General features: G+C 40.8%; 1 protein-coding gene and 1 non-coding gene across 2 annotated transcripts; one reads left to right on the top strand and one right to left on the bottom strand.

Annotated features, from left to right (window-relative positions):
* The first annotated feature begins 123920 nt into the window (after positions 1-123920).
* On the top strand, positions 123921-123993 carry TRNAE-UUC (transfer RNA glutamic acid (anticodon UUC)). Its single transcript has one exon. It is a non-coding gene; the product is annotated as a tRNA-Glu (tRNA).
* Positions 123994-135559: 11566 nt separating this feature from the next.
* On the bottom strand, positions 135560-349013 carry PHLPP1 (PH domain and leucine rich repeat protein phosphatase 1). The gene is made up of 17 exons (XM_059894348.1): positions 347188-349013; positions 240825-241021; positions 234371-234496; positions 215940-216106; positions 194039-194185; positions 193193-193423; positions 187136-187338; positions 184613-184673; positions 181931-182026; positions 177819-177974; positions 167509-167709; positions 164825-164987; positions 154887-155017; positions 150388-150492; positions 142905-143099; positions 140247-140475; positions 135560-137711 (listed from the first exon to the last, which is right to left on the bottom strand). Exons 1-17 carry the CDS (start codon positions 348701-348703, stop codon positions 136554-136556), a joined length of 5082 nt encoding a protein of 1693 aa, XP_059750331.1. The 5' UTR covers positions 348704-349013; the 3' UTR covers positions 135560-136553.
* Between the last annotated feature and the right edge of the window lie 59637 nt (positions 349014-408650).

The following is a 408650-nucleotide window of genomic DNA, read 5'->3' as shown; positions in this document are numbered from 1 at the left end:
AGATGAAAGATGGTATAAAAAGGAGAGAAAGAAGCTAAAAATTCTGGTTTGAAGTGAGCGTTTTAAGATAACCAAAGCAGTCACTTGTTTTGGAGCATAGACATCCTAAACAGCCGGGCACCTATGTTTCCCTCTTATACTGCTACCCTAGGAAGGCATCAATCCTCCAAGGCTCTTCCCTTCAACTCAATTAAAAGGACTCCGGGGGGCTTCCCTGGTGGCGCAGTGGTTGAGAATCCGCCTGCCAGTGCGGGGGACACGGGTTCGAGCCCTGGTCCCGGAGGATCCCACATGCCGCGGAGCAACTAAGCCTGTGTGCCACAATTACTGAGCCTGCGCATCTGGAGCCTGTGCTCCACAACAAGAGAGGCCGCGATAGTGAGAGGCCCGCGCACTGCGATGAAGAGTGGCCCCCGCTTGCCACACCTGGAGAAAGCCCTCGCACAGAAACGAAGACCCAACACAGCCATAAATAAATAAATAAATAAATAAATAAACATACATACATACATACATACATAAATACATACATACGTAAATAAATAAATACATAAATAAATAAATAAATACATAAATAAATACATACATACATACATACATACATAAATACATACATACATACATACATACATAAATACATACATACATACATACATAAATACATAAATACATAAATGACTCCGATAGCAGCATCTGCTGGCTGCCAGCCCTGTACACGTAACCCACCAGTTCTTATTACCTTGGAAGGTGGGTACTGGCTTCTCCTGTTTTATAGGCAAAATCTGAGACTCATAAAAGTTAATATGCCCAAGTCCTCAAACCTCGTGAACTGCAGAGGCAGGATTTGAGCTAGTGGTCCGGCTGCCTCCCAGGCCCTTGCTTCTCTTCTATCAGTGGTCTTCAAAAGGCTGCACATGGAGCCTTGGGGCACCACATTTGCAAGGGGTAAGCAAGCTTGGGGTGTTTAAAGGAATCAACGTTCTTGGCATGCCAGGGATGCTCCGTCCTAAACTGTCCTCCGTGAGAACACTCCTGAGGTCAGGCCAGTTCTCACCTCCCACCTTCCCTTTCTCAATCATCTGTCACAGCTCACAAAACAGAGGCGCACACAGCTGTCCCTCCCGGAATCTGGCTGTGATTCCCTTGCCCTAGCCACGGGGGCCAATCACGCCCGTCTCTTCCCAACTCCAGTGAAGTCAAGTTTGGTAGCTTGAAATAGGCCCTGGTGGAAGTATTTACACCATGGAAATGAGCACAAGATACAAAATAGAGCTTTTTTCCCCCTCTTGTTTCTTTGTCTTTTTTTTTTTCTTCCAGAGAGCCAATTTACCTGCACACCTCTGAGCACTGTCCTGGGGATTTAAAACCCTTCAGTTACCAAAAGGTATGATGTGAAATCCTTGGGCTGTATTAGACACTAATGCCTGGGAAACGAATCCTTTTGCAAATCACTTTTCCAATTGGTTGCTTTCAACAAAGGTGAAAGATCACCTAGTCAAGACGGCCACCTGTCAAGCTGGCAGGATGTGGGTTTGTTTTTTTTTTTTTAAATATGATTTCAGAATATAACTCAGAAATCTAGAGTTGTGTAACATTACTATACAAAACTCCTTCCACTCCCTCGTACTTGGTATGTGAACAGCTCTCCTTGAAGCTTACATCCATAAAAACAAAGAATGGGTTTGATGGTGAACCCTAGCTCTTTCTAGTAACAGGTCATTTCTATTTATAGATACTTGTCCTTCTTGGTGGGGAGGGGGAGGATGATAAACCAGCCCCATTTATCTCATTAACACTTGTATTTCCAATAAAATTAAAAATTTAGATTTAATAATGGTTTATCAAAATGTGTAATATATTTGTATATTTTTATTAGTTGGGTAATAATAATAATTGTAATTATTCAATTATTCAACCTAGGAACAAAAATGTAAAGCCTTACGGTCACAAAAATTCATAGTTTACTTTCGTTGTAGAAAGTTATGACAGGTTAACCAATTTTAAACTTTCAGTTGTAAGACATATCATATTAGGATAAAATGGAGGGTAGCAATATGAATTTTAGGGAAGAAAAGGAAAAACGTAAAACTTCCTGGGGTCCAAAAATAACTTGTTCCTGTTTTTTTCATGTAATTGACGCTGAGTATTATGCATGATTATTGTTATGGTATTCAGATTCCACTGTCTATAATGAAAAAGTGATGCAACAAAGTTATCTGTACAATGTCATTTGCTAAAATAACTTCTCAGACAAACTTGTTATTAGTATGTGTCAAAACTCTATTTCAAACTGGCCTCAATTCAGGGATTGTCAGAGACAATCCAGAGGAAAAAAAAAGTGGTCCCACAACCAAAGAATGCCCAGAGTCTGACTGATGTGTCTTAAGATAGTGTGAATGGGGAAGCCTAACTTCTCAGGATTTCTTAATCCCATTAAAGTCTATCTGGAAATTACTCAAGCATTTTATCAAGAATCATAATTCACAGAAAGGGTTATAAATTACATCATACAAAAAAAGTTCTGCCACAGATAGTTTCGGGACAATTTGCTTTCCCATACTATTCACAATACGTTGGCAAGAAAATCCTTTGCCACTATTTATATTTAAGTTTTAAAAGTTAAATGTCAACTTGAACATGTGGAAGGGTGGTAAATGCCTTTTCAAACTCCTTTTAATGGAACACTCGCCACTGTTGGAAGACTCCTGCCCTGTCTGCCCCTCTAGGCACTCCCCCTGGACTTTACTGGAAGCCCCAAGGTGGATGGGGGAGGGGCAGAGGATACACACCCTCCCCCCAGGACCCAGCAGGTAATTGGGTAATGATAATTGTAATAAATATTCATTCCAGGAACAAAATAGATAAATAAATAAAAACAAAGCCTTAGCGTCACAAAAATTCAATTAAATGCACAGGCTCACTACTGTCATAGAAAAGCATGAGAGGCTAGTCAATTTTAAATGTATTATTTTTGTTGCAAATCTGTGTTTTAAAATTCCTTTTTTTTTCTTTCGCATTAAAAAACCACAGACCTGCAGCTCATTGCCCACCTCACCCCACTTGTCATTTGTCTGTCTGTGTGTCCTTGGTTGTATGATCCTGTATCATTCTTAATCTATGCTGCTGAAATATCTGAGCCCACATCTATAAGGAAAGGCAAATCCCAAAGCAATCAGGGCCTGTTCTTTCCTTCTTTCTTTCCTCACCCCCTGGAGAACTCTGACTGGTCTCCCACAAGTTGATGAGTGGATCCAGTGGTCCAACAAATGTTTGTTGAGCTCTGCTCCTAAGACAGGTGTGGGACAGAGCTCTAGGATTTAGGAATTATTAAGACCCAGCCCTTAGCCTCAGGAACTCTCTATCTAGTGTCTTGTCTGTTTGGCTTTTTTTTTTCTTTTTTTCTTGATAAAATATTTATCAAGTCCAATTGAATAAGCTCCTTGTTTTCTGGGGTCATCTTACATCAATCAGGCTAACTTGCTATTTATACGACTATACATTCTCTTTCAAAGTGGGTTGTTTAGGTGCAGGTTCCCACCGACAAAAAAACGTAAACATATTTCTCTCTTTCTAGTCAAGATTTGGAACTTTCTGTTTGAAACAACTGGCTTAGATGCTACATAGCTGTGGATTTTTTTTCTGCATTCTCTCTCTGTTTTTCCAAACTTTTGAGCCCACTTCATCTCAGAGGCCAGTAAGCAGGAGGGAGTAGAAGCTGCAAAGACCGTGAGGAGAATTCAACAGCAAATAGACCCAGGGCGGCTTTGATCTCTCCCAAGGGGGACATCATCTCCTGTGTCCATGTGGAACTCCTCAGCCAGGGTACAAAAGAAAGAAAAGGAGGAATAAAATATTTATAGGAAAATTATTTCTCACAAGCAAGAATTTGTTCTAAAAGTTTTTAGAAATATAATTATTTGTCTCCTTCTTGGGTTTTTCTGTTTTTAATATGAGATACTTTCAAGTCCCCTAGTTGAGTTTCCAGGAAGCAATAATCCATGTTGCCTTGGGTGGAGTTTAGGAAAGAAACTAGGTCTCAGGAGTGAAAATGTTTCCATTGAAATTGCCACATGGAACTCTTGCTGCTTCTTTAATGTTCTTGCATAATAAGGCCCCATTCCCCAGGGCAGCGTGGACCAGCTCTCCCCTGGCCCTCTGCTGCAGGACTCTCTGTCCTCTTTGAGACCCAGCTGGACTCCTGGCCTCACTTACCCTCACCTACCAAGTCTTATCCAAACGGGAAACCTCTGGACCAGTGCCATCCAACAGAAATAAAATGTGAGCCACATTTGTGATTTTTCATCTTCCAGTAGTCACATTAAAAATTAAAAATAGTACATGGAATTAATTTTAATAACATTTTATTTAACCCAATATATCAACACATAATCAATATGAAAATGACTGAGGTCATTTCCATCCTTTTTTATATGAAGTCTTTGAAATTGGTGTGGAATTGACAGTTGGAGCACATCTCAATTCAAATGAGCCAGATTTCAAGGGCTCAATCTCCGCATGGGGCCGGTGGCTACCATGTTGAATGGCACCACTCTAGACTCTGTGTACAGATGTTTTACCGCCCACACACGAACAACATGCCTGTAAAATGCCTTCCTCTGTCTGCCCCCATTTCCCCTACCCCCATGCTAATTAAGTTGGGAAGGCTGAAAAGCATCTTTCTCTCCGACTGCCTCTGTTAGGGGAACCACTGACGGAAACCGCCCGCCCTGGCCAGGCACAAAAGCAACCACTTGCATGAGTTACTTTACAACAGGAGCTCCTGGTAAGGAACGCGGAACTAACAAGCTACCACCAACAGAAGAATTTCAGAAAAGTCAAAAGGAGAGAGGACACGCCAGTCCATATGTCCTACCAACTCCCAGGATCTTCCTCGCTGGAATCCATCTTGGCTGAGCGACGTGCACGCCACCAGGAAGGACCCTGAGTCAAATTATGGGCCAAGCAAGATGAGACTGGCCAGAGACAACCCGGAAACGAACCCCATTACCATAAAACCTGAGACCGCGAGCCACGTGGCAGAGCAGTTCTCCTGGGTTCACTTACCCTGCTGCCCTCCGCCCAGGCGCCCCTTCCCAATGAAGTCTCTTGCTTTGTCAGCACGTGTGTCTCCTCGGACAGTTCATTTCCGAGTGTTAGGCAAGAGCCCACTCTCAGGCAGGCCCTGGAAGGAGTCCCCCTTCCTGCAACACCTCAAACCCTCTTTTCCAGACTTTCCCAAAAGAATTCTTACTTTTGAAACATTTGCTGTTAGGTCAGAAGGGAAACAAGATTGCGGTATGTTCAATGAAAGTATTTCAAGCCCTAATGGTGGGCTTCGAACACTTGCTATCAGAAGATCTGGATTCAAATTGTGGCTGGCTAAAAGTATGAGCTTGGGTAAAGCATTCCACCTCTTTGAATCTTAGGTTTCTCCTCAGTTCAGCAGAACTGTACCGTTTGTCCTGTCATGTCCTACCAACCTGCTGAGGCAGTGGTGTGAAGATCCAAATGGTGAATGTGAAGGGGTTGAGGTGCCACCCAAAATAGAAAATCACATTATTTATTATTCCAAACTATGAAAAGCTGTGCAGCCACAGAAAATAACAGCCGGCAATATTTACAAAGACAGAGTAAGGATTTATATTAGGAAGCTGAATCAAAGAAGCAAATTCCTATAATTACCTACAAGGTCAACAATTTTCTTAATTATTTCCAAACCTTGACTTTTCATTTTTATTTACTGAGAGAGACACAGAAAGGGAGAGAATGATAAATGACCCCCAGGATAATAATCAACTGTGGTCCTTGGAGACAGGTACTCATCATGAGAATCCATCTTGATAATGCCTAGCTATAAACTTAGTAAGTATCTTGACAATGACACTGCAGAGAACATTGCACATGGACCTTATTTTCAAAGACCAACAATTTGAGACGTCTGTGGAGAGTTCCTGCAATATCTCTACCCCATAACCACCTGGATAGTTCCTTGCCCTGATAGCTTTCAGATTAGTAACATTAGCTTCTAACATTTCCTATGACACCACTTAAAACTTACCTTCTCATTGTTTTCTTTAAAATGAGATCCGTGTGCAGGGGACTAGGGAAATATGTTGTCTTCATTCCTAAATGGTTCTCTGCTCAGTGTTACTTAAAAACAAAATTCCAGTTTTGGACTTTTCCCATTTGCCTTCACTAATTACTTCCCCTGTGTTCCACCCAGCGGTACCACAACTAATTCAAGTTCGAACAGACTTTAGTCATTATGTCATCACACTCATCCCCTACTCGTGGGGAAGTCATGTACATACGCTCCACAAAGACAGAAACCAAGAAGGGTCTTGGGCTTCCCTCAGCCACAGTTGTTGTCACTCTCATCTGTCCACATGTGACCAAATTCATCCACGTCCATGTCCAGGAGCACAGAGCATGTTCTTACTCTGAAATCCACACCCGCCAGTTGCCTGCTTCACAGCCACACGGCTTGGTGACATTTTTCATTTGCCACTGTCACATTATCTGAGTGCCTTAGGTGCACCTACAGCCATTCAAATGCCACCAAGACCGTGGCTGTGCGGAGCTGGAATGCAGGACTTCAGTCACACGTCTGTGGGGCCCCAAAGCCTTCTGGGATAAAGGACTCAGAAGCATCTCCTTGGGTTCCGGCAATCCTAAAATGCTGTACCATAATTTCTAAGAAGAGATGCAGCCACTTCCAGCCACGCCAAGTTGGCTTAGTACAGTGTAGTGGGTGTGCTTTAAGTCAGACGTGGGATCCAGCCCTGGCTCTCATAATACGACTTTATAAAACACATGATAAAACCATCTACGATTTACTTGACATCCACTTTGTCAAGTGCCTTAGATACATTGCCTTATTTAAACTGTCACAGCAGCCCCGTGAGGTGGGTACCATTATCGTTGCATTTTATAGGTGCCACTGGGTTAAAATCAAGGTGTCGTCAGAGCCATGTTCCTTCTGGCAGCTCTAGGGGGACTCCACTTCCTTGCCTTCTCCAGCTTCTAGAAGCCTCCCACATCCTTGGCTCATGGCCCCTTCTTTGCATCATTCCAACCTCATCACACCCCTCTCTCACTCTCACTCTGACCTTCTTGCATTCTTCTCATAAGCACCCTATGATGACACTGGACCCGCCCAGACAACCCAGGATTCTCCCCATCTCAAGAGCCTTAACTTAATCACACCTGCAAAGTCCATTTTACCATATAAGGTGACATATTCATACATTCCAGAGATTAGGATGTGGACATCTCGGGAGGGTGGGGGGGGGGGTGTCATCATTCAGCCTACCACAGTAGAAACCAGGGTTCAGAGAGGTTATTTTCACAAAGCCTCACAGCTCGTAGTAGTGGAGCTGAGGTTTGAGTTTTCCAACTACATCAGACTTCCCTTTCTGAGTTCACCAGTAATGCCTTTGAGGCCAAACTCAGCACAGTGTCACATGTGTACAGTATAATCTTCACCCCTGCACTTCCCCAGTCATGCTGGTCCCCGTGACCACCAGCCCGCACAGTCAGCTCCCAGTCATCCACAAGCCTTGATCCAGAAGCCCCGGCGTTCAGGGAGACCATCATCTGCAGGGTCAAGGTCTGGTGCCAGAGCTGCCCCTCTGCAAAGCTCAGCCTTTACTTCCCAGCCGCCGCCCAGCAGTTTCCTCTGGTTTCATTTCATCTTGCTGCCTGTGCATCTTCCATGCACGCCTCACTCCCACTCCAAGCCTTTAGGATTCTTCCCATGCTCTGTCCTCAGAGCACACAGGGATAATGCCTTTTCTACAGATGGTTCTCTCTCCATTTCCTCCTTAAAATACATCAGGAGTTAGGAAGAATATCTGGTTTAACTGATAATCATTTCCAAAGAGCACGGGTGCACTAGCCCCTGGTTGGTCAGGGTGCCGCAGACTAGAAGACCCATTCCAAAAACCGCACAGCACATGTCCAGGCTGAGTCTGGGCAGGAGAAGGGCTCTTGACATTGCCACAAGGCCTTGCCTTCTGCGTCACTTTAACCCTCCTTCTTGACTATAAGAGAACTCAGGGAGCCCTTGCTCAGCCATGCCGGGCAGAATTACAGGAGACCAGAATACTACTGTTGGGTTTGCTAATCCTCCAACCTCTGGGCTCTGGCCCTTATTTGCCCCGCCCTGTGGTATTTGATGGATGCTCCGTGCCTCATCTGTTCTTCTTGGACTTGGTCTCCTGTTTTCTGAGTCCTCCCCAGTTGGTTTGCTATTCTGGGATGCACCTTCTTATCGTGTAATTCACCCGGTACACTGGGCAGAAGTTCTTCCACTGTCCCAACACTCAGTGTCTGTTCGATAAAAATCACACCCAAGGGGCACATCAGCCTTTTATGGTGTCTTCGCCAACAAGTCTAAGCCCCAGAGTTAGAGAAGCACAACTCACTGTGACAAGAGAAGATGCCTTGCTGCTTTCTTTGGTGCTTCCTTTTTGCACGTGGGTAGGCAAGGGCTCGGTGGAACACAAGGAGAGCTATTCATTACAAAGAGGAAGTTAATAAGAGCCATGGTGAGCCCAGATTCTTTCTTTTATCTTCTCTCTATACCATGGTTTGGTTAGCTTTTGAAATAATTGCAGATCAATTTCACTTAATTAATAACTTAAAACAGTGGTCCAGAATCCCCTTTGATCTCCACTGGGATAAATTCCTTGTATCCAAGGGAGCCTAGCAGGCAAGGTGGATCTCAGAGGAGTTTCTGGGCCCCTCCTCTGGACGGACCTTCTTCAGGAGTCCCCAAGTCCTGAGTTCCCCATCTCTAGTGCTCTGTGGCTCTTTGCATTTGATTTCTGCACCTGAGCAAGGCTTCAGCCCTGCCACCCAAGGTGAATTCTGGTCCGCAGTGAGATCTCACACCAGGCACTGCATAAATCCTGGACACAGTTGAGTGAGAGAGACATTTATTGTCTGTTTTGGCTCTAAGTGAAGCTAAGAGTCTGCGAAGAACATTTGGGACACACATGTGTGGTAAGTCTCTAGCACTCTCTTCCCACCCTGAGTCTGACCAATGATGCTAACTGACCGTGGGTGTTACAGTGATGGGTCCTGTGACTCCCCGGCCTTCTCAGGTAATTGATTCCAGTTTTCCGAGTGTCTTTAGTAGCATAACAATATTACTAACACAATCCAGGATAGGGAATAAATAACGCAATGTTTCTCCAAAACTTAATCCAGACTTCCTTTTTTTGGTGAAATTCACAGGTCACTAAAAGCAGGAAAAATAATTTAAACATAATTAACTATAACAGGTTGAGCATCTCCAAAAAGAATCAGTGTTTTTATACCGCAAGACCATCGTTATATTAGATTCCTTTACTTGCAAAAATCAAATATGCATTTGATGTAGAAATTGTAAAAATCAAGATCGAAATATAGGATATCCTGAGGATTCCAAAACAGCCAAGAAATATATTTTTCATAAATTCCTGGGTATCCTTGGAAAAGTCATTTAACCTCTTTGGGTCTCAGTTTCTTAAAATTCAGCCAAGATGAAGTCCCTGTCTGGCTAATCTCTGAGGCAGCGCCGTTCAACAGAATTTTCTGTGATGACAGAATGTCCTATATCTGAACTGTCTGAAACAACAGCCACCTTGAGCACCTGAAATGCATCTAGTGTGACCTAGGAACTAAATTTTAAATTTCATTTAATTTTATTTCATTTAAATTTAAATAGCCACATGTGGCTAGTAGCTGTGCATTGGACAGGGCAACTCTAAGGGGTCCAGATTGACGTAGGGAAAATTACAAGTGGGGTGAAGGCTGATGTGCTGGGACTGAGTGGCCTTGGGTCTACGATTAGCTATTACGACTACAGGGCGCTATGCCTCTGCTCTCAGACACTTCCAGCTGAGGGAGGAAGGGAAGGCTGCAAGGCCCAGTAAACCACACGCTTGCTTTATGACGGGCGAGCCCACTTAGCATCCAGTGGAGAAAGGAGAGAGGAACTGGGTGAGCACTTTTCAGTTACCACTCGGTAGCTCATGACATCAGATGAGAAAGAACAGAGCAACTTCTTCCACGATCCGTTTGGCCTTCCTGGATGTTCTGGGTTTTTGGAGAGAAGGTGGGAACTTAGTCCAGTTAGATAAGAGAGCTGGCTCCCTGCCGCCAATCAATCAGAAAGCTTTTAAGACAGGAGTCTATGAAATATGTATTAGATGCAAAAAGAAAAAAGAAAAAAAAATCAAATACAGTGAAGTTTTCAACTTAGAAGCACTCCTAAGAGCCAGAGACCTGGTTCTCAAAACATAAAACCTGCATTAAGACCTCATTCCATGTTGGACCCTAATCCACCTTTCCTAAGGGATCAGTGAGGTCCCTCAAGGTATTTCCCTTTTTCAGGGTAGGGGTCTGAAATATGGTACTTTTCTGCCCTCCCCCAGAGCTAATTTCCTTTCTGAAAGAAACAAAAGCAGCAGAAACACTCATTTGTGCCATTGTGTTTTGCACAATCACTCGCCTTTAAATTGCCACATGAAAAACACTTTCCAGGCCCCGTGGAGTTAGGTGATTACGTTTAATATAACCTTCTGGGTTTTGGCTTCATGCAAATCAACAAAGAATATGGAAACATGTAATTCCATACTGCCCAAAGTACTTCTACAGTTTGAGTCTCAATTAAAATGTTTGTTTACTTATCTGCTAATCTCATTATTTTTTCTCAAATCACCCTCCCGTGCTTGGGAGTTCAGAATCTGAAGTTCAGCCATTTCTGAAATATGACCAAAATGAAACCTGGAGAAAGAGAGTTTTATTCAACGAGGGAAAAGAAATACATAAACCCCAAATGAAAGGCCTGGAGTATCCTTTAACTTTTTCTAACAGAAAACCATTTTCTATGGAGAAGGTATGTGCACAAAGGGGTAACTTTTTAGAAATTTACCAGTGATTTTATCGTGGTAAGTTGAGCCACGATCCCAAGGAGAATACGTGCTATTATTGCTAGAAACGCATAGAGCCTGTATTTATTTTCAGAGGAGTTTGGTATCATTTTTATTAGTTGCTCTTCGCAAAAAAGCAAAACAGAAACCACCCCGAATCTCTGGGAGGTAGATCAGATTTTATCTCTTTTTTTTTTTTCTTTCCAAATGAGGAAACCACACAAAGTGATTTGCCCTGGGGTCAGCCAGCCCATCGGTGGCTGGACTCGGGTTAGAAGATCTGGTCTCTAGATTCCCAACCTGCTGAATCGTCCCTGGAGCCAATCCTTCTGTCCCCAGTGGGGACTCGCCACGGGGCGCTGTGCAACCAGTAAGGATGCCGACAGACGCGTCCTTCTCCCTAAATACCCCCCGGTTTCACCATCGTCCAGTCCCTGAGGGCTCAGAACTGCCACACCAGTGAGACCTTCTCCCGCACTTCTTCTGGCTCCTTTGTAACTAACACCACCTGGATGGAATCCAAGATCCTTCTTATTCTGAACTCTCTTCTATAGCAAAGAAGTCAGATGATTATTTTTACTGCGATCTGGCCATAGCCCCCAGGCTGTTCTAAAGTCCCTGTTGGTTATCTCCCCCGAGGCAGAATGATATGTGGACAGAGCAGGGCTCTCCCACATCTACCAGCACACAGATGTGGTGGGGAGCTGGGGAGAGCCCTTCCCAAGGTTGGCACGGGCTTGCCACGCAGGGTAAGGTCAGCCCCATCCTCAGGAAGCCTAGAGAAGGGCCGCTGCCCAGGTGAGCCCACTCCTGCCTGCTCTCCAGTCACACGGAGAGCAACCCCATGATCCCAAGGCTCCCTGAGCTGCAGACTCCAGGGAAGAGAATCCCAGCTTCTAGAAGGGGACAAAGCACGATTAAGAAAACAAAACAAACAAGAAAACTTAACAGGTCAGCGTAACAAGAGCCTTGGCTCTGCACCCGAATTTCCAGGTTGGTATGTTAACCCCGTTTCCCAAAGAGTGTTCTGTGGAACGCCAGCTCCACACTTTGAGAAATAAGTCAAATAAGTTCGAGAAATACCACGTTTTACATTCCCCTCTTGTCGAGTCACATCGGCATATCAAAGGCTATGAGAAGTTCCACGATGAAGACCCTTTACTTTGTTCCACCCAGAGCTCCTGAAGTTCAACCAGGTGTAGGTCCTTCCTTGCAGGGGACGCAGAACCCACTTTGGGAGATGCGGCCGTGGTGTCCCAGCCTGAAGTCATTTCTCACCTCCCGGGGGCCTCCCCTCCAGAAAGCTTCCTTTCTGCTCGTGGTGTCACGTCTCCAGGCACTTTCCTCCGCCCAAGGCCTCTTCGATGGCCGAGTTCTGTCTCCTTCTGAGATGCCTTTCTGCTCGGCCCTTGCCTCTCTTTTGCTACCCTCTCCACCTCGGTTTGGGGCCACAGTGCCTTCTAAGTGTTCTCTCTGCCCTCTGGCATCTTCCAGCAACCCCCCCCCACCCCCGCCGTTCATGTGTTCTAAACACACCATTGTCCACATCTCTCTGGTGCTCAAAGGCCGGCCACAACTCCCTGTGGCATCCTGAAGTAAGACTGGGCTCTTCTGCTTCCTCTCCTGTCGCCAGTGTCCACACGGACCCCTCCATCCACCCACGTCTCCCCACTGAACTCTACACCCTCCACTTCCAACAGGCAGGTCTCACGAGCGGTGTGATTAAGAACAAAGGTTTGGAGATGGATGTGAGCTTGCATTCTATTTCTTTCCCTTAGGAACCCCGTGGCCCAAGCCTCTTTGAACCTTGGTTTTCTCATCTGCAAAACGAACATGATAATCAACTCTCAGGACTGTTGTAACGATGGGGTGGGATAACGTGGGTAAACGTGTCACCTGGCAGGTGGGAAGCTCAACCAGTGTTAACCACTCTTCTTAGCCAATGTCCCCAGTTGACCCTGCTTCCAAACTTGCATTTGTTCTGACACACGTATACACACTCTCACACACACTGATACATACATACACCTTCTAGAATTCCTTCCCCTCCTGTCCATTACCCAGACCGTCCTCATCCTTCTAGGGCCAAATCACACCCCCCGCCTTGTGAATCCTTCCCTGAAGACACCCGCGCAGCAGTCCTCCCTCCTGGATTTCTCCTGCGCTTGTGGCCTCAGTTGTCCTCTAACGTTTCCAAACACGTTCACCTGGTTCCCCAACAGGGCTGCAAATTCTTGAATGCTGGGGCCTCATCCTGCCATCTATGTGGTCCCATGGACCCCTGCTCTACAGAGATGGGGAGCTGACCGGGTCAAATAGTCACACTAGGATGAATCTAGTATCTTTTCCTCCAGGCCCTTTGAAAGCCCTGTTAGTTCTCAATGTCCTGTAACTTTTGAAGCCTGACCTTGGTGGCATATTCCAGGGAAAAAGAAAAAAACCTCAAAAACCTACTCTTTTTTTATATCCCAAATACCAGAAGGAAAAGCAGCGAGTTGATGTGGGGGACCATCATCCACATACACTCGGTGAGCACCGTCTCTGTGCAGAGCACTCTCTGGGGCTCTGGTCAAACCTGTGCTAGAAGGAGTCTTAACCGTAAGGACCCAGGTTAGGGGACCTGAAATAAGCACCCAGACTTGTTCAACTAGCCTGTTCCCACCCCCATGCTCCCAGCATCCCCACCCTCTCCTGCCACACATGGGGAAACAAGCAAAGGGAACATGGTCCAGTAATTCCACCTTAGGGGGCACTGGAGGTGCTGGAAAGCAAGGTGTGACCCCCTCAGCCCACTCACTTCTCCCCAGCTAAAGGCTTGTTTCACTGGTCTTGACCTCAGGCATCCCCTGTCTTTTTACTGTGTTGGTCCACTTAGAAAATGCTTCCCAGCTGATACCAAAGGGAAGTAACCCATTGGAAGATTCTCTTCATTTCAGGGGTCCCCCGGGACCTCTCAACCACCAGTCCTGCCCCTCAGGAGGTGGAGAGACTCCGTTCTTCCCTCACCAGCAGGCTCCCAAAGCCGCCGCCGTGTCTCTGCTGAAGCGGGCCTGGATGTGCCCCACTCAGAGGACTACCTGATTCTTCTGACCCTTTTCATGCAATAGGGGATTTTCTCCAAATTCTATTTTAAAACACAAGGTCTTTTCTAACCCCACTGGGGTCCCAGGGAATCCAAAGGAGCCTTCCTGAACCAGCTTCTAGTCCAAGCCAAAGGGTTTCTCCTTTTTTATTCTTAGCCTTGCACCCCTGCTCAGAAGAACTTTGTCTCCTGTCTCCTCCAGATCACTAACCAGCGTCTTTCGAAATAATGGCTCCGGCTCTCTCCAGCCACGTGGGGCTGCTCCCTTCTCCTTCTTCCTGGAGTATTCACACGCGCGCACGCGCACACCTACACGCACACACATGCACGCAGGCACACGCAGTCTCCCGCCACGTCCGCATTCCAATCTGTGACGCTGTCCTCCTTCCAGCTTTCATCGTGGGCGCAGACAACTTTGCACAGCATAAACTGCAATGCCCAACAGAAAAGGCTGGGGTTTTCTTATCTATCTGTCAGCGCCTCTTCATTACCGCTGAGCTGATCTGAAACGAGGAGATTCTTTGCCTCCCACCTCCACACCCTAGGAGGATCTGTTTACACAGCAGATGTCCATCCACTCGCCCACCGTGTGGTGACAAGAAGCTGTGGCTTCCCAGGTGGGCACAGGCGAGCAAGCTCTGGGGGTGTCAGGAGCCATGGTGAGGAGTGAGACGCAGGGCAGGCAAAACACCCTCAGAGGAGCCACAAACGCTGGACAGAAAAAGATGTCATGATGATGGAGGGACCCCAGAACGACAAAGAGGTGCTTGGGCTTCGCTTCCAGTCCCAGGGCTTCCAGGGGACCTTGGACAAGTTATCTGTGAACTTTCATGATCAGCCTCTCTCCCTCGACCTTTCCTTCCCACTTGAATTCTTGGAATCATGCACAGCAGATAAACCGCTGGCACTTAGAGTCTCCTCACCAAATTACTGGTGAGCAACTGGTGGGGGGGGAGAGGCGGTGAGACGAGAAAGGTGGATTGGGGGGGGTGGTGCTAGAGGTTGGATGTGCGCAGCAGAGCCCGGGGGGTCAGACTGGGGACGTGCCCTGCTGGACCACATCTGTGTAAATTCGGCAATGGCAAAACACAGAAGGCTCTCCGTACAGTGTGGGAAGAGGGCGGGTCCCTCTGCTCCCCAGGGCTCCAGGCCCAGGAAAGAACGAGAATCAGGTGACCCGTGCAGAGAGGCTGCAGCAGGCAGTCAGGGACACTAGTTGGCTCACCTGTGGCCCCGGGTGAGATGCAGGGACAGCGTGAATGCAATGTTTAGTTCACACGTGCACGCACCCCACGGAGGTTTGTTTTAAAGCATCCTCCGTTCCTCAGGGCCTTTATTCCAGTCAGGGCTTCAACGTCCTTGAATGTGCCACGTAACTGTCGAACCCAGTTTAGTTAGGGATTTGGAGCTTCAGCGAGCCTCCCCCTGATGTCAGGGGGCAGAGGTGAGGGGACCACGGGCTCAGGCTGCAGGGGTCCCCCTGCCCTGTGGCACGAAGCCCGGCTGTCGGTCCCTCATAGCTGAGCACAGAGGAGCAGAGAGCAGGGGACTTCGGGTCCCCCGAGCGGGTCATTCCTCTGCGCCCAGTCCCGGGGCAATGCCGGCAGTGCCCTCAGCAGACCTAGTGGAGAAGAGGGCACCGGGGTCCACGGCCTGGCCGGCCGGCTCTCCTTGGTCTCGGCGTCCTCGCGCTGCCCTGGAGCAGGAGCTGCAGCATCAGGCTGAGCGAGCCCTGGGCGGGGGTCGCCCCTGTGCAAACTTGGGTGGCACCTCCCCATGCTCCCCCAACTCCGGTTTCCCTCTCCTTTTCTCTCTCCTGTTCTCAGTCCCTTGAGGGTTTTTTTTTTGTCTCTCCTATTCTTTTTCTTTTTTCTTGAGCCCTAGAACTTGTGTGATCACCTCTTTGGCTTATCCTACTTTGGAATTTAGAAAGAACCTGCCGTGGGAATTCCCTGGCGATCCAGGGGTTAGGACTTGGTGCTTTCACTGCCTTGGGCCAGGGTTCCATCCCTGATCGGGGAACGAAGATCCCCACGAGCTGCATGGCGTGGCCGAGAAAAAGAAAAAGAACCTGCCGTGGATGGTCCTTGGGATGTACAGTCCCTCCACAGGTAAGACAGAAGCCCAGGATGGCATGGCTGAATTGGCTTATAATCAGGTCAAAACACATGTTTGATAGCTTCGCTGCTTCCATGACGTCTTACACTGGCCGCCCAGTCAGAGGGCTGTGACGGAGAGGAAATAACTGAACAGCAATTGCTCAGGAGCGAGGGGCGCTCGTGGAGCTCACCTGAACGGAAGGCTAATCACTCTTCCATGGCGAGAGCTTCAGGGCAGGGTGAGGACCTGACTGGCGAGTCGTTGGGTGGCAGTTTGGGGACGCAGCTGTCAGAAAGACTATTCCTCCCTGATGGAGCAAAAGCCTCTGTGAATCCACCAGACACGCGGCAGCGCCGAACTCACTGTCAGCCACGCGGCCGGGCTCACCCACTCTTCCCAAGTGGGACCTGCGGCCTGAGCCCTTCAACGACAGCCCCGGACACATCTTGAACCAGGAAAGGAAGCCAGGGGCCCAGGCCAGACCCCAGGCTGATGCCTGAATGAGTGAAAGGGAAATCAGCCACCGTCCTCCCCCCACACAAAAATACAGCCACACCTAATTCAGACCAACTTGGAAACTAAAAATAGGTGATGGAGAGGAGATGGCGGAGAAGACAGCCCTCGAGGAAGTTTGGTTTTGACCAGAGGGGTTGGACAAGCCTCGTCTCTTCCCTCCGTTGGCAGAGCGGTTGATTGTGCAACGTGTGAGGAGCCCGCACCCTTATCTGGGCCGCCAGTTAAACTGGCGGAGGGGCTCTGCTCGCAGCGGGGCCGCTCTGAGCCGGCGGCCTGGGACAGGCCTTTCCGGGTGCCGGCTGATGGCAGCAGTGCCCGCTGCCCCGGTGCTCCTCCAGTCCGGGCTCAGGGCTCCCGCCGCTCCCAGAGGCCTGGGAGGCCTGCTGGTACTCACGCCCGCCACCCTGGCCCTGACCCTGACCCTAACCCGAGCACCTGCGAGACTGCCGTGTAGTCCTTGGCTTCCCAGAGAGAATCAAAAGTCGAGTTAATAAGTTAACCGTTTACAGGCCACCGCTTACCCTTGAAAGATAAGGGAGCCCTCAGCCTGGGGATAAACATTGTCCAAGGTCAGAAGTCTGTGAGGCAGGTGTCTTTGGAAAATGCTGTTTCCTACCGTCAGCAGGGCCTGGGCCTCCCAGGCTTCCCGGACGGAAGCATAAAGAGCGGCCCTGGGCATCCGCTGGACAGCATGGGGCCGCGGGGTGCCCGCTGTGGGGATGCTCGCCCCTCAGGCTGGTCCTGAATCTCCTGGCCGGCTTCCTGCTGCAGCCCTGCTCCAGGCCATGGCTCTCCCCTCTCTTGGCCCAGTTTCCCATGAACACTGGAAAGATTGTGGTGTCTGCATTCGTGTGCTTAAAAATAAAAATGATTCCACACCATCAGTTTAAGAATCCCAGAGTTCTGATTTTCTCTAACGATTACTTAAATAATAATGCCGTTGCTTCTTCCTCTTCTTTTTCTCTCCTTCTTCAAGTGTCAAATTCTTTCAAAACATTTATAACACTTGGTGTCCCTGCTTGGGACGTGGCTAAGCTGAGCGTGGGCTTCATCTGCTATTTGGTGCTGGTCCCATCCTGGCTTTCAGCAAACAGCTTCCAGCTGTGAGAAGTGCCCCTTGGTCACCAGGACCCAAACCAGTCACCAGGACGAATTCACCTATTCTAGCGATGCCAGCAGTCCTTAAATTAAAGATATGGGTACAACTGGTCTACTTAGAATGAACTTGAGCCAGGAGCCCCGAGACCCAGGGACCAGTCCAGGCTCTGCCTCTAACGGGCTCTGTCTCTTTGGTCAAAGCACTGTCTGCCCCTGGACTCGGTTTCCTGAGTGGTAAAATGAAGACGCTTCCTCATCTGTACAGTGACTAGAAGATTGCCCAGGTCCTTTCCACCTACTGAAGACTGTACCATCAACTGGATTTGGGCCCAAGCCTGGACAGTACGCAGCCCTCTCTCGGGGACACCTCTGTCTTTCCTGCCTTGCACTTAGTTTTTGTCTAGAAAGCTGTAAGAGTCGAGACCGTGAGAGAAGGCTGAGTAGCCATTCATCCCCCGAATCAGGGGTTTGGATCAAGTTGAAGGGTGGAGGGTAAACTCAATGCCTAGACCTGACACGTTAACCACTGGATGAATTATTTTCACTTCTGTTAAAAAGTCTTCTGCTATCGCTTCACGGAGAAGCCTGCCGCATCTTAAAACCGCCAGTGTCACGAGCTGTCTTATGGAAAGTGGAAATGGGCAGGATGTGGTTTGAACTGACAAAAAAATGAGGCAGCCCATTCCTCATCGGGGAGCTTGAAGGCTCCTCGGTGGGGAGGCGAGAACAAGAGATTGTGTCTTTCTGACTTGGAGCCAACAGTCAAGCCTGGATCAGCAAACCAGTTGCTTAGTGCCAAGATGGTCAAACAGCCACAAAACACATACACACACAACCACCACAAAAAACAATCAACTAACAATATTTCTTGTTTTTGGTAGTAAAACTTTGCATCTTTAGAGCAACGTACACACTTCAAGACACGCTCACATACATGTGAGGCTTGCAGTCACTTACAGAGAAACGCACAGCTATGTCGATACTCCTATTTTCCAGATAAGAACACTGAAGTAGGGTCTGGTTATGAAGACCAGTTACAAAGCCGGCTCAGGAATTCAGGACTCCTGACACCTGATCCAAACCTAGTGTCCGGTGCTTCTGAATTTATGTGAACAGAGCCCCGTTTTGGAGAGAAAAGCAGGTTCCCAAGGCATGTGCCACCATAGCTTATACCAGCGGTCCCCAGCCTTTTTGGCACCAGGGACCGGTTTCGTGGAGGACAATGTTTCCACGGACGGAGGCGGCGGGGGGAGGAGGGCTCAGGCGGTAATGCGAGCGATGGGGAGCGATGGGGATCTACACGCTGTCCAGCAGTAGATGCAGCTTCGCTTGCTCGCCTGCCTCTCACCTCCTGCTGTGCAGCTCGCTTCCTAACAGACTGCGGACCAGCAGCGGACCGCCACCCAGGCGTTGGGGACCTGTGCCTTACACCATATTGCACTGCCCTGGCTGGGGGGTCTCATCCCCGCTTTACCATGTGCTCACGACACCTGTCACCTTACCAGCCCATTGAGTCACTCAGTGAAAGTCTGCAAACCCAACAATTGATTATAAATTATGAAAACACACACTCAAAGGTCACTAATCTCCAAAGATTTAGATACAGAATTCTCTGAGCTACCACAGGATCTTGTGGTAAAAAGGTCTCTGCCGTGCCCCCCTGAGCCAGTTAGAGAGATGAAAAGCCTTTTTCTTCGCTTTCCTGGAAAGGAAAAGCGTTGATGCGAAAGGAACAGGAGTTCAGTGAGTACCTAGAAATCGATGGTGGTCCACAGTTCCCAGAACTGTACAAATCACCTGGCTAGATCACTTTCTAACCCAGGACCATTTCCACCAGATAGCACTGCGTCCCAGCTGCAGGGACCTTCCTGGTCAAGTGTTTGTGACACTTGATGTCTTTGTTGAGAGGAACCGTTTTGAAGAACGTGACAATCCCAGCACCTTTGTTGATTGGCTGGCTTAGCCACATTTTAGACTGTTGTCCTTCCAAACGATTTGGTGGGAAGCGACCTGAGGCCTCTGGGTGTGATTCCTCATCTCTAACATTGGGGTGGATGACAGCACCCACGTCGTGGGTGGTCCTGAGGATGAGCGACGTCGTCCTGTAGGTGCTCAGAGTGAGCGCCCTGGTGTCAAGTGAGCGCCCAGTATGGGGCAGCTACGGTCCCTCTCGAAGGGTTCTTGAAGCAGGTAAGCGTTTTTAAACCATAAAACCCCCGCCTGCATTTTTTCTTCCAAGACGTTATCCAGAGCAACAGACCTTGTTTAATGTTTTCCTGGCTTCCTTCCCTCTGTTTGCAATCTCTGGGGAGGAAGGGGGGTGGGCAGAGGGAAAAGGAAGGATGTCCACATCTTGCAAACACCACCTCTGCAAATGCCTCCGATTCATCCACTGCACTCCACCCAAAGGACTTGTTATTTTTAGCACACGTAAGCATTTAACGTAAGATCAAGGTGACACCATGCATTGGTGGGGAAAGAAAGGACCAGGCCATAAATGAAGCTGGAACAACCAGCTAATTATATAGGAAAATGGAAAGATCAGAAATTAATTCCCTCCCAAATCCAAAATCAAACAGATGTATTTCAGAATGAGGAATGCCTTTCTAAGCGTAAAAGTGAAAGAAAGACATACAGATTTGACCACATAAAATACAAGCCTGGGAAAGTCACAGAAATAAGGTTAAAGAGTAATTGTCACACCAGATTAGAATATTTATAACATATGTGAAAGCCCATTATTCCATTGGGTTACTTATCTTTTTATTCACTTTTAAGAGCTCTTTGTATATTAAGGAAATAAGCACTCTGCCTCATGTGTGTCATATGCCATTATTTATTTGTTTGTGGTATTTCCTGTCTCTCAGAAATGTTAACTCCTATGCAGTTAAATTTGTAAATCTGCAGAAATTAATTATAAGCTGACTTCACTGTATATATATATCTGTATAGTCACACTTGATGTCACCTGAGCTCTGTGCCTTGCCAAGAATAGTATAAACAGTGCCAAAGAGCTGTTTGTTGTTGTTAGTAGAGAGGGATTATACAGAATTTTGGATCTAGAGTCTCCTGCTGCCTTAAAAAAAAGGGAGGGTGGCAGCTGATCAATATTTTTGTTGGAATTTTGACATGAAGCTGCCATTCTTAAAGCCTTCAAGCCCTGTCTGTTTTCAATCCATGCCCTCATTTCTTTGTCTGAAATACCAACCAAGTTGCCAACTCTCACTGAATGTCTTCAGAGGCAGAAGCCAGAAAAGTTGTCGCATCCGTGAGTGATAACATGTGACAGGCTCCGTGTTGAGTGGCAGACACTGAATGTGCAAGCTCTCCCCCATCTGGGTAGGCTAGATAGCAATATACCCAATTCCTTGACTGGTTTCCATTCTGTTTTTCAAAGCTGGGCATGTGGAATTTCCCAGGAAGAACTAGAACAGGTAGGCATGGAATTCAACACTCCTGGTTTCATTAGGTGTCTCTAAATCTCCATGCAGTTTTTATTAGTTCTGGTAACCAAGAAAGAAAGAAAGAAAAAAAAACAGTCATTTGTTAAAGTCATAACGCTGCACTAAATGGATAAGGTCCTCTAACTGACCTCAAGGAAGCTCAGGGACACCACAGATCAGCTGCTAAATGACTCGAGATGTTTCGATTTAGAGAAGATGTCTGGCTCCCTAACAAATTTGTCTGCCCATAAATTTCTTGATTAGGCTAAAGGCCTCTGCCAACATAGCCAGATCTTCAATTCAGTACGTCCTTCACTTGAGTTAATATCGTGACTGAAAGAAAGCATGTTCGATCTGGGTGACACAATATTTAAATTTAAAATTGTGCTCATGGTTCATTTCCAAGAGATCCATTTATTAGTCTAGGTGGGAGATGGAAATCACGAAGGTTGGAGCCATGATGCTCTTGGAGGTTTATTAATGGGAACTGTGGGCCAGAGGCAGAAGTTCCTTCTGACTTCATACTGCCTGCCAAGGACGACTTGTCTCAAGTACATCAGTGCCCCTTGTGGGAAAATACTGTGCAACATTTATTTTTGATGGTCCAGTTCAGGCTCCACAAGACACCACTGAAATGCCCAAAGTAAATTAGTATTAATCACTGGCATTGAAGATAATACAAGAACTTCTCACTGTATCTCAGTTGTCTGTTCAAAACCAGACAACTGGTTAAGAAGATGCGTGGAATTTGGGGCTTATTTACCAACTTTTCCACTCTTCAACTGTTGTAAGTAGAGATACATGGACAACATAGTCACTTTTGAATTGCTATGTTTCCCTTTCATTTTTTCTTTTTAACCCCTAATATTCTTTCCATCAAGAAAAACAAGCCGATAATAGTAGAAATGTGAAAACCCCACTGAGAAATGCGCTTTTAAAAAAGCAAACAAAAAAAACCTCAAAATTTTTTGGTTTTCTAGAACTTTCTTTTCCCAAGAAAATAACCTATTTTCTTCTGGGTAGTTAATTTCCCCTACCAAGTATAACTAAAAGCTCTCTCACCCAGGAAGAGTCAGGACAAAAATAAATAAGTATAACCATGGATCCTGCTTTGGGATAAAATTACTTCTGCAGGTGATTCCTTAACAATGGTAATCAAAACCATTGACACTGGATCAAATACTCCGAGTGTCTTAAATTAATTGAACATTAAAGATATAAGACCCAGCTACTTGACTTCTACTTTTGTTTCTAAACATGAAATGGTATATTTAGACTCTCTCTTAGATCTTCTTGTGAAACAGTTACTCCCCGGGTGGGCTAGTGCTTGGAAGTATTGTTCTCTGGTAGCCTACAATTTGCAAACGAGTTGGTACTCTGATCTTCTTATCATATTATGAAATGTCCTTCCTATTCCTTGCCCTCTCATCAGCTTTACAATCCCCTCAATACCATAGACAAAGGAAAGGTTGGCCTCTCTTGTAGCCAACTAGTAGAAGATCTAGAATTTCACTTCTGTGGGGCGAGCACACCCTATTTCTGCAAAGAACAAGCATACCGACCATCCCTCAGGTGATCTTCCCTGGCATAAATGGAGGAAATCCTTCTTCAAATTCCCCTGAGGTATAGATATTGCTTGTGTAGTGTGGACAATTCTCATTCCACAAACTCAGATATGCAAGAAATAACACATATCTTTATGTTATTGAAATGAAATTAAACAAGACTCTAAAACACCCTGACAGCAGGCTGGCAGAAAACTTCATCTCATTCTTGATTGGTAAGAGGAGTTCTCCCTTTCCCTAGAAGAATCCAGAAGGTTCTTGCCTAAAAATGGAGGATGAGCCAAGATCTCCAGTTCGTTGTGGCTGACAATGATGTCATTTCTCAGAGCCAAGGTGATCTCTTGAAGGCAAGTTACCCTACTGCTTCTGGGTCAGGCTTGGGCAGGGATCTTTGCCAAGATTGGGAGCCCCAGGGCCCAAGACTGAGCCTCATTTGGTATCCCACAAGCTGTCTCCCCAGAAGTTCTGTGCTGTCACCAGGCACTGCCAGGGAGACAGAATTGGGTTCTGCTTCTCTCCCTTGAGGGAGACCACCATATTGCCCCCATATGACACAATATGTCTCCTTCCCTGTCTCAGTCTTGTTTTTTGCTTCACTCAGAGCCTAGCTTTAGACGAGCAAGTCTTCTTTTTGTTCTGTCTGGTGGTTTTCTCTAGTTCAAGAGCGGTACTCATCAGAGGACCTAGCTTGTATAGGTATCTCTGGTCTGACATTCCAGCTTGCAGTGGTCCTAGGCTCTACCCACTGCCATCAGGGCCGTAGCCTCTTGAAGTCCAAGATCTAGAACACCATGGACGGTGAATTGGGGTGAATGGCAGCTTTGATTTTCTCTTATATCCTTTCAGGGCTTTAATCCTTTCCCTTTACCTCAGCCATACATTTGTGAAGTTATCAAAGGGAGGTTTCTCCAGAACCTCAGCTGCCATATTACCCACATGATTTCTTACCATAGACTCTCTTTTTTGATCCTGCTATAGTCTCTCCCCACCCTTTTTTGTTTTGTTTTTGTTCTCTCAGTCCTTCCGGTACTTCTATAACCAAATTTCTGTATTAAATCCTCTCCGTTTGACATACCTACTATAATTTCTGTTTTCCAGACTGGACCTCTGATACATACAGATGCAATTCCTGAGCCTGACTCAGCTCCTCGGCCCTGACCTCCACCTTCCTTCTCATCTCCCCACTTCAGGGACCAGTAACTGGGGCTGAAAAGCAGGCTGTGGATAAGAAATTACAAAGCTGGAATAAGCCCGAGTAACTTACACACATCAATTGCATAAATTAGTGTACGGGAAAGAAAAGGAGTTTGGGAGTCAGTACGAGGTTCAAATTTTCTCTGCACTTGCAGTGATACCTTAGGCAATATACTTCGCTGCTGTGTTCTACGCTGAACTGTGTCCTCCAAAAAGATATTTGAAGATCTAACCCCCAGAACCTCAGAATGTGACCTTATTTGGAAATAGGGTCATTGAAATGTAATTAGTTGAGATAAGGTCTTACTGGAGTAGGGTGGGTCCTTAATCCGATATGACTTTTACAAAAGAGGAGATGACACAGACACCAAGATACATATGGGGGAATGCATGGGATGACAGAGGCAGAGATCAAAGTGATGCAGCTGAAAAACAAAGCACCCAAGGATGGACAGCCACCAGGAGGAGGTAGAAGGAGGCAAGGAAGGGTTCTATCCAGAATCTCAGAGGGAGCACGGCCCTGCTGTCACCTTGAGCTCAGACTTCCAGCCTCCAGAACTGTGAGAGAATAAATTTCTGTTGGGTTAAGCCACTCAGTTTGTGGTACCTTGTTATAGCAGCCCTAGCAAATGAATACATTATCTGAGTCTAAGTTTCCTCATCTGTAAAAGTGGGATAGTAACACTTTTATAAAGTTGTTTTGAAGATTAAAGATAATGTATGCAAAGCATCTGGATGGTAGAAGGCAAACAAGACATAGTGACTTTTATCATTATTTTGCAACATTGAATGAGCTAGTTCAGAACCCCTTTCCTGTAAGCAGTGCCTGCTTCCCCCCCACCCCCCACACACACACTGTTCTGTGCATAGCCCTGTGCTATGTTGTAGCAAAGTCTGATGTGCTTTTGTCCACTTCAAAACCTCCAGGATGTTCCTTTCAGCCAGGCTTGACCTGTATAAAAGGGCTGGCCACGTGTGAAGGGATTTGAATTGGACGATGGTCCTGGATAGAGGTAGGACTGTTGAAGAACATCATATTCTTAGCTTGGCCCCTGCCCCACCTGGAAACATGGCTCCCTGTGGCTTTAACATCGGTGGCCTTAACTTACAACCATAAAGAGCTGAAGCTGAATGTAAAGTGTCCTTGCTTGCCAAGGCGTTTGCCTGTGATTGATAAAAATGGCCGTAACTTCCGTTCTTTTGGTGTGCCTTTCATTTAAAAAAGAAAAAGATTGCTGGCAATACCTCGAACTCAGACAGAGGGAGACAGCACAGCTTGGGTTGGGTCTGAGCCTGCGTGGGGATCACGGGGAGAAGGGGAGCCTGCGGGACCTGGTTCCCCACACAGTACTCCAGGTTGTCGCTTGCCAGTCTTACTGCCACTTAGGGACACTAAAAAATACGTTTTTAAAGGAAGTAGGTAACTTTCCCAAATGTCCATAGTGTGAATGAGTGACAGAGGGGCTTCAGCCTCACACGCATGGGCGAGGAGAGCCCCGCTGCCGAGAGAACGTAACGTGCCCGCCTCGGCGTCCCCTCGGTCCTGGCCACCAGCTGCTCAGAGCGGAAAGCGGAGGAGCCACAGGCCGGAGATGCTGCTGCAGATATGCGCGCGGAACCTCTCGCCAGTGCCAGCGCCCCTCCCTCTTCTCCAGATGCTGAGCAAATCAGGACTCCGGAAAACAAAGCCGAACTCAGGACTGCCCTGCTCTCTACCTGAGTCATCTTTGAGCCGTGGTTGGATGGAGCTTCAGAGCCGTTAACGGCGCAGCTCTCCAACAATCACAGGGCCGCCCAGGAGAAGAAGTGCCTGGGAAAAACGCTGAAGAGCAATTAGGCAAAATCCTAAATTGCAGAGTTCTCACTCCGCAGAGAAATGCAAATTATAATTTTGCCTCCTCCAAAAGCCCGCGGCCTGATTTCGCGCTCCATCTGCAAACTGCTTCCATCCTCCGAAGGGCCTTCCCCAGCAAGCTTTCCTGGACAAGCGGCAGGGGGGACTCGCTGGGGGTCGGCTCAGCCTGTGCGCGTGCAACCTGAGGCTGACCCAAAAAGACAAGCAGAACGTGAACGGGAGGGATGGGGAGAGGAAGAAGCGGCAGGGGGGAGTGTGGAGGGGGGAAGACAGCAAAGTCCCACCAGTGTGGCCACATGCGGCGAGAAGCCACCTTCCCTCGGCCTGGAGCAGCCCTCTGCCCTCCACGCTTCCCCAGGACCCCAGACCTGCAGACGTATGAACATCACCCGTCCCTCAGGCCTCAGTCCAAACACTTCCCAGGTGGGTGGGCCACAACTCCCTCTGTGCCTCCCTGCGATGGGCCCGGTGTCTCGGAGATCCTGGGGGCAGGGGCTGTCCTTCCCCCTAACAAAGCGCCTGGGACACAAGGTCAAGGAGCTGAGTAAAGGAGGGCAGCATGGACAGAGCGTGAGCTCCTGGTGGGGCATCTGCCCACGTGTCGCCTCGTGTTCGGTTCAGTGGGCGTTTGGTGCTGTGACCAGGACCCCAGGGAGTCAGAGAAACGTCAGCTGGGGGGCCGCCCGGGCCCTTCTTCTGCGGTGCAGTGGGGTTCCCTGCCTTTATCGCATTTGTTGGGCCCCATCCCACTTGTCCTTGCAGATTTTGCTCCAGTGAGCTCTCGACCCAGCAGGACATGGCAGGGTTTGGCAACAACCCTGTGATGTGACCACAGAGCCTGAAGGGTAGCAGTAGGGGGCTGGCCCCTCCTCCTGTGATCCCCCCGCAAGGCCAAGCCCTCGGCCAACCTCCCCTTCTCCTCCGGGCTCTTCGGACCCTGTTTCTCACCTTCTGGGTCGCAGGAATTTCCAGGCTCTGACCTACAGGACCTGACTCTGCCGCAGGCTGGGCTCTGGAGAGGAGCTCCCCGGGCAGGCAGATCTGCACCGGGCCTACCGAGCAGGAGCCCGGGGCAGCAGAGGAGGGTGGGTGGCGGGATTGGGGGGTGGGGGGAGGGTGGCAGGACTCGCCTGGACCATGCAGCCTGCCGGGCCTGCTGGGGGAAACGGAGGAAGGAGTCAGCTCTCAGAGGACCTTGAGAATTTACCCTGTGGTAAAGGCGAGCCATTAATAAGTTTTCAGCAGAGGAGACACATGGTTAGATCTTTGTTTTGGAAAGATAGCCCCAGCTTTGAAATTTTTAGCTATAAAGGGTTGCCTAGGTTAATGAATCACTTTTTACAGGCCTTGTTCTGTCTGTCCTCATCCATCAATACCCATCTCTAATCCAATATCTAGACACCCAGGGCACTCAGATTTATGGGGATGTGGGAGAGAGTCAAGTGTACAATGGGAATTGGGGGAGAATTCTGAACAGGGAGCCTTTGAGGTCCCCCTGACCTGAGGTGTTCTATCACCCCTGTCCCAGGGTAAAATCTGATTTCCCCATAAGCCATTTGGATTTTTAAAATCTATTTCATAACCCACCAGAACTAGGTTGCTATATACTTGTTCCAGGAGAGGATGTGTATAAATCATTTGATTATTACTGGGTAAATCAAGAGCATCTGTATGGGTAGAGAGTCTGAGGTCTGGTGTTGGTGATTTGCAGCACTATTAATAGTATCTTCACCTGTGCGGCATCACAGAGCCAAGAGGCTCCCACCGACTGCTACCTCACTTGAGCCTTGTGACCACCAAGGCATGAGCTCCAAGGTCACCTGCCTGGATGGACCCCAGCCCTACCATTTACATGCTGTGCAACCTTGGGCAAAATACTCTACCCCTCTGTGCCCTCAGTCATCTCCTTTGTAAAACAGAAATTGTAGCAGAATCTACCCCATGGGGGGCGTTGTAAGGACTTAATGAGTCAATACACGCAAAGTGTTTAGAATAGTGTCTGGCACGAAGGGAGCAGATTCTAATAGAATATTAGATTATTCTTATTATAAGAATATAATATAATAAGAATATAATATTCTTATTATCATCCCCCCCCCGGCCATGGAGACATGAGCAGAATTGGACCTATGTTTGTTACTTTCCCATAGACTCAATATGGATTCATGGCCCGTCCATGTCCAAGCAAAGAGCCACTGGGTATGGTCCAGGGTCTGTGAATTTCCCATTGGTGCTTTTTTCCAGCTTGATTCCAGATCGCCTGCTTGTCTCCTTGGATTGTGTCAATCCCCATCTAATTAGTAATTAAGATATTTGCAGGGATTTAGGATTGGGTGCCTGGCAGCGAATTACTCTAAGTACCTGTCTGATGGGAATTAAACCCGCGGCATTTGTATTCCAAGTTTCCAGAATATTCTAGGCACTCCATAATGTTTGGTGAATGAATAAGTGACATGAAGGGCAACAACAGAAGGTACCATCTGGGCTAGTGCAGATTCATTATTCCATTGCGTACATCACACACTGAGTCAGCCCCTACTGTGAGTAGTTATAAAATGATCTCATTTAATTTACTAAGTGTAAACCTTAAATCATACTGTAAAGCTGAACACAGTCATGAAATCACATCAGTTAATTCTGGTCAACTGACCAGATACTCTGCCACTTGATAAACTTAAAATGCAGTGTTTATTGATGTAGATTAACCATGACTTAAGAAAACTAAATTTACAGACTTACACAATTGGCAAATTAGAGGTTATTTGACTTACAAAACCATTCTTCAACTTTACAAAAAAAAAATACCCATTGGAAGAATCTATAAATTTCAAACTCTCTGTGAGCAGTCAAAATATAATTCAATTTACTGAAATTCATTTTTTTCAGGAATATATCCACTGTACGAATAAATCCAGCTATAGGATATTGCTGCTGAACTTAGTAGAAATGGCCCAAGAGCAAATGTAGATGCTAATGAGTATATAGAACTTGTAAAAGAATAAAATGTAGAAATGTATTAAAGATGAAAGATGGGAAGAAGAACCAAAGATGACCAGGAAGGAAACCTAAGAAGAGGAAGAATGTCAGGAAGGCTAACAGCCAAATGGAATCAAGGCTTGTGGGGGGGTATCCTAAGGACAACAGAGGGAGTTTATGTTTTCACGCCTAGCTTAGAAGAACAAAGAAAGACCAGACCCCATGGGGCAGGCAGCAGAGTGTTAGCAGGTAGACAGAAAGAAGCTTCTTAACCCTCAAGCTGTCAAGTCCAGTGTCCGCTCAGGCAGAATCTTGGCCCTAAAGGGTAGACCCAGATGCCACAGGACTTTGATTTAAAACCCAGCTGCCACCGCTCATGAGCACCACTGACTGTCCTGGCCACCATGCTTGGGCTCTCCTTCTGGATCTTAGCTGGGAATGGGCTCAGCCTTTGATTCAACCTTTGTCTCTCATTCTTCAGCTGAATATTTTGGCCATTTTAAGACCTGAGATCCCATGTCTCTGAAGTCTCCCAACCAACATGCACCTTGATTACTCTTGCACTCTTGGGCTCAGTTCTTAACTCTCTCCTCCTTGGACAGAGCTGATAGATTGGTAGCACAGAGGCATGCCGTAGACTTTATCTTGATTATAGCAGAGCACTTGATCAAGACTCTCATTTAAATCCTAGTGGAACCAATCGGAAACGCGTGTGCTCACGCTAATAGGATTCAGTCAGTGTTTCCCAAGAGTGTGTTATGAGACTCCACCAGACAATACTCCCCACACAGACACACGTAAAAGGGTATTCCACATTCTTAATGATTCACTGGGCATAATAATAAAAACTCAGAACATTTTCTTTTAAAGTAAACCTTATCAGTATTTAAAGAAACAGTTCTTCCATCAGACATACTCTGCAAAACCCTGCATCTGAGCTGATACACAGTTGGTTGAATAACTGTTCTCAGAGACCACTGCTCAGTGTCAACTTGTGGAGACATTTCCAATCCAGATCGACAGGCTCTGTACTTGGCCCTGGTCAGTTCAACTTTTTTTTTTTTTTAAGCAATGACTTGGAGTAAGGGATAAAATCCATGCTTATCAATTGTTGGTGGAAAGACAGTTAATAGAACAGAAGGCAAGGACAAAAGTCAAAATAATCTGAGCAATGACTACTCATTGTTCCTTTTTGGCAGCATTTATGTTTAAAGAATTAATTGCACAAGAGGGTAAGAGGGGAGAGCTGATTTAGCAACAGTTCATGCTTGGACCACAATCACAACCTGAGTCAACACCATAATGGTAATACAACCCAAAGCCACATGAATAGAAGTTTGCTGTCTGGACCATGTCTGGAGTGTATATTCCATCCTAGATACTGCATTCTAAGAGGGCCACTTGAGACTAAATTATGTGTAGAAGAGGTTGGACAGGGGGAAAAATGTGAGTATATGATAACTATTTGAAGCCATTAAATATGCTTAGCTAGAATAAGAGAAAGCCAAGAGGCCAGGGCATTGATTTGTCTTCAACATATAAACAATTATCTTGTGTACATTGTGTAAGCCTTGATCTGCGTGTTCAAAGTCTAGATAGTGAACCAAAGGGTAGAAGTCAAATTTCACTCAATATAAGACCTTTTTATATTTCATATGGTCCAATAATGGAATAGGCTGTCCTCATAAGTAGTGTCCCTTCATGGGAAGTATTTAAACAGATGCCAAATGCCCAGGTGTCAGGGCTAAAGAAGAAGGGGTGACATTAAAGGACGCTTTCAGCTCAGGTTCTAAGATTTTTTTCTGGTCATTTAAATATTTAACTGCCTCATTTTGGGGGGATGATAGTTGGGATTACCTAGCCTGTCCTCGACACAGTTCACAAAATCGTATCCCATGCCAAATCCTCTATGATGTTTCTGCCTTTAGTTCTCAGTTCAATCTGAAAAAGAAGCACTAGCAACTGAGACCCCCAGCAGCCCTGGTGCAGCCTCTGCCCTTCTTAAACACTGTGTCCAGATCATTCTTTAATGCCGCAAGACATCTCCATATCTCTCCAACAAATTCCTCTTGCCCAATCTGGCATGACTTGGTTTCTATTCCTGACAAATTAAAGAACTTTAACTATGACCCCTAAAGTCTAAAGTCTAGTGCCTTTTACAGTCTTATCTCACCAGAGGATCGTTCAAGTTTATTGAAGCAGGAATTTTGGTCATAGTTTTATAATATACTTATTTCCCATCCTTACACCTTGGGCACTGAACTCCACAAATATTAAAGCAACGGGACAGGGAATCTGTGATTAGCCTTATAGTAATTCACCCTCAAGTGTGTATGGTCTCTGGAAGAACCCAAAGAAGGCTGCCGTTAACAGATTTATTTACATTTTCATTATTAAAAAATACTTGTCCTGCAAGGCACATTTTTATTTGGAAGGCAGCCCTTCATTATGCAAATACCAATTTCTCTCTGAAATGTCTCCCTAATGGTGTAAGTTTTATACCAATCATTTCTGGCCTGGAACCAAGAAAATGGCACAGCCACTAAAAGTTCACTCGTTACACAGCTGGTCTGACAGTTAATCAATGGGCTTTATTAGGCTGGAGGGCAGCAGGCCTCCCCAAGCCAAGTTTAGGATCCAGTTGGGTCTCAAAGGTTGGGGGCTTCGAATGAAGCTCTGACATCATGCTGTTAACCCCCAGGCTCTTGGCAGAGAAGAGGTTTCTGTTTTAAAAGTAATGGCCTCGTGTCTCTCGTGAACAAGTCCTGGTAAAGATCAAAGCAATCTTTCATAACCTCATTTTGATGAGTTCAGGGAAAATGAACCAGAAACATGAGGATTAAATGTCCCTTAAAACTCCCCTTGGGATGTAAATACTGAGAAGAATGTGCTGGACCAAACCATGTATGGGCTTTTATCAGACCCCAACCATGTGGGGGAAACAGAGCAAGGCTTCTGACAAATTGAGACACGTCTGGGTTTGTCTCTGCCTAACTGGTCTGTATTATGGTCCTTAAAGGGGGGGTCTCATCATGGAAAGGGCATCTGTGCTCTCCTGGCGGCGCTGCTCCCACCTACAAGGCTTGTTCTCTTCAAATGGACCAATTGTAACTCTCTAACATTTAGGTTGTTACTTTTGCTTTAAATCACTCATTACATGAAGCAATTCCGCCCAGTTAAAGATGTCTGGTAGGGCTCCAAGCTTATAAGGAAAAATGATTTTATGTGTTAATTTCTCACTAAAAACACAGCTCTTTCAAAGGGATTTCTATAACATATAACCAAAGAGGAATGCTAATTCGATCTGTCTCTTGTTTTGTTTTGTTTTCAAATATCTTTTTATCTAATCTAAACATTTATCCTGAAATTATTAACAACTCCTAGCCTACATTTAATCTAAAGAATACCCTTAAAAGATAAGAAAAAGGGGATGGTAGAGAAAAGAACATCTGTGAGAGGAAATAAAGCTTGGGAATAATCCCTTGCTTAAATGTGCAAGGGAATGTAAAACCATAGAGGGTTTTATTTGTTCATTTTTATTGAGGTGAAATTCACGTAACATAAAAATAACCATTTTAAAGTGAACAACTCAGTAGCATTTACTACAGTCACATGTTGTATAACCACCACCTCCGTCTACTTGCAAAACATTTTCACTCCCTTAAAAGGAAACCCTGTCCCATTAAGCAGTTGCTCTCCAACCCTTCCTCTTCCCAGCCCCTGGCAACCACCAATCTGCTTTCTGTTTCTGTTGATTTAACTATTCTGGACATTTCATATCAATGGACTCACACAGTAAGTGACCTTTTGTGTCTGGCTTTCTTTCACTTCACATATTGGGTTGGCCAAAAAGTTCGTTCGGGGTTTTCCATAACCTCGTATGAAAAATCCGAACGAACTTTTTGGCCAACCCAATAATATTTTCGAGGTTCACCCGCCTTGTAACATGTATAGATACTTCATTCCTTTTTATGGCTGAATAATACTCCATTATATGTACCACATTTGTTTATTCATTCACCCATTGATGGACATTTGGGCTCTTTCCACCTTTTGGCTATTGTGAATGGTGCTGCTACGAGCATATGTACACATGTGTGCAGATGTATTTATTTGAACACCTGTTTTCAATTCTCTTGGGTATATACTAGGAGCGGAATTGCTAGATCATTTGATGCTAGAAAGCACTGTAGCTATACTCTGCATGTCTATTTTTTTTCAACACTGTAACACACACAGGTAACAATCCCCACCGCTCCTTTCATCTTCCACCATCACCAGTGGACCCACCGCCCATTCCCCTGAATTGGAACTAAACTGCTCCCTGGCATTTCAATGTCCGAGGCCACAAAGAGAATAAGAAAAGAGGGGAGGTCAGGGTGAGTGCTGCAGGGCTGGCGCTGACTATCCAGGGGAGCTAAGAGAGCTACTACACTAAGAAGGAACAGTGTTCAAAGAAGCTGGGGGCTTCCCCCTAGGGTGTCTATTTGTACTTCCTGCCCCATGGTCAAGATTAACAAAGGACTACATCAACTCCATATGGGCAGAATCACCAAGGAGTCACACTCCTCAAAACTAAAAGTTTGGATCATGTTATCAAGCAAAGAATCAACCAACTGAGGTGCTGGTAAAAGGCAAGGGAAGTATGGGGGTAGAATGGGTAGTTATTCGACCAACCTTATTCTTATGACCAGCTGCAGAAAAGCAGACTAACATCTTTAATAATGTCCTCCCTTTTTGTGTTTAGATAGAAGTTATACCCCTCAGTATATGCTCTCCAAAATGAAAACCTATGTCTACAAAAACTGGTACACTTATGTTCATAGCAGCATTATTCATAATAGGCAAAAATGGAAACAACCCAAATAGCCGTCAACTGATAATTGAATAGATTGTGGCTCTCCATACAATAGAATATTATTCAGCAACTGAAATAAATGAAGTACACTAGGAATGGAAAAATATGATATATCCCAGATGCCATAGAAATGAAAAAACTCATAAGGGAATCTGCTGCACAATTTTATGTCAATAAATTTGGAAATATAGATAAAATTCCTAATTTTCTAGAAAAATATATAACTTTCTGACACTGAAAAAGAAACAGAAAACTGAAGAAGGCAATTTTAGCATTAAAAAAGTTGATTTGACAAACGTTCCCACCTCCTGACCACCTTCCCCCTACAACACTAGTCTTAGATGATTTTAGTAGTGAATTTTACCAGATCTTCCAGGAAAAGATCATCATTATAAGCTCTTACAGACAATAGGACAGAATAGCACGTCACTTGATTTGTAAAGCTAGTATAGGCTTGACACCAAAATGAAACAAGGGCAGTACAAGAGGAAAAAACCAACAACTACAGGGTAATCTCTCTTATAAATGTAGATTAGAAGTTCTAAATAAATATAATTAACATATAATTCCCTCAAAACGGAAACACTCTTATAACAAAATATATCGTAAAGTTTGAGATTAAAAAAAGAAGAAACAGGCTTAGAGAAGATAGTTGCACGATCTATAACAACGGACCTGATAAATACATATTTTATTTTATCAGAGAATTTATATTTAATGGAGAAAGAACCTAAATAAATAAATAAACAAATAAGAAAATGAAAGCACTCCAATAGGAAAGTGGGGAAAAAATGAGAACAGGTAATTTTCAAAAGTGGAAATCCAAATACCTTTATTATATATATATGTATGTGTGTGTGTATATATATATTTCTTATTTAAAAGATTACTTAAATAAAATTATGGCATTCATATTTTATTAATTTTTTCACTCAAGGTAGGCATTTATGAGAATTCCACTACATCTTGAGAGTGAAAGTTTATAGAATATGAACACCATATTTCTATTTATAAAAAGTTTTTAAAATGGGATAAAGCAACACTATATCACTTATGAAAATATTAAAAATGTGAAAAAAAAGTGAGAAGATTGAAGCTTGCACAGGGAAGCTACGACAGTGACGTCCTTCAAGACAAGGCTGAGGGTGTCAAAGAACACCAAAGATTTAGTTGTATTTCATTCCTGGGAAAAAAAAGATAAAGTGTTGGCAGTTGTTAATGGTTTGGTATGGATTCTTCTACTCCATTTCCCACACTTACATAGGAATTACAATTTTTTAAATGTTCCTCTTTTCTTTCTCTTTTATAAAACATGAGAAAGACAAACTCACCATTTGATCTATACGTTATAAGATGTTGCAATAACAACATGAGAAAAATAATGGAATTTTCTCTGTACAAAAATTTCAGAGGGGAATCCCCATGCTGGATTCCTTCCAAAATAAGCTTTTTAAAAAAATAAGTAAATTCCTTAGTTTTATTTTCAATTCAATTTTAAATCATACATGCACTTCCCTCTCATGAAATAAAGAGAAAAGACCATGAAGATTCACTTATAATGACTTTAGGTCTTAAAAAATAACTAACGGTTGTTTTTTTCTCCTGGCATCGCCATGTTCTTTGCAATGATTCTATACCTTTGTGTAGCTATAAATCTAAGCCTCCCAAGACCACAATTGTGACACACACTTGTCATTCACAGGCCAAGCCACAGGATGCCACTGTTGGTTTTGTGCTACAATGGACTTTTACTTAAGCTAAGCTGAATGAAGAAAAAAAAAAAATCTCTTTTTCATAAACAGACACATGACAACCATTTAAGATTTAAGATTCAAATCTTATGAGTTCTAATTTTAAAAATCCCTTTAAGTTGGATTTTGAACATCACATATTGAAATTATATGTCTTTTATTAATTGCATTCCAGAATCAAATCAAAACAAATTATTTTGGAGCAGTTTAAAAATGGAGCACCCACTCATGTTTAGAACAAAGCTCTCTGAGAGTTATACTCTCAAAATCCGTTTCTACGCCAGCTGTGTGAAGTCGACTGCTCCATTTATAGACTCAGAAGATCTCTGTGATATATCACTTGCTAAAACTAACAACATATTCACTAGTATTTAAACCTATCTAAAACTGTTTGTTTTTTTAATGGGGCCGATGTATGTTAAAAGTCAAAATGTTGGGTAAATCAAATTGCAGTTTTCCTTTGACTTACCCAAAGATACTTTATTTGCATTTCTGAATTGAACCACGACTTATAGTTACACCTGGCACTTTAAAATTTCTTTCTGACCCTGTTCCAGACTCTAGCAAGTAATTAAAGGTTTATAAGTTAACAATTACAGGTCCCAGAGAAACTGATATTTAAAGGGAAGCATTCCTTTTGTCTTATGAGTAAATAAAATATACAATAAGGCATTCCCAAAGTAGAATACATCCTATTAAAAAGTGACTAGATTTATGAATATCTGGTCTATGCATGTGGGAAATAAACTGTAATCACTAAAAGAGACTGTAGCCTAATGAGGGACACATGACACATCCATATGAAAACACTGTCATTAGGAATATGACATGCCAAGATATTTTAAAGGGCCCAGCTCAGAAGAGGAGACTCCCCGAGGATTGCAGTGTCCAGGAAGAGCTTTGGAGGGGACAGCACCTGTGGCGAGACTGCAAGGTCAGTGTCACCTCCTTGTACAGTTTCACCATCCTGCACTGGGCCCAGCCAAGCCAGTCCCTTTCCTCTGCTGACTCAGTCAGCCCCTGTCTTCTGAAGTTTTTCATAGCTCTTTGAACATGTGTTAAGTTATAACTTTCAAAAATTGTTTATTTATTTAAAATACTAGGCACAAAGCCTACAACCAACATGGTATGGTCCCTGGCCCTGAAGCTTATGGTCTAATCCATGCATTGCAGTTTGCTCACGCGTCTCTCTCTTTCATGGGACTAAGAGCTGTGCAGTGTCCCCAGCGTGGAGGACAGAGCAGATTGTGAATAAATGTTGGCTAAATGAATGACGTGGTAGGATGCGGTGGAGGTAGGAAGATAGAATTCAGCACAGTTGTCCAGCCAAGGGGTGCTGGGAGCTGGGATTAGAAGGATGCGGTGGTGACGGGAGAGAAGGGACAGTTAGAGAAGAAGATGAAAGAGCAAAGGGACGTGTTCCCCACTAGCAGTAGGGAGAGGGCAAAGCCAACATCCACTGCAAGGCTGGCTTTCCCAAGCGGGTTTGTTTGTGTGCTTGTTTTCTTCACTAACCCTTGGCACTGGCAAACCTTTTAAGTTACAGAATAAACCGTGTGCCCACCTAGTTTTTGTGCATAAGCTTGTCTCTTCGGCAGTAAACTGTCATCCTGCAATAAAGGCAAGGCTCCTTGAAAGGTCAACGTGGAGGTCCCCTGGGTGGGTTCTGGTCGGTGTGCTCAGCCAGGGGAGAGCAGGGCGCTCTGCACACATGAATCGTGGTGCGTTTGTCCCAGCCCTTCACAGGCACCCGAGCCACAGGTCTCAGTTAATGCAGTTAGAGGTGGCTCTTAAGGGTCAGCGTGACTCACAGGAGTGGGACATGAGCACAGTGATGGGCTGACTGGTTGTAAGGTAATAAATTTTTAAACTTAACTAAAATACCCTGAGTCTGAATTCAGGATATTGGTTGCTTGAGCAACAGAGAGGTTAAAGCAGCAATAAATTATGGCTGGTCTAATCAAATAGAGCTGTTACCGCTTTACAACCGGGCACTAGCGCCCTCGGTGTTGGCTGCCAAACACAATTCAGTGTGGAGAAATGATGGGCAAGCTCGAATCAAAGGAAAAGAGAAGACCATGGTCAAGGTCCAAGCTCCGAGCAGACCCTAATCTCAGTTTAGAGAAGAGAAGACCTAGGTCCTAATGTCTGCCCTTCCTGATCATGCGGCCTGTGGGGCGGCTCAGCTTGCCCCTGGGAACCGCAGACTGCCCGCTTCAAGCGAGAGATGTTGTAAGCCTCCAGGGAACACTCTTTTTTTTTTTTGGCCGCACCGCACAGCTTGCAGGATCTTGGTTCCCAACCAGGGATGGAACCCAGGGCCCCTGCAGTAGAAGCACGGAGTCCTAACCACTGGACCGCCAGGGAATTCCCCAGGGAACACTCCACAGAAGGAAAACACTCTACAGAAAAGGTACTGCTATCTCTCATATGCCTTCCTCTCTGTCTTCCAGAGCACCACTGGGAGAAGTCAAACCCGTGTTAATCACTCGCACGTCTGAATAACCTCATTTACCAACGTTTTTAAAAATTCAGGTATAATAAACACAGAAAAATGCACAGATCTAAAGTGGTCTATTAAGTTTTGACAACTGTATATACCCATGTAACCACCACTTCGATCGAAATATAGAACATTTCCATGACGCAGGAAAGTTTCCTTGTGCTCCTTTCCAGGCAATTCCCACCCTCATCTCCCAGGGGCAATCACTTTCTGATTTTTATCACTTTCTGTTTTTTACATTTCATATGAAAGGAGTCAAAAATTTGCATTCTTTGGGTTCTGGCTTTTTTTTAGCTCAACATAATGTTCATCTATTAATATGTTGTTGCATGAATCAGTAGTTTGTTCTTCTTTATCACTGAGTAGAGTTCCATTGTATGAGGTACCAGAATTTGTTTATCCAACATCCTGCTGATAAACATTTGAGTTGTTTCCAGTTGTTGTCTTTTACTAAAAAAGCTGTTGTGAAGAGTCATGCACAAATCTTTACGTGCCCACGTTTCCATTTCTCCTGCGGAAATACACAGGAATGGAACATCTGTATCATTGGGTTATATATATGTCTAACTTTATAAGAAACTGTCAATTAAGTTCCCCAAAAATATGATATCATTTTACGTTCCCACCAGCAATAGATGAGCGTTCCATTTGCTTTACATTCTTTCCCAAGTTTGGTATTGTCCATTTTTTGGTTTTGTTTCATTTTCAGCCAGTCTAGCAGATACAAGATGCTACCTCATTGTGGTTTTGACTTGCATGGTGACTGATGACAGGGGATGCTGAGCCCCTTTTCATGTCTTAAAGCCATGAGTGCATCCTCTTTTGTGAAGCGACTGCTCAAGTCTTGCTCATTTTAAAACTGGGTTGTTCATCTTTTTATTGTTCATTTGTAAGTTTTTTATATATCCTGGATTCAAGTCCTTTGTCAGATATTTGTGCTGCAAATATTCTTTCCCAGTCTGTCCAGGATTATCTGTTCATTTTCTTAGCAGTGTCTTTTGATGCACAGAAATTTTTAATTTTGATAAAGACTAAGTTACCAAGTTTTTCTTTGGTGGTTAATGGTTTGGGGGTTCTGTCCAAGAAATCTTTGCCTACCACAGGATTATGAAGACAGAGTCCTATACTTTCTTCTAGAATTTTATGGTTCTGGATTTTATATTTAGGTTTGTAATTCAGCACAAATTAATTTTTATTCATGGAGTGAGGCAGAGATTGCGGTTCATTTTTTTCCATATGAGTATACATTTGTTCAGCAACATTTGTTTAAAAGACTTTCCTTTCCCTATTGGACTGACTTGGTACTTTGGTCAAAAATCAATCGACTATCTATGGGTGGGTCTATATCTGGAGTCACTAGAAATAATTTTTTAAGCAACACACTCACCTGGAGAGTAGGCTTTTCAAGACTTCCTAAATTTCAGTCTTTCCTTTAAAGGGAGTGATAGAGAATCCTTGGTTTTGAGAAAATAAAAGCACGTGCTTGTTAAATTACAGTACTTTGGGGGACAATATTTTCAGACACCAAAAGGAAGCAACGTGTCAGGTATAAACCTTCCTCCACACAAAAAAAGAAGGACACATTTGTTTTATTTTTCTTGAACTAAAATTCAATCTGGGGCTTCCCTGGTGGCGCAGTGATTAAGAATCCACCTGCCAGTGCAGGGGACACGGGTTCGATCCCTGGTCCGGGAAGATCCCACATGCCCATGGAGCAACTAAGCCCGTGTGCCACAACTACTGAGCCTGCACTCTATAGCCTGTGAGCCACAACTACTGAAGCTCGCGCGCCTAGAGCCTGTGCTCTGCAACAAGAGAAGCCACCGCAATGAGAAACCCGCGCACCACAACGAAGAGTAGCCCCCGCTCGCCGCAACTAGAGAAATCCTGCGTGCAGCAACGAAGACCCAACGCAGCCAAAAATAAATAAAATAAAATAAATACATTTATTAAAAAAAAATTCAATCTGCCTTTAAGCCCTTATACCTCCGTGCTGGTAGGAAAATCAATCCAAGTCTGTCTTAAGATTTCTCCCTCCCTGGGGTTGCAAGAGAATCTTTCTTTCAGCAGGCTGAAAAATTGTGGGGGGAGGGAAGGGCTAGGTGGGAGGTGGGGACTCTATTCTCTGGTCCTTAAAGGGAACAACTGACATCCTTAAGGATCAAGCCTGACCATTTCCTTGAAGGCAAGCTGGAGTGAAACAGAGGTTGAGGTTCATTTTTTTCCTATATGGGTGTCCAATTTCCATGCGGTATCCAGGGGCCATGCCAGGTGGAATACAGGGATCCCTGCACAGGCTGGGGGTCTCTGACCTTCCCCAGGCTGCCCCTGTAGCCACTCCCCTCGGATGAGTTTTCAACTCCTTGAGTGTCACCAGTTTCTATGGAATATGGCAGTGGATATTTGATATTTTTGTCTACCCAATACATTTCCCCTTCTTCCAGCAACAGCACTTCAATTTCTCTTTGGGAAACCATCCTCCCCATAAGTGACTGACTGAGCTCCTGACCCAAATTCTAAGCCAATCCAAAGCAAGGAAAGTCAGCCCCTGGGATTGCTCTCTGGGAAGCTCTGCCTGCTGGGCTTCAGCTTGGTGTGCTGAGGACTCCCTGCTTAGTGGGATTATCCTACATGGAGAGAATCTGACTAAGAATGAAGCCAGCCCAGAGGGCAGCCAAGCCATGAGAGAGATCAGAAGAGACCAGTCCTCCCAAGCAACAGAATTCACCCATGCCTGAAGCTAGATCCACAATTACGTGAGCCATTAAATTCTCTTTAACAGTCAGCCTAAGTTGGATTCTGCAACTGCAATGAAAGGAGTCCTAATTGTCCATAACTTGGGCAGCCCAACAACCTCTGCCCTTCCCAATCTAGGGATATGTCTCTTCTTTTCCTCACAGCTTCTACATCTACTCCTCACTTCCAGAACAAGTCCCTCAAGAAGAACAGAAGTCAGGAAGAAGGCTGTCTTGAAGGAGCTCCCACTTTCTTACCTGCTTCCTACCTACTGGGAATAAGGGTAAGGAAAAGTCATAGTGAGGATAAACACAACTTAATATCTCAATATTTCAAACCTCTTTCTAGACCTCTGTCTGTCTCCTGCTTTCTTATCACTGACAAATTTTCTCTCCTTCCTTCCCTATCCATGTAATCCTCCTCCCCAGTACTCTTGCTTTTAAGCTGATAAATGCATGAATCACTTACTTTGGGCCCAATACTGTTTGGAATCATAAAACATGGTCTCGCCCCCTTGGAAAGTTCAGCTGTAATGGAGGAGAATTGGGAGCTAGGAGAGAGTAAGTGAATCCATTTTGAATTTGAAGAAACTGATGACGCCATTGAGAGACTCACTGCGGGAAGAGGAGGGGCTGGCAGACACGTAAGGTGGGGCTTAGCCGATGGTGGGACAATCAGAGGAGGAGACTAATAAGCATGGTATTCTGAAGGAGGAGATTTGAGAGTCCATTATATTAGACAACATTTCTGTCAAACAATACCTGAGAGATTATCTAATCTGACATAGATAGCTCCTTTTATTTCTTTTAAGTAAAATTAAATCCAACCCTAAGACTCAATTTCACAGTGTAATCAATGAGATAACAAAGCCAATAGTTCCCACAATGTGCTAGAGTCAGGGTGCCACCCCGGCCATGTCCTACAGGGTCTACCAAACAGAGGAACTCAGCTCTTACCTGCTTTATTAGTTTGATTACTCATGTGATCTTATAAAACAATCTCTAAATACATTTGACAACCTAAGAATTAAATTCATTTCCCTGGCAGTGCTAACATAATTTCTTCCTTCTTTTGAGCCCGATCTGCTTCCCCAGATTTCCGCCTTTTATCCTATGGTCTCCTTTGCTGCCTTTAGGACATCAACTCACATTTCTGGGCAAAAAGCATCCAGGTCTGTCAGTTCAGCTGGACCTGTATTCTGCGCTTACGTCCAGAGTCTCTCGCTGCCAGGACACTCCACCTGGGTGCTCTGCTCACAGATCCTCCACTGGAAAGAGAAGAGAAGAAATTCAAATTACTCCACTAAGTGGCAGTGCTACGGTGCTAGTGGCTACAACGAGGCTCTTGGCTTATCTGATTTATGTTTTCCACGTTCCCTGATCCCCTGCATGATGGACTGAGGGCCACTTCAACAGATGCATGAAATGACTGAGCCGCAGGTAGACAGCACTCCACACCTGCTCAGAAGCTGCAGCCATCAGGCTCACAGCTGTGCACTGGGTGAAGATGGACATCCGCCTTCTGCTTCCCAAGACTTGGTAGAAAGTGGAAACAAGCACCACGTGATTCGCGTGCAAGGACGATCCTTTACGGTGGGCCTCAAAACTGGAGCTGCATCACAGTCCCCTGGAGGGCTTGCTAAAACACAGAGTCCTAGGTTTTGCCTCCAGAACTTCTGATTCAGGAGGTCTGGGGTGCAGCCAAGAATCTGCATCTCTAGTGAATTCCTGGTGATGTGGCTACTGTTGGTCCAGGCATCCCACTTTGAGACCCACTGCTGCAGACGAGGGTAGCATGACCTTTGCACTGGTTTTTCCTTCTGCCTGGAATACTCTTCTCCCAGGAGGCCCCATAAATCTCTCTCTCACTTCCGTTAGGTTTTTATTCAAATATTACCTTTGCAACGAGACCTTCCCAAGTACAATTTCAAACCTCCTCCTCTACTGGACATTCTCTCTCCTCCATCCCTACTTTCCCCACAGCACTTCTCACCTGGATGAGTTCCCTAAGGCTGCTGTGATAAATTCCCACAAACTGGGTGGCTCAGAACAATACATCTCTTCTCCCGCAGTTCTGGGGGTCAGAAATCCAAAATCAAGTGCTGGCATGGTGAATTCCTTACGGAAATTCTCAGGGAGAACCCTCCCATTCTCTCTCCCAGCTTCTGGTGGTTGCTGGCAGTCCTTGGTGTTCCTTGGCTTGTAGCTGCATCATTTCAACCTCCACTTCCTGGTTCACATGGCCTTCTTCCCTCTGTGTCTGTCTTCACATGGCCTTCTTTTTTTTTTTTTTTTTTTTAATAAATTTATTTATTTATTTATTTATTTATTTTTAGCTGTGTTGGGTCTTCGCTTCTGTGCGAGGGCTTTCTCCAGTTGCAGCGAGCGGGGGCCACTCCTCAGTGCGGTGCGTGGGCCTCTCACTATCGCGGCCTCTCTTGTTGCGGAGCACAGGCTCCAGACGCGCAGGCTCAGTAGTTGTGGCTCACGGGCCTAGTTGCTCCGTAGCATGTGGGATCTTCCCAGACCAGGGCCCAAACCCATGTCCCCTGCATTGGCAGACAGACTCTCAACCACTGCACCACCAGGGAAGCCCCCACATGGCCTTCTTATAAGGACACCAATCATTGAATATAGCACCTAATCCAGTATGACCTCTTCTTCAGTTAACTGCAAATACACTATTTCCAAATAACCTCACTTTCTGAAGTTCTGGGTGAGCATGAATTGTGGGGGGACCCTAGTTAATCCAGTACATCACCCTTTAACACAGGATATTTTAAATTTATCTTGCTTATTTTCTAAGCCCTCTTCCCATGCAACTGTTTAAGCACCATGAAGACTGGGGATTTTTTTCCTTTTCTTTTAAAAAAAACATCAGTGACCAGAACAATGCTTGGCATTTAACAGATACCTAATAAATATGTATTGAATCAATAAATGAGTGCATCATAGAAAAACGGTATTTTAAGACAAAGCATGGCGTAAGGGCATCAAGACTAAGAATTCCAGGACCAAGCTCTGGAGAGCTCGGCCGTGGAGAAGTGAGGGAGATGGGGAGGGGCCACCTGGGGAGGAAGAGGAGAACCAGGACACTGCGCTTGCTGTTCTGATAACCAGGTGAAGAAAGTGCTTCAAGGAGGAGAGAGCATCATCCGTGTCTGATGGATCTGTCGAGTGGAATGAGGATTGAGACTTCAGCCACACGTAAGTCATTGTTGACCTTAACAAAAGTCATTTTGGTGGAGCGGTGGAGGAGAAAGATGGATCAATGCATAGAAAATCATCTGGTTGGAATCATACCAAGATAATCGTGGTTGTCACCTGAAGGCTAAAAATACTGCTGCCATTATTATCTTCTTTTTGCTTGATTATACCTCTTTTAATCTAGTGAATGTCAGCTGATTTTAGAAAAATAAAATAATCTTAAATCATAGATGATAAAATAGAAAAAAATTATCTGGAATTGTTTAAGGTTTAAATTTTTTCTGATTTACTTTTTTTTTTTTCTAAGCATACAAGTACATCCTATATTGAGTTCATATCTTGGGTATCTAATCAAAGTACTTTAATTTAAATTCCAATGGGAACATTTTAAATTTACTTTATAGCCTTGCTTACTGTTATTATTTCTTTTTTTTCTTTTAACATCTTTATTGGAGTATAATTGCTCTACAATGGTGTGCTAGTTTCTGCTTTATAACAAAGTGAATCAGCCATACATATACATATATCTGATTTACCTTTAACCTCCTTTGCTCATCTGCCAACGTGTTCATGAAATTTTAGAATCGGGCAAAATTGAATATTACCATTTTCAAAGTGTTTTGGCATAATGTAAAACACCTTTTATAATTTATTTAAGCAATCCACTATTGTTAGCCTTTTGAGTTGTTTCCAACTAAACTCCTATTGTTGGACATTTTGGTTGCTTCCAACTTGGCCCTAACAAACCAACACAAAGTCAGAATAACTGGATGAAAATAAATCGCAAATAGAGGAGGGGGGAAAGGAGGAAAACAACTGGAGAAATTCTGGAAAGACAGACCAAATTGTTTAAAGAAATAAAGTGTTTTAATAATGCCCCTTGGTGCACACAGTTTGCCCATATTTGTTGAAAGAAAGAAAAAGAGAGAGAGAGAAAAGAAAGAAAGAAAAAGGGAAGGAAGGAGGAAAGGAGGAAGGGAGGAAGAGAAGAAGGAAGGAAGAAACAAAACAACCAACAGTGATTAGAAATTATTCATTTTCAACCAAATTATAATTAATATTTTTAGAAATTATCGACTCAACTAAGTTGCTTTCAACAAAATCGTGTGTGCATGTCTCCTTCGGGTCAATGCTCATGTAGCCACTTGAAGAGCTGATAAGCATCCATGGTGTAAGCTGAAAGAGTGCTTGTTATCTTAATATTTGCAAGACTGTCTTCTAAAATCCAGGTCTTTCTTTCTTTTTTTTTAATAAATCTATTTATTTATTTATTCACTTTTGGCTGCGTTGGATCTTCATTGCTGCACACGGGTTTTCTCTGGTTGCGTCGAGCGGGGGCTACTCTTTTGTTGCGGTGCGCGGACTTCTCATTGCTGTGGCTTCTCTTGTTGCGGAGCACGGGCTCTAGGCACGCGGGATTCAGTAGTTGTGGCTCACGGGCTCTCGAGCACAGGCTCAGTCGTTGTGGCGCATGGGCTTAGTTGCTCCGTGGCATGTGGGATCTTCCCGGACCAGGGCTCAAACCTGTGTCCCCTGCGTTGGCAGGCGGATTCTTAACCACTGCGCCACCAGGGAAGTCCGCAGTGTCTTTCTTTCAAATCTCAAATCTGGTAGTGGCCCTGATATAGTCCTAACACAGTCGACTGGCAAAGCAACCAGAGGGTATTACCTCACACTTAGCACTCAAATCCAATATCTGACTTGGTCTCATTCCCAGTCCCAAGGGAGTGAATTCAATCCTTTCTCCTCCACATTGATCACAGGTCCCACGGTGGCCTGTGCAGAAAGGGAAGGCAGAGGAGTTGTCTGGGTTCCAGCATCCAAAGCTTGGCTGGTACATAAGAGAAATGGAGAGCCACTCTCAAAATAATTTGTTTCCTCCTGCTCCAAATCTATCCTCAAAATAGTAAGAGGATGCTTCATATTTTTCAAATGGAAGTGGTCTCAAAGCAGTCAGGGGCCACTGTCAAAGCATTCACGACGTTGGTCTTAAGTCTGACCAGCCTTAACCTGTCCTCTGAAACAGGGCCGATTCTCAGTTCAGACTGAGAAATAAAAACAAGGCTCAGCGGAATATTTGCCCATAAAGCCACAAGACGAATTCTCATTTCTAAGGAAGATGCATTCACTTCTGGCACCTAAAGTTGCTTATCTGGTTCTTCAGAGTTACAGAATTAAATTCATTCCCTGGTATGAATCAAGCCCAAACCATCAAGCATTTTTTATCTCAATCTACTGCCAGGAACCAAGGTGAGAAACCAGCCCAAGTGAATTCCTTAGAATACACTCTATCCCACAAGAAAACTGCAGCCTATTGTATCTCTTCTCTGGGCAACATATTATTTTTCTTTTACATATGTGTGCTTTAGCTGAACCATCCGACAGTAAGCTTCAGACATCATGACATTTACCCCTAAATACTTCAGCAAACATCCTGCGACTCAACCACAACCCTATTATCACACTGAAGAAAATTAACGTTAATTTAATAAGATCTAATGTACGGTTCATATTCAAATTCCACAAGCGTCTTCAAAATGTCTTTTATGCCTTAAAACGTTTTATCATACCCTTGGGTTCGTAACTTGTTTCTGGTTTTCTTGTCTCTCTTAGTCTCAAAAAATTTTAACTTAGAAGAGTCCCCCCACCTTTTTGTTTTGTCTTATCTGTTTTATATTACTTGGATTTTTTTAAGTTCACACAAACTGTCTTATAGAATCTTCTACCTCTTGGGTTGTCTAATTTTTCCTTGGTGATTAGATTCAGGTTAAACATTTGGGGCCAGAATGTTATACAGTTGATGGGTGCACTTACTATATTTCATCAGAAAGCAGGTAACCTCGTGTACATTGTACCAGTGCTGTTTGATTACTCTGTAGCCAACTTATTTTTTAAAAAGAAAATGAACAAACCACACAGTGAACAAATCTATATTTTCGAATTGCCTCTATGTGCAATGAAAGCCCAGTGTATCTTTCAAAACAATCTTCAGGAGCATCAGCTTTTGAGATTTTTTAAAATTCCACCATAAGTAACAAGACTTCTCCATTACTGTAAAGGGGATGTTTAAAAAGCCTATGAACTAATGCTATGTACCTTTTGCAGAATCTGGAATTTCTTCTAACAAGACCAAAACCAAACCAAATGAAACAACACCTTGCAAAAACAGAAAAACCCAATCTTTACAAGCTGTGAGTTTTCAAGCCAAATTCCAAACTGTGCCAGATCGCTAAGGACAGGAGGCCGGTAATGTAATGCTCCCTCTGCCCTTATTGGGGGATGGTGGTTGGTCACCTTGCCCAGGCCCACCTCACTCGCCTAATGGGAGTCCTGCACCCTCTGCCAGTCAAGCCCAACCAGGAGATCCCGGGCTGAGCTGCTGCTTACATTTGGAAACCACATCAACAAACATCATTGCTGCCAACTGGGAAACAAGGTAACCTCCAGCCCGAAAACAGGCTGGGGGCTTGGGCTGAGTATTCTTTATCTTGGGGTTCCTAGCCCATGGCTAATCACATGGCTCTACACAGGGGCTTGAGATGGATTTGTTGTGACTCCTCCATCACTCCAACATGACCCTTGTATGAGGTGTGATTTCTGGGGTTGGAAATGGCTTTTCTGTGTTCCCCAGATCTTTCTTGTCTGCTAGAGCTACAGAAAATCCTGATTTTGTGCTTCACCCATTCTTTTGAGAACAGTGATACAATATTTCTGTCCCTAAGAAGCCATTTACCTGATGAGCTAGGTCATAGCAAAGTGTGTAAGGGCCTTGAGGGAACCTTGGGGACAACAAATTCCACGTTGGCTGCCCTTCCTGAGAGTGACATTGGGGCTGGTTTCTGGCTGCTTGAGCCATCTCCCTGACTATTGCCATCTTGTTAATTGTTTTCTGGATGTTTTGTACTTCCTTTGTTCCTTTCTTCCTTTCTTGCTATCTTCCTTTGTAAACTGATGATTTTCCACAGTGGTGTACTTGATTCCCTTCTCTTTATCTTGTGTGTACCTACCAAAGGGAAAGGGTATATATTTTATATATATCATGGAAGCCTCAAAGCCTCCCTTTGAGGCTTCCTTGATATATATAAAATATAACAGTCTATGTTAAGCTGTTAATAACTGAACTTCCACTGCACACAAAAACTCTACCCATTCACTGACCCCACACACATTTTATGTGTTTGATGTCACGATTTCATCCTTTCATATATGCATTAGCAAATTATTATAACTATAGCTATTTTAGTCCTTTTTTCTTTTAACCTTTATACTAGAGTTAAGTATACTATATTACAGTATTAGAGTATTCTGAATCTATCTACTTACTTTTACCAGTGTGTTGTATATTTTCAGATGTTTTCATATTACTAATTAGTGTCCTTTCGTTTTAGCTTGAAGAGCTCCTTTCAGCCTTTCTTGTAAGGCAGGTCTAGTCATGATGAACTCCCTCAGCTTTTGTTTGTTCAGGAAGGTCTTTATCTCACCTTCATTTCTGAAGGACAAATTGGTTGCGTAAAGTATTCTTGGTTGGCAGTTTTTTTCTTTCAGCACTTTAAACAGATCATCTTCCTCTCTCCTGGCCTGAAGGTTTCTGCTGAGAAATCCACTGATAGCCTTATGGAGTTTCTTTGTATAAGAGAATTTTTTTTTCTCTTGCTGCTTTAAAAATCCCCCTTATCTTTGATTTTAAACAGTTTTATTACAATGTGTCTTGAGAAGATCATTTTGGATTGAAATTATGGGGTGATCTCCTAGTTTCATGAACTTGAATGTCCAACTCTCTCCCCAGGTTTGGGAAATTCTTGGCCATTATTTCTTTAAATAAGTTTTCTGCCTATTTCTCCCTCCCTTCTCATTCTGGGACTCCAGTGATGTGTACATTGTTTCTTTCAATGTTGCCCCATTAGTCCTGTAGACTTTCTCATTCCTTTTCATTCTTTTCTATTTGCTCCTCTGACAGGATAATTTCCAATGGTTTGTCTTTAAGCTCAGTGATTCTTTCTTCTGCTTGGTTCAGTCTACTGTCGAAGCTCTCCACTGAATTCTTCAATTTGGTTATTGTATTCTTCAGTTCCAAAATTTCTGTTAGGTTCTTTTTTGTGTTTTCTATCTCTTAGTTGAACTCCTCACATGGTTATTGTATTGTTTCCCTGATTTCATTTAAATTGTTCATTGAGTTGTTTCTTCTGTAGCTCTCTGAGCATCTTTAGAACCATTATTTTGAATTCTTTGCTGGGTAGTTCCTGAATCTCCATTTCTTGGGGGTCAGTTACCATAAGTTTACTGTGTTCCTTTGGTGATGTCATGTTTCCCTGATTTTTTGTGATGCCTGCAGCCTTGTGCAGGTATCTGCTCACTTGAAGAATCAGACGCCTCCTCCAGCGTTTATGGACTAACTTTGGTAAGCAAAGACCTTCACCTGCTGCAGGTGAAGGCATACTGGAATATGGTGTGCCCCTGGGTCTAGTGGTGAAGGGCACCAACTGCAAGGGTATGTGGTAGCTCTGGGTCCAGGGAGCATGATGTTTTGTTGGCTCAGGCCAACGGAGTCCACAGCACCAAAAACTGTGTGGTCCTTTGTGAGTACTGCAGCAGGTCCACAGTGGCTACAAGGCCTGTTAGGGTCCTCAGTGGCACCTCCAGGTCCAGCAGCTAAGGACCAGGGCAGGCAACTATGGTGGCCAGAGTCAGTGGTGTGCACCCACTCAGCTGCAGGGGCCTGTGTAGTGGCAGGGGCTGGCTGAAGACACACACACACAGTGCTAGGGGTCAGGTTCAGCAGCAAAGGCCAGGGCCAACTGCAGGCGCACGGGCAGCTGTGAGGGCCCTGGCTGTCAGCATGCACTCCTGTGGCTACAGGGTCTCCCAACAGGTGTGCACAGGGCAGTGGAGGCCAGCGACAGGGATCGGGCCAGCGGGATGCAGGTACACAGCTGGAGGGGCTAGCCCCAAGTATGTTCACAATAGTGGGAGTCAGCCATAGGGGTCTAAGCTGGCGTCTTGCACTCATGCAGCCACAGAGACCTGGGCTGGCTGCTGGTGCAGATCCCGGGCTCGGGCAGGACAGGGCAGGGAGGGAGCAGGGAGGGATTCAGTCTTCTGGCATCTGCGAATGCAAATACCTGTGGGGTGAAAACCTGTGAAATCTGCAAAGGGTTCTTGACAGCTGTGCTGGGCACTGGTTTCTTCAGTGGCAAGTTGCTGGGTCCTCTGCAGAGCCGGTCACTGGGAACTGCAGCCACTCCCTGTAGCCCCTGCTCTTCTCCCTGATCCTAACCATCTCTGTAAGTCTCAGCTTTGCAGGTTTCTGGCTGGGGTGAAACCAAAGTAGATCACTGGTGCTGTGCCCTGAAAAGCTGGGAAGGCTGCCCACTCACCCACTCTCCTTTCCTGTCGAGGGGAACTCTTTCTAGTGGGGAGTTCCCTCTGGGCACTGAGCAGGGCTGGCCTAGAAGATGGATGATGCAGGCAAAATGAAGCTGTTTTTCTTCCCATTTTGCACGGTTATCCTCAGGTGTTTTTCCTACTGTGTTGCTGAAGTTTCTTAAGTGGACTCCTGAGCTCTCCCAGAGCTGTTTCTGTCCGTGGATAGCTGTCTAATTATTGATCTCTGTGAGGGGACCCAGGCTGGGGTCTCCTACTTTGCCATCTTGGTCTTGCTGGGGTTTTCATCTTTGTGTTAGGAAGAATTGTGAGGTAAGGAAGGGAGAGGAGATTTTTTTAACGTGCTTTGAAATGGTTAGAATCCTTTCCCTGCTGAAATTCCAGGCTTACAAAATGGTTTTCAGGAAGAGAAGTAATTTGTCTGAATAAGTTTGAGTGTGTGTCTTAGGATTTGGAATTTGATCAGAGCTTTATTATGATCAACTACATAGAGGAGATGGTTTCTGCTCGGGCGGCCTTTTCCAGACTTATAGCATCTTTCCCTAAATACAGACCTAGTTCCGTCACACTTGATGGATATTTCAGTCCACACAGCTCCTTCTCACCTCTTCTCATTTTGGGGAGATGCACTGCTGATAAGAAAATGGGCTGAACATTCAATCAATGATCGTGTCATAAATATCCTCAAGTTGTATAAATAAAACTGCTTTTAAGTGAACTATATTTTCAGCTTCTGGCAGCAGCAATCTTAGCAAATGCTCTTTGGGGAAATGCCCTCAATAAATATTAAATTTGAAAAGAGTTTTGTGAACTCGGACTCATACATGAAGTAACAGAAGACAGACCTTCTTTAAAATCTATTTGCATATGCCATTTCTGTTTTCAAGGTAATGAACTGTCGACTCATTGAACTTGAGATTCACCTTTCAGTTATGAATCCAATTGCAGAACCAAAGGATAGGTGGGTAAATGTGAAATGAAGAGCAGTCCTGGTGAAAGTGAGACATCCTTTGTTCTGTCATTTGTGGGCCCAAGAGCTTCATATCCTTTGTAAAAAGCCCCCTGGCAGTGTCTGAGAACATACAAGCCTCAGAACATCTCAGGACTGTGCTTCGGAGAGAGAGAAAGACGAGAGGAAGGGAGGGAGAGAGATTCCTTTTACTGCATTTCCCCTTGTTTTCTCTCCACATGAGAAAAATGGTCTTCATGTGACAGAATGAATTGCAGAGGCCCGTGTTCATTGTCTCCGGTGTTGACTCTGAGGGAGGCTGCACGGAGTGGTGGTAAATAACTACATAACTGAAATCGCCTTGCTCTGTATTACCTTAGGAGTGGCTTGCCTTGTAGATGCTTCAGATTTATGGAGACAGATTACACCTCCGTGTGTAAATCACTTTGTAAAAGTAAATCAGGCAGTTTTCCCTAATTCCTTTTGGCCTCTAGGGTACAATTTAATACACTAAGGCAGTAATTTACTATTAAGTGGGACCCTTGGAGCGACTTTTTCCTGGGGAATCATCTTCTCATTGGGAGACTCGTTCATTAGGCTACAGTAAAGAAGCATCCCTATTTTCTCTCTACCCTTGTCATTCTTTGTTTATGTGTCCAAAAGGGGAAAGTCCAGGCTCCAGGTTTGGAAGGTAGATAGTCGGGTTTTGTGTTTCTGGCATGAGGAGGGGTTATCTGTTCTCAGGAAACACGAGGAGGCACCACAGTCAGGACAACGCCATCGGTCTTGGCCTTGGATCCCGCAGGATTTGCTGCCTTCAATCATCCGGGCTTTATTTGTCTGTTTGAAGAAAGGCCAGCCTCGGACCCTGGCACTCAGGTTCATTATAACATCGTGAATATCAAACACTATTTTCTCTAAGACATTTAACTTGCATTTTTGTTTAACTTAGGACGTGGCCGTCTTTTAAATGTTTTAAATCATATTTCCGATTTGCAAAAATATTAACAACCGATTGGTCGCTTAATCCTCAACGGCTAAAACGAAGAAGTAGAATCTGGAGGGATGATAGTTCAGTATAAAATTGTGCACTGAAATTAAAAAGATCCATTTAAGAATTGGTGGCTTAAGTTTATTTAAAATGTAATTACTGTTGGCCTTTGTAATTTTGCTCCTCTTTCATGGACGAAGAAAAGAATTCCACAAACAATGCCAGTCAGTGGAACCTAATATTCAAGAGAGGATTTGGGTGGTTCAAGACGAAATTAAATCACATGCTTGGGGAGGCTGCATTATAAGCAACCTCCAAGCTTCATTCTTGATTTTCTAGTTCCTCATCTCCTGCAGCAGCATCAGCAGGGGTACCCCTCCTCCCCATCTCTAGCCACTGGTTTAATTGCCCCTCTGGTGACCAGTCTCCTATAATAGCTCTGTAACCCTCCTCTTACATCTACATTTTTCTATTTCATTATTAAGTCAACGGGATTTAGACCACCCTTCTCCTCTATAAGGGTCTCTTCTCACAGATCTACTGTTTTACTTTTGAATTTAATTTCTTCTCTCTGGCCATTTCTCACTATGTAATTCAAAGACAAAGGGGCAAGAAAAGACTACGCAGGATTGCAGTCATATTCCCCATGAGATCAAGGTTCACACCCTTATTTCAAAGGGCTGGGGAACACTTCATTAAGCCGCGGTACAGAGGAAAGTTGGTTAGAGTTGTAAGTTGTCCTGAGTTGTTTTAGAAAATGAGGCTTTGATTACAATGGAGATGTTTAAGAAGTAGCAAAAGGTCCAGAAAATTGTGACACAACCATGTGTAAATCAAGCTCTGATTTGCAAAGCTGTCAAAAATCATCCCTCTGCCCAGTTGGACCCGGGAAACCCTGCTCCATCCCATCCCTTTTCGGGAGCTGTGCAAACCTGGGACTGGCTATGGACAGAACACCTGAATGGGCTCTTGTCCCACCCCCTGCCCCCCTGGGCAGTTGTCTGCTTCTATTCAGCGTCCTGCAGAGGAGGTAAGAAGCCTGTCCTGTAGGTCTGAGCACCCACCCTACTATGCAGGGGGATTGTCCAAATCGTCCCATAAGTGACTCAAGCTCTTATTTCCCTTTGGCTCCCTGTGCGTGTAGAACCAGCACAAACATGACTTCAGCAGGGCAGACATGCCTGGTGACACCGCTCTGTTGTTGCTGTCAGCAGAGACTTTAGCTGAAGTTTGGTGGTGTTGTTGCATCAGGAAAATAAACCAGTGCTTTCCCACTTGGAGTATGCAGATCTGTGGACGTCTAAATTGCTTCTAGATCTTTGCAAACAGTTACTGCAAGCCTGGTATTTTTCAAATACCTAATAATACAGTAGTGCTTTACATAATTGTCTTCCCTAACATTCGTAGAAAACTATAAATAGTCCTCTTAATATGCACAGAAGTACTTTTATCCCAGATGTTCCCATGGTGAAAGGACTGGAGCTGTAATTTCCACCTATTTCAGAAGCACTGAGACATGGAAACTTTACAGGCACATTCTTTTCTTTGGCCTCCTACAGATTTACACACCCCCATCCACGAAGCGAGTTCAAGACAACCTGATCTCCCTTCGCTGTGGTGCTCAAGGGTGCCTAGAGCGATTCTTGGGTATTTTTACTCCCTCTGAAATACACCTCAAGCAAAGTCCTTCTGGGAGAAGTGCTCTAACCTCTGCTCCAGGAAGGATGTGTTTCATGGGCCCTTTGCATCCTTGTTCTGTTTAAAAGACTGCTGGAGGCCAGTGGAGCTGTCTTCCCAGTGTTACTTTATTGGTTACTTTTCTTTACTGCTGGGTTTTCATGCCTACTTACAAAACCACTGATGTGTGAACCCAGCAAAGAATCTTTCTCCATAATTTGGATTAGAACCTTGACCAATAATTACTTGGAGCTTTTATTAGGCTGAACTAAAATCTGCAGTACAGATATACCTTGTTTTATTGTACTTCGCAGATACTCCATTTTCTACCAATTGAAGGTTTGCGGCAGCCCTGCGTGGAGCAAGTGTCTCAGTGCCATTTTCCCAATAGCATTTGCTCACTTTGTGTCTGTGTCACGTTTTGGTAATTCTTGCAATATTTCAAACTTCTTTCATTATCATTGTATTTGTCCTAGTGATCTGAGATTAATGATCTTTGATGTTATTACTACGACTCACGAAGGCTCAGGTGATGGTTTATTTTTTAGCAATGAAGCATTTTTTAATTAAGGTATGTACTTTTTTCTAGCCATAATGCTATTGCACACTTAATAGACAGTATAGTGTAAACATAACTTTCATATGCACTGGGAAACCAAAATATTTGTGTGACTTGCTTTATTTTGATATTCGCTTTTTTTTGCAGTAGCCTGGAACTGAACCCGCAATATCTCCGAGGTTCGCCTGTATTATTTCAGTAGACTCATTTTCTACTAGAATGAAAAATATATTTTAAATCATTTTGGTCCTAACTTGCACCCCTCAGTGCATTCTAAGTGCATCTTTAAAGGCACTACGGATCTGACTGTTGCCAACCCTGGGCGCATGGTTGGAGAGGGTGCAGGCTGAGTGGGCCTGGGGGAGGATCCGCAGCCCCTGGGCTCATCCATGAACTCTGCAGGATGACAGAAGGGCCGCCTTCTAGCCTTCTGGGTGTTAGGGACTCTGTCAGGAGGACCAGCATCAGGAAGACTCCCAAGGAAGCTGGGGATCTGCGGGGTGTATTTTACTAACCCAACTCTTTGTATCTCTCCTGAAAGTCTTTGGGTCCCCGCAGCAGTAGACACTCCAGAGTTGGGTTAATGCAAATAGACTTCCAGATTCCCAACTTCCGGGCACTCTGCCTGGTGCTAATCTTCTCTGAGAAAGGACCTGGTCTCCTTTGACAACCTCCTTTTCTAACTGTTTTTCTTCCTCCTTACAGAAGAAAAGCGTGCTTTTCATAGATGCCCCAGAATAAGAATTAGAGTTCCAAACCAAGGGCAATCTGACACATTGGTGCTTAATCGGGCATCATAAACTTGCCATCTACACATATTTCTGTTCAGGAGAAGCATAGCTTCAGAGGTGAGGTTTTCAGTCCAAGTCAGGTGTTCGGACTACTTTAAAGATCTGTCCTCTCATATCCCCTGACTACTGACAGAGCACTTGCCTCTGGAGGGAAAGCAAAGCAGGAACATAGGCAGTGGGGGCAGGCTCTATGCTTTCTTTCCGCTGCTCTCTGTGAATTGAGAAGTTATCCTGGAGACACAGCTTATCACATTCACCTGAATTGAGAAAGGAAGGCAGACTCTTTCTTCTAACAGGAAGCCAAAGTTAATTTGGTCGACTGATTGGACAATAGAAGACTGACTTTGTTCATTCGTTTATATGGCAGCTGATTTCCATAAATTAAATGAACTAAATGATTGCTCCAGTGTCTTGAATAAAATAGATTTTAAAGTCCTGGATAACTACCATGTTCCTGAGACTGTGCTAGGTACTAGCACAGATGCGCCACTTATGGTCCTTGCAATCACAGAAGCTGGAGGCTACATGGGAAAGAAAGACAACATGATGGTGCTCTAAAGATTACAATAACTTCATCAAACACCAATCTTTAGGTCAAAAATAAAAGCATACTTTTCTGGGAAAAAAAAATAAAGTCCTTGATAAGATAATAGCATTTTATCAAAAATATCCTATTAGTAAAGGCATACTGAAATTAACAGAATTTAGATTTTCATAAATCTTTTCATTAATATTGGGTGGAATAAAATGCCTAAGGGATAGATAATAAGTATAATTAATTGTCATTTACTAAGTCTCAATATAGCCTTCCTTTTTGGTTATATTTTCCCAAAATTGAGAAACTAAATAACTCCAATGACTGGATAACAAATCTCTTTGTAAATCAAATGGTTTCCTTGTGGGGTTTTTTTTTTTTTTTTTGGCTTTTAATAAAATTGAAGGAGGACCTAATTGAGTTTTCGGCTGATAGATTAATAATTTTTGAAGATGGATTAGTATGTGATTTTTGAAATATCTCTTGGAAGAAGTTCAAAGAACTGAGTGCCATTGCTGTAACAAAATGCCTGCTATTTATTTATGGGAACAGAGAGTTGTAGAACTTACATGTGTAAGAATGAAAACTAGGAAGAGAATTGAAGCTGAACTTTTGTCTTACTCTAGCAATCAGTAATATTCACCTATGGATGAATCCATCTCTTTAAGAGAGGCATCTCCAATAACATTTTACTGTTATATGTAACAATTATATATCAAATCAACATTTGCAATATATTTATATTGTTTTGATCAATTGTGAACTAATAATAATTATAGCAATAACTCAATTTTATCCAGATAAAAGTGAATGCTTAGTGCCTTATGGTCACTGGAAAATTTAAACAGTTAAAAATTTCAATTTATACACATACATCTGTGGCAGAGAAGCATAATCGGGTAATCAATTACTACTCTGAAGCACAGATTTTACATTGGGATAAAATTCTGTGGGAGAAATAGAATGGAAATGTGAGTTTGAGAAGAAAAAGGGAGGACACAGACGTCCCAAGGGTTAAACAAGAGTGGGGTTCACATCCTTTTTTAAATGAATGATGGAGGTTTTCATCTCTTGTGGTATTTAGACTCCATTATACATGTTTAAGCATTCTGAGTCAGTTTGTTTTTCAAATGCCAATGTTTACAGCATGCTGGAAAGTACATCTTTTGTGACTATTGTAGCTTATGATGAAAAATTTAAATGTCAAACAAAAAAAAGTGTGAGGAGTATCTAGTTTTGTTTTGTTTTAATTATTATATAAGCTCCAAGAGAACACTTTGAAATCCACTGCTCCCAGAGACTCAGGTTTCTTGATATAAGACAGAACAGTTTTTCTCTCTCCTCCCCTTAGCTTCTGTTAACAAGCAACCTGCCTCCCAGGGGCCATGTGGGACTAAATGTCCCCTTTCCTGCTTCCTGCTTAAGCTTGAGCAACATTTGGACCCTTTTAAAGGGAAAATATTGTGTGGATCTCTGTGTTGGCCTAAATTATTTCCACAGTAATGTTACTTACTCCATATTTGATCCTTTATACTCATAGCCCTTATACACTGATTTATAATGACAAATTTACAATCAAAAACAAACGTCAAAACCAACAAAATGAAAACTTTAGTTAACACAACTGAAGCTAAACTGCTGCTCTCCGTGAGCATATAGCACTGATTGCTGGGGTCGCCAGTTTTGTTGCTGTGGCTTTTGTTCTGACGTTCCCTTATTCCTGGGGTCTGTAAAATGACTCATTGGCTGTCTCCCTTTTTCTCTGTTCGACTACTGTGAAACCCTTGTGGACAGTCAGCACAGGTGATGTCAGTAAGTGGTGTCCCTGGGCCTCACCCAGTAAGATCCCTCCTCTACCAGATCCCACTGTCCTGATCCAATAGCCCAGGACAATTATATGCTCCTGGGTGACAAAAAGATGTTAAACACGAATGCAGGCACCTCAGTACTACAGCAGGATTTATTTTTTAAAGTGGTCATCAAATGACCCTGGGTTTACTTCCATTAAGATTTTTTTTTTAAAGTTAGCAACCAAATGAAAATGTGAAATTAATAAAATACCTGTGGTAGAGAACTTATGGGCCCCTATCATATCCTCCGACCCTCAGAGTTCCATAGATCTCAGTTTGAGACACGAACACCGCAATCTCAGCTCTTACGTACAACCTGAACGGGTACAAATCTTACTAATTTAGGCAGGTCCAACAAGACATGTAGGGAAGAAAGATCATGCAAAGTTCTTTCCATCTAATCCACTGTAAGCAACCCAGAGCAAACACATCTCCCAATTGCTCACCGTGCCTGGCAAAGTGCCTGGCCCTCGTGGTAATAAGACTCCATCATTTGTTAAAGTGATTTGAATAGAAGATCCAAGTTATTAAGTCATCCAGGATGGACCTCTGATGATTGGCTTTGTTTCTAAATACCTCAAGCATAGGTTACCTGGGCTTACGGCCTCTATCCATCCCAACTGGACCCACTACAACTAGATTGCTGTGGTTCCTATAAATATAAGATAATAGAAATAGTCTATGAGTTATATATAGTATATGTTACATGTTATGCAACACATAAAATTATACTATAATATATAATAAATGTAAAATAAAAATATGAAGAGACACTGGGGAGGGGTGGAGCTCTGGTAAACTCATCCTGAAGACTGGGACACCCATCAGGAACACTTAGGTTGTGTGCTTCTGCTGAGTGGTTTCGGAGGGAGCCTATGGAGCCTGGAGTCACCACTACTAACCCTGATGGGATCCTAAATCTTTATATGTTTTGCATGTTATTCTCTACCTTGTTCTTAAAACAGCAGCTTCCAGGACCAGGTTTTCCTTGGAGAAAGGAGTTTTCTCAGTCTCTTCTCCAAGTTTCTGATTAGTACATATTTTCCTTGTTAATAGAGGGTTTTCTCTTCAAGATGCATGATGCCATCTAATTCCAACTGAGTGAGAGGTTTTGTGGGGTTTTTTTAAAGTAAACTCACGTCTGCCCTATAATTTTTCAGCCCTATAAAAATCTTAATTACTTTATCCTTGGGATTATAAGTGGAATTTGCCTATTACTTTTATTTATTTATTTATTTTAAAAACATCTTTATTGGAGTATAATTGCTTTACAATGGTGTGTTAGTTTCTGCTTTATAACAAAGTGAGTCCGCTATACATATACATACATGTCCATATCTCCTCCCTCTTGAGTCTCCGTCACACCCTCCCTATCCCACCCCTCTAGGTGGTCACAAAGCACTGAGCTGATCTCCCTGTGCTATGCGGCTGCTTCCCACTAGCTAGCCATTTTATATTTGGTAGTGTATATATGTCCATGCCACTCTCTCACTTCGTCCCAGCTTACCCTTCCCCCTCCCCGTGTCCTCAAGTCCATTCTCTATGTCTGCGTCTTTATTCCTGTCCTGCCCCTAGGTCTCTCATAACCTTTTTTTTTTTTTTTTAAGATTCCATATATATGTGTTAGCACACGGTATTTGTTTTTCTCTTTGTGACTTACTTCACTCTGTATGACAGATTCTAGGTCCATCCACCTCACTACAAATAACTAAATTTCATTTTTATTTATGGCTGAGTAATATTCCATTGTATATATATGCCACATCTTCTTTATCCATTCATCTGTCGATGGACACTTAGTTTGCTTCCACGTCCTGGCTACTGTAAATAGAGCTGCAATGAACATTGTGATACATGACTCTTTTTGAATTATGGTTTACTCAGGGTATATGCCCAGTAGTGGGATTGCTGTTTCGTATGGTAGTTCTATTTTTAGTTTTTTAAGGAACCTCCATAATGTTCTCAATAGGGGCTGTATCAATTTACATTCTCACCAACAGTGCAAGAGGGTTCCCTTTATCCACACCCTCTCCAGCATTTATTGCTTGTAGATTTTTTGATGATGGCCATTCTGACCAGTGTGAGGTGATACCTCATTGTAGTTTTGATTTGCATTTCTCTAATGATTAGTGATGCTGAGCATTTTTTCATATGCTTTTTGGCCATCTGTATGTCTTCTTTGGAGAAATGTCTATTTAGGTCTTCGGCCCATTTTTGGATTGGGTTGTTTTTTGATATTGAGCTGCATGAGCTGCTTGTAAATTTTGGAGATTAATCCTTTGTCAGTTGCTTTGTTTGCAAATATTTTCTCCCATTCTGAGGGTTGTCTTTCGTCTTGTTTATGGTTTCCTTTGTTGTGCAAAAGCTTTTAAGTTTCATTAGGTCCCATTTGTTTATTGTTTTTATTTCCATTTCTCTAGGAGGTGGGTCAAAAAGAATCTTGCTGTGATTTATGTCATAGAGTGTTCTGCCTATGTTTTCCTCAAAGTGTTTTATAGTGTCTGGCCTTACATTTAGGTTTTTAATCCATTTTGAGTTTATTTTTGTGTATGGTGTTAGGGAGTGTTCTAATTTTATTCTTTTACATGTAGCTGTACAGTTTTCCCAGCACCACTTATTGAAGAGGCTGCCTTTTCTCTGTTGTATATTCTTGCCTCCTTTATCAAAAATAAAGTGACCAGGGCTTCCCTGGTGGCGCAGTGGTTGAGAATCTGCCTGCCAATGCAGGGGACACGGGTTCGAGCCCTGGTCTGGGAAGATCCCACATGCCGCAGAGCAACTGGGCCCGTGAGCCACAATTACTGAGCTTGCGCGGCTGGAGCCTGTGCTCCGCAATAACAGAGGCCGCGAGAGTGAGAGGCCCGCGCACTGCGATGAAGAGTGGCCCCCACTTGCCACAACTAGAGAAAGCCCTCGCACAGAAACGAAGACCCAACACAGCCATTAAAAAAATAAATAAATAAAATAAAGTGACCATATGTGCGTGGCTTTATCTCTGGGCTTTCTATCCTGTTCCATTGGTCTATATTTCTGTTTTTGTGCCAGTACCATACTGTCTTGATTACTGTAGCTTTGTAGTATAGTCTGAAGCAGGGAGCCTGATTCCTCCAGCTCTGTTTTTCTTTCTCAAGATTCTTTTGGCTATTCGGGGTCTTTTGTGTTTCCACACAAATTGCGAAATTTTTTGTTCTAGTTCTGTGAAAAATGCCATTGGTAGTTTGATAGGGATTGCATTGAATCTGTAGATTGCTTTGTGTAGTATAGTCATTTTCACAATGTTGATTCTTCCAATCCAAGAACATGGTATATCTCTCCATCTGTTTGTATCACCTTTAATTTCTTTCATCAGTGTCTTATAGTTTTCTGCATTCAGGTCTTTTGTCTCCTTAGGTCGGTTTATTCCTAGGTATTTTATTCTTTTCGTTGCAATGGTAAATGGGAGTGTTTCCTTAATTTCTTTTTCAGATTTTTCATCATTAGTGTATAGAAATGCAAGAGATTTCTGTGCATTAATTTTGTCTCCGGCTACTTTACCAAATTCACTGATTAGCTCTAGTAGTTTTCTGGTAGCGTCTTTAGGATTCTCTATGTATAGTATCAGGTCATCTGCAAGCAGTGACAGCTTTACTTCTTCTTTTCCAATTTGGACTCCTTTTATTTCTTTTTCTTCTCCGATTGCTGTGGCTAAAACTTCCAAAACTATGTTAAATAATAATGGTGAGAGTGGGCAACCTTGTCTTGTTCCTGATCTTAGTGGAAATGGTTTCAGTTTTTCACCACTGAGGACGATGTTGGCTCTGGGTTTGTCATATATGGCCTTTATTATGTTCAGGTAAGTTCCCTCTATGCCTACTTCCTGGAGCGTTTTTATCATAAATGGGTGTTGAATTTTATCAGAGGTTTTTTCTGCATCAATTGAGATGATCACATGGTTTTTATACTTCAATTTGTTAATATGGTGTATCACATTGATTGATTTGCATATATTGAAGAATCCTTGCATTCCTGGGATAAACCCCACTTGATCACGGTGCATGATCCTTTTAATGTGCTGTTGGATTCTGTTTGCTAGTATTTTGTTGAGGATTTCGGCATCTATGTTCATCAGTGATATTGGCCTGTAGTTTTCTTTCTTTGTGATATCTTTGGTTTTGGTATCAGGGTGATGGTGGCCTCGTAGAATGAGTTTGGGAGTGTTCCTCCCTCTGCTATATTTTGGAAGAGTTTGAGAAGGATAGGTGCTAGCTCTTCTCTAAATGTTTGATAGAATTCGCTTGTGAAGCCATCTGGTTCTGGGCTTTTGTTTGTTGCAAGACTTTTAATCACAGTCACAATTTCAGTGCTTGTGATTGGTCTGTTTATATTTTCTCTTTCTTCCTGGTTCAGTCTCAGAAGGTTGTGCTTTTCTAAGAATTTGTCCATTTCTTCCAGGTTGTCCATTTTATTGGCATAGAGTTGCTTGTAGTAATCTCTCATGATCCTTTGTATTTCTGCAGTGTCAGTTGTTTGTTCTCATTTTTCGTTTCTAATTCTATTGATTTGAGTCTCCTCCCTTTTTTTCTTGATAAGTCTGGCTAATGGTTTATCAATTTTGTTTATCTTCTCAAAGAACCAGCTTTTAGTTTTATTGATCTTTGCTATCGTTTCCTTCATTTCTTTTTTATTTATTTCTGATCTGATCTTTATGATTTCTTTCCTCCTGCTAACTTTGGGGTTTTTTGTTCTTCTTTTTCTAATTGCTTTAGGTGTAAGGTTAGGTTGTTATTTGAGATGTTTCTTGTTCCTTGAGGTAGGATTGTATTGCTATAAACTTCCCTCTGAGAACTGCTTTTGCTGCATCCCATAGGTTTTGGGTCATCGTGTTTTCATTGTCCTTTGTTTCTAGGTTTTTTATGATTTCCTCTTTGATTTCTTCAGTTATCTCTTGGTTATTAAGTAGTGTATTGCTTAGCCTCCATGTGTTTGTCTTTTTTACAGATTTTTTCCTGTAATTGATATCCAGTCTCATAGCATTGTGGTCGGAAAAGATACTTGATACGATTTCAATTTTCTTAAATTTACCAAGGCTTGATTTGTGACCCAAGATATGATCTATCCTGGAGAATGTTCCATGAGCACTTGAGAAGAAAGTGCATTCTGTTGTTTTTGGATGGAATGTCCTATAAATAGCAATTAAGTCCATCTTGTTTAATGTATCATTTAAAGCTTGTGTTTCCTTATTTATTTTCATTTTGGATGATCTGTCCATTGGTGAAAGTGGGGTGTTAAAGTCCCCTACTATGATTGTGTTACTGTCACTTTCCCCTTTTATGGCTGTTAGCATTTGCCTTATGTATTGAGGTGCTCCTATGTTGGGTGCATAAATATTTACAATTGTTATATCTTCTTCTTGGATTGATCCATTGATCATTATGTAGTATCCTTCTTTGTCTCTTGTAATAGTGTTTATTTTAAAGTCTATTTTGTCTGATATGAGAATTGCTACTCCAGCTTTCTTTTGATTTCCATTTGTATGGAATATCATTTTTCCAACCCCTCACTTTCAGTCTGTATGTGTGTCCCTAGGTCTGAAGTGGGCCTCTTGTAGACAGCATATATATGGGTCTTGTTTTTGTATCCATTCAGCCAGGCTATGTCTTTTGGTTGGGGCATTTAATCCATTTACATTTAAGGTAATTATCGATATGTATGTTCCTATTACCATTTTCTTAATTGTTTTGGGTTCGTTATTGTAGGTCTTTTCCTTCTCTTGTGTTTCCTGCCTAGAGAAGTTCCTTTAGCATTTGTTGTAAAGCTGGTTTGGTGGTGCTGAATTCTCTTAGCTCTTAATTTCTCCACTGAATCTGAATGAAATCCTTGCTGGGTAGAGTAATCTTGGTTGTAGGTTTTTCCCTTTCATCACTTGAAATATGTCTTGCCACTCCCTTCTAGCTTGCAGAGTTTCTGGTGAAAGATCAGCTGTTAACCTTATGGGTAATCCCTTGTATGTTATTTGTTGTTTTTCTCTTGCTGCTTTTAATATTTTTTCTTTGTATTTAAATTTTGATAGTTTGATTAATATGTGTCTTGGCATGTTTCTCCTTGGATTTATGCTGTATGGGACTCTCTGCGCTTCCTGGACTTGATTGACTCTTTCCTTTCCCTTGTTAAGGAAGTTTTCAACTATAATCTCTTCAAATATTTTCTCAGTCCCTTTATTTTTCTCTTCTTCTTCTGGGACCCCTATAATTTGAATGTTGGTGCGTTTAATGTTGTCCCAGAAGTCTCTGAGACTGTCCTCAATTCTTTTCATTCTTTTTTCTTTATTTTGCTCTGCAGTAGTTATTTCCACTATTTTATCTTCCAGGTCACTTATCCGTTCTTCTGCCTCAGTTATTCTGCTATTGATTCCTTCTAGAGAATTTTTAATTTCATTTATTGTGTTGTTCATCATTTTTGTTTGCTCTTTAGTTCTTCTAGGTCCTTGTTAAACGTTTCTTGTATTTTCTCCATTCTCTTCACAAGATTTTGGATCACCTTTACTATCATTACTCTGAATTCTTTTTCAGGTAGACTGCCTATTTCCTCTTCATTTGTTTGGTCTGGTGGATTTTTGCCTTGTTCCTTTACCTGCTGTGTGTTTCTCTGTCTTCTCATTTTGCTTAACTTACTGTGTTTGGGGTCTCCTTTTTTGCAGGCTGCAGTTCCTGTTGTTTTTGGTGTCTGCCCCCCAGTGGGTAAGGCTGGTTCAGTGGGTTGTGTAGGCTTCCTGGTGGAGGGGACTGGTGCCTGTGTTCTGGTGCTTGAGGCTGGATCTTGTCTTTCTGGTGGGCAGGACTGCGTCAGTTATGTGTTTTGGGGTGTCTGTGACCTTACTATGATTTTAGGCAGCCTTTCAGCTAATGGGTGGGGTTGTGCTCCTGTCTTGCTAGTTGTTTGGCATGGGGTGTCCTGCACTGTAGCTTGCTGGTTGTTGAGTGGAGCTGGGTCTTAGCATTGAGATGGAGATCTCTGGGAGAGCTTTTGTCATTTGAAATTATGTGGAGCCGGGAGGTCTCTGGAGGACCAATGTCCTGAACTCGGCTCTCCCACCTCAGAGGCACAGGCCTGACACCCAGCCGGAGCACCAAGACCCTGTCTGCCACATGGCTCAGAAGAAAAGGGAGAAAAAGAGAAAGAAAGAAAATAAATAAATAAAATAAAATAAAGTTATTAAAATTAAAAAATAATTATTAAAAATAAAAAAAATTAAAAATCATAAAAGAAAAAGAAAGAAAGGGAGCAGCCAAGCCAAAAAAACAAAACCACCAATGATAACAAGTGCTAAAAACTATACCAAAAAAAAAAAAAAAAAAAGAAAGAAACAGACAGACAGAACCCTAGGACAAATGGTAAAAGCAAAGCTGTACAGACAAAATCACACAAAGACGCATATACATACACATTCACAAAAAGAGAAAAAGGAAAAAAATATATATATTGTTGCTCCCAAAGTCCACTGCCTCAATTTTGGGATGATTCGTTGTCTATTCAGGTATTCCACTGATGCAGGTACATCAAGTTGACTGTGGAGATTTAATCCGCTGCTTCTGAGGCTGCTGGGAGAGATTTCCCTTTCTCTTCTTTGTTTGCACAGCTCCCGGGGTTCAGCTTTGGGTTTGGCCCGCCTCTGTGTGTAGGTCGCCTGAGGGCATCTGTTCTTCGCTCAGACAGGACGGGGTTAAAGGAGCAGCTGATTCGGGGGCTCTGGCTCACTCAGGCTGGGGGGAGGGAGGGGTACAAATGCGGGGCGAGCCTGCGGCGGCAGAGGCCGGAGTGACGTTGCACCAGCCTGAGGCGCGCCGTGCGTTCTCCCAGGGAAGTTGTCCCTGGATCACAGGACCCTGGCAGTGGTGGGCTGCACAGGCTCCCGGGAGGGGCCGTGTGGATAGTGACCTGTGCTTGCTCACCAGCTTCTTGGTGGCGGCGGCAGCAGCCTTAGCGTTTCATGCCCGTCTCTGGTATCCGCGCTGATAGCCGTGGCTCGTGTGCGTCTCTGGATCTCGTTTAGGCGGTGCTCCAAACGCCCTCTCCTCGTGCACCCCCGAACAATGGTCTCTTGCCTCTTAGGCAGGTCCAGAATTTTTCCCAGACTCCCTCCCGGCTAGCTGTGGCACACGAGTCCCCTTCAGGCTGTGTTCACGCAGCCAACCACAGTCCTCTCCCTGGGATCCACGGAAGCCCGAGCCTCAGCTCCCAGCCCCGCCCGCCCCGGCGGGTGAGCAGACAAGCCTCCCAGGCTGGTGAGTGCTGGTCGGCACCGATCCTCTGTGCAGGAATCTCTCCGCTTTGCCCTCCGCACCCATGTGGCTGCGCTCTCTTCCATGGCTCCGAAGCTTCCCCCCTCCGCCACCCGCAGTCTCCGCCCGCGAAGGGGCTTCCTAGTGTGTGGAGACCTTTCCTCCTTCACAGCTCCCTCCCAGAGGTGTAAGTACTGTCCCTATTCTTTTGTCTCTGTTATTTCTTTTTTCTTTTGCCCTACCCAGGTACGTGGGGAGCTTCTTGCCTTTTGGGAAGTCTGAGGTCTTCTGCCAGCGTTCAGTAGGTGTTCTGCAGGAGTTGTTCCACATGTAGGTGTATTTCTGATGTATTTGTGGGGAGGAAGGTGATCTCCACGTCTTACTCCTCTGTCATCTTGAAGGTCTGGTCGCCTATCACTTCTAGAATAATGGGGAGTTAGAACCTTGGAGTTCATGGAATCCATGCTCACATTTGATAGAAGAGGAAACTGAGGGCCAGAGTGGGGCAGTGGATTACCCAAGATCACACAGCCAGGTTGTGCAATGTTGAGGCACCCGTGTCTCCTGAGTTCAGTGCTCCTTCCTGTTCAACCCAGTTAGTATATTTTGAGCTTTCAATATCCCAACAACCTTAGTTTTCTTCCAGCTACATTATCAAGGTCCAACTCAAGTGCATCAGCAGCAAGCTTTCTTCTATGCCACATGGTCTAAGGACTAAACACACAGGCTTCAGAACTACATTAGCTTGGTTTACACCTCACCCGTACAACTTATTTGCTCTCTGGCTTGAGAAAGTCACCTAACCTTTCTGAGCCTTAGCTTTCTCATTTTCAAAATGGTTGTTAAGGGGATTAAGTGAGCCAACATGCATAAGGATTTTTTTTTTAATAAATTTATTTTATTTTTGTCTGCATTGGGTCTTTGTTGCTTCACGTGGGCTTTCTCTAGTTGCGGCGAGCAGCTACTCTTTGTTGCGGTGCACAGGCTTCTCATTGTGGTGGCTTCTCTTGTTGCAGAGCACGGGGTCTAGGCGCGCAGGCTTCAGTAGTTGTGGCATGCGGGCTCAGCAGTTGTGGCTCGCAGGCTCTAGAGCGCAGGCTCAGTAGTTGTGGCACACGGGCTTAGTTGCTCCGCGGCATGTGAGATCTTCCCGGACCAGAGCTCGAACCCATGTCCCCTGCACTGGCAGGCGGATTCTTAACCACTATGCCACCAGGGAAGCCTGCATAAGGTTTTTAGCACAATATCTGGCACAAAAGAAGCACTCAATAAATAATGGCTGTTCTTTTGTCATTACCTTCTAAAATATAAATTCACTCATGGCTTTGGGAATAAAGTTCTTTGAATGAGAATTCCAAAGCCATTATAAGATGTAATCCCTTTTCTGTACCTTAACTTCTTCCTGAATCCTTCCAGAACACAGCATGGTATCAAATACACACAACCATGCATAGTCTCCTGAAACCAGAGCAGCAGGCTTCCCATCCTACAGTAATTCATAAAGCAGTCACGTTTTTGGTGTCACTTCTGCTCTTAAGAAATAAGGGATGGACACATCATTTGAAATAAGACGGAAGATTCTCTTGGAGTCAAGAGCTAACCTTACTCATTTGGGCTTTAGGACTTTCTGATATGCAAAACCTTGAGTTCTTTCATGCTTGACTAGTTTTTTCTTTTTTTTTTCACTCTTAAGTGACAGAATTCTACTTCTAAATTACAGCACTTCCAAATGATTCTGAATTGAAATCTCTGAACCCAAAGGGGACAAACTGGGTAGAACAAGAAGGAGCACTGAACTCAGGAGACATGGGTGTCTGAACACTGCACAGCCTGGCTGTGTGATCTTGGGAAACCCACTGCCCCACTCTGGCCCTCAGTTTCCTCTTCTAATAAAATGAGAGGATGGATTCCATGAACTCCAAGGTTCTAACTTCCCGTTATTCTAAAAGTAATGGGCAAAGTCTACTAAAAATCCCCAGGGTAAAGCAATTCAAATGTTTATAGTGTTCTACAGTTTACAAAGCACTATCTCAACTGGTTCCTATAATAATGCTATGGGGTATTACCATTATTCCCATTTTATGGATGAGACTTTTGTAATATTGAGAAATGTAGTGACAACAAAGGCTACACAGTTACTGAGCTAAGTGGGGACCCACGACCTTCCTGCCTGGGATATTGGATTTCTAAATTTTCTCTAAACATGTTGCCATTTGATTAGAGGAGAAATTTCTTTACACTTCAAGTCCAGAAAATGCTCTTTATCCTCATGGCTACTTGCCCATTCACATGGCTGTGGATTTTACAGGTTACACCATTCATTCATTCGTTAACTCATTCAACCAGGATTCATTGGCCGTGTCACTCCGGCACTATTCAAAGTGCTATGTGGGGATTAGAAGCGAACGCATGAGTGTCAGTTGCTCACTGGCAGCTGGGAAAATGGCATACACTCTCCAGGTCTCTTTGTTCACTGCTCTAGTCCCAGAACTTAGAGCAGTGTCTAGAGCACAGTATAGGAGTGAATGAATGAATGAAACTGGCAGGTCTGACTCTGGCATCACGTAACCGTGACCAGCCTCTTCTAGGAAGGTTTCCTTTCAGTGCACCACTGCAGACTCAAAGCTTCCTCTTCTCCACTCCCGCTCTGGTAGCACTTACCACATTGTGCTTGTTTTCCTTTAGTTTTAAATTTTTTACCAAACTCATGTTTATATAGAGTTATGAATCAAATAGTGCCCCAAGGCTGGTAATAAATCACAGCAACCCTTCAGCCCTCCTTGCTGCTTCCCCCCCCCCCACTCTAGTTCTAATACCTGGAGGAACCACTTTGAACTCTTCTAGCTACTGCTTCTGGCAATTGCCTTCATGTTATTATATAACATGCTTATATGGCTTGCTCTTGATTTATCCGTTTTTGATGGTATCTATTATCTGTTATGATAGATCACTATTTTAAATTAAATCATATTATTATGACTATGTGAATTTACGTATTTTGTTTCAAGTGCTCCATCAGTTCTGCCATCTGTCCGTCTTTCATCTTACCCTAGTGATCTGTTATCTCAGGTATTCTAGGGAGCCCCCGTTTCTTTCAGGGTCTCCTTCCCCTGAACCCTCTGTCCTCCTGCTCCAGGTGAGTCTGTTGCTCTGCTGTCTTCCTGAATCTTCTCTTCACCCTTTTCCTGGGTTACATCCACTCTTTCCAGGGTCCTAGTTCATTGCCTTTCTTGCTTTACTCCATCTGACTAGAGCATAAACATCACTCACTTTCTATGACAAAATGAATGGAAGGTAGAGATTCTGAGTCCTAGGATGACTGAAAATCTATTTTGCCTCACATTCGAGTGAGTTTATCAGAGAGCCAAGCTCTAGATTGAGTTCATTTTTCTGAGGATTTAAAAGACATTGCTCCCCTATTTTCTGCATATAATGTTGAGAGGCCTGATGCTTTTTTTTTTCTCCTTAGGAGGATTTTAGGAACATTCATTTATCTCTGTTGTCCACAGCAGCTACCTGGGTATGGATCATTTCTCCATGGTCAGCTATTCAATCTGGAGACCTGAGTCCCAGCTCTAGAAAATGCTCAATAAATTTTTTCTTGTCCATTTTCTCTGTTCTCTCATTCTGGAATGCCTATTAGTCAGATGTTGGACATTCAGGAATAACCTTCCATGTCTCATCTTTTCTATCATACTTTCCATCTTTTTATCATTTGTATTAATTTATTCAACTTTACCTACTAACCCCCATGTCGAATATTTTTATTTTGGCTGTTGTATATGTTTTAATTTTCCAAGAGCTTATTCTTAATCTCTAATTGTTACCATTTTATAGAATTTTACTCTTTGCTTTAAAGCTGCAGTGTTTTCTTGTTTCTAAGGATATTATTTGGGGTTATTTACATTTTTTCTCTCTTCCCTGATTCATCCCATTTCCTCCAGCTTCTTTTTTGCAGTTGTTTGCTTGGGGCTTCTTTGTGTTAGTGGTTCTCCTTGTGTGTTTGAGGATCCTTGGTTGTCCAGGATTAAAGGCCCATAAAAGGCTGATTTGAAGATCTGTATGCGAGGGTGAGATTTGTCAATAGTTCCTCAGAAAGAACCAACTCTGCCAGCACCTTGATCTTGAACTTCTAGCCCTAAGAACTATGAGGCAATGATTTCTGTTGTTTAAGCCACCCAGTTTATCTGGTATCCTATTACAGCATCCCTAGAAAATGAATACAGTGATTGTACATTTTAATCTTATATATATATATTCTATCATGTCTGTATTATATTAAATATTCAGAAGGGTGGAGTCCAAGAACTAGGCTTATGTCATAATCCAAATCCTTTGGATGACCTCATAGATGACCTTTCTGCCCTTTCCTGAACTCATTAATGAATTCTTTCAACAGGTAGTTCTTATGCTATCAGTCACAGATATTTGTTGAACACAAACTATGTGCTAAGAATTGTCTGGCCATAGCATTAAGCTGTGAATAAGAGAGACAGAATCTCCCCTCTTATGGACCTTGGAGAAAGAAACAAATGATTATGTCTAAAAGGCTTCAGTGACTAAATTGTTTAATACATAAGGACGATACTTCAGGGGAAGAACAGACTTATTCCCTAGATGTGATTACTGAAAGTATGATTCTATGATTTTTATTCAGAGCTTCCTGGCACTTGTAAGGAGCAGATCCATCTCTGAGCTGCGTGTTATGTTATTGTAAGATGGGCAGCATAGTGGAGCAGAAACACTCTGGAGTTTGAAAGCCCTGGGCTTGAATGGAGGAGCTAACCCAACCCCTGGGCCTTGATCTGTCACCTAACTTGTCTGGGCCTCAGGGTGCTCACCTGAAGAAAGGTGGGAGCATTCCAACCTCATGAATAGTCAGGAGAGTCTCATGAGGGAACGCTTTTGTATGGCCATTTTTCTGGGCCACAATTCTTAAACCAGATATGGAAAAAGTCCCTGATATTAGCTATTAGATTAGATTTCCTTGGGAAAGCCTATTGAGAGGTCTGAAACCTGTGCTAGGTTTTTAGAAACACAGTTTTGAGAAATGATTTGTCTTGTTTCCCACTTACCCTGTGTCTACCCAGGGTTTCATCACAAATGTCTCTGTTGGGATTCCATGACCAAGAAGGAGGCTGCCACAAAATTGTGCTCTCAGTGGCTGCGGGCTTTGTGGTCTAGGCCCTGGGTCTTTCACTCATATTATCTAGTGCTTGGTGTTTAAGAATCATACTCAAAATATAGCGTAAATTGATTACCCTGGGTGCTTGTGTTTTGGAATTTGTAAATGGCCTACTTGGTTCTAGGTCAAGCTTTATGTTGAGGTGCAGCTGATTAGAACTGAGCTGAAGATGGCATGAATAACTGGACACTCACTCCTGCAGGCCTGTTGCCTGTAATGCTCCAGTGACAGGCCTGACATCTATCAAATATTTCCTCCTGCTCATTCAGCACTGGCCCAAGGTGGAAATGAGGACACTGTGGAGAGTGTCAGCAGCAACAAGAAGAGGGACACCCAGGGTGGCAGTCACACCAAAGACTATGTCATACTTTATCTAAAACCTTACACATTTTCTGGGATGGCCAGAGCACCCTGTTGTATTTTTCTGCTTGGTTCCAGGTATCTGGGGACAAATGACTAATATTTGCTAGGTTGTACATATATGTGCATAAATATCTTTTCCCCTCCAACCTTGAGCTTAAATATTAAAGATGACAACCTTATTATTGTCAGAAACTGTAAGTAAAATTCTCATTTTGTGCACTCAAGCAAAATGACTTCATCAATTTCTCCTTGACTTACACAAAGGGAATTTGAAGTTAAAGTTCATGCTTTAGGAGGCATTATGTAGGAGACTTTTTTTAATCCCACATTGCACATCAAACTGACTTTTTATTCAACCGTGAATGATATGGGGATAATTAAGATAAGCCTCTAAAACATTTTATAAAGACAAACAGAAATTTCCCTTATATAATTAAAAGAGAAATTTTCATAGTGTTTATTGTCAATGAATGGATTATATAATTGTATGTCATTATAATTATTGGCAGGCATTATGTCTATATAGCACTTTTCAATTCACCCATTTCCCATAATACAGAGAAAATTGGTTCATCTAAACAGAACAAAACAAAAAACAAAAGAAAGAAAAAAGGGCTTGACTGTAGGTGTTCTCTTTTAGGAATGATGTCTTTTTAGTTGCAACTTATAGTAAAATTAGAGGGTACTCATCTTGTTTTATGTTTTTTGTTCTGCTTCTTTCAAGGTTATTTCAGGTTTCGACTGATGAAACTTAGCTTTACTATATCTGGGTGGAATGGGAAGGATTTGGGAGTTTGGGAGTAACTGAAAAAAGGCAGCACAGACTGCAGGACAGAATCGGCCTAAAAAGACAGTAATGCTGGTGTATGAGACAATGATGCCTAAGGCCTTGCTACTCAAATATGGACCAGCACATCTACACCACTCAGGGGGTCTTGTTAGAAATGCAGATTCTCTGGCTGAAAAGATGTTCAACATTGGTAATCATCAGAGAAATGCAGATCAAAAACCACAATGAGATATCACCACACACCTGTCAGAATGGCCATCATCAAAAAGACCACAAATAACAAATGTTGGCAAGAATGTAGAGAAAAGGGAACCCTCTGTTGGTGGGAATGTAGATTGGTGCAGCCACTGTGGAAAATAGTATGGAGGTTCCTCGAAAAACTAAAAGTAGAACTACCATATGATCCAGCGATTCCACTCCTGGGTATATATCCAAAGAAAACAAAAACACTAATTCAAAGAGATACATGCACCCCAATGTTCACAGCAGGATTATATACAATAGCCAAGATATGGAAGCAACCTAAGTGTCCATCAACAGATGAATGGATAAAGAAGATGTGGAGTATACATATAATGAAATACTGTCAGAAAAAAGAATGAAATTTTGTCATTTACAACAACATGGATGGACTTGCAAGATATTATGCTTAGTGAAATAAGTCACACAGAGAAAGACAAATACTGTATGATATCACTTATATGTGGAATCTAAAAAATAAACTAGTGAATATAACAAAAAAGAAACAGACTCACAGATACAGAGAACAAACTTTGGTTACCAGTGGGGAGAGGGAAAGGAGGAGGGGCAAGATAGGGGTAGAGAATTAAGAGGTACAAACTACTGTTTATAAAATAAATAAGCTACAAGGATATATTGTACAGCACAGGGAAAATCGCCAATATTTTACAACTATAAATGGAGTATAACCTTTAAAAATTGTGAAACACTGAGTTGTACACTTGAAACTTATAATATTGTACATCAATTATACAGCCAAAAAAAAACGTTTGAGTAGCACTGGTTTAGATCAGAAGTCAACAAACAATAGCCCATGGGCCAAACCCAGCCCATCCCCTATTTTTGTATGGCTCATGTGCTAAAATGCTTTTTACATTTTTTAAACGGTTGAAAATTTCTTCAAAAAAAGAATATTATTTTATGACATGTGAAAATTGTATGAAATTCACCTTTCAATATCCATAAATAAAGTTTAATTGAAACATGTTTTAAAAAAAGACTGCTATAAAGGCCAAAGCAATAGTTAAATAAATGATAAAATTTTTTTAAAAAAAGAATTCTTATGTAAATGCCATGGACTATGTCTTCAAATATAATTTTGTTATTAAAAAAAAACCCTAAGAATAGACTCACAGACATAGAAAACAAACTTATGGCTACCAAAGGGGAAAGGATGAGTACAAATTAGGAGTTTGGGACCAACAGATACACACTACTATATATAAAATAAATAAACACAGAAGGATCTACTGTATAGTACAGGGAACTATATTCAATATCTTGTAATAACCTACAATGGAAAACAATCTGAAAAGAATATATATATATTAAAAACTGAATCACTTTGCTGTACACCTGAAGCTAACACAGCATTGTAAATCAACTACACTTCAATAAAAATAAATAAGCAAATAAAACAAAACTCAGGAATAGGAAAAAAAGAAATGCAGATTTTCAGGCACCACCCAGACCTACTGAGTCAGAATCTGTATTTTCACAATATAGTCACTAACTAATGAGCAGCGCTGCTTTATGCTTTATGTTTGAGATCAGCTAGTTCAAACATTTTATCAAAGAAGGAATGGCCTATCTAAGTCACTGACTGGTAACACGACCACTCACTGTTGCTTATAATATCTTCCAGTTATCTGTTTAAGGTCTGCATCACCTGTAGTTGTAATCCCCTTTTAAATTCTTATTGATGTTTATTCATGTTTGTTTTCTTTTTTCTTGATTAATATTGCCGGATATTTATTTTTTCCCCTCCCCCAAAACAACTTTGTCTTTGTTGATCCTCTCTAATATATATGTCCTATTTCATTAATTTCTGCATTACCTTCATTATCTTTCTTATTTCTTTGGGCTTATGCTGCTATTTTTCCCCTAATTCTTAAGTTGGCTCTTTGGCTTATTAAGTTATTAGATTTTCTTATTTCCTAACATAAACATCTAAAGTTATAAGTTATTCTCTAAGTACCACTTTAGCTGCATCTGGAACATTTTGGTACATAATTTTTAGTTACTGTTTAGTTCTGAATATTTTCATTTCTACTGTGATTTTGTTTTTAATACATGATTACATTTAAAGTGTTTTATGTATGTTTCCAAAGACATGGGGTTTGGATTAAAAAGTTATCTTTTTATTTTTAATTTAATTGAATTGTGATTAAAGGTTATGTCCTGTATGACATCAATCCTTTGAAATAGCTACCGGGCTTCCCCGGTGGTGCAGCGGCTGGGAGTCCGCCTGCCAGTGCAGGGGACACGGGTTCGATCCCTGGTCCGGGAGGATCCCACATGCCGCGGAGCAACTAAGCTCGTGTGCCACAACTGCTGAGCCTGTGCTCTAGAGCCCATGAGCCACAACTACTGAGCCCACGTGCCACAACTACTGAGGCCCGCGCGCCTGGAGCCCGTGCTCCGCAATGGGGGAGGCCGCTGCAGTGGGAGGCCTGTGCACCGTGGCGGGGAGTGGCCTCCGCTCGCCGCAGCTGGAGAGGGCCCGCGTGCAGCGGCGAAGACCCAGCACAGCCAAAGGTAAATAAATAAATAAATAAAATTAAACAAACAAACAAACAAACAAAAGAAATAGCTACCAAAATAGGTGTTAAAACTTCCCAGAGATATGGTGAATTTGGTAGTTTCTCCTGTAAAGCTGTCAATTTTTGTTTATGTATATTTGAGGTTCTGTTATTAGTTACATTTGGATTTAGAACTGTTATATATTTCTGGAAAATTGGACCTTTTATCATTTATTATGTCATGACCTTTATGTTTAGTAACACTTTTTATCTCAAAGCTTACTTAGCCTGATGTTAATATTACTACTTGATTTCTCTTTTGGTTAGTGTTTTCTTAGTATATGATTTTTTTCATCTTGACTTTCCATCCTGTGCCCTGTCCTGCACCCCTCCTATGCCCACCTGCCACCTGCACCCTCCCCATCAGGGCTGTCACAGCGTATTCTGCAAGTGCAATTTTTTTTGGTCTTTCTTTACGAAAACTCACATCCAGGAAGGACATGAGATCTGCAACAGAAATGAGTTCTATTAGAAACAGTTGCCCTTAGAAGTTTTGAAATGCACTGGAAACTCTAAGTACCAGATATTCCTGGAAGCGCCACTGTCATAATGAAAAGTCTGAAATAATTCTCAATGTCAAACAATAGGGAGTTGTGGAGAAGATGAAAGAGGTCACTACAAACGATGGCATGGATTGCTTTCAACTCTTTTCAAGCTCAAAACCAGTTTTTTACAGTAATAAATATTTTGTAATACCCCCTTTTTATACTGAAATTTAATTCACAGGCAATATACCTACCCAAGTGCATAATTTTTTTCAAAAAGGGATATAATGGCCTGACTATAATATTAAACAAGTCAAACAGAATACAGTTCTAAGCCTTTTTTATCCTTTCGTGTCTAATCAGGAAAACAAACCATTCTAGGTATTTCAAACAGAAGTAAGTTAATCCAGGGAACTGGTTTTAAAGGTTTGGGAAGGGCTGGAAGAGCACAGAGGGGAAGGTAGGGTTGTCCAGGGTTAGGAACTACAAGGCGTCACTACTCCCTAGAACTGGAGAAGCAACAGGGAAAACAGAGTTACCGGGAGCCTCCGACGGCCGAGCTGCTGCAGCTGCCACTGTGCACACTACACAACCCAGAAGCCCCGGGATAATAGCGTCTCCCTGATCTCCTCTTCCAACCTCCCCCAGTGCCTCCCATTGGCAGACACTCAAAGAAGCCAGATGGGAAGGAATCTGGAAGATATAACTTGGAGGTTTCCAACCTCAGAGATGGAGAGCAGGGCTTAGAAGGGGGTACAGAGCTGACAGATAACAGTTGCAATTTGCAAATTTTTAGGCGCAACTACATTTGAAGATATAATGAAGAAACCAGATGTTTGAATCTGCTTTTAAATAAGTTGGACTTAATAGAAGTAAGACAATTGTACCACAAGACGTTTGTAGATACTTTCTGCATCTGACGTTTGGAAACAAAAGGCTGGTAAGTGTATTCCCATGTATGTACACTCATTCTAAATGCAATGACTACAATACAGATAGATCCAGGTGGCTATAATCTTGACTCAGAGGCTGGGAGTGGCTTTGCCGTTGCTGATGAGATTTTCCAAATGGTTGAGCTGACAATTCATAGTAAAAAGTGTAAACAAAACAAAACTCATTAGTTGCATTGTTATAAAATTCTGTGTATACTAAAACCATGCCAAAAAGCTTTGTGTTTATATGTAAAAAGGAGTTAGGTCTTAGGCTGAAGTTATTATAAATTTTTTTCCCACTGTTGTAAATATCCATCAGGATATTCAAAATCTGAGCTGGACTAAGCTTTGCAGAACACTTAATTTCCTGGTCCCTTGCCTTCTAAGTGCCAGCTGCACATCTCCCACCCACCCTCTCCTACTCTGCCATGATTGTGACAACTGAAAATGCCTTCATAGATCTTCAGTCCTCTCCTAAGTGGCAGTACTGCTCCTCTTAAGACTGCTGATGTAGTTGTATATTTTTGACATGGAAATATTATGAGATATTGAAAGAAAAGCAGGTTCTAGAACAGTATTATGGGATGATTGTCTTTCATTATTTTAGAAACTATACATACATATGAGAAAAGATTTGGCATATAGAAACCAAAATGTTAATGTTAATGATGTCGGGATTTGAGGAATACTTTTTTTCTTTTGTTTTACTGTATGTTTAAAATTTTCTAGTTGGGAAATTGTAAAATGCATTCGACGAAAAAAACCCAAAACCCAATAGGTCAGGCCAGGCAGACACATCAGTGAGGATCCTTCTTGGCCCAGAGGGTCAGTCAGACCTCAAATCTGTCAATAGCAGCCGGCAGCTTGACACGAGTACCTGATACAAGCATTTGCGCAAACTCTGGTCCTACCAGAAATGCCACCTCCTTCCTGCACGTAAACCACTCTTTGGTGCTCACTGTTCCTTACGGATGGTGGGCAGGGCATTTCCCTGGACAGGCACCACTGGTCCAAAGTGGGTCATACTGTATTACTGGCTTTAGAGCACAGGGTTTTCTTTAAGCGTTGGAGCCCCCTCTGAACTAAGCACTTTGTGATGTACAAACAATTCACCCTCATGCCTGCACCATAAATCTCAGGTATAAATTCTCAAGCTGGGAGACCCAGTTCCAGGCTCAGACAACCACTTCCATCCACGGGCCAAGCCATGGTGGCAGCATCAGTGAGATGCCTCAAGGTAGGTGGGTTGCATGCTGGATGTCTGTGGCAGGCCTGGCACTGTGGGCCCTGCCAGAGAATCAAGGAAGGATGGTAGGATGGGAACATGGATGTGGTGCTGTTGGCAGGTAGCCCATTGGGATTTAACCCAACACACGGTCTCCAAACCCAGCCGCCAGTCCCCAAGACCTCTGCCTTACACGGGGCCTTGTGTGTGGATCACCAGGCAGGGCGGGGTTGTACCTGACACACACACATCTCCTAAGCCTGAAGGCCTGGGCCAAGACTAGGGATAGTTTCCAGATGTAGGCCTCACATCTGGGCCAGCCATCGGGAGGCTGCTTATTTGAACAAAGGCTGTAAGTACTCAAGGAGCCCCAAGGTCCAGAGAAGGCTGCCAAGACCTGGCGAGCAGATGAGTGCAGAACAGACCTTAATTTATGGTTCCAGGAGAGGAAGAAAGCCATGCTTTGTGGTCCACATCAATTCGTGTGAAGCAAGATCATCTGCTCTTACAGGATAGGCAATGGCTTCATTCACAGCATTAAAATGAGGAGCTTAGACTCCAGGAAGAGGAGAATTCTGGACTGAGGATGGGCTTCTGATTACAGCATCCCAGCTCTTGACCCCGCACCCCTTTCCACATCATCTCATAACCCGCATTCTCTGGAAATACTTTTGAAACACAGAATTTCACAACTTTATAGCGTGGCAGACCCCTTTAGCCCATCATATCCAGCAGACACATTTTCTTCTACACATAACCATGTGGCTGGAGAACCTCCCCGCTTGATAGGAAAAACCGAAATGAATAGGTGCTGTTAGCAGTCGTCTTTGGAAGAGGCCAAGGAGATGGCTGCGACTTGGAGCAAAATCTTACGCTCCTAGGAAAGAGGAGAAACGTGCTTCTCTGGCTGAGCTGTCGTGGGCTGAATTGTGTCCCCTCCCAAATCCATATGTTGAAGTCCTAACCCCCAGCACCTCAGAATGAGACTGTATTTGGAAAGAGGTAATTAAGTTAAAATGAGGTGACGAGGGTGGCCCTGATCCAATCCAACTAGTGTCCACCTTAGAAGAGATGAGGACACAGACACACACAGAGGGAAGAACCTGTGAGGGCGCAGGGAGAAGACAGCATCAGCGGGCCAAGGAGAGGGGCCCCAGGAGGAACCAATGGTGCCACACCTTGACCTGGGCCTTCCAGCCTCCAGGAATGTGAGATAATAAATTTCTGGTTTTTAAGCCACCCAGTCTGCAGTATTTTGTTTTGGCAGCACTAGCAAACCACGACAGCGGCGGTGGGGGGATGCCTGGAGAGCACTGATGGCCGTGAACTTCCTGGCTCATGGCCAGGATGGTAGCGAGGCCGGGTGGTGCCATGAGGAGCCCCGGGTGAGGGTCTGAGCCTGAGGACTTCGTAATTCATTTCCCGCGCGTGCCTTCATTATCCTCGCACTGTCAGTAAAGTTCCAGTCGATGTCACTGCCTGGCCTCTGCTCTGTGTGGGACCTTAAGGACAAGGTCCTCACTGAGGATAGAGCAGTTGGGGGTGAGGGCGCCTTCCTGGGGCCCCTGAGGTCAGTTATGCCCCAGGACGAGGGTCTTCAAGTCCAGACCCCGGAAAGGGCAGGAGCGTGCCCACTGGCAGGCGCAGCATCCCTGAGGACTCAAGAATAGCTCGTGGGTAGCTGGAGGGGTACTGCTTTCCTTCAGCCACGCTGGTGCACGTCTGTTGCACTCCCATGTAGATCACACATCGAATATATATTTTACTAGCTGTGCTACATTAGAGAAGTTACTTAAACTATCTGGTCCTGTTTTTGGAGGGTGAAGCAGGGGATAAAAGTTGTTATAAGGATTAAATGAGGCAATGTATACAAAGGCTTGGCATTTTCTCTTACTTCTGGAGTACCTACTATGTGCCAGCTACCATCTTATAATTCGACGATATAACAGAAAACAAGAGAAAGAAATGTCTTCACCGCCACAGAACTTGTATTGTGGAGAGGGAGAAACTATGAAGGAAACGGACGTGGAAAGTGACCCTAGAAGGAAGAGGTGGTCCACAGGGTGCCAAGTGAGGAGACGGGAGGCCCCACATGCAGGTGCCGAGCATTTAATTCACGGGGCCTGTGGCCTTCGGCCTGTGTGAGCCCCACACACACTAGACGTCGTAGGGCTGATGCTTCAGGGAGACGGGGCTGGAAAAATTCTGCTCATTGGCCCAGGGAAATGATTAGGAAGCTTATGCCCAGGGTCGTGAGGGAAAAAAATCTCCTCTTTGAAAATAAAATGAGTTTGGCAGTCCCTCAAAATGTTAAACACAGAATTCCCATATTACCCAGCAACTCCACTCTGAGGTATGGGCTCCAAAGAGCTGAAAGCAGGGTCTCAGGCCCAATGTTCACAGCAGCACTATTCACAACATCCAGAGGTGGAAACAACCCAACTGCCCATCAACAGATGAATGGATAAACAAAAGGTGGAATACGTATACAATGGAACATTACTGAACCTTCACAAGGAATGAAATTCTGATACACGTTAAACGGGATGAACCTTGAACACATTATGCTATATGAAATACGCCAGACATGAAAGGGACACCTACTGTACGATTCCACTTACACGAGGTATGCAGAACAGTCAAATTCATGGACACCAAGTAGGCAGTGGTTACTAGGATCTGGGGGAAGGAGGAATGGAGAGTTCTTGTTTAATGAGAACAGAGTTTCTGTTTGAGATGATGAAAATGTTCTGGAAATGGATCATGGTGATGGTTGCACAATATTGTGAATACACTGAATGCCGCTGAACTGTACACTTGAAAATAGAACAAAATGGTAAATTTTATGTTATGTATATTTTACCGTAACAAAAACAAGAGAAATAAATAAAAATAAAGTGATTTACCCCAGGTCATAGAGCTACAGGAGTTGAGGTGCTGGGCCTGGAACCCTGAGGTCCGCTTCCCGGGCCCAGCTTTCTCCAGAAATAGAAACCACACTGCTAACAGTGGCGGGCAGTTACAGCAGGCGCAGGGGTGCCGGGAACCACTCATACAGGTTTCTTCCTTTACTTTTTTTTAACTGTCTTTCCCGTCTTCCTTCTAAATGGTATTTCCTCCTCTTGGGTCTGGAGTTGTGATTAAGTGAGGACACTCTGTGTACTGTCTAGGGGCCTGTGCCCTGGAGTCAGGCTGCCTGGGTTCAAAGCCCAGCTCTGCCACATACTAGGTGGGTAGTTTGGGGCAAGTTTCTTAAACTCTCTCTTCCTCCGTGTTCCCACCTGTGAGAAGCAGGCTAATGGCAGTGTCTCCAAGCCTGGCACCACAGTGCTAAGTGGGTGTTTTCACTGTTAACGTTACAGGGCTGAAAGAGCTGCCTCAGAGGGAGGCTCTCTGGCTGGCACTAAAGCTTGCTGGACTCTTACAATCCTTTTGCACAATTCTTAAAGCCCCAGTACTCTTCTAGAATGTTGCATCAGAGGCAGGAGGAACGGCAAAGATGCACGTGAAACATGTTGCCCGTGCACACCCTTACTTACTCAGGGATGTCCAATGATTTCCCAGTTTCCGTCGAACATGGTTTATAATCTACTGGGCTGTTGGGCTGTGATGAGTGCAGTTTAAAAACACGTGAAGTGTGCACCGGAACGGTCTACACACACCATAAAGCGCATCTCCTTCCACTATCAGTGCTGCCCCTCTGGGCAGTCTGCGAACTGCAGCCCAAGTCACCCATTCAGGAGGGCTTGGGGGAGGGGGGCAGGCACAGGCCTGACGGTATGATGTTTCCCAGACATAAGCCCACTCCCGATTCTGTTCCCTCTGTTCTCTCTAAATGGATTTGTGAGATATTTACACCGCTCCTGTTCCCATGAAACGAGGTTTAACAAAAAGAAAAGAAAAAGGCAGCTTGCTTCTGAGAACCCAAGGAGCTGCAGTGCCATCTGGGACTTGGGCGCTGGCCGTGGGCTCCTGGAGGCCTAAGATGTGCTCTCACCCACCCTCTTCCAACATGTGACTCAAAATCCAGAGACACGGAGGATGAGACTAACATGTTCTACTACACTGTTTAAACCTTTTGCACGGAAAGGAAAAAACCACCACTGTAGGCTAAATTTTTTTAAATGACAAATGTTAAAAAAAAAAAATTCTTGCAATTCATATGACAAAACAGGGCTAAAAGTTCCTAATACAAAAAGAGCACCTAGAAATGGTAACAAAAAGAGAGAGAGAACCCAATAGAAAATGTGGGCAGCATTGACAGAAAACACCCCTGAAATACACTTTCATCCACTGAATTGGCAAAAATCCTAATGTTTAACACCACACTCTGTTGGATAGGCTGTGGAGAGACAGGCACTGTGGAACATTGCTGGTGGGGATGTAAACTGGTATTTCCATTAGGGAGGGGAATGTGGCCTATCCATCAAAAATTACAAATACGTGGGGAATTCCCTGGGGGTCCAGTGGTTAGGACTCCACGCTTTCACTGCCGAGGGGCCCGGGTTCAAACCCTGGTCAGGGAACTAAGATTCCACAAGCCGCACGGCGCAGCCAAAAAAAAAAAAAAAATTACAAATACATGATCCCACTTCTGAGAATGTATTCTGTGGCATCGGGCATGCACAGAAGAGGACACATGCAGGAGATTGTTCACTGCAACCATGTTTGTGATAAAACACAGTGGAAACAGCAGGTGGCTCTTTCCGGATCTGATGCTTCCCTGGGATGGACCACTTCACTGCTGAAACAGAGAGCAGGCTGTGCTCTCAGTACTGGTGTGGAAAGTGCTCTACTGTATCTCTTGAGAAAAATAAGCAAGGGGCAGGACAGTGCACATAATTTGCTACCTTTTGTATCAAAAGGGGCAGAAGATAAGAATTTATATTTGTATTTTCTTGGTTTTGCAAGACAAATCCGAATGGATACAGGAAAAAACTACCTAAAGAGGTTACTTGCCAGGTGGGGCACCTGGACAGACAGGGTAAGGCTTGGAGACACACTTTCCATGTTCCCCTTTCTGTATTGACTGTTGAAAGGAAGAAGGGGTTACCAATTCAGACTTAAATAAATATATTCTTTTTTTTTTTTTGGCCATGCCACGTGAGATCCTAGTTCCCTGACCAGGGATTGAACCCATGCCCCCTGCAGTGGAAGCACGGAGCCCTAACCACTGGACCTCCAGGGAATTCCCTAAATAAATATATTCTAATGGGGCTGGGGGTAGGGAAGATACTCATACATCACAATGGGAGAATAAATAGTCCAACATTTCTGAAATGCAATTCAGCAAATTCAGCAATATGCATGCACACAAAAATTTCACTGGAAGGATCCTGATTATATGTTGTTCATAGGGAAAAATTCCAAATTTTTGGAAGAGGGACATGTTAAATATCCAACATCAGCTCCGTCACCTGCAGCCCAGCGTCCTCTCCCCTCACTTGTCGGGCTCCTCAGTGGCTACTGCAGAGGATTCAGAGCCCAGTCACCGAGGAGGAGGAGGAGGCTCCCAGTGCCTGCACACCATCCGCCACCTGGCTGGACACGGGCAAAGGAACGAGAGTGTTGCCTCTGTAGCCTTCAGAGAAGACAAGGGCATTGCCGCTTCAGCTGCCACCGCCACCGTTTTCACCTGCAGCAGCTCACTGCCGTGAGGCTGACAGTCTTGGTGCTCCGGCCAGTGGTCAGGCCTGAGCCTCTGAGGTGGGAGACCCGAGCTCAGGACATGGGCCCACCAGAGACCTCCCGGCCCCACGCAATATCAAACGGCAAAAGCTCTCCCAGAGATCTCCATCTCAACACTAAGACCCAGCTCCACTCAACAACCAGCAAGCTACAGTGCAGGACACCCCATGCCAAACAACTAGCAAGACAGGAACACAACCCCACCCGTTAGCAGAGAGGCTGCCTAAAATCATAGTAAGGTCACAGACACTCCAAAACACACCACCGGACGCAGTCCTGCCCACAAGAAAGACAAGATCCAGCCTCATCCACCAGAACACAGGCACCAGTCCCCTCCACCAGGAAGCCTACACAACCCACTGAACCAACCTTAGCCACTGGGGGCAGACACCAAAAACAACGGGAACTACGAACCTGCAGCCTGTGAAAGGAGACGCCCAAACACAGTAAGTTAAGCAAAATGATAAGACAGAAAAACACACAACAGATAAAGGAGCAAGGTAAAAACCCACCAGACCAAACAAATGAAGAGGAAATAGGCAGTCTACCTGAAAAAGAATTCAGAATAATGATAGTAAAGGTGATCCAAAATCTTGGAAATAGAATGGAGAAAATACAAGAAATGTTTAACAAGGACCTAGAAGAACTAAAGAGCAAACAAACAATGATGAACAATACAATAAATGAAATTAAAAATTCTCTAGACGGAATCAATAGCAGAATAACTGAGGCAGAAGAACAGATAAGTAACCTGGAAGATAAAATAGTGGAAATAACTACTGCAGAGCAGAATACAGAAAAAAGAATGAAAAGAATTGTGGACAGTCTCAGAGACTTCTGGGACAACATTAAATGCACCAACATTCAAATTACAGGGGTCTCAGAATAAGAAGAGAAAAATAAAGAGACTGAGAAAATATTTGAAGAGATTACAGTTGAAAACTTCCTTAACAAGGGAAAGGAAAGAGTCAATCAAGTCCAGGAAGTGCAGAGAGTCCAATACAGGATAACTCCAAGGAGAAACATGCCAAGACACATATTAATCAAAGTAGCAAAAATTAAATACAAAGAAAAAATATTAAAAGCAGCAAGGGAAAAGAAACAAATAACATAAAAGGGAATCCTCATAAGGTTAACAGCTGATTTCTCAGCAGAAACTGCAAGCCAGAAGGGTGTGGCAGGACATATTTCAAGTGATGAAAGGGAAAAACCTACAACCAAGATTACTCTACCCAGCAAGGATCTCATTCAGATTCAATAGAGAGATCAAAAGCTTTACAGACAAGCAAAAGCTAAGAGAATTCAGCACCACCAAACCAGCTTTACAACAAATGCTAAAGAAACTTCTCTAGGCAGGAAACACAAGAGAAGGAAAAGACCTTCAATAACAAACCCAAATCAATTAAGAAAACGGTAATAGGAACATAAATACCGATAATTACCTTAAATGTAAATGGTTTAAATGCCCCAACCAAAAGACATAGCCTGGCTGAATGGATACAAAAACAAGACCCATATATATGCTGTCTACAAGAGACCCACTTCAGACCTAGGGACACATACAGACTGAAAGTGAGGGGTTGGAAAAAGATATTCCATACAAATGGAAATCAAAAGAAAGCTGGAGTAGCAATTCTCATATCAGACAAAATAGACTTTAAAATAAAGACTATTACAAGAGACAAAGAAGGATACTACATAATGATCAAGGGATCAATCCAAGAAGATATAACAATTGTAAATATTTATGCACCCAACACAGGAGCACCTCAATACATAAGGCAAATGCTAACAGCCATAAAAGAGGAAATCAACAGTAACACAATCATAGTGGGGAACTTTAACACCCCACTTTCACCAATGGACAGATCATCCAAAATGAAAATAAATAAGGAAACACAAGCTTTAAATGATACATTGAAAAAGATGGACTTAATTGATATTTATAAGACATTCCATCCAAAAACAACAGAATACACTTTCTTCTCAAGTGCTCATGGAACATTCTGCAGGATAGATCATATCTTGGGTCACAAATCAAGCCTTGATAAATTTAAGAAAATTGAAACTGTATCAAGTATCCTTTCTGTCCACAACGCTATGAGACTAGATATCAATTACAGGAAAAATCTGTAAAAATACAAACACATGGAGGCTAAACAATACACTACTAAATAACCAAGAGATCACTGAAGAAATCAAAGAGGAAATTAAAAAATACCTAGAAACAAATGACAATGAAAACACGATGACCCAAAACCTATGGGATGCAGCAAAAGCAATTCTAAGAGGGAAGTTTATAGCAATACAATGCAATACAATCCTACCTCAAGAAACAAGAAACATCTCAAATAAACAACCTAACCTTACACCTAAAGCAATTAGAGAAAGAAGAATAAAAAAACCCCAAAGTTAGCAGGAGGAAAGAAATCATAAAGATCAGATCAGAAATAAATGAAAAAGAAATGAAGGAAACGATAGCAAAGATCAATAAAACTAAAAGCTGGTTCTTTGAGAAGATAAACAAAATGGATAAACCATTAGCCAGAGTCATCAAGAAAAAAAGGGAGAAGACTCAAATCAACAGAATTAGAGATGAAAAAGGAGAAGTAACAACTGACACTGCAGAAATACAAAGGATCATGAGAGATTACTACAAGCAACTCTATGCCAATAAAATGGACAACCTGGAAGAAATGGACAAATTCTTAGAAAAGCACAACCTTCCAAGACTGAACCAGGAAGAAACAGAAAATATAAACAGACCAATCACAAGCACTGAAATTGTGACTGTGATTAGAAGTCTTGCAACAAACAAAAGCCCAGGACCAGATGGTTTCACAGGCGAATTCTATCAAACATTTAGAGAAGAGCTAACACCTATCCTCTCAAACTCTTCCAAAATATAGCAGAGGGAGGAACACTCCCAAACTCATTCTACGAGGCCACCATCACCCTGATACCAAAACCAGACAAAGATGTCACAAAGAAAGAAAACTACAGGCCAATATCACTGATGAACATAGATGCAGAAATCCTCAACAAAATACTAGCAAACAGAATCCAACAGCACATTAAAAGGATCAGACACCATGATCAAGTGGGGTTTATCCCAGGAACGCAAGGATTCTTCAACATATGCAAATCAATCAATGTGATAAACCATATTAACAAACTGAAGGAGAAAAACCATATGGTCATGTCAATAGATGCAGAAGAAGCTTTCAACAAAATTCAACATCCATTTATGATAAAAACCCTCCAGAAAGTAGGCACAGAGGGAACTTAGCTCAACATAATAAAGGCCATATATGACAAACCAACAGCCAACATCATTCTCAATGGTGAAAAACTGAAACCATTTCCACTAAGATCAGGAACAAGACAAGGTTGCCCAAGGTTGCCCACTCTCACCACTATTATTCAACATAGTTTTGGAAGTTTTAGCCACAGCAGTCAGAGAAGAAAAATAAATAAAAGGAATACAAATTGGAAAGAAGAAGTAAAACTGTCACTGTTTGCAGATGACATGATACTATACATAGAGAATCCTAAAGATGCTACCAGAAAACTACTAGAGCTAATCAATGAATTTGATAAAGTAGCAGGATACAAAATTAATGCACAGAAATCTCTTGCATTCCTATATGCTAGTGATGAAAAATCTGAAAGAGAAATTAAGGAAACACTCCCATGTACCACTGCAACAAAAAGAATAACATACCTAGGAATAAACCTACCTAAGGAGACAACAGACCTGAATGCAGAAAACTATAAGACACTGATGAAAGAAATTAAAGATGATACAAACAGATGGAGAGATATACCATGTTCTTGGATTGGAAGAATCAACATTGTGCAAATGACTATACTACCCAAAGCAATCTACAGATTCAATGCAATCCCTATCAAACTACCAATGTCATTTTTCAGAACTAGAACAAAAAATTTCACAATTTGTTTGGAAACACAAAAGTCCCCGAATAGCCAAAGCAATCTTGAGAAAGAAAAACGGAGCTGGAATAATCAGGCTCCCTGACTTCAGACTATACTACAAAGCTACAGTAAGCTACAGTAATCAAGACAGTATGTTACTGGCACAAAAAGAGAAATATACATCAATGGAACAGGATAGAAAGCCCAGAGATAAACCCACGCGCATATGGTCACCTTATTTTTGATAAAGGAGGGAAGAATATACAATGGAGAAAAGACAGCCTCTTCAACAAGTGATGCTGGGAAAACTGGACAGCTACATGTAAAAGAATGAAATTAGAACACTCCCTAACACCATACACAAAAATAAACTCAAAATGGATTAAAGACCTAAATGTAAGGCCAGACACTATCAAACTCTTAGAGGAAAACTTAGGCAGAACACTCTATGACATAAATCACAGCAAGATCCTTTTTGACCAACCTCCTAGAGAAATGGAAATAAAAACAAAAATAAACAAATGGGACCTAATGAAACTTAAAAGCTTTTGCACAGCAAAGGAAACCATAAACAAGACGAAAAGACAACCCTCAGAATGGGAGAAAATATTTGCAAACAAAGCAACTGACAAAGGATTAATCTCCAAAATTTACAAGCAGCTCATGCAGCTCAATATGAAAAAAACAAACAACCCAATCCAAAAATGGGCAGAAGACGTGAATTGACATTTCTCCAAAGAAGACATACAGATTGCCAACAAACACTTGAAAGGATGCCTAACATCACTAATCATTAGAGAAATGCAAATCAAAATTACAATGAGGGGGGCTTCCCTGGTGGCGCAGTGGTTGTGAGAATCTGCCTGCCAATGCAGGGGACATGGGTTCGAGCCCTGGTCTGGGAAGATCCCACATCCCGTGGAGCAACTAGGCCTGTGAGCCACAATTACTGAGCCTGCGCGTCTGGAGCCTGTGCTCTGTTAACAAGAGAGGCCGCGAAAATGAGAGGCCCGCGCACCGTGATGAAGAGTGGCCCCCACTTGCCGCAACTAGAGAAAGCCCTCGCACAGAAACGAAGACCCAACACAGCCATAAATAAATAAATAAATAAATTTAAAAATTAAAAAAAAAAATTACAATGAGGTATCACCTCACACGAGTCAGAATGGCCATCATCAAAAAATCTACAAACAATAAATTCTGGAGAGGATGTGGAGAAAAGGGAACCTTCTTGCACTGTTGGTGGGAATGTAAATTGATACAGCCCCTATGGAGAACAGTATGGAGGTTCCTTTAAAACTAAAAATAGAACTACCATACGAAACAGCAATCCCACTACTGGGCATATACCCTGAGAAAACCTTAATTCAAAGAGTCATGTATCACAATGTTCATTGCAGCTCTATTTACAATAGCCAGGACATGGAAGCAACCTAAGGTTCTACTGAGAGATGAATGGATAAAGAGGATGTGGCACATATATACAATGGAATATTACTCAGCCATAAAAAAAAACGAAATTGAATTATTTGTAGTGAGGTGGATGGACCTAGAGACTGTCAAACAGAGTGAAGTAAGTCAGAAAGAGAAAAACAAATACCATATGCTAACACATATATATGGAATCTAAAAAAAAAAAAAAGGTTCTGAGGAACCTAGGGGCAGGACAGGAATAAAGACGCAGACGTAGAGAATGGACTTGAGGACACAGGGAGGGGGAAGGGTAAGCTGGGACGAAGTGAGAGAGTGGCATGGACATATATACGCTACCAAATGTAAAACAGATAGCTAGTGGGAAGCAGCCGCATAGCACAGGGAGATCAGCTCGGTGCTTTGTGTCCACCTAGAGGGGTGGGATAGGGAGGGTGGGAGGGAGACACAAGAGGGAGGGGATATGGGGATATATGTACACATATAGCCGATTCACTTTGTTATACGACAGAAACTAACACACCATTGTAAAGCATTATACTCAAATAAAGATGTTAAAAAAAAAAAGAGGGAGAGAAAAAATATATACATATCCAACAGCAGAGGATGGGTTGAATAAACTGTGATACAGTCATAGGACTGGACACTAAAAGCTAATTAAAATAGCATATAGTACAGCTGACCTTTAACAGTTGGGGGTTAGGGGCACTACCCCACATCCTGCAGTGAAAAATCTGCTTATAACTTCATAGTCGGCCCTCCTATTTGTGGTTCTGCATCCAAGGATTCAACCAACTGTGGATCTTGTAATACTGTATGTACTACCTATGTTTTGAAAAAATTCCATGCAGTTCGAACCCGTGTTGTTCAAGGGTCAACTGTATATATATTGATATGGAGAGTTGGTCATATTATATCATGGAATGGAAAAGCAGGTTACACATTTGTTTGTATGCTCTGGTACAATATTTGTAAAAATGTAGATATAGATATATATAAACTCTGTGAGGATAATACACCAAAATGTCATCAGTGGTTACAGCTACATAGTAGGTCATGATCAATTTAAATTGTTATCTTTTACTTATCTGACTTTTTTGATATTATGTATCAATATTGTAATTAAAGTTAATTTAAAATAATCTTCCAGATATATGTGTATATTTGAAAATACAGTTTTAAATGATGGAATCATTAGCATATATCCAGTTATACAATCTGCTTTTTTTCAGCTTGAGCATTCATTAATCAATACCTTTTCCTGTCAGTAAACATACCGTGGGGAAAATGAGAGGTGGGACTAAAAGGTTTTTATGTCTGTTTGTTTTAGTTTTTTCTCATTTGGATCTTCTGATTTTTCTACTCTCAACAGTCAGCAATTCATGTAATTAAGAAATAATAAACAATTTTAAAAAGAAATAGTAGGTGGTTTTCAAAGGTCTTTTTGGACTATTTGCACACAATTTATGCAAAAGCAGGCAGGGCAATGATGACTCCATATGGAGAAACAGAGACTCGTGAGGTTAGGAGGTTTGCTGGGAGTTTCCGAGCCATTAAAGTGAAGCTGCGTCTGGACCACGTTTTCTAACACATGGCCCAGGGAAGCTCATTCTGCCTGTTGTGCACATTCCCAGAATCCTCCCAGACATCTGGAAGGCTTCGTCTCAATTCCTACTCCACTAGGAAAGTGTACAGGGTTGTCTGCAATGCCCAATAAAAATCCACAAAAGGAAGGGCTCACCAACATGAAGAAGCATCCCTCAGGAGACACTTGCTTCAGGGCCCCATGTTAAACTGCAATGAAATTCTCAAGAATTCTCTTTCCACTTTTCCCTGAATATGATTACCACTGAACGTGGGCAGACTCACAAATACTTCTAGAGGAAATGATTTCCATTAAAAGAAAAAGAAAAAAAAGGTTATCCCCAGTTACAAATTTTTTTAAATGTTATTAAAGGGTAAATGTGTTGAGGGTAAACTCTTTATACCTCTGCATTTCAATGCTTAGTTCGCCCAGAAGCACTCAATCTTGGATGGTTGTGATAAATGAATGGATGGATGGAAGGATGATTGTTTGAGATGCATTAATTGAAAGAGGGAAGAAAGGAAAAGAAGGAAGGCAGGAAGGCAGGAAGGCAGGGAGGGAGGGAGGGAGGGAGGGAGGGGAGAGGGAGGGAAGGAGGCTGCTAGGCTTGGTTGGGAAGATGAATGGAAGCACGGTCGGGATGGAAGAAAGGATGGTTGGCTCTCCCTAGCTCGGTGGATGTGACAGAATAATGGGTGGGTGGACGTAAGGCTAGACTGATGGATGGATGGAATAAATGGATAAAGCTGAAGTTGGTATTAAAGGATAACAGGACTCTCATTCAAGTACTGTGGCCTGTTCCAGCTCAGGGACAGAGGAGTTGCTGACATAATTCTCTTCTAGGAAGGATGGAAATTTCACAGCTTCCTATACTAGCCTCATTAACAGCTGCCGAGACGGAAGCAGGGCTCTCCACTGCGATCCTTCCTTTTCACAACCAGAAAATGGCCAAGAGAGTAAGAGTCTGAAATGAGGAGGTGCAAGAGGTAGCATCTTTATTATACAGGTGAGGTCGCTAACTGAAACCCTCTTGCAAATAATGAATGTCCAAGCTAATAGAGACTTTATAAGATACCAGGCATTTAAAATAAAATTGTAGACCATAGAAACAAACAAAAGAAGAGAACAGAGTCATTAAAACCATTCAAAGGGATGGGGCAGGTCATCCCACTGTGGTTACCGCCAAGGCTAAATTGCAGTGTGTAATGCCATCTGCCCTGGTGTTCTTCCTGTCACTCCCAAAAACTTTTCATTCCACTTTATTTTAAGAGTGCCAAAAGGTGTGTTTCTAATTTTATTCCCCTCTAGTTCTTTTTATAGTACCCAAACCTGGGAAAATATCGGTAATATAAAAATGTGTCCTCTTTTTTTAAGTCAGCCAGAAGTTCAAGAACCCTGAATTTCCTGCTCTTTTGGAATGCATCACCTGCTGTTTGCAGTGCCAGCTGCACCTGCACGGTTTTCCGAGCACACATCTACCTGCTGGACTGCCTGCCAGGCTATTAGCAAAGCTGGTGGACAAAGCACACACTTGGGTGTTTTTAGATTCTGTCACTGTAATGAGAGTGAAAAGTTCCAGGCTTCCTGCAAGCCCTCCCAAAGTGTGCAAGAGAACTAGGAGCTGAAGGCAGCGTTCATTTAGAAAATGCCAGTGAGCAGCAGGAAGTTCCAAAGCACCTTTTACCTGGCCATGGCATTGAATTTGTTGGGGTCTTTTTATTTTCACCTGTGAAAGAAGTGCATTCTCCAAAAGGCTTTGAATCAAGGTGCTACAGCAGATGCTGCCTGAGCCCTGTCCATACCCTTTTCTTTCCCCTTCAGCGCTGACAGGCTTGAATTCCAACTGCCAGCACCTCATTTTGTGACCTGAAGACTTTCTCTTGCCCTGCAGCAGGCCCAAGTGCCAGGGAATTGATAACCCCTGGAGCAGCCTCCCAACAACGGTGGACAGGAGTTGGTGTATAAATATCCCAGCTTCCCAGTCCCTCAGGCAGGACAACACTGAGGTGTGTGTTCTACATTGGCTTCCAGAGCTTTCTGAGCAGATATAAGCTTCAGTCGCCCACAGTGGTAGCCAGCTTGATATCACATGCCTTATGCTTTCTTGGCTGTCCTCCCTTCCCTGTCTTTCTTCTCCATGCCCCTGCCAGCATCTCCTGGGATCTTCTCCCAGATAAACTACTCCATCTGGAATCTTTGCCTTAGAGTCAGATTCAGAGAGAACCCAAACAAAGACAGGTGCCTACCTCTGCCAATGGGATATTGTTGTGGAGGAACAGTTACTGGCCAGCTGGGAGGTTCCCTCCCAAAATCAAAAAGTGTGGCTCCTTCTATATAGCCTGAGCTATAGTATACAGTTTGGGGGCCCTCTGATGCACTTTGGGGTCCCTTGGGCTGCTGCCTTCTGTCCCAGGAGTGATGAGTTGATAGGGAACCCCGGCCAGAGGTACTCAGAACACACGTGTAGGCAGACGGAGACGGTGTGATGCTGGAATGGCAGTGTATTAGGAGGGCCTCTTACGTTCTCCTGCCATCGCCGTCTGTGAGCGTCCTCCTCGCCAGGCCCTCCTAACTGGGAAGTAGGAGGTGGAGGAATCATGACAGAGGAATGAGAATGGAGGGAGAAGGATGGCAGGGGAAAAGCAGAAGGCTTTCCTGCGGCCTACTCATTTCCTTTAGATTCAATTTATTTTGTTCCCTCTGAAGTATATTTCTTAGAGTTTCTTTTAGGGAGGATCTGCTAGGGGTAAACTTTCCATTTTTATTTGATTGAAGATGTCTTTATTGTATCCTTGCTCTTGCATAACTGTTTACCTAGATTTTGAAGCCCACCTTGGTACTTATTTTCTGTCAGCATGTGCCTCGTCTTCCGACTTCTCTTGTTGATATTGAGAAGGCTGTTTTCAGTTGGACTGTCGTTGCTTTGTAAGCAAGTCTGTTTGTTTGTTTTTTAATCTCTGGTTTCTTAATCCAGAGATTAAATCTCCTTTCCCTCTCTGGTGTTCTGCAGTTTCATTTTCATCTGCTAGGTATGCCTTTATTTTTATTTATATTGCTCAGGACTCCCTACCACTTGAATCTGAAGAATCATGTTTTCTACTAATTCTTAAAAAAAAAAAAATCTCAGCCAGTATCTCTTTGAGGATTGCCACTCTCTCATTCTTTCTATTCTTGCCTGACATTCCTATCAAGGATATGACAGCTCTTGTTATTCTATCCTCCATGCCTCTTAAGCTTTCTTTAATATTTTCTACCTCCCCTTGGCTCCATCTTCCAATTTACAAACTCTCTTTAGCTGTGTCTAAGCTGCTGCTTAACTCCATCCACTCAATGTTTCATTTAAATAATCCTATTTTTCCATTTCTAGAAGTTCTATTTGGCTCTTCTTCAAGTCCATCTGGTCATATTTAGTCTCTCTTCTGTGGTTTTTATGTTAAACATATTATTTTATACTCTCTATTCTATTATCTGAAAGCTACAATGTTTGGTATGGACACTTACTTTTATTCTTGGTGACTGTGTCCTTTAGCGTTTCATAAGTTTTCATTTTTACTGTAAGGCTGTCTTCCACAGGGATGGATGATCTTGTTTTGTTCTGTTTTTGTTTTCTGTGGGAATTCTGTGCAATTTGGAAAACAGAAGTGTCCCTCCATAGTGGTTTTGGTTTCGCTATTGCCTAGTGCCTTGGGGAGAGTCAAGGCAGCTAAAAAATGACCACCTTTAAACAGCCTCCTTGGGTCCCTTTTCCTCAGCTGAGCCTTGGAACCTCTCCCTTCTGCTCGCATAGCTCCCTGTACACACTCCTATGGCACCGCAGACAACACTCTGTTTTCATGCCATGTGTCTGTTTCCTCAGTTCCTCTACAAGCCCCTCAACATTCATCAGATCTGGCACAGAGCTCATAAATGTCTGTTGACTGAATGAACTTGGAGAAATAAGCCTCAGAGCCTCAGCTTCTTTGAATGGGATGTTATCTTTCATCCTTACCTCACAGGATTTGGGGGATAGACCCTCAGGATCAAAGGGTGCTTTAATTAAACCCATAAGACCACTGCATCAAATGCTTAATTCCCTGCGTATGATAATTAACTAAAGGTCCCTAACAAGGTATGAGGCACCAACAGAGGTACATCACTGTGCTTTTCCACTGTGCCTGGCAATGGGGTCACCATATGTTATTATCTGCTTTCCTTGTGCTTTGTGAGTCAGAAATAGTTCCAATGTTAAAGATCCATCATGTAGTAACAATTTCAGACTTTTCTGAGACCAAGGCTGTACCAGAGACAGATTTCCTTCAAAATCAAATGGCAGCAGCCAAAAAAAGGCAGCTCTAAATGTCCTCCTTTTTACCAGCTTGATCAAACACTCTTTAAGGACAGTGATCACTGCATATATGTACTTGTACACAAGCTGTAAGCATGGAGCTGAATAGTAGGTGTGACTGAATTTTGACTCATTGAATTCCAGTTAAAGGTAGTGTTCCATTTGATACTCAACACTCTAGCTATAAAATATAAACTACCTCCAAATACTAGAAACTCTTGAAAATGGTAAAGCCATTTCTGGTTTGTGCTATACTTTTTCTTTTTTTTACTCAAGCATTTTGTGGTGCGGAAAAAGGATTGGGATTGCAGTGGTTTTTAGTGGCTCCAAAGAGCTGTCTTCCTCTGCCCCCTAGTGGCCTCATGACAAATTGGAGGCCCCTCCGCGTTGCCCTCAATCTATTCTGTTTTTATTATTGCTCATGAAAAAAGATTTTCTTAAACTTGCTACAACCTCAAAGTTTCCTATGCTAAAAATGAAATGAATGAAGTGCACTTTTACTAGAAACTACGCGTGCAGTCAGAGGCATCGTCCTAGACATGGAGAACCTAGAATTTAGGAAGCGATCCCCTCTCCTCCCCTTGCAGACTGCATCCTCGGCCATCCACCCTTGGTGTAAATATTTTCTGGGACAGTTGTTTGCCACTCTGGGACCCCCCTGCTCGACAGCTCCATCGAACATGAAATGTTCACCTCCTTCCCAGCTGCATTGTACGAGCCGGCACTTCCCATATCAGACCTAAGCCTGCCTTCACGAGATGCGGTCATTCCACGGACACCCTGGTCTCCTGTCCAGACCAAGAACAGCTCCCTCCTTCATTTGCCTTGGCTGCCAGCGCCCAACTCCTGCCTGTGCTCTGACGTCACATCAGTGTAGTGGAGCCCCCAGGGAACCGGATCCTAGACTTGAACGTGATGTTCACGGTGTGGTCAGACCCGCACCAACCGCTGTTACTTCTGGTGAGGTATGACCATGCAAATGACGTCATTATTCATGCCACCGAGTCTGCACTAGTTCCCTTATCAAACGCGGCATCCAACTGGCTCCTACTGAGCTTGGATCACCCTCACATCTCCATTGGCCAAGCCAGGCCTCTCTCATTCTGACCTCCTAACTGTGGCTAATTTTTTCAATATAATCATGGGAATTTTCTTTTCATCCCTGTTTTTTGCCAGGGGACTGGATCATAATGTGACCATAGAGGGAAATTCCAACCTGAGGGATTTTGACCATAGAGGAGAGAACTTCCTGACAGCAAAGAGTGATGGGACGTCCCAGGGGCCAAGAATCAAAAGTGCGGTCTTGGCCTCGACCCCCTCTGGCTCAACGGTGGCGTGGAATCTAACTCATCACACGCTTGGAAGGATTAAAGGAGGGGAAAGGGCTTTCCAGAGAGGAGATAGTATAACCTTGAATGGACAGCTGAAGGATACTATACAATCTTGGAAACTTCTTCCAAAAAATCACATGGATTTTCAGGAAATTAGCTCTCCTTTTGCCAGCTAGTGGGAAACTTGGTTGACAAATCCAGGTGTGTAAGAAATATTGCCTTTCCCTATTCTCCTTAAATCCAATTCCGAATCTCTATATTAGTTTCCTAAGGCTGCTGTGACAATGTACCACACGCTGGTACATTAAACAACAGAAATGTATTGTCTTAACACAACATTGTAAATCAACTATACTTGAAAAGAAAAGAAAAAGAAATGTATTGTCTCACAGCTCTGGAGTTCATGGTGTTCTCCCTGTGTGTATGTCTCTTTGTCCAAATTTCCCCTCTTATAAGACACCAGTCATAATGGATTAGGGCCCACCCTAGTGACCTCATTTTAACTTGATTACCTTTGTAAAGATCCTATTTCCAAATAAGGTCACGTTCTAAAGTACTAGGTTAGAACTTCAAAATATCTTTTGGGGGGACACAATTCAACCCACAATAATCTCCATCCTGCCAAATTAACAGGAAATCCCACCTTGACTACCATTAGCTACACATACACACACACACACACACACACACACACACACACACACTCTTACACACCCATATCCTCTATCCCAGGATTGAGCTTCTGATGTTTTGGGCCAACCCAAAGCACTTGGGAGACCCCTCTGTTCTTTTGTCTTTCCTGGCTGCTGCTGAGTGCCCGTGCTTGCATGGTCTCTCCAAACCAATGGCCAGCCACCCATGCTTTGCTTGAGGGCTCCAAACTCTTTGTCATTGTTGGCAACTCTAGTATCCAGGGCCCAGACAATATTGCACCCTACACAGGCATCCTTTTGGAGTGTTGCTACTTCACCAGGGACCTGGGTCTTGCTAGTCTTGACCCTACTAACTTTTTTCCTCTTCCCTCTTGAAGCCCCTAAAGGCAACTCCTCAAGCAATCCTGAAAGAAACAGAGCCACTGACATTAAGCAGACTTATCTTGAAACCTTCCCTGAGGAGAGGCCACTCAGAGCCTTTCTGAGTACATGAGATGGAGGGAGGGAAAAATATAAGATGAATAACAAAGTTTGTATATGAATGGATTACCCCACTAGGTTTCTAACTGTGTGCCCAAGGAATGAGCCATAAGCCAATTCTCTGACCAAAGCCAAGCTGGCTGGGGACCAGAAACCTGAACACAGCCTCCCTCTTCTCTTCCACACTCAGCTCCAGGACACTCGCCTGCCTGAGCAGATGTTGCTGGGACCTGCAGGTGACCAAGTATGAGCAAGTTCTGCTGGGGTCCCTAAACTCAGTCATCTACTAGGAGTTGGACACAGAGCCCAGAGCAAGAACCAGAAGGAGACACTTTAAGAGATGGGTGTTGAGGGGCCCATAGTGTCTCCTGAAGAAGAAAAAAGTGACCACATGTTTGGGCAGGGTCACTGTAGCATGATAAGAAATACAATCGTCACTTGGTATCCCTGGGGATTGGTTTCAGGATGCCCCCCTACTCCCCATGGATACCCAAATCTGTGGATGTTCAAGTCCCTTATATAAAATAGCACAGTATTTGCATGTAACCTGTGCACATCACCTTGTATATTTTAAATCATCTCTAGGTTACTTATAACACCTAGTGCTATGTAAATAGTTGTTGGTGCATGGAAAATTCAGGTTTTGCTTTTTGAAACTTTCTGGAAAATTTTTTTTTTTTGATCTATGATTGGTTGAATCCGTGGATGCAAAACCCACAGAGATGGAGGGCTGACTGTGGATATGGCCCTTGTCTCCAGTTCCTGGCACAGAGCTCCTAAAACCCTTGGCATTTCCTGAGTGCTCGGTGTGTCTTTTGTTATTCATAAAGAGCCCCTTAGATCACACCTGACTTTTGCTAATAAGGTAACTTAGGGTGGGGTCCCTGGATAGACTGAGGATGGGGACTGTCACTAGAAAGACCAAGTAATTAGAGAGTTGGGACTTCCAGCCCCACCCACACCCACCAGGAAGGGTAGGAGGGGCTGGAGTTTACGCTCTATAAAACCTCTTGATTTGAGAGATGTGATGAGCTTCTGGGTTGGTGAACACATCAAAGTACTCAGAGGGTGACACCCAGAGACCTCCGCGCCCTCCACCCCCATACCTTGTCCTGTACATCTCTTCCTTCTGGCGTTCCTGAGTTTCATCCTTTCTAATAAACTTGGTAAACCTTAGTAAAGTGTTTCCCTGAGTTCTGTGAGCCACTCTAGCAAATTATGGAACCTGAGGAGGGATCGGGGGAACTCCTGACCTATAGCTGGTTGGTCAGAAGTACAGGTGGCCTGGGACTTGTGACAGGTGTCTGAAGTGGGGCTTTGTAGGACTGAGCCCTTAGATCTGCGGAATCTGACACTAACTCCAGGTGGTTAGTGTTAGACCTGAATTCAACTGTAGGCCACTCAGTTGGTGTCCAGAGAGTTGGAGAAATCATTGTTAGGGTGGAAAAAACCTTTGTTATCAGAATGTTCTGAGTAAAAATCGCCCAGAGCCACCCTGACCCACGAAGGCCAAGAGGAGTTGACCCTGCCCTTGAGGTAGAATATGAGGTAAGACCTGAGGGCAGGGAGGGTCCTTCTGGGGCCCCTCAGGGTCTGACAGCCCTGTCACTGAGGTCCACAGGGCCAGAGACTCCTTTGCCTTCACCAGCTGTGAATCTAACAAAGGATGTTCAAGACTTCGCACTGAAAACTACAAAACATTATTGAAAAAAATTAAAGGAGACCTAAGTAATGGAGGGTTATGCAAAGGTCACAGAAAGGATACTTCAATACTGTAAAAATGTTGATCATTCAAAATTGGTTTATAGATTTAAAGTTATCCCAATCAAAATGTCAGGATTTTTTTTAAACTGGCAAACTGATTATAAAAATTCATTGGGAGATGAACAAGCTCAAGAAGAGCCAAAATAGTATTTAAGGAAAAGAACAAAGCAAAAGGATCAACATCACCAGATATCAAGACTTGCTATATAACTCCACCTCTGTGTATCTACCCCAAAGAATCAAAAGTAGAGATTCAAGCAGATATTTGTATGTTCACGTTCATAGCAGTATTATTGACAATAGCCAAAAGATGGAAGCAACCCAGTGTCCATCAATGGATAAATGGATAAACAAAATGTGGTCTATACATACGATATTATTCAGCCTTGCAAAGGAAGGAAATTCTGACACCTGCTACAACATAAAGCAGCCTTAAGGACATTATGCTAAGTGAAATAAGCCAGACACAAAAGGACAAACATTGTATGATTCCACTTATGTGAGGTGTTTAGCATAGTCAAATTAATAGAGATAAAAAGTAGAATAGAAGTTTCCAGGAACTGGGAACAAGGGAAAACAAGGAGCTGTTGTTTAATGGGTATAGAGTATCAGTTTCAGAAGATGAAAAAAGCTCTGGAGATCTGTTGTGCAACAATGTAAATATACATGGCACTATTGCACTGTACACTTAAAAATGGTTAAGATGGTACATTTTACGTTATATGTTTTACCACAATTTTAAACATGTTTAATTTTTAATTTTAATTTTTAATGTTTAAAATTTTAAAAATTCTGGATGTGTATGCTGGTGATGGTTGCACAACACTGTGAATGTACTTAATGCCACTGAACTGTATACTTAAAAATGGTTAAAATGATGATATTTTATGTTATGTGTACTTTTCCACAATTAAAAAAAAAAAGATTTGTTATAAAGCTACAGCAACTAACACAGTTTGATAAAGGCATAAGAACAGACAAATAAACCAATGAAACAGCATAGAAAGTCCAGACACAGACCCATACATATATGGTCACCTGACTGATGACAGTGATGACAAAGCAGTACAATAAGGAAAGACCAATCTTTGTAATAAATAGTGTTGGATCTATTGGATAACCGTGTGAGGGAAAAATGAACCTCGACACCTAATTCACACTATACACAGAAATAAAGTCCAGATGGCTTGTAGAACTAAGTGTAAAAGATAAAATACTAAATCATCTAGAAAAACATAGAAGAATATCTAAAATGCACTAACTCTAAAAGAAGAGACTGGTCAGCTAGACTTAATTGAAATTAGGGACTGTTATTCATCAAAGATAACATTAAGAAGGTGAAAAGGCAAGCCTCACAGTGTGGGAAGACATATGTAATACATATACCCAACAAATAAGTTATCTTCCAAATATGTAAAAAGTCCTAGAAGTCAATAAGAAAAAGACAGACAACCCAACAGAAAAATGAACAAGAGACTTGAGAAGTTATTTCACAAAAGAATATAACCAAATGACCAATAAACATACTAAAAGGTGCTCAACATTAAAATAAGACTATAATAAGACATCACCACAAAATTAAATTAAATTAAATTAAAAGACAGAGAGTACCAAGGGTTGATGAGATTTTAGAACAACTAAAACTCATGTACTGATAATGGGAGCATACCGTAGTACAAATACTCCAGAAAATCAATCATCCCTATCTACTAAGCTGAGAATATGCACACCTTATGACCCAGAAATTCCACTCCTAGGTATAAATCCCCACAGAAATTCAGCAAGAATGTTAATTGCAACACTACTCATAATAACCTCAAAGTGGAAAAAACTAAAATGTCCATTAACAGCAGAATGGATAAATAAATTGCAGTATAATCCAGAATAATGGAATACTATACAGCAATGAAAAAGAACAAACCACTGTTACACATGATATAATGGGTGAATTTCACAAACACAATGTTGAACAAAAGAAGGCAGATACAAAAGTGACCCCATTTATATATAGTCCAAAACTAGGCAAAAGTAGTCCATAGTATTCGCAGTCAGGAGGATAATGATCCCTTAGTAGGGCTGTGACTGGAAGGGACATAAAGGAGACTTCTGGGGAAAATTTCAGCCTGTAGCCTCCAGTGCTGGGTCACCTCAGGCCAAACAACCAACAGGGAGAGAACTCAGCCCCACCCATGAGCAGACAAGCAGATTAAAGTTTTACTGAGCTCTGCCCACCAGAGCAACACCCAGCTCTACCCACTATCAGTCCCTCCCATCAGGAAGCTTGCACAAGCCTCTTACATAGCCTCATCTACCAGAGGGCAGACAGCAGAAGCAAGAAGAACTACAATCCTGCAGCCTGTGGAGTGAAAACCACATTCACAGAAAGATAGACAAGATGAAAAGGCAGAGGACTATGTACCAGATGAAGGAACAAGATAAAACGCCAGAAAAACAACTAAATGAAGAGGAGATAGGCAACCTTCCAGAAAAAGAATTCAGAATAATGATAGTGAAGATGATCCAGGACCTCAGAAAAAGAATGGAGGCAAAGATCGAGAAGATGCAAGAAATGTTTAACAAAGACCTAGAAGAATTAAAGGACAAACACCTCGAAGAATTAAAGAACAAACAAACAGAGATGAACAATACAATAACTGAAATGAAAAATACGCTAGAAGGAATCAATAGCAGAATACCTGAGGCAGAAGAACGGATAAGTGACCTGGAAGACAGAATGGTGGAATTCACTGCTGCAGAACAGAATAAAGAAAAAAGAATGAAAAGAAATGAAGACAGCCTAAGAGACCTCTGGGAAAACATTAAACACACCAACATTCGCATTATAGGGGTCCCAGAAGGAGAAGAGAGAAAGGACCAGAGAAAATATTTGAAGGGATTATCGTCAAAAACCTCCCTAACATGGGAAAGGAAATAGCCACCCAAGTCCAAGAAGCGCAGAGTCCCAGGCAGGATAAACCCAAGGAGAAAAACACCGAGACACATAGTAATCAAACTGACAAAAATTAAAAACAAAGAAAAATTATTAAAACAAGGGAAAAATGACAAAAAAAAAAAATACAAGGGAACTCCCATAAGGCTAACTGCTGATTTCTCAGCAGAAACTCTACAAGCCAGATGGGAGTGGCATAATACATTTAAAGTGATGAAAGGGAAGAAACTAAAACCAAGATTACTCTACCCAGCAAGGATCTCATTCAGATTCGACGGAGAAATCAAAAACTTTACAGACAAGCAAAAGCTAAGAGAATTCAGCACCACCAAACCAGCTCTATAACAAATGCTAAAGGAATTTCTCTAAGTAGGAAACACAAGAGGAGAAAAGGACCTACAAAAACAAACCCAAAACAATAGAAAATGGTAACAGGAACATACATAGCGATAATTACCTTAAATGTTAATGGATTAAATGCTCCAACCAAAAGACACAGACTGGCTGAATGGATACAAGAACAAGACCCATATATAAGATGTCTACAACAGACCCACTTCAGACCTAGGGACACATACAGACTGAAAGTGAGGGGATGGAAAAAGATATTCCATGCAAATGGAAGTCAAAAGAAAGCTGGAGTAGCAATACTCATATCAGATAAAATAGACTTTAAAATAAAGAATGTTACAACAGAAAGGAAGGACATTACATAACGATCAAGGGATCAATCCAAGAAGAAGATATAACAATTATAAATATATATGCCCCCAACATAGGAGCACCTCAATACATAAGGCAAATGCTAACAGCTATAAAAGAGGAAATTGACAGTAACAAAATAATAGAGGGGTACTTCAACACCACACTTACACCAATGGATAGATCATCCAGACAGAAAATAAATAAGGAAACACAAGCTTCAAATGACACAACAGACCAGATAGATTTAATTGATATTTATAGGACATTCCATCCAAAAACAGCAGATTACACTTTCTTCTCAAGTGCACAGGGAATATTCTCCAGAATGGATCATATCTTGGGTCACAAATCAAGCCTTGGTAAATTTAAGAAAACTGAAATCGTTTCAAGGACCTTTTCCAACCACAACGCTATGAGATTAGAAATCAACTACAGGGGATAAAATATATAAGACACAAACACATGGAGGCTAAACAATACGTTACTAAATGACTAAGAGATCACTGAAGAAATCAAAGAGGAACTCAGAAAATACCTAGAGACAAATGACAACAAAAATACGATGATCCAAAACCTATGGGATGCAGCAAAAGCAGTTCTAAGAGGGAAGTTTATAGCTATACAAGCCTACCTCAAGAAACAAGAAAAATCTCAAGTAAACAATCTAACCTTACACCTAAAGGAACTAGAGAAAGAAGAAGAAACAAAACCCAAAGTTAGTAGAAGGAAAGAAATCACAAAGATCAGAGCAGAAATAAATGAAATAGAAACAAACAAAACAATAGCAAACAGCAAGAAAACCAAAAGCTGGTTCTTTGAGAAGATAAACAAAATTGATAAACCTCTAGCCAGACTCATCAAGGAAAAGAGGGAGAGGACTCAAATCAATAATATTAGAAACGACAAAGGACAACTTACAATGGACACTGCAGAAATACAAAGCATCATAAGAGACTACTAAAAGCTACTCTATGCCAACAAAATGGACAACCTGGAAGAAATGGACAAATTTTTAGAAAGGTATAACCTTCCAAGACAGAACCAGGAAGAAATACAAAACATGAACAGACCAATCACAAGTAATGAAATTGAAACTGTGATTAAAAATTTTCCAACAAACAAAAGTCCAGGACCAGATGGCTTCACAGGTGAATTCTATCAAACATTTAGAGAAGAGCTAACACCCATCCTTCTTGAACTCTTTCAAATAATTGCAGAGGAAGGAACACTCTCAAACTCAGTCCACCACCACCCTGATACCAAAACCAGGCAAAGATACTACAAAAAAAGAAAATTACAGACCAGTATCACTGATAAATATAGATGCAAAAATCCTCAACAAAATACTAGCAAACAGAATCCAACAACACATTAAAAGAATCATATACCATGATCAAGTGGGATTTATCCCAGGGATGCAAAGATTCTTCAATATATGCAAATCAATCAATGTGATACATCATATTAACAGATTAAGGAATAAAAACCATATGATCATGTCAATAGATGCAGAAAAAGTTTTTGACAAACTTCAACACCCATTTATGATAAAAACTCTCCAGAAAGTGGGCAGACGGAACCTACCTCAATGTAATAAAGGCCGTATATGACAAACCCACAGCAAACATCATTCTCAATGGTGAAAAACTGAAACCATTTCCTCTAAGATCAGGAACAAGACAAGGATGTCCACTCTCACCACTCCTATTCAACATAATTTTGGAAGTCCTAGCCATGGCAATCAGAGAAGAAAAAGAAATAAAAGGAATACAAACTGGAAAAGAAGAAGTAAAAGTGTCACTGTTTGCAGATGACATGACACTATACACAGATAATCCTAAAGCTGCCACCAGAAAACTACTAGAGCTAATCAATGAATTTGGTGAAGTTGCAGGATACAAAGTTAACGCACAGAAATCTCTCACATTCCTATACACTAACAACGAAAGATCAGAAAGAGAAATTAAGGATACAATCCCATTCACCATTGCAACAAAAAGAATAAAATACCTAGGAATAAAGCTACCTAAGGAGGTAAAAGACCTGTACTCAGAAAACTATAAGACACTGAAGAAAGAAATCACAGATGACACAAACAGATGGAAAGATATACCACGTTCTTGGACTGGAAGAATCAATAATGTGAAAATGACTATACTACCCAAAGCAATCTACAGATTCAATGCAATCCCTATCTAATTACCAATGGCATTTTTTGCAAAACTAAAACAAAAAATCTTAAAATTTGTATGGAGACACAAAAGACCCCGAATAGCCAAAGCAATCTTGAGGGAAAAAAGCAGAGCTGGAGGAATCAGACTCCCTGACTTCAGACTATACTACAAAGCTACAATAATCAAGACAATATGGTACTGGCAGAAAAACAGATATATAGATCAATGGAACAGGACAGAAAGCCCAGAGGTAAACCCACGCACATATGGTCACCTTATCTTTGATGAAGGAGGCAAGGATATACAATGGAGAAAAGAAAGCCTCTTCAATAAGTGGTGCTGGGAAAATTAGACAGCTACATGTAAAAGAATAAAATTAGAACACTTCTTAACACCATACACAAAAATAAACTAAAAATAGATTAAAGACCTAAATGTAAGGCCAGACACAATAAAACTCTTAGAGGAAAACTTAGGAAGAACACTCCATGACATAAATCACAGCAAGATCCTTTTTAACCCACCTCCTAGAGAAACGGAAATAAAAACAAAATAAACAAATGGGACCTAATGAAACTTAAAAGCTTTGCACAGCAAAGGAAACCATAAACAAGACGAAAAGACAACCCTCAGAATGGGAGAAAATATTTGCAAATGAAGCAACTGACAAAGGATTAAGCTCCAAAATTTACAAGCAGCTCATGCAGCTCAATATCAAAAAAACACAAACAACCCAATCCAAAAATGGGCAGACGACCTAAATAGACATTTCTCCAAAGAAGATATACAGATTGCCAACAAACACATGAAAAGATGCTCAACATCATTAATCATCAGAGAAATGCAAATCAAAACTATAATGAGGTATCACCTCACACCAGTTAGAATGGGCATCATCATCAGAAACTCTAGAAACAACAAATGCTGGAGAGGGCGTGGAGAAAAGGGAACCCTCTTGCACTGTTGGTGGGAATGTAAATTGATACAGCCACTATGGAGAACAGTATGGAGGTTCCTTGAAAAACTAAACATAGAACTACCATACAACCCAACAATCCCACTACTGGGCAGATACCTGGAGAAAAGCATAATTCAAAAAGACACATGAACCCCAATGTTCATTGCAGCACTATTTACAATAGCCAGGTCATGGAAGCAACCTAATTGCCCATCAACAGATGAATGGATAAAGAAGATGTGGTACATATATACAATGGAATATTACTCAGCCATAAAAAGGAATGAAACTGGGTCATTTACAGAGACCTGGATGGACCTAGAGACTGTCATACAGAGTGATATAAGTCAGAAAGAGAAAAACAAATATCATATATTAATGCATATATGTGGAATCTAGAAAAATGGTACAGATGAACCGGTTTGCAAGGCAGAAATAGAGACACAGATGTAGAGAACAAACGTATGGACACCAAGGGGGGAAAGCAGTGGGGGCGGCTGTGGTGGTGGTGAGATGAATTGGGAGATTGGGATTGACATATGTATGCTAATATGTATAAAACAGATACCTAAGAAGAACCTGCTGTATAAAAAAATAAAATTAAATTCAAAAAACAAAACAAAACAAAAAACAAAATTGTACTGGAGATATCAGCCAATAAGCAAACAAAAGAAAGCAATTAGAGGCATAATAATTAGAAACAAAAAGCTAAAACCGAGGGCCAATTCCAAAGCTGAACCCCAGGAGCTGTGTAAACAAAGAAGAGAAAGGGAAATTTCTCCCAGCAGCCTCAGGAGCAGTGTATTAAACCTCCAGAGACAACTTGATGTAGCCTGCATCTCTGGAATACCTGAATAGACAACAAATCATCCCAAAATTGAGGTGGTAGACTTTTGGAGCAACTGTAGACTTGGGGTTTGCTTTCTGCATCTAATTTGTTTCTGGTTCTATGTTTATCTTAGTTTAGTATTAATAGTTTATTATCATTGGTAGATATGTTTATTGATTTGGTTGCTCTCTTCCTTTTATATATATATATATATATATATATATATATATATATATATATATATATATATATATATATTTCCTATTTTCCCTTTTTGGGAGTGTGTTTGTGTATGCTTCTTTGAGTGAGTTTGTATAGTTTTGCTTTTACCATTTGTCCTAGGGTTCTGTCTGTCGTTTTTTTTTTTTTAGTATATTTCTTAGCACTTGTTATCATTGATGGATTTGTTTTTTGGTTGGGTTGCTCTCTTCTTTCTTTCTCTTTTTTTTATTACTTTCTAATTGTTTTATTTTTTTTAATTTTTTATTTTAATAACTTTATTTTATTTTATTTATTTATTTTCTTTCTTTCTTTCCTTTTTTCTCTCTTTTCTTCTGAGCCATGTGGTTGATAGGGTCTTGGTGCTCTGGCCAGATGTCAGACCTGTGCCCCTGAGGTGTGAGAGCCGGGTTCAGGACATTTGTCCACCAGAGACCTCCCGGCTCCACGTAATATCAAACAGTGAAAGCTCTCCCAGAGATCTCCACCTCAACGCTAAGTCCCAGCTCCACTCAACGACCAGCAAGCTACAGTGCTGGACGCACTATGCCAAAAAACCAGCAAGAGAGGAACACAACCCCACTCATTAGCAGAGAGGCTGCCTAAAACCATAAGGTCACAGACACCCCAAAACACATCACCGGACGCAGTCCTGCCCACCAGAAAGGCAAGATCCACCCTCATCCACCAGAACACAGGCACCAGTCCCCTCCATGAGGAAGCCTACACAATGCACTGAACCAACCTTACCCACTGGGGGCAGACACCAAAAACAATGGGAACTACAAACCTGAAGCCTGCGAAAGAAGACGCCCAAACACAGTAAGTTAAGCAAAATGATAAGACAGAAAAACACACAGCAGATAAAGGAGCAAGGCAAAAACCCACCAGACCAAACAAATGAAGAGGAAATAGGCAGTCTACCTGAAAAAGAATTCAGAGTAATGATAGTAAAGATGATCCAAAATCTTAGAAATAGGAAGGAGAAAATACAAGGTATGTTTAACAAGGACCTAGAAGAACTAAAGAGCAAACAAACAATGATGAACAACACAATAAATGAAATTAAAAATTCTCTAGAAGGAATCAACAGCAGAATAACTGAGGCAGAAGAACAGATAAGTGACCTGGAAGATAAAATAGTGGAAATAACTACTGCAGAGCAGAATAAAGAAAAAAGAATGAAAAGAATGGAGGACAGTGTCAGAGACCTCTGGGACAACATTAAACGCACCAACATTCAAATTACAGGGGTCCCAGAAGAAGAAGAAAAAAAGAAAGGGACTGAGAAAATATTTGAGGAGATTACAGTTGAAAACTTCCTTAACATGGGAGAGGAAAAAGTCAGTCAAGTCCAGGAAGTGCAGAGAGTCCCATACAGGATAAATTCAAGGAGAAACATGCCAAGACACATACTAATCAAAGTAGCAAAAATTAAATACAAAGAAAAAATATTAAAAGCAGCAAGGGAAAAGAAACAAATAACATAAAAGGGAATCCCCATAAGGTTAACAGCTGATTTCATAGCAGAAACTCTACAAGCCAGAAGGGTGTGGCAGGACATATTTCAAGCGATGAAAGGGAAAAACCTACAACAAAGATTACTCTATCCAGCAAGGATCTCATTCAAATTCAACAGAGAAATTAAAACCTATACAAACAAGCAAAAGCTAAGAAAATTCAGCACCACCAAACCAGCTTTACAACAAATGCTAAAGGAACGTCTCTAGGAGTAAACACAAGAGAAGGAAAAGACCTACAATGACAAACGCAAAACAATTAAGAAAATGGTAATAGGAACATACATATCGATAACTACCTTAAATGAAAATGGATTAAATGCTCCAACCAAAAGACATAGACTGGCTGAATGGATATAAAAACAAGATATGTTGTCTACAAGAGACCCACTTTAGACCTAGGGACACATACAGACTGAAAGTGAGGGGATGGAGAAAGATATTTCATGCAAATGGAAATCAAAAGAAAGCTGGAGTACCAATTCTCATACCAGACAAATAGACTTTAAAATAAAGACTATTACAGGAGACAAAGAAGGACACTATATAATGATCAAGGGATCAATCCAAGAAGAAGATATAACAATTGTAAATATTTATGCACCCAACATAGGAGCACCTCAATACATAAGGCAAATGCTAACAGCCATAAAAGGGGAAATGGACAGTAACACAATCATAGTAGGGGACTTTAACACCCCACTTTCACCAATGGACAGATCATCCAAAAGGAAAATAAATAAGGAAACACAAGCTTTAAATGATACGTTAAACAGGATGGACTTAACTGATATTTATAGGACATTCCATCCAAAAACAACAGAGTACACTTTCTTCTCAAGTGCTCACGGGACATTCTGAAGGACAGATCATATCTTGGGTCACAAATCAAGCCTTGATAAATTTAAGAAAATTGAAATTGTATCAAGTATCTTTTCTGTCCACAATGCTATGAGACTAGATATCAATTACAGGAAAAATCTGTAAAGAATACAAACACATGGAGGCTAAACAATACACTACTAAATAACCAAGAGATCACTGAAGAAATCAAAGAGGAAATCAAAAAATACCTAGAAACAATGACAATGAAAACACGATGACCCAAAACCTATGGGATGCAGCAAAAGCAGTTCTAAGAGGGAAGTTTATAGCAATACAATCCTACCTCAAGAATCATCTCAAATAAACAACCTAACCTTACACCTAAAGCAATTAGAGAAAGAAGAATTAAAAAAACCCCAAAGTTAGCAGGAGGAAAGAAATCATAAAGATCAGATCAGAAATAAATGAAAAAGAAATGAAGGAAATGATAGCAAAGATCAATAAAACTAAAAGCTGGTTCTTGGAGAAGATAAACAAAACTGATAAACCATTAGCCAGATTCATCAAGGAAAAAAAGGGAGAAGACTCAAATCAACAGAATTAGAGATGAAAAAGTAAAAGTAACAACTGACACTGCAGAAATACAAAGGATCATGAGAGATTACTACAAGCAACTCTATGCCAATAAAATGGACAACCTGGAAGAAATGGACAAATTCTTAGAAAAGCACAACCTTCCAAGACTGAACCAGGAAGAAACAGAAAATATAAACAGACCAATCATAAGCACTGAAATTGAGACTGTGATTAAAAATCTTCTAACAAACAAAAGCCCAGGACCAGATGGTTTCACAGGCGAATTCTATCAAACATTTAGAGAAGAGCTAACACTTATCCTTCTCAAACGCTTCCAAAATATAGCAGAGGGAGGAACACTCCCAAACTCATTCTACAAGGCCACCATCACCCTGATACCAAAACCAGACAAAGATATCACAAAGAAAGAAAACTACAGGCCAATATCACTGACGAGCATAGATGCAAAAATCCTCAACAAAATACTAGGAAACAGAATCCAACAGCACATTAAAAGGATCATCCACCATGATGAAGTGGGGTTTACCCCAGGAATGCAAGGATTCTTCAGTATATGCAAATCAATCAATGGGATACACCATATTAACAAACTGAAGGAGAAAAACCATATGATCATCTCAATAGATGCAGAAAAAGCTTTCAACAAAATTCAGCACCCATTTATGATAAAAACCCTCCAGAAAGTAGGCATAGAGGGAACTTAGCTCAACATAATAAAGGCCATATATGACAAACTCACAGCCAACATCGTTCTCAGTGGTGAAAAACTGAAACCATTTCCACTAAGATCAGGTGGAGGACAAGGTTGTCCACTCTTACCACTATTATTCAACATAGTTTTGGAAGTTTTAGCAACAGCAATCAGAGAAGAAAAAGAAATAAAAGGAATCCAAATCGGAAAAGAAGTAACGTTGTCACTGTTTGCAGATGACATGATACTATACAGAGAGAATCCTAAAGATGCTACCAGAAAACTACTAGAGCTAATCAGTGAATTTGGTAAAGAAGCAGGATACAAAATTAATGCACAGAAATCTCTTGCATTCCTATTCACTAATGATAAAAAATCTGAAAGAGAAATTAAGGAAACACTCCCATGTACCATTGCAACATAAAGAATAAAAATACCTAGGAATAAACCTACCTAAGGAGACAAAAGACCTGAATGCAGAAAACTATAAGACACTGATGAAAGAAATTAAAGATGATACAAACAGATGGAGAGGTATACCATGTTCTTGGATTGGAAGAACCAACATTGTGAAAATGACTATACTACCCAAAGCAATCTACAGATTCAATGCATTCCCTATCAAACTACCAATGGCATTTTTCACAGACTAGAGTAAAAAATTTCACAATTTGTAGGGAAATACAAAAGACCCCGAACAGCCAAAGCAATCTTGCGAAAGAAAAACGGAGCTGGAGTAATCAGGCTCCCGCACTTCAGACTATACTACAAAGCTACAGTAATCAAGACAGTATGGTACTGGCACAAAAACAGAAATATAAATCAATGGAACAGGATAGAAAGCCCAGAGATAAATCCACACACATATGGTCACCTTATTTTTGATAAAGGAGGCAAGAATATACAATGGAGAAAAGACAGCCTCTTCAATAAGTGGTGCTGGGAAAACTGGACAGCTACATGTAGAAGAATGAAATTAGAACACACCCTAACACCATACACAAAAATAAACTCAAAGTGGATTAAAGACCTAAATGTAAGGCCAGACACTATCAAACTCTTAGAGGAAAACATAGGCAGAACACTCTATGACATAAATCACAGCAAGATCCTTTTTGACCCACCTCCTAGAGAAACGGAAATAAAAACAAAAATAAAGAAATGGGACCTAATGAAACTTAAAAGCTTTTGCACAGCAAGGGAAATCATAAACAAGATGAAAAGACAACCCTCAGAATGGGAGAAAATATTTGTAAATGAAGCAACTGACAAAGGATTAATCTCTGAAATTTACAAGCAGCTCATGCAACTCAATATCAAAAAAAACAAACAACCTAATCCAAAAATGGGCAGAAGACCTAAATAGACATTTCTCCAGAGAAGACATACAGATCACCAACAAACACATGAATGGATGCTCAACATCACTAATCCTTAGAGAAATGCAAATCAAAACTACAATGAGGTATCACCTCACACCAGTCAGAATGGCCATCATAAAAAATCTACAAACAAGAAATGCTGGAGAGGGTGTGGAGAAAAGGGAACCCTCTTGCACTGTTGGTGGGAATGTAAATTGACACAGCCACTATGGAGAACAGTATGGAGGTTCCTTAAAATACTAAAAATAGAACTACCGTATGACCCAGCAATCCCACTACTGGGCATATACCCTGAGAAAACCGTAATTCAAGAAGAGTCATGTACCACATTGTTCATTGCAGCTCTATTTACAATAGCCAGGACATGGAAGTAAGCTAAGTGCCCATTGACAGATGAATGGATAAAGAAGATGTGGCACATACATACTATGGAATATTACTCTGTCATAAAAAGAAACGAAGTTGAGTTATTTGTAGTGAGGTGGATGGGCCTAGAGTCTGTCATACAGAGTGAAGTAAGTCAGAAAGAGAAAAACAAATACCGTATGCTAACACATATACATGGAATCTAAAAAAAACCAAAAAAACAAACAAAAAAAAACAATGGTTCTGAAGAACTTAGGGGCAGGACAGGAATAAAGACACAGATGTAGAGAATGGACTTGAGGACATGGGGAGGGGGAAGGGTAAGCTGGGACGAAGTGAGAGAGTGGCATTGACATATATACACTACAAAATGTAAAACAGATAGCTAGTGGGAAGCAGCCACATAGCACAGGGAGATCAGCTCCATACTTTGTGACCACCTAGAGGGGTGGAATAGGGAGGGTGGGAGGGAGACGCAAGAGGGAGGAGATATATGGGATATATGTATATGTATGGCTGATTCACTTTGTTATAAAGCAGAAACTAAAACACCATTGTAGAGCAATTATACTCCAATAAAGATGTTAAAAACAAAACAAAACAAACAAAGAAAAAAAGCTAAAACCTGGGAAACAAAAAATAATTAGTGAAAAAACTACTACAAACAATAAGAAAATTCAGCAAAAATAACATAAAATTAGCTTATAGAAAACAATATTTCATATATTTAAACAGTGACCAATTATAAAATATAATGGAAGGGATTTATAATATCAAAATATTTTTAAATAAAATAGCTAGACATAAACCTAACATGAAATGTGTAAAACGTATATGAGAAAACTATAACATTCTCCTAAAAGTCACAAAAGTAGACTTGATGGAAACACATGTATATTTTGGGATATGACTCAGTGCCATAGAAATGTGAATCTCTCTAACTTATGTATAAATTCAGTGTGATATTGGGTGAGTGGGTGTGTGCGCACACATGTGTGTGCATGGGTGCACTCTTTTGTTTTCTAGAGCTAGCCAAGTTGATTATAAAGGTCATATGGAAGAAAAATCAAGCAGTAAGACAAGAAAGGGAATACTGTTTTTGAGGGTGAGATGATTATCTCAAAAAAGTGACAATAAAAGTGGAACTAATAGCAATTACAGCAAGGTTGCAAGGATACAAAGTTAGTACACAGGAGTCAATTGCTCTCCTATATACCAGCAATGAACAACTGGAATTTGAAATTAAAAACACAACATCATTTACATTAGCACCCCAAAATGTAATGCTTATGTATAAATCTAACAAAATATATGTAAAACCTATAAGAGAAAAACCACAAGACACTGATGAAAGAAATGAAAAATCTAAGTAAATGGAGAGATATTCCATGTTCATGGAAAGGAAGACTCAATATTGTTAAGATGCCATTTTTTCCCACCCTTATCTATAGATCCAATGTAATCCAAATCAAAATCTCAGCAAATTATCTTGTGGATGTCAACAAACTGATTCTAAAGTATGAAAAGGCAGAAGACCCCAAATAGCTGACACAACACTGAAGGATAAAACCAGAGGACTGACACTACCTGACTTCAAGACTTACTTTGAAGCTACAGTAATCAATACAGTGGGGTACTGGTGAAAGAATAGACAACTAGATCAATGGAACAGAATACAGACCACAGAAATAGACCAACACAAATACAGGCAAATAATCAAAGCAATTCAGTGGAGAACATCTAGTCTCTTCAACAAATGGTGCCAGAACAACTGGATATCTACATGCAAAAAAAAAAAAAAAAAAGAATCTAGACAATGACCTTAGACCCTCCATAAAACTTAATTCAAAATGGATCACAGACCTAAATGTAAAAGGCAAAACTATAAAATTTCTATAAAATAACATAGAAAATCTAGGTGACCTTGGGTTTAGTGATGAGTTTTTAGATTCAACACTAAAAACATGATTCATGAAAGAAAAAAATTGATATGGTAGACTTTATTAAAATTAAAAACTTCTGCTCTGCAAAAGACACAGACAAGAGAATGAGAAGACAAGTCATAGAATGGGAGAAAATATTTGTGAAATACATATCTGATAAAGGACTTGTATCCAAAATATACAAACAAAATACTTAAACCTCAACAATAAAAAACCTAAACAATTCAACAAAAAAGTGGCCAAAGATCTGAACAGACACCTCACCAAAATGACATGCAGATGGCAAATAAACATACGAAAAGATGCGTTAACATCATATGCAATTGGGCAAATTTGCAAATTAAAGCAAGTAGATCTCACTACACACCTATTAGAACAACTAAAATCCAAAACACTGACAACGCCAAATGCTGGAGAGAACATGGAACAAAAGGAACTCCCATTTATTGCTGGTGGGATTGCAAATGGTACAGCCATTTTGGAAAATGGTTTGGCAGTTTCTTACAAAGCCAAACATACTCTTACCATATAATCCAGCAATAGTGCACCTTGGTATTTACCCAAATGAGTTGAAAACTTATGGACACACAAAAACCTGCATGTGATTATAGCAGCTTTAGTCATAAGTGCCAGAATGTGGATACAACCAAGATGTCTTTCAGAGGTGAATGGATAAATGAACCATGGCACATCCATACAAGGGACTATTAATTCAGCAATAAAAATAAACTACTAAACTTTCCTTCACATTTTTTTTTGTTTGTTGCTTTAAGAACTAACCCTACTCGAGAATATTTTCTTTAGCTAGTTTAAAAAGAAAACAAAATATTTTATTAAAAAACAAGTATGTGGCCAAATGCAGTGCTGAGGAGACAATCATCATATGGCTTTATAATTTTTTTCCTGCTTCTGAGTGTCATCCGACAAAGCCGATAGGCTTATTCTGCTGGGTTTCTGCTTTTGGGTATGGTTTGATTGCCTTGGTTTGTCACAGGGAAGAGACATTCTTAGATAGCTACCTCCATGTAAGTGAACTCCGGAGAAAGCGAGTTTGCCTTTCAATAAACTGTATTACCCAAACACACAAAAAACCTAAATGGGAAGGAAATCTAAAAAAGAGGGGATATATGTATATGTATAACTGATTCACTTTGCTGTAAGCAGAATCTAACACAACATTGTAAACTATACTCAATAAAAATTAATAAAAAAATAATAGTGTATCAATATTGGCTTATCAATTGTAGCAAATATATTGGCTTATCACTTGTAACCCTAACCTAAGATGGTAATAATGGGAGAAACTGTGTGTCAGGAGAGAGGGTATATGAGACTCTACTTTCTGCACAATTTTTCTGTAAACCTAAAACTGCTCTTGAAAATAAAGTCTATTAATTAAAAAAAAAAAATAAGCAAAGTCAAAGACAAAAAATATTTGCAACTTTTATCACAAAGGACAAATATCATGAATGTATAAAGGGTCAAAAATTGAAAAGAAAGGGACTAACAATATGAATGAAAAAAACGGCAAAAGATACAACAGCTAATTCACAAAAAATAAATGCAAATGTCCTTTAAACACATGAAGAGATCCTAGACTCCATTCAAGTAAAAGAGATGCAAATTAAAACTATCCTGTGATACTATTTCTCACCTATCAGATTGGTAAATATTCATAAATATGACAATCACTCTGACCAGAGGCCGTGGGGAAGAGGCATTTGCATACACTGCTGTTAAAAACGCAAACCAGTACGACGTCTAGGAAAGGGAATTTGCAATGCCTACTGAAATCCCACGTGCATTTTCCTTTGACTCAGTAATCCCACTTCTAGAAATCTACCCCAAAGAGACATTGGAAAGAAAAGCAAAACAGTGTTTGTGCAAGGCATGGTGGCATTATGCGTGATAGCAAAACCTTGGAAACAACCCAGATATCCATCCACAGACTGAATAAAACGAGGTGTACACCTTCATGAAGCACTATGTGTGGCACTGTAAAAAGTCACAAGGAAGATCTTTAAGTCTGGATATGGAGAGATCTCCTATATATTGTTAGGTGGAAAAAAAAAAATCAAGGTGCAGAACAGTGTCTGTAGTATACCATCTTTGGGGCTTATCTTTTCAAAAAATAACAATGGAAGGAAAAAGAAAATGAATATAAAAAGCTTGTCTGGGGGAAGGCAGGATTGGGTGAGTGAAACAAGAACAGAAGCTAGACTTCTTGAGATGTACCTTGTTTCATAGTTTTCACTTTGGGGTCATGTGAGTGTTTACATAAATAAACACAAAATTATTAACATGCATCCCCATATTCCTGGTTCCAGGTCACTGCACACTGCTGTGACAAACATCCTTACACGTCGGACCTTTCATTTCTATGGGATTCTAGAGGTCATGTGCTTTTTAACTTTACATTATGGAATTGTCAAGCATACAGACATAGAAAAAATGTATAACAAACCTAATGTACATTAAAACAGCTGGCAGAACCTCACACAGAAAGAATGACTCCGTGGCTTTTCAATGCAGTATTTTGACTGTGTATACCTGGTGGACTATGCCTTAAAGACACGAAAGAACAACAAAATAATTGGAAACTGGCCACGGGAGCTAAAACCTGAAAGGGCTCCCGCTGATCCAAGTGGGAGCAATTTGAGCATTTAAAAGAATAATGAATGCAATGGATTGAAACCCATGAAATATATAAAATCCATGAATTCATAATTATACTGAAAAAAATTGGTCACCATTGGGGAGTATGAGGGTGTCATTTATTCTGTCTTTCCTATACAGACTGTATTCAGGAAAGCCAAAAAAGCTCATGAGGGAAAGTTTATTTTCCTAGAAGAATTCCAGCCAATCATTGCAGAAGGAATGACAGAGCTAGAAAATCACCATCTGTGACATCTAATGGAATGACGGCTCTAGGCCGTGTCATTAGTCCATGTTTAGACCATTCGGTGGAAGGCTGGTGAATGACTCCATCATGGAGTGATGACTGACACGCTCTGAACCCACTGGACAATATTAGCTCCCCCTGGGGTTTGCATATGTGGATTACGTGTCTGGGTGAACACATAGGCCTATGAAGTGTGTGCATATAGACAAGCCTGGGAAAAGACAACGCTGAGTCAGCAGACTACTGGGTGGGGAATCTGGATGGGGCAGTCCCATTGTGCAAAGCTGTCATGTGTGCATGAAGAGAGGCGTAAGTCACCAGGGCATGTACCGTGGGCTCCGCTCAGAAAACTCCACGTGGAGAAGCCTCCCGTGTTCCCAGCACAGCCTCACCCCGAGGGCCCTGGCTGCACAGACCACGGGCTGAGTCCTGAGGCTCTACGACAGGAGGACAGGACGCCAGTACAAATGGTTAATGCTCGGAGCAGATACGTTTCTGCAGGATTTTATTACAAAGTCTGGTTTACCAGGAACTGGCACCACACTCCTCCTCAGGAGGAGAGGAAAATCCCGGACAGACGGACCCCAGAGGGGGCCAGACCGGGGGAGGAGGGATGGGGGGGCCAACTGAGTCAGCTCAGGCACTGGTCAACTACAAGGGCTCCTCAGGACCTATTGGGAATTATCCGAGCGCCCCATAAGCCCTGATGGAAGGGTGCGTTCTTACCACATGTCTGCAGGGGTTAAATGCACAGGCTGGAGAAGGGAGGGCATAAAGGGAGCGGGGCTGCTCCTGGACGTAAGAAAATGACCACCCAGGGCCGTGTCTGCTCGGATGGGCCCTGGAAGACAGGTGCGTCTTGATTCAACACTATTCCTTAGAGTTTAGGTTCACAATATGGCGGCTCTGATCTGAATTCCAGCAAAATGAGTTAGTTCCTTGAGCACCAAAAATCTCTCATTGTAAGGTGGTCTAGAGATGAGAAGCCCCTGTACCCAATAATGCAGAGATGGTACAAGGTCCAGATCTATTTACATCTGTCTTCAGAATTTAACGATTTGGCAAGATCATACATATGTAAGTGCTCCGTAAACTGCAGGGCTGTACAAATATCGGCACCTCTGCTACAGGATGCCTTGGACTTTTAACTTGGTGAAAGAGACCGGCGTGAATAAAAACGCTGGTGCTTTCCTAATGTCAGACTCTAAGTTCCAGCCAGCTATGCCATTTTAGATGGCTGAAATTTAATTCAAGTGAACGTGAGATCAAGCCTGAAGGAAGGGTGCAGAGAGAGGAAACAGGGTGGGGAAGAGACCATGATGAGGGACCTCAGTGCTTTCCCGGAGGTGCTGAAATGGGAAATAATTAACCTCTGGAAAGCCTGCAGGGTGCCTTGGTATTTTCTGCCCCCGCCCCGCCGCCGAGGCTGGAAGGTTAATTAGTTTGCCCTGTACGGAAGCGCCAGGCCCAAAATTTAGAAGCACTGGCTGGACGCCTCACGTGCCCTCCTTCTGAGCAGAAGTCAGAGACGGGGGTGCTCTCTCCATGCGGGTGACCCACCCACAGGGGCAGCGCTCACCCCACCCCCGTCCTCATCCCCCTACATTATCCCCGGGGGCCACCCGAGGGCGCTCCTGTGGTGTTTTGCCAGTGGTGCCTTCTGGGCCCTGCCAGGGGGCTCATCTGTCCTCCTGCCGTGACATCAGTTGGTGCCACTCTGGGGCCAGTGCCAATCTCTGGCCACAGTCTCGTCAGTGTCACCACCCGCCCTTGCAGACACCCGAATTCTGAGAGGAAGCTGCCGTTTACCAGGGAAGAGGCCTTGCCCTCTGGGCCAGCTGGCTCTGCGACCTGGCAGCCCTGCCAGGATGCGTTCTCCCCACTCCAAAGGAGGCTCCAGAGGTGAAGGAATCTGTCAGAACTTGTTTTTCTGTGATAATTAGTGCTCTAGTTTCCAGTTGTGTTAAATGGGGTACTTGAGTCCTTGCCTCACCCGGAGCTGGAAAAAGAACTCTCCATTTTCTCTGCTTGTCCTTCAACAACTATGATTTTCCACTCTGGAAGCAAAAGAGTCACCTAGGGTGCTTTAAAAAATACTCATGGGGCTTCCCTGGTGGCGCAGTGGTTGAGAATCCGCCTGCCAATGCAGGGGACACGGGTTCGAGCCCTGGTCTGGGAAGATCCCACATGCCACGGAGCAACTAAGCCCGTGAGCCACAACTACTGAGCCTGCGCGTCTGGAGCCTGTGCTCCGCAACAAGAGAGGCTGCGATAGTGAGAGGCCCGCGCACCGCGATGAAGAGTGGCCCCCGCTCGCCGCAACTAGAGAAAGCCCTCGCACAGAAACGAAGACCCAACACAGCCAAAAATAAATAAATAAATTTAAAAAAAAAATACTCATGGAGGTCCCACCCCCAGGCCAATTAAATCAGAATTTCTCAGGGTGCGACGCTGGCATCAGTATTTTTTAATACACCCCAAGTATTCCCGTGTGGAGCCAGGGTTGAGAACCACTGTGGGGGAAAATACACCAACAGCCCTGATAACGCAGCGCCAGATGTGCGGTTCCAATACTTGTTTAGGACTCGTCAAGACTGCCCTTCATTTCCTGGAGTGGCTATTCTCAGGCTCCCAATTCTGCCTGACCTCTGACCCTCCCGGCACAAGATCCAGCCTCCAGGGCACTGAATCCAACTCCAGATGCCAGGCCAGCCCCGTCTCCGGACCCAACCTGTGGTCTGGTTTCTAGACTCCAGATCCATGGAAGAATGAGTTTCTGTTGTTTTAAGTCACCCGGTTTGTGATACTTTATCAGGGCAGGTCTAGGAAAGGAAGACAAGAGGTAAACTCAGGCCTGGTTTTTCAGTTTCTCCTCCGAGTGAGTTTCTATAGGTTAGGATGCTTGCACATGTAACAACCAAAACCCACTCTGACTGGTTTAGACAACAAAGGGGATTTATTCTATATATCCAGTTGCTTGATAAGAAGAGATCTGCATGCTGACAATATCATCAGATGAGTGTATGAACACGGAGGATTACACAGGGGGACATGTGTTACTGAGGTTGGGGTGTGGGTATAGCTTTATCATCTCAGACAGAAGACTCTTTCCTTTGAACATGTGCATTCAACTTACTTCATGGTTTTCCTAGAACAAAACCATTCTTTACATTTGTGGATTGGAAAGGGATTTAGTATTGGAGTCATCCTCAAAAATGACACACCGGCTGTGGCCTCTTGAGACAAAAGTCTCCCAGCAGGTTTTAGAATCCAGTATGTTCTACCAAGATTTCAAAACTCTTAGTTAGAGCGGCCGAGCTCTACCCAGGTGGGACAGCAGCTGGAGGCAAAGCATTCCTCAGCATGAGCTCACCACAGGGCTGCAAACATGACAAATTCTCAGAAGTCCAGACACTGGATATCCCAGCCCTGCACACACTGCTGTCAGAGAGACAACTACAGACTCTTGCTTGAGTTTCTCCAGCAAGGGAACAAAAGCCACAAAGAGTGCTGGACACTTCACTCAATCCTGTGGGCACGTGTTATACGCTAATCGATGCTTTTGCCACCTGGCAGTGCGCTGTTTTGAGCAATTGTATGTCTATAGAAAATAATAAAGTGATTCATTTTTATCTTGAAAACATCAATAGTTAACATACATTCTATCAATATTGCCTTTTGTCCCCAGCTTCTGCCTCCAATATTTAATTGTAATGTATTGTAGTTGCAACAAGTTGAATCAACTGAGATTGAAAAATGAGATGTTAAAAAAAAAAAAAAAAAGTGGAAAAACATATCTTTTGTGGTCAATATTCATCTTGCAAAAAGGGTTTTTTTCTGTAAGGAAGCCTGCCAAGAGTGGGAAAGACAATGAAGATAGAAAGTGATTCACTGAATCAGCAGCTTCAGAGAGGTCAGAAGGAGACAGAACTGGCCCTTGTACTTGGCAAAGAGAAGAGAGTCAAGAGGTTGGCTGGAAGCCCCGGAAATGCATCCTGTGAGACGAAGAGAGGGCTGTGTGTGACCACGCAGTGGTCAGGAGGACGGGGTGGACGCCACACTGCCGGGGGAGGGAGAGGTGCCCCCAGCCACCTAGGACATGACCTCCGCCCTCCCACACCTTGGCTCCCATCAGGGCCCCTTCCCTTTCCTGGAAGTCGATGTTCCCTTTATGTCAACAACCTCTCCATGACCTTAATACTCTCCACCCGCCAGGCTCCTGCTTGGGTTGTCCCAGAAGTGACCTTTCGGTCAGAACCTCCTCAGTAAGAAGACTGGATTCATGGGGTCACTCACCTGGGACCCCCAGCACTTAGTTCACCAGACTAAGAAAGCTCAGGCTGGAAGATGTTGTCAAACGAAATCTCCCTAGACTTTCTCCAGCAATCATGTCCTGGAATTATCCCAAGCATTTTTTTTTTTTTTTTTTTTTTTTTGGCTGTGTTGGGTCTTCGTTGCTGCACATGGGCTTTCTCTAGTTGTGGCGAGCAGGGGCTACTCTTCGTTGAGGTGCGCGGGCTTCTCATTGCAGTGGCTTTTTTTGTTGTGGAGCAAGGGCTCTAGGTGTGTGGGCTTCAGTAGTTGTGGCTCGTAGGCTCAGTAGTTGTGGCTCATGGGCTCAGTGGTTGTGGCTCGTGGGCTCTAGAGCGCAGGCTCAGTAGTTGTGGCGCACAGGCTTAGCTGCTCCGCGGCTTGTGGGATCTTCCCGGACCAGGGCTCGAACCCGTGCCCCCTGCATTGGCAGGCGGATTCTTAACCACTACGCCACCGGGGAAGTCCCCAAGCATTTTGTAATCCCACCTCGACCTTCCAAAAAGTCTCAGTGAAGGAGGAGGAAGTCATTTATGTATCTGTTGGACATTTGTTATTGTCACCTGCCACCTGTGGGCCTGGTACTGTTGGTCGTATTTGGGATACTTCACGAAGACAGGCAAGTTTCTACTCTCATGAAGCTTACAACATAATGAAGGGATGCTGAACAAAGAAATACACAAACGCGTTTCAGTTTTGACAAAGGATATGAAGAAATTGAAATGCAGCCATGCAGTACAGGGTGACTTCGAAGGGGCCACCTTAGTGTGGGCGGTCAAGAAGAGCCTTCTGAGGGGGTGATATCTGAGCCAAGATCAGAACAGAGAAGGAGGCAGACATGAGACCATCTAAGGAAGAGGATATAACGGATCTAAGTGGGAAGATGCTCATCTTGTTCAGCAGGAAGGAAGCCAGTGTGAAGTGACTGGTGACTCTCAACAGAGGTGATTTTGCCCACCAGAGGATACTGGACAATTGTGTTGCCACACTGGCGGGGGGGGGGGGGGGGCGGTGCTCCTGGCAGCTAGTAGGTAGGGCTGCAGATGACTCTAAACATCCTACAGTGCACAGGGCAGCCGCCCATGATGAAGAATTATCTGGACCAAAACATCACTGGTGCTGAGGTTAGAGGGTAAACTCGAGGGTGAGAGTGGCAGAGGTGGGCAGGGAAGTGATGGGACCGTATTGGGCTGTGCAGCCCTCATGAGAAGTTGGGGTCACTCTAGAATGATGGAGGCCACTGAAGACTGCTCCTCTGGAACCCGGCATGGTCTTCTCTATTTTGCACTGATGGTTCTGGTGGAAAACTGACAGGAATGGTACCACAACAGGCCCTCATACAGAAGCCCAAACGAGAGAGAAAGGTGGCTTGGACGAGCAGGGGAGATGCAGAGACATGGATGGTTTGGGATATGCTCTCAAGATGAAACAGACAGCTCTGTCGGTGAACTGGCTTGTGTGCAGTGGTGGGGGAAAGAGGAATCAAGCATCATTCCTGAGATGTTCGCTGGAGCAACTGGATGGTTACTTGTGACATTTTTGTAACGAGAAAGACTAAGAGAGGATTTGTTTGCGGTAAAAACCCAGAAGCTCTGTTTTTGGATGGGATGAGTTTGTGACACTTATTAAACATCCACATGCAGAGATACGGCAGACAGTGGGCTATCACCATATAGATGGTATTTAAAGTAGATAAGATACACTAAAGTCCATCAATTGTGTGCCGGTTTAGAGTAGACTACTTAAACAGTAATACTAACTTCAATATCAAAGGGGGGAAAAAAAGGAACATTTTTCCCCCTTGCAGTTTGCATAGAAAAAGTTGGTTAAGCTCTAATAATATATGATTCTTGGAAGAATAATTTTTTTAAAAGAGGCAGGACAATGTGAACTAAGAAGATGTTGACAAACACAGAATGATCCAGCAAAAGTAGTTAAGAATCAGGGCTCAGAGAACTTGAACTTCTTTCTGGCACCCCAACTTCACTTTCCTGATTCAGTCGCTCCCCTGGTGGGGTTGCTGTTATCCCACTTCTCCGTGAGCCACCTCCCAAGCATCCGCAAGGACCACTGAAGAAAGTGCCCCTCTGTGAAGCCATCTCTGTTCCTGACCCGCGTGGCTGCTCTTTTCTGTGCATTTGAGACACTTGAAATCCAGTCCTTCCCACAAGCCAGACCTATGTTAATGTCATATCCTCTCATTGAGTGCTATGACTATGTACTATGAACCCCAGTTTGCAGACCAAGTAACTAAAGCACTGGGAGGTGAAATTGCCAAGGTCACCCAGCTAGTCAGAGGCAGAGTCAGGATTTGAACTCAAGGCTGTCTGCTCCAGAACTCCTGCTCCTATTATTTTTTCAATGACTTTTTTCCTCCACTAGACTTTCAAGTCCTTAAAGAACAAATCAAGCCACACTGGGTTCACGGTGAATACCAAGTGTCCTAGGTTTGCAAAGTGCCCCATATTTGGAAGTAGTCTTGACATTTGAAATCCTATCGTGAAATCACAGCTACAAGTTTCAGTCTCTAGGCATTTACAACCCAGGCCACTGAAATCTGCTATAAACCACCAGTCACTAAAGGAACACTTTGCAGAGAGGAAAAGTAAAAATCTTGATTTTTCTTCTTGAAGCTGAGATGTTTATTTAAAAATCAGCCCAAAGCTGTATCAGAATATTCTCTTTACTGAATTTCCTTTCTTTTTCCAGGAAGAAAAAAAATACATCACTTTCCCCTTTTGTAGCAGGTTCTATGGGGAATTCCCTGGTGGTCCAGCGGTTAGGACTTGGCACTTTCACTGCCAAGGCCCCGGGTTCGATCCCTGGTCAGGGAACTAAGATCCTGCAAGCCACACAGCATGGCCAAAAATAAAACATAATAATAATAAATAAATTGTAGCAGGTGCTCTGACCTCATCACTGTCCTCCCTCAGATAACACTGCCCCACACACTGACCTTCACCATCGTTATGGGGCTGCATTTACTCTACATCTGGAAACCAAGGCACATCTTCCTACACTACAGAGAGTAACAGCTTAGCTCCCTACCTCTTGCTCCAACTGTTCATAAATTTTAAGCAGGATAATAGCAAAGATGTTCACTGCAGTGTTATTTAAAAGAGCAAAAGGCTAGAAACCATCCAAATGACCACCATTATTGATGTAGTTGATGAAATTGTGATACATTCACCTGACAGAATATTAACAGCTTTTTAAAATGTTTACTAAGAATTTTTATTAACAAGGGAAGATGATCACCACATAATTGGAAAAAAAAGGATATTGAATATAACCTAACCACAATGTGTATTAAAAAGTGGCACTTACAAGATTCCCGGAACACTGCCTTGTTACCTCACCACCATCCAATCAGAAGAAAGTCACACACCCTGCAGCCCTCACCCCAAATTTTGCCTATAAAAACTTTTCCCTAAAAACCAGCAAGGAGTTTGGGTTTTTTGAGCACAAGCCACCCATTTTCCTTGGTTGGCCCTGCAATAAACCTTTCTCTGCTCAGAAAAAGGGAAAAAAAAAAAAGTGGTACATAGACAAAAGACTGGAAAGAAATAAAACAATGGCAATGTGTTAATGGGATCATGGCTCAGCTTTTTTCCTCATTAAGCTTCCTAACTTTTCCAGCTTTTTGTGTGCATTATCTTCTAGTCAGAAAAAGACATTATTGGTTATATTTTAAAATGTGTCTGTGGCTTCTGGGGTGAGAGAAGCCTTTGTTCCATTTCTGGCACCTTTCTAAAGACAGTTAGTCATTTCTAGTGCTGAAAAGGAAGGGTACCAATTAAAGAGCCCACAAGGTGTTTGCAAAGTTGGTGCATTCTTTTATGAATAAAAATGTGTTGAAAGAATATTATGTGCTAGGTGCAGGGCAAGTCCTGAGATACAGATATTAGTAAGGCAAGGTCTCCCCTTCAAGGAGCTTACAAGATGCCCATTTAAAATCTTAGAATGAGAAAAGAATGTGTAAAGAAAGGTGGACCCAAATCCTTAAAGATGAATACGTTTCTATTATCATCATTTAAAAAATCTATCTAGTGATTTAAACAATCAACCAAGTGTAAAAGAGTGACAACATAAATGGGGGTCCCAAATATTGATGTTTGTTGCAAATCTGTGCCCTAACCTTCCGAAGGTCTGGCTGTAATCCCCCCTTTCCCTCTCCAGTACCCTCCACAGGAAGGTAACGCAACACACCAGAAATTTCCCGAATATGGTTTGTGCTCAAGTCTTACCTCAGAGTTATATTTCCTCCTCCTATAAAAAGTAGCTCCCTATCCATAAATTGCATCGTACTCGACAGATCTTTCCTTTTTCAGTCATGAGACCTCTCCCATGCTGTCATCTGGTTTGTGACATCCTGGATCCTCCCCAAGTACAAACCAGCCTGCCCCCTTTCTCTCCTGGGCAGTCCCTCTTCACTAAGGCAGCGAGAACACAATTCTCTCTAGTGATAGATCCACAGACACATTCCACCCCCCCACAAAAAAACCCAACAACAACAACAACAACAAAACTCCAAAGCCCTCTTCCTTTTCTTTTTAAGCTAAATTTTGCAAGATCAGATCCATCTAGCATGAAAAGGTCCCAAACTATCCAAAGTGCTGACGATCCCTGAAGCACTCCCAGTGAGACAGGCAGTTAAATGCAATGGAAAACTGCTACTTGCCCTAAACTCAAACTTTTGTTTGATTAAGGAATAATCAGGGGGGGATTAATCTCCTGCCATAGTGCTGTCCTGGGAGCAGTGAATGACGGAGCTGGAAAGGACCCAAGGCTGCTGCGTCCACAGCCTTCCTGTTACAAACTGAGGTCCCCAGAGCCCAAGGGACTTGCCTGAATTCCCACTGTTGGGTCAGAGCCAGCAGGCACCTGGCTCTTATTCTCACAGAGGGCTCGGTCCCAGGGCTTTCAAACTTTTACTTCTCAGAGAAAAACAAAGCTGCAGCCTGCAGTATGTGTGTGTGTGCTTGTGCGTGCGCGTGTGTATTAATACATTACATACGTGTACCACATGGTGAAGATGGTCTCATCCACGAAATGGTTAAAAAATGGTGATAAGAGACAGTGGGGAGCCAGCCAGGCTGCTCTGACACCTCCTGGCGGTGACCTGACCCGGGGCTGATCCTTGGAACCCTCTGAGCCTCAGCTTCCTGTGTAAATGAGGATTATAATAGTCTTCACCTCCCAGGGCTACTGTCAAGAGTAAGCCAACCACTAAAGTAAAGCAAGTGTCCGACGCCGTGTATGAATTTAACTCTCACAACTTTCAGAAATGCAAACAAACAAAAAGGGAAGTTCTGATATTTTCTTCCCACACCCAGTGGTTCCTCTGGCACATCCCAGGGCTGAACACACGCCCCTGGGGAGACCACACTGTCCTCCGTGCTCCCTCCCCGGCTGGCACTGGCCAGAAGAAACCCACCTCCTCACAAGGCTTTGCGCTGATAGCGCTGGTGTCCCTCTGGCGCCAGCTTTGTCCACACACCTTCCCCTGGGGCCCAGCAGTGGTCCTAGTGCAATCTTATGCAACCAGGCCACAAGCATTTCATCTGCTGGGAAGAGTCCTGCTCCCTGAGAAAACCCCCGAACGGTGCCTGTTCGGCTCATGTCATGTGAAGAATGACATGAGAGCAGCGAGCTCCCAAGGCTGCTCACCGCGGTGACAATGGCTGAGATTCATTAAAGGCATAAATCAGCTCATTGTCCAGACTGCGGTTTCCACTTGGTTTTGGATAATTTACTTAATATTTATTGATCACGGAGGATGTGAAATGGCCTGTCCTGCGTCAAATCAGCAATTTAAAATAGAGAGATACAGGGGAATGCCTAACCACGGCCAAAGTCATCCGTCCCCATGAAATTCACAGACACACCCTGGGCAGGTGACCCTGGAGTGGGTGGGTGGCAGCAGCTCACCAGGCATCTCTCACAGCGCCAAGAACTCTATTAAGTTCAACCAGAGGAAATGTGGGGATGCAGCCGATGTCTACTCCGCCCAAACAGCTGAAAAGGGTTCCACCTCATACCTGTGCCAACGCGCTGCCGCTTGAAGGGCCAACAGCAGGACTCAAACAGGGGAAGGGTCTCTCCGCACCGAAGGGAAGGGACTCTCTGCAGACCAGCGAAACCGTAGTGCCCCGCGCGACCTTGCAGCTCCTGCCAATAGCTGAATTAACACGAGTCACGTTCATCAATCCAGGGAGGAAAGTAACATTTTGCTGAGTATCAGAAACTCGTAGTTAGTTCTGGTTCTCACTCCGTCAGAGAGATCACCACGGCGGGCACCCCTGAATTTCTTTCTCACAACCCTGGGTGAAAGCGCTGCAAAATAGAAGCAGAGGAGAAAATAAATGAATCCACACGTCCAAAGCCACCCAGAGGAAGGCCGGATTTCGGCCCTGGCTTAAAAAGCTCTTCCCTCCTGCTCTCAGGTCCCCGGGGCCAGGTAGGAGTTGGCGGAGGCTGAGCGGACCTCCTGGGAGTCTCTTGGGGAGAGCGGGTGATAATCCTGAACTTCCGGTGATTCTCCTCCTCCCGCCGCCGCCCACACACCTCAGCCTCGGGGGCCTGGGGAAGAGCGACTCCCTGTCCAGTAAAGGCCGAGTCCCTGTGCTGCTCAAAAGCCACCCAGGCCAGTCCCGACTCAGGGACACAGCGCTGGGGCCACAAATTCCCAGTCAAAAACCCGGACCCCAAGCGTGACCAGTGTGAGAGGACTTACAGGAGGCGGTTTCCAAATGTTTGAAATCAGGCGAATTGGGATTTTCGTCCATTACTGGGTGGACATTTACGGTGACTGCATCGCACGGGAAATGCAGGGATGGGGCCCAGAGGCCGCGGCGCGAGGCGCACAGCTGCGCGTCGGGGGCCGGAGGGCTCAGGCCGAGCGGACGGCGCCTGAGCGTGAGGACCCTTGAGAAACTGTTTAGTAAGCACCTGGCTTGCGCCAACCTCCTGGAAGACGAGATCTTCTCTCTCAGCCCCCTGGCCTTGGCCGAGGTCTGCGGCCTCATCTCACACCCTCCGGCCCTGGGTTCCCGAGCTCTAACCACGCCGCCAGCCTGAGGACGCCAGGCTTGCAGCCCCGGGACGCGTCTTGCAGGGCGGCGCCAGCGTTCCCTCGCGGGAGTCTGAGAGGACACACTGAGCATGCGCAGCCCGCGCCCCGCCCCCTCGGGTGCCGCGTTCTCAGCTTCCTCCCCGCCCCCAGGGGGCGCTCTCTGCCCCAGAGCCCTGAGGGCTTCCGCCTCCGCTTAGTGGCTGACTGCTGAGGGGGTTCCGTAGTCTGAAGCCCCCTCACCCAGTGACACAGCCCGCATTCTCCATTGTCAGCGTTAAGCAGTAAAGGTGACCTTTCTGCCCCTTCTGCTTATTGCTGTCTTATTTCGCCTTTGGTTCAGAGCCGGGGCAAGGAGGAGGGACGCTGATAAGGGCCCCTCCCCTAATATCCCAACACTCGCGGTCCCCACCCCGGGGCTTTGACCTTGCAGTTTCCTCTGCTTGAAATTTTCTGCCTCCAGATCCTAATTGTCTTCCTTTCATCAGGTTTTAGGTCAAATATCATTCTTGATTCCATTTTCCTCTTCTGTTTTCTTCACTTTTTTTTTTTTACATCTGAAATAATCATGTTCATTTTTAAAGATGTGCTTATTCACTGTCCATCTCCTCCACCAGGAGGGTTTAGGAAGTAGAACTGACAGGACTTGGTGACCGATGACAGGTTCTGCCAGCGTCGGGCTTGCAGGAGGTGCAGGTTTGAGGTACGTTGGGTTTGTGGCGCCTGAGTCCTGCGAGGGAGGTGTCCAGGAGGCGGTGTGGACATGGGCGGTGGGGGGGGGACGATGAGCGCCCCCGGGACGAGCCTTGAGTGAGAGTGAGAGGTGAAGGGAGGAGCGCGGAACCCATCTCTTAGGATCTGGCAGAAGAGCCTGCAAACTGTGGCGGAGAAGCAGCAGTTATAGCCGGCTCAGAGGCCAAGCAAGAGGGATGGGGGCCAAAGCGGAGGGGTTGAACAAGGAAGGCAGTGATCGGCTGTGGCAGCCGCTGCAACGTCCAGCCCCATCCTCCCTCCCGCCACGGTGATCGCGGTGAGCAGCAGCCAGACCAGGGCAGCTGAACGGCTGGGAGGGAGGGCGTGAATGGGGAGGAGAGGCGAGGGGCGGAGGCCAGGACCGAAGGGATGGAGGCGGCTGGAAGTTGCAAACAGTAGGCAGGGCGCCATCTGCATGAACCAGTGGTTTTATTTCTGGCCCAGCTGGAAGCGAAAAGGGGGAGGGCTGGACTCATCTCTAGGACAGGCGCTTGGACATCTTGAGGCGGCTTGTAGCAGAAGCCCCGCTAAAGTAACAAGTCAGCGATTTCCAGTGGAGGCCAAGGGACCCATCTTCAGCCCTGGATGTGGAGAGCCCTGTGCATCTGCAAGTGAGTGAGGCCCATCCCCAGTGTGCTGGAGTGGAGGGGAAAAGGCTGCAAACATTTTTTTTTTTTTTTCAAACAAATGGGCGTGTGTATCTCAGGTATGGTACCAGGGGATGGGTTGCAGAAAAGGAATTAAACGTGAAGCAGAGGGAGCTCCGAGGTCAGCGTGCTAGAGACAGCTGCTGTGTCTATCTTCCACAGGTGTGTAGAATTCAAAGTTGCTCAAAATAAAACCCTGCCTATTGGAGAAAAACAGCTAGGAAATGGTTCTGATGGTGTTTGATGGGCAGAGCAAAGGAGCATTGGTCTTTCTGTTCTTTTCCGTCCCAAGAGTTTGAGTCTTCAAAGCTCTGTAAAAGCAGGCCCAGCGTACATCTGCTCTATCCTTGCACCCTCTGCGCTCAGCACACTTGGAAGAGGCTCTGTGGCAAGGCTCCTAGGGTGGAAGCGGTCAAGGTTATTACTGGCTTTCCATTGCAGGAAGGAATCCGAGCTGGGCGTTAATGAGGAGCAGCTGGTGGCAGGTGGGCCCTTCCCCCTTCTTTGTTCACTGGAGGTGGGAAGTCAGTATCATCCCTCAGGAAGTCACGGCAGGAACGTTTGAAGGCCGCTGGCGGACGGGAAGAACTCCTCACAGCGCTGGATCTCAGTGACCACCCTGCGGGGCTGGGATTTACAGACAATTCCGAGCTTGGGGTTGGCCCTTTGCGATCTCAGACCTGGAGACCCACTCCGTCTCCCTGCATTCTTGGTTATGTGGGTCTCTGCAGTAGTAGCGTCATCTTTTTTTAAAATTTATTTATTTATTTTTGGCTGCGTTGGGTCTTCGTTGCTGCGCACGGGCTTTCTCTAGTTGCGGCGAGCGGGGGCTACTCTTCGTTGCGGTGCGTGGGCTTCTCATTGCAGTGGCTTCTCTTGTTGCAGAGCACGGGCTCTAGGCGCGCGGGCATCAGTAGTTGTGGCTCGTGGGCTCTAGAGTGCAGGCTCAGTAGTTGTGGCGCACGGGCTTAGTTGCTCCGTGGCATGTGGGATCTTCCCGGACCAGGGCTCGAACCCGTGTCCCCCGCATTGGGAGGCGGATTCTTAACCACTGCACCACCAGGGAAGTCCAGTAGCGTCATCTTTTAAAATGTGCTTTATTTTTCCTCCTTGTGGGCCTCTCACTGTGCTCCGCCCACCCTGGCACTTCTGCACAGAGTGGGGACTCAACTTCTGCCTGTAGGTGGTCAACAGTTTATGAAGGAGGTCAGAGAGCCTCTATCTTTGGAAAAAATAAAATTCCACTCAGCAGAGCAACAGTTTGGATTCTGCCTAGAAGTGGGCACTGGGTGAACTCTCGAGATCATTCCTGCCCCACGATGCTCAGAATGGATGGAAATGGACAGGAGAGGTGCCACTGTGGTCACACAGGTGGGCTAGGGCTTTCCTGCCCGTGGCCCTTTCTTTCCCCAACACGCAGCGTCTCATCCCTTAGAACATGTGTTGGTAACAGAAAAGGAGTGAAGACAAAACCCAACATGTTGTAATCTAAGGAATATCATGATGAGATTTTAAATTTGAAAGCTGGAGGACTCAAAAATGTTTACATGAAGGGTATATGCTAATTATTTGCAGACAGCATTGAAATACATGCCTAATGAAGTTTCCAGGAAAAAAGTCCTGTGGGTTTACCTGTGAGAGATGGTGGTTTCAGCTCCTGAGGAAACAGTGGGGGTGATTGTGCTTAGGATAAGCAGGGGTGGGCCACATTTCAATGAACTATCTTTAACCTACTGAAACGCTCTAGGAAAAGGAGTATTTGAGTAGTTCTTAAAATGCATTGTAGACCATCAAACAAACAAAAGACTTTATTTTGCGTGCATGATTTATTCCTGGCTTACAGGGCAATTTCTGTTAAGTGGAAAACTGACTTAAGAACCTCCAAATGGGACTTCCCTGGCGGTCCAGTGGTTAAGACTTTGCCTTCCAATGCAGGGGGTGCGGGTTCGATCCCTGGTTGGGAAGCTAAGATCCCACATGCCTCGGGGCCAAAAAACCAAACCATAAAACAGAAGCAATATTGTAACAAATTCAATAAAGACTTTAAAAATGGTCCACATTAAAAAAAAAAAAAAGAGCCTCCAAACGTTAACTGCAAAACAGTTTTCTTAAAGACTCAGAAAGGCAAATGACCTGTAAATGAGTTCAGGAAAAGGCAACAGCTGGAGTTGCACCATTTAGGAAAATGATCTTAGTTGCCATTTCAACTTTCTTCCAATAGATAAGATTAGGAATTAGGGGGAAGTTCAGTTTATTGGAATAAGACCTAAGAAATAGTAATGACTAGAAAAGTACTTGAAATTTCAGTCTGAAGCCAGTTTTACTTCCACAGCTTTAGAAAAAGAGAAGAATGACAATGGGAGAAGTTCTAGTCATAAGCAGACGGGAGAAAATTCTCCACGTGTTCTGCCCTTCCCCCTTTGAACCGGATAGAACATTGTGTTTCTGATTTAGAAGAAAATGAAAGGACTAATGAACTGGAGCCCAACAAAAGCAGCACTTGTTTATGGGTCCTTAAATTCAGGGCAGGGGACAGCGTGGCTTTTTACTTTACCGCACAGCCTGAAAAGTGGAAGGCGGCCTCGGGGACCCCTTGGCCCCTTTCCTCCTGTCAAGGTTCAACCTTAGTCTTCTAGAAGGCAGGGGGCAACATGTAGGGCCTGTAGTCTGCCCTCACCTGGCCGAGACCAAGACCTCAGGAGGTCAGCACAGCCACCGTGGCACCCAAGCCCCGCTGCATTTGTGGTCCTGGGCAGGGCCCAGAGCTGAGCACAGCGGCGGCTCTGGCTGGTGCTTCCTAAACGCGTGGCGCGAACGGACATGGTGAATCGGGTGGGTGTGAGGTGGCTGTGAAGCTTGCTTCCTCTCACTCGCCCAAAGCTTCGTCTGCTAGATGTAGTTCGCCCAAAGCTTCGTCTGCTAGATGTAGTTCCTGCTTTGTTACCGATCAGGGCAGTGGATCTGCCAAGCTAAGTCTGAACTTGGTTGCGATTTTGCTAAGGGTGGGGTGAGGGGACAACCTTGAGAGCCATCTTTCAAAGACGCAGCAACAGGAATCAGTTCACAACAGGTGAACAACAATAGGGAAATAAAGTTTGCACAGATCCGTTTGCACAAAATGCGTTTTGGGGGGATGAACTGAAAGAAAATGAAATTCAATGGCAAGAAATGAGGAAAGCCTATTTTTTTCTACCATTACATCATCCCTCCCTCCTGTAACAGTTCCAACAGATGTTTCCTAGGAGTTTTTGTTTTTTTCCCTCTCTGGGAGTTTTTAATGTAAAGAACTACTTTTGCTGTGTTCCCAATTATTTTCTATCTGACCACCCTTAGTTCTTTACTTACAACAATGACAATACTTCCACTTACATAAGGCTTTACTATCTACAAATTACGTGGTTGGGAGGAAGGGAGGGCAGATACCACAACCCCACACTGTACAAAAATTCTGTTTCCTGACGTGTCAGAGTCAATTCAAAGTGCCTTCTGATGAGTGTTCGCGTGGGAATGGTTCTTTCTCCCCGTTGGGCAGTGCCAGCAATGAGCTGGTGTTGCCCTATCAGATCCAAGGCATGTTAGGGAGTTTTATTTATTTTTCCCTGTGGGGAATGGAGAATTAGATGGATGTTGGAGACTGACTTCCTCTCTCCCAGGTCGATGCTATGATTCCGGCTACACATCTTGATATGTCTGCACGTCAGTGTCCCTAATATTTCTCTGACTACGTAACAGTGCTGGAGATTGCTTTCTGTCAGGTGTCTAGGAATGAAAGTAACCGAAACTTTCTTTTGGAAGAGGGGCAAGAGAAAGACCAAGAGTCATGCCCATTTCCACCCAAAATCTAATCTCACCAGCAGGTGGTGCTGTGACAAAAGCAATCAAGAGAAACCAGGTCAGATTGGGAGTCGGGGCTCCGGAGCCTGGCTCTGGTGCCCTCTGGAAAGCCACTATTCTGTGGGCACACACGTGGCAGCCTGTGGCTGATCCAACACCAAGCAACTTCCAGGGTCCTCGGTAGGGAGCTCTGAGTCTATTAGCAAGGCTGCGAGCCCCGTCAGAGCTTCCAACCTCTTACCCACCCACACCCGCCAGCCCTTTCCCAATTCGCTGGCCTTCCCAGCAGGAAGGACAGAGTGTGGGGTGGGGCTGGGGGATGCCCTTCCCCCTCATACTCACCCTGGAGATCCCGTGGCTTTGAGGAATCTTCAATTAAGCACTTCACAGTTTTATAAGCAGTTCTGCGTACATTATTAGATGCTACCTTGCTGAGCAGAAGTGAAAAGAAACTCCTCCTCAGGCAATAACTGGGAGGCCCCTAGGCAAGAGCAAGGAGGCCCAGTAGTAGGTCTCCGCGTCTTTAGCCGCTTCGTATGTGCTCATCTCTTACTTTTCACCCACATGCCTATTTACCCCAAGCTCCCAAAGGGCAAAGGTTTGTCCTTTATCTCCATAGTACCTTATATGCGGCACGTGCTCAATGTGACTGAATGGTCTAAGAAACTGAGAAGCAAGCACTCACTGAACTGGCGGCCTTAGGAGAACAGCAGCGCCAGGCCTGTGCGCCTTCTCCCAGTCAGCCACACACGTTAGGACGTGAGGTGAGTCCCCACCTGGGACTTGCTGGGCCCAGCGGCTGCCCCTGGCACAAGCAGTTGCTGTGGGACCCATCGTGGACTCCTCAAATGATTGCTGCCTCTGTTGGCCATGCTCAGGGCGGAAGTGTTGGCTCCTCTGGAAGGGAGCTGCCGTGGAATCGGAGCCACACTGACCGTCTGGGCAGGCCCCGCGCAAGGCAACCGGTGAGCCCTGTCCACAGGGGATTTAGGCACCGAGGAGGTCAGAGAGCCAGCCCAGATCTTCTGTAGTGACTAAGGCTTCCGGGGTGAAAACACAGAGCCTCTCAAGTCTGCTCCGATCCGCCTGGAGCAGAGGGGCGACTGGGCGGCCAGGTGCTGGGGGGTGGGGCTGGGCGCAGGGATCCTGAGATGGTTTTGCTCCGGCTCTAGAGCAGAGAGCTCTGCCCGGGCTTGGGCAGTCTCGTCCCTTGGTCACTGGGTCCCTTATGGGGCTGAGAGGAGCTCAATCTTCTTCCACAGCCTTAGTGGTTTTCAAAGTACACGGTGTACAAGTAGCCTGACACGGAATGAAGAACGGACGTCACCAAGACAACGGACGTCCTCTGATCTGGCCACCCAGCGAGGGGACGGACAGCCCATTACCGAGTCTACAAGAAAGACTAGTTGCCATGTCCTGTCACTGAACCAGCCAGGTACCACTGGAGGGCAGATCTGAAGAAGGAAAACCATTCTACCTGGGAAGCTGGTCCACATGAGACAAGAGAGAAGACCTGCAGCATCTCCAAAACATGGTTCACAAGATGCAGGGTTGGCGGGGAGGGGTGGGGCACTAGAATCTGTAAATGGGGCCAGTAAGTCAGCTAGGAATACGGGATTTCCTAGTGGACCCCACTGCACTGACATTATTTCTGCTAGGGGTAGAGAGCGAGGCAACCAGCTCCGGTGTACATTGTTAATCAACTATACTCCAATTTTTATAAAAAGATCTATTAACATGTTCAGGTGACTGAGGGGGCCTTGAGAGAACTGGAAACCAATTTGGTTTTCTGGGAGTTTTCCAGGGATCTCCTCTATGCAACCTCATCTATTCCCCTTTTACCATCTACCCGACACAATAACAAGAAGAAACAGAAAGGCTGTGAGACCAGCTACGCGTATTGTTAACCACAGGGTTGATTTCACTACGTTCGTTCAATGTAGGTTAACCTGTTGGGTATTTTCCCTTCAAAAAAAAATCAAAGTCGGAAATATCTGATGACCCCAAAGTTACATGCATTCATTCCAAACCCAAGCTGGGTGTCATCATCTGCAAGACACATCTGGCTCTTAAGACAAAAGCAGATGGGTCCAATACTTGTAAATTTTATATTTATTATAACAAAAATGACATGTTCATTTGTGCATTCTGCTTTAATATAACTCTTGGTATGTAAATGATCTAACTGAATTCTATACAATCATGCTGATTGTGGCAGCATTAAGGAACACAATTAAAAAGTGTCTGCAAAAGAGGCTGGGTGGGAACAGGAGAGGAAGAAAAAGGGTCTGAGGCCCCTCGGGTGCAGGTTCGTTTCCAGTGGCCTAAGGTCCACCTTATTTGAACAGCAATGCTCTTAGCAACGCTCAGGCTCATCATTCAGTGAATTAAAAAGGTGGGGGGAGGGGGGGTGTGTGGGCGGGAAGGTGTGTCAGAGGGGGAGGGGAGGGAAGTCAGTTGTTTAGTCCCTTATGCCAAAACTACAAAACATGTGAAGCATCACTGTACAACACTGAGCTATTTACAATAGAAATTTTTCAATCAACTGTTCTCTCAGAGAAAATTAGTGAATCCCAGTGACTTAGGTCACCTGACAGAGTAAAGCAACTCCTAGGAGTTAGTCTCCATATTCTACAAATGTCTATCATTTTCAAGACAAAAAAAAAAAAGGCTTCCCCCCGCCTCCCGCAAAGAAATACAGAATTACAGTATTATTAAATCATTTAGCACTGGCAACCTGCCCTGCCTTCCAGACAAACAAAACACAAAGCCACTTTAAAAAGTATTACATTAACTGTTTCTCTGTAATATATTAAACCTTTTGTTCTTTGTCTTTACACATCTGATATGTTAGGGGAAGAAGTTAACAAATTTAAATCATATTGGTACAGCATCACGAGAAGAAAAGTGGTAATTATTTTTTAAAAACTGACCAACAGAAGGGGACCCTATAGACTGGCTGCAAAGACAGGCTGGGAAAGCGTCTGGGAGAAGGGCGTGGAGTAAACCCCTGGTTTAATGGGAGCCCGGGAGGCTCTGGCAACTCAGCCTTTGTTGGTTAGTTTATTTTGAAGCAGCGCGCGGTGGGTCATAGCGGTGTGTCACAGGAGTCCGGCAGCTGGTCCACCGGGCACTGCCGCGGCGGCGGCTGCACGTGGAGCTGTGAGGGCGGCGGCGGCGGCGGCTGCTGGTGTTTCATGATCTCTTTGACCTCCTCCTCCAGCTCCGGGGGAATGATGAACTGATCATCAGGATCCGGCTGAGCCGGGGCTGCAAAATAGCCCCCCGGCTTGCGGAGAGGCGCGTCCGTGGCCACCTCTATCACGTTGTGGCTCCGTTCCTGGGGCGCCACGGAGCCGTTAGCCCGCCGGCGCCCCATGGTCCCCACGGCGGCACAGTCCGCCCTGCGGGGCAGGGCCGGCTCGTCCTCGTTGGCGCTGATGACGATGCCCTCGTCGCTGGCCTCGGCCGGCAGCTGCAGCAGGGGCTGCTGCCTCCCCTCCTCCTTGGCGCGGCCGCAGTGGATGTCCACCTCCACCTCCACCCGGCTGCCGTTGGTGAAGACGCCCTCGATGGGCTCTTCGTCATCGCTGTCGAGGCCGTTGTCGGAGAAGGCGCTGGAGAAGGTGGCGCTGGACAGCTGGCGCTGGAAGGAGCTGGACGGGCAGGCGGGGTGCAGCGAGCAGCGCGGCTCGCTGGGGCAGGCGGGGCTGCTCTCGCTCAGGGCGCCCGGCGGGGGCTCGTCCGAGGCCGTGGACCCCACCTCGCTGCTCATCTCGGACGTGGACAGCTCGCTGCTCATCTCCGAGGCCAGGCCGCTGCTGGACGACGGCACGCCCAGCCCGTCGGCGGGCCGCTCCTTGATGACCATGCTGACGGAGGGCGGGAAGGTGCCGGGGCTGGGCGGCGGCACGGGCCCGCCGGCGCCGAGCTCGCAGCAGCAGAAGCTGTCCTCGGGGACGCTGAGCTGCACCACCACGGCGCTGACGCTCTCGCGGCAGCCGTAGCTCTGCGCCAGCGTGCACAGCTTCTTGGCGGCGGCCAGGGCGTCGGGGACGTTGCGCACGGCCCCCACGGCCTCCTCGACGGACAGGCTGTCCCACAGGCCCTTGCTGCCCAGGATGAAGAACTCGTCCTGCGGGGTCAGGGCCACGGACTGCACGTGGGGGCGGGGCACCACGCTGGGGTGCAGGAACGTGTAGCCCAGGATGCGCGTGGACTCGGTCACTCCGTTCACTTTGCCATCCTGGAAGAAGAGGGGTTTCCAAACAGACGTTACCACGGAGCACGCGGGGCGACGTGTGGCTTCCCTGGGGCCTCCTGCCTGGGGGACCACCGGAGCGTGACACGCGGTCCACAGGGGAAGGGGCTGCCCACCCTCCTGGGAGTGGTTCTTGCCCACCTGTCATCAGAACCCTGGGGCAGAAGCCCGGGGCAGGTAAGAAGCAGGAGGGACAAATGGAAAGTATCTCAGTTACTCTCTTTATTGGGACCCGTCTATCTCCAAAGCAGACCATCATCTGACACAGCAACATGGCTGATTAGCGCCTCCTGGAACCCACGGGGGTCCCGAGAGGAAGAGCCTGGCTGAATGAGCCAGTGCCGAGCAGCCCCCCGAGGCAGGTGCGTTCCAGATAACGCCCGGAATCTTAGGTCACTCCCCAAAGCACATCAACCATCGGGGGCGGGAATGTCTGAAGGTCCAGAAGTGAGGGGAGAGGCTCTGTTTTAAACGTAAGAAGGTTAAAAACAATTGGTGGGAATATCTTGGGGTGACTAGCTGGGTACGACTGATCGCATTTGGAGAGGTAGATGCTTAAGGAGAAGTGCCAGCTCCTACCGCTTGCCTGAACTCGCTTTCCTGGCAGCAAATGGAGACGACAAAGCCTCCTGCTTCAGTCCAGCCGAGTTCACGCCACTTAAACCACAAACCAAAGTTTCAGACCACTTGCCAATAAAAAGCCTTTACTCTGAAGCTGGAGGAGAGGAGGGGAGATAACCCCAGGGTGTACCTGCTCTATTCTTTATTCTTCAAGTTTGAGGTTCTCGGGTCTAGGACGTGCCTCTACATGCCCCTATTTTTAACACCTTTTCCAGAGGAGGCTCCATTAGGACAACTTTTATGTGTGTCTGGGATGAGGGAATAGTGATGGTCTAACCATCTCCCTCGAAGCAAGTGTTTCTTCCGGAGAATACCCGCTCCCTTCCCAACCCTACCACGTTCCTTCATTTGGGAAGTGCGCCCCCCCAGCTCGGCAGACAATCCCACCACGCATACAAGCAGGCAGCACAATTCGAAGTAAAATTACTAAAGCGGGGCTTCAAGCACAATTTTCAGCTCTTAATTCTCCTAATATATTTGTTCTTCCCCAAAATGTGGAATTTGTCAAAAATTACCCTCGCTGTTCTGCCCAACCCTTTAAGATCTCACCACATCAGAATCAATGATTTTGTCTGTGTGTGTGTGTGTGGGGGGGGCATACCTCAAGGCAGGGAAATTAAAAAAACCAACACAGCGATACAGACAAAGCGAGGAAGAGGGAGGCAGAGAAAGCAGGAGAAACCTCTGAAGCACCAACTGTGACGCATTTATGTAGCAGAAATGGTTAATCTTTGCATCGTGTAATGCTGAACATTTAATTCAATACGTTTAATAGTGTCATTCAATCCCATCTGAGACTGTCTAGCGTCCATTTGAATCCTCTCTGCTCTCAGAACAAGCAGGGAAGTACATTCTGCGCGCGGCCTCCCCTGCCAGCCCCGCGTGGTGGATCCCGTCTGCATCTTTCCCACGGCCCTTGTCACAGCCTGCCGGGAGTCAAAGTCCTTCTCTACCGAGCTGCAAACGCTCACCACCGTCTACCTGAGCCACACATGCCTCCAGGGCTTTCGTCCACACGACTGGACGCCTCCTGGGGGCAGACGTGTGTCTCCGGGGATCCCGCCTGTAGCCCACATCGCGTTTCCGGAGCGCAGCAGGTGACCCACACTGTAGGATGAGCTAGTGAGTGGGGCACAGTTCCTCCAGCCCATTCTGGGAGCTGCGCTACAGGGAATCTTCTGTAACGAAGACTGACACCAGTGTCTCTCAACAGCGGCGCTCCTGACATTTTGGGCCGAATCAGTCTTTGCTGTGGGGCTGTCCCGCGCACTGTAGCGTGCCTAGCGGCCTCCCTAGCTTCTCCCTGCTGCGTGCCCCAAGCATTTCTGTTGTGGCAACAACAGTGTCCTCGGACGTTAGCAAGTGTCCTGCCGGGGGGAAACGGCCCCTGGCGGAGAACCACTCACTGCCTTACTCAAGTGGAGCAGGAGGCATGAACCAAAGTCACTACTAGTTACATTTACACTGATACGCACACGAGCCTCGTAAGACAGGACAGATACGCTGCCATGCCCACTTTACGGAGGAGGAGTCTGAGGCTTCAGGTTTAAAGGTCGTAGCCCGCAAGCAGCAGATCTAGGACAGGAGGACCAGCGGCGTGACTTCAGGGCTGGGGGCTTCAGCCCCCGCCGAAGTGCCTCCGAAGAGCGGCTGTGAGGATGAGATGGTATCACGGCACAGCCCTCGGTGCGGAGAGGCCGTCGGTAACTATTTTATTACTCTGTATATTATAATGTCTTCAGACATATCACACACAGAGTTTGCTCTACGATACTACGGATTTGGAATTTTAACGTCAATGTTTAAAGAATGTTCTTTGGCGGGAAATGCTCCCTGGCTGATTCTGCCACGACCCTGGCCCTGTCCTCCCCCATCCTGAGGAAAATCCCTCTTCCTCACCTCCGTGATAATGGCCTTGTGCCGTTTGATTCTCTTCAGTTCTTCCTCACAGCTCATAACATATGATCTGGACAGAGGCAGCGGCTTCCCATTCCGACAGAGAACCGTTTGGCACTTGCCCACGTTAGCAGAGGTCAAGGTGAAGGGTCCTCCTGGGTCCACAGGGTCATGCTTGATATGACAAAGGACAGCAGCACCTCCAAGTTTCTGTCCAGCAGTTCCAAGCTTCCTGGAAAACGAAGAGACGGGGTAAAAACCCACACACACCCGTCACATGTAGTTTTGCCAGACTGTACCACTGGACGGGGCTAGGAGGAAAAACAGAACTTGGGGCTCCACCAGGCCTCTTTCACCAACGCAGGCACTGCTCAACTCAGGAAAAGAGCCTGTGGAATCTGACACACACTGACACACACAGACACACACACACACACACACACACGGAGAGGTGTCTGCTCACAACTGGGGCAGGTGTCACTTCACCACGAAAGACCCAAGGAGCTGCTGTGGAATAAAGGAGCCCTCATCCTGCTGCATCCAGCCTGCCACTCCCGTATCGGCGTGCCCCAAAGACAGCGGGAATGACCGCTTCTCTCTTCATCCCCCTCTCTAAATCCCCTCTGCTCCCGAGAGAGGACAGCCGGAGTGACCACTTAACAGGAGCAGGTGTGAACACACTACACCCACTGACACTTCAGAATTACCTGACCACCCTCTCTCTTTATTAGGATGTTTGCTGGGACATGCTTTCAAGTACTGCACCATTCATGTTCTTGTCCTATACAGTGCAGACTTTCTAGATGAGTGATGTCTATTCTAGAATATTCACAGAAAGGACATTCTAGTAATGAAGCTCCAAAGTGCTTTTATTCACCAGCAGTCCATACACGTATTGAATACACAAGACACCTGCAAGTTCTAACAATCAAAAGGAGGTAAGAACTCTTCTCAGAAGCCCCACAGATGGCAGTGCCTCCCAGACAGATCCTGGGTGGTACAGAAGGTTAAGGTGGACAGACGCCCCCGTTTACAAAGGCAGAGCCTGTCTAGGGTAGGCAAGGGGCACCACTAGCGATGGAAACCAGGGCGGCCTGTTCACATAAATTAGGATGTCAGGCACAGAGAACATACAGTTCTCCTGAGGGCTGAAAAGATCACCACACACCCCACATCCTGTTAACCAACAGGGAAAGTAAGAGGCAAGCAAATGACCTAGAGATGGGCTGACAATCTGGGTCTCTAAACTCCAACTTCTGCACATCTACGACCAGACTGGACTTTAGGCCCTGCCAAGGCAGCACTGCTTTCTTCCTGTCAAAGGCACAATGATTCCTCCCAGCAAAGCCAGAATTAGGATGGTATTTGTGAGAAGTACAGCTAGTAATCAGAGTCTGAGGCTCTTAAGTTCTTAATTCTCATCCAGTGTTTGAGGGTCTATAAAAAGTAGACCGCTTAGGAGTGTGTGAAGGGTGTGTGTGTGTGTTACGTGTGTCTGTATATATGAAATGTGTTGGCTTTTTTCCTAAAACAAGATGGTGGTCAAAACAGCAAAGTAGATAGATGTCCCTGTCTTATACCTTATGGCATTAAGGTATTTAGAACAATGACTGGTATATATTAAGGGCTCACTAAATATTAGCTGTTATCAGCATCAATTATTAACTGCACACGCCCACTAGAGAATCTGAAAGACAGGTGAGTCGAGCAGCAAAGAACCCCACTGGGCTTGCCTCTAATGAGCTCTTCAAGAGTATTCATGACTGAGGGGAACTTTCAAGGCTTCTCTGGGCCAGCATTCCTTAGCAGACACTTTTTCTACTCCTGTTGCAAAGATACTTCCTCTGGCAGATTATCAAGGCAGGGAAAAGGGAGAGAAAGAGAAAAGATAGTCATTGTTCCCATGACCTTTAGAGCACTCTCCACTTCCTGGTCCCACAAGAGCAACTGTTTGCAGTACAATATTAATAGGCAGTTCCTTTACAACCTACAAAGCCTTTAAAGTGACAAAAGAGCGAGCAATTCTTCGAATGTGGGAATGCTCATAACATGCAGCCCTCATAGTTAGAAACAACATTCCACAACTTCCACGGTGACCAAAAGCTCTAGGGAATGGCCTAGGATTCTACTAGTAACACTGAACATTTAATAAAGGGGGAAAAACAATATATGAAGAATGATTTAACTCCTGGCCTAAAATTTGACCATCTCAAGTTCTCGAAGGTTGGCACTTCTTGAATCAGTGACAGTGTTTCATAAGGGGGAACAAACCGAGATGGAAACAGTCCATTTCAAAGAGCAGTCCACACGCCAGAAGGTCTAAAGAGTGTCTGGCGCTCACATGATTTGGGGTGAGGGGAGTGTGTCATAAACGATCTGGTGAAAAAATGGAATCACGACGGGCCTATGAGACCGGTTCTGGGAGAAACTGAATTCCTGTCACTGACTCGGCCTCCAACAAAGTTGTCTGAACATCAGTGTGTCTCAAACGGAACACAGTCCAGCCCGGATACTTGGGCAAAACCAAATCGCCTGAATGCATCTTGAATCACGCATATCCAACAACAGGCTTTGAGATGACTGGACACCTGTTTTTCTAACCAGATGGCAAACACTCAAAGAAGAGCAAGAAAACACAGGGCAGGTGCTCTAAGTTTTTACCTTTGCATAACAATGAACGTATTGACCATGTATTCTTCTTCGTTTTTTGTTTTCTGCAGCTCTTCCGCCAAAATGTCACTCATGGTACACTGGAGAAGGTAGGGCACCTCCACGTTCCGGTCTCCATCAAATACACCATACAGGGCCTCCCGGTTGTCACGGAAGTTATTCACCGACAGGGCTGCAACACACAACCTGCAAAGCAAGAATGCTTTGTGCTAAGTTGACTCATCATTCTTCTCCATGCCCAAACCAACGGAGTTTTTTTCAGATTTGCTTAATCCAGTCTTGTCCCTTTCTTCTTGACTCCACATAGATTAAGAATAGGTAAACTAACCCCAGCTAATTTGTATCAACTAATTTCTGTGAGTGAAGAAAAATGATAAGCACATATTTATGCTTCATGGCTTTCCCCCACTCTTCTCTTCTGATGATTTTATTTTTAAATACTAGTGAAAGAAAGACAGTAGGAGGCATGGGAAATAACACCAGATTATGAATGCATATGTTCACATTCATTCACAAAACATTTATCAAGGAGAACTTCCACATGGAGCAAAAATGGAGTAACAACTAAAACACTAGGAAAAGTACAGGAAAAGTATATACTGGTGGGAGGAGAGCCGCACAGGGCGCTCTAGAGGCCTGCAGAGTCTCTCCACTTAATCAGACTGTTTCCAAGTAATGTAACTGTGTCCCATAAATTGTCCAAAATGAATAAAAGACTAGGAGAAAAATTGAAAGCCAGGGCATCAGTAAGTGGTGAGATGACTTCAAGCAGCCCATCACACAGGGGATTGGAGTCTTCAAAAGAGAAGAGAGACAGATAGAAAAAAGTTTTGAAGAATCAATGGATGGAAATATTTCAAATCTGATGAAAACTATAACCTACAGATACAAGAAGCTCAACAAACAGTAAGTAAAAGCATGTAAAAAAACTTAACTGAGGCACATCAAAATCAAATTGCTGAAAACCAGGGATAAAGGCGGGGTTTGGGGAGTTGAGAACAACATATCCTACAGAGGAACAAAGGACGGATGACAGCAGAGTTCTCATCAGAAACAGTGCAGGAGACAGCGGAGCAACATCTTTAAAGTACTTATGGGAAGAAACTGTCAACCTGGATTTCTAAACCAGTGAAAACAGCTTTCAAAAGTAAAGGTGCAAAAAAGACATTTTCAGACGCACAAATAAAAGACAACCACTACAAGAAATGTAAAAGGAACTACATGAAACAGAAGAAAATGATACTACCAGATGGAAATCTGGATCTACATAAAAGAATGAAGTGTATTGGAAATGACAAATAGGTGAGTAAATATAAACATTTTCTTTTTCTTATTTTAAAAATCACTTTAGAACAGTGGTTCTCAACGGGGGACATTTTGCCCCCAGGAGACATTTTGGCTTGTAACGATTGTGAGTGGTGGTAATATTGGCATTTAGTGGGTAGAGGCCAGGGGTGCTGCTAAATATCCTACGATGCACAGGGCACCCCCCTCCTTCCCCTGCCCCACAACAACAAAGAATTATCTGGCTCAAAATGTCAATAATACTGAAGTGGAGAAACACTACTTTAGAATAACTGTTTAAAGTAAAAATTTTAACAATGTATCCTGGGGTTTACAACAAAAGTAGAAGTAAAACATATGACAACAAGAGCACAAAGACTAGGAGAGGGGAAATGGAAGTACACAATGTAAGGTTCTTATAATATATGTGAAATGATATATTACTTGAAGGTAAACCTTATTAATTAATAAGGTAAAGGTTATGCTATAAACCCTAAACAAACCACACACACACAAGTAGAACTAATAAGAATAAAGGAGATAAAATGGAATAAGAAATATTCAATCCGAAAGAATGAAGAAAAAGAGAAAGAGAGAATCAAGAACAGATGAGACAAGCAGAAAACAAATACTAGTAAATTGGCAGATTTAAACCTAACCATATCAATAACTTCATTAAATATAAAAATGGTCTAAACACCACCCAAAAAGACAGAAAGTCAGATTATATAAAAAAGCAAGATTTAACTAAATACTGCCTGTAAGAAATACACTTTAAATATAAAGAGACAGGGGCTTCCCTGGTGGCACAGTGGTTAAGAATCTGCCTGCCAATGCAGGGGACATGGGTTCGATCCCTGGTCTGGGAAGATCCCACATGCCATGGAGCAACTAAGCCCGTGCGCCACAACTACTGAGCCTGCGCTCTAGAGCCCAAGCTCTGCAACAAGAGAAGCCACCGCAATGAGAAACCCACGTACCGCAACAAAGAGTAGCCCCCGCTCACTGCAACTAGAGAAAGCCCATGCAGCAACGAAGACACAACACAGCCTAAATAAATAAATAAACAAACAAATAAATAAATGAAATACACTTACTAAAAAAAAAAATCTAGATTTATTAAAAAAATAAATAAAATAAAGAGACAAATAGCTTAAAAGCAAAAGGATAAAAAATGATATACAGTGGACCCTTGAACAATATGGGTTTAAGCTGTGCAGGTCCACTTATATGCTGATTTTTTTCCTCTAAATACTACTACAGTACTACACAATCTGTGGTTGGTTAAATCTGCGGACGTGGAACCTCGGATACAAAGGGCTGAATGTAAAGTTACGTGTGGACTTTTGACTGTGTTTTTTGACCCCCGTGTTGTTCAAGGGTCAACTATGCTAAACACTAATCAAAAGAAAGCTGGAATAGCTACATTAATATCAGACAAAATATATTTCAGCACAAAGAATATTACAGAAACAAAGAGTCATTTCATAATGTTAAAGGGGTCAGTTCATCACAATGCTATAACATTCTAAATGTTTATGCACCTAATAACAGAGCTTGGAAATACATGAAGCAAAAACTGAGAGAACTACAAGGAGAAACAGATAAAACTATAGTTATAGCCTCTCAGTCACTGATGGAAAAGTAGACAGAAAATCAGTAAGGATATTTAAGACTTGAACAACATTATCAACCAACTTGATCTAAATGATACCCTACCCAAGATTTTTTCCAAATGCACACAGAGTATTTACCAAGATAAACTATATTCTGGTCCAGAAAATGTCTCAGTAAATTTAAAGGATTCAACTGATTCAGAGTATGACCTCCAACCATATTGGAAAAATTGCTTAGAAGGAAATTTATAGCTCTAAATGCATAGAATATTAATACCTTAAGCCCAAATCAATGACCTAAACTTCTACCTTAAGAAGCTAAAAAATTAAGAGCAAAACAAACCCAAAGCAAGCAGAAAGGAAATAGTAAAAATAAAAGCAGAAGTCAATGAAATAGAAAACAGAAAACAACAGGAAAATCAATGAAACCAAAAGCTGGTTCTTTGAGAATATTAATAAAACTGATAAAACTCAAACCAATTTGATCAGGATAAACAGACAAATGACAAATATATCAGGAATGAGAGAGGGGAGAGACATCATCACTACAGATCCTATACACATTAAAAGGAGAATAATGGAATATTATGATCAAGTTTACACCAATAAATTTGAAAACTAGATGAAAATGCATAAATTCTCTGAAAGACATAAATTACCAAAGTTCATTCAAGAAGAAAGAGATAATCCTATATTAAAGAAATTGTATGTTTAGTTATAAACCAAAGAAAATTCCAGGCCCAGATGGGATTTATTAGTAAATGCTAATTTAAGGAAGAAATAATATAAATTCCAAACTCTTCCAGAAAACTGAAGAAGAGGAAATACTCCTCAACTCATTCTATGAGGCCAGCATCACCCTGATACCAAAACCAGACATAGACACCACAAGAAAGGAAAACTACAGGCTAATCTGTGAATACAGACATGCTCAACAAATTACCAGAAAACTGAATCCAGCAGCATATAAAAAAGGGTAATACATCATGACCATGGGGAATTTTTCCTGAAAATGCAAGGCTGATTCGACATTTTAAAATCAATGTAATTCACTACATCAACAGACTAAGAAAGAAAAAATATGATCATCTCAACTGATGCAGAAAAAGCCTATGACAAAATCTGATACACATTATAAAAACTCTTAGCAAACTAGGAATAGAAGCGAATTGTCTTAACTTGATAAAGGAAGTCTACAAAAACACTTTTAACATCATATTTAATTGTGAAAGATTACATTCTCACCAAAGAAGATATAGGTATGGATGATAAGCATGTGAAAAGATGATCAACAATCATTAGTCACTAGGGAAATAAACATTAAAACCACAATGAAATATCACTATTAGAATGATCAAAACCACTACCACCACTGCCACCACCTGATCTTACAAGTACTGGTGAGAATGTGGAGGAACGAGAACTCTCATTCATTGCTGCTGGGAATGCAAAATGGTACAGCCACTTTGGGAAACAGTTTGGCAGTTTATTATAAAATTAAATATATACTTACCATAACAACTCAGCAATCTTTCTCATAGGTATGCACCCAAGAGAAATGACAACATTTGTTCACCCAAAAACCTGTATGCAGGTTTATATGTTTATGGGATTTGTATTTGTATTTGCTAAAAAATAGAAACAATCTAAATAATTTATCCTTCAAGTTGTGTATGGATAAACAAACTGTAACATAGTCACGCAATGGAATAATACTCTGCAGTAACAAGGAACAAACTGCTAACACATGCAACATCACAAATGAATCTAAAATGCATGATGCTAAGTGAAAGAAGCTAGACTGAGAAGGCTATATACTGTATAATTCCATTTATATGACATTCTAGAAAAGGCAAAACTAATGGAACAAAAAACAGATCAGGAGTTGCCAGGGGCTGGGAGTGGGGAGAAGAATTTGCAACAGAGGGGCATGGAGGCATTTTGAGGAACTGTTCTATAATCTGATTATAATGGTGATTACACAATGATACTCTTTCATCAAAACTTGCAGAGCTGTACACTAAACAGGGTGAATTTTGTTGAATATAAATTATACCTTATTACTGTATATAAATTAATGAAAAGAAAAAAGTTATTAAGCACCTAATATGTATCATGGCTAGGTAACAGCGGTATGAACCTAAAAATATAATTCCTGATCTTAAGGAGTTTGGGGATAAATAACAATAGTAATAATCATTATCATTAATGATAATAATAACTAACATTTAAACAGAGTTTACTATATGGCACATGTTATTCTAAGTTCTTCACGCATGTAATCAGTGGATCCTTACAATAACCCTATAAGGACAAGTAGTATTTTTGACGAGGAAAGTAAGCTAAAGAGAGACTGAGTAACTGCTCAAGGTCACATAGCAAAAAAGTATAGAGCCCAGATTCAAAGCCAGGAAATCTGCCTCTTACCTCAGTACTTTGAAATTCTTGCCTCCATTTATTAAAGAAAAAAAAAGTCATCCCTAGTTATATGACAATTAGTGGCACAGTAAAATTTAATTATATAATATTAAATCATCTTATAATTCTGTCTTCCTCTGTAGGCTCCCCTTGCTAGAAAGAATCAGGCAGGGGGTATGAAAAAAATAACGTGTTTTAAAAGTACAGTGGTGATTTTTTTTTTCCGCTGAAGCTTCCTGTTTGTTTTTTAGTCTGAGGAAGAACCTAAATTATAGGATTGCAGCTCCCTGCTTGGATTTTCCCAAAGGATCTGAAATGACCTGATAGGGAGGCAACACAGCACCAGTACCCAGAGGGGAAAGTGGGAGGGACAGAAGAGAATAGATGTCTATTGAGATTTGGGGGCAGGGACAACTGCAGATCTCTCCTTCCTTCAAAGCAGCAAGCTTCTTGCTTATATATCTACTTTATCCACAATTCAAAAAGAAAACTCTTGAGAAACTTCTTCTGGCAAAACCAAAGGGTAAAAAAGCAAAGGAAAATTAAGTGAGGGCCAGGGATGGCATGGGATTTCTGAGGTGCTGGTAATGTTCTATTTTTCAATCTAGGTGCTGGTTCACTTAAGGACGATTCATAGAGTTGTATGCTTACCGTTTATCTTACACTTCAATATAGCAAAAATTTTTTTAAAAAGGAATTGTGGAAGGGGGATTTATGTAGGAAAAAATACCTAACTGGTCACTGCTTCATTAATATACATGAGTAGATAATACATTTTAATATCCAGAGAGGTTTAAAAACCAATCTTGGATTTCACATCAGTGTTCTGGAATTAGAGAGCAGTTTCACATACTGGTGTTTATAAGTAAGACAGAAGATCTTTTAATCTAAAAAAAGAAAAATCTCTAAAAAGGAACTTTGAGTGTTCCAAAGAACGTATAGTTTCTTCCTCTCTCCCCCAAATATAATGATATACAGTACAAAGTACATAGAAATAAGCAGTCAGAGCCCAGACACAACTGGTTATTCTGCCTGTTTTGGGGGGGGCAAATGGAACAGAGATGTTGAAATGGGGACTACGTCTTCTCTAATATGCCAAAGCACACTCTCAGGGAAAGAGGACAGGATCAATGCGTCAGACGCACAATGTGAGTTCATTCTGTTTTCTGACCCAAGGAAAAGCAGTCAGCATGGCAACCACAATTCCACCTTTTATTTTCCATGAAGGGTATTCAAGCTAGTCAGTGGTTCTCAATCCTGGATGCACATTAGAATCACCTGGGGGAGATTTTAAAGCATTCTGATTTAACGGGCCTAGGCTGGAAAATGGTCTTTAAAGTTCCTCACCTGACTGATTCTAATGTGCACCCAGGGTTGAATGCTGTTAGCTATTATGGGATCATCCTCCGCTTCCTGTTCTTCCCCTGCTCTCAATATTTTCTGTTCTTATACCTTAGCTAATTAAATTATGACTATTCTAATTTATAGGATCCTTTGCTTTTCTAGTACTGATTATCAGCACCCCTTCATAAGAAGCAACCAAGCCTGAAGAGCTGGATTACAATTCTCAAGAAATCAACATCTGCATCTGAGACAGGGAAGGTTGGTGAAAATAGGGAAGAAAAAGAAATTAAGATGGACGAGACCTGATGGCAAGACAAGCAGCTGACATTACAGGGAATGGACATCAAACTCCTGACAAGGTAAATTTAGACTGTAAAAAACAGCTCCACAGAAACAGTGACTGTCAATAACATAAGGGATCTCGAATATGGACAATCAAGGCTACTTCTACTCCTTTAATACTATCCCTGTTTTGCTTGGTAAACAGGCTTCAGAGAAAGATAAAGGGGCTTTTCAAAGGAGCAGGGATGCATTTCAATACTTCTGCCTTCTCCAAACACTGGAGTCTCACATAGATATAATGTGTCAGTTACACCGTATCCTAGCAACATCCTCACAAAGAGAGAGTATGTGATGCCAAGCAGGGCTTAGCCTAATGTTCCAGCCTAAGTCATGAGGTGGCCTCACTCTGGGGAAACATGCTGAAATAAATGTGACACGGGGAGAGTGTGTGCTAGCACTGGGCTTCTACCCCACTAAAGCAGGGAGGCGGGCGGGCGGCGGTTCTCACTCCAAAGTTTCACCCCACTTACTTGTTTTTCACCCCCGAGGCTTCGGTGTAGCCATGGCTCCATACAGCTGGGGCTCCAGATGCATCGCCTCCCGAAGGCTGATCAATCTTGAAACAGCGGATGTTACTAACCAGAGAAACGGAGGGGCCAGGAATCAGTAAAACAGAACATGTGCAAATTGCTACCTTTACCTGAGAAATGAAAAACACCTAAGCACTCTGTACTTACCATTTGTGTTTAATGTGTCTGAAATATTTATCAGCAACAAGAACTAGCTACTCATCATAATGAAAACAAAGGGGCATATATACAGAGCATGAAAATTAGTTTTATCAGCATCAAATGTCAGTTATTAGGCACTTTCACACACACACACACACACCACCCCTAGATGGCTACCCTCTCCTGGGGATGAAAGGGACAGCTCTCAACCTTGGCCTGAGAAAAGGAACTTTAACTATTAAGTTAGGTGTCTTCTCACAACATGAAGCCCAGATTTGAAAAGAATGAAACCCAAGCCACGACTGTACTGTGTTTGGATCATATGAGAGAATTCTGCAACACTCATCCTCAAATCCAGTATCTGCCCACATCACCCCTTCAAATATATCACAGATATTACTGGGGACTTGCTATCCCCTGAAGCTTCCAATTCTTTCCTCACCTGCACAACCATGCTGAGACCAATATCATAAAATTATGAAGTAAATGAGGTGTATTCAATAAATTACACATTAACTACATATAAATAAACTGGGAGACAAATTCTTATCTCACCTCAGCTCTCATACGCTATAACTGGTCCAAAAGGACCCAAAACAGAAATATTAAAAGAGTAAACCTTCAAATGCAGTTCATTAAAAACCAGCCTACTAGAAAGCGTTCAGTGCTCACAAACAGTAAGTCATACAGATGTGAAGCAGGTTTTTAAAAGGCCGCCTACCACATGGTGAGATAAATCCCTATTTGTAAATTGCCACTAGTTTTTTCCCCCCTTACTTAAACAAGAGAAACAGAATTATGTATATCTCTTAACACCTAAACAATTTTGTCCTGAGCCCAAGAATTTAAATTATCTGTTGGCATTCATTAACTCCAAAATATAATAAATACTGAATACCTTTCCTAAGAACCATTCAACTCAGAAGTAAATCAATGTCTAATAATATTCACTTTGATTCTAGAAATATTTGGTGGCAATTTCTTTTTAATTTAAAAATATTTCATTAAAGAAAAATTTCTACTCTTAATTACCAGAAAACATTCACCTTTTCCTTTATCCTAAAAAAGCTGAAAAACATAAAAATCATAGGTAGTGTCAACAGAAAACCTCAAAATCAAATACCTCATTTTACAGCAGGGCGATATATCCTCCTTTCAAACCCATCAATAAAAGGTGTATTTAAAAAGATAGTCTGCTGTTGTTTGCTTTCCATATGACCTGGTACCAAATTTGATCCACGTACAATGGTAAGCAATGCAATGGGTTTCTTAAGGCATACCTTAAGGTTCTCCCTACATTTTTCCTACCTTTCTGAGTTCTGGAGAAAAACGGAAGACTCCTTTCTAAAGACATTTATACTCTTTACAGAACAGGGAGCCTTCAAAGAAATAATTCCATTTCCTAGCCTGATTATTAAAGAAAAAAATACCTTAAACTTCCCCATAATCCTTTCTAGTGAAGCAGCAATCTCTCATTTCCGCCAAGCTGAACACAGTGTGACCGAGCAGCTGTCTGAAGTGACCTGGATGTTAACTCTCGTACATCTTGAAATTAGTCTGAGGGAATCTGGGAGCCGGAGCTCAGTCACACGGAAGAGTTGCCATATGGCCTAAGCCTGCCTCATGTAGAACAAATAGGACAAGCCTCTAAAAGAGCAAGTAATACATTAGATGTGGAAACTCTCCCAAGTTATTAAGAAGCCACAACCTTCTAGATATTAAACAGAGGGTAACGTTTTTACCTAAGAGTGTTATGATTTCACTGTCTGTTACCAATTTTTTTTTTAATCTGAGAGCACACATGTGCTTCACTGTAGTAGCTCTGGCCACTCCAGTAACATATGTCCTTTGGTAGAGAATTTTAACAGATACTGTCTTATGCCTATATAATAATGGGGTCATTCTATTATATATATGGTTTTGCATCTTTTTTCTAATTACATCATGAACATTTCTCCATGTCATTTTATATTCATCCTAAATTTAATTAGAAATATCTTGATGACTATCTCTGTACCTAAAATAAATACCATATCTCTGATTAATTTTTAGAATAAATTTTTACCACAGAAAACCTTGGTCTAAGTATATGAATACTTTTAAAAGCTTGATACACAGGGCCAAAAGCTTTTTTAAAAAGTTATATCGATTTACGACCCTCCATCAACACCAATTTGAGGGAGAAAAATGTTATCATTTAAATATTTTATTTAATATTTCCTTGATACACTAATAAGGCTGAATATGATCTTTTCATGTAACTATCCATACTTTGTTTATTAAATGTTAATGTCCTTCACTTATTTTCTGCTTGAGTGAGTACTTATCACTACTGACTCAATAAGAACATTTTCTATTAAGAATATTAATGCTTTTATTTTTCTTATTTTTTGCCAACGTTTCTTCTCAGTTTATCATTTGCCTTTTAGATTTACCTTTGATAGCTTTTGGAATAGATATCTAAAACTTTTATGTAAAAAAGTATTTTTATATAAAAATATACATAACATAAATATCAAAACCACTCTATACATATTGACTTCTTTTGTGATTTCCCCCACCCCCTTTTCTGGCCTAAAAAGTCCTTTTCTGGTTTGTAAATATATCCATATGATTTCTTCTTAGTTTTAAAAATTATTTCATTTTACATATTTAACTCTTTAATTTAGCTGGAATTTATGTTGGTGTGCAATAAAAATTCAACTTTTATTTTTCTCCAAACAGCTACTTCCATTTATTAACAGATTTTTATATAATTATTTTTACCATAAAATTATGTCATATTTGTAAAAACTCAAAAAGTTACCCGTTATAAAGATGAAAACGGGTTTCAAACGGGTTTTGCTAATCCATGTATTCTTAGTTCTGGAAGTCCCTTAGACAGTGTGTAGGCCATCCTCCCTAAGAGATGAGAAAACTAAGGTCTGGACACACTGAGGGATTTGGGCCAAGGCTTTACATACTGATACACAGTGGAGAGAGCCTGGGTCCCTGTGGCTTCCCGAGGACACTGTACTTAGGCAATATTCTTCAACTAAATCAATTTTCTCATTAAGCACTTAAAATATCAACGAACAGGCACTAATTAAGCCAATTCCAACCAGGAATCACCTTAGGTGATTTTCAAATTTTGATATGTACTAAAGCCTAGGATAATAATAATGGACCACCAATATTACTCTTCTTTTCAAAATTCTTCTCCTTTTCAGTTTTCTCTAAGATATTGGAAGATGACTTTCAGCAACAGATATTACAACAGGGTTTAAGCACAGATGGCATACACAATGTCTAATGTGTGTCGATGTCTAGGACTGTTACTTTAAGATACACTGCAAAAAATTCTGAAAATTCAGAAAAATTTAAAGAAGAAAGTAAAGACCATCCATAATTATATTATACAGAGAACAGCATCATTTTAACATTTTGTTTTATATCCTTTTAGGAATTTTCTAGTTGTGCATGTGCACACACACGCACACATACTCAAATGCACACAAATTTATGTTACAAAAAGCGGGATTACACTATACAAATTTCTTTGTAAACTTCCTTTTCACCTAACGTCATATGCAGAGATCTTTCAAGTTAGTAATATAACTCCACATCATTGTTTTTAGTAGCTGTATAATATTTATTATGTGAAGCATAATTTAATTTTATTGATATCTAGAGTTCTGTGATGAACAGTTATAAAGACATCTTTTCTAACAAGGTTAACTTTCATGTTTTACATAGTGAACTCCAACCTGTTATTCTCCATCAACAGAAAACATGAGACAGTACCAATGAACTCTCTTCCCAAAACAGGAAGACAACTTAGCAAGATCTAACTACCCTACTCTCCCAGTTTTGTTTAAACAACCTGAATTTTAGTTCCAAATTGTTCATTTACCCCACATTATGAATCTCTTGCAAAATCCCTTTGTAACATTTGCATTAAGCATCACACCATATTATTCATAAATGAGATGTATATTTATTTCTTGGTTGTTCACTGCTCTCTCCTGTGTCTTTAAATCCCCTTTTCCTCTTTGGTTTCATTATTCTCATCTCTTTTTGTCTGGACACTTTCTCAAAAACTTTCTGAAAGGATACGAGTATCCAATTATTTGAAAATTTTTTTGGTCATTCGTCCATTTTAGTGAACTACAGACTCACAAATCACTTCACTTCAAATGTGTGTAGATAGACCTAATAAGTCAACAGATGCTTCATATTCCATTTAATGTTTTGATTAAGTGATAAATGTAATTTTCAGTGAATAGCGATGGGGCTGCAGCACTTCACAAAATACTTACTTCAGCAGCTCCAGGGTTTTGTGATCGAGGGCAAGTCGGGGGTTTCCAGTCAGGTCTAGTTCTTGCAGTTTTGGAGGCAGGTTTTCTGGTAAAGTGACTTCGCTTAGCTCATTACAGCTCAGGTCCACGCACTGAAGGAACAAGTGGAAACACGAGGAGATGGCCTGGAGAAGTTGTTCAGGTAGTTCTATGCCCCTACTCGTTGCAGGAATATCAGTGTGACCGTTCATTGTACTATGACGGCCAAATGCAGAAACTACGTTGGTCTGCTATTCTGCCATAAACATTTAAAACAGACTTTGCTAAATGTAATTAAAATTTTACTTTCTTTGAATAACACAAATTCCATGTTCTTCATACTCCCCAGCTTCATCCTTTTACATCATCTCTACATTTAAAAATTAAGCATTAACTGAAAAAGCCTAAAGATAGTGTCTCACTCACATTGTTCACAATATCTCCGCACTTGCTGTGGCCATGAGGGTTACAGTTACAACATCAAGATGGAACTTTAAAGGGCTTGTCTTTGGTTTTTAAAACAAACCAAAAAGCACGCAAAATGAGGAGAAGGCAGAGAACGAATATTCAAATGGGAAGATAATTCAAAAGAAGCTAAATAAGAAAGTGGCGAAAGACTAGCGGGTGGGCCTGCCTACTACATGCACGGGAAAAAGGCAGGAGCCAAATACAGATCCTGCACCCCAGGTATCCAATACCTGGACTCTCCAACAGCCCTGCCTAATCTCACTTGGGAAACTGCCACAAAAAGGTTCAGCATACCGATTAGAACAAAACTTATGTGTTATCTGTGAATGGGAATAACACCACCTTTCTTGCAAAATGTAAGGCTTAAATGAGCTAAGTCCCAAAACGAGGTGCTGCATTTCCGTTATGGGAGCGGGGACCAGAGTAGAAGAAGGATCACATGCACAAGAGAGAACAGTTGGCAATTTTTCTGATAAGAGAATGTGTAACCAACAATTTGGCAGAATGGGGAGAAAGCATTCAATTATCTGGCTTGAGCTGGTGCCTTATTATAATGTTTTTAAATGCCTAAAGAGCATATTAAAAATCTTAAGGTGGACTGAAAGGCAAATTGTATCCAAGAATTTCAGTCTTAAAGTGGACAAATTCATCTTTATCTGGAAAATTTTTTAAAGAACTTAAATCTGTTATGGATTGGGGAGGGGTAGAGACTGGGTAAAATGAAAACCTCTATTTTTGGAGAAATATATCCTCAGGTGAATTCAAACAATACAATGTTTCCACACAAATTGTTTCATACTCTTGCTCTGAAACAGTACCAATGATACACTATAATTTTTTTTTTATTATGAGAGCATTATAACCACATTATAAAAAGTTGGACAGAGATTAGAAAACTTACCGTTAAATTTAACACCTGAACACAACCAGTGTTAGAATTCTATTTTTGTTTCTTTTAGCCTTATTATTAATATAAAAAAACTTTTAAAACCCATAAATGTAGGTACAATTCCATTACATTTCACTTATTCTATATCTTCACTCCCAACACCTTTTATAGTCTTAATACTTTCAACAGAAGTACAAGAATTCACTTAACCTAAACGTTAACAACAGGGACATGGTCATCTCCTTTTTTTGTTTTTCCAAATATAAATAATGGTTGCGTGAATAGCCAACTGGACTTTAATGAAACACTGATAATACTGGTAGTGTGGGCTATTCTGGCAGTATGGTCAGTATACATCAGTACAGATAAAACAACACATGGTGTCAATACAGTATCCTGGTGGTGATGAAACATGAGCTTAAGGACTGACAGGTGTGGGCAACACAGAACGAAAGTGGTTGACACAAACGAATTCAGAGGTCAGAGCATGCATTACGGGGAAAGAGTAAAGACATTTTAGAACATTACTGAATTTTTTGAAATTGGTGAGCAATGTTTTCTAATGTTACCTCTAAAGATTTAAACTTTCACAGTTCTGTAGACGTAAAATTGCTCATTCTTTAAATTATCAAATTATGAGTTCAATAGGGTATTCACTTATAAAGATAATGTTGGCGATGGTAACGCAGATCTTAAGAGATGGTGCTTACGCACTACCCCCGCCCAGGCCCATTTCGTCACCAAGTCTTTAATTCATGGCAGTCAGGTCCCGCAGTCCTGTTCTGACCCACATCACGTTTCCCCTGGAGGATTACGATGGCATCGGAACTTTGCTTTCAGTCTCACTTCCCTCTGATGCATTCCCCACAATGCTGTCAGGGTGATTCTCTGATGTGGTTTGTTCTATCACATCACACTCCAGCTTCAGTCTTTCTGTTGCTCCCTACTACCCTTCAATCTGCCACCAAAGTGCTCAGCATGTCAACTAAGGCCTTCACCCCACCTTTCACCACCTGCTTCCTCACACTCTATATTCAGCTGTGTCAAAGTTAACTCTTGCATGTGTCATGTTCTCATTTGTCTGTGCCTTTGCACATGCTATTCTCTGTGAATGGAACTCTTCAAGCTATCCTTGCCTTCTACCTGGTAATCTGCCTTATTCTTTTAAGACTCAACGCCACTACAATGTCACTCAATTCCACTACAGTGCCCGTTTCAATTAGATGTCCCCTGTTATAAGTATCTGCTTATTTATTTCTTTCACTAGACCACGAGCTCCTAGAGAGAAGGGACTGCTTCTTCTCCTCCTATATCGGAAGTGCAGTGCACTGCAAAGAATAGAGGCTCGATAGATGCCTTCACCGAAATTAGGAACAAATAAACAATCGATTGCCTGGCACTTGGTAAACAATTATTTGTTGAATGAATAAATGAATCGATCTTATAAGAAGGTTCTTCAGTAATTAAATTTCTTAGGATGGGAACTGAGATACACATGTTTAGGTTAAATTCAGTCTAGAATAAGTAGCACTGCAAAGCAATTGATAACGTTTTTAAATGCTATTGTTTCTGCATGAGAAGGAAACTCTTTTCTTTAAGGGCAGATAAGCAAAGAAACACCTTTATATAGTTCTGCACACTGAAGGAGGTTTATTCCTAAAAATTACAGGACACTGGTACTTGGTGCCAATCTACTGGTGTTAACGCAGATAGTGAGTGCTTTACTTACAAGTACTATCTCCTATTCTTTTAATAGTCCTCAACAAACACTTGTTGACTGAATAATTGTAACAGCGACCACCAAGAAAATAGAAAATTTGGAAGTGAGACCTGAGGAAAAAAATAGTACTCACATATTCTATGTTGTTTAATGTATGTATTTATATTTAGTGCACTAAAATTTTCTTGGAAATACATTGTGAAATAGAATATTGAATCTAAAACGTTATCATCCCCTCTTTCAGGCCCATTCTAGGACATAGGTAAGAAAAATCACTCTGCTATAATGCAAAACTCTGGTAAGAATACTCAAAACAGAATTATCCAACCCTCAGAAAAAGTGAGATAACTCATAGTTGAGAAGGAACTCATGATTTAGAGGAAATGACTGCTAATACAATTAGATATGAGTATAGGAAAATAATCAGTGTATCTTAAAGAAAAGGGAATACAATGTGATGTATAGTTCAAGTGTAATTATCACAAAGGTTGCAATATCTTAATTATGATGATTCCTCACAAAACATTACTAAAGAAATAAACATATCAATTTTCACAGCAGTGTATTATTCATTATCTGCCAAATAATTGCCTGTGCTGCCCTGAATCAGCAACTTAACAGAGCTAGTGAGCTCTGAGGTTCTGCAACCCCCTTGCTTCTTCCTTCTTCAGACCACAGCTAGTGCCCCACCTCACCCGTGCTGCTCAACAGCTCTGACAGCTCCAAATGGTGGGGCTCCCACTCACCTTCTACACTCCCTAGTCCTCACAAGGTGAAAGCCGCTGATGTATAACATGTTCCCTCTCCGAACAGGTTCACTAATTTCCATTTTGAAGTCAAAAGAAGCAAATACATCCAAGTATTCAATCAAAATAACATTTATTTAGCATCTACTAAATGGCAGACAATAAGCCAGACATCAGGGACCTCGAGAGATGGCAGACACAGTCCCCACCCCGAGGAACTCCCAGGCTAAAGGGGGAAATAAACACCACTACCTACCTCCAGCTGCTATGATCAACGATGTGTACAAGTGTGCGTGGCTGTGACAGTGAAGGGGCAGCTACTGAGACCACAGAGAGGGCTTTCCAGGGGAGGATTTTTGTGAAGAATCCAAATTAAAGATAAAGAGGCAGATGGGAACAGGAGGGCATCTAGCAAGCGCTGACAGCACGTGCACCAGGCAGGAGACAGAGTGACGCACTGTATACCAGGACACGAAGCAAGAGTGGTTGGTGTGGTTGGAGGTGGTCGGGCCCGAGAGCAGGAGATGAGGCTGGAGAGGCAGGTAGGGGCCAAACGGTGAACTACAGATTGTGTCTCACGCTGAAGTCGTCTATACCACCTCCCTCTCTCAGAGTTCTATAGGAACCCGAACTTTTAGCTTTAGAGTAAAATACATGTACACACATGTGTAGTATTTCTCATTATATAACTTTAAGTCAAATTCTCTTTTAACACTTAAACTACTACATATTCTTGATGTTGCAAAAGGCTAAGTCATCATCACTGTAGGATGTTCACACATCTGAGTAAACCTATTAACTAAGAGAGCCAGTCTGAACCTTTTACTTTAAACACAGACCCTAGAGCCAAGGTTGAAGTTCGGTTTTTCTATGTCATAGTGTATTTGTCTATAATTATTCAGGAATGTATATTGTTTAAACCTCCCCACCTTTCAGGAAGCTGCAAAAGAAGAACTTTAATTTGTACAGACTCTTCCTTTTAAATTTATATACAGTACCTGTGATTTTTCTCAACTGGATTTTAGATTTAGGAAACCTTATTGGCAACTACTTGACAAAAATGACAATCAGGGTAAAACTTTGTTTTAAAAAAATCCTCGATCCATCAAATAGTATTCCATTCCTCCAAATAGCGAATTCCCTTAAACACCAAAATAAATTATTTATAAAATCTGACTTTAAGAAAATGCATCCTTTAAAAACTAAGAAATTCCTTTAATCATTACCTCATAAAATTGGTTATGTGTGCCCTTGGGAAGACTCAGTGGTGTATCACAAAGTTACAGGACACCTGGCCCATGCTTCTGGGGGCTTCAGTGTTACTCAAAGATTATGGAGAGGAAGAGCCTTTACTGTGACATTAAAACTAAAAGAAATGGTAAAAAGTAGAACACAAAATTAGCATGTAATTTTAGATCAAAAAGGAGACTTCAAAGAAATTTATAGATGCTTCCAGGCTGTATTCCAGATTTGGGGGCATATGAGCTCACTTCTCTTTTTCCTTACCGATAGAAGACTTTGAAGAGCAGGATAGTGACCACTTCACAGCCAACTGCTTTGAGGACTCATGGTCACAAGTGCTCCTTTCTTCAGGAGCATCTCTAAAGGGATACTTTCAAAATGCACGAGCTCACAGAGGACCAGTTGTTTATCTGTATGTACACATAACCCACTTCATAAGATGCACGCAGTATTTCATTGTAAAAGGCATGGCTTTGTGTTTAAAAGGGCTGCTGAAATAATTTTTAAAACTAGAGCTAAAAAAACAAACAAATTAGTCTGAGTTAATATATTATCCCAACTTTGAAAGACAGAGACTATGCAGTCCTAGCTTCCTGCTGGTGAGTTGCTAGTGAGGCAGGGAGAAAAGTGGCTTAAATGGCCATGTCCTGGTAGACACTGCTTCATTCCTTTTTCCTTAGCTCTTGTCCCAAACAGGAATGGATGCCACATTCCCCAAATGTTAGAAGAATTCCTAAATAACCATTACCCAGATTCCAGGACCATAATGACAATTGCTCCTGCTTCCTGGTTTTTGGATACTGCAGTTCCTAGATGACCTTTTAAGTCTAGTAGGTCAACTACTCTACCAAACTGACATCTAACTGGTCCCTGATCTGTCTTTATTTCCATTATCCTACTTTCCAACGAATTAATGCCTTTTCTTTCATCCATTCTGACCTAGCCGTTTCCCCATGTTCTTTGTGTTCTATGATTGAGCTGGTTCTCTCGCTCTCGTCTCACTTTAGAAACAACAACATGGCTTGATTCCAAGGGAAATTCAACTTCCTGTAGCCATTGTTCTCAAGAGTGTGGCATATTAAAAATACTTCATACTCCATGAAGTGAAATAATAGTCCTAAAGATGAAGTCACTCAAATTATCCAAGTGGTTTATTACTGCATAGCACAAACATGAAAATAACCTTCTGAAGAGAATTTAAAACATTTTAAAAGATGCTGTTCACCCAGTAATCAGAATCAGGACACCACAGGGAAATGGAAAATTTGACAAAAGTTGCTGATATATGGTGTTTAAATTTCAAATTTCATTCATTGTATGTGTCACACATTTATTTCATCTGCTTAAACTACACTTCAAAAAAGGTAGGACTATGTCCCCAATTGGAAGTAACTCAACTAAAAGCTTTGGTGTTGTTGCAAAACTCCTGTATTATCAATGTGACTGCCATGTGGTTCGGCGAAGGGCCCCTGAGGAAGAGAAACCGAGTGCCACACCCGCGGCCACCCTGCTTTTTAGGTTCATCAGCTCTAGCAGCCTACCTAAGGACCTCGGCCTGGGACCAGCCAAGCCAAGTCTGGCTTATGTGGTGACTCTAGGATTAAGTTTTCCTCTCTAGCTGACTGAGAGCTGATCTATACCCAGAGGGAGGCCTGTCTATTTTAGAATCAGAACAGAACATGACCTGCTCCAGGAACACAGGACTGGTGGCGGGGTTTGGAAGACTAATTTGAAGGTGCTAAACAAAGGTGAAGACAATAATATCAATACTAAGGAACCAAACTACTAGGACTTTGGGTGCACTTAAGCTCATCGAAAAGCTCTAAAAAATATACTGTTTTTCCTACGAATTTATATGACCTTCCTGCCCAAGTACAGAATTTGATGCCTGATGATCACTTTAACAGATCTCACCAAATGCACCAAGATGAGAAAAGGCCAGACCTAAATTTTATCCAAGAATAGGGGATGCATATAGTCTCTGATTTAGGGGTACATGAATAATGGCCTGATTTTACAAGTTTAAAAAACTACATTAAAAAAAAAAAAAGTAAAATAAAAAACTACATTTTAGCATATATATTTTAGTAGGAAAACTTGTTTACCCTTTAAATGATAATTGGTTTTAAAGCTTTGGTAACAAAGCAGTGAACAAGCACTTTTCTTTAATGTCTTAACAGATGAGACGGCTCACAGAGAACTCGCTAAATATACCAGGATATTAACCCTCTTTAAATTATCTGTTAATGTTTATAATTGCAATGATCTTCATACCTTCTATGAAATACTTTATAATTATTGTACTTTATTTTCAAGAAGCAATAAGAATACAATCTAGGATTATTAACTCAATGATAATATTTTAATAGCAGCTGGAGTATTTCAACTTAGGAAAAAAATGATTTCTTTTCCATTAGAAACATGCTTTAGGGCTCAGTTTGCAGTGAAGACTCTCATAGGTATTTTATCATCTGTTTACAGCAAATATTTTTACCAGGAATTTTCTTTTGGATGGTTTATTTATTTATTTATTTTTGGCCACACTGCACGGCATGTGGAATCTTAGTTCCCCAACCAGGGATCGAACCCACGCCCCCCGCATTGCAAGCACGAAGTCTCAACCACTGGACCGCCAGGGAAGTCCTTGGATGGTTTAAATCTGCATAAATACTTATATAGCAACTGAAAATATTCTCATATGAAATAACACTAAAATATCAGTTCAGAGTTCTCAAACAATATTAACTACTACTTTTTTAATAACACTATCTGTCCAGGGCTGCAAAGTTTGTATTTTGTACATAAAGGAGACTTGATACTGCTCACCACCACCGCCCCCCCAAATAAAACCCCAGCAACAAAATATCTCTTGGTAATGGAAGAGCTGGGTCAGAAACACTGGACATTTTTAACATAAGGAAAATGCTAAGATACAATATCTGGGGTTAAAAATCAAAGAACAAAAGAAGAAAAACTGTAGGAAAAAAAAAAAAAAGTAATACCAAAAGTAAAATTTTAAAAGGAGCTGTAAAGCAGGGTACAGGAGAAGACAACAGGGGAAGGAATTAAATGGAAACACGAGGGCACCAATTTTAGAATCCAGGAATCCAAGCAAGGGTCTAAGAGAAGATCTGCTTTCATAGAGTAACATTCGTATTTTGCAAAATTTAGTCAAAACTTGAAAAGTTTAAATGTCTATCTGTATCTGTATTTTAAACCAGATACTTAAAAAAAAAAAAAAGAATCTACAATTCAGAGTTATATAACATTAAAAGACAGGTGCAGAAAGTAAGACCAGCAAACAGGAGGTTAATCTTGAGACCTCGGTGCACAGAGACCTGTTTGATGAGGCCCCGTGACAGACACCACAACCCCCATCGAGTAATGGGCAGTGGAGCAGCCCCTGGAAAGCTTAGCTGTCAACATTGTTCCTGGGATAGAAGCAAAGAAGTATTTGCTTAAGTGACAGATTTCCTGGATTTTGTTGATCATCAGCCAAAACAGTTGCTCCATATAATCGACATCAGAGTTGAACCCTATCGAGGCCTTGTAACTAATTATAGTTAATATTTACAGAGTTCTTACCAGGTGCCACTTCTATTTCAAATGCTTTACACGTATTATTTTATTTCATCCTCACAGCAATACTGTAAAGGAAGCACTGTTCTTTCCCTCATTTTACATATGAGGAAACGGAGCGATTAAGCAGCTCTTAGTTGGGATCCACCTCTAGATCTGTCTTCCTTCAGAGCCCCACCTCTTACCTACTGTAAAAGGTATATAAAGTAAAAATGAAATATTTCTGCGAGTTAACAGTAAGTGTTCTAAAACGCCACAGTCAGGTATGAGGTGACAGTGCGCTCACAGTAAAATATCTCATGGCTTAAGCACACACACACACATGCACACACTTATCAAATGGCTTGTACACACCTCAACCATGTAAATGTACAAAAACTCCTGTGGTGAAAACTTATTCATGCTATTCAAAGTGTCTTCAAATAGGATGACTTTTGTTCCTTTTTAGGAGATTAGAATATGCTCCTAGTCTATAACCAGAATTATTTTTTATTAAGCACAAAACTAATAATCAGAAATGCTAAAATGCAAGATGAAAGAACTTCTTACTCTTTGCTCCAAAAAAAAAAAAAAAAGAATAAAAAGTTGTTAGATGGCTTTCATTCTAGCGAACTGGTTTCGCCCGATGAAACTGCCCTGAGTCAGGAGCCAGGAACTGCAGAATGTCTCTGCCACCAATTTGCCGTCTTCAGTTTATAGAAACCACTTCCTTTTCAGCACCTCAGTTTCCTCACCTACCAAATGGGAATACTATCTGCTCTGTCAGGTTTCATTAAATTGAAGTGAATGTTTGGTAATGGTAACAGTAATGAGATACATCTATATAGGGAATTATTACTAATTGGGTGCTGGGGTGGTGGATGCTATTTAATTAGGGGAGTTGGGGGGAGGGGTGTGCAGAGGTACTGTTAACTATTTCAAACTGCTATCAAACCTGATGCAGTCTCTGAGTCTCATAACCACCCTGGAAATAAGCAGGACAAGCATTGTTAGACAGATGGGAAAGAGTTAGGTGGCTATGTGGCTAGTTAGGGACAGAGCTCAGAATACAATTTTCCCTACTCCTAGTCCAGTGTTTTTTGATTACTGTTTTTTTTTTCCCTCTGCCGACTCAGAGGTGTAGCCCAGTGGTGAGGAAGGATGGAGCAAGGACAACAGAGAAGTCTTCATTCTGAGGAAATCCAACAAGGGTGCGAACATCCTGAACTGATGAATTAGAGAAAACAAGTCTCTTTGTGGACTTGAAGCTTGGAGTTTATGGAATCGACCCACGTACCTTGATTTCTGGGAGCTGCATAACTTCAGGAAAGACTTCGATGCAATTGGAGTGAGCAATCGCCGTGTGCATGCGCCTGCAATTCATGATAGTTGTCGGGACGGCCTTCAGTTTATTCCCACTGATGTCAATTTCTTCAAGTTCCTCCAGCTTTGCCATTTTACTAAAAAAGAGAAAATCCAAGGGTGGGCAGGTCACAAAATAATTATAAGGAAATTTAGAAAGAAAATAATAGATAATGAGAACCAAAAGGTAATTTACTATGACTCTGAAGATTCTTTAAAGATTCACTTGCACTAGTCATTTTAACAGACAAGTTTTTCACTACTGTTTTTGAGTATCAAAGTATTTTGATACCTCCTCTCTTACTATAAAACGGAAACTCTTAACTTCAGCTCTCTGAATTGGCAACAAGAAGAAAAATGGACGTCCTTTTCCTATGAAAACTCTGTGTGTGAATTACGTTATCCTGACAACAATCACTTTACTATGTAGCTTAGTCTGAACTCCAGTGAAAATCCTACTCAAATGGGTCAAAAGTTAGCATTAATCGAATCTATGTGCTTTAAAAGAGCTTAGTGTGAGAGTATGATTTCTTTGTATTGGCACTGAAACCTCAAGGGAATATATAGAGTAGAAAAGGGTATGGTTTATATGAAAATATGCTTTCTCCTGAAACCCCACTCCCCAAATTCCTTGGACATCACTTGTGATAACAAGGTGGTCATGAGGAGTAGGATGCTGAAAGGTCATCTGGATCATCTCTCGACCTCCTGGCAATGCCCAAAGTCAATCTGTACCCAAAAGAAATTTCTCTCAACTCCTGCTAAACAAAGAAAGAACCTTTCTGATCTTACCTTAATAACAAGTCCTAATATAATTGAACACTTTTGTTTAAGAATGTCTTTTATTGTTCAATCTTAACCTATAATGTAGAATTACTATTTAATTACATTAATCAATAATTACAGTAACCAAATAAAGAAAAACTCCAGAATTAGGGTTTCTTATATTTTCTGTAAATCTGGAGGGAAAAAACCCTCTGCCTCTACAAACCTATAATGCATCTATCACTCCTCTGGCCCTTTTTCCACCACTTGTGAAGGTGGAATCTAACAAGTACAGAATTCCCAGTGAGTGCAACTCAAACTTACAATCTGAATCATTTAGTTTAGAGATACTGATATCTCCTCTCCTTGCTGTGGTTTCATTTGTCACAATAAACCTTTTAAAAAATTTAGCAAGAAACACTTTATTGCTTTTCTGTTTTCTCTCAAAAATAAAGGTTACCTTATTTGCTTACTTGAAAATAAATATACGCCGAAGATACAAGAACTAAGTTTTTATCTTATGAAATCAGATCTTTTAATATATTAACATTCAACACGGTATTAGGATATGCTACAAACAACAGTGTATGCACAGACTGTGAAGTAATCCATCTATGATAGCCTGAATTTGTAAGATTATTATTTGAATATGTTGTCATCATATTGTGAAAAGAAATGTGGAAAAATCAATGAGTAACAGGCACGAAAAAAGATTGAAAGTATAGACATCAGGTCCAAGAAAGAAAATATGTTAAAGAAGTTTCTATCCCTCGACATAGAAAGAAGGCGGTCAAAAAAAATTCTCTGTAGTTAGGGTGATTACTACTGGCATGGGTCACTGGGGGATACCCTCAGAATTTGAGCTGATGATCATTTCTCCTGCTGGGCTTAGTCATTCACCATCAAATGAGGGCCATGAGCCCTTTCAGAGATATTACTGTTATGTGACTACTATGTTTTCTTCCAAAAATATCATCTCATTCCATAGTAAAAGAAAAGTACATTAAAAGAAAAAAAAGAAAGAAAGAAAGAAAAGTTTAATCAGTAACATAAAATGAGGGGAAAAAGTAAAGAAATAAATGTATACTACAAAAATAGAGTAATACTTGAAGTCAATGCATATTTGGGCCTCCCTCCTTTAGTAAGGGTTTCAACAGACTGGTATCCCTGATGCTAGCAGAGAAAGGCTGTCCCCATATTTTGCTTTGGCCCAGTGCTAAGTCGCAGTTAGCAGCAGAATAACAGAGGGGCTAGTGTTTGCTTCTTTGATGTGTGGGCGTGAGTTCTAAGACCTAACTTGTTAAAGCTTCACTCAAAGCAAGATACAATGCCACTGCTCCCCAAAATTAGAAATTAAAATTAAAATAGACTTAAAAGTAGAATTTTCTAAGAGCCATAAATTATTTGTAATGTCAGTTTCTATGAATGCACAGGCCACCACTGCTTTTTATACCATAAGCATAAATACAAAAGCTATTAGCTAACTGAGAACCTTCAGGTTCCTAGTTTACGTTCTAATTCTCACACACCATACTAGGTTAATTTTTTTTTTTTAATTTGACTGGTTAAAAGGAAGCAAAAGAAAAAATATACCTGCTAGATGACATGCCTTATTTCAAAATCATAAGAACATTCTAGCAATTTGGTCCTTGGATACATTCATATTAGAAAAATGAACACATTTCTCTTTAGGGGAATGCTGACAATGGCTTATATAAAAGACACTGTGAATAAGAATCGGTAGGAACAAGCTTTACATTATCTGGGAAATAAACATGTTAGTTTTTGCCTTTCCATCTATGAATTCATTTTCAGAAATGCAATGAAGGATGTCACTTTGTGATCTTCTTTTACCTTGCTGGAAAACTTTGAAGTCGGTTATAGGCCATGTGAAGAATCTTCAGATGGGGGTGTCCTGTTAACAAGGGCACACATTTATCTGTGAGGTTGTTATTCGTCAAATACAACTCTTGTAAGACGCTGTTTGTCTCTTCAGAAAGTGTGGCTGGAGGAAGGGTTTCCAGTTTGTTTGCAGATGCATTCAGGAATCTCAGGCTACAATGACAAAAATGCAACAGAATCCCACTGATAAGCCACAGGTCTAGTCCAGAATCCTCAACAAACCTAGAAGTTTTCTGATTGATACCTGGCATATTAGAAACTGGGTTTAGAAACATGAATTTAAAGACAGGTCTTGGCATGGAAGCAACCTAAATGTCCATCGACAGAGGAATGGATAAAGAAGATGTGGTACATATATATACAATGGAATATTACCCAGCCATAAAAAAGAATGAAATAATGCCATTTCCAGGAACATGGATGGACCTAGAGATTGTCATACTGAGTGAAGTAAGTCAGAGAGAGAAAGAGAAATATCGTATGATATCACTTGTATGCGGAATCTAAAGAGAAATGATACAAATGAACGTATTTACAAAATAGAAACGGACTCACAGACTTAGAGAATGAACTTATGGTTACCGGGAGGAAGGATGAAGGGAAGGGATAATTAGGGAGTTTGGGATTGACAATGTACACACTACTATATTTAAAAAGGATAACCAACAAGGACCTACTGTATAGCACAGGGAACTCTGCTCAGTGTTATGTGGCAGCCTGGATGGGAGGGGAGTCTGGGGGAGAACAGATACATCTACATGTATGGCTGAGTCGCTTTGCTGTGCACCTGAAACTATCACAACATTGTTAATTGGCTATACTCCAATATAAAATAAAAAGTTAAAAAAAAAAAAAGATAGGTCTTGGCTTTGGCAGGCATATAGATATGTGACTCCACTGTCTATAATGAACACAGTAGCTATCTGTATTAACTACAAAGAGAAATCAATTTTTATGGAAGCACAAAGGTGAGAGAAAGTGATTAATTTTATAGCTGGTGGGGAGTCGAAGGGATAGTGATAAGATAAAATTAATATTCTGTCTTAAGAAAGGGAAAAACAATTGCCTATTTTAAAATAAAAGAGCTCTTAAAGTAATAAAATAATTAGACATTAGATCACAATACAACTAAATCACATAGTGACTAAGTCTTTTTCAGTATGATGCCCAAACCATATTTTACTGACATATATTCACAACTGCAAGGGATAATTTACTCTGTAGTAAAATAATGTAATACTACGTAGAAGTGAAAATGAAGAACAACTACATGTATCAATAGGATGAATCTCACAAATATAATATTGAGTAAGAGAAGCCAGATACCAGAGGATACACTGCATGATTCCATAATTATCGAGTTCAAAATCAGGCAAAACTTATCTATGGTATTAGAAGTCAGGGAAGGGAAGCAGTGTCTAGGAGACAGCTTCTAATTTTTCCAATATGATAACATTCTGGTTCTTGATCTGAGTGCTGGTCACATGAGTGTGTTCACTTTGAGAAAATTTATCGAGTGCTACGCTTACGATATGGTCCCTTTTCTGTATCTATATTATACTTCAATAAAACTTACATTAAAACAAGATGTATATGCTACCAGTTATCCAAATGATAGCGTGAACAATAGCTAAACTATGAAGAATGTTTTTACACCTGAGATAACTAAAACTGTCAAAAACTGTAATTCCTTCCATAGTTACTGTGAAACACAGACAAATGCAAAATGCAAAGCTGGAGAACTGAAACAGAATCCTTGCTGTGATCAGTTCCAAATCACTGGAAAGGGAAGAGAAGGACAGAGCAGGAACTGTGCATGGCTCACGGGCAGACAACCCTGCTGCTTCACAGTGGATCTCCACCACGTGTGCTCCACAGTGAAGCTGCAGGGACCCGAGCATGGAGAGCGTCCAGCCCACAGGACCCACCTGCCATAGTAACCAAGGTCAAAGCTGCCTTGTCCCCCACCCCTTACCTAGAACTACCCTGTTAATGAACTGCGTTTCTCGTTTCAAAACCACCCAGGTTTGAAATGTTCAGCATTCAATTCAGGACTATTTTACCATATGTTAGTAAAAAAAGAATAAAATCTTCCTTAAATAGGAAGACTCTGGAATACCAGGTACAGTTATTTTTAATCTTGGATAAAAAGAAAGCTTTGTATTCGGGAGTCATCACCAAAACTGTCATCCCAAGCCCTCAGTCCACTAAGCTAATACTCTCCAATCTTGCGACCTCCACACACTTACACACACACAGTCCAACTCCACTACTTATCTAAGGAAAAGCAGCTTCCCCAAAATAGAACATTTTCCATTAAAGAAACACGTATTCCGTTGACATTAAAAAAAAAAAAAAAAGGGGGGGGGGAAGTTAGAAAAAGGCTGTACAAAAAAAAAAAAAGAAAAGAAAAAGGCTGCACAGACCATAAATAGTCATGGGAAATTATAGTCGTGTGTGCTACAGAGAAGAAAATAAAGGTCATTCATGCAGTTTCTGAAATGGTTTTGACATAGGAAGGAAACCCCTTCCAGCACCATAGTTCTTTAAAGTACTTTTAAGAGTCCCATTTGTATCACCTGACTTAAATACCCTGTTAAGATTTCTTCAGTGTAGAATTAGAAAAAATTAAAATGTATTGCCCTAAAACATCTTGGAATGGGGTTGGCTGGGAAACTCTGACAATCTCATTAAAATACAATTCTCTAGGAAATATGTAGTTATAGATACATGAAAAGAAAAGAAAGAAATTAACTCATGAATATTTGCGTATTTTTAGGCCAGAAAAAGAGGGAATGTTGTTTTGAAAGGAAAAAAGACTGACTAGTGAATGCTCATCTAGAAAACTGCAAAAGGGACTTTAAAAACTCCTTACAACATCTGATGAAGGGAAGAGAGGGATTTCCAAAAAGACTTGTCCTCTCATCTTGTTGAAATTTGCCAGTATTGAAGTTTATACTCTTTATGGGAAACTGGGGGGAGCGGGGGAATCCCGCACCCCTCCTTCCAGGACATGAAACTAAGTTGAAACTACACGGGCTGGTTCCAAAGGATTTAGTTTGAACTGAATAAAGCCTGATTGAATCATCGTGTTAGTTAACAGTCAAAGAGCAAACAACTGGGCTAAAAACATTTTTGATTATAATAGTCTCTGAGAAATTAAATTCAATACCCATCCTTTTAAAAATAAAATACCTGTCCCACAATTGCACGTTTCAGCAGGAGGCAAATTAAGTTGGTTTAATCTGGGTGTTGTATTTCCATCAGAATGAGCAACTACTTTAATTTTGTAAAATTTCTCCAGTATGGGTAATGGTTTTACTCAATAAATATGGTGTATAACCCCACCCCCTGCTTTCAAAGCCTCCCCAAAACTAAATTCCTAAAGCACTGAGTTTGGTCTCAACTCAATACGATATGAGAGAACTTCCTCAAGCTTCTCCCTTATAGATTTTTGTAATAACTCTATAAAAGACTTGTTTAATGTGCCATGAGAGTTTCATCCATAGAACCCTCTTCACTATGCAACCCTCTTATAATCATTAGAGAAATGCAGTAACATATCACTTTTTCTCATTTGTAAAGTGCTCTCTAGAGACCACAGCTCTTTCCTATTTCCTGTTTCACTTGATTCTCCCAACATCCCAGAGATGCCCCCCTTATATTTCACAGAAGACAAACTGAAGCTGAGAAAAGTCAAATTACCTGGCTGTTGTTAAACAGTAATTAGTGTCAGAGCCAGAAATAAACCCAGATCTCACCAATCTTAAAGAGTCCACTATTTCCTAACACAATTCAACTGATAAAAACAGTAATGATAAAACTTTCCTGAGGACGTTTTCAAAGGCCTTCTCCAAAAAAGCTGGAGGTCAAGCAGGGCACCTGCTGGGTAGTGTGAAGACCACATGTGCACAGCGCTTCAAACTCCATTCCTAAAATAACTTAATAAATAGCACAGTACTCAAAAACTTTTCTTAGCAGAAAGTGCAAAAGTTGTAGAGAAAAGACTCACATACGACTCCTGCCCTGAAGCATTTGGAAAGTTGCCCATGACAGCAGTGAGACAAATCCACTTCTTGCTTCTTGAGCAATTACTCTCTTCTTCCCTGGCACATTCTGTTCGTCTGTTCTAGCTAATCTAGGTTTTTTTGTTTTGTTTTTGTTTTTCAGTAATTCCCAGCACACCCTTAAATTTTACAGCCAAATTCTGTCCTGAAACAAAGCACAGGATTTGGTACCACAACAGGTCTACCTATTTGCAGGCATACCAGGCATTCTGCATTCAAATGATTTTTCTGCAGATCAGTACTGGGACTTGTAAGTCTATTGAAAATGCAAAAGGTTAAGACCCTAAGCGCAGCAAAATTCTTTGACTTTTATATAACTCCCTGATTTCTGCCCCCCAAAATCTTCCAGAGGTGCCAAACAAAATGCTCTAAATTCCTTATCATTTGTCCATACAACACAACGCTTTTGACAATTTCATCTATTGATATCTTCAGAAGACTGATAGCTCTTAAAGCAGGGGCTTTCAAACTTTTCATTAATGGCAACCAAGAGTACAAAATACATTTTACATGACCACCCAGTACAGATGCGACATATACATGTGTAAATGAAAGAAAAGTTTCTTGAAACAATTCTTAACCTTACTCTATCTTACACTGATATTTTCTATGCCATTTTTTAAAGTGCTGGTAGAAACCCACTAAATTACTACACCTCACTTATCAGTTTGAAAAAAGGACACCTATTATTCACTGTCTAGCAACATCACCTAATAGTGAGGATTGCATGTGAAGAGAAAGCACGTACGTATAGCCTAACAGAACTCACACATTATTATTTTGAAAGATCTGAAAATCTGCCTGGCTTGGGCAGTAAAGATCATAAGCCTACAGAGCAAAGGAACAAAGGTTATACAGATGTATGAACTGCTGAACAAGAACTCGAAAAGAATTAATTTTAAAAATTAAGTATAATTAATTAAGAATTAGTTAACATTGATGTAACACTATAAATTAATCTAGAGATATCCTAATTTCATCAATTATATCACTGATGTTCTCTATCTGGTCCAGAATCCAATTTAGGATCGCACATTCCATTTCCTTATCATGCCTCATTTGTCTCCTCTAATCAGTCTTAATTTAAATTTGTTTGATGTTTTATCATCATTAGAATTTAGAATAATGTGATGCACTTCTGGCAAAAACACACAGAAGTGATGTTGTGCCTTTGTTCCAGAAGGTATGTGATTCTCAACTTCAACTCCCAGATATTCTTATTAAGTAGGTCAGCGTAAGTCTTCAAAAATCTATAGAATTAAGAATTCTGATGATTGGCCAAGTTGAGTCAGTAGAACTGAGATAAGGGCCAGAAATCTACATGTTTAGTAAGTAATCTAGGGGATTCTGAACACTCTGAGAAACACTATTTTATTTCACTACGGCTCTCAAAACATCAGAACTTCCCAAGATAGCTCTCTTCCCTTAGGAAAAATAGTGTAGGCAACTTAGCTCTTCAAAATGCCAGAAATATCTATCTTTGCCAAAAGGCACCAGTTGTCATGGTTAATCGATCACGCTCTCCCAAATTTTCTATTCCCTTTTAGTCCCCTTGATATTTACACATATTCTGTCTGAGTCACTAAAACTTATGGTCTGTAATGTGACTAATACTCTGGGGATATTTTAATAATTACCATGTACTTCATTTGTACATACACTCTCCCCATTCCTATCCCCTGAAAATACCTTGTTCTGTTCCAACCAGGGATAAAAACAGACTCTAATCCCCACCCACAATAGGAATCTATAACTCTCCTTTAAAGGGCCCATTGTGACTGACCTCATCAGGAGCAGCTCTCTGGCCACGACATGAGAGTGCATATGTGAAATGGACAGGGAACCAGCCATTGTCGAGGTTTCAGAAAGGACAGAAGGATGGCAGTACCTCATCCATCCAACTTGGTGACCCATGGGGAATATCTACTCCCACTCTTGCCCATCTGTTGATGAAAACTGATTATCTGAAACTCTTTTGGGGGTTTCCATCAAGAAAATACTCAACTCTAAGCAAAAAGGGATAAGATGAGAGATCTAGGCGGGTAGGATCCAGTTTAGAATACTTCCCAGTTCCCCTCACAGAACCAAATCCTGCCCTGACCACAAGGTACAAAATCACAGTCAACTTCTCAGCAAATATGGTCTAACATATTTTACATCTGTCTATAGTTTTTGAGCTGCCAGTCAAAAGAAACAAAACTCAAAGAAGAATATGGAGGGTAAACTCATAAACTTAAATTGTTGATTCAGGTCATAAGAATTTTAATAAAATCAGTCTGAAGTTTTCAGAGGAAGATAAAAATATCACTAAAAGTCATCTAATTTAAAGTAGATTCCCCTCTCTTATCTGGTTACCTGCTACCAGGTAAAGCAGATTAAAATACACCATTCTAAAGCTGTAATATCTCAGAGACAATATTATGTAATCAAAACCATGACACTGTGTTTTAGCAGAAAGATTCAGAGCTAAAGAAATCTCCTTAGAAAGAGAGTTTAAGTTCAGCCTTTTGTTGTGTCCAATAACACATGTTTTTCTGACAGTTCTCATGAAGCTTCCAAGCACAAGTTCTACTTAGAGAACAAACGAAACCATTTTTAACTTACGAAGACTTGTATTCAGGCCTTTTCCTCAGTTATATAACCAAACACAGAACTGGTAACAATAATTTACTACCACAAAAAAAAAAAAAAAGAAAGAAAAAGTGAGCATCTATATATTTTTTAAGATTTGTATTATGGAGCAAACTGAATGGAAGGAGAATTGAAGCAGTTTCATTACTGCCTGGAGCTATCTGCCAAACACAAAGCTCTGTATTACACAACAAAGTGCTGTTCTTCATACCAGGAGCCTAAATTAAAACCAATCCTATCATTTTCCTTCTCCTTTACCTTCTCAACCCCACCTTTTATTACAGGTTATTGTGCAGTTATTTTAAGCTCAGCATTAGGTTGTAAGCTCCTTGAGGGTAATACTGATGTTAGTCATTTTTCAATCCCCTGCAGTACCCAGCACAGTGACTTAAACTTACAAGGTCAGTAAGACATTGGCCATCCTGAACCATGTAAATGAAAACAAATCACAACAGAAACCACCTGCTAAGAGCTTGTGAAGATTCTTTCCTAAAAAACCCTCTTTTAATATTTTAAGCTTCATGTTTTCTAGGTTGACCTGCTCCCACAATAGTCAGTAGTAGTTTATTCCTTCCCCTCAAACTAATCAAACCAAATATACAGTAGCTCTACATTTTCCTGAATGTAAATTATGCCTCAATTAAAAAAATTTTTTTTAATTAGATAGAGAAAACCTCTGTTATATAGGTTTTGGAAAGGGGATAAATAGAAAAAGTATTATCCCTTTAAGAAGCAGTAAATAGTTTGGTAAAGCATAGGGAATATAGTCAATATTTTTATCATAACTTTGTATGATGTGTAATCTATAAAAATATCAAATCACTATGTTGTGTACCTTAAATTAATATAATATTGTAAAAGTCAACTACATTTCAATTTTAAAAAGTTCTATTTTTCTTGTCTTCCAACGAGTGAAATAATACAAGAATGTTGTTCAAAAAAGATCTCATCGACTTTACCCCACCCTCTTTATAACCCTATCTGCCCAAGAGAACCAAACCTCTTAACCTTTCTGACTTAGAGTCATGACAACAACGTCAGTTGCTATACAAGGCTGGAGATGGGGCTATTGCATTGCTTGGAAAACAAAGGCACTGGAATATGCCTTCTTGGAAAAGTTTCTTACTTCTGCCTCTTTTGGTCATTTGCTTTTCTCTCATAAAATAAAAGCAGGATGCCTGCTCTTTCTAATTCACTCAGCCCCTTACTCCAGCACTTCCCTGTGCTGGAAGGGCATCTGGCACGGCCTGCCCTCCTCCCAAGGCTGCCTACTTCCCCCGCACCAGCCCCTATTTTCCAAAATGCAGCTGGCTCTGGATAGGCCCATTTATTCAGACTAGGGTATTTCTGCCTAAATGCCTTTAGCTTACACTGTAGGCTCAGCTTATTCTGCTCTCCTTGATAGCAATGTTCCCTTTCAGTGGCTCAATTCAGGTCCTAAATTTTCCATACTGCATGACTAGAAATATTCTAGTTCATACAGTCACCCCTTTTCCAATATACAGATTCCATCTGGGACTGTACAGAATAGACAACATGGGAAAACCTGTGCAGGGCCACAAAGTCAACAGTCCACGCAGCGGTTCTCGACCCTGGGAGTCAGCGGAATTGCCTGTGGAACAATCTAAGTTAAAGTTGCCCCTCGCTACTGCTCATCTGAACATGAACACACAGTCTCCTGGACCACACTGTGAGTGACCTCAGGCACACATTGTCAGATCTGGCTGGCACCAGGGAGACTCAATGACTGCTTAGGGACACCTCTAGAGAATGAAAAACATATTCAAGTGCCCCTTTAAAATAAAATTCTCAGAAATGAATAAAGAATGATTATTATCTATTGGAGAGTTCCAGCACTATTTACCTACTCTACTAGCCATGATCTTATAAGACTCAGATTCAGAAATGGCTTTATCTCATTCAAAGACTCCTAAAACCCGAATCCATCTACCTTTTGGTTTCTACCGATTCAATGTAGATCCCCCAGGAGAACAAGTGGATTCTCATTATAAAACTGCACCCAATTTTTCCCTAGTTAGTTAGCCTTATGAAAGAAAACACAAGGCTACATACAACATGACATAGAATTCTCCGCAGGGGAAGAAACCAAATCCTATAGTACTCATAACAATAAGAAACACGTGGGGCTTCCCTGGTGGTGCAGTGGTTGAGTCTGCCTGCCAATGCAGGGGACACGGGTTCGAGCCCTGGTCTGGGAAGATCCCACATGCCACGGACCAACTGGGCCCGTGAGCCACAATTGCTGAGCCTGCGCGTCTGGAGCCTGTGCTCCGCAACAAGAGAGGCCGCGATAGTAAGAGGCCCGCGCACCGCGATGAAGAGTGGCCCCCACTTGCCGCAACTAGAGAAAGCCCTCGCACAGAAACGAAGACCCAACACAGCCATAAATAAATAAATAAATAAATAAATAAATAAATAAATAAATAAATAAATAAATAAAAGAAACACGTCTAGAGCTACCCATAGGCTGTGCATTGTCCTTTGATATGAATGCAAAAGCGAGAACAATTCTTTAACTTATCTTGAAATATTGTTCTTTTTGTCAGGGGAATGACATAGCACCAGTCAATTACAATGTAACAATCCCATTTCCCCACAATTCCATTATTTCTCAATAATTATACCAGTAGGAATTCATTGTAACTTACATTAAGTACAGAGAATAAATTTTTTTTAAATGAGGGAAACAGAAGAAAAGGAAAAGGAAAGGAATGCTGGACATGTTCTCTCTCTTGATCTGGGTGATGGTTATGGGGTACATATGTATGTAGAAGTTCACTGAGCAGTACGCTCAAGAGTTGTACACTTTTTGACTGTAAGTTACATCTTGATAAAAAGATTTTTTTGAAAAAGGAAAAGGAGAGAAAGAAAAAAATGCAAATCCAAGATCAAGGGTAGTATTTAAAATTCCTTAAATTTTTTACCTTTCATTAAACAAATATTTATTGAACATCTTAGAAAGGAACCCTCCTACACTGTTGATGGGAACAATTTCTTTAAATACTTAGTGAACAAGTTATTTAGAAAAATTCTCTTTGTTCAAAAAGAAAATAGTTTAAATGCAAGGGTAAACCTGTGGTAAAGATAAGACAATTGGTAAAAAAAAAAAAAAAAAAGTAAAACTCTAGGAAAATCTATCTCTGTCACCCAAAGTCATAAATATGTGAAAGCAAGAACAGAGAATCCTAAGGTAATTACACTAAGCCTAGAGCGGGCTGCACAAGTTTTGACCAGGCAGCAAACTTCCCACCCTTGTTTTATACCGACACCTCCACAGCTCACGCTTATGCACAACTCAACCCACTTAAGGAATCAAAATTAAAGAAGCAGAGAAATTAAGAAAGACTCTCTAGGATATTCCTGCCTCTATTTCCTACAAAATGGTGACAGAAGTGGCTGGCGATACCATTTTCTTCATCAATCTAGGACAGATAGATAGTCACAAAGTCCACTTTAAAGGGTCTGAGATCACCTAAGAATAGAATGCTAATTAGGGGGCATCTTACAAGTCGATGAACAACCAAAACAAACAAGCAGCTTTACCTGTCGGCCTTCATCAGGAGGTTGGGTGGCAGCTCCAGGAGTTGGTTGCGCTGTACATCCAAGACCTCCACTGAGGTTCTTTCTAGCCTTTCGGGAAGCCTTGTCAGCTGGTTGTGTCCCGCCAGTAGTTTCCGGAGACTACGATTACAAAATAAGCTGTGCAAACAGGGACAAAGACAGAAGGAAACTTACTGAGAGCTCATTTGGGATGAAGATTTCAAAATGAATAGGAGTAGGAAAAGACTTAAAATTATCTCTCTAAGAAACCTAAATTCATTCAGAGCAAGTGCAGATTCATTTTAACATAAGCTCAAAGTTGGAGCTGTTCATATTTCGATACTTTCCATACTTAAAAAAAAAGAGGGTGGGAAAATCTATGAAAAGGAATATTTAACAAAGCAGCTCTACTTAGTGAAAAAGAAAACGAGTTTCATAGAAGACACCAAAGGTAGTAGCCTAGTCTTGTTACACTCACAAGGCAAACCGTGAAAGGCTGTAGGCTTCCCCAGGCAGGGATTACATCTGGTATCGCCCTGGAACGCTGGGGGTTTTACCCACAATAGAATCTGAATAAATACAGTTGAGCAATTTTTACTTACAAGGTCAACCTTCAGTAAGGATTCTTTTGGCCAGTTAAACTTTTACCAATGACAACTGAAAAAATGCTACATTTTCCTCAGTTGCATTTCACAATAATTATTTCTCCCTTTCCTCACTTCCCTAAATCTGTATATTTCTATTTTCTCTTTGGTTTAATCCTAGACCAAAGTAGAGACTCCCTCCTAAAGAGAATATAACTCACTCAATGCAGTATTTTCTTTTGAGCATCAAACAAGCTATTGGGAAGCTTGACTGTGTTTTTCTTTTACGGGTTATCAAAACTGCAACAAATGATGAATATGTGTTAATCTTATGTAAATCTGCTTTATGATCACTTAAGACCTCAACAGTCGTAGAGAATAAAGCAGGTCCTGGGTTAAACATAGAAATCTGGGGACTGTGGGAAAATGTTATAATTTGCATCCGGATCACATTGGAATGAGAACTCATTTACACTGCTGTCAAAGAATGAGGCTTCCGCACCCACCTCCTGTTTCCCACCATTCTGACCTCACTGACATCCAAAGTTCTTAAATCACTCTATATTACAGCTGTAACTTTATTCACTTTAAGTATCAAAACGAGATTCTTTGCTCACAAAGATGCTAGCAACCTGTCTCAACACTGTGACACCGTGGCCCCCCCGTTAAAGATATACCTGACTTTGCAGGTTTAGATATTAATGTGACAAGACAATCTGTCCAGGACTGTCATTCAGTCACAGCTATCACAGGGGCCAGTCTCTGTAACGCTCACTTCAACCTAATAATTCGGGATTTGGTCCACCAATTTTACTGTCTTGCTGGGTCTGGTATACAATTTAGAATTCTTAGAGAGTAGAATGGGATTATTTCTCTCTCTCTCTCTCTCTCACACACACACACTTCACCCTTACATAGATAGATAACTGAAAGACAGGTTACAAAATCTTTATCTTCATTTTTCCAGATAAGAAAGGAGATTTGATAACTATAGGATGAGTATAAATGCGAGTAACTGGATTTGTTCAATTCTTTTGGATACTATGAATTAAAATAATTCAAATAGCTTCTTTTCCTTTCAGTACAGCTCCACTGCTAAACATGAATTTCTGTTTTCTCAGACCCTTCACACACATCACCTAGACAAACAAAGCTTGAATGTTAAACCAACTTCTAATGAATCACTGTCTTGGCCTGGATATTAGATCAAAGATAGGGCCGATACAAAGTTTGCAACTAAACAACACCATAAATGAGAAAACATGTATTGCTTTTGTCCCATGTGTTAAAAACACAGACATACACAAAAACAAACACTGTTTAAATTTTTTGACAAGACAGCATTTGGATTTGCTTTGAATAAGCATTTGTTTAGATACCAAAAAAGCCTGTACTAATGCAGAGTAAATCAAAGATTAATTAACTCTGGGGAAAACTGGGTAAGATATCAGTTATCTTGTATTTATTTAATTGTTGGTTTATTTATATAATATCTTTGTTGTAGCATACAGTGACACAGAGGCCTTAGACTCCAACGTGCTATATGTGTTAAACTGGGGAGGTCAAAGTAGGGAAGAGAAAAACAGACAGAAAGATAACAGTACAAGATTTTTTTTTAACAAATTATTTTTCCTCATTAGTAGTAGCCTGTTTTCATTTTTGCTGCTTGTCTTCTAAAAGGGTCTCTCTCTCTCTCTCCCCCTCCTTCACACACACACACACACACACACACACACACATCTGTCCACGGGGCACATCACCAAAGTCCTTTTGATAATGGTGACGGGCTATACTGGGTCACCTAAATGCTCACTCAACATAAAACTCTAAAGCAGAAAGCATTTTCAAATGGATTGAATTTACAGGTATAACATATGGCTGAGAAACAAAGAAAAATCAACTGAGCTTTCCAGGGATTGAAAATGTAACTCGGACTTCTTCCACAAGAGCTAGACTCTAACACAATGTTATCCAACAGAAATACCATGCAAGCCACATACGTAATTTAAAACTTTTTAGTAGTCACATTTAAAAAAGTGAAAAGAAACAAGTAAATTAGTTTTTACAGTACACTTTTTATTTGACCCAATATATCCAAAATATTATTTTAGCATGTAATTAATATATAATATTATTGAGATATTTTGCATCCAGTGTATATTTTATACTTCAGCACTTCTCAGTTAGGACTAGTCACGTTTTAAGTGCTCAATAGCCCCTCAGCTAATGGCTACTGGCTGTCATAGTGGACAGCTGAACTCTGACACATTTACTGGGCTTACTAAGCAGGTGTATTTCATGATCCTTGTCCTTTACAAGAGAACAGAGAAATACGATCATAAACCTTTAAAGATTGTGTATCTAAGTTTACTCCAAAATAGTGATATATTTCTACAATTTTTCATTGATATTTTTTACTATATATGGTTAAAAATAAACGACTTACTCTGTTCAGTGACTGGCTGAGAATAGTGGAAATACCTAGACCTGAGTTGTGGCAGCCACTAGGCACAAGTGGCTATTTAAATTTAAATTAATTAAAATTAAATAAAATTTAAAATTCAGTTCCTCGGTCACACTGTCCACATTTCAAGTGCTCAACAGTCACATGTGGCTAGTGGACACTGTAGTGAAGAGCACAGATACAGACCATTTCAGTCACCACAGAAAGTTCTTCAGGACAGCAGTGGGATAGACTACTCTTCCGGTTATTAATTGCATGGCTAGTCACTAACAGTCCAATAATATTTTATGCCACAATGAGCCAACTTGAAGATATTTGTCTAGATCTATGGATACCAGATATCATCATGTGGCTGCTTTACAATCTTGCCATTAAAGTGAATATTATGAAATAAAAATAATAACACGTTAAGAGAGAGAAGAGAAGGAAAGAGAAGTTCTTCGACCTTCTACTCCAAATTTCACACAAGAAAAACAGAATCTAGTTTACTTTTTCTGGTTTAATGATCTAATAATCTTTTTTTTTTTCAGGGTTACGTTCAAATAAAACCAAAAATTATTTGTGGGTAAGGCAGACATGTAATACAATGGACAGAAGGCAAAGATTCTGAAAGAATTAAGATTTCAGAGGTGAACAAATCATACTGTTTGCTGAGTCTCTGAACATTTCTTTTGGCTTATTTGAAAATTTCCACCAAGCATCAACCGCCACGTGGCTTTGCGAAGTCTGGCTCGGAGTCAAAGTCTTGGTCTACCCATCACTGCATGATGGAAGATTGTGCCTCGAAGATACCATGAGAGGTAAAAGATACTAAATAAGGTTTTATTATTATTTTTCTGGCCGCGCGGTGTGGCATGTGGGATCTTAGTTCCCCAACCAGGATTGAACTCATGCCCCCTGCATTGGGAGTGCAGACTCTTAACCACTGGACCGCCAGGGAAGTCCCTAAATAAGGTTTTAGAACAAACTCTTTCAGGGGTTCATAATAACAAATTAAACACTGAATCAGCAATTTTTTCCATTGCTCATCTAATTTGAGATTCTCTAACTTAATCTGTAATACTCACCGTGCAGGAAGTTCACATATTTGATTATGGCCAATATCCAAAACTTCTAGCTTTCGGCTTTCACATACCCACTCAGGCACGTTTTCTAAACGGTTCCTAAATATAAGAATATACAATTCTTTTTGATTGGAATTTGGCTTAAAATATGGTTCAAAAGTCAAAATAATTATATAGCACAAATAAAACTTCAAGTGAAATACCCAATTACAGTGAGTATCAATCAAAAGGACATGTGTATTCACTTTAATCTGAAGCAAGATGAACTGTGATAAGGAAGGAATAAGAAATAAAGAAAGAGTAGCAAAGAACACAGTCACATCATCTGCATCATCTCTAAAGTCTAAAAAAAAGTCTGGTTCCCAGAATTACTATCCCAAAATGTCTATAAACCCATGTAAGCTTAGGGAGAAGATGTCTTATATTGGAAAACAAACAAACAAACACATATACACACACTTCCAGTTAAGGTAAATAGTCAAATGGTATAAAATAGTTTTATTTTCCAATTTGCATTTTTACCCTGAACATGAAAAATTTTCCTAACTCCAGAAGGTACCATGACAGCAGTGTCATAGACAAATGGAAAGAAATAGCAGCAATGAAAAGATACACTGACCCTTAAGTTCAGAATTAATTACTTGAAAACATTTACTTAGGCATTAGATAGTAATTATAATTACCAGAAACAAGTAAACTAAACCAATGGTAACTTAAATTGTTAAATGAATTGACCACGTCTTAGATAAATCTACTATATTTGAATGTCTCCTTAGTCACAGATGGTTAGCTTTTTACCTTCTTTTTAAAATATGTGAAATGACCAGGCACAAAAAATCTAACATGGTATATATGTTATGACTACAATTCTTTAAAAACAGATGAAGAAGTCTGTGAAAAGTATGATGCTTGGAACAAGGATTATATCAGAGTAAAAGTTTTTGCTATTATATCAACTTTTCAATTAAAATATAGAAAAGAAGGCATTATTTTCTGTTTAGTGTTTATATAGGTACACACGGTTCTGGCTTTGAAGCTCTACAGATTGACACACTTAATTACTTTATTGTACAGTAGTTAATCCCTAAAACATCTCAATACGATAGGTGAGTGAAAGTACCCTTCAGTATAAGCAACCTCACCATATAGCAATAAAATTCCTCTTAAGTGATAAAATAACCTAGAACTTTGAACTTGAGGAGCTCTAAGAACCTAGTAAACACTATAATGAGTAACAGCTCAGTTTCTTTAGAGAACATAAGTACACAAGAGAGGGTGAAATACCCAGAGCTATGTGAGGGGAAGCAGAGGTTTTTCTAAGAGAATGTCCTACAGTTTGGGAGGTGGATTAGGCAGAGCATGTTACAGTGAAGATTCTGGACATGCGAGTTAAAAAAAAGATGAATAGCATTTAAGTGCAGAATTCAGGGACTAGCATGACATAAGAGTTTCCAATTCAGTCTCACTTAGGGGTTTCAATGGGAACCATTTGCCAATTATATACTATAAATAAAAGAAAAATAGATTCACTCTATGGCCAATTCTCTCGAATAAATCTGTTCAAGATATTTATATGCACCCATGTATGCAAACCCCACTCCTGTACTCTTATTTAAATGCTGAAGATAGTAATATTCAAGGCTGACAGAAAAAAAAAAGAACTTAGGTAGTGTCTGACTTAAAATTCATTAAACAAAACTGTCTGACATGAGTTTAGTAGGAAATGTATGACGCACTACTCATAAAGGATTTTATAATTATAAATGTCTAATAAAACTAACTGTAATCATTCTCACATCAGCTAAACTCTGACACATTCTGACATAATTATGATTGAGAATATTATTAAAATATCTAGGTTTGTGTACTTTCATGACTAAAGGCAAATTCTGCACCTGACAAATCACATATCAGTTGTATCAGATTTTACACACTGAAATGAGTTAACAGTTGTCACGCTGACAGGGCCACATGCTCCCATGTACTGTGGTCATTCAGAAAAGTCTTGGTTATTTGCTTTGGAATTAAGTTGAAAGTGAGTTTCAATTTAGTGTGTTGAGATTATGAAAGTCTAATTTGTGTAAATACATGCTTTGGGCCCTCAGGAAAAAGTCTACTACAATATTTGTGGGAACCAGAGTACACATGACACGCTGTAGTAGTGAATTTGTGTAAAAGGTGTTCACAAGTGAGCTGAGAAAAGTGAGCAGGCTGTGTGGAGACCTTACTTTGGTCGTCTCAGCCACCACTTTTTAAGAGTTCTTAGTAAGGAGATGTATGTACAAAACGGAGGCAAAAAATCAGAGAGCTGTATATAGCATAACATATATTTTTAACGAAATTAACAACATTTCAGGGAAAGACACGAAGATATGGTTAATATAATTAAAGAAGTACTGGACCTTCCAGCCATACAACCCTCAACTGACTAATCTTTCAAGCGTAAACCTGGCATTCAAACCGGTGTCCACATCAACATCTTGATTCTCCTGGTGTAAACTATAGTATACAAATGAAGTACATATTTTAACTGACAGACAGTTGCATGCATTTTTCAGAGGATAAGTATTCAGCACTAGTGAATACCTTCAAGATACATAAAAAGTTCTTATGCCAAAGTTGAGACAGAATCATCTAAATAATTTTCAAGCAGACCCCAGAGTGCTCTAGGACTTGCCTTCTTACCTTGAAACATCCATGTAGGACAGATAATTCGGAACTGGGTAAACGTCAAGTTGGACAAGTTCTAGGAAGCAGAAGACAAAAACATTACCATTCAAGTGACACAGAGACTCTTTTTATATGTAGAATATCATTCCTGTGCTTTATTCTCCATGGTTTGTTTAGGTTAGGAAATACATCCATTTGTTTAACTTTGAAACTATAGGAAAGTACAAAGAACTTCGAATTTAATCACAAGATCTTATTCAGAGACTGAAATAAATCACTCATTCTACTTCCCTACCTCTTTCTTATCCACTTACTGTGGCACTCCTCTTGTTATGCATGCTAAATTTTATCTGGAAGATTAACTGTATGAATACCATTTTTTGTTTTAAACATTCAGGGTTCCTTCCATAAAATCAAATGCACCCTGGCTTGTGCCTTTTTCACTCTATTGGAACAGCACTCCTGAGGGTCACAAATGACGTCCTCTACTCAAATCTGGAAGCCCTTCCTCAAAACTGTATGAAATGACACCTAGGCTTTTGTTTCTCAGATAGAGTAGTTTCAAGATGTCCTTCTGCTTCTCTAAACCCTTACCAAGTAAGTATTTCAGAGGTTCAGCTTCTCTCTGGTTTCCTACTCTGGCCCCAGCTAACTGTGAGGGTTTTGGCGGTCTACTTTTGGTACTGGGTCTCTTCTCTTTTCTAGTTACCTTACTTCCATGGTTTCAGGTACCACCTATGAGCAGATGTCTTAAATCAGCATCTGTAGTCCTGACTGCAGATTACTACTAGCTCACACAAAAACCACTGCAATAACCTGGATTAGTGGAAGAGTGCATCTTTCCACTCTTCTCCCATAAGTGCGCTCTGCACACTGCTTTCATGTTAACAGTCTTTATAGCATCATTTCCATCACATGCCTCCTCCACTAAGAATCTCCACTGGTTCTCTACAGCTTACTGTACTAGCTTCAAAGCTTCACCAAGCTTCACTCCAAGCCATGCATCCCATATGTACTTCTCACCACTTTCCAGCAGGTACCTATGAGTTTAGAATTCCCCGTGTTCTTCCATCTGCCGAACAAACCACATTCAGATTCTTTCCCTTTCAACACCCACTTCATACCTCCCGGCTACCCATATCCTATAACCCTTTGGTGACCTGTAGCTATCTGAGGTTTGGTTTGTTTCTCCAGTGAGAAGACAGTAATCTCATTAAAAAAAATAAAAGAAAAAAAGAAAAATCCCTATCCTCTAGCACTCTTGCACTACACTATGCGTAAAACAAGTGCTTGATAAATATTTGTTCAGCACGTAGTAGTAAGTACTTGTTTCCATTCAGTTGTCTGATGGGAGGGAATGGAAATCTTCACTTCAGAAAACATATGCCCATACGACCTTTTCTGTTTTAGAACTGTCATGATTTCCAAATTCTAAGGAGGAGACCTTATTAAATGAGTAAGACTCTTGCTCTGTGGTGTCCCTGTGGGTATATAATTTGGGTTTCTCTTAAGGTGAGCTCCTTTGTTGGTGGAGTGGGAAATCTGAGACCCTGAATGGAGTCCGTAACAGACCTCCCTTTCACTTTCATTCTCCAGATTTACTATCTTTTTTTTTTTTTTAATTAATTAATTAATTAATTTATTTATGGCTGTGTTGGGCCTTCGTTTCTGTGCGAGGGCTTTCTCTAGTTGCGGCAAGTGGGGGCCACTCTTCAACACGGTGCGCTGGCCTTTCACTGTCGCAGCCTCTCTTGTTGTGGGGCACAGGCTCCAGACGCACAGGCTCAGTAGTTGTGGCTCACGGGCTTAGTTGCTCCACGGTATGTGGGATCTTCCCAGACCAGGGCAAGAACCCGTGTACCCCTGCATTGGCAGGCAGATTCTCAACCACTGTGCCACCAGGGAAGCCCCCCAGATTTACTATCTTAACAAGGTAGCCCAATCAACAGTTCACCCCCCACCTTCCCCCCTGTCTGCCCTTCAAGGAGAAGAGCCAAATCACAAGTGGGAGTAACCTATCTAAATATCACGATATGAGAAAAACAAATTAGGAACTATAAAATCTTCCTTTTTGATTCCTTTAAATACCAAACCAGGATTCTTCTTTTATGATTTTTGTCTTAGCAAAATTGGAAAAACTTATTTTCCTAAATGAGGAAAGAAAAATCAAAGTGAGGCAGAGAAGATGGCACTGAGTAAATTCTTAGAACCAAAAGAGAAACTCTGGGGACTTCCCTGGTGGCGCAGTGGTTAAGAATCCGCCTGCCAATGCAGGGGACACGGGTTCGAGCCCTGGTCCGGGAAGATCCCACATGCCGTGTAGCAACTAAGCCCGTGTGCCACAACTACTGAGCCCGCGTGCCTAGAGCCTGTGCTCTGCAACAAGAGAAGCCACTGCAATGAAAAGCCCGCACGCCGCAACTAGAGAAAGCCTGCATGCGGCAATGAAGACTCAACGCAGCCAAAAATAAATAAATTAAATAAATAAATTTAAAAAAAAAACAAAAGAGAAAATCTGATGTGGTCTTTGTTACATACCATTAGAAGAGGTATACAGTGCTTTTAGGAAATAGCCACAGATGTTTAGTGTCACCAGTTGATTCCTTTCACAGTGTAAAACTTCAATGTTGTTGAAAACCATAGCATCTAGATCACCAAGCTTATTGTCGCGCAGATCAAGCTGAGTGACGTGAGGGAGAAAGTCCACTTCATCTGCTATTAGCTTCCTAATTAGGTTCAGTCTTGAGAGGAAAAGGACAAAAATAGAGACTATAATTAACTGCAATGTTATAAATAAACAGTCACACCCTCATATGGTGACTAACAAGAAGGACTCAGGTCTCACTCTGTCACGGTCCTCCATGATTTCTTTAATCTCAGTATCTGGCTTTCCTTAACTAGCCAGATTCTCTGGCTATTTCTAGCTACAATTCCATGAGGTCTTAACCTTGACAATATAATCTGAAACACAATTTAGATCATTAAGGCTGGAAGAGAAATATGCATATTGATTTCACCTTAGTTCATTTCAACGGAGAAAAAAATCATTTGAATGTTTATTTCCAAAGAATCTGGTTGAAAGAACACGAGAAGCAAAACCCAGAATAACCCATTAAGCACATTACAACTACATGGATATTTCAGGAAAGAGAGAGGATGAGTGAGCAGGTAGATGAGCAGCCATAAAAGGACAGAATTAATCGGTGAACTTGGAAAAAAAATAATGAATGGGAGCCAAATATACACCAGAGACAGGTGTGCAAATATATCTGAATTTTCAGTTGGTTCTGGACCAAAGATTAATTACCAAAACTATCTCCAATTTTAAAATACTACTTGAAAGAGCAAAGTGCAGAAAATACTGAAATTTGACACGTAGGATTCACTGAGAAATCATAAAACAAAGGACAATAATGGGGATCAACAAGTTCAGGGCACAGGGAAAAACTGGCAGAGCCTCAGTCATAAGAACTAGTTAGCTAATAGACTAAAGTTGCCATGAATGAGCTGCCAAGAAGATAAGTAAGTAGTAATGGGGACCAGGAATCAATGTAACAAAAACACATCTGGCTTCAAAGTGGAGAAAAACAGATGAAAATCTCAATTCCTAGTTTGCTAGGCTACGCCCAACTCCTTTACAAGCAAACAAACAAACAACAGAACCTCCTGCTTCTCATTACAAAGCCAACAGAGTGCTGAGATCATGCACTTGGTTAGAAGAGCATTAATACAAAGGCAGGAGCTTAGAAAAAAGCCAAGTCTTCTCTGCAGTGATTTTCTGCCGTTTGAGAAAATAAAATAAAATGAGGGTAACTAAAATTTTACTAGCAGTATCATAAAGCCACTGAAACACAAGGAAGAGTGACAAGACAGCAAAGAGCTAGGACTTGTCAACCTGCAAGAACAGCATATTGCCTCTTCAAATGTCCCCAAGATGATTTTTTTTTTTTTTTTTTGCTCCTTTTCTTTTCTATTCCAGGTTGTAAGATTAAAAAACTGGCCTCAACCCAGCAATTTGCCTATCTCCAAATGCTCACTAGATTACTAGAATATGTACACAGAATAAAAAGAAAAAAAACCCCAAATCTAATTTTGGATATAAGAGATTGCAGGAATTGAAAAAATGTCCCATGATCTCCCTAACCTACACTTTAAATTATCTTCACGTGGCACTATCATCTCCTCGCCCTCCCCCTCCACTGTATTAACACTAACGTAATTAAAGGGCTGGTTTAATGAGGAGACAAAAGAAAATCTATAACAACAGGGAGGTTAGTCCCACTATTCACTTTAAATTGCCAAGTCTTATCAGGATGCAAATGAACCTAGTGGCAAGACGGGAATAAAGACACAGACCTACTAGAGAATGGACTTGAGGATATGGGGAGGGGGTGGGGTGAGATGTGACAGGGTAAGAGATTGTCATGGACATATATACACTACCAAATGTAAAATAGATAGCTAGTGGGAAGCAGCCGCATAGCACAGGGAGATCAGCTCGGTGCTTTGTGACCACCTAGAGGGGTGGGATGGGGAGGGTGGGAGGGAGGGAGATGCAAGAGGGAAGAGAAATGGGAACACATTGTATATGTATAACTGATTCACTTTGTTATAAAGCAGAAGCTAACACACTATTGTAAGGCAATTATACTTCAATAAAGATGTTTAAAAAAAAAAAAAAAAAGTTTTCAGGCTCACACAATAATACAACTACTTAGGGTGACCTTTTAAAGAGGCAAAATGTGGTAAAAATTTTCTTCCAATAATCTCCTCAGTGAACACAGGCATTTTATTTATTTCATCAATACTCACTGAGCATTTACTATGTGTTGATCGGCAGCAGGAAAATGTTCTAGTTCCAGTTTGCTGCTCAACACTTGCATATGTGGCCTTGAGCAAGTCACCAAAGTCTCGGTTAAGTCTAATTCTAACCTGTAAAATGGGGATGACACCTTCCTTGTCCTACAAGGCAGTTGAGAAAATCAAATGAATGCATGTGCTGGTGCTCTGCGAACAAGGCAAAGCCGTGGTGGTGATGATGACAGTAACCTATGGCTTTGTATCAATCCGAGATGAATAAAGTAAGGTGCTTGTCAACAGATTTAGTCATTTAGTGAGGAAAACCAGATACGCTTTAAAATACGAAGTCTAAAGATACAAGTATGTGATAAATGTCATAAATGGCGTAAAATATAGAGAATGGTCAAAAAAGATGCTGTGCAAGAGGAGCCGTCTCATCTGAATCCCAAGGGCAGGCAGAATTCAACAGATGTAAATGGGAGAAGAAAGGAGTCCATGAGGAGTTGCTGAACGGCCTTTGGACTGAAGAGAAGAGCACAAGGTGAGTTTCACGCATGGGTGTAGGGGGTCCCTCAGGAGTGCAGGCTATGTGACAGGAGTGAGAATATGGCTACAAAGGTGAGTTAGTCAATTAATCTTTATCAAGTACTGTGCCTACTAAGCGCTAACACTGGGAACTCAAGGATACATAAATAAGAGCAGTGCTTCTCAAGTTATCTCGGGTGCAGGACCTATTTTCTGAACTTCTGATCCATCACAGACCGATGTGTAGTCATATGCACATACCAGGACACAGCGCACCGCACAAGCAGTTCATCGCTGCAAGTTCGCCAACACCGAAACTAGTCTACTCCCTGTACCATGAGAAAGTCTGCTTACATGAGTCTACTTGGATGTTGTGGCAATGTCAGGTCACTGTGCGTTTCTAAGATATTAAGTCTCAATTTCTATACATATCTCATTGCAGAAAAGTAGCAAATAGTAGGTTTGCTAGCACAGGCTGGAGGACCACACTTTGAGCAGCTCTGAGCTAGAGAGAGCCTCATCCTCAAGGGATTCACAGGCTAGTGGGTTGAAACCAGATGCGAGAGCTTGAATATCTTGAACTAGAGAACTGAAGGCTCTGAGCAAGGCTGTGCTTGCTTGAGAGGCTGTACAATGGCAGCAGACAGCTCAGCTAGGAGACAATAGCAGCAGTGAGAAGGCAAAGGAAGGGACAAGGAGTCAAACTAGTGTGCGAGAACTGATGGGTTCTGGTGGCAGACCAGAAAATAGAGTCAAAAATTTTGTGTCTGGATAACCAATGAAGCAGTGTTGCTAACAGCAAAATGAGGAATCCAGGGGAAAGAACTGGTTGAACAGAAAGAAACTAAACTCTGTTTCACATGTAATTTGGGTGAGTGTGTCAATAGGAGAAAGCAAGGTGAAATTATCCTGCTGGCAGCTGAAGTGGAATTAATCCCAAGAAGAGAAATAAAGAGTTAGAGAAAAATTGAGGAATATTTACCATGGAGACGAAAGGTAAATGATGAAGTCCTGTGAGTACAGGCAACCAACCACCAAGGTACAAAACAGAAAGAGAGGTGATCGAGGAGAAAGACGTAATATCCACATTTTGGACAGAGAAGAGGAGGAGAAATTATTAATGATGCCATAGAAGAGTATCAGACTCAAAAATGTGAATATGAGAAAAAGAATAAGATTAAAAGAAAAATGACTACTTTTAATCTGATGTAATATTTCCATCTGAAGGAATAAAAATTCAATCAATAAAATCAGCCCTCTGCTTACAGAAACTAAGTGAAACTCCCCTTAAATCATTCCACTAGCTTCAGTTTAAAATATTAAGGCAGAATTATAAGCAAATCTGACCAGATTTCTGCCCCCTCAGCTCAGTGGTCTGAAGGGAAGCAGTTACCTACTAATGATCATTCCACATTTACATGTACAAAAGTCTATTCTGGTATTTAAATATCCTGTAACTAATCTCATCTAAAAAAGACCCAATTAGAACTAGAAATCTGAAGAGTTTACAAAGCTCTTAATAAGAAGTTACTTCCAAACATATTAGATTGATCTCGTTTGTAAGCTAATTCAGATCAAGAAAAATGATGCTTTCTTATCCATACCAGGTAACTTATAAATCCCCTCGTGCTTGCTACCTGAGGTCAAAACGACCATCGTTATACCTCTGGGTGGCTGAATTTAAAAAGGGCTCAAATTCTTGAATATGAAGGTTTTCTAAACCCAAGTGACTCAGAGGCAAATAACGTTAACAATTTAGAAAGAAAGTTAACAAGACAAAGTGTTCAGTTCCCTATCCTGTCACACTCCAAAAAGTTCTCAAAGTCAGATAAATTATTACCATTTGAACTCCCTGAACTAAGAATTCTAGGTCTGCAAATTGCTAACACTTCCCCAGGTGCGACAGGCTTGATTCCTTTAGTCTGAGGAAAGGTAAAGCAAATCAACTCTTTGTGGGACTGGAATGAATGGGTTCCCCGGGGCCAAACGGGTAAGAATGGAGATGAGAGAGGAGCAAAAGGTGATGCTACTTTATACTGATGAACAGGCCTGAGTGAGGGTCTGGGGTTATCACCAGAGAGGAAAGTGGGTAGTAAAACAAGGAAAGAACCATCAAAGAGGTGAAAAGATGCCAAGACGGACAGCTGAGCACGTTCATGAGTAGGAGATCTCAGCAGGTAATAATAACAATATGTAACATTTTCTGGGAGAGTGAGGCATTTACTCCATTCCTTCCAAAACTCTATGAATTAGATTCTGTTATTAACTGTAATCTAGAGATGAGAACAAAGCTGCACAGAGACATTAAATATTTCACCCAAGATTTAATGTGGTCATCACTCCCTGGCTAACGGGAAAGTTAGTTTGGTTGAAAAAGTATCAAATTCGGCAAGTCAATATTAAGGCCTAAACCTAACAGGTTGCTTTGCAGGAACTCAAGCCCAATGACAGGCTCTTGTTTTTCCTTAAAAAAAGAGAAATTTAGAATGGCTTCCTCCTTGTGTATTGGTTCTTTGTGCATTAGAAAGTAAAACTGAAGTTTACATACAAAGGGATGATTACTGGGCATCTGTGATGTAGCAAGGCTTGTGTTAGTGTTTTCAGCTGGAGTTTAGTGCAATCAGGATTCAAAATGCAGGTTCCCTTGTTCTTGCAAGGGCTGAGAGTGGAGGTTCTGGCCAAACTTGGGCCTACCAAGAGATTATGAGTTTTACATTTTTGTAAAGAACTGTAAACTACGGGCAGACCCATCTGGATAGAGAGAGGAAATTAAAATAAGTAAATTAAATAAGTAATAAATTTAATTTAATGAATATATTATATTAAGGAAGCCAAGGAAGGGGAAAAAAATTAAGGAGAGATGCTCAATTGTGTCAACTGCCTCAAGCCACAGAAAAGTAGGAATAAGAGAGAAAAATATCCACTTGGCTCTTGATACGGTTTTCATTCACCATAAATAGCTCTCTCTGACTCGATGGGCCTACTGATTCACGCTAATTAAAACTGGGCTCAAACTTGCAAAACCAACTAAGACCTTCAAGATATGTGGTCACTCATCAGTGAGAAAAAAAATTTTAACAAGTTTCAGGCATGAGCAGACCCTACTACTAATCATTATACTTCCCTCTGGGCAAAAATAGCAAAGCGGGCCCTTATTGCAACTAACCAGCCTGCTTGCCTTGACAGAAGAATGCCACCAAAAGGGCTATAACCTACCCCCCAAATATAAGCCAACCACTCAAATGGGATATATATCTTTAAAATGGTTACCTTAGATCCACATGTTTAATGTGAGGCATTTTTCTTAAAGCCTGTAGCCTAAGAGTCTCCATACAGTTTCCAGACATACAAAGCTTATCCACAGCAGTCAATTTCTCCAATACCTCTGGAATGTCAGTGAATTCATTGAAAGAAAGACCAAGATAACTAAGCTGATGCATGTTCTCCAACTCAGCAGGAAGGGTCTGGAGAAAGTTTCCATCCAACAAAAATGTCTGTAAGCTATTAAAGAAAACATAAGAATTAGAAAGAGAATGCATAAATTTTACATCTTTATTATTAACATACGAGTTCCATAAGTATAGATCATAATACCAGAAAAAGAAAATATACTATCCTTTGCAAAATGCTAAGGACAGGGCCTGAGGCAATAATACACCAGAGAGAAATGATCAGAGATAAACATCTTAATCTTTTACTGAAAACGAAAATTATGACCAATTTTCCCAACTTGGATAGGCATAAATGAGAACAACACGAGCTGACGGCAGTGTGAATCAGCCCAAATACCCATCTTTCATTGTTATTCTAAAAAATTAACTTCTAGGTCTTAGAATTCAACGTAACTCAGGAAATGAGAAAGTAACCCCTCCTCCCATATTTAGACACATTCACCTGTAGGGGTCTTCATTCTAAACAAGGGTATTTTAATTTTTTACAAGATTCTGAAAGAAGCTAACAAACGAACTCTACACAAGAGCATGATCTCTTGATTTGGGACCAAGAGACCAACATATGACCAACATAACAAGTTAACTAATCTCATGTGCTGCGACCCTGATGCAGCTTTCTCGGGGTTTCTGAGAGATACTTCGCAGCAGGGTTTGAAGTACATACTTGTGCATAACTCCGACGGCTCCTGGGACTGCTCGGAGGGCATTGCAGGACACGTTCAGCTCGGCCAGGGTTGGAATATTGCAGACTGCTAACGGGAAGTCCCCTAAATGATTATTGGAAAGGTTAAGACTCTTCAACTTGCTGAACCTATTATAATAAAAGGAAAGAAAAGACAGATGTCATAGATGCATAACATCACATGATTTTGGCACAGCCTTAGAGATAATCTAGTCCAACTCTAATTCAGCTGAGCAGAAAAAGGAGCCCTCAGAGGGTAAGCGAGCAGCAGAGCTGCAGAGCTGGAGTGCACATCTTCAGACTCTAAGGCCAGCGTTTTACCTAAAATATAAAGATGATATTTAAGAACAAACGTCACTCTAAAATAAGGTTGAATATTTGAGGCGGTGAGTTTGCTGGAGTGAGTTTTTTAGCTTCACCTTGGCTAGCTTAATTAACACCTGTGTGAATGACAACAGAGAGGAAGGAAAAGAACACCGATGTAGCTCTTTAGGATTTCTGTTACCCCAGACAAGTCAAAAACTTTTCTGCTTCCCTTCTCTCCAATCCAAACCTGAAATAAAAACTTCACAATTAATCAAAACTACACTGTCTCTAAGGGTACCAGTTTTGCAGTTCCAAATTGAAGAACCAATGACCATTCCTCAATCTCGATCCTATACTTGCTCCTGCTAACCACACACCCTTCCACGAAGAGCTCTTCTCATCTCACTCTAAGGACACTTTCCTCACCTAGCCTCTTCCTAGCTCTCTCCAACCTTTCCTCCTTTTCTTCCCCATCTCCTCTTTCCTACCCCACAGTTAGGAACTCCTCACAGATGTGCTCTTTGTTTCTTCTCTCTTTACACTGTCTTCCTTGGAAATCGTTTTACTACTCTGTGGACAACTCTCTCTAACCCTATCACACACCATCTCCTCTCTGTTGACCCACCCTACAACATTTCCAGTCCAAAACTGAACATACCATCTTTATCCCAGACCTGCACTTCCTCCTGCTCTATTTTTGTTAATGGCTCTTTCATTTTCTGTTGTCCAAGCAATTAAAGCAATTCAAGAAGTCACCTCTAAGTTTGAGGGCACTTCTCTGTGTACTCTCGTATTTGGCCCACTGCCAACCTCTACACGTTTTCTATTTTGAGATGAGAATCAGATGAGTTATTGCATTATGCTAATTATTTTATAAACTGGCCAAGCCTAAATACTAGGCAATGTGTACTATGCCTAGAACAGACACATCTTAAAAATAAACCCAGTTCAATCCAATCAGCGTTTTAAGAAACTGTCATGTGACATCTTTATTGAATTTTATAATAAAAAATGTAAAGCTTTGTTCTAAATGGCTATATAAATTTTATTCTAAATAGAAAGCTGACAATGTACCTATTTGACAGATTGATAGCTATTTTCTTGACAGAGTAATTTTATTTTATTTTATTTATTTATTTTTGGTGGGGGTGAAATTGAAAAGAATAGTTTTACTGCTTTGCCAGGCAAAGGGGGCCACAGAGGGCTAATGCTTTCAAAACTGAGTGTCCTGACCTGCAGGGGGTAGTGAGGAGTTTTATAGTAATGGTTCAAAGAGGAGGGTGTGATCAGCTCATGGACATTCTTCTGATTGGTTGGTGGTGAGGTAAGCGGAAGTCAGCATCATCAACCTTCTGGTTCCAGCCAGTCCGTGGTCTGCCTGTTGTGGCAGCATACAGTTAACCTCTCCCACCTGGCGGGGGTTTCAGTATCTGGTTTCAGGACCTAATGAAGCCCAGGTTCTTGATGTCTCATCGCAGAAAGAATTCAGTGAGAGACAAAGTGATGGGTAAGAAGTGGGTTTACTTAGACAGAAGCACACTCCACAGACAGAGTGTGGGCCATCTCAGAAGGTGAGAGCGGCCAACAGAGTAATTTTAAAGTAAAAAACAAAACAAAACTTAAGAATTACCGCTAAACGTGAATAATCATTTTAAAATTTGTTTTGTATTTTATGATTTGATTCATTAGTCCTACTTAAAACAAAGAATGTTTATCCTCTGTTCTGATTATCTATGATCTATCCAACACACAAGCTAGAATTAGAGGGTCTATTATTCCTAGCCCAGGGGTTCTCAAAGCATGGTTGGGGGACCGTGCAAGAGGTCCTTTAGATCCTTTCAGGAGATTCTCAAGGTCAAAACTATTTTCATAACAATACTAAGATGTCATTTGACTTTTGCCACTCTCATTTTCTCCCAAGTGTCCAGTGGAGAGTTCCAGATGGTACATGTCTTTGTGATAGCACACCTGATTAGAAACAGAAAGAGACTTGAGAATCCAACTATCTTCTACTTAAGCCAGGCGTTAAGAGTTGCAACAATATAAAATAAGAACATTCTTCTCCCTATTTTTTCTTGTTATAGAAGGTAGTTATTTTTCATAAAAAATACATATGTTAACAAGAATGGGGTTTATTATTTTTCTAAATGAATTACTATATATGAAAATATTTCTCAGTTTAAATTTCTAACACAGTAAATATTAATAGTTTAATCCACAGAAATAAAAGCTGCTTAGGGTCCCCCGTTTTTGAGACAGTAAAACAGTCTTGAAATAGGGTTGCCAGATAAAATACAGGACATCCAGTTAAATTTGTATTTCAGATAAACAACAAATAATTTTTTAGTATAAGTATGTCTCAAATGTTGCATGAGACATACTTATGCTAAAAAACATATATTCTTTTTTTTTCTGAAATTCAAATTTAACTAGATGCTTTTTCTTCTTCTAATTCTGGAAACTCTATCCTGAAATAGATAAAACTGCTGTTCTAGTCCAAACAAAAACAGTACCCTACCTTCTAGATTTGTATCCTCATTTGGTAGAACTGGCCACAGTTTTAAAATATGCATGCAATTAAACTGAACTTTTTTTTAAAAAGTTCCTCTAGGAAGGAAAAAGACCCTAGACATTATCCAAAACAATATAGCACAAAGACTTCAGAAAGTGGGGAACAGAAGGATTACAATTCCAGTAATTACTCAAGATGGAAAGTGGAAGCATTGGCTTTTGGAAAAGTATTTGTCAATAACAGGGGGATAAAAGGTATATTCATCTATGCAAACAAATTTTTTAGGACCATACCATTCCTGAGAAGAAAGGCAAGCAGCAGTGAGTTGAATGAGTAAAAGGCAGGTGACAAACTTGAATGGAAGAGGAAAAAAATAGTTAAGTACAGGCCAAGTGCCCCTATAGAACAAGGAGTTTGGGCTCCCTTGGCCTAGAGCTGTACTGTTTGGTACAAATACCACGAGACCCAGGTGGCTCCCGAGCATGTGAAATGGGGCCAGTCAAAACTGACATGTTCTCTAATTATAAAATACATACTGGATTTCAAAGACTTAGTACAAAAAAGAATGTAAACTCTATTAATAATTCTTTATAACTGATCATTTTGATACATTGAATTAAATAAGCTATATTATTAACATTAATTTCACCTGTTTCTTCTTCCTCTTCCTCAATGTGGCTACCAGAAAATTTAAGATGACTTATGTGGCTCGCATTATATTTCCATTAGAGACGCATTCTCTCCATACTAACAATAAGCAGGATCCTGGAATTCCTTACCCAAATGACACCTTATCTGTTTTCAGTGCTTGTGTGGGCCTCTTCCCTGGGCCCATCCGCCCATGAGTATGTGAACCCATAGGCCCTAGGAGTGGACAGAGCTTGGACACATGGGCTGTGTGTCCTGCAGGATGAGGGATAGAGTCGGAGACGGGAAACGATGAGATTCAGGCCACTGAGCAAGTTCCCCCCATGCAGCCATATCCAGTGCAGAATCCCAAGGGGTCTGAGGAGTATATAGATAGAATTCAATACATTTGAATCTAGAGGTCATCATAAAAGTATATTTGTGAAGGTAGGAGGCGAGAATGTGTTTTATTTAACAGTTTGTTAGCTTAATTATAAATTAAATATTTAGATATGTGGGCTGGGGCCTCCATTTATACTCTTGCCCTAGACCTATACATTTTAAGGGCTGATTATGATTTATAAGTGTCCTAAGTTTCTCTCGCTCCCTCTCCACCTCCCTCGTAGCCTGCCCTGCACAGCCCATCCCCCAAATTCTTCCCAGAAAAGAACACGATGTTCAGAAGACTTGTTTAGCAAACAAAGCACGGATTGTTTCTGAGAACTCAAGTTCTTGATCAGAACACAGTAAAACTCATCTGTTTTGGAAACTCTAACCCTTAGCCTTCTTAGAGGTCCACTTTTTCTTTATTTATGTAGAAAGCAGTCAGATCATAGGCATCTGCCAATTCAAAAACCCCTTCTTAGAAAAATAAAAGTCCACCTAGAATCCACTTCCCTCTGGTCTTCAAATGGGTGAAACAGATACCTGAAGGCAATGTTTAAGTTAAGAGAGAGATAAGAGATCAAAGTGGGGAGTGGGTGACCTTTCCTCCCTTTACCTTCATTTTAAAAGAATGCAGAGGAGAGAGCAAGGTGACAGCACACTGTTACGGAAGAAAAGACCAGAAATCTCTATGTCTCCTACAAAATTAAAGACTTTTACCTCTGTCATTCTTACAGGTGAGACAGATAAGTTATCAAATGTGCACAGGCCCAGATTCTAAAATAAAACTTGGCTGGCTTTGGAAAAATTGCATATTTGGTGAAATATTTTAAATAATTTTATTTTTGAAACTAATATTACAGTTCTTAAACCTTAAAATTAAATCCTTGAAATGAAGTTACATTATATTCACTCAGGCTGCAGATATCCCCTCATAGCTATTCAATATAGGAAGTAGAGGATGATCAGAGCATCATAAAATTTAAGACTAATAAAAATTATTTTAATGACGATTGTAATAATTACAGTTATGAGTTTATCAATAACAAGAAAGGATTCTTTTTGATACTGTAGAAACTAAAAGGACAAGAAACTGTGTGGTTTGTTTTTTAAAAACATCTGTTATACGTACACACACACACACACACACACACACACACACACACACAGTGCCAAGGCTAAAGAAAGCTACTTAAAGTAGATATACCTTCCTTATTTCTCAGGGCTATCAAAAGTGAGAACAGACGGGGCCTTTCATTTCCCAAGCTCATAGACAAAGAAACTAGGCTCAGAGAAATAGTGTGACTCACATACAACTTGAATCTACTGCCTTTCAACATCAGTACTACTTCTCATCTCTCCCGCCCTTCTTTTATTACATCTTATTAAAGAGTTAAATGTAAATAGATATCACTTACTAACAATTCTAAGTCACAGGTCAAAGAACGGCCTCAGAGTAGTGTGTGGAAAGCACTCCTTTTTCACACTCATTTCCCTCTATAGAGGGTGGCATTATCGGCCCTGAAGGATAATGAATATTTTGAACACTATGTACATTTATCTTCAAACAAATTCAGGCACAGCCCATGCTCCCAAACTACCCAACAACCTGAAAAGACTGACTTCACTTTCCAGAGCAAGCAAAATGCTTTAAGGAAAGAGATATTAACTCATGTTCATTTGTTTTATATAGAGCTTGGAGTAGGGAAAAGAAATCAAGTTAACATTCATCCAGTCTAACAGAGTAATCTTAGTTCTCAAAATGAAGTTACACGGCACAGTATCACATTTAGCAAATGGCTTCTCTTTATTTTCTAAGGAGCACCTGCTCCCAATGATTTTATTTTGCAGTATTTATGGATGCCCAATGCCATCTACATAAGATATCACAGTTGAGAAAAACAAACACACAAATGCTGTCAATTTGCATATACCGCCCTGTCCTGGGCTTGTTTTATTATGATCACTGATGTGCTTAATCTTTTCTCCTTTCTCAGCATTTATCCATTCAATCTATCCACACTCAAAAATTTATGTACAAGTTTCTTTCTGCATCTGAGTTAAAGGTAAGGGCTACACAGCCTGTATATATTTAGGAAATAAAACCAAGTAAATAGCATGATAACTATTTGGAGACATAATACTAATTAGCTTTAGATCCATCTAAATCTTTAGTAATTTTCCTTCCAGGAACTAAGGGTACAGTACTAGGAAAACTTGACTGTAAAATAAAATGACAGTATGGTAGAAGTAGTTCTATTTTTAAACATACTCTAAATGTGTTTAAAATGAGTGTCATACACTACACTCATGAAGCGGAAACCACATTTGTCTTACTCAACGAGTCAAAGAAAAATCAATATTACTTTCTGGAGTTATTATTCCCCACAAGTGGGTCAATTAAAAAAAGACTCCCTGGGTGACCGGATTTCCGTATCATAGTAACAGTCCAAGTTTAACTTGTTTTTTTCCCACGGGGGGACAGGCTAATACACGTTGGAAATTATTAGGCTTCGGTACTAAGTAATGAAGGCCCTGCTTGAGGACTGGAGCTGTAAGCCTAGCTCCAGGCTTAGCCCTCTGCCTTCCATTAATTATTAATTATGAAAAGCAGGTTCCCTCATGGTCTGGAGAGCTGCACCTTAGTGGAGAGGTGCCAACTCTCAGTGCTCTGTAATACAAACTGTATTTGTTTCTAAGAGAAAAATTGCTTTTATTTGGTGACCAAATTAATACATGCTCTTTTTAACAAGTCAAACTCTAGAAGCATGTAAACAAAATGTTAACAGTCTCCTACTTCCTTCCAAATCTCATCCTCCTGAGATAACCAGCGTCTAGAGTCTGGTATATATCCTCCCAAAGCTTTTCTTCCTTGTAAAACATATACATGCGTAAGTGGGTGATAACCTCCCTCCCTCTTTTTTGAGTGGGATTGTACCACATGCTTCTCTTCTACAACTTGTTTTCTCATCTAATACAAACAAATCATCTTTCTGCGTCAGTACGTTAAAATCTAACTCACTCTTTTGACAGCTGCATAATACACAGAGTACAAATGCACCACCATTTATTCCACCCCTCTGCTGATCGACACGGAGTGCTTCCAGTCTTTTGCTGATAGAAATAATTCAGCCTATTTGTGCATCAATGATTTTATTTTGCAGTATTTATGGGTGCCCAATGCCATCCACATTTTTGAAACCCAACAAGCTCTAAAAATTCAGAAATTTTTTTTTGATTCATGTGGTGCCAAAAATGATCTAAACTGATGTGAATATTCATCTGTTCCCTTTAGAAATATAAACGTGTTTGCTTATGGAGTGCTGTCCCAAACCTTGAGGGATGTGTTATACAATATACAGTATAGCCATCGTATTATCTTTAATAACCTGAAAATCTCTGAAATCTGAAACACAAATGGCCTCAAGAGTTTTGGATGAGGGATTGTGAACCTGTATTTCTAAAAGTATAACTGTGGGTCTAAGAGTTTGTACAATTAAAAATTTTTTTAACCTTTCTTATATTTTATACAACGTTTAAAGGTTACTTTCCATTTACAGTTATTACAGAAGATTGGCTATATTCCGTGTGTTGTACAATACATCCTTGACCCTATCTTACACCCAATAGTTTGTATCTCCCACCCCCATATATATTTTTTAATCCATATGGCAAAATTACCAAAAAGTTGTAGAAATTCATACTCCCAATCGGCCACGCAGGAGAGGGTTTCTTTCCACGCTACCTTTACAAAACCATTTAATGTTAGCATCCTTTGCATTATTGCTAATCTGATGGGTAAAAAGTTGTATCAGGTCATTTCAATTGCTATTTCTCAATGAAGTTTATCTTGTTGTGAAGTTCATCTTCTTTGAAATACACAGTCATGTTCTTTGCCCATTTTTCTCCTGGGTTGTTCACCTTCTACTTATCAATTTGTAGGAGCTCCCTGAAAACTATGTGCCTCTTGGTGTCGTATGATGCATGTGTGTCACAGGACACCCCAGCCTATGGTTTCATTTTTCCCGCTTTGCTAATGCTGACTTTAGCCACACACTAATTTTAATTTTTATTTGCTCAAATGTGGCCATTTTTTCCTGTATGGAGTCTATGTTTTTCACCTTGCTTGAGAAGGTCCTCTTACCCTAACCCAAAGTGGCACAAATGTTCTCCTATATTTCCTTCTAATATTTATATATTTTATTTTGCACATTTAGACCTTTACTTCACCTGACATTTATTTTATGTTAGGTGGAGGTCTAACAATTTTTTTTCTGGTAGCTAATTATGCCAGTATCATTTATTAAATAAACCATCCATTTCAATTTCCATTCAATTTAAATAAATTTCATAGGATAGGGGAAGAGAGAACAAAAAGAGAAGCTTAGTGCGATTCCAGTAAAACAGACAAAGAAAAAGGCTTGGGTAAAAACAAGCTGCATTTACTTTTTCCTTCTCTTTTCCTTTCTTCCAAGAGAATTTATAAAATCAAATGCCTGTATTTTTGTCCTTCCTAAGAGCCCACTTTGTGGTTTTGAGTCAGCAAAATGCTTTAATAAAATTATTAGTTTGTTAGAGTAGCTTTTCTCTTTTATCTTTAGAAGGACAAATCTTGGGAAGGGTATTAAAGTACATTTTAAAAATGTGTACTGAATGCACTTTCTCTCAAGAAACATTAGTTAAGTCAATGAATGAAAGACATCAGTCAGCAACTTCCTGATTCATCTTCCATGCACTCCTCAAACTCCAATTCCTTTAGTATGGAACTTTACTGGCTTATGAACTTAGTCCTACACCATGTTTTAATATTTTTGCCCCAATCCAGGAATGATATAGGGCAACCTGAACATGCTCTAACTGTTATGTAAGAAAGCCAAATAATCTGTAAAACAGTTAAGAGGCTCTCTCTCCTGGATTCAGGAGAAAAGAAAGGATACCTTTTACCCCATGTTCTTCTTGGACTTGTCTGCAGCTGTGGTGGCATGAGACACATCTGAATCTTTGGGCCTGCTTCAGAATTGCTGCGAACATCTACCCTTCAGAAAGCATGACTCATCTCCTTTTAGCTCTCACACTGCTCTCCCCAAACTGTACTGCGCTGAAATTGAACTCTCATCGGTGGCTTCTCCATTTCTTGGTGCGGCACTTTTTTCCTGTTGTCCCTTTACCACTTCTGAAATGAATCCACATGAACTTACGTATGCCATTCTGTTCCAAGGCTCAAGTAGCCCACTGGCCTTGTTCCCAGCTAGCACCTTCCAGGGTCTTCTGGGAGGTTCAGCGCACCCAAATGCTAATGAAGCACACAGCCAGCTTCTCAATACTTGAGCAAAATAAACAGAAACCACCCATCTTCGTCCTAAGCACCACTAATGACTGTCAGTATAACCAAAACAAGCATATCACCTTCTCATAGGACTAGAAAACAAAAATAAACACATGCATATTTTACTTGGATAAAACTAAAAATTTACAGCCACAAAAGAATTTGAGCAGCATTTTCCTAAGAACTGCGGCAAATGTGAAAAAGCAGAAAAAGTATACCAAAGCTACAATTCATAAACATAATTTTTCCTAAATAATAATCAAGGAAATAGAGAACACTCAGTGCTGGCAATAATTACAATGGACATGTTGCTGGAAGGGCAAATTAAAGCATGCCCTAAAGAGAGAAATGTTTACTTTAATCCTCCCTTTTAAAATAGTTCCAACAAGAGGCACTTATGGGTTACTTACTTTGTGCCAGATCCTAGACACAGTTAACCCTATGGATACAACAGCCAACAAGACAGAGCTCCTGCCCACAGCAAGGGAGGGGTGGGGGGGACATGCAGGGGCAGGCTCCCGTGAATCAAGTAATTCCATTATACAGAAAACCACTCCAAATCACAAGACGGTAACCATGCAGAAAGAGGAGTCACTAGATCTACAGGAACTGTGCACTAACTAAATTCGTGAAAACAGTAAGTCCTCAGTGGCATAAATCTGTCATTTTCTGATTCTTCTATAAATCGGCAACATAACAATCAAAAAAACAAAGAAGAAATATGTTATGTTACAGTTAAACATCTCTTATGAAATAGTTTCTCATTTTATCCATGACTACATTTTTTCATTTTCTCACCAACGGATCTGCCCATAGTCAGCCAATTTAATTGAGATACTATTCAAGAGATGTTTAATATTAACCTCCACACTAGTAGGACAAATAACAAAATATAAAAAGAACATTTCTGTAACAGGCAGAAAACGATCGCTATTTCCACTTCTCAAAGCAGAGAAGACCCACACAGTATACTTAGATAAAATCCCAGTTGAGTCATACAAGGATATGTAAAAATGAAAACCAGGTAATGTCTCTATCAAGGATATTAGATTACCAAAGGAGAAGGTGAACATAAGCTAAAGCCGGAAAGAATAATCACGTCACGAAAACATGCTCAGACATGGAAAGCTTAAGCTCACATCACAAACAGACCAGGCATATCTGATAGTTAAATAGAAAAAATCAAAAATCCAATACCCAAAGTTTACTAGGTATAATAAAAGTCCGATCCTAGGACTGAACCATTCATTCACTAAACATTTTCTGAGTTCTTATTAGGCATAAAGGGTGTGAAGCATACACATGTGAATCAGGCATGGTTTTCACCCTCCAGGAACTTGAAACAGTTTGGGAGCAAAGCTGCTATAATAAAAAGCAGAAGATGAAACATACTGGAAAAAAAATACCATAAATGCTTGCAGAAGAGAAAACTCACTTTTACCTAAGGGACATGAACAAGAGTTCAACAGGCAGATGGGGAACTGAAAAGACAGCATTCAAAAAGAATAGGCTGGTGTGACTGTTTCTCAAACTTCAGTAAGCATTGTTAGAATGCAGATTCCTGGGCCCCATCACCAGAGGTTCTGATTCAGCAGGTCTGGGATGAACACCAGGTATCTCTGTTTCTAGTAAATACCCCAGGTGATTCTGATGTAGGCATTTCATAAATCACGTTTTGAGAAACACTAATTTGGGGGGCAACAACTCCACGGTGTTCTTGGAAAACGTTAAGCAAACTATATTGTTAAGCAGAAAGAACTCCTGTGGTTGTAAAGGATGCTTAGAGTATTCACAGAGCACCTCGAATTCCAGATGAAGACACTGCTATTTACCTATGGAAATTTTTGAACAGGGGAGTCTAGAACACATGGATTTGTGTATTACATAAAGCAAGTAACAGCTCCCTTTCCCTTCTTGTGCTTCCCCTACACACACACACACACACACACACACACACACACGATCTCTCTATGTGGGGTGAAAGTGAGCCTTCTGACAGAAATCTTTAAATTGGAGGAAAGTACAACTATTTGGAAAGTCAGACTTTCCCTAAGGTTTCTTGTTAATTATGAGTCCCAAAGACACCACCGGGGAGGGATGGGTGTGCCCTACTTTCGAGAGGCCTCTGTCAAATACCTTGCCAGCTCTAGCATCACCATCCTAACCCAGCCATGGGAAATGACAACAGGAATCTGACTCTTCCATCCAAAGCTCTATTACTACAGAGCGCATGGTGAGTGACATCAAAATTACAGGCACTCTTAGGACAAACAGAAACCCTCATGGGTCTTTAATTTTCAAAAGTTACACATGTGTGTTGTGAGAAGGAGCTCCAGTGTTAGCTGTACTGTTAGCTGTGTCTGTCTGACATGAGGCAGAGGAGAGAGGGAGAAAGAGGAACATTACTGGTTTCCATCAGCATTCTCACACTAGCAACCAAAACATTATTTCAGAAGTTATCAGTAATGATGTTAATCATGTTCCCAAGTCCCAAGTTACTATGCTATTTAACCATCAACAACCACAAAATAATCATCTGTTGGCCTGCTCACTGCATGCTTATCCTTTTCCCCTAAGAGCTAGGCAAAGTGAAAAGTTGGTTACCACTCAGAATAGCAAATTTCTGCAAATACTATGTTTAACATTAAACTCTTACAGTTAAAACTTAGAGAGTACAGCCAGGAGCTCAACTAAAACAAACAGAAGAACAGAATTGGCCAGAATACAATAGCCTCACTGGATTCAAGCCAAGGCTTCTGAAGATCTCTCCCCACTTTTTATTTAAGTGGGGAAAAAAAAGTTAAAGAACATCTTAAAGGATCCCAAGAAGGCAACAGGGCAAACTGAATTTAATACAGTCTGGTTGATAAATAAATCTTTTGTTTCTTCTGAGCTCTCTCTTCTAAATGCGCTGTATGAGGGCAGAAGAAAATAGGCTATTATTGCCAGAAATGAGGCCGAGAGCCGTCGCCAAGGAGAGCACCAAAGGCTACACAATCTCAGTGTCCCAAGCACCAAGCAAACGCTTTCCTTTGATCAAATGCTCAGGGAAAGAAAATGGGAATTGTGTGAGATGGAAAGCTTCCCAAGAGGATCAAAACTCCATCTGAAAAGCAAAGCTGTATAAGAAAGGAACTTCAGTGTTGGGAAAAGTTAAGTGGAAGAAGGGCATTCCATACAGTCTCTGAAATTCCTTAGACATTTGGCAAGCCTCACCAAACCCAGTAGTGAAAATTCCTTCCCAAGCCCTGAGCAGCGACTGTGCTAAGTGTTTTGTCTTTAATGCATCGGCTATGCCCTTCCTTCGGCAGTGAGTGGCTCTTGTTTGCTTGTAATATTTTTTATATGACAGAGCATCTTTAAAGAAGCTGAAACTGTTCTAAGTACTGCAGTCTATGCCTGGCAAACAAGCTGAAAAAATATTTTAGCATGCCACTCCTGATCCCACTATGTTAATGAATCATCACTGTTTCCATTAAAAGTGAGTCACTGATAAAATTACTGATAAAAACAAAAATTAAAATCTCTCTTTTTATAAAAACCTGGAAGTGCGAACTTTTGGTAAGGATAAGTAATTAAAACGAATAACTCTGTAGCTCTGGAATGCCAAGATCCCCAAAAGAACAGAGTAGGAAATAAGGTCATTTGTTTTCCATTTCACGGAGACTAAAAATGTAGAAAATTGAGCTTTCTAAGAAGAAAGGTACTTGATAAATGCCAGGCATAATTACGAGTTTCTCAATGCTCATTTCTTCAATAACTTTCATTCTTTTACACCCACATACTTGCACACCCAACTCAACTTCATTCCTTCACTCCCATTTGAAGAATTCTCATCCCTCCCATCTCTCTTAGTCTTTTCAGCTGAAAGAAATTTCACACCTAATCAGATAACCTTCCAAGTACCGTGGGTGGACAAAGCTACCAGAAACATACACATACAAATTATTACGATCAAACTTGGCTTCTGAGTTTGCTCTTGACATTGCTCTTTGTAAACATTGCACTGGATATCTCCATACAAGAACTCTGTGAGCGATCATCCCTTACAAACTTTAGATCTGTCAATACGATATTACGACACATGAAATTTTAATAAATGATAGATTTAGCTCTTTCAAATGTAAAAGTACATTTGAAATGTTTGAACACCAATATAATTTAGTACAAATAAGTTCAAACTGCTTTGATACCATATTAAAAACAATAAAATTAAGACATGGGAAGGAAAATTATATTCCTTGAATTTAAGCCAGCAAAAGGTTGTCCTCTTCATTGACTTTACAAAGAAACTTACTATATTTTACTAAAACAATTCTCCATTGCAAATAATAACAATTTAGTACTAATACCATCTGGGTCATCTAAATGGAATACAGTTAATATAAGTGAAATACTACGTATTAATAAAATAGAGGTAAATAATGCATCGTAATTATTAGTAACATACAAAAATCTGGAAAGAAACCACTAAAACTACCAAAAATTACTCTGATTTTGCCTTGCCTCTATTTTTGAAAACTAACTGAAGAGTTCCAATGCCAATAAAGGAAAAACAAACACTGGTAGTTCCAAGAACAATGTTTTCCCTCTGAAACTGCTGGCCTGTGTGTGTACATCAGCATGCCATCTTTCCAGAATTAGAATGCTGCTGCAAATACCATTTTAAATGTTCTATGGAAATTTCTCATTTGTTTAAGGTGAGAATTTACAATAGAAAGAAAAATATTAGGAGGATATGTGGTTAAGAGAAAAAGTCTTAGAACTCCTATGCGTTATAAATGCTCTGTATGTAAAGTTTCTCTCTGGATATTCGCCCTGACACTGTGACCTAAAAATTCATCCCTTGAGACTTTGGTAAGAACGTAAAAATAAATTACCCTTTGGTACCTCTCTAACATACTCCCTGTGAAACATACACTAGAGATCAACACAAATTCCTTAAACATACAACTAAAAATAATAAATTAAATAAATGGCATATCTCAAAAATACCATACTAACTGTATGACCCTAAATAAGCTACATTAGTGCTTTATGAAGTATAATTGAGTTTTAAATATATATAATTTCAATTCCTAGCATCGAACATCCGTGTGTGTGTACACATATACTTACAAACTTACTAGTTTGAAAACTTGGCAATAAAATCTTTCATGAATAATGGGGATGGGAGACAAAAATCTCACATTAGTATGTGGAGAAAAAGAAATTGGTTTAAAGCCTAGTTTTTCCCGAAGGGCAAACACAACATCACCTTCACCAGCTGCTCAGCCTCCGCATCCAAGTCCCCTCAACCTACCTCCCCCACGCACAGCTCAGGACATCAGCTCAGTGCTTTGTGACCGCCTAGAGGGGTGGGACAGGGAGGGCGGGAGGGAGACCCAAGAGGGAGGGGACATGGGGATATGTGTATGCCTATAGCTGATTCACTTTGTTATACAGCAGAAACTCACACAACATGGTAAAGCAATTATACTCCAATTAAGAGGTTAAAAAAAAAAAAGCAACAGAAACCTAACAAACCTTCGTGGCAGTGCAAAACTGAAAAGTCTCCCACCTTAAACAAATCAAAGTCATGGCTTTATACTACACACTATACAGTGCAAGCTGATAATACGTAACTTGATATGCTTTGTTTTGCTTTGTAAAAAAAAATGTAAATGAAAGATGCGGGACACAAGTATATACTATATGACTTTTATATTATGAACAAAACCAGGCAAAACTCTTTGTGTTGTTAGAAGTGCACACCGTGATTATCTTTAGGGTACTAAGAGGAGGGGCACAGGGAGGGCTTCTGGGTGCTAGTAATTTTCTATTTCTCAGTATGAGCACTGGTCACATGTGTTCATTTTGTGGAAACCCATCGAACTGTACATTCATTATACATCTACAAAAAGACTTCCAAAAGATTATATAAGGAATATAAGGAATTACATGAGACCCCAGATCCTCTCCCCAGTTCCAGCAGGAGACAGTTTATTCCCTGGAAGAAACTGAATCCCAGAGTCCTGGCTCAAAGACATCAGGAATAGTAGAAAACATTGTTCTGAAAACAGGGGATCAAATAAAAATCCACACGCTAAACCCTGAGATTGCAGCTCTCTTCCCTACTCCACTCCCTGAATCTTGGCATGTGCTGCCCAGGCAGAAGACCAAAGGATTCCTCTCAAGTAAAACTGACACGTCCTAGGGAGACGATCCACAGATACTGTCTTTGGAAGTTCCCCCAAGGAAACCACAAGGCTCACCCCCGACAGCCCTGCAATGAAGCTGTACGGAGGAGAAGCGCTGTCCACAGACCACAGCACCCAACTTGCTTATCAGTGGCTCACCATGAAATAGGAACAGAGAGCAAAGGATCTCCAAACAGTGAGGTCAAGTTCCTAACATAAAAGTCAGACACCCACACAAACAGGAAAAAAAAGAAATCAAGACAGTGCAAGAAGGAAATTAATTAAGTAATTAATTTAATGTCCTCAGAAAGAGAAGGCATGCACCCATGGCGGGGGTGGGGAACAGAATGCTGTTAAAATGCACACAAATTAAACCAACGAACAAGAAAGAGCTCTTAAAAAATATCAGACAGCAGAAATTCAGAAGGTTAAGATAAAGTAGAGAAAACCTGTCAAGAAGTAGGGCGTTAAGACAAAGAGGAAAATTACAGCATTAGAGGACAAATGAGGAGGTCCTGCCTAACTAATAGGAATTCAGAGGAAGAAAAGAGAAAACCAAGGGGGGGAAGAGGTTATCAAAAAACACAGTGAGAAAGTTTTCCAGAACTGAAGGACGTAATTTTTTTCAGATCGAGTGTTCATCATAGCTGCTGAAATGAATAAAGACTGCTGAAAAAGAAAATCCTAAAACCTCTTTGGGGGTTATTAAAAAAAAAAAAAAGAAGAAGAAAGAAGGTCTACAAAGACAGGAACCAAGAGTATAACACTTTTTAATAGCAACTGTAGAAGCTAGAAAACAATAGTGCGCTGGCTTCAAAATTCTGAGGAAACATGTTTTCCTATCCAGAGACCAGCCAAATTATCAATCAAGTGTGTGAGAAATATATTTTTAGATATACAAAGTGCCTAGTAAATTTGTCTCCCATGTCCCCTTTCTCAGGAAGATCCTAGAAGATATTCCATGAAAAAGAGGGAGTAAACCAAGAAAGAATCGCTAGACACAGGAAGACATATAGAAAACACAGGAGAGACGAAAAGGGAATTACCCGGAAAATGACAAAAGGTAACCCCGGGACAACAGCTCGGTAGCAGGCCTATGGAGCAGGTACCTACGCTGGCTCCAGGAGGGAAGAAGTCTCCAAGACAAAGGTGTTGAGAAGAGGGTAGAGTTCTGCCACCTTAACACCACCAGAGAAAAAGAAAAGTACACCAGTGAAAAAGAGAGACTACTATCCAGCCAGCACAGGAAAGGAAATGTAATCGTTGCATTTAAGTGGCTTAGGAGAATCACAGTTCCATGCTCAAAATAATGTGAGCCCTCAACATCTACTTAACCAGAAACGGATATCTGTACATTGAGAGGATGGGGGAAGCAGCGGTCTGGGCAGGTGGCATGGGGCTGAGGGGCTGTGAGACAATCTAAGAGTTAAATCCTCATCTTCCATTGTAATATGCCAACTCATAATGTCCAATAACAAAAAATTCAAAAAAAGCAGTACATACATACTATTTCAGAAGATGGAAGAAGACAGCAAAAAGAGTCCTGAGAATCAAAAGTAGTTGCCTAGGGAACAGGACTTGGGTATAAGGATGGGCTGGAGTTCCTATTTCTTATGTCTTATTGCCTATTAAGATTTTTTAAAACTCTATATAGGATATTACTTTGATGGGACCAAAGTTTAAATTTTTAAAAATACAAAACAAAATAAAACCAAAAAATGCACAAAATAGTAGGCAAGAAAACTAAAGAGGATGAATTGCAGTGGGAAAATGACAGTAAGACAACCATTTCTCCAAAGCTCCTGCAATAGCCCCTGTGAGAGCTGAGAAGTGCTTCCCCTCACAGCTGGGTGGAGAGGGTATGTGCTAAGAGACAGAGGAGAAGCAGCAGAGGAAGCAGATGAGAAAGGTGGACGTGTTGAAAAGCTATTTACAGATTTAGAATCAACAGATATGAGGGACCAATCAGGAGATTCTGAAAGCACCAACAGGCAAGGCAATGCCCCAAATATCCCTCCATCTGGGTGTTTATTTATTTAGTCCATATATGCTGACCCTTTGGGACTATCATATTCCCCTATGTTATGAGAAGCATTTTGATTTCCTTTTTGTTTAGGCTTTAATTTTTGGATTATTATGAAATACACAAATAGAAAAATACAGAAAATAATAATGATCATCCAAGTATCCACTATTCAGCTTTTTCAAATATTAACATTTTGTCTGTCTCTAATTTTTTGTAAAGAAATAAACATTTTGGATATAGTTGAAATCCTCTTCAAACCATTCCCTAATCTCATCCCCAAATGCCTCCCAGAAGGTAACCATTAACCTGATTTTGGCATTTAACATCTCCCTCTACCTCATCTCGAGAATGAGAGCGCTGGTTTGGATAAATTCTAATGCCCCTTTCTGTTCTAAGACAGCAGGATTTAATAGCATGATATAAAGTTCTTGATGCTCTGTAATGAAGTGCAGAAGCCTACAATGCTGTGAAATACACAAGAATACTTCAAAATAATTTCAAGCCTCAAAAACAGATTAAATCATGATATAACCCTTTAGCAAAAAATCATTGTAACTTTATTACAGTAGTGTCAGCAAAAATAGTATTATGAGTGCATAGGGCATATAAAAACCTAAGTTCAAGAAGTTCCTGTGGTTCCCTTTCACTGTAACCATCAGCTCCAGGGAACAATAAGGAAGTGCTCGAGCACAATATCCTTCTGGAGTTCTTACTGCCTATGGAGCTAATTCAGTGCAGCATCAAACTGTCCCCATTGTCACAGTATTCTTCTCTGCCAGGCAATCATGGCAAAAATATTCTTTTTAAAAATGCATAATGCCAAACAAGACAAGGATGTCCACTCTCGCCACTGTTATTCAACATAGTTTTGGAAGTCCTAGCCATGGCAATCAGAGAAGAAAAAGAAATAAAAGGAATACAAATTGGAGAGAAGAAGTAAAACTGTCACTGTTTGCAGACGACATGATACTATACATAGAGAATCCTAAAGATGCTACTAGAAAACTACTACAGCTCATCAATGAATTTGGTAAAGTTGCAGGATACAAAATTAATGCACAGAAATCTCTTGCATTCCTATACACTAATGATGAAAAATCTGAAAGAGAAATTAAGGAAACACTCCCATTTACCACTGCAACAAAAAGAATAAAATACCTAGGAATAAACCTACCTAGGGAGACAAAAGACCTGTATGCAGAAAACTATAAGACACTGATGAAAGAAATTAAAGATGATACCAACAGATGGAGAGATATACCATGTTCTTGGACTGGAAGAATCAACATTGTGAAAATGACTATACTGCCCAAAGCAATCTACAGATTCCGTGCAATCTCTATCAAATTACCAATGGCATTTTCCACAGAACTAGAACAAAAAAATCTTAAAATTTGTATGGGGACACAAAAGACCCCGAATAGCTAAAGCAGTCTTGAGGGAAAAAAACGGAGCTGGAGGGATCAGACTCCCTGACTTCAGACTATACTACAAAGCTACAGTAATCAAGACAATATGGTACTGGCACAAAAACAGAAACATAGATCAATGGAACAGGATAGAAAGCCCAGAGATAAACCCACGCACCTATGGTCAACTAATCTATGACAAAGGAGGCAAGGATATACAATGGAGAAAAGACAGTCTCTTCAATAAGTGGTGCTGGGAAAACTGGACAGCTACATGTAAAAGAAGGAAATTAGAACACTCCCTAATACCATGCACAAAAATAAACTCAAAATGGATTAGAGACCTAAATGTAAGACTGGACACTATAAAACTCTTAGAGGAAAACATAGGAAGAACACTCTTTGACATAAATCACAGCAAGATCTTTTTTGATCCACCTCCTAGAGTAATGGAAATAAAAACAAAATAAACAAATGGGACCTAATGAAACTTAAAAGCTTTTGCAAAGCAAAGGAAACTACAAGCAAGATGAAAAGACAACCCTCAGAATTGGAGAAAATATATGCAAACGAATCAATGGACAAAGGATTAATCTCCAAAATATATAAACAGCTCATGCAGCTCAATATCACAAAAACAAACAACCCAATCCAAAAATGGGCAGAAGACCTAAATAGACATTTCTCCAAAGAAGACATACAGATGGCCAAGAAGCACATGAAAAGCTGCTCAACATCACCAATTACTGGAGAAATGCAAATAAAAAGTACAGTGAGGTATCACCTCACACCAGTTAGAATGGGCATCATCAGAAAACCTACAAACAAAAAATGCTGGAGAGGGTATGGAGAAAAGGGAACCCTGTTGCACTGTTGGTGGGAATGTAAATTGATACAGCCACTATGGAGAACAGTATGGAGGTTCCTTAAAAAACTAAAAATAGAATTAGTGTATGATCCAGCAACCCCACTACTGGGCATATACCCAGAGAAAACCATAATTCAAAAAGACACATGCACCCCAATGTTCATTGCAGCACTATTTACAATAGCCAGGTCATGGAAGCAACCTAAATGCCCATCAACAGACGAATGGATAAAGAAGATGTGGCACATATATACAATGGAGTATTACTCAGCCATAAAAAGGAACAAAACTGGGTCATTTGTAGAGATGTGGATGGATCTAGAGACTGTCCTAAAGAGTGAAGTAAGTCAGAAAGAGAAAAACAAGTACCGTATATTAACGCATATATGTGGAACCTAGAAAAATGGTACAGATGAACCAGTCTGCAGGGCAGAAATAGAGACAGATGTAGAGAACAAACGTATGGACACCAAGGGGGGAAAGCTGCGGGGGGGTGGGGGGGTGGTGTGATGAATTGGGAGATTGGGATTGACATGTATACACTGATGCGTACAAAATGGATGACTAATAAGAACCTGCTGTATAAAAAAATAAATAAAATAAAATTCAAAAATTCAAAAAAAATTGCATAATGCCAATTTTACTTAAAAATGTCTTTGATGATGCAAGAAAGTTATCTGTATTACATCTCAACCGCTGAATCCATATCTTTTTTATTTTCTGGGTGATAAAATGGGAAGTACACATAAAGCACTTCTGCTGTATATAAAGTATGATGGTTATCCCAAGGAAAACCCTTGTACGATTATTTGAGTTGTGAGCCAAACTAGTCACAATGTTCATGGAATACCACTTTTACTTGAAAGAACAACTGACAAACTCAGTATTCAGACCTGGGTATTTGGCAGGCGTTTTCTCTACAATGAAGTAAGAAGGTCACTTCAGGAAAAACAACTGACAGTATTTGTTGCCAAGGGTAGCCTTCAAGCTTTCAACTGAAATTTAAAATTTTGGAAAACTTGTTTCCACACTGAGCCTGACAACTTCCCAATACTTAAAGATTTTTCTGCTGGGATCAGTGGTGATATTAACAACTGTCATTTTTTGAAACTGCATAATGAAATACATTAACATCTGGAATCTCATTATTATCCAACAAACCAGTATTTTCCAAATGACCAATACTTAATGCAACAAAAGGATGTATGGGCAAAGATCCATTCAAAGTACGAGAAAGATCAATGGGTCCTAATGTAAAAGAATTTTAAAAGTCTACTGATAGGATTTTACATTCCACACTGAAACCAACATTTAAGAAATTACCACTTGTCAAGTTTTGGTATAGTATCAAAGAAGAATATTCACAATCATCTGAAAAGAAAATTAAAATACTCTTCCTTTATTCTACATGTCTGCACAAACTTTATATAAATACTTATTGTATTATTCTTTCTGGATGTTAAAAAACCATAAACACATAATCATAATGGTTAATTTCCATAGTTTAATCTCTGATCATTATCAATCATTTAAGAACAAATGAATTATCCATTATTTATTTAAAAGTTGTATCATTCTGTAGTTATAGTCTCACATATTTGCAACAAATATATATCAGAGGTTTCATTTACCACAGAATCAAGACTGATCATTGCTCCAAAAAAGAAAATGAAATGAACATGGTAAATTCTTAAATCTGTTTCAGATAAATGCAAATAAAGTCCCTTCCCTCTAACTAGAGGAGCAGACCCTTTTCATTTAACATGTGACTCTTGAAACCTATACAGTAATCACCCAGATGATGTGGTATTAATGGATTTAAACTTTCGTTCTTAAATTTCTAAGGAAATATCTTTTCATGGAAAAAACTGACCTTTTGTAAATTTTGAAAGAAGTAATTAATCTGACCAAACCCCTATAGCTCAGAAGTAACACAGCAAATATCAACTTTTCACAGACCTATCTGTAGACAGGTTAAGAAATACAAGTGATTTAAAGAGAAGTGTTCTTCTTATACAAATCTATCCAGTTAATGACTATCATAAATCATTCATTTCAAAGGCAGAGACCTTGAAAAAAATTTCAGAATGAGAACTGAAAATGTCTTCACTACTAAAGTCCTATTACCCTGCCCTCTGAAAGAGAAAGGTTACTAACTGTAGCTTTTTAGTCAGAATATTCAAGAAACAACCAGAAGCTGACACCCCCTCCCCTTCCTAATTATCCACCCATTTCTGCATGCTCACCTTTGCAGTTCATTGAGCCCCCTTGCAGTTGGTAGACTGGGACTCTGCCTTAGGAAGTTTTGTTTTAAATTGAGGTGAGTGAGGTCCTGGCTGTAGAAGAGGTCGGCAGGCAGGTGCTCCAGGCTACAACATGAGAGGTCCACTGAGCTAATGCGCTGTGACGCGACCTAGAAAGGGATAAAAACACAACTCAAGTTTCATACCATCCTTTCTCCTATAACTGTTTTCCACGGACAGAAACAAGATAACCCCATTTGGGAACACAGACCCGCTGTGCAAGTAGCACCATTATTCAAATATAAACCAAGAGTATTTACTTAGATAGAACTGAGCAAAGTATTACAAAGGCAGGAAACAGTGTCCCTCCGTGGAAGGTACTTACAGTAACCTAGTATAGGAGACAGGTTACAAAGAGCACAGATTATCCTATCAAGTTTAGTGATATCAGTAATCTCCTCCAACTGTAGGGCTTATGTTCCTGAAAACATTCATGGTAAGAGAATTCAGAGCTAAATAATACAAGACTTTAGAGTAAATAACAGGGTTGGGAGATAGACACTAAGATCTACACAGAACCTACGAAAGCCCCTGTATATACTGATTTAAAACAGCACAAAGAAACGCAGGATCAGTGGCCTTGTACATATCTTTAATAATAGTGGTAGCACATAATCAGATTCCACTGCTTGCCTGCTCTGAACTTCTCGCATTGCCTCTCCCACAGTTTCCATTTTGCTTCACATAGGTATTCTAAGTGAAATTTGTTTTATGTCTAAATGTTTATCCACATATTCAAAGTTTTCCCGGTTAAATGGCTCCTATGATAGCCAGAGTCCCAGGGCTACAGGGCATGCTGGAAGCGGAAAAAGCGTTGGGCAGCGTGTATTCTCTCTCCCACATTCCAGGGACTGTGGCGCCAGTTTATGCCATGGCACGTGGCTTCAGGCCCACGTACACACACCTTGGCTCCTTCTTCCCTCACAGAGGCTGTGGGGTTATTGTTCTAAGATCTCGGTTGATTCCTCCTCGTGCTCTTTATCTTTACCAAAGCTTTATGGCAAAAACTCCGTTCCTTATTTGTGATCTGTTCGATGTCCTTTTCCATTTCCAAACCCCAGCTGACCAGCTTTTTTTTTTTTTTTAACATCTTTTTTGGAGTATAATTGCTTTACAATGGTGTGTTAGTTTCTGCTGTATAACAAAGTGAATCAGCTATACATATACACATATCCCCATATCTCCTCCCTCTTGCGTCTCCCTCCCTCCTACCCTCCCTATCCCACCCCTCTAGGTGGTCACAAAGCACCGAGCTCATCTCCCTGTGCCAGGCTGCTTCCCACTAGCTATCTATTTTACATTTCAAACCCTAGCTTTACTCTTTCATGATTATAAAAGGCAGCAGAACATGGTCCTTAGGAGTGTGGCTCTGGTGTCAGTGTGTGGATTCGCATCCCGGCTCTACCACTCAGGAGCTGAGAGAACTTGAGTGCATCACTGAGCTCTCCAAGCTCCCATTTTCTCACCTGTATAACAGGCATAAAGATGACACCTCCATCTACATGCCTGGTCAGAAAAAGCACTCAGTAATTGGTGACTGCTATGACCATTTATGATTGCTACAACTACTTCCAAATACATCTTATACCCATTGGAACCCACATTCTCCTGATGCTAAAAAAGGTATTCAGAAGTAACTTTGCATAAAACACATTCTGCTGATGGCATGTCTGAGGTTAGAAAGAAATTGCTGTGCACGCATGAAAGCTGAGGGGACAGTGGGATGAAAGAAGGCCTGGCAGGGCTCAACTCAAAAGATTTTACAAAGGAAGTCTGAGTTTGCATTTTAGCAATTTCATCTTTCCTTGAATTCTCACTATTAAATAAGAAAAAGAAAATCCAAAACAGGCCAAGTCACCCACAAAAACCAAATGATGTGAAAAAAAGCCAGAATTTAATGGGCAGAAAGGTAGGTGCAAACATGTCACAGCCACACAAGATTCCCTGGCAGGAACCCATTCACGGGAAGTGAGGTTGAAAGTTATACTCGGTGGAATCATTCAGGCAAAAATATGTGGTGAGGAGGGAATGGTGTGTCAGACCTTCCATTTCCTGAGGTACAGGAGTAAAACAAGACAGACACAGTCTGCCCTAAAGGAGTGCACCTCAAGGAGAGGTGAATTAATATACTACTTGACAATGGTTTCAATAATCGTTAAGTGCAAGGGCACAGAGCACAAGCTAAGGAGTCAGGGAAGGCTTCCCAGAGGACCTGATGTCCAAGCTCAAGGCTGAAACTCAAGTGGCAATCTGTGTTTCTGTCAGCCCCAAATCCTTTTCCACTCCTTTCTGTAACAATCCTTCAAATGCATGTGATTCTGACGAGAGCGGCAGCGTAGGCTGGCCCTATGGCTACGGCAGCAGGCATGTATTCCCAGCTCGAGCAATCAGAGCCCCCCAGTGCAGAACCCACAGATTGATCCAACAGGTACTGGCATGTGACCCAGGCCAGGCTAATCAAAGGCCTTCTCTGGGATATATATTCTAAAGCCAGGAGAGAGAGAGAACCTGCCACTTAGAGCTGCAGTTAAAATGACTGAACTAGATTTGTATGTATCAACCTGGATTGATTAAAAAAAAAAAAAGCAAGCTGCAGAATGTTACATACACTATAATGCCATGTATGAAAAACATTTTTAAGATAAACACACACAACAACTCCATATATTATGTATGAATAGTTATATGTGCAGTAAAGCTACACACTATGCATTGGGCATATGCCAAATCAATGACAGTGATGGCCCCTAGATGAGCAGGGAGGGAAATGGAAACAGGAATGGGAGTGTAGGGGATTTGGAATTTAGCTGTGATGCGATTTACTTATAATAAGAATGGAAGAAAAAGAAAAGAATGGAAGATATGGAGGAACTATGTCACTATGTTAACAACTGGGGAGGCCAAGACTGGTACGTGGAAATTGTAATATTATCCTTTGTGCTCTTCTGTGTGTGTGTGTTTAATTGGAAAAAAATAATGTAATCTCAATGAAAATTTCAGTAAAAAGGGGGGAAATGGATGACAGCAGTCTCCTGGCTTTCCTCGCATCCTAGTGTTCTACTACGTGGTGCATCAGAGACGATTCTTCCCCCTGTAACTCAAGGATCCCCCTAACCCTTTGTAGTGGGCTGAATGGCGGGCCCCCCAAAAGGTATGTTCACATACTAATCCCCAGAATCTGTGAATATTAGTTTACATGGCAAAAGAGTGAATATTATCTTACATGACGAAAGATGTGATTAAGGATCTTGAGAGGAGGTACTTATCCTGGATTATCTGGAAGGGCCCTAAATATAATTACATGCATCTTCATAAGACAGGCAGAGGGAATTTTGAGAGAGAAGAAAAGGCAATGTGACCACAGAGGAAGAGACTGATGTGGGCCACAAGCTAAAAAATGCTTAGAACCACCAGAAGTTGGAAGAGGCAAGGAATAGATTCTTCCCTAGAGCCTTCAAAAGGAGCACAGTCCTGCCGACACCTTGATTTTGAACTTCTGGCCTCCAGAACTGTGAGAGAGTAAATTTCTGTTGTCTTAAGTCATCAAGGTTTTGGTAATTTTTAACAACAGCCATAGGAAACTAGTACACCCTTCTTAATTCTTTTCCATAGTACTTTTCATTTTCTTTCATTCAACATGTTTATTGAATACCAACTATATGCCTATTACTTATCTAGGTAAGCACTTAGTATGCTTCAGTAAACAATAAGAAGATCCCTGCCCTCATTAAACTTATCTCACAAATAAGTATATTATATGTTAAAAATTGGTAACTACTATGGAAAAAATAGAGCAAGGAAAAAGGGGTCAGGATTGTTGGGAAGGTTGTAGGTTGTAATTTATATAGGTTGGTCAGGACAGGCCTCACCTAAAAGGTGGCATTTAGACCTGAAGGACATGAGGAAGTTAGCTGAAAGGATTTATCTAGAAGAACACTCCAGGCAGAGGAAGTAGCCAGTGTAAAGGCCCTAAAAAAGGAGTGTGTCTGGTCTGTTCTAAGAACAACATGAAGACCAGTTAAGACAGGGGAGAGTGACCTGTGATGAGGTCAGAAAGGTAAGGGGGTTGCGGGCGGGGAGCAGATCTTGTACCGCCTCTTAGGTTAGTGTAAAGACTCTGGCTTTTTGGGCTTCCCTGGTGGTGCAGTGGTTAAGAATCCGCCTGCCAATGCAGGGGACACGGGTTCCAGCCCTGGCCCGGGAAGATCCCACATGCCACAGAGCAACTAATAAGCCCGTACGCCACAACTACTGAGCCTGCGCTCTAGAGCCCGTGAGCCACAACTACTGAGCCCGTGTGCCACAACTACTGAAGCCTGCGTGCCTAGAGCCCACGCTCCACAACAAGAGAAGCCACCGCAATGAGAAGCCCACACACTGCAACACAGAGCAGCCCCTGCTCACCGCAACTAGAGAAAGCTCGCGCTCAGCAACAAAGACCCAACGCAGCCAAAAATAAATAAAATAAATTAAAAAATAAAAAAAGATTCTGGTTTTTCATGTGAGCAAAATGGGCCGTCGTGGAAAGGTTCCAGAAGAGTCTCTGTCTCTGACTGTAAGCTCATAAAGAAGGGATTTGGGCCTATTTTGTTCACAATGTGCCCTGTGCTCAGCACTTAGTACGACCCTCAGGAAGTATTTGCTGGAAGAATGACAGGGGACTACTTTACAACCCTTCCTTTCTCACCAGTTTGCATCTGACCCATCTGGTGTATTCCTCCATGTGGGGACTACTCTGTAGAGGACACATTCCATTTCAGCTGAAGCATCATACTGAATACTCTCTTTGGACAGCTACAAGATAATGATTAAATGTCAAGTGGTATTTGATTTCTTTCCTCATTCTGGACCGCAAGCTGTTCCCGCTGGAAACAAGGGGGAAGAAAGCACAGTAACAAAGCTACAGCAAGCAAACGTGGTCTGTGGGAGTCGCAGCAGAGCGGGGAACAGGGACAGCGGGGACAGAAGTTAGACATGCCGTGATGGCAGTGGGGCAGTGAGCGGCCAAGGCGACCACAAGAGCTACTACCGCTAGCTGCACCTCTGCCCAGTGCCACGCCCTGCAACAAAGGGGAGATTTAAACGCTTTCCCCCAGATCAGCCTGGGCACGTAAGGACACCACCACAAAGAGGTTTTGCTGCACTCCCAAATGAAAAAACTACCAAAAGGGCTACCCAAAGAGGCTGTGATCCACCTAGATAGCACCTGTTAAAACTAAGATCCTCCTCAAGATAAGAAATTAAAAAAAAGAGAAAGCCACCTGTATACACCTCAGAGCAAGTAGCCTTTTATTATTCTAGCTTTTTTTTTTTTTTTTTTTTCCTAATAGTAATACAAAATAGCAGCTAACATTTAGGGGGCACTCTTCTTTAGATGTAATGTTAAGTTTACTCTTCACAATAACTCAGCATAGTAAGGACTTATCTCCATTTCAAAGATGAACGTTAAAGGGTGTGCCCACGGCCACACAGTGAAAGCAGCAGCAGAGTTTGAATGACAGCATATGCCATGGACTCAGGGCCCCAACACAGTTCAAGTCCTACCCAAAGGGAGGCTCCTCTAATTGCCACGATCAAATCCTAACATAACCCTCAGCCCAGAGCAAAGACGATTTGATGTCATCCCTCACAGACCATCAATGAACCGCACATGAATGGATTCAAGTTTTAGAAGATCAGTTCAAGTAACCATGGCTTGGGAAATCAGTGCTACCTTATATTAACAACAAAAAATTTTAAGGCTAATAATTTAGAGTTAGTAAATCAAATGGGATTTTTTCCTCCATAAACCTCTGTACTTTCCGAGATACATTAAAATGAACATGAATCCCAACCACTGGCTCACGTTGTCTTCTTTTCCAAATGACTTGTGAACACATATGAACCAAAAGCTCATCGGGCCCTCAAAATATTTCCCCCAAAGACCATTGCAGATTAACCATAAAAATGATAATGTGAACAACAAACTTTCCAGATTACCTACTGGGCTTCTACACAGTTCTAACATCCTACTCAGCTTGACACTTTCCTGAGTCGTTTCTTTACCAACCGTTAGCACACTTGTATCAAGTATCTCTGCTCTGAGTCTAGCTGGGTTGCATTTCTAAACCAATATATCTACCCTAGTCCTAACCTATCCCCTCCGTGCTTTCAAAATTATCATCTTCCCTTGCAACAGGACTGCACTCTGCATTACTCACATTATTCCTGATGTTCACTTAGTGGACAATCTTCTTTTATAAGCAACGGAAAGTTCAGAATAACATTCACGTGATTTTTTTGTCCCCACTATATTTTAGTGAAGTGGTATTTATCCTTATTATGTGCAAAGCATGCTCAAAATTGAACAAAATGATTCTGAAAGGCTTGGTCAAAGCAGCTGAAATAGCACAAATAATTCCGCTTGTGCAAAGTAAAATACTGCTGTAAACTGGCATTATGAGTCATTAATTGCTCTGGCCTAGCCTTTAGTGGTTTGGGAAACTATGCCCTGGTTACAGGGATAGTCTCTGGGGAGTTTACCAAACTTCTGTAAAAAATTCTTAACCTCAACTGACTTAGTTTTAATTCTCACCCCCCAAAGATGCTTTGGGAAGACATGAAGTAGGAGAATATAAATTTAGAATAGAGTTTATTCATCTTTCTTAGCTAAGCACTCTAATGACTTATTTTCAATTTCATCCTCATCAATAAAGTTTTATAATAATATCAAACAAAAAATTTCCAATTTTAATAAACTTTAAGCTGTCACTGCTCCAAAACATGCAATCATTTCTTTAAAAAAATTCTACAAATATAGGAAATGCCTTAACTTGACTCCAGACATTTTCACAATGACATCTCATTTCTTGATCCTGTACTAATTATCATTTTATAAAATCTGTTTAACAGCAGATGCAGAAAACCTTCCTATAAAATTAATTACAATATATACATTAATAATGTCCTAATAGGGGCATATCAAACTGCCAATTTGGGACTTAGTAAATTCTACCTGGAATTCTGGTATTTTATCGTTTCTTTGCCTTAAATGAGTAAATGATATGAAAAATTTTTAAACCCAAGAAATAAAATACACAAATTTACACACCATTCCAAACCACCAGATGTAATCAAATCAATGAAGACAAACAAGAAGATGTGGAGAGGCTATCATTGACAGACAAAAATGAGAGATGGAACTCTCTGAGGCAAATTATTCAGGGAAGGGAGGGGTCTACGATTTTAAGATTAGGCTTACTAAAACTATAAGGTACCATTTAAAACATCGTTAAGGGACCAAAGAATAATAGAGCATGGAGAGAGCTGCAGGCTGGAAAAGGAAAGAAGGAAGGAAGGGAGGGGGGGGAAGAGAGACAGAAAAAGAGAGAGAGAAAGAAAAGAGAAGCGTTAGATAGATGACTGACTGACAGATAAGCAAACAAATAAATAAAACACATGGCTCACTGTAAAAGCACCAGGCTATAACCATAAAGAAAAACAATATTGAGAAATTTAGACTAAGAGTTCCTCCTAGGTGTCCCGACTTCTCTTTGCAGGTGAGTAGAGGGGATGAGTGCACCTTTCAACATGTATCTACCATTTGTCTTTATGAAACAGACACTGGACATGATATTGGAGAGATGCACATTTCGTCTTCAAAAAATGGGTCCCTTGAAGGCACAGACATCTAACAAGTATAATTCCAAAATGCACATGCAATGGTGCGGTAGGAACACACAGAGCACAGGACACAAACCCCAGAGCTCCTCAGGCCGTTCCGGCACTGACGGTCCCCTCACGCGCCAAGATGGGCAGGTATTCCCAGGCACCAGTGCAGAGACTGGCACCGCACCATCAGGAACAGGCAGAGCTGCAGGATGTGTCCCACGAGCTCGTGGTACAGCCTAAACTAGAAACGCACACCTGGCACCTCACCCTCTCTGAGTGTGAGAGGCTCGGAGAAGATGGTACCCGCAGCCTCCAGAATCACTAACCATGTCCCTCTAACAGTCATCTTCCTTCCACACACACAAAGCCCACTGTGTTTCTCAGTAAGAAAAGAAAAATAGAGCTTGGCTTGGGTGGAGATCAAATCTGAACTCAGAGTTCCTTCCTCATTTCCTTATTGGCAAAATATGTGTAGACAAGCTCTTTAGAATATGACCACCTGAGAGTGTCTCTGAGCTCCATCACGGCAGCATTCCCCCAAAGGGAGCATCTCCTCGACAAAGGAGAAGGGAAAAGATTGCTAACCACAAAAAACTTACATTCTAACTTTCTATTAAAATAAGTAACATAAATGCACACTTAAATGATTCTCTCTTAGAAACAGGCTACTTGTTTTCCATTTAAAATACAAATGACACATACACCTCATTGGTTAAGTACCAGTCTAACATACAAGGTCTAGTATGTTTAACATAGAGAGTTCGCTGATATTTTTTCAATTATTCGAGTATTCCTTACTTTATAAAATAAATCAGACCAGTGAGTAGAAGAATTTAACTGCTCAGAGCAGTTGTAGATAATCCAATACTCTGGGTTACAAATATTGGGGTCTTCCAAGGTTAGTAAATATATCACGGAAACTAAACTCTTAAGATATTATGTATTTTTACATTGGTCTAAACACTCATCAGATTAAAATGATTTAACTTCAAAATATAAGACGACCAGATGTAGAGATCTGGTTAATCATATATGCTAAGTTCCTGATATAGCAATACTTGACCGGTTTTTGAAGTTAGACAACAGTAGTCCCCTCAACACTGAAACCAATTTAATTTGCTTTGGGTGACTCAGAAGGCATCTCAGATTTCCTAAATACGTCTTGGTCATTATTTAAGAAGATCAGTGATCCGTGGCCATGCTCAAGTGTCCTTAGCAGCACACCCCAGTCAACAGACTGCTTGGTAAATCACCTTTTATTCTAATACTGAGCTGCCTGGATTCTACTGACAACTGTGTATTTGAAGTACTTCTCTTTGACATTTTCAGTAAGTCTCAGTTATTATTTGAATCTTGGTTTGTTTTGCCCCTTCAGGCCACTGTAAAACATTGGAAGTACAATTAAAGAAGAAGCAAGGAAGAGGAACTCCCTGCATAAAGCAGTGCTGGATACTTTACATCTCAGTTCCCTCATCTGCAAAATGGAGATGATAATATCTCCTCAAAGGTTATTTCCTTTTGTGGTAAAGCCCGACCTCACACAATGTTATGGGCACCGACCTCACAGGGATACTATAAAGCATCTAGAATAGCTCTTGGCACACAGAAAAAAGTTACCAAAATGTTAGTTATCACTATTTGTTGTCACTACTGCATCAATTCAGTCGGCTAAATGATTTTATTATTAACAAAATATATCTATTAACAATTTGGGGGGAAAAACAAAGAGTCTTTTTATTTTTGTGTTGACCTCATGAATGAATAACTAACTCCCTTTGGACATAATGTCTAAAGCAAGGAAAACAATGGTCACATACTCTGTGCTCATCAGATAGTATCTGCAGGTATATCAAGAAACTGCAGAGCACCCAAAGGAAGAAGCTAGAGAAGGGATCTGGAAACCAAGTGATGACGAAATTGTTGGAATTACCAGAGATGTTTCTCCTAAAAGTAGATTGCTAAGAGGTGGGGGAGGGCAGAGAAATCATAGAAACTTCAATAGTTAGAGTTTATCAAATAGGAGAGTGAGTACGATTACCTTTTGTTAAACCAGAGGGCAAAACTAGGGTCAGTGAGTCAAAGGTATAGGGATAAAGACTTCAGCTCACTTCGAAGGAAGAGCTGTCTTGTCAGACACTATAGGTATCTGAAAGGCTGTAGACCTTTTCCAGGAGGGAGGTAAGTCTGGGAGTCCACAAGGTCCTTCTCAAATCTTAAATTCTAATTCTCTCAACTAAGAGCCACTTGATGATGACTAGACTTTAAGGTTAATGAACACTTTTAAAGAAAATGCCAAGTAATTGTTAAGGCAACTGTTCCAGAAAACTACAAGTAATATTACCTTTTCGGCGACTACAAGGGCCCTTCCCAATCTTAAAATAACATGCTGTAACTTTAAAACACAGCTGTAGGGACTTCCCTGGTGGCACAGTGGTTAGGAGTCCACCCGCCAATGCAGGGGACATGGGTTCGAGCTCTGGTCCGGGAGGATCCCATATGCCGTGGAGCAGCTGAGCCCGTGTGCCACAACTACTGAGCCTGTACTCTACAGCCCCCGAGCCACAACTTCTGAGCCCATGCGCCACAACTACTGAGGCCCGCGTGCCTAGAGCCCGTGCTCCGCAACAAGAGAAGCCACTGCAATGAGAAACCCGCACACCACAACGAACAGTAGTCCCGGATCGCCACAACTAAAGATAGCCCGTGCATAGCAACGAAGACCCAGTGCACCCAAAAGTCAATAAATAAATAAGCTTATTAAAACAAAACAAAAAACAAACAAAAAAACACAGCTGTATGTTCCTCCCTTAAAACCTAAAATGTATTTTACTAAAGATAACAACATACAGATAAAATACACATGAGGAACACATTTCTTCCATTTGCTGAAGTCCTGACGCTAGAAGTGGAGCCTAGAAGAATGCCTGGCACAGAGAAACGGTGGAATAAATATTCTCTCATCCCCCCTTCACTACGTTCTGTCGCCCCCAACAACAGAGCTGTTGACAGAACAGGGGAGGGAGGGTGGGAAGACAGAAGAAGGGAAGATGGAGACACATGGGATGAGTTTAACATGTAAAGTACACAAGTCAGCACCGTTTCACAAAGCATGCTGCCTCTGTCAGGATACAGTAAGCAAACTAGGTATCTTTTTCATTTGTATAAAAGTGGATTGAAAAGCTCTGAAGAAAATAAATTTAAATAATTTTAAATGGAAATGACTTAGAATGAAGGAGAAACCCCTTCTTTAGGAATATATTCACTAGGATTTCAGAACCAATAGTTACTATAGAAAAAAAAAGAAGGGATTAGCAATGTGGAAATAAGATGAAGCATAATTATAATTGCAAAGAGACCATTTTAATATTTCCACTAAATCACAGTATTATGTATTAGAAAAACAAAATTTAATGTAATCCAAAATACTTTATCTTTAGTTTAAATTCAAAGTAGAATTTCTAAATTCCCTAATTTCATAAACTATTTATATCTATAATAAGGAACGATTCCACAATATGAATTTTTGTGTAACTATACTGGAAAGTTAATTATGATGTTTCGTGAAATAGTCAAATTTTCCCAAGAAAATAAAATGGAATGAGCAGGATACTATCCAGATGGGCAGTCCTTTTTTCTTTTTTAAGATTGTTTTTTTTTTAATGGCTGTGTTGGGTCTTCATTGCTGTGCGCGGGCTTTCTCTAGTTGCAGCGAGTGGGACCTACTCTTCGTTGCAGTGCACAGGCTTCTCATTGTGGTGGCTTCTCTTTTTGTGGAGCATGGGCTCTAGGCACACAGGCTTCAGTAGTTGCGGCGCACGGGCTCAGTAGTTGTGGCTCGCAAGCTCTAGAGCACAGGCTCAGTAGTTATGGCGCACGGGCTTAGTTGCTCCGTGGCATGTGGGGTCTTCCTGGACCAGGGCTCGAACCCGTGTCCCCTGCACGGGCAGGCGGATTCTTAACCACTGCGCCACCAGGGAAGTCCTGGGCAGTACTTTCTAACTTTAGCTTCCATTTTTTCCTTTTTCACGTTGCTCAGACATCTGTGATATGACTACACATTTACATTTTACACAGTTGTACTTTTGTAGATATTTTATCTCTCCTTGAAATGCTCTTTCCCCTTGTCTTTGTTGTGAACTCCTATTCATCCTTCAAACTCAGCTTGCTCATTACCTCCTTGAAGCTTCCTGTACCTAAATATTTCATACACTGAATTTCCAAACTTTTCTCATATCTTCACTACAGAATTGGTACAAGAGCAATTTTCTAGGGATTGGGGTGACATTTTATAAACTAAAATCCATGTCACTCAGACCCTCAATTCTACTTCAGATTCTGCCATAGACTTGCTAGATTGTCATGGTCAAACGGCCCTTGATTCTTTATCTAAAGAATGGGTATAAAATGTGAAGGGAGGGTTTCCAAAAAAAGCCCCTTTAAGCCCTGGACTCCTTAGCAGAACAGGATTGAGAGTACAGCTTCTTACCCTTATAACCCCAAGGTAACCAGCAACAGCAAAATCCCTAAAAGACAAGTGACTAACCATGCTGACAAAAAGCAGAATACTCCCTAAATTACACTTCAAATTAAGAGACAAAATATGTGTAAATATGTGCAAAAGATGACTAAGTGATCTTAAAGGGTTCCTTGCAACTACATCAAATGACACAAATTTATATGCTGGAAACAATCCTATTCCACCAGATTGATTTGACTCTGTGATTAGTGAAGTATTCTTTGAGTAAAATCTGGACAATAAAACACTCTTTTTAAGCACATGAAAGCAAAAGTTCAACTGTGATTCACCATATATCTTATTCTTATTTAAAGGGTGATGTTTACTCATCATTTCACGTGATCGTTAATTCAGCATGAGATGTTGCCCTGACTTGCCTACACTATGCGTATTAAGGGTGAACCGAAATATCACGGCAACCAAAACTTTAACGTGGTGACTTTTTTTCATTTAAAAAAAAAAAAAAAGATGGCCTAGAATTAAAATACTATGACTAATACTAAAAGAAAGATAGCCAGAGAGATAAGCACTGTGAAAGCCACCGTCGCTGGCAACTGCCAGCCTGTTAACCACTGATCAACAAGGAAAGAGATATGTGGACAAACTAAGTGGCCTTATGAGGCGTCAACTTATACCACTGGGCCATACAACATATACATATAACACAACTGGCCACAAGCTAAGAATTGGGGAAGCTGAGTAATAGGTATGAGCGTATTATCTCTACTTCTAAATATTTGACATTTTCCACAATGAAAAGTTAAAAACACATTCATGCATACTTTAATTAACTAATAATAAATAAATGTTTTTCACTTGGAAAAAAAACAACAAAAACAAACAAATAACCCCACATTCATGCACAACACCAAATCAGTGATCTAAATCCCCTTTTAAGCTTCCTTGAAATCAAGAAACAGACTTTAATGTGGGACAATACAGTGTCCCAGAAGTGACTAAGACTTTAAATTAAAAATAAGTACGACTTAGGCTATAGATTCACATGAAGACTAACTTTGAAGAGAATCCACAGGATCAATCAACATGTCTAAAACCAATGTACTCCAAAAAGTGGGCCACAAAGAGGGACAGCCGGGGCAGCATTTCTGTAAAGTCACTCGTACACCTGACTGGAGCACTTCTGCAATTCCTGTTCTTCCCTCAACTACTACCCTCGCCCTCGCATCACTGCCCCACCAACCACTTTGAAGACACGCTGGACAGGTACCCATGTTGAGCTAGCAGAGTCCGTTCTACACAGCATACAACAGGATGTTTGCTGAATTTTTAAAGCGTGCCGTGCATTAATATTTCAGGGATGACTTTAAAATCAACATTGTAATCCTCCCAAAGGAGCCATTTCTTCCACAGTAACTACCACTAACACCCGCCCCAAATTAAAAACTCTAAAGGGACAGCCTCGGGTGTTATTTTGGCAAGCAAAAACTAAGGGCTAAGATTAAGTTTAAAAAATAATAAGTATATAAGAGCCTGTCTTGGTAGAACACGGCTAATTAATAACCTTTTATATATGTTCACAAAGTCAACTAAAAAAATTAGAAGAATAGCATTTTTCTTGTAGCTAAGATCCAGAAGCATAAACTGAAAATAAAGAATTTTTATTTTAAATTAATTATCTAATTCATTTTAATTCAAAAATCATTGGAATTTGCTTCTTTTTGTCTTCCCACCCTGGGGTGAGGATAGTCATTAAGAATCAGAAACTCAGATACTTCTTTCTGTTGTTGGTTTGTCTTTCCTTCAGACAATTATTAAAACGAATCCTCATTTAAACATCAGGATATGGACAATCCATTCTGTCAATGTTTTGTTCCTCAATAAGAAGAAAAGAAAAAGAAACTGTTTCCATAGTAACCCTGAGTGTGACTAAACTGTATACCTTCCTAAGACCTACATATAAGGAAGAACAGACAATGGAAAGGGGAAGCTAGAAGCAGAAGTGGCTTGTCCATCAGCCGGTGCCACTCCACGCTTCCCATACACACATATCCCAAAGGGACCGAGTTCTAATCCTCGTTCCAGCAGCCCCAATCTACCCTCCCAGGATGTGGGGTTAAAGGAAAAGACACTATCATAGCATTTTCCTCAACATACAAAGTTTAAAGAGTGTGGCCATATTTTATATGGGTTTCATACCCAAATAGAGAGTTCTCTCACTTATTCCTCCTATAATACCTAACCTCTTTAATCAGACCATTACAGCTCATTTCCCCTTTAATTCACTAAGTATAACAACTTCTAAAAATTTTTGAAATGTGTATCTGGTTTTAAGGGTTGAAGAAAAGGAAGACACTGTATCTAAAATCTGCATTTATTAAAATACTTGCCCTCTATCCCCTAACCCTGACTTTTCAGGAAGAAATCTTCTTTCTCCCCAATGTCTGCCATGCTTAATTACTTTACCCCAAAAGGCTGCTGTCCTGGTTAAGAGCAGCAGAAGGTTCCTTGTTCAGATAAACTAAGCATATGTGTGTCTTATGCTTAAAATAAACATAAAAACAGGTAATATTTTTTAAAAAATATATTGTCCAGCCAGTCAGTGATGATGGCAGGAATGATGGTCATAAAATTATTTATGTATTTATTTAGTCAGTCATACATACACACACACACTTACTATGTGCCAGTGTAAGTCCATGACATGCATATTTCATATAAGCACTAAGAGGTAAGTGCTATTATTATTTCCTTTATCAAATGAAAAGGCTTAATATTTAGAAACTTAGATACAGTCACACGGCCAGTAAATGTTAGAACCCAGGTCTCCTTAGCTGAGACTCAAACTCTTTACTCCTACACCATTTGGCCTCCCCAGACATTCAGAGCAGTTCTAAAGGGAGGGGAGGTTAAGGTTCTGATTCAAGTTCATCCTAGTTAATATCAGTTAACTACCAGTTGAGTACTTGTTAATACTAGTAATCTAAGGTAATTAACTCAAAGTCCCCCCTCCCTCCTGGAAGTGTGAAATGTAAGCTGCAGTCTTGTGTATGTACATGTGTGCAGCTACATTACATTTCAGCACGTACCTATCCGATGGTTCCTAACAGCCATACAATAATGAGGGAAAAGGGAAACTCACACCAACATTCCTGTTCCTCATCCTGCCACCATCATGTGCTCCTGTGTCACAATTCTCCCCTCCACCCCCTCCTACTGAGAGGTCTGATGTCTGAACCAGTTCAAGGTTTGCATAATCGGAGTGAGAGCCTCATTACAGAGACACCACCCTATTAGACCATAGAAATGGCATATTAACCAACCAGCAACAGGGAAGAGTACTAACCAAGCTAACACTTGACACTTACAATCACCTGCCACAAGTTAGAAATCAACATTTTTCACACCTTATTTAAGAGATATTTAATAATCTTCCTCTTGCACTCCACCTCTCTGCTGTCTCCCTAGGAACAGAAGCTCTTTGAAGTGAAGAACTGTATTTTGCTAGAGTTTTAAAGGCGCAAATATGGAGTCTAATTCGTGCTATGGTTTCTGACTGAGACTACAATCTACACAGCAATTCAATGAACCTAGAAGCCATTCTTTATGTTTCCCTTTTCCTCATGCTCTTTATCTAATTTATCAGTAAACCTGTCACTTGATCCCCAAAACACATCTGTTCACTTCTCTCCATTTCCACCTTCACCTCTTGCCTAGAATACACCACAAGAGCCTCTTGACGGTCAGGCCCCCCTGCTTCTATTCTTGCCCTCCACAATCCATTCTCTACACAACAGCCAATGTGATGTGAGATCATGGAACCTTCTGGAAGAAAACTCTTTAATGGCTTGCCATTATGCCAATGACAAAATCCAGACTTTTCATCCTCTTCTATAACAGAAGACCCTCGTCTTCTCTGACCTTCACCATCCCTCCTTCCAGTCTTAGGGCTCTCTCACTCCCTTCTCCCACTACCTGCAAAGCTACCCTCACCAGATCTTCAAATAATCAGCTATTTCATTCATTGAAGTATCATTTTAAATGTCCCCTCCTCAGAGTTATTCCTCTCCCATCATTCTCTGTCATATCACTTTGTATTATAGCATGATGATTAACTGATATTTTCTTTCTTCTCTGTTTACTTATTTATCATTTGTCTCTCCAGTATAAGCCCTACCCAGAGAGGGAAACTGGACTTGTTCTTTGCTGCATCCTAGTGCATAAAATACACACCTGACATACAGAAGGTGCTTAATAAATGCTTGCTGGCTTTAGAACAGTGATTTATCAATTGTGTGGATGTTTAATATACAAGACTATTAAATTCAATACCTATTAATCTTTCTGTTATTATTGTTTCAATCAAAGCAATCTGTCATTGGTAAGCTTGATAATTTACATAAACTTTTATTTACATCCTTATCCATGTTTGTTTAAGAATTTATACCTCTGACTTGTTCGAAAAAGAATGTAAAGCAGCTATTACACTGCATTTGGTATAAAAGGTCAAAACATCTCCATATAGGACATTCTATAAAATACCTGACCACTACATCCCCAAAACTGTCAAGGTCATGAAAAACAAAGAAAGACTGAAAAACTGTCAGAGATCAGGGGAGACAAAGGAGAAATGACAACCAAGTGCACTGTGGTGCCCTGGATTAGATCTTGGAACAGAAAAATAACATTAATGGAAAAACTAGTGAAATCCAAATAATTTCAGAGTAACGTACTAATGTTGGTTTCTTAGTTTTGACAAATGTATCATGGTAATATTAGATGTCTGGGAAACCAAGTGAGGAGTATACAGAAACTCTCTATACTGTCCTTGCAACTTTTCTGTAAATAGAAGATTACTCCGAAAACAAAAGTTTACTTTAAAAATCAACATCTCCATATAGACAGAAATTTAAACTGCAGTTTGACCATAGTTTGGCATTTTATTCTGAATAGAGTATGGGCCATTGACTTATTGCTTTGAACCCATACAACCACGTAATGTTAAAAGCACGATATTATATAATATTTGTCTCCTCACATTTGCAACAACAAGAGTAATTTTAAAACAACTAGACAGATATACTAGTTGCCTCTAATATCACATTAATTCTACATGCAAGTGTGAAGGAGAAGTGTCATCTTTCCCTTTTTCTCTAGTAGGGGTGCTGTCTTGTACGTTTAGAACCTCCATTTGCCTACTAGGTTGGGAGAATATTCAAAGTCCTATCAACCTAAACTCTGTCCATTGCTTCTTCCTAAAAGGAGAAACTAATGTTCCTAAGTATATTGTATCATCAGAGAACACAGTTTTCTCCCCCTGATAATTCAAATGAGCCCAGTATGTCAAAAAGACTTTCTAGACATTATTCTCTAATTTTCTCTTAACTGCTCTACAAAGTTATTCCTTATTCATTCACTTGACAAATAATTACATCATGCAGCAGTCTGAATCACACTGAACTTGAATAACAAATTGGATTATAAATTCAAAAATATGAAAGCAAATTCCACTGTAATGTTTCTGCACCCTAGGGAGGTTTCATCATTTCATAAACACACCCAAAATCAAGGCACAAAGTACTGCCATCTAACCCACTGTACATAATTCTACAAATGTGATATAAAAACGTTCTCACACACAGCACCTGAAATACCAGCATTTCTTTATCTTATTTATCAGTTTATTGTGGGTTCCAGTACACACACACACACACACACATACACACACACAGAGGTATTTTGTTTCATGGGTCATGGTAATCTTATTTAAACAGAGGACTATAAAATGGGAAAAATAATTAAGACGAAAAAAGAAATCAAACCATTCAAAAGGCAGAAATTGAAAAGGTGAAAGGGAGATGGTATAAGATTAGACTGCTTATAAGAAAAAATGGTCAGAGGAAAAGGGGAAATTTGTAACAATTCTCTGGGTATTTTGTGGTTTTGTAGTTGTCCTACCCTGCGCCAGTCCCTTAAATATTCTCAACCTCATGTTCCTTCACTACAACATTAAGATAATAATGACAGTCTACCCACTGAATTCTTTTTTAAGTATAAACAAAATGGGCAAATAAAACACAATTTTTAAAAAGCTACTTTTCACCAAAATGAGCTTTTAAAAAGACTGAAAATTGCTAACTACTGGCAATATCTGAAAAGAAAAAAATGAGTGTATAACTATATTTTTGTAAAGCAGAAGCAACTCTTTAGCCAGCCAGAAGCTGAACAAAATTCTTGGTTAAATGCTTACCTTGGAGACTTGTCGAAGCCACCTTAAATACTCTGTGAACGTATCAAAACAAATGTAGTAAGTCTGGCTTTGGGGTCCCGAGGAGCTAAACGCTAAACAGTGCTGGTGTTTTTTCACTTCTTCTACCTATAAAAAACAAAGAGTGACAAAAACATGTCAGAAAGCAGGATATTTACCGAGCTCATTAACTGTCCCTTAGACCAGTGAGCCTGCACAGCTTTGCATCTATCTCTTTATGTGTGCCTCTTACTACTTAAAGCATGTAAGCTCCTAAGTCTGACCAACCAATCTGAATTACAAGGAAACCAAAAAGGGGATTATTACCTTCAAGAGATTTCCCCACAATAGTGAAATTCTCTTCTTCCTGTTTAAAATTGTAACAGACTCTCTTTTTTATCCTTCTATACCCTCACAATAGGGTGCTGAGGTTCTTACTTCCTGTTAAAGAGGACTTTTACTGAAGATTTTACTTAAGAATTTTTATGGCAGGTGAATTTTTACTTAGGGGACTTTTGTATTACTCTGAATTACAACCTTTTATTAAAAGAGGTCTTCAAGCATGTTAAATAAGTTTTTTTTCTTTTAGCTTATTGTGAAATTGAGATTAACCTGAAATAAAACCCTACCATAAGAAATTTCAAGTCCCAATAATGCAGCGATATTGTCAAATCAAATTTCCACTCCCAGTAAATTCTTCATAAGGAGAAAAAGTCCAAACGATAAAGTAACATGATATTACACAAACTCTTACGTTTTACTTACAGAATGAATGTTTCCTATATTTCATTTACAAAACTGACCACAAACCAAGTCACAGTGAAAGTGTAAAAAACTTCAGAAAGATCACACAGACTACATTCTGGGACCAAAATAAAATCAAGTTAAAAATCAATAATAAATCAATTAAAACGCTACATTTAGAAAGTTAATACACTTCTAAACAACTCACAGGTAAAAAAAAAGAATTTGTAATCAAAACATAGAAATTCTTAGCACTAAACCATTAAAAATACTATGTACTGAAATTTATGGAATGTAACAAAAGCAGGTACACAGAGGGAAATTTATAATTTTAAATACTCATATTAGAAAAGAAGGCAAAAAATTAATTTAATTGGCATGTATCAAGAACCTAGGGAAAAAATAGCAAAAACAAAAACGAAGTGAACTCTAAGCAGAATGAAGGTGATAATAAAAAGCAGAAGTTAACGAAATGAAAACCGGGACTTCCCTGGTGGCGCAGTGGTTAAGAATCTGCCTGCCAACGCAGGGGACACGGGTTCGAGCCCTGGTCTGGGAAGATCCCACATGGCACAGAGCAACTAAGCCTGTGCACCACGACTACTGAGCCTGCACTCTAGAGCTGGCTAGCCACAACTACTGAGCCCACGCACCCTAGAGCCCGTGCTCCGCAAACAAGAGAAGCCACTGCAATGAGAAGCCCGCACACCGCAACGAAGAGGAGCCCCCACTTGCCACAACTAGAGAAAGCCCATGCGCAGCAACGAAGACCCAACGCAGCCAAAAAATTTAAAAAGAAAAAAGAAATTAAAAAAAAAGAAATAAATGAAAACCAAATATACAATAGAGAACATTAACAAAGCAAAACAGCAATTCTTTGAAAAGGCTAACAAAACTGAATATCAATTGATATTGATCAATGATATCAACTGAAGACATAAATATTAATAATGAAAAGGGAGACACAACAGATTAAGCAGGGATTAAAAAGAGATTATTATAAATAATTTTGTGGCAAATTTTTAGAAAAATTTATTTTACCAACACTAAATCAAGGGAAAAAAAACAGGCCTAAATAGTCTTATTACCATTTAAGAAAATGAATATTTTTTTAATTACCAAGAAAATATCAGGCTCACATGGTTTTGCAGGTGAGTTTTATCAAAGTTCCAAGAAACAGATCATTGCAAACTTGTGCAAACTCATCCACCAAACGAGAAAAGAAGAAAAAGATCCCAGCCTATTCTAAGAGGCCAGTATAACCAAAAACAGATCAGAACAGTAAGAGAAAGGAAAATTACAGGCCAACCTTAGTCATGAACACTTATCTTGAACAAATGTTGCATCAGAATCCAGCAATACAGAAAAAAATATATCAAGAACAAAAGTTGGATTTACCTCAGGAAAGGAAAGATGGTTTAACGTTATTGGAACTATAAAGTCATTAATCACATTAACAGATTAAAGAAGAAAACCGTATGATCACCACCACAGTTGCAGTAAAAGCATTTGATGACGTTCTCCACCCATTCATCATTCATGATAAAAACTCTAAGCAAACTAAGAACACGAAGAACTCACTTAAGCCAACAAAGGACATTTATGTAAGGCAAACTTCAATGTTAATGATGAGATATCACTCTCTTACCTTACTTTTTCTGTTCAATACTGTACTAGAGTCCTGGCCATTGCAATAAGACAAAGAAATGTATTCAGGAAGAAAGAAAATTGCCATTATTTGAATATGAGATGATTAGCTACATAGCAAACTCCAAAGAATCTAGAGACATTAGCATAAATAAGAAAATTTAGCAAGGTGGCTGGATATAAGATTAACACTAAAAAAATCAACCACGTTTCTATACACCAAAGAGAAAATATAATTTTATAAAAATGCTATTTAAACTAATCCATATGGACAGAAATCAGGCAGTGTTTTTTGGGAATGGGTAGGAGTGAGCAGAAAAGTAGGGACAGAAGGGTACAAAGGAGCACAAGGGGACTATCTGTCAAATTGTGCTCATGGAAGTATAATACAGTTATCAAATTGTTATCAAAATGTGCAGTATGTTGTATATCAATTATACCTCAATAAAGTTTGGCAAAGATGTAGAGAAATGTACACTGATATGAGCATGATATGGTGCAACAACCTTGGAAAACAACTGGATATCATCTTGTAAAAGTAAATGTGCATATATGTCCTATAGCCCAGTGACTGCACTCTTAAGAGCAATATTTCTCAAGGAGGTCATTATAGGAATTTTGGATTGAATAGTTCCTTGTGTACATTATGCAGGACTGTCTAATATTTTTGCATGACATTTTACTCTCTGAACCCCTGCCCTGTAGATGCCAATAGTGTCCCCTTGCAGCAAAAGATACTAGTATTAACCAAACACACTATCTACTTTTCCCAGAACTTTTGTAATTAAGATGGAGTCATGTGACTAGTTCTGGCCAATGAGCCATGAGCAGAAGTGGCATGTGTCACTTCTACAACCAGATATACAAGAGCCAGCTAATGACCCTCCAGTTACCTCTTCTCCTGCCTAAGCAGCAAAGGAAGCCACGTGTTACAAATATTATAAGAGAGAAGAACCCCCAACAGGCTGGGTTCGTACATAATTACTTGAAAAAAGAAATCTCCACCCACCCACACTGGACAAATAGTGTGAGTGAGAAATAACTGTTATGATAAGTCACTGAGATCTGGGAGTTTTGTTACCACAGCATAACTTAGCTTACATCAACTGACTACCCAATCATTTGACAATCAAAACACTTGCACATATTACCAAATGTCCCCTTCAGGCACAGCGACAAGAGTTGAGAACTGCTGCTCTAGAAAAACTACTTGTAAACCAGGAGGCATATCAAAATAAGACTATCTCAAGAGCACTATTTATAACAGAAAACTAGAAGCAACCCAAATGTCCATCAATGAGAAAACTACTTAAGAAATTTTAGAAATTTGGAACATTTACAGAGTGGAACATTATACAGAAATGAAAACCATATATAGCAAGTAATATGGAATCTTATTATGAAACATAATATTGAGTGAAAAAATTCAATCACAGAAAACTACAAACAGGATGATACCATTTTTTATTAAGATCAAAACAAGCAAAACATAGTTATATGATAAAATTTATTTCAAAAAAGTAAGCAAACGATGAATACATATTCTAGGACAGTGGATTCCTCTGGGGCAGGAGGAGGCAATGGGACAGATGCAAAGAGAACTCAGGTAGAGACACTGGTATTGATGCTGCTGTACTTCCTAAACTGAGTAGTAAGTTAACAGTTACTCAGCTTATTATGCCTCATAGCTTAACAAATACTCCATAAAGTATTAATGTAAATAAGTTATCTAAAAATTTATGTTCAATTTTAAAGAAGAAATTAAATATAATGATTGTTACATGAATAAAAACTTATTAAACAAATGTTTTTCAACAATTAAACTTTAATAAAGCTTTATTTAACTTCATATTTGAATTCGACATTTGAAAACGTAAACTAATGATCATGCTCAAGTAGTGTGCCAAAATTGATTATCACAGCAATTATAGCAAAATTGATTATCACACCTCATTTCTAGCTCTTTTATATAAATTAGAAAACAAAAACAAAAAAACCCCTTCCATTTACTCTCAGATTTTCCTTTAACAACAGACCAGAATGAGAAAAGGAAAGACAAACATTAATGAAAACTTACATTGCAGAGAGTGAATTATTTTTTCCTAACTTGGTTAATATAATTTTTCAACATACTCAATTATTTTTAAAGGTGTAGCACAAAACAGGTTTTACAAGCTTCGTCTGTGAGAAAAAGAAGCTGTTAACTTTCTATTCACTCAATGGTAGAAGTACATCCAGTAATAGGCCTGGGAAACAGAACAAGTCTCTAGCTCTGAATAAAAATGCTAATTATAACTGGATCTTCTCTCACCTTACCTGAACATTCCACTGCTTCCCTGCCTCTGCTTCTCTGAGCACAATAATCTTTCTGACCATCTCCTTTATATGTCAAGAGATTTTTCACCCTTCAAGTTCTATCATAATTGCTACCTCCTTCATCACAAAATCCCCTGATTCCCCCCACAAGATGTAATCTCTTCCACTTATCTTCCACACTATTTTTTTGCACCTCTCGTAGAGCAGATATTGTTGTGTCCATCCTTCATTTCCAGATAGTAATTATAAGCTATTCAAAGGCAGAGATGGTGACTTACCCATCTTGGTATTTCTGGGACGCCAAGCAAAGTTGCTTCCCCACAGAGGATATTTAATAAATAGTTATATTAAATTTGCCCATGCAAATGACTAACACCATAAAGAAAGAAACAGATTGTTGACCTATCGGGGCATCAAACATTAAATATGCATTTTTAATGATGAGTTATGGAAGTAATAATGATGACTAATTTTTCAGATCCATCCAAAGGACAAGATCTTCAGTAATAAACTATCACTAATTCTTCAATGCTCAGACAGAAGTTAAGAAGCCATGGTTTCAAAATGGGCGAATGAAATAGACCTAAACACACCTCACAGACAAGCCAAATCTATTTTTTTTAAACGATCAAGTAACGATCAAGAAAAAAATTTTTAATATGCCCCCGATTTCCAAAAACCCATTTCTTCATCCAAATTTACCTTTCCCTTTATTAACAGATTATCATATCATTTAAAAATCAGGAAATACTGACATATAATTATGGTAATGATACCCCTACCAGTGCTTGGAGTTTATAAATAAATCTGGCAAAGAAAAGAATGTAATATCTTCCTAAGCAATCCTGTTCTTTCTGTTGATATTTTATAAATGATAGGAATAAAATAGTTAACATGCCCAAAGAAAAGCAGCCAGTATGTTGGAAATATCTATCAGCTGTATCACAGGTTTTCTCTGAAATGAGTAGCATTTCAGGTTCAAAAATCATGACTAGCTATATTGATAAACTAAAAGTACTAACCCCACTGGTCACTAAACACAAATAAACAGAGAGGTAAGGCAAAGCGGGATCACAGATTCCTCCTGCTAGAGAGTCTAACCTTTGATAAGCACACCTGAATGATCCTAAGGTCATGGACTTGGGGATCACTGTACTATACTATAAAATACATGCTCACAATATCAAAAGACATCTTCTCATAAATAATAATTTATCACCTACAGTCTGAAATATAACAGTGAAATTCTAGTTGCTCTATTTTCAGTCACATAGTTAAGGTGCATGTACTAAGAAGTGAACATAACCAGGGCTTCACGTGAGCCAATGACACTGTTATTTTCCAAAACTCTACCAACCAAAAATGTCCACTGGTGGAGGCACAACAGGAATGATGAGTCAAAAACCATCTACCCCTGGGACTTCCCTGGTGGTCCCGTGGGTAAGACTCCACACTCCCAATGCAGGGGGCCTGGGTTCGATCCCTGGTCAGGGAATTAGATACCGCATGCATGCCACAACTAACAGCCCCCATGCCGCAACTAAAAGATCCCACGTGCCGCAATGAAGATCCTGCGTGCTGCAATTAAGACCCAGCACAGCCAAAATAAATAAATACATAGTTTTTTTTTAATTGAAATTCTTTAAAAAAAAAAAAAAAACCCATCTACCCCTTACTATAGAAATGACTCAAAGTAAGCTTCTTAATGACACTGGGAAATCTGTTAGTATTTCGTTTGTTTTAAACTTACTTTCCCACCAATTAGTGGCAGAACATGCATCTTTCCGGTCAAGCTGTCTTTCACAGATGATACTATTAGGCAGGTCCCACACAGGATAACTTGGCGTCTGGTCCATCGGTTCACTGGCAACTGCATTTTGCCTTTACGGACATTATACATTCCTGAGAGCTGAATCCGATCCGAGCTACCAGTGCTGTGAGGTTTTCCTGCAACAAACACAAGCAAACATTTCAGTCATAAAGAAATGGGCTTTTTTGCTACTCATCAGATAAATTTACCAGATAAATTACTTGGACAACAGAGAATAATTATAGGGAAACAATCTAATTTATAATTGAGAGAATCTGAAACCTGCAGTAATGCAATCATGATAAGAACTACCACATCTGCTCCACATGTACCTTTTAATATAGGTGAAGAAGAGTTTTTTCCTTAAAACCCTAGGAAAAAAGCTATTTTAACTCCTCTGTTATAGCCTAAGTTTTTTCTGCTATATCCTTCACAACTTAATTTTACATTTAAAACAGAAATGGCTTCAAGATTTTCATGAATACGAGAGTTAATTTAAGTACGCTAAGAAGAAAATATTATAGACTGATATAGAAAGATAACATTCAAGATCTAGCATTTAATGAAACTCATCAGTTTTAATGGAATTAGCCACTCATATTCTTCCTCCTACAGATATTTAATGTACATTTACTATTAAGGAGACAATTAAAAATGAATGACTTGGGCTTCCCTGGTGGCACAGTGGTTAAGAATCCGCCTGCTAATACAGGGGACACAGGTTCGAGCCCTGGTCCGGGAAGATCCCACATGCCACGGAGCAACTAAGCCCGTGTGCCACAACTACTGAGCCTGCACTCTAGAGCCCGCGAGCCACAACTACTGAAGCCCGCACGCCTAGAGACCGTGCTCCTCAACAAGAGAAGCCACCCCAATGAGAAGCCCACGCACCGCAATGAAGAGTAGCCCCCGCTCATCACAACTAGAGAAAGCCCGTGCACAGCAACGAAGACCCAACACAGCCAAAAATAAATAAATAAAATAAATAAATTTATTTTTTAAAAAAATGACTTTTCTAGTAAGAAAATACTCCTCTATAAACATAAGCTAAGTCCTCAAAGATAAACTTAATGCCAATCCAGGAAGGATTGTGTGCTGTAGTGCTTGTGAGTCACGGAGGGAACAAAGAGACAGAGAAAGATGCACTAAGACTCAGAGACAAAGAGAGAGCTGAGAAACCTCTGAAGAGTCTTCATTTCCCAGATGGAAGTGAATTTGGAAGAACGACATTCAGACAAGCCCCATCAATTGAATGGGAGAACTACTGTGACTAATAAGTGATGGAGTTGTATAAACAACAAGAAAAATATTTCCCAGTTCTAGACACTGAATATTTATCAAAGAGTACTGAAGCCCATGCTCACAAATAAATTAATGAGGGGCACATGTCCCCGAATAGTTCCCAAGTCAGAAATGTTATATTTATTTGAAAGTTTGCCTAGTTGCCTAGCAGAAGAAACAGATTCAAGAAAAATTATATTCTTATGAATGTTAAAAACTAAGATAAATGCCAAGTAGTTTTGGTAGACGTCTAATAGCTACTGGAGAAGGAAACAGGAAGAACAGCAGCACCAAAAATAGATCTCAAGAAGATCCAAAAACTGTTTGAACCCTCCCAATACACACCTTTGGGCAGAGATGTTTGCAAATAACAAAACCAGCAGGTTTGAATTTCACTTCCTCTTTCTCCCAGTATATCAAAATGTTTTATGAAATAAATACTGTACACTGCATAAATTTGCTGGGGCTAGGCTAGAATGAAGTCTAAAAGTGGTCCACCTTTTTGAACCTGGGCCCAGCAAACAATTACACAGCTGGCATCCTCAGTGAAGAGCTCCACTGAGTTGTTTGTCTACCAAACGCTAACACTCCCACAAAGGGGTAGGAAGCCCAGGAGACTTTAAAATAGATACGGCTTGCCAAAGGCTGCCAGTGATGGATCAGACCATAGTCATTCACTTGTCCCATTCTGCACAAGTTCATTTACACCCACAGAGAGAGATGCCCAGGCTCCCAGTCTAAGAGCTCCTCTCTACATTACAGTCTCTCTTCCTGCAGAGAAGTGGGACAGGAGATTCAGAAAACTGAAAGGTACGTGCAAGGCTAAAAATAATGGACAACACGATTTACAAAATCCAATTTCCATGACTGTAATACACTAACATTCTCTAACAAGGCATCTGATCTAAATACTTACATACACACACACACACACACACACACTAATGAATGCAAAGAAGCAGGCATTTTATTCAGCCACATCAGAGAGTGGCTTCAAGGACACTTGTTAACCTGTCACATTTATAGAGATCTGTGATTTAATTAGAGACTGAAGAAAAAGACAACAGAGGTATATAAGGAACATTCCTTCAATTCTCCAACTCCACAAAAATCCTAGAGAAAGCCCCAGAGCAAATTGCCAGATGGAGGACTAAGGCTAGAAGGGATACATACGAGAAAAGTATGGAGACATCAACAGATACTGGCTTTTTATTCCCTCTTTAGAAAAATTCCCAAGGGCCCTGAGCAGTCCTGGAACCTAATGGTAAGATTAGTCTGTCCCTGCCCTAAACATCCCAGTCTGAATCAAATCCCTCTTATCTTGCTCTGGGTGAATTTAAATATCCTTCTTGTTGGCTCCCTCCCTAGGTGTTCCCAGCTCAGGCACACCCTCAGGACCAGGCTGTGTACCGGCTGGGCTCTGGGGAATATGGAGATGAATAAGTAACATATAGCTGGGCAGTCACCCCCGTGCACACCCCTTTGTGTCAGACTTCCTTATTCTATGACATAAGGAATTATTTTAGCTCTCGCTGCCACTTTCGAAACTTCTCAATTCAGAGGAATTCAAATTGTCTATGCTCTAAGAAATACTGACATCACACAAGGAACCAATGCCCACCAAAGTAAAGTTGGATCCATTGTTGTAACTTTTCCTTTAGAAATATCCTACAGGTTTAAGGCATTTCTTATACGATCTGGGACGAAAGATGGACAGCAAAAGCAAGTATTTCAGGCTGAGAGAGAAACCTGAACACAACAGAGAATGATTTAAAACGTGCTTTCCCTCTCCTACTCACTTGGCACATGGCAATTTGATAAGACTTGACATATATGCACCTATAAATGAGCAGGAAAATGAGCACACTGATCATCGCTAACAGTTCCTCGTGCCCACTGAGATCCCTCCCTCTCCTTCCCCCTCCCCCGCCACCTAGGGCCTCCCATGCTCAGGCGACTGCTCATCTGCTTTTTTGTCACTTTTTGTCCGTGTTGTTGAGTGTGCCAAGAGTTCATTCCTTTTTATTGCTGAGTAGTATTCCACTGCATGAATATATCACATTTTGTTTAACCATTCATCTGCTGATAGACATTTGGACTGTTTCCACGTTTTTTGCTTATCTTGACTGAAAACATTGGGATAAACATTCTTGTGTGGATATATCCTTTTATTTACCTTGGGTAAACACGTGGGACTGGAATGGCTGGGCTGTACTATTTTACATGTTCATCTCTAAGGCAGGAGAGTTCCGGTTGCTCTACCTCCTTGTCAACACTTTTAGCTGTTCTAGTACACATGTAATGGTACCTCATGATAGATTAAATTTGCATTCTCCTAATGATGCTGATCATCTTCTCAAGAGCTTATCTGCAATTCACATACCTTCTTTGCTGAGATGACTAATTCAAATCTCGTATCCAATTTTAATTGAATTGAGTTCCTCACATATTCTGAATACAAGTCCTTTGTCAAATGTGTAACTTGCAAATATTTTCTCCCAGTCTGGCTTGCTTTTTCATTTTCTTGACAGTACTTTGGGAAAGCAAAAGTTTCGATTTTAATGAAGTCCAAATATTTATCTTTTACAATTAGTGTTTTTTGTGTTGTATTTAAGAAGTCTCTGACAAACTCAAGGTCACTATAATTTCCTCCTATGTTTTCTGCTGTAAGTTTCATAGGTTTAATTCTTTTTTTTCCCCCAAATTTATTTATTTATTTATTTATTTTTGGCTGTGTTGGGTCTTCGTCTCTGTGCAAGGGCTTTCTCCAGTTGCGGCGAGCGGGGGCCACTCTTCATCGTGGTGCGCGGGCCTCTCACTGTCGCGGCCTCTTGTTGCGGAGCACAGGCTCCAGATGCACAAGCTCAGCTGTTGTGGCTCACGGGCCCAGTTGCTCCGCGGCATGTGAGATCTTCCCGGACCAGGGCTCGAATCCGTGTCCCCTGCATCGGCAGGCAGACTCTCAACCACTGCGCCACCAGGGAAGCCCCATAGGTTTAATTCTTACATTCAAGCCTATGATTAATTTCAAGTTAATTTTTGTACACAGCAAGAAATAAGTAGAGGTTCAGGAGGTTTTTGTTTTTGTTTTTTGACAAGTGGCTATCTAAGTTATTCCAGCACTTTTTGTTAAAAAGATTATCCATTGGGACTTCCCTGGTGGCGCAGTTGTGAAGAATCTACCTGCCAATGCAGGGAACATGGGTTCGAGCCCTGGTCCGGGAAGATCCCACATGCCGCAGAGCAACTAAGCCCATGAGCCACAACTACTGAGCCTGCGTTCTGGAGCCCATGAGCCACAACTACTGAGCCTGCGTTCTGGAGCCCATGAGCCACAACTACAGAGCCTGTGTACTGCAACTACTGAAGCCCACGTGGCCTAGAGCCTGCACTCTGCAACAAGAGAAGCCACTGCACTGAGTAGCCCGCACTCGTCGCAACTAGAGAAAGCCCGTGGGCAGCAACGAAGATCCAACACACCCAAAAATAAAAAATATAAATAAATAAATAAATTTATTTATTTAAAAAAAAAAAGATTATCCATTCCCACTGAAGTGCTTTGGCACCTGTATCAAAATTCTATTGACCACAGTTGGGTGGGTCAATTTCTTGGTTCTTCCCATTCCACTCATCTATTTGTCTGCCTTCAACCAATATCACAGTATCCTGATTACTGAATCTTTATAATTAGTCTTGAAATCAGGTAAAATGAGTCCTCTCCTGTGAAGAGTGACAGCTTTACTTCTTCCACTGCAATCAGGGTGTCTTTTATTTCTTTTTCTTGCCTTGCTGCACAAGCTAGAACCTTCCATACAATAAGGAACAGAACTAGTGAAAGCAGACATCCTTTCCGTTTTCCTAATCTTAGGGGAGTAGCATTCAGTTTTTCACCAGTAAGAACAACAAATTGGCACAGGGAACTATATTCAATAGTTCTAACCAATAATGGAAAAGAATCTGAAAAAGAATATATATTTTTATATATATATATAGATAAACATTCTGGGGGACTTCCCTGGTGGTGCAGTGGTTAGGAATCTGCCTGCCAATGCAGGAAACATGGGTTCAATCCCTGGTCCTGGAAGATCCCACATGCCACGGAGCAACTAAGCCTGTGCACCACAACTACTGAGCCTGCACTCTAGAGCCCGTGAGCCACAACTGCTGAGCCTGCGTGCTGCAACTACTGAAGCCCGTGCACCTAGAGCCTGTGCTCTGCAACAAGAGAAGCCACCACAATGAGAAGCCCACACACCATAACAAAGAGTAGCCCCCGCTCACCACAACCAGAGAAAGCTCACGTGCAGCAACAAAGACCCAACACAGCCAAAAACAAATAAAATTTTAAAAATGGTTAAAAACATTCTGGATTTGGTGTCAGGGGTGAGGGTAATGCTGGCTTCATAGACTGAGCTGAAGAATTCTTTCCTCTACTTTTCTGCAATAATTTGGATGAAATTGGTATCATTTCATCCTTAAACATCTGGTCGAATTCCCCAGTGAAGACTTCTGGATCTGGAGTCTTGCTTTTTCTGGTTTTTGTTTGTTTATTTTTTGTTTTGTTTTGTGTGTGGCGGGGGGGAGAGTGTTTAACTATAATTTCAATTTCTTTACTAGAGTTAGGGCTATGCTATTCCATTATCTAGTTATTCTTGAGTAAGCCTTCGTGGTTTGACTTTTTAAAAGTTTGTCCATTTCATTTAAGTTTTCATATAGTTGACATACAGTTGTTCACAATATTTCCTTCTTATCCTTTTAATATCAATAAAAAGCTGTAGTGATGTCACCTCTTTCATTCCTGATATTGGTAACATACCTTTTCTTTTTTTTTTTCTTCTGTTTTGTAAATGAGTTCATTTGTATCTTTTTTTTTAAATTCCACATATAAGCGATATCATATGATATTTGTCTTTGTCTGGCTTACTTCACTTAGTATGATAATCTCTAGGTCCATCCATGTTGCTGCAAATGGCATTATTTCATTCTTTTTTATGGCTGAGTAATATTCCATTGTATAGATATACCACATCTTCTTCAGCTATTCGTCTGTTGATGGACATTTAGGTTGCTTCCATGTCTCGGCTACTGTAAACAGTGCCGCAATGAACACTGGGGTGCATATATCTTCCGAATTATGGTTTTCTCTGGATATATGCCCAGGAGTGGGATTGCAGGATCATATGGTTAACTCTATTTTTAGTTTTTTAAAGAACCTCCATACTATTCTCCATAGTGGTTCTACCAATTTACATTCCCACCAATAGTGTAGGAGGGTTCCTTTTTCTCCACACTCTCTCCAGAATTTATTTGTAGACTTTTTGACCAGAGTGAGGTGATACCTCATTGTACTCTTGATTTGCATTTCTCTAACAATTATCAGTGTTGAGCATTTTTTCATATGCCTGTTGGCCATCTGCATGCCTTCTTTGGAGAAATGTCTATTTAGATTTTCTGGCCATTTTTTAATTAGGTTGTTTGGTTTTTTTGATATTGAGTTCTATGAGCTGTGTGTATATTTTGGAAATTAATCCCTTTCAGTCCGCATCATTTGCAAATATTTTCTCTCATCCTGTAGGTTGCCTTTTGGTTTTGTTTATGGTTTCCTTCACTGTGCAAAAGCTTTTATGATTAATTAGGTCCCATTTGTTTATTTTTGCTTTCACTTCCATTACTCTAGGAGACAAACTTCTATCTTTTCTTGATCAGTCTGATTAGAAGATTACCAACTTTATTTTTTTTCACATAAAAATGTTTATTATAATAACATTTTACATTTTATAACTTTCTTTGGATTTATTATATCTGTTTTTCTCATAAAAAATGGAGGGAGGAGATTTTGTTTTTATTTTAAAGATAAGAATATTAAAGAAAGTGTTTAAATTATTTTGTCCTATGTCACAAGTTGGTTTATACAAGACCAATATACAAAACTAGAGGATCAGATTATTCATTGTCTTTTTACTCCCCCATATTTCCTCCCAACAATAGTTAGCAAAGAGTACAAGATTTGATTTTTACGAGTCATTCATCTTTTTTTTTAACACCTTTATTAGAGTATAACTGCTTCACAATGGTGTGTTAGTTTCTGCTTTATAACAAAGTGAATCAGCTATACATATACATATATCCCCATATCTCCTCCCTCTTGCGTTTCCCTCCCACCCTCCCTATTCCACCCCTCTAGGTGGTCACAAAGCACCGAGCTGATCTCCCTGTGCTATGCGGCTGCTTCCCACTAGCTATCTATTTTACATTTGGTAGTGTATATATGTCCATGCCACTCTCTCACTTCGTCCCAGCTTACCCCTCCCCCTCCCTCCAATTTTATTAAACAACTCAAAGAACCAGGTTTCAGTTTCATTCTCTACTGTTTTTCTGTTTACGGTTTCATTTATTTCTGTTCTTATCATTGTTTCTCTTACTACTTTTAGGATTAATTTTCTTAATGTGGAAACTGAGGTCACTGACTTGAGGCTTTTCTTTTTTCTTAATATAGGCATTTAAGTGCTATAAACTTCCTTCTAAGTACTGCTTTAGCTACATTCCACAAATTCTGGTACGTTGTGGTTTCAGGTTCACTAATCGTTTCTCTCCAGTGTTTAATCTACTGTTAATTCCATCCAGTGTACTTTTCATCTCTAGAAGTTCAATTTGGCTATATATGGGTACATACTTATATACACATACATATACACACATATGTATATATCTTCCATGTCACTCCTTAATATGCCTTTTTTTACCTTCATGAATATATGAAACAATTATAATAGCTGCTTAAGTGTCCCTGTCAACTAATTCTATCATCTGTATCACTTCTGTGTCAGTTTTATTTTATCATTTTCTCTTATGGGTCTTATTTTTCTGCTTCTTTGCACACCTGGTAATTTTTGTTTGGATGCTAGCCATTAGGAGTTTTATCTTGTTGAGTGCTGGATATTTTTGTATTTATATGAATATTATGGAGTTTTGTTCTGGGACACAATTAAGTTAGTTGAAAACAGTTTGGTTCTTACCAGGCTTGCTTTCTGGGATTTGTCATATAAGACCAGAGCAGCCTTAAGTCTAGATTTATAATAGCAATATTAGCAAGCAATACTGTAACTGACATCCTCTAAATTATAAGATTCTCCAGTCTGGCTGGCAGGAGCATGAACTTTGCCTGGCCCTGTGTGAGCTTCAAGGTTTATTCCCTCTGCTCCTTTTCAGTGTTTTTAAACCCCAGCCTCACATAGTTTCTTCTTCACATAAATGACTGATCAGCACTCAGCTGAAGGCTCAATGATGACTCCTTGAACATCTCCAGGACTCTCTGAGCAGCTCTTTTCTCTCCAGCACTCTACTCTGTACACTCAAACCGCTTAGCTTCAATGGACTCCCAGCTCTGTCTCCTGAACTCACTGTGAATACCAGGCTCTACCTGGGTTCCTCCTCCCTACAACTTAATCCTGGAACTCTTTCCCACCATCAGTAAGATGGTACATTTGTAGGGTTGTTTTAATCTGTTTCCTTTCTCTCAAGGAGCACATCTGTTGTGGGGTTTTGTGTCTTGCGCTGCCTGATGCCCAATGTCTGAAAGCTGTTTCATATATTTCATCTGATTTTTAGTTGTTTCTACTTTTAGGTTAAGGAGTAAATGCAGTCTCTGTTACTCCATCTTGGCTGGAACCAAGTGCCAAATATTTAAATTTAATTCTTTCTCATACATACCGTTCACTTTTATAGATTATAGAAGTATGTTTAACATAATTAAAGATTTTCTTTAACGTGTGGGTTCTCAATATATTACTATATTCAGAAATTCAGAGAAACCCTGTGGGACCAGTGGACTAGGAGAGCTATCTGCTCTTGTCCAAAAATAGCTCCAAACTTCAGTATTATCATAGTTCTTTGGCTCTTCTTTTCCAATTATTGACAGTAATGAGTGTATAAGCAACTTCTAATTTACTACCTTACTTTACATTCAATCCTAAAACAACAGGCCTAAAGTTAGCTCTCTACCCTCCTTCAAAGTAAAGGACTAAACTTTGTGGTAAGTCTTTTCCTCCACTCAGAGGTCCTTCTTGACTTGCATATTTATAAGTATTAATCTAAATAGTTCAGTCTTCTGAATGATTCACTTCTAGTTAAACTGGGTGTCACTATACTACCTTTCAAAAATAAATGTAAAAAGAATAATGCATAGTTCATTAATCTCTCTACACTGTCACAAATATTAGAACTTCAACCTTAATGGATATAACTAAGATAACTGGATAGAGCTACTCTGATAGAAAAATCCTGAGAATTCTAAAATAACCTCCTTTGTTGACTCAAGTGGGAGTAGGACAGATTGTTGTAACAGTTGCTTCAGACAGAGTGGTTCTAAAAGTATGGTCCCAAGACCAGTAGTACCAGAATCACCTGGAAACTTATTAGAGATGCAAATTCTCAGGCCCCACCCTAGAAGTACAGAATTGGCATCTCTGAGGATGAAGCCCAGTAATCTGTATTTTAACAAGCCCTATATATAAACAGCAGTCTGGATCAAAGAACAGAGATCGTTGTGATGAGCAGACAAACCCCTCCATTTTTAAAAATAAGAGTTTGGGTTTTTGCTCGTTTCTTTTCTTTTTCTTCTCTCTTCACCTTCTCTTCTCTTCTGTAGTTTAAAGCCTAAACTTGGTGGGAGGGAGACGCAAGAGGGAGGGGATATGGGGATATATGTATACATATAGCTGATTCACTTTGTTATACAGCAGAAACGAACACAATATTGTAAAGCAATTATACTCCAATAAAGATGTTTTAAAAAAAAAAACAGCCTGAACTTAAATGTTATTCCTCAAGATGAGAGAATTTCAGCTTTGAGGGGGAGTGAAGAATATAATAAAACATCACTTCTTTGGATCTTACTAACTTAGAATTTTGACCAGGAGCCTTTGAAATTAAGTCTACTCATGTTTTATCTATCATAAGGGAATTTTATTAAATAAATGAATAAGCATGATTAGAAGAGAAGTATTTATTTAAAGAAAACTAACTACAGTCCATTCTGCTACAATATGTTTCATTAATACTAATTAATTCATTTATGATCATAAATAGGGGAATGAAGTCAGTATAATATGCACAGTATTGGTCCATAAGGATTCACTCTAGGCAAGGGGAGCCAGAATATTGGGAGTGGAATTATAACTTTCAAAAACAAAGGAAAAAGCCCATGGTAAATGCAGTCTCAATGTCCACAAGCCAACATTTCTACTCTTATGTTATTGTGCATTTTTAATATTCCCTAATATTGTGTCTGTAACTTCCAGACACAATAAGTTACCTGCCTAGGCTGTCCAGGTTATCTCCTGAGGTATCCATTATTATTTTTGTTAGTATTTTGGTTATAAAGATGCTTGGACTTAAGAGTCCTGCCGCTCTCCAACTCTATTTTCCCATAAACACTTTTATTTTTAATTTTCAACTTTGGAGAACATGAGAAGTTTCGGGAACATATATAGTAGCAGAAACACCTGCTTTAACTAGAAGACCACTGAACAACACAGAAATAAGTACAAATTTGGTTGCTGCCAATTACATGTCTTTGCCAAATATATCCTAGTGTCTATCTGTGGTAGTTTGAAAATATGTCCACAAATTTTTTTAAATTCTTCCCTTCAAAGGTGGAGCCCAATCCCATTCCCTTTGCTTGTGGACTGTACTTAGTGACTAGCTTCTAACAAATAGAATGTAGCAGACTCAATGGCTGCTGTAACTTCTGAAACCAGGTCATAAAAGGCAAATAGCTTCCACCTTACCCCCTCTAGGATCACTCCCTCTGAGGAAGCCAGCTGCCATGAGGACACCCTAGGGACCCTATGAAAAGGCCAACAGGTGAGGAACTGAAACTTCCTGCCAACAGCCAAAAGGGAACTGAGGCCTCTTCAGAAGCCAGGTGAGCAAGCCATACTGGAAAGATCCTCCGGTCCGTGTCAAGAGAACTGTGCCCCTAGGACATCTTGGCTGCAAACTTCATGATAATCTCTAGCCAGAACTACCCAGCTAAGTCACTCCAGAATTCCTGACTCAGAGAAATTATGAGACAATAAATGTGTGCTGTTTTAAGCCACTGAGTTTTGAGGCAATAACTAATACAACTTTACTGCGTTGGTTTCACTTAGTTCTATTTACCTGAACATAGTGAAACATTAATAACCTACATTTCCCTAAAATAATCTACAAAAATATTTACAAGACTTTGTATAACCTAGTGAGGGCCTAGTGTAATCCAAAATAGTCAAAAACAATAATAAGAACAGCACATTAAGCAATCACAATTTCAAAAACTCTAAAGAATGAAAGTATTCATGATAATACGGCACCAAAAAGTAAGAAAGTTTGATCAGTACATAGGAGATAGTAGAAGAATTTACCAGGTCCCTGGAGCTGAAAATGGTCAGGAATAAGTGAGAACACTCAACTCTCACCTCACCTTCTCTTCCTTTAGAGCTTAGACTGATAAAACTACAAAGCATGTTTCTTACTGCATATAAATCCTTAAATCCTTCTTGACTACCTGAAGTGTCAGAAAGACTGAATTAAATTACTTGCCCAGGCTCATTTCAAGAGCTGGCAGAAGGATTTAGACGACTCCATAACAAGGTCCAGAGACCTGAGCATGAACTGGCAGCTGGGAATTTTGTCTCAGAGCTGAAAGTCGGAGCAAGCTCAGCAAGGTGTGCTGGCAGGAGCTCTGAAACAGATTTAAGACTAGTTGCTTTTAGCTGATGGAAATGACAACCATCTGCTAAATATATTTGGAGACAGTTAATTTACGCATCAGATCAAAATATACAAAGTCAACTGCCCAGTAAATCTTGTTTCTTATTGACACTCAATCTGATTAGGTTTATTTATATCTCCCAAATTAGTGTAGACCCTTATCCCTGAGAAATGTCATGCCCTGAACCTTTCTCTAATCTCTAAGTTCTTGAATACCACCAGAGCTTATAATTCCCCCTATAATATTCATGAAAAGAGTGCCTGGAAAACGTGCGCTACCCCTTCACACTCTTACAGATTATGTAAACAGAGGGCCAAAGTAACTTTTAAAAAATCCACCAAAGCAAACTCTAATACAAACTACAGTAAAATTATCCATAAATTTTAAAAATCTGAAAAATCAAATAAAGATAATTACTATGACTATACATTGTGTGTAACAATATTAAATTAAACAATAACTTAAACGACATTAAATTAAATTAAAATGCTGAAAGGAAATGCTGCATGAAGACAAGTTACAACGGAGGGCCTCAGACTGTAGCATGCACCAAAACCACCAGGAAGGCCTTGCTATAAACAGACTGCAAGGCTCCACCACCCAGAGTTTCTGACTCAGTAATTCTGGGCGGAGGCCCGAGATTTCGCTGGTGTTGCAGGTCTGAGGACCACAATTTGAGACCCACTGAGTTACAGTATCAGGTTAACAATGCCTTTTTGACCTGGTGGATCATCAGCGTTTGGTTAACACTGACCAAAGAAGCAGGTGAATCAATTTGGGGAGAAGACGAGAGAGGCAGCTGGGAATGAACTAGAGAGCCGGTGCTGCCTTTTACACTCCCCGCCTCCCTCCTTCCTTCCCGCACCTCCTGTCCTCGCAGGGAACTAGATTCTTTGCCTGGGCATCTTTAAAGTTCCCTCCACTCCATCATCAAAATTATCCCTTAGTTATCTGAATATCTGATGCTCATGTCTCTTCATGGGACATGTATTTAGAGAAGGTATTTTCTTCAAATGGGGGTTTCATTACAATTTTGCATTCACAGAGACGACAACCTTTCCCTGCTTTATGAGCTGCTTCAGCTCAGTTCCAGGAGCACTATATGCCTAACTGGTGTGGCCTCCCCTCATTAACTTCATTATTTGGCAAACATACACATTTGAAAAACTTTATCAAATCAACCTGCACCTGTCAGTTCAATGTCTTCACCATCTGTTACTTCCCAGAAATGGCAGTCTCATCTTTCCTGGGCATGACCAGACCATACCTTAAGAGCCTTTTCAACATTCTCTTGAGTTTTCTTTCTCATTTGATGAGCATTTCTTTCCTTGGCTAGAACAATCACCGAAACAGTTTCACTAACTTTTTGTTGTCATATCCATTATAATGAATGGTAGACTTGTTCAGATCCATATGTTTGTTAAGCTTCTACCACATTCGACATTCTTAAATTACCTACACCTTCTATTTTCTGGCTAAAAACCATCACTTCGGTAGACTTCAGAATTTTCATCACCTGCTTTCCCAGCTGCCTTTATTTCTGTGGTAGTTCTCCACAAAGAATAATGGCATAAGGCACAAGCATTAAAGCATAAAACACCATTTGTGAGGAGAAACAGCTGAACTTCACCGAAATGACGAGGCTGGGCAGCAGGCCTCAGGGTAGGCTCGATTCAAATTTGTGCCCCAGAAAAACTGCAAATTACTATATATCATGAGGTTTTAGAGGCCTCAGGAATGACTAAATCTTAAATCTGAGAATGCCTAAGGGTCATTATACCCCTATTTACTCTAACTGCTCCCAAAAGAATAAACAACACACTCACTACCTCCTGTAGATACAAATTGGGACTTGTGTCAGAGGTGATGCACACTGCTGTGAGTGTGGAAATCAGGATGATGAAGCCAGACAGCTCCACAGCTCCAGCTGAATCAAGTCTTCACTGTGAGATGCTTTTATTAGGAGTGCTGGAACGTTCTAGCCAGGCACACACACACAGACATGCAAACACCAAAATAAAAATTCTAAAATCAAGCATGAATAATTTTTGGATAATCCACACCACTATTCCTCTCTCCTAAGACATAGTAAAAAACAAAACAACAAAACTATATTTCAGTTTGCTTTGCCTAGAAGAACAGACTTCAGCCAAGGTGACTTGACAAAGTAACAAAGAACAATATCTACACAATCACGTAAGATGCAACGTGATTCAAAATTCTTTTCCACAGTGGTTCTCTCTGAGAGATGGGGTTAGAGTTTACTTTCCACTTTATTATACATACTGATAACATGTAATTTGACTTTTAAAAACAAAAACAAAGATTTCAAGAGCAAAACAATTTCCTAAAAACCTTATTTTCCACTACGCTCTACTGCATTAGATAACATTCATTTGACTACCTACCCTTTCCCCTACAAGGTTGATTACACCAAAGATGTTGAGTCTAGATTCAGAAGTTCTAACACTGCCCTTAAACTATTTTGTACAAACATAACCTCAGAAATGTCTAAAACTCACCCATTCAATAGATGACAATTCCTCAACTTATTAGGAATCTCTAGAAAAAAGTTATAAAACCTCCCACATTTAGCCCATTCCTATGATTTACTTATAGGAAACTTCAAGATCTTTATTCTAAACTTTCCCAGAATCACACACAAAATCCACTATGTTTCCACTTAAATTTTTTCAATTATTATTTTAAGTACAACTCTATCATCAAAAGTTTAAAAGGGGAGTTAAAAACAAGAAAATAAACATAATCCTACTTTCTTCACAGTATTATAAACATTTTGCTGAATTTTTTTTAAAATTTGCAAATCATTTACATACATATAATCATAACATGCCCAGCATTTTATATCCTGCTTTATTTAGCCTCCTATTGTATCATACACTTTCCCAAGTTCTCAGCCTTCCTATTTAAAAGACTTGCAAGATACTCCATAGAACTATCCCTTGTTTTCTCATTTCTTCATTATTGATAATTGTTTCTGAATTTTCATTCTACGAATTGCTAAATCAAAGTGCATGACTTCTTTTTACAACTCCTAATCCCTCTTCAATATTACCAGTTCTCCCTAGCCAGCAACTATAAATCAGCTATAAATCAAAATAAGCATGTTTCTACTACTGAATACTTTTCCCAAAGAAATGAGTAAGCTTTCCAGACATCCTAAGAACACGTGAAAGAAAAAAATAGCACACTAAGCCATTTAATTAATAAAAATGAACATATATCCACCACCCACCATGAAAGTAGGTTTCACATTGTTGATACCAGTAGTTGTGTTTGAATAAGACATGTGAAGTCACTACTTCTCAATTAATGATTAAAAGAAAACAGACTAAAAAGTAAACCAAAAAAATCTATAATTTTCTGGTGAAAACTTTCGTATTTGTACACAAATAGCATCCTAATTTCATCTAGGACTCCATACTGTTTTTCCCCTCTACTCCCAACCCTGCAAAAGAACAGCTTTTCACTAGCTGGGAAAAGTCAGAGGGAGAGGTTACTCTGCCTTAAGTCATTAACTGATGGTGACTCTCAAGAGCAGCAGAACACCTAGCAATGAAAAAAAAGCATTTCCAGGCACTACAATGAATAGGAAATAGCTGTAATTGACTAGCATGAATTTTACAGCCCTTGCTATCCTAAAAGCCATTTATTAAGTCTTTCAGATCTAAGATACGGATTTAATTCCTTGGTAACCAAAGAATTTATTCACAAGTAAGTCTTTTGATTTTCAAAGGGATCAAGAACCCCAGAACTTCAGTCTTCCTGGGCTTCTCCCTTGGCCTGTAGATTCCAGAGTAGGCCAAACACACAGTCTACTACTAGGCGCAGCTCTTTCCAAAGTGCAGGTCCAAAGCCCAGCACGATATCTGCAATAGCCTAAGTGCTCTACAAGCACCTGCTGCATAGACGAAAACACTCCTATGTTTAGGCCAGAGAAAACAGCCAGTTCTCAACATACACAGCAAATTACAAAAAGTATACAATCAATAGCTATGTGTTTGGGAAAAACAAAGGACAGGAGAGAAAATAGGTGGCTCAAAACCAACTTCCTAGTCTCTAAGAATCTTTAGTTTATATTACAGAGGAAAACATTTGCCTGGAATTATCAGCCAAATATTTCAAGCTTCTTCTCTAGAAACATAAAGTTTTCTTTTTTTTAAGGAAAGGGGGTGTTATGAATAGGCAAACGAAAGCCATTCAGCTGAATTAGTTACAGTATACATGCAGTTTTGAAAAAAATAGCCTGTCATTTTCATCATAAAGTATGAGTATGATAATAAACCAATACACATATAAACATTCAAACGAAGTAGGTCTGACAAAAGGATGAGTAACAGGGATCACACCAGGAAGAATCAGAAATGAGGATAAATGAAGGTTTGTGTATACAACAGGGATAATGTCCATTTATCATTTTTAGTATCCCTGGAAATTAGAGAGCAAAATCTGCCTCCAAAACTTGCTGGCAATAGAAAAGAAGTATTTGCTAACTCATTCTCCAGACTATAAATAAAGCGGCCAGAAAAACAAAAACTTTTTTTTTTTTAATAAATTTATTTTATTTATTTATTTTTGGCTGCGTTGGGTCTTTGTTGCTGTGCATGGGCTTTCTCTAGTTGCGGCGAGCGGGGGCTACTCTTTGTTGTGGTGCACGGGCTCCTCATTGCGGTGGCTTCTCTTGTTGCGGAGCACGGGCTCTAGGCTCACGGGCTTCAGTAGTTGTGGCACGCAGGCTCAGTAGTTGTGGCTCACGGCTCTAGAGTGCAGGCTCAGTAGTTGGGGCACACGTGCTTCGTTGCTCCGCGGCCTGTGGGATCTTCCTGGACCAAGGCTCGAACCCGTGTCTCTTGCATTGGCAGGCGGATCTTTAACCACTGCACCACGAGGGAAGCCCAGAAAAACAAAAACTTTTGAGAAACATGAATTTCCAGGTACTATGGAACCTTATACCAGAAATGTTAAAGTCAGCTTTTCCTTTTCACCGTGATTTATAGAAGCAATATATTATTGCAATGGATTTATTTACAATTATATTGCAATTCCAGGTCATACTTTTCAATCCTAAATTATCAAAGAGAAGTTTTTATTTTAGTAGGGCAATAAATTATAAAATGTCATTACTGGGACTTCCCTGGTGGTCCAGCGGTTAAGAATCTGCCTTCCAATGCAGGGGACACGGTTAGATCCCTAGTCAGGGAACTACGATCCCACATGCCACAGGGCAACTAAGTCTATGTGTCACAACTACTGAGCCCACACACCACAACTAGAGAGCCTGCGTGCCGCAACTACAGAGCCCACGTGCCACAACTAGAGAGAAGCCTGTGCGCCACAACGAAGAGCCTGTGCACCACAACTAAGACCTGATGCAGCCAAAAATAAATAAATAAATAAATAAATAAATAATATAATATAATATAATATAATATCATTACTCAAAACACCCAGGGGAGTTTGAGAGGAAAGACTTAGAACATTTGCTGGAAAAACCTATATCGCACATCCAAAATAATAAAACAAAAGAAAAGCTTCATGGCTACAAAATATATTAAGAAAATTTTTAAAATATGAATGAACCAAAATGCTATTTTGCATATACTAGCATATATTACATATGCTATTTTGGAAGAGACTGGCTGTATGTTCAACAATCCCATCTCATCTTCCTGGACACACAACGATAACTACATTTCTCAGCCTCTCTTGGAATTCAGGTAGAGCCACGCAACTGGTTCTGGCCAAACAAAACGTGGCCTATACCCCCCGCCCGTGCTCCTTCACCAGCTCCCCACCCACTGACCAGCTGGATGAAGATGGTGCAAGAAGAAGTCTCTGAGGAGACTCAAGGGGATGGTGAACCACAAGATGGGAGGAGCCCAGGTCTCTGAGTCACTTGGCTTGGAGCTGCTTGACTAGAAACATCAGCAATGGACTTGACCATGAGAACAAAAGAAACATGTATTATGTTAAAGCATAAGATCAGTATGTTGGTTCTTGCAGTAGCTAGAATTTCCCTAACACAGTTATATTCAAATCAAAATTTCACCCTAACTGGAACTGAAATAAACTGCTGTCATATCCCATGAGCAAACCTCTAGAACTGGGTACCCCAATATGCACAAGTAGGTGGCCAAGCTTCCATCCTTCTTCTGAGATACAAGGGAAAACAGCTGTGATCAGTCATGCGGCCTATCACAGGGAGGGGCATGTGAACGTGATGCTAGCGCACTTCTTACAGTCACCACAATGGCAGCCAATTATCAAGAAGAGTGACTCTGAGCAGCAGCTTAAAAAGCAGGGAGAGTGGCTCTGAAAACAGCAAATGATCCATCTTTCATTTCAATGAAAATTAGTCTTAGAATCATAAACTGTTAGTTGCCTAGGGCTACCATAACAAACTACCACAAATTGGATGGCTTAACACAACAGAAGTTTATTTTCTCACAGTTCTGGAGTCTGAAAGTCTGAAATCAAGGTGTTAGTGGGGTTGGTTCCTGCTGGAGGCTTTGAGGGAGCAGGCGCCCTATGTCTCTCTCCTCGCTTCTGGCGGTTGTAGGCGATCCTTGCCGTTCCCTGGCTTGCGCAACGTAATTCCAATCTTAACCCCTGTCTTCACATCACCTTCTCTGTGTATCCTCTTCTTTTAAGCACAACCAGTCATTGGATTTAGGGCCCACTTTAATCCAGTTTGACCTCATCTTAACTAATTAAATCTGCAACAACCCTAAGGTCACATTCTGAGGTTCTGGGTGGACATGAATTTTGGAAGGACACCTACTACACTTTTGATATCTGATCTAAACAAATCTAATTTTCTCTGATTTTATAGTGTTTTAAATTTATAGTACTACCTTTTTCAGTATTATCAGAGTTATTTTCAATATATTCAGTTTACATATACAACTCATCTAATCATGAAGTATCACCTAAGATCAAGCAATTTTTGTTAGCAGAGCTCCAAAAAGAATGCTAGGCACAATACAGCATTTTGACTTTTAAATTTTAAAGGTAAAAATGCCCCAGCAAACAAAAGTATCATGTCTCTAAGCATTATATGCGGAAATTCAAACTACTGAAGAGACATGAAGCATTCCATGACTTTTGTCTGTAGTAGGGCAATGGGCTTGGCTAAAGTCCAACGATCAGTACATTAGTAAGTAGACTGACAGTGTTAGCACTTCACTTCCCTCTGAGTTAAACAAACCTCATTGTTTATTTAACTGTCTTCAAGACACTACAAGAGGACTTAAAACCCATGAAGATTAACCCTGAAGACTATCACAGTCTTACATATTTTTTCAACAATTTTATATATTTTTGCTGCCTACTCACAACCCCAAATAAAGCTGGCATCCATCGACTAAAAAAACCAACTGGAGGGTGAACTGAAATGCCAACACAGGTACAAATGATGTGTACATTAGTTGTAAAACACTAAACAGAAGATACTTATTTAGCATACACACTCATTTAACCAACATCCAGGGTAAAAAAAATCACCAAAAAATGGTACCCAAGATTCAATTAGTTGTACGATGTGCTGAGAAATGCCAATAAAATTTTTAATCACTTAAATGTATTCAAGGTCATCACTACAAATCTAACATTCTCACTACCTTGTATCAGCAACTGTATACACATAAAAGTAGAAAAGTCATCCTCAATTTCCCTCTCTCCCTCATTATCCTCAGCAAATCTTATCACCTCTGTCCCCTAAATATAGCTGAATCTAACAGCTGTCATCTTTTGCCGACAGAACAACCAGCTCCCAATTAGTTCCCTTGCTTCCACTCTCTCAGTCACTGTGGCAGCCATCCACATCCTCTGCTGTGAGTTGAACTGCATTTCCCAAAAAGATATGTTCAAGTCCTAACCCCTGGTACCTGTGAATGCAACCTTATATGGAAATAGGGTCTTTGCAGATGCAATCAAGTTAAGATAAGGTCGTATTGGATTAGAGTGGGCCCTAATCCAGTGACTAGTGTCCTTATAAGAAGAGGGACATTTGGACACAGTCACATAGAAGGAAAATGGCCATGTGACAACAGAGGTAGAGACTGGAGTGACGCAGTTGCAAAGCCAAGGAACACCAAGGATTGCCAGAAACCACCAGAAGCTAGGAAAAAATGAATCCTCCCTCAGAGCCTTGAGGGGGAGCATGTATAGCCTCCAAAACTATGAAAGAACAAATTTCTCCAGTTTGTGGTAGTTTGTTACAACAGCCCCAGGAAACAGGTGTTGGCAGAGCTGCACTCCCTCCAGAGGTTTTGGGGAGAATTTGTTCCTTGCTTCTAGGTTCTGAAGGCTGTCAGTATTCCTTGGCTTGTAGTCACATAACTCCACTCTCCACCTCTGTCTTCACATCTTCTCTGTGTGTCTCAAATCTCCCTTCACTCTCCCTTATCAGGACACTTGTGGATTAGAATCAGGGTCCTCTTGGACAATCCAGGATAATCATCCTATGTCAAAATCCTTAGCTTAATCACATTAGCACGAGAACAGGCTGGGTAACCTAGACTCTCCACCACACCAGCGCATCCCAGGGCTTTGTGCTGTTGACTGAACAACTGCTACTACATCTGTGCTGGTTCTGTACAGTCTTTCACCTACAAACAACATATAGCCTCTGAGTCCACAGTCAAGTACACAAGTAAAATTAAACTCAAAACAAAATTGTGTGTTTTTGTTCATACCTTGGGTATTGATTTTTCGTTTCTCTCATGGATTTAGAAAGGAAAAAAAAAAATGTCTTTAACTTAATATATAGAACAGATTTCTCACAGTTTTAAATAAAGGCTAATAATAAATACATGACTATTACTTTAAATAAAATATAAATATTTAAGTCACAATGAGAACTAAGAAGGTTAAGATTGGATTGAAGGTTAGGAAACCTGAATTCTAGAGCTGGCTTTGCCACTAACTGGCTCTATGTCTTTAGATAAGCCACTTTACTTCTCTAGGCCTTTATTCTCTCAAATGCGGATAGAAAATGGGAAAATCAGATTAGATCACTGGTTACCAAACTGTGTCCTCAGTGGTCTTAAGTCCCATCTTTCTCTCAATCCAACTGCTAATAAAGCAGTTTTCTATTTAAAAGGAAGTCATCTAAATAATATTTCCTTTAAAGAAAGGGCTCTGAGGGGAAAACACAGATTTTTAAGGGTCCTTCTTGGTACAAAGCTGTAGCTTCCTAAGAGTTACATATTAACCATTCCTCAGATATTCTTTTAATCATCTGTGTTTAGGGTGGCCCCCTAGTCTTCCTTACTTTTGTAAATAATGGCAATAGTTCCTTCGGTGGTGTTATACCTTTTACTGGCACTATTTTCTTCTGCAAGAGGGCAGAGGAACCACATCAGATGTCTTTGTAATGTATTAATCATTCCTGTGTGAAATCTGCTAAAATCAAGCAAGTTTTTAAAGATCAGAAGGATGTTCCCTTCTACTCACCCAACTGTGGCATTATAATTAAGGATAATGGTGAGGAGTCAAAGTTAATGCTAAAAGGGAAAACATGATGTTTTCATTTTCACACTCTTTCCAATGCTTACCCTATGTACGTCTTCAGAAATACTCAACTTTGGATAGAATAAGATAGTCACAGTACAGCCATTTTGAGCTTCTCTCAAATTAATGATTTGAAGTCCTTTAAAAAGTTACATGGTTATGACTTAATTTTCATTGCGATACCACATAGGCCTTGTCTCCCCAAAGGTAATCCCTTCAGAGAGAAAAGAAAGGAAAAAAAAAAAAAATCCAGGTTTTTTTGTTTGCAGCAACAAAGTTTTGTGTAAATGGAAAAATGGTGGTTTCTAGATTTCATATAAGATATATATCCTTAAAAATTCAAATTTAATCAACTATACTCCAATATAAAATAAAAATTTTAAAAAAAGAAAAAAATTCAAATGTAGTAACTCTCAGTATTCCAGTCCTCACATTAAATTGAGTTCCATATGGTCTACATGAGCACCTCTATACCTGGCAAGAAGACAGGTTCCAATCCTTAAAAACCTTACAGTCTAGTCAGATGACCAGGCAATTGCAGTATAAATTGATAGAAACCATGATAGAAAAAGTACAGTGTGCTAGGGAATCACATTAGATACTGATTCCAAACGAAAGCAATTATTTTAGACAAGTATAATGCTTAGCGTAAGAGATTAACAAGTATCTGCATATAATTAGTGCGATAATTACATGATTACATGCATAAATGGAATCCACAGTATGGATTCATTACATCAGACTTTCAACTTCTCATATTTGCATCTCCAGCCCAGTCCTCCCTTGAACTCCAGTTTCCTTCGTCCAATTGTCTACTTGAATGTCTCCCTCCTAATCCTCTAAGATTAACCCATCTTTGGAAAAGGCAATTCCATCCTTCCTTCAAACCCATAACATAGCACTAGTCTGTTCTCAACACAGCACCCAGAATCATTCTTTTAAAGACAGATCAAATTGTGTTCACTGTTCTGCTCAAAAGCCTTCAATGACCTCCTAACTCGGAGTAAAAGCCAAAGTCCATAATAGCCTAGCAGGTTCTACTGATCTGGCCCTTTACCAACTCTCTGACTCACTGTCCTACCATACTTGCCCTGGCATCTGAACTAGTTATACCATTCTCACCCCCAAATGTTATCGCTGGTTATTTCTGTTCACCCCTCTACTCTAAATCACTAACTTCTGAGGCTAACCACCTAAAAACTTCTATATTAATTTTGGGGTTTCACATTTGGACTTGGGAGCCTTCCATATTAACAATTATAAGCAGTTTTAAATGGTATTTATTCTTGGCTATCGGTACTTAACACTAACACAATTAATTCACTAATTACCAATGAGTAAAAATTTTAAATTATATCATGTAGTAGAATGAATCTACACATTATGTTTCATCAGCTTAGCTAAAATCTGACAGCTAGGACAAAAAAGCCCTGAGTCAAGAGAATAGCAAGAGAACACACATACACACACACAAAACTCTGAAAATTAATTAACTTATTTTCAGAAAAAGCACAGATTTCTTAAAATTACACCAGAAGTATGGATCACTACTATAACTACATATTTTTACAACTGTCTCAAGTCTGCTCACATCTCTTATGGAAACCTTACTGAGAATTATTTGAACTTTCTGGTTTAAAAGAATATTTTTTAATCTAAGAAGACAGCTGACAGAAATTTGGAAATTTGAGAGGAGAGGAATTATTGAGATTTGTTATGTTTGTTGTAATGGAATTCAGCCTATATAATTCTCATATAACACATTTTCTCTTAAAGTCTGTATTTAAATCAGAGAACCAATTCTTACCCATCTTTCAAGGCCTTGCTTAAATACCCTATATCTGTGCCTCTCTTGCCTATTGAATTAATTTCTCCCTCATCTGTCTTCCCATAACACTTTACATATACTTCATACTTAAGGAATGATTCATATAACGCTAAAATTATTAACCTTTCTGTCTCCTGTTAGTTCAGGAGCAAGAATCATGCCATTCACCTTTCTATTCTCAGATGACTTAGACCAATGACAAACACACAGTAGGCATTCAATAAAAGTCTAAACAAATTAACTGAACTAACTGGAGATAAGAAAACATGAAACCACTTCTAGTGATGAGAAAAATTCAATTTACATATGGTATTTTGTAATAATAAACAAGATATTAAAGAAACTGCCTCAATTACTTAAGATATAAAGGTAAAATAAGCTGAAGAAGAACAATTTAGCTAATAGACTATTCAGAAAGAAGTGTAAATTTACAACCAATCAAGTCTATTACAAAACTTGTCCTTCACACAAAAATAAAATATTAAATTTAAAACCTCTGCATTTTTAGGAGCAAAGAAAAACTAATTACTCGTTATGGATACAAAATTATATACTACTGGGATCAAAGAAAATCAAGCATAGAACTTTCTAAGAGACTATGAATATGACAAAATCCACCCATTTCTTATACTAAATAAAAAGAATCTTTCATTTTCCATATTTATCGTTGTTAACGGTGACAAACTCCTTTATGGCAGCATTATTAACTTTTTAGTTATATGACTATGACTAGCTTTGGCTTTTTTACACCAAGATTGGAAGAATGAATGTTTTTCATTCACTCAGTCCTTGTTTATCAGCCTCTGCTTACCTGCATCTTCAGTTTTACTTGAGCCATTCAGCTTGCAGGTTCAGCTGGAGAGGACACTTCTCCAGTCCTGACATGAGGACTAAATGTTGCTCACTTCTGAAGTGAGTGTGTGCTGCAGCCGTCCTCGCGTGTCATCCTACACCACTGGACTCTCTCTCCACCAGACTGGACTCACCCATTCCCTTCCTCTCACACAGTAGAAGGAGAATTCTGGAATATACCACTGAACCAATTATTTCCAAATGCTCACCTCAGAATAAACCACATACACAAACGTCTTAGTTCTATTTTTTCTAGTTTATAAACTGTGTGAGTACAACACTGATATCTTCTTGTTTATGCTTCTCCCCCAAAACCATAAGCCTTAGAATGCTCAATATATACAATTAAAATTTACTTAAAATTTTAGCCTAGTCCCTTAATTTTATGTCCTTGAGTTTTAGAGTAAATACAATTAATGGAAAACAGAACTTCGTAGACAAACTAAGATAGATTTTATAAGAACTCTCCTTCACCACCACTATCTCCTCCATTTTACCAGTAACTAAGTTATAGAGATGTGAGAGTTTCCTTTTCATATGATAAAGATGAAAGTTTGGTAGCTGCATGCTACAATAATCCCTAACGATTATTAACTTGAAAAAAACATAATATATTCACCTTACACTAAACCAGAAGATTTTATTATGAAAGGGAGTAAGAGCAACTTTACTCATAAAAAGGATTTAAATGAATTCCTGATGAACTGAGTATTCACCTCAAGATTTTTATTTCTTGGAGTTTCCTCAAACAGCTTCTGACTCTATCTTATCTCCTTTAGACAACACTCCAGCTCATATAATGCCAAACAAATTTATAAGGAAAATAAAACTATACTTAAGAGCTTTAGACTTAAAGAATTATAATCTCATACTTAGATCCGAGGGCAAAGTTCTGTTCAGATAAATAGGAAATTATGGATTTCAAGACAGATGTTAAACTGATCCTCAAAGATAACATTTCAACATTGCAAACAATATTTAGATAGTCCAAAGTTGTGTACACACAACATATACAATGCACTACAAAATTCTTATTTACCATCTTTTCATTTCCCTACAAGATATTTGCCTTGGAAGTATTATCTACCTTTCGGAAGAAAAAGGTTTTCTCAAAATCTTAGGATTAATGCAAATAACAACAACAACAACAAGAAAAAGACTCAACTAACCAATAATAGGAAAGTGTAATATACTTGCTCACCAGTCCCACTGTTATAATCATTTTTATGCCATATGCCTAAAAATGGGGACAGCAGGAGAAAAGAAAAAGCACAGAAAATACACACTAGGAAGAATAACATAGAAGGTTTCCTTTCTTTCTGAATCTATCAATAAATTCTTTTTGGAATCACTATAAATCAGCCTAGAAGAATGAAATAGAAAGGAATCAAGTAATAGAAATCACTGGTTTTCCTGACAGGCTTACCTAAAATTTTATTTACCAATTCTCCATTTGCCTATATAGGCATACCCACACACACCCAATGATGACCTCAAAGTTAGAGGATATTTCTTGTGTCCAACAAAAGATATGACTTCTGAGCAGAAAGACACTATATGAAACTCTTGAGCTGGAGTTTTTGTTTTGTTCTCTATAGACAGATGAAGAGAAGTAGATGAACAGGCAGAAAAACCAGTTTGTTTGCAATTTCAGATACCACACCAGAACAGAACAACCATTATTTCAATTAAGAGAGCATTTTAAGTCATTTAAAACTATTTGTAGACTGAATTAGATAAAACATTTGGAAATATTTTATTCCCTATAATTTGAAACTTAGAAAAAAAAAATCAATCCTGGCTATCCATATGGATGAAGGAAAAAAAAAAGAATCTTGACCTCTACCTTACACCATAAGTAGACATTATAAGAAAATATTTCTATGACTTTAACATAAGCAAAGATTTCTTAAATAGGACACAAAAAGAATCATCATAAGGAATAGGTGGACATAGTAGGATATATTAGGAATGCCATCAAAAGACACATTAAGAGAGTGAAAAAAGCAAGTCACAGTATGGGAAAGAGATATATACAACATATATAACTACCTAAAAACTCATATTTGGAATATATAAAAAGAATCTCTACAAATTATTTTTTTTAATTAAAAAAAATATATAAAAAGAATCTCTACAAATTATTTTTTTAATTAAAAAAATTATTTTTTTAATTAATTAAAAAAAGGTTCCCCTCCCCCGGCAACCTTTCTCTCTCATACACACACATATCCACAGAGCCAATAAACACATGAAAAGTGCTCAACCGCAGTTATTGGGAAATGCAAATTAAAATCACAATGAGATCACCATACACCAACCAGAATGGCCGAATTTAGACGAATAATACCATGTGTTGACAAGGCTGTAGAGCAATGTGAACATTATACTGTTCTGGTAGAAATATAAACTGGTGCATCCTCTTTGGAACTGCTGGCAGGACCTACTAAAGTTAAAACGTGAATAACCTAGGACTCATCCATTCTATTCCCAGAGATTTACGCAACAAAAATACATATGTAAGTTCTCTAAAAGATGCACAAGAATGTTTGTAGCAGCATTAACTGTAATTAGAAAAAAACCGGAAACAACACAACTGTCCATAAACAGTAGAATGAATAAACTGTGGTATAATTACACAATGTAATACCAAACAGAAACTAAAATGAATGAATTACTACTACATGCAAAAGCATGGACGAACCTCACAAACAACCTTAAGCAGGAGAAGCTAAACACAAAAGTACATATGATCAGCTCTATTTGTACAAAGTTCAAACAGGCAGAACTAATTGACAGGGTGAGAAATCAGGATAGTGGGTACTTTAGAGGAGGAGGGTGGAGATATTTAGTAAGTAGGGAGGGTAGAAGGGGATTTGGGATGCTGGTAATATTCTACTTCTCAAGCTCAGAGGTCTCACTTGGTGACTGAGACTTGTGCATTTTTCTGAATGTATGTTATATTTTTTTAAAAAGACTTGTTTTCTTTAAAAGCAATTTGACTTAGAAAACTAACAATGAGCAAATTTTTAAATTAAAGTTTCTAGTATTCCAAGTTTTAACACCAGTATGAACCCTTAATATATATCCAGAGAGCATACTCTTCCAGAACTAAACATTTTGAGATTATTTTAAAATCTGACTTCATTTAAGAGAGACTTTTAAGGCACGAAATAAAAAACAAAAATCTAAGCGATGAAGGCATAGGCAATGGGCATTCTCCATTCTCCAGTGTACTCTGCAAATTCGTCTTCTGCCACTCACCTCCTATCCAGCCCTCACTGGGCTTCCTCCACACTTAATCCCTTCCACACTTGCCCTGACTTCAGTTCTGCTATTCTGCCTGCCTGAAATGGCCTCCCTGACCTCCTGTCCCAATCTAACTTTTCATTTGGATTCTACGCCGCTGGACACTGCCACCCAAAAGGCATAATTAGTAAGTTTCTACTTCTGCGCTTCACACAACTTTAAACGTTGTCCTTTGTTTGCCCAACTAAGCTCCAAGTGCCTAGAGAGGGCACTGTCTCACTTATTTATACATTCTCAGTGCCTGGCACACAGTAGAAAGATGGATGAAAACATGCACATATGCATTAAAAAAAAAAAAAGCTATAGAATGAGACCAAATTACTTTCAGTTCAACCAGTATTTGAGTGCTTATTTTATCTATGGCTTTTAGCCCTCGCTACGAGATTAGAAATGAAGTTACTTTAATTCAGCTGCATTTTGTAGTCCATGTCTTGCTACCTCTTCCTACCTAGCTTAGTTAGCTGTATGATGTTCTATACTATAACTGCAACACTTAGAACAGTTTCAATCATCAAATTAGTAAAGTCATATTCTATTTGGGAGGGAGTTAATCCCCACTTGCTCAGGTTCCACTCTGGTCTTTCCTTCCACGGAATTTAATCTTCCCCCTTCCCCACTGTACCCTCTTCCAAGGAGACTTAGGTCTCTCCCACTTGCTTCCTAGGTTGGCTCAACTGCTCTCCTGCTGCTCAGATTCAGCTCCTCAGACCAGCAGACCCAGCGTTCTCCTCTTTCCCGGGGCACATCGTCCGTCCCCTCCCTCACTGACCACTGGCGAGTGTGCTCTTCCTTTCTCTGAGCCTCTCTTTCCATCAACGACTAGATCTGCTGGTTCCCCAGCACTCCTTTGCCTCTAAGTGTTAGCATACACTCTGGCAAGGAAGGAAGGCAGTAAGGGGAATGAGGGAAAAAGAAGGTGAAAGGAAAAGAGGTAAAGGAAGGGGAGGAAGGAGACAGAGGAAGTAAAAATATAAATGGTGTAGGCATAAAGCAAAACAGCACAAAGATAACAGTGTTACTGGAGACTAGGAATGACTGCCTCAGTGTGCTCGAATGTGAGTGAATATGACAGAAGAGGTGAATATAAAAGATGGAATATGGGAAAGGCAGGAAATAGGTGTGAAAATGTGTTAAGATGCTGAAGAGACAGAGGTAAATGTCTAAGACTTGGTAAGAAAGAAGGGAAACTATGGGCATAAAAGAGTGGGACGTCCCCCCAGCTCGGTGAAGAGCATGGGCTGTGGGGTGAGACTGCCTCGGTCCAAATCCCAGCTCTGTCATTAAGAGCTCTGCGACTTTGGGCAGGTTCCTTAACAACTCCCTAATGGTAGAATTGTTTGTTCTTCTTCTTCTTCGTTTTATTATTTTTGTCAGTACAGCACCTAGAACAATGCTGGCACACAGTATAAACTGAAAACAACTGAATAAATAAATGAAAACACTTAACCTCTCTGGATTCAATTTCCTTAGCTGTAAAATGAAGATTACATCAAACCAGATTGTTATGAGGGTGAAATAAGACACATGTAAAGCATTCAGAACAATGTCAGGCATCACAGAAAGCATTCAATAAAGTGAGCTTTTTATTAGACAGCAGGTATACATAACTAAAGAAATTTGAGCACACCTACAGAGAAGTACTCCTCCCAGCAGTTGGCTATCATAAGCAAAATGAGCAGTAAGATAATCAAAAAATAATTTATTTTACAAGGTACAGTGCCGACAATTTTTAAAATCTGGGTATAAAACTTACATAAATCTTGGGCTTCCCTGGTGGCACAGTGGTTAAGAATCCGCCTGCCAATGCAGGAGACACGGGTTTGAGCCCTGGCCTGGGAAGATCCCACATGCCGTGGAGCAACTAAGCCCATGCGCCACAACTACTGAGCCCACGTGCCACAACTAGTGAACCCCGAGCGCCTAGAGCCCGTGCTCCGCAACAAGAGAAGCCACCGCAATGAGAAGCCCGTGCACCACAACGAAGAGGAGCCCCTGCTCGCCACAACTAGAGAAAAGCCCACGTGCAGCCAAAAATAAATAAATTTTAAAAAAATCCTAAGAACTTAAAAAAAAAAACTTACATAAATCTTTTGAAATTTACTAAGCTCACAGGCTTAGTAAATAAAATCACCATTGATACGAACGGTAGTACTTTATTTCACTAATTGTTTTAGGAAAATGAGAACTAAAACACAATCCTTAGGCTCATTCAGCAGTTTCACAACAGACTACACAAGTCAGCTGACTCTAGAGACTCCATTTTTAAGATAAACGTTGGCACACTTACCCAAGTAGCTCATCCCAAATACTAAATTATCCGGGTACTTTACAATTGCTTTTTGACACATTTGTCTCACTTGTCCAAATGAAAAATTTTGGTAGTGAAGTTGTATATTACATAAAGACAGTTTCTATTTGATGCAGCTCTTCAGTGCCAACCAAACCTGCCATGTAAAATATGTCACCTGGGCAAAGCTACAGTTAAAAACTAATTGTTCTCAGTAATGACATTTGAAATTAGCTTTAATTCAATTCTCAACTTAATGTGCACAAATATCAAGAAGGGAAATTTCTGGTTAAGTGAAAGCAGACAATAAAAAGACTCCATAAAATAAACTTCAGCTGAATATCTCTCTGTTGGCACATCTCCTACCAGCAGTGACAAGAGATCCTTGCTTCTAAGGATTAATGTTATCAGGGTTTACAAAGACTCACTACTAAGGCATAGGCTGCAGGTATCTAGAGAAGCCAGCTCAGTACCCAATACCCTCTGGGCACTCTAGAAAATAAGGCCAATAAGTTATTATTATGATCCTAAGCAGATAAGACAAACTCTAAACAATAAAACAAATAATTGGAACCAAGGCAAGTATCAAAATGAAAGGGTCTTTTACAATAGGGACCCTTCCTTCTTTTTACATGCTCCTGCGCAGGAATGCCCCATTCTTCAGCCATCCTCACGTCCCCTCCCCCCCAAGAATAACTTTAGCTGCTGCATATGATGAAAGACGCTAAAAATGAGAGTCTGCGTGCACGACATGCGATCGATCTAGAGGCAAAAAAAAAAAAAAAAAATTGAGACCACCACTGTATACCGTTACTTAACATTAATAACTATTGAGCAAGTTCTAAAAGATGAAGACTGCACTTGCTAAAAATAATCAAACCACAAAACCTATAGTTAGCCCAAATAAATTACATCTACGTAACACAAACTCTAAGCCTTAATTTATTTGCTCTGATTTTGGTGGCAAAGGGTTCCACAACGTATGCTAAATAAGCCTTCACAGATTATACTGGTGGAATAAAACAGGGACTCAAATTAATCACGGGCAATCTACAACAAGCTGAAGAGTGGTAATAAAATAAGAGGAGGTAACAAGACTTATAGTTAATTAGCCGCTTGGCCTATTCCTGCATTTCCTTCGAGTATTTGCTCAAACCCCAACGAGGTAACGCTGACCACCCTGCTCATAGCACCACAGCCTGCCTCCTCCCAGTGTGCCGGCACCCCTTACGCTGCCCTACTTTTTCCTTTTCCATAGCATCTGTTACTTAATATATTATATAAGTTACTTCTATATTATGTTTGCGATCTCTTCCCTCCACCAGAATATAAGCTACCAATCCTTGTTGGCTGTATCCTGAGCACCTACAACAGTGCCTACAGTAGAGAAGTCATTCAATGCCTGACACATTGTGGCCTCCATAAAAAGTCATACAATGAATGGCTGGCTAATATTTAAGATATGTTTTATTATGATAAAAGTGTTTTAGTTACAAAGGAACAATCTATTCTTAACCAAACAGGTTGGAAAGGAAGAATTTTATTTATCAGCTTTTTTTATCTTAAGTATCTGAGGATTTAACTTAAACAAATGGGTGAAGATCAAAGTTAACTATTGTCCAATAAGATCAGATATCTGTATCTCACTTGGTCAACATTCACAGAACACCCACTTATATACAGAATTCTAAGAAACGGCAATTTGGGCTTAGATTGCAAAAGAAACAGAAAATAGAATTTCTCTTCCCAAGCAATTAACAATCCAGATGACAATATGCAATCCACAAACAAAACAAGCAATCAACAGTTTTCAAAAATAACTGCAAATTCTTAACAAGTTCATTTCTATCTTCCAGCAGATGGCTGACCAAAACAGTGCTTTGTTGATGTTTTTAACAAATTTTCACAATGAATAATCATGTTCAAATGCTTTCTCTTCTCTCTGCCTATGGATAGAGTCTCTGGCACACTCTATCTAAATGTACCTGATTGTGCTCTGGGAAAAGAGCTGTACTTTTTCTGTTCTGATAACCTTCAACTCTTCCCTATTTCAAACGTTCAAATACTTCCATCTATGAAGTTCAGCCAAGTTCACAAACTATCTGGCAAAACAACAAAATACAAAGAGAGCTGGGGCCTTGGCAAGGAAAGGGATGAAGGTTAAAGCTATGTTTGAACGATTCCTTCCTTTCCTCTACTAGGTTCAAAGTCTTTCTTTTAACTATTACTTCATTGTGGAAGCAATATAGCACAGTGGTTCAAAAACATGGATTCTGGCGCCAGAGAGCCTAGGTTTGAATCGATTCAACTAACATTGCCCCTCACTTCCTCTACGTCTTAGTGCCCTGCTTGTAAAACAGTACCTTCCTCATTAGTTTGTTGTGAAGGCTAAAGAGGCCAATGTATCTGTAAAGCACAGTGACTGACACTTTGAATTTACCATTGTTACTGGCCTCCTTAAGTCTTACAAACTTGGGATTTACTTTTAACAATTTACTTCAATAAAATCCATTATGACTAACAATTTTAGGTGTGTCCAGAAAGTAATCACAGGATATAACCTGCTTTATAAACTGTGGGCTCACATAGGAAATGAATAAGAAAAATGTTCTATGTATGGAAAGCTCCGTAACCTTTCAAAGAAAGATACGAAGGAAGAGTTTCAATGTCATACAACAAGAAATTAATGTACCTTGAGTAAAATAAATGACACAATATCACTGTATTTCCAGAACATTACTTCAAGAGCTGTGTACAGGACAGTTTAAACCAGTAGAAGACTGGAAGCAGAGACACCTGCAGAGCAGGCGATTACTTTAACAATCCAGGCAACAGGGCAATAGGGGTTTAGATCACATGGTGAACCTGGAAAGGAAGGGGGAGAGAGGCCATACTAAAAGTCTGAGAGTCAGAGGAGCAAGAGGATACTGGGAGTGCAAAGGGATTTTACACTTTCTGGAGGATGGAATGGAAGATGAACTTACATTGATTTCAGGTGATCACGGGGCTCAATCGAAAAGGTTCCTGTAGAGCAAGGGTCAGCAAACTACTGCCCAGGGGCCAAGTCCAGCCCGTGGTTTGTTTTTGTATGGCTGAGAGCTAAGAATGACTCAGATTTTTAAAGTAAAATGTTAAAGGGCTGTAAACAAACAAAAACAAAACAAATAAGAATATGCAACAGAGACCTATGTGACCTGAAAGGCCTAAAATACTTCCTATCCAGCTCTCTACAGAAAAAGTCTGCCAACTCCTGCCCTAAAGCACTATGAAGGCAGATTCCAAAATCAGCTGGAACTGATGCATAATGAAGAGGTTAGGGGTTGCACAGTGTAAGGTCCATGATTTCCATTTTCTCTAATCTCTGCTCTGCTGCCTCAAGAGAAGAGTTTTGTTTTCTACTCCATTTACCTAATAATCCTTAACATGATTATAAAAGTAAAACTGTAATACTCGTTAAAAACATCCTCCCCTATGGGGAGGGGGTGGGGTGAGATGTGACAAGGTAAGAAGAGTGTCATGGACATATATACATTACCAAATGTAAAATAGATAGCTAGTGGGAAGCAGCCACATAGCACAGGGAGATCAGCTCGGTGCTTTGTGACCACCTAGAGGGGTGGGATGGGGAGGGTGGGAGGGAGGGAGATGCAAGAGGGAAGAGATATGGGAACATATTGTATGTGTATAACTGATTCACCTTGTTATAAAGCAGAAGCTAACACACCATTGTAAGGCAATTATACTTCAATAAAGATGTTTAAAAAAAAAAAAAAAAAATCCTCCCCAGCATTGCAAACTCCAGGTCTACAGAGCCCACTCTGAATATTTAAACAACAAGGACCACTTTAAAGTCCTTCATCCTTCTTCATCATCAACAATAAATCTACAAATAAAATCCAAGTGATTTGTATTAAAAAAAAACCTAATACATGAAATTGTGAAATGTAGATTAAAACAGTAACAAACTATCCACAAAAATATATGCTTGTGGAATGAAAAGTCATTTTTTCCCATCTCCAAATCAAACTAGTATACTGACTTATAAAAAGTTCTAGGCAAGAACTTCAACCTTCCTCCTCACCTCAAAACACAAAACAAGCACTTCAAATATATATGAAATATATATTATGTGTATATGTGTCTACTTATGACATTTCTACTTAAGTTTTTAAAGAAGGCTTATCACAATCTTGCAGAGAGCCACTTACCCTGAGAATAAAAATGTTGATTTTAAATTTCTTAAATAAAACTTACCTTTCAGGAAAGCAAATTAGTTAGTTATGGCAAAAGTCGCTGTACATGTAGACAGCAACAACAGAGACCCATCTCTATCGGGAAACCAAACCTGTAAAACTTAGGTCTGAAGTATGACTGGACACAATGGAAATCAACACCCAAACAATAGGCCAATGGACCCGAGTCTGAGAAACATTCAACTAGTCCACAGCACAACAGATAGAGCAGGGAACTGTCAACATGGTATGATAGTTAGGAGTATAAGCTTAGGGGTCAGATGGGCCTATGTTTGCGTGCTGGCTCACCTCTTCCTGTGTGAACCTGGACAAGTTACTAAACCAAGCCTCAACTTATTTGTCTATAAAATAGATTAAACTGCCATCTAAATCATATACCTATAGTGTTCGGCACAGTGCCTGAAACACTGCAAGCATTCAATCACTGTTAACTAAACTAATGTTATAATGTTTGTATATAAAGCTCCACGTTCAACAAATACTGGCTATGGTTGTTGTTAGGGCAGAGCTGAGAAGCAGGCTATAGGAGACTGGACAAAGGAACAGTCAGTATTAGGAATGGCCAAGGCAAAACAACTGATTGATCAAGCTCCATCACCAGGTGAATCTGGCAGTTAGAATGAGATGGTTCAAACAGGCAGGCAAGCTGACATGAGGGTAAATCAGCAGTAAGTGGTAAAAACAAACAAACAAAGAAAAAAAAAACAGCTTTGAGGATTTATTCATAAGAGTTAGAGTGAACTGAGAGGAAAAGGTGGAACCCCAGTCTCCCAGCAACTAAAGTGCTGGGCTGGAAACCAGGAAAGGGAGTTCAATATGGGAGGCGGAGGAGGGGAAGAAAGGAAAGGAGAAAGGAAAGGAGGGAGGGAGTTAGTTGAGTTTGAGGGGGAGAAAAAGGGCCCCGGAAGCAAGGCAAGAGCTTAGTTTAGTCACGAGAAAGAGGTAACAAGGACATGGCTGGGACCCAGTAGCCATGTTGCCTTGATCTTGGTCAGGCTGGGTCCCAAAATACCAAGTGGAGCTGAAACTACTGGGAGGTTTTGACAGGAGAGAGAATGGTAAGAACCTCAGCCACAGATTAGCGGGGTACTGGGGCAGGGAACTCTGTGGATATGTAGGAATCTCTCCTTCCCTCAGAGCCACACTTCTTTGAAAAGTATCCAACGCCAACCTTTACCTCCCGTGTCCTGGTCGCCACTATTCCATGAACATGCTCACTCTTGAACCACTCTCCCCAGCCCCAGCCCCACACCCATCCCATCCAGACTTCTGTTAACATTCCTATTCTCCAGTTTTCTTCTACTTCTCCAGATTCTTTTTAATCTTTTTTAATGGGATCCCTTCTAATGGAAGCCCCCATCAACAAGTTCTTTAAATATGGCAGCTTCTATACATGCGCGTGGTTTCAGCTTTGGCTTCTCAGGCTCCTCACCTCCACTCACTTCCGTGACTTCACTCTTAACTCCCACATCTCAAGGTCAGCTCAGATCTCTTTCCTGAACTATATACTGGTACCCAACGGGCTGTTGGACCTCTCTTCTAGGAAGATCCACAAATATGAAATCTAAATCCAAATTAAACTCACCATCTTCTCACCTCCTAAAGCTTCTCCTCCTCATATATTTTCTCTCTGGCTTCCCCATTGGTTACTCAAATCTAAAACCTCCTAGTTATGCTGGACACACTGTTTTTTGTTTTTTTCCCCTCCATATCAAATTTATCACCAGCCAAATCTCCATTCTCAATCTCTCTAATCCATCCTTTCCTCCCTCCATTCCTCCTGCAACCAATTTAGTTCAGGCCCTCATTTGTCTTACCTAGACGACTACTGCAATAATGTGCCTTATTCATCTTAAGTCAATATACTTCATCCTTCCACCCTGCTTGCCAGGAATGGTTTTCTAAAATGCTATAATGTCATTAGTTACTCTCCTGTGAAATATTCTTTAATGATTCCTCCACAACCTTGAGATGACAGTAACAATAATTATATCAACAACAATAATAGGAACTAACACTTATTGAACACTTATTCTCATCACTTTCCTATGAGGTGGGTACAATTTTCAGCTCCAATTTACTGAGGAGGCAACAGAGACCAAAGGAGTTGTCCCAGGTCACAAAGTAGGTTAGGAGCTGGCAAAGCCAGGATCCAACCCAGAGCCATGCTCTTAACCACTGGACAATACTGCCTCACCTAAACTCCTAGCACACAAAGGGAGTTCTTTGACCTTTGCAGGCTCATCTCTCCGCATGTTCTATTTTAACCTTCCATCCCTGTAGTCACACTAGACCCACTGGCAGCACCCCAAACACCCCAACATGCTTTCATTTCTCACTGATGCCCCCCTGTTTGGAATGTCCCTCCGTACCTCCTTCACCAGGTTAGCTACGCTTCTCATCTTACAAAACTTGGTGGAGACATCTGCTCAAGAATGCTCTCCAGGGCTTCCCTGGTGGCGCAGTGGTTGAGAATCTGCCTGCGAATGCAGGGGACACGGGTTCGAGCCCTGGTCTGGGAAGATCCCACATGCCGCGGAGCAACTGGGCCCGTGAGCCACAATTGCTGAGCCTGCGCGTCTGGAGCCTGTGCTCCGCAACAGGAGAGGCCCGCGCACCGCGATGAAGAGTGGCCCACACTTGCCGCAACTAGAGAAAGCCCTCGCACGGAAAATAAGACCCAACACAGCCAAAAATAAATAAATAAAATTAAAAAAAAAAAAAAAAGAATGCTCTCCAGGGCAGGGGTTGTATCACTCATCTCTGCATCACAGTACTTAATGAATGAACGTGATTTGCTGTCAATGCCGAGCAGCAGGCAGATGCTAATCCGTGTTAAAGAGGAAAAAATTTTAAATGCATCTAGTTCCTCATATGTATCAATTAGTGTTAGAAAGTCTCTTCAAAGTGTACGAAAGTCATGTTTCTTAGCACATAAAATCCCGTCCAATTAATTTATTAAATCATTTTTCAGAACTGAGTTTTCTTTGCAAATATCTAAGTGACTTGCAGGTCATGACAAGTACCCCCTTGTAATCTACCTTCACTGGATAAATCTTACACAGATTTTCTAATGAAATTATGCTCTCATCTCTATTTCAGTGGGTATATTTTATTCTTAATTGCAAGGGAATTTCTTTGTGAGATACTTATAAAGCATCAAATTTAGGGGAAAACCCAGATTTTCAAAAGAAAGGTAAGAAAAAAGGGGGAATTTAAAAAGAAAACCCTTACTGGATTGTTGAATCATAAAAACCAATTCAAACTCAGAGCTTAATAATAAAAGAGAAGACATATTTTTAAACTTGTTTATCAACGAATGTTCCTTTGCATTAGATCTGGGGAAGCCCATATTTAGAAAAATCATCAGAATACACTGATTAAAAAAGGCGAGGAGGGGGCGCGGAGTTCCCAGATGGTCCAGTGGTTACGACTTGGCGCTTTCACTGCCGTGGCCCTAGGTTCAATCCCTGGTTAGGGAACTAAGGTCCCAAATGCTGCACGGTGCGGCCACAAAAAAAAAAAAAAAAAAAAAAAAGGTCAAGGGGTAGGCTAGAAGAAAGTGAGAAGAGAGCAAAAGCAGTCTTTTAGTCAGAAGTGGGTAGGAAAACCCGAATTTATTTTCCCAAGAAAAAAAAAAAGGATGCCATTTGAAACAATTATGAAAAATCATTTATACTAAAAGGACATCAGCAATAAAGTCAACTGTTTCATATCGGTGTGCATGGAGCACAAATGTGATAGCAAATTACAGTTTTACCCTAACACAGAAAAATAATCATTAGAGATTCAATAAGCTATGCCTGAGAAAACACTTCTTTTCTAAATTGCCTTTAAGCTCCAGCACTTTGAAAGATGGGAAACTCTCCAAGTCTAGAAGTAAAGCTTAGCCAATACTATATACTCCCATTGAGTTTAGTTTCCTATTTCTGTAGCATTCATTTGAAATAAGGTTGTAGCATGGAAAGACGAGTTTGATTTAATCACTCTGAATAGAAAGATGTGTGCTAAAGTTTGTAATAAAAGAATCTTCTCTTTGGCTATAGGAATCCAAGCTGATTACACTCAGACTTAAAAATAATGTGATTTTTATAATTTCTTTATTCAAAAAGAAAGTGTCTCACAACAGGAAAAAGTAGTGTGTTCATTAATTTGCAGGGTAGTGATTTTTTTTAAAAAGGTATTAATCCAAGTCACCTAAGGCCTGACTTCCCTCGTATCCACTTATTTATCTATTTGGATTCTTAACCATTAATGACAGTAGCTGCAATTACTAATTATCCATTTCAATAAAAAGCACCATTTTCAATAAAGACAAAAGTCTTAACTAGCCACTTAAGTTAATAGTTGTTCCCTATTACCCTCTTACAAATCCTGCCACAAAAAAGTTTCAATAATATAAGCTGTACTATCTTGCTTTCCTAGCAGAATTTCATAATGCTCCATTAATTTAAAACATTTGTCCAAAGATCATGGAAATAATACAGCAAGAACATTCAATGATGTACCAAAGAGCCATCATATTGCTGACAGGAAATTGCATTTCCCTTTGCAGCTCAAATAAAGCATACCTATGCAGGACCAAGAAGAACCAAGCAAAACCACAGAGAAACGTGGTAGGAAACTTTATTTTGTATTGATGGTGATTATTAATACTTTCATTTTTTCATTATATAAAATAAATATTATGGAGTTGAACGGAGATTTTACGTAACATTTCAAGAGGAAACTTGAGGCTTTACAGCAAAGTCAGGCTAGCTTGTCTGCCTCAGCTTCTGTTCCTACTCTCCAAGTGCGTGAGCAGGCCTAATTACTGACTTTTTACTTGTAAGAAAAACTATGTAACTGAACAAAATTTATTTTCAAGCAAATCCAATCATCCCACAAAACTCAAAAGAAGTACAAACCAACCAATAATTACTAAGCACTTACCAAGGCAACAATGAAAGCATGCCTGTCTTCGCTTGTCTTGGGCACGGCTGAAAAGAGCCTCTTAGACCTCAAGTCCAAGTCCAAAGGCCTCAAGTCCAAACCTGCCAGGTCTCTGGCCAGCTCCTTAACTCACCACCTGAAAACAAAGCAGTCTCCCTCACTGCAAAATCAGCTGCTTGTCCCATTTCTGCAGTAATAAACAACATTCTCCCAGACTCCAGAGCTGCAAAACCTGGGTCACCTTTAAAACCTCCCTCCCTCTTGTCATCCATATCCACTTAATCAATTCACCCTGCGGCCTTCAGAGTATCTCTTGCATCCGTCCTTCCTCTCTCTTCCCCATGTCACCACCCAGGTTCAAATTCTTCACCTTAACTCCCCACTTCCCTCTCAACTATGGCGACAGCCACCTAACTACCCTTCCTTCCCCTGGTTCCTCCCAACTGCACACTCCGGCATACACTCCACTACCAGGAGTTACTGTGGGACTCTCTTCCTGTCTCACCTAAAGCTTGTGACTTTCTCTGGAACATTTTAAATCCTTGTAGTAGTTATAACGATAATATCTTAGCTTTCTAAACCTAGGGATCATGTGCTTTTCTAGATTACCAAGCTTTACAGACGTTCAAGAATTTACTCTTTTGGCAATAAGTTTTATTCCAATACTTTTGAATATACCATAGCTTGTCCTGCCTTGTCAAAAATCAAATAAATGGTGAATACTTTTTCTTGATTGCCTTGAGTCATCATTATTAAAGGATATGTAAGAGGATAATAAATGATATTCATAAAAATGTCCTCAGGGAGCTGGCTGACTCCCACTTTATGACTGCTACTTCTGATATACCCCAAGTGCTTGCACTTAAATTCTGTAGTGTCTATTTGGGCTGTTTAGAGGCCCTTTTACTAGGCTCCTGGCTCAAGGCTGTGTTTGCAATCGGTAACACTGCCTGATAACCAACAAGGTGAGATGTACTTGTATTTATAAACTTGTTTATAAAGTGTTGCCTTTCCAAATTCTTTGAAAAATTGTGAAGGCAGTGACTCTGTATGCAATCTACATTTCCTGTTATTCCTATCTACTGTTTTATCATCAAATCACTAGCCTCACACAGATTTTACTTAAAAATCAGCTGGGAAGTAAGTGTATTTACACATAGAACTACAACCACAATAAATGACATATGGAGTGTGCTAGAGAAAAAGCCAGAGAATTTAAGTTGTTGCTATGAAAGCTTAAGTTGTTGCTATGAAAGCACTAAAGGTTTGTATGTTTAGTTTCCTTATAATTTATGTATATATGCATATATATATATATATATATATATATATATATATATATGTATATATATGGACTATACACAAATATAATTGGTCTCAAGTGCAGCCTGGAACTATTTATCACTGTGAACGAGAATTTCTGTAGCCACAGATAAAAGCTGCGTTCCATGGGCATCAGGGAATTGCAGCATGAAGAAACAGAAGCCAGACAGCAGGACCGTGGTAGCTGGAGGCTAGACATCAGGGGTGCAGAAGGTCTGATGGTGAGTGAGGAGACGCTGATGAAGAGTGGAGAGAGGGGGCCTCCACTGGGGGCCACTGGGCTTTCCTACTGCACGTGCAACCTTCACGGCAGGGAGCAGGATCAGTATCTCACCTCTACACAAAACCATTCCTAAAACAGCCTAGAAAATTCTGGTAAAAGTTCAGGATTTTACAAAATCTGAGATATACCTGCATGTTAACTTCTTCAAAAATAAAGGCACTGTTTTGCTTTCACTCAAAAATAACTAAGTTTATTATTTGATTGATATATAGCTACACATACACACAAAAAACCATCTCCGATTTTTTAGGCAATTAATCTCTCAGGACAGCAGTGCTTCCTGTGAACATGAAATGTTCACTGCTAATGTTTGTTTCTGTGAAAACAGACAAAAAGTCTTACATATATTCACTAATGCTCGAGGAAAGAAATTACACAGTGTCGTTCAGACTCCTAAAGTATCTTTAGTCAACCTTCGTCTCCCACTTCTCCACGTGTGCTCATCTGACACTGTGTCAGAGCTGCCCTCCCTGTCTGGCTTGTTGCCTTGACACAAGCTTCGATGTCGCTTCGTCTAATTGAGTTTTATGGGCTTCCCCGCCACGATGTCAGCATCTCCAGTGACGGAAAATCAAGCTAGCCACCTCAACAGCAGGTTAAAGCTGGCTTTCTACTCTCTCCATATTTGCTAACACCAAGATGGAAGGCCTGGGAGAACTGGTTCCCTTTGCACAACACAGAAATAGACATAAGAATACAAACAGAAAAAAAAGAATATAAGATACAAGTTTCTGCATACAATCAATTAAGCATGCTAACAGAATGTAAGAAAGGTATGTAAAATTTCGGATACTCCCCAAAAAATCATTCTTCAATGTGATTTTTCTGAAGCTTGGGCCAAAATTAATATTAGTTTGCACTCCATGAACATATAATAGTAACTAATGCCTGCAAGAGAAAAGTAAAAAGAGACAGTAAGGAAAGAATGGGTGGGGATGGCCAAGATATTCTGGAAGTTTCTACTTGCCTACAGTCCACATAAAGATAATTGGAGTTAACTGTATTTCAAAAATTGAGAGCAATTTGCTAAGCAAAAGGAAAAAAAAGAAAAAGGAGAAACAGGCATCCTGAATAAACCATCTTTTCTTTGAAATCCAGAATATCTTTTCACATAAATCTGTTTTAGGTTTATCCATCCAGTATTAAAAACAGAAGCTATGGTTATTTTAAACTCAAGACTGGTGTTTTTAAACACACAAGATGTAACAAGTTTTAACTCCAATTTATGGAGACACACCACAGTAGACTGAAAGAGAATAGCCCCTAGGTTTAATTAAAAAAAAACCTCTCACTTATCCATCTATTTTTGAAGGCTCACTTGAACCACATATAATGATGCTCTGTTATAAATAGCATACAAAAGGAAAAAGCTTTTACCCTTTGCCAGAAGGCACGATTCCAATATAAAATGAGAAGGGAAGGGGCTGACTTCATGTTAGGCTCATCCCGGGTGATTACAGTAGGAGCCCACGCCCACTGCAGGCCCTGCCTGGTCTTGGCCATCTCTGACAATGGTCATCCCTCCCTCTTCCCACTGCTCCAGTTCCTATTTTACTACCTTGGCTTCCTACACCCCCGGTATCCAGCTCATACAAGTGTGCCAAGCCACACAAAACCCAGGCAGTGAAAGACATCCATCTCCCGGAGATACCCCCCAGAGTTCTCTGTAACAACTGATTCAAAGGAATTTAAAGAAAATAAACATAAAAGGGTCTCTCAGCTGAGCTCAGGAGAGCATAGCCTTAAACAAGACAGAAAATGTTATTGGCATAACTTCTTCATTGACAAATTATTGGAAAATACCAAATAACATAAAATAGACATGAAATGTTTATGATAGGAGGGTACTGACTGAATACTGTGCCACTGAGGTCTGATAAAGCTAGAAACATTCTCCCAAAGGCAAGAGACTTGATAAAGACTCTGAACAGAGAAAACACTCTCTTAACCAACGTCCTTTCAACCAACCCACCGGATTAACCACATCTCCATCCCTGCAGTAAAACCCACCAGTGAAATCCATGGCACTCTGAGGTCCCCACAGCATCAGGGCACATTTCTACCCATACCTGCTGAGTGGTAGGTTCAAACCAACCCTATAATACCAATAGTATTTGTAATTATATTAACTTTAATATAAACAGAGAAATATGAATATAAAAGGAAAATTTATTTCTATAAAAACTAAACTGAATGCTTTGGAGAAACTCAAAGTGAATCAATTAACAAAATAACAGGTTTGTGGAAAAACTGTAAATGGGGGGGCAGTAATAAAAATCTAGTCCCCTGGTTCTGAGGCAAGAACTAAAATAACTGTTCTGTTCCCGATTTAGTTCTTGGAACTACCTGTCAGTCTAGGCATACTACATTAGAAACTGTTATTCTTTGCTCCTCTCAGATCCTTTCTTCAATATAATGCTTTAGAGGAATCATACCTTCATGCCTCCACACAAAGTCTAGGATAAGGAAAGTATAAAAAAATACCTTAAAGCATTTCATACTCTGCTTTGACCAACTTTTTCAATTAACTGACTAAATACTAGTTCCAATCTTATTAAATAAACAACACAAACTATCCAAAGGCACAAAAACAAAACGTCGTCACTTGTTTGACACAAGTGGCAGCTGTGCAACTTTCAGAGGGGGCCGTTTAGTAGGAAAAGTCAGAGCAGACCATCAGCACCATTATTCCAAATTAATTCTGCCAAATGTAGCTGCTATTCAGGGCAATGGCTTCAGACATTCTTCAAGTGTGGATGTGGGAAAAGTCAACATTTTATTCCTCTGCTTTGTAAATTGCATTCTTAAATTATAGATGACGGTTTTCTCCTTAATACTGGTCAAGAGAATTATATATTTAAATGAAAAGTCTGTGGCAAAAAGAGAAGATGACAATAAAGCTTGTGGCAGTAGTTACTCTTTTTAAAAAAAATTGTGGTAAAATACACAGCAAAAAATTTACCATCTTAACCATTTCTAAGTATACAGTTCTGTGATATTGAGTACATTCACACTGTTGTGCAACCATCACCACCATTCATCTACAGAACTTTCTCATCCCAAACTGAAACCCTGTATCCGCTAAACACTAACTCCCCATTCTCCCCTCCTCCCAGCCCCTGGGAACCACCATTCTACTTTCTGTCTCTATGAATTTGACAACTCTAGGGACCTCATATAAATGGAATCATCCAGTATCTGTCCTTTTGTAACTGGCTCATTTCACTAATCATAATGTCCTCAAGGTTCATCTATGTTGTAGCATATGTCAGAATTTCCTTCCTTTTAAAGGCTGAAATACATTTTGTTTACCCATTCATCTGTCAATGGACACTTGGGTTGCTTCCACCTTTTGGCTATTGGGAATAATGCTGTTATGAACATGGGGGTACAAATATCTCTTCCAGACTCTGCTTTCAGTTCTTTTGGGTATATATATGCCCAGAAGTGGAACTGCTGTATCATATGGTAATTTTATTTTTGATTTTTTTAGTAACTGTCATATTGTTTTCCATAGCAACTGCACCATTTTACATTCTCATCAACGGTGCACATGGGTTCCAATTTCTCCACATCCTCGTCAACACTCTTTTTTAATAGTAGCCATACTAATGAGTGTGAGGTGGTATCTCATTTGTTTTGATTTGCATCTCCCTAATAATTAATTAGTGATGTTGAGCATTTTTTCATATATTTATTGGCCATTTACACATCTCCTTTGGAGAAATGTCAATTCAAGTCCTTTGCTCATTTTTCATTGAGTTGGGGTTTTTTGTTTTTGTTTTGTTTTTGTTTAGTAACCCTGACTTTTAAGACTTCCAGGTACTTCTACTTCTTTTTTCTAGAAAGAGACACCCCTCAAGGCACACACCCAGATGCTCCCATGCAAGCCACTGCACCCAGCCGTACCCTGTACAACTCATACTGCATTGTGAGTGGCACCCCAAGGGTAGGTACAGTGCTGACCCCTTATAGCTGACACATCTATAAGCGGTGGCTCTGCTTTCACAACTCAGGGGCTACGTTTCTGATTTATGTTTCCCTCAGCAGAGGCTCGCCACTGCCAGGCATGTACTGTGTGTACCACAAATGCTAACTTCTCTCTGCCTCCGTCTTACCTCTAAGGCTGGCCCTAACTCTTCCCCTTTTTCATCCATTATTCCAAAGAAAATTCAAGTTTCTAGATTGAAACGGAAACTTTAACAAACACTTTTTTGGCATTTCTCTATCACTAAACCTGCTAAATTATGGAGATATAGAGATAAGCACCAGTCCCTGTCCTTAGTAGAATTCCAAAGTACCACAAAATACAGAAAACTGCACAAAAGAAAAGAGAGGCTTGCTTTGGAATCAAATCCCAGCTCTGTTATTTACTATAAATTGAGTAACACCTCTAAACCTCAGTTTTCTTATCCATAAAATGTGAATACTATTTAATCACAAGGTGGTTATGACGATTAAGTGTAAGAAAGTTTATGAAGCCTAGTCCAATGTGCTTTAGTTTTCTTTCTTCTGTATCGGTATTTTCTTTCTCTTTGTCTGTCTGTCTCTCTCTCAAATTGATGGTCTAAGGCAGGGGTGGAAAGAGAAAAGAGGGTGATAAAAGATATATTTAGGAGGTTGTAATCTCCCTATAAAGTATTCACCTGTCGTTACCTATAAATTATTATAGTTACTAATTATGTACTTCTTACGGGTCAGGTACTAAGCTATGGACTGAAAATACTGAGATAAAATTCAGTTCAAGGACGAACTTACCTAGTTCTCAAAACTCACCACTCTTGCCCCTGAGCTGCCCACCCCTGCCATGCCAAATGAAGGCACGGCTTCCTCATCTCTAAAACAGAAATGCTAAACAGCATACTCCTTTCTAACTGAAGCTCCAGCAAGAAGGGTAATAATCCAGGAAAAAGACATGCCAAAAACTTGACAAAAAAGCACAGTATACAGCTGATGGTGAAGGCCTTTTGGCATTTGGAAAATTAGTTTTAAGTTAGGCACTTCCTGCCCGTAGGAAGCTTTTTTTACACCTCTTAGACCACTTAAGTCTATGTTAATGTCATTTTCCTCTCCAAAAAGGGATGTTACATAACTATAAACTGGATTAAGTTTTACAACCTAGGTAGGTCAGTCTTGCTCAACACCACCTCTAAAAGTCACATTACTAAGTTAGAAACCAGCATTATTTTCTCTATCTCCGTCCCAAAGTACTGCTTTGAGTTTCTGCTCTGCTCTAACAAAGAGAGCAACTGCTTTACCCCCTATAAACAGTACTCTCTCTTTCCCTGGATGATGTTAAATATCATTGGTAAATTATATAAGTAATTAAATGTTGAAAACATTATCATTTAAGGCAACAAAACAGAGGAACACAGTAGGAATCTTAACACTGCTTCAGCTTTTGCACAAATTCTCTCTGTCCTTCTAATGATGGTTATAAAGAGTCTTAAATGGCTCTTTATCTGCTGACTGTGACATCACCATTGGCAGCCGCTGCACTATAATTGTTTTTGGGGAGAAGCACTGCACATCTCGGAGCTGCTATCACGTGCATTCTCCACTCCCCCTCCCTATCATCCAAACACTGTATTTAGTGAACAATATAAACAATACATCAATTAGAGTCCTTTAAAATTGAGAGTCAAACAGAAAAACATTCCAATTATCTGGTTTTCCGTGTTTTATAACAACATAATTTTGGAACTATGATTTATTTGCTTCGTTATAAATAATGAGTTTTCAAATTATTCTCCCCTCCTCTAGCACTTACTTATATCATATCAATCTTTTTCCACAAGTATCTATATGTTTTCTGACTTCATGACTCATTTTGCCCTGAGCAGACCATGCTTCAATTTCTTGATTATGGCAACTACGTCAAAAAAGAAGCCACAATTACTAAATTCAAAAAAAAGATACCTATAATCTTCTGTTGATTCAAGTGTCACTGAAAGTAGACTTGTGCTCTGTTACAATTCACTCTGAAAAAGTCAAATTAAGACGGAGTGAAATGACAGGAAATTGTAGATCCAACGATGTAACACATACTGATGCAGGCTATATCCCATTTTGCAAGCCAAGTGAGAGGTTTTTGGTGATGATTTCCTCTTTTCTTCAGACCAATTTGTGGCTTTAGTAGTCTCTGAATTTGCACCACTCACTTAAATGCAAGATGGCCTGCACTGGAACTTAGACCATAAACTTTTCTTCCCTCTAAAGATGAGGACTTGTGGATGAGGCCACAAAACCTGTGTCATGACTTACCATAGTTCGCCAATTTCTATTCCATCATTCTAAGGCAGGAACTAAAATTAGAACCTGTTCCTGTTTTCTTTCCTAAAACTACCCTTCAGGGTGAGAATATTAATTATACTAGAAATTTCTGTTCTCTCTTTGAGATGATGCTTTAGCAGTAGGTTTTTCAACCATGAAACTACTGACACTTGGGGCTAGATGATTCTTTCTTGAGGCGCTACCCTGTGTATTATAGGGCATTTAGCTGTCCAATGACAAGGAACAATCTCCCTAGTATGAAACCAAAAAAGTCTCCTGGGAGGCAAAATTGTCCCAAATAAGAACAACTGCTTTAGAGATATTCCACTGTCTGTCTGCTTCTATACAAGTCTAGAATGAGGACAGTGTAATCAGAGAATGAGAATGCCTTCAAGATTCTTCCCATTGCCTCAAATTTTAAAGATTAAAAACCTTGAAGACCATGAGGCTGGGTCTGGAGTTACTAGAGCACCCAGCTGCTTAGGTTCTGACTAGCTGGCTGGCAGACAGGAGGCCCCTCCTCGCTGTGGCCATCCTGCTTCTCGAGAAATCAGATTAAGATTTTGAGAAGTATGATTTTCCTAAAAGACAAGTATAAATATTCCCTTTTTTTCCCCATTACAGAGGCTGTCATGCCTACAGTCACTCATTTCACCCTGTATGAAAGACAATTTAATTAGATTAAGATACAAGTTATTAGGCTGTATTCAAAAATATAAACTGGTAGCTGCTCTAAAGGGGAAAAAAAAAGGGCATGAAGAAGAAAGGGCAAAAGAAAAACTTTTCTTCAAGGCTTCAAGTATCCCCTTGATAATGGTGGTATTCATGGATCAGAAAAGATATTCATTTCATGAGTGCAGCACAATAGCTTCTTGTTGCAATAACCATTACAATACAGCATTTATCTAAAGGCCTGTGAAGACTAGTATCAAAATCTAGTAACTACACAGGTGACTCACCTTACCTTTAATTTTTTTAAACTCCAAAAACAAATATTCTAAGTCATCAAGTTTTATTTAGCATAGGTACCATTTACAGGTACCATTTACAGGTACCATTTCCATCTTCTGGCAAGAATGATGTTTTATTGGCCCCTAAATTATTTAAGAGACTCTCATAAACTTTCACTGAAGCTATTTACTTATGAGAGCTGAAATCAACCCAAACCATGGTAAGTGTTCAAAACGTTATAAAAGCAAATAAATTCATTTTACTCCAACACAAATAGATGTCAAAAAAGCACACTGCAAGTCAAAAAACAAACAGCGCTTTGCTCCAAAAACATCTTATCTTAATCTGTCAAAAATTACTGCTACATTGCTCTCTGCTATACAATCTTCAGCATTGAAAATTATCATTGTTACTTCTCCTACTCTTGGTTGCATCTTACTTAGGGGTAGAAGAATGGTATAAAAATCACATATTACTGAAATTATCCTTGTAAATTCCTTTACTTGTAAATTCTTTGACATACACAAATGTATAGTTTATCCAAAAGATGGAGTGCATATACGGCTGAATTCACGTAAGTTAAATTTGTATATGATATGCCTACACTATAATAAAACAGTTTTAAGCAAGAATACATAAATGGCAGGGAGAGCTCCATTATGTATTATTCAATCCTTCATACTATAAAGTCATATCTTTTAGTATCATATAGATATGACTATAGAAAGTGATATATTTTTAGGCAATAATATTGTGTCCCAATCCTGAATCATTCTACCAATACCCAAATATCCCAATTCAATCAAGTAAAACGGCTATATCTTGTTCCTTACATCCATCATATTTTTTTTGTAATTGTGAATATAAATAAATGGTAGTCTATCTGATGCTTCTGTTCTCTCTACACATACTTGCAAATGCAAGCAAAAATCATGCTTAGGAGATAATTGCTTAGTCAGATACATATATATTTGCTGAGACGCCCTCCTGCTGCCAGTGAACTAGATGAGCATCGGTATCCTGAAAAGGAAATAGGAAGCAAAGTGTTTGTGTAAATATGCAACGAAGACAAACCTCTTCTGTTTCTGAAAAGCATGAAATCATAAATACGGATGAAAATACATCATCACAATAGACCTTAGGACAACAAGAGAATTCATGGTCATATCCAAAAACAATGTAGAACAATGAAAAGCCATTGAACCCCTAACACTGCCACCAAGCATAATCTGTGATGGGAGCAACTGGCACTTTCTCACAAACATCTGTTAGTGGCCAAAGCAGTTTCTTAGGGGATTCTCCATCCCAATCAACAGAAATCATAGTTGAAAATTTCCCCAAGGTATCCCCAACTAACTAAAATCCAGTGAATATAGGTACTTTTTAAGAGGACACACAGTAAATCAAAGTTCTTTTCATTGGGCTATGTGTCTACTGAACATCCAGTATGAAAACTGGCGCTTCAGATGCACAAGAAAAATGTGTTCTCTGAATCTAGTAAAATTAAAATAGTACACATTTTGAAAGACACATTTAAATATGAGAACAGTTATTTTTGTGATCAAAAAAGTCATCCCATCCCAGGAAGGGGTGGAGTTACATACCTCCAAATACACTGGTTTTCATGTGGAGCCAGAAAGAGGAGCGTAAGATCACTCAGAACACAGTGAGGAGCAGAGGCAGAGAAACAGGCCGCAACAGGTGCTCAGAGCAAGAAGGGCCTGATTTGGGCACCAGAAGCCAGAGCTAAGGAACCAGGGATACAGAGCCAGGTTACACAGGAACAAGACACAGCATTTCCAAACAAGTAAGAGAAGTGGGATCTGTGCAAACACAGTAGACAGCTACCCATCTACTGCCCATGGCCAGTCTCCTGCGAGCAGGTTGTGGGAGCAACCCACATCAGAGCAGCCATGAACAGTGCTCTGATAGAAAACTACCCAGAAGTTATGACCAGGGCTTCCCTGGTGGTGCAGTGGTTAGGAATCCGCCTGCCAATGCAGGGGACACGGGTTCGAGCCCTGGCCCGGGAAGGTCTCACATGCCGTGGAGCAACTAAGCCCATGCACCACAACTACTGAGCCCATGTGCTGCAACTACTGAGCCCGGGTGCCTAGAGCCTGTGCTCCGCAACAAGAGAAGCCACCGCAATGAGAAACCTGCGCACCACAAGGAAGAGCAGCCCCCGCTCACCCCAACTAGAGAAAAGCCCGCGCGCAGCAACGAAGACCCAACGCAGACAAAAATAATAAATAAATAAAATAAATAAATATATTAAAAAAAAAGAAGTTATGACCATTTGGTTTGCAAGTGAAACAAACCAGACCACTTTTGAATCTTTCAGATGTTTTATTGTTCTGGTAAATTAAACAAATTTGACTTTCCATTCTTGTAATTATTGAGTACCTACAAAGTACTTTATGTACCTTATTTAATTAAGTCCTCACAAAAATCCTATAAGGCAGATATTATCAACCCATTTTAGAAATAAGGAAACTAAGATTCGGAAAAGTTACATAATTTTCCCAAATTCAAATAGCCAATAAGTGGCAGGGCTAACCTCTGAGCCAAAGTATTTCTGATTCTAAAGCCAGTGTTGTCAAACTGACAAGAATAAATTGCCTATCACCTCTAAATGCACATTTTCCCCATTTAAACACAGAATCCAAAAGGTTAAGCTACTAGCAGTATGTTGCCTTAAGGGTTCCAGCTGCATTTAACCATTTGTTATGTATCACGCTTTCCAGGAGACTGGAAAGGATGTGAGATACCTTATAATACCAGGGCCCACAAGGTAAAGAGGGAAAGGGGGCCAGTACTATTGAGATGCATCACTATACAGTATGGAAGGACCTATACTCCTCTGGATCAAGATGTTGGCAGCAAGTACAAATAAAGAACTTGACAAACTACAGCAGTAGTTCTCAAAGTGTTGGTCTCACATTAGCAGCATCTGGGAACTTAGAAATGTAAGTTCTCAGGTCCCATCTCAGACCTACTAAATCAGAAACTCAGGATGGGGCAGTAATCTGTGTTTTAACAATCCAAGAGGCAATTTTGACTCCCCTGCTAAAGTCTGAGGACCAGTGAACTACAGAATACAGAATGGGACACAGTATTCTACAGTATTTCTTAAAACTGACATGTATCTAATGTCAATGAAGAATTATATGAACTTTAAGTAAAACTGACACGCTGAAGTAGACACATTAGGCCAAGTCAACTGTAAAATTCTTAGATGATCTCCAAAGAAGAAAAAGATTGGAATCCTTGAAACAGTGATAAAGCTGAAATCAGCATCTTACAGACAAATCTTTATTATCCACTTAAATAATACGGTTAATTTTAAAATCAATACCTCCAGTAAATCATATTTAGTATTTCTTACCGCAGGTGCTACCAAAAAAAAAAAAAAAAAAAATGCAAGTGAAACAAACCAGACCGCTTTTGAATCTTTCAGATGTTTTACTATTCTGGTAAACTAAACAAATTTGACTTTCCCTTCTTGCAAAAGCTTAATGATATCTGGACAACTATCTCATATACATACAACCTATACAAATTCGCAAAAGTGAAAAAATGACTGGTTCATGCTTGAAATTAGATAATTATACACTGTTAAAAGAGAACAGACATTTAAGATCATTTCATTCAACCCTATTATTTTATAAATTAGGAAAAAGAGGGCCAAAAGACTCATGTGGAGAGTTGGCTACTGACAGAACTAAAACGAGAGTCTGGGCCTTCCGACCTCCAGTCCAGAATGCTCTCAATCTACCACCCTGCCTCAGCCATGATTTAACTTAATAAAAAAAGATCTAATGACATTTTAGCAATTTCCAAAAAGCCTCTAGAACATAAAACTTTAAAAGTATATATTATTCAGCTATCTCTCTTAAAGAATTGACAGAAATCATGACCTGATAAATTGAACAAAAGATAGATTCTTGTATCTGCATACCAGCTCCAGCCCCAAGAGACAGTATCTGTTTCTAACATAATTGAATTCTGTACTATGTAATGAAACGATGAATCAATTATTGAGTAATTTAAACAGACAATCGTATGAATTAGTACCTGTTTAGCCACACATTGTTTTTATCACTTTGATTCAGTGAGGATAATTACAAGGATTCCATTCATCTCTCTGAAGACTTACAAAGCACCCACTATGTATCTCCACACACAGGGACACAGCAGTGAGGGAAGTGATCAAACAGCAAGGTGCCGGCTCTCCTGCGGATTACTGACCAACAAGAGGGACAGTGACGAGGACTGTGGAGACAATAAAAATCGTGTCATCGAGCAGGGTGACGGGGGAGGAGGAGACACTGGTAAAGACCTCTCTAAGGAGGTGACATTTGATCTGAGACCTTGAAAAGACATCTGAAATGTCTGGAGGAAGAAGATTACAGGCAGAGGTGATTCCAAGTACAAAGGCCGAGGGAGGGAATGAGCTGGGATACTCAGAGGGCAGAGTAGCTGGGGCCAGGCTAATGAGGGGAAGGGGAAGAGGAAGAGGAGTAAGGCTGAGAGGCAGGCAGGAGCTTGCAGGCATAGTAGGGTGTTTGGATTTCACTCTAAGTGTAATGGGAAACCTCTGGAAGGTTTTTAATAGGAACACAACAGGATCTGATTACTTATGAATACAACAGAGTCATTACAAATTCTAAATACACCTTTGAGTTTATCACCCCCAGCAACTCTCATGGGACCACAGGAGTCAGAAGGCTTAATTTAAAATATTTCCATAACACAGTGTGAGCAGACATGCTAAGAAATGACTCGAAATCTATACCAGATCATCAAGCTACAGACATTAAAACAATACATTGACACACAGTTACTCCATAGGCTAAATTATTCTATCTCCTGGATACTCAGCTTGTGTACTTTCTAGAATAGCAGTCACAAAACAGTTTAAGGAGATTCCTGTTACAACTCTAATGCTACCTCCATTAAAAAAAAAATCCTCCAAAGAACAAACTCAATTTGAACACATGCTTCTACATTTCTAAAAATATGTAATCTTGCTGCTTAGAAAGCTATGTCTCAAACCAAAACAAGGCCCTGATAGAATAGCCACAGTATACAATGTCAAAAAAAATTCAGAATAATCAACCAATGATACTCTCATCATTCTCTTCAACACGTCTTTCACTGCTAGTTCAACAAAAGTTACTTCCTAATTAAACTGAAGACTATATTTACTCTTCTAGATTATTCTCTTTAAATTAGGGCCTCTAAACATAAAGCTACAAAATTAAAAATATATATATAGCATCCAAAAATTATTGGCTGCCTAGTCTTCAGTTCAATGATTTCCACCACTGGTGTTTTAATTCCCAAACGTTCTCTGATTATTCCCTCAAAAGAAGAGGTATGAAAGCCTCCTATATCACAATGGTCTGTTAGGAGCTAAGGAGAATATCAAAGGCAATATGTTAAAAAGAGTTCAGGCTAATAAAATAAATAATAACAACAGAATATGTTAAATATAATAACAGAAGTCATACTTGAGTCCTTTAAGCTGGGGATTATCCCTTTACACAGCACACTGGCTGATTTGTTCTCTCCATGCCAATATATAACATGGAAATTCATCAGGAGACACTACCTAGACTCAGGCAATTTGGGGGAAATGGACAGTTACTGAGGATTCTTCAGCAGGGAATAACATGAACAGACTGAGATTTAGAATAATAATCCATGGCATTCTAGAAACAGATTGAAGAAGGAAGACACCATACCCAGGATGTCAATGAGAAGAATACTTTAATGTGAAGGTCAAAGACGATGAAGGCTTGAACACAGACAAAAGAGTTTTAACAGAAAGAGCCCTTAACGCCAGGAGAAGGAAAAAAAAAAAAAAAAGCCCTTTCTGAAGAAGAAATTTACAACACATGATGATATCCAATTATAAGGAGTCGAAAGCATAAGAACAAAAACTGGGGTGTCTCAGAGAAGAAGGAATTCTGCCTTAGGACAACATAGAAATCCTGTCTGAATTTCCAGCCGGTCCTATAGATTTTAGACTCAAGACTATGATATCAACTCCTGTCTGAGTCTGCAGCCAGCAGGCTGCCCTGTAGACTGCAAACACAAGCCTGCAACGTCAGCTCTCCCAATGGGTTCCCAGCCTGCCAGTCTGCCCTGAACATCTTGCACCTGCCAGCCCCTACAATCACCTGAGCCGGTTCCTTAAAATAAATCTTTTTATTTATCTATATCTCTATCCTCTTAGTTCTCTTTCTCTGGAGAACCCTGACTGATAACAGCATATGAGTCCATTTATATAAAATTATAGAAAATGGAAACTAAATCTATAGTGACTAACAGAATATCGGCGGTTCCCTAGGGCCAAGGGTAGAGGAAGGATGAATTGATTGCAAACTGGCATGAGAAAACTTTTCAGGGTGATGGAAATACTTTGTATCTTGACTATGTTGGTGGTTTCACAGGTGTATATATGTCACAGTTGATCAAATTATATATTTTAATGGGTATAGTTTACCATACATAAGTCATACCTCAATAAATTATACCTAAATTTGGCAACTGAGTGAATGATAGTGCCATTAGCTGAGATCGAGAATACAAGAAGAGGTACATGTTGAAGTGGATTTAGCTTTAATCACATTAAGTTATGGTTCTTTTGGGATGTCACGTGGTAATGCCAAGAAAGCCAATGAATATTCGTCTAGGCTTCCAAAGATAAATCTGAGCTGAATGCAGCTTTGGGAGTTTTATGCACAAAAACAAAACAAATAAACAAACAAAAAAAAAAACAGCCAGAGATAGACTGAATGAGAACAAGATAGCAAGAAAAGAATGGAACATGATATCCCACGGATTATGCCACTGAGTCTTAGAGAGAGCAGTTTCAATATAGTAATAGGGCTGAAAGCCGTGCTGAAGTCAGTTTTACAAAGGAAAGGAAAAAGTTTTAAAGTGACAATAGTGTTATGGTTATTTTTTGAAGAAGCCATTTATAACGGAGACAAAAAGAGGCTGGTAAATAGGAATGAGAACCAAGAACGTTTTTGGTTTTTTTTTTTTTGAGGAGGGATTTTTGTTTGCTTGAATTTTGCTTTTGCTATTTATTTAATTTTACATATTATTTTGTTTGACTTGTACATAGAAAAAAAAAATGAATGCTTTTGTAGCCTGAGAGAATTAGTTCACAATGTAGGCAGACTGGTGATACAAAAGAGAAAGGCAAGGTTTCTAAAGGGGCGACCAAGAACACAGTTGGAATTGCTACTTTAAATAATCATCTCAACTACTTAAGACAACTTTCAAATTTACTACAATTTTAAGTGTGTGTGTGTGTGTTGAGTCTTTTAAAAGAAGGGGTAGGGATCCTCATGATATTAGCTCAATCAAGGGTAAGGGAAGAGACAATTTACTAAGCGACCTTTACGTCAAAAGCTTTCACAGGGCTTCCCTGGTGGCGCAGTGGCTGAGAATCTGCCTGCCAGTGCAGGGCACGCGGGTTCGGGCCCCGGTCTGGGAAGATCCCACATGCCGCGGAGCGACTGGGCCCGTGAGCCACAACTACTGAGCCTGCGCGTCTGGAGCCTGTGCTCCGCAACAAGAGAGGCCGCGATGGTGAGAGGCCCGCGCACCGCGATGAAGAGTGGCCCCACTTGCGGCAACTAGAGAAAGCCCTCGCACAGAAACGAAGACCCAACACAGCCATAAATAAACAAAAAAATTAAAAAAAAAAAAAAAAAAAAAAGCTTTCACATTTATCATCGCATGAAACATCACAACTTTGCAATTCATTTGTAGATGAAGAATGAGAGGCTCAGAGAAGTCAAGAGACTTTCCTCATGTCAAAAATCCTGTCAGCAGCAGAGTAAGGTTCAAAATGAAACTGATCTGACTCCAATCCCCTTGCGCCTCCCCATGCCATGCTACGTGCCCAACAGTGTGGAAGTATCCCAGGACAGCAAGACCAGTTTCATTCAGCTGCAGTGAGTAATATGTGGGAAGAGAAAAAAGACTGCCTAGGACCACAACTTACATGGCCTTGAATCTAGCCCAGCTAATCAGATTTTGTACAACAGGCAGAATGAACCAATGAATTAACACTTATGTCACAAGAAGTTTGTCTCATTTTTCTACCAAATTCACAGCAGCATCGAGAACAGCCTTTCATTTCTTTGAGCTTCCTCAGAGTTAAAATACTTTAAATTTTGACTAAGAACAAACAAACAGAATATCCTCCTCCCTCCCCACCCTGCCGAAAAATATTTAATAGTCCTTCCCCCAAATCTGGCACCTTGTGGTGAGACAAAGAAGTACAAATAAGGAGGACACACAAATAAACTAACAACAAGAAAACATTACACGTACCCAAAGTTCTTACCAACACCAGTCTCAAATTTACTACTTTACCACAGAGAGGCAAAAAAGGCAAATTAAATCAAGGTCGATAGGAAGTGCCAAAAAAGTAATCTGATGCACAAAGCCCCAAAGTACATTACAGGTCTTGAAGGCCTTTGACAATGTCCCACCTTCTACCTAACTCCGATAGATAACTGAACTGCTAACACAAACGTCCCATTGTATTTCTTAAAGTTTTGCAACTAGGACCTATGAAATATCAAAAAAGAATTTTTTTTTAATTAAAAGGTGGGGTGAGCCATCTTAGAGTAGATCCAATTCAGCAGTACCACAGAAGCTACTGCTGAAAGGATATTCTCTAAACCCTAACAGCCTAGGATTTCCGGTGTGACCAAATCATCCAGACCTTCCTTGCTCATGCTATTTCTGGCATCCATCTCTAAAACATCACATACTGCTTACCATCTCAACTGGCCCTTATTATACCAACAGAGTCCACTGTGCCCAATTTTAGTTTCTGAGTTTCTTTTTCAAGCAGTTCTATTTGTATTCCATGACTTATTCTTCCTTAGGGGTCTTCCAAAGAACAAACAGAAAAACTGATTATTTTTAAAAACAGAATAAAATTCATTCTATCTTGCAATTACCAGATGGGTCCAATAGACTATCTTATAAATCTAAGATACATTATGGAATCTTAGTGACTTATTTTTCCTGTGTCTTGAAACACTTTGCTATTTGCAAGGTGTTTCATGCTTACAAATCACCCTGAGATTATTCTATATTTTACTAATCAGTTATTCCCAACTTGGACTTCCCTGATGGCGCAGTGGTTAAGAATCTGCCTGCCAATGCAGGGGACACGGGTTCGAGCCCTGGTCCAGGAAGATCTCACGTGCCGCAGAGCAACTAAGCCCGTGTGCCACAACTACTGAGCCCGAGTGCCACAATTACTGAAGCCCACGTGCCTAGAGCCCGTGCTCCACAAGAAGCCACTGCAATGAGGAGCCCGCACACCACTCGCCGCAACTAGAGAAAGCCCGCGTGCAGCAACGAAGACCCGATATGCAGCCAAAAAATAAAATAAATAATTTTTTTTAAAAGTAAAAGATTATTTTAAAAAAATTATTCCTAACTGTGTTTAAAAAAAAAAAAACTAAGAAAACAGAAGAATAGTGGAATCACCTAGAGAAGGATGATATAATAATGAAAGAAAATTATTACTACTGTATCATCCTTCAGTTTTCTTACTGCATTGTCCAAAGCATTGTATCATTTTTCAAGAAAGTTTCAGACTAAAGACACTAACTTTGTCATCTGCTTTTAGCTTTCACTGAACACAACTGACAACTCAGAATTTTTCATTTTTTGCCCATAACGGCAAAGAGAAAAAAACTGATAAAAGAGGTCATGTCACAATTAGACAAATCAGGAGATAATGCAAAGAGACAGACGACAACACTCTAGATTCTAATGATGATGATAAATTAATCATAAGCAAACTCTCAGACTATGAGTTTTCAAATGAAGATAGCGTAGATGAATTTTTCTCAAATACAAGAACTGATGCATGAACAATATATTTCTAAGTACAACAGGAGAGTATAGTGTTCTCATCCAGTAAGTCATTCAACAGGAAGGACTACATCATGCAGTATTTTACAAGAACTTGGACCATACCATTTTGCTAAAAGGGCCTGTGACTGTATTTATTCATCTATTACAATGTTTATATGTCAAAATTTACTTCATATGGTTCGTTAGTAGACTGCAAGTTGACAGGTTAGAGACAGAGTACTGAAAGGAAATACGTGATACATATTTGGAAATGAAAATATTCATTAGCTTGACCATGCTAATTAGCATTTACAAACCTAGGAATAAAAATGTTTTGCAATTATGGGGCAAAGATGATGGCCGACTTTTTCTCAACAGAACTATGAGTTGTCCACGATTTCAAAAAATTCCTCAAGCATGGCCTTTGATGATGCAAGTGCAAGAAGAACAAGAAGTAATGATGAGCCATTAGAGATATATTTGAAATATGGAATCCCTATTTACAAGATGAATATTTCTGGATTCATGCATAACAGATGGCCAGCAGTTAGTTGTATTCAGAGAATGTTACCCACTTTGGATGTACACACCTTAAAAACCTAGAAAACATGGAACAAGAATTTGGGTTTGCTATGCTTAAATTCTTATTTAAAAGTCCTAATAAAGCTGTTTTTCACTATCCTTTTATTGTTCTGTAAATTACTTGTAAAATGGCTTTAAAAGACAAATTTTTAAGGAGCCATTTAACCCAGACAGTAAATGGTAATGGATTATTTTTCCTGATGTATAGACGATAAAGCAGCTTTGAGTCAGCTCTGTGAAAGTTTAAAAGATGTCTTTTGGAAAGACAGAATATATACTTTTGAATCCTAGCAACAATAAACAAGAGTTTGTTGAAAATTATGGTTGCTTATCTTCCCTCCCCATAGCAATCAACACTAATTACTCATTTCAAAATCAGAAATCATTTTTATCAACTGGTCAATAATTTTTATGATAGGCTTCAAAACTCTGTAAAACAGCCTGGAAACCAGGGATTATATGAAATCTTCAAGACCCTTCCTATCTCCAGACTTCTGATTCCACAATACTGAAAATTTTAGTCAAGATTTACATCCAACAGCCTATTAAAATTCAAATGTATTTCTAATCTACAACTTCAAATCACACTGACTATGTTGTTTCTTTAAACTAAATAATCATCTCTGAAACTCTGTATATAGAATGCTAAGTGAATGCGCAATTCTTTTTTAAAATTTTATTTATTTTTTTAACATCCTTATTGGAGCATAATTGCTTTACAATGTTGTGTTAGTTTCTGCTGTATAACAAAGTGAATTGGCTATACATATACACATATCCCCATATCTCCTCCCTCTTGCGTCTCCCTCCCATCCTCCCTATCCCACCCCTCTAGGTGGTCACAAAGCACCAAGCTGATCTCCCTGTGCTATGCAGCTGCTTCCCACTAGCTATCTATTTTACATTTGGTACTGTATATATGTCCATGCCACTCTCTCACTTCGTCCCAGCTTACCCTTCCCCCTCCCCGTGTCCTCAAGTCCATTCTCTATGTCTGCATCTTTATTCCTGTCCTGCCCCTAGGTTCTTCAGAACCATTTTTTTTTTTAGATTCCATATATATGTGTTAGCATATGGTATTTGTTTTTCTCTTTCTGACTTACTTCACTCTGTGTAACAGTCTCTAGGTCCATCCACCTCACTACAAATAACTCAATCTCATTTCTTTTTATGGCTCAGTAATATTCCATTGTATATATGTGTCACATCTTCTTTATCCATTCATCTGTCGATGGACACTTAGGTTACTTCCATGTCCTGGCTATTGTAAATAGAGCTGAATGCGCAATTCTTAATGATTTTCTAGACAGAGTTTTTTCCCTCAATCTTTATCGTTATTATTATTGGCAATCATTTTATACCTGATAAATTAAACTTTCAAAAGTTTATCTCCTATTCAGCAGTGATGATCAATGAGTGTAGCAGACATCACTAATAGACTGCCATCCCCACGAACACCACCCTCCTAGAGAATACAGCATATAAACCATTGTCTTGATGTCTATAAAGTAACTTAACTGTAGTTCTGGTACTTAAAGGCTTACTAAGATATAAATTGTTTGTTTTATCATAATAGAACCAGCTTCTGAGATTTTAAAACCTTGTATTTGCTTCTACAGTATTTTTTTATCTCCTTTTTCATTATTAGGTAATCATATAATTTTTCATCCCCACCCACATACTTGCTTGATACTAGCACTCTCAATGCCTATAGCAGCCTCTTTCCCAACTGCATATTTCTAGTATACCTACGTAACCAAGCTTAGCAGAATTATATTTAAAGATAATGAAATCTTACTGGCATTAACTTGGGATATTCAAAGAATTTTTTCTGCCTATTTTCCTGTTTTTGCCTATATTCCAGCTGCATGAGTGAGGTTGTGACAGAGTCTTTTGTTGTTGTTGTTTTTCCTGTTTACAGAGTAATATAATTTTTAAACTCATATTCCAGGGTGTTATAAAATATAGCCCCCTCCGGCCCCAGCAATGATATCATTGTTGAGTTGTTTTCAATAGAGGCTCAAAAAGGCTGTACTTCCTGCCTTACAGGTCAGGTCTGGTTCCGTTTTTGGATCTTCTCCATTGTATTCAATCTCTGGTTCTCAAGGCGCCTACTCACTGACTTGGGGCTTGAGGAATGGGAGAGAATATTGTCTTTGTAATATTTTTTCGTTTTTGTTTTTCTTTAATCATACCAGCTGAAATTTTGCATATAAGCTGTGGCTTCTCAAACTTTTAACCTTAGGCTTCTCTGGGTAGTTTCTTTCTAAAATAGACATTAAATAAATTTACAAAACAGGGCTTCCTGGCAACACCCCTTTTCCCAGCTACAGAAGTACTAGCGGTGCTCATCCCTCTCCTAGGAGCCCTAAGACACCTGGAGCCTCACTCACATCCAACCCTCTTTTCTACATGCTATGCAGTTAATTAGTGACAGACAAATATTGCATCTCAGCATCTTTTATTCCAAACCACTTCTTGGATAAAGGGGCCAGATTTAAAGGGCCACTTCTTGAGCTGATTAGTTTTTTTGCTATTGTGCTCTATCAGACCAGATTTGGGGCGGGGGGTATAATTTCTCTGACATAAAAGCATACACTCTACCTTCTCACATGCTACCACCAGATTCAAACAGCTGTTACCTACTTACCTAGTCAGAAATGAAATTAAATACAAATATTTTCAGAGAACTCAGTCACCCCTATGTTCTAAAACTCCGCGGCAGCAGCAACTCTCGTGAGTCATTACTGAGGATGTCATGCCCATGCCACAGGTGAGCCGTGCTCCAAACCATTAAAGCACTTCATTTAAAACTCTCAAAAACTGCATTGGGTTCTGCCATGTATGGGCTGTCTCTTTCACGTATAGAGGAAAGGATCAAATCCAACAGAAAACTGCAAATGATTTTCTTTCTAGTCTTATATAGCAACAAATATTCGCTCAAATTCTAGGACTTTCTCAAGTGGGAGCCGTGTGGTTTTGCTCCCATAATCCAATGCAAGCACATTCCCCCCTGTGAGACAGAGGGCCAAATAACACTATGGTACTTTTGAAAAGCTGAGGCAAACTCTGCTTTAGTGCCTCCCTTTGAAATTATTTATTTTAATTTTAACTTTCTCCATTCCTGTTTGAAAATTATTTTTTTTAATCTGATATTGACTCATTTCAATATTCTGTGATATCATAATACTACAATTTAAGAGCCTGATATCTAAGTTATACTCGAAGTGAGATCTTTTTTATTTGCTATTTCCACTCACCTCCCCCGCCAGCACCACCACCATCACTTCCAGTAATTCAGGGATGTGGCAGGGGTGGCTGCAGGAGCTAGGATTTTATCTGCGGATGGCAGTTAATTATGAAAGTAACAGGTCCTAGCTTGTTTCTACTTTCCAGTCCCAAGAATATTCATAAATCTATACATTTGTAGACAGTTTAGTTTTCAAAAACAGCTGTCTTTTACCCTCATAAAACAACCTTCAGAGTTAGCGATTAGTGATGACTTAGAACGGAGGCTTTGGTGTTGAGGTGAAACAGATTCAGTACTTACCACTCCTGTCCTACACCGCCCCTCCAGCAAACTGTACAGTACAGCTCAACAGCCACAGGCCATCCTGCAGAGGCCTGCCCTGGAAAACGGAGAGCATGACTGGGCAGGGCAGAATGCAGGCTTCTCTGCAGGAAATAAGCTGAACTAGAAAGGCCCCGTTCCTTTTTCCAAACACCAGAAAGATAAGTCACTTCTCCTGCCTTAGGGAAGAGTAAGTGAAGGCTCCTAGCGAGGCCAGGAGTATTACCCTAATGAACGCCCATCCCACACCAGCAATCACAGAACCAGAAGAAAAGAGGTTCTAATACAACAAGCAGGACCAAAGGGACCACGCCCTTAAATCCAGCATGATGTTCCCAAGTTCCTCCACACTGTTCTCTCTGAGTGAAACACTTTTCCTCTCCCCCCCATCCAAAACCTGTTCGTTGTGCATTATTAATACTATCTTCAACCCTCTTATTTTGCAGAAATCTTTGTAAGTCACTTAACCATTTTGAGAGCATTTGCTTATTGAAAACTAAGTGATACACTCTATAAATCCACTTACACAGGCACATAATCTGTAATAGATTGCAATATGCTGAAAAGCAGCAAACAATGGAGGGCTGTTAACTCACCTGCATTCTTCCCTTGGGATATTTCAAGACACATGCCCCAATGACTTATAGATCCAATGACGGTACCAATGTCAAGGCACACATCAAATATTAGTAAAGCTTAATATAAGCATAAACACAAGTTTTAACATTTACTTCCCATATCCAAATGTAACTATCTGCATTCTCCCTATAATGCAAGCACCCCTCTTCAGAGACCACCACTTCCAGCAATAGGGAGTGACATCACAACTGAGCTTTAAGAAAGATAACTCTGGTAGCAATGTGGAGAGGGAAAAGTTGAAAGACCTGAGACCCAAAACAGGATGGTGGCAATGAACATGACAAGGTTACGCATGTAATGACAGAGGTGCAATCAACAGGATTTGGAAAAAGGTTAGATTTTGGGGTGGTCTGGAGAAAGTAAGTGAAGGAGAAGACGGAACTTTGGATGATTTCAAGGTAACAATCCTGAATGACTCAGAGAATGTAATAGCATTAACCAAAAAGAAAAATGCACAAACAGCACAGGACACTTAGATGGAGAGATCCTTGAGAAATATTTATATTTAAAAGACAAGTGCTGGGTCATTCCCTACATATTTCTCTGGATCTTTGTTTAAATCAAAAATAGCAGAGTTCAAATTTTCATATAGAGTCTACTTGGAAAAGACACATTCTTACAGTAGAAAATCCTCAAACAGGAACCCTCTAACTCTTTGAATGGAGAAGCTATTATTTATTTCCCAAGATTCTTGAGATCTAAAAGGTGAGAGGGGGGCTTCCCTGGTGGTGCAGTGGTTAAGAATCCGCCTGCCAATGCAGGGGACACGGGTTCGAGCCCTGGTCCGGGAAGATCCCACATGCCACGGAGCAACTAAGCCCGTGCACCACAACTGCTGAGCCCATGTGCCACAACTACTGAGCCTGTGCTCTAGAGCCCGTGCTCTGCAACAAGAGAAGCCATCACAATGAGAAGCCCACGCACTGCAATGAAGAGAAGCCCCCGCTCTCTGCAACTAGAGAAAGCCCATGCACAGCAACGAAGACCCAATGCAGCCAAAAATAAATAAATAAATTTTTTAAAATGTATATTGGTAAATTAATTAATTAATTAATTAATTAATTAAAAGGTGAGAGGGTGCTGACTTTTTAAATCTTTGCAAAAAGCCAGGGAGGTTATCATTGCTCAACTAACTCCACATCAGATCCCAACAAAACTGAGTTCCTTGCAGGCAGGGACTGTATTTTACTCATATTTTTATTGCAGCACAGTGCTGAAACTGGATGGGGATTCTTCAGCTTAAAAAAAAAAAAAAGCAATGTATGTGTTTGTGAGCACTAATAATGATTATTATAAATCAGGGGTCAGCAAACTTTTCTTTAAAAGACCAAATAGTAAATATTTCAGGTTGTAGGAGCCATATGGTTGCTGTCGCACTGCCATCGTAGCACAAAAGCAGCCATAGACAATAGAAACATATTAGTGTGGCTGAGTTCTAATAAAACATTATTTGTAAAAACAGGTGCCCAGATTTGATCCATGGGCCATTATTTGCTGAGCCCTGCTATAAGTAATGACATACCTTTGCTGATTAAAAGGAAAATTTCATCTCAGTACTTTTTGTATTTGATTTTAGATATTCACACAATGAAGGAGCATCCAGGAAAAGGACCAAGTCACAGCATTATACCTCTTGCAGTAGCAGTGACACTGATAGTAATTCCGGCAATTTCCACACTTTCCTTCTGCATATACAAGCACAATAGTGGTATCTTCAGGAGACTCGCACAGTTTGGAAATCCTTACTATCCTGCAACCAACTTTAGTACAGTACATTTAGAAGAAAATATCCTCACTTCTGATGTTGAGGAGAATGACCAATAATAATGAAGTGAGAGGATGCCATGGCCATGAGAATGAGTAAGGAAGAGTACTTTCCTTTACAGACCAGATGCTGCTCTAACGTGAATCGTGTCACCATTTAAATTATTCTTAAAATGATTACTGGTTTCGAATTGCAACCAAATCAGATAGGTGTTCATTTATTCATTTTCTAGAACTGTGATCTATTCTTTAAAAGGGGAAATTTTACAATGGTTATTCTTCAGAAAACAAGAACTATTAAAAGAAACTCCCAAATGAAAACTCTCAAAAAAAAATTAAAATTAAAAAAAAAAAGGACAAATGGAACAGAAACTAATGAAGGAGCTGAAAACGGTCAATATGACACTGGAAAAGCACAAGGACAGTAAAGTGTCTTAGCAGTCAAGGGAAGTGAAAAGCATTTTCAAAGGATGAGATGATCTTCTGTGTCAAATACTATCAATAATTAAAGGAGACAAGGGACAGACACAGTGGGTGTGGCAAATAACTAATAATAAAGAAGGCTGGCATCTACTGAGTGTATGCCAGCCACATTGTCCTAAGAGTTTCACAAGTATTAACTCATTTAATCCTCCTAAGAACCCAATAAGGTAAGTAGTATTACCATCCCCATTGAGAAGATTACTTCCATAATAAGGTAAAGGCAGAGCCCAGATTGGATGGGGTTGAGAACAAATGAGAGTTGAGAAAGAAGAGTTTAAAAAAGGTTTGCTAGTAAAAGAACAGAGGGAGAGAAGATAGAACGGTAGCTGGAGGTGAAAGGGGTTTTGTTTTGGGTTTTGTTTGTTTTGTTTTAAGATGAAGGCTATTTGAAACTTTAAGTGTTTATCGGCTGAAGTGACAGAATCTAGGTCTGCCCAGTAGGAAAAATATCCTAGGCCACTGGGAAAAGTCACATTTAGAGGGCAGGAGCATGCTATCAAGAGTCCAGGGAGCAGGTAGGGAAGGACACACAGGAGAGACAGGCACAGGGCTACCAAAAACAGTGTCACAGTGCCATGGACGGCTGACTCTGCAAACAGAGACACCAAAGAGAAGGGACTAAGAAGGAGTAAGATCTGAGAGGGGATGGGACAGAAGCGGCAGTTGTGTAGCAGTCTCCATCTTCCTTCTGCCCCAGCCCCTGGGTGGGGTGGGTAGCACTGGTTCAGTATAGTCTGCATGAGGCTGAATGAGGCGTGCCCATGGTTTCCTGCAGGCGAGATGCGTGTACTTAACCAGAGAACAGAGGCAGAGGCTGAGGACGGTAGCTGTTCAGAGCCCCACTTGTAACCTACATGGAAATCACTCATCATCTTCCTCCTCTCCTTGCTGGCACCCTGCTTCCTCCTGAATTCCAAAAGAGGTCAGATAACATGGCTACAGGCCATTACACTATAATTATTTCAGAAGCAGTCAGAGTCACAGAGAGAAAAGATGCCCAAAGAGCAGTGGAGGAGGGTGGCAGACAAGCTACTTCAGCTCCTTCAGTGCAGTAGTTTGGCTACAGGGGCCAGCGTGTCCCTAAGTAGCTGGGAGCTCATGCGTACTCCAAAGCCAGAACCAATTGTTAGAGAACAAAAAAGAGGTAACTTAGTCACACAGGGAAAATATCTGGATGGAAATTCTAGTTGGGTGGGTAAGTTTTGTGGATTTAGCTGCAAGGTGGTATTAAAGGGTGTTAAGAAGTAACAACCGTGTTTTAGATTACCTAATTTTACAATTAATATTTCCAGAATAAAAAAACTAAGAACCCTTTCCCACAGACACCTCTACCAAAACCATTACGGCAAAGTTAGAATAAGAGTCAATATCCTAAAACAAATTACAGATATGCAATATAGACATTTCCTTTGAACAACTTACATCCTACTTGGATCATTCATAAAACCCAGTCATAAAATTAAAGAACTGTTCTAATGTCTAAAATTTAATTTCAAAGTATAAATCTACATGAAAATCATGTAACATCAAGAGAACGGAAATGATTTCTAGAAAAACACTTGGTTTTTTTCCAGTTAGGGAGGAGTTACAGGAAGAATATAAACTGAACGGAGAAGACGTGAGTCACAGGTCAGGCTCAGCCGATCATTATGTATTTGCGGTACCCTAAACAATCAAGCCCCTCTCTTTAAGTTCCCATCTCTTCAACTGTCAATGAATAAGCTGGACCAGATTCAAAGTACATCAGAACCACAGCTTTACAAACACAGATAATTAATTTTCTAGAACAAATACAGGCTTCTATTTAGCTGGACAGGAACACTCTCACAGCACCTATAATTTATTAAGCAATATTAATTGTTATTAAAGATAATAAATGCTATCACAAGTCATCGCATACTATGCAAAAACTATTCGATCTTTATTAGGTCTTAGATCATCTGATGATAAATGAAAATAGAACCTAGTATTTTCTAAATCTTTAAAAAATGCTTATTCAATCTTTATTAGGCCTTAGATCATCTGATTACAAATGAAAATAGAACCTAGTATTTTCTAAATCTTTAAAAAATGCTTATAGAATCATAAACTCAGTATCTCTATTTTAGATTTGCAGAATGCCTGTATTTTTTTCATTATATTTTTGATACTCTCATATTTTCAAAAAACCATATTCTTTTAGCACCTTGCTTAGGAAATTGTACTATTTAATAATCACCATACTTCTCAGAATATTAAAAGAGATGGTGTATTGCTTTTATTTTTTTTATTTATTTATTTATCTATCTATCTATCTATCTATCTATCTATCTATCTATCTATCTATTTATTTATTTATTTTTGGGCCGCACCATGCAGCTTGTGGGATCTTAGTTCCCTGACCAAGGATGAAACCCGGGCCCCCTGCAGTGGGAGCGTGGAATTTTAACCACTGGACTGCCAGGGAATTCCACTGGTGTACTGCTTTTAAATTTTAACTTAAGATTTATTCATCTCTGGGAATTCCCTGGCGGTCCAGGGGTTAGGACTCGGCGCTTTCACCGCCAGGGCCCAGGTTCCAACTCTGGTCAGGGAACTAAGATCCCTCAAGCCATGCGGCAAGGCCAAAAAAAAAAGGATTTATTCATCTCCAAAAAATCTGCACATATGTCCTCGTTAAAAACACCAGAGGGACACCCATTTCAAGGGTATCACTGTGCAAATTCCACTAAGTTTTGTGAAGCAGGCCACTAATAATAACAAACAAAAATAATACAAAACATAGCTTTCAGGAGAGTGGAAGTGGAGGAAGAAAAGCGGAGGAGGGCGACAGGAGGAGCGGTACACAGCACCACAGCCACTCCACGAGGCAGTAACTGCAGCCGTGCACCTGCGAGGAGTCTGGTGTGTGACAGAAGACTTGTCCAAAGACGCCCAGCTCCGAAAAAGGTTAAGCTAGGTTTCAAAACCAAGTATACCTGCCTCCCCAATCATACATTTTTCCACCAGTTCACATGCCATAGTAAGCACAGAATCAGCAGCAGTAAAGGCAGAAAATCTAATGCCATAAAGATGGGGAAGTACCTGTAGCAAGAATTCTTCTAGAGCAGGACTGCAAGTTGCAAATGCCTATGGGGGGCCAGGCAAGTAACAGAAAATGAAGGGAACTCAGTGGAACTGGGTAAAAGGAGACGGTGTGTATCATCCTAAGAAGGCAGCTATGCTTCACTTCACACAGAAACGTGGGCCTGATGTTGCCAGACTTCCTGCTTCTTTTCAAGAGATACTGGAAAGAAACTCATTTTTTTAAAATATTGACAACCAACTTTTAAAAATTAAACATGTCCTGCTCAAACAATATAAATCCGTGGACCACTAGCATCCAGCCCCTGAAACTGGTAGATTGCAACTACTATCTGGAGGCACTACTATCTGTTTGCAGAACTAGAAATAGACAAGTGGGGAACCCAAAGGGCAATGAGGCACAGGTCTGAGAGCAGCTGGAGTCCATGAAGTGGGATGAACCACGTGTCTATTTAATCTAAAATGAAATTAGTTATTAGCAATATGTTTCATTCTCAGTTTTTTTGGTTTTGAATTTCCCAAAGTTAAAGAAAGAAAGAGAGCACAGAGAGAGGGAGGGAGAACAAACCAACTTTATAGTAACAATTTTAATGCCAGGCACAACCTACTCTCAAGTGAATCAGTTAAGCCACCAGTTATAGAAACTCTGTAATATCACCAATTCTGACCCAGTTAATATTTATTTGGGTAGTGGTGCGCAATCCCAGGCTCATACCACCTTCTCAATAAATTTCTAACATGTTTCAGAAATACACTGATGTTCCTGAAAAGATACATATGTATATACATAATAGTTCTGAAGTAACATCAAAAATGTAAACAGGAGGATAAAGCTGAAATTTCCAATATGTGAAAAATAATTTTATTTTGTAATTTACATTTAGATACTGGGGAGGCTTGGATGTTGACAACCTAAAAATCTAATTACCAAGCAGGGTAGATACGTAAGGGAAAATTTTGAACGATTAAATTTGTTTTTCCCAATTATTTCAGTATTTTGATGGCTGTTCACTGTGAACACACATACTGGAAGTGGTTTATTTTTTAAAACCAAAATGGGAAGATCACTAGTTCAACTCATCCTTCCTGTAGACCTGAAAAGGAAAGTAGTCTGGGGTTTAGAAAACAAATAAATGGGGTAAGACATAAAAGACCCAGTAACCAACAAATATCAGTGGGGTCCACACATTAGGGTGAAAGAAACTGATCTCCAAAACCAGTATACTACATTGTGGGTTTACCAACCAAGTATATAATTAGTCATTTTCTATTAGCTCTTGATCTTAGCCAACAAAGCATAGCCAAGGAAAAGTAAGCATATCAGTGTGTTACATTTCAAGCAAGATCTTGAAATTAAAACAGAAATATTTCATATGTTCAAAGGATTTTAACAAGGATTATTTAAGCGAAAGATACAAATGAGAACATATCCAGTATAGCTAATTCTTTCCATCTCTCAATGCATTCCTAACCTGTTGCATCTTCAAAGAAACATGTTTGTGAATAAATTCAAAACATTTTAGCTGCAAACACAACAGAATCTCAGAAAGTATAAAGTGGCCTAAGAGTTAAAAAGTGTTTTCATTTGGCAGGTAAATGGCGATTTTTTAAGCTTGCAAAGAACACATTTTTCCAAGCTTTATTTGAGGCCTCAAGACAATTTTTTTACCTATGCTTCTTCTACAGCAATGTTCTCACTAAATGGCATGGCCATTTGATATACTCCACATCATTACAAGCACTTAAACCTACAAGCACTGGATCCTACACCACATCAACTAAAACACACTTATTATATTTAGGTGATGTTTAAAAAGCAGCTATAAGTTACCTTAAGGACTGTTCTCTCCATCATCAATATTTCCCACAGAGTAATTCGAAAATTCAACCAATAAACATTTCCATATAAATCCTGTTTTGACTCACAAACATCACAGTCGGTTCTAATAAACATTGCATAGGTATCTGACACAAAATTTTCCTTTTTTCTTGGTTTATAAAGAAGTGGATTCAACAAGAGCCTCCATTCTGCATAGAGATTTAACCTTACAACCCTCCCATCACGGAAGTCACCATATGAAAAGAAGTTAATTTGCATTCATTATCCTTAGAAGGAAAGAATTTTCAGAGTTGGAAAAAAGAGATCTTACTTTTTTTTTTTTTTTTTTCAACTCTTAAGGAAATAGTTCATTCCAGTGGTAAAGGTTTTCTACATGCAAAATTCAAGTATGGACATTAACTGAAATTGTCTTTTCTGCAATGGATTTACTGAGGAAAGTAACAGACTTAACAAAATGTTTCAGCTCTGCCTCAGACCAGTTCACTAAACAACACTTAGAAAGTTAAGATATCAGAGGCTCTTCACTTCAGCAAAAAGAAATTAGACTTTTTCTTTGTTGGGTAATTATGGGTTTCTATAACTACTCAAAAATGCAGAAGAATAAAGGTTTTGCTTTTGTTTCATCTGTTTTTCTTTTCTTAAAAAAATAAGTGCTAATGGTCATCAGCCTGAAAGAATAAAAATGTGGAAGAAATGAATAGTTCTGACCTTCCTCTCACTTTTTCTAAGCAAGATATGAACTATATCAAAAGAAAAAAAAACAAAAAGAAAAGAAAAAGAAAAAAAACTAAAGGAAAAGATGCAGGAGAGACTAGCGGCCTAACAGCACGGTTGAGTACAGAAAGGTGCCCCTTTACTAGCTGCGTATTAATCAAGTTACTCAGCTTCCTGGTACCCATTTTCTCATCTTGGAAATGTCAGTTTACCGGCTCTGAATGAGGTGTTCCATTTTGTCTTTCAAAAAACAAAAGCCATGTATTAATTACTGGATCACAAGGGTATGATTTACTCTGGTAAACATACCCTAAAAGGTTAAAAAAAAAAAAGAGTTCACCACTACAATCAAGTAATTTTACCATCCAAGTAATACATTTTCTTAGAATAGGGAAAAAGATAACAGCTTTCTGATAATAATGGACCTTACAATTGCAGAATATTTTTCAAGTACTTGGAGAAGAAAGGCATTTTACACCCATGGAAACCAGTTCATGGGGGTCAAACTGCAAGCTGTCTTCACCGTTCTATAATCTATGAGGATTTATTTAGAAGTATCCATAATCTGGAACTTTCCACAGATGAAAACTAATTGAACATATTTCTTTCAAATCCTAAACACATGAATGAAAAAGGCCTCGCTCATAAAAACAGATACCTTAAGGGTTTAGAGCCAAACAGGCAAGATGAAAAGGTATTTGCAGGAAGTACTACTCAGAGGTTGATCTGTTCATACAGGTCTGTAAGCAGGTGAAAGAGTAAGCCAGGGAGGAGGGCTGAAAGCTAAAAGGCAAAGATGGAAAAAAGCATGGGGTGGCCCAGAGCAAGTACCAAGACAATCAGGCATCCTCTTCCAGCAGAGGAACTGCTGGGCTGGCCCCCCTGGAGTCCTGCTAAAGAATCAGAAAGAGAAACAACAAATATAAAGCTATAAAGAGATAAAGCACACCTCCACCAGCACATTGCCTGTTTAAGGGATCAGCACCCTTTCTGGGTATCTCAGAGGCTAGATAGAGAGTGAAGCTCAACTCTATGAGAAAAGAATAGAAACAAGGGTTTCAGAAGTTAAAATGTGGCCACCCCATACAAATGGGTGGAAAGTATCGCCAGTCTAGCCTGCACTAGAGAGATAAGGAGAAACTGGAACACACCTTTTTCAAAACCTCAAAGAGACATCAAGCCTTATTTGAAACACAGCAGGAAAAATCACTACAACATTACTGATGTAACTCTACAAAGAGCAAGAAATGAAATAAAAACTAATTAAATTCACACTGGAGTTTTATCGTATCTAAGCAAAAACTGAACTGTTTCAGAGCTACTAGAAGCAATGGCCCATTTCTGGTTTGTTTCCTGTAGGTGGCTATCAGGTAGGAGTTCTATCAACTGATGACATTATACAAACTGATGATGCAGGTGAAGCCTTGTCCTTTCTAATATAATGCATTACCTGGCACCTACTGCAGTGCTATGCATACGATGTTGACGTTTGTAAAAACAGTCTTATTCTGTGTCTGCTGAACTATTTGAAAAAGAGGTTTTAAAGTTAAGGTTACCCCTTGTTCACTCAAATCTCCCTTCTATGTACCATTTTAGACCCATTAAAAAATGACTCTCATCACCTCTAGAAATGAAAGCCTCAACCGTAAGTACCCATGCTGCACAGAGTGTAGCAAGACACTGTTGGTGGCTCATTCCACATCACCCTTCTTGACTGAACCCCACTTTTGTTTAAGTACCCATCTCTCCTGCCAACAGTCATGTGCTTCAGGGGAAAGTTCATTCTAGTTTTAGCTCCAACAAGTAGACTGGAATTTCTAAACCAATCATGGTAACTGCTTTAGAATGGACATGTGACAATACTCCCAATGAAACATGAGAAATCTAACTGGGAGCTTCTGGGAAAGATCTCCTAAGAAAAATTATGTTTCTTCCTGCACTCTCTTCTGCTATAGACATTAATATTTCTGGAAGTGCTAACTGGGACTGCTGAAGTAGCTTCTGACCCAGAGGGAAGCCTACCTGGTGGAGCTGAGAGACAGAAATGACTCAAGCCCTTGATGATGTCATTGAGCTCCTGATCACACCACCTGCTGTCTGGACCCCACCAACTTCTAGATTCTCAGTGCTGTGAAATACTAAGTTCCCTCACGATTTACGCGTGCTTGATTCAGGCTGCCCATCACTTGCAGCCAGAGGCATCCTAAGTGACCCACACCATGGTGTGGGTCTCCTCTTCGGGGCACTTGGCAGGACTGCTCTTTTGGCTCCGTATGGTTGGGTGGGGCTGTGTCACTTAAGCCATGTGAGCTGAAGTCCTCTGGAACTCTCTCTTCTCCCTCTACATGGCAACTCGCAACATTCCAGACAGCGTCTGTTCCATCAGCCTGGATCCCTGAGTAATAAAGTGCAGATCCCCTCTCACCCCCACCCACTGGCAATCCACAATGAATAACATAAGCAGGAATTAAACCTTTGTTATTTTAAGCCAGTAAAATCATTTGGGAATTTGTAGTGTAACAGAAGCTGGTCTAATACATTTTATTTTAAAATAAAAATAAAAACAAATGAAAGAAACATTAACCTGAGTTCCCAGTTAGCACAAATAAAAAGGAAAAAATAAAATAATCTCACAAATCATGTTTCTGTTTACCCAGATGTGAAGAAATGGCAAAAAGAGTTGAGTTGGCTAAGGGAAACTAAGAGAGAACTGCACCTGAAGAGAGAATAATACCTTCTAAGAAACCCCTAGCAGTAAACGCCCAGTTCAATAAAACAAAAATAGTTACAAACTATCTTACCAGTACAATATGAAAGCAACCTTCTATCTAAACGTATCCCTCTTCATTCCAGGGAAAGGAGCTATTTATGGAGAAGACTGGTATTGCTAAGAACCTGAAGAAAAGAAAAGAATGGGCCAATGGGCTGACAGAGCATGACGGGATCAGATTTTGGACATTCCGGCCAGTTACAAAAGTAGAGTGCTTTTCAACTTTTCCATATCTACACAGAATGAAAGGATTATAATGACCAGCTATCCAAAGGACAACAAAGAAAGGAATATAAAATGTCTAAGCCTTTATAGCCTACAAAAAAATAATTATTAGCTCATTTGACTACATCAGTTATTTCAAAATGCTAGCTGGCTAACTCAAACACAAGAATCTGTGAGTTGTTAACTTCAAGAAGTCTATTTTAGCCGTAGAGACACACATTAGGGATCCTAGAAAGACTATAGCAATTTGATGCGTTCTATCACACAATACAAAAACGACAACCTCTACTTGCATTTTTCCTCTCTTAATTTACCTATGGAATTTGGTACATTGAGTGTGTCATTAAGTTACCCTTACAGCATATTAGAGGAGAAACGACAACATCCATCACCCTTTGATGCAACAGCTGAGCAGCCCTGCCTTTTGATGTTTCTGTCAGGAGGGCCCTACTTCTGATACTGTCAACACAAAGTAGGCTAAGTTTCTCAGATACCTTTTAGTCCCTTCCGTCACACTCTCCAAAGCACCCTCCCCTCTCTGAGCATAACTGCAAAACACATCCCTCTGACCATCCCTTTGACAGCCAAACACATTTTATTACACAGATACCTGGTAGAAAAACAGTTCAGAGAAGAAAAGCACGGAGGCAGCAGCCTCTGCACCTCCAGGAGTGGCCAAACCCACAGACAGGACCCCGCACGCATTCCTGCGTGCACGGACACACCCTATTGCTACCCCAGCATTTACACACAACCACCGCCTGGCCGTGGCCCAAGCACAGTGTGCCAGAGTGACAAGACAGGTGACAGGGAACGCCTGTTGCACAAGGATGAGAGGAATTCCACGGCAGAAGAGGAACAGCTGAGCAAGCCGCTCAGGCACAGGGAGAGGCCCTATCGGAGGCAGAGCACAATGGGTACGCTCTCCCTGCAGGAGGTGAGATGGGAAAGCCGTTCCAAAGAACAACTGCAGCGGTTAGGACAGGAGGGGCCGGACCAGCAGGCTGAAGGGCTAGTTACACGACGGTAACAAGCTTTCACCACAGCCCTCATGGGGAATCAGTAATAGGGGACGGGACTTCCCAGGTGTCGCAGTGGTTAAGAATCCACCTGCCAATGCAGGGGACACGGGTTCCAGCCCTGGTCTGGGAAGATCCCACACACCGTGGAGCAACTAAGCCCGTGTGCCGCAACTACTGAAGGCCGCGCGCCTAGAGCCCGTGCTCTGCAACAAGAGAAGCCACTGCAGTGCGAAGCCCACACACCCCAACGAAGAGCAGCCCCTGCTCGCCACAACTAGAGAAAGCCCGCACACAGCAACGAAGACCAAACACAGCCAAAAATAAATAAATAAATTTATTAAAAAAAAAAAAAAAAAAAATAGAAAGAAATAGGGGACAGCTCAAGGAAATCAACGCAACTCCAAAAGAGCTGACTTTGAGAAAAAGCAAAAACCTCAATCCCAGAGCATCAAAAAATCATTCTGGTATCTTTTTCTTTGGCCCATGATAAGAAATTTTATAGAACAGTCAATTTCTCTAAGCAAAGTTGCAGAGAAAAAAAATGCCAAACTTTTAAAGTCATTATCTTGAGGAAACTACTCTTATTAATCTGTTTCGAAGGTATGTAAACAACAGTCACACCATGCATGTCATATCCTGAGTAAGGTGAAGTTCTTCCAGAGAGTCAGTAACATGGGTATGGCGTGTCCCGTTTCCATGTTTATGCTGCATTCAGTAACTAATGAACTTCGAAAATCCCGCTACTTAGCTGGGCACCTGAATGCATCTACACACATTTCCTGACACGAAACTAATCAAATTGTTAGTGGCAGTGAATAGAGGATTCCGACTTCTGTCAGGGAACAGAAGCAGATGTACAATACTCGCAAAGTGTCTATACAGCCTATGGGAGATTGTATAGGCTCAATACATGAGAATTATCATACTAATTATTATTAAAACAAGGCCTCAATTATTTTCCTGTAATCAAACTCTCCATATATATCATAAGTCTTCTTATATGATCTTATACAGACCCAGTTAACAATCAGTCTTTTGTTTTAAGTGATAAAATGTTTTAAAACGATAAAACATTTAGCATACGTGAACATAAATACCTTCAACAACTACATTTTAACGTAAAACATAAATGTGTATTCATTTATCAATCTTTTGATGCAGAGCCAAGTATAAACTCATAATGCGTTATCTAAAACATTCAGTTTCTGTTTCTTTAAAGTGGGAGCCATTCATTTGTTCAAATGTTGAACTCAACATTTGCCCAACTCAAGTGAAGCACTGTTGTAGGAATTGGTTAGGACTTTGGCCTTTGCTCTGAGACAGAAACCATTAGAGTTTTGAGAACAGTGTCATGATCTGACTTTAATTCTACCAGGTTCATTTGGTTGGGAAGCAGGGAGATAGGACATTAAGAGGCTATTATAATAAATCCAGGATCGAGACGACAGAACTTGAACTGATGAGATAAGTCAAATCCTGGATATATTTTGAAGAAGGAGCCAATAAAGTATTCAACTCAGTTGGCAGGAGAGAACTATACAAACATACTAGAAAACAGCCTCCCAGCCTTGCTGAGACAATGTTACAGAGCGTGGACAGAGGTCAACTAAGAGAGCTTCTACATAAAACAAACCTTGCCTCATCTAAGGATAAATTTGCTAAATGGTTCCTCTTTAATCCTCAAAGAATATCTATCTGGACCAGTTAAAATGATAAAATATGTGGTCTAGTCCCTAATAATGTACTTTCTCCTCTTCAGTAAAAGATCAACTCCAAATACACTATTGTGGTCAACAAGCTCAACACACCCAAAATGGAAAGCATGGACTTCCTAACATCTCAGGTTCTTCAAAATAATTATACCCATCTAAACATGTTATTATGAGGATTAAATAAAAGTGCATTTTATTGAAATTTTATTGAAAGCACCCACGCCTCTTCCGTTTTAGGCATAAGGAGGAAGTACCGCGGGGCAGGCCAACCTCAGGATTTACATCCGCATCCACGCGATCGGCGACCCCGCGGTCATGCAGTGCACAGCCCACAAAGCCACGTTCAACAGCATATTCTGGGAAAAGACCAGAATACCATTCCCACACTGCCACAAACCTACCTGCATGAACTTAAATAAGATCCTTGACCTTTCTGGCCTCAGCAGTAAGTGAAAACAGAGTTCCCTAATACCAGTCACTTCCCTCTTGCCCCCTCAGACCTGCGTCTTTTATTTCTTCGTTTCCACTGGAGCTAGAATTCAATCTCATTTTTTTTTTTCTCTTAAGTCCTCATCCTAGTTTCACCAAAACCTGTAGGTTCTTTTTCTAAGCAACTCTGAACTTGATCTACTTTATCCCCTTTTCCATTCTCATTGCCTCATTCTCTCTCAAATTAACTTAAACAACCAACATTCAAATTGGTCTCCTTGCTTCTGTCCCTCTTATTCTGCCCTAAAGTCATCTTTTTGAAATGAATACCCTCTGTCACTCACCTATGTTTCCCCACGCCTACAAAATAAAGTCCACGCTCAACATAACACGGCAGACAGGGTCCTTCACATAGTGCTTCTACCAAGCTGACTCCATCGCCATCTCCTTCCATCTCCTCCAACGCAGCCTTCATTCCAGCCACTCGACACTAACCACTTTCCCCAAGTTTCCCCCTCCTCCTAAAATGTACAAGTCTCCCCCTCTACCTAAAATGATGTACAAGTTTCCTCCTCCACCTAAAATGATGCTGGTATCTCAACTTTCTTCACCTGGCAAAATCCTACTATCTTCTAGACATCCTCTATGAGTTTCATTTCACATCTTTCACTTATTTAATTTCATGTCTTCTAGGAAGATGGCCCCTCTGCCTCCCCATGCTGAGTGATTCCTTCCTTCTCTGTGCTGCCACAGCAACTGGTACACACCACTATTAGAGCACCTGTACGAGGTACTGCCAATGAAGGTTTTTGTGCAGCAAGGGCCCAGTCTTTCACATGTTTGCACCCTCTCTCCAGTGCCCAACAATGCCTGAAACACAGTAGAAGGTACATACATGCATGAGAAACAAATAAAAACAGGCTCCAACTCTGCAGGTTGTTTCAGTTTAATTAAGTGCCTCACATGGCATTATTTTTCTAGTTATTGGTTTGTTTGTTTTTTAGTCTTGGGAATCGCAGTGTTCTTCCCATAAAAGCCTGCCTCTTCCTTTAAAGTTCTTGGTAGGCAGGTATATTCTATGGGATTAAATCAGAGATCTCTATTTTCTCTACTTAGGCATTTTCTAGATCCAGGCTTTTGAACGTCAGCATTATTAACATTTAGAGCCAGATAATTCTTTGTTGTAGGGGGCTGTCCTGTGCTTTATAGGATGTTTAGCAGCATTCCTGGCCTCTACTCAACTAAAACTTAACACATCATTCATACAAGCACATAACCTAAAAGAAAAACATTACATCATGAATAGCTATAAAGGATATGCACATTAGCTGAGATCTAGTTTCTCAATAATTATAACATTTGTTAGCAAATATGATAAAGAAAAAGGAAATGAAAAAAAGAAAGAAACTAATTTAAACATTACAGTTTTATCTCAGAAATTACTTTCCCGAGGCATGGAAATAAAAATGCTTGGGCATATCGTATGAAAATATGACCTGTTTCTCTTTTGTAAATTATTTTAAGACCTACTCATTAGTATATGCAGACAATCTCTGGTGCAGCATTTACTTCAAATTCAACTAGAAACATTTTTATCAGCTTCCCATAGTAAAAAAGACAACATTATCTAACTATATACTTAAATGAAATACAATGTTGCAGCACATTATCATTCCCACCTCACAAAAAAACGAAAACAAAAATTCTGCATTATTTCTCTCAATGAAAACTACTGAATATTCAATTCTTTGTCTTGGTTCTATTACTCGGTTTCCTATGCATCCAGTCAAGGCCTCCATTTGTCAGGAATTCTTCCTACCATACCCCTTAAATAGTTATTTTTTCTGTGTTAATAATTTTTAGAAATTTATTACACAGTACAAAACACGGCACAACGTGCAACTACATTCTTCACTTTCCTTTAGTTTTCATCTAATTGTTCACCCCTTGTTTTTCTCTGAAGGTTTAACAGAGATGAGCGGTGGTTTGATTTTGGTTTGTTTTTTAATTGCATAGTCAGCTACAATAAGGATCTACTGAGACAACAGGAGATCAGAAACTGGAAATGACACCACATACCTAAAAGTCCTGAAGAAGACAGTAAACATGTAACAAGAATAGACTCTCACACAGATCACCCTCTGATAACGTCTCCGTTTATCAAGATTTCTAGGCAAAAAAACTCAACAAAATCGAACTTCCCTTGGTTTACAGAACTACCCATTAACCAAGATAACATCCCGGCAATTCAAAACTGGTGCACTGTTTATTTACTCTCAAGAGTCCATCTACACTCATTATTCCTTTATTTTCCACCACCACCAGCCTCTCAAAACAAGATCCAGATCGGTCCAGTTCTCTTCCTTAAATACATACCTATTTTAAAAATTGGAAACATAAGCAGCAATTCAGCATCTATTAATCAAAGGTCACATATTCAAAACCAAATCTAAAATAATACTTATTTTTAAAAAATCTGTGGAAGGAGGAAATAAAAAGCATTCCTTGGCCTCTTTATATTCCCCCATTTAGATTTTCAGACGTTCACTTGAACTCCTCTCTTGTTTCTCTGTGTCAGCGCCCAACTTGACTGCTAATACAAACCTTAGAGCTATTCTTTACCGGAAAAAAAAAAAAAAAAAAAAGTCCTTTAAAATACATTCAGTTGAAGGAAATAAATCCTTTGGAACACACTGCCATCTATTCTTCCAATGCCTCCTACCCTCATCTGACCTGAAATGCTTTTTCTGGGTGTTCTGGTACTATTTGTAAATAGATACCAGAGGCAGACACAACTTTTCTGTGATATACCAGGAGTTATCAATCCATTGAGTCACTTGAGAATTTCCTTTATAGTTATCTTCTTGAGTTTGCTTTTTGTTTGGGGTTTTGTTTTGTTTTGCTTTTAAGGAGCAAAGCAGGAAATGGAGGGAAAAAGATCCACAGTCCTTTGCCTCCTCCCCATCTTTTCCCTCCCCCCCTTCAGCCACCCCCAGATGAATGTGAGAACTTCCTGCAGTGAGAACACCATGAATAGGACCTGGCATCTAGACAGGAAAGATAGTACAGGACTATGAATACGCTGAATAAAGCTTCTATGCAGCCACTAAATTAAAGGAATTCAGGAGCTACACAAAGGGCCTGGCTATTTAATGGATTCAGTCTTTTATTTTACAGTATAATTAGGCAGCATACAAATGAAAGCCTTTCCCAAGGACTGCAGTAACAAGGCTAGCTGACTCTCCCTTACATGCTCCCCAGTTCGTCCCTAGAGCCGATGTTGTTCTTACTCTTAGACAAACATTTCATGAGGAAGTTGGCTGGATATAATAATTTAATCCACTCTTAAGAAGTACAAATTCTCCCTTACCAAGAGGTCAAGTTCTGAGGTACCTTCAAGCTTTACTCCTTCACAGATTCCTATACAAATAAATTATTTTAGAGACAGTGTTCAAACAGAGAAAGACTACCTCCTTCCTCCCACAAACACATTTATGCTTCACACTTACTTCTAAAACCATAATAATAATACCAACTCTGCCTATTAGACTTATGATAAGGAGTGGGGAAAACTTACCACACACCTCAGTCAGATGTGCAGTTGTTCTAAGAATCAATCCAAGATTCACTCTGGATCACCTTCACCTGAGTTGCAGTACTCAAAAATCAAATGGAAGTTAACACTGCATTAAAACAAAACAAACAAACCGAAAAAACCCAAAAACAAAAAAATGTAGAGCTCACTTTGGGTACCTGCGGAACCAGGGATACCTGAGAAACAGTATTTAAACTGAACAATCAACTCTTGAACCCTTTCATTTTCTCTTTCTTTTCATTCTTCTGCCAAGGCCCTCCACCAAAATGGGGTGACTTGAGATCTAAAACTTTAAAAAGGGAGGAAGAAACAGCTTTTTTTGAGATGCAGAAAAAAATGTGTTACTGAACTGCAGAAGAAAGTAGAGACCCCAGTAGTTTGTAAAACCCTATGAAATTCACCCTCTTACAATTAGAACTGTAGAATATTCTTTACATGACAGCAGTAAGTCACACAAGTAGCTGAAAGTACGGGAAAAAGAAAAGAGCAATAAATTGAAAAGACAAAAATTCAGTAGTCAGAAATCTAGAGACAAGTTGAATCTAAGCAGAGCTCTAAGAAAAGCTATAAAAATGTAAGGACCAGGTTTTCAAGACTGTAAAGGATTTTTCCTCAATGCCTCAATGTATATAAAACAGAGTGGTTATATTAGTGAACACAAAACGAGTATAGTGTACGTGTGTGTGTGTGTGTGTGTGTGTGTGTGTGTGTGTGTGTAGGGAGGGGGAGGGCGGAGGGAGTGAAGGAGAAAAATTATCACTAGACTTCTCTAAGATGAAGTCTTGTGAGGATGTGAACTGCTTCTGCCTCATTCACATCTACATCCCCAATGAACACACATCTGCACATAGAGGCAATCAAAAAACCAATTGCCAAAAGAAAGAAGTTGGAAGATGAGTATTACAAGTATTATGAGCTGTGTTCCCCCATAATTCATATGTTGAAGGCTTAACTGCTGTACCTCTGAATGTGACTATTATTTGGAGACAGGGCCTTTAAAGAGGTGATTAAATTAAAATGAGGCCATTAGGATGGGCCCTAATCCAATCTGACTAGTGTCCTTATAAGAGGAAATTTGGATATACAAAGGGATACCAGGGTTGCAAGTGCACAGAGGAAAGACTTATGTGAGGATACAGTGAGAAGACAGCCATCTGTAAGCCAAGGAGAGACCTCAAAAGAAAACAAACTTGCGCTTGATCTTGGACCTCTAACCTGTACAACTGTGAGAAAAAACATTTCTGTAGTTTAAGCTACCCAGTCTGTGGTATCATTATGGCAGCACTAGGAAACTAATACAATGGGAAAGAGAGAAACTGGGAAGGGAAGAGAGAAACTGGGAAGGGAAGAGAGAAACTGGGAAGGGAAGAAAGAAGTTGAAAGGAAGAAGTTAAATAGTTAACCAAAATGTTATCTCTAAGTTTCCAGAACTTATACGTTCTCCTATACACTTTTTCATATTGTAACCAATGTTTTTTGATAAGAAGTAACCCCAAGAAGTCTGGAGTTTGATAATATGAGGCTGTAAAACTTGAATTCTTAAAAACAAATTCCCCTTATGTATGTATATATTTAGAATACCAATAAGACTATGCGTAAATCTAAACATGTGCTGACTAAATAGAAGTAGTAGCATCTAATTTCAGGGATAAAAAGTTAAGAAAGAACAAAAACACTAGGAAAAATAACACCTATGACAGGAGAAGGGTTAATTATAAAAGTTAGTCTAAAGCCTTTTGTTGTTGTTTGTTTTTAAGGAGAGGATGCTGAAGAAATGGTGACTACAAACTTTTTTAGGTCACATATTCAAGTTAAATATTTGAAGATAATCACTAAAATAATAAAGCAAATTATAAAACTTCCAGATGAACAAAAAGTAAAATGAGAACTAAAGAAAACCCTGTCAAGAGAAAATCAAAACCTAAAAAGATGGGGGGGAGCACAAAATTAAAACTAAATAAATAGATCGAAATGTAAACAGGCTGAATTTTCAGACTCTCAGATTAAATTTTAAGCCCGCTATATGCTGTTTAGCAGGGCAACAATAGCAACACAGAAAGAACATAAAGGAAAGAGAAAAAACTACCAAGTAAATATTAACCAAAGAAAGCTAATATAATCACATTAATATCAAACAAAATATCCATTAGGACAAAAGCCACTTTCAGAAACAAAAACAGTCATTATACAACAATGAGAAAAAGATGCAGTCAATGAGATTAAAATTCTGAATTTACCTGTAATTTATCAACATTGCCTCAAAATACATAAAGCAAATATCAACAGAATTAAAGGGGTAATTTAATGAATTTACAATCATTGAGAAAGATTTTTACATACTCTCGATAGATTGAGCAGTCAAAAACTAGTAAGGCTACAGAAAATTTGAATGATATAACTAACAAGCGTGATCTAACAACATATATTATAGCCCAACACCCAACAAGTAGAATATATCTTTTCAAGCAGACATGGAACAATTATAAAAACATACCAGGGCACAAATTCAACCTCAACAAATACCAAAGAATCAGTATCATACAGGCACTTTCTCTGACAATTATGCCAAAAAATTAGAAATAAATGATACAATTTAGATTTTTAAAATTCTAATGTATTTGAAAACACTGAAATGCCCTTCAAAATAATTCATAAAATAAAGAAAAAAGCACAATAAAATTACAAAATATTTAGAACTTAACTACATATCAAATGAAAACTAATGCACTTCATATAAAATAAAGAAAAAAGCACAATAAAATTACAAAATATTTAGAACTTAACTACATATCAAATGAAAACTAATGCACTTCATACCAAAATTTGTGGGATGCCACTGAAACGGTATTAAAAGATATTTATGATCTGCTATAGACAGTTATGGGTCCTCCCAAAATTCCTATGTTGAAACCTAATCCCCAATGTGATGGTATTAGAAGGTGGGGCCTTTGAGAGATGATTAGGTCATGAGGGTAGAGCTCTCCTGGATGGGATTAGCCCTTATAGAAAGTGACCCAGACAGTTCCCTCTCCCCTTCAGATGTATGAGGATACAAGAAGAAGTCACTAGTCCATATCTTGGAACACGGTTCTCACCAGAACCCAACCATGCTGGCACCCTGGTCAGAGACTTCTAGTCTCCAGAACCATGAGAAATAAATTTTTGTTATTTGTAACCCACACAGTACATGGTACTTTGTTATAGCAGCCCGAACTGACTAAAATATGGTCTTAGAAAAGAAGGGCTGAAAATTAATAAGCTAAGCATCTGACTTTAGTTAGGAATAAAATGAAAGAGAACTTCTAAAAAAGTGATCAATGGAATTAAAAATAGGAGCATACATTAATTAAGTATGGGGGAGGGGAACAACAAAAGTTTCAATAAAACCAAATGCTGGTTCTTTCAAAACACTAATAATATTGTATTTACAAACCCATGGTTAGACCAACAATAAAGAGAAGGCACATTGCAAAATGTGATAGAGATTTCAATAATGTTGAAAAACAGATGTCAAATGTTTTTTAGAAAAATGCATCTTCCCAAAACTGACTCCAGAAGAATTAGAAAACCTCAATATAGCTATAACCATTAGATAAAGTGAAACACCACTATAAAAGCTACCAGGTCCAGAAAGTTTGAGCAAATTCTACCAAACCTTCAAGGAACTAGCAGATAACTCGGGTCTTATACAAACTGTCCCAGAAAAAAATAAAAAGTGGGAACATTCACCTTCTGAGTAAAACCAAAACAGGGAAGAACAGTTCAAGAAAGAAAGTTTAAGCCAATTCTACTTGTATAACATAAATAAAACACTACTAAATAAAATATTAGCTAATTGAATTCAGCAAGGTAATTTTTTAAATCTCAAGAATGCATGGATCACTTAACATAAGAAAAATCTAAATATATAATTTATCACATTCCACAGATTAAAGGGGAGGGGAAAAAAAACACCATAAGATCCCTAGGTTACAGAAAAGTAATCAGTAAAATCAATACTCCTTTCATGATTTTAAAAACAAACTTCTCATACCATTCTTAACCCTTATAAAGTTTATCAACTAGAAACAAATCAAATTAAATGGCAAAACATATTCCCTTTAAAGAATAAAATTCAAAGTTTTCTATCACCACTTTCTTTCAGCACTGTATTAGAAGTTCTAGCCAGTGTGACAAGAAAAAGAAATTACACATACAAGACCCAAAATAATACCACCACTATTTGCAAGACATATGGGTGACTACACAAAATAATTCATACAAATACTAAAACTAACAAAATCTCAGCAAGGTTGCTAGATTAAGATCGAAGTACAAAAATAAATTGCATCGCTATGTACCACCAAACAATATTTTAAAATCTGAACCCACCACTTATAATAAATAACAATTTTTTAAATAATAAGTAGTTTTTTAAAAGGTACGACATATAGGAATGAATCTCACAAAGCATGTGCCAGGTTGCTGACATCATGAGGTGTACACAGGTTTACATCTTTAAAACATCACATGTGAAGCAAATAAAGCAAAACAGATTCAACAAGGCTGGAGACAGTTACACAGGTGTTCTTTATACTACTTCAGGCTTGAAGTAGCTACAAGAAATTTTTTTTTTAAAGAAAAAATACTGCAAAGCTAAAATTATTTGGGCAAAATTAAACTAAATTAATTGTTATTTAATAAGCACATCATTCAAATAATGTTTACCTTACAATTTTCAGAGGTCGTTATAGGCAGTATGTAGAAAAGGAAGAAGAAAATCAAGTTGCATTTTTAAAAAAACATAACTATTTAACAACAGCAGGAAAGTGCTAACATCTGAGGCCTCACTACAAAAAATTTAGTTTTTCTTCCAACTACGTTCCTCCAATTATCGATACATAAAGCAGTCCATTAGGCATGCACATAGTCTCCCCTGGGGCCTTGGAATAAATCCGGTGGTCAGCTGTCTAGATTTAACACCTCTGACACAGTCTGTCTCTGACTCAATTCATTTGAAATTAGTATATGATTTCAGTTTCAAATCCTCAGTTTCAACCATAGTTTTCCTCCAAATTGTAAAGATTCTTCTTTATGTAAAAAAGAAACATTGGTTAACATTTACTAACGGTAACTAATTAAAAAAAAAAAAAAAAAACAGGAGTTAAAGGGACAACAGTAACATTAAGAATTTTTCTTTTAATCAGGAAAGTCTCAGAGATTTGATCCAGTGATTACCATTTCAATATTGAAAGTGTTTTGAAAAACGTAAAGCCTCTGTACGTACAGGATGGCGATATTATTGTTGTTGTTTGTTCTTACTAAAATCATCTAACAGGAAAAAACCTAATTTCTTTCAGTATTACAGCACTTCCCTGTAATACTCAACCTCACTATGTGAAGATACCACACACTTTCAATAAGAGTTTATCACTTTTCACCACCCACAAATACCACTGAAGGACTCTTTAAAACTGAAACTCCTTACTTTTAATAGTGTTAGTTGTTCCTTTCAGTTCACAATTAAAGATGAGCAAAATGAGCTAGATTTCTTAATGAAAGGTCAGTTTATTGATGGCTCGGGGTCATCCAAACTACATTTTCACACATTATCACCAGGTACTAAGAATTTAGACTGTGCTAGAGCATGCTACTGGGTAACATGTATTAATTTTTCCTGTTCTTTTACTCCTGATAAATTAAGTATCCTCCTGGAGTCGAAGTGTACAGAACTTGACCTCACCCACACTTTTTATAAAAGGTGTCTGTCAGTAAGCAAGGAAAAGTTCAGGCAGGCTTACCACAGACCAAGAAAAAGACAAAAACCTCAAATATAATTTTTAAAGGATGTATAACTTAAATAAGATTATTAAACCATAAAACACAACAGTATTTTTTAAATTATTATTCAAATGCCAGGTTTAAAAACCTTACCAAATTATGCCAGATACACGCCTAAAGGATCCTCAAGTCTGTGTGCGCTGTCCATGCTGAACTCCTTTCCTTTTGCACACTTGCTACAAGTCCTTGTTAACACAGGATACAAACCGAAGGAGAAATTAAATTCCAAATTCTTATGGCAAAATAGGAAAGCCCAGCTAGTCTGTTCTCCAAAGCACAAATAAATTGAAATCTCTTGTTAGGAAATCTATCCCCAACTTACCTCTTATTATCTATATAGAAGTTATTGCTAAATTGTATTACATAGTATAACACACCATAATAACAGCCACTTTCTGATAATACATGCTAATGAAAGAAGCAGAGGTACAAATACCACTGAAACTCAAATTCAGATATGTATTACATGATTTCCTTTTTTTTTTTTTTTCTGTTTTATCTGGTAGTTTGTTTACTGGTTCTTTCTTCCTTCACTCATTCGACAAGAATTTATGGAGTTCCTACTATGTGCCAAGCATTCTGTTAGGTTCTAAAACTATAAACACCAATTTCCACAGGGCATGAGAATACAATGCACTGAACGAGTCTTCTGATGGATATACAAAGTACAATGGGAACATCAGCTGGTGCTCTGACCTTTATCTGAATAAACATGGATTGTTAGTAAAATAGCCCAAACACCAGCTTAGAGTAAAACATGTAACAAGAGATTAAAAGTAAACTATCAATATCATGAATAAAATTTAAGCGAGACCATGCAGATAAAAGTAATTCCTGTTGCTCTAAGTCAGGGTTCACAAACCCTACCAGCCCTTTCAGGAAACCTACATGAGTGAAGCGCTCAGGGTACCTTGGAGAGGACAGGGAGGGAGCTGCCACCACTCATCACTACACCTGTGGGCATCGCTGCAGAAGCCCAGGACTTCTGATTTAAAAGATCTGTATCTTCTGATTTAAAAGATCTAGATCTTCTGATTTAAAAAAAGAAGAAGAAAAAAAAGAAGAAAAACAAAAATCTAGATTTTTATGGGAAACTTTAAAATATTGAACCGATGGCAATTAATTTGAAAAAATTTCAAACCATGTCACCAAACATAACAGGTCACATGTGAGCCACACGTGACACATGGCATTAGTTGTGGACCTCTGTTCTAAGTCCTCCAAAAGATGATCCAACTTAACTCACCTGATCAAGATCATAAATGTTAAGCAAAACTCAAAAGGAAAAAAAAACCCAAAAGTATATATCCAAATCCTCAACATACTCCTGTTAACACCACAGGAATGTACTCACAAAAATCCAGACAACGTGAAACACTACAGAACAAATAACCTGGTTTTTTCAACAAGTAAATTGCAAAGAAAAGGGGGGTGAGGAGGGTGGGAGAGAAGGGAAACCTAAAATGAAAAGACATTGGAAAGACAAAAAAAAAAAAAAATCACAAAGGTATCGACCACATTTGGATCATAATTTAAACAAAAATTTAAGACAACTGGAAATTTGAACACCGTTGAAAAATGGGAATTAGTGTTAATTTTTTTTTAAACAAAATCACGGTATCATGGTTGTTTTTAAAGAGTGCTTATGTTTTAGAGATACTTAAGTTCAGTGAAATGAACAGATGAAAAGGTATGATGGCCAGTATTTGCTTCAAAGTAATCTAGGCAGAAGAAGGGGCTCGAGGTAAAACAAGAATGGCCATGAGTAGGTGACTGATTGTTGATGCTGAGCAATGAGTAGGCAGGAGGTCATGACACTTATTTTGCCTACTTTTCAAATTTTTTTTACACTTTCTATAATGACAACAAAATCCTAAAATAAAGAACTGTTTTTACCTCTTTCCTGTGTATGTACTATCATTTGATCTCATAAAAAAGTAGTAAAATGATTCAAAAGATGATGACCAAGAGAGGGAAAAGGGAGAACACAGAATAATAGCTTCAGTAACTATAGAGAAACTAATTAACCTGCCCTTAATTGAAAAATAATTGACTTTGTGCACAAATGACCCCGGGACCTCTCTCGTTTATGGATAAAAAGTGTACGAAAAAGGAATCCTAAGCAGGTATAATCTCACCGAATGTATCCCTAACAGCATATAAAAATTGTAACACTGTATCCCATTTTCATTAAAATGAAAGTCGGTTGCTAACGTGCCAAGAGAGCACACTGAATTGGTGTTTTTTAATTTCCCCCATCAAACACGCCTGATGTTTAGCACAGCTTAACTGCTGGGGTGAGTTGGGGGAAGTTAGAGTGTACAACAGGGAATGTTTATATACTCTCTGAGAGATACTAATTTTTCTTTTCTAAGAAAGGGAAAACGAGTGGGTCGGGTGGAACAAAAAGAGGGTAAAATAAAGCTTTCTGTAAAAATTAATGCGAGACGAGTTAAAAAAAAAAAAAGGCTATGCCTTCGTTATCAGTAGGCCCCATGTAATTTGGGAGCATCTTGGGTTCCCAGTGCAGAGACTGTGTAGCCCTGGGTGGCCAGGGAAAGTTAGAAAGATGAAGAAAGCACATGTGGGGAGTGTACACAGGAAGAACAGAGAAGTGGCTGTTTAGGTGTCCAGAATAGAAGGCTTAGCAAATATAGAAAAGACAGGGTTACTTTTACCCTGCCTTTCTCCTTCTTACTGATAAGATGAAAGGAAGATATAAAATGACAGTCATGGCACCTGTCCTTGAAAGAGAGAAATCTAACTGATGTTTGATAACTCAGTGGAATGGTTTCCTATTATTCTTAAAATCCATTCCAAAACACTAACTGTAGCCTATGAGGCCCTTACAGCCAGACACAACCAAGAGTGCATATCGACCTGTCTTGTGTTCAAGGGGGAGGGGGGTTGGGGAGGAACTATGATGACCTAAGCACTCTGAACTTGGCAGAACGTGGCTCCTGAGCACACACACCCACGATCTCTGACCCCGACTACTTCTCCAGCCCTCCCTCGTGATGCTCTCACTCCCTACACTATACTCACAGGAGCCCCTCCTCTAGGTCTTTAAACATGCTGGGCTCCCTACCTCAGGGAGTTTGCTGTTTGGCAATTCACCATGTTTGACATGAAGAGTTAAAAATTATGTTTCTTTCTCAAGACTTTCTACCTTATTCCCCAAAACATCTTTATTAAAAATTTACAGAAACCGGGCTTCCCTGGTGGCGCAGTGGTTGAGAGTCTGCCTGCTAATGCAGGGGACGCGGGTTCGAGCCCTGGTCTGGGAAGATCCCGCGTGCCGCGGAGCGGCTGGGCCCGTGAGCCACAACTGCTGAGCCTGCGCGTCTGGAGCCTGTGCTCTGCAACAAGAGAGGCCGCGATAGTGAGAGGCCCGCGCACCGCGATGAAGAGTGGCCCCCGCTTGCCGCGACTGGAGAAAGCCCTCGCACGGAAACGAAGACCCAACACAGCCATAAATAAATAAATAAATAAATAGATAATTTTTTTAAAAAATTATTTAAAAAAAAATGTACAGAAACCAACTTTGCAACTGGAATATAACATAACCAGATGATCTAGATACTTCAGTAAATATTGGGGCAATTATATTCTTCAGAACAACCTGTGTTTTTCATTTGTTTCAATAACCACAATTTGAAATCTCAGCATCTAGCCCCGTACTGAGCACAAAACAGAAATTCAACACTTATTACAACTAACAAGAGGAAAAATGATAGGTTTAACATGGTTTCTTAACAGTAATTCTTATCTAAGAATAATTGTCCCCTACACAATCTGATTTATATCTACCTAAACTTATAATTTATGTCTTCATGCTCACTTTATAAACAGATTCAAGCCACAAGTCAATTTGACAGTCTAGGAATGGAAAGCACATTCTTTAGAACCAGGTTTTATGTCTGCAAATATCAGTAGTAGGCCATGAGAAAAAAAAGAAAACTATCTCAGGAGTTTTATTATTCCATAAGTGATTTTTAAACAGAAAGGAAACAGGACATAATAGAAAGTACAATCCCAGCTTTGTCAAAGTTGCAACTTTTCTGAAGGTTTTTGACCATCATGTCTCCACACCTACACATCCCAACCCCACTCCCCAACCCCTGCCCCAAAGACACACTTAGAGATTGGGAGGAGGGAACCCAAACTGTGCCATCAAAACAAACCTGCCCATTGCCAAGCACAGCCAAACCTGTAAACCTGAGTTTGGCAATCATTTCCTCCAGCTCTTGTTTACTATCCCCCCTCCCCTTCCCATGCAGTAAGATGCAGATGCGTTACCACAGTTAAGAGAGGATCACCCTACAGAAAATTCAGTGCAGACTGAAATCACAGCCATAAATTCCCCAAAGAGGGTATAAACTATGATTAGCTGATTGATTCACTCAAGAAAAAGCATATTACAGTAAATATTGAGACCTGGCTTCTCCTTACCTTCTCACTAACAAAACCGAGGCCCAACTTCCTGAATGTCAGTTAAATGAATCTTTACCTTTACTCGTCCTTCCTAAGAGTCTCAAAGAAACAGGTGGCCCTCTTCCTCCCCACGGTTAACTCCACTGGGTGTTCCTGATTCCTCCCATCTTATTTCTTCCAGGACTTTCCCTTGTTTACTTTCCCCCATCCATTCGTCCATCACCCTTAGCCTCTCCCCTCTCTCTTTCCCTTCAGGATACAAAAAACAATGTTCAAGTTTCTTCCTTCAGGACCACATCCCTTCTTTCTACTGAGGTATAACTTACATCTAGTAAAGCACATAAACCATAAGGGTACAGTCAATAAATTTTTGTGTATGCATATACCCAGGAAAATAAAACCCAGAAAAATGCAAAGAACATTATCAACAGCAGATGGCTCAAGCCTTTCCCATCGATAACCCCCCTGAAAGGTAACAACTATTATGATCTGTCACCAAAAATTAGTTTTACCTGTTAACTGACCTTCATATAAATGTCATATAGTGTCTCTCTTTTATACTTGAATTCTTTCACTCAACATAATCTACTACCACCACTTTTTAAATACAGGCAATCCTCAGAATTGCTTCCTCAGCCCTCTCCTCACTCAACCCATTTAATCTAGCAATTTCATTCGATCCGAAGACTTTAACAACTATCTAAACATAGATAATCCCTGAGTTCTTCAGGCATACCTGGATATCTTTCAGGCACCTTAAATTTAACACATCCAAAATCTAATTCACCATCTCTCCCCCTCACCCTAAAGCCAATTCCTGCTCCTACATTCTGCATGTTGGTTGATGGGATTAGAGTCAACCAAACTAGAAACCTCCAAGTCATCCTAACACACAAAACCCTGTCGCTCTTGTTCACACTATATCCCTGGCAAGGATTATAGTGACACACTTCCTGATGTGGAAGACATACTCAGATTACTTCAGGAATGAATAATAAATCCTGAAGTACTCTTTCTCCCCCAGCATGTAATCATTCGATAAGATCCAAGAATCTACATTCTGAACAATTCCCACATCTGCAGTTCTTCATCTGCGCTGACCTAGTCTAGATCTCCCCCATCTAGCCCCCAGGTAGCCCCTTGGTCCCCCTGCCAGAAAAGCCCATCCCATCCACTCCTACTGCTGGGTCTGCTCTTTCTAATATTCTAAACCATCTCCCACCTACCCCACCTGCAGCAGAGTTGATTAACTCCTACTTGGTAAACAACCACACTGTACAAACCTCAAAGGAGGGGACTCTATATTGCAATGATTTCTTTCTCTCCTACTAGGCTGAACTCGAGGCAAGGCCATTCTTTCTTTGGATCTGCAGCTCCTAACAGAGCACTTTAAATGTTTACTAAATGCCCCACCAAGGCGGTCTCCAAGTTTCTAGTCTCTCTCCAGTCCATCCTCCAGCTGGCTGCCAGTGAATGCCCCATAATACAAATCTAATCATGTCACTCCCCACTTTCAAATGCTCAGTAGCTCCCACTGCTTATCACATCAAGTCCTTAGCATGTGAGGCCTTTCATCATCTGGCCCCAACCTCCTTTTTAGCCTCATCTCCTACCACTTTTAATCTCATCACCTAACACCTCACCACTCCAGTTCCTCCCCATTTCCTACGCACATCCTGCCCTTTCATTCATGCTTTAGCTCCTGACATGCCCTTTCCATGCAGTGCTAGTCCCCCATTCACACAGGGAGTCCTTCTCAGGAAGCCTTTCCTGAGCATTCCAGGGAGAACTGGTTTGTCAGACTTCTGGGTTCCCTTGGCACTCTGTAAATGCCTTCACTAAGGCATTTCAAGTTTTATTGTAATTGTTTATTTGATAAACAGTAGAAGGCAAAAGGGTCCACTGAGATCTGGAAGCTGGGTGGTGAGTCAGGTCCATTTACCAGCTAAACAAATGATTACTGTCAGCTTAAAGTGTATTACCATTTCAAACTCATCCTCAGCAAAATCCATGCTCAACTGCAAAATATTCGTAAAAATCAAGAGCAGGGGACACATCATTCATTCTCACATCACCAACTCCTAACTAGAGTGCCTGGTCCTCCAGCTTGACTGAATTAATTAGCGATACCCACACACAACCTCTTGTTTCCTACTTTCATGAACTGACCCACAATTCTCCCATCACTCAAAGTGCAAACTTGTCATCTTTGAGCTTCTATATTAGCTACTGAGGCCCAGGATAACATCTACATCTGTCTCCTTTTCTCTCTCCACTCCTCTAGTTCTAGCCCTCAGTATCTCACTGAACCAGGCAAGCTCCTAATGGTTCCCCTCCTCCAATCCTAATCTCTCCCACTCCCGATTCATCCAACACTGGCACTCCTTAAACTGTACTGTGCAAACGATCACCTAGGGATCTTGTTAAAATGCCAATTATTCAGTAAGTCTGAAGTGAGGCCTGAGAGTCTGTATTTCTCACACACTCCCAAGAGACGCTGACGATGCTGGTCCACAGATCACATTTCAAGGAGCAAGATCTCTACTCAGTGTTGTCCTGGAATAATGTATCTAGCAAGCAGTCAACAAGCAGAAGCCAGATGACCATCAATCGGGACTGGATAAGCACAGATTTCTACGCTAGGTAAGAAACTGGATTAGTTGCCCCTGGTCCTTTCCAGTGCTTTGATTCTATGCTCTCCCTGAGATATCCATGACATTGTCACCCATTTTTCACCTGTGAAGCTTGGCAAAGCTATTCCCTAGCAGGTAATACTTCAATTATCACATTCACCAGGTTCTGAAGTAGTAACTATCTACCGACAACTCTGGTTTAGTCTATTCCAGTATTACAAATGTTTCTAAAAGATAAAGAAGATACCGGGCAAGGGGGTATATATAGTTGTGCTTATGATAGTAACTTCAAGGTAAGTGAACACCACCACTTCCCTTTATCCATCAGTATTATCTAGAGGTTAATACCACTTGCGTTAATCTATCAGTTTCTTAGAACCAAGAGGCTATCAACTGTTTTGTTTGGTTGGGGGTGGGGTGGGAGATCTTATGAACATCTATAGAAGCAGGAAGCAGTGATGGCTCCCAATTCTCTATTAGCAGCTGCAAGCCAATTCAAGATATAAAACTAGCATTCCAAATGTACTGACTACAAGATGATCCCTATTCTCAGAAATGGACTTTTGTGTGGTATCTTCACAATGACATTATCTTTAGCAGTTCCAAGATACTTGTTTATAGAACTTTTGTCATTGTGTATTTATCAATGAGACACTACTACTCAGATTTTGGTTAAAAACACCAAGTCTCTATTACGACTTAGTTACAAGGGATTTTTAGCGTCTACTTTATAATCACAAGGGCTAATAACTATTCTCCTTATGGTTACATTGGTGCTAACATTTCTGTTAATATCCCCCATGAAAATCAGCTTGTCGAGTGTTGACAGTGCTCTAATAAGTTAACTGAGGTCTCTGTAAAAATTTGTCACAGAGGGCAGAAAGGTGCAAATGACAGTGGAAAATACACAATGGCAGGTAATTAACCTGAATGTTGATTAGTCTGAATTAGAAGTATTTTCATTGGAATTAGAAGCATGCCTTATTTTAGTCAGACAGGATCTGCATAACTTCTTTTAGAAACAGGGAGTTTATCATACTTTTAAAACTAACATAAAACGCAAAATAAAGATCTTTTCCAGTGTTGTCATTCACATTACTACATGAGACAATATTTCACAGAGACATTTACCTTCCACTTAAAACAAAAGAAATTTGTAACAGGCCATTAGTAAAGACAACTTACCATAGTAGTGTAGTACAGATTTTACAGCCATGGATAAAATAGTTATTTTTGCTTATATGAGCACTTAAGAGTTGTGTTCCCTCCTAGTCCACACAAGAGGTTTTTAAAAAAAATTCCTTCACCAATGAAGATCCAGACAGTAGATGGGCAAAGTTAAAAATAATACCCTCGGGGCTTCCCTGGTGGCGTAGTGGTTAAGAATTCGCCTGCCAATGCAGGGGACACGTGTTCGAGCCCTGGTCCAGGAAGATCCCACATGCCGTGGAGCAACTAAGCCTGTGCGCCACAACCACTGAGCCTGCGCTCTAGAGCCCACGAGCCACAACTACTGAGCCTGCGAGCCACAACCACTGAGCCTGCAAGCCACAACCACTGAAGCCTGCGAGCCTAGAGCCCGTGCTCCGCAACAAGAGAAGCCACCGCAATGAGAAGCCCGCGCACCGCAATGAAGAGTAGCCCCTGCTCCTTGCAACTAGAGAAAGCCCACGTGCAACAACGAAGACCCAGTGCAGCCAAAAATAAAAAAAATAAATAAATTTATACCAAAAAATGGAATTTATTTTTTAAAAATTAAGAATACCCTCAGGTTATGACCAATTCCTCATCTTCCAAATTTTACATTAATGTGGTTGGTCTACACGACATTAAACTAAAAGAAAGTATCTGCCTCCAGAAGATGAACACGGCATTTCCCATAAACTTTATAAATCCGAGGAAAGCAAAACCCTCACAGGCTTCACAAAAAGAAATAAGAGAACGTCTTTCAAGTGTACTGTAGGCCCCCTGCCAGGCTTCAGGGCAACCTTGAGCATGTGCACATTTGCATTTCCTTTTCAAGAAAGCAAAACTAATAGTTGCTTAAGCCAGAACTTAGATCCTCACAAAGTACGATACCAAATGAAGCCCCAATGATTCAAATGGATAAAAAGGCCTAGATAGAAAGGGTTGGTAAATCTTAAAGGATTAAGGTGGAATTACTAATCCTAAACTCAGTCTGACTGGACTTTGAACTACTGGTAATTTATGGTTGCTCCTCAAACAATTCAGTATTCCAGAATTATGGCAAGAGTCTACTCCCTCTGGTCCTTCAAGATGGCTCGAGGGCCTTCCAGGGATTCACACAGTGGAGTCAGGAGCCGCTCCTTTGCTGCTACTACAGTCATCTGTGGACCCCACTTCCTCTATTAGAAAATTTTCCACTTTTGTATTCTAAATGTTGGCTCGCTTGTTTCCACAAACATGCCCTCAGAGCTGTAAGTATTTCAAGGGATCCTAGAAAATTAAAATTAGTCATCTTTGAATCCAAAGTACTTTTGACATAGTAGGTACTCATAGTAATTCCTGGATTGAATGAATGAGTGAAAGTGTATAGTTTGCCAGTGTCACTGGGCAGCAGCATATCCCATCTTCCTTAATGAGCCCTAATTACCTCTAATTCACATTTGTGGCAATTTACTATTGCTGAAGATACCACCACCACACTACATTTGTATAACATCTCACAGTTTACAAAGCACTTCCACATATATCATCAAATCTGAACCTCACAAAGTTCTCTGAGATGGATTTTTTAAAATCTCTCTAATAAATGAGGCTTAAAGAGATTACAGGGTTCATTATAGGTTTCCCATCAAGTAGAGAAGAAGCCCACAGTCAAATCTAGGTCCTAGTTCCTCCATCAGTGCTCTCTGCATCCTAAGACCAGGGCCTGCTTTACACCGAGTCCTGCTGTCCTAGGCACTTTCCCTCGTCTCATTTGATCTTCTCAACAACGCTGTGTGGCTCACAGGTACTGCCTATTTCCACAGAGAAGGAAACAGGGAGGTAGAGCTCTGGGCTCAGGGGCACAGTCAGAATGCAAGTCCCAGCCTCAAGTACTTCGAAGGCCATGCTTCCCACATGCTGATCTGCCCAAACTGGCCCCAGAAGGTTATCAAGGACAAGTTTTCCACATTCGGCAAAGCAAGCTATTACACACTAGTTAACTCTGACAGCAAATGCTGGGGCTTGCACTCTGCCCGTGCCTTGCCCGCTTGACAAATCCACACAAGGTACTAAACTGCTCTGTAACTCAGTTTCCCTATCTGTAACCCTGGGGTGGTAACATTACCTGCCTCATAGGGTTGTTATGAGGATTAAATGAGTCAATATTTATAAAGCACTTAAAACAGTGCCTCGCACATAGTAAGGATGATATAAATGCCTATCAGTTTTTTAAAAAAGGCATAAACTGAGGAAAAGTGACAGTTTAAGTCACTAAAGAAATACTCAATTATCGAATAAAAAGTGTGGGGACAATTTGTTCTTTCCTACTTCCTGTCTTTCTTTTTTTTAAATAAATTTATTTATTTATTTATTTATTTCTGCATTGGGTCTTCGTTGCTGCACGTGGGCTTTCTCCAGTTGCAGTGAGCAGGGTCTACTCTTCGTTGTGGTGCTCGGGCTTCTCATTGTGGTGGCTTCTCTTGTTGTGGAGAACGGGCTTTAGGCGCGCAGGCTTCAGTAGTTGTGGCACGTGGGCTCAGTAGTTGTGGCTCGCGGGTTCTAGAGCTCAGGCTCAGTAGTTGTGGCTCGCGGACTCTAGAGCTCAGGCTCAGTAGTTGTGGCAAGGGCTTAGTTGCTCTGCGGCACGTGGGATCTTCCTGGGCCAGGGCTGGAACCCGTGTCCCCTGGCCCCAAAATATGGGAAATTTCTTTTAAATCTTGAGGGGGAGGCCTTCCTAAGCATGACACAGAACCCTGAATACCTAGAGGAAAAGACTGACATAAAAGTGCAAATGGATGAAGAAAATAGTGACTTACAAAACAAAGCTAGTTTCCCTAGATATACCCCCCCCAAAACAAATCTATAAGCCAGTAGGAAAAAGGCAAATATCAAACAAAAAAATGGGCAAGGGATATGAACAGGCCATTCATGGGAGAAATAAGTTACCAATTAGAATGTGAAAAAAAATGATCTACGTAATTAAGAACTATAATTTTTTTGAAATTGAGACTTTTCCCCCCAAGACTGCTTACCCCACCCACCTGCTACCACCTCCCATTACATCCTACCTCAGCACTCAGTGGAGAACGTGTGTGCGTGCATGTGTGAGTGTATCATGTACGCATGTGTGGGATGTGTGTAAGGAAGAGAGTGCATCTCCTCCAACTACAGTGATGTTTACTTCTTTCCAGAAGGAGAGATTCAATTTATTACATAAACCTGCACATCAGCTACCCCCAGCCATACTACCTCTCTCAGAGACCATCAAGAGAAATTTCTTTTCTGCTTCAGCAGCTAGAGTACATATTCCATATGCCAGATGCAATGTATTTTTACCCATTTGTACTTCTGCACTTTACAAGTTCCCTTCCTCATAGTAAAAACTGAACAGTCATCTTTGAGGAATTAATTGACTCCAGAGATTAATTTCCATATAAAACTTTTACTTAAGGTAAATGATTAAATTAAAATGGAACCTAATATAAAAGGGAATCTCTCTCTCACCCCTACAAATATTCACAAACTGTCTTTTTGCTAACAGGAGCAGGACATTTCTCTCCCTCTCTCAAAGATATCCAAAGCAGTACCAGATTTCATGATAAAGACTTCCAAAACCGGACTTCCCTGGTGGCACAGTGGTTAAGAATCTGCCTGCCAACGCAGGGAACACGGGTTCGAGCCCTGGTCTGGGAAGATCCCACATGCCGCGGAGCAACTAAGCCTGTGTGTCACAACTACTAAGGCTGTGCTCTAGAGCCCTTGAGCCACAACTACTGAGCCTGTGTGCCACAACTACTGAAGCCCACGTGCCTAGAGCCTGTGCTCCGCAACAAGAGAAACCACTGCGATGAGAAGCCCACGCACCGCAAGGAAGAGTAGCCCCGCTCACTGCAGCTAGAGAAAGCCCACGCGCAGCAACGAAGACCCCACACAGCCAAAAATAAATAAATAAATAAATAAAGAAAGAAAGAAAGAAAGAAAGAAAGACTTCCAAAACCAGCAAACAGCAAAAGCCCAAAGATTACTGAACTAAGTTGTTTCAATTTATATCACATAAAAGTAGGGCTGTGTATGTGTACCTAAATAAGCTAAGTGCATTTAATTGTGAGAAGATACGTTTTTCTTGAAAAAAAATGAAATAAAAAATATTATGAATACTGAATCTTTTTAATGAACACATGTCTGAATGGGATTTTTTTTTCAAGATCTATTCTTAAATTTTTCTTCCAAATATTTTTTTAAAATTCAGTGGTTTGCCACATTTCCATTCTTCTAACAATTTCAACTTTAAAGGACCGGACAAATAACCATTGATTTTCTGATTTTCTAGCACTGTAACTCTTTTCAGTCAACCATCTGTCAACTTTAAAGTTCTATCATAAAACCCCCAAAGGGTAACATCACTGATGAAATCTAATTTCCCTCTCTGCAATTAAAATATCCAACTGTCCCATTAGAAGCCCGCCCATAATCTGTCAAAGTGATATGTAACCTCTCATAAGCACTGATTAGAATGAAAAGAAACTAGAAACACCTTGAAGTAATTGAGAAAGCACCAAATGTGTGAAGCACACTCAATTTTTTAAACTTTCATTTTGAATACTAAATAAAGGAGAATCCAAAGATAGTAAGTATATAAATTCAGTGTGGGGAAAAAAAGAATACTAGACAGATAATCAAAATCCTGGGTGCTATTCCTAATTCTGAGACTGAGTTTATCACTGATCTTGGACCAGACACTCAACTTCTACAGGGCTTGCTTTCCTCATCTATAAAAATACAGATATTAGGATCTCTACAGAATCCTAAACTCTATGATCTAATCAAAAATAACACAAAAAACATTTTTATGTGCTTTTTCTCCTACTGACTCTAGGCACAAGTAGATAGGCACACACAGCTCACCATGAATTAAAGTTAATGAACCATTAAGTTTCCCATATTTGGATCCCTCAAATACAGTTATCACTACAGTAAAGTTTATAAACTGGATTATAAAAGTATCTTACTTTACAAGTCAACTTAAGAACAGAATCTTACCTCAACTTTTAAAAGGATGTATTTCTTTAAATTCATCTCTAGTGTGCTGAATTCTACTTTGAAGAGTAGAACTGGCAGGGAGAGGGTAATCAAACACTATCTATTCCATCATTAGCCCTAATCTACTCCAAAAAGGTATTCTTCTTTGGCTGACAACCTTAGGCTGACTTGTGTGTATTAGGTCCAAGCCTGTTCCTTTCTCCATGACAAAAAGCTGGGGATTTGGCTGTTTTTAAACCCATGGATAGGTTTGTACAGAACTTAAAACAACTACAACATTTAGTCCTTCTAATTTGAAGAACAGGCTCTCTAATGAAGCCCCAGAATGTTAAGAGTTGGAAGAGATTTTAGACTTACTCTACTCCAAGCTCATCATTTTACTGATGAGGAAATCAAAGCCCAGGATAAGTTAAAATGAATGCCCAAAGTCATACCAACTTTCCCAACTCTCAGACTCATTTCTTTAAATTACAAACCATAACAAAGTTACTTTCACCTAACCCCAGGATACATCAGCCAAACTCAAAAACCATAAGATGGAGCACCCCTTCAAGTGCTAAAGTATAGCCAAAAGCTCTCAAAATACATGGATAGGAACAAAGAAAGAATTCCTTAGGAATATATTTCTCATACATGACAAAAAGGTCAAAAACTGGTTCTATGCATAAAATTTTGCTCTTTGGACCATGTGTCAGGAGTGAACTGATTGTGAAATCCAGATAATTATTAAATAGACAGTGAAAACAAATACAGTTCATACTTTCTTTTGCTATACTTAAAAACACGCCTCGTATTTGAAAAGAAGGCGCCAAACATTCTAACACATTATTAACGAAGGCAGACATCTGAAAAGATTCACTCTCCACCTGCTCTTCATCATCAGATGTACGAGTCAGTAGAACTAGACAGCAACAAATTCAAAACTCTTCCTGCCTGAAAAGAATGCAGGGGAAACCAAATTATTTCAAATTTTACTCAGTCTTCAACTGAATGCTTTCACATAACTGGAAATGAGACTAAGTTACTTCTAGCAAGCTTCATTTGAGAAAATACATGTCAAAAATTCTGGATTTTTTTTTGTTTTTTGCTAAAGTATTGACATTTACAAACTCACAAAACATGTACAACCTACAAATAGAGTATTTCACTCCATTTCCAAGAGAACTTCTAGGTTCCAAACTCAAAGGTCATTGGACTAGTACCTTAATAAGACACTGTATCATTAAATACATTTTACAACCTATTAAAGCAATCTCAAATGTAAAAATAAACAGGGAAACAATTATTTCAGCATGAATGTGGCATTATGCGATGGTTATGCTTTGTTTCACTTAACATACTAAAAGGAATACTGGGCATATATATTATATATATAACAAAACCATTCCATCTCGAAATCAACATGTAATTACACTTCAGCAACCTGGTAACTGTTATTATTCTTGATTCTAAAGTACAATTATCACACAACTTGAAAGAGCCGCTATTTCATAGTTAACCAAATATCCTAATGTTCTTTAATCAAAGTACCATTAAAGTCTATTTTTTCCAGACCCTTGAGTTTCAGTTTATCAAAATTTTCCAAAGCCTAGAGTTAAAGTTTCATAACAAATCCAAACACAACCCGTCACAGAGACTTAGGTTATAAATACCTAATATGTCTAAAGAATCCAAATGGTCGATTTTGTTTTGTTTTAATTATACTATCTTTAGAAAACCAAAGGTAAGTATTAAAGAGTTTGCCCAAGAAGCAGAGGGACATGAAGGTAGATTCAAAACCCCTCATTACCAGTGTTGTACCAGATGCCTGCGATCAAGGGGTGGAGTGGGTTTTAGAAAGTGGGACTTTTAAAAAAAGCCTTCACTTTCCCAGACTATTTTGGACATTTTGATAACATCTTTTTCTCTTTTTCAAAATGCCAGGCGTCTTTAAAGGAAAAGCCTTTCTATTGAGTGGCTTTTCTCGACTTTCACAGTACAATTAAACCCTTCTCCGGTCCAGATAGATTGAACCGTGTTCAACCCTGGCACATAACAAAATCATTAAATCTAAAACGCCTCATTTGACAGATGTCTCATTAAATTCATCTTAAAGTTTAGGTAAGAGATGCCTTTGAAAAGGGGGGGGCGGGAAACACCTGTTAACTCTAAGAAACCTTTGAGAGAGAACTCTCTCAAAATCCACATAGAGCTCCACTCACGTGAAATAGAAGATATTAACAGTGTGTGGCACATCTAAAACCTCCTGCCATGGGAGAAATGCCTCTGTGTGTATGTGTGTTTAACACAACCCCTGGGGACCCTAACAGGAAGGAAGGCTGAAGATTCAGGACACACACCACCAGCTGCTTAACAAAATTCCGCAAATTCAATTCAACAAATGTTTAAACTAAAATGCCAAGTATTATACTAGCCTTGGATCATATACAACATTAATGAATGTTATGTTACCAAGAAATCAAATTCAGCATTCTATAAAGAAAGAGAATCAAAAACAACAAAAACACCTTACTCTTTAAAAAATAATAAGAATCTTGGGATAACCAGTCATTTAAGGTGGCTGTTTTAACAATCTTATAGCCACAAAAAGATAAAACTTTCAACCAGAAACTTCATAAACTCATTTACACTCATCTCCTCTCCCTATAATTGTTTCAATGAGCATAAAAAAACACACCATTTAAGGAATAACTATGAAAATCAGTCAGAGTAGCTTACTCTCTAACTCTATATAACATATGAATTATAAAAAATGAACAGCATGGTGACATCAATAGAGCACTACTGATCACTAAAGTACAAATAAGTTTACTTTAAGATGAATGGTTTATGCAAACCTTTCATGATAGCTATTTTCAATACTTTACAAGTAAAGCTATATTTTAAAGGAACTGAAATGTCACACCGCTACCCTCAAAAGTTATCCACTTTTCAAATAAAGTGTTAATGCTCTATACCCAATGAAGATTTACAGTTCAACAAATGAGGCGTGCGTAAGAGAATACAGAATCATTAGGTGAGCTTTATTTCATGCCAACTTAAATGCATGTACGACTATTTGCAACCGGAATATTTAGAACACTTTCGTACTCTTTCTGTATTGTCCACTTATTTGCCAGTCTTGCTTCTTTATGTTAAAGGCAGCATGATAAAAATAGAACCAACCACATTTCACAAGGAATACCACTTTGGACGAGAGGATAATATCACCTCATTACCAACAAAAATAGCATATTTTCGGAATGCTTTTAACCAAGTGAAAAATTCAAGTGTAAATGAAATTCAACTTCGATTCATGGAAAGTAATATGAATTGTAAAACAGAATATGCATGCTCCCTCTTCTCAGCTCTGCCAAGAACTGAAAAACCACAAGCAAGAATCAAAACTATGCATCAGTTTATCTGAAAAGAGGATTGACACCGACTCCTCCCTAATAATGTTTCTGAAAGGACAAACGAGATAATTTATGTGAAAGCTCTTTAAGATTTTTGAAGATAATAAACCCAACATATTAATAGACGTTATCAAACCACAGTTATGAAGGACAAGACAGCACTCACTCTACATCAAAAACAAGTATAAAATTTAAATACAAAAAGCAACAAAAATAAAATTAAACCCTTTGTTCTTAAAAGGACTGCTTAAGCACACACTGGTGTCACATGTTCATACCACGTTACTCAATACTGCTGTAATTATAGTAATAAGAGACTTCTTGTCAATATTACAGCTTAATGCCGAATCACCCCTTCTTGGTTTCCATGTAGGAAACCATGTAAGGTTTGATCATCCCAGAAGAGAAAAAGAGAAGAAATATGAGTGGGTAAGGAGTCCGTTCTCCTGAGCAATCCCAAAAAGTCAAACATAAAAATATCTTGTCCAAGACTCACGAGCCACAGTGGGTGTACTCTCCATTCTGTCAACATCATTTCCCACTATTACAATTTAAACTGAAACAGCCAGATGACTAAAGCTAAAAGGCAGTAGAAGAGACTCAAAAATATTAAAAATATAGTTTAGTACTGCCTTTGATTAATGACTCAGACGTCCCCAGGGAGTACAAAACATAATCTCATTAACGTTTTTAAGTCCGTAACCTATGTCGAGTAACCTAAATTCTTGAATATTTTTTCACCTAAAATTACTCTCAGGTAAAATTTAAGATGGCTGATCTTAAAGGAAAATTAAATGTTAATGTACCTAATATACTTAATACTTTACACAAGTTACTTCAGATAGAGCCATAATTAAATTTTTTCTTATTTAAAGTTAGCTAAGAGAATGGTTGCTTCAGAGGAGCAACAATTTTCAAACTAAGTTTTTCTCAACAACTCTGTAATTAGATAGTACCTTTTGTCCAAAGCCTTTTAGCTCATTAAAGACTTCCATTTTACTTTACCTGAATAAATATTTAAATATTCAAAGCAACCACAAATGGCTTTCAAAGCCTTTTAAGAATAACTTAGGCCAGGTTATAAATACTAAAATTTAACTGAAAGGTGACCTCAAGAGAATGAAAGTTCTCCACTGGACAAGAACTTCTCCAAAAAAAAAAGCAACTGATAAACAGATAAACTAGATGAACAACAGATAACGAGCTCAATTTAAATATAGGAAAATATTCAATTTTCCTATAAAAAGCAATTTCCTAGTCTATCCTTAACTCCACATACACAGATAAACAAAAAGATACGCAGCAATAAATTCAAGAGTAAGTTATATGTAACACTATAAAAACGAATGTGGTGGAAAACACCCCCTCAAAGGATCTCATATAAAACAAACGTTAATTCTCTTCTTATGGAAAAGAATTACTACCAAAACATGCCACTTTCCTGTTGGGTGTCCTACATTCCGCCTCAGCACAGGGGTAACTTCTAGGAATCTCCTCCAGCTTGGTGCAAACCTGCGCTACATGTGAAGTCCTGATAATGTTCCCGTGATGAGTGAGACCACCTTATACCAAGGCCCTTTTGTTCATCAGTAACTAAACTTCCTTGCAAAAGTTCAAGTGGACTCACTATATGGTAAATTTTGTTCTATGGCAAATGAATATCAACACAGACGTTTGCTATGTTCTTAGGCTTAAAATAAGCTCAACTTGCTATAAAATAAGCAATTAGACATCTTTGTAACATCTTTATAAAGACTGTTATATCTTTATAACAATCAGGCATCTTCCTTCTAGGACACCTGCATACCAGCTTCACACTCAAGAACAGGTTGGATGCTCTGTATGGCTTCCTCATTTAATTAGTTACTTTTACAAGCGTATTCACAGAGGTATATATGTATTTATATTGTGCATATAGAAATAAAGCAAATAAGTTCAGAATGAAGCAACAATTCCTGCTTTTCATAAAGAACGAAACAAAAAGATTAAAATGAGCACACCAGAAATTTGCGATTTACCAGAAAGATAATTTGTCACCTTTATACTGAGGTAAGTTTTTTTAAAAAAAACCTATATATCATCCACTTAGAACATTTTAGACACACTTGAAGAGACAATCAAGGGGAATCAAAGATTTAAATGTCATGACTAGGACACCTAAAACCCTTCCCATGGACATTTATCATGATCAACAATTCAGTCATAAGGAAAAGAAGGGATGCAGAGCTCTTTCCATACGAAATATGTTCAATACTGCTTATTTAACATATCCCTTGCTTTATATATATTTCCTTCAATGTAATTGGTTGGTTATAAGGGTATTTATCATTCTCATGTTAAGAAAATATTCTCATTCCAAGTGTGATTACCATTTACTGCTTTTGTAAAGTAACAGTATTTTACAAATTACATGAGCCACAGGAGAAAATGATATAGTTGTTGCTCCTACATGGAAGAAAAAAAAAATCACCTATTTTCTAGGCCATAAGCTTTTAAAGGCTTGTCATCCGGTTGGGATATTATCTTCAGATACTACAAATGCTATTGTATTATGATACGGTTTTCTTTACGAGGCAAAAATCCATCAGAAATCCACTTGAATTACAGAAAAACTTCAATTAAACGTAAACGAACATCTCACCAGGAATGCTACCAGTCTTGCATATCTCAATGTGTAATTTCTTCATTCAAACCGACTAAACTGCTACTGGGACACAAGTTGGACCAAAAACATATTAAGTTAGAAAGAATGGCTACAGATTAATGAAATTACAAGTGTGATTATTTTTCCACCACCACATACAACCTAGGTGGGGAAATAATTTAGTACTTTAGTAAATCTTGGGAAGATTTAACTCTCCTTTTAAGACCTTTAATCTAGAAATGAAAAAAAAAAGGAAGATTTTAGATCACCCTCAAGTCGTATTGTGATTCCTATATATCCCTATTGCAAGTCACATCGCAATGGTCAGTTCTGGCTATAAAGGCTAGAAGTAAGAAACTGAGAGAAAGAAATAGGCAAAACCACTTTTGACGCAAGAATCAAACTTACAGAGGAAACTGAAATAAAGCCAAAAAGCGCTGAGGGAAAGTATCACTAAAGAGGACCGCAGCTGCTGGGTTCCATCGAGGACTAAGTGGGCAAACGAGCAGCACCAGCTGATGCGGAGCGAGCTCCCGGGCTGCAACGGCAAGCCGCGGACAGTCAGACGGAGGGAGGGTGTTCCAGCGCGTTTCCCAAGGTCATTTTCCTCTGTAGGTATCACGTGCACGTGATGTTTACCTGAAATCCCAAACTGCCTCAAACCCAACAAACCGGTGAACAGACATCCGAAGGCAGCACCTTCACTGTCAAAGACACCACTGCTTCTTGCAGGAGTGCCTGCTCCCTGTGCTTCCTGGTGGCCCTGCCACCTCTCCCAGCTTACTTCCCAACCTCGGAGCCCCCAAGAACGACAAAAGCTCGCGGATTTTAAAACTGCTCAATTTAGTATCACACAGATCGTACTTGAAAGCTGTAGAGAAGTAACAGAGACTCCCGAGGACCCGCGCTGACTCTCGGGGTGGCCAAACATTTCTCGGGACCTGGAAGTGCTTATTCCCCACGCGTCAAAGTGCAGATGATCTCCTTACCTGCATAGAAGCGGATGAGGCAGCCGATCTCCGAGTCCATGCCTTCCTCCTGCACCCTCCACAACTCCCCAAAGCCCAGGTGGAAGAGGTAGTCATTTTGGATCTGCAACGGCTTCTCGTCCGCCTCCAGGCGCCGGGTGGTCTCTCCGTGGAGCTGCACGTACAGGGTGGGCGGTGGAGGCGCCTGCTCCGCGGTCGCCCCGTTCCCGTCCTGGGTCAACGGGGGGCGGCCGAGGGCCGCTGCTGCCGCCGCCTTCTCCTCCCGAGACCGATCGCGGGCGGCGCCGCCTGGGCCCTCGACGCCCCTCTGGGCTTTCGGCTGCGGCGGAGGCGGGGAGGCCGTCGGGGATGACGGCCGGGCGCCCGCTCCAAGCCGGGACAGGCGGGGCTGTCCCGGAGCCCCCGTCGGGGTCCGGGCCGGGGCCGGGTCAGCCTCCAGCTCCTCGGACGACGACGAGCAGCCGCCGCCGCTGCTGTAGGGGTCCAGCCGGTCCGACACGCTCTCGGCGCTGGGGCTCAGGCTGAAGCTCTCGGTGTCGGAGGCCGGGCCCGCGGCCGCGCCGTCCAGGAGCCGCGGGGCGCCCGGCTCGCCCAGGCTGGAGTCTGAGGGCGCGGGGCTGGCGCGGGAGGCGCAGACCGCCCACCCGTCCGGGGCGCCGGGCAGCGGCAGGTCGGCGGGAGGAGCGCGCTGCGGCCCCCCGACGGCGGCCAGTCCGCTCCTCCCGGGTGGCGGCCCCGAGTCCCGCGGCTCGGCGGGCGGGAGCCGGGGACCGGCGTCGGGGTGCCCCTTGCCCAGCACCTTTACCACGCCGCCGCCCTTGTAGCCCACCTGCAGCAGGCGGGCGGCCACCTCGCCGGCCGTGGTGTCCAGCGTGCAGAGCACCGGGCGCAGGTAGGTCGAGGCCATGTGGCGGTCGAAGACGTGCACGCAGCCCCGCTCGAGCTGGTGCCGCACCCAGTCCCTGTCCGACGGCTGCAGCTGCAGCATCTGCCGGTGCTTCAGGAGCAGCGTCTTCCTGTCCAAGCTCCGGGTGCACAGCGACGCCGAGGCCGAGCAGGAGGCGGAGAGGCCGGTGGCGCCGGGGGAGTGCGAGGCGGCAGCCGCGGACGACGATGAGGACGAGGACGACGAGGCGGCGGCGGCGGCGGCCGCGGACAGATTCCTCTTCAGCCGCCCTCTCCTCAGCAGCAGGGAGTTGGCGCCACCGCCGGCCCCGGGCACCGGGGCAGCCCCGCCAGCGGTGGGCTGGGGGGCGCCGCGCCTCCTCCTACGACCCGTGCCTCCCGGCCGGCCCGGCAGCAGCCCCAGCTGCGCCTCGCCGGGGGCCTCTTTCCGCGCCCCGCCGCTCGGGGCCGCCGGGGTCAGCGCGGGCTCCGGGCTCCGGCCGCCCCCGACTGCCGCCGCCAGAGCCGCCGCGGCCGCGGCCGCCGCTGCAGCCGCCGCCGGAGCCGGAGCTCGGTCCTCCCTGCTGGTCTCTGGGAGTCGCTGCGCCGTAGCCGCGGCGGCGGGCTCCATTGCAGTGGGGCTTCGCGCTTCCCCCCCAGCTCCGGAGACAGCGGGCAGAGAGAGAGGCGGGGAGGCGAAGGTGGGAGACGGCGGCGGCGCGGGGAGAAGGGAGAAGCCAATGGCGTTCGGCACGGCCGTTCCAGGGGATTATGTGGCAATTCGGAGCATTCCGTCGGTGTCTCGGTGTTCCATCCCGCGCGCCCGCCCGCTTGGCCGCCACCGCCCCCCCGCACACACACACGCCCTCCCCGCCCGGGTCGCGGGCGCCGAGCTCAGGCCCCGCCCACTCCTCCGCCTCACCCCGGCGAACCCGCCGCGAAGCTGGGCTCATTGAATATTAATCAGGCGCCGGCAGCGGGAAGGCGGGAGGCGGGCAGGGCGGGAGCTCCTCGGCGGGCCTCATGAATATGCATCACCTGCATGACGGCATTCCAGGCAGGAGAGGGGAGAGCAGGAGGACGGCGGTGAGGCGGGGCTTCAGGGTAAACAAACGGGACGGCGTACGGGGGCAGTTTCCCGGGAGGTTCCGGCGCGAGCCTCAGAGATGGAGAGGCAGAGACAACAGATGCGCGCGGTGCACCTTGGGAGTTGTAGTTCCAGTGCGCGAGCGGGCATGTCCGAAGGAAACGTGGTGAACTACAAGCCCCAGAGATCCTTAAACTATGCTCCTCCTTGCAGCCAGCCGTGTGCCCTGGACAGTGGGTATTCTGCCCTCTGCTGTTGAACTCCGTGCCCGGGAATGTTCTTGTTCATAAACTTGTACTTAGCCCACCCGCTCCCGCTCCCCAGAAGACTTTCGTTTTCCCTGCTAATTGAAAGAGAGGGCTTTGAGGGACTCTAAACGGCACAAAGGTCCCCAGCCTTTGGTGTTCACCTCCACCACCCACTGAACGAGCTTAGTGGAAATCGTGCAGCCCCGACCCGATCCTCCAGTTCCTACATCTGAGAAGGAAAAAGGCAAAGGGCTGAGATCTCATTTTTCCCTGTTGATCTTAAGGTTTGAAGTAACTTAATGACACAGAAAGCGATGGAAAGTAGAGGAAACGCGGGAATGGAGACACAGTGGGATATGAGATGGGCTGGTCCTGTATGTTCTCTCTTAACGCCTTCCCTTGTTTTTTCTTTCAACATTCAGAAAAAGTTATATTCTACGGCTACAATGTTATTCGTGGTCTGAAAAGTTGCACTTTCTTGTCAGTTGAAACAATACTGTAGGCTAGATTAGAATAGCGTACTATTTAAAAGAATTTAGTAAATTTTTAATTGAATTACTATTCCCCCACATTGTTTTATAAATCTGGATTTTCACATTTGAGACTTTTTCAACTTCATACTATCCAGGGCCTGCCTTAACTTCAATAAAGTTACTAAACTTGGGGGTGAATTGGGGGTGGGGGGTTTGAGGAAAGAGGAAGGAGAGAGAAACAGAGAAACTGGAACTTGTATCTGATGTAACAGAAACTAGTAAGGGCAGGGAAAGTTGTACTTGAGTTATCTACACAGTTTCATTGAAGAGGAATGGAGGAGGTTACAGGACCAAAAAATATATATTTATCTTGATTCTTGAAATTCCTGAAAACGATTTTTTATATTTTTCTTTTGAAGTATTACCTCTTGGTCTCATGAAACAAATGTTTATTCCATTTCAATTCAATCAACAGCACAGAGTTACATTTTTAAAATTAGGAAGAATGCAAGTTCTCCCAAGAGACATAAGATAGTCAAGTCAATTAATTTAACATATAATTATAAACATATTATATGCCAGGTACTCTGTTACAGCAATTGAATAAATCAGACACTGTCCTTGCCTTCACAGAGCTTATAGATTAGCAAGAAAGAGGTTCAACAAGTGAGAGGGATGTGGAGGAGGGGAAAATACTAGGTGCCATGGGAAGAAACAAAAATAAAACAAGAGAACTGACCTAGTCTAGAGAGTCCAACAATAGAGACCTCACTTTGGATGAAATTTTCTGGAACAAATGAAGCTGAGTACTTGCTGAAGGATAAGTCTCTGAAAGAAAGTAAAGAGGCAGAGAAAGAGGTAATGATCTTGAAGATGAATTTCAGCTGCCTAATCCTTATGTACCTTGAGTAGCACCTAACACAAACTATTCTAGAAATGAACAGTATTTTAATTTAGCCTTACTTTAATAAGGTTAAAAAACTAAGACTATGTTAAATTTCAGCACTAAAACACGGACTATTTACATTTCTTTATATTTTTTAGTTCCTTAGCTGATTTCCTGTAAACCTCTTTAATTTTTTCTATATTAAGAAATATAAATTAATTCTCATATATCTGCTTTCTAGAGTTATTTTTATTTAGCTAATGTAACAAACTCAAGGGAAGTTTGTTCTAATCAGAAATTCTGTCACCATTGGCCCCATGTCCATTTGCATCCTCTCTAAGAAATCATAGCACTGTTCTCAATAAGCTCTGAGTCTTGTTGTTTAGTTTTACACAATCACCACGACTCTTGCCTTTTCATCCTCTAGGAACTGTATTTACCCCTTGAAGTTATTTGTAACCAAAAAACCTCCTCCAAGGGGGAAAAATTAAAGAAAAAGCATTGGTCAGAGAATTCAGTATCCAAAGTATTGGAGTGGGGAGGGGTTGAAGAGTCTTCATACACACCTGCCAGACTTGGTATGAGGGATTACTAAATTGGGGGGAGAAAGGGAATAATGAATTATGTTCAAGTATCTCAACATGAAGAAAAAGGAAGTACATTCCAGCCTCAAAAAACAGTGGGTCCTTTTTTTGTGGGCGGGGGGAGAATGCAGATTATAATTTCTACACAGAGAAACTATTTCAGGCATAGTGTCTACAATCTAAAAGACGTCATATTCCATTGTATCCAAAATAATAGAAATCAGAGTTTAGGGGAGAGCAGAAAACCAAGGATCCACAGTGTGATCCATCCCTGGTTCCACCTCCAAACACCTTCAGTAAAGTTACTAAACTTGGGGGTGAGAGGAGAGAGAGAAAGAAATGAGAGTTCATAAAAATAGTCCCCTGAACACCAGATCAACTGGAACCTCAGAGTTTTAATAATAGACAATAATAAGGGCAATGAAACTTGTACTTGGAGTTTGCTGGTATCATGGAACATCATCCAGACCATCCCAGCCAACCCACGCTGTACAATTTCTCTGAATAAGAAAAGGATTTCAGTTAAGGACAAATGTTTTCTAGACACCCATGAAATCGCAGCTTCTCCTACTTAAAAGTAGAGTGGGGAATAGGCCACTATCTTGAAACCACATAACTCACAAATGCCCCCCATCCTTTAAAATGTTCCAAATGTACAATCTGATACCACATTTCTCACTAGCCACACTTTTAAAAGAACCACATCTTCAAATGCTAAAAGATAATCCCGAAAAGAAACAACAGATGTAAAAGTTGCAAACCCTGATGCCAACTTGTTAAAATATTTTCACAGCTAAGTATAGAAAAAGAGAACATAATTTTCAATTTACTGCCACAGTTTATTTTATGCCATGTGATTTATAACTGACTTGCTGTGTTTTGCATCTAGGTTAATCCTGTTCGCATCCTTAGATCCAAGATAAAAGAAACCATCTTTGGAATTTTTTTTCTAATATAAGCAGTTGGAATTTTAATGGAGGCATGAATTGATAGCAGGATTGGTTTCAGTCTGAATTGTTAAGGGCTCAGCTGTGTCCAGAAATAAACTCAGAAAGATGCAATATACAATGTAATACATTTAGTTAGTACATTATGAACAAGGAATATAATTATAGTTTCACATTTCTATATCCCTTGAGCTACTAGTGGTTTACCATCCCTAAATTGCTCACTATTTACTCATTAATTTTTACTATGAGGGACCCATTTAGCAAATTAGTGCTCTAGTGCACTAAATGGGCCCCAGGTGGCCAAACAGAATTCATATGTTCCCTGCTCACTGACAGGAGGAGACCTTCTCAGCTCTCTAAGGCTTCACCCCTCCCTCACAAACTTATCATCTGAACTCTATCAAGAGCTTAGATTACCACTATCATTTTAGGTAGTCTATTTTATAGATATGGCTTAATAACTTTTCAGATTTTAGTGCACACTTTTTTATCCTGTAATTCTTTGTCTCTTTCTCATTCCTCACATCCTGCCTCACAGAAATAAACGAGATGTGTTTGTCATCACAACAATGAAGTATTAGACCAAAAAATAGAGGCCATGTAATCCCACCACTTCCAGTAACAATATAAATTACCTGGAACGTTCATTCAACAAGTATTTATTAAGCTTTTATATGCAGGCACCATTTACGCTCAGTAAATAGTATAGGCAAAAATACTTGCCCTAAGAAAGCTTACATATAGGCATTGTCTTTTATTTTTTTAAGCTTTAGTTAAAATTGGCCTACTTTCTTCTTTTGTATAGATGGTTCTTGTTTCAGGCAAATGGGATATATGAAAATCTAGCTAGGGACTTCCCTGGTGGTGCAGTGGTTAAGAATCCACCTGCCAATGCAGGGAACACAGGTTCGATCCCTGGTCCAGGAAGATCCCACATGCAACTAAGCCCGTGTGCCACAACTACTGAGCCTGTGCTCTAGAACCCACGAGCCACAGCTATTGAGCCCATGAGCCACAACTACTGAAGCCCGCGCACCTAGAGCCCGTGCTCCGCAACAAGAGAAGCCACCACAATGAGAAGCCCACCACTGCAACAAAGAGTAGCCCCTGCTCTCCACAACTAGAGAAAGCCCGCACTCAGCAAAGAAGACCCAACGCAGCCAAAAATAAAAATTAATTAATTTTAAAACAAAACAAAATCTAGGTATATAAATTATATATTAGGCTATAAATATTTCTTTATTCTTTCTCTTATATGAATTCATCATAAAATTGTTTTAAATACTGGGCTCCCATAATATTAATACATTTAAAATATATTAATTGTAAAAACTGATTTATGCCCAGCTTTTAGAAATCCATTTTGGGTTCTAACAAGTGCCTAATACCTCTTTCCATCAAGATTCATGTCTAACAAATATCCTTCCTACATCATCCCAAAGCATTTCCCCCTGAATCTTCCATGACTAAAAATAGAAAAGTATCCTCCAGATGACTCCCCTATACTTATAGTCATTAATTATACCCTGAAGAATCAGCGTGGGAATTCTCTTTTTTGCCCCAAAATAGATTGTAGGAGACACACTTAACCCCTAGAAATCCTGCTCTTTTCCCCTCTATTTCCCACCAAATCCACTGGGCTGGACTCATAGATATATTTGTTTCTTAGGGCTTCCATAACAAAGTACCATAAACTGGATGGCTCAAACAACAGAAATTTATTTTCTCAAAGTCTGGAGGCTGAAGTCCAAAATCAAGGTGTTGGCAGGACCATGCTCCCTCTGAAGGCTGAGGGTTGGGTGGAGAGATCCTCTCTTGCCTGGTCCAGTTTCTGGTAGTTGCCAGCATTCCTTACCTTGGAGCTGCATTACTGCAATCTCTTCCCTCTGGTGTCTGAGATCACAAGGCCTTCTCCCTGTGTCCCTGTGTCCAAATATCCCTCTTCTTATAAGGATACCAGTCTTTGGGTCAGGGCCCACTCTAATCCATTATGATCTCACCTTAACTTGATTGCATCTGCAAAGGCCCTATTTCCAAATAAGGTCATATTCTGACGTTCCAGGTAGATGCCAATTTTGGGGGGACACTCCATCCAGTACACTAGATGTCTTGTATCGCTACTCAAGAGTGACAATCTGAAATTTATCAGACTTCTAGATTTCAGGGATTAGTAAAATCCTCCCCCCGGTCCTGCCTCCCCGAAAGAATTGATGTCCAAACTAGGGTTATTTACTTTTTACTCACTCATTTAAATATTTTTTGAGTCTCTGTTTTATGTCAAGCACTATGCTAGGAATTGAGTGTATGATAGTGAATAAAACAGTTGTAAGCACTGCCCTCAAAAACATTTTAAACTATAAATACCATAAAAATACATTTAATGCAGAAAAAGTAGAAAAGACAAATCTCAGCATAAAAGGTTCCCTTTAAATTGAACAAAGTTAATTTTATGAAAAGCTTTTTACTGTTTTTTTTTTTTTTTCTCGCCTTACCACAGATCAAGAAAAATGCCATCTCAAGCCAGTACCACATCTCAGACTTGGCATTTGGGAATCACAGTGGTAGAGTTTGCAAAGAGGTACCATCTCTAGTGCTCCTCTGTTCTGTATCCAGCAATGGATGGTTATGGTAAACACAGAGCTGTGACTTTCAGGAATTTTATAATTTACAACCATCTGCTGCCAGATGGATCAAAATATTACCAAAAAAATGACCACTGCACCAGTGCCATAGCATATGTATAATCTTACCATACCTCTAGTAAAAATGGGATGCCAGGAAAATCAGGCAGAGGGGATCATGCTTAGGTAGGTATATTAATAGTCAAATATAATGATGGTGACAATGGCAGAATAACATTCTCAGTCTTCTACACATTCCATAGTTTGAAAGGTGGCTTCATGTAATATTTGGGGGAATTTAATAATTTATAAGGTTGGAAGTCAGAAAGTCCTCATTATGGTCCTGGTGCTATACTAACTAGTTAACTATGACCTTGGGAAGGCATTTGACCTTCAAGGAGGCTTCAGTTACTGATTTATGAAATGAAGGAGTTGAACTAGTGTCTCTAAAAAATCTCTCCCAGCTCAAAAAACTTCTGATTTTTGGCTGAAAGCAAAATTGTCTAAATTGGAATACTGGCAAATGTTTTTGTTAGTCACAAAGCAGAGGCCTTCACATTTAGATGATATTAATTTGAAATAAAAAGGCTCTTAAGGCTGATTCTTGCCATTTAAAGGAATTTTTAATGCATTTAAAATAACAGCAGGATTATTCTGACATTTAAGAAAACTGCTGGGTTTTCAGTCCTTTGAAATATAAATTTGTCATGAATAGGAGTCAATCCACGACAACGAGATCCACAGCTTCAGATTTCCAAACTCCAGGGTCTTTATCAGTTTTCCCTTTTATGGTCACAGGTGGGTAGAAATCTCATTAGCACAAAGTAAGTTCAGCTCACAGAAGCTAGAACATCCGCCCAGTGCACCAGGAGACACAGACAAGGATGCTGATAGCAGCGACAGTTCACAGTGCCAAAGCCTGGGATCAGCCCTAATGTCCATCAACAGCAAAACAGGTAAATAAGTGGTAGCGCAGCCATACATTGAAATACCAACACTACAACAGCAATGAATAAAATTATTACAATGCTTGCTAGGCGATATGAATGAATCTTTTTTTTTGAATTTTTGAATTTTATTTTATTTTTTTATACAGCAGGTTCTTATTAGTCATCAATTTTATACACATCAGTGTATACATGTCAATCCCAATCGTCCAATTCATCACACCACCACCCCCACCCCCCCGTGGCTTTCCCCCATTGGTGTCCATACGTTTGTTCTCTACATCTGTGTCTCAATTTCTGCCCTGCAAACCGGTTCATCTGTACCATTTTTCCAGGTTCCACATATATGCATTAATATACGATATTTGTTTTTCTCTTTCTGACTTACTCTGTATGACAGTCTCTAGATCCATCCACGTCTCAACAAATGACCCAATTTTGTTCCTTTTTATGGCTGAGTAATATTCCATTGTATATATGTACCACAACTTCTTTATCCATTCGTCTGTCGATGGGCATTTAGGTTGCTTCCATGACCTGGCTATTGTAAATAGCGCTGCAATGAACACTGGGGTGCATGTGTCTTTTTTCTTTTTTCTTTTTTTTTTTTTTGCATGTGTCTTTTCGAATTATGGTTTTCTCTGGGTATATGCCCAGTAGTGGAATTGCTGGATCATATGGTAATTCTATTTTTAGTTTTTTAAGGAACCTCCATACTGTTCTCCACAGTGGCTGAATCAATTTACATTCCCACCAACAGTGCAGGAGGGTTCTCCTTTCTCCACACCCTCTCCAGCATTTGTTGTTTGTAGATTTTCTGATGATGCCCATCCTAACTGGTGTGAGGTGATACCTCATTGTAGTTTTGACTTGCATTTCGCTAATGATTAGTGATGTTGAGCAGCTTTTCATGTGCTTCTTGGCCATCTGTATGCCTTCTTTGGAGAAATGTCTATTTAGGTTTTCTGCCCATTTTTGGATTAGGTTGTTTGTTTTTTTAATATTGAGCTGCATGTGCTGTTTATATATTTTGGAGATTAATCCTTTGTCCATTGATTCGTTTGCAAATATTTTCTCCCATTCTGAGGGTTGTCTTTTCATCTTGTTTATGGTTTCATTTGCTGTGTAAAAGCTTTGAAGTTTCATTAGGTCCCATTTGTTTATTTTTGTTTTTATTTCCATTACTCTAGGAGGTGGATCAAAAAAGATCTTGCTGTGATTTACGTCAAAGAGTGTTCTTCCTATGTTTTCCTCTAAGAGTTTTATAGTGTCCAGTCTTACATTTAGGTCTCTAATCCGTTTTGAGTTTATTTTTGTGTATGGTGTCAAGGAGTGTTCTAATTTCATTCTTTTACATGTATCTGTCCAGTTTTCCCAGAACCACTTATTGAAGAGACTGTCTTTTCTCCATTGTATATCCTTGCCTCCTTTGTCATAGATTAGTTGACCATAGGTGCGTGGGTTTACCTCTGGGCTTTCTACTTGTTCCATTGATCTATATTTCTATTTTTGTGCCAGTACCATATTGTCTTGATTACTGTAGCTTTGTAGTATAGTCTGAAGTCAGGGAGTCTGATTCCTCCAGCTCCGCTCTTTTCCCTCAAGACTGCTTTGGCTATTCGGGGTCTTCTGTGTCTCCATACAAATTTTAAGATTTTTTGTTCTAGTTCTGTAAAAAGTGCCATTGGTAATTTGATAGGGATTGCATTGAATCTGTAGATTGCTTTGGGCAGTATAGTCATTTTCACAGTATTGATTCTTCCAGTCCAAGAACATGGTATATCTCTCCATCTGTTGGTATCATCTTTAATTTCTTTCATCAGTGTCTTATAGTTTTCTGCATACAGGTCTTTTGTCTCCCCAGGTAAGTTTATTCCTAGGTATTTTATTCTTTTTGTTGCAATGGTAAATGGGAGTGTTTCCTTAATTTCTCTTTCAGATTTTTCATCATTAGTATATAGGAATGCAAGAGATTTCTGTGCATTAATTTTGTATCCTGCAACTTTACCATATTCATTGATTAGCTCTAGTAGTTTTCTGGTGGCATCTTTAGTATTCTCTATGTATAGTATCATGTCATCTGCAAACAGTGAAAATTTTACTTCTTCTTTTCCAATTTGTATTCCTTTTATTTCTTTTTCTTCTCTGATTGCCATGGCTAGGACTTCCAAAACTATGTTGAGTAACAGTGGTGAGAGTTGACATCCTTGTCTTGTTCCTGATCTTAGAGGAAATGCTTTCAGTTTTTCACCATTGAGAATGATGTTTGCTGTGGGTCTGTTGTACATGTCCTTTATTATGTTGAGGTAGTTTCCCTCTATGCCCACTTTCTGGAGACTTTTTTTATCATAAATGGGTGCTGAGTTTTGCCAAAAGCTTTTTCTGCATCTATTGAGATGATCATATGGTTTTTCTTCTTCAATTTGTTAATATGGTGTATCACATTGATTGATTTGCATATATTGAAGAACCCTTGCATCCCTGGGATAAATCCCACTTGATCATGGTGTATGATCCTTTTAATGTGTTGTTGGATTGTTTGCTAGTATTTTGTTGAGGATTTTTGCATCTATATTCATCAGTGATACTGGTCTGTAATTTTCTTTTTTTGTAGTATCTTTGTCTGGTTTTGGTATCAGGGTGATGGTGGCCTCAGAGAATGAGTTTGGGAGTGTTCCTTCCTCTTCAATTTTTTGGAAGAGTTTGAGAAGGATGGGTGTTAGCTCTTCTCTAAATGTTTGATAGAAGTCACCTGTGAAGCCATCTGGTCCTGGACTTTTGTTTGTTGGAAGATTTTTAATCACAGTTTCAATTTTGTTACCTGTGATTGGTCTGTTCATATTTTCTATTTCTTCCTGGTTCAGTCGTGGAAGGTTATACCTTTCTAAGAATTTGACCATTTCTTCCAGGTTGTCCATTTTATTGGCATAGAGTTGCTTGTAGTACTCTCTTAGGATGCTTTGTATTTCTGCGGTGTCTGTTGTAACTTCTCCTTTTTCATTTTTAATTGTAATGATTTGAGTCCTCTCCCTCTTTTTCTTGATGAGTCTGGCTAATGGTTTATCAATTTTGTTTATCTTCTCAAAGAACCAGCTTTTAGTTTTATTGATCTTTGCTATTGTTTTCTTTGTTTCTATTTCATTTCTGCTCTGATCTTTCTTTCTTTCCTTCTGCTAACTTTGGGTTTTGTTTGTTCTTCTTTCTCTAGTTCCTTTAGGTGTAAGGTTAGATTGTTTATTTGAGATTTTTCTTGTTTCTTGAGGTAGGCTTGTATAGCTATAAACTTCCCTCTTAGAAGTGCTTTTGCTGCAACCCATAGGTTTTGGATCGTCGTGTTTTCATTATCATTTGTCTCTAGGTATTTTTTGATTTCCTCTTTGATTTCTTCAGTGATCTCTTGGTTATTTAGTAACGTATTGTTTAGCCTCCATGTGTTTGTGTTTTTTACGTTTTTTTCCCTGTAATTCATTTCCAGTCTCATAGCATTGTGGTCAGAAAAGATGCTTGATATGATTTCAATTTTCTTAAATTTACTGAGGTTTGATTTGTGACCCAAGATGTGATCTATCCTGGAGAATGATCCGTGCACACTTGAGAAGAAAGTGTAATCTGCTGGTTTTGGATGGAATGTCCTATAAATATCAATTAAATCTATCTGGTCTATTGTGTCATTTAAAGCTTCTGTTTCCTTATTTATTTTCATTTTGGATGATCTGTCCATTGGTGTAAGTGAGGTGTTAAAGTCCCCCACTATTACTGTGTTACTGTCGATTTCCTCTTTTATAGCTGTTAGCATTTGCCTTATGTATTGAGGTGCTCCTATGTTGGAGGCATATATATTTATAATTGTTGTATCTTCTTCTTGGATTGATCCCTTGACCATTATGTAGTGTCCTTCCTTGTCTCTTGTAACATTCTTTATTTTAAAGTCTATTTTATCTGATATGAGTATTGCTCCTCCAGCTTTCTTTTGATTTCCATTTGCATGGAATATCTTTTTCCATCCCCTCACTTTCAGTCTGTATGTGTCCCTAGGTCTGAAGTGGGTCTCTTGTAGACAGCATATATATGGGTCTTGTTGTTGTATCCATTCAGCAAGCCTGTGTCTTTTGGTTGGGGCATTTAATCCATTCACGTTTAAGGTAATCATTGATATGTATGTTCCTATTACCATTTTCTTAATTGTTTTGGGTTTGTTTTTGTAGGTCCTTTTCTTCTCTTGTGTTTCCTACTTAGAGAAGTTCCTTTAGCATTTGTTGTAGAGCTGGTTTGGTGGTGCTGAATTCTCTTAGCTTTTGCTTGTCTGTAAAGCTTTTGATTTCTCCATCAAATCTGAATGAGATCCTTGCTGGGTAGAGTAATCTTGGTTGTAGGTTCTTCCCTTTCATCACTTTAAGTATATCATGCCACTCCCTTCTGGCTTGTAGAGTTTCTGCTGAGAAATCAGCTGTTAACCTTATGGGAGTTCCCTTGTATGTTATTTGTCGTTTTCCCTTGCTGCTTTCAATAATTTTTCTTTGTCTTTAATTTTTGCCAATTTGATTATTATGTGTCTCGGCGTGTTTCTCCTTGGGTTTCTCCTGTATGGGATTCTCTGCACTTCTTGGACTTGGGTGGCTATTTCCTTTCCCATGTTAGGGAATTTTTCGACTATAATCTCTTCAAATATTTTCTCAGGTCCTTTCTCTCTCTCTTCTCCTTATAATGCGAATGTTGTTGAGTTTAATCTTGTCCCAGAGGTCTCTTAAGCTGTATTCATTTCTTTTCATTCTTTTTTCTTTATTCTGTTCCGCAGCAGTGAATTCTACCATTCTGTCTTCCAGGTCACTTATCCGTTCTTCTGCCTCAGTTATTCTGCTATTGAGTCCTTCTAGTGTATTTTTCATTTCAGTTATTGCATTGTTCATCTCTGTTTGTTTGTTCTTTAATTCTTCTAGGTCTTTGTTAAACATTTCTTGCATTTTCTCAATCTTTGCCTCCATTCTTTTTCCGAGGTCCTGGATCATCTTCACTATCATTATTCTGAATTCTTTTTCTGGAAGGTTGCCTATCTCCACTTCACTTAGTTGTTTTTCTGGGGTTTTATCATGTTCCTTTATCTGGTACATAGCACTCTGCCTTTTCATCTTGTCTATCTTTCTGTGAATGTGGTTTTTGTTCCACAGGCTGCAGGATTGTAGTTCTTCTTGCTTCTGCTGTCTGCCCTTTGGTGGATGAGACTATCTAAGAGGCTTGTGCAAGTTTCCTTATCTGAATGAATCGTAAAAGCATGTTGAGTGAAAGAAGCCAGACAAGCAAAATACTAACCATATGATCCCACTCATATCAAGTTCAAAAGCAAGCCAAACTAATCTACACGTTTTAGGGATACAATTTAGGTGGTAAAATTGAAATGAAAGGAAAAGTAAATAACTAACACAAACCAACTAGGTGGAAGCGAGTGGGTTGTGACTGGGAATAGGGCACATGGCAGGGGAAGGGGGCGTCTGGGATGCTGACAGTGTCCTGTGTATTGACCTAGGTGGGTACCTGGGTCTCTGTTTTTAAAAAATGGGTTGTCTTATATTTGTGTTTTATATACTTTCCTGTTTTTGTTATACTTCAGAACAAAGTTTTGGTTTGGTTTTTTTAAGATCAACTGTATGGTTTTGTTAACAATCTGAATTTCTACGTTCTGTCGATAATTAAAAGTTTAAAGTTATGTTAAGTTTCCCACCACTTAATTCATTAAAATTTTATTTATAATTTAAAACAACTAATAAATTAAAAATCTAATGTAATTTAAGAGAGAACTTTAAACTTTACTTGTTCTAAGAGTAATGAGTTCATTATAGAAAGTTTGGTCAATATTGAAAACCATAAAGATGCAAGGATGAGCGAAAAAAATCCAATGACCCAGAGTTATTTCCACATATTTCCTCGTAGCTTTTTTCTGTGTATTTTAATGAAGTAGAGATCATAATGTCATTACAATTTTCTATCCTGCTTTTCTCACTCAAAACTATGCTGTAAACATGAAAAAAATCGCCATAAACATAATTTAAATATCTAGATAAAAATGCATCGTTTTGGAGAACCATTATTTAAGCCCTCTATAAAGAGTGAATTAATGATCAGGTAGGACGCCATGCTGGCCCTCAGTATTTATGCTTTTTGTACTATTCTACTTGTGGAAATAAAAATATGGTTATAGCCGATTTTGCCACAGTCATCTTTCCTTATCTCCCCATCCTTCAACCACAGTTTAGCAACACTTAAATCGGGCAGCGTCTGAAGTCCTTTTTAGATGAGCTTGTGAGGAAGTGGAAATGAGGAAACATTTACCAAGTGCCTATAACATGCCATGATGGGGTGGCCAGATTTAGCAAATAAAATACAGGACACCCAGTAATTGCAATATTTGGACATACTTCTATGAAAAAAATCGTTATTTATCTGAGATTTGAATTTAACCTGGTGTTCTGTTTTTTTAGGTTTAAGGTTAGGGCACTGCCAGGCCTTGCATGTATATTTTCTAATTTAATCTCTTCGACCCCTTTTAGAGTTCTATATGGTTCTCATTGTAAAGAAGAGCTCAAAAAGGTTCAGTATCTTTTCTAAGGTCACAGGGCTAGAAAGGGGCAAAGTAAGGATAGAAACCCCAGCTTTATGACACCAAGATTAGGGTTACAAATTTGGTGGACTATCCTCTAGACCTAGGGTAATATGGGTGAGAGAGGGTGTTTTCGGTTTTCATTTGTTGCCACTGTTTCTTTTTTAAAATTGCTCATCACTCCTTTGTATTGTTATGTTCAAAACGAGTACTAATTTTTTAAAAAATGAGAACTGGACCCAGGTGACAGTGTCAAGTTACTGAACATGATTCAAAAACGCAGCCCAGGAAAAAGAGGCTTCCCACTGACACACCCCCTCCTCCAGCCCTTCCCCACCATTGTACTTTCTGAGGACAAATAAGCCAAGTGAGACTGTTTCGTTTCAGTCGCTCTTAGAAACCCCTGGAGTGTTGGGTATTTGGGTGTTTTTTGTTTTTGTTTTTTTTTGGTCGCACCTTGTGGCATGCAGGATCTTAGTTCGCCCATCAGGGATCAAACCCATGCCCCCTGCAGTGGAAGGGCGGAGTCCTAACCACTGGACCATCAGGGAGGTCCTGCGTATTTGTTTCTTGATGGGCTTTTTTGTCATATGTTTGTTTAAATATGAAATAAATACTGTAATCAAAGGGCAAACCTTCCAGAACTGGTTCCTCTGGAGCCTGGGAGGAAACAGGACCACAGTGTAAGTTATCTTCATCCTCTCCCGTCCAGGGCCAACCCCAGCCCCGCAGCGGGATACCAACCAGGGTCCCAGAACAACCAGAATTGTTTCTCTTGCTTCTCCTCATTGACCCCTTTTAGCCTTACTGCTCCCCTTCCCGACCCACGCAGATTCTTTCCAGACAAGCCATTTGGCGAAACCTGCAGATACACCACTTCTCTTGCATAGGAGGTGGAACTCCCCAGGCCCATAATGAGGACGTGCCAGTGGGGGCAGTGTTGGAGGAGGTGGGTACAGGAGACAGAGTGGAGCCAAAACAGGGAAAAATGACCAAGTCCCAGCCCCCCGCTGTGTTCCTGAGATCCCCATGGAGGTTGCTCTTGTGACAGGACCAGGTGAGGTATGAGGTACCACACCACAAAATTAATTTGAACTCTCCCACATTCCACTCTGGAAAACTGTTTGACAATATCTATTATGGCCAAACATATGCCAAATTCCTCTCCCAGGTATGACCCCCAAGAGAAATGAGTAAATATGTCCACCAAAAGATAAGTACAAAAATATAGCATCTTTTTTATAGCATCTTCATTCATAAATAGCCAAAAACTGAAAAACAACTCAAATGTCCGTCAACAGGAGAATGGGTAATAAATTGTGGCATATGACTATACCATGGAAGTAACAAAGAGCAGACTACTGAAACAGGCAACAACAGGGATCAACCTTAAAGACATTACGTTGAACAGAAAAAGACACAAAAGAACACATATTATATGACTCCTGTATACGAATCAAGTTTAAGAATAGGCAAAAAGTGTGAAATAAGCCAGTCACAGAAGACAGAAACGGTATGAATCTGCTCATACGAGGTACCTGGAATAGTCAAATGTATACAGACAAAGTAGAGTGGTGGTTGCCAAGTGCTGGGGGCAGGCAGGGGGGAATGGGGAGTTGTTATTTAATGGGTACAGAGTTTTTTGAGTTTTGCAAGATGAAGAGAGTTTTAGAGATTGGTTGCACGGTAATGTGAATGTACTTAACACTTAGAAATGGTAAGATAGTAAATTCTATGTTATGTAATTTTTAAAATTTTATTTATTTATCTTTTTTTTTGGCTGCGTTGGGTCTTCGTTGCTGCACGCGGGCTTTCTCTAGTTGCGGCGAGTGGCGGCTACTCTTCGTTGTGGTGCACGGGCTCTAGGCACGCAGGCTTCAGTAGTTGCAGCACACTGGCTCATAGTTGTGGCTCGCAGGCTCTAGAGCATAGGTTCAGTAGTTGTGGTGCACGGGCTTAGTTGCTCTATGGCATGTGGGATCTTCCCTGACCAGGGATGGAACCCATGTCCCCTGCATTGGCAGGTGGATTCTTAACCACTGCGCCACCAGGGAAGTCCCTATGTTATGTACATTTTAACACAATTTTTTAGAAAAGAATAAACAAAACTAATCTGACAAGTCACAACAGAAGTTCACCTTGGCCTGGCACACTGACTGGAGGGGACTTCTGGGCTACTGATAAATATTCTATTTCTCAGTCTTGATTGTGGCTTGAAGGTGTTTAAGTTCATAGTACTTTATGCATAATCTTGTAATAAAAGGTTTTGTCTTTGTTTAAGACACAGGAACACTGGATTTATTTAACATATTCATTACATAAAACTCTGGGCTCTGGTCATGCACGATAGGAGACAAGGGAGTGCTAGCAGGATAGGCGGGCCCCGGGAAGGAGAAAGCTGGGTGAATACATGGAGACAACGTGAAAACTGGCAGCAAAATCTGAAAGAGGAGCAGAATGGCATTTACTTGGAACTCTGCCCATGAGTCTTAATTTCTACATTTTCCTTGTAAGATAAATGTTCTGTGCAAAAGCACATGGACCAGAACCTGTGTCTCCTCATTTGAGCTCCATGTGAATGTACAGATCTGGACTTAATCTGAGTTGTACTTATTAACTCTGGGCAATACAGTATTATGATCCAAACTGTGATGGTCCAGTTATGCAGATTAACTCATTCAAGAAAGTCTGACTGAGCATCTAGTATGTGCCAGGCACTTTGCTAAGTACGAGGAATACAGTGATGGCCACATCATACATAGACCTTCCCCTCTTGGACCTAATGGCTTTGGAAGAAGAAATGCCCACCTGCCAACCAGCATTGCTCCCGTAACAGTAGATGCACTCGGGACTTCCCTGGCGGTCCAGTGGGTAAGATTCTGTGCTTCCAGTGCAGGGGGTGAGGGTTTGATCCTTGGTGGGGGAGCTAAGATCCCACATGCTGCACGGCCAAAAAAATTTTTTAAAAAGTAGATGCACTCGGCTTCCCTGGTGGTGCAGTGGTTAGGAATCCGCCTGCCAATGCAGGGGACACGGGTTCGAGTCCTGGTCCAGGAAGATCCCACATGCCATGGAGCAACTAAGCCCGTGTGCCACAACTACTGAGCCTGTGCTCTAGAGCCTGCGAGCCACAACTACTGAGCCCATGTGCCACAGCTACTGAAGCCCATGTGCCTAGAGCCCGTGCTCTGCAACAAGAGAAGCCACTGCAATGAGAAGCCTGTGCACCGCAACGAAGAGTGGCCCCTGCTCGCTACAACTAGAGAAAGCCTGCACGCAGCAACGAAGACCCAATGAGGCCAAAAATAAATAATAAAATAAAATAAATAAATTTATTAAAAAAAAAAAAAAAGTAGATGCACTCAACTCTTCATCAGGAATCAACTTCTCAAACTGGAATTTGTTGTCTCCTTTAGAATCACATAATCTGGAAATGCAAAGAAGGATGGAGGCAGCGAAGGCAGGAGGGAAGGAAGAAAGAAGGGAGAAAGGAGCAGAATATTCCACTGAATTGGAATATATAATAATATATACAGTTTTTAAATTAAAAATAGGAAAAACAAAATCTGACAGTAGAGGTTTTTTTTGCCCCCAGAATATTTCGAAGAATGAACATTTTCTCATACCTCTTTTGTATTCTGAAGGTTGATACTAATATTAACACAGATTTTCTAGAATTATCACCTACTTTGCTTCTGGCACTTAAAAGTATTCAATATAGAAACCTAACTGTGAAATTGATGCATGTTGATTTAAATCAGGCAAAGGGCGCTGAAGGATAATAGAGTGGGAAAGTTCATATCTGTATTTTCCCTACTCAAATATAAGTACATAAATACTATTATAGCCAAAGTTGATTGATAAGATTTATAGTGACTAGTGATACCAAAAAAAAAAAAAACAGGGAGGAAAAAAAACAAGCTTTGGTTAATGTATTTAAAATTTTTTTTAAGGTTGAAGACTCATAATCCATGACTGAAAGACTCAGGAAACTACATAGAATTTCTAGAATAAAAATTAATTTATAGTATTTTATGGTGTCTGCAGTCTATTTCAGTTCTATTTTAAATTAATTACACTTGCAAAATGATCATAATTTTTGTATAGAACTGAACACAAACAAGCTTGATTTATTTGTTAATATTGCGGGGGGGTGGGAGAGGCACTTTCAAATGAAAAAAATCTCAAGCCCATCACACACACACACACACACACAAAAAATGGAAGGAAAGAAAAACTGATAAAACTCTAGCCATTGTACTTTATTTTTTTAAATTTTTGGCTGCCTCGGGTCTTAGTTGCAGCACGTGGGATCTTCGTTGACGCATGCAGGATCTTTCATTGCAGTGTGCAGGCTTCTCTCTAGTTGTGGCGTGCGGGTTTTCTCTCTCTAGTTGTGGCGTGCAGGCTCCAGGGCGTGTGGGCTCTGTAGTTTGCGGCACGCAGGCTCTCTAGTTGAGGCGCGGGAGCTTAGTAGTTGAGGTGCACGGGCTTAGTTGCCCTGAAGCGTGAGGGATCTTAGTTCCCTGACCAGGGATCGAACCCGTGTCCCCTGCACTGGAAGGCGGATTCTTTACCACCGGACCACCAGGGAAGTCCCACCATTGTATTTTTATACACATAATAAGACAGCTTGTATTAAATATATATCTAAAGGTCTATTAAATTATTTTTTCCCAGATTAAAGGTCATTTTCTAATCCAAACTTTTTTTCAGGTTGGACTATAAACAAAGAATAGATATGCCGCAAAAACAATCCCTTGTATCTTTATAGCACATTCCTGTTGACAAAGCATTTTCATGTACATCACCACGCAATTCTCCCAGCAAGTCTGGGAGGTAGATAAATGACAAACATCATCAGGATACAGGCAGTTCTGATTAGGCGCTCCCACTCACAGAATTTGAGGACAGTGTCTCTGAAATGAAAGAATTATTGAAAGTAGACATTTGTAGAAATAGCCCATACTAAGATGTAAATATATTGCTCCGGAGACCTGAAAACTCTCCAAGTTCAATCAAAGTGATTACAGTGTACTGCAACCTTGCCAACTGTGTAGTAATACAACTGCCTGAAAGACGGATGTTTTAGGAAAAGGACTGTTATAATCTGAAGGGAGCCAAAGAATAAGAATTGACCCATATTGTCCAGGAAAAAGATGTTCTCCTCAACAATGGAGGTAAGCACACGTTGTTCTGGGAGCATCGGTAAAGATCCTTACATCAACCTAGAAGGGAGGGCTGGCAGTGGAGGAAGGCTTCCTAGAAGAGGTGATGCTGATCTGGGTCCTTGGGGACAAGGGAAATTAGTCATGTCAAGGGAAAGGGGTCCCAGGAGAGCATACGGCTAACTTGCTGTGTGGTTTCTTTCTCTGGATTTCACTTTCTCATCTAGAAAAGTCTATGATCCCTTGACTCAGTTTTTTTTTTTTTTTGGCTGCATTGGGTCTTCGTTGCTGCGCTCGGGCTTTCTCTAGTTGTGGTGAGCAGGGGCTAGTCTTTGTTGCGAAGCACGGGCTCTAGGGCATGCGGGCTTCAGTAGTTGTGGTGCACGGGCTTAGTTGCTCCGCGGCATGTGGGATCTTCCTGGACTAGGGATTGAACCCATGTCCCCTGCATTGGCAAGCGGATTCCTATCCAGTGCACTACCAGAGAAGTCCCCTTGGCTCAGTTTTTCATGCTGGGTGACCCAGTGCACCAATAAAAAATCAGAAATCATCCTGCTTGTGGCCAACAATAAAGTTCAGTCCCCTTGTGGCTTCTCATCCAGTAAAAACCATAAAAGGCACTTCAATGCACATTTACCCATTACTAGGAAGATATGTCTTTACGTCTTCTCTTTCCAATTTGCTAACACATAGAAGTGCAATGTTTGTTCAAGGCCCATCTCAAAGAATGATGAGGTCCCAGTCATTCGAGGACAGCACAAAAGTCAGTAAACTGGCCAGGTAGTCCAGATGTGCAAGAAAAACATGTCATTTACACTGAATGTGTGCGGCATGATTTAGCAGGACAACTGTCTAACAGTCCAACTGTCCATGTGTACCTTCACCGCAGAAACTGGCTATCACCGTGCTGAACCTGGGCAAAGACCAGGAAAAGACCAAAGAGATATGTTAAAGGACAAATATAAGGAAGAAACTCTTGAGAAAAAGCATTCATAAAGTCATCTTCTATACAACTTCTATTAATAACGAGACCAAATTCTGACTAAAGAAAGCAGACCGAAATACTCATTTAACTCTGATCTCTCAAGAAATCTCACAAAACCTGGTAGCGAACTTTAAAAAATGAGAGATAGATAGATAGACAGAAAGAATGAAGAAGCATGGCAATAAAATTTTGGAAGCTGAAGACCTGAAGCATGAGTGGTAACTGATTAGCAGAACGAAGAAGCAGAATTCTGAGGCAGCAGAGGGGAAAGCTGAGAGGAAGCCTCCTTTGCAGTGCAGAACTTCCTAAAGACCTAGGAACATGATCCCAGGCTCTTCTTGAAGGGAGTAGAGGTGGGACTTTAAAAGAGGAGGTTGCCAATCCATTTAGGAAGCAGTGGTATCGGTAGATCTCCTGTAACCCTCGCCTTCCCTCTGTGAAACTGATTGCACTTCAGAGTTTATTCTCTGGAAAAAGCAGGTAAAATAGAGAGTTCTGGGACAGGGGACACTAAGCCCAGTTGAAGGTGGGATTAAAGTGACATTTTACAAGACAGGAAAAATAGTCTTAAAAATACTACCTTACTCAGCAGTATGCACGTACATAGTCAAAAGAACTGTTGAAAGGTGGTCTAACCAAAATTGTGGTTTAAGTATTTGGGGAGGACGCATGACAGAGAGTGCAAGCGTGTGTGGTGATGGTGAGATAGATGATGCCTAAAACGGAAAAATGCAAGAAGGAGCAACACAGACAGGTTGTTTGTGACAAGGAGGAAATACCCTCCCGCCAAAAAAAGAAAAAAAAAGCTAAAAGGATTGAAAGCATTTGCTTTTAGGGCGAAGGAAATGGGGAGCAGGGAACTGCCAGGTTATGAAGGTAAAACTCTTTGATTCATTAGGTATAACATTGATGAAAACAAAAATTAAGTTTTAAAAATCAGAAGGGCCATATTTTTTGCTGGAAGGAGGGAAGAGGGGAAATAAGTTGGATTTAAAATCAAGTTGCAGTTGCAGGAGAAGCAAGATATTCAGGCAATCAGAGCTCAGGAGGCAAGACAAGGTTTGGAACAGAGATTTTATAATTATTTAGACTGGAAGAAAATTAGCTCTATAGGAAATAGGTCCTGAGAAAAAAAGAGAAGAGGCCTTGAAAACAAACATTTTATAAATGCCATTTAGAGTGTCAGTGGAGGAAGGGACTCCATTGACAGAGCAGCCAAGAAAACCAAGGGAAACGGGAGTTTCAATAAGGGGGGGCAATTTAATCAAGGTCAAGTGCTCAGGGGGTCAAAGAGGCCCAGACCATTAGAATTAACAATGAAAAAGTTCTAAAGAGGGTACTCTAATCTAAGGATTACGTTCACACCCTTTAATGAGCCTTAAATTAGAAAAGGGTTTTGGGTTTTGGAAGGATCTTGTGTTTTTCCAGGACACCAAACAATGACTGTGACCCTGTTTTCAGTAAGTACACAGTTGTCTTTCATGGGGCAGTCACATAAACCCTGCATTAATAAGAAAGTGAATCTTAGGGCATATTGTCATTAGCAATCCCATACAAAGCCCTGTCCCTGTTTTGTTTCCCACACAAGGGATGGCATTGTCTGTGTCAGAGACGAGCATTTGAACTGAAGTTCATGGCTTGGCTGGGCTCTTCCTTCTGGCTGCACTTCCCCGGTGATCGGCTGCCTGTCCTAGGCTATGGTGTTATGACATCCCAAACAAGATGGAAGCACAAGAAAACTAATCAAATGAAAGTGCTTTTCCTTGTTGGTGCGTCAAAGGCTACCTTCAAAATAACCAAATGTTATGTTAAATCTCATCTTAGGACGAAAGCAAACGTGGTGAAAGAGTTCACTATTTCATTTTGCTGAGTCGAAGTCAGGGCTTGGCTTGGGGGCGAAAAGCATAACTGGTAGCAAATGTTCCCTAATCGCTCCACAGATGATTTCCTCTTTCTAGTAGAGATTGCTGTACACACTTCCACACCCTCCGAACAGATGCAACACAACAGAAGGTCTAGTTCTGTGTTTCACAGAAGCCTACCATGACACTTTACTGCTGAGTTTTCCCAACTGCTTGTGTCAGTTATTGCTGCCTTCCAGACATTTCCATCTCAGACATATCAGAGGGACAAATGGTTAGGAGAATGGTTTCAATTTAGAACTCAAAAAAGCTTACCCAAGTCCATTAACTACACCCCAAACAGCCTGGTTAGCAAACATTTTTGTGCCAGTATATGTAGCAGTTTCCTCCCTGCGGTGTCAACCAAATGAATAGTCTTGGCGGGTAGGGGTGAGGAGAGCAGTTCTTCCTGAGTCCCCAGGGTCAGAGTTTCTGGAGTGAGCATTAGAATGCCTCCTAATACCACGGTACATGCCTGTTTTCCAAAACAAATCATAGGAACTCCCATAAAGCAGCAAAACATCACTCCAAAATACATACTTTGAACACAAATGAGGGAGTGATGAAATTTACACAGATTAATTAGAAATTTGCAGATGTTTATGATGCTTGATAAACAATCCTAGGGATAGAATGAGGATTCATTTATGGGCAACATATTCATACCTAACATCATAGTACACTCCTTTCACTCATTAAAATGTTTTTCAAACAAAAAGTACAATGATGAGATCAGTTTTAAATGATATGTAAACATTCAAGGTCCATTGACTTAGATCAATCATAAGGCCACTTTGGAAGTAAAAGACATAAGGAAGTTTTCTAGAATCTAGCCATGCTCCTCTCCAGTGTGTGTAGAGAGTCTTCAGAGATGACTAGGGGTTAGGACAGAACATAGGACAAGAGGTTTATTTCCAACCCAAGTAGCTATCCTTGCTCTGCAGGTTTTGCAGGTATAAACTTGCTCTGCAGGTATCCTGGGTTTAGCAGGTATTCTCCTTATGAAAGGTTACTTGATGGAGTTTAACTGATACAAGCCCTGAAATGCAGTCCCCTCAGCAATGGAAAAAATGTCAGATACCTTATCAGGTGACTAGATAAGTAGGAAAGAACTTCTCAGCTGAAGGAGTCAGTCAAACCAAACCCAGAAAGAGAAATTTCTTAAAGCCGGGTGGGAAAGAAGTGACACTTCCCCGGCCGCTTTTAGCCGAGTACTCTTAAGTGCTTAACAAATAGTTTCTCACTTCACCCTGGCAAAATTCCTGGGAGGAAGGCTCACTCCAAAATCCTGTCAGTCTCCCAGGCTACACGTGCTGCTGCTCTGGTGGCCTCTCTGGCTCTAACTTTCTCACCTCCTGCCGCCCCATTCTGCCCAGCCACGCAACACTTGACTGGGGCCCAAAGCCACCAAACAGGCTCCGCCTCTAGACTCTGCGCTGCTGTGCTGTCCACCCCCCCCCAACTGGGTGCTCTTCCCCCAGAGGAGAGACAAGGTTCCCTCCCTCACCTGCTGCAGGACCCTCCCTAATAAATAGCACCTCCCTCATGCTTGACCCCTCACCCTGTTTTATTTCCCTTCATAGCATTTGTACTGAGTTGAAGAGTGTCCCCCAGATTCATGGCCACCAAGAACGTGACCTTATTTGGCAATAGGGTCTTCGCAGATGTCAATAGCTAAAATGAGGTTATACTGGATTAGAAGGAACCCTGAATCCAGTATGACTGGGGTCCTTATGAGAAAAGAGGACACACAGACATACACACAGGAAGGCCATGTGACTGTGAGTGACGGGAAACGGGAATGATGTAGCTGTGCATCAAGGAATACCGAGGATTGCAGGCAACCACCAGAACTGGGAAGAGGCAAGAAAGGATTCTTCCTTAGAACCTCCTGGTCCTGCCAACACATTGATTTCAGACTTGCAGCTTCCAGAACTGTGAGAGATTAAGTTTCTGTTGTTTTAAGCTGCTCAGTTTGTGATACTTTGTTACCCAAACTTGATAGCTCAAGGAAACTAATATGTCACCACCTGACATACTATATATTTACTGGTGGATTTGTTGTCTTTCTCTTCTCCCACTGGGATCTATAGTCCTTAAGACTGGACTTCTGTTGTTCATTGCTGTGATGAGAACAGCGGCTGGCATGTTGGCGGCACATAATAACTGTTGGTTGAATGACTGAGTGAGAAATGAATGTTCCCATTTTACAGAAGAGGAAACTGAGGCTCAGAAAGATTCCACTGAGTCCAAGTTCACCTAGCTAAGTAGTAGCAGATTTGGGATTTTAGGCTGTCTGCCTCTAAAAACCATCACCTTTTCACCACACCATGCTGATGCTCATTACATTGTCAACTTTTCTCTTTTAAAATCTACGAGGTAATATATTGCAATAGCTGTCCTTTCAAGTATAATAGAGTCTGTATTCCAGAAAATGACTGGAATATGTATGGAGGTTTATTCTCTGGGAATTTGTTATTATCGCCTAGCTTTGCAGACACCAAACTCAGTTCTTTTTATATTGATTATAGTGGCCATGCCTCTCTCTCTCTCTCTCTCTCTCTCTCTCACTGAAAGCACTCTTTTATTAGATTAACTTTTCCACAACCAACAACATTGTATCAACCACACAAATTCACAAGTCCTTTCACCTAAATACCTTTTGTTAATTTGTGTATAGCTGATCTGTGGAATAAATATTAGCTCCATTAATCCTGAGTAAACACTCATTTTCTATTTTACTACACATTATTCATATAACTGTATTTCTCTTTGTCTTCTTAAATTCAAAGATAAGAGTATAAATTGACTTTCTCCAAACTGCAATGTGTAATGATCTTGAGGTTTTATCTGGAATATACAAAGCACAAAATATGTTCACGAAATATAGCAAAAAAAAATTTTTTTTTAAGTGATCCATTTCCCATGAGGGCATTGGAACTGGGAAATTACTTCCCAGTTTCACCTTTTGATGAGGACTTCTATCCCTCAGTATTTTGCTTGTTGGTTACTTATAACTCTATTTCCAGTGGAAAGCGACACGAGCCCTTATCATCCCTGTCACATTTGGGAGCTTTCCTAGTCATCAGTTACCAGGCAGTGTGTTTCCCCTGGAGATAGGGTACAGAGAAAATGCTTTTACAGCTCATTTTGCACCACTCTCTTGCCATCTCACACCACAGCTTGGCAAAAATTGGGCAAAATAATAATATCCAGAGTGAGTAAGGCTGGCGAGAAGGAGTCAGGACGACCACTAGAGCGCAGGGGTCAAGTGCAGGGGTCAAGTGCATGGATCAAGTGCAAGACGGCCAGCTGGAATCTCACCTCCCATGTTTATTTACCACGTGACTTTGGGTTTGGAAACAGAACGCAGGAAAGGCTAGATGTGCATCTAATTACACCTCTGACTGAGCTGGCACCCCCTCCCCCCATTCTATGTTGGTGCTGCTAATAGTTATCTCTTGTTGGATGAGGACTAGACACCAGTAACCAAATATACTTAGAGCAGAAAGTATTAGGAAAAAAACTTGGGGAGGAATTTACTTAAAACCGATGTCACCAGGCTATTTCAGTAGGTAATGTGAGCTACCAATATGTTTTGTTTTACAGAAAAGTAGATGATTAAGTTCACACACATACATATATGTATTCAGATACATCAATTTATTTAGAGAACATTTAATTGTAGCATAAATTTAAAGAGGTTGAAAGCTGCTTAAATAGGAATTGCGAGGCTGCACCTTGATTAGACGTCCTCACCTATGATCTGCTGTTCTTCCATGTTCCCTGAACTGAAGCAGAAATCACAGTTGCAGACTACAAGTTGCAGCATCTTCGTTTTTTGGCGACTGCGTGTAAGAATTGTAGACAGTACATCATTAAGCAAATTAATAATGTCCTAGTAAATGTAACTGGGCACATCGAGGCTGGATCAATTTTTATGCCTCCTGCTTTAGAAACAGACTTGCTTGAGGCCAGCAGGAGGCCTTGTCGTTAATGAATGCTTCCCTGTACTTTCCTTTGGCTACAGCTAATTTGAATAAAAATATCATTTTTAAAAGCACTGGATCTAAAGAAACACATTTTTCAGAAAATAATAATCCCCTTCCCCTACCCCACTCCCAAGCCACCCCGGAAAATCTCTATGAGCACACTACAGCAGCTCCGTGCAAAGACCTGAACGCCTATTGATTGCCTGCTCGGCTGACTGGCCTGATACGATGAAGATCTGGATGAGGTGAGACAGCTTCCCAAATGTGACGCTGGTGAGTCTTCTCAGGCCACAGAGGACTGAGCAATTACAGAATATTATTTCAGCAGAGGAGCCTGACTAAAAAGAACTCATTCTGTTCAGAGCCTATAGCAACCAGGACCACACAGCCTAATAGAAAGGATGGGAAAGGATTAATGACTGATGTGTTTGGGGTCTTCAAAGCATTCTAAGAATGGTCAGTTTAGTCTCCCCCCTTTTTTTTTTTTAAACCAATTGCTTCATTATAGATATCTCTTCTAAGTGCCATTTTACTGCACTTAGAAAAAAACCTATATACCCTGTTCTTATCGTTAGAACAACAAAGAGGGAACAGAGATCAATGAATAGAAACGTAAGTGTCCTCCACAGCAGCCAACATTGTTAAAAGGAAAAGCACACAGTGTCATATGTTATTTCCCCTTTTAACTATGGCCCCGCAAGTACTAAAAAAAAAAGAATGCAAATATATAAATAGGGCCTCCTCACTCACCTTGCGATCACATTTACTATCTTATTTAACATTTATGTAGTAGCTTTTCCCAGAACAGTTTGCATGAAAGGATATTTCCCAATTTCCCCGGATAAAGTGAGTAGGACAGACCAGAAAGACACCAATCTATGATCTTGAACATGACTTTACCCTTAAGCTGTAGGTTGGTATTAGATCCTCTTCTGGGTTGAATTATGTACTCCCCCTCCAAAGATACTCAAATCCTAATCTCCAGTACCTGTGAAGGTGATCTTATTTGGATATAGGGTCTTTGTGGATGATTAGGTTAAGATGAGATCATCAGAGTGGGCACTAATCCTATATAACTGTCCTTATACAAAACAGAAATTTAGACACAGAGACAGACACACATAGAAGAAAGCAATGTGAAAACAGAGAGAACATCACCTACAAGCCGAGGAATGCCTGAGGCTCCCAGAAACTAGGAGAGAGGCATGGAACAGACACCCCCATCACAGCCCTCTAAAGGAACCAACCCTGCCGATGCCTTGATCTTGGACTTGTGGTGTCCAGAAGTGTGAGACAATACATTTTTGTTGTTTAAGACATTCAGTTGTTGGTACTTTGTCATGGCAGCCCTAGGAAACGAATATAAGTCCTCAACTCTACAGCTGTAAAGTAAGATAGAGTGTGTTTAAACAAATCCATTCTTATCAGAGCAGTGAATAAATTGTATCCTCTAAGGAATAACTAGGAAAAAAATAACAGTGAAACTGTTCTCTAGAGACCATCTCATTTACCCAGTAATTACAGAGCTGTCTGATTTATAACTAGCCTTATTACATGAATTGTCTCTTTGTAGACCTTGAACAATGCTAGGGTCTAAAGTGTAATTATAGTAAGCAAGTTGTGTAAATATAATGCTTTGATTAGCCCACCTAAAATCAAGATTTAAGTGATTTTAGTTTTTAGCGCACTTTTATTTACTAATTCTACCATGGAACCAAAAACCTAACTCTCATTGATTTTTTGCTGTTTCTGTTTTGTTTTGCTTTTTGCTGTCCATTTATATAAGTAACAAAACAAGATGACGGAAAACTCTTTTCTTATAGCTGGTCTGAGAATCCCCTGGTGCTAGATATATATTCCATTTGCCCCTCTAACTCTTTGGTCCACCCTTCTCCACCGGGCTTTATGTCCCAAGAAGCTGATCCATCAGACTGTATTGTCGGCCCTACCCTGCTGCCTTCTGGCTGGGTTTGCTAATGGGAGCACTCACGGGGGGCAAATGTGAGGTTACGGCCCCATCCCCCAGCTCCCTCCTTCTCAGGCCACCTCTGGTTGGCTGTGCCTACAAAGGCCACAGCTCTGGTCAGGCTGCCCTCTCTTGGGGTTTGGGTGACTGCTCCTTCCCCTTGCCTCTGGGGCCTTAGGGCTATGCAATAGTTATCTAGTGCTGCGTAACAAATTACCACAAATGTAGTGGCTTAAAACAACACGCATTTATTAGTTCACATTGTCTTAGTCCATTTGGGCTGCTATAACAAAGTACCACAGACTGGGTGGCTTAAAAACAACAGAAATGTTTTTTTTTTGGCCGCACCACGGGGCATGTGGGATCTTAGTTCCCCGACCAGGGATCGAACCCTCGCTCCCTGCATTGGAAGCGCAGAGTCTTAATTGCTGGATCACCAAGGAAGTCCAAACAACAGACATTTATTGCTCCCAGTTCTGGAGGCTGAGAAGTCTGAGGTCATGGTGCCAGCATGGTTGGGTTCTGCCGAGGGCCCTCTTCCAGTTGCAGATGGCCACCTTCTCACTGTGTCCTCACAGGGTGGAAGGGGCGAGGGAGCTCTGTGGGGCCTCCTTTATAAGAGCACTAATCCATTCATGAGAGCTCCACCCTCATGAGCCATTCACCTCAAAAAGGCCCCACCTTCTAATACCATCACGTTGGGGGTTAGGCCTTAAACATACGAATTTGGGGGACGAGGGGGCACGAACATTCAGTCTCTACCACAGTTCCTATGAGTCAGGAGTCTGGCTCGGCTGGCTCCTCTGCTCGGGGCCTCCCACGGCAACAACTTAGGCGTGGGCCACACAGTTAACCTCTGGAGCTTGGGGGGTACTTCTAAGTTCATGTGGTTACTGGCAGAATTAGTTTCTTGCAGTTGTGGGACTGGAGGCCCCTGCTTTCTTGCTGCCTGTCAGCCAAGGGTCACTCCCAGCACTTAGAGGCCACCGGTACTTCCCTGCTACGTGGCCCTCTCCCAACAGGGCAGCCCACTTCCTCCAGGCCAGCAGGAGAACCTCTTCTTCCATCAGCCAGACAGCGCCTCACACCCTGTAACTCAACCACAGGAGCGACGTTCTTCACTTCCGCTGTATTCTGTTGGCTAGAAGCAAGTCGCAGGGTCCATCCACATTCAAAGGCAGGAGATTCGACCAGGTTGTGACTCATTGGAGGTCATCGTAGAATTCTGCCTGCCACAGGGTAGAAAGCCAGCCCAGTCTTCCTACCTTGGAATTGTTAGCCAGAAACCCTGCCTACGCTTTTGTAAATGGTCCCTCAATTAAATTCTCCTCAAATTACGCCAGTGGAGTGGTCCATCTGTTCCTGCCAGGACTTATGATAAAATCCTGCTTATGATAAAATCCCTCTGTAAGTGGCCTGCTCTGGTGATGTGCCCCCCCCCCCCCCAGTCTTCTGCGGGCCTGGGCCAGCTGGTGGCAGGGCTCGAGGGAGTTGAGAGCAGCTAAACTGCTCAGCATCACAAAGAAAAGGGCAGCCATGATTTGCACTTAGCTGCAGGTGGGGAGAGGGGCTGAAGAGAGAGGAAGGCTCTGAGGCTGGAAGGCAAGCAGAGAACCTGGGAAACACACGATAAGGGGGGCGTGGGGAGTGAAATGCTGCGTGGTATGTGACCTGGATCCTCCTCACGGGCTGCACTTTACATGGCTCACTCCTGCCTCGGGCTGGCATCTTCTCCATGGGGAACAGAGGGGAGAGCAGAGCCCTGCTTTGAAACTGGTTTGGGGCGGGAACAAGGGTGCCTATAAAGACAGCCCCACCTGGGGCGTGTGGCACCTCAGTGCCTGTGACACCGGCAGCCTCGCTGCTTCCCATCAGCACTTTGAAAACTCATCTTTTTATGGTCTTCTCTTTCTTAAAATTTTCTTTAACTTTTATTTATTTATTTATTTTTTAGTTATTCCACTTTTGAACATTTTTTCATATTTTTAAGGAAATTTTCTTGTCAGAATGTTTCTATGTTCCTAGGTCACAGTGCGTAGGGAGGCTCTGGCTGGAGCTTGCAAACTTGCCCTATTACCTAGCATTCCGTATCTGAGATCATTTCACTAACTGTCACACGTGATAATCCCAAGATTCATCTTCAAGGATCCAAGGCTAGAAAAATAAAACTACTAAAAATACAGGCAGCCCAAATAAGGTGATGGTTCACATCTTGCAATGCTACATTTATGTGAGTATTTGAGAGACGTGGAAACTTCACCTTAAATCCCACTGAATTGCTTCCCAAGGGCAGAGTGATGTGAGTCAGTGAGGCCATTCTCAGACGGCATGGAATGTGGTTGGTCCCCAGAGCAGCAGCACCAACTTCACCTGGGGCACTTGTGAGAAACTCAAAGTCCTGGGCCTCAGAGACCTACTGACTCTGAAACTCTGGAGGTGGGACCCAGCGATCTATGGTCTAAGAAGCCCTCCAGGTGATACTGATACATGCTGTCTTCTGAGAGCCTCAGGCTGGAAGCACAAGGATTAAGGATTTAGGGACTTGCACTTGTGTCTTTAAGGGTAGCGCCCTTTATTTATTTATTTTATTTATTTATTTTTGGCTGCATTGGGTCTTCGTTGCTGCTCACGGGCTTTCTCTAGTTGCGGCGAGCGGGGGCTACTCTTCGTTGTGGTGCGCGGGCTTCTCATTGCGGTGGCTTCTGTTGTTGCAGAGCACAGGCTCTAGGCACGCGGGTTCAGTAGTTGTGGCTCATGGGCTCTAGAGCGCAGGCTCAGTGGTTGTGGCACACAGGCTTAGTTGCTCCGTGGCATGTGGGATCTTCCCGGACCAGGGCTCGAACCCGTGTCCCCTGCACTGGCAGGTGGATTCTTAACCTCTGCGCCACCAGGAAGTCCCAAGCGTAGTGCTCTTTAAAAACAGAGACAGGAAGAGGGAGGGAGGAGGGAGGAGAAAGGAAGGAGGAGGGATAGAAAGAACCAGAGGATTAGTCTCATTCCTCCAGTAACTGAGAAGCAGTGATATGCTGGTAAATGTTTAAAACCAGCCTTCCAGGGTGTGGAGCGTGGAGGCAGAAAGCCCTGCTTTGTGGTATTTGCCGACTTCCATGGTGGAACTAACCTATTTCAAGCTACCAGTGTGAGGTCGCAGGACACAGAATTGGGATCTTATAAGCTGGCACAAGTGGGCTTCACTACTTGGTCAGGTAAGAAGGGGGCTTGTGCTGTGGCCCCTGGTAAATCCAGTCAATCTCCCTGGGTTTGTTTATAAGGTTGAAAAATTCAGGGTTTCTCAACCTTAGCACAGCTGACATTTCAGACTGGACGATTCTCTGCCCAGTGTGTTATATGATGTTTAGCAGCATTCGTGGCCTCTCCCTACCAGATGTCAGTAGCACCCCTGTCCCCACCCAGCTGTGACAACCAAAAATCTCTCCAGACATGGCCGAATGTCCCTCTGGTGGCAAAATCACTCCCAGTTAAGAATCACTGCCTTATATTGACCTTTCAACCCTTTTCAATTTTTTATTTACATCCATCCTTTGGACTATTTTAGTCCCATCCCCACAATTCCAACTCTGACGGCTTCCTTTCCTCTGCTAACTCTACCTAGATGTGGAGATGACTTTCTGGCCAGTGTGGCAGACTTGGTTTATAATTCATTCTGATGATGCTAATGATGATGATGATGGCTGCTTTGCTCAGTGGCCCGATTCTTGTTTCAAGTTTGGTGACTTACAGGTGATGCTATTTGTATGTCTTAGTATTTCATTCCCAGCAGCATCAAGTCATGTGTCTTTCTACCTGTTGCTGTCTCCTTGCTCTTTTTTCTTAGCCATCCGTGGAGGATTAGACATCACTCTTCCTTCTCCTTTCACCAGACTAGGGAGTAAAATGATTTGGTTTGTCTGTCTCTAATCTCCCTATTCCTCTCTACCCTCTGCATCTCCATATAATGTATTGAAATAAAAGCCCTTCCAACGTGTTAGACATTTACCAATCTTGAACATTTTAAAATCATTATTAACTGATCTATTAAACAGCAGGAGTGAGAACGGCCAAGTAAAATTGATGCCCTCCTGGTGACAGAGATATCAGAACCTCTAAAAGTAAGGTTCCTACAATGTCAGGCAGCAGGGGCACGCCTACAGCAAATGCTGCCTCTGAATTACTAGGCAACACCACATCTCCACGCCAAACCTTGTCCAGTGCTTCCTTTTGAGCTTATTTAAGTATTGGAGTTAACAGTTTTAGTTCAGCAGGTCCAGATATTGGAAAGCTCACTGTCCAATGATGGCTTAAGATACATGAAACTATTTTTAAAGGCATTTAAAAAAATGACCATCTAAAAAAATTACTGTACTTTAAGAACTGGAGGTTGGGACAGATGACCTCTGATAATCCCTCCCAATTTAGAATTTCATAAAGGGCAAATGCTACACTTAAAAATACTTTTAATACCATGATAAAAAACATCAGATTAACTAGCAGTGTAATGTTTTCTATTTGAGACATTTCTCATAATTGTTTCTAATTATCGCTTTTAATTTCTCTTTTCCCAATCCCTTCCCACAGAAAGGGGGGGAAATCTGTATGTCATTTATTCATGCATTCACGTCATTAACTTTGAGGATCAACAACATGGCAGGAATGGAGCCAAGTGATGAGTATACAAGGAGCTTCCAAACCAGTCAAAGAGAAAGACATGGAGACAGACCAGTACAGAACAGGGCAAGGGTGCCACCACAAGCATGTGATTCCAGGAGCTTAGGGTAGGGACCTTGAGGATGGGGCCAAAAAGGCATCAAGGATGATGTAAGTAGGAGCTATGGAGTTGGAGAGGAAGGGAAAGCACGGAGGTGAGGAAAGGCGTGGCAAAGGCAGTGGGATGGCTGCAGTCTAGGGTTGCTGTAACATAAAGGCAGGAGGTGCCAACAGATGAGGTGTTTAGGGACCTGATCAATGAAGAAGCTGAAGGAGACAGGCAGCCACCGAAGAACCAAAAGCAGGAAGGATGTGATTACATTTGCATTTAAAGATTACCTCTTTGGCAGCTGAGGGAAGGAATTAGGTAATAATAGACTGAGCAAGAGAGACTGGCGAGGATGCTGGCACAGTGGTCCAAGAGAGAATGATGAAGGCCTGGATCGGGACAATGAGGGCGGAGGAAACTGGGCAAACCTGACAAATACCCAGGAGGCTGGGCAGAACTGAATGATTATCTAGGTGTTGGTGATGCAATGCAGGAAAGACTTAAAATGACACTCAGGTTTCTAACCTAGTGACAAGTGTGATACCATCTGTGATCAAGAATGTGGGAAGAATAGTTTCGGTTCTCTTTTGGCCCATGTGAGATGTTTACCTATCTATCCATCTCACAGGCAATAGGGTATCTGAGTCCTCTTCTTGGGGAGGGAAACAAAAATGCTAGAGAAACAGATTTGGGAGTTATCAGTGCATAGAGGTTGAAACAATGAGGTCACCTAGAGAGAGTGTAACAAGGGCTGAGGGTGGAGGGTTTAGCCTTGGGGGACACTGGAGTTTAAGGAAGGAGTGGAAGACTTCAAGATTATAAAATGGAGAGAGAAAAAAGCATGATAAATGTCAGGAATCATAAACCAGGAAATGTCATGGAAGTCGAGGGAAAGAAAAGAGTGTCAGAACATAGATGGAAAAGTTGTCCTTGAACCAAAAAAGAAGACAGGATAGATTTTAGATGTAAACATTATATACTCTGGAAGGATAAGAAGTAGAGGGAAACAATTTGTGGCAAAATTTGGCCTCAATTTTCTCAGTGAAAATAAAAAGAGAAGTTGTCTCCCTTTGGGCTGCCAATCAGCTGTCACCAGTGGTGGTGTCGTGAGGATGGATGGATGGCCTGGACCACAACGGTGACTCATCACTGAGCATCCTCATCTTGGAGGGAGGGGCCATGGAGCCCTCAGTCTGACTCCTGAGCAAGGAGCAGATGATTCAAAGTGCATCTGTTTTTCTGTGGTTTTCCTTGAGCTCAAAATAAGAAAAATCTCTCAAGTGGATTTTGCTTATTCTAAGACTTTAGAAGGTGCTACAGTCTCTCAACATTACAGCTGCAGGGCCCTGAAGGCTGTGTTGACTGCTGCTGCTAGTCATTACAAAGCTTCTAGAATTTAAGATGGCTGATCTCTTATCAGATCCCCTCTGATAATATACAGTGGGGATGCTCTGTGGCCAGGAGTTAGCTTGGGTTGTAAAACCTATTTAATCTCTCTCAGGAAAAAAATACAAAGTAAAATAAAACAATCTCCCAGCACGGACAATAGGAAAAACCAGCCCCCTGCACAGAAATGTTTACTCTTCCACAATTGCAGAAGATTCAAGGAATCCACGGACTCAGATCATCACCATCATCGTCATGTTTGTTCACCTCACATAATTTTTAGAATGAGAGAAGGAGATGAATAACTGAATGAATGAGTGACTATTATCTTTATAAATATTAGAATTAATAAATTAAAGCAGGACTTCCCTGGTGGCGCTGTGGTTAAGAATCCGCCTGCCAATGCAGGGGACATGGGTTCGAGCCCTGGTCCGAGAAGACCCCACATGCCGCAGAGCAAAAAGCCCGTGTGCCACAACTACTGAGCCTGCGCTCTAGAGCCCACGAGCCACAACTACTGAGCCTGTGCGCCTAGAGCCCGTGCTCCGCAACAAGAGAAGCCACCGCAATGAGAAGCCCACGCACCGCAATGAAGAGTAGCCCCCGCTCACCGCAACTAGAGAAAGCCCATGGGCAGCAACAAAGACCCAATGCAGGCAAAAATAAATAAATAAATTTATTTTAAAAAATCAATTAAAGCATGATCATGCCCAGCTCTCATCCTGGGTCAAGATGGCAAGTGCGTTATCCCCCAAAGACCCCTAATTTGAAAGCCCGTAAAACACAGAAGTCTTCCTTTAACATGACTCATTACATTAGCTCAGAATATAAGATTCTCCTAATGTCACCCTGGAACAACAGAGCCTCTAATTATACGAGGTCTGTAGGTTAATAGTAAAACTAGGGGCCCAACAACTAGAGGGAAGGAAGCAGAATGCTTTCGGGAAATCAGCCTTATTTGGACCTAGTGTTCCTTCTACAAATGGCTCTCAGCTGGCCTGTCATTTGACCTCTCTCCACCCTTGGTTCTTTCAGCACAGAAATGTAGATTCCCGTACCCCTAGATGGGGAGTGTGGGTTGTTCCTGGAAATCTCTTTGATTAAATAGCAAATTTTATATATATAAAATAGATAGACAATAAGGTCCTACTGCATAGCACAGGGAGCTATATTCAGTATCTTATAATAAATTATAATGAAAAAGAATCTATATATACATATATATGTATAACTGAATCACTTTACTGTACACCAGAAACTAACACAATGTTGTAAATTAACTATACGTCAATAAAAAAAATTTTTTGGCTACACAAAAAAAAGCAAATTTTATTCCCTTGTGCCTCAGTGGCATGGGTTTGAGTGAGGCCATTAGGTGTAAAGTATGCCCAGTGGCCCCACTTTGCACTCAGATTATAACTGGACCGTCCCCGCCTCATCCCTCCCATGCGGGGCGCTGCCGCCACCACCAGGGCCCTCCTCCTCCCGCCCAGGCCCTAGAGAGCTGCGGTAACGGTGGTCACAGAAGTAACATTCTGGCCTTTGTGGGTTAGCCTATGCACCTAGTTACCGTGACTCATGTTATTTCTATGGGAAAATACTTTCTGAGGCTTCAACCAACAACCTATAACTTGCACTCGGGTAGTTATACTGCCTTTACAGTGCCTCTTATTGGAATTTTGTGTAAATGAATGTTCACGATCATCAAAACGAACTAGTGCAAGAGCTGAGCTTAGGGCTACAGTGCTCTGGAAATCTTAAAAACAACATACATCAGTGTGTCACTAGGTAAAAGAGTTAAGTTACCTTACTAGTACTATCTGGAGTCAGATGGGCTTCACTTTTCTAGACTGTACAATGCGACCGCGGGGATCAAATGAAATCAAATGAAATTGCTTTTGAAGTTGTCAAGTGATACTTAAATTCAAGTATTTTTTTTATCTATAGTGCATTTGTACAAGCAAAGCCTCTAGAGGAGGATCTCCTCAGTTCAGATCCTGGCTTTGCATCATTCTATTCTATTTGAAATATTAACCCTTTATTCTATTTGAACTATTCTAGCTATGTGAACTTGTGCAAGTTACTTAACTGCTCTGTGCCTTCCTAGCCTGTTGGGAATAATAATAGTAACCGTAGGAGAGGATGGTGGTGAGGATTAAAATATTCAGCACGCTGGGCACACACTAAGCGCTGTGTAAGTGTCAGCTTTCATCCTCATCAGCTTCATCTTTACCACCAGCAGCAGCATCTGTGCGAGGCAAGTTGGGTCCTAATGGAAAGACAATGACCTGGAAAGACCACGGGCTGGGAGTCCCACGGCACTGAGGAGAGTGAATTGTTCTTATTATTGTAACTATATGCAGCTGCTTTATTGGTCATTCAAGAGGAAACTTGGTAACTATTTTAGATTTTTGTTTCTTTAGGCTTGGGCATCTCCAGATAAAACTGTGAATTAGATTAATGTTTTTCTTTATAACTTGCTATTCGTTTTTTCAGTCCAAATGGCTAGGGTGTGGACCAAAAGCCTGAGGCTTCTCAGCACAAGCGCTGATAAGAACTCACCTAGGCTTGCCTTCTCACCTGCAGCTGTCAACCTCAGGTTAACCCTGCACACCTTTATCTCTACTCCCTCTCCAAACCCACTAAGATAGCCATGAAGGAATAAAAGAAGAGGAAGCGAATGGGAGAGGAAATGCAAAAAAAAAAAGAAGTCAACAAAATTTTGGAAGATAATAAGGCATCTAATTTGCCTTCAGCTTTCTCCATCCTGCTAAGTGTCTACGCCTGGAGAAGCCAACCAACTATAAATGGAATCCAGGATGAATCCTCAAAAGGCTGAGGATATGAAAGCATCAGACATCTCTGAATCCAGGGTTTGGGATACGGCTGAAAACAAGAGGGTTCACTCATAAGAAAGAGCTAGACCCCCAGATCTTCCCCCTTGCCACCACAGCCAGGGCTATTGCTCCTCCGCCATCCAACAGATGACAGATTTGCTCTCTGAGGAGGCTGAACCAGAGGTATTCTGATCCGGGGGACATGAAGCTTAGTAGAGGGAAGAATACAAAGCCTTACTGCAAAGAGCAAGACTCCTGGAAGTCATGTAAGACAGGCCAGTGCCCCCCACGCCCTGAGACAGCACACTGGTGCACGGCCTTCCCTGAAAGGTCACTGCATTGCAGACTCCCGGGACCATCATTCCACCGATAACAGTGTGAGCAGTGCTCCCTGGAGCTGTACAGTGAGGTGGCCCTGGAGAAGTTGGTTAGCTTCCGCCATACTCTTCCCTTCTCGGGCCTTGCAACTGTGTTTCTATCAGGAAGAAGAGGGGCAAAATCATTCATGCCAACTATGATTCCAACTTACATCTCACTGGACAGAACTGTGTCACAAGACTGCATCTACCAACAAGGGTGGCTGGGAAACTCTAATTAGGCATGTTGCCATCCTATGCACAGATATTCTGTTAGTAAGAAAGAAGGAAAGACTTATTAGGTAGGCAATTAGCAATCTCAACTACAGAAATAAACATGTCTTCCCAAATTTAAAGGTTCCACTGAGCACCTAGAATGGAAAAAACTTACAGTGAACCATAACACTGTAAAATTTAAGACACCAGAGTTTTTTTTAAATCTGAAAAGCTTTCAGAGAGAACAAGCAGGTAACATGTAGGAACCAGAATAAGAAACACCGGTCTCAATAGTAACCTGGGGAGTGAGCCCTTTAAATGGCTTGGTCAGAGTGTTTGTTGACATTTGTCATCCACCATGGGCGTTGCTGACCTATCACTGACCACACAAGAACCAGAAGACACAAACCTGCTGAAGAAATACCAGCATCTCTGTCAAAGTAGTATTTAAGAAGTGATTTTAAATAGTTATTCCCCCAAATAACAATGTGACATGTGTAGCTGTCATCTACGTCACTCTGTGAAGCATGACTTTTTGTTTATATCAAATAACTATTCTCCTAAGTTAATTTTGCTTCCTTTTATTTCAATTTTCTTGCAGAAATGAGAAATGAGGCAATCACTGTTAGCGTTGGCTCTATCTTTGCAGATGGTTAATGATAATGGTTTGATATGGCATCACATGTCTCAAAAAGAAAAGTTTAGACCAATAATGGATTTTTTTTGTTGCTGTTGTTGTTTCACACAATTCATGGAATCAGTGTAAAGTTTTTGTAGTTCATTCTATTAAACATGAAACGTCTGACGTTACTGCTAATTCTATTGCAAATTCAGTTTCAGAGGTCACCATTAAAAATAAAATGAATTGTTTTTGCAGGAAAATGTGAATATAATTTTTGGAGGAGCACTGCACCATGGGCAAAATAATACACTCACCCTTAATACTGTTAAGAAGGCAAATGGGCTGGGCAATGATTTCTTGGATATGACACCGAAAGCACAGGCAACAAAGCAAAAATAGGCAAGTGGGACTATGGTAAACTAAAAAGTTTCTGTGCAGCAAAGGAAACAATCCACAGAATGAAAAGGCAACCCACAGAACGGGAGAAAATATTTGTGAATAATATATCTGATAAGATGTTAGTATCCAAAATATATAAGGAACTCCTACAACTCAACAGCAAAAAAACCAAACAACACGATTAAAAAATGGGCAAAGCCTCTGAATAGACATTTCTCTAAAGAAAACATGCAAATGGCCAACAAGTGTATGAAAAGATGCTCAACATCACTAATCATCAGGAAAATGCCAATCAAAATCACAATGAGATATCAACTCATACCTGTTAGAATGGCCGTTATAAAATAAACAGAAAATACCAGTGTTGACAAGGATGTGGAGAAACTGGAAGACTTGTACACTGTTGGTGAAAATGCAAATTGGTGCAGCCACTGTGGAAACAGTATGGAGGTTCCTCAAAAGATTAAAAATAGAACAACTATATGATCCAGCAATCCCACTTCTGAGTATTTATCCAAAAGAATTGAAAACAGGATCTCAAAGAGATATTTGCATTCCCATATTCACTGCAGCATTATTCACAATAGCCAAGAGGTAGAAACGACTCAAATGTCCATTGACAGATGAAAGGATAAACAAAATATGGTCTATACATACAATGGAATATTATTCAGCCTTAAAAAAGGATGGAGATCCTGCAATATGTATAACATGAAGACATTATGCTAAGTGAAATAAGCCAGTCACAGAAGTACAAATACTGCATGATTCCACTTATATGAGGTGTCTAAAGTAGTCAAACTCATAGAAGCAGAGAACACAATAGTGGTTACTAGGGACTGGGGGTGGGGGAAATGAGTTGTTATTTAACCGGTAAAAAATTTCAGGCATCCAGGGCTTCCCTGGTGGCACAGTGGTTGGGAGTCTGCCTGCCAATGCAGGGGACATGGGTTCGACCCCTGGTCTGGGAAGATCCCACATGCCGCGGAGCGGCTGGGCCTGTGAGCCACAACTACTGAGCCTGCGCGTCTGGAGCCTGTGCTCCACCAACAAGAGAGGCCGCGATAGTGAGAGGCCCGTGCACCGCGATGAAGAGTGGCCTCCACTCGCCGCAACTAGAGAAAGCCCTCGCACAGAAACGAAGACCCAACACAGCCATAAATAAATAAATAAATAAATAAAAATAAAAATAAAGGAATTCCTTTAAAAAAAAAAAATTTCAGGCATCCAATACGAAGTTCTGTTGCTCTACAACAATATTCATATAGTTAATACTGTACACTTAAAATTTTGTTCAGAGGGCAGTTTTCATGTTATGTTTTTTTTTAAACCCCAGTTTCTAAAACAAGAAGCTGAATGGAGCAAAAATATATTTGAAATCATTCATGGCATACACATAATTTGTAATTGCATCCAACCAAGCTGTGATAGTCTTCGATTCAACTGAAGTGGTAGTTGACATAATTTGCAAATATATATATACACAGAACTACAATATTATACACACACACAATTTTTGTGATGAAGCTGATGTTAAATAAAAAATACTTCCTCCTGGGACTTCCTTGGTGGCGCAGTGGTTAAGAATCTGCCTGCCAATGCAGGGGACATGGGTTTGAGCCCTGGTCTGGGAAGATCCCACATGCCGTGAAGCAACTAAGCTTGTGCGCCACAACCACTGAACCTGTGCTCTAGAGCCCGTGAGCCACAACTACTGAGCCCGCGTGCCACAACTACTTAAGCCCACACGCCTAGAGCCCGTGCTCCGCAACAAGAGAAGCCACTGCAATGAGAAGCACGCACACCGCAACAAAGAGTAGCCCCTACTCGCCACAACTAGAGAAAGTCCGCTCTCAGCAACAAAGACCCAACGCAGCCAAAAATAAATAAATTAAATAAATTAATTTAAAAAAAAAACTTCCTCCTGGGACTTCCTCGTTGTCCCCTAACCAAATCTCCAAATCTACCTGCATCTGTATCTATACTCTGTGCCTTCTCTCTTACTACATAGATAAACTGTCTCTGGTCACATCAAAGGGCATCTTCTTCCCTGCTGCTATTAATTTCATCCCCTCTTCTTCCTCAAGAACTTCACTCCTGCAAATTTCTCTTCTCTCTCTTGTAGCATCAATTTCACTCCCTCTATCAGATCAGTCCCATCAACATAAAATATGTTTTAGTACTTTCTATCGCTAATCTTTCCCCTTTGATCCTCAATCCTTCTCCAACTATCATTCCTACTTCTCTCCCTTTCACGGTAAAACTTCTCCAAACAGTTCTTCATAATGGGTGCCTCTACTTACTCACCTTCATTCATTTCTGTGACCTACTGCAAATAGGATTCTGACCTCACTGTTCCATCAAAACTGTTCTTCTAAATGTTGCAATGACCTCTATGTTGTAAATCCAATGACCACATTTCTGACTTTATTCTATTTGACTTTTTAGCACAACTGACCACTCCCACCTGCTCTTGGACTTTCCTCCTTGGCTTTTAAGGTACCTACTTGTCTGGTTTTGCCCTATTTCAGCCCCTTTGATGGCTCCTTCTCCTTGGTTTGACCTCTAAGTGTCAGAGTGCCCTGTTTGGTCCTTCACGTTTATCTACAGATGCTCCCCTAGGTAATATTAATTCGTTCCATGGTTTACAAACTATGTGTGTGCTGATAGTTCCCAGATTCATATCTCTAGCCCTGAAATCATGTACTTGATTTCCTAACTTGAGTATCTAATAGATTTCTTAAATGCAACCTGTCCAAAAAGAAAGTCAATTTCGTCTGGCCAAAACCTATCCACCCCAGTCTTTTTCCATCTCAGTAAAAAGCACCATCACCCATGTTGCTTCTCTTTCCCTCCACCCACCACATGCCATCCATTAGCCAGTCCTGTCAACTCCTCTCCAAAACTTAACCCGAATTTATCCACTTCTTCCCATATTCATTACTACCACCCTGTGTCCCAGCTGGTACCATCTCCTCCCTGGACCTCAACAAGCCCTTCCTGACCTTCCTCCTGCTTCCCACTCTTGCTCCTTCTACAAACCATTCTCCTTGCAGAAGCTAGGAGAGCGTCTAAAATCACAGAGCCAGTCTTGCGGCTCCTCTATGCTAAAAATGCTCCAAGGAGAGAGTAAATGTCACTCTCTGCTCTGGCCTGCTGAGGCCTAAGTGCCTGGGCTCCTGTTTGCCTCTTCATCCCCACCTCCTGCCTCTCTTCCTCACTATGCTCATCCATGCCGACTTCTGGCCAATTCCTAGAACATATTAAGAACTTTCTCGCCTTAGGGACTTTGCACTACATTGTTCCCTTTGTCTGGAATTTTCTCCCCTCAGAGCTACACATAACTGGCTCCCAGGTCCTCAGAGAGGGTTGCTCTAACCTGCCTATCCAATGCCACTCTTCACCGTATTATACCTTTTTATTTCTCAATTGCATACATCACCACTGAAAAGCACTGCTTTTTTAAGTAAGTGTACTTGTTTTGGTCTGTATTCCCCACAAGAATATAAGTGCCACGGAGTAACAGTGCCAGGTTTAGCAAATAAAAATACGGTGTACCCAGTTACACTCAAATTTCAGAAAACAAAGAATCACTTTTAGGATGTTTCACGCAATACTTGGAACAACATTATACTAAAAAAAATTGTTTGCATTGTTGAGATTCAAATTTAACTGGGTATCCTGTATTTTATCTGCAACTCTGTCCAAGAGCAGAAACCCTGACTACTTTATCATCCCAGCGGATATAGTGATATCTGGCAAGTACCCCAAAAAATACTGATGAAATGAAACAGTGATTGAATGAACAAAAGAAGGGAAAGGAATCAATTTGTGATGCTCAATCTAAAAACCAGTTTTAGTTATGGTGACAGTTAACTTTATGTGTCAGCTTGACTGGGCTAAGGGATGCTCAGATAGCTAATAAAACACTATTTCTGGATGCTTCTGTTTAGGGTGTTTTTTGGAAGAGATCAGCACTTGCATTGGTGAACTGAGTGAAGTGGATTGCCCTCCCAGTGTGCATGGGCATCATTTAATGCACTGAGGGCCCAAAGAGAACAAACAGGTGGAGGAAGAGCAGATCTGTTCTCTCTCTGCCTGAGCTGAGACATCCATCCTCTCCTGCCCTCAGACATCGGCGATCCTGATTCTAGGGCTTTCGGACTCAGATCAGGACTTCACATCAGCCCCTGATTATCAGGTCTTTGGACTCTGACTGAGTTACACTGCCGACTTTCATGGTTCTCCTGCTTGCAGATGGCAGGTCGTGGGACGGCAGCCTCCATAACCGCTGAGCCAATTCCTGTAATAAATCTCCTCTTATGTATATATCTAGCCTATTGGCTCTGTTTCTCTGGAAAACCCTAACACAGTTATCCAGACTGTAACCCAGTGGTTCTCAAGTTTCAGCCTGTATCAGGCTGGCCAAACAGAAACAAGTCCCACGAGGCCCCATTTATGTTTTCCAAGTTAATTAAATTTATTTAATCAGTTGTTTCAGAGCTAGTTTTCTCTCCAGGATTGGTAGCCCCTGACAACAGACAAAGAGGACAAAGGCACAGCTCTACCAAGTGGCAGCATGAATTGTGTCTCAATATAACTTATGAATGTGCAGGGACTCCTGAGATCCCTTCATTTCCATAAAATGATTCCTCCCCCCTATTCCTAAGCAACTTTAGCAATTTACCTTGGAGGGTTTTTTCCCCCCCATCTTCTCATTTTCTCTTGGTCCCACGTGGCAATAATAGTACCTTGTAAGCTACAATGAGGTATCACCTCACACCAGTCAGAATGGCCATCATCAAAAAATCTACAAACAATAAATGCTGGAGAGGGTGTGGAGAAAAGGGAACCCTCTTGCACTGTTGGTGGGAATGTAAATTGGTAGAGCCACTATGGAGAACAGTATGGAGGTTCCTTAAAAAACTAAAAATAGAACTACCATACGACCCAGCAATCCCACTACTGGGCATATACCCTGAGAAAATCATAATTCAAAAAGAGTCCTGTACCACAATGTTCACTGCAGCTCTATTTACAGTAGCCAGGACATGGAAGCAACCTAAGTGTCCATCGACAGATGAATGGATAAAGAAGATGTGGCTCATATATACAATAGAATATTACTCAGCCATAAAAAGAAATGAAATTGAGTTATTTGTAGTGAGGTGGATGGACCTAGAGTCTGTCATACACAGCGAAGTCAGTCAGAAAGAGAAAAACAAATACCATATGCTAACACATATATATGGAATCTAAAAAAAAAAACAGTTCTGAAGAATCTAGGGGCAGGACAGGAATAAAGATGCAGATGCAGAGAATGGACTTGAGGACATGGTGGTGGATGCGTAAGCTGGGACGAAGTGAGAGAGTGGCATGCACATATATACACTACCAAATGTAAAACAGATAGCTAGTGGGAAGCAGCTGCATAGCACAGGGAGATTAGCTCAGTGCTTTGTGACCACCTAGAGGGGTGGGACGGGGAGGGTGGGAGGGAGACGCAAGAGGGAGGAGATATGGGGATATATGTATATGTATAGCTGATTCACTTTGTTATAAAGCAGAAACTAACACACCATTGTAAAGCAATTATACTCCAATAAAGATGTTAAAAAAATAGTACCTTGTAATAAATTCTTTTGTGCTCACACTTTATTTTATGAGCTATGAATTGAGAGGATTCCTATGTTTCTGTAATGGAAATAACCATGGCTGCTTCTGTGATTTTAGCCACAGCTCCAGCTGCCGCTTCTCTTCTACTTTCCCAGTTTCCCAGGTTTTCAACCTTGAAGCTATTTTCCCACTCTCTTATCAATTCTCCTACTGCATATCCTTGACATTCGTCTCTTTCACAGCCACCCTGCCCTGGTTCAAGTCTTTGCCCCTCTTCCCAGGGTTCCCTGCTCCCACTCTTTCCAATCCATCCTGCGTCCATGTTCTCATTCACTCATCCTCTCAATATCAATCATTGAGTACACACTTCATGTCAGATTGTGCTAAACACAATGAACAGGGGAACAAGATGATGCCCCTCCCTTCTTTCCAAAGCAGTTATGTGTTGTCTCATCCCTAAGAACCAATCACGACTGGGACGCGCCCGGAACTCCCCTAGGGTTTGGATCTTGCCTGAGCTCTCTCCTCCTGGGAAGTTCTCTGCATCTCCCTTTGCTGAAGTCCTGTCCCTACTTCAAGGTTTAGGTTCCCCAAACCACCTCCTTCGTACTCTCTGCTTTCCCTCTCCTCTACAGCACAGCGTTGCCCCCTGTAACCTAAAGTGCAGCCTAGCCATTCACACTGATGTTGTGTCATGTGTTGGGCCTGCTTCCTGGCTCCCCGTGATATCTATCATCCCCTAGTTCCCCAAGAAATATTTCCTCTAGGATTCATTTTTGCAGTTGTAGGGGAGGCGAAACTTTACCTCCACCCACCTTAGATTTTCGTTGGAACTCTAACAAAAAGATTAACATGAGATGGAGCAGTTTACTAACACGTGCAGCACACATCACACGGGAGAGACCTAAAGGAAAGGTAACTCAAAACAGCAACTTAGGGACTTCCCCGGTGGCGCAGTGGTTGAGACTCCGCCTGCCAACGCAGGGGACATGGGTTCGAGCCCTGGTCCAGGAAGATCCCACATGCCACAGAGCAACTAAGCCCGTGCACCGCAAGTACTGAGCCTGCACTCTAGAGCCTGCGAGCCACAACTACTGAGTCCGCGAGCTACAACTACTGAGCCTGTACACCTAGAGCCCGTGCTCTGCAGCAAGAGAAGCCACCGCAATGAGAAGCCCGTGCACCGCAACGAAGAGAAGTCCCCGCTCGCCACACTAGAGAAAGCCCACGCGCAGCAACGAAGAACCAACGCAGCCAAAAATAAATAAATACAAATAAATAAAATTAAAACAAAACAGAAACCGGCAACTTAGAATTCCAGCTTATATATATATCATCTTCAGCAAAGAACAATCAACTTGTGGAGAAATGACAGGACAAAGGAGCTTGAGCTGGGGTAGTGACTTGTGGAGCAGTAACTAGGAAGATGAGGGTTAGTTTAGTGAGGTGTGTTTGTACAGATTCTCAGCCCCAATTCCGCATCGCTGGTGAGAAGAATGTCTTCCTCTGGTACAGAGAGGGTACCTTTCACTCAGGAGTTTTATCTCCTGCTTTCAGGCTGAAAAGAAGGGTCAGGGCGCTCTTCTTTCCACCTGTTTCTCAAATGCCTTTAACTCAAAATAAGCAACATGCCAAAACGGTGTATTTTGGGGGTGACATGATCTGGACTCCTTCACAGCTAAAGGATTACAAAGGGGACAATGGTACTATGATCCACTCCAAGGCAGGGGAAAGGTCGTTAGCATACGGTGTGTCTGGTGAGAAAAAGGCTGACAGGCACATCTTTATTATCTTTATTAAAGCACATGGGATGCTGCTAAGTCCTCCCCCTCCAGCACATCCACTAAACAATTAAACACGTCCTCTCCGCGCTTGCTTTGGAGAACCCAGTATGACAAATGGCACTTAAACAGCATTATAGTCAATCATGTCACAAAAGTGACTCGAGCCGAAAACTTCTGAGCCTGACAATCTGTTGCCTTCTTATTTTGACTCTCCTCATAGTAGTTCGAATGTTGCATTTTATCTTTTTATATTTTTACTTATTATAAAACCTCTATTAAAATAACACGAAAGAGGGGGGTTCCCTGGCAATCCAGTGGTTAGCACTCAGTGCTTTCAGTGCTGTGGCCCCAGGTTCAAGCCCTGGTCGGGGAACTAAGATCCCACAAGTCTCATGGTGCAGCCAAAAAAAAAAAAAAAAAAACACGAAAAGGGATTTTGAAAGAAAAAAGCCCCCCACCTCAATTCTAACATCTGTTCTGATTTTCTACATTCCCTTCCAGGCTCTGTTCTTGAGATACTGGTGTTTTATATATATATATCTACACACACACACACACACACACACACACACACACATACACACATAATCTTAGGGTACAGACAATTTTGTATTCTGTTGTTCCCAATGAATATTATATTATCAACATTCTCCTATGGTGTTACATAATTACAACTGTGCAGCATAAAATTCTACTGGATAATATGCTATAATTGATAAAGCTATTCAACTAGTATTGAATAATTTATGATATGTCCCTTATTTTCACACCCATCCTTCCTTATAGATCCACTGCAAAAAAAAAAATCTTTAAGGAAAAATATTTCAAAATTAACAAAATATTTCTTGAGATCAATTTTCAGGAGTGAATGGGACTATGCTGTGAAAGGGAATGAACATTTCTGTGGTTCTTGATTCCACAGCTAAATTGCTGTCCTCAGGGATGTTACCAGTTTAAGCTGTAAATGTGTAAAATACATTGTCAGGACGCCCCATAACAATACAGGAAATGGTCCATCAAGCCAGTGTTCTCTGATAGGACTTTCTGAGCACCACACCCCACATATGAACTGAGGAGTACCGTACCCGCTCCTCATATCCGCTCATGATCTGCCCAAATCAGGCTCAATTTGTGCAAACCTATGGCATCTGTTCCCAGGCAACTTCCAAAATACTGTATAGTTATTTTTTCCTTGAATATTGACATTTCTGCATATGTATGGATATATTTCCATTGTAACTCACCCAGGTCCAAAATACCAGAGAGGGGTGTTGAGAGTCCACAGAAACTCAGAGCCACCAGATTTTCCAAGATTGGCAAGAATTCAGAGAGGCTTGGTATGCAAGAAAGCACTAATCTTTGTGCTGTAATGGTTCAATATCTTAAATATTTTCCTTTAAAATCAGATTTGGCTCAAAAAGCATATGGGTATTTAACTGACAAGGAACAATCCAAATTTTAAAAATGCCTCCAGTGGAGAAAAGAACAACATCGTGCTCTCTCCCCCACATTACTCCTCCCTATCTGTACGTTTCTCACCGCATTTCCACCTGCCCTCCGAGCTAGGTCTCTCGGAAGAGCAGCTTATGAACTATGCCATCCTCTTCGTGATAAACATTCAGCTCTTCACTCCTCTTGCTACTTCACAGATATGTATGAAGGTGAAATCAATAATATACATGAAGACTTTTAAAAACTAGAAATAAAGCACTAGGGCTTAACGAATAGATATTGATTGGTATTAATTATCATTAACATTTCCAAAACAGCAAGAAAAAGAAAGATGATATGGCTAAAAATAAGAACTTGGAAAAAATTGCTGATGTAGAGGTCAACTTAAGAATAAAGTTGAACATGATTTTGGAAGCCTGGCCATAAATATATCAAGTTGGTATTAAAAGTGTTGCAATTTAGGTCAGTCCAAGTAAATAGACTCTTTTGGGCTTCCTCAGAAAATTCAAAATTTTAGTAAAAAATAGGGGATATCTTTTTCCCTCCAAAATCCTTTCCCCCTTCAGATAAATATGTATGAAATTTCAGCTGACGTATGTTAACACAGTGTTGAGACAGACATCAAGGCAATAACTGACAGCCCACTAGTGGGTAATATTCTGATATTCATCCAATAAACAGCCTTCGAATGCTTGCAATGCTCAGTTTTCTGTGGTAAGCCCTTTGGAGGACTAAATAAGAATAAAATTATCATTTCCAGCTATAAATATAACTTTTCTTCATAAGGAAGGATCTGACGTTTAGGCGATGTGGTGTATAAACTGCTTGTTGCTATACTGAGGGCTGAGGGCAGCCTTTTCACACCTAGAAGCTGGAATTGAGGCAGTGAATGAATCAGTGGTCGTTACTGTTTTAAATCCCAATTTGCCTATTCTGAGATATTAAAATAGGGAAGCACGGAACATTACAAACTGTAATTTGCTTATTTAATGTGATTTTTGGTGCACCAGGAGAGCTTCTTTGAGCAATAAACTCTCACTTGTTTGCTAGTCCCTAAAATACTGAGGCACATGATTCCTTTGCTTTCAGAAACTGACCTCTTTCAAAATGTTAGAGGTAACTAGTTGAGCTGCGGGTTGTTGACAGGCATTTACATTTGGTATGATGCGGTTTCAGGGTTTGTCTTGAGAGGGATTTTGTTTGGGAAAGAGCTTAAGACCCAAAATATGGGAGAGAGACTCCAGTGACAGGCTGGGGAGCTCCAGAGAAAACTGTGGCTCACATCACACCACAGTTTGGCCTAGGATCGGCACTGTAGAAACCACCACCACCAAATCTTAAAAAAGAGGTAAATCTGAAGTCTTTCTCTAACCAGGTGGAACAACGTGACATTCTACGAGATGACTACGTACATAGGGAAGAAAGTGAACGAACCTCCAGGAAAAACATCTGGACTCTTCTTTAGAGAACACTGCACTAAGATGAAGTTTTTTTTTTTAACATCTTTATTGGAGTATAATTGCTTTACAATGGTGCGTTAGTTTCTGCTGTATAACAAAGTGAATCAGCTATATGCATACATATATCCCCGTATCTCCTCCCTCTTGCATCTCCCTCCCACCCTCCCTATCCCACCCCTCTAGGTGGTCACAAAACACCGAGCTGATCTCCCCGTGCAATGTGGCTGCTTCCCGCTAGCTATCTGTTTTACATTTGGTAGTGTATATATGTCCATGCCACTCTCTCACTTCATCCCAGCTTACCCTTCCCCCTCCCCGTGTCCTCAAGTCCATTCTCTACGTCTGCGTCTTTATTCCTGTCCTGCCCCTAGGTTCTTCAGAACCCTTTTTTTTTTTTTAAGATTCCATATATATGTGTTAGCATACGGTATTTGTTTTTCTCCTTCTGACTTACTTCACTCTGTACGACAGTCTCTAGGTCCATCCACCTCACTACAAATAACTCAATTTCGTTTCTTTTTATGGCTGAGTAATATTCCATTGTATATATGTGCCACATCTTCTTTATCCATTCATAAGATGAAGCTTTAACCATCCAGAATAAGTCAGGCCTGGGAGAGAGAGATGGGCAGCAGGAGAGGGGGCCCTCTTGGGATGAGTACGTAAGTGCCATCCCAGCTGTCAGAAGGTGGTATTAAATGGGCGAGACTTTGGTGGGAACCCAACCCTGTATCACTTGAGTGTGCGGGTTTTACTAGAGTCTTGTGCACGAAAGAGACAAGAAAGTAGAGACTGATTGCCCAGTGACTTTCTTTTTCCAAACTTGCTTTTCTATAAAATAGTTTGGGACCGAACATGCAGATCCTTAATCACCTTGTCCCCCTCAGATGTGGTGACTCAGGTGGAATGTGCCCAGCCAGGTAAGCCATGCTTCTGCCTACCCCTAGTCAAGAGCAGTGCCCAGCTGTCCTCCTGGGACAATCTGCTTCAAGACCCTTAATTTGCAAAGCCCTCTGTTACCGCAGCCTAAGGAATTATTCTTAGGACTCAAGTGTTGTAAAACAGCCCAAACTCCCTTAAATTCTTTCTTGAGAGGGCCCCTATTATGTGGGGACATGCCAGCCCCACCCTCCAGCCTGCTTCCTGCTTGGCAATTTAGAAAGAAAGCAGAACAGTTAGCTTTCCTAGTCCATTATTCACCTCTGAAAGGTAATCAAAGGGAATGCCTTTCCTCCTATTATCCCATTGTTCAATTTTATGGAGGACTGCCTCTGAATATAGATGTTGTCAAAGCAGCCAAGAACCTAATGTAAACAAGAGTTTCCTAGTAATACTTGTTCAAATTATCTTATTCCCATGGCTAGCACTGCCAAATTCCTGAAGGACACAGTGAGGCTTCCATATGATTTAACCTACTTTAACAGCTGAACATCTATCTGCAGGACACCCAAGAAGGCCATGGGGGCACAAGCTTTAAACATCATACAAATGGAATCATTCAGTGTGTACGCTTTGTGTCTGGCTTCTTTGCTCAAGCTCATGTTTGCTTAAGCTCCTGTGAGAATTCATTATGTTGTTGTATGAAGCTGTAATCTATCATTTTAATTTCTGTATAGAAATCCCATCATAGAAATTTAATTCCATCATAGGACTATACCACCATTTATTTATCCGTTTTGCCTATGATGGACATTTTGGGCTGTTTCCAATTTGGAGCAAGTATTAGTTTCCCACTGCTACTGTAACAAATGACCACAAATTTAGTGGCTTAAGATAACACAAAATTGTTATCCTGTAGTTCTGGAGGTCAGAAGTCTAAAGTGTGTCCACGGGGTTGCATGACTTTTGGAGCCTTTAGAGGAGAAGCCATTTTCTTGCCTTTTACAGCATCTAGAGGCCACATATAGTCTTTATCTTTAGCTCATGGTCCCTTTCTCCAACTTCAAAGCCGGTAACATAGCATCTATTCTCCTCTCTGACCTCTGCTTCCATCCATACATTTCTCTCTGACTTTGACCCTCCTGTGTCCTCCTTATAAGGATCCCTGTGATTATGCTGGGTTCACCTGGATAATCCAGAATAATCCACCCATCTCAACATCCTTAACTTTATCGCCACCACAACCCACAGATCAAGAAGTATCCCAGCAAAAAAGGAAAAAAGTCATCACTGCAGCCATGGTCAGAGAGTTAAGGAACTCCATCTCAGAACTGCATCCTATTTTCTCCAAAGCCCATGTTCTTGCTATTTCTAACATGCCATTTATTTCACCTATTAACTGCTTTTAAGGTTCTCTCTGACGGACTCCACATTTTCTATCTAATCTTATTTCCCCTATATCTTAACTTGGTCTTCCCATCATACTTTTTCAATACTCTTCTCCCTCTTGTTTGCAAATACCAAATGCATGCCGGATTGTGCTCCTTTGCTATGTTATTCTCAGCCTCTCCTCACTTTTCTTTGAAATGTCTGCCCTTTGATTATTTTTTGTGTAATGTATAAGAAAATAGATACATAAGTGTTAAAGTAAAAAAGAGGGTCATCTCTGTGTCAGTCACTGAAATTGCCTTGAACACCAGCAGTGGTACACATCACATTCTTGAAACTCTGAGCTGGGTTGAGAAGCAGGGGCTTCACCTCACTGTGGAGGCCAGAGGATCCGCAGTGCGCTGTCTGGGATGTTATCAAAAGGACTTATGCGTCTAACAGCATTACACCACACGACCTGTACAGTCCTTTACATTTTGAGATTCTCATTCCAGTTTCAAAATCTAAAAACTAGCATACAATTCTGGAAACATTTGTTTCATTTAGGTATAACTCAAAAATTAAATATATGCTCTACAGCCCTCCTCCGAAGCTAGAAATTACAGGCCTCCCGCGAAGATGGGTAACACTCTTAATTAGAGACATAAATAACTGTAACATTTATATCAATGGGTTCCACAGGATTGCTCATATTTGATTGGATCCTGGGGAGAGGGCAGTCTGCAGTAATTGCTGGATTCCCCACATCAAAAAGCAAGCAAACAAATTAAAAAACCCTGTTCTGGTGAAAATGGACATGGTGAAATGTTTACGATGTGATGGGTTTATTATTTCTTTGAGACTTATTTGAAGAGTAATGCCAACCATCCCAGGTAGACTAAAATCTATGTGAACTGTCAAGCCCATCAAGAGAAGACCCCCCCCCCACCGAGCCCCTGTGTCACCCATGCCAAGACTCAATCCCTCTGCTGTAGCCTCGGGCTATTTCCTCTCCTTTTCTCAGCAGAAATGGACACTAGCTGGTCACTAAGTCTGTAAAATAACCCCCAGGGCTTTGGCCACCACAGCTATAACCTGCTCCTCAACCCTGTCCCTCCCATAATCCTCCTCTCCGTAACCTTTCCTTAGCTGGCGCTGTGTGAAAACTGAACTCTAAACCATCCCTCATCCTGGAATCTTCCCTGAATCTGTCTCACCCTAAAGAGGACAGAAGTGAAACCAGCTCTGGGTGTGACACTGGGACAAAGACAGGGACTGTCTCAGCCCAGAATTATGCATGCTGTGAAAAACAGGGCTACTCGATTGTGTCTTCAGAGGATATCATTACAATGAAGAAAACACAGCTCCTGCTGGATGAGATGCCTGACAAGCCGCAGCCAACACAATGATGCCATACCCAGGGGAGGAACACAAACGTCCCAGGGTTTGAGCATAACTCCCCAGGGAGATGAAGCCAACAGGGCAGGAGGGCCCTTGCCAGCAAAACCAGTTGTAAACAAGTCAAGGTAAATATGAATGAGTCCTTTTGTTCAATGAGATTCTAAACCCTGGGAAAGCTGAGAAGCATCATATATGTGTCATATATCATAGAAGTATCATACATCAAGACACAGACGACAAATACCTGCACTGCTGTCGTATACATCACAAGCAGGAAGTAAATGCACCAACTGATAACAAGAAGCAATTTCTTCAGCCCCCTTTCCTTACGTAAAATTGAAGACATGCAGTCAGAGCAGACAGATGGAGAATTATTCAAGTTCTGCCTTGGTTTTCTACTTCTGTTAGGGTCTTTGAGGGGCCCCAAGAGATAACACTCTTCTTTCTTGCCTGCTTTATGAGCCAATTGAGAAACAGATCAAGAAAGATGGCAGGTGAAGGCTACAATGACACCTTTATTAAGCTGATACTGAGGACATAGCTTGTATCTGCGAGCAAATAAACTTTCCAGTACTGAACCGCAGTCACAGCAGCCTGGACCATGGCAGCCTCCCACCCGGCCCTGCCCCTCCCCAGCCCACCGGCTCAGTTCACGTCTCCCTGAGGGCAGGGTAGCTCCCAAGAAGGAAAACAGAGAGGGGCTGAGCCAGTCACATTGGTTTGTTCTCTCTAAATTTCCTATCAGCCAAATCACTCCATCTTCTCTGAGCAGAGGGTGAGACAGCCCCGGGTGTTACACAGTGAATAAATGAATGAATATGTAAGCAAGTGTAGGTGTGCAGTGCGTGCATGTGCATATGTGTGCATGCACAGGTGTACATGTGTGTCTGAATGTACATGTATGCCTGTATCGAGCACTAGAGCCAGGTGTACATATTTGGGCAGATTCATTTCAACAAACATTCCTTGAGTACCAATGATTATGGCAACTGTGAAGAGGAGTATTACATTTCTCTAGAGGCAAAAAGCTTATAAGCTGGCAGGAAAGATAGATACGTAAGCAACAATTTGTAGCACAAGATCAAAGATGCTAAATGCAGTAACAGCACAAAGAAGAGGAGAGTTGTTCTGACGTGCAGGATGGCAGGGATATTTGAGATCAGCTTGAGAGGAGACGGGAGGTGCCTGAGAGCATTCCAGGCAAAGGCATAGCAGGAGCTCAGGCCAGAGGTGGAAATACAGGGCATGTTTAAGCAATAAGTCATTTGCCGTGCCAGGGCAGAAATTAATATGAGAGTTACTACACCAGACCAGACCAGACCAGGGATAACATCTTGCCTTTTTTCACCTGATTTCATAGGGTACATGGTAATGAATGATGGGAGATGGCCAGCTTGTGAAGAACTTCGACTGCTATGCTAAGAAATGTGAACTTCCTTTCTTGAGGCAAAGGGAAACCATTATGTCCAAGCGGAGAAAGGCAATGGCAAGAGTGGATTGGAAATTTCAGGGTGAAGGGGTTATTACATTGGCTTGGGTGAGAGAAAATGAGGGCCTGAACTAGGTGACAGAAAGGAGGGATCAAAGAGGTGACACTTTTACCGATACACTCGTAAGTATTCTATTAGCATGAGGAGGCTGCTTTCGGATCAGGGGACTGGCTGTATGATGATGTCACCCGCACGAGGAGGAAGAGGATGATGGGGTAAGAAAGATGAAGTTAATTTCGAACTACTGTGTCTGCCCTGAACTTTGTAACCCCAAAGCCTACATAGATGCTGACTTCGGGGGACTGTGTCCTCTAGCTGGTCAGGCAGCAAAGAATGAACGTTTTTCTCTCGTCACTATGGCTCGCCTTCCAGAGAAAACTGCTTACTTCTGGAGGAGGCCAATTCCTCTCCCATCTGGAACCTTTCGTCTCTAATGAATTCACCTCTGTAGCTCAAACTCAAGAGAAGTCTCAATTTGCATCCTCAGTGGGAGCCCTGAAGAAGCAGCGTTCCTAGAACAAGGGATGTATCGCTCTTGCTCTGGTCTGCTCTGCTCAGAGTCTAGCAAGCCACTACAGTGGGCACGTCCAGGGGTGTGTGACCTGAGAGAGTGAGGAAGGGACCTAAAGCACATCAGCTGTGAATGGGCACGTCTGTGGGTCCAAGGAGAAGTCAAGTCCCAGGGGAGGACAGGCTGCCTGATGGCCCCAGTCAACAGATGAGGCTGTGCTGGGCCGGCCGGGAGGCAGCAGGAGACGACAGCCCCCTCCACCTGCCACCTCAGCCTGGAAGGACGCAGAGAAGGCCTTCGGCTGCAGGGTTCAGTAGAACCGGGGTCTGAAGAAAGGATGAAGGTGGAAGGGCAAACACAATAGCAACTGAGGTGGATTCCAAGAATGAAGAGTGGTCAGCCAGAAATATGGCAGCTAAAAGCCAACAGTGGGTGGATTCCCAAAGTAGGGACCTGAGAATTGAAAGGGACTGAAAAATCAAAGATCTAGTGATACAAAGACATATGCGCTATGGGCTGCTGCTGGTTCTAAGGGGTGTGGTGCCGTCTGCGAAAGCTCAGCAGGCACTGGGGTCACTGGTCTGCAGAAGAGTTGATCGCTGTTAACTAAACTGTAAGCTCCTGGAAGACACAGAGTGCAGAGGTGAGGTCTTGACCAGCAGGCAATCAACGGATACTGGTTGATCAATTGCTTAAATAATACTTTCAAGAGGACAGTCTCTTAATTGGTACTTTACACTTTTGAAATGGCTTTGATTTTTCTAGTTTCTCTCTTTCTCTCTTTTTTTTCCCCTGGCAGCTATTATTGCTTCAGCAAACTGAAGCTGCTGCTATTTCAGCATCACTGCTAAGAAGGGCATCGGAGCATCTTAATGTCAGGCTGAGCTCACTCATCCAGATTAATTCCTTAGATGTTCAGCAGAATTTCGAGTAAAGTCACCTTTCGGTGGGAACAAAAGGCAGATAACTCACTTTATCCGTGAGCCTTTTATCTTGTTGACAAACTCCAATTCTCATCCATTCCAATTTTCATGGCAATCCAAGAAATTGCCAGAAGAATAAATGTGGACTTTGGAAAGATACACTTTGCTCCTTGCTGTCATGTGAAGTCCCCATCGTCCTGGCAGTTTCTGATTCAGTTCCAAGAGCACTACAGAAACATGATTACTGTGTTCCCTAAGCTTCTCACTGGTTTTAAAGAAGTAGCTGGTTTCCACTTTCTTTATGGAAACTTTACGAATTATCTCCAAAGGCCAAGAGTCCAAGAAGACATGCAGAATCTTGGAGTTTGAGAGGACATGTGAGGTCACCTAACCCCTCCTGTGTCAGATGGGTAAGCTGAGGCTCAGAGAATGATCCTTGCCTAAGGTCCCACTAAGTGGAATGCTGGCACTTGGAACTGAGCTGCCCATGTTCTAAATAGCATGACTCCTCATTGACAGAAATACAGTGGATCCAAATATTAAAAAATGAACGCAAAAAATGATTGAAATATAATAAAAAGCAATCAAAACAAAAAACGCAAAAATAAGGGGGGAAGTCTTAAACAAAAAAATAATGCATATGGCATTTGCTGCCCAGACCAGGTAATCATTCTGCTTAACACACTTATGCATCCATAAGATAAAGTACTCTCAAGCTATCTATACATGTAGACCTCAAAAGGCACATTATATTCCCTTTTTCTCTGCAAAAATGACAAGCAGTTATAATCTTTTTCTGAGCAAATGATGACCATCCCTAGCGCCCAGCATCATGAAAACTCAGGTAGATAAGTTTCACTTTCCATCTCTCAGTTTTTATCCCAGAACAAAGGGAAATTATAAGGCATTGCACTAACAATGGAAACGTAATCTCTTTTTTTTTTTTCCCTGTTTTTTTTTTGTTGCTAGGGTATAAGACCACGTGTGCCATAAAACTCTCTCCCGTCTGGCTGGTTTTGCAAACTTCTCTGGGACCCGGTTTTTACAGTTGAGCAATTAATTCTCTCTAACACTTGGGAGCTGCTGAAATAAAGATTTCAGAGAGAGCAGTTCATGACCTTATGCCTTTGTGAGCTGTACTGAAAACTGACTTCCTGCATTACTGGGAGAGAAAAATCTATTAAAATCTCTTGGGTGAATACTTCAACAGCCTGATTTCATTTTGAAACTAATCATTTGTTATAGTTTAGAAGGCATGATGAATGATGCCACTTCAAATATTAATATTGTTATAACCCTAGATAACATGCTTTTTCCTTGATTCAGAGCTTTTTTATAACATGTCAACAATTCCATAAAGCCCCTTCTATAACATTTGAAATCTGGTCAAATACAAGAAAACAAAAAACCCCGTTGTTTGATATTGTTGAAAAAGTATCAAAAACTGTTAAATATCTATAAACCTAACCCCCCAAAATCACATGAAGTTATGGAAAAAACTTAAAACTCTAATAAAGGATATAAAAGACCACCCAAATAAGCTGACATATGTACCATATTTATGAGTGGGCCAACTTAGCACAGAATAGACGATAATTTTCCTTAATCTCTAAATTAATGCAATTTAAATCAAAATCTCAAGATGATTTTTTCCAGCTTTACTGAGATACAATTGACACATAATAGTATTTAAGCTTAAGGTGTGCAATGTGATGACTTGATACACATATGTATATACTGTGAAATGATTACCGCTCTAAAAAATGAAGCTTACTAAAACAGACAGACATTCTACAGCTCCTCCCATCAGGAGGTAGGTGGAGTCTTTTTTACCACTTCTTGAATTTGGGCTTAGTCATATGACTTGCTTTGGCCCACTGGGTACTAGCAATTTGAAGAAGCAGAGGCTTGAAAAGCATGTGTACATGGGGGCTTGCCCTGTCCCCAGCTGCTGGAGACCCCAATATCATCACGTGAAGAGGCCTGGGCTAGCCTCCTGGAGGATGAGAGGTCCACCCATCCCAGCTGAGGTCCCCATGATGTGAGACCACACCTCGACCATCCATCCCCAGGAAGCAGGCCCAGTCCAGAAGGACCACCCTGCCAGCCCATCGCAATTCATCACTGATGGCTTAAGCCACTATGCTTTGGATTGGGTCTGTTATTACAGCAAAAGGTAGCTGATTCAAGCAGGGGCACAAAAAGTAGAAACTGCAAAGGAAAAAAAAAAAAAGGATGAACTTAATGACATCAAAAGTAAAACTTTCTTCAAAATAAGACAACCCTAGACAAAGGTAACAGAGAGGAGATGTGCTGGAAGAAGATATTTTGCAAAACTAGGACAAAGGATTAAAATCCAGAACATCTAAGGAACTCCTGCAATTTAGCAAGAAAAAAACAGAAAAATGGGCAAAAATATGAAAAAGGAATTCACAGAAGTAAATGCAGAATGGCCAATAAATAGATGAGGAGACTCTCAAACTCACTAGTAATCAGAGAAATGCAGATTGTGTTAAAAATGAGATATTACATGGAGGTGTCTCAAAAAACTAAAAACAGAACTACCATATGATCCAACAATTCCACTCCTGGGTATCTATCCGGAAAAACAAAAACGCTAATTCAAAAAGATACATGCATCCCAATGTTCATAGCAGCACTATTCACAACAGCCAAGACAAGGAAACAACCTAAATGTCCATCAAGAGATGAATGGATAAAGAAGATGTGGTACATATATAAAATGGAATATTACTCAACCATAAAGAGAGTGAAATAATGCCATTTGCAGCTACATGGATGGACTTGGAAGATATTATGCTAACTGAAATAAGTCAGACAGAGAAAGACAAATACTGTATGATATCACTTGTATGTGGAATCTAAAAAATACAACAAACTAGTGATTATAACAAAAAAGAAGCAGACTCACAGATACAGAGAACAAACTAGTGGTTACCAGTGGGGAAAGGGAAAGGGGACGGTCATTATAGGGGTAAGGGATTAAGCAGTACAAACTGTTATGTATAAAGTAAGCTACAAGGATATAACGTACAACACAGGGAAAATAGCCAATATTTTATAATAACCATAAATGGAGTATAACCTTTAAAAATTGTGAATCATTATATCGTACACTTGTAACTTACATAATATTGTACATCAACTAAACTTCAATAAAAAAATGAGATACTACCTTATAACCATTAGACTGGTAAAAAATATAATGTTGTGTAACAGCAAGTGCTGACAAGGACGTGGGGAAATGGAAGTCCTTATTGCACTACAGATGGGCAGGAGTCACTTGTTGCTGCCATTTTTGGAGGTCAGTTGGGCAATATTAGTGAGAACATGTATATGTATATTCTCCATGGGACCCAGAAATACTGTTCCTGGGTGACAGCCCAGAGGAACTGAGAGGTGCTGAAAGAGACTCACGTCGGTGTGTCTGCACTAGCATTGTCAATGTAAATGGCTGTAAACAGTCTAACTGTCCTTCAGTGAAAGAGTGGACATGTTATCTGTGGTACATGCACAGGACGGAAAAACTAGACAACAGTCAGAGGCAGTAAATAAATTTGACTTATACCAACATGGTTACATCTCAGAAACCTCATGACGAGTGAAAAAATAAGTACAGTGAGACGTACAGCACAAAACTGGTTATGTGAATGAAAGTCTACTTTATATATATGAAGGTATGGAAGGTGAGTTAGAAGAACACGTGATAAAACCCAGAATGGATGTTTATAAGAGGAGAATAATATGAGCAATTAAGGGACTATAATAAAATAAAATCAGAAATTTAGTTTTATACGTGTACCTACTGCTTACGACAACATGAGTTTTACTGACAAAGTTGTGATTTGGAAGACCAAGTAAAAATATATTTCTAAACCAAAAAAGAGCTTCTTTTATGTAAGTAGAAACAAATGCAGAGTGATCTCCCCAACTTTGGCAACATTCTGCTGGTACCACTAGCATCACTGTTAGCCTATAACTCTAAATGGATGCCCAGTGGAAAACGGAACAGGACAAAAGGCATCTTTCCTCTTGTTAAAGGAAGAATCCGTGTAGGGAACTCCCAGGCTTGTTGCTGAAATCATATATTAAAGGGCTAGTGGTCCCCTTCCCCCTTACCACAGACTGGCCTCTACAGTGCACTCTGTTCTACGGCTGTGCTTTGTAACAACTATTTCTTTAAATATGAATTCAGTATCTATGCAGGGCCTCCTACGCTATACCTCTCTTGAGTATAATTTCATTGAATTTACATCCAAAGGTGAAACCAAAATTATTTTATATTCTTACCTGAGAACAGCCACTCATGTAAGAAATAAGGTGTTGTTTCTTGGGTTAGTTAAGAATTTGTCCTGGCTCTGGTCTTATTACTTTGGTTATATCTGGTTGAGATTTTCACAGCCATTTGAATTTGTGAAATAGACCCTCCTTTGCCTTCTTCCCCAGAGAGCAGCCCATGATGAGATCATAGGTGTCCGTGTAGTGGGCTGGGTGGGGGCAGTGTCGGGGTTAGGATGGGGGAGACTGCTAAGCATGAGGAACAGACAAAATCCAATGTAATGACACATCATTAATATTATGTGTCCACGTGGCTGGGCCATGGTGTCCAGATATTTGGTAAAACATTATTCTCGATGTTTTGTGAGTGATTTTAGAGGAGATTAACATTTAAATCGGTGGCCTTTAATTGGACTGCCCTCCACA

Source organism: Balaenoptera ricei, chromosome 14, assembly GCF_028023285.1.
Source record: "Balaenoptera ricei isolate mBalRic1 chromosome 14, mBalRic1.hap2, whole genome shotgun sequence".
Lineage (NCBI taxonomy): Eukaryota > Metazoa > Chordata > Mammalia > Artiodactyla > Balaenopteridae > Balaenoptera > Balaenoptera ricei.
Note: the sequence above shows the minus strand (reverse complement) of the source record. Positions and strands in the feature narration are given on the sequence as shown.

Excerpts from the sequence above, each read along its gene's own strand:
- PHLPP1 (XM_059894348.1), bottom strand. The coding sequence starts at position 348,703 with ATGGAGCCCGCCGCCGCGGCTACGGCGCAGCGACTCCCAGAGACCAGC. Across the intron at positions 182,027-184,612 it reads TCCTACATGGATGTTTCAAG|GAACCGTTTAGAAAACGTGC; the intron begins GTAAGAAGGCAA and ends TCTTATATTTAG. Across the intron at positions 150,493-154,886 it reads AAAACCCTGGAGCTGCTGAA|TAACATCCGCTGTTTCAAGA; the intron begins GTAAGTATTTTG and ends TTCTCTGGTTAG.